Source organism: Mustela lutreola, chromosome 17 (genome assembly GCF_030435805.1).
Source record: "Mustela lutreola isolate mMusLut2 chromosome 17, mMusLut2.pri, whole genome shotgun sequence".
NCBI classification, from domain to species: Eukaryota; Metazoa; Chordata; class Mammalia; order Carnivora; family Mustelidae; genus Mustela; species Mustela lutreola.
Genome location: NC_081306.1, coordinates 38,533,422 through 39,057,204, shown reverse-complemented (window position 1 = coordinate 39,057,204; position 523,783 = coordinate 38,533,422). Strand labels below are relative to the sequence as shown.

General features: G+C 46.3%; 10 protein-coding genes, 2 long non-coding RNA genes and 2 pseudogenes across 21 annotated transcripts; 6 read left to right on the top strand and 8 right to left on the bottom strand.

Moving 5' to 3' along the window:
* Window positions 1-29,994: 29,994 nt before the first annotated feature.
* Window positions 29,995-30,076, top strand: LOC131820245 (U4 spliceosomal RNA; annotated as a pseudogene).
* Window positions 30,077-96,810: 66,734 nt separating this feature from the next.
* Window positions 96,811-101,124, top strand: OCM2 (oncomodulin 2). The gene is made up of 5 exons (XM_059154808.1): window positions 96,811-96,902; window positions 97,622-97,689; window positions 98,485-98,617; window positions 99,293-99,402; window positions 100,837-101,124. Exons 2-5 carry the CDS (start codon window positions 97,629-97,631, stop codon window positions 100,860-100,862), a joined length of 330 nt encoding a protein of 109 aa, XP_059010791.1. The 5' UTR covers window positions 96,811-96,902; window positions 97,622-97,628; the 3' UTR covers window positions 100,863-101,124.
* Window positions 101,125-110,610: 9,486 nt separating this feature from the next.
* Window positions 110,611-141,458, top strand: CCZ1 (CCZ1 homolog, vacuolar protein trafficking and biogenesis associated). The gene is made up of 15 exons (XM_059154033.1): window positions 110,611-110,807; window positions 111,800-111,897; window positions 111,997-112,090; window positions 112,351-112,428; window positions 112,803-112,850; window positions 113,744-113,827; window positions 114,931-115,106; window positions 123,143-123,224; window positions 125,054-125,115; window positions 125,410-125,521; window positions 131,553-131,586; window positions 132,216-132,333; window positions 139,312-139,470; window positions 139,743-139,870; window positions 141,108-141,458. The coding sequence occupies exons 1-15, from the start codon at window positions 110,694-110,696 to the stop codon at window positions 141,161-141,163; spliced, it is 1,443 nt and encodes a 480-aa protein (XP_059010016.1). The 5' UTR covers window positions 110,611-110,693; the 3' UTR covers window positions 141,164-141,458.
* A 2,268-nt stretch (window positions 141,459-143,726) lies between these two features.
* RSPH10B (radial spoke head 10 homolog B) lies at window positions 143,727-196,687 on the bottom strand. Its single transcript, XM_059154032.1, has 20 exons — window positions 196,585-196,687; window positions 194,696-195,009; window positions 189,725-189,800; window positions 186,573-186,641; window positions 184,905-185,078; window positions 183,376-183,461; window positions 181,524-181,644; window positions 174,340-174,516; window positions 173,124-173,283; window positions 172,447-172,568; window positions 168,646-168,835; window positions 166,916-167,030; window positions 165,690-165,769; window positions 165,436-165,584; window positions 163,034-163,141; window positions 158,924-159,064; window positions 156,880-157,002; window positions 155,851-155,944; window positions 144,888-145,086; window positions 143,727-144,059 (listed from the first exon to the last, which is right to left on the bottom strand). Exons 2-20 carry the CDS (start codon window positions 194,947-194,949, stop codon window positions 143,885-143,887), a joined length of 2,613 nt encoding a protein of 870 aa, XP_059010015.1. The 5' UTR covers window positions 194,950-195,009; window positions 196,585-196,687; the 3' UTR covers window positions 143,727-143,884.
* A 1,007-nt stretch (window positions 196,688-197,694) lies between these two features.
* Window positions 197,695-223,862, bottom strand: PMS2 (PMS1 homolog 2, mismatch repair system component). Its single transcript, XM_059153983.1, has 15 exons — window positions 223,703-223,862; window positions 221,688-221,827; window positions 220,753-220,839; window positions 220,466-220,568; window positions 219,355-219,538; window positions 216,425-216,592; window positions 215,758-215,855; window positions 214,577-214,676; window positions 213,127-213,211; window positions 211,237-211,392; window positions 208,085-208,943; window positions 203,911-204,078; window positions 201,936-202,036; window positions 201,142-201,311; window positions 197,695-198,440 (listed from the first exon to the last, which is right to left on the bottom strand). Exons 1-15 carry the CDS (start codon window positions 223,723-223,725, stop codon window positions 198,297-198,299), a joined length of 2,586 nt encoding a protein of 861 aa, XP_059009966.1. The 5' UTR covers window positions 223,726-223,862; the 3' UTR covers window positions 197,695-198,296.
* Window positions 223,863-223,932: 70 nt separating this feature from the next.
* AIMP2 (aminoacyl tRNA synthetase complex interacting multifunctional protein 2) lies at window positions 223,933-230,805 on the top strand. 3 transcript variants are annotated; one of them, XM_059153988.1, is made up of 4 exons: window positions 223,933-224,084; window positions 227,672-227,878; window positions 229,508-229,739; window positions 230,282-230,805. In XM_059153988.1, exons 1-4 carry the CDS (start codon window positions 224,070-224,072, stop codon window positions 230,668-230,670), a joined length of 843 nt encoding a protein of 280 aa, XP_059009971.1. In that variant the 5' UTR covers window positions 223,933-224,069; the 3' UTR covers window positions 230,671-230,805. The 3 variants fall into 3 exon arrangements, with proteins under 3 accessions (XP_059009971.1, XP_059009970.1, XP_059009972.1); XM_059153987.1 differs by having other exon boundaries at window positions 223,933-224,204; XM_059153989.1 differs by lacking the exon at window positions 223,933-224,084 and adding an exon at window positions 224,877-224,897.
* Window positions 230,806-231,426: 621 nt separating this feature from the next.
* EIF2AK1 (eukaryotic translation initiation factor 2 alpha kinase 1) lies at window positions 231,427-256,631 on the bottom strand. 2 transcript variants are annotated; one of them, XM_059153984.1, is made up of 15 exons: window positions 256,416-256,631; window positions 250,662-250,820; window positions 249,409-249,542; window positions 248,177-248,214; window positions 246,733-246,832; window positions 246,137-246,217; window positions 245,372-245,471; window positions 244,836-244,896; window positions 244,253-244,574; window positions 242,932-243,043; window positions 241,434-241,534; window positions 235,227-235,341; window positions 234,888-234,970; window positions 233,598-233,831; window positions 231,427-231,703 (listed from the first exon to the last, which is right to left on the bottom strand). In XM_059153984.1, exons 1-15 carry the CDS (start codon window positions 256,531-256,533, stop codon window positions 231,566-231,568), a joined length of 1,896 nt encoding a protein of 631 aa, XP_059009967.1. In that variant the 5' UTR covers window positions 256,534-256,631; the 3' UTR covers window positions 231,427-231,565. The 2 variants fall into 2 exon arrangements, with proteins under 2 accessions (XP_059009967.1, XP_059009968.1); XM_059153985.1 differs by lacking the exon at window positions 256,416-256,631 and adding an exon at window positions 256,100-256,240.
* Window positions 236,747-240,857, top strand: ANKRD61 (ankyrin repeat domain 61). The gene is made up of 3 exons (XM_059153986.1): window positions 236,747-237,023; window positions 238,175-238,272; window positions 239,622-240,857. The coding sequence occupies exons 1-3, from the start codon at window positions 236,808-236,810 to the stop codon at window positions 240,565-240,567; spliced, it is 1,260 nt and encodes a 419-aa protein (XP_059009969.1). The 5' UTR covers window positions 236,747-236,807; the 3' UTR covers window positions 240,568-240,857.
* A 17,997-nt stretch (window positions 256,632-274,628) lies between the features above and the next one.
* On the top strand, window positions 274,629-345,029 carry USP42 (ubiquitin specific peptidase 42). Of its 3 annotated transcripts, none has more exons than XM_059155277.1 (18): window positions 274,629-274,646; window positions 298,220-298,469; window positions 301,140-301,340; window positions 324,413-324,523; window positions 326,867-326,969; window positions 327,832-327,899; window positions 328,577-328,647; window positions 329,523-329,605; window positions 330,725-330,836; window positions 331,619-331,759; window positions 331,941-332,041; window positions 333,109-333,262; window positions 335,035-335,751; window positions 335,893-335,987; window positions 337,789-339,285; window positions 340,251-340,552; window positions 342,765-342,808; window positions 343,999-345,029. In XM_059155277.1, exons 2-17 carry the CDS (start codon window positions 298,229-298,231, stop codon window positions 342,770-342,772), a joined length of 4,005 nt encoding a protein of 1,334 aa, XP_059011260.1. In that variant the 5' UTR covers window positions 274,629-274,646; window positions 298,220-298,228; the 3' UTR covers window positions 342,773-342,808; window positions 343,999-345,029. The 3 variants fall into 3 exon arrangements, with proteins under 3 accessions (XP_059011260.1, XP_059011258.1, XP_059011259.1); XM_059155275.1 differs by lacking the exon at window positions 274,629-274,646 and adding an exon at window positions 293,710-293,845; XM_059155276.1 differs by lacking the exon at window positions 274,629-274,646 and adding an exon at window positions 296,638-297,086.
* Window positions 332,040-335,039, bottom strand: LOC131819877 (uncharacterized). Of its 2 annotated transcripts, none has more exons than XR_009349371.1 (3): window positions 334,849-335,039; window positions 332,975-333,437; window positions 332,040-332,530 (listed from the first exon to the last, which is right to left on the bottom strand). It is a non-coding gene; the product is annotated as an uncharacterized LOC131819877 (long non-coding RNA). The 2 variants fall into 2 exon arrangements; XR_009349372.1 differs by having other exon boundaries at window positions 332,975-333,366.
* A 195-nt stretch (window positions 345,030-345,224) lies between the features above and the next one.
* Window positions 345,225-435,711, bottom strand: CYTH3 (cytohesin 3). Of its 3 annotated transcripts, XM_059155280.1 has the most exons (15): window positions 435,631-435,707; window positions 435,516-435,591; window positions 370,951-371,033; window positions 369,292-369,356; window positions 368,705-368,771; window positions 360,175-360,293; window positions 354,653-354,733; window positions 354,157-354,269; window positions 353,931-354,079; window positions 353,699-353,810; window positions 348,749-348,825; window positions 348,557-348,628; window positions 348,323-348,477; window positions 347,993-348,085; window positions 345,225-347,060 (listed from the first exon to the last, which is right to left on the bottom strand). In XM_059155280.1, the coding sequence occupies exons 2-14, from the start codon at window positions 435,556-435,558 to the stop codon at window positions 348,013-348,015; spliced, it is 1,209 nt and encodes a 402-aa protein (XP_059011263.1). In that variant the 5' UTR covers window positions 435,559-435,591; window positions 435,631-435,707; the 3' UTR covers window positions 345,225-347,060; window positions 347,993-348,012. The 3 variants fall into 3 exon arrangements, with proteins under 3 accessions (XP_059011263.1, XP_059011261.1, XP_059011262.1); XM_059155278.1 differs by having other exon boundaries at window positions 345,225-348,085; window positions 435,631-435,706; XM_059155279.1 differs by having other exon boundaries at window positions 345,225-348,085; window positions 435,516-435,711.
* A 122-nt stretch (window positions 435,712-435,833) lies between these two features.
* LOC131819878 (uncharacterized) lies at window positions 435,834-444,820 on the bottom strand. Its single transcript, XR_009349373.1, has 3 exons — window positions 444,490-444,820; window positions 437,935-438,056; window positions 435,834-436,870 (listed from the first exon to the last, which is right to left on the bottom strand). It is a non-coding gene; the product is annotated as an uncharacterized LOC131819878 (long non-coding RNA).
* Window positions 444,821-464,593: 19,773 nt separating this feature from the next.
* Window positions 464,594-468,071, bottom strand: LOC131819397 (large ribosomal subunit protein eL15-like; annotated as a pseudogene).
* Window positions 468,072-486,320: 18,249 nt separating this feature from the next.
* LOC131819632 (small integral membrane protein 10-like protein 2A) lies at window positions 486,321-504,802 on the bottom strand. 2 transcript variants are annotated; one of them, XM_059154869.1, is made up of 2 exons: window positions 504,352-504,490; window positions 486,321-488,101 (listed from the first exon to the last, which is right to left on the bottom strand). In XM_059154869.1, exon 2 carries the CDS (start codon window positions 488,016-488,018, stop codon window positions 487,242-487,244), a length of 777 nt encoding a protein of 258 aa, XP_059010852.1. In that variant the 5' UTR covers window positions 488,019-488,101; window positions 504,352-504,490; the 3' UTR covers window positions 486,321-487,241. The 2 variants fall into 2 exon arrangements, with proteins under 2 accessions (XP_059010852.1, XP_059010853.1); XM_059154870.1 differs by having other exon boundaries at window positions 487,929-488,101; window positions 504,352-504,802.
* Window positions 504,803-523,783: the final 18,981 nt, after the last annotated feature.

Below are 523,783 nucleotides of genomic sequence, written 5' to 3'. Positions count from 1 at the left end.
CTGTAAGCTCCCTGAGGACAGGCACTGTGCCCACGTCAATGGGAGTCCCTCAGGGGCTGGCACAGAGCCTGACTCCGGTAGTTGTTTTCTAAAGGAATAGTGCCCTGTCCTGGTGCTGGGCGCTCCCAGCTGCCAACTTTTCCCTGCCAAGAGACAAGGTCCAGCCAACAGGTGAGGAAAGACCATAGTACAGAAACTTCCAGGCAGAAGTAACAAAATACTTAGAAGCCTAGAGGTTGGGAAAATGCTGGGCTTTTCTGAAGAATGTACTTGTACCAGTTTGTGCATGAGAGGAACTGATTTGGATCTTATCAGATGAAGCTCTATAAACTGCCAACAGGGGAGCCCAGTTCTTGGAACTCCTCAAATGTCCATCCTAAATGTCAGCTCTTGGCAGTGCTAAGCCAGCACTGGACACACAGATCATGCCCCAGGGAATATTTGTTGAGTGATTAAGGCAAGCCAATAAACACCTAAATAAACAAATAGTTGGAATGTGAAGAAGTACTGCTTTAAAGCATCCCTGCCTGCTGACCTCTGTTTGGGATAGGGGAGGTAGGCAAAGGTCTAGAAAAGAGATGCAATCGCTCTGTTGTGCTTCTGCTTCTATGAGGAAGCTCTAGACTTTGAGTTTGAGGAAGCCAGGGAATGCTCATGCTGGATGTTGAGAGGAGTCACAGCTGGACTTGTTGGCAGCCATGTTGGCCCAAGCAAGGCACTGCCTCATAAACCTTGTGGTTAGTAATCATAATTAAAGTGCACCCCAACAGCACCATGTTGGGCCACAATCCCAAAGCGGGTTTCATTACTATTTGAGCAAAACCCAAAGTTAAAAAAAAAAAAAAAACTTTTTTTTTTTTTTTTTCACTTCACAGACCAGGAGTTAAGGTACACATTCCTCAGAGGGCGTCTAATGGAAACATTTACCCTACCATCCACCTCACCCCGGCAACTTTTGCCAGTGCTTCTCTCAAAGATTTCCAGTTAGAGAATGTATAAAACAATTGAAAACTTGTTTGCTTTGTTCGGTTTCACCTAGGAATCAGAAAACAGCCTTCGGCACAATTTGGGATTAGATCCCTAAACTGAGAAACAGTAGCTTGCAGTGTGTTCCTATAGCTGTTCTTACCTGTGTTCAACCTTTTCCAATTTGCCAAGCCATCACTTGGGCAATGCTACTGGCATTCTTGTCCTGCCAGCAAGCTCGTACTGAGGGCTGGATGCTGAGGGATATGGAGTCAGTTTAGTACTGGGTGAGCGGGCATCTCTGGGGGTCTGGTGTCCAGCAGATACCGTAAATGCAGGGCTAAGCTGGGTGCATGCATGAGAGTTCTGTCGGTGGTATACAGAAACCAGCTGGTATCAGCTCATGAGAGCCAGTTGTTAAATCTCTGGGAATTTTGCATGCTAGTTGTTAGACACAGTCATTATTAAAAGTTAAATTATGTACTTTTACAATTAAATAAATCATTAAAAACAAAGACAATAGGGCACCTGGTTGGCTCAGTCATTTAGGCTGTGGACTCTTGGTTTCAGCTCAGGTCATGATCTTAGGGTCCCGGGATTGAGCCTCAAGTCAGAGGCCATGCTCAGCAAGGAATCTGCTTGAAGGCTCTCTCTCCTTCTCCCTCTACCCCTCCCCCTCTCTAAAATAAATAAATATTAAAACAACAACAACAGAAACAAAGGCAAAAAGGACAAGCACTTGCAGGATGAAAAGTCAAAATCAACTTCTTCAAAACTAGAAGTTAGCCAAAGGTTTGCAACAACACAAAGAGGATTTAATAAAGAAAAATGGCTGAATGTCAGTAAAAACTTTGAGTTTCATGGTGTTTTCACTTGCTGTATTCCCATTCTTCTCCCCCCACCTCCATGGTAGCCTTAAAAAAACAAAACAAAACAAAAAAACAAAAAAACAGTAGCCTCAGGGTGCCTGGGTGGCTCAGTCCATTAAGTGACTGCCTTCAGCTCAGGTCTTGATCCCAGCATCCTGGGATCAAGCCCTTCATCAGGCTCCTTGCCCAGCGGGGAGCCTGCTCCTCCCTCTGCCTGTCACCCCCCCCCCACCGCTTGTGTTCTCTCTTTCTTTCTCTTTCTGAAAAATAAATAAAATAAAATCTTTTTTAAAAAGGAAAAGAAAAAATCAGGGAATGAAGTATCAATGGGGATTTGAAAAGCAAAACCCAACATATTCCTAGAAATCTAGAAAGCTATGTGCACATGGAAGGCTGTGTATATGCCAAGGAAAGACATGAGAAGCCCTAAATCACCCATCCCTGGCTGATCTTGAGACACTGGGCAAGCAAGATGTGAAGGCTAGGGCAAAATGTTAAGCTGCAGAGCACAGAAGGCATGCCTTAACATACACAGAGAGACCCTTAGGAAAACTGAGGAGATATAGTGATCCAAAGCATTTAAGAAAATCTTCATACAATCATCAACTAAGCATTAGCTAGCTGAACAGAGACTTCAGTGGCCACACATAATAAAAAATACAGACTTTACAGAATTAGTCCAGGAGAGTCACTAAACAAAGAAATGGTGACAGCAGCAGTTGTTGCAACAACAACAAATAGCAACCACAAAACCCAACTCTGGGGCAGGGAGATACTAGAGAAAACTGGTCTCCAGAGTTGCCCTATTATGTGATTTTAAATGCCCAGTTTTAAAAAGAATTGCAAGTTGGGGTGCCTGGTGGCTCAGCGGGTTAAAGCATCTGCCTTTGGCTCAGGTCATGATCCCCAGGTTCTGGGATAGAGCCCCGCATCGGGCTCTCTGTTCAGCAGGGAGCCTGCCTCCCCACTCTCTGTACCTGTCTCTCTGCCTACTTGTGATTTCTGTCTGTCAAATAAATAAATAAAATCTTTTAAAAAATTGCAAGACACAGGGACGCCTGGGTGGCTCAGTTGGTTAAGCAGCTGCCTTCGGCTCAGGTCATGATCCCAGTGTCCTGGGATAGAGACCCACATCGGGCTCCTTGCTTGGCAGGGAGCCTGCTTCTCCCTCTGCCTCTGCCTCTGCCTGCCTCTCTGTCTGCCTATGCTCGCTCGCTCTCTCTCCCTCTATCCCTGACAAATAAATAAATAAAATCTTAAAAAAAAAATTAAAAAAAAATTGCAAGACACAAAAAGAAACAGGAAACAATGCACCATACACAGGATTTAAAAAGTAAGGAAAAACTTACCGTAAAGAAGCTGAGAAGATGGACTTAAAAAATAAAACTTTAAATAAATAAAGGGAATAGAGGGAAATAGAAGGAACCTAAATAAATAAAAAACCTAGCAAAATCCATTGAAAAATAAATAAACAGCTATTACAAATATATTCAAGGAGCTAAAGGAAACCATGTGTAAATAATTAAAGGTTCATTGAAAGACAATAAAGAAGGCCTGGCTAAATGGAAGATATCCCATGTTCATGGATCAGAAGATTTAATATTATTAAGAAGACAATACTCCCCAGTTGATCTTCAGATTCAATTCAATCCCTATCAAATGCCAGCTGGCTTCTTTGCCAAAACTGAGAAGTTGATCTTAATACTCATATTGAAATTCAAGGGATCCAGAATAGTTACAATCTTGGGGAAAAAAAAAAAAGAACAAAATTGGAGGACTTACCCTTCCTGATCACAAAGCTAGAGTAATCAAAATAATGTGATATTGGCACAAGAACAGACATACAGAGCAAATAATATAACTGAGAATAAACCTAAATATTTGTTGTCAATTTATATTCAAGAAGGGTGCCAATACAATTCCTTAGTTTCTCAACAAATGGTACTGAAGCAATCCATATGAAAAGCGTGAAAACAAACCCCTTCCTCGTGCCATACACAAAAATTAACTCAAAAAGGATCAAAGACCTACATAGAAGAACTAAAACCATAAAACTCTCAGAAGAAAACATAAATATAAATCTTCATGTTCTTGGCGATGGTTTCATACCTATGAACACCACTAGCACAAGTAACAACAACAACAACAAAATGATAAATTGAGCTTCATCAAAATTAAAAACTTTTTTAAAAAAGATTTTATTTATTTATTTGACAGACAGCTATCACAAGTAGGCAGAGAGGCAGGCAGGGGCAGGTTGTGCGGGAGGGGGTGGGGGGGCAGGGAGAACAGGCTTCCCACTGAGCAGAGAGCCAAATGTGGGGCTTGATCCCAGAACTGTGGGATCATGACCTGAGCCAAAGGCAGAGGCTTTAACCCACTGAGCCAGCCAGGTGCCCCCAAATTAAAAACTTCTGTGCTTCCAAGAACACCATCAAAAAAGTGAAAAGATAATTCTCAGAATAGGAGAAAGTATTTGTGAAGCATGTCGTTGTATTTCAAACATATAAAGAACACTTGAAATTCAATGATAAGAAGAGGAAAAATCCAATTAAAAGTGGGCAAAGGATATAGACATTGTTCCCAAGATGTACAATAAAAGAAATGAAGGGGCGCCTAGGTGGCTCAGTGGGTTAAATCTCTGTCTTCGGCTAAGGTCATGATCTCAGGGTCCTGGGATCGAGTCCCGCATCGGGCTCTCTCCTCAGCAGGGAGCCTGCTTCCTCCTCTCTCTCTGCCTGCCTCTCTGCCTACTTGTGATCTCGGTCTGTCAAATAAATAAATAAAATCTTAAAAAAAAATAAATGAAAAGATGCTCAAAATCATTTGACATCAGGGAAATGGAAATGAGCACCACTTCACACATTAGATGGCTCCCATCAGAAAGACAGATGATCTTAGGTGTTAGGGAGAATGTACAGAAATTGGAACCCCCTACATTGCTGATGGGAATATAAACTGGTGCAGCTGCTTTGGAAAATAGTCTGAGAGTTTCTCAAAATGTTAAACATCGAGTTATCATATGATCCAATAGTTATGCTTCTAGATATAGATCTAATATAGTTGAAGACATGTGTTCACAAAAAGCCTTGTTCATCAATGTTCACAGCAGCACTATTCACAATAGCCAAAAAGTGGAAACGACCCTACTGCCCATGAACTGATGAATGGACCAACAGAATATGGTATATCTTTATAATGGAATATTATTCAGCAATAAAGGACAGAAGTACTAGGGTACCTGGGTGGCTCAGTCAGTTAAGCATCCGACTCTTGATCTCTCTGCTCAAGTGCTGATCTCCAGATCATGAGTTCAAGCCCCATGTTGGGCTCCATGCTGGGTGGGGAGCCTACTTGAAATAAATAAATATTTTAGTATATGTGCTGCCGAAGCGAGCACTTGAAATAAATAAATAAATAAAGGAGGGAACTACTGAGACAGCTACTACATGGATGTAATTGAAAATACAATGCCAAGTGAAAGAAGCCAGTCATAAAAGGTCATATATTATACAACTCTATTTTTATGAAATATCCGGAAGAAGAAAATCAATGGGAATGGAAACTAGGTTAGTGGTTGCCTAGGGCCAAGGGGTGGTGGGAAGAAATGGAGAGTGACCGCTATCAGTTCTCATTATTTTACTACATTTTACTATTGTCTATGCTTTGAGCTTATTTACATATAACATAGTTGTATAGTAAAAATACTATATGGTAATATACTAGTGGACACCTCATCCCAACTCCAACTTCAGAGATACCGTGTTTGTAGCTTGAAATAAGCCATGGGGTAAGTATTTATACCATGGAAACTGGCAAATGATACTGATCAGGGCCGTTTCGCTCCCGACAGTTGCCTGTTACACACACTAGAGGTCTTGCTGTTGGGGGCCCTCTATAGGGTCTTTACCATTGTCCCTCCCAGGCTTGAATCCCCTTTGTGATTACATTACTTTAATCCAGCCTTAGGCAAATGAGGAGACCACGAAGGTTGTAGGTCGGAGTCTTCCTAGTTCTCTGCCAATCAACAAAGGCCACATGCCTCATCTCTGACTGTCCTTGTAAATGCCTTTGTGGGAAGTCCTCACCTTTCTTTGCCTTCTAGATCCTGTGCCCAAAGCTGTCTGAGTCAAGGACAGCTCACCAGCCATAACTGCCTTTCAGAGCTCTGAGCCACCTCCCATTTTAGGAGAGTGCACACTAAAATCAATCAATCAAAATAAGAAATGCTGAAGGAAAGCTCAAATATATGCTTAAGTTTACATCTAACAAATTAACCTTTCTAATATATATAATGTATAATGCAATATGACAGTGCTGTCTGCAAGGTCATTACAGGATTTATTTATTTTTTTTTAAAGATTTTTTAAAAAATTTATTTATTTGACAGAGAGAGATCACAAGTAGGCAGAGAGGCAGGCAGAGAGAGAGAGAGAGAGAGAGGAGGAAGCAGGCTCCCTGCTGAGCAGAGAGCCCGATGCGGGACTCGATCCCAGGACCCTGAGATCATGACCTAAGCCAAAGGCAGTGGCTTAACCCACTGAGCCACCCAGGTGCCCTCATTACAGGATTTATAAAAAGCACACAATAGACCATGAAATTCAGGAATGGGATAACACTTTAAGATCATATTATAAACATTTTTTTCCAAATTCATCAGTGTATATGTTTTTATTTGGAGGTGAGTTTTATTTAACCACAAGTTACAAATCACTTTTTATGTGTCAGGCACTACTCTAAGCACTTTATAAGTAATAAGGCTTTAAACGTTATCAAATTTTAGAATATTTTCACCATTTTGGAACATTTTCAGCATCCGTAAAAGAAAGCAGCACCCATTAGCAGTCACTCCCCATTCTTCCCCTCCTATAGTTCATGGCAACCACTAAACTCCTTTTTCTCTCTATGGATTTATGTAATGTGGACACTTCCATAATTTTCCTTTATTTTATTTTTCTTTGTTTTGTTTTATTTTTATCTTATCTTACTTTTTACTTTATTTTTCTTTATTTTGGGGGGGGGGCAGAGGGAGAGGGAGAGAATCCCAAGCAGACTCCAAACTGAGTGTGGAGCCCGATGTGGGGCTTAATATCACTACCCTGAGATCACAACTTGGGCCAAAATCAACTTCCCAACTGAGCCACTAACCAACTGAGCCACCCAGGCGCCCCTGGACATTTCCTTTCAAAGGAATCAAACAATCTGTGGCTTTCTGTGACTGGAGTACACTCTTGTTCCCATTTTACAGATGAGGAACCTGAAAAACAAGAGAAGTCAAGTCCTTTGGCTTAGGTCATGTGGTAGAGGCAGGATCCTAACCCAGGCAGCCTGGCCCCTGAGTCCTTGTTAATCCTCAAAATCAAAACCAAATAATGTCAAGAGCATACCTTGGGGGGGGGGGCTTTTCTGAACCAGGTCTGGGCCAAATTATCCAGGTGTGCCTCTCGGGTGAGAGACCCTGATGGGGAAAGAAATGGAGGTGTGGGAAGAGTTGGAGGTGGGGAACCACATCCTGCCCTGAAAGCAGTAGTTGCTTAAAAAAACAAATCTGTCCAATGAGAAAGACAGTCTCTCCTCCTGGGATGAACATTTGCATTTTCTCTCTTAGCCTGCCCAGCAGCTGAATCGTTTCCTATGTTGAGAAATAAGAAAGGGCCATAATCTGAATCTTGGTAGGAGGCAAGTCACCTTCCATTCTGAAGACCAGGGGGCCAGACATCCTTCTGGGTGCTGGCTGCTTCATCATCCCAGCACACAGTTTCCAAGGCAGGGCCTGGTGACTTTCTACTGCACAGCCCCCTTGGTGGCTGCCTATGTCCTGGGTCCAAGTCCGGAGCCCAGACCCAGCACCTCTGTGGCTGTTTGCTGCTCTCCTGTCACTTCCTGGTCCCGTACAAGCTCTAGGGGGATCAGAAGAGCCTTACAACCAACTTTCAGCTAGCTACTTCAAGCTTCTGCAAAAACCCTTGACCTTGCCTTAAGGGAGCAGCTAGTGCCTGGGAGCTGCTCCCAAGCCAGGCCCTCACGTACTCATGGGGCATCCCAGGTGTGTCAGTCACTGTGTCGGGCACTGGAGATGCCATGACAGGCAAGACCAATGCTGTCCTTGCACCTTGGCACCTGTGCTCTGCTGGGGACAGAAATCGCACAGCTGGTCACACAAGTAATGGTCAGTGCAGTGTGGCAATAGTGAGAGGTGGTGAAGTGTAGGTAGGCAAGGCGGCCTGATTCAGTCCTGGGACTCAAGGAAGGCTTCTCTGAGGAGGTGTTACTTGAGCGGCGATCCCCAGGATGAACAGAAGGTAGTTTATTACAGGAGGAGGGTGATAGGGCTCCAGATGGAGGAAGGAGCGTGGGTTTTAGTGTTTCATCTCTCCTGCGTCAGAGGGGAGACCGTCACTATCTGATACAAGGGCAGGTGAGTTTTCTCAAGGAAAGGGAAAAGCCCAGTGTAGACCCCGGGGATTGTGGGACTGGCTTAGGAAAAGGGCAGGGTCAGGCTGGAAAGCCCCTTCCCAACATCTCTGCTCGTTGGCTCCCAAATATCCTCAGAGGGGCCACCCTTCCCTGTCACTGTCTGACCCCTAGCTCAAGGTCATTTCTCCTCACAGCGCTGTTCATCCTCTGACTCTTTCCCATATATATGCTCATGGTGTATCACCTGTCACCCCCCATCAAGATGGGAGTCCCCGTAGGGAAACCCTGGCTGTTGAATTCCCTGCTGTGTCCCCACTGCTGGAAGATCACTGAGTGGCTGAGGGTCCGGGCGTGGCATGCTGGAACCCAAGCGTGTCCGCGATGCCCTCTCTCAGTCTGTCCGCAGAGCAAGCTAGCCAGAGGCTGGGCCCCAGTGGCCACATCCACTCCTGCTGGCAGTCTTTGCAGGGAAATCTGGCACAGGCTTCTCTTTCTTCCCCTCCGCCAGCTACACACAGAGCTTGTGGTGGACTCCCCTGTGTCCCTCCCACGTTCGCTCTACCCCCATCTGACCACCACCATTGCCAGGCTGGGTCCCCAGGCTGCTCTCCAGTTGCCCTTGGGGCCATTCCGGTCTTCCTTTCCCAACCCCTCCTCCTCTACCACGTCCACCTTGCCCAGTGCCGTCATCCTAGACGAAGGTCCAAGGATCACTCTTAAAGGTACCAAGCAGGGTCCTTGTCCACCAAGGCCTCCCACTGGCCTGGCCAGGAGCCATCCCACAACGTCCCTCCTCACACCAGACGTCTCACTTGGGAACTTTTACATCTGTTCCCTTCATCCAGAAGGCCCTTCCTTCTTGCAACTTCCTCTGTCCATTTTCAAGACCCCTCTCCCGATTCCTCCCCAGCTCTCTCCCCTCACCTCCCATAGTCCCCGGCTCTGGCGCAGCACTGTGTCCGATGTCATAATGGTTGGCTTCTCTGGGGCAGGCCACATGTTCTAGTCACATCTACTCCTCACTGGTCATTCCTCAGTGATTTTGACAAATACAGGAGGTGACTGTGATGTGTTGGGTCATGTCCCAAGCACAGGAATAAAGAAGAAAATGAGGTCCCCATTCTCGGGGAGGTGGTGTTCTAGGACAAGGAGAACCAAGACTGCTTTGGGAAGCCCTGCCTGCCTCAGCTTCGCCATCAGTCTCGGGACCCTTGCCCCAAGCCTATAAAACGGAGGCTGATGTACAAGGGTAGCTTCCTGCATCAGCTCCCGCCAGGCCAGCTGGGACAGGTCGGGAAGCAGGCATCTGGAGGCCAGCCTGGGCTCTGGGGAAGTTTCACCAGGATAGAGCTGGCACGTGGGTCCGGAGTGGCGGGGCAGGCCAGGCAGAGGCCTGTTGGCTTGCCTGGACCAATTAGCCCAGACAACACCATCCTCTGGCCCTTCTTCAGCCCTGAGCCACAAGGAAAGTTCAGGAAGCACAGCCTGGGAACTCTAAGGCAGAGGGAATCCTAGAGGAGGCTCCTCCCGCAATGCCACCCTATCCCACGTGAGGTGCCTGGAGTGTGTCCCAGCAAGGGGCACCAGAAGAAGGGTTTTCCTTTTTTTCTCTCTGCCTCCAAATGCCAGGGAAATAAATGTTGATTGGGCCCCCAAAGGTAAGGAATTGACTCCTCTGGAACCCCGCTGCCCAAAACCCAGGGTCAAAGCCACCTAGATAATAAAGCATAGACCCCCTGTGTGTGGTTGGTGCCTGATTCTTCCCATGGCTCCTTTTCAGGCTCAGTGCCCAGCAGGAAGCTGGACTCACAAGCGGGGTGGGGGGGAGCACCTCCGCCCCAGTTGCTGGGGCCCAAGTCAGGGAGGCCCAGGTGACTTCCTGCCCCTCCCTTGGCCCCACCTGTTTGTGCTTGAAGCTGTTCAGGGTGGTTCTGCCACCTGCCAACAAGCTTGGCCAGAATGTGTGGTTCCTTTTCTAAACCTCAATGGATTTATTATTTAATAGCAGAGGGAGGTGTGGCTATTTCTTTAATTGTAGGGTTTTATTAGAAATAGGTCTTCTTACTGTTCCTTGCGTACCTGGTTGCAGCCATGAACCACAGCCCTTTGAGGATAGCACATGTGTGTCCCTCTCTGGGATTTTCAGGGACAAGCCACACACAATTCCAGACTCCGCCCAGGATGCTCAGACATGTGTCGGGTCCCGAGTGACACACAAGGCATTTCCAGTGTGATTTCTCATTATGGCCCAGAGTAACCCTCTGGGGTTGGATCTGTGCCCATTTTCTAGATGTGGGAATTGGGGGCACCTTTGTTGTCCCCGAGGATGGTAAGGTGTGGGATGGTATTTGAGCATCAACGGGATGGAAGGACTCATTGGGAGGCTGGCTTGCCACCATGCATTTCACCTGTGCCCATGGCCACAGTCTCCTTCCTCATGCCTCTTTCCTGTTGGAGAAGACTACTCCTGTCCCACCTGCTCAGGAAAGGCTCAACCCAGCTTGGGGGTGGGGTGCGGAGGCAGGTAGTGGAGATCCCAAGGAAGGATGGGGCAGAGGGGGCCTAGGTGGCAGGTCTGTCATAGGTCTTGAGCAGACCCAGAGCTAAAAAACTCCAACAGAGAGGCCTGAACTGTGAGGGGTTATACCGCAGGGAGGCTGGATGATAAAAGGAAGTGCAAGGCAGGAGAGATATTCAGCCTGAAGACAGAGGCCAAAAGGCCTTAAAAGGCAGGAAAGGGTTTGATGCAAATGTGACCAGACCTGGGAGTGACCATGTTAACAAGGGAAAATGTCATGTTGCCATGTTAAGTAAAAGAAGACAACATGATCTCATATTCCTCTGCATATTCAAATTGGTATTCATGCATATTCATAAGGACTAGAAGGAAATCACCAAAACATTAGAATACTAACGTGGTTATCTCTGAATGGTAGAACTATGGATGTTTCTTCTCTTCTTTCTCTTTCTTTCTTTCTTTTTTTTTTTGGTATTTTCTCACCTTTCTGTAATGAGCCTGAATTATTTTATAGGGAAAAGGGAGGTTTTGTTTTGTTTTTTTCTTTGTGTGGTTATTTTTGTTTTTAAGCTGGTGGATTTTGCAGACTCAGTCAGAGCAATATCATGTCAAGGACAGAGACTGTGTCACCCGCCTAGCACCCACACTGTCACCACAATTAGAGCATCATGAAGAATTTTTTTTTTTTAATATGCTTTACATCGCGGAAAATATTCCAGATGGCACTAAAATGATAATACCCATTCCTAAACATTTATATTCGCCGGGCTCTGGCGCCACCGCTCCTGGCCGAGCCAGTCCGTGTTTTATTTTACACCTTGGGCTCTGGTTGCTTCATTATGCGCTGTTATCCCCACCAACTCCGAATCTGCTGCCTGCTGGGAGGTGTTAAAAAAAGCCCTTTTTTAGAGAGATAATTGAATCGGCTGAGGGAAGTGGAGTGTTTTATTTTTGGTGGGAACGGTTGGCTATGTTCCATGTATTTCTTTAAATTTTACTTGAAAGATCGTTGCCGGGTGGGGATAGTGGATAGCTTTTCGATTCGCTCTTCTGCATTGTTTCTGAGCAAGAGATAGATGCACGAAGACGATATGCTATCTGCTGTGTCTTTATTCAAATCTGGCTGTTTTGTGTCTGTGCTCCGAAGGGAGCTGGAGCCTGTAGCTGGCTTCTTAGGGGATGAGACATCCTATGCGATTTTGGATTATATCTAAGTCGAGTCTTCACCTTTCCACAAGTCACTAGGGGTCCAGGTCACCATGCCATGGCATGTGCCCGCTCCTTTGTATAAGAATGGGGAAGGGTTGGATGGCTGGTTGTTTCTCTCTGTATTGATTACAATGATCAATGAACCCAGTGACCTGATGGTCTGTTCGGACCATAGGTAACTTGGCTTTAGTCCTGCTAATAGGATCCAGCCAAGAGAGTCTTTGAAGACACTGAGCTCTGAGCAAGAAAAACATTTTCAAATGATTATTATGGTAAAATATGCGTTACATAAAAATGTGCCACTTTAACCATTTTTAAAGGTACAGCTCAGGGTCATTAAATACACCCACACTGCTGTGTAACCATCACCACCATCCCTCTCCAGAAACTTCACCTTCCCAAACTGAAACGCTCTATCCTCATTAAAGAATAACACCTCATCCCCGCCCACCCAGCCCCTGCAACCACCATTTTACTTTCTGTCTGAATTTGACTGCTCCAGGTACCTTACACGAGTGGAATCATGTAACGGTTGTCCTTTCGTGAATAGCTTCTTTCATCTAGCACAATGTGTCGGAGTTTCATTCCTTTTTTAGGGCTGAGTAATATTCCACGGTATGGATAAACCATATCTTGTTTATCCATTCATTCATTGATGAGCCCTTGGCGGGTCGGTTTCCACCCTTCGGCTATGTGAATAATGCTGCTAGGAACATGGGTGTACAGACACACACTCGTGTCCCTGCTTGCAAATCTTGTGGGTATAGATCCAGAAGTGGAATTGCTAAGCAAGCACACATTTTAATAGAAACAGAAATGAGGCCAATTGGAAAAGCCCTCTGGCTCCTGATGCTTGGTGTCAGCAGCGCCCACCTCCTAGAGGGACTCTAGGAAGTTTAGAAAAATGCAGCAGCACCAATACAGACAATAGGGGTTTGAGCTGGAAGAGTCTTGAGAAGTCCGAAGCCCAGAGCTCTCTCTTTGTGGGTAAAAAATCTGCCTGGAGTCCAAATCTTGCAGAGACATGTTTCCTCTGTCTGGCTCGTGGCACTTGGACCCTTGTCCTGTTGGGGATAAAGTAGAAGGAAGGCAGAGCTCTGGGGTACGAGTTGCAGGGGGAGCTTTCTGCTTGGGTCAGGAACCACTTGCTGCCCATGATAAGGTCACTGCATAGGCATAGACTTCTCCTCAAAACAAGCAGGAGATTTCAAAAGGCGACACCCAGACTCCTATATCCACAGGGACAGGCAATAGAAAGCATGAAAAGGTGCTGTTGATTAAGTCCTGGAGATAAGCCATTGTCCGTCAGAGATTTCCTTCTCATGGACAGACAGCAGAGGCTCTCTTCGTTAAACAACAGTCTGAGATTCTGAGAGATGCCGGAGAGGGTTGTAGTGGCCATTTCTCATTCTTCCTAGCCACCCAGCATGGCTGTGGGAGGCTGACAATCATTTTCCCAGCCTCCTTTGAGGCTGGGGCCTTGCCACGTGACCATATCCCACCAATCAGGTGCATGGGTGTCTTGCTAGAGGCTAGAAACTGCAGCAAATACCAGGTATATTTACTTTGAAGGAGAGTGGCCAAATGTAATGCCTACGCAGACAGAATCAAAGGGATTGATCTTTGTTCCTAGTAGAACAAAGATCTCCATGAAACCTGTCTTGTAGTGTGCTTGGGGCTTGGCCTCTGACGGTGCAGACTCCAGTCCTGGTTCTCCAGCCTCCCTGGAGATTCTGAGTTATCCACTATCCTTTAATACATCCCTTTTGGGCTCAAGCCAATTAAAGTTTGTTTCTGTGGTTACGACTAAGAACCCAGACTGATTCATCAGATTACTGGTTACCAGTTAGAATTAAGTTCAGCTGTGAATAATGGTGACCGTCTCCTCCCCCAGCCTCCAAGTAAGAGAACATTAAACAAGTCAAAAGTTTATTCCTTTCTCATTTAAAAGTCTGAGTGAGCAGTCCTGACAACACAAAGACCTCGGGGTCCTGGCTTCTAGCTTCCTATACTCTAGGGCGTGGCCCCATCCTCATGCCCCAAGAGGGTGGCTGGAGTTCCAGCTACCGCATTAGTACTCCAGATTGCAAAATGGAAGAAAAGATGAAGAAGCAGCAGCAAAGGGTTTATAACAGCTATCTTTTAAGGAAAGTTCCTGGAATCTTAAAACTCATTCACCCTTATAGAACTCTACATTGATGGTGATTGCACAACTTTGTGAGTTATATTGAAACTCACCAAAGTTACCTTTAAAAGGGTGAGTTGTTTTATGGTATGTGAATTATATCTCAATTAGAAGAAAAAAAAAACCTAATTGGACAGAACTTAGACACATTGCCCTACCTAGCTGCAAGGGAGGCTGGGAAATGTAGTCTTCTTTCTAGTTGGCTGTGTGGTCAGCTAAGAATTGGAGCTTTCACTTTCTGAGGAAACCAGTCCCAGCTGTAGTGAGAGAACACAGAGGAGGGTACTGACACTTAGTAGGTTTAAATCTTATCCGTCAACACTCCCGTACGACCCAGAGTCCTGGAACTGGTTCGTGCCTTTGTTTTCATAAAGGGACATCTCCTGGCTTCTTATGACCAAAGTCCAGTTAACTAAGAGTGGGGATTCTTAGCATCCAGAGCCTTGGCTGGAGAACACAGCCCCAGATGGCCTACAAAAATCAAGGAGAAGATGTATTACGGATAGAGGATTTACAGGATCTGCTCATTTCAAGAGGGTTTCTGTGAGCCACTCTTGGGATTTAGGCATCAGAAGTCAGTGTGATTCCCCAGAGAAGAAGCATCAACATCACCTGGGAATGTGTTAGAAGTGTACATTTTTAGGCCGCAGAGGCCTAAAGCTCCTGAAACAGAAACTGGGGGTGGTGTCAGCTATCTGTGTCTCATGCAGCCTTCCAGGGGCATTGGATGCTAAAGTCTGAGAACCACCACTCAAAAGCGCACCTACTGGGACACAGTAGCTCAGCCTCTCACAGAGCTGTCTTCGCTGTGTTGTGTTTTGTCCCAGTAGTGCAGTCCTCAGCACCTAGGACAGTACCAGGCACATAGTAGGAGCTTAATAATTATTTGCTGGATGAATAAATGAGATGTTCTTTGCTCTCACGAAGGAAACAATTCAATGAAACTCATTGTCACATTTGCCTTTGCTATGGGGCCGTGGCTCGTCACTCCCCAATCCCTATCCTCTGGAATGGGCTCCACGCGAGACATTTATTTCCAAACTTAGGGCAAAAAGAGCCTTGCTTCCCGTGAGAAATGGATATTGTTTCAGTCAGGGTCCCATAGGTTCCAGATGGCAGATTCAAAATAGGATGATCTTAGGAGAGTTTGTTACAATGGAGCTATTTACAAAGGTGTGGATAACAGCAGCCAAGTTGTTATCAGCCCTGGCTGGAAAGAGTTGGGGGAAGGAGGGATTACCAGAGCCCAGGAGAGGAGAGAGAGGTACAGAAAGCTGACCGTCCATTGAGGGAACAGCCAGCCCAAGGTAACTTGACCTTGAAGGGGTAAGGGCACTTGGCAGGGGAGATAAACACAGTATTTACCTTTCTTCACCCAGTATGGCATCCTCCAGGTTGATCTGTGTCAGACAGATCCCAGAACCTCCTTCCTCTTTAAGCTTGAACAATATCCCATTGTACAGGTAGACCACGTTTTGCTTATCCATTCATCGGTCAGAGGACACCTGGAGGAAAGGGAACCCACGGACACTTTTGTTGGGATATAAATTGGTGTAGCCACTGTGGAAAACAATATGGAGGCTCCTCAAAAAAAAAAAAAAAGGAATGACCAAATGACCCAGAAATCCTACTTCTGGCTATTTTTCCAGAGGAAGTGATTTCACTATCTGGAAAAGATACGTGGGCAGAGTAAAGAGCTGTAGCCCCTCAGGCAGGAAGTGATAGTCTGAGATGGTGAGGGCAGAGATGAGCAGAAATGAGAGACTGGAGAAAAGACCCTCCCCCACCCCCCCAGGGACAATTCACAGAACGTGGTTGAACATGGGATGGAGGGGAGCAAAAGGGAGAGACACGGGGTGGCCTCTGAGTTTCTGGCCTATGCAGCTGGATAGACTGAATAGCTGCATAGACGCTTTGCCATGGCGCAGCCCCTGGGCTGCACATATTAACTCATTTAAGCCGCCGCAACAACCCAGCAAGACAGGTACTGTTCCTATCTTGATTTTTCAGACCAGGAAACAGAGGCACAGAGAACTTCAGTCGTTTGCCCTGAGTCCCACAGCACGCAAGGGGTTGGGATGCACATTCCAGCAGTCTGGTTTCACAGTCTTTAAGCTAACCCACTATGCCACACTGATGGCAGTAAAAATCCGGCTAAGAGAAAGAAAAAAATCTGTACCTGTTAATGACAACTGTACACAAACCCAAGGCCCCAAGAGAGATACAAAGATCATTCAAAGAGATTGTGGGGTTTAGTGTTGCATCGGGTTTGTCCCCCTGGAATTCACCTGAGTTCATAGTTTTTTGAGAAGAATAGGCCTGGAATCGTAAAGCATCTGAGGCCGGCAGTATCCAGAGGTTTTATGTCCCACATGGACAGAGTTTGCTGTGGTGTCTGCAGGATTCTCCTTTATTGCTTCAAGATTGGCTGCCCCCTTGGGGCTTCTGATTCTCCGCCAGAGCTGCTCAGAGGGAGGGAACAGATGACCCTGATCCGAGACATTTAAAGAGACAACTTTGCCTCGATTCCCAGTGAGGCCCAACATGCCATCACTGGTTTGATGGAAGGAAAGTTTTGGACACTTGAAGCATCTACCTCTGAGCTCATTCCCTCACAGGCAGACAACGCTCATCACGTGCCTCCTTATTCCTGCCGTGTAGATTTCTGTGAGCCACTGAGGGAGCCCAGGTTACTCTGTCCCTCCAGGCTGTGACAGGGCAGACCCTGGGCTGGGTTCAGCAGACACCATCCCCACCGTGCCCCCAGTGGCTGGATTAATGCTCCTGTTAAATGGCTAACAAAAGCTGATTGGCTGATTGAGTGAACAAATGAATTAATGAAGGAGAGAGAGAAAGAAACATGTATTAGAAATACAGTACGAGGTGCTCCTGGGTGGCTCAGTGCGTTAAGCCTCTGCCTTCGGCTCAGGTCATGATCTCAGGGTCCTGGGATCGAGTCCCGCATCGGGCTCTCTGCTTAGCGGGGAGGCTGCTTCCCTCTCCCCCTCTGCCTGCTTCTCTGCCTACTTGTGATTTCTCTCTCTGTCAAATAAATAAAAATTTAAAAAGAAATACAGTACCATTCAGCTAGATGGGAGGGACTAAGCCAGCCTGGATCGGGGGTGAGGCAAAGAAATTAGTTTGATTCTGGGCTGTGTTCTGAGGACAGAGCCACGTTTCTTGAAAGGGGTAGCACAGGTGAGGGGTGTTAGAGGCTGACGTGGGGGCTCAAGGGCAGGTGGGGACCGGAGAGGGGAGCAGGGGCCTGGACATAAGGTCAGGGAAAGCCGGGTCCAGGCTTTGGACTCTGCCCTATTGCTGTCAAGAACCCCTGAAGAGTTTTGAGTTGGTTGTTGTTTTTGTTTTTCCACTGAACTTTTTGCCAGGGTGTTTCAAACACAGAAACACAGCGCAGGATCACGGCAGCCCCCATACCTGTCACCAGCTTTCGCAAACCTTCATGTCTTACCTCCACCTGCTCCTTTCCCCTCCTATATCCTTATGAAGCAAATTCCAGAATCCCACCTGTTCATTCACGATTCTTCATTCTGCCTCTCCGGAAGATAAAGGGACATGCTTTATTTTTTTTTTTTTTTAAAAACTCTGCAGGATCACCGTCACTGAAGCAGTCAACAATCCTTTAGCATCTTCAAATATCCACTTCCACCGAAGGTTGTCTTTTCGTTTTTTTTTTTTTTTTTTTTTTTTTTTTTGTCTTTTTAAGTAGCATTTTCTTTTCTTTTCTTTCTTTCTTCCTTTTTTTTTTTAAGTAGGCTCCATGCCCAGCATGACCCCAAGATTGAGAGGTGTGCATTCTACTGACCGAGCCAGCAGGGCGTCCCACCACCAAAGGTTTTGGGCACAGAAATAATGCGGTCAGACGGGATCTTACGAAGATAACGGAGGGGGGATGAACTGAGGAAGGGAAACCAGCTTGGAAGCTGTTGCGGCCATCACAGCGCCCCCCCCTCTAGGGGGCCAGGGGAACTGAAGTGACCTGGACGGACGGGGCTGAGCGGCAGTAGGGAAGGGATGAAAATATGCAGATGTGAGAGGCGTTGTGGGGTACAGTTCCCCCTCCATGATGGGGAAACTGACAGGAAGCAGAAGGGTTGGCAATGGAAAGAAAGACAAAAAGCCCGGAACCATCGGACTTTCCAGGCCTTTCTAGAGCAGCATGGCACCTGTGCCTGCCCCGTCCTGCCTCCTTGCCTCTGGTCACATGGGTTCCTCTGCTTAGAAAGGCCTTCCTGCTCCCCATCTTTTTATTTTTTATTTTTTTAAGATTTTATTTATTTATTTGACAGGCAGCGATCACCAGTAGGCAGAGAGCAGGCAGATAGAGAGGAGGAAGCAGGCTCTCCGCTGAGCAGAGAGTCCAATGCGGGGCTGGATCCCAGGACCCTGAGATCATGACCTGAGCGGAAGGCAGAGGCTTAACCCACTGAGCCACCCAGGCGCCCCTCCTGCTCCCCTTCTCAGCCTGATGAAATCCTGCTCATCTCTCATGGTCCAGAGTTTACCGTGTATGGTGCATCAGCCACGCCTTTTATTTCCTGTGTTCTGACCCTTTCACATCTGGGGACTTGCTGATGCTGGAGGGATCGCCTGTCCTAGGGCTGGCTAATCCCTAGACATAACATACCCCTCACCTCTGAACACACCTTTCAAAGGCTAACCAGCCACCCCACAGTCCATACTCCAACCCCCTCCTCTATGGGGCTCTCACACTCTGGGCCACCATTCCTGTGCCCTAATCCCTCAGGGCCAGGGAGCAGGCAGCTAGGAACAGCCTACATGCCCCAGAGCCCACTGGAATTGTGCAAACTAGCTAGTCCTAAACCTGCGGAGCCTGCCTACCCTGCTTTCCCTGCCTTGCCCATTTCTTCCCACAAAAACCACGATAAAGGGTGTCTGGGTGGCTCAGTTGGTTAAGCGTCTGCCTTTGGCTCAGGGCAGGATCCTGGGGTCCTGGGATCAAGCCCCGTGTTGGGCTCCTTGCCCAGCGAGGAGACTGCTTCTCCCTCTCCCTCTGCCTGCTGCTCCTCCTGCTTGTGCTTTCTCTCTTTTACTCAAAATAAATAAATAAATAAATAAATAAAATCTTAAAAAAACACATAATAAAGTCCCCTGCCCATGTCTCCCTTTTGCTCCCTCTGCCTTCTGACTCACCCCAGTGCCTCCTCGGGGGACCCTGTGTGGCATGCAAGTAGGTAACACACTATTTTTACATGACAATCCTCTCTTGATCTGCTGGCCTTAAGATACCTCAGATGTTCTATTCATATATAAAGCGCACGGTTTTGAGCTGGGGTGTGTAGCACGTGGCATGCTCACAGGTTTTAGGAAAATTCCTTGGCCCGCCTGCAGAGCCCTCCCGTTGGGTGCACGGTTTTCTACCTCAGCATTACAGTGACAACATCATTATGTATCTCTATCATGCATGAAATGCTGGTAATTAAAACTTGGGTTTGGGGGAATTTCAGCTGCCCCAAACTTCGTTCGGTGCAGACCAGCTTTGTGAGAATTGGATCTATCTCTTGACTTCTGAGAAACTCAGCTTCCTCATCTGTGAACAGGGACCTAAAGGTCTTTGGATTATTGTAAGGACTCAATGCAATGATGTTTGAACCGTGCTCGCATACCTGGGTGTTCGCCGAATGGTGAGAACCACAATTGCTGGCATTCTGGGTGCCTGTGTTTCAACACTCAGACATCCAGAGCCTTGGATAGGGAGTCCCAGACAGCTGACACATGTGGAGATGATGGCTACCCTCCAAGGAGGAGCCAGCAGGGCCATGGGCTTGAGTCCCCCAGGGCTGGCTGCTTAGCCCTGCCTTTTGGTGTGAACACAGCAGTTACTGACATGATTGCACTAGAATTTTCACCTAATTACAGCAAAAATGAACTTCCACCCCCTGGACACGAAACCCACAATTAACTGGGAAGGGGTGCGCACAGCCAGTCCAGCACAGGCCATTCTGTAAGAGCAGTTAGACCTGGAGACGAGTTCCCCCTTACCCCTAAATTTCTTCCTTTGGACAGTCCCCCTAATCAAGAAGCCCAGGAAGTCACCGATGACCTAGCTTCAAGGAAGGATGGTAAGAGGACCGTGAACATGACCCCCACCAGTGCCCCTGATGTTCTGGGGGATTCACTTGGAGTTTTTCAGACATGCCTTCCCTTGCCCCTTCTTGGTGCCCTGAAAGGCAGTAATGATTTCAGAGCCTCTAACCAGAGCTCTTGGCTAACTAGTCTGTGCTAGTAAAAGTCCTGACATGACCCAAAGAGAGTCTGGCCTTTGCCTTCAGCTCCTGGGAGGTTATCTCTAAGCCTTGGAATGTCCTTCTGTCTGATAAGAGTGTCTGTTTACCTGGGAGCCTTGGGTCCTGCCAGAGAGCTAACAAGATGATTTATGGTGGAGGCTTAGGACCATGCAGCTCTATGGGGAGTCAACCACGTCTTTGTGATAGAGACCCTATTAAAATTCTGAACACCAAGACTTGGGGGCTTCCCTGGTGATCCTCCACTCATGATGTTATGTGTCCTAGCTGGGACATATTAGCACCTCCTAGACTTCCCCTGGTGGGGGAATGACAGAAAGTTCTGAAGTGGAAACTTCCTGAACACTACCTTCTGAAGCTCTTCCTTTGCAATCTGTATCCTTTGCTGTCATGAGATAAACTATAAAACAATAAAATAAAATCAGAATAATTGTGAGTACACTGGCTCCCCATGAGTCTGTGAATCCTGGCAAACTGCCAAACCTGAGGGTGGTCTTGGGAACCACCTCACCTTGTGGTGAGGTCTCGGGGACTTCAGAGTGTTGGAGTTGATACCAGAAGTGAAAATGGTCTTGGGGACTGCTGGACGTCCCATCCTGCCTTGCCAGGGAGGTCAGGTAGTGAGAAATTGGGTGAGGTTCTCCCCTGTGATCCGTGACCTGAGGAAAAACCAGGCCCATGGCGGGGGATCATCCCTGTCCACAGCCGATGGGGGCCCATCCAAGCACCTTCTTTTACTGAAGGATCTGAGACAAACACTGCCCAGGTGTGACAGGAACTTCTCAACATCCTTCCCCACGCTCTTCCTCCTTCCTGGCAGACCTCACTTTTTATTCAGATGTTGATGTGACTTCCTGAGGACCGAGGGGAAGATGGGACCAGCCCAACCCCAGCCACAACTCCATGGCTGGAACTGATTGGTGTCCGCCAGTTTTACTAATTCTAGTTCCTCAGCCTTTGCGTGGCTCACGAGTGACTGTGTGTCTCGCTTCGGAGGGACACTCAGAAGAGAAAACAGACTATCCGCGGAAGTTAACGTGTCCGGATGTGTATGCCCAAAGAGTGTCAGCCATCTTGAAACCACTCAGCTAGGCTTCCTGAGGGCTCCGGAGGTCTGGCCAACCTACCCATCCCTCCAGATGCCTTTCTACGGGAGAGAACAAATATCCTTATGGTTTAACCCAATCTGGGTTCAGGTTTTCATTTCCTTCCAGAGGAAATCATCTGCTATGCCAGGTACCAAGGCCTCTGGGGACCAGTCTGTGAAGTGGGCACCATTATTCCTCCTTTGTTGTGGGGGATGCTGAGGGGAGTTTGGCGGAGTCTGGTTGACTAGAAGCGGGCGTCCTGTGGGATTGGTTAGGGGAGCTCATCTGGCTTCTCTGGTTGGTCCTGAGAAGGAAAGGGGAAGCAGGGAAGTTGGTAGTTATTGATCGAGTCCTAATGCTACAAGGCGGGGGAGATGTGGGTCAGAGTTCTGTTTTGCTGCATGATCTGGACATTGTTGGTCCATAGTTATTATATTCAGGGGTGATTCATACCAGCTTTAATATTGGTTTGGTTTGGGGACTTGGCATTTCTTTCTGTTCCCTCTCCCTTTGGAGTATGGGGTCCCCTTGATATACCCACAAGCACCCAGGCTGTGGGCTTCCTCCCCATGTCCAGGGAGGGGCTGAGGAGGTGCTTCTGGGAGTCTTTCTCCCAGAAGCCCCCACCTAGTGGGCCAGGCAGGGGGAGCAGAACTCCCCTAGTACAGGTAATAAGTACGTGCCTTTTCAGTCAAGGATTGAAAATTGTAAACTCAGCCCGACACCTGCATGCTTTTTATTACCATTCCGTGTCCATCATTCTAAACACCAGTGATAAAATACTCCTCTGGGGTGGGGGGAGATACCGTGCTTTAAGTTTTATACTTGTAGTTGCAATTAGTGCTGGCTTTTAATCATACACGTACAAGTTCAAATGCACACATTTCTATTTCTCAAGTTTTAACAGGCATTGCATTTAACACGGCAGGTAATTCAGAGAGCTCCCAGTTAGGCACCCAGGCCCCGTCATACACGGACCTACCTTGTTAATGGCTCCGTGTTGCTGGAACTGACTTTGGGCGCAGTTGCCAGCACGCTCCTGAGGCAGTGACTCTGAAAAGGAGACTCAGAACTTGAGTTTCTTGAGTCCTTTCCTACGACCGACCGCTTGAGCAGGTTTCATCGGCATTTAAGATTTAAAACAGTGGAAGGAGGGTCACCTGGTGGCTCAGTGGGTTAAAGCCTCTGCCTTCAGCTCAGGTCATGATCCCAAGGTCCTGGGATCAAGACCCGCATCAGGCTCTCTGCTCAGCAGGGAGCCTGCTTCCTCCTCTCTCTCTGCCTGCCTCTCTGCCTACCTGTGTCTGTCAAATAAATAAATAAAATCTTTAAAGAAAAAAAAAACAGTGTAAGGAAGCACAAGCAGCAAGGGGTGATGGTTTGATTAAGTATAACTTTTAATTCCCATGGGCATTAGCCTACTGAATTTAAGTAAATACCTTTAAAAACAGATATATCCTTCTTGCCTAAAGTTTCCGTTGTTTTAAAACTGAAGAGTGAATCCAGGCAATCATCATTTTTGTAGGTGTTCCCGAACACAATTGGGTCTGATAGGCGAGTGTTAAAAAAACGATCTAATCGGGGTCATATGTGCAGGGGGCCCACTGCGCCCCGAAAGCAATGACCAGAGGCTGGGTTTACTCTTTCTCAGCTTTTAGTTTTTACCTGAGCCAGCAAGAGGCAGAGGAGGAAGAAACATCCCTCAAAACACATGGGCCAACTGTTGCAAACCAGGGGATGGGGGAGAAGGCTTGGGGAGGGACTGCTTAATGGGTATGGGGTCTCCTTTGGGGTGATGGAAACGTTTTGAAAGTAGACAGAAGTGATCGTAGCATGACACCGTGAATGAACTAAAGGCTACTGAATTATCCGCAGTGACGTGATTGACTTATCACAAACATGGCCATTCCAGGCCATGGGAAACAAGCCAGTCCTCCTGCCCCGGCCCACTCCCTTCCCCAGCCCTGTCCTGACTCCCACATCTTCACCCCCAAGCCTGCCCGCGTGGCCCCCACCCACCACAAGCCCTAATTACCACCCCGAGAGGGTGGGAGCTGGACTTCCCGCGGGTGGAACCTTCCCGAGGTCCCGCTCCCAGGGTACGGGGGGAGGGGCACGCCAAGAACACGTGGGCCTCCGGGTCCGCACAACGCCTGGGGATCCAAGCGTCTGGTTATGTTTCTGTAGAGAACAAAAGTGCTCCATTGACTGAAACCTGAAAAACAAGCCCAACCCCAGGCCGAGGAGGGTGGCCCCACGGAGGAAAGCCAGGGACATTCTTCTATTTTGCCCTTGGCCAAGAGATAAAGGCTCCTAATCTCCGTTCTTGGAGAAAAATGTTCACGGGAGAGCTTCAGGAGGAAGGCAGGAGCCAGGGACTCAATTGTGCTTTCTCAGAACCTTCTGAACTCAGAGGACCCCAGCAGAATGGAGGAGTGGAGGGTCCCCAAGGGCCCCCAAGCCAGCGCCAGATGCCAGAAAGGGGAGACGGGTGGCCACGGCGCTGGGGAAGGCTAGATGCTGGCCCTGTCTGGCCTGACTCCTTCCTGCACTGGGAAGATGCTGGGGAATCAGCCCTGGGACCTACGTGCCAAATATGGGCACAGAGGGTCAGAGTGAGCCACCCAACCTACCACAGAAGCTCCATGTCCAGGGAGTCCTTGCCTGGTGATGGCCACAGCCCACTCTGCCTCTTTCTTACTTACTGTGGTGGGTTCCGTAGTGTCCCCCCAAATTCACATCCACCCAGGACCTCAGACTTTGCCCTTATTTGGAAATAGGATCCTTGCAAATCTCCTTAGTTAAGGATCTTGTGCTGAAATCATCCGGGATTGAGGGCAGGCCCTAAATCCAATGACTGGTGACCTTGTAAGAAGAGGAAAAAAAGGGCGCCTGGGTGGCTCAGTAGGTTAAGCGTCTGCCTTCAGCTCAACTCATGATCTCAGGGTCCTGGGATCGAGTCCCATACCAGGCTCCCTAATCAACAGGGAGTCTGCTTCTCCTTCTCCCTCTCACTCTCTCAAATAAATACATGAAAATCTTCAAAATAAAATTTAAAAAGAGGCACAGGGCAGAGGCCACAGGAAGACAGAGGCAGAGAATAGAAAGCCGAGGAAAGCCTCGGTCTTCCAGAAGCTGGAAGGTACAAGGCAGAGTCTCCCCACTAGCGGCTTCACGGGGGACATGGCCCTGCTGATTTTGGACTTCTGGTCCCCAGAATAAGAAAAGAGATCTCTGCTGTTTTAAGACACCAAGTTCACAGTTTGTTACAGTAGCCGCAGGAAATAACACATTTGCCATCCTGTCCTGATCTCTGGTCCCCACCCCTATCCCAGCAGTTGGAGGGAAGTTCTAGGTCAGACTCTTCCTCCCCCTTGCCCATAGCATCAGGCTCCCACTGGTCTGGCCCCTCCCTACCTCCCCACTCTCCTCTCTCCCTGGACTCCACCCAGGAACCGTCCCCTCCTTGAAAACGTTCATTTCTGGAAACTCCTGTGCCCAAGAAACCTGCCTGAGCCTGTTCCCACCTCAGCACCTTTGTGTTTATCATTCCCTCTCCCTTAAACGCCCTTCTTCTGAATCAGCGGATCTCCATGGGGTGACTCTGCCTCCCAGGGGATGGTTGGGGGTGTCTGGAGACGCTTTTGGCTTTCACAGCTTGTGGGGGGGGGGCGGTACACAAGGAGATGCTTCCGGCATCTCCCCATCCCCAGCCCCCCTGCACAAGGCAGCCCCCTACGGCAAGGAGTTGTCCCACCCCAAATGCCCACGGTGCCAACATGGAGAAACCCGGCTCTTGATCTTTCCATAGCCCCACCCGTCTTGTTTTTCAGGTGTCCGCTCAAATGCCACTTCCTCAAAGAGGCCGTCCCCAACCATCCTTTGTAAAGGGAGACCTCCCGTCACCCCCCCCCCCCTTATCACTTCACACGGTTTTGCCTTCTTCGTGGCCTCTGTCATCATTTGAAACCATCTCGCTTGTGAATTTGTACGTATCGTCTGTCTCCTCCTGCCAGGACATCCCCGAGGATTTCCACAGCCACCACAGATGGAAATTTTTACTGACTAGCCACCTCCTACCTCTTCTCACCCATTTCCCCCAGGGAGTTGTTAATAGAAGGTTTGTTCTTTTCCATTTAGCCAACAGATATTTTTTCCCCCCTCTCCTGGGTCTCTGTGTGGAGGTGAGCCCTGCCAGCCTGGGCCTGTCCGGACAATCCTCGCTCCATGCAGTTTGACTGGCACTTTCTAGTCTTGCCAAGGCTGTGAGGCCTGCTGTGGTGTCTGTCAGCCTCGCCCGCTGTGGGACAGGCTGTTCTCCCTGAACACTGATGGTGTGTCTCCTCTCGGGCCGGACATGTAGCCCTCCACCCAGGAGATGCGGGGGCCAAGGTCCCATCACAGACCTTCACCTCCGCTTATTCCAGAATAACAGGAAGGGAGCTGCCGCGGGCTGAACGGTGTCCCCTCCCTACCCCTAAATCTGTGTAGGGGAGTCCCCAAACCTACTATCTCAGGATGAGGCTGTTTGGAGAGGTAGGGTCTTTACAGTAGTGATTAAGTTAAAGAAGGTCAGACGCGGGTCCCAATCCATTATGATTCATGTCCTTATAAGAAGAGGGGATAAGAGGAGCCCCTGGGTGGCTGCATTGGTTAAGTGTCTGCCTTCAGGGGCGCCTGGGTGGCTCAGTGGGTTAAGCCACTGCCTTCGGCTCAGGTCATGATCTCAGGGTCCTGGGATCGAGTCCCGCATCGGGCTCTCTGCTCAGCAGGGAGCCTGCTTCTCTCTCTCTCTCTGCCTGCCTCTCCATCTACTTGTGATTTCTCTCTGTCAAATAAATAAATAAAATCTTTAAAAAAAAAAAAAAAAAAAAAAAAAAGTGTCTGCCTTCAGCTCAGGTCATGATCCTGGAGTCCTGGGATCAAGTCCCGCATCAGGTCCCCTGCTCAGCGGGTAACCTGTTTCTCCCTCTCTCTCTGCCTGCCCCTCCCCCTGCTTGTGCTCTCTCTCTCTCTCTTTCTCAAATACACACATAAAATTCTTAAAAAAGAAGAAGAGGAGGAGATGAGACACACCCAGAGGGAGGCCCACATGAGGACACAGGGAGAAGACAGTATCTACAAGCCGAGGACAGAGGCCCAGAAGGATCCAAATATGGGGCCACCTTGATCTCTGACCTCTGACTTCTAACCCCCTGAACGATGAGAAAATTCCTCTCTGTGCTGGTTGCCTGAGCAAGCAATGCAAGGGCCAACCCAGGCTCCTGCCTTCCTAGGCAGATGGCCTCGCTTTCCGAAGTTTCTTTCCCCCTCAGTAAAATGCAGGTAAGTCTGTACATGTGTTACCGTGCTGACGTGAGGAGGCAGATGAATCAGAGCCATCATTTCTCAAGCACTAAATGTGTGCCTAATGTTTGCTTGTGATTTATTGTGCCTTCCTCGTGTTCAATCCTCAGACATTCTCTGAAGTCAGTTCCACCGTACCCGCCTTATGGTTCAGGAAACGGAGCCCCAGTGAGATCAGGTAACTTGCCCCAGACCACACTGCTGGGTAGTATAGAGTACGATTTGAACCCACGTTTTCCTGACTCCAGAACCAAGGGACTTCACCAGAATGGATACGACGTGCCCGGTACAAGGGTCTCCAGTAAGGATGAGTCCAGTCTTTCGTTACAATAGACTGAGTCTTGTCACGTCTCCGATAGTGGTTGTAACTTTAAGCACTGTAGAAGAATCGACGATCACATTTGTAGCTTAGAGCATTCAATGCCAATCTATAAACATTTTCTGAGCATCTACTGTGCCCTGAGCAGAATTTTAGGTGCTCTGTGGAGAGACTCTGCCCTGAAAAGTTATCATTTGTTTTAAAAAAAGATTTTATTTATTTATTTAGAAAGGAAGAGAGAGAGAGAGAGAGTGAGAGTAAGCAGGGGGAGGGGAACAGGGAGAGGGAAAGAGAGAATCCCAAGCCGGCTATGCTGAGCTTGGGAGTCCGACGTGGGGTTTGATCTCATGACCCTGAGATCATGACCTGAGCCAAAAAGCAAGAGTCACCCAGGAGCCACCCAGGAGACCTTGAAAGCTTATCATTAATTTCTGAAAAGGCACATAGTTTCCCCCCAGGGATTCCTGCAAGGCTGGGGAGCATGTGTGTATTAGTTAGCTCTGGCCGCATAACAAATTACCTCAAAACATACTTTTGGGGTTGATTTCTGTGGCTCAGGAATTGCAAGAGAGAAAAGCAGAGATGGCTTGTCTTTGCCTTCTGGATTTTCTTTTCTTTAGTATTTTTTTATTGTGGTAAAATAAAGTAATGTTTATCATTTTAACCATATTAAGTATACTGTTCAGTGGCATCAAAGACCTTCACAGGGTTGTGTGGCCATCCCTGCTCTCCAGTTCCAGAACTTTCTTTTATCATCCCAAAGAGAAACTTTGGACCCATAAACAGTAATTCCCTGTCCTCCCCTTACTCTGCTATCTTATCTTTGCTTCTTTTAAAAAAAATTTTTTTAAAATTTTTATTTATTTATTTGACAGACAGAGATTGCAAGTAGGCAGAGAGAGGTGGGGGGAGGGGAAGCAGGCTCTCTGCCAAGCAGAGAGCCTAATGCAGGGCTCGATGCCAGGACCCTGAGATCACGACCCAACCTGAAGGCAGAGGGTTTAAACCACTGAGCTACCCAGGCGCTCCTTATCTTTGCTTCTTAATATCTGAGTCCTTCAGCTAGAATTCTGGAAGGCTGAACGGCTTGAGCCTGGAATTGTATCATCATTCCCATGTCAGGCTGTGGAGAGGGGCCAGAACACCTGAAATCTTAGCTAGAACAACTTCATGTGGCCTGGGATTTCTCAAAGATGGTGGCTGGATTGCAAGGCAAGGACCGAAATAGAGAGAGAGAGTGTGCACGAGCAAGCCAAGAAGAAGCTATATCCTTTCTATGACCTCATTCCAGAGATCACATAGCGAGATCCCATAGCGTCACTCTGGCTGTGCTCCATTGAATGGGGCAGCTAGAAGGTCCAGATTCACGGGAGAGCACACAGATTCCACTTCTCAAGAGGAGGCTGATCAGTCACCCTCTTTAACAAGAGTACGTAGGATGGATAACTTTATTGGTGAGGCCATCTTTGGAAAACACAATCTGCCGTGGACAAAGAGGCTGAATACAAAAGTGCTGAGAGATATCCAAGTACAAATGTGACTGTGGAGGGAAGTGGCTGAGCACAAGGGAGGTAAGCTTGGGGCTTGACAGTCACATAGGATTGATCATGGTGGGGAAGAGATGGCAGAGACAGGACAGGCTGGAGAAGACCAGGAGTCTTGGTGCCTCCTGTTTGAGACTCCTGCACACTTCCTAGCCAGAGCAAGGAAGCCGGTGTGTTATTTCATCCTGGGGGAGAGGAAGGCCTTCCGGAACATAAAAGCAAATGAATCACCCATGGGGGAAACAACTAAGAAGGCATCTTCTGTGTGACATGGTTTATAAAAAGAAAAAATCAGGAACTCCTGGAGTCCAAAGGTGGAGAATTGATTAAATAAGTTATTGGATAAGTTTGTCTGTTGAAACATGTGATCACTAAGGATCCCATTCTTAGATGATACTTAAGGCTACACACACGTGCACACATATATACTGAGAGAATGGAAAACATATACTGGTCTCCACCTCCAGTTTCTGGCATAGAGCTTCTATTTCCTGAGAAAACTGGGAGCATCTCTGGTCTAATATTGGACTTCGACCATGTCCCTGACCGGACTCCTAAAGCTCTTGTAAGTTTCTAAGTGATGAGAGCACTGGGCATTTTTTGCTCTAATGAGGTGACCCTGGGTGGGGTCCTGGATGGGGGTTGGTCATCAGAAAAAAAACCAAGCCATTATTAGAAGCTTGGAATTTTCAGCCCTTCCCCCACACCTCTCCAGAGAGAGGAGAGGGGCTAGAAATGAAGTTAAGAACTGACCATGCCTGGGGCCTCTGGGTGGTGTGGTCATTTGAGCATCCTTGTCTTGATTTCCGATCCTGAGAAGGGTGGGGTGGTCATGATATTGAGCCCGGCACGGGGCTCTGCCTCAGTGCAGAGTCTGCTTGAGATTCTCTCCCTCTCCTTCTGGCCCTCCTCCTGTGCTCTCTCTCTTTCTCCAAAATAAATAAATCCTTTTTAAAAAAAGATTTTATTTATTTGACAGAGAGAGACAGCCAGAGAGGGAACACAAGCAGGGGGAGTGGGAGAGGAAGAAACAGGCTTCCTGCTGAGCAGGAAGCCTGATGCGGGGCTCGATTCCAGGATCCTGGGATCATGACCCAAGCTGAAGGCAGACGCTTAATGACTGAGTCACCCAGGTGCTCCTAAAATAAATAAATCTTTTAAAAAATCAGCTTTGGGACATAAATAAATAAATAAAAATCTTCAAAATAAATAAATAAATAAAATCTTCAAAAAACTATTTAAAAAAATCAACTTTGCGCAGTGGCAGTATCATAGCCAATGAGGTTTATCTGAGGTGTGATTATTGCTAATTGAAAAAAATCATTGATCATGGCTGCATGAAGAAGCCTCCATAAAACCCCAACAGTATGGGCTTTGGGAGCTTCCAGGCCCCTGGGAGGGTGACACACCCCAGCTCCATGAGGACAGAAGTTTCCAGAGCTTGCTTTTAATAGCCTTCAAAAATATAATAATATCCATATCCTTTAATAAACTGGTAATCATAAGTAAGGCAGTGTTTCCCTATAAAACTCTGTGCAAATTAATCAAACCCAAGGAGCGGGTCGTTGGAGCCTCCAATCAGTAGCCAGCTGGTCAGAAACACAAGGGACAGACAATCTGGACTTGAGACCAGCATCTGAAGTTGGGGTGGGGGAGGTCTTGTGGCTTTAACTTCAGGTTGGGCCCTTAACCCTGGGGGAATCTGACACCACCTCCAGGTAGGGGAAGCCAAGGTTGAGTTAAATTGGAGGACAGCCGGCTGGTGTCACAGAGAGTTGCTCGGTGTGGGAAAAACCTCCCCACATCTGGGGACCAGAATCGTCAACAGTGTGGTGTTTTCTGTGAGCCCTTAAATAAGACTCACAGGCAAAGGACACAGTAGAGAAGACTGGGATTTTCCGCCAACGTAGAAAGAAAAAAAGAAGTTTTTCCTTTGAGTGAGGAAAAGGTGTACGCTGTGTTTCAGTGAGCAAAGTGGGTCATGGATTATTGCAATTACATCATGCTCTGTTGAAAACTCCCAATGACTCTATGAGGGGCAGTTAAAATATTTCCATTTTACAGGCCAGAAGACTGAGGCATAGAGTAATCCATTCATTTGCCTGAGGTGACAGGTAAGCCGAGGAGCTGGGCTCATAACCCGGGTCTACCTGCCCTGGCAGAAAAATCATTCTGAGCCTGGGAATTTCCAAATTTGTAAGAAACCAATCCCTCAAAAATGAATGGAGCAGAGGGATACTAAGAGGATAAAGCCCAAATGTTAGTTCTGGTTCTGTGTGGGTGGTGAGATGATTTTCCAAGCTTTCTACAAATTCATGTTACTTTTAGAGTAAAGCAAATTAAAAAAAAAAAAAAAGTATAGAAAAGAATGGGTTTATGCTATCTAGAAGTCCACACTGCCATGTTTTAAAGCCTTCTCTTCTCTTGGGGTCTCTAAGAAATTTGTAACCGCGATCTCTGGGGGTCCCCATGAAGACACATACCTGTAAATACACAGAGTTGGGCGGGGCACCGGAAGACACCCCCCAAACCCTTGGTGGTCAATGGCTTCAACCGAACTTTAATGAAAGACGTTTCTGAAATGAATCACCACGGCCCTAAGGGCAGCTACAAGGGACTCAGGGCTACAGGACAACGCCGGTCTTTATTTTTCAGGAGCGCCCCCAAAGACCGCCCCTCTTACTCACACCTGGGGACCCCGCGCGGAGCTCGCCATCAGAAAGACCACCAGGTGGCGCCCGGGACCCCCAACTTAGCAACTGGTCCAGCGAGCGTTGACCCCCGGTTCCCATGGCTACACCGGGGGGCGGGGCCAAAGTGGATCCGCGAAGGAGGTGGCGGGTCTCACCTTTGCCACCCGCCAGTTTTCATTCCCCACCCCAGGGCCCCCAATCCTGTCACACCTCACCCCAGGCTTCGGCTTCAAAGGTAAGTCCGGGGAGGAGTGAAAAACAAAAAGAGACATTTTTCAACATTGCTTTTTTTTTTTTTTAATTAATTTATTGATTTACTTTAGAGATAGAGTGGGGGTGGGGGAGGGGCAGGGGGAGAGAGGAAGAGAGAGAATCCCAAGCAGACTCCCCGCTGAGTGCGGAGCCTGTCCCCGGGCTCAGTCCCATGACCTTGAGATCATGACCTGAGCTGAAGCCAAAGTGGCATGCCTAACTGACTGCACCACTTAGGCGCTCCCTTTTTTTTAATTTTTAAAAATTATGGAATAGCTCAAACTACTACTACAGGGAGTAAAATAAAAACTCGTGCACCCCTCTTCCCAGAGTTAATATATGTTAACATTGTTGCTTTGCATGTTTCCAGTTCTTATTTTAAGAAATCCCCTTTCCATCCCTCCTGGATCTCACTCTCTCGGGATGCAACCCTTACCGTGAAGTTGACCTGTGTCCTCCCTGTCTATGCTTCCATACTTCCACTGCCTTGGTAAGCAGACATGAACAATAGAGTATGGCTTTTTGTGTTTTCAAATGTACATTTTCGCCCTGCAGAGTTTTCAAATTGCTTTTTTAACCCAACATACTGTTGAGATTTGTTCTTGATAGATGTTCATTTTAACTGCCTTAAATAAGTCCTTTATTTTAATATTCCAATTTGGCTTTTAAAAAGTGTGATCACTTATATTGTTTCTAGTTTTTGGGGGTTTTGTTTTGTTTTTTGGTTGGTTTGTTTGTTTTTTGCTATTATAGACAATATTGTAATGTACATTGCTGTGCCTTGTCCTGGTCCCCGAAGCAAGAGGTTCTCCCTGAAATGTGTCTAGAAACACAAGTTCTGAGGTGTGAGGTGTGAGCATCCCTCCACCCCGGGGGATTGCCAATTGCTCTGGGGGTGAATGATGTGATTTCTACTCCACCACCCCCCAAGCAGGGGGCGAGTCCCTGTTTCCCCACGTCTTTTCAGTACTTAGTAATGTCACCCTCTCAGTTTTTCGGCATGATGTCTTCTTGCCTGCTGCTCCAGGCAGTGAGAAGTGACAGTGGTCATGGTGGCCGATCTTTGAATTGAATCCCCAATGGACATTTTTTAATGTTTTGCAGTTTCTTCTTTCACACAAACCAGTGCACATAGGCTCCTGCCCTGGGTACCACTGGTCTTCTGTAAGTGTTCAGAGGGCTATCGGAAGAAATGCCCTTGACCAGTCTCCTTGTCACCTCCCTGCCAACACAGTCTCCTTCCTCAATGCATTCTTAAGATGCCCGTTCTAAGCAGAATCAACAGAGCAGGGTTGGCTTCATGGGTGAGTGACTTGAAGAATGTCATCCAGAAAACGTGACCGCTGATTGACCCATGAGCTGAATGGACCTTGGTACGTGGAGGAGGCTCCTCACCCCTTCCCCCACCCTTGGAATGTGGGTTCTGCTTGCCTTTCCTGTTCCCAGACGCTGCTCTGAGGTCAAAGTCTTGAGATAATGATGTGCATTGAGAACACCTGTGTGGTATAGATGACTGAACCCAGTTAAGGCCTCTATAGAAACTTCTAAGATTTGGCAGGTCGTGCAAGGGTCCGTTGTGTCTTGCTACTGCCCGAGACAACCTCATACATAAGTTCGTTTGGCTTATTAAACCTGCCACCCACCCAGCTGGAGTAGGCTGCCTCTTTCTTCAAGCTCCACACCCTACCACTGGGGCTGATTTCAGGTTATACACTAGGGAAGCTCCCAGGAGGGTTACAAACCAACCGTGACCTGTGCAGTGGTCAGGGCCCCCCACTTAGAGGAGCCCCAAGTTTGGTTGAATCCCCAGAACTCATCATTTCAAAACTCTTAACAGTTTTTTCTTTGAACTTGTGTGTGTTGGTTGAGGTTTCAGGGGGCAGTAGAGCACGCACGCGAACAGAAGAGATGCCTGAAATAAATATGTCTGTGGTTGTTTGCCGCCCGTTTGCTGAAGAACATTCTGGATGCTCTGATGGATCCACAGCATGTGGCAGTGGCAGTTCAGTGAGATTCAAAGCTAGGATCAGGTAAGCATGTTACAGCTAATGCTTGATAGGAAGGGAAGCTGACAGCCCGGAGGGGCCACACTTTGCATTCAGACCAGAACTTGCTTCCAGTGCAGAAAGCAGGCAATGGTGGTTTAAGAACCATCGACATCCAAGGATGTCCTGTCACATCTCTCTTACTCTGTGACCTCCCCATGTTAGCCACCCAACGATCTTGAACATGATGGTATGGAAGGAGAGGGAAAGATCAGGCAGCCCATAGTCCTTTTCCTTTTAGTTTTTCCTTACTCATCAGTGAAGCGAAGGTAGATTTTTTAAAAAAGATTTATTTATTTGAGAGAGAGAGAGAGAGTACACACACTAGCAGGAGGGGCAGAAAGAGAGGGAGAGAATCCCAAGCAGATTCCCTGCTGAGCCTGGAGCCTGACCCAGGGCTCAATTCTAGAATCCTGAGATCAGGACCTGAGCCGAAACCAAGAATCAGACGCTTACCAGACTAAGCCACCCAGGGGACCCCGAAGGTAGATTTTTGCGTTTTCTTTACTTAGGATGATATTAAGTAGCAAATGAAAAACCACCATCACAAGCCAAGAGAGAGCGAGACCTCAGAAGGAAGGAGAAAGGTTTGTGTTTTAGTGTCTTCTAACGGCACTTCCCAAAGCCCTCCCCTGCTCTGCTGCTTCTTTTCCCTGTAATTCTTACCATCTTTTCACATCCTAAATGTTTTATTTATGCGCTATTGCCTGTCTCCCTGCTTTAGAACATACATTCTCTGAGGGCAGGTTTTGGGTTTTGTTCACTGGTTGTGTATCCGCAGGGCTCAGAAGGACTATCCGGCCCGTAATGGTGGTCACAGATATCTTGTGTAACAAAATCAGTGTATTCAGTGAATACATCACTATGTAAATGAAAACGAAAACAAACCCTCCTTGTCTTGGTGATTCTACTTCTGGGTATTTACCCAGAGGAATTGAAAACAGGGACTCCAACAGATACTTGTACACTCATGTTCGTAACAGCCTTTTTTTTTTTTACCACAACCAAAAGATGGAAACAACCCACATGTCCATCAGAGATGAATGGATAAACAAAATCCACACCATGAAATATTATTCAGCCTTTTAAAAGGAAAAAAAATTCTGATACGTGCTGCAGCCTGAATGAGCTTTGAGGACGTGTGCCAAGTGAACTAAGCCAGCTGCAGAAGGGCCAATACAGCAGGATTCCACTTAGATGAGGTTCCCGGAGGAGTCAGATCCATAGAGAGAGAAAGTAGGATGGTGAGTGCGTGCCAGGGGCTGGGGACAGGGGCTGGGGAGTTGTCCTTTGATGGGGACAGAGTTTCAGTTTGGGGAGATGGAAAAGTTCTGTTCGATGGCAGGTGGTAATGGTTGGCCAACAATATGGACAGACTTAATGCCTCTGACTTGTACTGTTAATAAGTGGCTACAATGGAAAATATCATGTTTGGTATATTTTACCATAATAAAACGCACCACCGTCACACACACACACACACACACACACACACACACACACACATGCCTACACATACCCACACATGTCACTTGTGTTGAAATTAGGTGGGACGTGTATCACACTGAGGGAAGTGCAGGTCCAGATGTCAGCCATGAGCTTTGGGGGATGCGGGAGTCCTTGAACGTGACCACCTAGCCTGCTCACGTGCAGAGCATTGCAGGAGCCACGAGGCCGCCTCCCCGACAGCCCTTCAGTGCAGAGGCATGAGGGGCACCCCATTTCTCTCCTGGGGAGTCTCTGAACTCATTCCCTCTATTGAATCAGTTGCACCACTGCCAACAAAGGACAGAACAAAGGAAAATCATCCCCACCGTCCTCCGCTCTGGTCTGTGTTCCAACCGGTTCTGTTCACTTGCAGGCGCATTTTTACACAGTTCCAGGCGGCTCAGATAAAGCTTTGCATTCTGCTTGTTTGACTTTAAATGTTGTGGGCATTTTTTTATATATTGCTGCAGTCCTCGTGGTGGTTATTTTTAAGAGCTGCGTAACATCCCATCTGGTAGATGTACCATACTTTATTTTGCCATTCTCCTCCTTTTGGACGTGTGGCCTGTTTTCAGTCGTCCACAACTTTAAGGAGTGGCCTGGCCAGCTAAGCACCTTCATGCATCAAGATTTTAAGTCTCAAACCAGCAGAGGAGGGTGCCTCCTGGCCACACCCCAGAGGGTCTCTGGAAGCCCTATGAAACTCAAATTGAGAGATCAGAAACTCAAATTGCTACATTTGGGAAAGGACTGGCACCAGTAGCGAGTTCCCTAAAGACAAGCACAATGGAGCAGACACAGGTGCCTACATGGGCCACCAAGCTTTTACAAGGAGAAGTTCAAGTTGAGCGGTGGCTCAGTGGGTTAAGCCACTGCCTTCGGCTTAGGTCATGATCCCAGGATCCTGGGATCGAGTCCCGCATGGGGGGAGGGGAGGTCTCTGCTCAGCGGGGAGCCTGCTTTTCCCCCCTCCTCACTCTCTGCCTGCCTCTCTGCCTACTTGTGATCTCTGTCAAATAAATAAATAAAATCTTAAAAAAAAAAACAACTTCAAGTTCACTGATTTGCCAGAATGACTCTGAGAACTCAGCAAAGCCATGACACTCATGATTATGGTTTATTACAGCAAAAGGACACATATTAAGGTCTGCCGCGAGCAGAGGCTCCTGGGGCAGAGTCCAAGAGAATTCCACAAATGGAGCTTCCAGTTGTCCCCTGCTAGTGGAGTCAAGGACAGTGCCAGCATCTTCCAGCAACAACAGGTGATGACATACAGGGAAGCCCCTCTAAGGCTTGGGGTCCAGAGACTGTACTGGGGCTCTGTCACATCAACATAAGGGACTCGCCATGTGGCTGACCTTGAGTCTCCATCGCCTCCAGAGGTTGGACTGACATTGCGTGGTCAAGCCTAAATCACATCGTTATACTTTCTGGCATGGTCTAAGGCCCCCAGGTGAAGGAAAACACTCTTAAAAGGCAGAACATTCCAAGGGCTTCGAGATCACCTCCTGGAAGCAAGAGCAAAGGCGAGGCTTCTTTTTGGGCAGGGTGGGTCCTTCCTTGCACATCAAGTAATGCTTCTGGGAAAACAAAGAAGATGAGGAAAATCCAAAGTAGCAAGAGTACAGGGACCCGGTCCAGTCGTGCTCTGTTGTGGGAGCATAAGCGATTATAACGTAACCTAGGCAGCGAAATACACTCGTGCTTGCTTGGTGGAAATAAACTTCGGAAAACTTCTAATATCCATCCAAAATGTAAATGGGCATGCTCTATGAACCAGTAATTCCACTCCTAGTTAAAGCGATCACCAGACAAACGTGCCAAGCTGTAGGAGTTGTGTGTTGGAGTTTTATTTTAAATCTTGAGCCATTGGAACAACAGACAGGTTCATTAATAGGGGATTAATTAACATGATTATTTCCTGGGATTGCCCTGCATCCACAGAGTAAGCAAATGGCTTTAAACCACGATCGGCCTCATGCAGAATGAGAAGAACAGGTTCAGATTAGAAGGAAATGGTATTTTCTACCTCTCAGATCGGCAAACATAGAAGGTGGTACGTGATGGCTTAGGGTGCAGGGAAAGTCTACATGGTCGGTGATGGTGGAGGGTGACCAGGTCTGAGGACCCAGAGGGGCTCCCACAGTACCAGCCAAGTGCACAGGAGAGAAATCAAACATGAGCCGACAGCAGGTGAGAGCGGGGTTTATTGAAGATGTAGAGAGAGCACAGAGAGATCTGGAAAGGAAAGGAGAATGAGTCTCATTTTGCTTGGGTTTGGGGGCCTTTCCCAAGCATCCAGGGACTGGTTAGGTGTCCTCTGTAAGTCATTTATGCCCTGGAGCCAGGGGTCTCGGTGAGTCAGTGATCTTGGACATTGCAGAAAGTGACCTTGCCCAGTCACTCCTTGGATGTTCTCCATTGTGCTGGAAGACTCCAAAGAGATCATTAACTCCTTGACCTTTACGAGGAGGACATACATGATCTGTTCGATAAAGCGTGTGTAGGTGCAGGTCCTAGCAAGAATAGATGGGGGAAAGGGAGCAAAATAGGCTGTGCTTCATGGGGTCCCTTCAGTTTCTCTATCTCAGTGGGATACTCAACCATGGTATGGTTGTTGCCCTCTTTGGAGGGCCATCTTTCAATATCTATCAGGCCCAAACATGCACCTGCCCTGTAAGGCATCCATTCCATTTGCAAGAATTATGTCTTGAGTACATGGTACTCTACCATGTATTCGAGACATAAATACAAGGATATTCATAGCATCATTGTTAACAGTAGTACAAACTGGTTAAAGACATTAGGTAGCACCGGGAAACCGGAATGGTTGGCAGGTCTTCATTGTCCCAACAAATATTACTTAAGCGCCTACCATGACCAGGCATTATTTTAGGGGCTGGAAACTAAAACAAAGTCCCTCCTTTCTCAGTGTTAAGCTCCCAATTGGACAAGAAGGAGGATTTTAAAACAATTGTAATACTTAGATTATGAAATGTGCTAAGAAGAAAATAAAGCAAGATAAGGAACTGAAAAGGATGGGGCTGTTATTGGTTAAGGAAGATGTCTCAAATGGAATTTGGGGAGAGAGCTGAAGGAAGCAGGAGTGGACAGTGCAGATACTTGAGGGAAGAGCTCTATGTAGGGGTTATAGCACGTGCAAAGGCCCTGAGGTGGAGGTGTCCTTGGTACGTTGCAGGAATGGCTAAGTAATTTTTTTTAAAGATTTTATTTATATATTTGTCAGACAGAGATCACAAGTAGGCAGAGAGGCAGGCGGAGAGAGAGAGAGAGGAGGAAGCAGGCTCCCGGCTGAGCAGAGAGCCCAATGCAGGGCTTGATCCCAGGACCCTGGGACCACGACTCGAGCTGAAGGCAGAGGCCCCAACCCACTGAGCCACCCCGGCGCCCCTAAGTGGCCCAAGTAATTTGAGGGGTAAGTGAGATATGAGGAAAAGAAGTCAGAAGGCCATTGGGGCCAGCAGATTGGCAAGGGCCTGGGTCAGGTTAAGATTTCACCCCAAGAAGACATTGATCCCAGGTAAGTAACCCATTTATTAAAAAAAAAAAAAACAGCTTTATTGAATAATTCATGTATCATACAATTCACTTATTTAAAGTATGCACTTCAAAGAGTGTTGGTATGCTATCAGTTTGGTGCATTACTAATTCTTTTTGAAGTGTGATAAAATACATACAACATAAAATTTGTCACTTTAGTCATCTTTACCTGTACAATTCAGTGGCATTCATGATGTTCCCGATATTACACAACTATCACCACTATTCATTTCCAAAACACTTTCATCACCCTAATCAGAAACTCTGTATCCATGAAGCAACAAGTCCCCTATTCCTGTGTCTATCCTAGCCCCTGGAAACCTTTATTCTACTTCTGTCTGCAAATTCATCTGTTCTCGGTATTCCACGGAAGTGGAATCATATAGTATTTATCCTTTAGGGTCTGCCTTCTCTCACTCGGCATAATGTTTTTAAGGCTCTCCCACGGTGTAGCATGAATCAGAACTTTATTCCAAGATTTCCATTTTTAAAAGGACATCTGGCTTCCATGTGAGCTGCCGTGTGACAGAGCTTGGGGAGACAGAGGCAGGGAAGGGACGGAGGCACCGGGACCAGTGAGGAAGTGACTGCTGTCATCTAGGAGGGAGGGGACAGAGACTACCACCCACAGGGTGCACAGATGGAGAGGGTGAGAAGTGGCAGGTGCATGATGAATTTTAAAGACAGTGCCTGTGCCTGGCTGGCTCCGTTGGGAGAGCAACAGCTCTTGGTCTCAGGGTGGTGAGTTCAAGCCCCACCTTGGGCATGGAGCCTACTTATTATGATTATTATTATTATTTTAGAAAGAGAGAAAGGGCAGGGGGAAGAGCAGAGAGAGAAGGGAAGAATCCCAAGCAGCTTCCACACCCAGCATGGAGCCCAATGTAGGGCTTGATTTCACCACCCTGAGTTCAAGACCGGAGCTGAAATTAAGAGTCAGATGCTTAACTGACTGAGGTACCCAGGTACTCCTGTGGAGCCTATTTAAAAAAAAAAAAGAAAGAAAGAAAGAAAAAGAATTTTCCTTGATGGTGGAGCCAGCAGGATGAGTGGGTCATCAGATGTGAGCTGAGGGAGAAGGGGCAGAGATGAAGAAACCTCAGTCACCTTGTGAGGTGAGGACTGGGAGTGCCGACTCTGAGGGTGAATGGGCTGGGTTCAAATTCAGCTCCGTCGCTCACGAGCTGTGTGTCCGTGGGCCAGTTCCTTGACTTCTCTGTGCTTCATTATCCTCATCTGAGAAAGGTAGATAACAGCAGTTCCTACTTCCTGAGGCTGAAGGATTCCATGAGTTAACATTTTTTTCATTTGAAATTCTACTCATCTTTTATTGAGATATCATTGACATATAATGAGTTCACATTTTAAAAACACTTAGACTAGCATTTGGGTCATACAAAACACTGGGTACGTATTTGTTACGTAAAAATAAATTAGAAATAAATCCCTGTTGAAGGTGGCTTGGCACTCTGATTAGCAAAGGTTAATCGGTCCTCAGAATTGGAGACAGTGTCTTGGGGATGCCTGGAAAAAGTCAGGGGGGCCCTGGGTGGAGCGAAACGGTGGGACCTTCCAGCCAGGTGAGCCAGCTCAGAGTCCATCAGAAACGGTCAAAAGGATGGAGAAGTGGTAAGCAGGGCCTTGTTAGTCACAGATCTATCGAAGCCCTGCGTTCTGGTCTAGAACCCCTGCCAAAGCATGAACAAAGTGAGGACAAATATAATACACTGCTTTCTATAGGACAGGGCATGTGAACGCACCCCAAACAAGGATTCTCTGACCTGTGAACCTTTTCCAAGTGAGCTCGGGAGAATGTCAAAAAGGAGATGCTCATAGCTACCTGGCTCTCAACTTGAACCTCCGGGAGAAAGCGGACTGTAGGATGGTTCCAATAGTTGAGAGTGGTGTGGCAGATGGAGATGAGCTAGTAGGACTTTCGTTATGGGTGTCCTTGGGGCCATCACCTGAGGATGATGGGCTGAGAAGGAGACAGGGCTGAACCACAGGGGAAGCTGAGCAGCAATGGTGGCTCAGTGAAGGTGTTGGCCAAGCCATGGGGACAACGAGCCCTTTGTTCTTGGAGGAAGTTTTTTTTTTTTTTTTAAAGATTTTATTTATTTATTTGACAGATAGAGACCACAAGTAGGCAGAGAGGCAGGCAGAGAGAGTGGCGTGGGGGACAGACTCCCTGCTGAGAAGAGAGCCTGAGGTGGGGCTCGATCCCAGGACCGTGGGATCATGACCTGAGCCGAAGGCAGAGGCTTAACCCACTGAGCCACCCAGGAGCTCCATTCTTGGAGGAAGTTTGAAGGGCCCATCCCAGTGAGTCATGATCCTGGGACACCGTCTGATCAGCAGACTCTCTTCCTCCTGCCATCTTCCCTTCCTTGGTAGTGCAGCTGGGAGACCTGGGGTCTGGGGCTGAAGATGGACTCAGAGAACTGGGAGTAAAGAGCCGCCAGCCTTGCTCTACTTCGGACCTAGACAAGGGATCCTTTCTGCACGGCCCAGACACTCGCATGCCCACTCTCGCTCTCTCTGTTCCTCCACTGTCCCCAAACCAGACCCGTTCAGAGAGGAGTGAGCCTCTGGAGTCAGCAGCCGTGCTCCTCCGTGGCCAGGCAGCCTTGGGCAAAGCAACTGCTTTTGCCTTTGACTTGCTCAGTTTCTGCACATCTGATACGGATAAAGGTTCTTGTTTCAGCAGATCGCATGTAGCCAGGGGCTGGCATGAAGGTGGCCCTCATTATGGCACATCCCTGATCCGTGGGGTTGATGACCATGGTGGGCTCATGGGACAGCTTTGCGTTACTCCGAGAGATGGGTGTGAGCCAACGGGAAATTTCTTAAGGGACATGGATGCTCCTTATGGGGTTGTGAGTTGAACTGTATCCCCTGAAAGATATGCTAATGTCCTCACCCCACCCCACCCCACCCACCCTGTGCCTGTTCATGGGACCTTGTTTGGAAGTAGGGTCTTTGCAGCTGTGATTAAGATGTAAGTTAAGATGAGGTTGTAGTGGAACAGGGCAGGCCCTAACCTGATGCTGGCATCCTTAGAAGAGAAGAGAAAACAGAGACACACACACAGGGGAGTTGGTCCTGGGAAGACAGAGGCAAAGCCTGGATCGATGCAGCCACAAGCCAGAGAAGGCCAAGGATTGCCAGCAACCACCAGAAGTTAAGAAGGATTCTTCCCTAGAGACTGTGGAGGAAGCACGGTCCTGCCAGCACTCTAGCATCAGGCTTCCAGCCTCCAGCATCACGACAGAAACAATGTCTACTGTAAGTCATCCCATTTGTGGTTATGTGTTATGGCGGCCCAGGAAAGCTCATGGACGGTCCAACCAGTAGCACCCTTGCCAAGAAGGTGGGGCCCAGCGCATTCACCAGGCACATTGAGAAGGGATGTGTCCCCTGGTGGGGACAGTGCTCTTTCTCTCCCTCTCCCTCCCCGCCCCCAACTTACTCATGTGCTCTCTTTCTTTCTGAGATAAATAAATGACAATGCCTGAGACTGTTAACACAATCACAGAAACGACCTTCAAGATAGGTTCTAGGGGCACTTGGGTGGCTCAGTGGGTTAAGCCTTTGCCTTTGGCTCAGATCATGATCTCAAGGTCCTGGGATCAAGCCCCGCATTGGGCTCTCTGTTCAGCGGGGAGCCTGCTTCCCCCCCTCTCTCTGCCTGCCTCTCTGCCTACTTGTGATCTCTGTCAAATAAATAAAATAAAAATCTTAAAAAAAAAAGATAGGCTCCAATCTAAGTGACTCCATTGCAAAATATAAAATTAATAAGTGCCCTCAGGAAAGAAATGGTTTCAATATTACTTAAGCTGTTCCAAAGCACCAGGAAGAACTATTTGCCAAATTCTTTTTTACAATGATAGACCAGCCCTGAGACTACAATCTAATAATCTAACTAAAATCTAGCTCCCTAAATAGAAGTCTGCAGAGACATCTCACTTTTGAATATCAAGGCCAACTTTAAAAAGAAATTTTTAAGAACTTAGCACTCCATTCGAGGGCTGCATCCCCGCAACTCAGGGCTGATTCAATGTCTGGAAAACCATCAGGATAGTGCACCCTTTTGAAAGGTCAAAATGAGAATCTGTATACTCATCTGAATAAATGTTAAATTGGCTAGGTTTCGGGAAGGAAAGCAAAATTAGATTCCTACGTTGCTCCTTACAGTACAAAACTCAAATTAGGGGTGCCTGGGTGGCTCAGTCGGTTAAGCATCTGACTGTTGGTTTTGGCTCAGACCATGATCTCAGGATTGTGAGACTGAGCCCCCCTAGGGGGCGCCCCACTTGAGATTCTCTCCCTCTTCCCCTCCTCTGCCCGTCCTCCACCCCCACCCCCACTTACATGCACTCTCTCTCTCCAAAGGGGAAAAAAAAAGTATGTCTTAAAAAATAAAAGAAAAAAAATACAAATTAGGCACCTTTTACCTATGGTGGGAGCACAATTTTTTTAGGTTAGGAAAAGACTCAAACCTGATAGCTTGGGCAAGTATCCCAGAGACCTCAGAGCCCAACCGTCAAACTTTCTGTTCCTCTTCCTGCCTCTCCATCTGCAATGTCAGGATCCCATACAAGGACATAGCTATCTGTCTGTCCATTCATCTGTTCATCTAGGTGCACACTGGACACTGGGGACACAGCTTCCTGCTCAGGCTCTGGTGCTCTCTCAAACGCTTTGTGCCATGAACTATCTGGCTCGTTGGGATCTTCATGAAGTTTCCGGTCTCGTGGTCGAGACAGATGTTAAGCATATAATCCCGTAAATGCCTGGAAAACTGTGAGAAAAATGCCATAGAGTAGGGGAAGAGGTGATCTAGTCCTGACATCAAGGTAGGTTTCCCTGAGAGAGTCAGGATTGATTGTGTTGAGGTCTGTCAAAGGGGAGTTAACTGAGCGTCTGTGCCTATGTGTGTGTATACAATGTGTGTACATGTGTGCACATTTCTCTGTGTATTTGTAGATGTACCTCTGTGTGATCATGAGGAGGGTTTCAAGAGAGAGGTCAGCGTGTGTCAAGGTCCTGTGGCAGCAAGTTCTCTGACGGAGGTGAAAAGTCAAGGGGGGGAAATGAAGAGAGCAAGGGGGGGCCTGGTGCATCGTGGGATCCATGCTGAAGGGTTAGACCGGGGGGGATTAGGCAGGGCTGATCGCATGTTTGTGATCTTGGTGATGGTGGAGGAGGGGGGTGGCGGGCAAGAGGGGGGCGTGTCAGGAGCAGGAAAGGCCGCAGGAGAGATGGTGCTGGGCAGTGGTGATGGAGAGCAGGGGTAGAAAGTCACCAAGACCTGAGAAGGACCGACTAGGAGGTGCCGGGGACATGCCGGAGGGTGTCTCCGTTCCCTCAGGAGGGGACAGGACTGGAACCAGACCCCATATGGGGGAGGACAAGCTCAAAAGGACAACTTGACAGTTAAGTGTGCCATTTCACCAAGAGAGCCAATGTCAGCCAAGCAGAGAACATCCAGGTCCGAGAAGGAAAACCCTCGGCCCGAAACTCGTGGGCCCCTCAGAGCCCAGTCTACCCTCAGTCTCTACCGATCCCCTCCTTGTGAATTTGCATGCTTACTACATTTGATTTGTCACCCCCAAATCAATACTCTCAGCTTCTTACAGTCATTCACAGACGTTCCAAGAGGGGCGAAAACTTTAGGCCTCCTGTCGTCCACCTTCCAACTGTGGTGGAGACATGGTGGTGTTCTGCCTTTTTGCTTCAGGTGACACTATAAACAAAGACCTTTTGAGGTCAGGATGGTGTCAAAGTTTTTGTATTTCTGTGCTTTTTTTTTCTGGTGACCAGGCTGGATAAAATGGCCCCAAGTACAGTGTCAAAGTATTCCTAAGTGCAGGAAGTCTGTGATGTACATTACTGAGAAAACCCATGTGTTAGACAAGCTTCATTCAGGCACGAACCACAGGGCTGTCCATCATGAGTTCACTGTTAATGAACCAACAGCTTATATTAAATATGGCGTCTTTAAACAGAAACACACATGAAATGCGGTTACGTATCGATCAGCTGATGAAAATGTGATCGGAGACCAGAGGGAACCTAACCCCGTATTTTCCCTGGGAGCAATGGTTCGGTATTTGCTAGTTCAGTGTTTCCGGCCACTTTGTGGAAATAATGGGGGGTGGTTGCAACGGATGTCCTGGGTGGGGTTAGAGTATCAAAGAAGACAGCGCCCAGCCTGGTACAGAAGGACAGATGTGGATGGCAGCTCTAATGAGCCAGGGAGCCACTTCACCGGCTGAGCAAAAAGAGCCTTCTGGCATCTCTCCGGCGAGGAGGACAGCTGAGAAGGGACAGAGATGCCCCTGACTCTATTGATGCAGAGCTGGTCATTTGTGACCTCGGTGGAGTTGGGGACAGAAAGCGGGTCTCCTAAGAGAATGGGAGAAGGGAGGAACTCGGTTTGGATACGTCTTTGGGGGAGTTTGGCTGCAAAAGGAAGAGAGAAAGCTGGCATTAGCTAGAAGGGCTGAGGGGTCCTGGGAGGGCTTTGTGTGTTTTGTTTCACCAGAGAGGATCTCATGGACAGGGAGAGACGGTGGGGTCGGAGGAGGGGGAGGGTCCAAATCTGGGTGTGGGGGGGTGAAGCAGCTTCACACAGTGGGGCAGATAAAGGGGAGGGTGAGTCTGCGTGTTTGGAAGAAGGGCTTTGGGAGTTTCTGGCTGAAGGTTCTAGAACCCTTGTGAAGTGGAAGGTGAAGCCACTGGCTGAGTGGGAGGGGACAGGAATTAGAGGTTGGAGGAGAGAAGGCAGAGTCTAAAATAGTTATTACAGGGTGTGGGGGAGTGATGAGACTTCGAGGTTGCCCCAACGTGCGGAGAGCCCTTCAGGATGGCCCAGCGTGAATTTATAGCCAACCCACCCCCTCCACCCCCGCCAAAGAGTCCTGACGACTCTCCAGCTCCCCCAGCCCTGTCCTGCTCCCCAGCTGCTCAGGACCTGACCCAGGAGAGAGCACGTTGTCTTTGCTCCTGAAACCCCCACTCCCACCCTCCTCCCCAAATCAGCTGGCCACTTACCAGCATCACTAAGTGGTACCGATATAGCCGAAAGGGCACATGTACTGAAATCCTAATTTAAAGACACGCCAGTCTACAAACGACCAAAATCTCCACCCAGGGAATCAGAAAGCAACTGTGGGATGTGTTTCCAAAGGGCCAGAGCTACCGGCAAGGGGCTTTAAAAGGAACTTTGCGGTCACTCTTGGTCAGCTCTTCCTGGACTGGGAAGGCGGCCGGGAGGTTGGCTTTGGTCCCACGATGCAGGTGGGAGCGAAACGGGGCGCTCTGGCCTCTGCCGTGGGCACCATCTGGGCTGGAGAGCAGCTCTCCCCACGTGGCTGGCTTTGCTTCTGAGAATGAGCCAGGGGATGGAGCATCTTTGATGTGGAGCCACAGGAGACCCACATATATGAAGCAAACAGACGAGAAAAGGCAGTTCAAAATAGATTCTGTCTACAGTGGAAAATGATTAAATGCCAGAATGGAAAAGATGGGCCAAAATGAGCCATTTTCAAGCCCTCCCTACCTCTCTGAGGGAATATGCATGCGGAGAACCGTAAGTCCAGCAGCGAGAGCCAGCAGACTCAAGAGTTGTCTTCTAGAACGTTCTCTACCTCTGGCTGGGGGGATATTGGGGTTGTCCTGGGTTGGTCTTAGTGAGAAGCCTGTCTCCCAGGCCTTCGTGCCTGAGCGCAGTCCAAGAGCTGGTCCTAGGATCAGGCTGTCTCACTCCAACAGGCCCTACCCCAGGACAATGATGAGCTGGGAAATTTCAGGTTCCATGTGGGCCACCTTGGGGGCGGGGCTCAGGCAAACTGCCACCCTAGCAAGAAGCTTGTATTCACACCAGCCCCTTCCAGCAGGCCACCGACTCTGTCTCCTAGGATGGATAGAAAGCAGACCTGTGGGAATCACTCAGAAGAAAGGCTTTCCTAGGAGAATACAGTGACATGTGTGTCAGAACGTCCAGAAGCACCCTAGGGGGGAAACCGTAGTGGTTTCCAATTTTTAAAAAATAAGCAGAACCATAAGCAACAAAAGGAAAAATAGATAAATTGAGCCACCTCAAAATTGAAAACTTTTGTGCACTCAAAGGAGTGGAAAAGGAACCCATGGAACTGAGCGAAGTATTTGCAAATCCTATGTCTGATATGAGGTTAATGTCCAGAATATATAAAGAACTCCCACAACTCAGTAACAACAAGGACCAAATCCCAAATGATCTGATTTTAAAAAGGACAAAGGACTTGAACAGAGGCCTCTCCAAAGAAGACATACAGGGACACCTGGGTGACTCAGTCAGTTAAGCGTCTGCCCTCGGCTCTGGTTGTGATTCCAGGGTCCTGGGATCAAGTCTCCCCTTAAGCTCCCTGCTCAGTGGGGGGCCTTCTTCTCCCTCACCCTTTCCCCTTCCCCCCTGCTTGTGCTCATTCTCTCTCTCTCAAATCAATAAATAAACACACATCTTAAAAACAAAGAAGACATCCAAATGGCCAATAAAACTTGAAAAAATGCTCAACATCACTAACCACAGGAAAATGCAAATCAAAAACACAGTGAGAGGGGCGCCTGGGTGGCTCCGTTGGTTAGGCGACTGCCTTCGGCTCAGGTCATGATCCTGGAGTCCCGGGATCGAGTCCCAGTTGGGCTCCCAGCTCTGTGGGGCGTCTGCTTCTCCCTCTGAACTTCTCTCCTCTTGTGCTCTCTCTCACTGTCTTTCTTAAATAAATAAAGAAAATATTTAAACAGCAACAACAAAACCACAGTGAGATACCACTTCCTACGCACTGGGATAGCCATACACACACACACACACACACACATATGACCCAAAAAACAACAGGAAATTATAGGTGTTGGTGAGGATGTGGAGAAATGAGAGCCCTAGCACCCTGTCGATGGGAATGCAAAATGGTACAGCTGCTGTGGAAAATAGAATGACCACATGACCCAGCAATTCCTCTTCTAGGCACATACTCAAAGAAAGCAGGGGCTCAGAGGGGTACTTGGACACCCGTGTTCATAGCAGCACTAGTCACAAAAGCCACGCCATGGAAGCAACTCAAGCATCCATCAGTCCACGAATGGGTAAGCAAAGTGTGGTCCACCCAGACAATGGACTCTTTCTCAACCTGAGAAAGGAAGGACATTCTGACACTTGCTGCGACACAGATGGGCCTCAAGGACATTATGCTATGTGAAATAGGCCAGTCCCAAAAGGACACACATGGTATTACTTCACCTGTATGAGGTACTAAGAGTTGTCAGAATCATAGAGACAGAAAGGAGGCTGGCGATCGCCATGGGCTGGGGGGAGGGAAGAATGGGGAGTTATGGTTTAATAGACACAGCTTTGGATTTATTCAGTTTCATGGAGATGGACAGCCATGGTGGCTATAGGACAGTGTGAATGTAGTTAACACCATCGAACTGTGCTCTTAAAAATGCTCAGGGCCGGGGCGCCTGGGTGGCTCAGAGGGTTAAGTCTCTGCCTTTGGCTCAGGTCATGATCTCAAGTCCTGGGATCAAGCCCCACATCCAGCTCTCTGCTCAGCAGGGAGCCTGCTTCCCCCTCTCTCTGCCTGCCTCTCTGCGTACTTGTGATCTCTCTCTCTGTCAAATAAGTAAATAAACTCTTTTAAAAAAATGCTCAGGGGCTCAGTCCCCTAAGCATCACCCTTCAGCTCAGGTCATGGTCCCAGGGTCCTGGGATTGAGCCCTGCATCAGGCTCCCTGCTCAGCGGGGAACCTGCTTCTCCCTCTTCCTCCGCCCCTCCCCCCTGCTCACGCTCTCTCTCCTCTCTCCAATAAATAAAATACTTTTTAAAAATAAAAATGCTCAAGATGTTAAATTTTACGGTTTGTGTATTTTAATGCAATTCAAAAATAAGAAAAGATTTTAAATAAAAAAAGAAGCCAAGAAGCTATCAAACTTAAAAAAAAAATTAAGCACAAGAATCCCTTCATTAATTTGGAGGAAATCTGGAAATCTCCCAAGGCCAAGGAGTAGCTTTAGGAGCAGACATAGGGGAGTGGCATCGAGTGATCAGCAGACAGGAGCCCCTCTGCTGATAAGAAGGGGACAAACCAGGGAAGGCCATCCCCTTTTCCCGTGTGAAACATCTGAGTCGACAGTGTTCCCTCTCGTTGGCTCTAAAACGGAACACGAGCCACATGGCGTAGGATGAATGTCTTCCCCAGACGCCGGCCAGGTGGGCCTTGTCCCTGGTTCTGTCTGCACACAGCAGGAACAGGTTAGCACATTTCACGGACTCCCCCTCCTTTCTGCTGTCCGCTTGGCAGCTTGCCTCACCCTGCGTCCTAGGGCACAGCCCTGCGCTTGTCTTTGCCCTTGGCTCTGAGCTGGAGGAGTTTACACTTTGTGCTTAAATTGTAGGAAATTTGATCTGGCCGCGCACCTTCCCCAGACCAAGCCATTTATCTTGTTTCTTTTGCAAATACCATCTGCAGTTTTTTCTCAAGATAAAAATAGGAAGAGGAGCTTATTCGGAGGGTCTGACACTGGCCCCATTTGGGCGCCAGGCCTGGGGTCTGTCCTGGAGGGACATGGGGGACACCCCACAGGAAGGAGCACCCTGCTTCCTAGACAATCCCAGCCAGGAGGACCCAGGAGCACCTCCGAGGGGCCCTCTCCTGGTGGGCTCTGGAACCTCTTTCAGACCAAACCCTGGGGATGAGCAGATAGGAAGGGGGTCTTGTAGTAGACATGGTACGCACAGGTGCCACAGCTTTTCCCTGCCCCTTAGCACCACGTGCCTGCAGGGCACTCTAGAGGTCCACCTTGAAAGATCACTTAGCTCTCAGATCTGTCTTTAGGACCCACAAGCTGGTTCCTGTGACAGCGTGGCTGGTGGTGGAGAGCCAGATTCCGGAGTCTGGAACTGAGTTTAACTACTGGCCCTTTGACCTTGTGTCCTCATTTGTAAAATGGGGATAGAGATGCATTATTCCTTCCTGGGGTCTGCTGGAATGTTTCCCTGTTTTTTTTGTTTTTTGTTTGTTTTTTAAGATTTTATTTAGGGGTGCCTGGGTGGCTCAGGGGGTTGGGCCTCTGCCTTCAACTCAGGTCATGATCTCATGATCTCAGGGTCCTGGGATCAAGCCCCGCATCAGGCTCTCTGCTCCGCTGAGAGCCTGCTTTCCCCCGCTCTCTCTGTCTGCCTCTCTGCCTACGTGTGATCTTTATCTCACTGTATCAAACAAATAAAATAAAATCTTTTTTTAAAAGCCAAAAAAAAAAAAGCAAAAAAAAAAAAAAGATTTTATTTATTTATTTGTCAGAGAGAACACAAGCAGTGGGGAGCAGCAGGCAGAGGGAGAGGTAAGTAGAGGCAGAAGCAGGCTCCCTGCTGACCAAGGAGCCCGATGTGGGACTCGATCCCAGGACCCAGAGATCATGACCTGAGCCAAAGGCAGACACTTAACAGACTGAGCCACCCAGGCGTCCCCCTTTTTTTTTTTTTTTTTAAGGTTTTATTTAGCCCTGGTTTAATTTACATACCAAGTGCAGGGTCATTTCAATAGGATGTGATTATGGTTACATCCTAATAAATGGAGATGGACTTCCCCCACAAAGGAAACCAACACAAGATAATTTCAAGGACATAATGTCTAGGAAGAAAAGCAAACAGAGAAGGAAGACCTTAATTTGAAAACACAATAATATGCAGATCAGGACATTTCCAAACATTGCAGGAGAAAAACCATGGTGATTTTCAATGGAAGGGATTTTTAAAAATTAAAATTTAATTACCCAAGGGGAGGAGTCAAGATGGCGGAGAGGTGGCAGGCTGGGACTGCTTCGGCTGGCCGGAGATCAGCTAGATGGCTTGTCTGGAGATTGCGGGCGCCTGGGGATCCATCGGCAGATCGAGGAGAGGAAGGGCGGCAATTCTGGGGGCAGAGGGACAGCCACTTTCTGGGGGGTGGGACCGGCGGAGAGGTGAGTCCGGAGCGACGGGGGGATGGACCCCGGGGGGGGGGGCCGGCTCCCGGCGGGCGGCGGGGCGGCCGCGCACAGGGTCGGGACTTTTGAGGGTCTGTTCCGCTGAGGGACATCGCTCCAGAGGCTGGACCGGGGCGGGGCCCGCGCGGGGTCAGCGTGGCCTCGGGTCCCGCAGGGTCGCAGAGGGATCGGGGGTGTCTGAGTGTCGCGGAGCTTGCGGGTATTGGAACGGGAAGGCCGGCTGCAGAGACAGAGCCGACAGTGAGCTCGCAGCTCCGTGTTACCTTGAACCGGTCGCGGGCTCGGTGGGCTCGGAGCGCGGCCGGAGGTCGGGCGGACGGGGGTGACTGGGTGCTGTTCTCTGGGGGCGCGCTGAGGAGTGGGGCCCTGGGCTCTCGGCTCCTCCGGGCCGGAGACCGGGGGGCCGCCATTTGTGTTCCCGTCCTCTGGAACTCTACGGAAAGCGCTCGGGGAACAAAAGCTCCTGAAAGCAAACCCGAGCGGATTACTCACCCCGGCCCCGGGTAAGGGCGGTGTAATTCCGCCTGGGGCAAAGACACTTGAGAATCACTACAACAGGCCCCTCCCCCAGAAGATCAACAAGAAATCCAGCCGAGACCAAGTTCACCTACCAAGGAGTGCGGTTTCAATACCAAGGAGAGCAGCAGAATTCCAGAGGAGGAGAAAGCCAAGCACGGAACTCATGGCTTTTTTCCTGTGATTTTTTTTAGTCTTGCAGTTAATTTAATTTTTACTTTTTCATTTTTTTTTTTTCTCGCCTTCGGGTAAAATTTTTTTTTTTTTAACTGTTACCTTTTTCTTTTTTAACGATTCTTTACTAGTTTATCTAATATATATATATATATTTTTACATTTTTCTTAGGTGTTTTCTTTTTTAAAAAAAAATTCTTTTCTTTTTTTTTTTTTTTTTTTCTTTTTTCTTTCTTCCTTTTTGAACCTCTTTTTATCCCCTTTCTCCCCACTCACGATTTTGGATCTCTTCTAATTTGGCTAAAGCATATTTTCCTGGGGTTGTTGCCACCCTTTTAGTATTTTACTTGCCCCTTCATTTACTCTTATCTGGACAAAATGACAAGACGTAAAAATTCACCACAAAAAAAAGAACAAGAGGCAGTACCGAAGGCTAGGGACCTAATCAATACAGACATCGGTAATATGTCAGATCTAGAGTTCAGAATGACAATTCTCAAGGTTCTAGCCGGGCTCGAAAAAGGCATGGAAGATATTAGAGAAACCCTCTCGAGAGATATAAAAGCCCTTTCTGGAGAAATAAAAGAACTAAAATCTAACCAAGTTGAAATCAAAAAAGCTATTAATGAGGTGCAATCAAAAATGGAGGCTCTCACTGCTAGGATAAATGAGGCAGAAGAAAGAATTAGTGATATAGAAGACCAAATGACAGAGAATAAAGAAGCTGATCAAAAGAGGGACAAACAGCTACTGGACCACGAGGGGAGAATTCGAGAAATAAGTGACACCATAAGACGAAACAACATTAGAATAATTGGGATTCCAGAAGAAGAAGAAAGTGAGAGGGGAGCAGAAGGTATACTGGAGAGAATTATTGGGGAGAATTTCCCCAATATGGCAAAGGGAACAAGCATCAAAATTCAGGAGGTTCAGAGAATGCCCCTCAAAATAAATAAGAATAGGCCCACACCCCGTCACATAATAGTAAAATTTACAAGTCTCAATGACAAAGAGAAAATCCTGAAAGCAGCCCGGGAAAAGAAGTCTGTAACATACAATGGTAAAAATATTAGATTGGCAGCTGACTTATCCACAGAGACCTGGCAGGCCAGAAAGAGCTGGCATGATATTTTCAGAGCACTAAACGAGAAAAACATGCAGCCAAGAATACTATATCCAGCTAGGCTATCATTGAAAATAGAAGGAGAGATTAAAAGCTTCCAGGACAAACAACAACTGAAAGAATTTGCAAACACCAAACCAGCTCTACAGGAAATATTGAAAGGGGTCCTCTAAGCAAAGAGAGAGCCTACAAGTGGTAGATCAGAAAGGAACAGAGACCATATACAGTAACAGTCACCTTACAGGCAATACAATGGCACTAAATTCATATCTCTCAATAGTTACCCTGAATGTGAATGGGCTAAATGCCCCTGTCAAAAGACACAGGGTATCAGAATGGATAAAAAAACAAAACCCATCTATATGTTGCCTCCAAGAAACACATTTTAAGCCCGAAGACACCTCCAGATTTAAAGTGAGGGGGTGGAAAAGAATTTACCATGCTAATGGACATCAGAAGAAAGCAGGAGTGGCAATCCTTATATCAGATCAATTAGATTTTAAGCCAAAGACTGTAATAAGAGATGAGGAAGGACACTATATCATACTCAAAGGGTCTGTCCAACAAGAAGATTTAACAATTTTAAATATCTATGCCCCCAACGTGGGAGCAGCCAACTATATAAACCAATTAATAACAAAATCAAAGAAACACATAAACAACAATACAATAATAGTAGGGGACTTTAATATTCCCCTCACTGAAATGGACAGGTCATCCAAGCAAAAGATCAGCAAGGAAATAAAGGCCTTAAATGACACACTGGACCAGATGGACATCACAGATATATTCAGAATATTTCATCCCAAAGCAACAGAATACACATTCTTCTCTAGTGCACATGGAACATTCTCCAGAATAGATCACATCCTCGGTCCTAAATCAGGACTCAACCGGTATCAAAAGATTGGGATCATTCCCTGCATATTTTCAGACCACAATGCTCTAAAGCTAGAACTCAACCACAAAAGGAAGTTTGGAAAGAACCCAAATACATGGAGACTAAACAGTATCCTTCTAAAGAATGAATGGGTCAACCGGGAAATTAAAGAAGAATTGAAAAAAATCATGGAAACAAATGATAATGAAAATACAACGGTTCAAAATCTGTGGGACACAACAAAGGCAGTCCTGAGAGGAAAATATATAGCGGTACAAGCCTTTCTCAAGAAACAAGAAAGGTCTCAGGTACACAACCTAACCCTACACCTAAAGGAGCTGGAGAAAGAACAGGAAAGAAACCCTAAGCCCAGCAGGAGAAGAGAAATCATAAAGATCAGAGCAGAAATCAATGAAATAGAAACCAAAAAAACAATAGAACAAATCAACGAAACTAGGAGCTGGTTCTTTGAAAGAATTAATAAAATTGATAAACCCCTGGCCCGACTTATCAAAAAGAAAAGAGAAAGGACCCAAATAAATAAAATCATGAATGAAAGAGGAGAGATCACAACTAACACCAAGGAAATACAAACTATTATAAGAACATACTATGAGCAACTCTACGGCAATAAATTTGACAATCTGGAAGAAATGGATGCATTCCTAGAAACATATAAACTACCACAACTGAACCATGAAGAAATAGAAAGCCTGAACAGACCCATAACCAGTAAGGAGATTGAAACAGTCATTAAAAATCTCCAAACAAACAAAAACCCAGGGCCAGACGGCTTCCCGGGGGAATTCTACCAAACATTTAAAGAAGAACTAATTCCTATTCTCCTGAAACTGTTCCAAAAAATAGAAATGGAAGGAAAACTTCCAAACTCATTTTATGAGGCCAGCATCACCTTGATCCCAAAACCAGACAAGGATCCCACCAAAAAAGAGAGCTATAGACCGATATCCTTGATGAACACAGATGCGAAAATACTCAACAAAATACTAGCCAATCGGATTCAACAGTACATTAAAAAGATTATTCACCACGACCAAGTGGGATTTATTCCAGGGCTGCAAGGTTGGTTCAACATCCGCAAATCAGTCAATGTGATACAACACATCAATAAAAGTAAGAACAAGAACCATATGATACTCTCAATAGATGCTGAAAAAGCATTTGACAAAGTACAACATCCCTTCCTGATCAAAACTCTTCAAAGTGTAGGGATAGAGGGCACATACCTCAATATCATCAAAGCCATCTATGAAAAACCCACCGCAAATATCATTCTCAATGGAGAAAAACTGAAAGCTTTTCCGCTAAGGTCAGGAACACGGCAGGGATGTCCATTATCACCACTGCTATTCAACATCGTACTAGAGGTCCTAGCCTCAGCAATCAGACAACAAAAGGAAATTAAAGGCATCCAAATCGGCAAAGAAGAAGTCAAATTATCACTCTTCGCAGATGATATGATACTATATGTGGAAAACCCAAAAGACTCCACTCCAAAACTGCTAGAACTTATACAGGAATTCAGTAAAGTGTCAGGATATAAAATCAATGCACAGAAATCAGTTGCATTTCTCTACAACAACAGCAAGACAGAAGAAAGAGATATTAAGGAGTCAATCCCATTTACAATTGCATCCAAAACCATAAGATACCTAGGAATAAACCTAACCAAAGAGACACAGAATCTATACTCAGAAAACTATAAAGTACTCATGAAAGAAATTGAGGAAGACACAAAGAAATGGAAAAATGTTCCATGCTCCTGGATTGGAAGAATAAATATTGTGAAAATGTCTATGCTACCTAAAGCAATCTACACATTTAATGCAATTCCTATCAAAGTACCATCCATCTTTTTCAAAGAAATGGAACAAATAATTCTAAAATTTATATGGAACCAGAAAAGACCTCGAATAGCCAAAGGGATATTGAAAAAGAAAGCCAACGTTGGTGGCATCACAATTCCGGACTTCAAGCTCTATTACAAAGCTGTCATCATCAAGACAGCATGGTACTGGCACAAAAACAGACACATAGATCAATGGAACAGAATAGAGAGCCCAGAAATAGACCCTCAAATCTATGGTCAACTAATCTTCGACAAAGCAGGAAAGAATGTCCAATGGAAAAAAGACAGCCTTTTCAATAAATGGTGCTGGGAAAATTGGACAGCCACATGCAGAAAAATGAAATTGGACCATTTCCTTACACCACACACAAAAATAGACTCAAAATGGATGAAGGACCTCAATGTACGAAAGGAATCCATCAAAATCCTTGAGGAGAACACGGGCAGCAACCTCTTCGACCTCTGCCGCAGCAACATCTTCCTAGGAACAACGCAAAAGGCAAGGGAAGCAAGGGAAAAAATGAACTACTGGGATTTCATCAAGATCAAAAGCTTTTGCACAGCAAAGGAAACAGTTAACAAAATCAAAAGACAACTGACAGAATGGGAGAAGATATTTGCAAACGACATATCAGATAAAGGACTAGTGTCCAGAATCTATAAAGAACTTAGCAAACTCAACACCCAAAGAACAAATAATCCAATCAAGAAATGGGCAGAAGACATGAACAGACATTTCTGCAAAGAAGACATCCAGATGGCGAACAGACACATGAAAAAGTGCTCCATATCACTCGGCATCAGGGAAATACAAATCAAAACCACAATGAGATATCACCTCACACCAGTCAGAATGGCTAAAATCAACAAGTCAGGAAATGACAGATGCTGGCGAGGATGCGGAGAAAGGGGAACCCTCCTACACTGTTGGTGGGAATGCAAGCTGGTGCAGCCACTCTGGAAAACAGCATGGAGGTTCCTCAAAATGTTGAAAATAGAACTGCCCTATGACCCAGCAATTGCACTATTGGGTATTTACCCTAAAGATACAAATGTAGTGATCCAAAGGGACACATGCACCCGAATGTTTATAGCAGCAATGTCCACAATAGCCAAACTATGGAAAGAACCTAGATGTCCAGCAACAGATGAATGGATCAAGAAGATGTGGTATATATACACAATGGAATACTATGCAGCCATCAAAAGAAATGAAATCTTGCCATTTGCAACAACATGGATGGAACTAGAGCGTATCATGCTTAGCGAAATAAGTCAAGCAGAGAAAGACAACTATCATATGATCTCCCTGATATGAGGAAGTGGTGATGCAACATGGAGGCTTAAGTGGGTAGAAGAATAAATGAAACAAGATGGGATTGGGAGGGAGACAAACCATAAGTGACTCTTAATCTCACAAAACAAACTGAGGGTTGCCGGGGGGAGGGGGTTGGGGAGAAGGGGGTGGGATTATGGACATTGGGGAGGGTATGTGATTTGGTGAGTGCTGTGAAGTGTGTAAACCTGGTGATTCACAGACCTGGGGATAAAAATATATGTATATAAAAAATATATGTTTATAAAAAATAAAAAATTAAAAAAAAAAAAAAAAAAAAAAAAAAAAATTTAATTACCCAAGTAATACATAGAATACCTTCATATAAAAACTGGAAACATCGCACACTAGGCTTATCTAACGTAGTTCCAGAGAGGGGGTGGGACACACCCAAGACCTCCCACCTTCCATTCCAGGCACCTATTTTTTTTTTTTAAGATTTATTTATTTGACACAGAGAGAGAGATCACAAGCAGGCAGAGCAGCAGGCAGGGAGAGAGGGGGAAACAGGCTCCCTGCTGAGCAGAGAGCCCAATGCGGGGCTGGATCCCAGGACCCTGAGATCATGACCTGAACTGAAGGCAGCGGCTTAACCCATTGAGCCCCCCAGGCGCCCCCCAGGCACCTATTTTTAATCTGTTCCTGCCTACATTATTCTGTCTCCCTGGGAGAGGTGTTAGTTCACCATGGAAGAGAAAGCTTGTCCTGGCCGAACACAAAGGGATTTGTAAGATCTCTGACCTGTTAATTAGATAGGTTCTTTTGAGTTCCTCCAAAAGATCATATTGAGACCTTCTCCCTGGGGGGACCCCTGCCCAGACAGAACCTCCTTCCAGCATGGCTATTTCTGGCTTCCTTTGAAAAGAGTCACAATGACAAGGCAAAAAGTCTTTTCCTTACCATCCTCCCTGACTGCAAACCCAACACCTACTTCCAAAGCATTAGCTCAGCATGATGGCAGCAAGGTCCAGGGATTCACTTTCCTTGATTAAACGGACAATGCATTTGCCAACCAGAAGTTCTGGATTCCAGACTTGGGGTTGGGCTGGATTCAGAGTCTGTGGGGCCTCCCGGGGCAAGACAGCCTCCAGGATGGTGACCAAGGGTGAATTTCCTGTCCCCAGACCATGTGTGTGGATGAGCCAACACAGAGACAAACCCAGAACTAGGGACCTGCTTCCCCTCCCTCCTGGACCCATTTCTGAGGACACCTCCTCCTCACCAGACCCCAAACTCTCAGGCTTGGTTCTGGTTTCAAGTGTTAGCAGAGGGAGAGTGGGCACACCAGAACAGAGATTCTCTCTTGCGTGTTACCTCTTAGCCCAGCCATGGCGATGACAGAAACTGTTTCCCCCAAAGGACATCAGTGCTGTTCTGTCCAGCTGCACAGGTGACAGGTTCTGCTCTCTTTCCCAAATGGGAAGAGTCCTGAGGCGTCAGAGCAGAGCACTCAATCCAATCCTGTTTTCACAGGAGGAAATTGAGGCCCAGAGGGGGATGGGTTTATCCAGAGCCATGGTCAGGCTTCCAGAATCCCAGCTCCTGCTCCCAGCATGGATACTACAGCTCTTCCTATAACATCTGGGATGTAAGGGAGCAGAATACATCAGGAAACCGCCTAGGGTCATGGGTAAGGGCACAGGCCCTGGGCTCAGACTGTCCAAGTTCAGTTTCTGCTTGGCCACTTGCCAACTTCAGGACACCAAACTGTCATTTAACTGCCATTTCATAGCCATTTAGCGTTAAGGTGTTCATTTATAAAATGAAGATAAAAATAGAAGCTGTCTCATACAATGGACGCCCAGTAGCCGACATGTGGTCAAGCACTCAATGAATTCTAGATATTGTTGTTATTAATTTTGACATCTTTCATGGAGGCCTCTAGGTGAATTAGGGAACGTTTATAATCAGGGGAAGGAGATGAGGGTATTCCTTTGCTATCTGTGGCCAGGTCTGTAAATCAGAATTACTGCTTTGGGTTTCCACTAACATCCAATCATGCCTAGAGATCGTGTATAAATCGTATATAATTTTTAGAAATTTTAAAAAATTTAAAAGGGCTCTGTGCTCAGCAGGGAGCCTGCTTCCTCCTCTCTCTCTCTGCCTGCCTCTCTGCCTACTTGTGATCTCTGTCAAATAAACAAATAAAATCTTAAAAAAAAAAAAATAAAACAAGCCAAATACATTCTATAAAAACCCCAAATCCTGGGACGTCTGGCTGGCTCAGTACAGCATGTGTCTCTTGATCCCAGAGTCATGAGTTTGAGCCCCACATGTGGCATACAGTTTACTTAAAATAAAATTAAAAAAATAAAAAACTCCCCAAATCCCTTCACACCCACTAAGATGGCTCTAACTTAAAAAAATAATAATAATAACAGGTGTTGGCATGGGTGTTGACTAAGACCTCCCCCGCAACCCCCCATGCATTGCTGGTGGGATCAAAAAATAGTGCAGCCATTGTGGAAAACAGTATGGCGGCCCCTCAAAAAGTTAAACATAGAATTGCCATATGACCCAGCAACTCCACTTCTAGGTGTATGACCCAAAGAACTGAAAACGGGTCCTTGGACCGTTGTATCCAAATGCTCAGAGCAGCATTATTTACAACAACTCAAAGGTAGAACAACGCAAATGCCCACTATTGGACACATGAATTCATCAAATATGCAATATTATGCAGCCACGGTAAGGAGTGACATATAGACACATGTCACAATGGATGAATCTTGACGATCTCATGCTTGGTGAAGTAAACCAGACACAAAAGGACAAATATCATATAATCCCATTTGCATAAAATACTAAGGGTAGGGAAACCCATAGAGAGAGAAAGTAGGTTGGTGGTTGATGGAAGAGAGAGGAAGGGGGTTACGGGGAGCAATAGCTTACCCGTACAGCGTTGGGGCGAGTAATGAACATGTTTTGGAGCTAGACAGAGGCGGTGGTTGTACAATATTGTGAATGTGTTTGATGCCCCCAGAATTGTTTGCTTTAAAATGGTTCATGTGAGGGGCGCCTGGGTGGCTCAGTCACTCGGGTGCCCAGCTCTCGGTTTTGGCTCCAGGCACGGTCTCAGGGTCATGAGATTGAGCCCCAAGCTGGGCTCCACGTTCAGCGGGAAGTCTGCTTGAGGTTCTTTCTCTCTCTCTCCTTCCCCCTCTACGCCTCCCCCAGCTCCCGCTCTCTCTTTAAAATAAATAAATAAGATCTTTTTTTTTTTTTTCCCCAAGATTTTATTTACTTATTTGACAGGCAGAGATCACAAGGAAGCAGAGAGGCAGGCAGAGAGAGAGAGGAGGGAGCAGGCTCCCTGCTGAGCAGAGAGCCCGATGCGGGGCTTGATCCCAGGACCCTGGGATCATGACCTGAGCAGAAGGCAGAGGCTCCAACCCACTGAGCCACCCAGGCGCCCCTAAACAAGATCTTTAAATAAATAAATAAAATGATTCACGTTATGTTATGTAAATTTCACCTCCATGAATGAGCACACACACACAAGCACGCGTGTGCACACACCCCCATAACCCAGCTGGAAGGAACTTGCATGGGGATGGCAGATCAGGGCCCAAGGCACTGCTTTAGGCCAGGCCACACTGCAGGTTATAAATGATAGAAAAAAAAAATGACCTTTAATAGTCTCTGTGTCCCTCAGAACGTGGCAGCTTCTACCACAAAGACTTCTCTTCCTGGGTGGGCTTCTCTAGAAAGAACCCCGATATTGCCAGGGACATTCAGGAGTGGCCTCATCGCATTGAAGAGGAGCTTAGATAAGAATTCTCCGATGTGCTAGTTGGGGGACCGTGGGAATGAAAGGATGAACCCAGAGTCCAGGGTCCCCGGAGCCATGGCTGCCGCAGGATTGAGGACAGCTCCCTGGGGCAGATGACCTGTCTTTCCAAGCCCCCCCACCCCCAGCATCTCTGGACCTCTCTCCCAGCCCCCAAATGGTGCCCTGCTCCTAAAGGCTTTTCAGGCAGAATGCTTTCCACTCTTCCTGGGGCCTGACCCCCAAGAAGACAAAGAGCTTCCTCAAGGGGGTTGACTCAGATGGATACAGCAAGGTGGGAGTGGGCAGCGAGCCAGCCACGACCCCTGCCTCCCAGAGCCCACGAAATCCCTCCACACCTGCCATCAGGTGCCTCTCACACTCACCTGCTCTGCCTGCCTGGGCCCTCCTGGCTCCCCACAGTGACAGGCGGCTTCCAAACCCAGCCCCTCCTTTAGTATTATTATTTATCATCATAGACGCCTCGGTCTGGTTTATTTTAAGATCTTTAATTTCTGGGGTGCCTGGGTGCTCAGTGAATTAAGCATCTGCCTTCAGCTCAGGTCATGATCCCAGGGTCCTGGGATCGAGCCCAGCATCAGGGTCCCGGCTCAGTGGGGAGCCTGCTTCTCCTTCTGCCCCCCCCCCCGCTTGTGTTTTCTCTCTCTGTCTCTCCAATAAATAAATAAAATCTTATTTTTAAAAAGTTTAATCTCTCCAGAACTAAGTCTGCCTAAGCAAGGCTGTGATTCTCAGCCAGAGGCGATGGTGTCCCGCCTGAAAACATTTGTACTTGTCACAACTAGGGGGAGGCAGAGCTATGGGCATCTGGGGGGCAGAGGCCAGGGGCCCTGTTGGACCTCCTACCATGCACAGGACAGCTCCCCACCATAATGAAGACTGGTCCTGCCCCAGATGTCAGCAGGGCTGAGGTCACACTGAGGACCCAAGTGCGCTGGGAGAGAAGATCCAGGCCCGGGGTTCTCCAACCCTCGAAGGCAGGGTCTTGGCTAGGACCCCTGGAAATACTGACACAGTCCGAAGGCTCTGCAGATCTCTTTTGGAGAAGCAATGACTTGACGACCTAAACTTTTATTCAGTTGAAATCTATCTGTCGCAGAGTATCATTAGAATAAAGGCTGGATGTTGATACTGCTAAAATCTGTTTAAAAGACTGGAAGGTGTGTATTTGTGTGGTTCAGTGGGTTAAAGCCTCTGCCTTCCACTCAGGTCATGATCTCAGTCCTGGGATCGAGGCCCACATTGGGGTCTCTGACTGGCAGGGAGCCTGCTCCCCCACCCCACTGCCTCTCTCTGCCTGCCTCTCTGCCTACTTGTGATCTCTGTCTGTCAAATACATTAAAAATAATAATAATAAAATAAATTAAAAGACTGGAAAGGGGCCCCAGAGAAGTTTTCTGGGGGAGATGGAAGCATTCTATAGCTCGATCTGGGTAGTAGAGGCATGAAAAAAACATTCCTCAAGATTTATGCATCTCAACTAAAAACCAACAGCTGAGGAAATTATAGTAGCAGAATGGAATGTGAGCTGGGTAAGTTTCTCAAGTTAAAACCGTGGCGAATTCTTGAGATCGCCAGGACAGCCTGAGATTCCAAGGATTTCTACTGCTTGGAGAAAGCGGCCGTGGGCTCCCCGCCCTGCCCCTCCCCCCACCCCCAGCCCTCCAGGACTCCGCGTGTTCATCTGTAGATGGGGTGAGTGGTCCCCACCTTGTTGAATCACTGTGAGAACTGAATTGTGATAGGGATGCGGGAGGTAGTAGATGGCCGTTTAGGGGAGGAATGGGGACCAGGATCTGGCGGCAGGGCTGATCCCAGCTCCGTGACCTGTGTGTCGGACCCTCTGAGCTTTGATTGCCGCCCTGGTGAAACAGAGTCAGCAGTACTCCCTGCCTCGTGGGAATGACTAATTTGACAATTAATCTGATCAATTAACAATGTTGAGCGCTTTTTGCCGTGCCTCCTCAGAGAATGCTGATGGCTATGATACCATGAGCCACCGTCCACAGGCACCCATGTGGTCCTCCTTACCCCGGAGGGACCAGCATCTACCCTTCCTGCCAGCAGCTTCTACCTTCTGAGTGGAGCCCAGGGGCAGAGGCAATGATCTGGACTGACAGGCAGAGGATGGAATGAGAGAACGTGAACCTGACAAGGGCAGGGAGATGCTAACAGGGTGATTCTCTAGATGCAGAAATGTGGAGATGTAGCGACCTATCACAGAAGGTAGGAGCCGTCAAAAAAACCGAGGGTGGAACTTGAGGTCTGAAACCCTGGGTTCCTGTCCTCATTCTGCCTTTTACAGCCACACAAGCCATTCCATGCGTCTGAGCCAGACTCGATGTACCTATCTGTAAGATGGGCATCATGGTGGCGCCCTGTCTCGAAGGGTGGTTTTGAGCATTCCACCTTGCAAGCTACATCGTGTTTTGATCGAAAAGATTTTGTGTGCAGCTCAGGACGAGATCCAGAGCCGCGAGCCCAGCACTCTGAAAGAGGAAGTTGGCGAGGCTCTTCTCCCTTGGGCGACCAGAACATCCGTTTCTCACCGCAGACGGGAGCGAGCCATGCATTGGTGCAGAGACATGATTGTATCCTGACTGGGAAGAAGAGTAACTTTTTTCCTAGTCGGTGGCCCCACAACCTGGAGATGACAGTACTGGTGTTTCTGCGGTACTTTTTTCTCTCCCTCTAATTTAGAGTCCAACATTGTGTCCTCATGCGATAGAATTTGGGGGTTTGGGCACCGAGGGAGAAATGAGACACGGAGAGGGTAGGCATCGCACACAGACCCCACCGCATCCCCACTCCCTGCCTGCCCTTTGTGCCCTAAGCTTGTCTTTATGGAATTTTCAGGGAGAATGTTCAGGTGGCTTTGCTGAGCCTATAATCCAGGGACCCAAATAGGATGTCAGATTATGTAAAATAGCGGCAGCCCTGGGGCCCCCTCTGGAGGCCCCCTGCCACCTACTCCCCGCACCCCACCCCCCGAGCTCTGGCTATAGCAGGGGACACAGCACCGCAGTCACTCTGGATGGGACATATTGGCATTTGCCGCGACACAGCCAGGGGTCCTGATGGGGACTGAGCTAGAGCGAGCGTAGCAAGTCACAAAGTGGCATCTCAGCCAGGAGGTGAACAAATCAAGCAAAAAGCAGCCTACAGATGCATGTCTTTTTTTTTTCCCCCCCCTGCACTGACGTTCATGGCTGCCCTACTTCCAGTCACTGGGTGTCTTTGACCGTGGGGTCCAGTGGAGTTTTTAATCAGCCCGGCTTACAACACTGTGACAAGAAGGCAGCAGGAAGCATCGGGGAACTGCCGTTAACGGCAAAAAAACAGGAATTTCACAACACAACGAGATAGTTCAAAAGCGACGTTACTCTGAATGAACCTCGAAAACATGATGCTGAGTGAAATAAGCCAGACTCAGACGGTATAAATCCCGCGTGATCCTACTTGTATGAGATGCCTGGAGGGATCCCATCTGTAGAGATAAGTTCCCAGGACCCACGGTGAGAAAGTTCTGGAGATGGGTAGTGGGGAGTGTGATGGTCCTTCTGGAAAAGCCACAGAAGTGCACACTTACCCCTGCTTAAGATGGGAAACTTTATGTTCATATGTATTTTGCCATTATCAAAAACTGATGAGGACAAAAATGAAGTCACACATGAGGGGGTGGTATGCGGGAGAGCCACGATCCCGACACGACTTAGCAGCAAATCAAGGGGAATTTCACGTCATGAGAAGCGTGGCTGAGTCGGGGAACTGCCCGGTGCCCCCCCCCCCCCAACCCCGAGCAGGAAGGGTTGTCAGAGGGCATCTGCCGCTCTGTTCCAGCCGACAGAGCCAGGAGGGCAAACGCTGGCTCAGTGTGGTCAGATTGCTTGGCTTTCGAAAGAACTAGAAATCCTGATATTTTTCAGAATTTTTTTTTTAATTTTTAAGATTTGTATTTATTTTTTAAATATTTTAATTAATTAATTATTTGAGAGGGCCAGGGAGAAGCAGAAGGAGAGGGTCAGGCTGACTTCGAGCTGAGTATGGAGCCCGACGTGGGGCTCGATCCCAGGACCTCAAGATCACGGCTTGAACTGAAACCAAGCAAGAGTTCGGCGCTTCACTCAGTCACCCAGGCACATCCCAAATCTTGATTTTTAGGGGAAGTCAGGTGGGAGTGATTTCAAAAGGTTTAAAAAATGCTTTGTAATCTAACACCATGCAGGCCATTAAATGAAACCCATTCATCAGTTTAAAAAAAAAAAAATGTCCATTGAGACTTGACCCATGGATAAGAACTTGAACTAAAGTTAGGAAGTTACAAATTCATGTTCACTTCTGACAGTATTTTGTCGACTCTCTTCGAAAATAGAACTAAGTCGTCCGCTGTCACGGTTGCTCCTGCAGCGTGGATGGGGAGAAACGGTGCTTTCTGCCCGTGTTTTGGGATCTCTCCTGCTGCCGCTCTGTCCCTGTGAGGACTTGTCTGTCCCGTATGTGCCGATGTGAGGATGATCGGGACTTAGCTAGACCTGGCTCAGCCTGAGCTCCGGGACCATCCCCAGCACACTATGCCACGCCCTTTGCCCCACCACTGAAAGCAAGGATGCATTCTGGCGTGCATGCCTTTTCATAAAAGGATTTCCTGCCCATATGGGGGTCAGTCACCTGAGCTCCTAAGCAGCCTCATTCAACTCCTGCTCCTCTCCGCTCCCTCTGTCCATGCCCAAACCAGCTTTTCCCCCTTTCTTTGCTCCCTTGCCCTGCTCTCCTTTTCCCTCTAGCTCCCCAGCACAGAGCTCCTTCATTCTCCTTGGGCTTTACCCCAAATCATATGGCCTCAGGCACCTCGGGTCTTGCAAACTGAGGCTGGGAAACGGGAGGGTGCCCGGTGTTTTCCTGCAGAAGCGTCAGGCACACAACAGCAAACTCATCCACAGAAGAGGAAAGACTAAGCTTGAAACAAACAGAATCAGCCTAAGGAGAATGACTGACTCTCAAAATATTACGTATTTGGGATCGTTACCCCCTGTCAGATGTATGACTTGCAAATATATCCTTCCATTCCATAGGCTACCTTTTTGTTTTGGTGATGGTTTCCTTTACCGTACAGAAACTTTTTAGTCTGATGTGTTCTCGCTTGTTTATTTGTGCTTTTGTTGCCTTTGCTTTTGGTGTCAAATCCAAAAAAAATCATTGCCATGACTGATGTCCAAGAGCTCACCACCTATGTTTTGTTCTAGGGCTACTATCATTTCAGGCATTCACATTCAAGTCTTTAATCGTTCTGAGCTAATTTTTGTGTGTGGCATAAGACAGCAGTCCAGTTTCATTCTTTCGCCTGGGGCCATTCAGTTTTTTCCGTAAAATACCATTTATCGAAGAGACTGCCCTTTCTCCCACTGTATACTCTTGGGTCCTTTGTCATAAATGAATGGACCATATATGGGTGTGTTTGTTTTGGGGCCCCGCCCTCCTATTCCATTGATCTATGCCTCTGGTTTTATGCCAATACCATACAGTTTCAATATTCTAGCTTTGCAGTATAGTTGGAAATCAGGGAGCAGGATGTCCCCAGCTTTATTCTTCTTTCTCCCAGATTGCTTTAGCTTTTAGGGGTGGGGGGTCTTCGTGGGTCCCCACAAATTTTAGGATTGTTTGTTCTATTTCTGTAAAAAAAAAAAAAAGGCATTGGAATTTTGATAGGGATGGCACTGAATCTAGATTTCTTTGGGTAGTGTGGGACATTGTAAAGAGTTTATTTATTTATTTGAGAAAGAGGGGAGGGGGTCAAGCAGAGGGAGGGGCAGAAGAGAAGGGAGAGGGAGAGGGAAAGAATCCCAAGCAGACTCCACGCTGAGCACGGAGCCCAGCGCAGGGCTCGATCTCACGACCCTGAGATCATGATCTGAGCCAAAACCAGGAGTCAGAGGCTTCACTGAGTGAGCCACAAAGGCACCCTGGGTCGGTCGTGTGGGTGTTTCAACGATATAAATTCTTTCAACCCATGAGCCTCTTTCCATTCATTTGTGTCTTTTAAAATTTCTCCCATAAATGTCTTATGGTTTTCATTGCCCAAGTCTTTCATCTCTGGCTGAACTGATTCTGAGGTGTTTCATTCTTTCTGTTGCAATTGACATAGGGTGGTTTTCTCTCGTCGGAAGAATTACGATAGGTATTTTTCTTTTTGTGTTTTCCTAGAATTCCACCCACTGTGCGCCTATATTTCCACGGTAGCCAGAAAAAAAAAAGATATTTTTTTTAAGGACACCTCTGTGCGCACACCCAAACCAGGGCCATGGGGGGGGGGGGACGGGAAGAGCTGAGGATGAAGCTTCCCAAGGAATATTCCCCCTAACGCAAAGACTTGCAACCATAAGAGAGCTAGTTCTGTGACTCTGTGCACGTTATTTAATCCCTCCAAGACTTGGTTTCTTTACCCGTAAAATGGGTGAATAACACCTGCGGCGAGGACTGAAAGCTGTACCGTCCAATATGACAGTCACTAGCCCCATGTGGCTGTTCAAAGGTAAAGGTATTAAAATGAAACTCAGTCCTTCAGTTGCACTGGGCACATTTCAAGGGCTCCGTAGCCCTTGTCTTACAGTGTGGCTAGTGGCTAGCGTGGCTAGTGGCTTATATGTGGCTAGTGGCTATCGTACTGGTCAGTGCAGATATAGGATACATTCATCGTGGCGGAAGTTGTAAGGGACATGCCAGCCCGAGTTACATACAACGCCCAGCCCATGGTCAGGACCCAAGAAGGCGGCTGTGATTATGACCATGATTCGCCGTGATTTCTCACAGCGAGGCCCACGGCAGCGGGGAGGGAAATGAGAAGAGAGCCTCTTGCTGAGAACTGAGGTAGGGGGAAGCAAAGGAGAAACAAGATTGGAGTTTTTGCTGGTGAGGACAAAGATCACTAGTTCAGTTCCCCTCCCCTCTTTGCATCAGCAGAAAGGGACCTCCAGGACAAACCCGGTGAGTTTCTCCCTTCCCGGGACACCCAGCCACTTGCCAGGAGACAGCCTGGGTGGGAACTCTGTGGTTAGCTTCACCTATCAAGAGGGACAAGGGGAATAGCTTCCTCCGGATTGGATATCAAATTTCTGAATCATGGAGAAGGTTCCGGTGATGAACCTTAGCTGTTTCAAGCAATTGTGTGTGTGTGCGTGCGCGTGCGTGCGTGGATGTGTATGTGTGTGTGTGGTGCGTTCTTGAGGGAGCTACTGAAAGACAGAGGGAGAGAACCAGAATTATTTTGCCCTGGGCTGCATCATCTCTGCTAAAATTTGACTTTGTCACATTCCATGCAAGTTAAGCCTGGGGCAGGGGCTGTGGAAGAGCTGCATTCAGCATCTGGCCCTTGAACATTTCCCAAATTAGGGAAATGGGTCACCTCCTGTGGCGTTGGATCTAGCTGCCAGCTTTGGGGGTCAGAAACAGAAACAAAAAGGGACCTCCAAGGAAGTCCCGTCCCCTGGATGCACATGGCAGGGGAGAGTGGGGGGAGCGAAGTTTCTGGCTTCTCCCTGCATACAGATATCAGCCCTCCATGTGAAATTTCATTTCGGCACCTTAAGAGGCGCTCTGCCAAGCACGTCTATTTCGATCCCGCAGCCGTGATCACACTCACTGAGTGGGTGTGAAGAGCTGAGCACCAGGACTTTCCAGCTGAACCCACAGGGCCCCTCTTCCCTCCCAGTGCTGGCCTCTGGCTCCCGTGGTTGGGGCTGCAAGGAACAAGCCTTCCCTCCATTCAGAAGGACCATTCACGCCATCCATGGGCTTTGTGGGGCTGACCTTGCACGGGGTGGTCGGACCATTCCCGTGTAATTAGCATTTGATGTTTCTTGGGGCGTTTGGGAATGGCTTTCTTGTGCACACCCAGAAATGTCATCCTTATGACGGGGAGGGGACTAGGATGCTCTTTGTTTGTCAGATCCTGGTGCAGATGCTCTGATTGGGTTACCAAGTGTCTCGGAAGAAGGAAGGGAAGCTGGACAGCTCAGGGGAACGGGCTGTGAACGGGGCTTCTCACATCTCTAGGTCACTGGTTTGGCTTGGGTCCTGCAGAGGACAGCCAAATGGCACCCCCTTCCACCTCCCTGTAGGAGAAGCTGGGGGTCCTGGGTCATCCCCCTGGTCAGTATCACGTGGCATGGACCACCATAGGATTCACTGACCACTGTCTCCAAAAGGGCTCCATCAGAGGCAGCAAAATGGCTCCCACCAAGGCCAAGGCCAGCCTCTAGAGTGCTTTAATGAGTCCATACCAAGTTTGAGAAAAATTATGACTAACTGCCAATATTGAGAATTTGAGAGATTTTATGTAGAAAAAAAAAAACTGCATTTCCAGGTGCTCTTGAAAAATCCAACTATCTAGGTGCACTGAGCCCACGTGACCGGCTGCCAAGAGACCCTGGGCTGAACTTCTGGAACCGCTGCCCCTCTCACGGTGAGCCTCGGTGCCCACTGGCCTCTCACCCAGGCCACCTCTGCTCAAGCCCCATGAATCCGTAAATGCTCTGCGCCAGGGCAGAAATTGTAATTATTCCAGAAGGTTGCTCTGATCAGGAAGGACTCCTCGGGGCGCCAGGCCCGAAACTCATTTCAGCTGTCCCAAATGTTTATGAGGCATTTTCCCCACAATGACCTCACCTGACCCTCCTAAGGCAGGACACGGTAATTACCTGCAGCAGGAGATCATTGGGGCCTGATAAATGCCCACGTGATGGCCTGAAATGTATGTGGGGGTGGGGTGGGCACAGGTGACACGGCCCGGATCATTGGGGAACTTTATGTTCCTGCGCTTGGAAGACGCAAGGAACTGTCGAATAGAGGGACCTGGGCGAAGGGAGAGCCGGAGGGTCGCGGGCGGAGGGCAGCGAGACCCAGCCACGGACTCGGCACAGCGGTCAGGGGCGACCCCTGGTGGACGTGCGGAGGCGTGCGCCCCCTTTCTCTGAAATTTACCAACCGGATCGACAGCTGGGTAGGCAGCGGGCTCCAGCCAATACACAAAATGTGTGGTTTTTACTATTACTACCATTGTTACTCCTTTTCAGAGTTGAGGAAATCCTTGTCCGGAGAAGTAAAGTAGAGTGAGAGTGGAAGGTGGTTGCAGGGCTGGGGGAGGGGGAAGGGGGTGAGTGTTTAATTGGGACACAGTCTCCCTCTCGGAGGATGAGAATGTTCTGGATGGTGGGAACAGCTGCACGACAGTATGAATGTGTTTAATGTTCCTGAACGGTGTGCTTAAAAATGGTGAAGATGGGGGCGCCTGGGTGGCTCAGTGGGTTGAGCCTCTGCCTTCGGCTCAGGTCATGATCTCAGGGTCCTGGGATCCAGCCCCGCATGGGGCTCTCTGCTCAGCAGGGAGCCTGCTTACCCCCTCTCTCTCTGCCTGGCTCTGTCTACTTGTGATCTCTCTCTCTGTGTCAAATAAATAAATAAAATATTTTTTAAATGGTGAAGATGCTTATTTTCCTATTAAGTATATTTGCTACAATTTCTAAAAAGATTTTAAAAATTACAGGTCACCTTTCTGCAGGACCCCTGTCCCTGCCCTGCCGCCCCCCCCTCCACAGGGGAAGAAGGTGGTTCTCCCCAAGGAGAGAACCATCCCAAGCCCGCCCCAGGCTGCTCTCCATGTACCCACTTATCTCTCTGAAACCCCCCATACTGACCCCCTGTGCCTCAGCCTTACCTCCTCGGTCAGTGGACACAGGCTGCCCTGAACTTGGAACGCATCACCCTCCCTCTCTTGGGCCTCTGGACCGTCTGGGTCACCCCACCTCCCTCTTCTCTGAGTGACTGGTTTTTCAGGCAGTTTTTCTCTCACTTTACTGAGCAGTATCAGATGTCCAGCCTCTCCTTTCTCCTCTCAACCTCCCTTGCCCCATGACACGCACAAAGGGAAAGACTTCTACTGCTGGGCCTTAGGTTAAAATGCTGGTTTTATCATCACTCAGGTGAGCGGAGGCCAGCAGATGAGGAGATGATTGTCATTGGAAGGATAGTTTGGGGGCGCCTGGGTGGCTCAGTCGGTGAAACGTCTCCTTGGACTCGGGTCATGATCTCAGGGGTCTGGGATCGAGTCCTGCATCAGGACTCCCCTGCTTCTCCCTCTGCCCCTCCCCCCTGCTTGCGGTCACTCTCGCTCTCTCTCAAATAAGTAAATAAAATCTTAAAAAAATAAATGCCTCAGAAAAAAAAATAAATAAAACAAAAAACGTAATTAATAGAGGCTCAAGTCAAGCCCGCGAGGCTGTCGGCCTCGGGCTTCCCTTTCTCTAGAGCAGAGACCCTACTCTCCTGTCATTCCAGGATCAGGTGCAGGGAACTCAAACTTGGGGACCTCCTCCCTGGTTTGCTGGTGAGCTTGTGACCAGGGTCACAGCAATGAAAGAACTTCTCCATATTTACCACCTTTCCTTCATCCCCCTCTCCCAAGAGCGGCGGGGCCCTTCCAACCGTGAGAGGGCTCAGTGTGGACTGGGGTGTGAGGTCTCCTCTAAGCTTGGATAGAATGACTGAAGGTTTCTCTAGCGGATCGGGGTCCCTGCCAAGAGATGAGACTCTTCGCAGCTTCTCTTAAATCCAGCCACCGACCTGATAGCTCGATCCAAGAATTCCCTGCAAAGTCTATAAAAATACCTCCTCAGTCTTGCCTGCTTCGACGACAGTCTTTCATATTTTTGCCTTCCCGTGCCTCTTCTCCACCTGATTTGCAAAAATCCTGGCAACATCGGACTCGTCTGACAGCCAAAGCTCCCTTTACCCAGACAAGACTTTTCCCGTGAGATTCGCACACGCCCCCACGCCAGCTGACTGAGAACTGCATGCAAAGGGCAGCTCCACTGACTTAACAAAATAATGATTTATTGAAATACCAATTTCTGTCTTGTTCCTGCTGCTGGAGCCGAAAGAGTGAACCGGGTCCCGTTTTCTTCCCATCCCTCACACCTGCCTGGTGGCAGGCAGCCTGCAGGGGTTCTGAGCCCCTTTGGCCCCCAGAGGGTAAAGATAAGTATGCTCTAGTCAGAAGGCTGCAGATGAAGCTCTAAGTCTATTATGTAATTTCGAGTCAATCCCTCAAGCCTCAGTTTCCCCATCTGCAAAACAAGGGTGCAATGTTTTTAATGATCGTGATTCTCTCTCTCACTCTCTCCCTTTGCCTTTCTCCCTTGAATCTTTTTCTCTAAAATAAATAAATGAATCTTAAAAAAAAAAAAACAAAAAGACGGGGCGCCTGGGTGGCTCAGTGGGTTAAAGCCTCTGCCTTCGGCTCAGGTCATGATCCCAGGGTTCTGGGATTTAGCCCCACATGGACTCTCTGCTCAGCAGGGATCCTGCTTCCCTTCCTCTCTCTCTCTGCCTGCTGCTCTGCCTACTTGTGATCTGAAAAGACCCAGCAGATGGGGGGGCCACGCTATCCTTTCTCTCTGTTCTGCAGACACTCCTCTGTATTCTTGGCTGACTCTTGAAAGCCTGGAGTTTGAAACCACACTCTTTTGACCCCAATCCCGGTGCCACGACTTCCTGCTAAGTGACCTGCCTTGGTTTCCTCGTTTGAAAAACAGGGACAGTGTGCACACCAGCTTTGATGGAAGGTTCTGGATCTTAATGCAGGTAAAGTGTTCAGAGCAGTGCTGGTCAGTGTAAGGAACAGCTGATTGAAGTCAGCTGTTGTTACTGTAGTTGGAGATACTGATGGCTCCTCTGGGCCTTAGTGTGCTCATCTATGAAATGGGAATATTCCGTGGCCTAGCAAGGGACAGAGAGTCAGTGTAAGGTCTCAGTGCCAGTTCTGAGTCCCAGCAGCTATTACAGATTTGCATAACAGCTGACATATTTATGGCTCAGCTGTGTTCAGCAGTGGATTCCCAGTGTTTTGTAGCATACAGCAAGATCACATGAATTAGAAGTGAATGAAAAGGGGCGCCTGGGTGGCTCAGTTGGTTAAGTGTTTGCCTTCCACTCAGGTCATGATCCCAAGGTTCTGGGATCGAGTTCCCCATCGGGCTCCCTGCTTGGCAGGGAGCCTGCTTCTCCCCCTCCTTCGGCAGCTCCCCCTGCTTGTGCTCTCTCTCTGTGTGTCAAATAAATGCATAAAATCTTAAAAAAAAAAAAAAACGGAAGTGAACAAGGAAAATGGAAAACAGAGGCATAAAATAGACCTGGGAATGAGGATAAAAGAGAACCAGATGCAACATCATCTCTATCCTGCCCTGAGCTCAGGGGGAGCACAGGTAGAACTTCCCGCAGATGCACTCAGTCTGGATTCAGAATCCCCAAGCCCCATGGCGTGCAGCAAACCTCTTGTTTAAATCAGGCATCTGTCTTTTCAAGTGAGTGCTAGAGGGAAGACGTTCTCCTATTCCTGTTTTTCCAGCCCTGTCCTTGTCACCTTTCCTGGCATTCAAGAGTCACCCGTGTTCTAAGAAAATCAGCTCTTTCATGGAGAACCAGCCAGCCACGGGGGGCTTTCAGCAAGTCGCCCTCTGCTCTGGACCTCTGCAGAGAGGACTGACCCACACGCTCGCTCTGGGGGAACTTTCTGGTCCCTACTGGGGTCCCTACTGTTCCCAGCTCTTCGGCTGCTGTGCTCTTGACAGAGTGGCCCACCAAGGGGCCAAAGGAGAAGGTGGGGAAAAATATTCTCTCGGTTGCAGATACAGGGGTCAGAATACTACTACTTCATCGAAGGGGAATGCAGTGGTCCTTGGAAATAACATCTTATTGTTCTCTCTCTCTCTTTTAAGAGTATTTGTTTATTTGAGAGAGAGAGAGTGAGCAAGAGAGTTCTGGAAGACAGAAACCCTAGATTAAGGTGGGGCAGGGTTTTTCTTTCTTTCTTTTTTTTTTAAAGCTTTCATTTATTTATTCAGCAGACAGAGATCACAAGCAGGCAGAGAGGCTGGCAGAGAGAGAGAGAGGAGGAAGCAGGTTCCTCCCAGAGCAGAAAGCCCAAAGTGGAGCTCGATCCCAGAACCCTGAGGTCGTGACCTGAGCCGAAGGCAGAGGACTTAACCCACTGAGCCACCCAGGCGCCCCTGGGTTTCTTCTTTCTGAGGCTGAGGGAGAATCAGCTCCCAGCCTCTCCTGCTACCCCTGGCTTCTAGGGTTTTCCTGCCATCATTGGCTTAGAGATGTATCACCCTGATCTCTGCCTTCCTCTGCACGTGGCCTTCTCCCTGTGGCGTGCCTGTGTCTAAACTTCCCCTTTCTAGAAGGACGTCCGTCATATTGAGGTACGGCCCACCCTAACGACCTGATTTTCACTAGATGACCTCTGCAAAGGCCTATTTCCAAATACAGTCATATTCTACGATACTGAGGTTAGGACTTTGATATGCCTTTTTTTTTTTTTTTTTTTTTTTTGGAGAGAGAACATAATTCAGCCCACACCATGTGGTGGCAGGAATGACATGTTCGCTATGATGAGGAGGAGGGTAAATATAAATAAGTAATTCAGAGCCTCGACCTCCCTCTGCCCTCGCCAATGTCACTTGCACCTGTTCACAAGAGCCAGGAAGTGACGTTTTCTTCATAAATGGTTATTTCTTGGGGCCCCTGGGTGGCTCAGTTCGTTGGGTGTCCGACTCTTGGTTTCAGCTCAGTCCATGATCTCAGGGTCATGAGATGGAGCCCCGCATCGGGCTCTGCACTCAGCACAGAGTCTGCTTCTCCCTCTCCCTCTCCCCACCCCGGCCCCCTCTCCCTGCTCCTGAGCTCTGTCTGTCTGTCTGTCTCTCTCTCTCTGAATAGATAAAAAAAAAAAAAAATCTTTTGGAGAAATGGTTATTTCTTTTTCAGGGAAACCCTTACTGTTGTATTTTAAGCCGCTCAAGGACAGGAACCACATCTTCTAGTGCTTGGGGGCTCCCTCCGTAGAACTCACACTTAGGACCTTCTAAGAAGTAGGTTTCCAACAGCCTCGGTGCGAACCAAGTCCTCGAGGAACCCTTCATGGTCCCCTCCTTTTCCAGCCATTTCTGCTCCCAGGCTTCATTGGAAGCTTCTTTGGAGCAGGGAAGGGGGGACTTGTTGAAGCTTCAGTTTCGAGAAACACGTGTTTGCATTACTATCTGCGTGGTTAATTGCCACCACCCACCTCAAGGGATTATTAATATTTAAAACCAGACGTAGCATTTTGTAAATCTTTTACAATTCACAGATGGAGGATACATCCACGACACTGATCACTGTCGGATCTGAGAATCCTGTGACGTAGGCGGTGTCCTCACCATGCGGCCACCCCCCACCCCAAGCCAGACACGTGCTTCAGAATGATCCTTCTTTCCACAGACCCGAAGTGACTGGTTTCTGTGTGCACGTGTGCTGAATGTCCGTTGTTCACACTTACGTATTCTTGTCCTTTTCTGAAGGATTCTGAGACATTTGAACATTTGTTCGGTGGCGAGGACAATAATAAGGAAAGAAAAATGCTTTGCTCTTCCTGTGGAATTAATTTTTAAGGGAGAGAAAAAAAATAAAGAAAATGCAGAATGTTCCTAAAGTCTGGGAAGACCAATAATATTTTTCGACAGATTGATGTTCTCAGTGACATCGTGTAGACTTGCCTATGTTGTCAGATGTCATGGAATAAAAAAGGCACCGCCTGAAGGAAAGCGTATGGTCTTTTTTGTTTTAAATCATGTGAATTCAGTACTTGGAATCCTGCATCTTCTGCTTTGGAACTTCTTTTTAGTGTGGACTTGGCTCCCAAAACTATGACAGTTAGCCCCAGATTGGGGTTTTAGTCCGGCTCTACCCACCAGAAACTGGACACAATGGAAGAAGTAAATAAAAGTAGAGAATTTGGGGTGCCTGGGTGGCTCAGTCAGTTAAGCGTCTGCCTTCAGCTCAGGTCATGATCTCCGGGTCCTGGGATCGAGCCCCGCATCGGGCTTTCTGCTCAGCAGGGAGCCTGCTTCCTCCTCTCTCTCTGCCTGGCTCTCTGCCTACTTGTGTTCTTGCTCTCTCTCTCTCTCTCTCTCTCTCTCTGTCAAATAAATAAAATCTTAAAATAAAAAAAAAGTAGAGAACGGGGGTGAGGGGCGAGAGGCTACTGAACCAAAGGAACTTTCTAGAAGCTGAGCAGTCCTGTGTGAAGAGCAACGTTTCTGCCCCCTCAGAGTGGCCTAGGCTTGGAGCATCCAGGGCTTTCTGTATGGGCACCCCTGAATCTGTGTCCCTGGGAGAAGTATTGGGTGAGATGGAGAGGAGCAGAATGGATGACCCCCAAAAGTCTTCTGTAAGATTCACAGACAGCGGCAGCCAGGACCAGTCATTGCTTGTGGTCAGCAAATACGCCTCCAATTCTGGGACAGCACGCACTTCCAGAGTGGCCAGGGGATCCCCAGGCCCCAGCCTAAGGACCCTGCAGGGGTGACGATCCTCCTAGGCCCACACCCCACCACGATGCTCTGCCTTCACCCCTGCCATCCGTGCTGCAAGCCCCAGCACCACAAAGATGGGGTGCTGGCCCCCAGGACACCAGGACAGAGTCACAGGGAACAGTCCCCAGGGACCAGCATCACTTCTGACATCAATGGCAAGTTTGAGAGGCTCCCGCAAAATCACCCTCAGGTTTGCTGATTCTCTGGAAGGACTCACAGGACTCACTGAAAGCAAAGGAGGCAGACTAGAATCCCCCAAGGGCGCCTTCCACTGTCCCCCAGAGGCAGGCTCCTCTGAGCCCCCCTCGCCACCAGGCCTCAGCCTTGGCCTGTGGGAATGGCCAACTTCCCCGAACAATCAATTCTGTCTCCCTCCCGCATGAATTGCCTGGCCCAAACGCCAGTCTGATTTCTAACAGCTCCTGGTCCGTCCCTGGGATGCCAGAGCCCCCTTCCAGATCCTGCCTAGAAAACGTCCTACTGACAAGGGATTTGCTGCTTGGGACACACCCTGGATCGACACCCCCCCTCTCCCGCTCTACTGTCGTAAAGCACCCCCTACCCACGCTGGTGGTCTCGCGCTCCCCTGACTGCCTGAGACCTCATATGCTCACTCCTTCCTCCACCTCTTGTTAAAGGGGCCAGTGGCCTCTGCGCAGATCACAGCTGCCCTCACTTTCTATGGAAGCCCCTACTATAGGAGCCTTACCACCTGTGACAAATGTCCCACTCTGTTTCTCTCTGGCGTGAATAAACATCAGCCACGTGGTTAGACCTTCGGGTGGCCAAAGGCCCAGAACACAGACACTCCCATCAGCCGGTGCGTTCTAGGAACCTAGAGATCATCCCCTTGGAGCCAAGGGCAAAGGCAGGCCTCTCCCAGGTAAGGTTAGCTCTTCACTGTTCCGGAGGGTGGTGCTTGGGTGCTAGGTGGCTGGGGCAAGGGGAACCTGTAGCTTGGGGTCAGTAGGAGCCACTGAGGCTTCAGGAAGTGACCAAGATGGGGAGTGTGCTCCCGCGTCAGGGAGGTCTTCCACTGGGGACCAGGTGTGGGAGGCCATGAGTCCAACCAGACACCACCGGCTGGGTTGATGTCTGGCGATTCTGGGGTAAAAATTTCTTATTATTCTTTGTGTGTGTGGTAAGAATAAGAATGCTTAATATGAGATCTATGCGACAGTGTGCAACGCGGTATTGCTAACTGCAGGCCTCGAGCTGTATGACAGCCTTCTAGAACTTAGGGAAACACTCCTTCTTTTTTAATTTTTTTAAAAGATTTTTTTTTTTATTTATTTAAGAGAGAGAGAGAGAGAAGATAGAGACAGAGAGCTGTGGAGGGGGAGCAGAGGGAGAAGGAGAAGCAGACTCCACCCTGAGGGCAGAACCTGACATGGGGCTCGATCTCATGACCCTGAGATCATGACCTGAGCTGAAATCAAGAGTTGCACGCCCAAGCTCAACCAACTGAGCCACCCAGGTGTCCCAGGGAAACCCTTCTTACAACTCCCTTCAAAGAGGAGAAAACAGGTTTGGAGAGGGGTACTTCATTGGCTCACGACAGGAAAGCAAAAGAAAAGAATAAGCCTACAAGCCCTACAGTGTAGAGTAAATCCAACCAGATTGGTACTGTCGGATACCTAACTGGAAAGAGCAAGCACTTTCGGCATCAGGCCAACCTGAGCGGGGTCGTTCCAAGCCCTATAAACCCCCATGACCTCACAGCTCTACATCTCTCTGCTCTAATAAAATTTCAACACCCTTAAAAAAGAAAAAAGTAAACGAATGGTTACAGTGATAAACAGGTAGGTGTGGAGATCTTCACGGGGCACGAAGTTGCATCGCGAGCATTACTTTGTGTGCCCCTTGTGAATATCTTGTCCTGCTCTGAGGGCCAAGGTCTTAGCTTGACCCCCAATGTCTGTAGCTGAGGAAACCCAGGCTCAGGGAGGAAGCGGAGCTCATCCGAGATCACACAGCTTGTTGACACAGCTGAGTGGGACAGACCCCAGGTCTCCTGGGGGTGGCCTGGTGCTGCTCGTGTGAAGCAACTGTACCCCACTCCAAAATGTATCCCAGAGGATGAGGATGGTTGGCTTTTAGGTTGGAAAGAAATTCATCCTCTCTCTCTCTTTCTTAATTTATTTATTTTAAGTAATCCCTGCCCCCAATGTGGGGCTCGAATTCATGACCCCAAATTCAAGAGTCACGTGCAATACCTACTGAGCCAACTCATTTTCTTCAACAAGAAACATGTCAAACTGCTTGGTGAAAAGAGATTCAGACACTTACATTATTAAATCTCCAAACTGCTTCCCTAGTGACAAGCATGCGGTGTCATGAGAAAGTGAGCTTTTAAGGCAATAACAGTGAGCCCCTCCGTTTGCTGTCTGATTTTCATGTTGGTGTTTACTCTCGCTTATGTGTTTGTTTAGTGTCCCTCTTCGCGGCAGTGGGGATCTTGTGTCTTGATCAACACCGTATCCTGAGCATCTTGAATAATGGAGCTGTGATAAAGTAATGATACACCACTTGCCAGAACAGACACACAAAGGACCCTTTACAAAACACATGTGCTTAAGGTCCAGCTGAATACTGAGCTTTTGAAAAGAATTTGATAAAAAAATTTTTAAAAGATTTTTTTAAAAGATTTTATTTCTTTATTTGACAGAGAGAGAGAGAGATCACAAGTAGGCAGAGAGGCAGGCAGAGAGAGGGGGGGAAGCAGGCTCCCCACTGAGCAGAAAGCCCAACGCGGGGCTCAATCCCAGGACCCTGAGATCATGACCTGAGCTGAAGGCAGAGGCTTTAACCCACTGAGCCACCCAGGCGCCTCAAGAATTTGATAAAATTTAACCTTGATTAAACTGATCCAAATCGGTATGCCTAGGTGGCTCTGTTGGTTAAGTGTCTGCCTTCTGCTCAGATCATGATCCCAGGGCCCTGGAATCAAGTCCTGGATAGGGCTCCCTGCTCAGCGGGGAGACTGCTTCTCTCTCTGCCTGCCACTCCCCCACCCCTTGTGTGCTCTTTCTCTCTGACAAATAAATAAATAAAACCTTTTAAAAAATAAATAAAATAAACTAGTCCAAATCCCCAAACATAACCAAACCTTCCCTTATTTGCTCTTCGGTTGGACAATATTTTATTTGGTTACTGACAATATTATTTGTTTAAATGAGGATTTCATATCCTTATTAACAAATTTTGGTTTTGTGGACTGAATTTCCTGATTTAAAACACAACTCTCGGGGTGCCTGGGTGGCTCAGTGGGTTAAAGCCTCTGCCCTCGGCTCAGGTCATGATCCCACGGTCCTGGGATCGGGACCCGCATCGGGCATTCTGCTCAGCAGAGAGGCTGCTTCCCCTCCTCTCTCTGCCTGACTCTCTGCCTCCTTGTCATCTCTGTCTGTCAAATAAATAAAGAAAAATCTTTAAAAAAAAAAGTAAAAATAAAAAAATAAAACACAATTCTCCCCTGTTTGACATGGACACTCCTGTTCATTTTTGTCCTCTGCTGTAGCATATGGTTTTCACTCTGGGACTTTGCCCCTCTGACTTGCCTTCCTCTGGTGACATCTACAGGCAGCTGCAAAATGTATGCCCATTAACAGAGAAGGGGTCTGGAGAACTTGGAGCTCCTCTGGAAATAAATATTCTGGGGCATGCATGCACACACACACACACACACACACACACACTTTTTAAAAGATTTATTTATTCATTAAAGAGAGAAAAAGAGCAGAAGGGAGTGGCAGACAGGGAGAGAGAATCCTCAAGCAGACTAACCCCTGAGCACAGAGTCCAACTTGGGCTCAATCCCAGGACCCTGAGATCATGACCTGAGGGAAAATCAAGAGTCAGACACCCAACCAAATGAGCTTCCCAGATGCCTTCACACACAAATGTTTTAAATTTCATTTTATTATCAAAAGCCGTAATACTTTATATACTCTACCAAAAATTCCCCTTCTAAGAACTTAGAATTTTTTTAAAAATTGTGATGCCTTCCTCTATTACTGGCCAAGATAAAAACAGACAGGATTAACCTGCCTGCCTTAAGCACCTGCAACACTGTTTCATACCAAATGTATGAAATAGCAGCTTTAAGACGCCAGCCAACAGGCAGCTCAGGACCCTGAGCGAGGGCACACAAGGGAGGGCACACAAGCGAGGGCACATGAGGGAGGCTGTGGTGCAAGAAGGAGTTCCCAGGCAGAGCCTGGCAGTCTCTGGGGGTTGAGAGTCTAGGGGAGGCAAAAACAGCTAGAGTTTGCAGGGCAGAAGATACTGAGAAAGGCAGCTCTGGAGATTTGCAGGAACCCCCTGGAGTCTGCAGTAGAGGCATAGGAGGACATTACCCAGGGCCAGAGGGACAAAGCATGTGAAATTAGCAGGCAGAAGCCCTTAAGTTGCTGGGAATAGCTTAGGTTCCTCCCAGAGTTAAAAAAAAAAACCTTCATAACACACAGGCATCCGGTCTAGTGTTCAGCAGGGCATTGCCTCAGTGGTGGCAAAAGCAGCCCTAAAGATGGCTCCAGTTCCACCTAACTGATCTTTTTTTTTTTTTTTAAGATTATTTATTTATTTGAGAGAGACAGAGAGAAAGAGAAAAAGCACACCCAAGTGGGGGAGAGGCAAAGGGAGAGGAAGAGAGAGAATCTCAAGCAGAGTCCGCACTGAGCTTGGAGCGTGACATAGGGCTCGATCTCATGACTCCAAGATCACATCCTGAGCTGAAACCAGGAGTGGAACGTTCAACCAACTGCACCACCCAAGTTCCCCGAACAAATCTTAAAAGCAAGCCTCAAATGGATCAAATTATTTCCAAGTAACTTAGCTACGTCCCAGAACAAAGCTCACTCCCTCTCTCTCTCTCAAGAGTGAGCTTTGTTCTGGGACGTAGTTAAGTTACTTGGAAATAGTTTTATATATATATATATATATATAGAGAGAGAGAGAGAGAGAGAGAGAGAGAGATCTATAGATATAGATATATAGATATGTCTTTTTTTTAAAAGATTTTATTTATTTGACAGAGAGAAATCACAAGTAGACGGAGAGGCAGGCAGAGAGAGAGAGAGAGAGAAGCAGGCTCCCGCTGAGCAGAGAGCCCAATGCGGGACTCGATTCCAGGACCCTGAGATCATGACCTGAGCCGAAGGCAGCGGCTTAACCCACTGACCCACCCAGGTAGAAGAATATCTAGCACCCAACAAGGTAAATTCACAATATCTGGTACCTAATCAAAAATAACTGTACACGCATAGAGGCAAAGACTACATCCCGTCACAAGGAGACAAATCAATCCAGTGAAATGACACAGACAGAATGAAGAGATGAAGACATTAAAATAGTTACTACAACTGTATTTGATATGGTCAAAAGATAGAGAAAAATATAAGCAGGCTTAGAGCAAGCACAAAAGACATACAAAAGACCCAAACAACTTCTAGAGATGAAAAGTACATTGGACTAGATTTTATGTAAAAATGAAATAAAGAGTACTAGGTGTAAAAATGATGTTAAAGGCATAAAACATCTTTAAATCCTTCTCATGCAGATTTTATTTTTTAAAAGATTTTATTTTTTTATTTGAGAGAGAGAGAAAGAGAGACCTGAGGCAAAGGCAGACGCTTAACTGACTGAGTCCCCCAGGTGCTGGGGCAGATTTTAAGTAACTACTGATTCTTTCCACCTACTGTAGAAACAGTGGCATCTGGACCAGAACGTGATTTGCCCTGCCATTCTAACTGTCCCAGGAGTCCTGGCTGAAGCCCCAGACAAGAATGTGTTCAGCTGATACCTTGTGTAGCTCCGATGGACCATCCCAGGTGAGCCCACAGAACTGTTAGCCAATAACATGATTGTGTAAAGATACTAAGTTTTGGAGCGACTTTTCAAATAGCCTTAGAAAACTGCTAGAACCTCCCAGCACGCTTAGGATAAGGGGCACTTCAGGGCCTGCCCATGTGTTCCGTCTGTGTGGACCCATGGCCCCAAAGTCCACCACAGCCCAACACCCTGGCCTGGCTCATCCGTCTGTGTGGACCCATGGCCCCAAAGTCCACCACAGCCCAACACCCTGGCCTGGCTCATCCCCTGCACATTCTTCAGATGTCAGATTCCGTGGCACCCCCTCCATGAAGCCATTTCTGAACCCCAGCTCTTATGGCCACCTTACCAGCATCTTCTCTACCTTGGGGTCCCTTGTCATATTTATTCCTATGATTAGTGGTTAAACATCTGTCTCCCCAATCAGCCAGTAAGCTCCGGGAAGGCAGGGTCCCACCACATCCCCACATCAACAGATACTTACGAATGAAAGAACGCTAAATATCCCAAAGAGGAGTACAAGTCTTAGGTTATTAGAACATTGGCCATTCATTCTGCTAGTCAAGTGGGATATTTTGATTTTGTCTTCATCTTGGCTTCTGCTCCTTTTCTATTGTGTTAAAATACACAGTACATAACATTTACCTCTGTAACTGTTTCTAAGTGTACCTCTTACTGGTAATCAACACCTTCACACTGTCATGCAGCCACCACAACCGTCCATCCCGTAACTCTTTCTGCTTGGAAGTCTGATACTGTCCCCATTAAACACTGACTCCCCACTATGGCAACCGCCATTCTATTCCACTTTCTGTCTCTTATGATTTTCACTCTTCCAAGTGCCTCACATAGATGGAATTGCTCAGGAGTTGTCCTTCTGTGACTGGCTTATCTCCCTTAGCACGATGTCCTCAAACTTTGTCAACACAATACCATATTGCAGGATTTCCTCCCTTTTTAAGGCTGAATAATATTCCACTGTATAAATAGACCCCATTTTGCTTATTGCTTCATTGGTTGATAGGCACTTGGGTTGCTTCCGTGTTTAGCTTTTGTGGATGTGACGTACAAATATCCATGATGAACATAGGTGTATAAACACCTCTTTGAGACCTTGCTTCAATCTTGGCTCTTTGGTCCTTCGGAACTACTGAAACATGAAGTCCGAGAAACAGGAAATTCATGGAGCTTTAATTTTAGTTCAGAGAGTCTGACCTGCTTATTTCTAAGTTCAGTTGAGAAGAGGGTCTTTTGATATATTTTTAATCTTTGTTTTATAAATTTCCAAACATACACAGAACTAGAGAGAATAGGGATGCCTGGGTTGCTTAGTTGGTTAAGTGCCCTTCTTCAACTTAGGTCATGATCCTGGGGTCCAGGGATCAAGACACACCCTTCCTCCCCGGGCCAGGCTCCCTGCTCAACAGAAAGTCTTGCTTCAGTATGCATACGATGTTCTTTTAATAATACCCAATATCCTTAGAAGTTCCTGAGTACAAATCAGGAAAGCCCAGTGTTGTTTATATGGAAAATTTTAGCCCTGGAATTTTGCACAAATACATACAATATTCAGCAATAGCCCTTAAACTGACCTGTAGTTTTGGGAATGCTTTAAAATCTTTACCTACACGGAGAGCAAAAAAATAGACCATCATTAAAATTTGGCACATTTAGATGTGTGTATTGATTTTGTTTTCCAAAGATGAATAAGAGAACCCAAGATTTCAGAATTGTCATCCCCTCTTTATTTCCATTTATAGTTAGACTCACTTTCTCTCAGTGCACAGGGTATGTGCTGTCCAAGTGCCTAATTGTTCTCACGGGTTCCCAGGACACTGCCGAGTATGCTTTGTTTCCTGAATTTAATTTTCTTCTGTTAGCATCACCATCTTTCATTTGGGGAGCCACTGCGAATTGTTAGTAAAGTCTCAACTCCCTTAAGAAGCAAAACAGGCAAGAAAATTCACCGTGTCCCGGTTTTCGAGACAGCATGCTGCAAGATCACCCCCAGGGTGCTTAATAATTTAGCCTTTTGGGCGAAGTTCTCGTTAGAACAGGTCAAAAACATGAATAATTCAGGCGTTTGCCAATCATACTGCTCAGTTGTGCTGACGCTGGCCAAAATACAGCTGAAGCACTCACAAAGAGGCTCTAGGTGACACGATCAGGTGGCCGGGTCACGATGACACCAAATTTGGTTAATGGGAATCCCAGGTCAGATCCAGTTGGTATCAAACTACAGACAGAGGCTGTCACATTCTGCAGGTCCTCCTAAGTCCACCGTGCATCCTGCAAGGGACGATTCCTGCTAGGAAACCATGCTCCCTGTCTCCCTCCTCTCTCTCCAACAACACACCAAGATCACCCCAACATTCCTCAAACCTCACACCTCTTCATTCTCCGCCGTTGGCCTTGCTTCTGCCTTCACTGAGAAAATAGAAACCATCCGAAGAGAGCTTTCTGCCCTCCACCAGACCCCAGCACCTATCATCCACACAAATGCATCTGTGCCTCACCTGTAAGGACCAGCCACATCCTCTCTAGGACAGGCGCTCCAAGCACACCCCGTTCCCCATCCCCTCCTGCCCACGCAAGGTCATCTCTCCACCCCCCACTCCCTCCATCTCCTCCATCACTGGTTTTTTCACACGAACATGCGGTTCCTGATCCCATCTTTAAAACCAGTTCTCAAGATGGATAATAGATAAGCTGTCCTATTCAGGTGGCTATGGCAGATTACCACAGACCAGGGGCTTGAACAACAGTTCATAGTTCTGGAGGCTAGAAGTCCAAGATCAAGGAGCTGGCAGACCTGGTGTCTGGTGAGAGCCCTCTTCCTGGGTCACAGCCCATCCTTGGCACTGTGTCCCCGCAAGGCAGAAGGGGGTAAGGGAGCTCTCTGGGATCTCTTCTGTGATGGCACTAATCCCATTCCTGGGGTTCGACTCTCATGACCTAAGGAATCACCACCCCTCAACGGTCCTGCCTCCAAATATCATTGTATTTGGGGATTCAGTTTCAACATTTGAATTGAGGGGGAGATGCAGACATATACATTCCACAGCATAAGCACATGAAAAGATGCTCGCCATCATTGGTTACTAGGGAAGTGTGATTAAAACCCCAATAAAGATGTTACCGCATGCCGATGAGAATGCCCCAAATTAAGAAGACCGGCCATGCCAAGAGGTGGTGAGTGCATGGAGGGACTAGAACTCTCGCTGCCTGCTGAACTCTTTCTCTGACTGACCAGGAATTGGTTGTCCAAGCGATAACGGGTTCTTGTGGGCTCTTGGTTTCCTTTTACACAAGTTTTCTCTCCGGAATTTAATATTCTTTGAAAAAGAGGCTGGTGACAGCTACCCTATGACTCAGCTATGCCATTCCAGCCTCCTCCACTGAAGAACTGGGCTTCCTGAAGCACAGCCTGCCTCCAATCCTGGTAAAAACCAGCAAAATCTAGGACAAGCTCCTCTACCTTCATAGCACGTTTCCTGACAGCGGTGGGGGCCGGTCCCAGGGCTGCCATGTCTGGGCACTTGTCACCAAGAAGTGTCTGAGCGTTTTCCCCTAAAAATCTGTCCTTGAAATTTTTGCCATCTGACCAACTCTGTGCTGTATTTGATCAGTTTATTGATTTTTGACCAAGGGCAAAAAATATACATAAAAAATATATATGATATATTAGATATATCGTCTATATTAGAAGAGCCCCAAACTGCTCAGGCACGTATGAAATGTCAGAGGAGAAGAGAAACAAAATGCTTTCAAAGGCTGATTTTTTCATGAACAAGAAATGTGAGCATCTCCGTCTCCACTTACCGCTGGGCTGGAGGTAACGTTTAATGAAGACTAAGTGAGTTAATTAAGGAAAAATGGCAACTAAACCCAACATAATAAGAAAGGGGCCATGACTCTTGCTCCAGGGTGCACCTCCTACCTTCTGTGAGGCAGGTCATCTGGGGAGCCTCCTTGAATTGGTCAGACATCCCCTCGTGAGACTCAGATCCCCAGGAAAACAGTCCAGTTAGACACCCTGGAGGGAGACAGCACCGTTACCCGAAGATGCCGCAGACCTCAGCGGTCAGAGACTGGTTCCAATCTGAGAGATTGTTCTAAAGCCTCAAGAGCCTCTTCCTGTCCTTATCCAGGCATGGTCTTGAATAGAAAGGTGATCAGAAGACGTGGAAACCCATCCTGATTTTTCCAGCTGTCTGAACTTGGGGAGTTCCCCTAAGCTCTTAGAATGTCAGCTTACTTGTTTACTTGATAAATTTTTAGGGAGTGCCTTTTTGGTGCCTGGCACTAGGAATTAAAGTTGTTAGCTAATTGACTGGCTAATTAATTAAATAGCTATTCATGTAGTGTAGAAATAAAGAAATGGAAATATAAAATGTGTATAAGCATCACAGAGGCCCTAAGGTCTCACCAGGTCAATCAGAGAAAATACATACTGGTCTCTGCTACCTGTTCCGGGGACAGACCCAAAACCCTTGTAAATTCCTAAGTGTCAAGAGCCCTAGGAGCATGCTCTGTTCTAATATTTATCTTTAACCCTGGTTCCTGACACCGGGCTCCGAAATCCCTTGGAATTTCCCAGGTGTTAAGAATGCCTTTTGATCTAACAAAGGAGACTGTGGCTGGGCTTCTGGACGACTCTTGCTCAGCAGAAAGATGCAACCATTTTTAGAAGTTTGACATTTTCAGCGCCCTACCCCTCCACCCCAATTCTCCGGAGAAGGGAGAGGGGCTGGAAATGGGTTGATGATTGATTGTGCCTACACGAGGAAGATCCCAATAGTATGGGATTCAAGAGAGCTTCTGGGTCAGTGAGCACTCGGAGGTTTGGGGAGGGGGTACACCTGGAGAGGCACAAAAGCATGGTTCCCCTCCCCCAGACCTGGTCCTGTGCATCTCTTCCATCTGGCTGTTCCTGAGCAGTATCCTTTCATTAATCAACGGGTGATCTAGGAAGTAAAGGGTTACTCTGAGTTCTGCGAGCCGCTCTAGCAAATTAGTCCAACCCGAGGAGGCAGTCGTGGGAACCCCTGATTAAAGCCAGTGGGTCAGAAGCACAGGGGACCACTGGGACTTGTGACTGCTGGTGCCCGAAGCAGAGGGAAGGGGAGCCTTGGGGACCGAGCCCTTAACCCGTGGGATCTGATGTCCAGGTAGACCATGTCAGAATTGTGCTAAATGACAGGGCGCATAGGTGGTGCTGCCCAGAGTTGTTTGGGACAGGGAACATCCCTGCCCTGGTGTCAGAAGCATTGTGTGTCATCGTGGAGCAGCAAGAGCAACACGGGGAACTAAGGTTTGTCCTGTATGGTGGGGGAGCCCTTCTCTTCCCAGGGCTGCACGAAGCCTGCCAAGCCCTCGTCAGCTAAAGGTTTATGTCCTAACACACTCGAATGCATTTGTCCTCAATTCCACTGAGTAATTAAAGCGAATTTCTAAGAGGAAGAAAAAGACATAGATGCTCTCTAATCTCTCGGAAGACTTTCAGGCATTCGAAGGGACGGCAAATGCCATCCTCTGAGTGCCCGGAAGGATGGGCTTTGGGGTGGGGGGTACAGGGTGGGTTGAGGCCTGAGGCCCTTTAGGAATCCAGAGATACCCAGAAGGCCAGCTGGGCTATTCCTGGAGCCAGGTGTGACTCACCCAAGTTCCAAACAGCTGGCTGATCTTGGACCGTTAGGCTTCAAACCATCAGGTCCTTCGAGAAAGCTGGAGGAAGAACAGAGGAACTAAAAAACCTAGCACGCATTAATGTTCCTGCAAGTGGGGTGCTGGGCCCTCTCAGATCGTCTTCTGACTCTGAGCTTCCTGCAAGGTCACAGGGGTGCAGTATCCCAAAACACGACTGTCGGCTCCGACTGCAGAACCTCGAGGACAGCCTCAGGCCTCGTCTACACCCCTCGGAAGCCGCCCACCCTGCGGATCTACCCTTCCTTCTCTGAGTGCTTTTACCTTCACCCCTGGCGTTCGCTGGCCCAGGGTGAGAGCCCTCTCGACATACGTGGGAAGGGCAGGCAAGGTTAAGGAGCTGCGAAAAGGTACATCGGCATTGTTCTCTCACCTTGACAGGTGCGTGCTTATAGCACCAAAACAATCCTTACAGCGTCTTTGTTTCTTAATATTTGTGGCAGGCTGATGTTTGCAGAATTCCTTACATACTCTCCTGACAGCCTCTACCATTGGCAGAGACCAGGAAGGGCTGAGCACATGAGACTTAACAATGGTTTATATTAATATAATAATAATATTATTGTATCTAATATATAATTATATTACAATAATTAATATATTAAAATATTAATATTTTAATAAATAATATTATTGGCTATCGGGTGGCTTTTTTTTTCTTTTTAGAGACAGAGAGCAAACGTGTGTGGGAAAGTTGGGAGGGGCAGAGGGGCAGAGGGAGAGAGAAAGAGAGAATTTGTTTTTTTTCTTTTTTTACAGAGAGCACAGGTAGGCAGAGCAGCAGGCAGAGGGAGGAGAAGCAGGCTTCCCGATAAGCAGCGAGCCTAACGCAGGACTCGATCCCAGGACCCTGGGATCATGACCTGAGCCCAAATCAAAAGCGGGCCAGTTAACGTACTGAGCCATTCAGGTGCCCCTGGATGGCTTTTTTGGCATGAGTGAAATAGAATATCAAAGATAATACTCTTTATTATTTTACATGTTTGGTGTCGTGTTGCTGGATCAGCATCATTTGAATGAGTAATAAAAAAAGACAGATATAATCCCTACATTGTTACATGTCAAACCCCATATAATTTTTCTCCCTTAATTGTAGCAAAAACAAATTTATGTAATAGGATAATAAAATCTTCACAATGAATCTTCTACTGTCAAGAATGAGCTCAATGGCTAAAAAAAGAGAATACGGTTGTATTCAAAGTATAGGACGCTTGAACATATTTTCATCAAAAATGTGTATGAGATGGGGCGCCTGGGTGGCTCAGTCATTAAGCATCTGCCTTCTGCTTGGGTCATCATCACAGGGTCCTGGGATCAAGCTCCGCATCGGGCTCCCTGTTCAGTGGGAAGCCTGCTTCTCCCTCTCCTACTCCCCTTGCTTGTGTTCCCTCTCTCACTGCGTCTCTCTCTGTCAAATAAATAAATAAAATCTTTTTAAAAAGTGCATGAGAGGTAAAAAAAAATTTAAACATCAAAATTATCCTTATGCCTTCATAAGATTGCTTTTCTTCCAAAAATTCCAAATTGGCCACTGAAACTGAAAGGTAAAATATGAATTATACCTATGGAATACCAAAAATTTTGACCAAAATTATTTAAATAAAACTAAAATGTTTAATGTTTTAAAATGCCAATGGAATTTTGTTAAACTTTATGTTTTTCTGAAACTAAGATGATTCCCAGTCGTAGTATTAGATGCTCGACTAGCTGCTGATGTAAAAAATCGATACCATACTTCTCCCACGTCATGTATATGTACATGCCTATCTGTAAACAAATTTAGAATAGCATGAGTCATTTGATCTTAGAGATTTTCCTAAGCCACACATCTAACTGCTCTAAATAACAAGCTAAGTTGTGAATACCTCTGGAACCGCACATTGAAACAACAAGAGAAGGGAAAAAAAAAGAGACATTCTGCACAACAGGGAAACAATACTTTGTTATAAGAGAATCTGTCGTATTCACTGTGCTTGAGAGAAGGGATCTGATGACTTAGGATTTGATGTCTTCCCCTCCCCATACCCCCAGCTCTTACGGTTCCCGTCACTCAAATTTTCTCCTGCTTCCCTGTCTCTGAGGTCAGGAGGGCACAGCCTTCCTGTCCTCACACGCTGTCATCTTTCATTCCGAGAACATGGAGCCAGAGATGTTAAGAAGTATTTCCCCGGGGCCTGAGCAGTGTTAGCCATGACCGTGGATGCTTACTCACGGGCTGCACAGGGACTCAAGGGACAGGAGCACCCGTAAGTCCTTCAGGACATTTCAGTGTGTGCTTATGATATGTGGGTACCTGTTGTGCAAAGGGGGCTTCCTCCCCACCTACCCGGAGGGTACACACAGCTCCCTGGATGTGTCCACCTGCCCTGGGCACCATCGCCAAACACCGTAGGCTGGGCGGCTTGAACAATGGACATTTATTCTCCCACAGTCTGGAGGCTCCAGATCAAGGTCAATCAATGAGTCAGCAGGGGCGCTTTCCCCTGAGGCCTCTCTCCTTGGCTTGGGATGGCCAACTTCTCTATGTGTCTTGGCGTGGTCTTCCTTCTGTGCATACCCATTCCTGGTATCCCTTTGTGTCTCCCAATTGCCTCGTTTTTTTTTTTGTTTGTTTTTGTTTTTTAAGATTTTATTTATTTATGCAACAGAGAGCAAGTAAGCACAAGCAGGCACAGCGGGCAGAGGGAGAAGCAGGCTCCCCACTGGGCAGGGAGCCCGATGTGGGGCTCGATTCCAGGACCCTGGGATCATGACCTGAGCTGAAGGCAGATGTTTAACCAACTGAGCCACCCAGGTGGCCCCCCCATCTCTTCTTTTTATAGGGACGTTGGTCCAATTGGATTGGGCCCATCCTAATGGCTTCTTTCTAACGTAATTACCTCTTTAAAGGTCCCATCTCCAAATACACATTCTGAGGTTCTGGGGGTTAGAGTTTCAACATATGAATTGGGGGAGGGGCTTGTTCCTGGGGAACACTTGGTCTACTTAGTACAGCCCTTTGCAGCCTGGGCCGACATCCCTGCTTCCTGGACCACTCCCACGCCCTCCTCCGACCCTCCCCCCCCCCCCCCCCCCCCCCCGCCAGAGCAGATGGAGCCACACCCCTGGCTTCTCTTGTCAGCAATTCAAGAATGACTCAAAAATGTGCATGCCGTGCCTATACCTGTCCTCTGAGCTGCAGACGCACGCATCCCCGTGGCTGTTTCCCTTCAACCTGGCCAGACCCTGGGCACCCCGCCTCTGCGCAGGGCGACGCTGGTCCTCCTGGAGCCTTCCTCGACACCTCTCTCCCTCCCTGCCCTGAGCCAGGACCCAACTCAGTCCACGTGCCCTCCTAAGTCCTCTCAAACCCACCTCCTGCTCTTCAGCTCACTCTCTAGAATAAATAAGGAAATAAATCTTTAAAAAAAAAATGTAAATGCAAATCTAATTGGGTTTACTCCCTCCTCGGAAACTTTCATGGATCCCTTTTGCTCTCAGTGCCGAGCCCTTAACGTGGCCTAAACGGTCTTGCCAATAATTCCTCATTTTTATACGTATGCATTCATCAGTGATCAGTATGATTGTAGTGTTCCTCTTTTTTTTTTTTTTTTTAAGATTTTATTTATTTATTTGACAGGCAGAGATCACAAGTAGGCGGGGGGGGGGGGGCAGGATCTCTGCTGAGCAGAGAGCTCCATGGAGGACTCTATCCCAGGACCCTGGGATCATGACCTGAGCCAAAGGCAGAGTTTAATGCACTGAGCCACCCAGGCGCCCCCTCTTTTTTTTTTTTTTAAAACAGTCACATGTCTGGCATTAAGGCATATGGGCTCGTGAGTGCCGTCCCTCGAAATACTGCCAACCACACCAACCCCTGAATGGGATGTTAGATGAAACAATCCAGGCAATCGCTCAATAGCTCATTGTTTAAAACCCAGCACCTAGCACAATGCTTGGCCTGTAGAAGGCACTCAGCAAATATTGGCTAAACCAATGAGTATTAAAAGACATTTCTGGGAATCCACCCCAAAGAGAAAATAACTAAGGATGGTCTCACAGCTTTTGCTATGGGATGTTCATCCCTGCGCTTCTTGTAAGATGTGAAAAAACCTAGAGGCCCAGTAATTGGGGGGTGAAGACATTAGAGTCCCCCCTCCCCCCCAATTCTCTCTATATCGAATTATATATAGCTCTTAAAAATCATGGTATATAGATTTATACTTATTGAGGGGGGAAATGTTCACAATATATTAAGCAAAAAAGCAGCTTACTGAAGTCATGGCTCCATTTCAATGTTTAAAATATTTTTAAAAATCAATATATCTTAAAGGATCTCTGAATTATTAGCATTATTGTCTCCAGTGGTGAATTACAATCATCTCTTCTCTTTTCTCTTTCTCCTTCTCTTCTTTCTTTTTCTTTTCTTTTCTTTGCTTCTCTGTATTTTCTACAAAAAGCAGATATTATATTTTTAATAATACTTTCAAACATACTTAACCTTCACAAACACACATAAATACACACGGAAAAAGAGAGACAGAGACTGCATATAAAACAGGCTTGTTCACTCATTTGCTGAATGTGTCCCAGCCTCACCACGTACCGTGTTAGTGTTTGCAATCCTAAGTGTGTATGGCAGTCGAGATAACATGTTTTGTTTAGGTCAAGGTAACCTATTTAAGTACAGTCCCCTGTCCTGCCTTTAGAGACCCCCCCCCACCTCGCCGAGGAAACAGGTTCAGCACATGCATGACCCTGAATCGGAAGGGAATCATCAAGGGGAACAGGTGGGTATACGCCCAACTTCCCAACTTCCCAAACAACCACCAGCTCCCTAGCTCAAAGAGATGCTCAGGACCACCTTGCCCCAACTCGGCCGGAGTTAAGGGGGTGGATTGGGGTGACAACTTACCTATTTCAGAGAACCCAGTGTGCTTTGTCTGATGGCTTGAAAGCAAACTCTAACCCTCTCCTTTCCAAGGGGAAGAAGGGCTTGTGGAAACCCAGAAGTCTGGCTGGCTGTCTTGGGAATTTTTCAGTTGACACCAAGGAAAATTCTGAGATGAGTTCAGGTCCTGCCACTTAAGCAGCTAACAGACTTGTAGGATCTCTTAATCTCCCTTTTCCTCATAGGGATAATAATATTTCAGAGAATTGTTGCAATGACTAATGCTATGACATAACATTGGTAAACCAGGCAATGTTGAACAAATGTAAATCATGAGCCAGGCCAGCTTTGTGGGTGCGATCTGTACTTGGAAGGGTCCCATGCTTGATTTCATGCTCTGAAGCTGCTATATTGAAATTCTCAATTTGTGCACTAGGAAGCTCGCATTTGCACTTTCCACTGGGTCCCACAGATAATGTAGCCAGTGTTGGTTCCGAACCTTATTTCATGGCCACACCCATAGGAGGTCACAAGGGATGGATCCTATCCAAGGTTTTGTAAAAACTCTAAATCCAGTGGAGGTCAAATCCTCAGAGACACCGACTGTCCTGCCATGCCTTTGTTACTCATGTTGTTGTGAAACCTGCAAGCTGACCTTTCTGTTCAACCCTAAGACCTTGTATAGTTTTTAGTTAGCAAACAGCAATATCTCCTCACTCATGAATTTGTTCTGAGCTCCCACTGGAAACCTTATTTAACAAATTTTTGCCAAGTCTCTTTGAGTGGGAAAGGAAATCCTTCACTAGAGAAACATCTCATTTATAAATAAACACACCCCAGTAATTCTAGATGTCTCCCCATATCATCGTACAGATGCATCAGCTAGATGTTAAAATTCAGATTTTGGGGGGTTTCCTACCTTGTCAGTCAGGAGCTGCTTTCCTTCCTGCTTTTTTTTATCACTGACATTTCAGAATCTCCACTCTTAATGTTCTCAAATAATTTGCTATAGTCCTGTAAGACATTTCAGAGTCTTTTGCAATTTAAAAACATTTTTTTTTTAAGATTTTATTTTTAAAGGGCACCTGGGTGGCTCAGTTGTTAGGCATCTGCCTTCGGCTCAGGTCATGATCCAGGGTCTTGGGATGGAGCCCCGTTTCAGGCTCCCTGCTCAGCGGGGAGCCTGCTTCTCCCTCTCCCACTCCCTGTGCTTGTGTTCCCTCTCTCACTGTGTCTCTCTCTGTTAAATAAATAAATAAAATCTTTTAGAAAAATCTGTGAAACTGAAAATAAAATCTTATCTTTAAGCCATCTCCCCATCCAATGTGGGGCTTGAACTCACAACCCTAAGATCCAGAGTCACGTGCTCTTCCAAGAAAGCCAACCAGGTGCCCCTGAGACTCTTCTGGAATAGATGGGAACAACAAAGCATGGGGAATACTTTTAACCATTCTGGTCATTATTTCAGTAAGATTTCAGATTCTCACCCAGTCCACCTTATGACTAGTCATTGCCTCTCAGGTGAGGCTAAGCCCTCTTATCTCCACTGCTGGACCCTTTGGTGCTAGTAAATGACAAACCTTGGAGATTGAAGGCAAACATGACACACAAAGTCCCTACTTTCTAGGAGCTTCCATCTGGGGAGAGGAGATAAACAATAAGCAAGCAAGCAAAAAACAAACAAACAAAAAAACCCAAATCATCTCACATTGTGGTACGTGCTCTAGAAGAAAAAAAATACAGAGGGATGAGACTGATGGGGCAGACAAGAAGGTTTCTTTGTGATGGGGCCTTAGGGGAGGAGGAAGTTTTTCTCCAATCTCTTAGGTTCTGTTATTGGGACCTGTTAATTAAACCAATAAAAGAGACAGAGTAACAGGGGGAAAGGTACAATTTAATATTACCTTCATGGAATTCATAGAAAAGAAGCAAAACTCAAAAAAGCAGCTAGACCTAGGGGCTTATATACCATTTAACAAAGAGTAGCAAATTGCGGAGCAGTGGCTAGACCAAGGAAAGGGGATTTGGGCTCCTAGGGGTGATAAACCATGGGGAGGTGACTAGGAAACACATGGGGGAACTAATGGAGGATAAGGGGTATTTAAGAAAGTTCTGCTTATGCAGACTCCTCCCAGCATCAACTCTGTCCACAACAACGGGTTGCTCTCTCTTCCTGGTGCAGAGAAGGCACTTTCCTCTTGGGAAGTATATGCTCTACTTTTAGGCAGATGAGCAGAGAGCAGAGATCTCTTCTTGCATTTTTTTTTTTTTTTTTTTTTTGGTTTTTCAGTTGCCTTTGGCTCAAGATAGTCCAAATGGCAAATTTTGGGGTGGCCGTGTCTGATCCCCTTTGGGGTCAGACTGGCTTCTCTTCCTGAGCTGTGAGGTCATTTTGCTCAGTCACAGGGCACAGCCACCTCTTAGCTCCTGTTAAACATCTTTCTCAGCCCTGCTGTGAATGCAGGAAGCATTCTGGGGCTCATCTGCTGGAAGTCCTGAGAGCCCTGTGATAATTCAGCCCAGAGGACAAAAGAGGCTGAAGCTGGCCAGTGCCTATTATTGTAGTAAAATACACACTACATAAAACTTACAATTTTAACCATTTTTAAGTGTACGACTCTGTGGCTTTAAGTGCATTTGCCCTGTTGTGCAACCAACACCACCATCCACAACACTTTTCACCTTCTCAAACCGAACCTCTGCCCCCGTTGAACAGTAACAGAAAGAAAGGACTCAACAGAGTTTCTATGGCAACTTAATGTCAGCAACCTACATTCTTAGCAACCTACTTTCTTGCGACTGGTTTTCAGAAACGGCTTTTTTTTTTTTTTTTTTTAATTTGATGGAGAGCGAGAGCATTAGGAGGGGAAGCAGTAGAGGGGGAGAAAGAAACAGACTCGCCACTGAGCAGGGACCCCGATGCGGGGCTCGATCCCAGGACCCTGGGATCATGACCTGAGCCGAAGGCAGAGGCTTAACCCACTGAGCCACGCAGGCACCCCTGTTTTTCTTTATCCGTTCATCAAATAATTACTGAGCACCTAACTAGGTTGGGGAATGTACCAGGCTTTGGGGCACGTCATGTGGGCAAGACAGGAATGGTGCCAGTCTGACGCTTGGTAACCAAGCAATGCCGTGGGAGTTCGTGAAAGAAACTTCCCACTGAGGACGCCAGCGAAAGTACACTGCTGGGGGGGGGGGGGCGGGGACAGTAGGGGGATATATTTGGGGACAAACTGAAGATGATGATCCCAATGATATTACCCAGGGAAGATCTAAAGATTATGGTCTACTTTGAAGCCACCGACTATTTCTGGTTGCAAGAGGGGACTGGTTTTTGACTTTTAAAAAAAACTTGAATGTAGCCTTAAAACAAGGAAATCCTGTCACACACCACCACATGGATGATCCTTGAGATTCTTATGCTAAGTGAAATAAGCCCATCTCCAAAGACAAATACTGCAAGAGTTTACTTTTAAGAGGTGTCTAAAGGGGCGCCCAGGTGGCTCAGTTGGTTCAGCAGCTGCCTTCAGCTCAGGTCATGATTCCAGGGTCCTGGGATCGAGCCCCACATCAGGCTCCCTGCTCAGCAGAGAGCCTGCAAAAAAAATTTTTAAATAAAAAAAAATAAATAAATAAAATAAGAGGTGTCTAAAGTTGTCTAACTCCCAGAAACGGAAAGTAGAATGGTGGCTCCCAGGGGATTGGTGGGTGGGGGAGGGGGGGAGATGGTTCTTGTTCAATGGGCATAAAGTTCAGTTTTGCAAGATGAGAAAGTTCTGGAGATCTCTTGCACAACCATGTGCATCTAGATAGCACTACTATACTGTATGTATATTAAAATGGTTAAAACAGTCAATTTTATGTTGCATGCTTTTTTAACCACAATTAAAAAAAAAAAAGTTTAGCACAGTGCTGGCTACACAGGGACTCAACAAATATTTGCTGAAAGTCCAAAACAAACAAAAAGCAGAAAACCTTGAGGTCTTAAATCCTGGCCTCGTGTTTTTCTTACACATTTTAGATAATGGGGTTTGGGAATGGTTGGCTGCTTGCCTCCTTTTTGTCTTTTTAGTATGTGCGATTTAAGATACCGCTGGGAAAAATCTGACTCAAGACTTTTTTGGACAGTCATCCAACCAGTGTCACCCCTTTGATGGACAAGTCTATGGGTCTATCTGACACTGACTTTGAGTCTGTCGACTCTGGACCAAGGTCGGCCTCTCACGTCCATGGCTTCAGAGGGTAACAGCAGGCCTGCTTCAAACAGCAGCCACTAACACCTGGGGGTCCTTTTACGGAAGACCTCCATTTGTGTTCACCTCGTTTTGGCCACTGTCTCCTCCTAACCAGCTTTTTGGTTTCTTCTCCACACTGCCAGCGGGTTCCTTTGCAGAACTGAAACTTTAGTTAAGGTTTGTTGAGGTTTGTTTTTTAAAATTGGCTGTTCCCACCCACATTCCCTTGTGATATAAATAGAACAAAAAAGAGGTTTAATTAGCAAGGCAAGACATTCGAGCTACGTCTACTTGATCCTTGAAAAGGAAATCTAAGAGGTTCTTACTATCACTTTTTCAATCCTATATAAGGTAGGTCACTAAGGTAGCAAAAGCGCATCTGTTTTGTGCTCCTTCAGCTCTTTTTCCTGATTCTTCTTGGGGAAAAAATCTGAAAAGGTAAGTAGCTGGTGGACCTGCAAGACCCCAGACTCTTCTTTCCTACTTTCTTCCTACTTTCCTTCTTTCCTATGGATTCATGTTAGGTTGGTGCATGCTGTGCTCAGATTTCCCTTTCCTTATGGACTTGACACATGAAAGGAGTCTCTTTGATCTCTGGTAGATGGGCTTTCCATGTCTCTGATTCCCATCCTTCAGAAGAGCGAGAGCATCTTTTCCACAGAAGGTATCCAAGTAGTCCAAGCTATATCCCCCCCCCCATAGAATTGGAAACATTGCATTTCCAGTGTATGAACATAGTTTTGTAGATGACTATGTAAGTGATCAATTGTGCAAATATCCTTTTTATTAAAAAAAAAAATGGGATCAAGTCATCCTCTAAGTTGTAGTTTTAAAATTTGTCTTTGAAGAACATTCAGGAGAAGGCAGGGACACAAAGGGGGCTGGAATCTTTTCAGTTTATGGCTTGCATGTGGCTCTTCTGTCCCTTCATTTAATATAATATCACGTTTATCGCATTTAAAAATTCCCCACAAACACACAGTTTCCGGGGGCCCAGGAGCATATAGCGCCCCTGGGCGTGCATTTTCCTGCTTGTCATTGACCACATCTCGTTTATTCTGTGTGACTAGGTGGAAAATGAGCATCACAGATGTCCTTAGCGCCGATGACATCGCAGCAGCCTTGCAGGAGTGCCAAGGTAAAGAGCATTGGGGGCAGGGGTGACTATTTCCCAGCTGCTCGCACCTCCTGCAAAGCCTCAAGGATTAAAATACGGACTTTGCTGAAAATCCGTGGGAGCAGAGAGTAAAATTGTTGTCAATGAAATAACTAGTTACAGAGCCTGTGATTCCATTGCTGTAAAGTGAAAGAAACAAAATATGAAAAAAGAAACACGTGGATACCTTGTAGCCTGTTTGAATGGAATGACCTCACTTTACCCAGCCAATGAGACCAGCCCTGCTGGGGTCTTGGACACCCAGGCTGTAAAAAGGGAAGCGGGGGAGGCACAGAGGAGGGAGGGGTAGACAAAAGCAACTGGACAGGGAAGGAGGGAGACAGGAGATGCTATCACAAAACTACCCAGTCTTGGCTGCCTCGTAGTCTTGCCCTAGTCACAGCCCTCTTTGTCTGTCTGTCTGTCTTTATTTATTTATTTTGGAGATAGTGAGAGAGCAGGGTGGGGGGGCAGGGGCAGAGGGAGAGGGAGAGAAAGAATACTAAGCAGGTTCCACACCTAGCAAAGAGCCTGATGCAAGGATCAAGCTCATGACCTTGAGATCACAACCTGAGCTGAAATCAAGGGTCAGATGCTTAACTGACTGAGCCACCTAGACGCCCCGTCTTTTTTTTTTTTTTAAGTGAGAACTGAGCATCCCTGTAGCTCAAGGATATCATGTGGAGGGCTTTTGATAAACCTGTGTTTTCAGCACCTTGGCCCAAATATGGAATGTGACCTGATGAGCCTCAGAATAACCCTCTCTCTGTCCTTCAGACCCAGATACTTTCGAACCCCAAAAATTCTTCCAGACATCAGGCCTCTCCAAGATGTCGGCCAGCCAGGTGAAGGATGTTTTTCGGTTCATAGACAATGACCAGAGTGGATATCTGGATGAAGAAGAGCTTAAGTGAGTTTTGCCCTTGACATTGCTAGGTGGGTTGGTAGCCGTGGAGGTCAGTTTGGTCAGTATTTCTTCAATGGCCAGTGTTGATGCTGATTGTTTCACAGAGCCTCATACAAGGGAAGGCCGTGGGTCAGTGGGCCATGCTTCTATCCTTGTGAAGCACTAGACACGGGCACTGGAGACAGTAGGTGCAGAAGTTCATTCATTGTAGGTTTTTTTGTTTGACAAATGGACTTATCAACAAAACTCTGAAAAAAAATCTTTAATTTTTAAAAATTTATCTATTTTATTCATTTGAGAGACAGCACGAGCAGAGGAAGGATCAGAGGGAGAGGGAGAAGCAGACTCCCTACAGAGCCAGGACCCCGATATGGGACTCGATCCCAGGACCCCGGAATCATGACCTGAGCCAAAAGCAGTCGCTTAACCGATTGAGCTACCCACGTGTCCCCCTGGAAAACACACACACACACACACACACACACACACACACACACACACTTTTAAAAACAGAATTCCCACCAGTGGTTTCTATAAGGAAGGCAAGTTTGGCTTGTGTAGACCTTTGACGGAATATCACAATGGCCAAGAACAGGTGGTTTGCTTCAAGAGGAAATGGGGAAGCACAGAGACATGTGGTCTTTCAGAAAATTCCCATCAATCTTGATTGTCCTGCAGGTTTTTCCTCCAGAAGTTTGAGAGTGGTGCTAGAGAGCTGACAGAGTCAGAAACCAAGTCCTTGATGGCGGCTGCAGATAATGACGGAGATGGGAAAATTGGGGCCGATGGTATGTTCACACCTGTACCCAGTACAAAAGAATTTAGCTCTAGAAGCAATCTGGGGGCTTGGGTCATGAGATCAGGCAGACACGGTTAGTGAAAAATCCCTCATTCTTAACCTGGCTGAGCTTCAACCTTCTCATCTGTAAAATGGGCCTGCTGTGTGATACCAATAATGTATATAGAGACTAATGTGATGCCTGGGAAGGAACCATTGAACCTGGTCCTGTGGGTTACTGTCTATGACCTGGAAAATACCCCTCACCCGACGAGGGGAACTAGCAATGGCCTGGCTAACGATTTGCAAGACACCCTAATATGCATCATGGCAATGACGTAAGGAATTTCTCCCCCTGGGATTTGAGCCTTTCCGAATAAGGGAAGGATTGACATTCTCAAGTGTGTCTCATATCGAAATGTCTATTGACTTGAGTAGGAAAGCCTCTTAGCTTTCAAGGGTTTAAACAAACACATTTTATTGGACATTAGCCCACCAAGTAGACAATATGAGAGAGTAGATCAAACACGAGGTATGGAGTCTTTTGTGTGCAGAGTCCTATATTCAAATTTTAGTATAGCTGCATGGCTGCAGAATTATTTTCTTCCTATTCAATTATGTTGCTTACATGCTTTTTAGCTACACTGTGCATGCCAGCTCAGGAGAATTTATGTAGGCTCTTTACGGTGATACTAACTTGATATTAAAAACTCCCATTAAATTCTCCCTTTAAAAACCTATCCAAAATTATACCACTGTAACTTACTACACAGGCGTTCATGTAGCTTCTATTTATAGCTCAGAAAAATAGCTGAGATAAGATTGATTTATTTAAATCTAGCCACCAGAAAAAAAAATTCCAAATTCCAGGTAGGCAAAGTATACCAATAAATATAAAGCAAAACCCCAGTTTTCAATTTCAATCAGCCACATCCATTCATTTTTATCCTTACCCCTATCACCATCTCCTTTTAGTAACATAAACTCTTGGGCGTAAGGTGAGAGTTCAAGAAGTGAGTTCCGAAGCCCACCCTATGAATTGTTTCCTACATCTGTACAATGTAACTTCCGAAGAGGAAGAAACCCCCTTCCTCTGTCTTAAAGTAGCCAGAGAGCTGAGCGATCTCCGATTGTGATAGGGTATTCTACCAAGTCTGTGCACTGTCAGAGAGAAATGCCTGGGCTCCCAGGCTCTAATACAAGGGGCTCTATCGCAAAGCGGAAGATGTTTGTTAGATTACGCAGGAAGATGGGACATTATAGACCAGCTCTATCCACAGCCAGTGACACATTTGCCCCCTCCTTTTGTGCCCTTAGAGGGGGCCAAGCCCATCATCTGACAATCTGCTTCCTTTCCTCTTCAAAACTCCCACCAGCCGCCATGACCTGTCGGTAAAAATACCCAGTCATTTCCACTGATGCTTTCTCGCCTCTTCTGTTCTAGAATTCCAGGAAATGGTGCATTCTTAAAAGCTCCAGGCTGTGGAGATAGAGACAATCAGCCGGAAGACCTCCAAAACCCTAGGAATGGGAAACCCCACTTCCTCCCCCTAGTTTATTTATTCATTACCCCCCCCCCCACGCCCCCACAGAAGTGCTTCTGCAATTGACTTCCTGTTTTAGCAAGGTAATAAGACAGTCGTTTGTGAATTTTCGGTGGTCCGTGGTTGGTATGCCTGATGACTCCTGCAAGGCCCTCGGCAGACAATGCCTTTAAAATTCATCCAATAAAGATGCGTTTCTCATCATCTACTGATGTGTGGGTGTGTTGTCATCGTGGTGTCTTCATAGCAAGGTGCAGGGATGAAAGCAATTTGGGGGCTGAGGGCTTTGAGAAAGACTGCTGGTCCTCTCGAGCACTAAGCCAGCCATATTGGAGTGTGCCAGCAAACAGACAAAACAGGGTTGGGGGGAGAAAAAAGTCAAAAGCATCAGGCTGGGATTTTCTCAGGCAGTTCTCAGAGTCCGAAAGTAACATGAAGAGATTTATACAGAGCATAAAAGCACCTTTGCTTATGCATTAGATGGCCAGAAGAGAGATTTAAAAGCCAACAGTACAGAAAAAAATGGGAGGCACTAATGGCCCCAAAACTAAGCAGACTCACTCTACAGATGGGCACAGACCCATTTTCAAGCTTGTTTTTGGTGGTTTTGTTTTGTTTTGTTTTTGGTGCCGGGGGGGGGGGGGGGTTTGCCTTTTGTTGTTGTTGTTGTTTTTCCTTAAAAAAACAAGCTATCTGAGACTGCCTGCTCTGACCCTACCTCCTGCCACCACCCGCTTCTCTTTCTCAGTCTTCACTTTCCTGGCTCTCCTTGAAATACCACCTGAGCCAGTTACACCAGGAATTGCCTTCACTTTGGAGGTGAGCCTCCGGGTCCTGTTACAGAGTGTTCGTGAGGATGGGGCCCCATCAAGCCAGGAAACTCTCGCGATGCTGATGTCCAGGTGGCAGGTTCAAGGTGTTATTTCTGGCTGACCCCCAGAGTTGAGGACTCCGGGGAGGAATTGAGGCATTTTCCTGGGACCCCCCCTGAAAGGTGCACACTTTTCACTGCACACACAGGTTCCTGAGGCCTGGGGCTCTCCTGGATTGCCTCCTTCACACTTGAAGTAGCTCAGGGATTTTTGAACCCCGGCTATTTAGGGGGCCATGTTAAGGCAGCTTCTGGAAATGTGGGGTGCATACAACAAGGAGGCCTCCAGGGTTCAACGTTTTTATTTTAATAACCATGTATTTATCTAATATGCATTCAGAAGAAACTCAACTAACACAACCACAGAATTTTGATATCGTCGTGTTAGAATGAGGTTAAGGGGAATATGAGAGATTTCAAACCAGTTATCTCCAGCTGGAAGTCTGACGGGACAGTGAGATAAGTAAGACTGAGGCATTTGAAGAAACGCAGCACAGGAACTCGGGACATGAAAAACAGATGTAGAATTTACCCGATTTTGGTCACTAAGCCAAAGTAACCATTTTGATTTAAAAAAACTTTCATGCCAAAGATGTATCCCACACTCAAATGAATGAAAGCCCTGCATACTATTCTGTTCTGGAAATTCTTACTCATTTCTTTGGGCTCATTTATATTTTTACATGCTGAGGAAAAATTTTAAATAGAGCGTATCCAGAGTCGAATCAAAAGTGGAAAAAAATCCTGAAGTTGTAACAGTCGGGAAAAGGGATTGACAAGCATGTAAACAATTTTACTTTTGTGCTTGAGTTCTCGATTTTTAACTAATTTGCCAAAGACCATCAACCTACCTCAAGAAGGGGATGTTCTCGGCAGTGGAATGATGCATTTTTGGCTTTGACATGAGGACCTAGAGCGCATGACAAGTTACAGAAGTTTGTTTTTCCTACTTGCTTATAAAATAGGGCTGTGACAGTGGCTTTAATTTGAGCTATTTTTACTTAATTGTAATTTTGACTTACAGTTCAGTAGAGTAGTTTATAATTAAATGGAATGTGATCTGAAAGCTGGTTTCTTGAATGTGCTTCATTGTTGAGACTAATACAAAGAATGACTAAAATACTTCCAACATTATTAGGTATTTTGGTTCAGCATTTGTACATTACAAAATATAGAAGTTAGCTTTTTCAATCTATAGGTTTCCACCGAAGTTTTTCCCAGCTCAGAAATAAAACGTAGAAAAGCTCCAAAGATACGGAGCTCTGTCCGTTCATTCAGGCTGACAAACGGCATAATTAATTCTGTGGGACAATGCAGTTTAATTTTGTGTAATGAGTACTCAGGAATCCAGTTTCAAGCAAAAACCTATCTTCTATCTCTCCTGCTAATGTGAAGGGATGGTATTACTTTGCAAACACTTAAGACGACAGATGAAATTGGAATCACGAGGCTCATTTCCACCTGGCCTGTTACCTTATTCACTGGGAAGACTACTCATTTACGTGAGCTTTTAACTGGTTTCAAAAAGTCAACCGTTTCGGGTAAGGAGTAGATTTTGACATTGTTTTCCTAGGAGTTCTACAATGAAGGTAAATGGATTCACATCCTCGAGTTATTTTTGAGTGATAAAATATATTTCAAGAACGCAAAACACCTGCATCCCTACCCCGTCACTTTAACACATCTTGACCCTTCTTGTGCGGTGGCTTTGTAATATGTCAACTGGCTTGGGGTTGTGGGTCCCCAGTCTTTTTAAATTTTTTTTAAGATTTTATTTATTTGACAGAGAGAGACACAGCAAGAGAGGGAACACAAGCAGGGGGCGTGGGAGAGAGAGAAGCAGGCTTCCCGCTGAGCAGGGAGCCTGATGTGGGACTTGATCCCAGGACCCTGGGATCATGACCTGAGCTGAAGGCAGATGCTTAATAACTGAGTCACCCAGGCACCCCTAAATGCCCCCAGTCTTAGATGGGTCTGAGATTTGGGTGTGGGAGTAAGAGTAAAGTAATAGCCATTGTATTTATGCTCCGGAACTCAGCACGGGGTGGTCATGTATCTGTTGGATCCCCGCCTTGGTGTGGGGTCCTCCTGCAGCCCCCAGCTCCAGGTGTGTCTTTTCTGCTCTGACAAAGTTCACCAGCTTTTCCTGAAGGAGCCCCTGTCATCAGGGCTGGAGGCTGGGAGAGACTCACGTACGTCCCAGTCTGTCCTCAGTCTCCCCCCTTCTTCCTGTCTCTCTTCCCTTCCTGATGCAGACCAGATTCCGCATGGAGGAAGGCAGCAGCCTCACAGAGACTGCATAAGTCTCTCACTAGCACCTAATACCTGTAGAAGACACAGATACATATGGGTATCTCCTGCTTTTCAAAAGTTCAAGTTATGTCACTTCACTTTTACAAAAAAAACCCTACATTAGTGGGGCGCCTGGGTGGCTCAGTGGGCTACAGCCTCTGCCTTCTGCTCAGGTCATGATCCCAGGATCCTGGGATCGAGCCCCACATTGGGCTCTCTGCTCGGCAGGGAGCCTGCTTCCTTCTCTCTCTCTGCCTGCCTCTCTGCCTACTTGTGATCTCTGTCAAATAAATATATAAAATATTAAAACAAACAACAACAACAACAAACCCCTACATTAGTACCTATGCACCAAACGAAACGAAACAGTCGATTTCACTTTCACAGAAAGGAGGCGGGGACAGAAAGAGCATTCAGTGCTGGTTTTTTGGGAGAGCGGTGACAGAGACAGGATGGATCTTGTTTACAACTGAAAGTTTGTACCCTTTTACCAGCCTCTCCCTATTTCCCCCACCCCTTAACCCCTGGCAACCACCATTTGACTTTGTTTCTATGAGGGTTGGTTTTGTTTTCTAAGATTCCATATATAAGTGATACCACGAACTATTTGTCTGGTTTATTTCACTTAGCGTGATGCCTGGCCAGTTCCTCCAATGTTGTCCTGAATGGCAGGATTTCCTTTTTTCTCATGGTTGAATAATATTATATCCTACAGGGCACCTGGGTGGCTCAGTGGGTTAAGCCTCTGCCTTTGGTTCGGGTTGTGGTCTCAGGGTCCTGGGATCAAGCCCTGCATTGGGCTCTCTGCTCAGCATGGAGGCTACTTCCCCTCTCTCTCTCTGCCTGTGTCTCTGCCTACTTGTGATCTCTCTCTCTCTCTGTCAAATAAATTTTTTAAAAAATCTAAAAAAAAAAAAAACCTCTATCCTACACATATAAACACATTTTGTTTATTCATTCCTCCAACCATAGACACTCAGGTTGTTTCCATGCCTTGTCTATGGAGAATAATGCTACAGTGGAGATGGAGGGCAGACAGAACTTCTAGATAATGATTTCGTTTCCCTTGGACACGTTGCCAGAAGTGGGATTGCTGGGTCATATGGAAGTTCTATTTTTAATTTTTCTGAGTACCCTGCACACTGTTTTCCATAGTAGTGGCTGCACCAATTTACATTTCCACCATCAGTGCACGAGGGTTCCCTCTTCTCCATGTTCTGGCCAGCACTTTGCTTTCATCTTTCCGGAAAACTGACCTTACAGGTATAAGGTGATACCTCATTGTGGTTTTGATTTGCATTTCCCTGATGATGATTGATGTCTAGTGTCTTTTTATCTACCCATTGACCTTTTTCTTTGGACAAATGTCTGTTAAGGTCCTTTGCCCATTTTTAAATCAGGTTACTTGGGTTTCTTTCTATTGAGTTGCATGAGTTCCTTGATTTTTTTTTTTAATCACATGTGTGGTTTGCAAATATTTTCTCCCATTCCTTAGGTCGACTTTCCATTTCATTGATGGCCTTTGCAGCACAGAAGCTTTTTAGTTTGATTTAGTCCCAATCGCTTATTTTTGCTTTTGTTGCCTTTGCGTTTGGTGTCAAATCAGAAAAAAAAAATCATCGCTGAGGTCAATGTCAAGGAGCTAACCCAGGTTTTCTTCTAGGAGTTTTACTGTTACAGTCTTTATGTTTGAGTAAAATTGTAATTTTGTATTCAAGGATTTGATTTATATTGGGTTGATTTTTGTGTATGGGGTAAAATAGAGATCTCGTTTTATTATTTTGCATGGGCTATCCTGTTTCCCCAATACCATTTATTGAAGAGACCATCCTTTCCATGTCGTATATTCCTGGCTCCTTTGTCGTAAGTTAATTAGCAACATATACAGGGTTTATGTCTGGGCTCTCAATTCTGTTCCATTTGATCTATGTGTCTGTTTTTTGTCAGTACTATAGTGTTTTGATTATTACTGCCTGGTAACATCATTTGAAACAAACTTTGAAATACTTTTAAATTCTATAATAGGTCTATTCAGATTGTCTATTTCTTTATTAGTCAGTGTTGGTAAGTTCTATGTTTCTAGCAATGTCTCCATTTCTCCTATGGTATCTTATTGGTTGGTGTGTGATTATTCACAACAGTTTCTTATGACACTTACTACTTCTGTAGTATCAGTTGTCATGTCTCGCCTCTGATTTTGCATCTTCTTTTTCCTTAGTCTAGCTAAAGGTTTGTCGATCTTGTTTACCTTCTCAAAAACCCACCTTCTCGTTTCTTTGAACTTTCCTGTTGTCCTTTTAGTCTCTATTCCCTTTAATTCCCATCTGATCTTTGTTTTCCCATCCCTTTTCCTACCAAATTTGGGGCTTTGTTTGCTCTTCTTCTTCTTTTTTTTTTTTTAAAGATTTTATTTATTTATTTGACAGGCAGAGATCCCAAGTAGGCAGAAAGGCAGGCAGAGAGAGAGAGAGAAGGAAACAGCCCGACGCGGGGCTCGATCCCAGGACCCTGAGATCATGACCTAAGCTGAAGGCAGACGCCTAACCCACTGAGCCACCCAGGCGCCCCGCTCTTCTTTCGTTAATTTCTTGAGGTATAAAGTTAGGCTGTTTGAGATCTTAATCTTTTAAAAAATTATTTATTTATTTGAGAGCACATGAGTGAGTACATGAACGGGGAGAGGGATAAGGGGAGAGGGAAAACCAGACTCCTTGCTGGATGCAGGGCTTGATCCCAGGACCCTGAGATCATGACCTGAGCTGAAGGCAGATGCTTAATCAACTGAGCCAGCCAGGCACCCCCCACTTTTTTTTTTTCTTAATATAGGTATTTATCAGGGGTACCTGGGTGGCTCAGTGGGTTAAGCCTCTGCCTTCGGCTCAGGTCATGATCTCAGGGTCCTGGGATCGAGCTCCACATCGGGCTCTCTGCTCAGCAGGAAGCTTGCTTCCTCCCTCTGTCTGCCTCTCTGCCTGCTTGTGATCTCTCTGTCAAATAAATAAGATCATATATATATATATATATATATATATATATATATATATATGTATAGGCATTTATCTCTATACTTTTCTCTCTTGGAGCTACTTTGGCTGCACCCAGTAGTGTTTCCTATGTTGTTTTCATTTTCATTTGTCTCAAAATATTTTCTTATTTCCTTTTTTTAAAGACTGGTTTATTTTAGACAGAGACACAGAAAGCACAAAGGCATGCACACATATGAGTGGGAAGTGGGGGAAAGAGGCAGAGGGAGAGGGAGAGAGGATCCTCAAGCAGACTCCCTGCTGAACACAGAGCCCAACACGGGGACTGTTCTCACCTTGAGATCATGACCTGAGCTGAAATCGAGTCATACACTCTACCAACTGAACCACCCAGGTGGCCCTTGTTTCCATTTTTATTTCTCCTTTGACCTATAGATCACTTGGGAGAATTTTGTTTAATCTCCACATATTAATGAATTTTCCAGTTTTCCCCTGGTCGCGGATATGTAGTTTCCTATCATTTGTGGTCAGAAAAAATGCTTGATAGGATTTCAATCTTATTAAATTTTGGTTAAGACTTGTTTTGTGTTCTAACGTGATCATGGACAATTTTTTGTGTGGGCTTGAGAAGAAGGGGAATTCTGCTGCTATTGGATGGCATGTTCTGTGAATGTTTGTGGGGGCCATTTGGTCTAACTTGGGATTTAAGCCCAATGTTTTCCTTTTTGACATTCCGGTGGGAGGAGGGCTCTCCCTGTGCTGAGCCCAGGTGCATGGCCACCGGAGGGAGCTCCTGTCCTATTTAAAACCTGCTTTTTGCTACAGCGGGATAGGGCTCCGGAATGCCTCCTAGCTCTCAGAGCCAGGTAATTTGGGGGCGCATATCCTTGGATGGTTACTGTAAATGTTGGCACACTGCATGTGTGGACAAGCTTCTTCCAGGGAGATACTGGGGACTTGGTTTTATTCTTCAAGTGAACAGAGGGGGAAATTGTGTGTAGTGCCAACCAGCTATTTTGGGCTCCAGGAAGGACAGCAGCCAGCCCCTAAATATGCGCTAAATTAGAAGCCAGACCCTCAGGCAGCAGCTTGTAAAGTATACAAATTCCTTCCAGGGAAAGACTGACCGGCATCTTGCCTGCTCCCTCTGTACTGAGCTTTGAGGGGATCACCATCGTGAGGGTTCACATAGCCATTAAGAACTCCTTCTTTGCTATGTGGTCTTGTGGTTCTAGTAAATGCAAGTCCCACTGGCATTCAGAGTTAGGTGTTTTGAAGATAGGGCCGTGGGTTGGAGCCTTAGAAGTTGGGGTAGCTAGATGTACAATCCAAACCCACAGAGAGGCTAGGAGTCCAGGGTTCCCTCCTCATTGTGTGATGCTGTGCTCCGGTGGGGGTTGTGATGAGACCATGTAACAGCCTTTCCTGCCCATTTTGATTGGGGTATTTCCTCATTCAACTGATGTGTAGGAGTCATTCAGCTTGTCTCTGGATTTCTCTCAGAAGGAACTGCGCTATGCGTAGCTGTACGTTGTATTTGCGGGAGGAGGGAAGTTCTGGAGCCTCCTCTATCACCACCCCCAGCTTCACAAGGAAGCAACTACACATCCTCTCTGCTCTGAAGTCTCCAAAAATATCTAAGTGTCTATCATCACCACTCCTCCCACACTGCATCCGTGCACCCTCAGACTGTGAGAGATGGGGGTGCATTAATGTCTGAGCTTTCTTGCCTCCTTGGCTTTTGAAACTTAAAAAGCACTTTGATTTCTGGGGTTTTGTTTCATTTTAATTTTGTATCATCTCTTTCCTGTGGCAATTAATTAATTTGATTAATGCATGCGGAGGAGGCAAAGTATACAAGGAAGTAGAAGTGTGCAGAGGAGAAAGCTTTACTAATGCTGTGAAGGGCTCTTGCCCCACATTTGAGTAGTACTTTGTACTTTACCAAGTGTTTTCATTTGGATCATCTGGTGTAATTCTGCAATAACCCTGTGAGGCAGGTACTAACCTTATTTTGCCAAGGAGGAGATGGGAATTGAAGAAGGTAAGTGATTAGTCAAAGTTCATTCAGCTGATAAATGGCAAAACCAGAACTAAAAATTCAGGTGTTCCAACCTCAACCCTGGGTTATTCTACTTTTTGAGAAGTATTTACTCAGAGACAAAGGAGAGACTTCTTTAACCTGGAGTTTTCAAACTATATCCTTGGAGTCACTAGGTCCCAGGCAGGAGACCAGGGACAAGGGAGATGGGAATGATAGGTAGCCCCTGGAAAAAGCCAAAAGGTACTCTTAGACCCCAGTAAATCAAAGACAGTAGCTCTGCAGCTATTTTATGTATTAGAACGTCCCACAGACTTTTCGGGAATAAAAGGAAGAAGAGAGGAGAGGGGATTCTGCCATCTTAAAAAATATTTTTAAATAATTGCGTTAATACCAAAATACTTTATCTAGTGGAGAATTTCATGCACCAGAGCAAGTTATTTGGGAAAGTATTTCAAGAGCAAGTAATGATAACCATTTGTTGAATAATGATGAAGTGCTGGGCATTATATGTACAATTCATAACCCCATTTAATTCTTAAAGCCCTATTCCTACTAGGTAAGCATTTACTATTAGACATTTTACAAATCCGAATTAGAGGCGGTTGAAGGTAGGTAACTGGTCCAAGGTTTCACACTTGCTGAGTGATAGGTCTAGGATAAGTACCCAGATCCATCTCACGTCCAAATTCCAATGTATCTCCTCCCTAAACATGAAGGTCTATTCCGCCAGCTTAAATAAGAGGTCCAGTTTCTAAATTTGATCTGTGACAAATGAGTCAAACTAAACCAAGGTCGTTTGGAGTTCGGCCAAGCGGTGGGCTGCAAGGGTTTGAACTCCCAATACCAGAAGCCAGAAGTCCCGAGCTGTTCCAGCTATGTCCTAAACCACAGAGCTCAAAAGCAAGTGACTCCTCAAAACTACTAAGAAAGGGCGATATCCTGCTCGCCAAGGTCCGGGACTGGGCACCCCGCGGGGAATGCCGCACTCTGGTCCCCTTGGACCACACACGCCTCCCCCGAGCCCAGCGCTTTCACATCTGCGCTCCATCTTCCTCCCCGCCGGAGCCACTGGAGTTGGGGTAAGGTGCAAACCCCATCGGCTGCGTTTGATCCAGCTGTCAGCTGAGGTCTCTCCAACAGGGATCAAGAAAACCCACACACGCCAAGAGGGACCCTGTACATGATGGAAGGGGGCAAATCGCCCAGCTGACCTTCCTCCCTTCCAAAAAAAAAAAAAAGAGAGAGAGAGAGAGAAACCATGCCCGTTCTATTTTTCTTTAAATACGCAGCCCTCGCTGCAGCCAGGATATAATATCTGGCAGCAAACAAACGAATAAGTTTCACTTTCACCTTCACTTTCAAATAAGAAACACCTGCCAGAGAAACAAACGAGAAGGAACCCTCGTAGGTCCTCGCCAGAAGGGGGACGCCGCGTGGCGGGTTCTTATTCCGGGCCGGCGGCGAGTACTTCCGGGGCGACCGCGAGCGAGGCGGAAGTGCGGTCTCCTCAGGGCGGCTGTCTCTGGGCGGGCCGAGGGAGGCTCCCGAGGCGGGGGCCGGGCCGGGATGGCGGCAGCGGCAGCCGGCGCCGGGGCCGGGACGGCCCAGGAGAAGCAGTTCCCGCCGGCGCTGCTGAGTTTCTTCATCTACAACCCGCGCTTCGGGCCGCGCGAGGGCGAGGTACGCGGCACGGGGCCGCGCGCCGGTGGCAGCCGGCGGTCGGAGTAGGACCCGAGGGCGGGGGCGGCCGGGCCGACCCGCGGCGGGCCCGGGCAGCCTTGGGGGCGCGGCCCGGGGTGGGCTGGAGGGGACCCCGCGCAGCACCTGTCACTCCCTTCCTCGGGCGGCATGGGCGGAGGTTTTGTGTCAGGTGTGCGCCCGGGCCAGGGAATAAGTGGGGGCCAGACAGCGCCGCAGGGTCTCTCTCTCTCGAGTCCTGGATCAAAGCCTGTGTCTTGAACGAGGGCTCAGCAGGCTGATTCTCTCTCCGCACGGGTTGTCCTTTGGCGCCGATCCTGGGCGACTGAGATTGAGCTTATGTTTTTGTTCCTGGAAGTCCCCGACCAGAAACGTGCATCGAGAGTGGGGGACTGTAACCCTAAAATAACGCAAGCTTGGGGGTCCCTAGGAAAGTTGTTTTTTTTTTTTTCCCCCGAACTGATAAATAAATTCCAGGGATGGGTTTTTGTTTGTTTCATAGGTGGGGACGGTGACTTCCTCAAAGGATGTCCGGTTCTGTTGGCAGCAAATCACGGTCCTTTTAAAGGCTGTCAGTCCAAATGCGCGTGAACCTGCTGAGTTTTACTCGCCCAGAGGCGTACGTGTACGCACGTGCGCACACGCTTATTTCTTACAAACGCTCGTGTTTTTGCAAAATTAGCACGAGGAAAGAAACCGTAAAATCGAGTTTTCTCAGAACAATTGTCTCGTGTGCCTCCAGATGACATGTGACTTGCGGAATATCACAATTGCCTTCCAGGCCGATGACCCTTGTTTACATATCGAGGGGAAGATAATTCTTGATTTTCTGAGAAGGGTTTTTGTTTTGGTTTGCCGCTAGCATGTGCAACGTCAGAGGTTGACATTGAACAGCATTTTCCACAGCCGAGATGGGAAGGGGGAGGGGAAACAAAAAGCTTATATTAATGTGATTCTGTGTCTTCATATTTCAGGAGGAAAATAAAATTTTGTTCTACCATCCGAATGAAGTAGAAAAGAATGAGAAAATTAGAAATGTTGGATTATGTGAAGCAATTGTACAGTTTACAAGGTAACGTCTTTAAAGGCACTTTTGCAGAGTTCAGTGAATTCTTAAAACTCATTCGACTTGGAGAAACATCCCCAACATACTCTTTTTTAACCTTTTCAGGACATTTAGCCCATCAAAACCTGCAAAGTCTTTACATACGCAGAAGAATAGACAGTTCTTCAATGAACCAGAAGAGAATTTCTGGATGGTCATGGTATTTACATACACAGTACATCTTTTTGAACTTGTGTAGTGAAGTTATGGGTGATCTCTACTGTTAGGACTTTAGGAAAGTCCTCTAGTTGTTGCAAAGTAGAATTACAATAAAGGTGGTTGCAATTTTAAAATCTAATTCCTATTTAGTGTATTCTTGGGCTCTTGGTGTTGTGGCATGTTTAAATTTTTTCATTTAAGGGAAAAATAAAAACATATAATTGGGTCATTGTGTAATTTCATTCTATCAAAATTGTGTAGGTTGTTCGGAATCCTATAATTGAAAAGCAAACTAAAGATGGAAAACCAATTGTTGAATACCAAGAGGAGGAGTTGTTGGTAATGTGTCATTTTTAATTTCATATTTCTAGAAAAATGTATTACTGAATATGTTGAGTGACATGGCCACATTTAAGCTATGTCACGTTGCAGAAGATTCTCAGGATATGCATAGTGAAGTTTCATGTCTATTTACACTATTTACACAATTGTATAAAAATGTGTATCTTGTGTCACTAATGCCTTCTAATCATTGTTAAAAGCTCTCCCAAAACTGGTTCATAACTGCGTTTAAATACATTTAATCGTCAACACATAATTGTCATAGGTCTATGCTTACAAGCATTATATTGTATTGCCAAGAGTTACTATATATTTGCTATGCCATGGACTTTTTTCCCCTTAAATTGAGATCTTTGTTTTTGTGTTTGCAGGACAAGGTTTATAGTTCAGTGCTACAACAGTGCTACAGCATGTACAAGGTAAGCATGACGTTCTTTCTGAATTGAGTCTAGCCAGTTACCCCCTGTTTAAAATCTCAACTCTTGGGGCGCCTGGGTGTCTCAGTGGGTTAAGGCCTCTGCTTTCGGCTCGGGTCATGGTCCTGGGGTCCTGGGATCAAGCCCCGCATCGGCTCTCTGCTCGGCAGGGAGCCTGCTTCCTCTTCTCTATCTGCCTCCCTCTCTGCCTACTTGTGATCTCTGTCTGTCAAATAAATTTCTTAAAAAATCTAAAATCTTAAGTCTTTTGATGACTGTATGGTGACTATGTATCTGTTTTAGGGGAGGAAATAATGGGGACTTTGAAACAGCACTGAGGTTTATGTATATACTTTTTCACTGAGTATTGAGTTTTTCCTCTCTTACTAGCCTTGTACTAGGAATGTATCCCTATGGGTAAACAAGAGAGTCCATGTCCTTGAGGAGAAGGGCATACTGCAGATTTTGTATGGTTTAAGAAGTCTGGCGATAATTTTTTATGTAAAGTGAAACTTGGGTGTGAGTTGAGATTAAAAAAAATAATAATAATGCAGGGCACCTGGGTGGCTCAGTCCCTTAAGTGTCCGACTCTTGATCTCAGGGTCATGAGTTCAAGGCCAGTGCTGGTCTCTAGGCTGATCAGGAAGCCTACTTAAAAAAACAATGCCCCAAAGGATTAAGTGATTACACAGAAATATCAATTAACAAAGTATTGATTTTTGTGTGATTCATTTTATAATTCAGGCTTTCTCATGTAAATATTTTCTACATTTTAAAGGAATAGAGGGGATTAAATAAACTGAATTAGTTAATCTAAAAGGAAAAGAGGAATTTGTGAATGCTGGCAAATTGAAGGGTGTAAAAAATTGACTTTTAAAAATCTTTTACATCATTAGCTTTTTAATGGTACATTTCTGAGAGCCATGGAAGATGGAGGTGTCAAGCTCCTGAAAGAAAGATTAGAGAAATTCTTCCATCGGGTAAGTGTTTTGAATTTTATTTATAATCTCAGTAGTCTTCAAACAGATTTTTAAAAATATACACAGAAGTTTGTTTCTTATTTACAAAAAAAATTAGGACTTGAAAGTGACAAAGAAACTGAGATACACTGTGGCGATACCAGAACAGGGAGAAAATTCTTTCCATTCTTTTATCTTTCTGTAACATTTTGTGTTGGATCAAAACATCCTGCCATTTTTGTGCACCCCTACATCATCTTGGAAACACCTTTCAGCTTCATCCTCACTCTACCTGTGTCTGTCTGTGTGGGCTTACTCAAAAGCGAACTTAGTGCATGCTGATTGGTTAATTAGCTCAATTTAAACTCTTTACCTAAGCCCTACATTCTTAGGCATTGATGATTATTCATTAAACAGTATTGTTTAATCTGTATTGATGCAAGGTAAAATTTTTTGCCAGGGTAGATTTTGTCACCTTAGTGGTTACTAGTGAGATTTTTCCCAAATGATAAATGAATGTGCTAATATAGTTGTCACTCTGTTATACTGTAAGTTAAATTTTATATGGCTTATCTCTGGTAGAATTCAGGCTAGCTTTTAGAGAAATAATTCTATTTTTTTCCCTCAACTAGCTTTGATCTGTTTTTGAGTTATTTCATTTTTATGAATTACTTTTGTTTCCTGTTTGTTCCCGCACTTTAATGACCATAATTCTTTACTCTCATGCTGTCTCCTAATATCTGTTCTCTTCTTCATTGCTCTCCTACCTGTCAACAACAACGGTCCTTTCCGTTTTATTTTAGTAGAACATGTCACTTTCTGTCCATGATATCGCTGTATAGATCCCTGATGGGATTAATACAATTTGAGGAGCACTCATGTAAGGAATTAAATTACTCCAAGAGATAAGACAATCCTGAATAATTATTAATGACTTGTGTTTGAACCTCAGATTTTGAAATTGGTACCTTTTTCACATCAAGTTCGCTGTGGCCCACCTGCTTACTGGTTCTATCAGTGTGCTAGTATGTAATCGTACCATAAATTGACTAATGATTCTCAGCTGTCAGACTGCTATGTTCAGTGTACTTTTAGTAAGATCAATGCCTTATTTTTTCCTACAGTACTTGCAAACGTTGCATTTGCAGTCATGTGATCTCCTTGACATTTTTGGTGGAATCAGCTTCTTCCCATTGGATAAAATGACTTATTTGAAAATCCAGTCTTTTATTAATAGGATGGAGGAAAGCCTGAGTATAGTCAAATACACTGCCTTTCTCTATAACGATCAGCTAATCTGGTAAGTACACCCTAAGGCTTAGCATATTAAAGAAGAAACTCTTTTAGCCTAATAAAAACAGCAATGACCGGATTGATAGGAGGTTGTCAAACTGGAATAAATAGCAAGGGGGCAGGGTAGGGAGTATCTTTGTAGATAACTGTCAAAATAAAGCAGTGATTATTTAAACCAAAAGTAGGGTAATTTGGGTTAAAATAATAAAGCAGGGGAGTTTAAAACTGGTTCCCCGAAAGGTGGAGAAAATGTTCCTGTTAAGTTTAGGAATCCTATTTTTATTTCGGTGTTCTTCCAAAAATCTCTTTAAAGAAACAGTATAGTAAATGTAGAAAGCATACTTTTCATACTTTGTTTTAAAATTGGGTCTTTAAAAATACCCAGAGAAGTTAAATGTGCTATAAAACCAGGAACTTACCCACCGGCTACCAAAGGTACATCCCATAGTAAGAACAAAAACATAATTTCTCTGAAAGTGTTGATACTCAAGAAGAGATAGACTAAAATTCCTCTCAGGGACCTAAGGTAACTCTGGGAAAGCCGTATGAACGTGCAGTTGCCCGTGACCGTATGGAGGCTGTGGCTGTGAAGGAGGCCTGGCGCCGGCTGACGATCTGAGACGGACTGCTGGGATTCGGGAGCTCTTCCGGGGGCTCACCCGTCTTCAGTTTTCATGCTTATGTGGACTGTATCCCACTATCTGCCCTTTAGGTTGTGACCATATTTGAGCCTGAAAACTTGAGTTCAGCTAACAGAAAGGCAGTCATGGTTTCTGTCCCATTCTGACCCATTCTGTCCCTGCTGAGATCTTGGAGCATCATTTTAGGAAGAGAAGGAGGCTAATCAAAAGAAATTTGAATCTGTTCATTAAACACACTGATGAGTTTTCATCTAGAACTTGTTTTCTCCTGTGAAAACAACACGAAGTTCAGATAGAAAGGCGTCTCCTTTTTTGTTTAACACATTGTTTAGCAGGACACTTAACTGCTGTATTAGCTGGCCCTGTTCTGGTTGCTTTTTATGATATTCACACCGTGGTAGTAAAATGAAATTCTTAAGGCTGCCTTGAGAGGTTGAAGGGGAGTTACCGGGGGTTGGAGGGTGTCACATCTGAGGAGGGAGCGGCCCTCTAGAGGCAGAAATTCCAGGGAGGTGCTGAGAAGGCTGCGCCCAGCAAGGAGACCGAGGGATGGACTAGAATTCCATAGCAGCCCATGGCCTCGGCGCCCCGTCTGAGGAAAGTAGCTCAGTTTCCAGTTCGCCTGACACAGCATAACCCCTGATGTAGGCGTGAACTCTGGGGGTGAGAAGGGATACAGGCCTAGAGCAAAGGGTCCCCTTCATAGTCCACAGCTCCACTGACAGGCCATGAAGCCAGCATGACCAGCGGGGTTGAGGTCTGGAAGTCTCAGCTCACAGTGCTGCCTGTTGCTTAACTCCTGGGGATCCTCTGGGCACCTTTGTCTTTGTGAAGGACATTCCCTGGAGTTACGCAGTGCCCAGCTCTGGTGGCTGGCTGCACAGGACTGCTCAGGGGTCTCACCCCAGTATGCCTATGGGCAAGGTTGGCCCCAGGCCAAATCATCCTAAGAAGAAGCTTCAAGAAAAATAACACATTGTGGGAGGCAACTGTTAGTTACAAAGCTGATGTGTTTAAATACCAGTGGAGTATTTTATATCTCACAAACAGAGTATGTATTTGTTCTCATTGCTTACTATTACATATATGTGTATGCCAGTGTATTTAGGTTTTTTTTTTTTTAAGATTTTATTTATTTATTTGACAGAGAGAGATCACAAGTAGGCAGAGAGGCAGGCAGAGAGAGAGAGGAGGAAGCAGGCTCCCCGCTGAGCAGCGAGCCCGATGCAGGACTCGATCCCAAGACCCTAAGATCATGACCTGAGCCGAAGGCAGCGGCTTAACCCACTGGGCCACCCAGGCGCCCCCGTGTATTTAGTTTTGAATACTCTGTTTCATCAAGTGGAGCCCAATGTTGTTGTTTTTCCCCACTCATTTTCATTTTTTTCATCATAAGTGCACTCTCGAGTCCCGTCCCCTATGTCCCCCATCTCCCCACCCATCTCCCCTCTAGTAACCATCTGTTTGTTCTCTATAAAGAGTCTGTTTCTTGGTTTGTCTCTTTTTTTTTCTTTTGCTCATTTGTTGCTTAAACGCCACATATGAGTGAAGTCATACGGTATTTGTCTTTCTCTGACTGACTGATTTCATCTAGCATTGTAGTCTCTAGCTCCATCCATATTGTTGCAAATGGTAAGATTTCATTCTTTTTTATGGCTGAGTAATATTCCATTGCATGTATATACCACATCTTTATCCATTTACTGATTTATGGATACTTGGGCTGCTTCCATAGTTTGGCTGTTGTAAATATTGCTGCTATAAACATGGGGAGTCCGGGTGCATGTGTCCCTTTGAATTAGCGTTTTTGTCTGTTTTAGGTAAGTACTCAAGAGTGCAGTTGCTGGATCGTAGGGTAGTTCTATATTCAGTTTTTTGAGGAAGCGCCATACTGCTTTCCACAGTGGCTGTGTCACCACCAGCTTGTGTTCCCACCAACAGTGAAAGAGGGTTCCTTTTTCTCGACATACTTACCAACACCTGCTGTTTCTTGTGTCGCTGATTTTCACCATTCTGAGAGGTGTGAGGTGGTACCCCATTGTAATTTCGATTTGTATTTCCATGATGATAAGTGATGTTGGGCATCTTTTTGTGTGTGTGTGTTGGCCCTCTGGATGTCTTCTTTGGAGAAATGTCCATGTTTTCTGCCCATTTTTAAAAATTGGATTATTTGTTTTTTGGGTATCGAGTTGTATCAGTCCTTTATATAGTTCAGATATTAACCCTTCATTGGATTTGCGGGTACCTTCTCCCATTCTGTAGGTTGCCTTTTAGTTTTGTTGATTGTTTCCTTCACTCTGCAGAAACTTCTTATTTTGATGTGGTCCCAGTAGTTATTTTTTCTTTTATTTCCCTTGTCGCAGGAGACATTATCTTGAAAAATGTTGCTACAGTCTGTATCAGAGACATTACTGCCTATGCTCTCTTCAAGGATTTTTATGGTTTCAGGTTTCACATTTAGGTCTTTAATCCATTTGGAGCTTTTTTGTGTGTGTACGATGTAAAAAAGTGGTGCAGTTGCATTCTTTTGCATACTGCTGCGCCACACCATTTGTTAAAGAGACTCTTTTTTCCCCATTGGATATCCATTTCTCCTTTGTTGATGGTTAATTGACCATATGATTGTGGGTTTATTTCTGGATTTTATGTTCTGTTCCACTCTCCTGTTTTTATACCAGTACCATACTGTTTTAATCACTACTGCATTATAATATAACTTGAAATCTAGAGTTGTGATGCTTCCAGTTTTGTTTTTTCAAGACTTTCAAGACTGCTTTGGCTATTTGAAGTCTTCTGTGGTTCCATACAGATTCTAGGACTGTTTGCTCAATTTCTGTGAAAAATGCTGTCAGTGTTTTGATAGGAATCGTGTTAAATGTGTAGATTGCTTTGGGTCATAGAGACACATTAACAATATTTGTTCTTCCAGTCCATGAGTGTGGAATGTCTATTTGTGTTGTCTTGAATTTTATTTTCAGCGCAGTTGTAAATAGGATTCTTTTTTGTTAATTTCACTCTTTCTTTCTTTCTTTCTTTCTTTTTTTTTAAGATTTATTTATTTATTTGACAGAGATTACAAGTAGGCAGAGAGGCAGGCAGGGGCGAGGGTCAGGGAAGCAGGCTCCCTGCTGAGCAGAGAGCCCTATGCGGGCTCTATCCTAGGACCTTGAGATCATGACCTGAGCCTAAGGCAGAAGCTTTAACCCACTGAGCCAGCCAGGGGCCCCTTAATTTCACTTTCTGCTGCTTCATTATTAGTGGGAATGGAAAAGATTTCTGTACGTTGAGTTTTGAGAATTTACTGAATTCATTTATCAGTCTAACAGTTTGGTTTTTTTGTTTTGTTTTGGTTTGGTTTTGGTGGTCTTTAGGGTTTTCCATATATAGTGTCATGTCATCTGCAGATAATGAGAGTTTTACTTCTCCCTTACCAATCTGGATGCCTTTTTATTTCTTTGTTGTCTGTTTACTGTGGCCAGGACTTCCAGTGCTATGTTGAATAAAAGTGGTGAGAGTGGACATGCTTTGTCTTATTCCTGACCTTAGGGGAAAGCTCGCAGTTTTTCCTCAATGGATTTGATGTTGGCTGTGGGTTTTTCATATAGGACCTTTATTATGTTGCAACATGTTCCCTCTAGGCCTGCTTTGCAGAGGGTTTTTATCATAAATGGGTATTGTACTTTGTTGAATGATTATTCTGCACCTACTAAGATGATCATATGGTTTTTATCTTTTTCTTATTGATGTGATATATCACATTGATTGTTTTGCAAATATTGTACCACCCTCGGATTTTGAGAATAAATCCCACTTGATCATGGTGAATGATTTCTTTTAATGTATTGTTGCATTGGTTTGTTACTTATTATATTGTTTTGGAAATTATCTGAGGGTAGAAACATCTGTCTGTCCCAGGACATGTCCAGAACCTGGTATACTGTAGATGCTTGGTTGTGAGCTCAAAGTGGATGGTTAGTAGAAAATATCTTCTAGTTCTGTTTGGACTTTGTTGCATTTAATGGATGGATTTGGTTTTGCAGTGGCCATGATAGGATTAGACATTACTGCTGTTTGGTAGGAGGATGTCAGTCAGCTTTCTTGTCCAGAACTCTTGGCCTGTTTTTTGGAGAATTTTCTTTTTAGTGAATTGATTTACTTTCCAGGAGTTAATACTTTTATGAATAAATGCTTTAGATATTTCTTAAGTGAATCAAAGTTGACCATATCCTTGGATCTTGACTAGATTATTTTATATTTAATACATGACAGTAACACTTGTGTTGTAAACAAAACCGATCCTGATTTGAAAGATTTTGCATTGCATTCAAATGCATCAGTTGAGATTTAAGCTGAGGAAAATATTTTGTTTTGTTTTGTTTCCCAAGAAAAAACTGTATAAATAAGAAAAAATTATTTTAAAAAATAAGCTTAAATAAGAAAAAATTATTCATATTAAACAACCATATGTGAGAGACTTTGAGAGAACACCTATCCTTCTGAGCACGAGTAGGCTATTGTCTGTCTGATGTGAACCCTTGATGGAGTCCTGAACCATTTCCTGTCAGTGCAGGAATTTTCTGCTTGTGTATTTATTTATCTGTTTGTTTATTTGCACTAAGGAAGGAAGTGTTTAATTTTTTTAACGTTTTTCATAAGAACTTCCCCCCAATAGTAACATCTTCCATAATTATAATGCATTATTGGCTCATTTATTTTTTGTAGGGGAGCTGAAGTAGGGTTGGGGCTGGCAGCCACTGGAGAGAGGGCTGCTGTGGTCCGAGCTCATGGAGATCCTACAACTAGGGCAGGCCTCTCTGGAGGCAAAGTGGGAATTGCCTACTTGGGGTTTTGTGCTCTGAACACCTGGCTGCAACTTAGTATTTCTCTTTTTCATTTTCTATCCAGATGACCAATACAAAGTATTTAACATCTGGCGTTAAATCTGAAGCGAAATCACCAAACAAAGCGCCAGTCCCAGTACACGTGGTGAGCCATTCAGCAGTGTGGTTTGCCATCTCCTCCTACAGGGTTTTTTTCTACTTCATGTCCTATGGTCTAGAACAGCGGCCTTCAGTAAGAAAATAGTGCAGGGGCTCCTAGGTGACTCAGTCAGTTAAACATGTGGCTCTTGAACTCAGGGTTGTGGGATCAAGCCCCACATTGGGCTCCACGCACAGAGGGGCGTCTGCGTGGGATTCTCTCTCTCCCTCTGCCCATCTCTCTGTTCACTGGCTTGCTCTCTCTCAAATAAAGTCTTTTTTTAAAAAGGACTATTTATTTACCTGAGAGAGACTGTGCTTGAGAGAAAGAGCACAAGCAGAGAGAGGGGCAGAGGGAGAGGGAAAAGCAGAGTCCCTCCTGAGCAGGGAGCCCGATGTGGGGGCTCAGTCCCAGGAACCTGAGATCATGACCTGAGCCGAAGGCAGATGCTTAACCAACTGAGCCACCATGTGCCCATAAATAAATAAGGCTTAAAAAAAAAAAAGAATACAATACAAGCCACATATATAATTTTAAGTTTCCTAGCAGCTATGTTCAAATGAAAAGAAACTAGTGAAATTAACCTTTTGGCACCATATATCTAAAATTATTTATTACAACATGTAAAAGCTTAAATTATTCATGAGCTATTATAAATTTATTATTTCAACATGTAAGCAACGTAAATTTTTTTTATTAAAAGATTTTATTTATTTATTTGATAGATCACAGAAGCAGAGAGAGAGGGGGAAGCAGGCTCTCTGCTGAGCAGAGAGCTCGATCCTGGGGCTCAATCCCAGGACCCCGAGATCATGACCCGAGCCACCCAGGTGCCCCAACAACATATATTATTAATGAGTTATTCTTTTAATGCTAAATCTTTAACAGTCCAGTGTATGTTTTACATTCATTTCAACAAGCCACATCTCAGGTGTTCAGTACCCACATATGCCCAGTAGCTGCTCTCTTTTTTTTTTTTTTTTAAAGATTTTATTTGAGAGAGGGAAAGTGAGCAAGAGAGAACAAGAGAGAGAGAGCGCGCATCAACGAAGGGAGAGGAAGAAGCAGGGCTGAGCAGGGAATCTGACGCAGGGCTTGATCCCAGGACCCTGGGATCCTGACCCGAGCCAAAGGCAGACACTTAACCGACTGAGCCACCCGGGCACCCCCAAGTAGCTGCTCTTACTGGAACCGCAGCTCTAGAAGACGTTGCCCAGCCCATAGTCGTTTATGTACTGCCTTCTACTACCTATCATTGACAGCTCTCCACTGGTACTTCTTACTCAGGTCTTAAAAGGAAAATAACATCCAGAACCTGTTTTGTTTTCCTCTTCCTATCTTCTTACCTCAGTTATTTCTGTAAAAGAAAACAGAACAGGTGACTTTTCATGTGTTTGATGGGGAGATTTCATCTGCCCAGTTGGCTCGTGGTACTTTGAGAGTTAAGAGTTGCCGCAGGACGAGCTGAATGATCCTGCCAGCCCTGGTGGTTTCCGTTGAGGGCGAGACCTTATGAAAATTGACCTGGAAGGGGGAAGAGGTGCGAGAGGAAGAGGAGGAGATGAGACAGCACTGGAGGAACCTCAGGAAGGAGCAGCACATACTTGCCAGGGGAAGCCGAAATTTTCTAACAGATGGTTTCACTGGGAAAAGAAGAGACAGCCTCCGGAATATGGTGTAGAGGCTTGATTCATAATAAAGTTGGATTTCATCATAGGATTTTTTTTTTTTTTTTTTTGGTTGTACTGAATAGAAAAAGAATCAGATACAGACTCATGGTCTGTTTATATCCCTACCTAGAAAACTGATCTCAAATAGGGTCTGCTGCCTGCTAGTGTCTCAGCCCTATTTCCACGTGCTACTCACCCTTGCCTCGGTTCAGATTAGACTTGAAAGGTAGACCCGAGAGTGTGTTTCATTCTCTCCCTCCTCCCTTCCTGCACGGAAGTCATAGATTTAAAGTCCACATCCGTTTCCGAGACCGAGCAGGAGCGTAGGCCCCATCGGCAGCACGCCAGTGTTCCCCAGGAGGCTGGGTAGAAGTATGTGGCATGTCTATAGACCCAGAAAGCGAAGCAGAATCTGCTACCTGGAGTGGAGTGTGGTGGCTGTTAACACTCCCTGAAGAATTACACCTGAGGTTCAAGCAGGGAATCGAGTCAGATCAAATCAGACCAGTGACTGTTTGTTTACAATGGCGTATAGAATACAAGATGACACAGACGTAGCCTTTGCTGGCTCAGGATAAAGTGCTAGCGGCAGAGCAGTTTAATTCATTCCCTTCTGGAACTTCCCAGTCCAGGAAAGGGCTTCTGGGTACAATGTAAACAAGCAAACAAGAGGAGTGTTACTATGACCCGAGCCACAGGAAGACAGAAGACCAGTTCCAGGCTTTTAACACCATGCATTTCTGATGTTTCAGGAGTGGGTTAGAACAAGACGACATGAGAATTTTATACAAATACCTCACCACGTCTCTGTTTCCAAGGCATATCGAGCCTGAGGTACGGGCCGGGCACTGGGCTCCCTCCCTCCCCGCCAACCCCTGCCTCTGTGTGTATGTATGTTGTATGTATTACGTATGTACGCACACCCGTGCTGGAGGGCTGGGGGCTTGGGGGCAGAGGGTGGAGTAACGCGGTGGTCGGTGGGGCAGCTCTGATCTAGATGTTACATTGCTAGTGTGACATGTATGTGGTTGTGTACCCCTTAGACCAGAAAACCACGTATGTCAGCTCTTCCTCCTTTCGTTACATTCCAATACAATAGCAAGGGTCTGTTTTTAAGAGGAGCAATTCATTGAGTAGTGGAGAAACGGGTTTGAGGCAGGGTTCTGGGAACTTGAAAACACCTGGGATCTTTGTCAGAAGAAAGGTGAATCCTGTGGACTTGTCACCTACAAGCATGAGATGTGATTCCGTGGATGGTCTTTTGCCTGCCTGCCTTCTCCACCGGGCTACTTACTTTCCCAGTTTTCTGCAGAGACCTGTATGTAAAACTGCAGCCTTCTCCCCAAAGTGTCCTTCTGCCACTCTTACTAGGTTGGAGATAAAAAATATCCATAGCCCACAAATCATTTTGGCCTAGATGCGTTCATGTGCTGGCTTGTGCTCTTCCCTCCCTCTGTTGAAGGTTGTGACATGAAACAAGAGAAAAACCTCTTTGATAAGAAATTGAAAGCCAGGTTTTAAGAAGGACCTGGTCCTGCACGTACGCCCTTTGTAGGCAGTTTGAGTACAGTAGCTCATGTTTCTTAAGTACGTACTGTGACCCAGCACTGTCCTGAGTGCCCCGCAAACATGCATTATCTCCTGGCGTCCTGATAACCGTCCCGAGTAGGATAACTTCTCCCCACCTTACAGACAGGACACTCAGGCTTAAATGGCACACCCGGGGTCACCTAGCCGGGGAAGCGGCAGGCCATGACTTGATCTCCGGATCTGCCTGAGGCTAAAGCACCTCCTTACATCCACGCCCTCAGGAGGCTTTTCCGTGTGTGACAGTGCAGCTACCCCAACAGAAAACTCTGGTCCTTTATTATCTGCCCAAAGAGCCGGGCTTAGAAAGTAGGAAACCACAGGATTCAACACGGCAGTGTTGAGTGTGGACGCATGAGGCCTTCTTTTTCAGTACGGGCTGCCTCTGTGAGAGTCAGATATCCATTTTCACTATTGGATTTAGAATGTTTTTCAATCTTTTTTCTGTGGTTATATGCTAAAATTTTATATAGACTAAAAGAATGTCAGAATTTTTTTTAGAAGAATGAGAGGTTTCAGCTAACATGACTACTGGATTTGGATTTTTTTTCCTCCTTTCCTGTGCCTATTGAAATAGTACATCTTCAGCAAGTGTTAGGCATGCGCAACAAATACCAATCCAGGAGGAGGCGGGATGTCCTGGCTGAAAGCTTTGATGTCAGATAGTCATGGGGTTGACGGCTGGCTGTGCTGCTTCGGAGCCGTGTTTGCGGGGGAACTTCTACTAACTTGAGTTTCCACAACAAGAAAATAAGAGTGTGCTGCCTCTAGGGTCCTATGAGGTGGTCATTGCCTAGCATACATTAACACCATGGGAAATTTCGGCTATTGCTGAAAAAGGAACTAAATCATTAGATGGAGTTCAGGGTCCAATGAAGTTTTGATCGTTCTGGTTCCTATCAATGCATTCTTTAGGTAGCTCTTGTAATCCCCTTCGCTTTTATTGGTGGGGCGGAACGTGTGTAAATGAGACAGGAAAATGGCATGGAGCCCACTAGCAGGTATAAATGTGGTTTTCAAAGCTTCAAAAGGAGAAAATCTAATAAGTCATTTCTGGACGTTGACTTTGTTTACAGTTGGCGGGAAGAGATTCTCCAGTAAGGGCGGAGATGCCAGGAAATCTTCAACATTACGGAAGGTAGAGCTTCTGGTCTTTGATCCACAGTATTAGATTTTATTATCTTTTTTGGTAAAGGTAAAATCATCAACTCTGAAATTACCTTTGTGTTATTTACTGGCAATTGTTTACTGCAGTGGAAACGCTTTTGTTTCCAGTGAATTAAAACTTTATCATACTCTGATTTGGTGTTTTCCAAGTAGCGTCTGGCTTCCCAAAAAGAAAATGAATCTATGTTAAGTGGGACTATATCCTGTTTTATGTATTCCTGTTTATCCCTTACCTGATTGAGTCATTTCTGTGCTTCCTTTTCAGATTTCTTACTGGACCCTTGAACCTTAATGATCCAGAAGCAAAATGCAGATTCCCCAAAATTTTTGTAAACACAGATGACACTTATGAAGCACTCCATTTAATTGTCTATAAGGTAACAACTGTTTTTCCCTCCAGCATTACAGATTAACATGAAAGTAAATCTTTCTTGCGTGTGTACACGAGTGTGTGTGCCTACACGCCCCTGAAATATTTCTCAGATCAGATGTTGAAAGTTCTCATTATTGAAAAACTCGGAATGGGTGGCCCTCTGGAACAGTGGGTTTATTTTCAGCTCCTTTTCAATGCTTTTCTTATTAGTGAAGGAATCGCTGTCTGACACTGTCTGAGGCTGTGACTCAGAAGCATTCGGAAGTCCTGTGTGCTCACACACAGAGGCCAGCAAAGGTGGTGTTGCTTCGTCGTTAGATGCCTTCCGGTGTGGGACTGGCCACATTCCAGTAAATTCTGCTTTCACGGATTGGAAAGCACAGACTTGGCGGTTCTATTAAAATAGTCCAGTTATAGCTTGGTTATGTTAGCTTGGTTTTTGTAAAGGTGATTTTGGTTCAAGAAGGAAGGCTAAGCAAGGGTGTTTATCTTCTTCCCCACCTGAGAGTACAATTATGTTTGAGTCTGTAAAGACCTAGAAATGGTGGCGTGCGAGCACCGGGCGGAGGTGAACCTCAGTGTGAGGGATTCGTCTCTCCCTGGAAGGCAGGAAGGGGGTGTAGGTGGGGTGTTGATGGATGAAGTCCGGCCAAGGAGGAGTGGGGGGGTGCACTAAGGCAAGAGCCTGCCTGCCCCCACAGAAGCCCAGAGAAGCCCCCAGCTTAGAGATAGCACCTAAGGAGTCCGGAGTAGGAGGCGAGCTTGGAAGGAAAGGGAGTGAGTGTTGCATATAAACCAGCCAGACACCCCTTTTCCATCCTCACATACTCACAGGCAACCAAGCACCTATTCCTGGGTGAAAGTCAAGCCTCTTTTTTTTTTTTTCCCCCGGGATTATAACCTGAGCCAAAGGCAGACCCTTCCAGGTGTCCCTCAAGGGTCATTTTAAAGGAAAACAATCTGGGGAGCCAGAGCGTGGCCAGCTTGGGTGTGCACAGCTGAGAGTAAGTGCTGATTGCGGGAGCCCGGTGACTGCTGCCCTCGTCCTGCCCCAGAGCAGGGCCTCCCTCCCTGGTCAGCCATGCATTCCCTTGTTCTTTAGTGTGCATGGAAAAACAAAACTAGATCTTGAGAGAAACAAAAATTTGTCTGCCAACAGAGAGAATGTCTAAAAATTAGCATCTACAGAGATTAGAGAAGTGTATCTATAGAATCGGAACAGGACGACCTAAGAGTCAGGGCTAGAATAAACTTAGGGTAATTGAAAACATTAAACATTTTTTATTTATTGGGGCAAGATATACATAGCATAAAATTTGTCATTTTAACCATTTTTAAGTATATGGTTCAGTACATACACAGTGTTGGACAAACTTACCACTGTTTCCAGAACTCATCTTCACCCAAAATTCTGTACCCATTAAAAATAACGCTTCAGTCCCTGTCCCCTGAAAATATGCTTGTTGACACGAGAACTTCATTAGAAGGTTAAAGATAAGTTGCCCTGCTTTGAATGTAAGATAACATGACAAGACATAAAAAATATGGAGAAAATCATTGAACACTACATCAAAAACCAGTGATGTACTATATGTGGGCTATTTGAATTTAAATTTAAAAAATAATAATTCCTTTAAAAAGCAAAAATTTTTTAAATAAATAAAATACAAAAAAAAAAAAAAAAGAGAGAGGGATCTCCACATCTGATTCACAGAAAGTTGAAGGAGAGGAAATTAGTCGAGTGTATTATGAGGACATATCTAGCTGAAGAGGAACACATCTCCCAGATTGAAAAGGCCCACTGAATGTCTCACGCAGTGAATCAAAAAGACCCACTCCAGTCCACTCAGTGGGCAGTTTCAGAAATATATAAAGAGAAGATCCCAGAAGCTTCCAGAAGGAAAATCAGGTCATCTGTAAATAAAATCGGCATGAGCAGCCTTTTCTTTACAGGCAGCAGATACTAGGTGACAAGGGAAGGAAGACTTTCAAAGTTCGAGAGAGAGGGATTTTCAGTGTGGAATTCTTTGCCAAGCGCAACTGTCCCATCGCAGGTGAGATCAAAGAGAGGGGTGTTAATGGCGGAAAGTCTCAGGAAGGTTACCCCATGTGTCTGGTCTGAGGGGTTTGCGTGGGTTTGTACGTCAGAACCAGTGAGGAAACCAAGAACGAGAATACCTCAGAATCCACACCCGTGGCCCGGACACTTGAGAACAGGAAGAAGGCGGCTTGCGGTGATTGAGCTCTGAGTCTGTGGTGGGGGTTAGCACCTCGGGGATTTCTGCGGTGGAACAGAGAAATGGGGGTGCAGGGACCCTGGGTGCAGGGACCCCAGAACAAATAGATGTTACATTCATAAAATAGTACGACTGCGAGCTTTGATTAAATGTTGGGTGTTCTAAGGAATGGCCCAAGAGGAGAGAGTCCCAGGGAAGATGTAGAGACGGTCTGAAAATGAACCGTAACTGGGGTAGGGAAATGCCCACGTCTCTAGCAAGTGAAAATCATTCTCTGAATGACTCGGTAATGATTCCGAACTCCAGTGGAAGAAATATCCTGGTACTCTCTGTTGTTTATTGGATTTCTGATCTTAAGAGTCAATCAATAGGTAGAATTTTAAATGGGATGATGGCATCACCGTTATTTTAAAAAGTTAGCTTTTTTCCAAAACAGCTTTGTTGAGACAGAGTTCACATACTGTATAATTAGCCCAATTAAAGTATTCAGTTCAGTGGTTTCTCACTGCAAAGTGTAGGACTCCTCAAGACCACTCTTGCTTCTGACACACGCTGCTAGCTCAGGGGCCCCCAAGACAACCCAGGAGTTCACTAGAGGTGCTTGCAGGACTCAGAGAAGCTGGCCTGCTCCCACTCACGGTTTATTACAGCAGAGGAGTGCAAATGAAAGATGGCCCAGGAAGGAGATACTCGGGGCAGGACCCGGGAGTCACCAGGCCTGGGCTTGCCCCCTCCCGGTGGAGCTGTGCAGACAGCACAGGGCCTGTTTCTCCCAGCAGGGACGTGTTACATGTGCGGAGTCTTACCATCCAGGGCAGCTCTCTCGAGCCTTGACATCCAGAGTTTTGACTGGGCCTTGGCCTTGCAGACACAGCCTTAGTCGCCAGCTCTCTGGAACTCTGCTGATGCCACATGGGCTCGGGGCCAGAAGGATGTTGGCCTGTGGTTTTTCTCTCCTTCTGAAGTCATGGTCTGGTTTTGGTATCAGGCTACTACCGGCCTCAGGCTGGGTTGGGAAGTGTTTCCCCATCTCCTGTGTTTTGGAAGAGTTTGTGAAGGATTGCTGTTAATTCTTTGAATAATTGGTCACTGTGAAGCCACCTACATCTGGGCTTTTCTTTGTTGGAAACCTTCCCATGATGAAAGAGTGTCTGTCCTCGTTCTAGGTCTTACTGTCTGTCTCTTGAGTTGTTTCAGTTGTTTGTGTCTTACTGGGAATTTGTTCTGCTTGTTCTTCGGTGGTTCGTTTATAATTTTTTGTAGTAGTACAGCCTTAAAATCCTTTCCCTCTCATAAAACAGTAATGGTGGCTCCTCTTTCTTTTCTTTTTTTTTTTTTTTTTAAGATTTTATTTATTTATTTGACAGCCAGAAATCACAAGTAGGCAGAGAGGCAGGCAGAGAGAGAGAGGAAGGGAAGCAGACTCCCTGCTGAGCAGAGAGCCCGATGCGGGGCTCGATCCCAGGACCCTGGGATCATGACCTGAGCCGAAGGCAGAGGCTTTAACCCACTGAGCCACCCAGGCGCCCCAGTGACTCCTCTTTAATCCCTCATTTTAGTGATTTGTATCTCCTCTCCTTTTCACTGTGTATTTTTTGTGTTTCCTCTCCTTTCGTTTTGCTCTTTTCAGAGAACCAGCTTCTGATATTGATTTATTTCATATTTTTGCTCTGTTCTCTATTTCATTTACTTCTGCTTTGATCTTTGATATCTTCTTCCTTCTCTTGCTTTAGGTTTAGTTTGCTCTTCTCTTTTCCAAGGCCTGAGGATGGAAGTTTAAATTCTTGATTTTGAGATCTTCCTTATTTTTCATGTATGTGTTGATGGCTCTGAAGTAAAGACTGACGCTGTTGATTCTCAGATTTCGTGGATGTTCTTAAACATTCCTCCATCTGCTCTCTGCCCTTCGGACAGTTTCCCTCTGGAAATTTAAAGTATTGTGTTGGGTTTTTTGTTTGTTTGTTTGTTTTTTTTTTAAGGTTTTATTTATTTACTTGACACACAGATAGAGATCACACGTAGGCAGAAAGGCAGGCAGAGAGAGGGGGAAGCAGGCTCTCTGCTCAGCAGGGAGCCTGATGTGGGGCTCAATCCCAGGACCCTGAGATCATGACCCGAGCCGAAGGCAGAGGCTTAACCCACTGAGCCACCCAAGCGCCCCTAAAGTATTGTTTTTTATAATTTTCTTTAATTAGGGTGTTTGAGGATTCTGTGGAGCTTGTCATGCCACCATTATGAACAGGCTCCCAAGTCCTGGTCCTCCGTAGACAGCCGGTGACCTGTGTTTGGAGATGTGATGTGGCGTCTGAGAGGAGCACGTAGTTAGGGGAGCAGGGTAGAGCAGGACTGTGTGTCTGCTGATGGTCACCGGGGAAGTGATGGCCTGCAGGGTTCGTTATGCTATTTTGTGTGCTTTTCTATGTATTGGAAATTCTTCAGGTTTTTAAACAGGGACTCGAAAGGCACATTTTAAAAAAAACAACCTGTAAGGAGTTACACATGCAGCTGCTGGCAGGAAACCCTGTAGATGATAGACAGACGGGGGTGGGGCTTCCGTGTGGAGGGGCGCCGTGAAACACCGCGTCGCTCAAGTCACAAGGAGGCCAGAGGCCACTCACCTCCACAAGGTAGCACCTCGGAAAGCAGAGCCGGTGGTCTCAGATGTCCTGATATCTCAGCAGAGGCTGGAAGTTGGAATCTTCATAGGAAACTAGTGGGCATCTAAGGCAGAGTTACAGACAAAGAGACACATAGTGGATGGAACTCGCCTGTGGGCCACCAATGTTGCCACCTGTTTATAAGCGGGTGAGAGTTATGATTCACTTACAGAATAGTGCACGAGTGCTTGAGTATGCCGTGCGAAAACCGTTACGGCTGCCGAGGCTGAGAGGGGGATGTGGGGACAGGTGCAGGGATGGGGGACAGGGCTAAGTGTGCTCGTATGAAAAGCAGCCATCCAGGAGCTTGTCCCTGCGACTGTGGTGTGAGAAGTGGGCCATTTGGGGCTGTAGGGTCACCCTTGGGGAACCTGGAGAGGCTCTAAGCAGCGGGGAGGAAAAGGAAGGCCGATGAGGAACTTCATCACTGTCGGGATTCAGCGTGCCACCTGAAGGCCACAGTGGTAGAGCCACGGTCTCTAAAACGGTTCCGGTGGCTGCCCACAGGGACGGGCCTCAGGAGTTCAGTGGCTTTTTCTCCGAAGGCCATATGTTCTGTGAGACTTTTTGCCACTGTGCAGTGTATGCAGTAATACATTTAACCATGTCTGGTTATTTGATTTATGGTTGCTGTAGCCAGGGTCACGGTGCAGCATTCGCTATCATGAAAGGGGAGACAAGGGGACATTCATCTTCTGGGGCGTTTTAACTGTGTTCATGGAAACTTTCAAAGATACACAAAAATAGACTAGAAGAATGAATCCCCAGGCACCCATCACACAGCTTAATTTAACGAACAGCATGCTTATCTTTCATCTGTTTTCCCTGTGTGGTTTTTATTTTATTTTATTTTTTTGCTTGCACATGTTAGATCATGTCATTTCACTTGCAGAGGCTTCAATTTGCATCTCTAATGAGGGCATCTGTTTTCACCTAACCACCGTGTTATTAGCACACCTGGCAGCATAAACACTTTCCTTAATGTTCTTTGCTCTGTAGTCCATATCCAGATCTCTCCAGTTGACTAAAAAATATCTTGACCAAGTGATTCAAGTCAAAATTCAAGGAGAGCCTCTGCACTGGGTCATCGAATTTCTTTTTTATGCCGTTTTGTAATCCTTGGTTTGTTTTCTCTCCCCAGGCCATGAGTGCAGCTGTGTGCTTTATGATCGATGGTAGGTACACACCTGTGTCCGACTTCAGCCCGCGTAGATAAGCCTTCTCTCTTTACGCTTTGCTGTGCTCTGTCCTTAAACAGTAAACATGTTGTCATAGAGGTTCTATTAAGCACAGCTCCCCTCTGTGAGCTCTGCTAGAAAACTAGCTCTGTCTCATATTTTTGAAGTGCTGGCCTACCTGCTTCCTAGCAGCTGGCCCTGGGCACCTTTCTAAGCCTCCCTCCCTGTGAAGTGATAACAGGAGTACCTTTTTCAAAGGGGGCTTCGGGGGTTAAATCGGGTCATGTTTGTAAAGCACCAAAGGGCTGCTGGCCCCTGAGTACTATGTGGTATGTGTTAGATACTTGACCTTCTTCGGCCAACTTACCACCCCACGGGGTATGCTTAAATTGACATTCACAGTGAGATAGGTCTTTGACTCTTGTACACCTTAACTATAACTAACTTCGACTCTCCTGTTTCTCTTCTCTTTGGGAGGACAGGGAGAGCCTGTCATTTAATTGTTTTATTTTCCCAATCAGTAAAGTTTTCATTGGCATACTGTAATTAAGACCGTTAGATGAATACTGACCTTTTCAACACAAAGAATTCTAAAACTTACTGGTATTTTTTAAATTACTTGTTAGCCTCTGTACAGCCCACGTTGGATTTTTGCCGAAGACTGGACAGCATTGTTGGGCCGCAGCTCACAGTGCTGGCATCTGACATTTGTGAGCAGTTTAACATCAACAAAAGAATGTCTGGGTTTGTACTTCGCTTCGTGTTTACTTTCTAGCATTTAACTGGTTTGGGAAGAAGAAGGGTCGTTTTTACTTAAGCAAATGGATGGTCATATCATTTGTGTTTTCTCTGACTCCGGAGAACAAACGTGCAGCTCAGTCCTGTCTGAAAAGCTCCCTGGGGAACTGGGCAACAGTTCCTGAGCTTTTCTGCTCCAAGATGATGGTGGGGGCCAGGTCTTCTGTGAATATATTCCCTCAGCCCACCCCTGACTGTGGCGTCAGGAATGGGGTGGGGTGTACTAGCCGTGCCTGCGGGCTGCACCCCGTGAGAGCCACCTCACATCCCACTGGACCAGCCCAGACTGTAAATTCACATTGGCCGTGGCGATCGGCAGGGCTTTGCCTCGTGTAGACAGAAAGCACCTCGCCTGTTGTACATACGTGTGTGGTGGAGAGTTGGCCGTGCTGTAGGCCATTAGGGCGTTGGGCCAGAATCTGGTGCCTTGAAAGACGCTAGCTCCAGGCATGTATTGGGAGACTCTGGTTAAACTCATTTTGGTTCTAAGAACACTGGGAAGTCATTGAACCTCTTTCTATTCTCTTCCCAACGTAAAGTCATACGCCGTAAAGATTAAGCGAGCACATGGGAATTCGAGAAACAAAAGCCCTCTTTATATGGACTTCCTGTATGTTTGAGAAGTTACTAACTTGTATGAATTTTTGTATAACCAGTGTTCATAGTGGCCCCGTGCTGTGTGTATACGGTCTTCCAGAAGCCCCAGCCTGTAGAGAGGACACACACAGGGTCCGGGTGTTAGTCCGTATAGGTTTTGTATCTGCATGTGGATTGCTACTGTCAACAGCTTACTTCCCATCGGAAAAGATTAAGCCAAGAACTGAATGTGCCTGACCACTTTGCATCTTGAGGTTTAATTTTTTTAATTCAGTTTAATTAACATACAGTGTATTATTAGTTTCAAGGTAGAATTTAGTGACTCATCGGTTGCACGTAACACCCAGTGCTCCTTCAAGTGCCCTCCTTAATGCCCATCCCTCAGGTACCCCACCCCCGACCCCCCTTCCCTGCGGCAACCCTCAGTTTGTTTTCTAGATTTCAGCATCTCTGTGGTTTGTCTCTCGAGGTGTCATTTTTTCACCATGAAACTGTCAGATTTTCATTTCTGAAGAAAGCATGAGTGAGTCAGATCTGTTTGGTATCATGCAAGTTATAAACTGCTGAGTGGAGAGAGAGAAAGTCTAGTAAGTTCCCTGCTTTCCCAACCTGCCCCCCCCCCCGGGAGATTGCTGGACGTGTTAACCGTTCTGCCAGTGCTTTCCGGGGACGTGACGGATTTTCACGAGCTCAACGGCGAATACCTGAGGAAGTCTTGCTTGTAAGAGACCTCCTATTCTGCAAAAGTCAACTCTCCTCAGGATTGTACAGAAGTCATGTCACGTATTTCTCATTTTTTTAAACTTTGGTTTTATTGTTTTTTATAATATACAAGTTTGGGATTTATATACTTCATTTAGTAGTCACTTCTTATAGATTTCTACCTTTGGATCATACTCATGGCTTTCTACCCTGATATCATAAATCTATGCCATTTTTATCTCTGGTACTTTTAGGGTTTTGTCTTCCGTGTTTCAATCTTTAATTCACCTGGGATTTTCAAGGGCTAGAGGAAGGGCTCTGAGATTTTTTTTTTCCCCAAAAAACAATAGTTTGAAGAAAGGAGAGGGCCATGGACATTAACAATCTAATTTCACTAGGAAGAAGTTTTCTCTCTGATATTTTATTATGGAAATTTGCAAACAGGAAGGTGGAAAAAATGACACCATGAACACACACACAACCCCCGCCCCCTTAGATTCTGTACTTACTCTTGGCTCTCTATGGTCTAGCACAGCTCCATCGCGGGGGACAGTTACTGGTAACCGAACTGCTGTGTAGTATCCGTGGCCCCTGAAAGATGGACACCTGGAAAACTCGATGGTAGAACACACAACTTAGGGCAGTGCCAAGAACCGAGGCTCTAGAGGCATAGTTGGTTTTGTCTTTGAAAGTTGACCTTAAGTGCTCTCACCGCATCTGAGATTTTATATGTAACAGTGGCCTCGCTTGCCAAGCTGTTAAGTATCAGCTGACCAGAGGAAAATGCTCTTTAGTACAAAAGATAATGTGCTTTTCTTCTGGAAATCCTGACTCAGGTCAAACCATTTTATACTCCAGTCCTAGGACCTCCAAGACTCACATCCCAGCTCCTGCCCGCATTACTGAGGGGTGAAGGGTACTGTATGTGGCAGCCATCCCCGTCCTGACCCCAGAGGTGAGCGCCAGGATCCTGGTGCCCAGCTGTTCTGTTAGCTTCAGCCCTCAGTGGACACCAGCTGTAGGGCTGACTCGGGGCATAAAGTTGAGTGTTGAATCCATATGCTTAAGCTGCAGTTCTTTTAATTGTTCCTTTGAAAGTTGAGGTCACCCCTTTAAAGAATGGCGTGAAGTAGATTCATTGGTCTTTCGTTTCTATTACGTGTGTGACACTTCGATTTTTTTCTACTCAAGGACTTTGCAATTCAATTATTTTAAATCTTTTTTCTTTTTTTGAGTGTAATTTATAATTTTTATAATTATTTATATTTTTAATTTACTTATATTTTTCTATTATTTATAATTTATAATTAATTATAATTAATTTTTTAAACATTTATTTGAGAGAGAGAGAGAGAGCAGGAACAGGGGGAGAGGGAGAAGCAGACTCCCCTCTGAGCAGGGAGCCCAATGCGGGACTTGATCCCAGGACCCTGAGATCATGGCCTGAGCCAGAGGCAGATGCTTAACTGAGCCACCCAGGCACTCCTGTGTCCTTAGTTTTTGAATTCAGAAATATAAATATTGGAAATCTTCTCTCATTTAGCTTGTATCTTTTTAGACTTGTACACATAGGAAAACAGTGACATATACACAGTGTTCTTTATGGATGGGTTTCTTAAACTATTGTGCTGTAAATCTGTACCTTTTAAAAAATACATGGCAGGGGGGCTCCTGGTGGCTCAGTTGTTAAAGTGTCTGCCTTCGGCTCAGGTCATGATCCCAGGGTCCTTGGCTCAAGCCTCAAACTGGGCTCCCTGCTGAGCGGGAAGCCTGGCTTCTCCCTTTCCCGCTCCCTCTGCTTGTGTTCCTTCTCTTGCTGTCTCTGTCAAATAAGTAAAATCTATAGGAAAAAAAATATATGGCATGAATGTCATTTTAAACCAATAAATTTGGATCTGCCTCTCCTCTTTCAGGGCTTCACGTACTTAATTGGATAGATGTGCTCTGTTCGTTGAATCATTGTGGCATTCGCTGGGAAGTCTGGTTCTACCCATTAGCATTAAAATAGCTCTGTATTAAGCAATCTGGTGCGTATGTGCACTCATCCTCTTAGGAGATGTCCCTAGCATAGAGTTCTGGGGCAAAGGGAATGTGCAGTGACAATGTGGTCACCTCCCATAGGAGCCACTCAGTTCTTTGTGGTGTGTCTTGACATCTGCTAGGAGACATCGAGGTTGGCATTTCTGTCTCTTCCACGTACTGCCTGTCCTTGTCCATTGGCTCTTCCCACTCAAGTGCTTTTATCTTTGCTTTTACGTCCATGTTCTTCAGTCATGCCACGTATTTTTTTGAGTTTGGTTTTACTATTTTTGGTAACATGTCTGGGATTTATATGTAATCCATTTTATTAGGCATCTCCTTTAGATTTCTCTTTTCACTGGCCTACGTACAGTTTTCTATCCCAACATCATTTTTTAAAATGCCATTTTCATCTGTGGTACTTTTATGGTTTTATCTTCTGTGTCTCGGTCTAATTCACCTGGAATTTTTAAGGGCTAGAGGACGGGCTCTAATTTAAAACTCCCCCCCCCCCCATATCGATAGTTTTCTGAATCTGAGACATTTGTTTCTGTTTCTTTCGCATATTCCCACTCACTAGCCGCTTTGAATGCTGAATTTTGGAAAGGTGTGAGGAGGAGGAGGAAGTACGAAGTTACTGAAAAGGGAGACTCTTTCCTGGGAGCAATCTGTGTAATCCTTTTTTTTTTTTTTTTAATTTTTTTTATTTGACAGACAGAGATCACAAGTAGACAGAATCAGACAGAGAGAGAGTGGGGAAGCAGGCTCCCCGCTGAGCAGAGAGCCCGATGCAGGGCTCAATCCCAGGACCTTGAGATCATGACCTGAGCCGAAGGCATAGGCTTAACCCACTGAGCCACCCAGACACTCCTGTGTAATCCTTTTTTATCAGTCACTTTGAATATATTCATAAACCAGCCCAGTTGCTTGGGAGGTTGACGGTGCTAGGATTTCTAGCGAGGAGCACACCCACTGACGGAAGGTTGGTAACGACGAGGCTCAGGACGGGATGCCAGGCAGAAGGGAAGCGAGAAGGGATGGGTTTGCCCGGCTGGCATGCAGAGGGAGAGCAGGGGCGGGGGAGCCTTCCTTCCAGGGTGGAGTTCACGTGCATAGTCCAAGGGCTCAGCTGTGCCCTACTTCCTGATTACCCTAGACATGCGAAGGAGCAAGAGCTGTACTGTGTACAGTCTATGCGCCGGTCAAATCAGGATCTTATTTTTCAGTTCAGTTTGGTAAGTGAGGAATAGCCATCCTCACCTAGAAGCCACGTGTGTGGCAACCTAAGCCGTCTGGAGCAAGGCCCAGAACAAGTAAAGCCACCAGATGGTCTCGGTGCTCCCAGCCAGCCATTGACGTCTGCAGGGAGCCTCCACAGGCAGTCAAGTGCCTGCTGAACCGCGGATTTCCTCCATCGGTCCAAGCCTTTCCTGGCACGCTCTTGGAGTTTGGGTGGGTTTTCATATACCTGGTCCTTAAACACTGACGTCTCCGGCAGCTCAGTTAAACCGAAGCTGTTTCCTCATGGGGCCCCTCCCTGTGATTCTGCCAATCACAGGTACTTGGGTTTTCAGCCGATTGTAGAAGGAAGAGGCAAAGGTATGGGAAGCTGACAGAAAGCAGAAAGTCCTCTCCAAAACAGCCACTTAAGACAGGCCCCACCTTTCCGTGTTCTTTGAGGATATCGTTACTGTGCTAGAATATTTTAAGCCAAACTTCGTAACAGATTGTCAAGAAGGATTCTGTATTTCCCTGCGTGCAGTGTATTTTCTGTTGACGTAGTTAACTGTATTTAGCATGTTCTTTTTTTAAGGAGGCAGGAAATTTGCATTTCTGTGTTTAGAGAAAAAAAATGCTTTGGTGTTTAAGAGGAATCCGTTTCCAGTCTTTGGAAAAGATACCAGGTGAATGTGGCTGCTACTCCTTCAAAATTTGCACACTGTTTGTTATATGTTAGGTTTGATAGAATCAGTAAGCCTGTAGGATGAACATTATCCTTGCTGTTTTTACTGTGATCTGGTCTCTCCTTTTTCTTTCATTAAGAGGACAGTAGTGGAAAAGCAAGTAGCAGTTTTTCTATTCCTGTTTTTACGCCCTCCTCATGGAAGGCAGAGTGGAAAAAGGCCACAGTGGTCCTTGTCTTAACTACTGGATAGCATTTGCCAAATGTAAATTTCCATCAGGGGTACAAAAGAAATAATTTAAATCTTCTTAGAAGAGTTTCTTACATACTCTAAATGAGGGAAAGAGGAAGGCCACAGCAAGTGTTTTGGGGTGACACAGAACAGCCAGGACTGTAAGCGTGATTGCGGCTGGGTAGAAGTGTGCCCGGACAACGAAATTCCCAACTCTTTCCAGATGTCTTTTAAATGTTCCATCTTTCCAAACAGTGTTTCTTGTAGTTACACTTGCTTTTCTTAGTTTTAGGAGCTTACTAAAAACATATTCTGGTTTTGTTAAGAATTCTCTTTTCATTCTCCTGGACACTAAGCCTTCCACATTCTTTCTTTGCCTAGATGTAAAGTATTACAGTAGTAACCCACTTTTCCGGAGGTCGGATTTCCGGTACCCTCAGCCCACCAGAACATGGCTGCTAACCCTGAAGTAAGCAGAGAAGCTTCTGAGCCCCCCAGTGGCAGGGCTGCTCAGGCTGGCACCACACCCCAGAGTATAACATGCGAGGGTGCAGGGAGGGCGGGAGGCCCCGGGAGCTGTGGCCTCACTGTCGGGGCTGTGGCCTCACTGTCGGAGCGGCTTCCTCCGGAGTCCAGACTCAGACCTGGGAGGTGGTGTGGTAGCCTTGACCAATCTTTTCGAATAATAGAAGACCTATTCCAATTAAAATATTCATTATGCTTCAGCAGAAAAGCCTAAGAAGCCTTAGAACAGTCTCTCCCTCGCGAGTGGTGAAAGCTTTGTTACAGGAGTAAGCTTCCATTCTGTGGCAGTTTACATCCAGGGAGCGTGTTCATTCCGCAGCCCCGTGGGATCACGGAGCCATGACTCTTCCTGAAACGGGTCAGCAAACAACTTCTGCAAAGGGCCACATAATACGCATTTCAGATTTTGTGGGCACACGTGTTGCAAGTGCTCCACTGTCCTTGAAGTGTGGAAGTGGCCACAGGCCGTATATGAACGCATGGGTGTGGCCATGGGCCACTAAAGCTTTATTTAGAAGAATGGACACTTTTGCGCCCCAGGGCCACTAGTCGTTTGCTGACCTGTCTGCTGGAAGACAGGTGGCCTGTGTGTAGTTTGCATCTGTTTTTAAAAATTCAAAACGCAGAGCATAATCAAGTGATTGCCATTTCTAAAGCATTATTATTGAGAAAATCCTCACAAAAACGGTTATAATACTGGTTTTTCAAAAAGATAAACTTGAGCTTTCTGGAAAATTCCATCATATTGAATACTTCACGGTTATCAAATAAGTTACTAGTGAACAAGGAGCCTATTACATCTTAACTGAGATTCTTGATTTGAAGGCCCAGCCATCGAAAATACAAGGTCTTAGCCACATGGATTTAAGGTTTTAACAATGTGGTGCTATTGTTTGGATAATTATTCTCTGAGAAATGTTACCATTTTAATGACATGTTTTCATAGGTCTGAAAAAGAACCCCAGTTCAAGTTTATCTACTTCAACCATATGAATTTAGCCGAGAAGAGTACAATTCACATGAGGAAAACACCTAGTGTATCACTTACTTCCGTGCATCCGGATTTAATGAAGATTCTGGGCGACATCAACAGTGATTTTACTAGGTAATTCTGACAACTTCTCAACTTGGGCGTTCCCTTTCTAAGGAGAGAAGCAGCCCTGAAGGAATCCTCTTCAAAGTGGAGTGGCCCAGAGCCACCTCAGAGGGTCCCCCTTCCGAAGAGATCAGGAGGCCCGAGAGTCACTGGTCACTTGCACGGGACTCCCCACAGTTTCCAAGTGACTGGTTTCCAGTCTCTGGTCTCAAGAGTAGATGTGTCTTTTTGCTCCAGCTAACCCTGTAACAAACTTGCCTTTTGGAACTCGTGTCTTGCAGAGTGGATGAGGACGAAGAAGTCATCGTGAAGGCGATGAGCGATTACTGGGTTGTCGGGAAGAAGTCTGACCAGCGGGAGCTGTATGTTATTCTGAATCAAAAAAACGCAAACCTGATTGAAGTCAACGGTAAGTAGGCTTTGGTACTTGCGTGCTCTCCATTTGGGGTGCCTGGAAGCCTGCTAGGGAGCGAGTCATGATGGTGTGGATGTGAGCAGATGCCTGTCGCTTAAAGGAAACCGTGATTTGATCCATTTTGTGTTATTCTATTGCAAAGTTCCTTGAAAAGGTGTGTGAAAGACTTCCCTGTGTTACAGATTTGGCAGTGGCCAAAGGAAAATTTTCTGTAACACTAAAAATAAGAATCCCATGGGTTTATTCATTGTATGTAAAAATGTCCACTTTTGGGGGCACCTGGGTGGCTCAATGGGTAAAGGCCTCTGCCTTCGGCTCGGGTCATGATCTCAGGGTCCTGGGATCGAGTCCCGCGTCGGGCTCTCTGCTCTGCGGGGAACCTGCTTCCTCCTCTCTCTCTACCTGCCTCTCTGCCTACTTGTGATCTCTGTCAAATAAATAAATAAAATCTTTAAAAAAAATAAAAATAAATAAAAATGTCCACTTTTATTCCTGGTGATAAAGAGACAACCCTAGGCGGAGCCATCAGGTTCACTGGGCGGGTCAAGCCCCCACCCCCCCACTCCCCACGCACCCCCACCTTCCAGCCCTTGCAGTCTGGTCCCAGGCCAGCGCATTGTGTCTGATCCTGACAGCTGCTTGAGCTGGCCGAGAGGGCAGTGTCCCCTTCACTGCCTGGGGCTCCCTGGCTGCTCTGCTCCCGAGGGCGGGTTGGGGCAATGGTAGGTAGGAGAAGAGTTGGTGTGTGGTTTCATTTTCTGCACAAATCTGCTAGGACACAGGACATTTTTCTCTTCCTAGTACTTGTAGCAAGAGTCATGTGCATTAGCAACAGGCACCTGGCGCAGGGGGGACTGGGAGTCATGGTGACGCCCCCTCTGGGAAGCACCGGAGCCCCGGCCGACGTGGCGGCTCGGGTCCCTGGAGGGTTGCATCAGAGTGCTCAGCAGGTCAGGGGCCTGCACCTCCCCAGGCCCGGAGGAGGCATGCCGTGTGCCACAGCACTGAGGTCTTGGGGCACATAGGGCTTTGTTGTCCTTTCTCTTGATTGATGAACGCTTCTGGCCTAGGCCTTGGAGGGGAAAGGTCAGTAAATGGGGACATTTCTTCCCAGCTGTGTTCCAGAAGAGTTGAAAGTACTAATGTGTAGCCTGTAGCCTTTGAAGTGAAAACCTGTTTCTCACCTCCCTGTTTTCTGTTTTGTTTTTTCTTTTTTTTTCTTTTTTTGCAGAAGAGGTAAAGAAACTCTGTGCAACGCAGTTCAATAACATATTCTTCTTGGATTGACCCATAATGGCTCGCCGGAACATCTTTTCCAAAAAAACAACTCAGCAGGCGTTTTGTTTACCACTGCAGGTTCTCGGTCATATTACTGACTGAATTAATGACAATAGTAAAGCAATACTTGCTTTGAAGAATCAAATTTCTACTCAGTCTGATGATCCGCTGGGGTTTTTAGATTTTAAATATTTATGTGGAAATAATTAAGGTAGTCGGCTACATCTCTTTCATTCCATTCTTTTGACATTATGTGAATATTTTACTGGAAAATAAGACGAATAAATTGTTAAGGTTTTTAAAATTCTGGTCTGGCTGTGAGTCTCTCAGCTGTTGCTAGCTTGGGGACCACTCCATCCCACGGGCCCCGGGCTTGCCCTTGGGGCTACTCTGGCGGCTACAGTTTCCCAGAGTTCGGGTCTCTTCCCGGTCAGTGGAGCTGCAGTGGCGAACCCGGAGCATTTGGCCAAAATAATGGCTAGACTTGGTTTTTCTCTTGAGTACTAAGGTGATTTCTAGACCACGTACACTATAGAGGACTGAACGGAAGTGCTCCAGTGTGCAGTGTGGTCTAAACGTCCAGCGTTCTTGATATGTCGCGTAGAAGCCCGGAGTGGCCACAACTGCTTGCGTCCTCACAGCGGAGATGTCGCCTGGCTGGAATTTTTGTTGCCACTCTCGTGTCTTCTGTAACTTTCTCTTTCCATTATGAAATCCTGAATCCCTCTTAACCCACAAGTTACCTGAGACTGTGTTTCCGGCGATAGAAGGCGTTCTGTGTCGTGGCTTCGTTGCTGACTTACCAGTTGCAGCACAGTTAGATCATGGTCTCAGGAGTATCCTTTGAATTTGTTCTTTTCAACTGAAAATGCAGGCCGTATTTATTCAGTACTGCAGTCTTGTTTCTGTGTATTCAGACTTCTCAGTTTCCTTGCTTAAATTATCCTTACCATGTGTTTGTCTTTTTGACTGGTTTCCTCCTTGTAATTCTGCTGGCTTTTGCGAGGCCATCCTGTAAGGTGTTTATGAATAATGCATCTTTCGGGGGGTTGGTCCTTTTATTATTATTTCTGGTTTTATCCCTATTCAGTTGTTTGCTTTTAATCTTGTTCTTTTTAAATTTTTTATTTTTTTATTCTTATTTTTTTAAGTTTTTTTTTTAAAGATTTTATTTATCTGACAGAAATCACAAGTAGGCAGAGAGAAAGAGGAAGGGAAGCAGGCTCCCCACTGAGCAGAGATCCTGACACGGGGCTTGATCCGAGGACCCGGAGATCATGACCTGAGCCGAAGGCAGAGGCTTTAACCCACTGAGCCACCCAAGGCGCCCCTATTTTTTAAAGATTTTATTGATTCATTTGACAGAGGGAGACCTCAAGTAGGCAGAGAGAGAGAGAGAGGAGGAAGCAGGCTCCCTGCTGAGCAGAGAGCCTGATGCGGGGCTCCATCCCAGGACCCTGAGATCATGACCTGAGCCAAAGGCAGAGCCTTTAACCCACTGAGCCACCCAGGCACCCCTAAATTTTTTTTTTTTTTTTTTTTTTTTTAGAGAGAGAGACAGAGGAGGCAGGAGGTGGAGGGGAAGAGTGAGAGAGGGAGTGAGAATCTTAAGCAGGCTCCACACTCAGCAGTGGAGCTTGAGGCCAGGCTCAATCTCTTGACCCTTGAGATCACGACCTGAGCCAAAACCAAGAGTCCAATGCTTCACTGACTGAGCCACCCTGGCGCCTCTAAACTCTGTTTTTCTAATAGCGCTTACTAGTCCAGTCCTCTCGATTAGATTCTCCTGGTACATCTTTTTTCAGATCTTTATTTTTATCCTTTCTATCTGGTTTTAAGAAGTTTCCCTTGTAAAGAAGAACAGTGAAGTGAGTTTCGATTTTGAACCCTGTCTAATTATCTGGGGGCGTGGGCAGAGGAAGAGGGGGTGTCGAACCTGCTCACAATGGTGGGCTATACCCGTGCGCTACCCACTAGCTTTGGTGATTTCGGTTTCCAGCCTTTTTCTTTGTGTTTTCCCTTTCCCCAGCTTCATGTTGGATGATCATTTCCTTCCTTCCCCTAGTTTGGAAGCCACAGATTGTATGTTCATGCTTTTGGTGGTTATCCTTAAATTTAACACAGATTAACACAACATTTTCTAACACAGACATCACCCTTCCCTTACGGCACACCTATCTATCCCTCAGCCTTTCCGCCTTGGCCCTGCAGTGTTTGCTGCGCTGGGGAACTCCTGGGAGCTGGGGAGGAGAGGCTACGACACAGCACGGGAGGACAGGTATGATTTGGACACGGGGTGGTGACAGGCAAAGATGGTGATCCAGGCTGTGGCAGGGGGCCCTGAAGAAATGTTTAAATAAATCTGTCTTCTGGTGAGTTTTATCAGATTCTAAACTTTATCACCTGTACTATACTTTGATATATATACTTTATATATAAACAATATAGTATATACTATAGCACACATGGGTATTAAATGCATGTGCCATATATATATATATATATATTTTATTTTTATTTTTTTTTTTTAATCATTCAGCTCCGTTTTCAAAATGCAGGCGTTTCTGTGATTCCAGCACATAAGAAACATGAAATGCAGTGGCCCGGGCAGTGGTATTTCAAAGACACTATGACAAGAAGGAAGACACAATTTTATTGGTCAGGAAATGTGTTACTGTGCTTCCATTGTAAGCGCCTTTTACATCTGCATGTCCTTGGGGCTCGTAACCTCTACTTTTTCTTTTTCTTACTTGCGGCGGGCTTGCTGGATTGGGATACTGCCGTGTCCTCTTTGGGGGGGCTTGGTGTGAAACTCGAGGATGGGGCATCCACCGGTTCCTTGAGCACAGTGATGTCCACATCACATTCTGGTCTTTTGGCCTCTTCCTCTCTCAAGCTGTTCAGCCTAACACAAGAAGCAAACACAGGAAGGTACCTTTGATTTTTCCTTGCAATTTCAAAACCAGCTTTATGCTCTATTTCGTTTATGCCAAGTAGGCCATCCCTAGATTTCAACAGTTTCTGTAAGCAGAACTGTAAATTGTCCTCACTTTGCCTGATATACAAAGCGATGCCATGTCTGGACAGTCCAGAATAAAATTTTCATGTATCTAAAGTGATTTTTGAACCATTTTCCTCTGTAGCAACTTAGCAGCTAGTAAGTAGCCTTTTAAAATACTCATGGTCTTTGCCCCTACATATAGTTTAATGCTTCCTTCAACAGACCATCAGGCTCAATGTGTGTCTGCAAAGAGCAGGCTTTAGCACTCTGGCCAGATGTGACTGCACAGTTCTCGACCACGGTTCTAGAAAGGTGGGCGCTCAGCATGGGCAAGGCACTGTTTTAGACACGTCACAACATCCGCTCACTGAATCCTTGCAACAGCCTGATGTGGGGGATTATCTGCACGTACAGATGGGGAAACCAAGGCACTGAGTGGACCTTGCCCAGGGTCACCTACGTGCCAAGGGGCAGGGCTGGGATCCGAACCTAGTAGCCTAGCTCTGTGGCCCCTCGGTGCTTCTCTGTGTGTGCCCTGGGGCCCAGGTGTTCCCACCGCCCGGGAGAACCAGTGGTCCCAGGCAGGATTCTTCCCGCAGTTCCAGGTTCTCGGTGCCACCAAAGGAGCCGCCTCCCTGAGGAAGTTGTACACTTTTCATGAAAGCCTTTGGTCCCCGGCCAGAGATGGGAAGGAAAGCTGGAGGAGAGGAGCCGGAAGGTTCTGTAAGTTACCTGGCTTCCAGCTCGTCGTTTTCCAGTTTCCTCTGGTGGGCCATGGCCGCCTGGTGCCGCCTGTTCTCCCTTATTTTCTGCTTGAGGATTTCTTCGTGTTTATGTGCGGGGAACAAGATATTCACAAAAAAGATGTACAAACTTGTGATCCACACAGCAAGTTTTTCCTTTTGTTCGTCCTTGGAGTTTTCTTTTCTCTCTGGAAGAAAGTTTAAAAAGGAGCCTGAAGACAATCCCGGTTCGGCCCCTTCCTGCCTTGTCTGAGCATTTTCAGCCCCTGGAAGATGAGGGGAGGCTGAAGGTCACCACCAAGGGCTTCCCTGACCACCTGAAACAAGGCAGGTGTCCGCGGACCAGACCTGTGATTGCCAGCACGCTGAGTCTCCTGATGTGTTCTAAACGGTGTAGGTATTTTGGTTTTCTAAAATTAAAACTAGAGAAAATTTGCATCTTGCATGTTTCACTGGGAGAAAAAAAAAAGCCTCTTGGCTTTTGCATGCATTGTCTTTAAAGACCGTTTTCATTAAGAAAATAATGAAAGAGCATTTTTTTTTTTAAGATTTTATTATTTAGAGAGTGAAGGCGAGCGGAGAAGGAGAGAGTCGCAAGCCAAATCCGCACTGAGCGAGCGTAGAGCCAAGCACAGAGCTCGGTGTGGGACTCGATCCTCTTCTCTGAGGTCGTGACCTGGAGTCAGACGTTCAGCGGACTGAGCCACCCCGGCGCCCCGTGAAAGAGGATGTTTAACTCTTAATTGCAGAAGGCGGCAGGTAAAACTACTGCTTTGGTGAGTTGCTTCCCATCTACACGAGGGCCAACAGATGTCCACATGGGAATGTGTTTAAGTAGCTGATTCTGGGCAGATAATGCTTTGAATAGTTCTGTAAGGTCAGTAAGCTCAGGGATCTCTCAAGACAGCGAGCGTTTATAGTGTGGGCCGCTCTGCTGCGTGCGGATGGGGAGGGGTGAGGACACGGGACGGGGATGACGGAAAGGTCTGGTGCCGCGAACAGTCCGCCTTCCCATCTCGGGAGCCACCGGGCCGAGCACGGAGTGGAACGCTAATACGAAGAACCTTGAGGCCAATGCCAGACTTCACAAAGACTGAGGGAGACCTTCATCGGCACTTGCCACGTGAATTCGTAGGTTCTAGAATATCCTAGTCAGCCACGGCAGACTAGACTTGGGAGAATGTTGTGCGTGGAGGTAAGTGATGAATAACGACTCAGGGGGGTGACTGACCCTCTAACAGGCTCTGGGCACCATGTCACAGGCAGGCCCAGCCTCTGCTTCAGAAGTAGCAGAGTGCGGTAGTTAAAAGCAGACAGGAGCCAAACAAGGTCCAGTCCAGGCTCAGCTCTGCCACTGACTAGCTGTGTAACCTGCGACTGAATATCTGTGCCTTGGTTTCCCCATCAAAAAGGGAACCATGGAGGGTCCCCCTCACAGAGGTGGTATGAAACCTAGATGATTTAACAGTAAACAGTGATACACTAGCGGTTTTCCCACAAGCCATGCTTGCTGAAGCAAATAATTATAAAACAAAAGGTCATGCACCAAATGTATCAGATGAAGAATGACCTGTATCGAGGTTACATGAATAACTCAATGAGACAATCCATTAAAAAAATTTTTTAGGGGCGCCTGGGTGGCTCAGTGGGTTAAAGCCTCTGCCTTCGGCTCAAATCATGATCTCAGGGTCCTGGGATCAAGCCCTGCATCGGGCTCTCTACTCGTCAGGGAGCCTGCTTCCTCCTTTCTCTCTGCCTGCCTCTGCCTACTTGTGATCTCTCTGTTATATAAATAAATAAAATCTTTTAAAAAAAATTTTGTTTTTTAAACACACAATTAAGTGTTGGAGAGGACATGGAAAGACCAGACCTTCTCATATATTACTGTTGGCAGATAGAATGGTCTGGCCAATTAGGAAAACAGCCTGGCTGTTTATATCACACAATTCCACTGCTAGATATCTATCCAAGAAAAGTGAAACTATGTCCACCATGCTTTGCATACCACTTTTCACTATTCCTGATCGTCCAAAGTGGGAAGAGCCCAGCTGTGCATCCCAACTGATGAAGAGATAAAATGTGGTTTATTCATACAATGGAACACGACTCAGCTATGCAAAGGAACAGAATAGAATACTAAGAGGTGTTATAGCATGAATGAATCCCAAAGTAATTACAAGTGAGAGAAGACATAAAATAAACAGGATTCCATTTATATGAAATGTCCAAGAAGAGGAAATGCAGGAAAAGAGGTCATTGGTGCCAGCTGGCCTGCAGCCCCGATGCGCCCCACCCACACAACAGTGGTGGGAGTGAGCGCTCACCGCCTGGGGGCCAGGGAGAGACCACAAACTCGAGTTTTAGCACCCACCCTGGGAAAGCAAAAGGGAGGCTGCCAGCACGCAGCCTGGTATATCACAGGATCAAGAGAGTAGAGACTTCAGGTGGAAAGACAGCAAGATGAGACTTGAAGGAACACAAACGATCTAAGAAACATGACACATCCGTGAGAGCACAATAAGCCCCCAGTAACTAGCCCAAAGGTATCATCGAAGTCTGTGACTGACCTGAGCATTCCTAATAGCCATTTAAAGGGCACTCAGAGCTACAAGCACACACGGAAGACAATCCTGTGAAATCAGGAAAACAACTTACGAACAAAAGGAGTTTATAACAAGATGGAAATCACAAAAAAACAAATTGTGGAGCCGAGGAATATAGTGCGTGAGATGAAAATGCAGGAGAACATCAACCACAGAATAGATCAAGCAGAAGAAAGTTTGTTTTTGTGGATTAAAAGACAGGAAGTTTTGAATTAGTATTGTTTAGGTTTCATTAACTTAGCATGGTTTAGGCTCTGGGGATTCAGCAGTGATCTTCCTGCCCAGGTGGTTTTTATGCCAGCACTGCCCCACCCCCAACCCTGCCACCATGTGGACAGGGCTGAGTAATGACCTAGGGCTTGGGGAAATGGAGGCAGCAGACAGAATGCTAGAGGGATTTTACCAGGAAAGGGGATAATATTAGAAGAAATATGAGGCACTCAAAAAGGGTTTTGTTGTTTTTAACTGAGCACCTTTAAAAACCATCTTACCCCCAATGCAAAAGTAAAATGGATTAAAGACCTAACCAGAAAATTCTTAGAAGAAAACACAGGTAGTAATTTCTCTGACATCAGCCCTAACAGTATTTTTCTAGATGTGTGTCTCAAGGTGAACAAAAGCAAAAATTAACTAATGGGACTACATTAGGATAAAAAGCCTTTACACAGTGAAGGAAACCATCACAACAAAAAGGCAACGTACAGAATGGGAAAAGATATTTGGGAATGATATGTCTCATAAGGGATTAATATCCAAAATATATAAAGAACTTAACACCAAAAACAATCCTATTAATAAATGGACAAGAGGACCTGAACACACAGTTTCCCAAAGACATACAGATGGCCAACAGACACGTGAAAAGATGCTCACTTATCATCAGAAATGCAAATCAAAACCACAGTGAGATACCGCCTACACCTTCAGAATGGCTCAAATCAAAAACACAAGAAATAACAAGGGTTGGGGACGACGTGGAGGAAAAGGATCTCTTGCGCACTGTTGTGGGAATGCAAACTGGTGCGGCCACTGTAGGAAATGGTAGGGAGGTTCCTCCAAAAGTTAAAATTACCATATGATTCAGTTGTTCCACTACTGGGTTATTTATCCAAGGAAAATGAAAACACTAATTTGAAAAGATAAATGCCCCATTGCAGCATTATTTACAAGAGCCAGATCTGGAAGCGACCCAAGTATCTCCCCATAGATGAACGGATGAAGGTGTGTCACACACGCATGTATATACACCTACAGGCAGACAAAGGAACGGTACTCGGCCACCAAAAATGATGAGATCTTGCCATTCGCAGCAACATGGATGGACCTAAAGTGTATAATGTTACGTGAAGTCAGAGAGACAAATACCATATGATTTCACGCGTACGTGGAATTTAAGAAAACTAATGAATAAACCAAGAAAAAGAGAGACAGATGCTTAAATACTGAGGACTGGTGGTTGCCGGAGATGTGAATGGGGGGGATGGGTGAAATTTTAAAAGGGGTTCAACACACTTAGCACACTTATCCCTATGAGCATAGACTAATGTATAAAATTGTTGAATCCTGTTATACACCTAAAACTAATATAACTCTATGTTAATTGTACTTTGATTTTTTTTTTAAAGTGAATCAAACTCCTGAGCAATACAAGTCTGTTGTGTAAAGATACAGTCAACAATATCAGGCTCGAGAGACGGACATGCGGGGCCCACGCTGGAGGAACAGCTGTCCAAACAGACCAATTCAGCTTGGTAAGATCCTGCTTTTGAAAGTCGACTCCGGGACAAGTGGCATCACCAAGATGGTGACACAGGTTATGGCCTGATTTCACTCCCCCTTCAAAAGAAGAACCAACAACTCTTCATGGACAGGACACCACTGAGAAAATCCTAGAATACAGGGGTGAGGCTGAAGCACCCCCTTCACCGCAGAGAACGAAACAGCACTGGAAGGGTAAGAGGAACAGCTACATGCTGCCCACGTCCTTCCTGCTCCCCTCGGTGGGCACAGCTCCAAACTGAGGCCTGCCCTGAGCCAGTGGTCCCTCCAGTGGAAAAAGAGTCCAAAAGACACATCCAGCTCCCCCAATATTGTGGGTCTCTTCTTGGGGGGTCCCCACTCCAGTCTTTCCCCAGGGGAGTTGCTAGGGAATCTGGGAGCTGTAGCGCTGGGGGTTTGAGAGTGGCAGAAGGGGGACTTGCAACAATCCACACCGTGATGGTGGCAGACTGAGTTCCTACCTGTGGCACCCAAGGGGCAGCCCCCAAACAGTGTCTTTGCTCACCTACGGAACCAAGTTCGTGGTGAAATCTGACCAGGGAACGCCACAGGGTACAGAAGAGCTGTGCCATTGCAGGAGCCTGGTCAGCTCCCCTGCCCGGGAAGAGGAGCCGAGTCGTAGCCTGGCTTACAGCATCCTAGCAGAAAGGCAAGATCACCTGCAAGCTGCTTAATCCATCAACACTCAAGCAGAAAGTTTGGCAGCCAGTTCCATGTAGGGGGGTTTCCACTCCTTTGCCCAAGCAGAGGAGCTGACTCATCACCCAACCCAGCGCTAAGTAAATCTCCCAACCCTGCTCAGGCAGGAAGCCTGCCCAGAACATTTGCAAAGCTGCACAGCCCTGCGGCATTTCAGCAGAGTCTGGTAGGCAGAGCTGACAGCCTGCAGAGCAAAGCCAGTGGCCCTGTTCATCCAGGGAAAGTGGGAGCAAGGGTTGTTGGAGTCAAGACCTCAAACAAAGAGCATCAGCAGCCTTGGAGCAGTTTTCCCTCTCCACTCAGCCAAGGAAACGGATTCATAACGCTACTTCCTCCCTACCATCCCACCTCGCTGCTGGATACGGCCTTTAGCCCACCCCACAGCCCTGCACTTGAGCAGAGAGCACAGCCTAGGACTTTCCTTGTCTGCAGAGCAAAACCAGCAACCTGTCGGGCCAGGGAATTCATTTCACACACTTGCCTGATTCAGGTACCCAAACAACAAGCCATGGAAGCCATGGGCCCTGTCCTGCTGCCCTGCTAGAGTAGGAAGCTAATTCATAGCCTCATCTACAGCTGAGTGTACTACCCAACCTGACCAGAACACCTAGGCAACCATGAAGCCTATCCTGTAGCCTAGTAGCTCTACGAACAACTAACAAAAGATCAGTAGGAAGTCCTTAGCTATCATTAATTCCTTTAAGTGTAAATGAAGATTGACTTCTCCAGTCAAAGGCATAGAATAGTTGAATGGATAAAAAGGTAAGATCCAACAATAAGCTGCCTACAAGGACTCACTTAACCTTAAAGACACATGTAGACTGAGCGTGAAAGGGTGGAAAAGATATTTCAAGCAAATGGTAATAAGACAACACAGACTATTTTTCTTAAAGATTTTATTTGAGAGAACAAGTGGGAAGGGCAGAGTAAGAGGGAGAAGCAAGCAGACTTTCCACTAAGCAAGGAGCCTGATGCGGCGGGACCCAGTCCCAGGACCCTGAGATCATGACCTGAGCCGACACTTAACTGACTGACACTTAACTCACTGAACCACCCAGGCATCCCAGATAACACATACTTTAAAAATAGAAAGAGACAAGGTCATTATATAATGATAAAGCAATCCGTCCATCAAGAAGATACATTTATATTTACGCTGCTAACTTCAGGGTACCTAACTAAAGCAAAAACTAACAGCAAAAAAGAGAAATAAACAATATAATAATAGTTGGAAACTTTAATATCCCACTCCCAACAATGGATAGGTCATCCAGACAGATAAGGAAACCGATTTGATCAATGCTATATACCAAATGGACCTAACAGACATACACAGAACATTCTGACAGCAGAATATACATTCTTCTCAAGCACAAGTGGAACATTTTCTAGCATAGACCATACGTTAGACCACAAAGCAAGTCTTAGCAAATTCGAGACTGAAGTCCTCTTAAGTATCTTCTCTGACCGCCATGGTATAAAACTAGAAATCAATAACCAGAGGAAAACTGAAAAATTCACAAACATGGGGAAATGAACACTTTCCTGAACAACGAATGGATCAAAGAAGAAATTAAAGGGGAAGTGTAAAAGTATCCGGAAATAAACTGAGGGTTACAGAAGGGAGAGGGAATGAAGGGACATGGTAACTGGGTGATGGGTATTAAAGAGGACATGTATTGTGGTAAGCACTGGGGGTTATATGCAACTAATGAATCACTGAAATACATCAAAAACTAATGATGTGGGGGGCCTGGGTGGCTCAGTGGGTTAAGCCTCTGCCTTCGGCTCAGGTCATGATCTCAGGGTCCTGGGATCGAGTCCCGCATCAGGCTCTCTGCTCAGCGGGGAGCCTGCTTCCCCCTCTCTGCCTACTTGTGATCTCTCTCTGTTAAATAAATAAAATCTTTAAAGAAAAAAAACTAATGATGTATTGTATGTTGGGGAATTGAACATAATAAAAAAATCTTGAGACAAATGAAAATAGAACACAATATACCAGAATTTATAGGATGCAGCTAACATGGTTCTAAGAAAGAAGTCCATAGCAATAAACACCTACATTAAGAAACAAGAAAGAGGGGCACCTGGGTGGTTCAGTGGGTTAAAGCCTCTGCTATTGGCTCCGGTCATGATCCTAGGGTCCTGGGATCGAGCCCCACATCAGGCTGTCTGCTCAGCAGGAAGCCTGCTTCCTCCTCCTCTCTCTCTCTCTGCCTATTTGTGATCTCTATCAGTCGAATAAATAAAATCTTTTAAAAAAAAAAAAAAAAGAAACAAGAAAGAATTCAAATAAACTAACCTGACTCTGCCGTGGGGAACTAGAAAAAGAAACTAGATCCAAAAGTTGCAGAAGGATGGAAATAATAAAGATGAGAGCAGAAATTCACAAAATAGAGAACAGGAAAATAGAAAATATTAACAAAACTCAGAATCGATTCTCTGAAAAAAAAAATCGACTCCTTTATCTAGACTAACCAAGGAAAAAACAGAGAGGACCCAAATCAACAATACTACAAATCAAAACAAACATGAGTAATACCACAGAAATATAAAGATTATAAGAGGCTACTAGGAACAATTATACACCAACAAACTGAATAAACTAGAAGAAATGGAGAAATTCTTAGGAATATACAATGTACCAAGACTGAATCAAGAAGAACTAGAAAATCTGAACAGACCAATTATTAGTAAGGTTGAATTAGCAGCCAAAAATCTCCCAGCAAAGAAAAGCCCAAGACCAGAGTTTCACTGTTGAACTTTAGCAAACATTTGGAAAAAAATTAATGCAAATCCTTCTCTCTTCCCAAAAACTGAAGAGGAGATAATACTCCCAAACTCATTTTATGAGGTCAGAATTACACTTCTCCCAAAGACAGAAAAGGACACTACCAGAAAACTACAGGCCAGTATCCCTTTTGAATATAGGAGCAACAATATTTGATAAAGTACTAGCACACTAAATTCAGCATATTAAAGGGATCATTTACTTACCATGGTCGACTGGGATTTATTCATCCCTGGGAGGCAAAGATGGTTCAACATATGTAAATCAATCAATGTGATAAATCACATTAATAGAATCAAAGAAAAAATTATATGATCATCTCTGTAAACTCAGAAAAGACATTTGACAAAATTCAATATTCATTCATGATAAAAAAAATCTTAATAAATTAGGTATAGAAGGAACATACCTCAATATGGTAAAGGCTATATATAGGGTACCTGGGTGGCCAGGTTGGCTGGTGGCTGACTTAAGGTCAGGTCATGATCTCAGGGTCCTGGGATCAAGCCTCGCACCCCAAGTGGGCTCCCCACTTGGCAGGGAGTCTGCTTATCACTCTTCCTCTCCCCTCTGCCCCTCCCCCTGCTTGTGCTCTCTCAAATAAATAAATAAAATATTTTCTATTTTAAAGCTATATATTTTAAGTCCTCAGCTAACATCACACTCAATAGTTAAAGACTGAAATATGTTGCTCTAAGATCAGGAACAAGAGAAGGATCCACTCTCACTTTTATTCAGCATAGTACTGGAAGATCCTAGCCAGAGCAATTAGGCAAGAAAAAGAAATTAAAAATATCATAACTGGAAAGGAAGAGGTAGAATTGTCTCTATTTACAGATGACATGATTTTATATGTAGGAAACCCTGAATACTACACCAAAAAACTCATTGGTCTAATCAATGAATCCAGGAAAGTTGCAGGATATAAAATTAGCATACAAAAATCAGTATGTTCTCTATACACTAACAGTGAATTATCAGGAAAAGAAAGAAAATGATCCCATTTACAATACCATCAAAACAATAAAATACTTAGGAATAAATTTAGCCAAGAGGTAAAAGATCTCTACTCCAAGATGCAATGGAAGGAAATTGAAGACAACAAAAATAAATGGAAAGGTAACCCACATTCATGGATTGGAAAATTTAATATTGTTAAGATGTCAATACTACCAAGAACCATTTACAGATTTGATGCAATCCCTCTAAGATTCCAATGGCATTTTTAACAGGTAGAAAAAACAGCTCTAAATTTTATATGGAACCAGAGAAGACCGCAAATAGCCAAAGCAATCCTGAGAAAGAACTGAGCAGGAGGCATCTTACTTCCTGACTTGAAGCTATGCTACACAGTATAAAAAGTGTAACAGTATGGTACTGGCATAAAAACAGACACTGAGACAATGGAACAGAATCAAGAGCCCAGAAATACACCCATGTGTATAGTAAGTACTTGACAAGGAAGTCAGTAGCGGTGTTGGGAAAATTGCACATTCACATATAAAAAAAAATGAAACTAAAGCCCTGCCTTATACCATTCACGTTAATTATCTCAAAATTGTTTAAATTTTAAATGTAAGATTAGAAACCATTAAATTGCTAGAAGAGAACAGGAAAAAAAAAAAAAACAACTCCTTGACATGGGTCTTGGCATGGATTTTTTGGATATGATGCCTAAAGAACAAGCAACACAATCAGATATAGGTGAACAGGATGACACTAGGCTAAGCAAAAGAAATGAAAAAAATGAAAAGATAACCAGAACAGGAAGAAGTATTTTGCAAATCATATATCCGATAAGGGCTTCAAATCCAAAATATAAAGAACTCCTACAACTCAATAGAAAAAAAATAAAAGTAGGCAAACCATCTGAATAGACATTTTTTTTCCAAAGAAGATAAACAAGTGGCCAATGGGTACATGAAAAAGAAGTCCTCAGCATCACTTATCATCAGGGAAATGCAAATGAAACCACAATGAGAGATGAACTCACACCTGTCAGAACAGTGAGCACTGAAGACAAGAGGTAGCAAATGCTGGCGTGGATGTGGAGAAAGGGGAGCCCTTGTGCCCTGGTGGAGGGAATGTAAATTGGTGCATTCCCTCTGGAAAACAGTATGGAGGTTCCTCAGAAAATTCAAATAGAAGAATCCTATAACCCAGCAGTTCTACTCCTGAGAACATACCGAAGGAAAGAAAAACACTGTGGAAGAGATGTGTGCCCCCCACCCCGGCCCACATTTCATTGCAACATCATCCACAGCCAAGACATGGAAACAACATAGGTGTCCAACGGATAGATGGATAAAGAAGGTATGGGATATATATACTATGGAGCTTTACTCATCTATTAAAAAGGAGGAAACCCTGACATTTGTGACAACATGGATGGGTCTTGAGGGCATTTCGCCAAGTGAAATAAACTAGCCAGAGAAAGACAAACACTGTATGATCTTACTTATATGTAGAATTTAAAAAACCAAAATGCTCACAGAGAAGGAGACCATCTGGGGCAAATAATACATATGTTAATAAAAAATAAAAAAAAAAAGAAGAAAGAGACCAGATTGTGGTTATCCAAGGCTGGGGTAGGGTTTTTGGATAAAGGTAGTCAAAAGGTACAAATTTCCAATAAGTAAGTTCAGGGATGTAATCGTCCGTGTGACAACTACAATTGACGCTGCCGTATGATATAGACGAAAATTTTTAAGAGTAGATCTTAAGAGTTCTCATCACAAGGAAAAAAATTTTTTTGGTTATATTAGATAATGGATGTTAGCAAGGCATACTGTGGTGATCATTTCACGATATACGTATATAAGATCATTATGCTATACACCTGAGACTTGGGCTTTAAGTCACTCACATCTCAATAAAACCAGAAAAATCCAAAAACAAAGACAAGAACAACCTCAGCAAGATCATGTCTTGAAAGTGTCCTTCATCAAGCAGGTCCCAGAATTGGAAGGAGCACTGCCAGCCTAATTAGATTATTAAATATAGTTGTACAATTTTATAAACCTCTGTCATGTATAAGCAACGATATGCAAGCATTAGAGTTCAGTCATTAAAATACTCACCATTTTGAGACAAAAAATAGATTAGCCCTTTTCCTGGAGATTTAAAGTTCATTTTGGAAATTCTTTCATCACTTAGAGACTTCTTGATCTTGGGCTTTTACAGAAAAAGAAATCATAAAACAAAATGTGACTTCTGCATCATTGTGGACTAAAACCAATTTACTACCTTATAAATAATTAGAAAATTATTCATGAGACCATTCTCTTTAAGAAACTATCTTTGAGGGGCGCCTGGGTGGCTCAGTGGGTTAAAGCCTCTACTCAGGTCATGATCTCAGGGTCCTGGGATCAAGCCCCACATCGGGCTCTCTGCTCAGTAGAGAGCCTGCTTTTCCCTTTCTCTCTACCTGCCTCTCTACCTACTTGTGATCTCTGTCTGTCAAATAAATAAAATTAAAAAAAAAAAAAGAAACTATCTTTGACTATTTTTAACCTGCTTAAATTTTGCTATTTGTACAATTAAGGAAATGAGTAACAGTTATTGTACCCACTAAAATGCTCCTCCCCAGAAACCAAAGATTTGAAAGTCTTCCTGGGGTCGGTTGGGAAAAAGTCTACATATAGTTAACTGTGCATATGTTCCGATATTAATGGCATTTTTAACCAGATATATGCTGTTCACACCCACATTTTTTTTGCCTCCAGCTAGATCTCGCCCTTGAACCCTAGGCTTGTGTCTCCATCTATACCACACCTGGATGTCTGATCAGGCACTCTAAGCCTAATGTGTCCACAAGGAGCTCCCTAATTTTGCCCCCAAACTCCCATCCCCCCACCCCAGGCTTCCCTTCACAGTAAGTGACAACTGTATCTCCCAATCATTCAAGCCAAAAGACCTAGAATCATCTTGGCTGTGTGTTTCCCTCTCAAGCTCCACAGCCTTCAACAAACCCTCACATCATTCCAGGAGCTCCCTTTCTGATTTTTTTTTTTTTTAAGATTTTGTGTATTTACTTGAGAGAAAAAGAGAGGAGGGGAGGGTCAGAGAGAGAAGCAGACTCCCCGCTAAGCAGGGAGCCCGATACGAACCTCGGATCTCATTTTGCTGAGATCAACCATGAGTCCTAGCCTGCTTGAAGAGGACTTGGTGCTACCGTCCTGCAGGTCCGATTCCTGGCTTGTCCCTACACTTGAACTCCTGTTCTGGATGTTCTGAGCAACGACAAACACAGAAGAGGATTTGGGTTACTGTGGAAACACACATGATTTGTGTTTTTTTAAGAATTTATTTACTGGGGCACCTGGGTAGGTCAGTGGGTTAAGTGTCCAACTCAGTTGTTTAAGTGTCCTACACTGTCTCTCTCTCTCAAATAGATAAACCTTTAAAAATAAATAAAATTTTAGGGCGCCTGGGTGGCTCAGTGGGTTAAAGCCTCTGCCTTCGGCTGAGGTCATGATCTCAGGGTCCTGGGATCGAGCCCCACATCGGGCTCTCTGCTCCTCAGGGAGCCTGCTTCCTCCTCTCTCTCTGCCTGTCTCTCTGCCTACTTGTGATCTCTGTCTGTCAGATAAATAAACAAAATTTTAAAGATATTTATTTGAAAGTGCAAGAGCACAAGCAGGACAGGGGCAGAGAGAGAGAGAGAGAGAGGGAGAGAAGCAGACCGCCTGCTAAGCAGAGAGCCCAACATGGGGCTTGATCCCGGAACCCTGAGATCATGTCCCAAGCCCAAGTCAGACACTTAACCAACTGAGCCACTCAGGCTCCCACACACACAATTTTAATGAAATAAAATTTATAATTAAGCTACACATAAATCATACTGTGTGATGACTTTCGACATGTCTACACCTTTGAAACAATCACCTGAATCAAGACAGCAAACATGTCCGTCGCCCCCAAGCTTCCTGTGCCCTTTGGGAACCCTCCCTCATCCTTAGGCAACCACTGGTCTGCTTTCTGTCACTACCAATTATTTTGTGCTTTCTAGAATTTCCTATATTTATACCTTTTTCTTGTCAGACTTCCATCACCAGCAGAATTCTTTTGATTCATCCCTGCTGTACCCTTGTGAACTAACCCTTGTGGAGTTATTTCCCTGCTGAGTCATCCTCCATTGTATGGATAGGATGATTTGCCCTGTTGGACATTTGGAACGACATATGAAAAGCCAGAAGTGAACATGACCGGTTGGTTTCCGGGGATGACCCCTAGGCTGGGGCTCACACTCGGTTATGAAGGTCCATGTACTGCCATCCATGAAGTCATGGATGGATTCCTGGGGGGACACGGATTCCCCTCAGAGCAAAGCCCCGGACCGTGGCCCATGATAAGGCTCCCAGACGACCTGAAGAGTCATACCCTCCACCCGGACAAGGCAGATCTGGTTGGTGGGGCAGACTGTGAAGCCAAGTGGAACATGAAGCTCTGAGCCTGAGACACATCAAGGGGTTTGTGGGAAGAGTCACTCTGTACACAGCAGTGACCTTGTATGGGCAGGTCCCAGCTGCAAGGTTCCATCGGCCCCCAAGACTTTCCCTGTGGCTGCAAATGCGATGTGGCTCCAAAATAACTCCAAGCCGACTTAACCTGAAGCCCCCACCCAAAACTAGCTTGTATCAATTTGCTCCAGCAGCCGATCCTTCAGTAGGGTGGCCGGCACTGCCCCCGCTCCACCGCGGTCCTGTGGCGGAGCCTCGTGTCCAGCAGCCCCTCGTGTCCTCTGAGCTGGACCCATTCTAAGAGAACCAGCGAGCGTCTCATGTACAATCAGGAGCTGTTTCTTAGCATCTCCCTTCGGGAATGGGCTCTCTGGTCTTGTAAACACTAGATCAGGTAATGAAACATTTCCACAATAAATTATCTCATGATCTAAGCCTCCTGGTCCACCCAACACGTTGGCGGGACTCTGACCGTCATTAGGATACCTCTGCTACTGTGGCTCGGAGTCAACGCCCTTGGTCATGACCAAGGACCTAACTTAAGGAAAAGACAATACACCTTTTCACACTGTGAAAAAAAGTCTGAAATTATTTCCCAAAGGGTTCATAAAAGCCCAAGATAATTTTGATCTAGTTGAACCATTCCAGAATGAAACTTTTTCTTGCTCTGTAAATTCTAAGCTAACTTTACCTGATTTGTCGTGTGAGGACTTCCATGTTTGTTTCCAGACAGGTCATCATTTGGCAAATTTAAATAGGTTTTAGTCATCTGTTCAGTGACAGAGATGAGGGCGAAGCTTAAAAGAGCTTCAAAGAATTCCAGGAAAACCAGCTGAAACGTAAGAAAACATAAAGGGTCTTATTTATTCTGACACACCATTAGGTGGACCAGCACTTCAACTGGCTCTTGGTTTCTGTCTCCAGAGAAGACCCCCACCTCATTTAGCGCTCAAGCGTCCTGAGCACACACCAATTTGCAACAAAAACTACAACATTTAAAAGATTATGGGTGTTCTGTTATTAGGTTTATAAGTCATTTTGCTAGTTTGATGGAAACACTGTATATTAGTTAATTGAGGACATTTTTCAAAAGGGTTTTTTTTTCCTTTTTTAAGATTTTTAAAATTTTATTATTTGACAGAGATCACAGGTAGGCAGAGAGGCAGGCAGAGAGAGAGGAGAGGAAGCAGGCTCCCTGCTGAGCAGAGAGCCCAATGTGGGGCTCGATCCTAGGACCCTGAGATCATGACCTGAGCCAAAGGCAGAAGCTTAACCCACTGAGCCACCCAGGTGCCCCAGGTTTTTTTTTTTTTTTTCCTTGAACAACTTAAGAGAAGTGAACTCACCTGTGAACTCAAGTGACAAGTGCAGGAGTTACCCACGTGGCAGCCCAGCCCCTCCCTGCTGTGTGCACACCTGACACACGGACCTGCCTCCCCAGGCGGCACCTGCATGGGGGACCAGCTTGTTTGGACTTTGATCCGCCACCTGTCATGTCTTTTGGTCCCGAATCCAGAGCGCTTTGAGTCTGCGCTGGAAGAGGCTCAAGGATTTGACCAGAGATGCCAGACTAGCCTCCACCTACTGCCCAGGGATCCGCTTAGCATCCCCCACAGTCCAAGGGTCCCCTAGGCTAACGGTTTGCTGACACCTGCCCAAAGATGGGTCACGCTGGTAAATGAGACATTTGCTTAGCTCAAAGGCAGGACAATTTTAGTTTCTTGTGCCCAAATCCGACTCTTCCTGGGACCCCAGCTAACACTCACTCACTACCTGCCAAGCGCCCAGGTGTCCTACCCCTGTGGCAGGCCCCTCCTCCAAAGGCTTGTGGAACCACAGTGAGCATCAGTTTCTCCACCAGTAAGATGCGGTCAGCACCGTATATACTTGGTCATGACATGAGATCCTAATGTCAAATGCCAGTCATCCCACGTGTCAAATCATTAGTGGCTAAGATTTTTTTTTTAAGATTTTACTTATTTGATGAGAAAGAGAGAGATCACAAGTAGGCAGAGAGGCAGGCAGAGAGAGAGTGCGGGAGAAGTAGGCTCCCCGCCGAGCAGAGAGCCCGATGCGGGGCTCGATCCCAGGACCCTGAGATCATGACCTGAGCTGAAAGCAGAGGCCCAACCCACTAAGCCACCCAGGCACTGGGATTTTTAGCTGTTATCTTAAGTAAAATTCAGCATAGGTCAGTGGATCCCTGCCCCTAACCAGGTACCTACAGTCACCTGAGGGGACCCCAAACATCCGCTTGAAAGCATGACCAACAACAAGAAGCATTTTGTTTGCTTATTAGCTGTTCCGCTTAAGCCTTTCCCATTCTTCCCCTCCCCGCAGAGAGCAAACTTTGAAGACACATGACCCCACCTGCCACCGCGATGGTTCTGTCCGCATCAGGCAGTTAAAAACTGCGCCTTATGTTTGCAACACTAGCCTCCTGGGTGTGCCCTGCCTTGTGATTTTGCCTGTCAACTTGAGAATATTAGCCGAAAATTTCTGTTCAAGATGAAGTTATTCTTACAGCTGGGATAAGAGCAGAAGGGATCTCACAAGCGTCGCGAGGCGGGAGCAGCACAGAGGCAGGTGAGAAGCTCCCCGAGTGTGAACGCTGGAATGACTAAGCCCTCGGGAGATGCTGGCAAGGGCTCATGGATTTCACACATACGAAGGCCATGACTTTGAGGGGGGACCTAAGGGAAGACTGTTATGGGCTGAATTGTGTCTCCCGAAAAAGATGGGGTCCTAACCCCCCAGTACCTCAGAATGTGACCGTATTGGATGATTACGTCCTTACAGATCAGTTAAAATGAGATCATTGGGGGGGGGGCCCTAATCCAACATGGCTGCTGTCTCGATAGGAGGGAAATTGGGACACAGAGACAGACCCACAGAGGAAGACAATGTGTAGCGACACAGGGAGACGATGGCCGCCTACGAGCCAGAGGGAGAGGCCTGGAGCACAGTCTTTCCCACGGCCCCGGGAGAAACCAGCTCTACCTTATTTCTGACCACTGGCTTTCAGAACAGCAGGCACCACAGTTTGATTATTTAAGCTCCCCCCAGAAATGGCAGAGTGGGCCACAGCAAGTCCAAATGATCGGAGATAGGAGCGTGACATGTATGTTCCGGGGACAGGGCAGAGGTAGGTGTGACTCGGTGGTCAGTCAAGGACTCAGAGAGGTGGCATCATCCGTGTCATGAGGGCCTGCGCTCCCAGTGAGATGGGAAGCCTGGGGGGTGTGGGCAGGGGAGTGACGTGACCCGGCCGCTGCCCTGGGAAGGAGGAGGAGAAGGGGTGCATTAGGAACGTGAGTGGGCAGCTTTCCAAGTGACGGTCGGCCTGGGCAGAGGCAGTGCAAGTGGTGGGAGGAACCACCTTCTAGAAATGCTCTGGAGGTGGAGCCAACAGGATCTCCTGAAGATCTGAATGTGGGGTATGACAGAGAGGAGTCGCTCAGACAGGGACGGGGCCTGGCAACCAAAGGCTGGGGTGCTGTCCCCCACTCCACACACGGGGGGCTGAGGTGCGCAGGCAGGGGACGGAAGTCCCAAAGGTGGGACATTCTGGGCTGCTAGAAGCCCTAGGGGCTGGAGAGCATGATTCAGGATGGAGACACAAACGCTGGCCTCGTCCTCAGAACGGTGGCAGTTAAGATTATGAGATGAGGGGTGAGCACAGCTAGAGAAGGGGACCCTGGTGTGAGTCTAGGACACTTGGACAGGACGGGTGTGGCAAGAAGTCGGAAAGGCACCGGCGGTGAGGGAAATGGTAAGACCAGGGACACAGAGAGAAGAACGTGTCTGAGGGGACAGGGACAGCATTTCAGGCACCAAGGCAGGGCCCCCTGGGTGGGTGTCACCACGGGGGTCACTGGGGACCTGAACGCAAACAGCGTTAGCCGTTTAGCCATCTTTAGGACCTGTCCAGAAGAAGCAAGGGCATGGGGACAAAGAGTGGACTCGTGGCCGCAGGGCCCGGGGGAGGGGACATCGGGAGGAAGAGCGCATCCTGAAAACAGGGATCGACTAGTCGCCCCACTTCCACGTACAGAAGAAAAGACCGAGCCTGGAGTGGCCCACTTGCCCAGAGCCCCTCGGCAAAGAGTGCAGTAAAGCAAAGACACTTAGACTCATTCACTGGAGGGGATCAGTGAGTGTCTCTGACAGGTGCAGGACGGGTGAGCCTGGGAGACATACGCATGTATTAACTTGCTCCATGATCCAAGAACTAGCATCGTACACTTGACCCTTGAACGAGGCGGGTGTGAACTGCGGGGGGCCCATGATGTATAGGTTTTAATCCACACGTGGATTAAAGCGTGTTTTCCTTATGATGTTCTTAATGTTTTCTTTTCTTTAGGTCACTTTACTATAAGAAAACAGCATGAAATACAAAATGTGTGTTAATCGCCTATTCGTGTTATTGGCAGGGCTTTCGGTCCACACCAGGCTATGAGTAGTGAAGTACTGGGGGGTCAAAGTTATACCTGAACTTCTGACTGTGGGGGGGTGTCGGCGTCCCTAACCCTTGCGTCGTTCGAGGGTCAACTGTCATTTTATATTCTTTTGACTTCATTCATTATTTCCTGACGTCTGAAATATTCTTTTTTATATTAACTCTAGTTTTCTCATGCGATCAAGGAGATAGAGCCGTATAGACAAACACGGGTACATGCACAGGCGTACACATAGTTACGTACTCGGGTTACAAGGCTTTTTGGTCACATCTTGGTTGTCAGTATCCAAAGCAAAACAGCCTAAATTGCATCTGCATTATTTGTGACGTCGCTTTACAAACCTCGGGTTCGAAGTTGCTGTCAACGCCGTCATGTATGAAAGGATTATCCTCTGCGATGACTTCCACAAACTTGGTTGCTGTTAATTCTTTATTTATCATTTTAAAATCCTGCAAAGAAATAACCAATTAAACCAAAATGGCCTATAACTACAAATCGTTATATTTTTAAAAAGGTTATTTTAATTTATTTGAGAGAGAGAGAGCACAAGCAGGGGGAGCAGGAGAGGGAGAAGCAGGCTCCCCACTGAGCAGGGAGCCCAACTCGGGACTCGATCCCAGGACCCTGAGATCATGACCTGAGCCGAAGGCAGACGCTTAACTGACTGAGTCACCCAGGTACTGCTAAACAGCTACATAGTTTTAATGTTTAATTTATACCCATGTAACACTATACATAGATGTTCTAGAAATGGGTGTCTTTGAAACTGATCCTTTTGAAAAACATTCTAGATTAACAATACTATTTACCCCTCTAGACCTTCCCCGGTCCCTCTAAAAAGAAAAGTGCCTTTAGAGGCATAAACACAGGACAGAGGGGTTGGGAGAGTGGGTGATCCAGATGTGAGATACCTCCCAGCTGCACAGGTGGGGAAACACTGAACTGGGGGACTCAGGAAATCAGGATGCTGTCGACACTCAAGAAGGAGGCCCCCAAAAGTAACACTCCCGGGAGGGCTGAACACAGGAACACTCGCTGAGAAGACCCTGCCCGCATCAGAGCTGCAAACAGAAGCTTTGCGCTCAGAGATAATGAACCAGAGAGCATCTGGCCCAGGACACGCAGTCTCCCCTACTTTAGTGCTGCTGCAAACAAGGGCTGGCCAGGGGCCGGCTCCAAGCTGACCCGCCCTCCTAAGCACCATGCAAACCAGGCTTTATGTGTTCTAACCTAAGGATCATGCCGACTCCACGTGAACCCGCTGGCCCATCTCAACATCCCTAACCAGGAACATTCCTGAGGTGACGCAATGGAATTACACAGAACCACCTGTGTCTTTGACAGGGGAAGAAACCCAGAATCCCAACAAGCCTCTAACTGTACCGCGTTAGTGGAGACACGGGGGAGAGAAGAACATGGTAATGAACTCTGGGAAGATGCCGCCAGCTGGGACCGGAAGTCTGAGCCATCTAGGGGGACGGATGACCTCATCACTTCAATCAGAGGCCGTGAAGAAAAGGGGGAAGTGAGCAAATAAACAGCTGTACAAAACTCACACATTGCTAACAAGCTCTTTTCCTGTAGTAGACACTAGGTGACAGTCTGTTTTCTGTACACATCCGACACTGTTAAGGCTTTTTAAAAGCACTCTATTCCCTATTAGTATTCCAACTCTTCTCATTTTCTTATTTATATACCCACGGGTGTAAGTCAAAACAAAAACCACCAATAGTTAGTACAAGAATATTGGGTGAAGGGACACTTGGGTGGCTCAGTTGTTAAGCATCTGCCTTCGGCTCAGGTCATGATCCCAGGGTCTTGGGATCGAGCCCCGCATCAGGCTCCCTGCTCAGCGGGAAGCCTGCTTCTCCCTCTCCCACTCCTGCTGCTTGTGTTCCCTCTCTTGTGCTCTCTGTCAAATAAAATCTTTTTTTTTTTAAGATTTTATTTATTTATTTGACAGAGAGAGATTACAAGTAGGCAGAGAGAGAGAGAGGAGGAAGCAGGCTCCCTGCTGAGCAGGGAGCCCGATTCGGGACTCGATCCCAGGACCCTGAGATCATGACCTGAGCCGAAGGCAGCGGCCTAACCCACTAAGCCACCCAGGTGCCCAAATAAAATCTTTTTTAAAAAAGAATATTGTATGAAGTAGATGTCCTGCTTTATAAACTAATAACTTCTTTAAATTACTTTTTGATCAACGATCATTTTTTTAGATGACATTCCCTTACCTCCCCACCCTGTCTTCTCTTCCATGGCAAGGTCTGCATCCGCAAAGGCACTGGGGCTGCCCATGCCCCTCCCTCACTGGCACACGGAGCCAGTGCTCCCTCTGCCTCAGGTCTGTCGAAGATCCTTGGAATGACTCGCTTCTGCCCAAAGAGGCTCAACAAACATTCAGTGGCTATGAAAATCCATCAAGGATATTCACCTCATCATTTGGGTACCAGAGCCGGAATATCTCTTTAATGAAAACCCAAATGCCAGGGCGTCTCTGGGTGGCTCGGTCAGTTAAGCGTCTGACTCTTGATTTCAGCTCAGATCATGATCTCAGGGTCACGAGATCGAGCCTTGAGTCAGGCTCCATCCTGGGCAAGGAAATCAGCTGAGATTTGTTCTCTCCCTCTCCCTCTGCTTCTCCCCTCCCAACGCATGAGCACATGCTCTCCCTCAAAAAGGAAAAAAAAAAAAAAAAGCCAAAATTCTTATTACTATAAAACCAGTCTCGGTCATAAGTGGTTACTTTCAACATCCAGAGGAAGTGTCGCATCTTCATGGAGGGCTCGTGGGGAGGAGCTGCGTGTGGTCTGCAGTGAACTGTGTAGATTTCCCAGCACTTGTCAATGTAGGTCATGGAATAGAGCGTCTGCTGCTGCCCGCTGAATAAGCTGCCTAAAGACACGAGGGAAAGATAAACAACCAAAAACTGATTACACAGCTACATGTTGGAGGGTAAAAAATTGAAAATAAATATAACGCTGTTGGTTTTATATTTACCTTTTACACGGCAGGCATTCGGGTGAATGTTCTCAGTCATCAGTTTGGTAAAACACAGAAAGAGCGATGGGCTTCTGTTTCTGTCGAGACAGAGCTAGTCACCCCTCTGTCCGGGAGGTAGAACCTAACTGTCCTCTCCCTGAGTGTGGAGTGGACTTATCAGTTTGCTTCGAACGAGAGCACAGAAAGGGAGAAAGAGTGTGTTTACGGTCGAGAATTCTGGCTGCCACCACTTTAACCGAGCAATCAGGGTTGGGATCACCGGCAATAAGACAGTCCAATGTCACGTACCCCTGATCGGATATGATGCCAAGGGCCGTTTGCCTCCATGGTATTCTTCCCCCAAACCCAAGCCTCAGCGCAATGATGAAAACACATCAGCAAATCAAAGTCAAGGGACATTTCACAAAATAAGTGACCGACGGTCTTCCAAAGTGTCAAGGTCATGAAAGACAAAATCCAAGAAACTATCACAGGTTGTAGGGACTCAGGAGGTAGGACAACAAAATGCAAAGAACAAGGAACACGGAAGGGACATCAGTGGGAAAATTTGGGAAACCCTAGTGAAGTCTATGATTTCGCTAACAGTATTACACCAACGTTCATTTCTTCACTTTGATAAGTGCACCATGGTTGCGTAAGATTGCTAAGGAAGCTGAGGGACAGGTGTCTAGGAATCACCATACTAACATGGCAACACGTCCATAAAACTAAATTTATTTAAAAATTTAAAAGTTTTTTTTTTTCAAGATGTAGTATCCATTTTTCTGAGAAAGACAGGAAATTCTGCCCTAAGGAAAGGTTGGTATTGGGGCGCCTGGGTGGCTCAGTCGTTAAGCATCTGCCTTCCGCTCCGGTCATGATCCCGGGGTCCTGGGATGTGGCAGCAGGGCTCGGCAGGAAGCCTGCTTCTCCCTCTGTCACTTCCCCTGCTTGTGTTCCCTCTCTAGGAGATAAATAAAATCTTTAAAAAAAAAAAAAAGGAAGAGTTGGTGTTGACCATTTCTGATTAAAACTCTAGGAACAGTATTCAGGATGGAAACATGACTCCTATCTGAGGGGTCTTCCAAATTCTAATCTGGTATCTCATGGTTTTGTGGTTAATATTTATAAAACCCTTTTGTTTCTGGCCCTTCGTTTCTGAAGTATGTAAAATGATACCGCACATTGAAGAAAGCAGAAAAGTTACTGCGCCACCCTCTCAGCGCTCTGGAAGCAGTACTTACTGGTATTCTTTGTGGTGGATGTGGTAAGCCAACTGTAGGAGATAATTCAGAAATGTTCTCAAAAGTATTGTTGTAAATGGAGAATGGATTTCTTCCACTGGAATGTCATTGTTGGCTGAAATAAAGAAATATGGAAAGGATGCTTAGTATTTTTTAATTGAGGTATCATTGACATATAATGTTGTATTAGTTTCAGGTGTGCTGTATGATTCACTCTACGTTACAAAATAACCACCACAATAAGTCTTGTTGACATCATTCACCTACACAGTTATAAAAATTCCTCATTCATTCTTGAGGACTTTTAAGATTTACCCTCTTAGAAATATTCATATATAATATCATGTTTTGAACATACCATGATTTTATTCTTCTTAAAAAATATATTTTAGGGGCACCTGGGTGGCTCAGTGGATTAATCCTCTGCCTTCGGCTCAGGGAGATCATCCCCAATTGGGCTCTCTGCTCTGCAGGGAGCCTGATTTCTCTCTCTCTCTCTCTGCCTGCCTCTCTGCCTACTTGTGATCTCTGGCAAATAAATACATAAAATCTAAAAAAAAAAATTTAAATTCAATTAACATAGAATGTATTTCTAGTTTCAGATCAAGATTTTATTCTTGATGCCTGGTGTTTTTTAAAACCTATTTATTTGCTCCTGGTATACAATTCAAAGAACTGAGTATGAGTATCTTTTTTTCCTAGCGAGTACTGTGAACAGCATATACACATCCACCTAAAACATAGGTACTGCTCGAAAAATCACGATCTGGTCAGTTTTCAAGAAACTTATAAGATACCTTGTGCCAGTGTTTTTCAAGGTGATCTGAGCCTCATCTGACTAATGATTCTAATTCTAAATGGATGCTAAGTCTTTGTCAAACACTTAAATTTCAGGGAAATAGGTATTAGTTCGAATATTCTGTGGTTCGAATAGAGAATTTGAAGTTTTCAAGGCCTGCTTCCCAGAATTTAGCTGAAAGAAGGAAAACTTTCAATACTATTAAGTTTATTGCATGAACTTTCGCTTTTGAAATCAAGCCCAAGCCCAAGACGACCTCAAGTGTTTTCGCGGCTGCGCCAAGCCCTCCCCAATCCTCTCTGCTTCTGATCTCACAGTGTTGGCAGGTTTGATAGATCAGGGGCAGGCAAACTTCTCCATCGAGAGCCAGCAGCACATATTTTAGGCTTTGTAGGCCACACAGTCTCTGTCACAACCCCTCTGGTTGTTCTGGTATCAGGGCAAAAACAGCCGCAGATCATGCATGAGAAAATGGGCATGGCTGTGTTCCAATAAAACTTTATTTATAAGAACAGACAGGGGACTGGATTCAGCCCAGAGGCCCCGCTGCAGGCGGTCTTTTACTGCTGCCGTAATTTCACGAGATCGTCTCAAATACATTTTAAGTAACTTGAGAAGACCCCCGTGTGTTGATTTCTGGAAGGTCTCGCAGCATTTGCCTTCCTCCCCCGTCTCCCCGTTTCTTGACTGCTTTCGTAGTGACATGATGTCATGCTATTCTTTGAACCAAAAGATGTTGGGGCGCCTGGGTGGCTCAGTCGGTTAAGTATCTGCCTTTGGCTCAGGTCATGATCTCAGGGTCTGCTTCTCCCACTCCTTCTGCCCCTCCCCCGCCTGCTCACGCACGCTCTCTTGCTCGCTCTCTCTCTCAAATAAATAAATCTTAAAAAAAATAATAACCAAAAAGACACAAAGGACCTAGAATACTCACTACTTAATACTCTGTCCATATCAGCAAGAGTTATCTTATGGTGGTGAAATTTGCAGTCTTTGAGAAACCTCCAGAAGTGAAGCTTTGTCATCAGGAAAGTGTTATCCAGAGAGCGATCACACCCTAGGCTGCTGTAAAAGCTATAAATTCTTCTCAATTCTGTAATATTTCTTAAGACGGCATATTCTACCTACGAAGAGAAAACCACGCATGTCTTAGTCTTGCCTAATAAGAACAAAAGTAAAAGAAACAACACCTGTTTTGTAAATTTAATGAGATAACACATATGACATAGTAACATTTACCTCTTATCGATGTATGAGCTCAACAAATGTCATATTCCCCCCACTCAACCCCAGGCCAATAAAATGCATTTCTCATTAAAGTGAACACTGAAAAATTTGCTGTTACCAAAAAAAAAGCTGTTATCAGTACAATGAAATTGCTTTCATACTGCTATGTGATAGCATCCTGTTTGAATGGGCAGCAATAAAACCCTCTTGTCTACAGATCAGTATCTTTCATGAAGATAGGCATAAAAATCCTCAACAAAATAGGAGTATATGAAATCTAGCAATACCTAAAATTCTTTTTTTTTTTTAAGATTTTATTTATTTATTTGACAGAGAGAGATCACAAGTAGGCAGAGAGGCAGGCAGAGAGAGAGGAGGAAGCAGGATCCCTGTGGAGCAGAGTCTGATGTGGGGCTCCATCCCAGGACTCTAGGATCATGACCTGAGTCGAAGGCAGAGGCTTTAACCCACTGAGCCACCCAGGCGCCCCAGTACCTAAAATTCTATGCCACACCGAGCGGGGCTTATCCTGGGACTGCAAGGCTGGTTGTTTGTTTGTTTAATAGACTCTGTGCCCAGTGTGGAGCCCGAAGTGGGGCTCCAACTTACAACCATGAGATCAAGACCAGAGCTGAGATCATGAGTCAGACACTTAACTGACTGACACGCCCCGGGCTTGGTTGATTTTAAAAACATACAACTAACATCAGACTTCCTGCTGTCTGAAATAGACGATACTCACACTCGTAATTAACCTCCCTCTCCGTCCCCAGTCACCTTCTATAATTCTCCCCAACCTGATGTGACCCTGACCTTCCCATACGTGCAACCCTGCAGCCTATGCAGTGTCCTGTTCTCCAAGACCACTTACCCTGTGTCTCGCCCTCCCAAATGAATTATTCAGGAAATGTGACCTACGCTGTCTGGGGATCCCCAAGGAGATGGAGAAGTCCCCCCTTGGGCAGTTGCGTCAGGCATCTGTCCCTCCCAGCAGTAACTCCTACTTTCTAAAATTCAATCCGGTTGGATAAACATGCCAAAGCTGCCTTATCTAAAGCCTTGTTCTAGAGTAGAATGCAGGATTTTCTTCATGAAGCTTTAAACCTGGTAAAGATACCATAAGGAAATACCTCTGGTGGAACAGAGCCTCAGAGGAAGGACAGGTGGGTTCCAAGGAGGAAGTTCTCTGGAGGACACTGTACTTGAACTCCACCTCGGAGCACAGAACAAATCACTTCACAGTCAGCAGGCCTGCCAGTATAGGCTGGGACAGGGTCGGGGGAGGGCAGAGAGGTTGAGGTGTCCAGGAATGCCAGGAGGGCAGCCTGCCCTGGAGAAAGGCTGTCCCTGTGCTCCGCCCCATCTCCCTCCTGGGCAAAGTGGGACAATCACAGTTCTGCCCATAGGCTGTGGGATAATTTAGCAAAATAAAGGCGTTTGGAAACATGCCCAGAGCAAAGGGCTTTCTGCTGATGTGCTGGCCATTATCCTAGAAGAGGAAGAGGGGACTGCTAGGGGCAGGTTGGCGGGGCAGGTTGCTGTCCCTCCTCAGAGGTCCTGAATACACACAGCTACCAGCAGCATGGAACAGGATGGAGCTAGACAGCCAATAGAGCTTTCCAGAACCTTCCAAAGTCTGGAGATCATGAAGGACCATGGAAGGTGAAGGCTCCGTCACAGACAGAGGAAGTTAGAGAGATGTGACCGCCACAGGCAGCGTGGGGTCCTGGGTAGGATCTTGGGACACAAAAAGGGATATTGTGAGGAAAAGTGAAATTCAAGTGAAGTCCACGACTTCTCGTTTCAGTGTGGCAGCAAGGCCCGGGGCTTGGCTTTGGGGCCCTGTTCAGTGGCCATGGGAGATGCTCACATGTGGAGAAGCCTGTGACAGGGACAAACCCGGGCTCCAGCAGCTCTTCTGAGAGTCTGAAGTCCTCACGAAAGGTTAGAAAAAAATGGAAGTTTCTCTACCTAGATTGTAATATTGTCCATATTATGAAATACCAGGTAGTCATGGAACACGTTTAGAGGTGTTTCCAAAATGTCAAGTTACAGGACTTTTTTTTGACTTTCGAGATCCTAGTTCTACAATGTTCGAATTTTCTTTAAAGAGCATGTGCTGGGCGCCTGGGTGGCTCAGCAGGTTAGGCGACCTCCTTTGGCTCAGGTCATGATCCTGGAGTTCCAGGATCAAGTCCCACATCAGGCTCCCCAGCTCCATGGCGAGTCTGCTTCTCCCTCTGACCTTCTCCCCTCTCATGCTCTCTCTCTCTCAAATAAATAAATTAATTAAATCTTTAAAAATAAATAAATAAAGAGCATGTGCTACGTTTGTAATTATAAAACAGTCAAGATATATATTTTTAAATTCACAGGTTTTTTTTGAAGACCTACCTGTTTTGACATGGAAAGTGAATGATACATAAGTAAACAGGGAGGGAGAGGAGGAAGAGGAAACTGTAAGAATATCCCTCCTTCTTGAGTGAATCCATGCATGCTTATTTATTCACCTAAAAATTATATTATAGGAAACTACCTAATGGCACTGAAGAGCTATGATTCAATACACAAAAACAAGAGATTATATGAGCAGAATACTCCAATTCTAAATACGTTTGCCCAAAACAAAACCGGAAAGATGGTCACCAGATTTTGTCCGGGTGGAGATTCTCTTCTACTTTTTCTTATGTGCATTTTTTAAAATTTCCTACAAGTATTGTGCATTATTCTCCTAACTAGAGAAAGTCATGATAGGTTTGGTTTGTTTTGTTCTTTAACAAGAATCTGGCAGCAGATCAAGTGAGCCAACCCCAGGAGCCCGAATTACATCGTTGGCCAGAAGAAGAGAGGAGAATGGTGCGGGGGGTGAAGAGTCATGTCTTTTGAGACCCACAGGAACTGGGGCCAGAGGAGACGGGATAGCAGGAGAGCAAAGGGGTGCCTGCCTTGCACTTTTGAGGTACCGATGGTTCTCCTGTTGCAAGCCACACCATCAACAATGCTTTCACGGAAAAATCCAGCAAGCCCCAGTCAAAGCAGGGATCACGATACTAACGTGTAATTTCGTGGATGTGATTTTCCACTTGTTAATCAGATGAAGTCAGGTACACATAATTTTCTCTGTCTCTAAGCTTTTCTAGACTTATACTGATTTCTAGGAGCTTGAAGTTCTTTGGAATCCCAGCAGCCCATAATAATGCACACCAGAATTAAGGTCCTGTGGTTGGGGTGGCCACAGCCTTGGCCTTGAGACCAAGCTGGGGGTGAGGGTAACTTGAATGTAATTAATTCACCAAGTCTCGCTATCTGGGCTTCTGTTTTCTCACAAAGCATGTTCCCTAGGGTTTCCTTGCAAATTAAATGAAATGGCACACAAAGCATCGATGGGGCTCCTAGAAGACATTCAACACAGGACAGCCCCCCTCGGCTGTATTTTCCCAAGCCTGGGGAGACTCTGCTAATATTCACGCCTAAAATACAAACATATAACAATATGAAAGGTTTTTACCTGCTTCTTTTCCTCCGCTTGATCTTTCTCAGGATACATACTCAGCAGCAAACTGAGATTTAGCTCAATGCTTGACCCTAATACAGAATTGCTTTCACTGCCGTCAAGCTTCCTGATAATCTCTAGCAAATAAAGGCAAATAGAAGGGATGGTGGTGAAAAGCAATGTTAAAAGTCATCAATGTGGGGGCGCCTGGGTGGCTCAGCGGGTTAAAGCCTCTGCCTTCAGCCCAGGTCATGATCCCAGGGTCCTGGGATCGAGCCCCGCATCGGGCTCTCTGCTCAGTGCAGAGCCTGCTTCTCTCTCTCTCTCTCTTTCTCTGCCTGCCTCTCTGCCTACTTGTGTTCTCTGTCAAATAAATAAATAAAATCTTTAAAAAAAAAAAAAGTCATCAATGTGACCATTTCAACTAGTAAATTAAAGTGCTTTGGAGAAAAGAAAAGAAAATGCTTTTGGAAGATAAAAAAAAATTTTTTTTTTCCAGTGTTATGTGGAAATGATTTTCCACCCAAGTGGGAAATAAGAGTATTCAAAAGACCTCCTAAGAAAGTAGTCCTCCCCACCACCCCTCCCCAGGAAAATTCTGTTTCCTGAAGTAGTCTTTGTATTTTGATGAGCAGATTCCACTGATAACAGAAGTTAATTTGCATACACCTGCCAGGAGCCCACCCCCTTACCAGCACTGAGGGAGGATGCAGGGTGCCAGTTCTTGAACGACAGGTCTGAAGACAGGTCCAGGTGACTTAAGAACTCAACTTCGAGATTTGGAAACTCCACTATGTGGTCATTGGAAAACAAGCCATTATACACACGCCCATTCTTGAAAGTTAATCGGCCCTGCAGACAAAAAGATGCACAGTTCAGGAAATCCACTGATAATCTACATCTGTACCATTTTCGAGGGTCTGGAGGTTTTTGTTTGTTTTTAAGACATGCACTTAGCACTTAGGCTCCTTGAGTCTCCAGCCACTGTGTTAAATCCTCTCTCTTCTTCTTCCTCCTCCTCTATCTGCTCCACAGCCTCTCCCCAGCTAACCCCAGATAACAGAAGGTGCCTTGTTAAACTATACCAGTGACCGGCAGAGTGCCCATCCCCAAATAGGGGCTCTATTGGATTGTCCAACACAAGCCAAGAGTCAGTCTGATGGAGAGGTAAGGAGATGATCCAAGTCATTTGTGGGAAGCTTCTCGGAAAAGAGTTTCTTCTCTCCTCCTACTTAGTGTGGTATGTGGATGTGAAGCCTGGAACCACAGCATCCATTTTGTGGTCATGAGGGAGGAGCAGCAGAGGGGTGAAACTGACATCATGGTAAGAGACATCCTGGGTAGATGGAAGAAAACTCCTGACATCACGGAGTTGCTGAATCAAACCCACTTGTTCTTTCACAGTTTTGTCTGATTAAGCTAGATTTTTCCGTTCCTTGTGACCAAAACCACCTAACACAGACATGTATGTACATAACATAAACTAAGTAAATAACTTCTAAATATACTGGACACAGATGATATGTTGAAAATTATTTTATTTTATTTTATTTTATTTTTTTAAAGACTTTATTTATTTATTTGACAGACAGGGATCACAAGTAGGCAGAGAGGCAGGCAGAGGGAGGAGGAAGCAGGCCCTCTGCTGAGCAGAAAGCCCAACTTGGGGCTTGATCCCAGGACCCTGGGATCAGGACCCAAGCTGAAGGCAGGGGCTTTAACCCACTGAGCCACCCAGGTGCCCCGGAAATTATTTTAAAATTCATGTAATCATCTTAACAAAACAATAAGTTATTCATGCAAAAATGGATTATGCGTTTTACCAGACAGAGAATGACATGCCTTTTAATGGCATTTCATTTGCTTTATAAAATCTATAAAATGTGTTCTTCACACGTCTGCACTCACCATGCCATGTTTTTTGTTGGAGACCCATTCTCCCTCATAAACAGCTCCACTCGCATAGTAGAACTTTCCACGGCCATGACGATATCCATCTACAAACTCTCCTACATATTCATTTCTCAAAGGGTATTGGGAGTTGGGGATTCTCTTCAGAAACCAGGAGTACGTTCCAAAGCCATTCTGAAAAGGAAATTGCCATGAGAAATGCTCAAAATAGTTCCTCTTTTTACCTGAATCCATTTAAAATTTGGTCAGTACGGGCACCTGGGTGGCTCAGTGTGTCAAGCCTCTGACTCTTGATTTTGGCTCAGATCGTGATCGCGGGGTCCGGAGACGGAGCCCAGTGTCAGGCTCTGCGTTCCACGTGGAGTCTGCTTGTCCCTCTCCCTCCCCCCACTTGTGTTTTTCTCCCTCCCCCTCTCGGTCTCAAAAATAAATAAATAAATAAATAAATAAATAAATAAAATCTTCTAAAATTACAATAAAACTCAGTCAATAGATCAAATACAATGACACATTGGAAAGGACAAAGAACACAGATTTTAGAGTCGTACAGACTTAGGTTCAGCCTCTGTGCCATCTACTTACAACCTTTTGATCCAAGGTAAATTATTTAAAGCCCTCTGGGTTTCATCTACAAAATGAAAATAACATCTATCCTGCAGGTTGGATGTAAAGATTGAAGATCTTTACAATACAAGCTAGTGCCTAGCTTGATATTGATAAACTATTACCTTAAATTTAATTTATTTTTAACATACAAATTTATTTTTTTTCAAATGCCCTCTTCAATCCCATTTTGTAGAGGTAACCAGAATTTAAAAGTCTGAAAATTCATCCATATTTTCCCCAGGCATGTTCAATTATACGTACCAAATCAACATATTATATGGACATATAACACATATAAATACACAATTTTTTCAACAATGGGATGATTTTGTGTAGCTCTTCCTAGAACTTCTGGGTAGATGCTAAAAAGAACTGAAAACAGGGACTCAAACAAATATTTGGGCACTCACGTTCATAGAAACATTATTTGCAATAACCAGAAGGTGGAAGCAACCCAGGTGTCCAATGATGGATGAATGAATAAACAAATGGATAATATAAACATACAATGGAATATTATTCAGTCTTAAGAAGGAAGGAAATTACATACTATAAGATGCATGAACCTTGAAGACATTATGCTAAGTGAAATAAACCAGTTGCAAAAGGACAGATACTCTCTAATTCTACTTATACGAGATACCAAGATGAGTCAGATTCATAGGGACAGAAAGTAGATGGTGGGTGCTAGGGATGGAGGAAGGAGGAAAAGAGATGGGGAGTGACTGTTTGATGGGGACAGAGTCTCCATTTGGAAAGAAGAAAGAGTTCTGGAGACAGATGGTACGCACAACAGTATGAATGTACTTAATGCCCCTGAATTGGACACTTAACGTGATCAAGATGGTAAATTTTTTTATCTGTATTTTATCACAATTAAAAAATTTTTTTTAAAAAGATGGAATGGTGGGACGCCTGGGTAGCTCAGTGGGTTAAAGCCTATGCCTTTGGCTCAGGTCATGATCCCAGGGTCCTGGGATCAAGCCCCACATTGGACTCTCTGCTCATCAGGGAGCCTACTTCCTCTTCCCTCTCTCTCTGCCTGCCTCTCTGCCTACTTGTGATCTCTGTCTGTCAAATAAAAATAAATAAATAAATAAAGATGGAATGGTTATGGGGCACCTGGTTGGTTCAGTGGGTTGAGCCTCTGCCTTCAGCTCAGGTCATGATCTCAGTGTCCTGGGATTGAGCCCCGCGTCAGGCTCTCTATTCAGCAGGGAGCCTGCTTCCCCCCCTCTCTCTGCCTGCCTCTCTGCCTACTTGTGATCTCTCTCTCTCTGTCAAATAAATAAATAAAATCTTTAAAAAATAAAAATATGGAATGGTTATATTGATGTCAAAAAATGACTTAAGAGAAACAGAAACTATCAGAGCTAAAGAGGAGCAAGACAAGATGATAAATTATATAAATTATATATGTGACTTGTACTGTATTCCTTTTTTTTTTTTAAGATTTATTTATTTAGGGGCACGTGGGTGGCTCAGTTGGTTAAGCATTTGCCTTCAGCTCAGGTCATGATCCCACAGTCCTGGGATCGAGCCCTGCATCAGGCTCCCTGCTTGGAGGGAAGCCTGCTTCTCCCTCTCCCACTCCCCTTGCTTGTATTTCTTCTCTTGCTGTTTCCCTCTGTCAAATAAATAAATTAAATTTTTTTAAATAAAAAAAAGGGTCAATCCACCAAGAAGATGTAATAATCTTTTTTTTTTTAAGATTTTATTTTATTTATTTGACAGAGAGAGATCACAGGTAGGTAGAGAGGCTGGCAGAGAGAGAGAGAGGGGGGGGGAAGCAGGCTCCCCGCTGAGCAGAGAGCCCGATGTGGGACTCGATCCCAGGACCCTGAGATCATGACCTGAGCCGAAGGCAGCGGCTTAACCCACTGAGCCACCCAGGCACCCCAAGAAGATGTAACAATCTTAAACATGAATGCACTTAACAGAACTTAAAAATCTATAAAGCAAAAATTGATAGATTTGAAAGAAATAGATGAATCTACAATTACACTTCAACACTTCACCACTCTTATCTCAGAAACGGGTAGAAAAAAATAAACAGAAAATAAGGAATATGACCTAGAAGACCTGAGCAACACTATCAACCGACTTGATCTAATTGGCATCCACAGAACACTCCATTCAACAAAAGCAGAAAAAACACAACATTCACCAAGACAGACCATATTCTGGGCCACAAAAATAAACCACAGCATATTTAAGAGAAATGTAGTCATACAAAGTATGTTCTCTAACCACAGTGGAATTAAATAAAAAATCAGCAACAGAAAGATGGCTGGAAAAACCTCCAACTATTTGGGAACTTAGCAACGTATGTCAAAACAATTTGCAGGTTAAAGAGGAAGTCACAGGAACATTAGAAAATATTTTGAACTGAACAAAAATGAAAATATATCAGAATTAGGAGGATGCAGAGAAAGCAACGTTAAGAGGAAAAAATTTAGTATTAAATGCTTATATTAGAAAAGAAGAAATGTCTCAAATCAATAAAGCTTCCATCCCACAATGCAAGGGAAAGAAGAGTGTGTTAAACCCAAAGAATGAAGAAAGAAGGTAAGAGCAAAGAGTGGGTATCAAATTAAAAACTGAAAAATCTCAAGAGAAAATAAGTAACACCAAGACTGGCTCTTAAAGAATTCTCATGACATGGATACATCTGTAGAAAGACCGAAGACAAAAGAGAAAACATAAATCACTGGTACTGGGAGAAAGAGGGAACATCACTATAGATCCCACATAATATATATTAAAAGAATAACAAGAGACTTTTTTTTAAAAACAAGTTCTTTTTTTAAAGATTTTATTCATTTAGGGCAGAGGACATGAATGGACATTTCTGCAAAGAAGACATCCAGATGGCCAACAGACACCTGAAAAAATGCGCCACATCACTTGGCATCAGAGAAATACAAATCAAAACCACCATGAGTACCACCTGACACCAGTCAGAAGGGCTAAAATTAACAAGTCAGGAAATGACAGATGCTGGCGAGGATGGAGAGAAAGGGGAACCCTCCTACACTGTTGGTGGAAATGCAAGCTGGTGCAACCGCTCTGGAAAACAGCATGGAGGTTCCTCAAAAAGTTGAAAATAGAGCTACCCTATGACCCAGCAATTGCACTACTGGGTATTTACCCTAAAGATACAAATGTAGTGATCCGAAGGGGCACGTGCACCCGAATGTTTATAGCAGCAATGTCCACAATAGCCAAACTATGGAAAGAACCTAGATGTCCATCAACAGATGAATGAATAAAGAAGATGTGGTATATATATACAATGGAATACTATGCAGCCATCAAAAGAAATGAAAGCTTGCCATTTGCAATGATGTTGATGGAACTAGAGGGTATTATACTGAGCGAAATAAGACAATCAGAGAAAGACAATTATCATATGATCTCCCTGATATAAGGACATGGAAATGCAACGTGCGGGGTTTGGGGGGTTGGAAAAGAATAAATGCAACAAGATGATCAGGAGGGAGACAAACCATAAGAGACTCTTAATCTCACAGAACAAACTGAGGGTTGCTGGGGGGAGGGGGGTCGGGAAAGGGGGTGGGGTTATGGACACTGGGGAGGGTATGTGCTATGGTGAGTGCTGTGAGGTGTGTAAACCTGGCGATTCACAGACCTGTACCCCTGGGGCTAATAATACATTATATGTTTATTTTAAAAAAATTTTTTAAGATTTTATTCATTTATTTATTTCGTTTATGTGTCAGAGAGAGAGAAGAGAGCACAAGGGGGGAGAGTGGCAGGTAGAGGGAGAAGCAGTCTCCCCACTGAGCAGGGAGCCCCACACAGAACTCGATCCCAGGACTCTGGGATCATGACCCAAGCTGAAGACAAATGTATGACTTACCGAGCCACCAAGGCATCCCCAGGAGAGACTACTATGAACAACCTTGTGCCAATAAATTTCTATGCAATGGACAAGTTTCTTCAATAATACAAACTTCCAAAACTTATTCAAGAACATACAGATGGGGTGCCTGCGTGGCTCAGCTGGCTAAGCGTCCGACTCCTGATTTTGGCTCAGGTCATAATCTTGGGGCCATGAGATCAAGCCCCATATGGGGCTCTGCACTGAGTGTGGAGCCTGCTTAGGATTCTTTCTCTCCCTCTGCCAATGCCCCGTGCCCCACTCACACACCATGCCCTCTCTCCTGGAACAACAACACAAAAACAAACTAACGTGAAAAACTTCATTCACCACAATCCAGTGGGATTTATTTCTGGGTTGTAAGGGTGTATCAATATTTGCAAATCAATCAGTGTGATCCAGCACATCAATAGGAGAAAGGGTGAGAACCACATGATCATTTCAATAGATGTAGGAAAAGCATTTGACAAAGTACAACATCCATTCATGATAAGCACTTTGACAAAGTAGCTTTGAAGGGAACATAACTCAACATAATAAAGGCCACATATGAAAAACCCATAGCTAATATCATCCTTAATGGGGAAAAAGAGTTTTTCCTCTACGGTCAGGATGTCCACTCTCAACACTGTCATTCAACACGGTACTAGAAGTGCTAGCCACAGAGACCAGACAACAAAAAGAATTTATAAAAGGCATCCAAATCAGTAAGGGAAAAGTAAAACATTCACTATTTGCAGATGACATGACATAGAAAACCCAAAAGACTCCACCAAAAAAACTGCTAGGACTGATACATAAATTTAATAAAGCTGCAGGACACAAAATCAATCTACAGGAACATGCTGCATTTCTATGCATCTATAATGAAGCAGCAGAAATTCAGAAAACTCATTTACAATTGGAACAAAAATAATAAGATCCCTGGGAATCAACCCAACCAAAGAGGTGAAAGACCTCTGAAAACTGTAGAATTTGGTTAAAGAAACTGAAGACAACACCAGTGGAAAGACATTCCATGTTCCTGGATTGGAAGAACACTGTTAAAATGTCTATACTGTCCAAAGCAGTCTACATGTTTGATGTAACCTCTATCAAAATACCAACTGCGGGGCGCCTGGGTGGCTCAGTGGGTTAAGCCGCTGCCTTCAGCTCAGGTCATGATCTCAGGGTCCTGGGATCGAGCCCCGCATCGGGCTCTCTGCTCAGCGGGGAGCCTGCTTCCTCCTCTCTCTGTGCCTGCCTCTCTGCCTGCTTGTCATCTCTCTCTGTCAAATAAATAAATAAAATCTTTAAAAAAAAAATACCAACTGCATTTTTCACACAGCTAGAACAAACAGGCCTAAAACTTGTATGGAACCACAAGGGACCCCAAAGAGCAATCTTGAAAAGGCAAAGCAAAGCTGGAGGCATCACAATTCTGAACTTGAAGTTATAATACAAAGCTGCAGTGATCAACACAGTATGGTACCAACACAAAAAGAAACACAATGGAACAGAAGAGAAAATCCAGACACAAACCCACAACTATACAGTCAACTAATCTTCAACAAAGCTGGAAAGAACATCCAATGGGGAAAGCCTCTTCAACAAATGGTGTTGGGAAAACGGGACAGCAACAGGCAAAAGAATGAAGTGTGATCACTTTCTTATATCAACTCAAAAATAAACTCAAAATGGATTTAAGACCTCAGTATGAGATCTGAAACCTTAAAAATCCTATAAGAGAACACAGGCAGTAACCTCTTTGACATCAGCCATAATAACTTCTTAGAGGATGGGTCTCCTGAAGCGAAGGAAACAAAAGCAAAAATAAAGTATTGGACTTCATCAAAATAAAAAGCTTCTAGGGGCACGCTGGCGGCTCAATGGGTTAAGCTTCTGCTTTCAGCTCAGGTCATGATCTCAGGGTCCTGGGATCGAGCCCCGCATTGGGCTCTCTGCTCAGCAGGGAGCCTGCTTCCTCCTCTCTCTCTGCCTGCCTCTCTGCCTACTTGTGATCCCTATTTGTCAAATAAATAAATAAAATCTTAAAAAAAAAAAAGAGAGAGAATGAAATCTTACCATTTGCAAAGACACGGACAGAGCTAGAGAGCAAAATGCTCAGTGAGATAAGTCAGACGATGACAAATACCAGGATTTCACTCCTATGTGGCACTGAAGAAATAAACAAGCAAGAGGAGGAAGTGAGAGAGAAAGATAATCTCAAAGCAAGAAACAGATTCTTAACTATGGAGAACAAACGGGGGGTCACCCGAGGGAAGATGGTTGGAGGGAGGAGGCAAAGAGGTGACAGGGGTTAAGGAGATATTATTCGATTATGCAGATATTATGAGAACCACATACACTTAACCATATAAAGCCTTTTTTTTCTGTGCAGGAAATACACAGCTTCGAAGGTGTAGAGAACAGTCTCGGTCCGCACGGCGGCCGTGGGAATTACAGACTTGTCCGTGCCGGGACCTCGCCTGCGTGTAAGACCTTTAGAGAAACCTACATGATGACACGGTATGCTTAAAGGATGGTTTGGACCAGTAAATCATACTTTGGGGTTCTAGAGTTAGCAGAGCTTAGGTTTAGGTTATCAGAGGATATAGGGAGAGACCCACGTGCTAAGGAGCAGCAGGGTCCCCTCCTGGGTGTGTTGGGTTCACACGAGCAGGTGCCCTACCTGGACGCCCTTCTCCCACTGACCCGTGTACTCCTCGTTCGCCGTCAGCCACCTCATCCTGCCTTCCCCGTGGCGCATGTTGTTTTCCCACTGACCTTCATATATGTTTCCGGATTTGTAACTGGGACAAAAAAAAAATTGAAAATAATCAGTTATTTTTTAATATCATACTTCTCTTTAAGAAGTCTTTCTTTTGGGGCACCGGGTGACTCAGTGGGTCAAAGCCTCTGCTTTCGGCTCAGGTCATGATCTCAGGGTCCTGGGATCGAGTCCCGCATCGGGCTCTCTGCTCAGTGGGGAGCCTGCTTCCTCCCCTCTCTCTGCCTGCCTACTTGTGATCTCTGTCAAATAAATGAAGGAAAATCTTTAAAAAAAAAAAAAAAAAAAGACTTCCTTTTAAGCTTCTTCTCTCGACACCTTTGAAGAAATCCAACCCTTGTGCCTGTAAGATCTTCTTAAGTTCAAGGGATAGACGTGTGGTCAGTAGAATTCTTTGTCTTCAGGGTAGGATAAACCACTTTATTAAATCCTCGGTCATTTAATAACTCCCTGTGGTATTATGATTAGTTAACATTTCTCCCCCAAAATAGAGTCAAATATTTTAAGAGTTGGCCTATCAGTTCAATTTAAAATCAAGAAAATGGGGCCACTGGGGTGGCTCAGTCAGTTAAGCATCTGCCTCTGGCTCAGGTCATGATCTCAGGGTCCTGGGATTGAGTTCCACTACGGGTTCCTTGCTTAGCAGGGAGCCTGCTTCTCCCTCTCCCTCTGCCCCTCCCCCTGCTTGTGCTCTCTCACTCTGTCAAATAAATAAATAAAATCTTTATTTAAAAAAATAAAAATAAAAAAATATAATCAAGCAACTATGTCAAGAGTCTTCCTAAAGCATACAGTAATAGATATCCATGATTAATAGAGAACAAAGACAGTTTCTACCTGTGAAAAAGCAAAACTGTTATTAAACCTCACTTAATATAATGTTTCTCTAAATTTTCCATAGAATATTTTCATCACTATGGACATTACATCAGGGTGAGTTTAAATATCGCACCCTACTTGTATAGAAAATATATTCCCTGGAAGTTCTACAACTTATCTTTTTTTTTAAGATTTTATTTATTTATTTATTTATTTATTTTTTAAAGATTTTATTTGTTTGTCAGAGACAGAGGGAGAGAGAGCGAGCGAGCACAGGCAGACAGAGAGGCAGGCAGAGGCAGAGGGAGAAGCAGGCTCTCTGCCGAGCAAGGAGCCTGATGTGGGACTCGATCCCAGGACCCTGGGATCATGACCTGAGCCGAAGGCAGCTGCTTAACCAACTGAGCCACCCAGGCGTCCCTTTATTTATTTATTTGAGAGAGACAGCGAGCATGCGTGAGTGGCAGGGGAGAAGAAGCAGAGGGAGAGAGAGAATCTTAAGCAGGCCCCACACCCAGTGTGGAGCCTGACACGAGACCTGATCCCACTACCCTAAGACCATGACCCAGGCTGAAATCGAGCGTGGGACACTCAACCGACTGTGCCACCCAGGCACCCCTCTGCACCTGATCTTTAAGTTGCCGAAGTGAAAATTATTTGAGGGACACCTGGATGGCTCAGTGGGTTAAGCCTCTACCTTCAGCTCAGGTCATGATCTCAGGGTCCTGGGATCGAGTCCCGCATCGGGCTCTCTGCTCGGCAGGGAGCCTGCTTCCCCCTCTCTACCTGCCTCTCTGCCTACTTGTGATCTCTCTGTCAAATACATAAATAAAATCTAAAAAAAAAAAAAAGAAAGAAAGAAAGAAAGAAAATTATTTGGGCCCACATATGCACTTTTCACCCACACCCCGCATGTGGCAGTGGCGATACCTACCATCTGATCCCCCAGCCGTTTCTGATGTTGTATACCCAGTCCCCCTCATACCAGGAGGTACCCTCTTGATTGTAATAAATAGAGCCCTAAAATAAATAATATCGTTAAAAATCAAGCCTCATAAAACGAATGTTTATTAAAGATTTAAAGATAAATGAATTCCGGGAATCTTAACCACGCAGAAGTCAATGTCATCCTTGGGGCAAGACACCTAATCTGTCGTAGGTTTCTGTCTTGGAATCAAGAAGATGGGCAGGCAGCCCCCACGTGAGAATGAGACGTCACAGATCAATTCCTCGCTAATAACGAAGGGTCGCGTTAAGGCACGGAAGGACGATGTCCATCATGTTGAGTCTGTCCTATTCAGTAACACTGAGTCAAGTAAGTCCCTGAACTATCCTGTTCTGTTGTTATCTAAAGTGAGTAGTAGCACCTTCCGTACAAGTGAAGGTCTGTCTTCACCCCCCTCTTTTTTTTCTGAGAGAGAGAGAGAGAGAGAGAGCGCCCTTGCTTGAGCAGGGGGGGAGAGGGAGAGAAGCCCACAGGTTCCACACCCAATGCTGGGCTCAATCCCACAACCTGGAGGGGAGGAGAAGAACAGAGAACAAGAAAAGAAAAAAAGAGAGAAGAGAAGAGACAGGAAAGGAAGGGAAAAAGAGAACACAATAGGCAGAACAGTCTAGAACAGAGCAGACGGATGGTTGTAAGGGTAGACTGTTCCTTCTCTTACGTTTTCCAAAAACAAGGCTACAGTACTTTCTCATCCCACACAGAAGCAAGACAGCAACGCCAGGAACAGCAGCCTCGCTCAGAAGTGAATGTCACGTGTGTGGCTGGCAAGAGGGTTGCTTGGAACAGCTGCTCTGGGGAACAGTCTGGAGGTTCCTCAGAATGTTCAACATCCGGTTGCCATGGTCCACTCCCAGGGTCATTTGCCAGAGAACGGAGAGCAAGTGCTCATAGAGACCCTCCCACGCACGTTCCTAGCAGTGCTATTCACAGAAGCCCAAAGACGGGAGAGAGCCCAAGTGACCATCAGTGGATGAGCGGATACGCAAAATGTGGTCCATCCATTCACTGGGCTACCATTCAGCCACGGAAAGAAATTAAGTACCTACACCATGGATGAATCTCAGAAATATGGGGTGAGTGAAAGAAGCCAGATACAGAAGGTCCCATACTGTAGGGCTCCATTCCTAGGAACCATCCAGAAGAAACATCCAGAATAAGTAAAGCCGTAGAGACAGAACACAGATAGGGGGCCGCTGGGGGGTCGGGGTGGGGAGTATCTGCTGAGTGGGCACAGGGTTTTATTTTGAAGTGCCGAGGACAAAGGTGGAAGTCGCCCAACACTGGGAGTGCCCGAAATGCCACCAAACTGCTGAGGTTAAAACAGTCCGTTTCATGTGGTGTGAATTTCTTGTCAATCAACAGAAAGTGAATCTACTTCCACAACGGCCCCCCACCTTCCACCCTCCGTGTTTGTCCATCCTATCCGTGGACGGGAGTCACGGGGCTGCCTTACCCACCTTCCCGTGTCTCTTGCCGTAACACCAGTGGCCGATGTAGGACACGGGGTACGTGCCGCATGTGAACATACCAAATCCTTGCCTCACGCCGTGTGTCACTTCTCCTTCGTAGGTGCTGCCATCCGGCCACGTGTACACGCCGTGGTTCATGGGGATGTTCTTCACAAACTCCCCCTAGGGCAAACCAGCCCAGAGAGTGAGAGAGACAGAACACAGGGAGAGACCCCTACTCCTGGGGACAGCTTGAGATGCCTCCTTGATGACTGGGAGCTATTCCCGTCTCTCTTCCCTGGAAACGGTGGTGTAGCTCCTCCCACCCCAGTTTCCACCCACCTCCTTCCTTCTCGACACACGCCCTCCTCTCTCCCCTCCCCTCCCCTGGGCGGAAGCCCCAGCAGATTAAAACAGCCAGAAGCTGTGTGTAGACAAGGCTCCAAGAGGCAAACAGGGCACATGGAAAGATGCTGGTTTCTGATCCTGGCCTTGGGCGCGTGTGCATCGTAGCACCCAACTCGAAGGAGGCTTACTGCCCTGACTTCCAGTGTCCTCTCCAGGGGACTCCAGGGGACTCAGGTGACAAGCCCAGCTTGAGGATCAACTGATGGAAACCCTTCTTCCCACTTACGGTTCATCAAAATATTCTGCAGACACATCAGCCAACCACCTGCCCCGTGAGTGCTTTCTGGGGAATCTGTGCTGCTTGGAGCCAGGACATCAGCCCTGAGCCACCGGGTTCTCTCACTGGAACAAGAACTTGCTGGAGGAGGCAGGCAGCCCGCGGGGAGAAAGGGACAAGGCGGCCTGGTCTGAACACTGGCCGGGTCCCACGAGGCCAGCTGACTGCCCTATGACACCTCAAATTCTTCCCATAAACCCTTTGATCTAGGTTGGCGTGGAAGGGTCCGTGCTACAGGAGGGATTTCTGCCTGCAAGCTGCCAGAAGTAAACCAAGGTGCACAGACCGGAAGTCAGAGTGTTGAAGGGGGAGAGCTTCCCTGGGAAGGGTAGCCCCAAACTGCCATATCCTCGGGCTCCCCTGTGCCTCCGTGACTCACCTCCCACTGTGCAGCCCCGGTGAGCTGCCCAGCTGGCCCAAACCTGCCTCAGTTTCCCTCACTTGGCTGCTACTTGACTATGTGCATCATGGGCACGTGCTTTAAATATTTTCATTTTACCCCTTACAAACGCCATCATGAGCAGCCCTGCGGTCGCAACGTCTAGAAGAGCCTTCTAGCCGTCCATTGAAAAACGCACATTCCTTTAAACCAGAAAGATGGCTTGAGGGAGACCCACAACAGAGGAATGAAAGCAGCCAGTAAAAACAACTTGAGCTGGCTGGATGGGTATGGTTTGACCTCCACCAAAATAAAGGTACAGAAGAGAATGTGTAATGGACTACTGGTTTTGTAAAGAGTGGGAGAGAGGCCGAAAACAAGTACACACAGAGAATACACAGAGACTTCTAGAACGTACAGATGAAATGGGTAATGATCACCAGGAGCCCATGTGGGAATGAGTCACTTTTCACCTATAGTCTCTGGGTCTGCGGACTTTTTTTTTAACCCACATGCTGAGTTACTTTTATGAAATTAGCATGTTTCATTGTGGGAAGGTGACCGTTAAGTTCACCAATTACAGTTTAGCACCATAACGTATTACGTGCTTTACCTCATATTTTAGTCCATCGGCCCAAACGTAAGTCCCTTGTCCGTGCATGAGCCCTTCCGAAAACATACCCTTCAAAAGAGAACGACAAAGCCTTAGGACCAGGCCTTTGAGTCTACATAACGCCTGCCACTGTGGCTTCAGTTCTTAGGATGGAGGCTTATCCCCCCTTTCATCTGCATGAAATGCTGGTCCAAATGCCCCCAAACGTACACACATCAGCCCTATGCAATGGTTAAACTTGAGCTGTAAATTCAGACTGTACCTTCCTCTCCTAATTAAGCAGTGAAAAATGCTGGCATTCAAAAGAATTCATATACTTTGGGTTGTGCACATCACAGTGTAAGGATTTTTTTTTTTTAAATTATGGAAACTAGATAGACCTAGTAAAAACCATTATCGGGATATTAGCAACTACTCCATTTGTAAATTTCATGCCTGTCCATTTCCCCGAACTGGGATTTATCCGTGTGGGTGTGTCTGTGTATATCCATGAATATGGATTACTCATGTATGTGTGTGATCTACAGCTGTCAATATAGTCCGTTTACATTTAGTGTCTGCTGCTAACATACAGGAACTAGTCACTAACGACTCAGCACACCTGGATGTCTAAATGCTATCCGAGGAAAGAAGGATAAGGACACGTCCGGTTCTCCCCTGGGATCACCTGGTTAGAGGCGGGGTGCGTGGAGGGAAGACGCACCCTATGTAAACAGCACCCAGCACCCTGATTCCGTGGTTCTCAGACTCTACCATGCTTCAGAGCCACCTGGGGATTGTGAACACACCAATGCTGGGCCCACCCCTGAAATTCTGATTCATCAGCAGGTCTGGGATGGGGCCCGAGAATCTGCGTTTTGAAAAAAATCTCCAGGTTGGTCCCCCAGTGCACACTTCTCCAGAGAACTGTGGCCCCAACTCACTAGCAAGAAGACACGTCGTATCATCAGCCCCGGGTTCACGTGGGCTCACGACAGGCAGGTGAGGACTGAGGAACACGTGGGGCCGCCAGTAGTTTTCCAACTCTCAGCTGGCTCGTTTGTGATTATGGAATCGATGAGAGTCACAACAACCAGCGTTTTGACAAACTAGACTAGAAAGGGTCACGCTGCCTCTATGTGGTAAGGGCAAAGGTTTCAACGAAATGTTTGGTTTCATTGTCTGCCTTTAGGGGGTTAGGATCTACATCCGTGGCAAACCCGTGGTCTCATGACATGAGGCCTGAGGCTACAGAGTCATTCTGCCGGGTGGGGCGCTCTCACAGTTTAAAGGAGATGCTCCAGAAATGGAGGGTGTCTGTCCCTGCATGAACGGGGAGGGCGAGGCCAGCAGGCCAGGCTTGAGCTATATGGGTGACTAAACCAAGTACCTCTGGGGGAAGTGGGAGCTGATGCCGCGTCCACAGCAGCCTGGGGTGGCCTGGTGCCACGTGATCCAGACCTGGGGGTCGTGTTGAAAGGCGGCAAGGCTGCCTTTGGCACCACGGCGCTCAAAGAGGATTCTGATCAGAACGTATGCAGCCGCTTATTTCCAAACTGGCGAAGGCCAGACGGGACAGTCGTCTTAGGGAATATCATTCAGCCATAATAATGGCCTTTTTTAGGAGCTTTTATGACCCAGGAATAAGGATATGTTATATGTTTAGTGCGGGAAAAAGAAAAAATCAGGGCACAGAAACCCACGCTCTAGGACCCCAACCGCAACAATCTGTTCTTATTATAAGCACGTGTTTCTTTGATAATCCGAAATATTACTATTATTAATTATTATCATTAATATAATCACGATGAGTGATGGCAAAAAAACGAAAACACCTCAAAAGTATCTAATAATTATGGTATAGTATTGAACAGTAAATCAGAACACCATGCAATATATATATATATTTCTATACTATATAATTATATATTTATATACTCTATAATTAGATAATATATGATATAAAATATGGTATAAATAAAATACAGAATAAAATACAGTATAAATAAAATATATTTTCTATTTATAGAGGAGGAAATGGAAGTTAGTGGGAGTTAGAGAGTTTACATGAGGAAGAGTTTCAGTTTGGGAACACGAGAAGTTCTAGAGCCGGATGGTGCGGAATGCAGTTAATGTTACTGAACTGTACACTTAAAAATGGTTACAATGGTAAATTTTAGGTACGTTTTACCACAAAATATTTAAGTTATGAAAAGCATGCAGCAATACGGCAAAGTATTCATAAGTGAGAAAAGATCCACGATCTTACCTGCAAACTCTACAGGCCCATGTGAATGAGGATACTTCCATTCAAGGAATAAAAGGGACACACGGCATACTCAAAATACTTACTGGGAACAGAGGACCGTCCTGGGATTTTCCTCGTCCGTACTTACTTTAGTCACCTTAATGTTGTTTGTACAATAAATAAGTATCAGGAATAGAAAACAACCTAAAATGACAACTTCAGGGGCGTCCGGGTGGCTCAGTCATTACGCATCTGCCTTTGGCCTAGGTCATGATCCCGGGGTCCTGGGATCCAGTCCTGCGTCGGGCTCTCTGCTCAGCGGGAAGCCTACTTCTCCCTCTCCCTTTGCCTGCCACCCCCCCTGCTTTGTACTTTCTCTCTTTCAAATAAATAAAATCTTGGGATGGCTGGGTGGCTCAGTTGTTTAAGTGTCTGCCTTTAGCTCAGGTCATGATCCTGGGGTCCTGGGTCTCTCTCTCTCCCTCTTTCTGACAAATAAATAAAATCTTTAAAAATAAATACATACAATCTTTTTTTTTAAGATTGTATGTATTTATTTGACAGAGAAAGAAATCACAAGGAAGCAGAGCAGCAGGCAGAGAGAGAGAAGCAGGCTTCCTGCTGAGCAGAGAGCCCGATGTGGGGCTCAATCCCAGGACCCAGAGACCATGACCCGAGCTGAAGGCAGAGACTTAACCCACTGAGACACTCAGGCGCCCCAGTAAATATAATCTTTTAAAAAATGATGACTTCAGTTGTATGGAGCCATGTTTCTACCTTAGAATAGGTAATCGAAGTAAAATCAGCATTAAATACTTCCAGCTTCTTCTGAAGAATCAGTGGACTTTCCTGAAGATACAAATCTAAAACTCTCACCGAACATTCTAACCTTCCTCCCTGCCCACTCCCAAAATGTGTCACTCACGTGGTAGGTGCAACCTCCTTGAAAGACCGCAAAGCCTTCTCCCTCATATAGTCCACGGACTTTTTCCCCTTCATAACTACAAAGAAATACAGCAATGAGTGGCGTAAGCAAACCTAAGTGACAGCGGGTTAAAGTCATAATTAACATCGGTGAAGAAGTACAAGTGATCTCTCACGTTATTCACTTAACACATGTTCCCTGAGGTGCCACTGTACACTGTTCCAAGCACTGGGCTGGTGCCATGAACAAGCGGTCAGGGCAGAGGCCTCTCAGAGGACTTGGGAGCTGTACTGAGATCCACAGGTCATGAAACAAACAGCCTTATGAAGAATCCTGGGGAAAGGGAGCAGCAAGTACAAAGGCCCTGGGGCAGGTAAGAGTCTGACAGCTCAAGTTCAGCCCACAGAGGGGAAGGAGGCCCAGCTGGGGCACAGGACAGAGGGAGGAAAGGAGACAGAGGCTCAGGGGCTGCAGGAAAATCCAGAGCTCGAGGAAGAACCTAGAGAAGGCTGTAAGAGAGGATTTGGCCAAGGTCAGAGTTAGGTCGTAAAAAGAGCACTCTGGCTGGCTCCTGTGTGAAGAGATTGTGCAGAGAGCTAACAACGAGGAGGAAAGAATGAAAGAGGGTAGAGATGGAAGTTGATGGTTTATTCTGGACCGTGTCTGTCTGGAGTGATGAAAAAGTTCTGGAAATTGATAGTGGTGATGGTTGCACAACAGGGTGAGTGTACTTAATGCCACTGAATTGTACACTTAAAATGGTTGAAAAAGGGGCGCCTGGGTGGCTCAGTTGGTTGAGCAACTGCCTTCAACTCAGGTCATGATCCCGGACTTCCAGGATCGAGTCCCGCATCGGGCTCCCTGCTCCTTGGAGAGTCGGCTTCTCCCTCTGACCTTCTCCTCACTCATGCTCTCTCTCACTCATTAAAAAAAAAAAAAAAAAAGGATAAAAAAGGAAATTTTATGTGTATTTTTTAAAACAGTTTCCACCCCCAGGACAGAGCCCAGTGTGGGGCGTGAACTCGTGACCCTGAGATCAAGATATGAGCAGAGATCACGAGTTGGACATTTCACCACTGAGCCACCCAGGCGCTCCCTAGTTTATGTGTATTTTACTATGACAATTTTACAGTTTTTCTTTTAAAGGTCTATTCTAGACATGGGACCAAAAAGCTTTGGGGATGTGCTGGCTTTGGGGAAGTGGGGATTGAGGACAGTATGCAGATTTTGAGTTCAGAACCAGGTGGATAATGTGTGATTTGGGACCTCACTCAGCTCTACACTCTGGGGTAAGTGAGGTGAAAACCAAAAGGACAGGGGACAGCCGTGACCAAACTGGGCTTCATCCAAGAATCCAAGGAAGATTCGATGGCAGAAAGTCTACAAATACAACTCATGACATCAACAAATCAAAAGAGAAAGACCATACATTTACATCAAGATGCCAGGAAGGCATCTTATAGAATTATGCAATCATTTCTATAATGATGCAAGGAAACTACCTAAACATAAGAGACGATTTATGCAAAAGGGCCAGCATCTATGATTTTTGCGAGTGAAATACTAAAATCGACGCTCTTAAATTCAGGAACATGAACAGGATGCCTGAAATTCCCACCAATTACTCATCACTTCGTTTGTCCTGAGTATATAGCCCTTCAGTAATGAAAACGAATAAAGAAAATGTCAAAAAGTTTTTTAAAAGTCCCAGTAGCTCCATTCAGTGGTATCAACACCTCCCATCGCTCCCAAGACACATATGTGTTCCGCGGTGCTCTTGGCCTGGATCTGGACCCTCTCTGTGTCAGGATATTCAACTCCTCTCATTCCCACATTAGGGCAACCCCAGGCTCAGCTTCCCTGAACTAAGTCAGTGGCCACTGCTGAGAAACTCTGCTGAGTTGCTCTAGGAAGAGCCCAACGTAGAACATAGAAGCACTGACTACACAGACTGCATTTCTTGCTTCTTAATATCCTTCTGCAGTGCTCACCCAGAGCTGGCACAGGTAATTCATTAATAAATGGCCACTGACAGAAATCAGTGGCACTTCCATACACCAGTAATAGCAGAAAGAACAATTAAGAAAATAAATGGGGCACCTGGGTGGCTCAATGGGTTAAAGTCTCTGCCTTTAGCTCAGGTCATGATCTCAGGGTCCTGGGGTCAAGCCCTGCATCGGGCTCTCTGTTCAGCGGGCAGCCTCCTCCCCTCCCCCACCCCACCCCACTGCCTGCTTATGATCTCTGTCAAATAAATTAAAAAAAAAAAAAAGGCACCTGGGTGGCTCAGTGGGTTAAAGCCTCTGCCTTCAGCTCAGGTCATGATCTCAGGGTCCTGGAATCGAGCCCCACATCAGGCTCTCTGCTCAGCAAGGAACCTGCTTCCCCCTCTCTCTTTGCCTGCCTCTCTGCCTACTTGTGGTTTCTCTGTGTGTCAAATAAATAAATAAAAATTAAAAAAAAAAAAAGAAAAAGAAAGAAAACAATTCCATTCATAATTGCACCAAAAACAATAAAATATGTAGAAACTCAGCTGAAGTGTGAGAGACCCGTTCTCTGAAAACTACAGAACACAGGTGAAAGAAATTGAAGGGGATACAAACAAATGGGAAAACATTCCATGCTCATGGATTGGAAGAACAAACACTGTTAAAGTGGCCACACTACCCAGAGCAATCTGCGGATTCAATGCAACGCCAATCAAAATGCCAACAGCGTTTTTCACAGAACTGGAACGAAAAATACTGAGCTTTGTATGGAACCACAAAAGACCCTGGATAGCCCAAGCAATCTTGAGAAAGATGAACGGAGCTGGAGGTATCACAATCCCAGATTTCAAGATATACTATAAAGCTGTAGTAATCAAAACAGTATGGTAGAGGGGCAAAAGTAGACACATAGATCGGTGAAATAAAATGGAGAGCCCAGTAAACCCACAGTTATATGGTCCATTAATCTACAACAAAGGAGGCAAGAATATACAATATGGATAAGACCGTTTCTCGACAAATGGTATTGGGAAAACTGGACGGCAATTTGCAAAAGAATGAAATTGGGCCACTTTCTTATAATGTACATAAAAATAGACTGGAAATGGATTAAAGATCTAAGTGTGAGACCTGAACCCAACAACCTCCTAGGAGAGAGCCCAGGCAGTAAATTTCTCTGACATCAGCCACAGCAAGATTTTTCTAGATAGGATTCCTCAGGCAAGGGAATCAAAGGCAAAAATAAGTTACAGGGACTACTTCAAAATAAAAAGCTTTTGCATAGCAAAGGAAACCATCAACAAAACAAGGCAACCTACTGACTAGGAGAAGATCCTTGCAAATGATATATCCAAAAAGGGGTTAATGTGTAAGATACATAAAGAACTCATACAATTCAACACCAAAGATACAAATGATCCCATTGGGGCACCTGGGTGGCTCAGTGGGTTAAAGCCTCTGCCTTTGGCTCGGGTCATGATCCCAGGGTCCTGGAATCAAACCCCACATCAGGCTCTCTGCTCAGCGGGGAACCTGCTTCCTCCTCTCTCTCTGCCTGCCTCTCTGCCTACGTGTGATCTTTGTCTGTCAGGTAAATAAATAAAATCTTATAAAAAAATTAAAAAAAAAAAAAGACACGTGGCTTCTGCCCTTGCTCTTTCTTGGATTACTCTCTGGGGAAGCCAGCTGCCCAGGGAGCCACTCTGAAAGCAGACCGAGCAGCCAGCCAAGCCTTCGGATGATGGCATCTAGAGTCCCATCTCGGCTGGACCTCCAGACATCCTAACCCAATACCATCCAGCTAAGCTGCTCCCTGATTCTTGATCCCCATCAACTGTGTACAGTCACGTTTGTCTTAACGATCACATTCTGGGGTGACCTGTTACAAGGACAGATTACCAATCCAGGGAGTGATGGAAACAATTAGGAAGGCAGATCTCAAATCTTTTTTTTTGGAAATGAGGCCAACAGTTCAGTGAAGCGATAACGAAGAGGCAAAGCAAGCATCAGAGAAAAGGCCTAATGAGAGAAGCAGAGATAAATAAAGAAATACAACATCACAGGGAAGGGGGAGAACAGCCTGGAGAGGTAGGAAGTGGTAGCACCCATCCGGAAATCAGAGATCAACGGAGAAGCCAATGGCTTGACAAGTAGCGACATGGAAGCTTCTACGGGGTGTGATTTCCCCAGTTAAGAACCAGAGGCTCAAGGCACCTGGGTGGCTCAGTCGGTTAAGCGTCTGCCTTCAGGTCAGGATCTCAGGGTCCTGGGATTGAGCCCTGCATTGGGTTCCCCACTCAGTGGGGGTCAGGGGGAGTCTGCTAGTCTGCTTCTCCCTCTCTTTTTGCTCCTCTCCCCGCTTGTGCTCTCTTGCAGTCTCTCCCTCTCAAAAATAAATAATCTTAAAAAAAAAAAAAAAAAGCAGCAGCAGCGGAGGCTCAGAAAAGTTCAATGACGGAGCTGCTGTCACAGAGCTAAGATTCCGATCCCGATCTCATTTCAAGTCCTGCAGTCTTTGGTTTGGGACACCGCGCGGGGGTGGGGGGGCTTGAAGTCCAGTGGATGATGTCCAGTAGGGATTTAAAAATTTGAACATCAAACTCAGGAGAGGGACCTAGATTTTTATAGTCATGGCAGGGGTGCAGGGGGGCAGGGGGGAAACCTGGAAAGCTACAATAAGAAACCAAGGAGAGGGCGCCTGGGTGGCTCAGTGGGTTAAGCCGCTGCCTTCGGCTCAGGTCATGATCTCAGGATCCTGGGATCGATCGAGTCCGCATGGGGCTCTCTGCTCAGCAGGGAGCCTGCTTCTCTCTCTCTCTCTCTCTCTCTCTGCCTGCTTCTCCATCTACTTGTGATCTCTGTCAAAATAAATAAATAAAATCTAAAAAAAAAAAAAAAAGAAAGAAAAGAAAAAGTAACCGCGGAGAGAGAGAACAGAGAGCAGAGAAAGGGGAACGTGGAAGACATAACCCATTAAAATCACCTTTCAACTATGATTTTGGTGAGAATGGGTTCTTCGTAGTGAGTGGCGTCTTCATTCTGCTGGTTCTGTTTGGACTCTCTTCGGGGTCCCAATTCGATGGACTGTTTTTCCATTGCTGGGACAGCACCATGGGACATCTCTTGCCTTGCCGCACTGCCATCTTGTTTGGCTAATTCTGGGTAATCAGAGAGAGAGGAGGGGGAGCGGGCAGACTTATCTCCCTTTTTGTCTGCTCTTTTCTTTTCCTTCACCATTGTCTTTAGAAGTCCTCACGTTCACTTTACTGTTTGTTTCAAAGTGATGATCAGTTTCACCTGAAAAATAAAAATTCTCTCTCTAAACACTTGCAGGTTTCCCTTGTAGTTAACATTTCAGCTTTGCAACCTGATGTCATGGTTGTTTTCCTCCTAAAGCTTGAAAAATTACTGTCAATTAACTGTCAAGTATCACCCATTTCTAGAAAGATCTCCTCAGTTGTCCCTAACACTTATTTAAAGCTGGAACCACTGGGAAGCATTTCTCTTCAAATACTGTCCCAGCAAGAAGGTAATCTGATACATGAGAAATGGCCGCTTAGTCCCTAAGTTTCTCCATGCTGTCAATCAATATTTTTTAAATCATTAAACCTTTCATTTCTTTATTTTTAAGGTTTATTTATTTATTTGACACAGAGAGAGAGATCACAAGTAGGCAGAGAGGCAGGCAGAGAGGGAGGGGGAAGCAGGCTCCCCGCTGAGCAGAGGACCTCAATCCCAGGACCCTTAGATCATGACCTGAGCCAAAGGCAGAGGCTTAACCCACTGAGCCTCCCAGGCACCCCAATCAATACTTTAAAAGCCCATCTCTCAGGGTGCCTGATGGCTCAGGTCTGCCTTCAGCTCAGGTCATGATCCCAGGGTCCTGGGATTGAGCCCGGTGTCAGGCTTCCTGTTCAGCCAGGAGCCTGCTTCTTCCTCTCCTTCTGCAGCTCCCCCTGCTTATGCACTCCTGCTCTGTCCAGTAAATAAATAACATCTTAAAATAAAATAAAATCCCATCTCTCAGTACATTGGCAGGGCAAAGTTCTCAAGAGCTGGATTCGGGCTCCTGAGGACACCTTACAGCTGCGTGTTCTTGAGCACTCGAATCTCCTTCTGCTTCAGATATCAAACAGATATAACAGTGCCTCGTCTCACTTTAAGAATTGCACGAAACAATGCACAGAAACCCCCTACAGTTTGAAGGTTCAGTACAGTACAGCACACTACCCAGGATGGGGTGATTATCATGTCACTTTCCTGTTTTTGAACTTGAAATCATTGGCTGACTATACCCTATGCCAGACGGAGTGTCTCCCATGCCAGAAAAGGAATGGTGTGATGTGTGCCCAAGGTCACAGAGCTGGGGGATGTGTCCCCAAAGCCCTAGTTTTCATGGCCTCCCAAACTGGCCCCACTGAAAGCATCTCAGTCCAACAAGCAGGACACAGAGATGAGTCCTGGGGTGCAGAACAAAGTCTAGTCCCTCTTCACACCCCACAGCTTGGATGGCATCCTTTGGACACCTTTGGACACCAGCTCAACCCACCTCTAAGCTTTGCTCTCACCAACAGGACCCTGCTTTTCTCTTCCTTCAAAGCCCCACGACTCTTTCCAGCCCCCACCCGATCACTGTCTCTCCCGTGAACCCCAGCTGAGTCTTTGCTACATAGATAGGCGTCTTCTGGTCCCGTCAGTAAAATCTGACCTACAAACAAGGCAAATCTCGTTTCTCAGGGTGTTTCCCCCACTAACTTTGACGTTGTGTTCTCCCAGGGCGTGAGGTCTCAGGGCCGTGATTTACTCATTAGGCAACACAAAAGGAGCGCGCCCTGAGCCTGGGGTTCCCCACGAACCTCCTGTCCACCGCACCTGCTCAGGTCCTGGGGATCGCGACCGCCTGGCCGAGGAAGAGCCGGACCTGGCCGTCACGTCTGCGGTGGCGCACGCAGGACCGCCGGCGGGGCGCTCAGCTAGGCCTGGGCGGAGGGGTGGCGCGGGTAGCGGAGCGTCCGGACTCGGGCGGTTCTCCAGGCAACCGCGGGCCCCGCCCCGCCCGCCCCGCCCTTAAAGGGATCGCCGGCTGCGCAGCCGCCGAGCATCAGGGCTCAGCGCTTCAGGTCCGGGAGGCCAGGTGGCAATCTGGAGCTGGACGTACCTGGACCCGGGTTCTCCCGGCTCTGCTAACTGCCGCGTGGCCTCGCAGCCTTTACCTTCACCATATCACGAGGATCCAGGTGGCTTTCTAGTGACCTGAACAAATTACCCCAATTGCTTAAAGCAACGCAAATTTATCATTTTAGGATTCTAAGTTAGGAGTCCAACAGGGCTGGTTCTTTCTGGCAGCTCCAGAAAAGAATCCTATTTCCTTGCCTTTTCCGGCTCCTACAGACGGCTTTCCTCCATTCTGGGTATCAGCTGAGAGAGGTTCCCCAACTTTTAAGTCCAGGGGCTAGATGGGGCGGGATAACTGACTCAGCCAATCCAGGATACTTGCCTCATTTCACAACCCCTCCCCTCAACCGCCTCTTGAGAGCCCCGTCCAGCCATTTAGGTCTCATATTTTAGAGTTCTCGGATCAGGACACAGCAGTCCTGGCAGCGGGGATGGGGGTACCGCCTACCAGACCCCAATTCACAGAGTTCCTGCTGTTAGAAAACGAGAGCCTGCTGGAGTGCACGCAGCTGCATAGAGTTCAACAGACAATGATTACTCGATTGTCTCATGACATCTGAATTTTAAGTTTGCAAATGGAAGCTGGGAGGGGTGGTGCAGCCGGTCCACACTGGTCACCATACACAGACAGCCCTCCGGGTCCCCAGAGGGCACTGTGACCCCGTCTCTGGCCGGGTTCAGACAGGACGAGATTCCACAAAAAACCATTTGACAACAGAGCTTCTGCTCTCTCCAGTACCACGCAGGACCAGTAACGAGAACATCCTGCAATTCACACCACAAGGAAAGGAAATCGTGGCAGCAAGGTTACAGAAAAATCAATCTTTTATTTCCCCTTGCCTAAGACACTGCTTTGTCAACGGGGCAGCACTGGGGAACATTTAAAAAAAAAAAATAGTGACCCCAGGCTCCACCTGGGCTGTCTTCTTTCAGCTGGGCAGGGACTCCCCCTTGTGTTTTGTTTTGATTCCTTTTTTCTAAATTAAATTTAATGTGCGTTAGGATTGAGAATGACTAACGCAAAAAGACCATAATTTTATGAAATTAAGCCATTATGAAGTTAATCAGATTACAGGCTGAACGCCGCAGACAACAACAGCTCAGACCACAGCAGCAGAGGCCAGAGTGACTTGCGAGGAATTCTTCCTATTTCTGTGACCTGTCTGTCCTTGCTTGTACACGCACACACATTCAAGCGCAAACAATGTGGCAAACAAAAAACGTCGCAAGCAATGCTCCGTGTAGTTTAAAGAGTCTCGAGATGGCTTCTAAGGATCTGGTCTTCTTCTTCTTTTTTTTTTTTTAAAGAGTAGGTTTTTTTGCAAACAAAAATGGCTAGTTAAAACTCTGCATTTGGAAACATAAAAATCTGCAATAAAATGTATAGTTCCATAAAATGGGAAGCGTTGTCAGCTTTGAGAAAGGACGTCCAGGTTGGCAATGTGTCTCATGGTTGGCCTTCCGTGGGGACAGTTCCAGGGGTGGTCCATCTCGCCCATGTGGGTAATGAGTTTTTTCATCTCGCTTGTGCTAAGGGCAGTTCCAATCATCACCTGAAGAGGAGACACAATGATTTAAAGTTGTACTGGTTTTGGTTAGAATAGTGACTCTTTAGTAGCATTTTGCTCTGAAACAAAGACCGACAAGATTACAACTCAAAAACAGTGTTCCCGGAGAAATCTTTCTCCAAGGGACCCTACCTACCCTCCACCATCTCAAGCACCCCCACCTTTTTGGGAAATGCAGCCCCTCCCCAACAGCTGCACACCTCGGCCAGAGACGCTGACCACACCAGCCAGTCTCCACCACCGCCTCCGTCCCACTGCCCTGACCGGTCACCTCCCTGCGGCCCCCTGCCGGCCAGCAATTTATTTTGTGTTTTTTAAAAATGTTTTTTAAAGATTTTACTTATTTGAGAGAGTGCGAGACTAGAGTACAAACACGGGAGCAGCGGAGGAGAAGCAGGCTCCCCGCTGAGCAGGGAGCCCGACATGGGGCTCCATTCCAGGACCCTGGGAGCATGACTGGAGCCGAAGGCGGATGCTTAACGGACTGAGCCACCCAAGCGCCCCCATCTTAAGGGAAAAAAGGCAGGTCAGATCACAGCGGCGGCTCACCTTCTCAGCGCTTGCCTCTCACCTGGCTAAGAGCCCACAGGCATCAGCTGATTTGGCCCTCACTGGCCTTAGTGCCTGCACCTGCAAGCTCGCATTCCTCCCTGTCCCCACCCCAGCAGGCCATCTCCTACGGAGAGACCACACAACCACCTGCCCCAGGACCCTGACACAGGCTATGCCCTCTGCCCAGGAGACTCCATCCCCAGATACTTAACATGTCTCACTGATCCCCCCCACTTCAGCTTCTGTCCCTGACTCCTCTCAGGGGCACTCCCTGTCTGTCCCTCTGTGGCCCTCACCCTGTTTTTCTCCATAGCACATATCCCTACGGGGCATACATAGGGCAACAAGCAGGGTCCACAGCAAACACGGAGAAAGTGACCCCTGAGAAACACGCCTGAGCCTACGCGTCCCCTTCCTTCTTCCACATGCCACGTGCCGCCCCAAAGTCACGACAGACACACGGCTCTGCCACGCTGGAGAGAAACAAGGCAAGTATCACCTGGGGGGCCGGGCTTGAGTGCCTGAAGAAGCTGCTTCAGAGGGGAGCTCAGGAGGAACCCAAGGACAGGAGGTCAGCCAGGTTGATGAAGGACAGCTTGAGGCGGGAGAAGGCTAGAGCAGCCGTGGACCTGGAAGGTGGCCCGTGTGGCTGCAGCTGAGCGAGCAGACAGGGCGAAGGGCCGGCAGGGCAGAGCTTGGGCCCCTCGGGGTGCTGCAGAGCAGAGCCACGAGGCTCCTGGGTCTGCTGGGGGGCAGCGGGCCCGAGGGCAGCCTGTGGCTGCAGGGAGCTCAGAGTCACCCTGAGACTGGATTCTGAGAGGCCTGGCTGTTAGCACAGGCGCATCTTGCTGGCCCCCCCCACCGTCACCCCAGGATCAGGACACCAGCTCCAGGTCTTCATCAATCAAAGCTCTGTGGCTGGAAGTCGGACCCAGACCCCCACTCTCTGCTCTAAGTATCCCTGCCCCGGAGTAACGTCATCCAATCCCAAGGCGGTGAGGTGCCCCGAGTTTCCTCTCAGGCACTGACATTTCCTCTGAGCTCGGATTCATCAATCTGACCGTTTTCAGACACGTCCACTTACAGCCTGACCGGGCCTCAGACACGACTTTTAGGCTGGAACAGCTTTTAGGCCACCCGCCCCCCACCCCACCACCAAACATGAACAAGCCGCTGCCTTCCGCACCTGCCCTCCCTCCGCTCTGGCACCCCCACCTCAGCCTGCCCTCCGCCACCACAGCCTCGGGGCAGCATGGGCTCCTGGGGGCCCCCGGGATCGTCAGGCCCTGCGTGGGGCCCCGGACGCCATGCTGGCTCCGCTCCAGTCACTCGGGCAGCCTTGGGCTTGGGTCAACCCCCCACCCACTGGTCTTCGCACTTCACGCCCCATTCAGAGGGCTTGTCCTTGAGGGGCTCCATGTCCCCTTCCCAGCGTCAGCTCAGATGCCCCCTCCTCAGACAGCCCTTCCCCGGTCACCACGTCACCGGCTCACCCAGGTTTCCGAGGCTCTAACTTCTTTCCTGAACGTATGAGTGTTGGAAGTTGCCATGATTTTTGCTTATATCTTTTCCTCCCCACTAAGCTATAAGCTCCACAAGGGCGAGGACCTCGTCCTTCTTGTCATCTCTGTGTCCCCGGCACAAGGACGGGACGGGCCACACGGCCCAGGCTCAGGGAGTATCTGATGAAGGGAGGGCGTCCCGGCCGCTCCCAGGAGCCAATCCAGCGGTGATCCAGATGTACCTCATTTACTTTGACATCAGGCCGATCACCCCCCCACCGCCACCACCTCTGGGACAGCCCAAGTGGCAGCGGGTGAACAGGGCACCCCATGAGGTGCCCACCAATGGAAGGACTTACAAAGTCCCTTGCAGTGGCCTTTAGGGCCGGCAGCAGCAACGCTCCTCTGCCCACAGAGGACAGACAAACCACGGGCCTAGACAGCTCACCGCTCCAGGATGGGTGACAGCTCTAACAGGGCATGCTGCCCGTAATTACAGCCCAGAGGTCAGAGACCACACAGGTGCGTGCGGCTTTTGGGGCACGCACGCTCACAACCGCACGTGGCTGTTCCAGACGACGACCCAGGGCAGTTCCGGCCACTGTGCTGGCAGACGAGCACCCTTTACTTACAGACTTCCGACAGGCTCTGGAGGCAAACATCTGCCTGACTCGGGAAGGCCGGCACATCACCCCGGGGCTGTCGCTCAGCATAAAGATCAGTTCGTCGATGTCCTGGGGTCCGAAGGTCCAGTTTTTACTCGTTGGCAAGGAAATCAATTTAGCCCTTTCGGTGACTGGAGCTAAAAGAAGAAAATTTGGAGAGGACTTCGTTTTTTTTTTGTTTTTTTTTTTTTAAAGATTTTATTTATTTATTCGACAGAGAGAGACCACAAGTAGGCAGAGAGGCAGGCAGAGAGAGAGAGAGGAGGAAGCAGGCTCCCCGCTGAGCAGAGAGCCCAATGCGGGACTCGATCCCAGGACCCCGAGATCATGACCTGAGCCGAAGGCAGCGGCGTAACCCACTGAGCCACCCAGGCGCCCCTGTTTTTTTTTTTTTAAGATTTTAATTTATTTATTTGACAGACAGATCACAAGTAGACAGAGAGGCAGGCAGAGAGAGAGAGAGGAGGAAGCAGGCTCCCCGCTGAGCAGAGAGCCCGATGTGGGGCTCGATCCCAGGACCTTGAGATCATGACCTGAGCCGAAGGCAGAGGCTTTAACCCACTGAGCCACCCAGGTGCCCCGAGAGGACTCCGTGACTTGAAGAGCACAGTCCCCTCCAGAGCTACCTGTGATACGGGAAGGGAGGAAAGCAGCATTATGCATTCTGGGGGGACCGTGTCCATCTCTGATGAAATGCACGGATCTACAGAACCTCAAAGACTGTCCCCGGCGCTGACAGGACGCACGTCTTGACAACTCACCCTCTTCATCAATGACAAAATCAAAGCCGTTCTTTCGGAATATTTCCAGGTTTTCTATGAGAATAGCTTCATTGACAGCCGTTAAGTTGAGAGTCTGCGGTCTGAAAGAACAGAGAAAAGCGAGAGATTCAAACCCAGTCTCGAAGTCAGACCTTTGGCTACAAAGCAGAAGGGAAACTAAACCAGTACGTGTGTCTCCGAATTCCTTTCAAAAAGCAATGTTTTTAAGCAGCAACACTTTCTTGAGCTACGTGCCTTTCCTGTCATACGACTGCTTGAGAATTCCTGTTTAATCTTTTATTAAAGTTAAAATGACCACAAAAGCAGCTGGCTTTCCTCAGTCACCCACCCCCTCCCCACGGCCTGGGCTTCTCCGAATCCGCTCCTTAAAGATATCGGGAGAACACGAAGATGCCATCTTTCCCTCCTGTGCTATGTTACAGCATCTGAAGCAGAATAAAGAGCATTTGTTTGCCATCCTGCCCCTTCTGTCCGAGGAGCAATCCGTCCCCCGGTGCCCCTGGATTCACCGAGCGCTTAGTGAGACAGATAATGGCTCGGTCTCGGCCCTCATGGAATAAAAGACCAGTGGGGAAGAACACCATTGGTCAAGTGGTCAAACAAACTATTATTACACAAAGCAAGCTGCCGATCAGGAGAAAGAGACACTCAGGCTGTAAGAGCACAGAGCAAGGGAGACCAACCGGGAGGCTGGGGGCAGGGAAGGTGTCTCTGAGGAAGGCGCCTCTGAGCTGAGATGAGGGAAGGGGTGGCGGCAGTTACCAGGTAATGGATGGAGGGGCGAGTGCAGGGACAAGCATTCTAGGCAGGGACAAGTCTATGCAAAGGCCCGAGGACAGACTGCTGACATTCCCAGAGCCACACACAAAGACACTTTGTTCTTCTTGATGGCCATGTGAAGATTTATCAGGCCTGTCCAGGTTTTGGAAACAAAAGATGGCCATTGTGCCTTGAGTATGGAGAATGAGGAGGTGAGGGCATAGGGAGACCACACAGGGCCTGGTACAAAAGGATGGACCTATGATCTTTATCCTTGAAATATGGCCCATCTAGGAATCCGAGTGGCCTGTGATTACCTGAGCTAACCTGAAATGCCATAAATGAGAGGTTATTTATCTAAGATGGCTGAAAACTAAAAGATCTCTGTAGAAAAAGTAGGAATAATCCAGTGTGATAAAGTAGCTTTTTTTTTTTTTTTTAGGACTTTATTTATTTAGAGAGCATGGTGGGGAGGGGCAGAGGGAGAGAATCTTCAAGCAGACTCCCTGGTGAGCCCCCAGTCCAATGCTGGGCTCGATCTTATGACCCTGAGACCACAACCCAAGCCAAAACCAACAGGCAGATGCTCAACTGACTATGCCACCCGGGTGCCCTGATAAAGTAGCTTATTGAATGTCTTTAGTGTTACTATTTAAACCTGCTGAAAATAAACAGAATTCACCCATTCCATAGGAAAGAGAGTACTCTGTAAACTCAGCGTATTTTTCCTGCCAAGTGACTATTGTAGCTGAAGTTTTCTTCACACCAGCATCTCCTCCTGTTAGGATCTGAGTGTGTTTCTCTAGGTCGTTGAATTCCCCAAATACAAATCTAGGACCTCAGGGCACCTGGGTGGCTCAGTGGGTTAAGCCTCTGCCTTCAGCTCAGGTCATGATCTCAGGGTCCTGGGATCGAGCCCCGCATCGGGTTCTCTGCTCAGCAGGGAACCTCTTTCCTGCTCTCTCTCTGCCTACTTGTTATCTCTCTGTCAAATAAATAAAATCTTAAAAAAAAAAAAAAAAAAAAAAGGACATTACGTATTAGTTGTAAGAACTTGGGCAAGTCACCTAACTACTGTGTTTGTGCCATAGGGATGCTTGTGGCTAAAGGACTGAGACACACGCCTAAGCCCTGAGGTCTTAAACTTTAGGGCTGAAGAAGACACTGAGAATTCTGAACAGGAAAACGAACTCACGCTATGAGCCTCTGACCCTGGAGGGCAGTGTGTTGCTGCAGCATCTCAAAGTTGTATTTCTCGTCTGTGGCGTGCTGGTCCACTATGAAGATGTCGGCGTTCAGTTTCGTGATTATAAATCCCAGGTTAAACTGACCAATGATCTCCATCTCGGCGAACATCACTTTACTGTGTGTAGACAATGTTCATTATGAGACATTATCATTTTAAAAGATTACTTTTCATAGACTGTAATATAAAACCAACAGTACAAAAACATCAAAGAGAGAAAGGCCCTAATAATTTCACTTTCTTGGGGGTGCCTGGGTGGCTCCGTTGCTTAAACAGCTGCCTTTGGCTCAGGTCATGATCCCAGGGTCCTGGGATCAAGCCCCGCATCAGGCTCTCTGCTCAGTGGAGAGCCTGCTTTTCCCCCTCCCTCTGCCTGACACTCTGCCTACTTGTGCATTCTCTCTCTGTCAAATAAATAAATAAAATCTTAAAAAATAAAACAAAATTTAAAAATTTCATTTTCTTTTTTAAGATTTTATTTCTTTGAAAGAGAGAGAGAGAGCAAGCACACAAGCAGGGCGAGGGGCAGGTGGAGAGAAAAAGCAGACTCCCCGCTGAGCAGAGAGCCTGATGCGCGACTGGATCCCAGGACCCTGAGATCATGACCTGAGCTGAAGGCAGAGGCTTCACCCACTGAGCCCCCCAGGTGCCCCTAGTAATTCCACTTTCTAAAGAAAACATCAGCTGTTGGTTCATTCCTCCAGCTCCCCAGAGATGCATTAGTTAGAACTGTTCCTCTGGCGTACCTCCTCGCAGACCTTTGTCTACACGTTGTTTTAAACAAACAAAAATGGGATCCTAATTCTTCCTGCTGTTCTACTGCCATCACTTCACAATGTGTCTCAGGTGCGTCCCCAGACCCTCCCGTATCGAGCTCCTTCATTCTCTCCGAGGGCGCACAGGAGCTCACTGCGTGGGTGTTACCACAATGTGTCTGGCAAAGTCTCCACCAAAGGGCACTTCAGCTGCTTCCATTTCAAGTAATAGGAAAAACGCTAGAACAAACGTTCATGGATGTCAATCCGCACTATCCTGGGGGTATCTCGGTGTGATGAATCCCTAGGTGTGGACTAACATTCTTCTGTATTTTGACAGACCTACAGAAGCGTGCACACCCACCAGCGGTGTGCAAGATACCTTTTCCCACCCCCGGGGGTCAGTCCTTCTGACACCTGCCAAGCCCACCAGCGGGTTGTTGGGTGGGTGGCTTCAAAGTCTGACTCCGTGAGTGACCACGGGCGTCAGGGCAGACAGGAGACACATAGCACCGCTGATCTTCACCGGGGACGCGGACATCACCATTCTCAAGCCCACACGACTCATGAGCACCGGCCCCATGGCCGCAGGATGCGGGACTGTCAGAGCTGGGGCGGGAGCACGTGGGTTCGCAGACCGTGCCTGGAGCAGAGACCGGAACCAGCCCCTTCTTTCTGTAAGCACTCCCGTGCCCCGAGGAAGTCTTCCCACAGCACAGCGGCCGCCTGGGCGCCTGTGGAGCCTGCTTGGGTGGGTGCATCCCCAGTCAACCAGGGGCGAGAGTCTAGCAGTGACGCCTCCGTGCGCCATGGGTTACCAACCTCCCATTTCCTGTCGACAGGGAGAGCCGAGCACGGAGCTCAAGTCCAAGGTCAGGACCAAACCAATCCCCAAGCCCTATCTTTGAGGGTGTGTCTCCTGGGACCATTCCTGGTAATGATTCCATGTCAGAGTCCAATCAAGATACAAAAACCACACCCGTGATTTGAACAGGGAAAATTCATAAGAAGGTACTGGAAGCTAGTGTAAGGTTAACTACTTAGTTGAGTAACACAGGATTAACACAGGAGTAGCAAACGCAGGAAGCAGCTCCCACTTCCAGGGATACACCTGAAGAAGGAACTGCAAGAGCACCCCTACCCTCCCCCCCCGCCCCGGGGCTGAGTTTCCGACCTGCCCCCCACTGGGTAAAAGTACGTCTTCTAAGTCTCCTGCAGCAACCCAGTGAGCAGCGCTGGGCCTGCAGCTGGCGGCTGCCTTGTAGGAGGAAAAGACAAAGGCAGCCAAGAAGCAAGGAGAGAAGCCAGGCTCCGGCAGTGTCTTGCAGTGTCCCTCCAGCGCCCCCTACTGACAAAGCCTGACAATGCCCCCAGGAGAAAGGCTTCAGGCCGTCCAGCTGCCAGGGTTGCAAAGTAGGCAAAGTACAGTGGATCTGAGCTGAGAGGCAACACACGAAGGCAACTCCCTGGCTCCCCAGGTAAATTACGCACAGGAAGAACGTGAAACAGCCCGAAAACTCAGGCAATTTGTCTTTGCCTGTGTATTTCCCACCATGAACTAAAACACTGTAAAATTTTACAATTTTACCTTCAATGGCTGCCTAATCTTTCACTCAGAATGTGTCTCAGGAAAAAGCCATCAGCAGAAGCATAGCTCAGAACCAAGAGCCGATCCAGCAGCCGTGCACTGAAGGCGGGAAGCCAATGCTGAGCCCACCACAGACCAGGGTTCTCCAAGCAACCAACTGCACTATGTGTCATAATGCAGATTCCTGGGCCCCATGAGATCTACTAAGCAGAACCTCCCAAGGCTGGCCACAGTTCTGCGTTTCATGGAAGCTTCCTCGGTGATTGTTATGTACCCAAATTCCAGAACCATGACCACAGGTGATCAGTGAGTATTTGCTGATTTAAAATCACTATTTTTAGGGGCACCTGGGTGGCTCAGTTGGTTAAGCATCTGCCTTTGGCTCAGTCATGATTGGCTCAGGTCATGATCTCAGGTCCTGGGATCGAGCCCCGCATTGGGCTCTCTGCATAGCGGGGAGCCTGCTTCTTCCTCTCTGCCTGCCTCTCTGCCTACTTGTGATCTCTCTCTCTATGTCAAATAAATAAATAAAATCTTAAAAAAAAAAAATGAAATGACTGTCAAAATTAGGCAAGCCTAGTTGTCTGGACAAAAAGTGTCACAAAATTTCAATGCGCTATGTACAAGACACAGCACGTTTCAGTACCCGCTCAGACAAAACATATACAACATTCAAAAAGATGAAAGTTACATATTTCAAGAAAATTCCTCATTTTTAGAAATCACTTTGTTGATTATTCTCAACAAAGTGGTGGTGACCAGCATTTTCTATTAACAGCATTAACAGTTTTCTTTAAATTGAATCCCTTATTACTTAGCCTTACCCGAGGCAATCTTCTGGAAACCACAGGTTTGATAATGCATTGTAATTTCTGGTAATAAATCAATAATAGGGGACACCTGCATGGCTCAGTCAGTTAAGCATCCGCCTTCGGCTCAGGTCATGATCCCAGGATCCTGGGATCAAGTCCCACATTGGGGGTCCCTGCTCAACGGAAAGCCTGCTTCTCCCTCTGTCTGCCTCTCCCTGTTTGCGTGCACGCATGTGCGTGCCCGCTCTTTCTGACAAATAAAGAAAATCTTTTCTAAAAATAATAATAAATAAATAAGATAAAAAAATTTTAAAAATAAATCAGTAACAAGAAATAGCAATGTCTCCAAAAAGCACCAGGAATTCGGTTGCTGTGAGCTGGAAATCTTCAACAAGAGGAAGGAAGTTGGGGTTGGGGTCAAGGAGGCACTGATTAATATGGGCTGATGGAAAGGATGTGCTAAGAGATTCTAAGGAAACAATTCTTGAAAGGTTTCATGGAGAAAGAGCTCTTCAGAGAAAATTAATTTGCTGCACATGAGAGGCAATGAAAAGAAGGTGGTGAATGGAAAAAACATCACCAAGGACCCATCTGTGAGGCTAACTAATGGCCAATCTGTGCAGTGGAGATGGACTCTGAAATCAGAATCTTCGAGAAGGAAGATTCTCCGGGAGAAGGAAGAATCTCCGGGACAGGAAGAGGGAGGAGCTTGGGCAGGTGTGATATGGGGATGTGCCAGGTCTGTGGTGCGGGGGAGGCCCCCAGGTACGTCTGTCTGTCCAGCAGCCAGAGGACCAGACCCCCTGCACTGAGGCGGGGCCACACCTGCGCCCTAAGCCAGGAGAGGAGAGGCGGGCAGAGCAGAAGACAGCCAGGGGCGCAAGAGCAGAGCCTGGAAGAATCAGCCTTGTCCCCTCACTGCAGCTCACAGACACACGCACACAAATGCTCCTGAGGAAGAACCTTACCTTATCTCCTTTCTCAGCTCCTCCTCTGCGGCCTGGTTTTCTCCGGGGCAAATCTTGGCCCTGAACTTTCTACACTTCTGGGCTGCTTCTCTCTGCTCTTCTTGCTGCTGTAACTGCTTTATCCGATGAGCTAAAGAGCGCATAGAAAAGGCCAGGGGCACGATTTTCTTGTGGATTTTAACCGCCACATCAACCTGCGACGCTGACGAGGTCTGAGTCTTCACCGGCCCTTGGCGGGCGTCAGAACCAGAAGGGATTCTGTCTTTCTTAAAACGCTTTGTGTGTGAGGAGGACAGGTCGGCAGGCCCGGGCAAGACTCTCTGTGTCCGACCCCCATCCTCTTGGTCGAAATGGTCTTTGGGGTCTGCAGAGTGATGGTCAGTCTCAGGGGACTCCTCCAGAGATGCCACGGTTCCTTGGGAAAACCCTCTGTTGGTGTGATGGCCCGTTTCTGGGGCGCCAAGCCCTTCCTCCTGGTCGGCTGGCAGGCAGCTGTGCCCAAGGTCCTGCTCTGTGTCCCCTCTGTCCCTGCGGTCACAGGGGCCCTTTTCTGAACACATCAGCTCCTCCTGGGGTTCGCACGAGTCTGTGCCAGGGATGGGCTTCTGGGTGCAGGGGGGGTCCGAAGCTCCAGGAAGCCGTTCTTGTCTCTTCTGTCTTGGGGACACCTGCCGCAGTTCAGGGCTCTTCGGACCCTGAGGCCTGCTCTCTGCTGTGTGCCGAAGAGAAAAGGTCTCTCTCAGTCTGGAAATGGTCACTGCCCTTTTCTCTTCTCCTCCGGTCCTTAGCGAAGTGGCACCATCCTGCTTTTCTGGCTGACGCTTATCCGTTTCTGCCGAGTGCGTTTTTATTAAGTGACCTGAGTAGATACGAACAGAGCAGAGTATCAGCGGCGGCGCGGAGATGGGATCAGACAGGGTTTCCGCTTGAACAAGCCCTTCACTAAAGCAGGGATCCAAATGGCCGATCAAACACACTCCCAAATCGGGCGCCTGGGTGGCTCAGTGGGTTAAAGCCTCTGCCTTCGGTTCAGGTCATGATCTGGGGGTCCTGGGATCGAGCCCCACATTGGGCTCTCTGCTTTGGTGGGGAGCCTGCTTCCTCCTCTCTCTGCCTGCCTCTCTGCCTACTTGTGATCTCTGTCTGTCAAATAAATAAATAAAATCTTTTAAAAAGAACAAACAAAACAAACACTCCTGAACCTAAGGGAGCCAGCCCTGCTGTCCCCGTCAGAAATGGCGCCCACGCCGGCCGAAGCCACAGACAGGGATGTTCTTGGCCCTTCGAGTCATGCCAGCCCAATCCTGGAAACGACCCAGCTAGCCACAAACGACCCGTGGTGGGTAAATACAAGGGAATGCTGCACAGCAAGGAGAGGGAACGCATTGGGTGCCCCACGTGACATGGTGAGTCTCGCGAGATATCGAGAGAAAGCAACAAATCCCAAGAAAGTCGGGTACTAGGTGGCTTCAAATTAAAAGCAGGTAAAACGAATCTGTGGTGTCTGAAGTCAGGAAAATGGTCACCACCGGGTGGTTGAGGGGTGCCATTTCTTGACCTCAGGGCTCACACACTTGTGTCTGTCTCTGTATCCAGTCAAACGGCTGAAAAAGGACACTGGTCAATCGTGCCTCAGGATGTTCTGATATTCTAGCAGGTTCTTTTTACGGGGGAGCCTCTGGCAAAGTACCTGTGAGCGGGCTCAGAGATGCCACCCTGGCCCGTTCCACAAAGATGCGTACGCAACTGACCATCGTCCGCTCCCCACTCCACACACACCCGGATCTGCAGCACCCCACACTGAGAGCAAGCAGGGCGGACGGGGGTTCCCTGCATCCAAATCAAAGTTCTGCCACTCGACTGTCCAAGTTTCTGTGCTCCTGCCCCACCCCAGCCCTCGGGAGCTTTACCTCCACGAGATTCCAGGTTATCAAAATGGGAGCCCGCCTGGTGTCTTCCAAATCGCCCTCTCCCACGCCTGGGGTGCTGGGAATGGAGGACAGAGCTGCTCTGTATCCCTGCCCCTCCCCTAAGCCCCTGACTTATAGCAATTCCTTTATCTTCCATGTTCAAAGCCTCATCCTCAAACCATTTCCTCTCACTGGGAGCCATACTCATCTTGTCACCTTAGCTTTCCACCAAACCCTAGTTTCAGCACCCTCCGCGGCTCTGGTCTTCCCCCAATTTGGAGGATACAACGAGGGGCACCCACGACCTCCAGCTCTGCGCACGCGGACACGGAGACTGGGGCAGGCTGGTCTGCAGAAGACAGGATGCCCCCCATGGAGCAGATGTGGCCCTCAGGGGTGGTCATGGCCCACCCTTCCCTCCGCCAAGGAGGGCAGCTGGGGCTCAACTCTGGTCCCCCTCCCAGATGTCCTGGCTGCATGTGGTTTGGATAAAAAAGAATCAAACTTTAAACAGATGGCTGATCGCGTATGACCAGGCAGTAAGCTAACAGTCATGCCTGTTACTCTTACAGACGTTGGGTGAGCTTTGTGGCAACACTCATTCCAACGTGGCACTCCGTGAAGAAGTCACGGGGTGACACGAGGGAAAATGGCAGAGTGAGGGCCTCAGACACTCCCCGCTCCAACAAAGAAATGAGAAAATGGGCAAAAGTGGTCAGTATCGGCTTTTTTGGAACCCTGGAAATGAACAAAAGGCTTGCCCTGCACACGAGTGTTTATTAAAGAGAAACTGTATAGTCCTGGCGAACCCGCATCTTCCCTGGGTCGGCCTCACATGACACCATTTCTCTTATCCATCAGATTTCCTCACGTCTGCGGCTCACACTGTCAAGTGTGACGCCTCCTCTGAAAGAGGAGATTGTTGGGGCGCCTGGGTGGCTCAGTGGGTTGGGCTTCTGCTTCGGCCCAGGCCATGATCTCAGGGTCCTGGGACTGAGCCCCGCATCGGGCTGTCTGCTCCGCAGGGAGCCTGCTTCCTCCTCTCTCTCTGCCTGCCTCTCTGCCTACTTGTCATCTCTGTCAAATAAATAAATAAAATCTTAAAAAAATAATAAATTAAAAAAAAATAAAAGAGATTGTGTTCCATGTCAAAAAAAACCTATCCCTCCGGAAACAAATAATGCGAAGTACCTCAACAGCTGTGAGTTTTAGAAGCTGTCTGTACACCCACATTCCTCTCACCTTCCACATCCAACAACGGCTGCTGAGAGACACTGAGTTTGTTGACGTCGCTGTCAAACATTCCTACCAAAGACGTCTTTAAAATCGCCAACAGAAGCTTCTCTTCTTGCAGTAAAATTTGCCTTTTATCTGGAGTGACGTTGATATCAACACATTCTAAGGCAAAAAAAAAAAAAAAAGAAAAAAGATGTTTCTTTTGTTTAAAATCACCTTTAACAACAGAAATTTTCCCATCTACAGTTTTTTTCACTGGCACTTAACAAAATTACTTTTTTTTTTATTTTTAAAGATTTTATTTATTTGAGAGCAAGAGAGAGAGAGAATGAGTGGAGGAAGGGGCAGAGGGAGAGGGAGAAGCAGATGCCCCACTGAGCAGGGAGCCTGACACAAGACTCGATCCCAGGACCCCAGGATCACGACCTGAGCTGAAGGCAGACGCTTACCCAACTAAGGCACCCAGGCGTCTCATTAAAATCATTGCAATGTCCAGATTAATATTCATAAACTATAAAATTAATTCTTTCAAATAAACAAGAAAAGGATGAACCATTTATTAAATGGATGGAATATGCAAGTATTCAATTGGGTAATTTGCAAAAAAAAAAAAAAGGCAAATAAACACATGAAAACATACTACAGAAACTATAAGCTAAATGAGGTCCTTCCATCTCCCACTGAGATTGGTTTAAAAATGATACTACCCAGTACACCTCTGGTAGATGTGTGCATTAATACAGCACAGTCATGGACACAGTAATTCTAGCTCTAGAAATGTATCTTTTTTTTTAAAGATTGTATTTATTTATTTATTTGACAGAGAAAGAGATCACAAGCAGGCAGAGAGGCAGGCAGTGGGTGGGCAGGGGACAGACTCCCTGCTGAGCAGAGAGCCCAATACAGGGCTCCATCCCAGGGCCCTGAGATCATGACCTGAGCCAAAGGCAGAGGCTTAACCAACTGAGCCACCGAGAAGCCCCTCTAGAAATGTATCTTAAGGAAATTACCTAACTCACAGATAACAATTACAAGGATAGTATTTAAAGTTCTAAAAACTTAAGACAACTTAAATAAGGCTAAAAATTTTAAAGTTTGAGATACTAGGCACTTTGGTGTCTCAGTCAGTTAAGAGTCCTGACTTCTGGATTCTGCCTAGGTCACAGTCTCAGGGTCATGGGATCGAGCCCCGTGTCAGGCTCTGCGCTCAGCAGGGAGTCTGCTTAGAATTCTCTCCTTCTGCCCCTATTCCCTGCTTGTGCACACACATGTGCGCTCTCCCTCTTTCAAATAAATGTATCTTTAACAAAAAGTTTAAGATACAATGGAATAGAATGAACGCAGCTACTAATATCATGTTTCTGATAATTTTTAATGTCATGGAAAAAGGAAAACATTCATGTCTAAAAATAAAGAGCTTGATACAAACCTACTCAAAATTATTTTCTCCCTGCAAAGGATAGGAGCAGGTATATACGCCGTTACCTATTTTTTTAAGTTGTGCACCATATCTCTAAGTGCTTAGAAAATAATACTAAAAAAAAAAAAAAAATTAGGTAACAATAAACCAGAATTTTCCCAATCGGAAGAAAAATATGCATCATTTTTAAAATCAGGGAGAACGCTTAGCTTGCCTTCTCCCTTGGGTGCCAGGAAAAAGTCACATTTGTCTGATAATACAAGTAATCCTGTCTCAAGCAGAATCAGGAAAATCTATAAAAAAAATAAGTCTATAACATTAAAGGTCTGTACGTAAGAAAAGAAAGGAAAGAAAGAAAAATACATTGTAACTATCGCTACAAAAGTCTCTTTCCGGTCGTTATCAGGGCTTTATGATTTCATTTCATTCCTTTCGGGGTAAGGCACCAATGTGACAGAGAGCTCGGTGGAACTTACCTGAATCAACAGAAATATTAAGAACGACAAATGGATACTGATGTCGATTATACATGTGATAGACCTCGTTCACGAGCCTGGAGACCTACACACAAAACAAAGATTAAAAACGAACATCTGCTCCCCCAACATGCAGTCCTAACTAAAGGGATGTATTTTAACAGCTTTATTGAAGCACAGGAGGCCTCCAATAAACTACACGTATTCAAAGTACACAGTTTGAGAAGTTTACAGTCAAGGTCAGTAAGATTATCATCAAGACCATCAGTACAGCCATTGCCCAGAAAAGTCTCCTCGTGTCCCTCAAAGGGATATTTTTAATTATCAACCCCTAAACCTGAATCTTTATTCCAATCCAAAGATGCTTTTGAAGAAATATCAGAAGATAGAGATGCAGCCTATTTATTTATCTATTTTAACTCTGGTGTCGTTAACATGATGCAGGTGCAATTTAAATGCTCATAGGGGTACCTGGATGGCTCAGTCATTAAGCGCCTGCCTTTGGCTCAGTTCATGATCCCAGGGTCCTAGGACTGAGCCCTGCATCGGGCTCCCTACTTACTGAGGAGCCTGCTTCTCCCTCTCCCACTCTCCCTGTTTGTGTTCCCTTTCTCATTGTCTCTCTCTCTTTCAAATAAATAAAATCTTAAAAAATAAATAAATGCTCATTAGACACAGGTTAATGTACACAGAAATGTGTTTATATGACTTTATAATGTGATTATTAAATAGGGTCAAACTATAAAATCGCACCATCTACAATCCAGTGGAAAATGCATAGGTTGAACCACTAAAGATGCACAACCAAAACTGAACCACTAAAACCCATGTAACCCTATCAGAATGACCAGCTTCAGTGTGAGGCAGAAGGTATCAGGGCCCTTAATTTCCTGGAAAAGGGACAGAAGAGAAAAAAACATGAAGCATATGCTCATGTGTCAGTCTTGACTAAAAAGTCCACACCTGACGTGCCTGGGTGGCTCAGTGGGTTAAGCCTCTGCCTTCGGCTCGGGTCATGATCCCAGGGTCCCAGGATCGAGTCCCGCATTGGGCTCTCTGCTCAGCGGGGAACCTGCTTCCTCCTCTCTCTGCCTGCCTCTGCCTACTTGTGATCTCTGTCTGTCAAATAAATAAAATCTTTAAAAAAAAAAGTCCACATGATGGTCAATGTTCTTAGATGTTTACTTTCTACAAATATAGTAACTTCTATAGTAATAAATATGTGGGTTATCGATTGGTAAGTGTACACACATATAAAAATGCATAAATGAAATAGCCATATAGTACATTTCTTTAAATGGCTGAATAAGATAATTTAAAGCCATGTTTCTGAGTCAAAGTCCTAAGTTTCATGTAAATTTCCTGTGTCAGGAGACCTTTCTTAGATGATAAATAAAACTGAACATTAAAGACAAAAGAAAGAGCAAACACAAAAAAAATCTTTAAATACCTTTGCTGGGTCACAAGGCCGCCCATTGATGAAGAAAAACTGTCTGTCTGTTGAACTTCTTCCAACACCATGAGCACAATAAGAGATGAAGCCTGAGATGCTGTTCAATGTTCATACGGTAAGGGCAGGATTCCAGAATGAAAGGGTTAATAACACATCAGAGGGCATGTTCTTACAGTAAAAACAAAATAAAAATAGAATACCTGGTGACTTGCTAAGTATTAACATTTCAGTTAATGTGTATCTGTGTTCCATTCTGATAAATCATTAGAAGAACACAAACCTTCTGGAATGTTCTATAGCTCCTGTAGTCAACTAATTCACCACAGGCAACGCAGTGGTTTCAAAATGTAATTGCTTCAGCTCTCCTCTCATACTTGACCTATTAAATTCTTGGCCTCATGCAAGGAGTGAGTTTGACCTCAGACTCTCATTCTGGAACCTTCCAGATGACCCCAGGGGCTATCCAGGGAGTCCAACTACTTGTATTCATTATTTCTGCCCATATTCCCTGCCCTTTAAAACTATGCTCTCCATCAGCAAACCCCTGTCTACTAATATATTGTGAAAGTGCTTACTCTCCTTGTGAACTACCTCAAGGATATGCGCACTTCCATAAGAACAATGTCTGCAAAAAGAAATGAGTCCTGGGAAGCCTGGGTGGCTCAGTGAGTTAAAGCCTCTGCCTTCTGCTCGGGTCATGATCTCAGGGTCCTGGGATCGAGCCCCACATCGGACTCTCTGCTCAGAGGGAAGCCTGCTTCCTCTTCTCTCTCTCTGCCTGCCTCTCTGCCTACTTGTAATCTCTGTCCGTCAAATAAATAAATAATCTAAAAAAAAAAAGTAAGCAAAATAAATTTTAACATTAAAAAAAAGAAACAGGGGTGCAGGTTAAGCCTCTGCCTTCAGCTAGTGTCATGATCCTGGGGTCGTGGGATGGAGCCCTGCATCCGGCTCTTTGCTCGGCGGGGAGCCTGCTTCCTCCTCTCTTTCTACCTGCCTCTCTGCCTGCTTGTGACCTCTGTCAAATAAATAAATAAATAAATAATCTTTTAAAAAAAAATCATAAAAATTTTTAAAAAGCAACAGTGATTTTAAGATTAAAATCACCATCTTTAAAAACGAAAAGCTCCAGAGAAAACATTTGATCGCACTTTTCCCCCCTACAGCCACCTACTCACTGAAAGAGGGTGCGGAGAGCGTCAGCTTGGCTCAGCCCGAACTCTTCACAAACGGAGTCACTAGGGGGCAGCTGAACAAAGGGAATGAGGCTTTGCAGCTAAAAGAAAGCAAGTCACAGTTAATTCCTAACAAAAATAGGAGGAACCCAACTTCAGAAAGGAAGATACAGAATGAGGGCTTTGGGTGTTTCCTTTCCTTGGACAGGCCATTCACATGAAGAGCACAAAGAGTCTCGACTGCTGCTTCTGGCAGTAAGAATAAGTGATTTTTTTAATTAGAAAGATGAACTGCTTGGGCTCATCCTTGTCCGTAATGAATACATTGCCCACGACCTATTTTTTTCAGATGGAGAGTAATAGGAGGGCTTTCTTCTCTGGAAGAATAAAGTAAAACAATCTATCAGGCCTCAACATTCATTTCTGTGATAAGTATCTAATACAAAAATCAATCATTGGGGGCGCCTGGCGGGGTCCGTCAGTGGAGCGTGCGCGACTTTTGATCTCGGGGTTGTTAAGTTCGAGCCCCACGCTGGGCGGAGAGCTTCCTTAGAAATAAAAAGGAAACGTGATCACTGGATTTTGTTTTTTATTCTTTGGAAAGGACAATGGAAAGCTGCCCTAACTACGGGAGCAACAGAATGTTTGTTAAATAACCGGCCACCACTACCTGTTTGTGCCCGAACACCGAGGCAATGTTCTCCTTTACGCTGCGGCTCCCGCTGGTGCAGACCACCGGCTGGCGTCTCCCTGGTCCCATCTGATTGCTGCAACTGACACGGATGCCCGCCGAAATGATACAGTACGCGTGCAAGACCTGGACCATTTTGGCGTACTCCTGAGTGAAAAAACACAAATGCCAGACTCCGCGTTACCCTAATCCTGCAAGAATTACATGATTCAAGTTAAAACACGCATCTACCTCTGTACGTGCTGTACAAGAGAATTCACCGGCTTCGGTTCCTAGCCACACTTCTCTCGTGCCCACAGTGTCCATGCCCACTGCTGTAACTTTATTTTTATTTTTATTTATTTTGTTCTTATTCTTAGAGAGAAAGAAAGCGTGAGTGGGGAGGGATGAGGGGGAGGAGCACAGGGGGAGAGGGAGGATCTCAGGCAGACGCCCTGCTGAGCATGGAGCCTGACCCCGGGCTCCATCCCACAACTCTGAGGTCATGACCTGAGCCGAAATCAAGTGTCAGATGCTCAACTGATGAGCCACCCAAGGGCTCCCATGCTTGCTGCTATAAAAATCCAAAAGTGCATTCCCTTCGACCTGTAATCTTTTCTCTAGCAATTTATTCTTATAGAAAGACTGGCACAATCGATCAAAGATATATGACAAAATGTTCACTGGAACAATCCTGTGAAAAATTAACCTAAACAACCATCAACAAGGAGCTAATTATGAGACACCCATATCATGGCAGAATAATAAAGAATAAACTAATGAGTCAGCCAAAAAGGTACCTACAATATATAGTATGATCCTAATTTTTAAGAAAAAAAAATCAAAACATATGCATAAAGGTTCTATACATCCGTACACATGTTTGGACATACACCAAACTCCAGGAGGTCAGCTGAGACAACATCAACTTTCTATTACCTACAACTCTGTATTACTTACATGTTTCATATTCTGTATTGCTTGATTTCCTTATACTAATTAATTTATCTCAATTTTTTTTCCAAGATTTATAAAGAAAACTAAAAGGAGTCTGGAGAGACATACAACAATCTGTCAACAGGGGTCATGTCTGGCAAGGATGAGTTCTTTATTCCTATAATTTCTGAAGCACCGATTTTCTTATGATGAGATACAAAAAAAGTTTTTTTCTATATGAAAATTTTTTTTAATAAAGATTTTATTTAGTTAATTCACAGAGATCACAAGTAGGCAGAGAGGCAGGCAGAGAGAGGAGTAAGCAGACTCCCCGCTGAGCAAGGAGCCAGATGCAGGGCTTGATCCCAGGACCCTGGGATCATGACCTAAGCTGAAGGCAGAGACTTTAACCTACTGAGCCACCCAGACACCCCCAAAATGTTTTATTTTTAAATAAAGAAAGGGATGCCTGGGTGGCTCAGTAGGTTAAGCACCTGCCTTCAGCTCAGGTCATGATCTCAGGTTCCTGGGATTGAGTCCTGCACTGGGCTCCTTGCTCAGCAAGGAGCCTACTTCTCCCTCTGCCTGCTGCTCTCTCTCTGACAAATACATTAAAAAATGTTCAATAAATAAATAACAAAAATGTTTAAATTTTGCCTGTAGTAAACATATATTTTTGTGAAATGTCATCGTTCAACCAGTAAAAATTGCTTTATAAGAAAGTTTTTAGCTGCCTATATTATATAACTTTTTGATTATGAAAAACTATATATAAAAAACAGAAAAGCACAAGGAAGATAGCAAAAAGCACACATGATCGCACCTCCCAGGATAACCACAGGTGACAATCATTCATCTTCACTTCCAGCCTTCTTTCTACACATTTGAGGCCAGCTGCTTTGTTTTTATAAAACTGTAGTCATCTGAAGTATAATTACATATACATACATTTATACACAGTTTTTAGCTGCTTTTTTATTTTTACTTATTTTTTTTTAAGATTTTATTTATTTATTTGACAGACAAGACAGACAAGGATCACAAGTAGGCAGAGAGGCAGGCAGAGAGATAGGAGCAAGCAGGTTCCCCGCTGAGCAGAGAGCCCGATGCGGGGCTCGATCCCAGGACTCTGGGATCATGACCTGAGCTGAAGGCAGAGGCTTTAACCCACTGAGCCACCCAGGCACCCTTTAGCTGCTTTTTTAAAAAATGCTTTATTTTATTTTATTTTATTTTATTTGTCAGAGAGAGAGAAAAAGAACACAAGCAGGGGGAGCAGCAGGCAGAGGGAGAAGCAGACTCCCCACTGAGCAGGGAACTTGATGTGGGACAGCTGAAGGCAGACGCTTCACCGAATGAGCCACCCAGAAGCCCCTATAACTGCTTTCTTAAACACGATTATATAACATTCGGTTACTTCATTTTCATTCAAATACATAAAAGTTGTAATAATTCATTTCTTAGGAAACCAAGAAAAATAATCTTATTAAGACCACAGATGGGGGCACCTGGGTGGCTCAGTGAGTTGGGCATCCAACTCTTGATTTCGGCTCACACTGTGATCTCAGGGTTGAGAGATCGAGCCCCGCAACGGGCTCTGCACTCAGCATCGAGCCTGCTTGAGATTCTCTCTCTCCCTCTCCTTCTGTCCCGTCCCCCCCGCTCCTGTGCAATGCTCTTTCTCTCTAAATAAAATCCTTAATAAAAACAAACAAAACTATAGTTAAAATTTAAAAATTTTACTTCTTAAAGAACTCATTGCCATGTTACAACACTTAATAAATATGCCTTGGTGATTTTTTTTTTTTCTTTTTAAAGAAAAAAAAAGTGGGGTAGGGGTAAATCAACCTAAAGTACAGGCTTTGGTGGGAAAAGGCAAACCAAGCACTTTACAGAAAAATTCAGGGAAGAGAATTCACAAAAGGGTTAACTTTAGTTTCGTGCAGGTTATGTCACCGAGGCTCTGGGAAGCTAGGGTTCTGGACTGATTGTACCTTTTTAATATTCCTTTGAAACTCCTTATGACGTACAGGAAGTGTGTGAAACAGCTGCTGCACACTGACAGTCGTCCCTCTGGGGCGTGGGTGGTGGGTTTTCTGGACGATCTTCCCATTGTGATCAAACACCAGTCGAGTCCCAACCTTCGCGGATGTGTGGCAGGTAGAAATAGTCACATCGCTGTGAGAGAGAGCAGGTGCCACGGGGTCAGAAACTCACAGGGCTGCGAATCACATGCTCATTTTTCTGACTTTCGTCCTCTAAAACCCCTCCTGAAAAAATGCTGATCCCTCTGAGTCCATCCAAGAAGTTTCCATGAGTGAGGAGTCACCGTAGCATCTAAGGCTTTGCACCTAGCGGACAGTGAGACACAGAGCTCTGTAAATGCTCTGTTTTGATCAAAGCTTTGATATTTGTTTTTTGATTAAGCTGCAAAATAAAAGATCTCCGAGCTTACATATTAATGAATAAAGATGTATTTCTCAGTTTTAGTCCTACTGTTCTAACAATTGTTAACAAGGATCGAAAAAATATTATAGTTCCAATGTATAAATAACAATTCATATAAATTTAGAATCTGTTATACATAATTAAGAACTTTGGTTAAATTTTTTTCCTAGGGGCGCTTGGGTGGCTTAGTGGTGAAGGGTCTGCCTTTGGCTCAGGTCATGATCCCAGGGTCCTAGGATTGAGCCCGCATCGGCAGGCTCCCTGCTCAGCAAGAAGCCTGCTTCTCCCTCTCCCACTCCCCCTGCTTGTGTTCCGTCTCTCCCTCTCTCTAGCAAATAAATAAAATCTTAAAATTTTTTTTCCCCTGAATGTTTAAATAAATCAAAACCAACACGTCTATAACATACAGTCTCTCTGCTATTTTGACACTGAGAAGGGCAACAATTTTCTTTACAAGAGTATTTACTTCATTTCATTGCTTACATTTTGGAAGTATTACCACTTAGATTGGCAGTAAGATAAAACAGAATGTGGACATTAAAGAAGTTGAGGCATTCAGGATAGAAAAGAATAAGCAATGATTCTAATCCATACATTTTCATTTTCAGAGAGATCTTTTATAAGGGGTCAAGTTAGTAGACAAAAATATTCCATCACCTCAGTGCACAGAGTGAGCTCAGGGCTTCTCCCCGAAAGCCGAAAGTTTCAACCTGAGTTAGGTCAGCAAAGTCTTGAATCTTAGAAGTGTGATGTTTCAGAGCTGAAAGAAAGGTACACAGTAAGACCCAAGATGTCTCAAGTGATATACTACTGACTATTCACAATACCTGCTAAAGTAACTGGTTTCTAAAAAGGCATTTTTGTTTCCGAAGACAGTGTGACTCAAAGTTGTTGAACCATTTTGCCCAAATATTTTAAAACAGGATGAGAAAAATTCAACTTACTTAAGCCTTCAAAGTTGTCTTCTTCTACCCCACATCCATTGTCTGAAACTTCAATGAGCGCCACCCCATAGTCTTTAAGCCTAAGATCTGAAAAGTTGAACATACTCATTTCTCAAAGAACTCATCCATCAAAAGCCTTTATAGTGACATGATTTATAACTTACCTAACGCAAAGGTGAGTCATAACTATACTTATTTAAATGTACTACTGTCATTTGGTGTATTTCATTTTTTTTTAAAGGCCCTCTTGTCAAATTATTAACCCAGATAAAAGAGTTTCATTTTCTTCCTTTCCTTCCTAACTTTCTTTCAAAAGGATAATTTTAACATAGTCATTAAAGAGAAAAGGCACTGGAATCTGACTTCCCAGAATCATATGATCCCAGCTGTGGAACCTCAAAAGCAGTAAATTCCTGTGCCTTCATTTTCTTATTTGTAAAACAGGTAAAATTACAACAATAGTAACTCTTATCTCATAAGGTTGTTCTGCATCTTAAAAAAAGCCGTGTGGCGCATTAGTAAGAACACAATAAAAGTAACTGCTTTTATAATTACTAATATCTACCTAAGTATGAGGCACCTAAGAGATGCTCAATTAAAGTTTAAGAAATAAAATTTCTGGGGCACCTGAGTGGCTCAGTGGGTTAAAGCCTCTGCCTTCGGCTCAGGTCATGATCCCAGGCTCCTGGGACTGAGTCCCGCATCGGGCTCTCTGCTCCTCGGGGAGCCTGCTTCCTCCTCTCTCTCTGCCTGCCTCTCTACCTACTTGAGATCTCTGTCTGTCAAATACATAAATAAAATCTTTTAAAAAATAAAATAAAATAAAATTTCTCAGTCTACCAACATTTGATGGTCTCATTACAATCACAAGTGTTTCTTGAATAAAAGAGTAAAAACTGATGGTTCCCTGTGGCTTAACACTCTCCCGAACTTACCAATAGTAGTGGCTCCAGCATCCACGCTATTTTCAACCAACTCCTTCACAGCAGTACTTAAACTGAGTACTACTTGTCCAGAACAAATCTGATGGACTGACTTCCGATCGATAGGTTTGATGGCCTTAGCAAGTTCTGTGCTAAAAACACGCATTATGAGAACCAAAGTGAGGAAGCATTTATGTATTTTCATCTTGGTTTTAAACCCAGGAAATGATTCACCTCTACTAATAGCCAATGCATCTAACACGTGCATTTATTATATTAACAGATCCACTGATTACATTCACAAATATACATGTTGTCTTATAATTCTTACACTTTCATCAAAAAAAACCTTCTGAATAGATACTTCCAATGCAATGGATATTTAGAAATTTAGTTATGCTGGGATCTACGTGGAGGAAACACATGTACCCCTCCACCAATGGGTCAATAATCTTCGGCGACAATGGGCTCTTCTTCTGAAAAGTGAATGCAACACTTCTCCCACCAGTGGAAAACCCAACAGCATATTGGGAAATACACAGTGTTTATGTGAAAACCAAAACCATCTTAGAAACTGGGTACCTGTTGTATATCTATTTCCATAGGAGCCTTTGACTCTCCCCTCCAAGTCCAGCCTGACAGCTGCTGCTTTAGCAAAAACCCCCAAAGTTCTTGGCCTACCTACCTTAAGAGTTTCACAACCAATCTGTTTCTACTCTCTCCCTATTTCAACCCACCCTCCATGCTACCAGTTACTTAAGAAATCACAGATCTGGACAAGTAACTTCTCTGCCTAAAATATCTACAAGTATAGGGGTGCCCGGCTGGATCATTTGGAGAAACATGTGACTCTTGATCTTGGGGTCCTGGGTTTGAGCCCCATACTGGGTGCAGAGATTACTTGAAAAATAAATTAGTTAATTAAGTGAACTTTGGGCGGGGGAATCTATGAGCATCCCATTATCTGTTATATGAAAATCTAGTCCTATGCAAAACTGGACCCAAATCTACTTTTCTCTCGTTCCCTCCAATCCTCCGTTCACCAACTCCCCTATATTCTAGTTATAACAAACTGTTCATATCCCAAGCTCTTTTAGACACTGCACCTTGCCCATGCAGGTCTGTCTAGACGGTTCCCCTCGTCCTCCTCTGCCTCGCAAACTCCTGCTCATCCCAAGAACACATTCCTCATGTTCATTAGTTTAGCCACTTTTTTGTAAGAGGCTTAATTGATCATGTGGCTGTAAGAGAACCCAGGAGCCTCCCTGCGAGAGAAATCTTTGGGTAGTCGCCCACAACTGCTAACACACAGCAGACCCTCAATAAACCCTTGTAAAACAAGCAACAAACATCTTTGCTCTTCGTTCGACCTTGCAAAAAAACTGCTCTCAGATTTCTCTTAAATGTGGAAACTGCCGATGGCAACACAAAATGGAAAGAAGTGTCTCTGACACTTACTTAGTCGGCAACACACCATAGGTCACAAGTCCACTTCCGATATTTATGTGGAGGACGGGGGATGAAATAGTTAAACACGGCCAGCGAATTTGCAAGACTAGCCGGGACACTCGCCCCTCCGAACTGGGTTAGTCAACAGCAATGATATGCTCAAGGAGATGCCAAACTTCTGCATTTTTGAAACCTGTGCGGCTATGCAAATTAGCATGTTTTGAAGCCTCCCCAAATAATCTCAATTTAAAAAAAAAAAAAAGAGAGAGAGAGAGAAAGAAACCAGGTAGAAAAGGAGTGAGTTCAGTTTCCTGGGATGCCGTGCTCCCGCTGCCAGTCGCCGGACACGTCCAGGCGTCTAGGCAGAGCCTGCCTGGGAGCCGGCCGGATCCCCCCACCGACCCCGACCGCAAAGCGCCCTCCAAAGGGCAGCGGGTCCGGGGAGCGCCGAGGGGCCCGCTCCGGGGCCTCCGCGGGCTCCCCCAGCGCCGCGGTCTCCTTCCCTCCCTTCCAGGGCTCTGGAACGACGTGGGCTTCGGGGATGGCGACCGCGAGGGGACACCGTACGCATCGCTCACCTCGGCCCCTCCGCTAGCTCCATGGATCCAGAACCCGACCCGCCTCCCCGACTCGAGACAGTTCCCGCGGCAGCTCCCACGGAGGCCCCGCCTCCCTGCCGCCCATTGGCTGCTTCCGACACCGTGCCCCGCCCCTTCCGGATGGGGGTCTCCGTCGCTTCCCACCCCCCCTTCTTGCCGATTGGTTGTGTAAAAAGTCGAGGCTGTGACGTCCAGAGGGCGCGGGCCAATTAGACCGCACGGACTGCGCTTTCCCGAAAGGCCGCAGCGGGATCGGAAAGGCGGTGGCTGCGGGCTCTCGTGGTGTCCGACGGTTTCTGAGCGTTCGTGTCCCTCACCCGCTCCCTTCCGTTCTTCGGCTCCCAGGATGCCGATGTACCAGGTAAAGCCTTATCACGGTGGCAGCGCGTCCCTCCGTGTAGAGCTTCCCACCTGCATGTACCGGCTCCCCAACGTGCACGGCAGGACAGGCAGCCCGGCGCCGGACGCAGGCCACGTGCAGGTAGGACAGCGCGGCCCCGCCCCGCCCCCACCCGCTCTGAACGTACTTCCCCCCACCACCTGGTCCAGTGCGCAGGCGCCTAGTCTTATCCGCCCATCTCCCACCCAGTGCGCAGGCGTCGTGGCCGGGCAAGTGGGGTTGAGGACGTGGGGCACCTGGGATCCGAGCAGGCGGCAATACCCCGGCCCGACGCTTGCGTCAGCTCCGCGTGCGCGTTCTGTTTATTGAAGAGTTCTCTTGTATCTGTTTCTGTTTCCGCTTATGGCTACTAAAGCTTTTCTGTTGCCAAATTGTAGCCACAGAAAAGTGAGAAGCACGTTATTTTGAGGAATTCTAAAGCGAAGCCCATAGTCACCCAAGTTAACAGGACGTTGTCAGCGCCCCGAGTGCCCGGCCTCGGTGGTCCGTGTGTCCTGAGTCTGCGCCCCGCCGTGTTGGGCTGCATTCCGCCGAGCTGGCTCCCGGGGCCGCTGGGGACGGGTCAGCCTCCGTGAGCGGCGAGCTGTGCTGTAGACCCGGGGCGTGCACGGGAGCGGGGACTAGGGGTAGGATCGCCGGCTGCCCGGGTGGGGGGTGCGGGGCTGTGTTCACCTGGACCGGGTAAAACGCCTCCCCGAGCGGCGTGTGTGCAGGTCTGTGTGCTCCTCGGCCGTGGGCGCGGAATTCCTGGTGCTTGCACCCTCCCCAACGCTGGTAGGTGCACCGTGGGAGCCCCATGTAGTTTTTAGATCAGGTTTTCCAGACTTCTCAATCACTGGAGCGCCTTGTCGCGTTGGCTGGTCATTTTGGTGGTCTCTTTTGTAAAGTGTCTGCCCAAGCCTTTCTGGTTTTCATTGGCTGCCAATTGCACGTCTTGGGTTTACAAGCTTAGATCCGTTCCGGCTGAAGAGGCGGGAACAGGTGATTTTTGTAGTCCGTTCTCTCTTGGGGTGTTATCCGTCGATTAAGTTGGCTGCAGACCCAGGGCTACAACTCACAACTCTAGATCCCCACCTGAGCTGAGGTATTGACTGAACCACCTAGGGGCCCCCTCCTTCACTTTGTCTTGCATCTTCTGCATAGATTGGAAGGCTGGTGGTTGGGTTATTTGGCAAACAGTGACACAGTTGTTGTCTCCTGAGGGAGCTAAGACAGAAATAGCACCACCATCCACAGCCATTCAAGTGCACCGCCTCAGGGAACTGAAAACAAAATCCAGACCCAGAGTGGGAAGTGTCACATCTCATTTGATAATTTGATACCGAGTCCTTTTTTTTTTTTTTTTTTTTTTTTTGGAGTGTGCTGCTTAATTTCCTTGGCCTTTTTTTTTTTTTTTAAATAACTGTTTGTTTTTTGTTTTTTTAAGATTTTTATTTATTTATTTGACAGAGGTCACAAGTAGGCAGAGAGAGAGGGGGAAGCAGGCTCCCCGCTGAGCAGAGAGCCTGATGCGGGACTCTATCCCAGGAGCCTGGGATTATGACCTGAGCTGAAGGCAGAGGCTTTAACCAACTGAGCCACGCAGGTGCTCCTCCTTGGCCTTTCAACTGTGAGCCTCTAACTTAGACACCCAGGCCCACTTGTTTTGCAGATGATAACAATATAGACAAATAGAAATCAAGCATATCACAGGCAGATAGGAGCCACAAAGGATAAACTGTTTCTGAAATGCATATAAGAGAAATGGATAAGCACTGTATGCCCAGTCATGATCTAATCTGAGCAGGGACACAAGGGAAGGGGTACAGGTAAAGCAGATGTCGAGCATTTCCTCAGTCCTTACATCAGGACGGGTAAAACCGAGCTGTCCGGGGCTCCCAGTCCCAGGCCACGTTACAAACGCAGGATTTGTTTCATGCATCATTTACTGTGCTGACTGGGGTGGGGAATCCAGTAGGCACTTCCTTGCCCAGGTTCATCAGGGATCCTACTCCCGTTTGTAGAATTGAGCAAGCTTGTGTACACACAGTGCACAATCAGACCAGCTAAAAGGTACTGGAATGCTCGTCGAGGACTGTCACCAAGGAACAGACTACACTCTAGCAGCCCTGCCTGTCACACCCTGCACCCAGACTTATTGCCAGTCAGCACCTAATTAATTCCTTGGCATGCTGAAGTAACTCTTGATGCTTCTTTGCTCTCCCTACAGGTCAGCATCTTACATTTCTTTGCTGTTCTTAAACAAGAGCGGCAGGCTAGGGGAGGTGAGAAAGTGCAGATTAGGAGAAGAGGGAGGAGTGTCCCAGGTAAAGAGAACAGAACAAAAGCCCTGTGGCAGATGGGGGCATGGTGCGTTTTAGGGACCCAAAGGACAGCACAGCGAGTGAGAGCACAGGGGGAGCGTTTTGGAGAGGAGATGGCCAGAGGACAGGTCACACAGGCTATTTCTCAACCCTCCTTTCAGGCAAGGAGCCTATGAGGTTAATGAGGAAGAGCAGTGATGTGATCCACATTTGTTTTCATCTCTCTGGCTGCCATCTTGGGAACCGATTGGAGAGGTGACCAGTGGAAGCAGGCCAAGTGAAAGTGGTGTCTTGAACTTGGGCAGTGACAGCTGAGGCAGGCTTAGAAGCCATTGGATTCCAGGGGCTCCTGGTGGCTCAGTGGCTTAAGCTTCTGCCTTCAGCTCAGGTCATGATCTCAGGGCCCTGGGATCGAGCCCCACATCGGGCTCTCTGCTCAGCAGAGAGCCTGCTTCCCCCTCTCTCTGCCTGCCTCTCTGCCTACTTGTGATCTCTCCCTCTGTCAAATAAATAAAATCTTTAAAAAATAATAATAAAGTAAGTCTGTAGAGATCTGAGATTTTTTTTTCCTCAGCAAATGTTACTGGTTACTTTGTAGCAGTCACTATAGCAGGCCAGAAAGATGCAAAGATTCACTGAACGAAGGACATAAGCATTCCATACTTCAGAAGTTCTACATTTCAGCAGTGAAAAAGTTCTGGATGATTCTAAGGTAGAAGAGTGCCAGTACTGTGTGGAAAATGATGTGGAGAAATTGATCATCTGACCCCATGGACTTACATTCCCAAGTCAAATGACACATTTTGTTCAGTCTCCTCGTGGTCCCTTTTCCCTTCAATTGGTATAAATTGCTAAGTTACATTCTCATTGCCCCCTCAATGTTTTTCTATTTGTTAAATAAGGAAAGTATTTTGAACTGATTTGACAGTAAGAATAAAGAACAATGATTTGGGTTCATTTTCCATGCTCTGTTCTTAAATTACCTGAAATACGAGTCCTACAACTTCAAAATGGCTTTCAGTCACGTGTTTTAATGTTTTAAAGCATTTGGGATCCTTTTGGGATCCCTTGGCAGGACCTCTTGGACTATGGGAAAAACGAGATGATTCTGCTGCCTTGTTTTACTCTCTTTTCAGAGATGGGGGGGGTTGATGAATTCATGGAATTCAGTAGAAGACAACTGATCAAATTTGAACACTGCCCTGATATTAGAGGAAATGAACGTTCTGATGTTGGTTTGTTTAGGGAGGATCTGACCCTTCTCTTCAAGCTCTTGAATCCCGCCAAGATGACATTTTAAAACGTCTCTATGAACTGAAAGCTGCCGTTGATGGCCTCTCCAAGATGATTCAGACACCAGATGCAGATGTGGATGTAACCAACATAATCCAAGCTGATGAGCCCACTGCTTTCTCAACCAGCACATTGGACTTAAATTCAGTGCTCGGAAAGGTGAGTCTATCTGGAGATCTGTAGAGAACACCAGCAGCTAGGTTGTTGTTAGTGCTGGAAAACTGTGCTCATGTGATTCAAGCTTTGGTTTTCTAGTTCTCAAAGGTGGTACAAAGAGCGTGTTCTTTTTTCCTCCCCTAAATGATTGTGCCTTTGCACAGAAGAGGTTTGTGAGCTATGAGCGAAGCCAAAGCAAGTTCCAAAGCTGCTTGACTTCTCAGACCCAGTGGAGAAGAACTGGGAAGATCCCTAGGCAGGGATAGGAGTTGAGTTTCAGCTCCCCACCATTCCAGACAGTGTGTGACGTGGGCCAGAGATGGGCGTCACTCCGGTAGCCTCCAAGCCTGGACAAACAGATTTGTGTCTTCTCTGTGCTTCTCAGGTTCAGTGAATCCATCATGACTCTCAGAGCAGCCTGAATCCGAGGGTTGACCGCCCAGGCCGTCTCATGGGTCAGGTGTCTTTTGCTACATTCAGTTTGCAATCTTAGAATTAAGTTGCATCCACCACCTCTAAAGGTCAGTCTGTGGGCTTTGGCTAATTTAGGTGACAGTCTGATAGGCAAGAAAGAGTATCTTATTTCTAAGTGGTATTACTGAGAGTACGGAAGAATCCCAAGAATCCTCTGGAGTTGATGGTAGAAGTACTACTGCGTGAAGACCTAACAGGTGGAGGCGGGGTTGCAGGGTCTCCCGGGTGACCTTGACCCTCTGCACTCAGGTTCTTTGATCACCTGGTAGGTTTGCCTCCACTGAGGACCCAGAGACCCAGCCAGGCCCCCAGGGAGCCAGTCTAGTTGACAAATTAGTGATCACGCAGAGCTGTGCCAGTGTCTCAGGTGCTGGGAAGGCTTCCCCAGGCACATAGTGCTTAAGGTGAATTTTGATACCTCCAAAGGCATAGCATCGAGTTCAGAGAACTACAGAGCATTCATAAATAGGTTGACGTGATGGGCTTATTAGGTCTGTAGTGATAAGACTTAGATCCTGGCGGGCTGTGTACAGAAAGCCAAGGAATTTGAATTTGGCCTCCATGGTATTAAGGAGCTTATTATAGAGTAAATGCATAAAATAAAGTCCGCATCTAAAAAAGCAGTATGTTTTAGTCCTTTAGTTAATGCCAAGTTTTTTAGGCTTTGCTTGCTTGCTGTCACCAGTGACATTTGGAACCAGGTCCTTATTCAGGGATTCAGGGAACTCTTCATGGACTCACAGGCAAACCCATGTAGAAACCATGCTTGTTGGGTGGTCAGGTGTCAGAAAGATTTGGTAAATCCGGTGGCTGTATGTATGTTGCTGTTGTTGTTTTTTTTAATAACTTAGGAACAGTGTCATTCTTCCTGTGTTGTTTTACTAACTTCACAGCGAAGTCAGCCTTTTGTCGGGGAACCACAGCGCCGGGGCTCAGGGCTGGAGTCGGCTCACATCCCTGCTACACTTCATACTGAGCCCCGGGAGCTGGCAGATTGCCTCCCTCGGACGAGCCTCCCCAGCTGGGGGGTGAGGGTGATAGTGGGCGCTAGGACTCCGTTCAGTGACCCAGGGGAGGCCCCGAGAACGGCCCCGGGGACAACTCCAGGCGCTCCGGTGGCTGCTAACGGACTGCGCTGTGTTTGGGCTTCCCCTGCAGGATTACGGGGCACTGAAAGACATCGTGATCAACGCGAACCCGGCCTCCCCTCCCCTGTCCCTGCTGGTGCTGCACAGGCTGCTGTGCGACCACTACAGGGTCCTGTCCACCGTGCACACGCACTCCGCAGTCCAGAGCGTGCCAGAAAACCTCCTCAGGTGCTTTGGCGAGGAGGCCAAAAACCAGCCCCGGCACGAGTATCAGCTGGGTTTTACTCTGATCTGGAAGAACGGTAAGCAGAGGGGGCGGGGCGGGGCTCGTAGGCTCTGAAATGAGAGGGGCTCCCTGATTTCAGTAAGGGGCAGCGAGGGGCCAGGACCAGGACGTTCTTCAGCTACTTGCTGTCGGGTCACAGTCCTTGCAAGTCTAGGAGGTGTGTGGGCTGGTTCTGGAAAAGGAGCCTTATGAGGGCAGACAGGGACTCCTGGTTTCCAGTCCTCATCCTGCAACTAAAGTCTGAGGCACAGAGGTTGGAAAATAGATAGGTCTGCAGTCCCTTCTTGCTTGAAAATGGTCATAATCAAATACCACAAACGGTGACTTTTTTTTAACATAGAGCTTGTGTTCCATAAATACCCAGTTCAGACTTTCTTGATCAAACATGTTTTGTCTGTTCTCCAAAACGTGATCTCCAAACACGTTTTGGAGACCAGACAAAATGTGATCTTCATGAAAATTCGTTCCTTTGCCACCAGTTCCCAATCATCAGCACCTGCCCTCTCCCCATTTGTCACTGAAGCCATCACCAGACACCGTGTGCTTCTTGCCTTTCAGTGCCGAAGACTCAGATGAAGTTCAGCGTCCAAACGATGTGTCCCATCGAAGGAGAAGGGAACATTGCGCGGTTCCTGTTCTCTCTGTTTGGCCAGAAGCAGGACGCCGTAAATTTAACCCTCATAGACAGCTGGGTGGATATCGCGATCTTTCAGCTGAAAGAGGGCAGCAGTAAAGAGAAAGCCGCCGTGTTCCGCTCCATGAACTCCGCTCTCGGGAAGAGCCCCTGGCTGGTGGGGAATGAACTCACCGTGGCCGACGTGGTGCTGTGGTCGGTGCTGCAGCAGACGGGCGGCTGCGGAGGGACGGTGCCGGCCAACGTGCAGAAGTGGATGAGGGCGTGCGAAAACCTGGCGCCCTTCCACACCGCCCTCAAGCTCCTCCAGTGAGTTTCCGGAACTGTAAAAGGTTGACTGCGAGAACGGTGCTGCTGCTGCCTCAGGCCTGTCGTGGGTGAAGGAACCTGTACTAAAATCAATGTGTTCCGGCCAGTTGCCTAGAATCAATAAAGGCGTATCCTATGATTTGGTGGTTTCGCTTTATTTAAAATTCAGCCACGTCGTGGGCACATGCCAGCGTGCAGACATTTTTTTGAGATGCAAAAGTGAACGAATCCCGTTGGGGCCTCTGAGGGATGGGGGTCGGTGGGGAGTGCTGAGTAAAGGGGACGCCATGGGAGCGGTGCCGGGGCGAAAGCAGGAACACTCCTGCCAGAGCTACTTGGGGGTGATTTAGAGATTCGGGGGCAAGGGACACAAAGTTTAGCGTGATGCCGGGCGGAAGAGAGCAGGAAGGTTGGAGGAGGTACACTGCGCTGCTGAGAGCCGGGCAGTGAGCTCCTCGGGCGTCTTCCTGGTAACTGACATGCGTCAGTCACAGCCGGTGCAGGCCGGGGCGTGCGCGGTGACGGGGTAGAGACGCATACCCAGATCTGCGCGGAAGGACGTTTCTAGAGGACGACCTGGTGGTGAGCAGCGTTCAAAGGGGAAAGAGTTGAGGACGGTACCTAAATCTCGGAGACCGGACGGTGATACTAAAAACCAGGAGTTTGTGGGATACGAGCAGGAAAAGAGCAAAACAGGTTTTGTTTCGAGTAGGTTTCAGTTCAAAGTGCTGGATCATAAAAGAATTCCTTAAGGACACAGTTTGGGAGAACTTCTACAACTTTAATAAGTCTTATCCAGGCTCACTAAATAGAATTGTACGACCTATCGAACAGTGACGAAGCTTACATTCCAGTGGTCCAGAGACCGAGAAGTCCACATTCTCATTCACGGAGCCGGACTACGGCAGGTCAGGCTCACCCCCGTCTTTCATGCCGTCCTTGGCCTCTCTCTCCTGGGAAAGGAGACTCAGCTGCTTCCTTAGTTCTTCGATTTCTTTTTCTTGCTCCAGTATTTTCATCTGTAGAGTGAGATTAACCTGTCAAGAGAAAATTTTAAGTTCCATTAAAATGGCCTCTTCCATTTAAATACACAGGCCTACCTCCCTTTGCCCGGTACGCCTCAATTCCAGGCCCCGCAGTTCGCGAAGCCGCACCAGCATTGGGTCTCCAACTCGGCGCCTCAGCCCACGGCGCATGTCGCCACCAGGGGCCAGCCATCACTTTCTCACGGCACTCACCCAGGCCATGTGTGTAGCTGTGTTGCCTCTGTGTATCCTGACAACGTGGGACTGGCCAACAAAGATGGAAGAGCAGCAAGCTAAGGGAAAGCAAGGAGGCTGGTGGCGGCATCAAATTGCTCTGTGTGGTGTTAGAGAAGGAACGGCCGGCCGAGGGGGTGCTGCTCCTGCCGCCGGACACACGGGGTGTGCAGCCCCAGGACTGGGCGAAGACGACTCAGCAGAAATGAGGAAAAGGACGACGATGTCCCAGAGAAACTGACACCAGTAAAATTCACACTGAAAGACCTCACAGAGGGCTCTCACAACTTTGAAAGTGCCAAGGATAAAACCTGGGCCGCTGCTCTAAGCTTAGAAAGGAGTGGACAGTTCACCAAGGCCTAGAAAAGACCCTCACTCTGTATCCTAGGTTCTATGGCAAGCTACGGGCAGGCGGTGTTCAAACTACTCTTGAGCACGTCAATTCTTAATTGCAGGGCACTAAATAAATAGTAGTTTTACCACTTGCTTCACTTCCACATACCTCTGCAACTGAATTTTTAATATTCTGAGAAACACTTTGGAAGGTCACAGGGCAGCCGTAACTTCCCATGGATTACTAAAATCCCCTTGCGGGGTCTGAGCTCAGCGTGGTCATTTTCACAGTCCTGTAATCAACGATCACGCAAACCAAATACCGCCTGTCCACACAGGTTTTCTCTCTATAGGCATGTGGAGGCTGTTTGATAAAAAATTCTACGAGACAAACACCATAAATGCCAAATAACTATGGTCTCTAATAGCTAACTTAACTGGGAGTTAGAAAATCCCTCCCATAGCAGGAGATAGATTTAATCACTACATCTGCTGTTTCCAAAGACACTACACCTTCCTCTTTACCACTGTGCTAGTAAAATTCACGATTTTACCCGAAACTTAGCCTTAAACAGAAAATAAATCAGCGGGACAGTTACTACAAACAGCACCCAGACCAGTGTGCATCAGAATGACTTCAGGTGTCTGTTACACAAGGGCCGTGGCCCCTTCTGCCCCCAGACTTCTCCCTTAATAGGCCAGGGCAGCTGAGAGGGCCTGAGAAGTCCATCTGGTCCCCAAGGATTTTATGCTGGTGGCCTGGCGACTACACTCGGAGGACCAGTGCATGTAACGCACTGTGGCTCACACACTGTGGAGGCACATCACTTGGGGATCTCATGAAACGCAGATTCTGATGTGGTAAGTTGGCCGTGCTCACCCGCTTACTTGGACTATGAAGACTGTGCTTCTGGGAACTATGAGAATGAATTTAATTCCATAAACCTTACTCTAAGCTCAACTGTTCTTCATGAAACTGGATTCACAATTTAAATTCTAATTCAAGCTTCACGTTTTCCTCAGTATTTTCCTCAGGGCACCCAACTGGCTAGGTCGGCGAAGCATGTGACTCCTGATCTCAGGACTATGGATTTAGGTATAAAAATTACTTTAAAAAAAAAAAAAAGGAGGGGCACCTGGGTGGCTCAGTGGGTAAAAGCCCCTCCTTTCGGCTCAGGTCATGATCTCAGGGTCCTGGGATCGAGCCCCACATCGGGCTCTCTGCTCGGCAGGAAGCCTGTTTCCCCCTCTATCTCTGCCTGCTTGTGATCTCTCTCTCTGTCAAATAAATAAAATCTTTAAAAAAAAAAAAATAGAAAGAAAAAATGTATGTACGTACATTTCCAGAATTTTGGAAAAGTTCGCTCTGCAGCAGCTGAACAGCAGACGGTCTCTGAGATGCGTTCCTTCTTGTTAAGTGCTGGATATACTTGGCTTGCATGGGACACCTCTTACTGAGGGATTCGGGTATCTGACCACTTCTTAAACCTGTTAGAACGTGTACTCGCTCCATTTCTGTTCCAAACGGCTGAAAGAGCTCTAGCAGGATCACACCCAAGCTATACATATCTGACTGGAAAAAGCAGGGGAGAGAGAATTTAGTGGTGAAACACAAAAAGAGACTAACATCTCCATTTCAGTGTACCACCCTCTCAAACACAAGAGGATTTCTAAGGACGATCAATTTACAGACCCTACAGTGCAGGGAACACAGTGGGTGAGCTTAACCCTCGAAGAGCCAAGTGTCTGCTGCCTAGAATCATGGCCCTGAGGGACAGCTGACTGGTACCGTCACAATCCCCATCTCTTCAATATCAAGAAGGGGCATCCACAGGCACAAAGGCCAGTGGGGTTAGGGGCAGGGAGAACCCCAGCGCCTAGTCACTGCCGTACCAGTGACCCCCCAACACTCCCTGACCATCCTGGTGTGGAGCGGTCTGCCCGAGATGGGCGCTTACACATGCTGGGCCGAGCTGCAGGGGCTGGTGTCCCCGAGGCCTGCTCCCCTCCCCTCTGCCTCCACACACAGCGAATCATTCTGGTAAAGCTGAAGACACTGCATCAAATCTGTGCTACTTTTCCTGAAATCGTTTTTCGAGGAAGGTCTTTACCAGGTAGGATTTGAGGAAGAACCATGGTCTTTTTCTGGCAGTTCACGCCCTGCCACTAAAAAAACTAAATGATTCATCAAAAGGAAGAAAACTTATTAGGCTGTTCTTTTGAGAAAAGGATTTCCTTTACCATTCCCTCAAGGAACAAAATGGATTAAAACTCTTCAGTATCTTCATTCCGCTTCAAAAGGAGGCAAGCGCCACACTTCCTATTACATCAGTGAGCGTGTGTTTGTGGGAACAGAAGAAAGACAGGCAGAAACAGGCTTCTGGGAATTCTGGCTTCCTGACGTAAACTGTGACAAATAATTTAGGACACCCACAGATTTGGAGATGCAGTCAGATTCAGGTAAAAAGTGAGGTTTCCTGTTAGCGGCAGTGTGATGTAACAGACAACCTACCCTACTCTGTTTCCTCCAAACACACCTCAACACGAGACCTTCCACTGCACTTACAGTGCTTTTGTCACTAGGCCAGCAGAGCAAGCCCAGCCATGGGGGAAAGCAGCACATAACTACCTTGGCATCATACTCGGATCCTTCCAGCTGCTCAGGCGAAGCATACAGGCAAGTACCCACTCTGGACGTGTGCGTGGGTGTCCCTGTAATTTGAAAAGCCAAATATTAACACTGCAGAGTTCCCACTGTCAATACTAAGGAACATGGACTCGAGCAGAGCACTATAGGGAACGATGGCTGTTTTTTGTCTTTACCTTACTTTTGAGATTACACTAAGTCTAAGAGTCTCTTTAAATACTGACGAGTTCAGTCCTGTTTCTTTTTTTCTCAAAGCAAGCAAGAAAGAAACGAGCAGAGAAGAAAAAAGAAAAGAAAAGAAAGCAACCCGAATAAACTTACTGTTCCCATCCCTAGCGATCCAGTCTGCGTTCTTCTGTATGATGTCTGCGCAGGCCAGACCGAAGTCTCCTATTTTTACTTGCTGATCAGAGCCATGAAGAAAAATATTTCGGGGCTGTAAACAAACAGAACAACTCCTTGGTATTCTTAAAACAGTAAAAATGTGTAGATGTTAAAAGTTTTCAACTCAGGAGCAAGGAGCCCCTCAAAAATTAAAAATCAGAGCAGTGGTTCTAAAACTTGGCTGCACATTAGAATTACCAGGAGAGCTTTAAAAAAAAAGTCCCAACGTCCAAGCCATTCTGCAGACCAATATAATCAGAATCTTGTGGGTGGACACAGGCAGCAATATTATGTAAAAGTCCTCATGGTACTCCGAGTTTGAGAACCACTAACGCAGAGCACACCTTGTACACAAGCACCCCCAGAGAAGCTTCTAGAAACAACTGTCCTCTCTAACAAGTCAAAGACTGATTTTCTTCAAATTTTTAATGAGAAAACTTTGGTATTTTTTAAAAGCTCCTTGATGATTCTTTTATGTTTATATTTGATTTACTTCAAATTTTTAATAAGGAAACATCGGTATTTTTTAAAAGCTCCTCGATGATTCTTTTTTTTTTTTTTTTTTTAAGATTTTATTTATTTATTTATTTGACAGACAGAGAGAGATCACAAGTAGGCAGAGAGGCAGGCAGAGAGAGAGAAGGAAGCAGGCTCCCTATTGAGCAGAGAGCTTGATGTGGGGCTCGATCCCAGGACCCTGGGATCATGACCTGAGCTGAAGGCAGAGGCTTTAACCCACTGAGCCACTCAGGCGCCCCTCGATGATTCTTTTATGTTTGCCAGGGTTGGGGGCAACTAGGTCACACTAGGAAAGGTATGCGTTTAGCACCATTTAAGCAACTGGGACAGACCCCGAACTTCTCCCAGTGGAAATAATCCTGTACCCATATTGGGGGAGGGGGAGTCTACACTCAAAACGAAAATATATTTACGTTAGTTAGGTTTTCTTACTTTAAATGTAGTTCATTTTAATTTTTTATTTTCATGTAAATTCCTCTTTTAGCTTTTTTTTTTTAAAACAACTAAATGGAAGAGAACACAGAAATAACCCTATGTCTAAGATAATAATTTGGGCACGTTTTTGTGATTGAGTCAAGTCCCAAAGACTGCTTCAGGGAGTGCCAGGGTGGCTCCTTCTTTGAAGCGTCTGCCTTCAGCTCAGGTCATGATCCCAGAGTGCCGGGATCAAGCACGACACAAGCTCCCCGCTCAGCTGAGAGCCCACTTCTCCCTCTGCCTGCCCCTCACCCCGCCAGTGCTCTAGCTCTCTCTCTAAAAAATAAATAAAATCTTAAACAAACAAAAAAACCCTCCTTCTGTTTGGCACTGTATGACCTGGGAACAAAGTTTGAAGAAGTTGGGTCTGAGATAAAAATGAATTGTGTTCACAGATCTGACTTTGGACAGTTCTAGAACAGTTCTAGAATGGAACTGAAGGGATCACAATGAGACTGAAATGGAACGATTCTGTCCTGTGTGTCCCCTGAACTTCCAGGTCCCCACTCTTAAGTTCTGCTCATGGGCAACATAACCAAGAGAGGCAGCAGGGAGCTGGTCGCCAGCGGTGCAGAGGCCCTGGAAGAAGGGCCGGCTGCCGCCCTCCACACCAGACTCCATGAGGCCATCCTGAGGGAGGACTGCACGACAATCCACGTGCTTCTGAGAAGCCACCCCGTCAACCAGCCCATGACCATTCTGGCCAACCCCACCAGCCACCGACTGCTTCTGAACCAGGTACCCGCCGCTCTGCTCTGTCACTTGCAGGGGAAAGACACCACGCTTCAGAAGGCCCACAACCTAGCTGCCGTGAGCTCATTAAACCTCCCAGGCACCCCCACATGCCGGTCGGTGGTGGGACAGTTTGCCTCCAGCACCCTCCACGCCCAGGGAGGGCTCTTCCAAGTCTGCGCACCCCTCTTCCCATTGCCACACATACGCTGATGTGAGAAAAGATGAGAATCCTTTTGGCTGGTGGACCATTAATGTCGTTCTCTCAAATATACCAGTGGTGATTACATCTGTATGAAGGAATTATTTTTCTTCTTTTTTTACATACGCTTTTTCATTTTTCTAAGTTTTTATAATGATTATTACCTTTAGATTTAATTTTTTTCCCCCCAAAAGTCCCTGTCTCCTTTACCCTGCCTTCCCATATCTTGCAGTCATGCCATAAAAGTCACTGCTTATTATAGATGCATTTTAAGAACCGGAATAAATAACCCCGCTAGTCACAGAAGACACACTGTGCTATCTTTGAAACCCTGGAAATGCAGGTTTTACTGCTGATACTATGACTCTAGCAAAGTCTTTTTTTTTTTTTTTTTTTAAGATTTTATTTATTTGACAGACAGATATCACAAGTAGGCAGAGAGGCAGGTAGAGAGAGACGGGGAAGCAGGCTCCCCGCTGAGCAGAGAGCCCAATGAGGGGTTCAATCCCAGGACCCTGAGATCATGACCTGAGCTGAAGGCAGAGGCTTAACCCACTGAGCCACCCAGGCGCCCCAACTTTGACAAAGTGTTAAAAAACACAAAACCTACTTTGTCAATCACCCTGTGGGTTAATTTAAGGACTAAGTGACTCAGTAGCAATCACCATTAATTTTACACTATGAGCTCTCCATGAGAATCAACTTCCAAAGCTTTATGTGATTTAGTTCTGTTGCATGGGTAAACATGCATTTCTGTAAAACACAGATTTTTTATCAGTCTCACTGGTTTGGGCTCTTTTCAAACACTCAAAAAGAAAATTTCAATGCATACACCAGAAAAATATTGACCTGAGATGCTAAATACACTTACTTCCTCTGACACAGCAGGTGTACAGGACGACTGCTTCTCCCTGCACAGGCCTACGTGTAAAGTGCTCTGCTTTCTCCCCCAAAGCAGACGCAGTCCGTCCTCCCCATTCACCTGGCCGCCGAACACCGCAAGGCACAAAGTTTGCTCTGTTTGTTGGAACACGGCGCTGACCCCGAAGTCAGGTAAGTGAACTCAACAGCGATCAGTTCTAAACGAGGAGACACATGATTTACATGTTCCTCTCCCTGGTCATGTCTGGATGCACCCATTCTTCGGGGTTATGGACTCCAAAATACCATGACCATGTCTTGAATGAACCAATCTCCTTACTGACTAGACGAGGTACTGGGAAAAACCGGTAGTGATGCAGGAACACAAGCCAGTCAGCCCACTTCAAGCGTTTAGCAGGGATGCTGCGGAAAATGCATGCAGTGCTGGCCACAGCCCTCAGGGAGCTAAAACCCTCAGTCAGGTATGGAAAATAAGTTAACAGAAACAGACAATGCATTTTCTTGTTAATTCCCACCACCAGAAAGAACACTTCATCAAAGATGAGTTTATCTTGTGCACCAATAGTCTTCACCACCTAAACCAATGCCTGACACCAAGTACCAACAAAGAATCACATGGTGTGAACACTATACGACTTCTTGCCCCCAGAACATTAACAGAAAGGAAAGCCCCAAATCCTCAGCATGCTCCAGAAGAGCCCGCTGGCCTGGCTGGCTGGAACCCTCACCCTGGCATGGCCCTGCCCAGCTCTGCAGACCCTCTCCCAGTCCGCCAGGGCTGGACGTCACCAACGCACCCCCTCCCCTACAGGGGCTCCTCTAGGCATCCTCTAGGGCGTTCCTACCTCTTAGAACTTTGCCCATTTGCAATACTGACCTAATTACTTCAATAACAGACGTTTCATGTCTGTCATGCTGGGCGGTCGAGCCCTACAAAGGGACTCGGTGATGGTTACCATTTCCCTAGCGTGGGGACTTCTGTTAAATAAATATACATAAACTAAAAATCAGTTTCAAACTTCAGCGAAGCAATCAGGTGTTTGTAACAAACTTTACCTTTTCTCTGACAAAATAAAGGAATTCTGGAGGCAACCCTGAGATTTCAGTAGAGCACATGATGGCCATTGTAAAACCCTCATGGCACCTGAGCTCCCCTGAAATGCTGTTATATTCCAAGAAACCAATGCAGACTTACAAACACTTCTTTAAAGCAGGCGTGGGGAATCACTTTATTTATTTTTTTTTTTAAAGATTTTATTTATTTATTTGACAGAGAGAGATCACAAGTAGGCAGAGAGAGAGGAGGAAGCAGGCTCCCTGCTGAGCAGAGAGCCCCATGCAGGACTCGATCCCAGGACCCTGAGATCATGACCTGAGCTGAAGGCAGTGGCTTAACCCACTGAGCCACCCAAGCTCCCCTGGGGAATCACTTTAAACAAACATTGCCTTAGGTACTAATTCTTTGTGTAGAACCGTTTCCATATGAATACAGTGTAATCTGCCGTCAATCACTATTCTAGGGACACGAGAGGCCTCACTGCACTTCACTTGATGCTGCTGCACTGGCCAATCACTTCTACCACGTGGACAAAACCAGGGAACAGAATCCAAAGGATCCTGACAGACATTCAGAGCAATGCTGTGCTGTGTCTCCGCATTCTGTGCGAACACGGAGCTCAGGTGAACGCTCGAGTGGACAACAGCAACAAACCTTCCCCCCTACACCTGGCCATAACCTACGGGACCTACCCGGTCCTCTCCATCTTGGCCCAAAATGGCGCCCATGTCAACGCTGCTAACGAATCCAGCCTGACACCCCTGCACATGGCTGCCGACATACTGAATAAGGAAATGATGGAGACGCTGATCGCCTGTGGTGCCCACGTGAACTGCGCCGTGTCCTCCACGGGGAGCACGGCCCTCAAGCTGGCGGTGTGCACCGCATCGAGCAAAGCAGGCAGGCTGCTGGCCGCGGGGGTGGGCTGCATCCGTCTGCTGCTAATTCACGGAGCCAAAGTAAATGCCCAGGACCACGAAGGTCAAACAGCTATCCATGAGGCATGCTTTGGAGGCAGAGAGGCCATCATCAACCTCCTGCTCGAATTTGAAGCAAACGTTAACATATTAACGAGAAACGGGGAGTCTCCAATATACATGTACCTCCAGCGCAGCTCCAACATAAGGGACACGGGGCTCCTCGCCAGGCTTCTCTATCGCTCCTACCCTCTGAGACTGACCAATAACCAAGGAATTCTACCTGCAGGAATCATGCTACCAGAATTCCGCCTCTTAAGGGAAACCCTAATAAAGTTAGCTCAAAAACCCTTATCCCTAGAGGACATCTGTAAAAGACACATCAGAAATATTTATGGTGACAAATACAAACAACACTTAAAGCAACTTCTCCCAGTGAAGATCTGGAACTCTCTATATGGTTATTATGACTTAGCTTACCTCTTGAAATAGGACCTCAAAGTTTCACCAGCCACAGAATTTCAGGAACTCACACCCCATTCTCTGGCTAGACTCATACCCAGAAAACACTCGACTCATCATCATGTACCTCCCAGAGGTACAAACTGGTTCTTAAACTTTTTTCAAAAAATAAAATGATTTGCACATTAACTTTTTGTTCCCAAATATTCCTTTAAAGGCATTTTCCACAATCTACTTCCTTTGTTCAAAAAGTAAACATATTAAAACTCTTCTGCCAAAGAAGTAAATATATTTTCTGTCCCTTGACAGTCTTTGGTGAATAAAAACTGGAATAATCATAGATTATTTTAAACAGCAGGAAAAAATTGCCCAGGTCAAATTTCCTTTATGTTACATAACTGTAGAAGCACATTTTACCTCTGAGGCTACAATAACATGAGGATTTTCATCAGCATTAAATACATTTAACATCATCTATTACATGAGCACCCAAAACACACTCACTACCCGAAAAACACTACTATTCTCTACAGAAAACATCTGAATGCCCAAAGATCGCTGCCTTTAAATTAAATCTAGGGATGCCTGGGTGGCTCAGTTGGGTAAGCATCTGCCTTCAGCTGAAGTCATGATCCCAGGGTCCCAGGATGGAGCCCCGCATAGGGATCCCTGCTCAGCAGGGAGTCTGCTTCTCCCCCTGCCTGCAGCTCACTCACTGCTCTCTCTCTAACAAATAATAAAATCTTAAAAAAATAAAATAAATTGAACCTAGAGTTCTGGACTCACGGGATGATGATTTATATAAAAACAATGATACCCCCTAAGTAAATGAAAAGAGGGTAATTTCATTTAATTCATGAACCAACACCACATCCTCCCTGATACGAAGCACTTACCTTCAGATCTCTGTGTACAATTCCCATGTTATGTATGTAACATACACCTTCCACCAATTCTTGAAAAATTTTTGTTGCAACACTGGCCATGACGTAAGGACCTTGAAGGAAAAAAGGAACTTTTATTTTTCTTTTTACCCATTGCATTAACATCTAAATGTCAGATGGTTCTAAATCCGTTACCATAATTCAGATTTTCAACAAGGTCAACACTCCAAAATGGTTAAAAATCAGCAGGAAGGACCCCTCAGCTTGCAAAGAAACCATCACGAACTAGTGCCCTCATGAAGGGACTTGGTGTCACTAATGTCACCCGGAGCCCCTGTATTAATTACCTTGTAAACAACTCTCAGGCATAAGATGACTGGATAAAACTAGGGTCTAAATCTCCTTCAACCCGACACTCTGGGGTTGAGCACTAATAAATCTGGTGTCCTAAGCCTACTGCGGATTAAAGACATCGTCACAAACTATGGAATCAGAAAAAAGAAATCATGTTAACTCAAGGAGTGAGCTCCCATTATGCGGAAGATCTGAAATGTTCCATTTTCCAAAATGACTGACAAATGAAAACCAAAGTATGGGGGGAAGGGGGGATGGTTTAATTCATCTATTTTTTTTTTTAAGATTTTATTTATTTGACAGAGATCACAAGTAGGCAGAGAGGCAGGCAGAGAGAGAGGGGGAAGCAGGCCCACTTACTATCACGCCCCTCACGCTGGAGCGGCAGCCTCCTGTCTACAGATGAAGCAGGGCTTTGGGATTCTCACAGCCATTCAGAACAACTACCTTCCTTTGGTCAGGTTCTCATTTTAACCCACCTAATACAGCCAAACAGCGGGCCCTTGTATAGGGCCTTTTACAGGTAAGAAGAGCTTCCATTCCCTCGGCAACGCATCCTCTGCCTTGAGCCCGTCAATCCCCACACCCCATCAAATGCGACGATCCACATTTCACGGCGGAGGAAACAGGCTGAGAGCACTTACCCGACCTGCCCCAAACCTCAGCGCCAGCGAGTGTGAGAGCCAGGATTCAAGCCTGGTTCTATCACGTATGGGTGGCTCAGTGGGTTAAGCCTCTGCCTTCAGCTCAGGTCATGATCTCAGGGTCCTGGGATCGAGCCCCGCATCAGGCTCTCTGCTCAGCAGGCAGCCTGCTTCCCCCTCTCTCTCTGCCTGGCTCTCTGCCTACTTGTGATCTCTCTCAAATAAATAAATAAATAAATTCTAAAAGACCTTTTCTACCCAAATCATTAACCTAAATTCTAGCACATAACTCCTTGGATATCCACAAACTATGTCTTCATCTCAGAGACAATTAACTTCCAAATACCTGGATGTTCTTGAAAACGGTGAAATAAGCACAATGGTTTGTTTCAAAAAGGTGATTCTGCCCCCCCCTCCCCCCAGTGTTAAGCCCCTGCAGGTAGTTCCTACATCGGAAGGCCTGCCCAGGGCCCCATCCCCCAGCCCACTGTCCCAGACCCACCAGTACTCACATGCAGACTCGTCCACACACTCCCGGCTCCTCTGGTTTCTCTCGACTATCCAGTCCCACAGCGAGAGCTCGCACAGCTGCATCTGGATGTGCAGCATCAGGTGGTACTGCACCTGGGGGACGACATGGCCGGCTCCCACCTGGGTACGACTTGCTCGCATTACGCATGCAGTCAACAGGTACTTGCCTCTGCCAGACCAAGCAGGGGGCCGTGTGGCTCAGGAAAGAGACGACAGACACACGTCTGCCCAAGAAGCCCAAAGTCAAGTGAAGGAGAGAGAGGAAGAAAGGAATACCTCAAACACTGCGTTAGGACGTGGGCAGGCAGGAGGAGACTTGGCTGCGGAGCGGGATGAGCTCCCAAGGAGGACACTGAGGCCCTCATGCAGAAAGCATCGGGCCTGCTCACCATACACACGGTTTCTAAAGCTCAGACACAGCACCAGAGAATGGCTGGGTGCCACCTGACTGCTCTCTGGGCACCTCAGAGTAGACGTGCGTTCTGGAGGCTTGCTATGTCCTTAAATAACTTGTCCAAAGAAAAGGCAAGCACCCACTTAAGCTCATGATAGACAGCGCATGCGTTTAGCAACCAAGGAAAGTTTCCCACAGGTACTGCGGAGAAATGGAACGGTTCTGGTCAACGGTCCCTCAAACTCAAGTCCTGTGTATTCAGGTGACTCTGTTCCAAGCTCTGTGTCTCATAAAAAGCACATGCATAGAGCCACATAACCCTGGGCAACAAGAATTAATTCTGCACGTGCGTACACAGACGGCATACACGGTTCTGGGATCCCAGCATGCCAGAGTATACGGAGGTTTGTTAGCGTTCAAGGTCCTTTTTAACACGAAGACTCCACACCGGTGAGAGTATGTGGCAGTCTCACCAGCCTACGGGAGTGATCCTCAATGAGAGTGGTCTGAAAAACAGACCTGATCTCCCCTCTCCTCTCTTAAAGTCACATTCCAAAATAGAGAAGGCCTTTGTGGCATAACTATATCTGCATAGCATGATATGAACACAGGACAGAAACAGTGTGAACAATGTTTCCAACTCCAGGGGGCAAAAACTGGGAGGAATAGAAGTGCCCAGGAAAGGATCAGCAGGCATTAACTACGCAAAGGAGCGAAGACCCAACACAAGGGCCACAGGCTAGGGGAACTTGGGGAGGTGAAAGGGTGACAAAGGGAAGCCGGTGGGGGCGGGGGGGAGGCACGCAGTCAGCTGGGGTGAAAGGGAGGCCACATCTAGTCACGGGTCCTCCACACTACGACCATGGGTGAGTATCAAATCATCAGAAGATTCTGGGAAAGTGATCTACCTCTGTCTGCCCCAACAAACTTAAGTTTTCAGAAGATTCCCCAGTGGATGTGAAATTCTCTTCCAAGTCGGAATGATGCCTAAGTGGCAGCGGGTGTTCAACAATCGATCTGGAAGGCAAGTCCACCAAACCATTTCCTGGGAGCAAACTGGATGACTCGAGTTCACTGGTGTCCCTTGTGATTAAGTTGGTGCTGTAGTTCACCAATCTGTTATTCTGATTGTCAAGGCCAGATTCTCCTAAGGGCTTTTCTTTTTCTGATGTGAACTCGGCGAAAATAATGGATGAGCTGTTACTTTCATCATTTTGAACATACTGACTTCTGGAGGGGAAAAAAAAATGGCAAAGATAAAAATCAATGTAAAAAAAGATGAAGAGTAACTCAGCTGTCCCTTCATGCCCACATATATCTCACTGGTAAACTGTGGAAGCCCCTGGCATCAGATCTCTCTAGCAACAATATTTATAGCTGAGAAGCAGCAGCCATTTAACATTTTGTAACAAAAACAAGCAAAAAGACAAAGAAAACTCAGGGCAGGTGAACGGTTATATCTAATGTGTCAAACTACACCGGTGCACATACCTGTCGTCCTCTTCGTTGGAGATCACCTCCAGAGATGGCAACGGAACAGAAACTCTATCTGCTAAAAAACAAATAAAAACCCACCTTCAAGCATCCTAGCTTGCTTATTCAAAGGCCTGGCACATTTTAGGAATGATAAAAACAGCCTTTCCACAACCACTACGACAACTACGCTGGGCCCTGAGCCGGTTGGGGTGGGGGTGGAAACTTTCTGTAGAGGGCCGAGAGTAAGTGTTGTAGGATTTACAGGCCTTCCAGGACTGTGCAACTACTCGGTTCAGCTATGGCGGTACAATATCAGCCACAGACAACACAAGAATGAATGAGCCTGGGGCCCTAACACACTTTATTCATTGACATGAAATGTGAATTTCATATAACTTTCACACAAAGTATTCTTTCGATTCCTTTTAAACGATTTAAACATGGAAGAAAACACTCTCAGCTCGAAGGAGGCCCTGAACAGGAGAAGGCCGGGTTTGGCTCAGGGGCCACAGCCTACCAACCCCGCAGCTACACTATCTGCAATGGCTTACCTCGTGTTTGGGCCACATGAACATGCTCTATCCAAGCGGTATGATAGCCTACGATATTGGGATGCTGAAGGCCTGCCAGCACCTTCACCTCCCGAAGTACCTGAAGAGGAAACGCACTTAGATCGGGCTTTTACTGACAACTTATTCAATGTACATGGCATCAAATACTACTTGTTCCAGAGCAAAACAATAAAAACACATCCAAACGAGAAATCTAAACTACGGTAAAATAATCGGAATATTTCTGAGAGAAGAAGGGAATTGTTACAGCAGCAAGTTAACGGACACATATCTAGTGCTTTCTACTTTTCATAGCCCAATATGTTCATTCTCTCATTTCATTCCTCCTAATGAGTCCAGTCCTGCTGTCACCACTGTGTCCAGGATAGGAGACCCAGGTGGCTTAGAGAGGGGCACCTGGGTGGCTCAGTCAGTTAAGCGTCCAATTCTTAGTATCAGCTCAAGTCATGATCTCAGGGTTGTGAGCTCGAGCCCCGCGCTGGGCTCCATGCTCAGCACAGAGCCTGCTTGGGATTCTCTCTCTCTCCCTATTCGCCTCCCCACCATGTACACACTTGCTCTCTAAAAAAAAAATTTTTTTTAATTAAAAATTAAGTCAAATAAAAATTTGGTTTTCATGTTAATTTTACTGTGACCCATTTTAGTGAACTTAGCAATCCACAACACCTAGTATTTGCCATAACTCTTTCAAAAGGATCTAAATACCCCATTATTCAAAAATAAATACACTTAAAAAGAGCATACCTTCATGCAATCTGTTTTAGTTGCACCATTAATCAGGATTTTTTTAATTGCATAATACTGACCATCTAATTTATTCCTGACCTAAAAAGTAGAGGAAAAGAGAAAATATATTTGTGCCATTAAATTCAACTGAATAAAGCAAGTTATTCTAACCTGAGCTTAGGATCCAAACTAGCTCAAGAGATAAATTTAAGCAAAAGACAAGTGTCTTTACTATGTTTAGGAAAGTCGGCCACAGTCAGCTAGATTAGAAGCTTCCAAACTGCACTGAGACTTTGACTCCTAGAGACTCGAGGTCTGAAAAATGGAAATGCTAGCAAAAGAACCACAGGAGGCCCAAAATACAAAAGCACAGCTTTCTTCCGTGATACCTTTTTAAGTAAATTAATGCAGTTTCCAGAATCTGCCTAAACCACCAATGTGGTTAGAAAAAGTTAAAGCCTGCCCACTTCCCTAGAGATGACAAATCTTAGTGAAAAGTACACACACATGATTTCTAGGGACTTCCCTTAGAGCACTTTAAATAATAATCATGAGAACAACTCAAAATACATTTGCTCAGAGTAGGAGGTCAAAACGGATTTGTGGAAAACAACCTTGTACACTCTTCCATATCCGCCTTTTCCTAAGATGGCAAGCTCTTCAAATTCATTTAGGTAACGTGAAGTCTGGGCTTCAAAGGCTATTTCCCTGGACCTAGAAGTGAAATACAAACAACCAATCTATATTAAAACATGAAAGAACCAGGTGCCCAGGATAGTTCACACTCGCTGTATCACTAACCTGCCCAACCTTACTGATCACTGAATTACGATGATTTGAAAAAATGAGCGAAAACAAAATTTCTCATGCTCTAGGAAGAAAATTCTTTGCTAAGTAAATCAACATGTAACAAAGACAACAAGGGGGAGAATCAAGAGATGGCAAAGGGATCGCTAATCAAGTATGTTACCAGTAACTAGTATTCCAATTAGAAACTATAGTGTTTTAAAGCAGGAATACTGACGACTAACGGGCAACAGTTGATTAGCTAAGCTCAACAATAAATTTACTTAATTTTCTTAATGAAAAATGTCTTAATGAGTTATAGATTTTAAACTAGCATTTCCTACAAAGAGCCAAAACTCAATGTTGTTCCCCCGACAAAGACTATGTATCAGAGCTCTGAATTAACGGTGGGGCTTACTTTGGAAAATAGTGTGGCGATTCCTTAAGAAATTAAAAATAGAGCTACCCTATGACCCTGCAATTGCACTACTGGGTATCTACCCCAAAGATACAGAAGTAGTGAAAAGAAGGGCCCTCTGTACCCCAATGTTCATAGCAGCAATGACCACAGTCACCAAACTGTGGGAAGAGCCAAAACGCCTTTCAACAGACAAATGGATAAAGAAGATATGGCCCATATATACAATGGAATATTATGCCTCCACCAGAAATAATGAATACCCAACTTTTTCAACATGGATGGGACTGGGGATTATGCTGAGTGAAATAAGTCAAGCAGAGACAGTCAATTATCTTATGGTTTTACTTACTTGTGGAGCATAAGGAATAACACGGAGGACAATGGGTCAAAGAGAGGAGAAGAGAGTTGGGGGAAATTGGAGTTGGAGACAAACCATGAAAGACTGTGGATTCCAGAAACAAACTGAGGGTTTTGTAGGGGAGGGGGGTGAGCGGTTAGGTGAGCGTGGCGGTGGGAATTAAGGAGGGCACGTATTGCATGGAGCACTGGGTATGGTGCATAAAGAATGAATACTGAAACATTGAAAAAATTAAATTAAAAAACAAAAAACGGTGGTGCTTATGGAATCCACACAGAATGGGGGAGGGAGGGCATAAGGGAAAGAGAAGTAAAGCAAATCTTGGAGCAGTCATTAATTTCTGAAAATAAAGCTTTTAACTTTGATAAACTACCCTAACTACATTATTTTTAACTTCAAAATTAGTTTCTAATGAATTCAGGATCAGTTCCTAATCTTAATTTCTTTCAGACATTTTACTCTTCACACAATCACATAAGTATTTGACACATACCTGATCTTCTGGATATGAGAATTATCCTCACAAGGATCCTAAAATCAGAAAATTACTTTAAAAAGCATTTTAAGCAAATTTCATGGAATGAGGAGTCTAACAAAATTCAAGGTCACACTAATAGTCCCAAATGTTCACACAGTATTTAAAAAAAAGAAAAACACTCTGGCTTTTTCAATATCACCTAGGCATTTACAATTGAAAACATTTCTGTCTTAACCAAAGATCACTACTAAAAAAAAGCTATAGTCTTGCCATCCACTGCTAAGGCTGAGAACTCACCAAGGAGCTCTATCAGCAAATAATTCTGACTTCACCTTCAAAACAGAAGCAGGAATGGCCCACTTCTCACATCTCCACTGCTACTACCCCTCCAAGCTACTACTACCTCCTGGCTGTTTGACCACCTGTCCCCCCTGCTTCTGCCTCTGCCTCCCTCCATCCATTCCTAACATCGAAACTGCGGTGGCCCATTAAAATGTAAGTCAGATCACGTCACTCCTCAGCTCAGAATCCTATAAACCTTCCTACTTTGCTCTGAGTAAAAAAAACCAAAGACGTTAAAATGCTTTCAGGATCCCTGCCTATCTGTCTGTCTGACTGTCCTCCCCGACCCTCCTTGCCCGACCTCTCCCATACTCTCCCCTTGCTTATGCTACTCCGGCCATATGGCTGCCACTCAGCTTCCCAAAAACACCGAGCACGGCCACCTCGGGGATGGCTGATCCTCTGCCCAGAACATTCTTCCTCCAGGCAGGGGCACGGCTCATGCTCTTACCTGCAGCTAGCTCCCGACCTCAGTCACTGGCCACCCAGTATACAACCCATACATTTTCTAAGCCCTTTCACTGCTTTTGATTTTCCCATTAATGCTTACCACCATGCTACAACCCCTTTCTTTTTATGTATTTTTATTATGTTTCTATTGCTGACTGCCCCCTCAGCAGAACATAAGCTTAGACAAAAAAAAAAAAAAAAAAGAAAAGAAAAGAAAGAAAAGAACATAAGCCCCCATGAGGGCAGGTGTTTTGTCTTTTGTCTGTTTTCCTCGCTGCTGGAATCCCAACGCCTATAAGCCTAACACATGGGTAGTCATTTGTACATATTTACTGAATAAACAAATTAATATTTTTATAAACCTGTATTGTAACTAGGATTCCACAATGCTTTAAAATACAGTTCTGAAATTAAAATGCTTCTGTCATACACAAAGCTTGTATTTTAATGCTTACCTGACGAACTCTCTCTTTGGCAGACCTCATTAAATGGGTAATGGCTCTGTTGTGGTGTAGTCTCAGTGAGCTAAACTCATCGCTACAGGTGAAAGAAGACAGCAGCCCCATTTTGATAAAGGTCTGGCAAAGCACTAGAAGAAGAATATGGAAAACTATTATCAGAAAGGCCATCAATAAAATGGCAATTTTAAAGAGACTACAGAATAATAATAGCCTCTATTTAAAAAAAAAAAAGACAAACGTTAGGGCACGTGGGGGGCTCAGTCTGTTAAGCGTCTGCCTTCTGCTCAAATCATGATCCCAGGGTCCTGGGATCGAGTCCCACATAGGGCTCCTTGCTCAGCAGGGAGCCTGCTTCTCCCTCTCCCTCTGGCCCCCACCATGCTCTCTCTCTCAAATAAATAAAATCTTAAAAAAAGAAACCTCTGTAAGAAAAAAGTTATGTTTATACACATTATAATTTGGAGATGAACCCTCTAATAGAGAAAGAACAACTGGCACTGTCCCTGATAGGAACATATCTAGAATTAGCTACTGGATACTGAGCAGTCATCTGTTCACCACGCCTGGTCAGCTGGTAAAGCATGGAGCTCTGTTTTTAAAAAAGCAAGAAAAAATGTAAACTTACTAGTCTCCTGACATTCACATACATCACCTTCTGCTGCCAGGCAACAAAGAACAAAGGCAAGAGGCAAAACGTGGTTAGAATGGACAACAACAGTGAGTTATTGTTTTCGATGATGGACTGATTATCTCTAACCAACAAACAGCACATACAAGATGTGCACAAACAAAACACTAGGGCAAAGTTAAGTCTGAAGTCACAACACCAGGCTCCTCAGAAAAAGAAGTTTCTCTTCTTCTGCAGAAGTTTCTGCAGAAGTGCTTGGCTTTTACTTATTCAAGGAATACAGTAAATATAAAAATGCGTTCAAGAAATTCAAATATTAATACGTATTTCAAATGCTTCTATACCAGCTGCTTTCTCAGACCCACAACGTAGCATTTTTACAAGGTATACTCAGTTTTTTTTTTTTTTAAGTTTTTTTTTTTTAATTTGACAGAGAGAGAGAGATCATAAGTAGGCAGAGAGGCAGGCAGAGAGAAAGGGGGAAGCAGGCTCCCCGCCAAGCAGAGAGCCCGATGCGGGACTCAATCCCAGAACCCCAAGATCATGAGCTGAGCCGAAGGCAGAGGCCCAACCCACTAAGCCACCCAGGCACCCCACAGAAGATTTTTTTCTTACTAACATTTAAACACCTGTCGTGATCGGAGCGGGTCTGGCTCGTGCACATGGCTCAAGTGGTCCAGCAAAGAGACAAGCAAGAGTTGGTTTGCAACCGCAAAAGGGAAAGTCGGCTGCTGCAGGGGTCCTTTTAACACCTGCAGTTCCGCAGGGACGTCGGATTCTAAAAGTTAAAAGAGGGGAAAAATGTTAATAAACGGGAAACATATCTCATAATGACAAAACAGCATCTTCTAATTAACGAAACACAAACTGTTTCCATTGAAGGAAATAAAACACAGAACAGGAGTTAACCCGAGTGGGGTTAATCGGGACAGACTTGAAGCTGAGTGTCAAGTTGGGACTCTGGAAGTTGGAAGATTAGCTAAGGGATGCCGTCGCGGGGCGGGTGAAAGCTGACGGAGGAATGGTGTGGGCCAAGGTAGAAATAAATAAATGAGTAAGTAAACATCCAAGTGAACAAGAGGGAACAGGATGGCTTCCTTTCTTCGAGAGGACAGCCCAGGTGCCGGCATAGCGAAGGAAGTATGGAAGCACCAAGGGGGTGAGGAAGGCAGCATGGGAACCATGAAGGGCCCCGTGTGCTGCCAACCGGTCCACATGCACAGCCTCAAATCCTCACAGACCCGTGGAAGGAAGTGTCACCGCTCTCGCTTTACAGATGAGGACCCTGACCTCACAGAGCGGTTAAGGAACCTGCAAGCAGACAGACTGACAGGACATCCAAGCCCATCTTCCTTCCACCAGACAAGACCAAGCAGATGGACAAGCTGGCGCTTCCGGCTGAAGGTTATAAGCTCTAGTTTACTGTTTATTTCATGTGTTACTGAATCAACCACAAACAGCACAAAGGAACAATGTTTGAGAAAACTGTGCTGGAAACATGGAACGGGTAGACAGGAAGAGGCAGGGGCGAGGCAACGAGAGCCTTGTAAAGCTCGTGTCATAAATTCAGATCCAGTACACAGATCTGCACTACACATGACAAGAGAAAGAAATGGCCGTAAAAACTTATACAGAGCTCTGACAATAAAATGAAGCATAATTAAAACTCAACTAGGTTTAACAGTAACTTGTAACTAATGACATACATACTAAAATAACTGTGGTTCCAGAACTTGCCATCAGGTTGGTAACCACTCCAAGCCTGGAATTATTATGGTATTATTATGGGCACAGAAAAGGAGACATTTTTAATCACAGCATGTTAAAAGTGTTTGTAACCTTCAGCAATACATGTATCATAGAATTCAAAATGGGCAAAGCCTTGACTGAGCACTTCCAAGCACTTCCAATACTTTTATGAAAGTATTTACAGAGCACAACAAGTATGTTTTATAAGATGTTCGGTGTAACACTGTTTTTGGAATACTGGAAGGCTGCTAAGCTATATACATATAGGAGATTAGACAGCTATTGGAAATGATGGTGTATAAAAAGATAATCATGGGGACGCCTGGGTGGCTCAGAGGGTTAAGTGTCTGTCTTCAGCCCAGGTCATGATCGGGGGTTTTGGGATCGAGTCCCGCACCATCAGGCTCCCTGCTCAGCGGGAAGCCTGCTTCTCCCTCTGCCACTCACTCCCCCTGCTTGTGTTCCCTCTCTTGTTGTCTCACCCCCTGTCAAATAAATGAATAAAAAAATAAAAAATAAATTTTAAAAATTAAAAAATGATAGTAATAATGAAGGTGTGGCTAGATAGTTTCATACAAACCAACACCACCTCTCCAGTCATCATTTTACCAAAATGTATCAAAACTTCTGGGGGAAAAAAAAAAAAAAAACAAAAACTTCTGGGGCAGGGGGGAAAAGCCCAGGTGACTCCTTTGGCTAAGTATCCGCTTTCAGCTCGGGTCGCGATCCCAGGGTCCTGAGATGGAAGCCCTGCATGGGGCTCCTTGCTCAGCAGGGAAGCAGGCTCCTGCTTCTCTCTCAGCCTGCCACTCCCCGCTGGCTCGCGCTCTCTCTCTCTCTCTCTTTCTCTAAGTAAATAAATAAAATCTTAAAAAAAAAAACAAAAAAACTTTTTTTTAAATGTATTTCTTTAAGCCAACAAATCCTACTTCCGTAGATGTAGTCTGAGGAAATAATCAGATATCAACAAAGACTTGTGTACAGGTGTCAAACCCACTATTAATTCTAATGATAAAAGAGAAACTTATTTTCCAACAACAGGGCAAAGATTGAAATGATAACACAAAATGTGTGGTCTTCGTGTTTTTGAAGGCTAATTTCTCACAAGAAAATGCTAATATAACATCATATTTAAGAAGCAGAACATAAAAGATTTATCATACGCCTATCCTCACAATTTAAAAGTATATTTCAGGGGTGCCTGGGTGGCTCAGTGGGTTGGGCCGCTGCCTTTGGCTTGGGTCGTGATCTCGGGGTCCTGGGATCGAGTCCCACATGGGGCTCTCTGCTCAGCGGGGAGCCTGCTTCCCTCTCTCTCTCTCTCTGCCTGCCTCTCCATCTACTTGTGATCTCTCTTTGTCAAGTAAATAAATAAAATTTTTAAAAAAAAGTATATTTCATAACTATATAAACATATAGAATAAAACAAAACAGAAAATCTCTGCCCCCTCGGTTTCCAATTATAGATCCACAGAATTTGTAAAAGAAATGACACTAGTGAACATGCTATTTTTCAATCTGCCTGTTTGATCCTTGGTATCTAGGAATCTACCTGGCTTACAGCAGTTCAAATTAATATTTGCAAATGAACACACCAAATTGTTAACAGCCAGCTCTCTGGAATGTGAGCACAGGTAACTTTTCCCTTTTTTATTTCCTTAAGTTTTTCCAAATGATTCCTCTAAATTTTTATCTTATTTGGACAAACTCAGAAATCTTTAATCCAGGGGCGCTTGGGAGGCTCAGTCATTAAGCATCTGCCTTCGGCCCGGGTCATGATCTTAAGGTAGTGGGATTGAGCCCCACATCGGGCTCCCTGCTCAGCGGGGAGCCTGCCTCTCCCTCTCCAGCTTCCCCTGCTTGTATTCCCTCTCTCAGTGTCTCTGTCAAATAAATAAAATCTTAAAAAAAAAAAAGAAAGAAAGAAATCTTTAATCCATTTGTGGTATCTTTGACAAAGATTATTAAATGCAAAACTCAGTGAATAAATTTTCACTGGCTATGCTAAAACATAAACAGTAATCTCTGGGTGATGAGATTATGGCTTTTAAATTTCCTTCTTTGGGCTTTTCTATAATTTCAACATACTCGGTAATGTGAAAAAAAAATTTTTTTTAATATACTGAATTGTCAACAGTGATGAGATTAGGGATTGGAGGGTTTTCTGCTTCTATGCTCTCACTTTCCTGTGTTCTACAATGAGGAAATCCTTTTTTTTTTTTTTAAGATTTTATTTGTCAGAGAGAGAGCAAGAGAGCGAGCACAGCAGGGCGAACAGCAGGCAGAGGCAGAAGCACGCTCCCTGCAGAGCAAGGAACCTGATGAGGGGCTGGATCCCAGGATCCTGAGATCATGACCTGAGCCGAAGGCAAACACTCAACCGACTGAGCCACCCAGGCGCCCCTGAAAATCCTACTTTTTAATAAGGAAAAAAAAAACGATCAGAGTCAAATGAACCAAGTACACCAAGAAAATGGCAACTTGAAAAAAGAGCAGCACACAAATACTCAAACACAGGAAGGAGTAAAACCGTAAGGAAATGAAGGCGAAAGCTGAGCGCTTCCCGTTTCGCTCCTGATCAAGTAGTAGAGGAAGAGTCAAGAGGCTAATAGGAAAGACGAGGTCAAGCCTTGTTACAAAAGAAAGAGAAATGAGATGAGATCCTAGGTGAATTAAGAGTTCTAGACTTCGGCCAACTATGAGGGGAGTAGACAAAACAGGAAAGGGACCACCTACTTCAGGCTCCTCAGGAAAATAATGATCTGAAATAAATGGTCCATTATTAAGTAAGAGAGGAATGTGGAGGGTTAATCCGAGTAAAAATCTGAAACACTTCTGTCAGATGAAAGAAATAAAAACCAGAGAGTCTGGCAATGGGTTTACTGTTGCTCTCCTGCTGCATGCTATTCCAGGGGTGGGTGGGGGCAGAGGGGGTACATAGTAACTTTGATCAAAGTTGCTCCCTACATAATAGACTAAAGAACACAGGTTTTAGAGTGACATCTAGGTTTTGAATTTTCTGACTCTACCCTAACCTGGCAGAGTGACTCTCTCACATGATACTGGTGACTTCAAGAAATCACGTAACTGCTCTGATTCTACGTCTTCTAAAAACGAAACTACGTTTTTTTCATAGACCTTACTTCTCACATAAAAAGATTAATTACGTTGGATATTCTGAGCCTCTTTGGAAGAAAAGCCAATATGTAAACACAAGAGTATTATTAATAACCTAGCAGAAGGAAATTTTTCAAAGCTTATCTATGATCACTCCCTTCCAGAATAATCTTTCCTTTGCAGACAACCTTATCACAATGTGACAGCAAAGACAGACTTTTGCATGTTTACAGCTGAGGCTTTTCCTTTGACATAACACTTCCTGTATTGCTGAGCTGCCATAGTACATTGGGTTACGTGTGAAAAAAATCAGTTCATTAAAAAACAGTTCTCTTAAAAAAAAAAACAGTTCTCTTAGGGGCGCCTGGGTGGTTCAGTGGGTTATGCCTCTGCCTTCCGCTCATGTCATGATGTCGGGGTCCTGGGATGGAGCCCCCCATCAGGGTCTCTGCTCAGCGTAGAGCCTGCTTCCCCCTCTCTCTCTGCCTGCCTCTCTGCCTACTTGTGATCTCTGTCGAATAAATAAATAAATCTTGAAAAAAATTTTAAAAAACAGTTCTCTTAAAACCGTCCTGTCAATGTACTTAAATTACCATCACAGTCTGTTTTTGACCCCCTTTAGAGTAAAAAATTATAGACAGTATTATGGGTGAAGATCGGAGGACTTAAGGAATAAGTTAACATTTTCAAATCCGTTTCCAACTGCAAATCCACTGTATGTGAATACTTGTTTCATGTTTCAACTGAGCGTGTATTCCTTGTAGTCATCCTCTTCAAAGCACCATAAAGTAAAAACCTCCCTGAATCAGTATTATTCAATCTTGAGAGCACCATTTAGCTTTAAAAACTGCCAAAACAACCGGCAGTAATGCAAGACCCTATAAAATCTGAATAAAATACTGGATACTTTAAACTGGCTGGAGTTCATGATCTAAGTACCCTTCACTTTATGCAGAATAACTTGCCTGACTTAACGTCGTCATCTCCTAGTAACCAAAAGCCTCAAAAAAAAAAAAAAAAAGGATTAAAAAACTTGGGCATTTCTTTTCTTTAAACCGACCCACCATGAGAAGTCTTTAGCTCCCCCCATCAGTGAAGCAAAAAGCAAGAGAAGCTACAAACTTTAAAACACGGAACCCGAACGGTTAGGCGTGTAAGGTCTGCAAAGCCCCCTTCTAGAAATATACAAACCGCAGGGCTCGGAGCTGGAAAACGGCCTCTGGGAAATCTGAGCCCGTCCGGAGCCGAATCCGCAAAGAGGAAACCGCGGAACAGAAACGTCAACAAACTAGCAGGTCGCCGACACTCCTTGCAATAAATGTTTACCTTACGCAGACCGCCCTCCCGCCGCCCCCCCGCCTTACTGCACCGCTGGGCCGCCGGTTCGAGCCCGGATCCCGCCGAATTCGCCCCGGAGCCGGGCCGATGCTCGTTGCACCCTGCTCCCCCGGGAATTAAGGTGGACGGGTGCAAGGGGACGGCCGCCGCGGCATTTCAGGTCCCTCACCATCATACTTGGGGTCCGAGCCGTCGGCCGGGAACTCGATGGCGGGCGGCGCAGGCACAGCCCCCGCCCCGTCGCCCTCCGCCTCGCGCTCCCGGGTCCCGGAGCTGCCTCCCAGCATCGCCCGCCGCGCGCGGGCCGCAGCCCAGCCCGCCCGTCCGCCGGCCAGCGAGCTCAGCCACCACCTCCCTCCCAGTCAGTGGAACCTGCCACCGGATCCGGAAGTAGCTCCTCACGAGGCAAAAGACCCGCGCCGCTGGCGGGGGCGGGTCCTGCAGCAAGCTCCGCCCCTCTCCGGCTCCGCAGGGGAGAAGATGGGCGGTTCCGGCGCAGGCGCCTTAGTGGGCTGGTCTTCGGGCTGTAGCCCCTAGCCGGTAGCCGGTGTGTGCTCCCGCTTCCTGCCACGCCTGCAGGGACCCCAGCCTGCGCTCCGGGCCACCCCTGAGACCTTAGTACCCGCACACGAGTCAGAGCGCTCGCATCTCACGCCAAGACTCGGATGCTAATATAAGAATCTTGTGTCTGCAGAGCTTCTAATCCGAATACATACTTTTTGCAGATACAACAGTGACTATTCGGTCATTTGTTTTACTGTTTTGGTTTTTTTTTTTACTTTTTTTTTCTTTTATTTTTCAGAGAGAGAGATCACAAGTAGGCAGAGAGGCTGGCGGGGGCAGGGGGATGGCGGTAAGCAGTCTCCCCGCTGAGCAGCGAGCCCCATGATCCCAGGACCCTGAGATCATGACCTGGGCAGAAGGCAGAGGCTTAACCCAGTGAGCCACCCAGGCGCCACTCATTTGTTTTTCAAAGAAAAAAAAAAAAAAAAAGACAAGACTTACCTCAACAACAACTGAACCTATTTTGGTCAACCGTTGAAACACAACAAAATGTGAAATACAACCTCGATTCCAAAGTGAATCCAACCTAACAAAAATTCGCCGTGTTTTTTTTTTTTTTTAAGATTTTATTTGTTTATTTGACAGAGAGAGAGCACAAGTAAGCAGAGCAACAGGCAGAGGGAGAGAGAGAGAAGCAGGCTCTCTGCTGAGCAGAGAGCCGGATGGGGGGCTCAATCCCAGGACCCTAGAATCATGACCTGAGCCGAAGGCAGCCGCTTAACCAACTAAGCCACCCAGGCGCCCCAAATTCGCCGCTTTTAAGACTGAACTTCCCGTGGAAGTGATTTCAAACCTGAGACCACCTTTTCCAAGTGACCCCCTGGCCGTGTACACCACATTGTCTGTGATTTGAAGCCCTTCGCTTCAGAAATCCTCTGCCCTCTGGGAATGTCTCTGAGGACTTGGTGACCGACACAATGCTGATGGAGATAATTCTTAGATTACCGATCAGATAATGCAGCTGGAATAAAAAGCTGTTCAGATTTTGAGGCTCATCCCCAGCGCGATGTGCAGAAGCGGTATTGCTTAAGAATTTTATTTGAGGGGCGCCTGAGTGGCTCAGCTGGTTAAGCCTCTGCCTTCGGCACACGTAGGTAGTGATCTCCTGGTCCTGGTATGGAGCCCCACACTGGGCTCTCTGCTCAGCAGGGAGCCTGCTTCTGCCTCTCTCTCTATCTGCCTCTCTGCCTACGTGTGATTTCTGTCAAATAAATAAATAAAGTCTTTTTAGAAAAGAATTCCATTTGAGCACAGTCTCCTTATAAAACCATAGGGAATGCATTCAGCCTGATGGGAAGCAGTTTGGATGTGGTTCATCCAATGGTTAGGGATGCCTTTTTCTCTACTCAGCTGATGGGAAGAACACAGCCTTTATGGAGGGTGATTTATCTATATGCATTCACAACTTTAAAAATGCAAATACTTTCGACTCATCAATTCCACTTTCAGCAATTTATTCTAAGGAGCGGGTTAAGAATGAGCAGAAAGATTCAGCTAAAACTATTAATTGCAACACTAGTAATAATTCCAAAAACAAAAAGACAATATAATTAAGTAAATTATAAGCATCCATACAATGGCACACTTTGCAACCAATAAAAATGTTGGTATGCAATACCAGTTCTTGCCCCTTTCCATCACTACCAGAATGGAGAAAACAGGAAACCCATTCAGGTGGGAATATAAACGAAGGCAACATTTCTAGAAAACAATATTCATCTTATAGTGGAAAAATATTTAGGGGTGCCTGGGTGGCTCAGTGGGTTAAACCTCGGCCTTTGGCTCAGGTCATGATCTCAGAGTCCTGGGATTGAGCCCCACATCGGGCTCTCTGCTCAGCGGGGAGCCTGCTTTCCACCCCCCTCCTCTGCCTGCTTCTCTGCCTCTGATCTCTCTCTCTCTGTCAAATAAATAAATAAAATCTCTTTTTAAAACTATTTAAATAGGCTTACTCTTTAATCTACATACAGGAGGATATACAAAGGAAATAATCAGGGTGGTGAAAAAAGATAAATCTATATGAGTGTTCATCAAAGTGTAGTTTATAATAGAAAAGTCCTAGGATAGATCCAAATTTCGAAATAGAAGAACAGTTGGGGATACACCATGGAGTGAAACCTTATGCAGCCATTACAGAAAATGGGGGTGGGGGTTGGGGCCGGGCAAGTGCACATTCCTCTCTTGGTTTCCATGATTATCACACAATTCTAGTGTTTCTCTATCTTACTGACCCTTCATCTCAGGATCCCTTTCTGGATTCTCCTTCTCCGCATACATAATTCTGTAGGCTCTTGTCACGCCACTCCAAATTCTCTCAGGAGATAACCACATGTATTGCTATCACTTCGCATAACCTATATACACTGACAACTCCCAAATGTATCTCTGCAGCACAGACTTACTCTCTTGGATGACTCAAAAGCACTTCCAATTTCTGAAAGCAAACTCGGGATATTCCTTCTAAAATTAGTTTTCCGCTGCTTCTCCTCATTCGAGTACAACTCAATCCAACCACCAGCCGATGCCTAAAACATGAGTCAACCTTTATTCTGTACCCAGACTTTATCCAGGTTGCCCACAAATTAATTAGAAAATAGAATGACATAGCATATAAGCATGTAATTAACTGGAAAGGAACACAAATGGCCAATAAACGTAGGAGAAGATACACAAATTTCGCTAGGTACAGGTAAGTGCAAATTAAACGGTGAACTCTCATCTCAAACTATTATATTTGCGAAGTTAGTCTTTCATACCAAGCGTAGGTGAGGATGTGGCGGAAAAGAAGCTATCATATGTTACTAAATAATGACTTAGTGATATTGAGTAAAATTAAACGGTGCATACCCAAGATCCACTAACTTAATTCCCATTGAGGTTCTCTTTGGACACCTTCTAAAAAAATTTTTTGTGGTTTTTGTTTGTTTGTTTGTTTTAAAATTTTTATTTATTCATTTAAGAGAGACAGAGAGACAGCATGAGCAGGGGAGCAAGAGGCAGAGGGAAAAGCAAACTCCCTGCTGAGCTGGGATCCCAATCCTGGGGCTCAATCCCAGGACCCTGGGATCACAATCTGAGCTGAAGTCAGACACTTAACCATCTGAGCCACCCAGGTGTCCCCCTTTTTTTTTAAGATTTTATTTATTTATTTATTTGAGAGAGAAAGCACAGGGAGAGGGGCAGAGGTAGAGGGAGAGGGCTTGATCTCAAAACCCTGAAGGCAGACGCCCAACCAACTGAGCCACCCAGGCACCCCAATCCTGCGGATGTTCGATTCGCTTGCCCCCATAACTGTGCAAGCCAATTCCTTAAAACAAATCTATCTGACGCCTGGGTGGTGCCTGGGTGGCTCAGCTGGTTAAGCAACTGCCTTCAGCTCAGATCATGGTCCTAGAGTCCTGGGATGGAGTCCCACATCCAGCTCCCTGCTCAGCAGGGAGTCTGCTTCTCCCTCTGACCTCTCCCTTCTCATGCTCTCTCTCTCAAATAAATAAGTTAAAAAAAAAATCTAAAAAAAGAACTATTTCTCTCAGGCACTTGGGTGGCTCATTTGGTTAAGCAACTGCCTTTGGCTGGGGTCTTGATCCTGGGGTCCTGGGATTGAGTCCTGCATGCTTCTTCCTCTCTTTCTGCCCCTCCCCCTGCTTGTACTCTCCCTCTCTCGCATTCTTTGTGTGTCAAATAAATAAAATCTAAAAAAAAAAAAAAAAAGGATTGCTTCTCCTAAAAAAAATTTACAGATGTAGTTAAATTCCTATTTTGAACCCTTTCTGGACCCACTCTCCTCTCTTTGTCTTAAGAGGTAATTTCCTTTTAAAAGTCACTGGGCGCCTGGGTGGCTCAGCAGTTAAGTGTCTGCCTTGGGCTCAGGTGGTGATCCCAGGGTCCTGGGTCCAGGGTCCTGAGCCCCAAAGCATCCCATCGGGCTTCCCACTCAGCGGGAAGCCTGCTTCTCCCTCTTCCACTCCCCCTGCTTGTGTTCGCTCTTCCGCTGTCTCTCTCTCGGTCAAATAAATAAATAAATAAATAAAATCTTTTAAAAAGATTTCCCATCCATACTTTTTTTTTTTTTTTAAGATTTTATTTATTTATTTATTTATTTGAGAGAAAGAGAGCACAAGCTCAGGGCAGCGTCAAGAGACAAGAATCAAGAGACAAGCAGAGTCCCTGCTGAGCAGGGAGCCTGACATGGGGCTCAATTGCAGGACCCTGAGGTCATGATCTGAGTTGAAGTCAGACGCTTAACGGACTGAGCCACCCAGGCATCCCCCCCAATCCATATTTTAATATTTCGACAATAAATATATGTCCTAGAATAATATTTTTGGGGTGTATTTTAAAAATTTTACATGCAAGGCATCATACTATATAGGACCAAATTGCCTGTGAATGTGTTTGCATGTGTATCTTTTTTTTTTCTCCACCTACTGCATGAAGTACACTAACTTAACACCTTGAATCTAACTGAATCATTGTAACAGTTCTATAGTATTCATTTGCATATATAATATGTTCGCTTATTTCCTATTGATGGAACATATAAGGGAGTCCAATAGGAATCCAGCCCCAAAGGAATCTCTTTTGGGGGTGGCGAAAAGTGTTTAAAATTAGTTAGTGGTGGGGTGCCTGGGTGGCTCAATGGGTTAAGCTGTTGCCTTTGGCTCAGGTCATGATCCTAGGGTCCTGGGATCGAGCCCTGCATCGGACTCTCTATTTGGCAGGGAGCCTGCTTCCTCCTCTCTCTGCCTGCCTCTCTGCCTACTTGTGATCTCTGTCTGTCAAATAAATAATTAAAATCTTAAAAAAAAAAAAGAATGAAATCTACCATTTGCAATGATGTGGTTGGAACTAGAGGGTATTATGCTGAGTGAAATAAATCAGAGCAAGAAAAATACCATATGATTTCATGGATATGTGGAATTTAAGAAACAAAACAGATGAACATAGGGGAAGGGAAGGAAAAATAAGATGAAATTGAGAGGGAGACAGACCATAAGAGACACTGAACTCTAGGAAACAAACAGGATTGCTGGAGGGGAGGTGGGGGGAAAGGATAATTGGGTGATGGGCATCAGGGAGATGTAATGAGTACAGGGTGTTATATGCAACTGATAAATTACCAAATCGTACCTTCGAATCTAATTTTAAAAAATCAAAATGGGGCACCTGAGTGGCTCAGCGGGTTAAGCCTCTGCCTTCGGCTCAGGTCATGATCTCAGGGTCCTGGGATTGAGCCCTGCATCCGGCTCTCTGCTCAGGAGGGAGCGTGCTTCCACCACCACCACCACCCCACCCCACCCCCCGCCCTCTCTGCCTGCCTCTCTGCCTACTTGTGATCTCTCTCTGTCAAATAAATAAATAAAATATTTTTAAAAATCAGTTAGTTGTGATGGTGGCCCAACTCTGAGTATTGTAAAAACCAGTCATTTATACTTTCAAACAGAATTTTAGAATGAGTTTTGTAGTATATAAATTATCTCAATAAAGCTGTTATTTAAAAAGAGTAGAAATCAATGAAAGATGACATGTGAAAAAAAAATCTTGGTTGTACCCAAATACAGCAGGTTGTGTGACCTGAGGCAGGCAAGCTGTTTATTTGGAAATCTCGCTTTGCTTCTATGTTCTTAACTATAAAATGGGATAATTACTATACCTTGCCTGTAAATTTGTAATGAGGATTGAATGAGTTGGTATTTGCGAAAGCACTTAGAACAGGGTGAGTGAGTAGAGCTGACACGGTGCTCAATGAATGTTAGCAATTACTATTTTATTATTATTACTATCATAAAACCTTCAACGTAAGCTGTGTTGTGTTCAATGTTTGTGATAAGACATGTGGACATATACATGTATATGCATTCTTGGGCACATATAAAAGTGTCCAAAGGGAGGGTGCTTGGGTGGCTCAGTCAGTTAAGCCCCTGCCTTTGGCTCAGGTCAAGATCCTGGGGTCCTGGGATCAAGTCTGTCATTGGGCTTCCAGATTAAATAAAATCTTAAAAAAAAAGGGGGGGGGGAGTTATAAAAATAAATCAGTTTTAAAAATCTGCAGGATGGGCCAGGGAAGGGCTGATGTTGCCGGTCAAGTCCAAAGACTATCTACACTCAGAATTCCTTCTTGCTTGGAGGAAGTCAGACTTTTGGTTCTAGGAAGGCCTTTGACTGATTGGATGAGGTATACTCAGGTTATGAAGGGCCATCCACTTTAACACAAAATCCACTGATTTAAATGTCAGTCTCACCAAAAATCCCCTCACAGGGGTGCCTGGGTGGCTCAGTGGGTTGAGCTTCTGCCTTCGACTCAGGTCATGATCTCAGGGTCCTGGGAGTGAGCCCCACGTCGGGCTCTCTGCTCAGTGGAGAGCCTGCTTCCTCCTCTCCCTGTGCCTACTGCTCTGCCTCCTTGTGCTTTCTCTCTCTCTCTGTCAAATAAATAAATAAAATCATTTTTTTTAAAAATCCCCTCACTGAGACATCTGGAATAATGTTTAATCAAAAAACCTGGTCATGGCCCAACCAAGTTGACACATTAAATTAAACATCACAAGTCCATCCCTTGTCAACCTGGCACCTATATGCATCCTGTTATCCCATATTCAGTCTCCAAACAAAGACAGTGAGAAGGTCATACTTCTGCCTGACATGATACAACTGTCTGGACTAAAACCAAAAGTGCACTACGCCTTTCCTCAGAAGAGGATGAAACGTCCTTGGGTGGTGTTCACTCTTCTCAGATACCTTATAACTTAAAAACTATGACGTAAACTTAACAGTACTTAAATATTATGATATAAAGCCAATGCATCTTACATCACATGATAAGGGGATAAGAGAATGAGAAAAATAAAGATATTAGGTAGATGGATAATATGCATGCACACGCTTACACAAACACAATCATCACAAAATAAGGAACAACTACTCAACAGTTACAGTTCTTGTTACTGTAATTGGTCATAAGGTTGTAGCTGGTATTTGTAATGAATTATCTTCTTCTACTACCCATTCCATATTCCCTTGTCCTCAGCAAGCACCTCAGCTGGCCATAGTTCTTTACTATGATGGGGTAATCCAAACCTCCTTTCTTGAAGAGTCTGGGCGATTAGTAGTTCTGTAGTTGTTGTAGTTTTCTATTGACTTCTATTGACTTTATTGACTTCTATTGACTTTAATCATAAGTCATGATAATACTACGAGTCACCATGAGCAGCCTCCTGTATTCCAGATTCTTTCTTACTTCCATTGTGGAAGTAAGTCCAATTTTACCTTGGTAGATAGGATCAATCACCCTAGCCAAAAGAGTAACTCCTTTGTTTGCCTGTTGGTTTATCATCATGAGGAGCCTGAGGTCCTGAGGTAACTAGGTGACAGTCTTAACTTGCAGGTTAGTTGAATCATTGCTGTGTCTGCTGGTAGAAGAAATAGGACCTTTTGGAACTCCTTTTGGAATGAAGACCTCTAAGCCAGTAGAGCATAGGGTCACAGAGGCAGGAACAAAACTGCTAGAGACTCACTTGAGGGTAATACCCAGTAGTGCCGCTCCCATTTCGAGTCCTTCATTCACAGACCTATAGGTCCTGGATGAGAGAGAAACAGCACCATATATTTATCGGACATCGACTCAGAACAGAAACAGCTCTCTGGAGAACCTTACCCCCATCCTGCAAGGAGTGGCCACCTAACTGGAACTGTAACAGAGTCTTCAAACAGCCATTCCATCAAGTCAGTAGCTTCAGGAAGTGGGAAACAAATCAAAGAGATTTCCATGAGCACGGGTCAATGGCCGTACTTCATTAACTGGACAATGGGTTCCTTTATCAGAAGAAATGCTGTGTGGAATACCATGACAGTGGATAAGATATTCCATAAGTCCACAAAGGTAGTTTTGGCAGAATAATTACACACAGAAAAAGCAAATCTATACCCACAGTATCTATTTTAATAAAAACAAAACACGTCTCCTTCCATGAGAGAAGTGGTCTAATGCAATTGACCTGCTTCCAGGGAATGATAACATATTGGGGATTCAGCGTGGGTCTCTGGAGCAGGCAGACTGGGCACTCAGCAGTGGCTCTAGCCAGGATTGTCTTGGTGAGTGGAAGTCCATGTTGGTGAGCTCATTTATGATCTCCATTCCAGACACCATGGCTGCTTTGTTCATGAGCCCATTGGGTGATGATAGGAGTGGCTGAGGAAAGAGGCTGCCTAGTTAGTATCCGTATATGGGTGATCTTATTACTTGATTAGGAAAATCCTCTGCTGAGGTCACTCTTTGAGGAGCATTCACAATGAGCTACAAATACCTTCACATTTTTCACCCATCTAAGACATATCTATCCATATCCCTTCCTGAAACTTCCTTGTCACCAATTTTCCAATCATATCCCTTCCAAGTTCTTGATAATCCAGCCAAATCATTGGCAACATCCCATGAATCAGTATATAATCACGTATCTGGCCACTTCTCCTTCAAAGCAAAATGAACAATCAGATCCATTGCCTGGAAGTTCTGTTCTCTGGGAGGATTTCCCTTCACCATTGTCCTTCAAGGATGTCCCAGAAAAGGTCTATCATGTCCACTTTCTAGTGGTGCCCGTCTTTGGTGCGGAACCATCAGAACACAAGACCTGAGTCTTCCCTGCCTCTGTACAAGCTCTGATCATAGAGAACTCCCCACGAAGCCATAGAGGCAGACTTGCAGAGAGAAGGTATTGTAGCAGGAGTGGGAGCCACAGACACATGAGCCATTTCTCCATGGAATCTGTGCATCAGGGCCTGCCTGGGCATGATCTCACATATACCATGTCCATGATGGATGTGCTTCTGCACACACCCAACTTTATGGCTTGGTGGAGCAGATAATGCCCAGTTCATGATAAGCAGCTCAAGTTGTATAGTAAATTGGTGGCCCATAGTTAAGCATTCGGTATCTACTAAGGCCCAGTACCCGGCCAAAAACTATTTCTCAAAAAGGAAAGTAGTTATCTGAAGATGAAAGGGGGGGGCAGTTGGGTCTTGGGATGGGTCAGCCCTTCTACTGCATTTAGAACAAATTTGAGACTCCCTGCATGGTCTCCATGGCCTTTCAAGACCTATTTCAGCCTTCCTTGCCAGTCTCTGCTCAGGCCACTCTCATGGTAGTCTGAGATCACACTAATGAATGAACAGAAAAGTAAGACCCATGAATTATAAGCATTCATGAGAGAGGGTCAGAGCACAGACAGAAATTGTTCTTGAGGTTTTAGCCTCTAGAGCAGGGACAGAGTCACACAAGAAGTGGGACAGAAATCTCAATGATTTAACAATTGTTGACCTTTGGCTGCACAGACGGCACCCTTCCCCAGCTTCTCCACCTATACTGCATGTACAGTATCGCTTTTCCCTTACAGTAAAGCAAATTCAAACTCTCTAAAGAGATGGAAACTTCTTCATGGCAAGGATAGGTGTTCTCAAAGTTGATTAGAAGAATGTAATGGTCATATTTTGTAGGTCTCTATTGTCACATCATGCCACAGACTCAGTGTTTTCTTTGCTACAAGAGTTACAAACATCTTTCAGTCTAGCCCAAATTAAAAGGCCAACTCCAGAAACTCTGGAACAAAGCATTGGCATTCCAGAGAAGGACTTCCTTGTTTGGGCAGTGTGTGTGTGTGTGTGTGTGTGTGTGTGTGTGTGTGTGTGTCTGCATTTGTATACCTGTGTATGTGTGAGCACAAATTGCCAATCCTGTCTCTCCTCTACCAAGCCCAGTACCAAACCGGCTAAAGTGAAGACTTCCCATCAATATCCACATGGAATTCAAAGTTAATTCTCTCAACTGGGGGGATATCAGTCAGAGGAAGCCACCACTAGCTACCCTTATTAATCATGATGTCATGTACTATGGTTACCCAACAGAAGGTAAGTTCTATAAACCTTAACAGTGTAATGTTATAATGTATATACATTATAATGTATATAATGTATAATGTTATTTTCATACATGTTTGGAAGTAATAAGATGGTAAGAGGTAGGGGTGCCTGGGTGGCTCAGTGTTGGACCTCTGCCTTCGGCTCAGGTCATGAGCCCGGCGTCCTGGGATCGAGCTCCATGTTGGGCTCTCAGCTCGACAGAGAGCCTGCTTCCCCCTCTCTCTGCCTGCCTCTCTGCTTACTTGTGATCTCTCTGTCAAATACATAAATTAAATCTTTTTTTTTTTTTAAAGATTTTATTTATTTATTTGTCATAGAGAGAGAAGCGAGAGAAAGCACAGGCAGACAGAGTGGCAGGCAGAGGCAGAGGGAGAAGCAGGCTCCCCACCAAGCAAGGAGCCCGATGTGGGACTCGATCCCAGGACGCTGGGATCATGACCTGAGCCAAAGGCAGCCGCTCAACCAACTGAGCCACTCAGGCGTCCCCATAAATTAAATCTTTAAAAAAAAAAAAAAAGATGGTAAAAGGTAGAAATTTGATTTTTTTTAAGATTTTATTTACTTGACAGAGAGGGAGAGTGGAGAGAACAGAAACAGAGAGAGCAGTAGGCAGAGTGAAAAGCAGACTCCCAGTTGAGCGGGGAGCCTGATGTAGGGGTCAATCCCAGGATCCTGGGATCATGACCTGAGTTGAAGTCAGATACTTAACCGACTGAGCCACCCAGGTGCCCCCAAGAAATTTGATTTTTTATCTAGTGGATAATTAAGAGATACTGTCTCAGTTGGATGGATAAACAGTTATTTAAGAACATTACACAAGGTAACTAATAATGAGTTTAGTATGGGGTGTAAAACTGTGGTGGTATATATTTTATCCTCTTCCTGTCATCCATCTGATGTTAAGGAATTTGTATTAGTGCTGACCGTCTCCAGTTTGTACAGTGTTCCTAATTCCTCTATTTCTACTTCGGCTTTAGGCATCCTGTAGGTACCTGGTAATTATCAATGAGAGTGAGAGTTTGAGGAAATGGTCTCACACTGTGGAAGCTGGCTTTCAAGATTGCCCCCAATGATCTCTGCTTTCTCATCTTTACATGCTTTTTATGTTCCCTCTCACATCGTACTAAGGTTGGTCTGTATGATCACTAGCATACAGAGAATAGATGGTATGAACCTGCTAAGATTAGTTTAAAAGGCACTGTGGCTTCCATCTTGCTCCCTCTCCCTCAACTCTGGCTCTGGGGAGAAACAAGCTGCCATGTTTGTGAACAGCCGTAATAGTAAGGCCCATGTGATGAGGACCCCAGTAGATGGGAAGCTGCCATCTTGAGAGGTCAGATGACTGCAACCCAATGGACTGAGTCAGAACCACCAGGCTACACTGCTGATTTCTGACCCTCAGAAACTGTGAGGAAAAACATATGCTTTTGTATGTGTACGGGAGTGGTAATTTGTTATGCAGCGATCATTAACACATATCCTAAATTAGACTTCCAGCATCTTACCAGGGTAAGGAAAGCCCTAAACCAACACCTCATAAAAATTCTGTTGACCTGGCTGGCTACCAAGCAACAGTTGTGATGTCATCAGGATTAGAACCCTAACTAATGGGGATCTTGCCAACCACTTGCCAGGACGTCCCAGAGCAAAGGGGTGAGCACATCTATGTCTGCTTTCCTTTCTCAAACAAAATGAGTAACCCAGGGATATTCAACCCAAAATTGGCTCTTACATTCCTTACATCCACTGATATATTTTAAACGGCAACTTCAAGTGGTTACTGCCGATTTGGGTGGGTTACTTCCATGTCAGTCCTGGGACTGACTTCTTTCGGTTTGGGGGCCTCAATCGCAGAGCAATGGGCAAGAGATGCTTTTCGTTTTTAACAGTTTTTAATATAGGGTTACAAAATTAACAGGTATAAGATATTAGTGAATCATGAATAGTATCATTGAAATGAATAGCTTGATAAGTAAAAATCCCTATTTTATAAAGTTAGGCTATAAAATATTTCAACTGAAACTATCAGGATGCAAATTTGAAAAAATGGATTATTACTTAATGCCTTTCAGTTTCCATCCAATGAACCATCTAATGTAGACCTAGAACAGGTTTAGGAAAGCAGTTTTTTAAGCTCTTTGAGACTAAACAAATAGAGCTCGTTCAAAATCTCTTTTAATATTCTTTTGGGAATTCCTCAAGAATACCTTTATGTTCATATTCCCATAACCCCCAATTCTTCACCCCTTAATGGCGAATTGTATCTCCCCAACTATTCAAATGCCGTTTATAACAGAGTGGACGCTCAAAGGGATAAAAATCTAATTTTTTCAAGTTTTTTTTTTTTTTCTAAGATTTTATTTATTCGAGAGAGAGAGAAAGAGATCACACGTAGGCAGAGAGGCAGGTAGAGAGAGGGGGGAAGCAGGCTCCCCGCTGAGCAGAGAGCCTGTTGCGGGGGTCAATCCCAGGACCCGGAGATCACCACCTGAGCCCAGGGCAGAAGCTTAACCCACTGAGCCACCCAGGCGTCCCCAAAAATGTAATTTCTAGTCATTCTGAAGTTATTATATATGGAACACAACTCCCATAAATCCCTGTCCCTCTTCCCTCCCTAGTCACTCTAGGGAATTTTTTCTTCTATTCATTTACAGAGATAAATATGTACCACAACAAAACAGCATTGTTCGGAGGGGCTGTTTTTTGCCTGAAAGAATGACTGACTATGTATTGTTCCGCGATCTGCATTTTATTCTCCACTCCAAAATACGTCCCGGGGAGCTTCCCATGTTAGTACAACAGTATTCCGTACTTAACTCAGCCATTCCCCAAACGGAAGGGGAACTGAGCGTCTCCCAACAGGTCGAGATCACAGACAACTTGAAAAAAAACCACCTCTGGATCCAGTTTAACGTGTACAGGGACTTCTGCCACCACTAGCTGTGATTTTCAACAGTCCTTAACCTATGGCGCAGCTCCCTTAAGATTCTACTACCACCGAACCTTACGGGATCCCGGGGTGGGGGTGGGGGGGTTAAACCCGCTATTTATGGCCAGTGTTATTGTCTTTGGTTAGGTCCGATCCTTTGGTCTTGGTTTCTGGGAAACTGGATTCCAGCTGCCGTGCGCTGAGCGTGATCTTCCGAATCAGAGTAACTCTGAGCCTCTCTGACTTCCGTTATACTCTCCGGCTGTGAGTGAGCTTTTCCGACGGTGGTGGGTGGTCTTGACGACGGTTAACCGAGGTGACCCCCGTACACCTCCTCCGACCCCCTACTCTTGGTCCACAAGCCCTTCTCTTTACTGGGATATCCAACCTGGCCCCTCGCATTAAAGCTGGGGTCCGAGTTCCCCGCCCCGTCGACCCCTGCCCCGTGCTCCCGGGCCACTCAACCGTCTCCCAGCAACTCCGACCGCGCGCTAGGCCACACCCCACACAGCCTCACGAACCCAGCTCTGTTGAACTCCGAACGCGCGCCTTTCGCCACCGGATCCGGAAGTAACGCCCGGCGAGGCGGAACACCCGCCCCGTCCTCCTGCGCGCCGCTGGAGGGGGCGGGTCCTACCGCAGGCTCCGCCCCCTCCCTCTCCCAGGAGGAGAGGATGAGCGGGTCCGGCGCGGGCGGGTCCGGCGCGGGCGCGCCCCCTCTCCCCCCCCCCCCCGGCGCAGGCGCCCTGGTGGGCTGGTCCTCGGGCGGTGGCCCGCGGGGCGTGGGCCCTGGCTCTCGCCACGCCACAGGGGACCCCAATCTGCGCCCCGGCCCTACCCTCTCGGCGGTCTTCGAGAAGGGGTAAAACTCCGACTGACCGTTCCACCTAATCTTGGTCTTTCTCCCCTCCCCAGAAGTAAGCACTTTATCTGTGGAGTGTCCTGATTTTTATTTTTATATTTTGTATTGATTAGCACATACACACGCACGCGCACATAGGTTACGGATCAATACACAAAATACCATATCGTAAGACGATAAAACACAGGAAGTAATAACGTGAGGACATATGTGTGGGTACATGTAACTATATATGTACACATATGTATAAATACATAAAATATAGTTTTATTATACATATAAATACATATGCTTATATGTGCATTTTTGCATATGACTGTATTTATATATACACCAACCCCCAATAAATAGATTTATGTATATACTGTATATGCAACTCCAGCCTATATACATACATAAAATTATTTAAAGATTTTTTTTAAGATTTTTATTTTTATTTTTTTAATCTTTAAGTAATCTCTACACCCACGGTGGGACTCCAACTCAGGATCCCATTATCCAGAGTCACATGCTTCACCAACTGAGCCAGCCAGTTGTCTCCTATATATATATAAATATACTTATATGTATATATACATATATATGTTTTATGTTTATATATACATACACATATCCCCACAGGAAACACACATTATTTAGGATTTGCGTTTTTATTGCCTTACAGGATGCAGCTTTATATATTGTTCTGCAACTTGCTTTTTTCTCTGGCTCTTTAAGAACCCTCCTCCTTAAAGTAGGTCTGTTCTTCATTTTTTTTTTCCAATTTGTTTCATGGTGTGTCTCAATCCACTTATTCAGAGTTGCTGGGGGAGTGGCTAGAAAATATTTGGGATCTCTGGCAAAGGTGGATTTGTACTGATGGGTTAACATGGTTATTTTTAACCTCCTGCCTCAGTTTTCCAACTGAGGAAATGGAAATTATTAATGTGTAAAATGGAATTTTACTGAGTAAAATGGAATTATTAATGGTACCAAACTCCCAAGCTGGTTGTAGGTCCTCGTGAGTTAAGGGATATAAATCACACGGAAGAGGTACTTGGTCCTTTGTATCTTTCAGTAACTTTTTGTCCTTGTTAGCATGTTGCCTTGTTAGAACTGATGTTTTCAACTTTGTCCATAGGAGGTTTGATTCTATCTGCTAGACATTAAAGGACATCATTGAGACCAGGGAATCTCTGAGCCCGAGGAACGTTCTCTCCCTTGGTCTTCCTTTTTTATCCAGCCTTACTCTGGGATATTTTTTGAGCTGAGGTAGCCGCGACGCTCTCCAAAGCCTGGCTCCCACATCTGTTTTTCCACCTGTGCTCCGAACTGCCTGATTTAGCGCCTGTTTCACCTGGTTCTTTGCTACTCGCCTTTCTCAGTTCTCCGTAATACCCCTCTCCCCTTCTCACCTGATAGTGCAAGAAATCTTGATGTCTAGTTGACTCATCTCTTTTTTCTCTCACTTGTGTGCAAACTCATAAGGAAGACCCTACAGTTAAATGTGTAAATGAATGCGTTTATTGCTCAGGTGAACACTTAAAACATTTTTAATGTTTGGAATGACTCCTCTTAATAAGTTCTTCAAATGAGGGGCGCCTGGGTGGCTCAGTGGGTTAAGCCGCTGCCTTCGGCTCAGGTCATGATCTCAGCATCCTGGGATCGAGTCCCGCATCGGGCTCTCTGCTTGGCAGGGAGCCTGCTTCCCTCTCTCTCTCTCTGCCTGCCTCTCAGTCTACTTGTGATTTCTCTCTGTCAAATAAATAAATAAAATTTTTTTAAAAAGTTCTTCAAATGAAAGTATAAGGACACATTTTGAAAAGGGACTTCATATTATTTAGTACCTACCTATTCCCGGTAGCTGTAGCTCCTCCTGGAGCAAACACATCAAATTTGCTGGCCGGGAATCCTAGAACGAACCTCTAAAATTTTACACAGCTGAAATATTTTTTTTAAATATTATTTTTATAATCATCTCAAAACATTTTCTTTGTTATGCTCACCAGTGCCTTAAGGGTGCATTTCTGGAATCAAGACATTTGCCTTCTCAAGGTTAGTTTGGATGAATAGGGTAAAAGCCAAAACCAAATCAGATCTTTGGCACAAAATTTTTATTAACAGCATTAAACAAGGAATAGGTAAACTCTTCTGGCAAACTTAAAACATTTCATTTGCGTCAAGATCCATTTGACCATACTCTCTCCCATCTTCTTTTCCCTTTTGAGAATTAAGTGCTTTTAATTTTCTATTTGCCCAAATCTTGTTCTATTCATTTGCATGCATAGAAATGTTCCCATAGAAAGCATGTAATATTTTGGATTTTAGGTTTTGGGATTCTTATTACAAATTGTATGTGTTGTCCTAAAACTTGCTTTTTCAGTCAATGTTTGATCTCAACTTTTTTTATTCCTGCATTTTAAATACTAACATACAGAGCTTCCATAACAGAGTTGGATACAGTGAAGAATGTTTTCAGATCTCCCAGTAAGGATGAATTTCTATCACCTACTATGTCCCCTTTCTGACTACCATTGCCAATGTCTCCGCCCATTAGCTCCATTTGCTTGGTGGAGCTTTCATGGTTTTGTTTTTAAGCCATTGCCTTTTCGTTTTGGGGTACCTATAAAATGGACATCTAATTCTCCCTTCCTCATAATGTTTTTGAGGATAATGAGTTAGCATGTGTGGTTCGTATAGATTATATAGAAGACATAGCTGGTATACAATAGTATCACACTAGCAGATAACTATTAATATATTATTTTGTGAGTGCTAATGTATTTAATACCTTATTACCCTGTAAGCAACTCTCTCTAGGAGACTTCATCCCACCACAGACGCTGACTGACAACACTGAGACCAGAAAAACCACTCCGGTAATAGCAAAACTTCTTTAATCCTCCTTTATGGTATAAGCTGAGATATTTTTCAGAGAGAGAGCTGTGGATTTTCTCCAACAGCTCTTTAAGATAATCTATACACTGAGCTCTCTTCCCTCATTGTCTTTTTTTTTTTTTTTAAGATTCTATTTATTTATTTATTTATTTATTTATTTTTTTTTTAAAGATTTTATTTATTTATTTGACAGAGAGAAATTACAAGTACATTGAGAGGCAGGCAGAGAGAGAGAGAAGGAAGCAGGCTCCCTGCTGAGCAGAGAGCCCGATGCGGGACTCGATCCCAGGACCCTGAGATCATGACCCGAGCCGAAGGCAGCGGCTTAACCCACTGAGCCACCCAGGCGCCCCTCTATTTATTTATTTGACAGAGAGAGAATACACGTAGGCAGAGAGGCAGACCAGAGAGAGAAGGGAAGCAGGCTCCCCGCTGAGCAGAGAACCCGATGTGAAGCTTGATCCCAGGACCCTGAGATCATGACCTGAGCTGAAGGCAGAGGCTTAACCCACTGAGCCACCCAGGCACCCCTTCCCTTGTTGTCATTTATTTCAGCCTTTGCTTATGCTGTTCTGTCTACCTAGAAAGTCCCCCTGTCGCAAGCCCCCATTTCCAGTCTGTGCACATACAGTTTGATGCTGAGGAATATATGTTCTGGCACTAATTGTGAGATTATGAGCCAAGTAATTAACCTCTAATCTGTAAAATGGAAATACTAATTATACCTACTTCGTAGTCTTGTTGTACAAAGTAAATGAGTTAACATATTTAAATCATATAGAAGAGGCGCCCGGGGCAGAGGAACCTCTTCATGGTTCAGGAGTATTAATAACTGTTCCTAATGATGATTCTTCATCTTTGCTCCTAGGAGGCCGATCTTTCCTGCCACCACTGGCTGACGTCAGCCAGGTCAGATCTCTGACCCTGGTGGTCCCCTCTCCTCGTTGGTCTTTTGCCGTTAGAATCTAGGCAGACAGAGTTCTTCTGTAAGTGTATAAGTTTGTATCTTCAATACTCATCAAGGTGAGTTAGACATTATGCATCCCTTCCCTCCTGTTTTCCCACCACCCCTGCACCTCTCCTAGAAACCCAAGTACATAAATTTTTGAGATGGTATGCTAAAGTTAGTGCAGCCACAGGAGGAAATGAAAAGGAGGCTTGGAAGGAAGAAATGTATTGTACTCACAGGTCCTGGAGGGAGTGGAGTCCACCACATGCCATGCAGGGCCACAGAGGAAGCACCAGAGCTTGATCAGGTGGGAGAAACAGGAGTGATGGGGAAAGCATAAACCTGAGTCTGTCCTGGGGTTTCCTCTCTGCTGAGAGTAAGCGATTTAGGACTGGCTCATTGGAGTAATTCCAGCAGGCTTTGGGCTATAGGGGTGGTCTCTAGTTGCCTGGTACCTGGTCTTGGGATGATTTAGGGCAGAGGCAATATTGGCTTGTGTGTGATCATTAGATCAGGAGGTGGCTGGGTCTCTATACTTGGGATTGGTTGGTTTGTACGGGTTGGCCAAGCCCTTTGCTAGCTCTAAGAATTGGCTAGCCCAGCCCTGGGAGGCACAGTCTCAGCAGGCCAGCAAGCTTTTTAAGATGTCAAAACATCACAAGATATAGAACATTTAAAAAAAAACATGATTAATAAATGCAAAATCCTTCCTTCCTTCTGCCCAGAACATTCCCCTGCCCTAGCCCAGTTGACTTGACTTTCTATTACTTATCTCTCAGATCTGTAATGGAATGTGACGTATTGCATTTATACATAACATATTACCTCCCTCTCTTTGTTGGTCTGCTGGGGCTGCTGTAACAAATTACCGCAGACTAGAAGCCTTAAACAGGAGAAATGAATCTTCTTACAGTTCTGGATGCTGAAAGTCCAAGATTAGAGTGTGAATAGGGTTGGTCCTTCTGAGGCTATGAGGGAAGGTCTGCTCCATGCCTCTCTCCTAGTTTCTAGTGATTTGCTGGCCATCACCGGTGTGTCCGTGGCCTACAGAAGCATCACCCCGATCTCTACCTTCATTTTCACATGATGTTCTCCCTGTGTCCAAATCCCTTCTCATAAGGACACAGTCGTTTGATTAAGGCCCTCCTCAATTACCTCATTTTTTAAAAAACTTGATTACTTCTATAAAGACCTTGTCTCCAAATAAGACCCCATTCTCAGGTAGTGTGAGTTAAGACACCAACGTATTTTGAGAGGACACAATTCAACCCAGAATGCTTCCCTCAGAGCTCTCCCTTCGCTCCCCCATGTCAGTGCCCCCCACTCTACACCTCCATAGTGTTTATATCCACCCGCCCAGAGCCCTAAGTGCACTTTATTGTAGATGTTACTTTCTTTTAAGGTTTTTTAAATTTATTTCACAGAGAGAGAGAAATCACAAGTAGGCAGAGAGTCAGGTGGAGAGAGGGGGAAGTCAGAAAGCACCCTGCTGAGCAGAGATCCCAATGCAGGGCTTGATCCCAGGACCCTGAGATCATGACCTGAGCCAAAGGCAGCAGCTTAATCCACTGAGCCACCCAGACACCCCTAGATGTTACTTTCTGAAGCCAATTTCACTTCTTTCTTCCCCAAATATGTCTCTGACGCCTCATTTTTTTCTGGATCATGTACACACTTGTATGTTCAAGGGACACGCTTGATGGAAAATTGATGAGTGCATGAAAGTTTGAACTGTTGGGGGGTTGGGAAGAGAGGATGGCCAGTATGTATAACTGTACTCATAACTTAATGTTTATTGCCCAGAGAGCATTTACAGCATTTCCACTAACTTCCAGGAGGAGTCCTCTTGGGATTCATTACATTATACTCTTAACTTCATTAAAAGGTATTATGTATTTAGTTTATAAGCAATTTATTATGTTCCAGGAAGAATCCCTTTGCAATCAGTTTTATCACAGTCACAGTGTAATTTGGGGACACATGATAACGGTTCAGTACGGAGTTCTACCCCTGGCATTTGGCATGTCTCCCTTGGTTATGTTTGACCACATTCTTCATTGAAGTACTGTTAAGTTATTTCAGTTTGTTATTTAGTACTTGCTATTTTGTTCTTGCTACTGCCATGAGAGTCTCTGCTCATAACATGTTCTAAGTTGTTCTCGTTAATTCATGGAGATCATTTGACTTATATATGTGTCCTTTTAAAAAAAAAATTATTTATTTATTTATTTATTTGTCAAGGGGGGGAGCGGAGAACACACACAAGCAGAGTGAGAAGCAGGCAGGGGGAAAAGCAGGCTCTCTGCCAAGCAGGGCGCTCCATGTGGAATTCGATCCCAGGACCCTGGGATCATGACTTGAGCCAAAGGCAGAAGCTTAATAGGCTGAACCACCCAGGTGTCCCTATATGTGTCTTTTTTTTTTTTTTTAAGATTTTATTTATTTATTTATTTGACAGAGATCACAAGTAAGCAAAGAGGCAGGCAGAGAGAGAGGAAGGGAAGAAGGTTCCCTGCTGAGCAGAGAGCCCGATGCGGGACTCGATCCCAGGACCCTGAGATCATGACCTGAGCCGAAAGCAGAGGCTTTAACCCAGTGCGCCATGCAGGTGCCCCTATATGTGTCTTTTTAAATCAGCCAACCTTTTATACTCTCGTTGGGTTCCTAGTGATTATATTAATTCTCTCTCTTATCTTATTTTTATTCCTTTGTCTCTACATTGGTGCAAAAAACAAGAACCATAAGTAATCATTATGGCAATAACATACATTATGGCTTTGTTCCTGAATACATAGAAGTTATTTATTACTTCGCAGGGTTTGGGTTGTTTGCCAGCAGACATGGGTAGAGAGGCTTCCTAGGCAGGGCTGATACCCTGTCTTCTACTCCTCCATGTGAAGAGACCCACGCTGGTGCTGGTGGTCCAGGGGAACCAGCCCGCTGAGACCAGCCGGCTCGCACTGGTTCCCAGGTTCTGTATTCATATCACCCTTTGTCCCTTCTCTGTCAGCTTCCTGATATCCTTCCCCCAGAAGCTGAGGCCAGTGTCTCTCTTGATTCCGCCCAGAACCTGTTTTTTAGGGAGTGGCCTGTCCACTCTCGTTGTCTGCTGTGACCTGTGGCTTTTTGTTGATTTCCGTCGCCAAGTCCTTCTAAGTCAGCCCCTTGCTCTGGATCACCTTGCCCACCTCTGGGGTTCCCCAGTGGTGGTGCAGCATCTCAGTCTCCTGCTCCAGCCTGGCTGCGGTCTTGCTGATCAAAGGCTGTTTGTTCTATTCAGCGGCCTGTTTCCTGGAAGCCTCCTCGTCATCTCCTCATCCCCAAGCTGCTAAGCTTGGGTTGGGGCTTTTCTTGCATAGCATTGTCTCTATGTCCCTGTTGCTCTTGGCCCTGGCAGTTAGGCAGGTCCAGCTCTCCATCCAGCAGCTCTGGGGCAGCTCCTGGAGACCAGGCCTCGTGACATCCCCTCATCACTGGACTGCTTCCTGATAGAAGTTATTTTACATCTAAGATGTTCTATGGTCTTTTGTATGTTTCCTCTCCTTCGTTTGAAAGCTCATACCATTATACATCATTGTTCTTTTCTCTGCCTTTGCCTTCTTTTTTTTTTTTTCTAAGATTTTATTTATTTGACAGACAGAGATCACAAGTAGACAGATAGTCTGACAGATAGTGGGAAGCAGGCTCCCCACTGAGCAGAGAGCCTGATGCAGGGATTGATCCCAGAACCCTGGGATCAAGACCTGAGCTGAAGACAGAGGCTTTAACCCACTGAGCCACCCAGGCACCCACTTTGTCTTTTGACTTCCTGTCATCTCCTTAGGTTCCCAGGAAAGCTACAGTCCTCAACTCTGTTTTATCCATCCTCCTCTTCAACTGGCACGACCACTCTCAATTTCAACATACAATACAATCCAAAGTCAGCTCGGTATATAGTTTTCACCATTTTCCCAATAAAGTGGGGGGAATGGAGTATCAGAATAACCAAGAGACTGGTGATTAGTGCTCCTCAAGCTCTGTGAAGATCCCCAGAGACTACATTTCTCATATTATTCATGTGTAACACTTACATATTATGCCCAAACAAACAAACAAAAAAGACATTAAAAAATACTTAAGAGTAATGTCAGCAAAAATGGTAGAGTAGGGATCTCCAGAGGCTGTCTCTCCCCATAACACTGGAAATCCTGGCAAAACTGTCAGAATCAACTTTATCAAAACTCTGAAAGATAGTCAAAGGTTTGCAGCCACTAAGCAGAGGCTTAACCAAGAAAAAAGGTCACCAAAACAGGCTGGGATGAGGTTCTGGCCCTTTAACTTAGACTTATCCCATCCTTTCCCAGTGCAGGAGCAGTCTTGAAGGCAGCCACCATTCCCAGGGTGGACAGCTAGTCCAGAACTTCAGGAGACCTTGATCTGAAGGAATTCTGTCAATCTGTTTTAACTTGCTTATGGGTTCCTTGAAGAACTGACACAAGGGACCTGCCTTTGTTCTTCCTAATTCAGAACTCTCTCAGGGTGGAAAAATGGCCATGGTTACAGGGAGGATGTTCCTGGCAAAGAATGAAAGACAAATGGATCGGGCACCTGGGTGGCTCAGGGGGTTAAGCCTCTGCCTTTGGCTCGGATCATGATCTCAGGGTTCTGGGATGGAGCCCCGCATGGGGCCTCCCTGAGCCTGCTTCCTCCTCTCTCTCTTGCCTGCCTCTCTACCTACTTGTGATCTCTCTCTGTGTCAAATAAATAAATAAAATATTAAAAAAAAAAAAAAGAAAGACAAATGGACAAGCCACTGCTGTCTGGGGCAAGAAATAACAGTTGAGATAAATAATAGACATACTGAAAGGTAGGGAGGAAAAGCTAGAGAGAGAGAAATTTGGGGGAAAATGGCTTTTTCTAGAAGTCCTAAAAATCCATATGCATGGCCAGGGCAGGATGCAAGTTCAGGAAAGACTTGGGAAAGATTATAGGTTTTCAGTGCTGTCTGGTCTTAAGACTCCGCATAAACAGGAAGTGAAGACTAAGGCAGAGATGCAAATAGCCTGGCTAATTGTTGAAGGAATGCACCAACACAGAGCCCATCTGCAAAGAACTAGGGAGCCTTTTTTTCTTTCTTTCTCCTTTCTTTCTTTCTTTCTTTCTTTCTTTCTTTCTTTCTTTCTTTCTTTTTTCTTAACAATACTCAAAATATCCATCCAGTTATTAGTGAAAAAGTATGAAGTGTGCAGAGACAAGACAGTATGGACCAAAAAATGGACCAAAAAATGAACAGTGAATAGGGCAAAATCTACACTACTACTTTACTATGTTTCTCCTTTATTCTCACACAATGACCACACTTACAACACTTCTGACCCTATATGTGTGGAATTTATTCCCATGCCTAGCAATTCTGCAACACTACCTCAGCATCCCACAGTTTAACTCAATTCTGACACTATCAGTAGTGTTAGATCTCACAAGTAAGGGCTCACTCTCATGAGACTGCCCTTCCCCACTTCATTTTTTTTTTTAAGATTTCATTCATCCATTTGAGATAAGAGAGCACACAAGCCAGGGGTGGGAACAAAGGGAGAGAGAGAAGAAAGCTCCCCACTGAGCAGGGAGCCTAACATGGGGTCAGATCCAAGGACCCTGGGTTCATGACCCAAGCAAAGATGGTGAGATGCTTAACTGACTGAGCCACCCAGGTGCTACCCCCCACTTGAGATACCAATGGCAATTAGTAGGTCTCCAGGTTACCCAAGACTTCTGCCCACCTTGACTATGAATCAGAGGTTTTTTGACTTCGCCCCACCTTGGATTCACTTATTTGTTAAAACAGCTCACAGAACTCAGGGAAACACTCACTTACACTTATCAGTTTATTAAAGGATATGATAAGGGATACAGATGAGCAGCCAGATGAAGAAATGCATATAGCAAAGTCTGAGAAGGTGCAGAGCACAAGAACATCTGTACACATGGTGTTGGGGTGCATCACTCTCCTGGTACTTAAATGTACTTAAATGTGTTCACCAACCTGGAAGCTCTCTGAGCTGCTGGGATTTTATGGAAGGTTCCTCATATAAGCCTTCCTCATATAGTCATGATCCATTATTAACTCCACTTCCAGCCTCTTCCCAAGGTTACTTTTTCAGATGGTCACCTCCCATCCAGGAGCTCTCCAGAACTCCACCCAGAGTCAACTCCTCTGCTCAGCAGGGTGCCTACTTCCCCCCTCTCTCTTCCTGACTCTCTGCCTACTTGTGATCTCTGTCAAATAAGTAAAATCTTAAAAAAAAAAAAAAAGATGCTCCTACTGCTCTTATCACTTAGGAATTTACAAGTATTTTAGGAGCCCTCTGCCAGGAATGGGGATGGAAACTAAATATTTTTAAAATAATAAATCAAAATATCACAAACAGAAACTATCCCTGAGAAAATGCAGACATTAAAGCAATTGTCTTAACTACACTCCAAGAACTAAAGGAAACCATCAAAAAAAGCTGGGGGCCTGGGTGACTCAGTCAGTTAAGCATCTTCCTTCGGCTCAGGTCATGACCCCAGAGTCCTGGGACTGAGTCCCACACCAGGCTCCCAGCTAAGCTGGGAGTCATCTTCTCTGCCCCTCCCTTGGCTGCTGCTTTCCCTCCCTCCCTCTCTCTCTTGCTCACACTCTCTCAAATAAATAAATAAAATCTTTTTTTTTAAAAAAAAAAGCTGAATAAAACCAGAAGGATGATGTCTTAACAAATAGGAAATCTCAATAAGGAGACAGACATTAAAAAAAAAAAGGAAGCAAATCAAAATTTTAAAGCTTAAATGTACAACAGCTGAAATGAAAACATTTGCAGAGGTGTTCAACAGCAGATTTGAACAGACAAAAGAATCAGCAAATGATGAAAACTGCTCTGATGAAATATTCCAATCTGAGAAGCAGAAAGAGAAAACAATGAAGAAAAATGAACAGAGACAAAGTAACCTGTGGAGCACCATCAAGTGGACTAACATATACAAAATGAGAGTCCCAGTAGAAGAAAGGAGAGTGGAAAGGGGCAGAAAGTATACTTAAAAAAAAAATTATTGAAAAATGCCCAAATCTGATAAAAGACATGAATATACATATTCAAGAAACTCTATGAACTCAAGTAGAATGACTTTGTATTGATACACAGCAAGACACAGGACAAGAAGGACAAAAAGAATCTTAAGAACAAGGAAAGAAGCAACTTGTAACATACAAAGGATCTTCAGTAAGAGTAACAAAAAATTTCTCATCAGAAGCCAGGGAGGCAGCGGACAGTAGGGTGACATATTTAAAGTGCTGAAAAATGACACTTGTCAATCAAAAATTCTATACCTGGCAAAACTATCTTTCAAGAATGAAGGAGAAATTGGGGTGTCTGGGTGGCTCGGCCAGTTAAGCATCTGCCTTTGGTTCAGGTCATGATCCTGGGATCCTGGAATCCTGGGATGCAGCCCCACATCAGGTTCTCTGCTCAAGGTGGAATCTATTTCTCCCTTTCACTGCCCTTCCCCTCACTTGTGCTCTCTCGCTTGCTCTCTCTCTCTCTCTCTCAAATGAAAAAAAAAAAAAAAAGCATGCTCTCTCTCAAATGAATAAAATCTTTTTTAAAAAATGAAGGAGAAATTAAGACATTCCCAAAGAAACAAAAGCTGACAGAGTTTGTTATTAGTCATCCTTCTCTACAAGAAAGGCTAAAGGAATTGCTACAGACTGAAATGAAAGGATACTAGATAGTAACTTGAGGGTATACAAGGAAATAGAGAACACTGATAAATAAAGAACAGTGGTAACTATATATGTAGGCAAATATATAAAAGCCATGATTATTGTTATTATATGTAACTCATCCATTTTCCTGTGTGATTTAAGAGATAAATGCATAGAACAAGATAAATCTATGTTAATGTGAAAAGTATGTACACAGATATAATCTGTGACAGTAGCACTGTAAAGGGTAAGGAATGGCAATATATAGGAACCTATTTGTTGAATACTATTAAAACTAAGCTAGTGTTAATTCAAACCAAGGTGTTACAAGTTTAAGATGTTCATTGTAGTCTTCAAAGTAACTAAGCACAGCTATAGATAGATAAAGAAATGAGAAAGGAATCAGAACAGGACGCTGTAATTAATTAACTACAAAAGAAGGCAGGAATGAAGGAATTGAGCAACAACAAAGATATAACATCCAGAAGAGAGAAAGAAAACTTGCAGAGATTACTTCTTACTTACTTTAAATTTAATGGGTTAAACTCTCCAATTAAAAGAGATTGGCAGAATGAATTAAAATACAAAACCCTAGGGGTGCCTGCGTGGCTCCTCTGTCAGTTGGGCATCCAGCTCTTTGTTTGCGCTCAGGTTGTGATCTCATGGGTGATGAGATCAAGCCCTGTGTCTGGGGACACCTGGGTGGCTCAGAGGGTTAAGGCACTGCCTTTGGCGCGGGTCACGATCCTAGGGTCTTGGGATTGACTCCTGCTTCCAGGTCCTTGCTCGGCTGGTAGCCTGCTTCTCTCTCTGCCTCTGCCTGCCACTCTGCCTGCTTGTGCTTTCTCTCTCTCTTTCTCTCTCTCTCTGATAAATAAGTAAGTAAGTAAGTAAGTAAGTAAATAAATAAATAAAACAGGTTGGAACATTAAAAAAAAAAAGCCCCATGTTAGGCTCCATACTCAGCAGGGAGTCTGCTTGAAGATTCTCTCTCTCCTCTCCTTCTCCCATTTGCACCCATATATGGGCATGCTCTGTCCCTTTCTCTCAAAAATAAATAAATCTTTAAAAATTATGATTTAAATGTAAAAAATACTAAAAAAAAAAGACAAAAGACAAAACCCCAACCTCTATCACACACACAGTTTGAAATTTAAAAAAAAAAATGGAAAATGATATTTCATACTAATAGTAGCTAAAAGAGTTGGAGTGTTATAGTAATATCATATAAAGTAGACTTTATTCTTTTTTTAAGGTTTATTTATTTATTTGAGAGAGAGTTGAGAGAGAGCATGAGAATAGGGTGAAAGGGAGAAGCCGACGCCCTGCTGAGCAGGGAGCCTGAATGTGGGGCCTGATCCTGGGATTCCGGGATCCTGACCTGAGCTGAAGGCAGACACTTAATTGACTGAGCCTCTTGGGCTCACATTTTTCACTCAGGCAAACTTCTTTTTTTTTTTTTTTAGTGTGTATATGTTTTTTATTTGTAAACAACACATTCTCTCTTTTTTAAAGATTTTGTTTAATTATTTGAGAGAGGTCGAGAAGAAAGAGCATGAGTGGAGGGAAGGGTAGAGGGAGAAGCAGATTCTCCAGTGAGTGGGGAGCCCTACACGGGATTCAGTCGCAGGACTTTGAGATCATGACCTGAGCCACAGGCAGATGTTTAACCCACTGAACACTCCAGGCACCCCTAAATAATACATTTTTTAAAAAGATTTTATTTATTTATTTATTTGACAGAGAGGCAGGCAGAGAGAGAGGGGGAAGCAGGCTCCCCGCTGAGCAGAGAGCCCCATGTGGGACTCGATCCCAGGACCCTGAGATCATGACCTGAGCCAAAGGCTCAGGCTTTACCCACTGAGCCACCCAGGTGCCCGAACAATACATTTTTTTAAAGACTGTATTTATTTATGACAGAGGAGAGGTAGCAAAAAAGGGAACACAAGCACAGGGGAGCTGTAGAGGGAGATGCAGGCTCCTGGCTGAGCTGATATGCATCTTGATCCCAGGATGCTGGGACCACAACCACCGAAGACAGACGCCTAATGACTGAGCCACCCAGGAGCCCCTGAACAATGCATTCTTCTTTCTTTCTTTTTTTTTTTTTTAAGATTTTATTTATTCATTTGATAGAGAGAGATCACAAGTAGGCAGAGAGGCAGGCAGAGAGAGAGGAAGGGAAGCAGGCCCCCTGCTGAGCAGAGAGCCGGATGTGGGACTCGATCCCAGGACCCTGAGATCATGACCTGAGCCGAAGGCAGTGGCTTAACCCACTGAGCCACCCAGGCGCCCCTGAACAATGCATTCTTAAACAACAAACTGGTCATAGAAGAAGTCACAAAATAAATTAGAAATTATTTTGAATAAATAAAAAATATTAAAACTTACGACATGTAATGAAAACAAATTTATAGCTATTATGTCTATATTTAAAAAGGAAGGTCTCAAGTTAATTAGCTTACACTTTAAGGATCTAGAAAAAGAAAAGCAAACTAAGTCCGAAGTTAGCAAAGGGAGGAAAAGACAAAGGTTATAGTGAAAATAAATGAAATCGTGAATAGGACAATAGAGAAAACCAATAAAACCAAATTTGGTTACGTAAAAAGATTAATAAAATTGACAAAACTTTCACTGGAGTGACTAAGAAAAAAGGAGAGAAAACTCATAAATAGAATAGAAATGAAGATGGGGACTTTACCACTGATGTTACAAAAAAACAAAAACAAAAATGGGGGGGGTTATATGGGAATATTTTGTACAATTATACACCAATAAATTATATTATGTAGATGAAATGAGCAGAATACCAGAAACAAACAAACTCACAAAACTGACTCCAAAAGAAATTAAAAATCTGAATTTTGTTTTTTATCACGTAAGTGTGTTGGATTTTTTGTCAAAGGCTTTTCCTACATTAACTGAGAAGATCATGTTCCATTAATGTGTATAACAAATTAGAAGATTGAATCAGTAACACAAAACCTCCCAACAAAGAAAATCCAGGACAAGATGCCTTCACTGTGAATTCTACAAAATATTTATGGAAGAATTATCACCAATACTTCTCAAACTCTTCCAAAAAAAAAAAAAATAGAAAAGGAGGAAACATTTTTTATTTCACTCTGTGATGCCAATATTATCTCGATACTAAGGCCAGACAAAAACATCACAAGAAAACTGCAGACTATTCTATTATGAATATAAATGTAAAAATCCTCCAAATGAGATTTATCTCAGGAGTGCAAGGGTAGGTCAACAAGCAGGAAATCTGGGGCTCCAGGGTGGCTCAGTGAGTTTAAGCTGCTGCCTTCAGCTTAGGTCATGATCTCAGGGTCCTGGGATTGAGCCCCGCATCAGGCTCTCTGCTCAGCGGGGAGCCTGCTTCCTCTCTCTCTGCCTGCTGCTTTGCCTTCCTCTCTGCCTCTGTGATCTGTCTGTCAAATAAATAAATAAAATCTTAAAAAAAAAAAAACAAGCAGGAAATCCGTTGGTGCAATGCACCACATTAATAGAAGGGGAAAACCCCCAACCTCCTGGTCATCTTAATTCATATAGAAAAAACATCTGACAAAACTAACACTCTGTCATGGTAAAAACATGCAACAGATTGGTGATAGAAGGGAACTTCCCTAATATTATAAAGAGAATTTATTAAAAACCCACACCAGAAACACAACAAGAGAAAAATAAATTGGGCCTCATTAAAATTAAAAACTTTGGTGCATTAAAGGACACTATCAAGAAAGTAAAACAACAACCCCCATGAGAGAGAATATTTCTCCATCAAATACCTGGTAAGAGTCTAGTAACCAGTATAAAGAACTCTTACAGGGCACCTGGGTGGCTCTGTGGGTTAAGCCTCTGCCTTCAGCTCAGGTCATGGTCTCAGGGTCCTGGGATCAAGCCCCAAATTGGGTTCTCTGCTCAGTGGGGAACCTGCTTCCCCCTCTCTCTCTGCCTGCCTCTTTGTCTACTTGTGATCGCTCTCTCTCTGCCGAATGAATAAATAAAATCATTTAAAAAAATAAAAAAACTCTTACAACTCAACAATAAAAAGGCAAAAAACCCCATTTAAAAACTGGCAAACTAGTTGAATAGACATTTCTCCAAAGATGAATGGCTGACGAGCGTGTGAAAAGATGCCCGAAACCATTAGTCATCAGGGAAACGTAAAACCACAATGAGATATCACTTCACACTCACCAGGAAAAGGAAACAGGAAATCGTAGATGTTGGCAAGGATGTGAAGAAATTGGGATCCTCAACACTGCAGGTGGGAAGGCAAAATGGTGCAGTCACTGTGGAAAATAGCACAGTGGTTTCTCAACTAAGTCAAACATACATTGACCATATGACCTAGCGATTCCACTCCTATGTACCTACCTCCAAGAACTGAAAACAGGTATTCAAACTAAAACTTGTACATATATGTTCATAGCTGCTCTGTTCTGCTCTGTTCAGCAAATGAATGGATAAATAGTACCATAATATTACCCATAAAAGGGAACAAAATACCGATCTAGCCTACAATGTGGATAGATCTTGAAAGCATGCTACGTGACAAAAGCCAAAGATAAGACCATAAGACACCTCATGGCATGCAATTCTTTTATTTATTTAAAAAAAATTTTTTTTTTTTTTTTTACTTGATAGAGATCACAAGTAGGCAGAGAGACAGTTACAGAGAGAGGAAGCAGGCTCCCTGCTGAGCAGAGAGCCTGATGCGGGGCTTGATCTCGGGATCCTGAGATCATGACCTGAGCCGAAGGCAGAGGCTTTAACCCACTGAGCCACCCAGGCGCCCCTAAATTATATTTTTATTAGATGATATTACTAGAGACTGCTTATTCAGGACCTACAAGAGTTGGGTGAAGACCAGAAAAAATATCAGGGATCCCAGACATTGTGGGTCTGTATCATATGAAAAACATATTGTCCCAACCCTCATCCCTGAAGTTCAGATTTTGTAATTCTTACCGGATTTCTCCACATCCCTCATTCGAGTTGTGTATATTTCATAGTTTGTCTTAGGCTTTCTCCCATTTGTTTCTTTCAATATTATAAGCAATCCTACAGTGAACATTCTCTAATCAGGATAACTTAGAGCTTTGTGTCCAGTACAGTAGCCCCATGTGGACGTTTGAATGCAAATTAGTTAAATTAGATTTGAAACCTAGTTCTTCAGGCATACCATGCCACATTTCAAGGCTGAGACAGCTGCTTGTGACTTGTGCCTACTGTGTTAGCACAGTAGGACTTTATCATCATTGCAGACAGTTCTCCAGGACAGTGTTGACTTAGAGCTTTAAGAATATGGGTTCTGGTATGACCTTGCCCAGGTTAGTTAACGTCTTCTTGCCTCTGTTAACTCATCTATAAAATGGAAATGCCCTATAGTGCCTACCTCCTGAGACTGTTGCAAGAACGTGTATAAATCTTTACAAGTAATGTCTGGCCCATAATAACCTCTAACCGTTAACAATCACTAATATAGGGATGCCTGGGTGGCTCAGTTGGTTAAGCGGCTGCCTTCGGCTCAGGTCATGATCCCAGCGTCCTGGGATTGAGTCCCACATCGGGCTCCTTGCTTGGCGGGGAGCCTGTTTCTCCCTCTACCTCTGCCTACCAGTCTGCCTGCCTGTGCTCATACTCTCTCTCTCTAATAAATAAATAAAATCTTTTTTTAAAAGTCACTAATACATTCTTAAAAACTGTCAAGACTTGAGTCTAATATCAGACATCGATTGTTGCTCTTCAGAACAGAGAAACTCTGAGCACTGAGGTAGCCTCTTCCTTGGGCATCCTTTGGTGTGTTCTGCCCTGTGCTGAGAAATTTTTCTGATACAGTTCTGATCAAGTTTCCTTCAGATACTCACCAAGGTGAATTACACATCGAGTTCTCCTTTCCTCTCTTGACTTGCTCTCCCCATCTCTGTTTCTGTGCGTCTCCAGCTCCAAGGGGACCCTCCCAATTTCAACTTGCGATCCGCTTTGCTTATCAGTCTGCAGGGTTCAGTTTCAGTGAGCCCACTGTGAACTTCCCCTCCCTTGGATCTGCCCCCTCCCATTATATTGTTTTCTCCCACACTTCCTTCCTGCAAAATTGGCTCTCAGGGCTCAACCGCTTCATGTAAACATCCTAAAAGCTCACTGAAGGCAGGCACTAACACATCACTTCTCTCCCTGACTTTCAGAGTAGACAGTAGGTGGGTATTTGCTCAATGAAAAGGTGAACTGTTTCAAGAGAAAGGAGCTATGTGTGGTTAAGCGTGGAGAGTATTAACGAATGGCTTTATTGCCCCAGGAATATTCAAACATCTTAAGTGCCACAGGAGTCGTTTCAGGACTAACTGCATTGCATTTGTAAACTTATTTTAATCTCCATACTATAGGCATTTTATTGAGTTCTGGAAAGAATTTCTTTGGGATCAGTTATAGTGTACTTAAAATCTTTACAAAGCAAAGTATAGGGGTGCTTGGGTGGCCCAGTGGGTTAAGCCTCTGGCTTCAGCCTAGCTCATGATCTCAGGGTCCTGGGATCGAGCCCCATGTCAGGCTCTCTGCTTGATGGGGAGCCTACTCCCCCCCCCCCACCACTTGTGATCTATCTCTGTCAAACAAACAAACAAAAAATCTTAAAAAAAAAAAGGGAAGTATGATCCTTCATTCAGAAAAATCTTAAAAAAAAAAAAAAGAAAGAAAGTCCTTTTTAGGCCCTTAGTTATGAGTTTTGGGCCGTGCACATTTTTCAAATTTGTTATTTATTCCTTAGTGTTTTGTTTTAATTCTTGTTATTGTTATTTTTCTAGTTAGATATTGTTAGCATATAGATCTCAATTGGCTTTATTGGTGTGTGATAAAATATATATAAGACGAATTATTTTAACCATTTTCCAGTGTATAGTTCTATGGCATTAAATAAATTCACATTCAGTTGACTTTTTTATATTCATGTTTTAATCAGCCACTTACCTGAAAGCTCTTAACGGGTCTCACATATTTTCGCTTTTTTTCAAATTGAGGTATACAGACGAAGATAAATTTTCTCCATTTTGGTAGAAATATTTTGTGTGGTTTTTGCGGGGGATGGGGGGGGCAGAGAGAGAAACTTCCAGAGCCATGTTTAATCATTGTGTGGGTAGCATACATTCATGTTCATGAATTGGACAGGTATTGATTTCCATTATAAATCTAGGAAGTGATATTTTTCCTTATAGTCTCAACCAGCCAGTTAGATCTCTCAGAGCTTCTCCTTTGAAACCCCAAGCCTGCTGAATCATGTTACATGCTGAACTTTTTCCTTGTTATCAACAGTATCATCAGTGTTCATTTTTACATATTTCCAAGGACAATAGAGTTCTAAGGGTGACAAGTTTACTTGCTTCCAAATAGCGTTTGCTCCTGAAATCCTGGTTTCCTTTTCTTATCTTTTATTTGCCTAGAAAAAAAAATTCTACTTCCTCCTCAAAGACCCATTTCAAGTGTCACCACCTTCATAAAACTTTTCCTTAATATCATCCACTGGAAAGGTTATTTCCAGTGCCTCCCAAGCTTTACCTTCTTGATTTGGAGCATTGTCACGATGTAACTAATTGTGTATAACTCTTTATTCTAAACAAAATGGTCTCTGGAAAATAGATACAGTATCTCCAATGCATGGTTTATTCTGGGTTTAATTTTAATTTTATTTTATTTAAAGGTTTTATTTATTTATTTGACATAGACAGCGAGAGAGGGAACACAAGCAGGGGGAGTGGGAGAGGGAGAAGCAGGTAGCCTGATTCGGGGTTCAATCCCAAGACCCTGGGATCAGGACCTAAGCCGAAAGCAGAACCTAATGACTAAGGCACCCCTATTCTAGGTTTTAAATTAGTATTTTGGCAATACATAAAAGAGTGACTTGGGAGCTATCACCTAAAAATAAACCAGGTCTTAAGACTTGGTAAGTCATAGTCTCAGATTTCCTTCATTGGAGACAGTGATCCTCAGAAAAATCAAATGTATCTTTCCTTGAAAACATTGGGGCTTTAATGTCTTATGTTGGATTGGGAAGAAGGGGGGTGTTAATTATCCGTTAGGATAAAGTTGGCTTTGATAAATTAAACCTTTCATTTCACGAGAGTCCAAAACAAGACCAAAGAACGCAATTAATAAATAAAAGCCAGATTTATATCTAGTGTGTCTGTCCCCAAACAGCATTCTGTGATGACTGTGTCTCAGCCCAAGCTGCCAGGACAAGTCTAGTGACGGTGTCATCTGAGCACTCTTAATAGTGAAAGATAGGTACTCCATTTCTTTTCCCCCTTTTTCCCCTTTGGTACTCTTTCTTTCTTCTTGTTTTGTGGCAAAATATGGTAGGCATTTCTTTCCAATATACCTTATGACTAATCTACTTTTGGGTCTTTCTGTGATTTCTTCTTTGTTCACAGCGATTCTGAGTAAAAGCTGTAAGTGGTAAAGGGTCTGGTTTTGTTTGTTCTGAGGGGCATACTTAGAGCAAGGATTGACTGAGGGATTCTAAATGCTACTCTGTTGTGGCTGTGGAACTCTCAGGGACAGGGCAGACAGTGGTGGAATTAAGGTGGTGCTAGAGAAGTCCTTGACGGTTGTGTCCTTGATCGTCACCCTCCCTGACCCACCCAGTGTTTTCAGGGGCCAGAACTGGTGAATTAAATCGGCATGTGATGGAGACCAATAGCCTTGCACCTTTTATAAGCGTAAGGTACGATACTAATATCCTCAGCCATTCTAAAAGTGACTCTTTTGGCTCTTTTCCCCAACGTTCACAAACACCAGAGAGGTTGAATAAGCCAATGGATGCCCTTCTTCTCATTTCCTATCCCACTTTCCCCTGGGTGGGAGTCTTTAAAAATGGCATGGGGACCAGTGCCTCCTACATCACCTGGGGTCTTGGCGTTAGAGACGCCTTCCTACGACCTTTTCTGATACCCATTGTCTTAAACCAGGCTACCTAGAAGCAGGGCTTGAAAACAGAATTCAGAGGCCTGTGCTGTAGATGCACTGTGCTCTGGGAGAAAGGGCAGGGAGAAAGAGGGCAGGGAGAAAGAGGGCAGGGAAAGGCATCAAGCCAGGATATCATGGAAGACGAACTTGTCTCTGATCCCACTGGGACTTTGGAGCCCTCGCTGCAGCACAAGTCTGGTCACAAGTTGAGGCAAAGACCCCCTTTGTCAGTGGGTCACTGGTGTAGGTTGTAAGGAGGTGGTAGGCATGGTTAACCTCCCTGTGAAGCAGATTGAGCCTTCCGTCAGCCAAGAACAGCTGTCACTAACACTAACAGCTGCAGCTAACACTCAGAGCAGCTGGGAAGGGAATGGGGGTACAAGCCAGTAAAGGGGATCTGGTAGGGCATTTACAGCATCCGTTAGGGGCTCCATAAGTGTCTGGAGGTTCTCAGAAAATCTAACATCACTGTTAACACTTTTTGTGTTTTATCTGTATTGGGAGGTAGGGCCCCTGGGGTGAGTTTGCCTTCAGCATAAAGGCAATGGGCTAAGTAATCCGTGGAGGTCACAAAGTGTGTAAGAACAGAGGCAAACTAAAATCTCCAAACAGCATTGCTTTTGGATTAAGCACCGGTCTGGAGGAAAAGAAGTTTCTGGGGCAAGTTGGCTTACCCCTTCAGCTAAAGCCCCAGCTGTTTGAAGTCGGGGACTTCCTAACATCCTTTGTAATTTCTCCACATATGTTGTCAGTTTGTTATTATAAGCAACACTGAGATTCTTTAGAGGAAAAGCCCCTCTGTTTGCTTTCAAGGCACAGTGTGAGGTGGAGGGGGTGAGTAATCCTGCCCCCAAGAGCCTGTTCTAGTGGAGAATGCTAAGCCTGTTCTAGTGGAGTGGTTTTTTTTTTTTTTTTTTGGTTAAAAAAACTAAACAAAGCAGAACAACTCCCAAACCCTCTTCCTACGTAAGTTGCTCAGGTGCTGTATTAAGAGGCGGACTGCGGGGGTACTTTGTTAATAGAATACTGGATGGAAAATGAAATTAGAAGGCAAACATCTAGTGTGACTTCCAAGGGAAGCATTTTGAAAAACCACAAGACTCGGGTGAATATTAAGAATCTGGCTCTTCAGTTCCTTCTCATTTTCTAATCATCTCAAAGTCATTTGGGGGAAAGGCTAGTAAATTACTGAGTCCATCCCTCTGGCCCTTTTGATCTTGCAGATCTCTTACTAGTGTCCTAAGGACCACAAAGGTGAAATTCCATAACCATTCTTCATCCGGAAGTGAGTTGTGTTAATCCCAAAAGTGAGTACTGAGTTTTAGAGGTTTGGAATTCATCTTTTCCCTCTTTGTTTTCTCAGAATACTTCAACCTTGTGCTCCAAACCCACAACTGATCATTGTAATCACACAGGTGATTTTTCCCCCCATAACAATAGTGAAATGAGTGCCACCATAAAGATATGCGGTCTTGTAGGGGGAGTAGTTAAGATTCTGATGGGGGATTCAAGAAGGGATCCATGAATAAGAGGCACGGGCAGGGCTTCTATAAGCAGATGTTTTGGGGTGTTTGTACGAAAAAAAGCCCGTTATGGCTGGGGTTACAAAGAAGAAAGGGAACTGAGGCTTCAATGTCAGGTGAAGGAGTTTAGACTATTCTGTGGACCACTAAGAGGCTGAAGGCACAGAGGGGAGCAACGCTTGACCTGTGTTACTGAAAGATCAAGAAAACCAGGGAGATCACAGAAAAGTAAGGGTGGAACGGAAGTTGAGATTAGCAGAGCCTCAGAAAGGAGACGGAGAGAATGGATGTGGCGAGAAGATTGCCTCTGGGGAGGGTCGGGTGTGACTTGGTGTTAGGGATTAGACGGGCCGGAAGGGCTCAGGTTAGTGCCGCACTAGTGCCTTGTCCTTAAAGCAGAGAACCCAGCAGAGAGGAGCAGGGTCGCGGAGGAGGGGAAATGCAGCGATGAATTAATTAGCTTTCGGCTCAGTCTCGCTGCGGAGACGTCCAGTAAGTGGCTGGGCGTGTGCATCTGGCACTGGGGAGCCAGAGCTGTCTAGTTGCCCCCAAAGACCGTGGAAGGCTTGGATCTCAGGTGCAATCGTGACGAGCTGGGCCGGGCCCTGCCCTCCTCGGGAGTCAGGTTTCAGATTCTCCCCTTCCCGTCGCGCAGTCTGTTAAGGCTGAGCGCGAGTTGGCGCCCCATGGCTTCGGCGTCCTTAAAGGCTGGGTGGCTAGGCCAAGACACGAACGCCGCAGTCACAGCACCGCAGCGCGCGAGGGAGGCTCTCCCCGGAGTCGCGTCCGTTTCGGGGACCCCGTTCCGCCGCGTCCCGGTGCAGGCCGGTCGGGCGCGGCAAGGGCGGCGAGGGCTTGGTTCCGGGCCCGGCGTCCGCCGCGCGCCTTACGGTCCGCTCCCGCCGACGGCCTGGGGAAAAGACCGCCCCGGCCCGCGCCGCGCGGCTCGGCTCCGCCAATCAGCGCGGCCTTTGCGCCGCGCCCCGGCACTCCAGTGACGCGCGCGCCAGTTTGCGCCGGCGGCGCTTTGACGACGACCCCTCCCGCGCTCGCCTGGCCCGTTAGCTGCGTGCCGCGCCTCTTGTGCGACGGCCCCTGGGCGGCGGCGCGTGCGGGCGCTGCCCTGGCGCGCCCCCTGGCGGCCCGGCGGGGCGCTGCGGGCGCGGCGCTGACCCGGAGGCGGCGGCGGCGGTGCCCGGATGGAGGCACGTCATTGTCCCCCGCCGGGCGGCTGGGCTGTGTGCGGCGGCGGCGGCGGCGGCGGCCGAGGGGGATGGAGCGAGCGCCGAGCCGGGTCAGGTAAGCTCCCGCCTCCTTCCCGCCCGCCGCTGGCCGGCGTGGGGCCCGCGGAGCGCCCCGCTCTCCTCGACCGCAGCTGGCCGGGCCGCCCCTGAGCCGGCGCGGCCCGCGGGGGACTGGCGCGGCCCCTCGCCCGCCGCCCCCTCCGCAGCCGCGGGCCGCCCGAGACCCCGCGGCGCCGGTGGCAGTGCCGCTACCGCCGGCCGGGCCAGGCCGCTGGGGAGGGGGCGGCGGCCGGGGCGGTCGGGCGCCCCGAGAGCCGGGCTGCGCGGGGAGGCCAGACCCCCCTGGTTGCCATGGACACTGCCCTCCCACCCCCACCCGGCCCCAGCCCGCCCCCTCGGCCCGTGGGCCGGGCCGGGCGGGCGGCTCCGGGGCGGCCTGGCCCGCACGGGTCGGCCCGCGGTGGGCGTGTGCCGGCCGCCGGCCGCGGAGTCCGGCGTCCCTGGCCCGCCCGCCGCCCCCCGCGTGGCTGCCACCTCCCGCCCCCGAGCGGCCCTCGGAGCCCGGGGCTCGCCTCCCCACCCCCACCGCACCCCCCAGAGAGACAAACTTTCCCACCCCGCCGCCCCTCCGCGGCACGCCGGTCCCCCTCGCGGGGCCGTCCACCTGGCTCCTCCGCCGAGTGTCCGGGTTCCCCACGCCGGCCGCTGGGGCGGAGCGGGCACCCTCGAGGGGGGAGAGGAGGGGCCAGCCGGCCCCGGCGGCGCGTCCCCAAAAGCGTGTGCGCCTCGGTCCAGTTCTTTATCTTCGGGGCAGGAAGAGCCAACTTACCTGGAGGGGGTCGGGGGAGAGGGTGATCAGTTTCAGATGTTTGAAATGAAAATTTGACGGGACAGAAGTTTTACAATCTAGGACTTTAACCTTGTTATGATGAATGCAGTTGAGATTACTTTTGTTGAATAGCGCTTTTATATTCAGGGAGGCCTTAGCGTTTACTTGTTTATGGGAAAACAAGTTAGTTATTTAAAGTAAATATACTCAGATAACAGTAAAACGTGTTGAGAAACTGTTCAGTTAACACCTCTTCCTCAAGGTAGCAACAGTATTACAGGTTCTCATATGTTTTTGTGGCCTCTCACAATTTTTTAGGACTGCTAAATTTTAAAGATAATTTCACTCTTGGCTCATTCAAAGTGCATTGGGGATATGAATAATCAGTTTTACTTATTTGTTTTTATCTAAGTTTCACTTTCTTTTCCTATCATTGAATCAAGTCCGCACTGTTTGGTTTGTAAAGGTTTAAGGCTAGTCGTTTTATTTACTTAAAAATAATTGAAATCAAGGCTGTATCTTTTTAATGCTTGTGTGTTTTCCACTTAAACAAATGTTGCAAGAACGTGGATTACATTGTTTATGAAGAAGCAGAGTGTATCAGTTTATTTTCCGCAGGCACTGATACTGTTACCTTTATGTGCAGTGCCACAATGTTTAAAACAGCTGTATGCTGATTTTTCAAATGAGAATGAATAATGCATTCTGGTATTTGATAGAACTATAAGGGACTAAAAATCGTAAGACTTCTGAATAAACGATTGCAGTTAAAGCAAACATTTGCGAAGTCCATTAGTCTCATTCCTCCACACACTTCCAGCCTTGATACATGTACTCATTTTTTTCCAAACATGTTTTTGTAACTTTTTGTGTATCATTAGAAGATGCTGAGAGAAATTTTAACTTTTCATTGAAGTAATTTATTAAAAGCCAAATATAATCATAACTGTGATGTTTAGAAGCTTTACTAACAGTAAAGAACATGTAACTTAAGAATCTTAGGTCCTATATAATGTTTGGCTTGCAGAAAGTGTATCTCTGTAGCCAATGTAATTTAGTTTGATCCTCAGTGGTTTTAGGATAAGTAGTCATTGGCCAAATATACAAACGAAGACGAGTGGATGGTTTTGGTTTGTTTTCCCAGAATTATGTTATATGGCTATTGATGATTGAGTTGTATGTTTTCCTTAAATTTTTTTTTTCATTTAAAAGCCCCCCCTTACCCCCGCCACTCCCCAAAGGCAAATGGAACATGTAAAATGGTTTTATTTGGTTGGTTGTTAATGATTGCCCTGAAGAGATGTTTATCCTAGGAAAATTGAGGTTTTTGCTGTTAAATGTTATTGTAGATGAGGCCAAATTAACTTTTTCTGGGGTCTCTGTTTTGGCTTGCTTCTTCCTTTTGCTCCTTCTTCTCTCCCTCCTTCTCTTTTGTTTCCTTATTCTTGCTTACCTCCCCTGTGTTTCATGGTGCAGACTTTATTTGGATAATACAGCTCAAGCTTTCTTCTTGAATGAAGATCCTGTGTCTTAGGTTGACATAAAATAGTTTAATTTTTCCTATTTTATTAAGATGAAATGTCAACTTTTTTTTATTTCTGCATAAGATCCCCCAAAATTCTTAAGGTTGTCCTCTCAGGGCAGGGGGCTATAATCATGCTGTAATTTAAAATTACAACAAAATTGGGGCTTTTGAAAGAACCTTACTGTGAGCAGACTGTATCACAACATTTGTTGAGGTGACACGAATGTTGATATTTATTCTCTGACCTGTCTGTATTGAATATTTTTTCTTTTTATTTTTCTAAGATTTTATTTATTTATTTGACAGAGAGACAGACAGCAAGAGAGGAAATACAAGCAGGGGCAGAGGGAGAGAGAGAAGCAGGCCTCCTGCTGAGCAGGGAGCCCGATGTGGGGCTCCATCCCAGGACCCTGCGATCATGACCTGAGCCAAAGGCTGTCGCTTAACACTGAGCCACTCAGGCGCCCCTGTATCGAATATTTTTTTTAAAGCAAGTTTTAAAGGCTGTTCCTACTTCAAAGTAGGAATGAGATACTGTATACAAATAAGATACTGTATATAAATCACTCAGCACAAGCCAGTGCTAAAAGCAAACCCTGGTTACTTCCTGTCTTCGGGATTCATTCATTTGTTCAGCACATGTGTGGCCGGCTTTCTGTGTGCCAGGTCCGGGCGTAGAAATACAAGTGTGCTGGAGAGCAACAAGTGAAACCGGCCGCGGAGTCGGTGCCCGAGCGCTACCATAGAAATCGGTGGCAGGGCGCTGTGGGAGCCTGCGGATGGGTTCCGACCGGGTCTTGGGGGAGGGATGTTTGTCAAGGAAAGCGTCCCAGAGGGAATGAATTCTAAACTGAGAAGTGATCATTGTGACTGGCTGGAGGTGGAAGGCTGGAAGAGTGTGAGGTGAAAAAGAACAGCATGTGAAGAGCCCAGAGAGTGCAGGTAGGAACGGAAGCTGGGGAGTGTGTGAAGTGGTTCCGGGGCCAGGCCCTGCCAAGTCTGGGTGTTGAGACGTTGTCCTGGGGGGCAGTCGGGGCATGCCTGAGAGAAAGGTTATCTATAGAGTAGTGGCACATTCGCTTTGGTTTTCACTGGGCAGTTTACATTCCTAAAGGAACCCTAGTGACTAGGTCAGCAGCCAGAAGGAACCCTTGCTGGGAATGTTGGGCCTGGTGACTGGTTCCAGTTGCTGACTAGTTTGGGTTATAATGGCTCCATTTTATAGATCCTGTGGATTCAGTGCAATTTCTCATAGGTCTATTATGAAAATTAAGTAAATTAATCTATGTTCAGTGATTAACACAGTGCCCAGCATATAGAAAATGCTTAATTTTCATAATTAAGCATTTGAGAGAGAGTGGTAGCCCCAAGATTTAAAAATAGGATTCTGAGAGAAAATTATAATTACTTTTTTAACACGTATTTATGTTCAAGTTTGATATCAGTAATGTCTTACGGGCTTCATTTAAAAAAAAATCATATATACCAAATAAATGAGCCTCTTCAGAAAAACTTTTCAAATGTGAGACTTCCTATTTAAAACAAAACAAAACAAAACAAAACACAACAATCTATTTCAAACAAGTCATTTTGGACTTTAAGCTCAAAATTAAAACTAGATTTTTCTCTTCATGTAGTTGAGACTTTTCCCTGATGAATTCTGTGTGAATTGAAAATTGAGTCAGATGTATTCGTGCATTTCACATTCTAAGTGGTAGGGAGAAGAAAATATATGGGTTCTTCGTAAATGTTCTAGAATTGGAAACTGAGGTCCCTGATTATAAACTGAAATATGAGACTTTTAGGGGGCTTGGAATAGAATGACAACATCCAGTCAAAACCTTTTATAATTGAAAGTTTTATAATTAAATACTGTTGGAATGTCAGGTGAGCACAGTGCTAAATGTTCCAAAGAAATGATTTCAAACTTAAAAAACACGGCTGTTTTTATTTTACGCAACTTCTTTGACAGTAATTAAATATGGGTAGGATAATTTTCCAAGATCTAATGGTAGATTAAATAGATTACTTTTCTGAATTTCTAAAAACAACTGCATGTGTTTTGTCTTTTGCAGAGTTGAACAATGACCATAGTTGACAAAGCTTCTGAATCTTCAGACCCATCAGCCTATCAGAATCAGCCTGGCAGCTCCGAGGCGGTCTCACCTGGAGACATGGATGCGGGTTCTGCCAGCTGGGGAGCTGTGTCTTCGCTAAATGATGTTTCAAATCACACGCTTTCTTTAGGACCAGTACCTGGTGCTGTAGTTTATTCAAATTCATCTGTACCTGATAAATCAAAACCATCACCACAAAAGGACCAAGGTACTACTTTTTAAAGACAGAATCACTCCAAGAAACTCTTGTGTAAATGCTGTCAGTGGTTGGCATTTTGGGAGGGCGTCATCTTTTGTGAGATCTGTTGACACCCAAGTGACCAGCAGTGACGTTGCCCTACAGGCTTCATTTTCCTGTGCTGCTTGGTCATGATTAGCATGTGTTATAACAGGGTGGATTACTTTTGGTTATTAAAATATTTGTAGTTTCTTTTATTCTAAATTTTTTGAGGGATGAACTTCATTTTGGTGAGATTGAGATGGGCATTTTGTTAACTTGTCAGTTAACTGTAGTTCCCTAAGTAGATGTCTATCTCTGAAAATTTTGAAGATTTTTTTAAAAGTATCTTATGTATTTATTTGACAGAGAGAGAGATCACAAGTAGGCAGAGAGGGAGGCAGGAAGCAGGCTCCCTGCCGAGCAGAGAGCCTGACTCGGGGCTTGATCCCAGGACCTGATCATGACCTGAGCTGAAGGCAGATGCTTTAACCCACTGAGCCACCCAGGCACCACTTGAAGATGTTTTTAAAAATGATTGCCTACCGGGCACCTGGGTGGCTCAGTTGGTTCAGCAACTGTCTTCAGCTCAAGTCATAATCCTGGAGACCAGGGATCGAGTCCCACATCAGGCTCCCTGCTTGGCAGAGAGTCTGCTTCTCCCTCTGGCCCCCCCGCCCCCCATCTCATGTTCTCTCTCTCTCATTTTCTCTCTCAAATAAATAAATATATATATTCAAAAACAAAAACGATGGCCTTTTGACAAATGGCTCTACCCAGCTGTGGGTTTTTTTTTTAGGTTTTGGGTTTTTGGCCAGTTAAAATCATCTGTGGTAATAAAGGTCTTTGAAAGACAGCAGATAATGTAAATGTTACATTTGTTAAAGCTGTGTAAATGTGGTTACATTTTGTTAACTCATCCGGTTAAATGAAACATTGACACTTTAGTTGGTACTTCTGAGATTTTGGGGCTTGAAAGCTTTGAAATGCAAAGAAGATAGATTAGTTCCTACTCAGAACGTCATTTGGCTTAGAATAGTTTGGCCCTCATATTGTTTTGCATCCTCACAGTAAATGTGGTATTGTGATGTGGTGGCAGGTGGTGTGATCCGCTGAAGGTGTTTTGGGTAGGAGGAGAGTTATAGCACAAATTAAACAATTCAGTTGAATGTTACACATGGAGTTTAAAGACCTTCACCACCAAGACTTTCCCACAGGACTTCTTTTCACTGACTCCAACTTCCCATTACTTGCTGGGGTTCCTTTCTCTCTCTCAGGCCTTAACTCACATCACCCTGCCGCGCCCTTTTTGGAGCCCTTGTCCCATTCTCTGCGCACTCATTTCTTTTTTCCTAATTTTTCTTTCTGCTCCCACTGAGCCGAAGCCTACCTTTGCATACTTAAACCCATTAATTTCTTTGTTAAAATAGAGAACCATCCATTAAGGCGTTTCCATCTCCAGCAGCACCAAGGAACTGGCAAACTTTTGGAAAGGTAGTCTTCACACGGATGATTGAACTTTCCTACCTAAGTTGTTTTTGAGCTTTACCTGAGTTCTGTTAGCATAGTTATCATTAGTAATCTGTTTATAAGTCTTGAAAATAGACATCTTTTTAGGCAACATAGAAATATGCTTATGAACACGGACAGTGGTGCCCAACAGCCTGAGTTCAGAGCCGGTTTCCTTTCCGGTACAGTGGGGATGATGTCTCTGCCACCTCTTACACTGAGACTGTGTGGTCGCTGGTAAGGACTCTAGACGTGCAGTGCCAGTGAAGGGGACGGTGAGTGTGGTGGTACTGAGTAGAAGCATCCACAGCAAATGTTCTAGAGAGTGGGCTCAGCCTGCATTTTCTGTAGATTGTGTTGAAAAAGTTTTAAGTAGGTATGAAAGAGTAGTTAGAAGGAACTCACATGTAGTCATCAGTCAGCTTTATCGACTCAGAGCAGATTATGCCTTCACCGGGGACTCCCCTGTCCATCGTTGTAAAGTAAATCCAAGATTTTTTATTTCTTCTATACATATTTTTGTTTGTATACCTAAAAAACTCTTTTCTGAAAACTTAAGCATCTTTATATTAACATTCTAGTCAATGTTAAAATTTGTCCACTTGTCAAAAAAATTTTTTTAACAGTTGGTTTGTTGAAGTCAACATCCAGACAAGGTCTATACTTTGCATTTGGTGGGCATCTCTAAGTTTCTTTGAACACCCCCTTTGGTCATTGCAGTTTATTTACTGAAGAAACCAGATCTTTTCGATTTCCCACATTCTAGGATCTATTCTTTAAATTTTCCCTTTTTTCCCTGTAGTTCGTTCGTTCTTTCTTTCTTTCTTTCTCTTTTTTTTTTTTTTTTTTTAAGATTTTATTTATTTGACAGAGATCACAAGCAGGCAGAGAGGCAGGCAGGGGCGGGGGAAGCAGGCTCCCTTCTGAGCAGAGAGCCCGATGCGGGGCTCGATCCCAGGACCCTGAGATCATGACCTGAGCTGAAGGCAGAGGCTTAACCCACTGAGCCACCCAGGCACCCCTCTTCCCTGTATTTCTGGTTAGCTGCTAAAAACCTAATTTTGACCAGATTCAGTTTGATGTGTTGCTGTTTATTGAGCTTGAGAAGCGTGCAAAGCTTTGTTTTTAAATATTTCTTGTTTATTTTTCTAGCCTTAGGTGATGGCATTGCTCCTCCACAAAAAGTTCTTTTCCCATCTGAGAAGATTTGTCTTAAGTGGCAGCAGACTCATAGAGTTGGAGCTGGGCTCCAGAATTTGGGCAATACATGTTTTGCCAACGCAGCACTGCAGTGTTTGACTTACACGCCGCCTCTTGCCAATTACATGCTATCTCATGAACACTCCAAGACATGTAAGTGTTTTGCGTTATGTTAACTTCTGTAGTGTGCTCTGTGCTAACCTACTCTCATTTTCTTTCTCTGCAATGAAGGTGAAGAATGAAGCCAAGAATTCTCTGACCACTAGGAAATTGCTTTATTCTTTTAGAAACGATGGAGGAAGGCTCTTAAGATTTGTATTCAGGCTGCATAAAAATCATTTTGCACCTCATTTGACCTGTGAAGTTATTGAAAAAGAAACATATTTTATCAGCATTTGGCATTTCTGAACCCCCTGCTGGCTTTCTATACACTTGCTAAAAAAAAGTGACATAAATGTCTGCCGCCAACAGCTTGGGACAAGCAGAGTTAAGAAATCCTGTCTCTCCTGCTTCCATCTCTTGATTCATTTGTAGGCTTATAAGTCTTAGTGGAGAGGAACCTCTTGTTATGGCCTCCAACCTCCTGAAAATTCATATAGGACTTTCTTTTGAGTGTGTGTGAGCTCCCTTTTCAACCTAAACGCCAGGAAATTAGTTAAAATATGTCTTTAATAGGTGACAGCCAGCTCAGTGGTTGACTTGTGAGATTCAGAATGCATCTAATTTTTGAGGTTTGAGCTTCTAAATATATTGTAAGTATCCTTCGTCCTTATAAATGAAATTTCTCTCTTTTTTGATCTACAGTAACACTGAGTGGTGTGTGTGTGTGTGTGTGTGTGTGTGTGTGTTGTGTGTGTGTGGGTGCTTTTCATAAATTATCAGGATGAAAACTCCTTAGGCTTCTTCTTGAATAGTTCTTTACTTAATGGAGAAATTAAACTGGATCTTTTAACTGTCCTGTACCCCCTTGCCCACCAGAGAGCAAAATAATGCTTGTCAAGAATTTGGAAAGTACAGAAAAATTTAAAGAAACCAAAGGAAAATCACCTAGAATCTCACTGTCCAGAGGTGTTTGGTATGCCAAGGGCTTTTACATTACAGAATGACTGTTTGTTCCCTTCCTTTCCCCCAAGTGCATCATTCATTCCCCACAGAAAGCCTTCCTGTCACTTCTGTGCTTAATGTAAGTAGGGTGTGGGTGAAAACCCAATACTGGCACCTGGGCCGTGAGAGAAGGGACCAACACAAAAATTCAGAAGCTCCAGGTGCCCAGAATTAGGTATCTATCTTCTATGCTGTTTGTAGCTTTTGTACTTTCTATTTTTCCTTCATTTAGCTATATCAAGGCATAATTATTTATATATATTATAAGTTAGGTACATCTCTTTGTTATATGTGCAATTTTATATATGTACATAACTTAGGTATATTTCTCTTAGCTTTATTGAGGTATAATTGACACATTCTAAATTGCACATACTCAAAATATATGTTTGGTGCATTTTGACATTTGTGTACTCCCATGAAACCACGACCGCAGGTAAGGTCCCGAATATATTCATCTCCCCCAAAGTTTTCCAGTGGTCCTTTGAAACCACTTCCTTCTACCCCTCCTGCCCTTCATCTCCTCCACCCCAGACAACAACTGGTGTGCTTTCTGTCTACTGTAGATCAGTTTGTATTTTTTAAAATGTTATATAGTCAGATTATACAGGCATATATTCTTATATTGCCTGGCTTCTTTGACTTAGTGCATTTATTTTAACATTATTCCGTGCTGCATGGATCAGTAGTTAGTTTTTTGTTTTTGTTTTTTAAGATTTTATTTATTTATTTGTCAGAGAGAGAGAGAGCGTGTGCTCTCTGCACAAACAGGCAGAGGCGGAGAGAGAAGCAGGCTCCCTGCCAAGTAAGCTGGGATCATGACCTGAGCTGAAGGCAGCAGCTTAACCAACTGAGCCACCCAGGTGTCCCTCAATAGTTAGTTTTTACTGTTAAGTAGTATTCCATTGTATGACTATACCACATTTTGTTTCTCCATTCACCCATCTATTGATGGACATTTGGGTTTTTCTCATTTGGGGCCATCATAGATTAAGCTACTATGAACATTTTTATATACATGTTTATAAACAGGTCTTTGTAAGGACATGTATTCTTTTGGGTAAATATTTAAGAGTGGAATGGCTTGGTCCTGTAATACATGTGTGTAAAGTTTAAGGTAAACTTCCAATCTGTTTCCCAGAGGGATTCCGGTATTTTACATTCCCAGCAGAAGTGACTGAAAGTTCCATTTGTTCCGTATCTCACCATAATGTTTGGTGTGGTCAGTCTCTCCAACTTAGCCATTCTAGTAGGTGTGTGGTATAGCAAGTACTACCCTACTGTGGTTTTAATTTGCAGTTCCCTAATGAGTAATGATGTTGAACATTTTTCCGTGTGGTTAATTGCCATCTGTGTACTCTCTTGGCTAAAGTGCCTGTTCAAAGCTTTTGCTTGATTTAAAATTGGGCAGTGTTCTTGTTGTTTAGTTTTGAGAGTTTTTATATATTCTGGGTACAAGACCTTTATTGGATATGTAATTTGCAAATATTATCTTCTAGTCTGGAGAAGAATATTCTTTTCACACTATTTTTTGAAGAGCATGTTTTTAGTTTTGAAGAATTCAGTGTTATTACTTTTTTTTAAAAGCTTTTAATTATTTATTTGACAGAAAGAGGGGAGAGAGAGCACAAGCAGGGAGAGCAGTAGGCAGAGTAAAGAGGAAGAATCAGGCTCTCCCCTGAGCAGAGAGCCTGAAAGCGCGGCTCTAACCTAGGACTCTGGAATCATGACCTGAGCCAAAGGCAGACCCTTAACCCACTGAGCCATCTGGGAGCTCCATTGCCCTTTCTTTTTATCAGTTATGTTTTAAGTGTATTAAGAAACCTTTGCCTCAGGGCTCCTGGGTGGCTCATTCAGTTGAGTATCTGCCTTGGGCTCAGATCGTGGTCTTGGGGTCCTGGGATCGAGTCCCATATTGGGCTCCCTGCTCAGTGGGGAGTCTGTTTCCTCCTTCTCCCTCTGCCTCTCCGCCACCTCCCCACTTGAACTCTCTGATCTCTCTCTCAAATGAATGGGTAAAATCTCTAAAGATTTTATTTATTGATTTGACAGACAGAGATCACAAGTAGCCAAAGAGGCAGGCAGGGAGAAAGAGGGGGAAGCAGGCTCCCTGCTGAGCAGAGAGCCTGATGTGGGGCTCGATCCCAGGACCCTGAGATCATGACCTGAGCTGAAGGCAGAGGCTTAATCCACTGAGCCACCCAGGCACCCCAAGAATGGGTAAAATCTTTCCAAAAAAAAAAAGAAAAAGAAATCTTTGCTTCATCAGACGTCATGAAGACTTTCTCTATATTCTTTTAGAAGATTTATAGTTGTAGCTTTTATATTGGTCCATGATCCATTTTGAGTTAATTTTTATGTGTGGTGTGAAGAGTGAATTGAAGGTCAGGTTTTTTAGTATGGATATCCAGTTGTTTCTGCTCCGTCTGTTCAAAGATAGTCCTTTCTCCACTGAACTGACTTTGTTTCTTTGTCAAAAATCAATTGACCCTATCATATGGATCTGTTTCCGGACTCTGTTCCGTTGCACTGATCCACGGTCTATCTTGACACCATAACACAGCGTCTTGATTACTATATATTAAAACGTTTTTTAAAATCAGGAAAGTCCTCCAGTTTTTCTGTCCTTTTTCAAAGTTGTTTTGGCCATTCTTGGTCCTTCGCATTTCCAAGTGAATGTTGGAGTCAGCTTGTCAACGTCTACAAAAAACTTGGTAGAGTTTTGATTGGTATAGTGTTGAATCTATGACTTAATTTGGGATGATTGACATCTAAAGGGCTGTTCTGTCCCCCAAACAAGGTACACGTCTCCATTTATTTAGGTTCTCTTTAGTTTTTCTTGGTGTAGTATTGCTTAATTCTCAAAGTACAAATTCATTGTGCACATTTTTTATCAGATTTATCCCTGAGTATTTCCTATCTTTGGAAGCCAAATTACCAATCATAATTGGTAATATTTTTGAATTTGAATTTCTAATTGTTTATTGCTGGACTATAAAAATGCAAGTGATTTTTGAATATTGATCTTGTATCCTGCAATCTTAGTAAATTTATTAATTCTGGTAGGTTTGTTTTTTTTTTTTAAGATTTCTTAAGATATTAAATGGAGTCAGTCATGTGATCTGTGCATAAGGACAGTTTAACTTCATTTCCAGTCTGCATGCTCTTTCTTGCTGTGACGCACTGGCCAGGACCTCCATTCTAGGGTCGGATGGATGTGATAGTAGATATGACATCTCCTTCTTCACCTGAGGGGGAAGGCATTTTAGTCTTTTACTTTTACGTACATTGTTAGCTGGAGAGTTTTCCTAGGTGCCTTTCACCCTGCCGAGTGTTTACTTGAACGCTAGGCCAAATTTGCATTCCAGAGATGAGCCCAGCCTGGTCATGATGTGTTATGATTTCCATGTATCATTGGATTTGCTAAGAATTTTAAAAATTTGACAAACCATAAGTGACTCTTAATCTCACAAAATAAACTGAGGGTTGCTAGGGGGAGGGGAGTTAAAAGAGGGGGGTGGTGTTATGGACATTGGGGAGGGTACGTGCTATGGTGAGTGCTGTGAAGTGTGTAAACCTGGCGATTCACAGACCTGTACCCCTGGGGATAAAAATACATTATATGTTTATTAAAAAAAATTTATAGAAAAAAAGAATTTTAAAAATTTTGCATTGATGATGAATATTAGTTTATAGTTCCTTATGCCTTTTTCTGATTTTGGTGTCAGGGTTCATGGTGTCATCATGAACTATGGTGGGAACTATGTTGGGATTATTTTCTTCTATTTCCTGGAAGACTTTTTGTAGAATTAGTGTTATATCCTACTTAAGTGTTTGGTAGATTTCAGGGAAGCCATCTGGCCCTTGAAGTTTTCTCATGGGTAGGTTTTTCACTACATATTTAATTTCTTTAATAGATCTAGGGCTCTTCAGGTCATCCATTTTTTCATCAGAGCGCTTTGGTAGTTTGTGTCTCTCAAGGAATTCGTCTTCCATGTCGAATGTACCAGCATAAAGTTGTTCATAATGTTCTGTTATCCTTTTTTATTCATCTTATCATTGATATTCTCAGAAAATCAGCTCTTGGTGTCATTGTTATTTTGTTTTCTGTTTTACTGATGTTTCTTCTTCTTTTTACCACTCTTTTTCTCCTGCCTACTTTGGATTTAACGTGCCCTATTCTAGTTTCTTAAATGGGAAGTGTAGGTCATTTAATTTGAGATCTTCTTTTCCATTTTGTTTAATGCCATAAATTTCCCTTGGAAAGCTGTTTTACTTGTGTTCCAGACATTTCAATATTTCACATGCTCATTTTTATTCAGGTCCAAGTACTTTCTAATTGCCCTTGTGATTATTTAGAGGTGTGTTGTTTAGTTGCCAAATGTTTTGAGGGTTTTCCAGAAATTGTCCTGTTACTGATTTCTAATTTAATTCTCGTGTGGTCAGAGTCTATTTTTTATTGTTTGAATCCTTTTAAACTAGAGACTTGTGTTATGCACCAGAACATGGACTGGTTTGGTAAACATCCCATGTGTACTTCATAAGGATGTGTGGTCTGCTCTGCTGTTTGGAGTTTCTGTAAATGCCGATGATAGTCAGGTTCTTCATAGTTAATTCTGTAACTAACTACCCAGGTAGTTGTCGTTTTGTTGAGGCTGTCTTCTGTGTCCTTACTGCTTTTCAGTCCACTTGTCCTATCAAATTTTGAGAGTGATCTGTTGAGATATATTTGTAATTTGTTTTTTCTTTATCAGTTTTGCCTTGTGTTTTGAAGCTCTGTCACGTAAGACTATTGTGATGCCCTTATGAAATGACCTATTCATAATTGATGAGATTACCCTCTTTATCCCAAATATGCTTTGTTCTGAAATCTACTTTAATATAAATGGAGTCCCTCCAATTTTCTTATTTTTTTCCAGTTTTCTTATGATTAATGTTAGCATGGTATATCTTTTTCCATCTTTTTACTTTTAACCTATTTGTGTCTATACTTAAAGTGGATTTCTTGTATAGATGCCCATAATGTAATTTTCTTTCTTAATTTTTTTTTTTTTTTTTTTTTTACGGTCTCTGTGTTTTATTTGTTTTCTCTTTGTCCCATTTATTCCTTACTTCCTTTTTCATCTTTTTCTGCCTTTTTTTTTTTTTTAAGATTTTATTTATTTATTTGTTAGAGATTACAGGTGAGCAGAGAGGCAGGCAGGGAGAAGAGGAAGTAGGCTCCCTGCCCAGCAGAGAGCCCAATGCAGGACTTGATCCCAGGACCCTGAGATCTTGACCTGAGCCGAAGGCAGAGGTTTAACCTACTGAGCCATCCAGTGCCCTTCTGCCTTCTTTTGAAGTGAATAATTTTATGATAGTTAATCCTTTTGGCATATTTTCTGTAACTTTGTTTTCTTTTTTCTAATGGTGGCGTTAGGGTTTGGCATACTTTTTTTTTTTTTTTTAAGATTTTGTTTATTCGGCAGAGAGAGATACAGTGAAAGAGGGAACACAAGCAGGGGGAGTGGGAGAGGGAGAAGCAGGCTTCCCACGTAGCAGAGAGCTCAATGTGGAGCTCGATCACAGGACCGTGGGATCATGACCTGAACCGAAGGCAGATGCTTAACAACTAAGCCACCCAGGCGCCCCTGGCATACATCTTTAAATGATCAGTTTGCCTTCAAGTAATATTCCATTTGTGTATTGTATTGTAAGGACTTGGTGACAGTGTACTTTCATCTCCTCTCTCCTGGCATTTATTTGTGCCATTGTCATCATCTACCTGTGTTATAATCACACAATATATTGTATTGTTTTTGCCTTAAATTAAAAAGGTTTTGCTTTAAATAGTTAAGATGTGGGGCGCCTGGGTGGCTCAGTGGGTTAAAACCTCTGCCTTCAGGGGCACCTGGGTGGCTCAGTGGTTAAGCCGATGCCTTCGGCTCAGGTCATGATCTCAGGGTCCTGGGATAGAGTCCCACATTGGGCTCTCTGCTTGGCCTGCTTCCCTCTCTCTCTCTGCCTGCCTCTCTGCCTACTTGTGATCTCCCTCGTCAAATAAATAAATAAAATCTTTAAAACAAAACAAAACAAAACAAAAAAACCCTCTGCCTTCAGCTCAGGTCATGGTTCCAGGGTCCTGGGATCGAGCCCTGCATCGGGCTCTCTGCTCAGGGGGAGCCTGCTTCCTCCTCCCTCTCTCTCTGCCTGCCTCTTTGCCTACTTGTGATCTCTATCTGTCAAATTAAATAAATAAAATCTTAAAAAAAAATAATTAAGGTGTGTTTAAAAATCTTGGTTATTTACCTGTTGAGTTATCATTTCCACTGCTTTCAATTCCTTTAGTGGATTTAGATTTCCATGTGCTCTTTTTCATGATGGCTAAAGGACTTCCCTTAACTTTGCTTGCTAGGGATGAACTCTGCTTTTTGTTTTGTTTTATTCTCAGTCTGAGATGTCCTTGTTTTGCCTTTTTAAAAAGTTAACATTTTGGGGGTGCCTGGGTGGCTAGTGGATTAAAGCCTCTGTCTTCGGCTCTGGCCATGATCCCAGGGTTCTGGGATCAAGCCCCACATCTGGCTCTCTGCTCTGCGGGGAGCCTGCTTCCCCTCTCTTTCTCTGCCTGCCTCTCTGCCTACTTGTGATCTCTGTCAAATAAATAAAATCTTTTAAAAAAATACATAAAAAATAAAAGTTAACATTTTTGTTTTGAGGTAATCGTAGATTCATATGCATTTGTAAAAGTGACACATCCGTGTTCCTTACCCAGTTTCCCCAGTGGTAAAACTGGTTGTTGGCATGAATACAGTCCGATTCAGAACTTTTCCATCATTACGGAATCCCTCATGTTCCCCTTTTATAGTCCTGCCTACTTTCTTTGTGCCCTGGTGTCCTCCTTTAACCCCTGGCAACCACTAATCTGTTTTTCATTTCTATAATTTTGTCATTTCAGGAATGCTATTTATATATATTAAGTTGTGCAATGTGTAATGTTTTGGGATTAGCTTTTTCATTCAGCATAGTTCTCTAAGCATTAATTCCCTGAAGATTCATTTAGGTTGTGTGTACTAATAGTTTGTGGGCTTTTTTTTTTTTTTTAAATTGTTGTGTAGTATTCCATGGTATGGATGGGATGTGCCATGACATTTTTTAACCAGTCATCCACAGAAGGACATCTGGGTTGTATCCACTTTGGGGATATTCTGATTAGAGCTACTGTAAGCATTAGCGTGTACAACATATGTGTGAACATATCTTTATTGCTCTGAAGTAAATGCCCAGGATTGCCATCACTGGGTCATATGGTAGTTGCAAGGGTGATTTTATAAGAAACTGTCAGTTTTCCAGTGTGCTGACATTTTACAATCTTACCAGCAAGGTATGGGAGTTCTGGTTTTTCTGCATGTTTGCCAGCATTTGGTGGTGTCACTATTTTTCATTTTAACCATACTGATAGGTATATAATGATACCTTGTTGTGGTTTTAATTTGCATTTCCCTAATGCCTAAAGGTCTAGAACATCTTTCCATGTGCTTATTTGCCATCTGTATATCCCGTTTGGTGAAATACCTCCTTGCTATCTTTTGCTCATTCTCTGTTGCATTTTTTGTTTTTATGCCATTGAGTTTTGAGAGTTGTTTATATAGTTAGTTTATATAGTTGTTTATATAGTTGTTGGATATGTAGGCTCCGAAGAATTTCTCCCACCCTGAGGCTTGTCTTACTATTATTATTGTTGTTGTTTTGTTAAGATTTTGTTAGAGTGCGTGAGAGAGAACACAAGCAGGGGGAACGGTAAAGCAGACTCCCTGCTGAGCAGGGAGCCTTATGTGGGACTGATCCCAGGACCCTGGGATGATGACCTGAGCTGAAGGCAGAGGCTTAACCCACGGAGCCACCCAGGTGCCCCGGGGTTTGTCTTTACATTCCCTTAACAAGGTCTTTCACAGAACAAAGTTTTTAATTTTGGTGAAGTCTGACTTTTCCTTTTATGGATTGTGCTTTTGGTGTCGAGTTTAAGATCTTTGCCTAGCTCTTGATCTTGGAGATTCTCTCATATTGTTTTCTGAAAGTTTTATAGTTTACACTTAGGTCCGTGATCCATTTTAATTTTTGTATAGTTTGAGATTTGGGTGAAGTCAGTTTTTTGTCTATAAATGCCTTTTCTCCAGCACCATTTGTTGAAAAGGCTATCTTTCCTGGGGCGCCTGGGTGGGTCAGTGGGTTAAGCCTCTGCCTTCTGCTCAGGTCATGATCCCAGGGTCCTGGGATTGAGCCCCCCATGGGGCTCTCTGCTCAGTGGGAGGCCTGCTTCCCCCTCCCCCTCTGCCTGCCTCTCTGCCTATTTGTGATCTCTCTCTCTCTCTCTGTGTCAAATAAATAAATAAAATCTTTAAACAACAACAACAACAACAACAACAAAAAACAAAAAAAAAAAAAGAAAAAAGGGAAGGCTATCTTTCCTGTATTGAATTGCTTTTACACTTTTATAAAAAAAAAATCACTTTGGGGGCACCCAAAATCACTTGGGGGGCACCTGGGTGTCATGATCTCAGGGTCCTGGGATCGAGCCTCGCATCGGACTCTCTGCTCAGCGGGAGGCCTGCTTCCTCCTCTCTCTCTCTGCCTGCTTCTCTGCCTACTTGTGATCCCTGTCTGTGTGTCAAGTAAATAAATAAAATCTTTTAAAAAAAAAATCACTTGGGCATTCTTGTGTGCGTCTCTTTCTGGGTTTCCTGTTCTATTCCGTTGCGGTATGCGTTCGTCCCTCCACACAGTCTTGCTGTTAGTTTTGTAGTAAGTCCTGATATCAGATAGAATGATTCCAGCCACTTACTGTCTTTCAAAATTATTTGAGCTATTCTTGTTTGTCTGTCTTTCCCTATAAACTATAGAATAGTAGTATAATACCTACAAAAAGTCTTTCTGGGATTTTGTGATGTGTGAAACCTGAATTTCAGTTTGGAGAGGGAGAATCAATGCCTTTACTAAAGTTGACATTTTCAGTCTGTGAAATGGTATATCCATTTATTTAAATCTTCATTATTTTTATCCCTGTTGTGTAATATCATGACGTTTTGTCTTGTTAGGTTTACACATAGTTTTGTTTTTTTGAGGTATTGTTAGTGGCATTATATTTTTGATTTTGCTGTCCATATGTTTGCTGCTGGTTGTAAAGATACATTTTATTTTCATATGTTGATCTCATATCCTGTAACCTTGCCAAACTCAGTTATTAGTTGAAGACTTTTTTTTTTTGGTAGACTCCTTAGATTTTTCTAGTAGACAGTCATGTTATATGCAAGTGTGGACAGTTTTACTTATTCCTTCCTGATTGGTATGCTTATTTCCTATTCTTATTTCACTGGCTAGAACTTAAGGAGAGTGGACATTTTTGCCTCATTTCTGGTATTAGGAAGAGGAGCATTCGTTTGATGTTAGTGGTAGGTTTTTCGGTATATGCTCTTATTAAGTTAAGTTAAAAGAGTTAAAAGAGTTTTCTCTGTTTCTTAAGTTAAAAGAGTTTCCTCTTTTTTTTTCCTGATTTTTGCTTTCTTTCATGAATGAGTGTTGATTTTTGTTAAATGCCTTTTCGATATCAAATTGATATGATCATGTGATATTTCTTCTTTAGCCTGTTACTATGGCAGATTATACCAATAGTTTCCAGTATCAAGTCATCTTTGTATCCCTGGAATAAATTCCATTCAGTCATAATGTGTAATTGTTATTTTAAGTTTTTATTTTAATCTCCTGGTGCTCGTCAAAACAGGTGCATTCCTTAATCCCCATCACCTGTTTCCCCATTGCCCCACTCAGCTCCCCTCAGGTAACCATCGGTTTGTTGTTTGTAGCTGAACAGTATTTCTTGGTTTGTGTCTCTCTTTTCCCTTTGGTTGCTCAAATTACACATATGAGTGAAATCATATGGTGTTTGTCTTTATCTGACTGATTTTTTACACTTAGCATTATGCTCTCTAGGTCCATCCATGTTATTGCAAATGGCAAGATTTCATCCTTTTTTATGGCCGAATAATATTTCCAGTATATATACCACATCTTGTTTATCCATTCATCAACCAGTGGACACTTAGATTGCTTCCATATCCTGGGTATAGTAAATAATGCTGCTACAAATATAAGGGTGCATGTATTCCTTTCTTTAAATTAGTGTTTTTGTATTCTTTGGGTATATACTCAGTAGTGCAGTTGTGGGACTGTAGGGTAGTTCTATTTTTATCTTTTTGAAGAACCTTCATACTGTCTTACAGAGTGACTGTGCTAGTTTGCATTCCTATGAATAGTGCAAGAGGGTTCTTTTTCTCCACATCCTTGCCAACCCTTGTTGTTCCTTGTGTTGATTTTAGCCATTCTGTGTGAGGTGATACCTCATTGTAGTTTTGATTTGCATTTCCCTGATGATGAGCATCTTTTCATGTGTCTGTTGGCCATCTGTATGTCTTCTTTGGAGAAGTGTCTGTTCATGTCTTCCGCCAATCTTTTAATTGGATTATTTGTTTCTTGGGTATTGAGTTTTATAAGTTTTCTTTCTTTTTTTTTTTTTTTAAGATTTTATTTGTCAAGAGAGAGAGTAAAGAACAAGCAGGGGGAGAGGCAGGCAGAGAGAGAAGCAGGCTCCCCTCTGAGCAAGGAGCCCGATGTGAGACCCAATCCCAGGACCCTGGCATCATGACCCGAGCCAAAGGTAGATGCTTAACCGACTGAGCCAGCCAAGCATCCCAAATTTTATAAGTTCTTTATAGATTTTGGATTCTAGTCCCTTATTGGATACATCATTTGCAAATATCTCCTCTCCTTCTGTAGCTTGGCTTTTAGTTTTGTTGATTGTTTCCTTCATTGTACAGAAGATTTTTATTTTGATGTAATCCCAGTGGCTTATTTTTTGCTTTTGTTTCTCTTGCCTCAGGGTACCTGTCTAGAAAAAAAGTTGCTATAGCCAGTGTCAGAGAAATTACTACCTGTGTCCTCTTCTAGGATTTTTATGGTTTCAGGACTCATATTTAGGTCCTTTATACATTCTGAATTTATTATCACATATGGTATAAGGAAGTGATCTAGTTTCATTCTTTTGCTTGTTGTAGTCATGTTTTCCCAACACCCATTTGTTGAAGAGACTATCTTTTTCCGTTCTCTCCTGCTTTGTCAAAGATTAATTGACCATATAGTTGAGGGTCCATTTCCGGGTTCTCCTATTCCATTGATCTATATGTCTATTTTTGTGCTGGGACCATACTGTTCTAATTATTACAGTTTTGTAATGTAACTTGAAGCCTGGAATTGTGATGCCTCCAGCTTTGCTTTTCTTTTTCAAGACTGCTTTGGCTATTCAGTGTCTTCTGTGGTTGCATACAAATTTTAGGATTGTGGATTCTAAATTTGTGAAAAATGCTGTAGGTTTCTTTTTTTTTTTTTTTTTTTTTTTAGATTTTATTTATTTATTTGACAGGATGAGAGAGATGAGATCACAAGTAATTGGGGGGGGTGCGGGGAAGCAGAGCTGAGCAGAGGACACCCCCCCGCCCCCATGCAGGGCTCATCCCAGGACCCTGAGATCATGACCTGAGCTGAAGACAGATGCTTGACCGACTGAGCCACAGAGGCGCCCCAGAGTCCAGATCTTTCACCTTTTTGGTTAGGTCTTTTTCCTAGGCATCTTGTGATTTTTGGTGCAGTTGTAAATGGGTTTGTTTTCTTAATTTCTCTTTCTGCTTCTTCATTATTGGTGTGTAGAAATGTAGTATGTTCCTGTAGATTGATTTTACGTCCTGCGGCTTTACTGAATTCATGTATCAGTCCTAGCAGTTTTTTGGTGGATGGAGTATTTGGGTTTCCTATATATATAGTATCATGTCATCTGCAAATAGTGAATGTTTTACTTTTTTCCTTACTGATTTGGATGCCTTTTATAAATTCTTTTTGTTGTGTGGTTGCTGTGGCTAGCACTTCTAGTACCGTGTTGAGAGTGGACATCCCTGGCTTATTCCTGACTGTAGAGGAAAAACTCTGTTTTTCCCCACTTATTATGTTGAGTTATGTTCCCTTTAAAGCTACTTTGTCAAAGTGCTTATCATGAATGGATGTTGTACTTTGTCAAATGCTTTTTCTGCCTCTATTGGAATGATTATGTGGTTCTCACCCTTTCTCCTATTGATGTGCTGGATCACACTGATTTGCAAATATTGAGCCACTCTTAAAACCCAGGAATACATCCCACCTGACTGTGGTGAATGAGTCTTTTGATGTGTTGTTGGATTTGGTTTGCTAGTATTTTTCTGAGGATTTTTGCATCTGTGTTCGTTAGAGATACTGGCCTGCCATTCTCTCTTTGAGTGGTGTCTTTATCTGGTTTTGGTATCAGGGCAATGCTGGCTTCATGGAAGGAAAACTTCCAACTTCGTTCTTTTCCTGTGTTTTTGGAATAATTTGAAAAGAATAGGTACTAACTCTTTAAATGTTTGGTAGAATTTGTCTGTGAAGCCATCTGGTCCTGGACTTCTGTTTGGGAGTTTTTCGATTGCGGATTCAATTTCTGTGCTAGTAATAAGTCTGTTCAGCCTTTCTGTTTCTTCTTGATTCCGTTTTGGGAGGTTATTATTTCTAGGAACACATCCAGTTCTTCTAGGTTGTCCAATTTATTGGCAAATAGTTTTTCATAATGTTCTCTTATAATTGTTTATATTTCTGTGTTGTTTATTGTTTTTCCTCTGTCTTTTGTGATTTTATTGATTTGGGTCCTTCTTTTCTTCTCAATAAGTCTAGCTTAGAGGTTTATTAGTTTTACTGATTTTTTTTTTTTTTTCAAAGAAACAGCTTCTGGTTTCATTGATCTGTTTTATTTTTAGTTTTAGTTTTTATATAATATATTTCTGCTCTAATCTTTATTTTCCTTCCTTCTTCTGGCTTTAGGTTTTGGTGGTGGTTCTTTTTCTAATTCCTGTAGGTGCAGGGATAGGTTATTTATATGAGATTTTTCTTGCTTGAATTAGGTCTTTATTGCTAGAATTTTCCCTCTTAGAACTGCTTTTGCTGTATCCCAGAGGTCTTGAACCATCTTTTTTCATTTTCATTCATTTCTGTTATTTTTAAACTTTTTCTTTTATTTCCTTGATGACCCATTCATTTTTAATAGCATATCATTTACCCACCATGTATTTGTGGTCTTTTCAGATTTTATCTTGTGGTTGACTTTAGTTTCACAGTGTTGTGGTCAGAAAAGATGCATGGTGTAACTTTGGTCAGTTTAAGTTTGCTGAGGCTTATTTTGTGGGCTAATATGTGATTTGTTCCATGTGTTCTATGTGTATTTTGTGTTCCATGTGTATTTTGTTTTAGGATGGAATGTTCTGAATATATCTATTAAATCCATTTGTTCCAGTGTGTCATTCAAAGACATTGTTTCCTTGTTAAAGATCTGTTTAAATGATCTGTTCTTTGATGTAAGTGGGGTGTTAAAGTCTCCTACAATTACTGCTTTATGTTTATTATTTTCTGTTTTATATATTTGGGTGCGCCCATGTTGGGTGTGTAAATATTTACAATTACTATGTCTTCTTGTTGGATTGTCTGCTTTATTATTACATAGTTTATATATATCTTCTTTGTCTCTTTTTACAGTCCTTGTTTTAACATCCATTTTGTCCGATATAAATATTGCTACTCTGGCTTTCTTTTGACATCCATTTGCGTGATAAATATTTCTCCATCCCCCCATTTTCAATCTTTAGGTGTCTTTAGGTCTAAAATGAGTATTTTATAGGCAGCATAAGATGAGTCTTGTTTTTTTATCCATTTTGTCACCCTCTGTTTTTTGATTCAAGTGTTTAGTCCCTTTACATTCAAAGTAATTACTGATAGGTGTGTGTCAATTTTATTGCTTGTTGTTTCTGAAGACTTCCTGATTCTTTCTTGTCTTTCTCTCTTTCATAGTTTTCTGGTTTTTTTTAGTGATATATTTGGATTTTTTTTTCTTTATTCTTTGCATAATTATTAGTGGTTTCTGATTTATGATTACATTTAGGTTTGTATATAATGTCTTCTACATATAGCATTCTATATTAAGTGGGTGATTGTTTAAGTTTGAACCCATTCTTACCCCTCCCCATGTTTTAGGTGTATGGTGTCCTCTTTTACATCCTTTTGTTTTGTTAGATCTTTGATTTTTTTATAGAAATATTCATTTTTACTGCTTTTATGTTTCCTAACTTCATATTGTCATTTTTGGTCTTTCTTTTCCACTCAAAGAGTCCCCTTTCAATATTTCTTGCAGGACTGGTTTAGTGGCCACAAACTCCTTTAGTTTTTGTTGGGGAACTCTTTGTTTCTCCTATTCTGAATGATATCCTTGCTGGATAGAGTATTCTCGGCCGCAGGTTTTTCCCATTCAATGCTTTGAATATATTATGCCACCCTTTTCCAGCTTGAAAAATTTCTGCTGAAAAATCTGCTGATAACCTTAAGGGGTTTCCTTTGTATGTAACTGTCTTCTTTTGTCTTGCTGCTTGTAATGTTTTTTCTTTATGACTATATTTTGCCATTTTAATTATAATATGTTTTGGTGTGTATCTGCTTTTGTGGATTTTGTTGGGGGCTCTATGTGCCTCCTAGATCTATCTGTTTACTTCCCCAGATTAGGGAAGTGTTCAGCTATTATTTCTTCATATAAATTCTCTGCCCCCTTTTCTCTCTCTCCTTTTTCTGGGATCCCTATAAATATGAATGTTACTATGTTTGATGGAGTCACTGAGTTCTCCAAGTTCTCAGTTCTCCAAGTCTATTCTTGTTTTCTCTCTTTTGTTCAGCTTGATTACTTTCTATTACTTCGTTTTCTAGGCCATTAATTTGTTCCACTGCCTCTTCTAGCCTGCTGTTCATTCCATTGAGTGTGTTTCTCATTTCATTTATTGAGTCCTTTATCTCTGCTTTTATTCCTTATCTCTATGTTAATGGTCTCACTGATGTCCTCCACTCTTTTCTCAAATCCAGTGAGTATCCTTTGATCATTGCTTTAAATTCTCCATCAGCCATGTTACTTAGAACTGTTTTGCCTAGATCTCTGGCCTATGGCCTTCCTCTTCTTTCATATGATATAAATTCCCCTGTCTTCTCATTTGATCTAAGTCTCTGTGCCTGTTTCTGTGTGTTAGGAAAGTCACTTATGGCTCCTGGTTCTAGAGGGTAAGCTTTATGAAGAAGAGGTCTTGTAATGCCTGTGCCCTGCAGTGTAGTGTCTTCTGGTCCCCAAGGCCCCGTGCTTCTGGGATGTATCCAGTGTGTGCTATGTGCACTCTGCTGTTGTATTTTAGTCCCTTTATTTTTCATCCAGTTGTCTGCAGAGGCTCTCTTTGCCTGTGTTGGGCAGTGTTTGGTCCTGGCTTGACTGTGGCAACTTTTAACTAGCTGTGCTCTGGTCTGCTAGTAAAATGAGACCTGTTACTGCTGCTGCGTGGAACCAAGGCTTCGCAGAACGTCGTGTGCGGAGACAGGTGTTGGCTGGGATTTGGGGCCAGTCTTCTTGGGGAAGGACCTGCTGTAGCGGGACTGAGGCAAGTGTGACTGGGAATGGTGGTTCCAGAGCACAGGGGAGCTTGGCGTTGTTGGTGCTGCGCTGGTTCCCGCAGGTAGCTCTGTGTTTATGCTGAGGTTGGGAGAGGGAAATGGCACCAGCCAGTTCCTTTGTTTCTCATGCGGGGGCCTCCCCTGGAATGCTGTTTTTCTGGAACACTGTTCTTCGAGATGAGCAGCTAACCTCCCCATTGTGTGCCCTAGCTCCTCTTCAGATGGCTGTTTCCATGCTGTGTGTCTGGAGGCTGTTTGCCCTGCCGTTTTTCCAAGAGCAACACCAGTGTCTTCTGAGCTCTACCAGAGCCAAACACTCTGACCTTTAACACTTCAGGCTTTAAGTACTCCTGATTGTAAGAACTCATGAAACTTGGATCCTTTCACTTTCCAAGCCAGTTGCTATGGGGATTCATCTTCCCTGTGCACCGGCCTGTGTGCTGGTTTGTCTTGCACCCTTTTCTGTGACTGCAGCTCCCTCCCCACTGCATTTGCCACATTTTCTCTTCCAGTCTGTATCTGTGCACTTCCTGTCGCCTTCATCTGGCCCCTTCTGTACCTTCCGTTGTGGAGTTTGTTCTGCCAATCCTCAGATCGATTCTAGGATATTTAGGATGATTTGATAGTTATCTTCTTGTGTTCAAGGAACCTAGGCCCCTCCTGCTTGGCCACCATCTTTTCTTCTCTCCTCTAATGTGTAATTATTTTTGTATTTTGTTGAGTTTTATTTGAATATTTATTGAAGGTTTTTGCATATTCATGAGAGATGTTTGTCTATAATTTTCTGGTTTTATACCATTTTTGTTTGGTATCAGGGTAATACTAGTTTTACAAAATGAATTTGGGATATATTAATTCCTGTGTTTTTGAAGAGATTGTATAGTATTGATGAAAATCCTTATTTAAACATTTGGTAGAATTTATCAGTGAAACTGTATTGGCCTGGAGATTTCTTTTTTGTGAGTTTTTAAATTACAGATTCAATTTTTGGTATCTGCAAGGTCTGTATTGTTATCCTTGGTTTTGTTTCTGATATTGGTAATTGCTGTAAATTTCTCTTTCAGCACTTCTTTAGCTGTGTCTTCACATTTTTAATATGTTGTCTTTTCATTTTCATTCACTTCAGTGCATTTTTTAATTTCCCTTGAGACTTATTCTTTGATCCGTGGATTATATAGAAGCAGGTTACTTAGTTTCCAGGTGTTTATTGTTTTTCTTGTTATGTCTCTCTCATCTCTAGTATGATTCCAGTGTGGCAGAAAACACACCTTTTATTATTTCAATTCTCTTAAATTTTTTGACGTTTGTTTTGTGGGCCAGGATATGGTCTATCTTAGTGTATGTTCCACAAATGTTTGAAATGAATTTGTATTCCACTGTTGTGTGAAGTGTTCTGTAAACTGCCCATATCCCATGGGCTGATGATATTGCTCAGTTCTGTACCCTTGTTGATTTTCTAGTTCTTCATTTATTGACAGAAGGGTGTTGAGGTTCCCAGCTGTAATTGTGGATTTCTCTATGTCTGTTTTTAGTTCTGTTAGAATTTGGTTTATGTATATTGCTGCTTTGTTGTTTGGTACAAACACATTTAGTATTGCTACACACACACACACACACACACACACACACGTACATCATGGATATGTAAAAGTCCTTAATAAATATTACAAATAAAACTCAACAAAATACAAAAATAATTACACATCAGAGGAGAGAAGAAAAGATGGGGGCCGAGTAGGAGGGGCCTAGGCTTGCCTCATTCCTTGAATACAGCAAGATAACTATCAATATCTATATATGGATTTTTGATAATGTCCCTATGTCTTGTAGCTTTCTTTCTTCTGAAGTGTGCTTTATCTGCTATTAGTGGAGCTGTTTTTACTTTCTTTGAATTAATGTTTGCATGATGTATCTTTTCTCATCCTTCTTTCAGCCTGCCTATACTGGTAACATTTGCAATGAGTCTCTTGTAGATATCATATGGTTGAGTCATGTTTTCAATCTACATTGTTAATATGGGTTTTTAATTGGTGTATTAGAAAATTCAGCAGATCAGGACTTAAGCCTGGTTTCTTTTCTTTCTTTCTTTTCTTTTTTTTTTTTTTTTAAGATTTTATTTACTTACTTTAATAGAGTACAAGTGAGGAGAGGGAGAGGGGTGAGCAGACGCCAGACTAGTGTGGATCCTGATGTGGGGCTCAATCCCACGACCCCAAAATCACAACCTGAGCTAAAACTAAGAGTGATGCTCAACTGATTGAGCCACTCGGGTGCCCCTTCCTTTTCAGTGTTCTAGGGTTTCTTTCTTTCTTTTAAGATTTTATTTATTTATTTGAAAGAGTCAGAGAGACAAGAGAGGGAACACAAGCAAGGGGAGTGTGAGAGGGAGAAGCAGGCTTCCTGGCGAGCAGGGAGCCTGATGCAGGGTTCAATCCCAGGACCCCGGGATCATGCCCTGGGCTGAAGACAGATGCCTGACTGACTGAGCCACCCAGGTGTCCCTAGGGTTTCTTTTTAAAACAAATCATTTCCTTCTTGTTGAGAGAGAGAGCTTCCCTTAGTCATTCTTTTAGGGTATGTCTACTGGTGACAAATTTTCCTAGTTTTGCTTCATCTGAGGAGGTCTTGATTTTGCCTTCATTCCTGAAGAGTATTTCCACTGTGCATAGGATTCTGGCTTGACAGTCATTTTCTTTCAGACCTTGAAAATTGTTTTGCCACTTCCTCTGGCCTCCATGGTTTTTGATCTGAAATCTTCTCTCGTTTTTTCTTTTCTTTATTTCATACACTTTCTTCATTTCTTCTAATACTTTTTCAGCCCATCTTAGTTTCTCCTTTCCTTCTGGGACTCTGCTGACAGGTGTGATAGATGTTTTGTTAGAGTCCCATAGGTCCCTGGTGCCCTGTTCATTTTCCCTCTGTTTTCTCTCTGTTGTTCAGAGTACGCAATTTCTGTTGTTCTGTCTTCATGTTTACTGTGCCTTTCTTCTGTAATCTCTATTCTTCTGTCTAGCTTATGCACTGAGCTTATTTTGATTATTGTATTTTTTTTTTAAAGATTTATTTATTTATCTATTTGACAGAGAGAAATCACAAGTAGATGGAGAGGCAGGCAGAGAGAGAGAGAGAGGGAAGCAGGCTCCCTGCTGAGCAGAGAGCCCGATGCGGGACTCGATCCCAGGGCCCCGAGATCATGACCCGAGCCGAAGGCAGCGGCCCAACCCACTGAGCCACCCAGGCGCCCCGATTATTGTATTTTTTATTTCTAGTGTTCCCATTTGGGTTTTTTTTTTTTTTTTTTTTTTTTTTTTATCTCCTGTTTCTTTGCCGAGTCTCTCTATGTTTTTCATTCGTTTCTAGTGTGTTCATAACTATCTGTTGAGCCGTTTTTATCATGGCTTTTAAAAATTCTTTGTTAGATAATTCTAACATTTCTGTCTGTCATCTTAGTGTTGGCCTATCTCTAATTTTTTAAAGATTGTATTTATTTATTTGACAGACAGAGATCACAAATAGAGAGGCAGGCAGAGGGGGGGGGGAAGCAGGCTCCCTGCTGAGCAGAGAGCCCGATGTGGGACTCGATCCCAGGACCTTGAGATCATGCCCTGAGCCGACGGCAGAGGCTTAACCCACTGAGCCACCCAGGCGCCCCTTTTGTTGCCCTTTATTTGTTGTCTTTTTTCACCCCAGTTGAGAAATTCTTGGTGTGATGAGTGATTTTCAGTTGAAATCTGGATATTTTAGTGTTAGAAGTTTTATGTGAGTATTATCTGATGATTGTTTTAGCTGGCTTTCTGTGATACTGCTCTGGCAGAGGAGATTGTATTAGATTGAGGTAGAAGTCCAGCTTCCCTCCTCAGTCTCCATTGACACTCACGGATGAGGCAGGGGGTTGGGGCTCCTCATTCCTGCTCTCCATGGTCTCCACTGACACCGCAGTGGCTTTGTACTACAGGGTGATGGTGAGAGTCCTGATTCTGAAATTACCCCAGCAGAGAATTGGGGGGAGTCGTCCTTACTACCAGGCGGTAGGGTAGAAGTCCAGGCTCCTGACTTGATCTTGACTGTGGGATGGGGTGGGTGGTGTGTTGCCACCCAGCGTGGATGAAAGTCCCATCTCCTAATCCATCTTCTCTAACACGGCTCTAGTGGGTGGCTTGGTCTGCCTCATTACAGCCTGGCAAGTGGAAGTTTAGGCTGCCCAGTTGGCCTTTGCTGACCTAGGGGTCAGTGGGGGTGGGTCATAGTTTTTCTGAAGCTTATAGCCAGTGGTATAGAGAATTACTATCTAAAAGTTTTCTGTCTTGCCATGTTCCCTTATCTTGGTCTTTTGGCTAGCAAGAGCAGGCTTTCACTGGGGCTTTGTCCCGTTTGGTGTTTCCAGGTTCTTGGCTCTTTGGCTCTGGACTATATGAGGTGCAAAGAAAACCCAGGGAACTCACCACAGTGTCATCCCTTGGGTTCCAGAGTTGTTGGGTTGTCTTTTACTCTTACCTTGCACAGCGTTCTTATGTGTGCTTTACATATGGGGTCCAAGGCTTTTTTACTTAGTGGAAGGAATAAGGAAAGGAACTTCTACATCATCTTCCTAGAAGTGAAAGTCTTGTCTTTGTTTTCGAAAGATGTTTTTATCGGGTATGGAACTCTGTGTTGACATTTTTATTCTAAAACCCCAAAGATGTGACTGCATTGTCTCGTGTTGTTTCTGACAAGAAGTCTGTTGTCAGTTTTACCTTTGTTTCTATGTATATGTTTTTATTACTAACTGCTTTTTTAAAAAAGATTTTATTTATTTATTTGACAGAGATCACAAGTAGGCAGAGAGGCAGGCAGAGAGAGATGGGGGAAGCAGGCTCCCTGCTGAGCAGAGAGCCCGATTCGGGGCTGGATCCCAGGACCCTGGGATCATGACAGGAGCCGAAGGCAGAGGCTTAATCCACTGAACCACCCAGGCGCCCTTACTTACTGGTTTTATGATGCTCTCTTTATCTCTGTTCTCAGCAGTCTGACTGAGTGATTCTTGTCTTCTGTTTGGGATTTGTTGAGGTTCTTAAATCTGTCAGTATACTGTTTCAAATTTGTGTGGCTTTTAGTCATTAAAAAAACTTTTATGCTTGTAACTGGAGCACCATTATTAACCTTTTCCGGTGTATAGTTCTATGAATTTTAACACAGGTCTAGATTCATGCACACCCCCACCTCCTCAGGACACAAAACTGTAGAATCACTCTAAAAGTCTCCCTTGCGCACTCTGTACAGTCATTATTTCCTGAGATATTTGTTCTGTCTCTTCAGACTCCAATTACATGTGTGTTAAGGGACTAACTTGGAGTCCCGCTGCTCACTGATAAGCATATCTGTTGTTGTTGTTGTTGTTTTGTGTTTGTGTGTGTATGATTCATTATGGAAGATTTCTTTTGCTAAGTCTTCAAGTTCACTGATCTTTTCTCCCCTCCTGTCTAATCTATTGTTAATCTTGCCTGGTGTGTTTTTCATCTCAGAGATTCTACTTTTCACCTGTAAAATACGTTTGACTCTGTTTCCATGACTCTCCCTAACATGCTCTTATTCTCTTCTACCTCCTTAAACATGTGATTGATTATATGTACAATGTCTTTTTAAAATGTCATTGTCTTTTGATTCTATTATTTGTACCATTTCTGGGTCTGTTTCTATTTATTTTCTCCTTGTTGTTGGTCATTCCTGCATCTTTGTATGCCTTGTGGTCTTTGATTAGAACTTTATGTTTTGGGGTGCTGGAGGGTTTTTTTAAATCCCTATAAATATTTTTGAGCTTTATTCTGGGACACAGTTATATCATTTGGAAATGGTTTGTGCCTTTCAGTGCTTTTAAAGCTTTGTTAGGCAGGTTCTGAGCGGTCTTTAGTTTAAGGCAGAGTTTCTCAATCTCAGCACTATTGATGTTCAGAACCAGATAATGCTTTGTTGTGGGGGCTGGCCTGGGCTTCTTGTAGGATGTTTAGCGGCATTTGTGGCCTCTGCTCACAGGATACCAGTAGAACCAGTTAGTCGTGAGCTAAAATTGTTTTTCACATTTTTCTAAAGTTGTAAAAAGGAAGAAGAAGACGACTTTGCAGCAGAGACCCCATATGTGGCCAACAAGACCAGAATATATATGGAGAGGCTTTCAGACTCTTGTAGAGTGCCATTTTTTTTTTTTAACTCTTTGAGACAAATGCTAGTATAAGAGAAAACTTCTTTTTCCAGTAGAAAGAGTAGTTAAGAGCACAGGTTTTGAATATGAAGGAAATATTTGAGTCCAGGATGTGTCTTCCACTTAGTACTATTTGACATTGGGCAAAATTTTAACTCTCTGAGCCTCAGTTTATTCTCTTATAAAACCAGTATGAACCAGTACATACTTATCACTTGGGTTTGTTGGAGAATTAAATGAGAATGAATGAAAGTACATAGCTCAAGGCGTGACCTGCAGTAGCTGTAATTACTTCACTTCAGGCGTGGGGCCCGTATTTAAAATATTCTGTGATGTCTGTATGGAGTCCTATTTTGCTAATTTCGTGGATTGTGGTCTTATCTTTCAGGTCATGCAGAAGGATTTTGTATGATGTGTACAATGCAAGCACATATCACCCAGGCGCTCAGTAATCCTGGGGATGTTATTAAGCCGATGTTCGTCATTAATGAGATGCGGCGTAAGTATCACCTGTAGTAGTTTATGTTAGTATTTATTAGGTAATTGGTCTTAATGGCCTAACTGGTAAAAGATGAGCTCCTGGTATATTATGGAAAACCAACGTGTTTTATCATACGTGGGTATGGGTTTAATTAGTAACAAGTCTTTAGTAAAACATGTAGTATAGAAACACACTTTGAAACCACAAAAGATAACAGTGTAATAAGGTATTCGGTTTAATATAAGCAAATTAATTAATTTTTTTTTTAAGTAGGCACTCAACTGACAGAGCACCCAGGCGCCCTGCAAATTTAAAAATTTTAAAAACTCACTTTGTTAATAAAATCATTGATAAATTTTACAGTGATTTCCATGCTCCAGATATTTGGATTACTATGCTGAGTTATATTATAATATTGTTATATATTATTATAGTATAATATATATAAATAATATTATAATACTGTCCCACAGGTATCGTTTCTTTTTTTTTTTTTTTAAAGATTTTATTTATTTGACAGAGACAGAGATCACAAGTAGGCAGAGAGGCAGGCAGCGAGAGACAAAGGGGAAGCAGGCTCCCCGCTGAGCAGAGAGCCCAAAGTGGGGCTTGATCCCAGGACCCCGATATCATGACATGGGCCACCATGTACCCCTTGTCCCACAGGTTTCTTTAAATAGTTTTGAATTGGTTTTAATTCATTGAATGAGTCTTATGCTATGTATAACATCAGATATTATCAAACTGAAATTAATTATACTCTTAAAGCAACATTTAAACTCGTAACAGCAAATTTGTGGATAAATTTCACTTTTTCTATTCCATTTTTAAATGACTTGAAAATTTTCTTTTGCATTATAACGACCCCGATAGGGTATGTGAACTGCTTTAATGTACTCTTTTGTGTGTTTTTGTAATAAACTTTTACATCATCTTAATTGAGTTAGAAGGAAAAAATGTGTGCAAATAAAAAAGAAACCCTAACTGTTAATCTGGAATCTAGCGGGGTAATTACAGGGCTGGATAATTATACAGCAACAATCTATAATCCTTTTGCCTAAAAAGCTGCTGAAGTTTAAGAGGTGTTCTATTGGCCCTCGGTAGTATTAACAGGTCGGAGGAGACAACACACACATTTTATTTTTTTAAGATTTTATTTATTTGTCAGAAAGAGAGAACAAGCACAAGCAGGGGGAGCAGCAGGCAGAGAGAGAAGCAGCCTCCCCGCTGAGCAGGGAGCCTGATGCAGAACTCTATCCCAGGGCCCTGGGATCATGATCTGAGCCGAAGGCAGACTCTTCACCGACTGAGCCACCCAGGCTTCCCAGCACAAACATTTTTTTAAACAGTTTTGGATCCTGGCAGAATTTCAGCCAGGGGAAATTTTGTTTGTTTAATTTTGTATATATAAAGAATGATTAATTATTTTTAAACCTAGACTTTAAGAAAAGGTCATTGCTGTTTGTGTGCATGTGTATTCATGAGCTCACATAACCCCCGCAATCTCACAATGAGATTGTCATTTTTGTAGGCAGAACTGGCAGTTTCATATGGCTCAAGCTAATATATGTTTCTGTATATTCATGTATAGAAATTGGTCTGTTCATGTTTTAGTGTGACATGGTCTAGGCACTTGTTTTTTATTCTCATTTTGTCTTGTAGCCATTTAGTCCATTAGAAACAAGGCTGCTGGGCACCTGGGTGGCTCAGCTGGTTAAGCAACTGCCTTGGGCTCAGGTCATGATCCTGGAGTCCCGGGATCAAGTCCTGCATCGGGCTCCCAGCTTCATGGGGAGTCTGCTTGTCCCTCTGACTTTCTCCCCTCTCATGCTTTCTCTCTGTCTCTGTCTCAAATAAATAAATAAAATCTCTTAAAAAAAAGAAAAAGAAGGAAAGAAAGAAACAAGGCTGCAAAGATTCTGAGGACACAGTGTGTTCTGTGGGTTGTTGAGACAGAACCAAGATGCACTCAGACAGTTATGTTTGCTGTGGAGTCTCTTAGGGAGACCTGGCACTGAATTTAAGATTGTGTGCACTAACATCTCATCTCAAACAAACGTTAACGTTTTGCACAAAGTTTTGAGACAATGCAGCTGAAGTTGAATTTATTCAAGTATAGTTTTGTTAGCTGCAGACCTGGAGCCTCTGGGCTCTCTGCAGCTCTAGGCCACGTGTAGTAATAATGGTCTACGGGGCATGGGGCTTGCTGTTCTCAGGGTAGTGTGTGTGAGTGCTGCATCCTCATAAAATAGTCACCTGCTTCCTAGCTGACAGATGGCCATTAGGGGGAATGTCTGGGGGGGTACAGCTGGGGCGTATCCTGTGTGAAGATAAAACTTTGTCTTTACTGAAACTTCACAGGTATAGCTAGGCACTTCCGCTTTGGAAACCAAGAAGATGCCCACGAATTCCTTCAGTACACTGTTGATGCTATGCAAAAAGCATGCTTGAATGGCAGCAATAAGTGAGTACAGCGAAGCATCGGTCACGTCTTCCCTTGGCATCGCTGGCTCACTGGAGTTCAGTTGTGCCTTTTACATGAATGTCCCGAGCTCTGTGTTTGCTTCCCTTTGACTTTGCACTGCCTCTTCCTCAAGCGATTGCCATCATTTTAAAATGATGGAAAAATTTTAAGGGTATGCTTACTGTAACAGTGTGGATTTAATTACGGAAGTCAGGAATTGGGGGTCGATTTTGCCCTTACTCCGTTTCTCAGCATCAGCATCCCTTTGCAGATCTAAAACTATCCACTTTTCTTTTCTGGCATGCTTTCTGCTCCTCTCCAGCCTCTGAAATCTTTGTGTGTTCCCTGCATTTTTCTTACGCTGGTCAGTTACCAATTCTTACATTTTCTTCCTTAAAATCTAAATGTAGACTCAAGAGGAAGATTGCAAGTACAACTAGATACCAAATCCTAACCCACCTGCATTTCCCGAACACACCTGGTAAATCTCCTGTTCCGCTCCCACCGCTGCTGTCCCTTGGCTGGGCTCTGCTCACTTGGATGACAGACCCCAGGGCAGAGGAGAACGCCCTGCGCTCCCTGCCTTCAGCAGCTGGTCCACACGTCCAGTGTCACAGCCTTGCTGCTCGCTTCCCGGCCAAATTCCTGCCTCAGTGTCAGCTCCCTTCTCAGTACTGTCCTGTCTCTTTCTGCCTCTCCCCAAACCCTCACTGTGAGGGTCCAGGTGAGATGACTCTCTGGCTGCCAAGCATACTGCTGTCTTTTTATTTCGTGCCTTCCTATTTGAATTCTTGTTCTTTAGAGATGTCACAGCATCTGTAATTATTGTAGAACTCGTCTCATGTCACCGTTTATTTTTCAGATTAGACAGACACACCCAGGCTACCACCCTCGTTTGTCAGATATTTGGAGGATACCTAAGATCGAGAGGTAAAGTTTTATTTAAGGTTGATAAAGAGGTACATGCACGTGGTTAAGGAAGTGCAGTAGGAAAGGGTTAGCAATGGACAGTGTGTCTCCTTCCCCCCAGTTTAGAATATAGCCTTCCAGTACTTTCCTATGCACGAGCAGACTGAGAGTGTCTTAGATGGATCTCTTCCCTTTTTCTCTTACCATGAGAAATCTTTTTACATCTCGGTACATGCAGGTAACACGGTCTCTCACTGCTGAAGTAGAATTCCATTCACTTAAGTCCCCTAACAATGGATTTTGAAGCTGTTTGTAATTCTTCGGTGTTATACCATTAGTCATTCATGGAACATCCTTCTACAATGCCTTTCTGTTCACGGAGAAGTGTCTAAGTAGGATGAGTTCTTAGTTAGTAGAATTTCTGCATTGAAGGGTGGTGTGTGTATTTTAAATTCTGATACTCCAGATCGTTCTTCCAAGAGGTTCTACCCGTTCGCATTCCAGCCGGCAGCACCCGGGGGCTGCACCCACGACACCTTGGCTCACACTGTGGTTCATATTAACACTCTTGTGCAGTCTGAAAAATGTACTTTAAGTTTTTTATTTGAAAATCATATTTTTGTGTTCTTTTGTGTCAGTAGTTGGTATCGCCATAAGGGTTACACTTTGCTAATTCTTTGCATCTTATTTTATTTCAGTCAAGTGTTTAAATTGCAAAGGTGTCTCGGATACGTTCGACCCATATCTCGATATAACGTTGGAGATAAAGGTACGTTTGCTAGCTGTGGTGGTGAGGTTAGAAAAAAACAGACTTCGTGTGACTTTATCTGTGGTTCATTTATAACTTCACTACACTTGCTAGAGAGTACGGATTGAAACTGTTCATATGCCGAGACTGGATTTAGAGGAAATAATGTAAGGTTTGTAGCAGGGAGCGTAGGGACTTTTCTTGCCCTTTGACTTTTCACTTAATTGTGATAAAATCAGAATTTGTTGCCTGCATTAGCTTAATTTAGATGATTGTCACTGTTGAGAAACTCCTTTGTTTCTTGCGTTCTCTAAGCTCCTATTTTCTGTTAATCTCTTGCTTTTCCAATTACAAATGTAATATGTGCTTAGGATGGAAATGAGGAACCTTGCAGATGTGTAGAGGGTCCCGTCCCTCCGGATGAACCCTTAACAATCTGATATAAACTGTTCTAGAACCTATTATTTACCGACTCTAACAACACAATTACACCTTAGGCCTGTTCGGCCACTGGCCACCTTCATGTACTTCCGTTTAGCGGCCTCTCCAAGGGCATGTGCCTTGGGGGTGCCGCGGCCCCCTGAGCATGGGCACCACCAGGCGCAGGCCCTCTTCCTTGCTGGTGTGTGTGGGTTTTTTTTTTTTTTCCTGTTTTATGCTCTTTGGAATAACACTGCAGCAAGCAGCTTCTTCACACGTCGTTCACTTTGATGTGCGCGGCGTTTAACAAAGGGAGAGTCATGGGATGGGCACACGTATAAGTCCATGTCTAATAAAAGAGAAATTTCTACATATAAATTCACATTGGCTTTTAGACCTTTGAGTCGTGTTTTTTCTTCCTTCTGTCGAGTGGCAGTGAGCGGTCCCGTGTGCTGATGCTGTTCTTCTCTTCCCAGGCCGCTCAGAGCGTAAACAAGGCGTTGGAGCAGTTTGTGAAGCCGGAGCAGCTCGACGGGGAAAACTCTTACAAGTGCAGCAAGTACGCGGGTGTGGCGGCGGGGCGGCTCGCGGTGCGGATGGGGGAGCCCTCTTAGCTGCCGTGCTGTCTAGGAGGACGTCGGGTCTCCGCGCTCCCGGGGCCGGAGTGCTCAGTGTCTGCCTGCACCTCTGCCCCCGGGAGGGCCCGTGCCCCACGACCGGGCGGGTTTGCGGGGGGCCGTCCACGGTAGCTGCTCGGCCTGGTGCGGCCCGGCTGACGCGTCTGTGGTGCTCGGCGTTTTCGTGGACTCCTTGTTAGAGGCGCCGGTGGAGTGGGGCTCGGCTTCTCTGAGAGAGCAGTTAAGGCTCTTGCTCTCTCCTCTGCTTCTCACCCAGGATTCAGGGTGGTAACTGCTGGAAACGTCCAGTGTTGAGGATTCATTGCTGTGTTGCCCTGTGAAGTCAGGAGAGCCTCTATTTGAAGAAAGTCCTGTTTCACATGTTTCAGTAGATTTTCATTTTTTTAGAAGCTGGTACTATGGGTGATCGTTACCAAACACTCATGTCTTGGGGGGAAAGTTCCCACAGCCACAGGCACTTCTCCTATTCTGAGTTCCACGGATGTTCAGTTTGAGTTGAGAGAATTCTGTATTTAACCCAATTTTAAAATTATCAGTGTCTCTGGGGCTTCTCAGAATCTGTCCTAGGCTTCCTTTTTTCTTTCATGCTAATTGAACAGTCGCCCCCTGTCGTAAATTAGTGTTTTTTTTTTTTTTTAAAGATTTAAAAAAAAAAATTTATTTGACAGAAATCACAAGTAGGCAGCGAGGCAGGCAGAGAGAGGGGAGGAAGCAGGCTCCCTGCTGAGCAGAGAGCCCAATGCGGGACTTGATCCCAAGACCCTGGGATCATGTCCCTGGGATCAAGACCCTGGGATCATGTCCCTGGGATCAAGACCCTGGGACCTGAGCTGAAGACAGAGGCTTAACCCACTGAGCCACCCAGGTGCCCCAAATTATAGTGTTTTCACTGTTGGCTGAGAGGAGGGCTGGTAGTTTTTACTAGTAGCTTTCTTTTGGTTTGTTGGGAAATGTTTCAGAAAAACAACAAGGGAAAGACTTAAAAAATACATCTGTACTTACACACATCTTCTTAATCCTTTGTTTCTGTTTATTTCAAGGTGTAAAAAGATGGTTCCCGCTTCAAAGAGGTTCACTATACACAGATCCTCTAATGTTCTTACACTTTCTCTGAAACGTTTTGCAAATTTTACTGGTGGAAAAATTGCTAAGGTAGGTAGATAATATTAATAACCTTTTATGTGGTCTTTGTCAAGGCTTATATGTCAGTAGCTATCAAGGGTTATATGCGACCTAACTGAACAGTTTGTTACCTTGATTTCCTGGGTTCTAGTACTTACTGGGGAGAAACGTGTCCGAGCATTGAGCTGGTGTAGTGTGCCGTGTGCGTTCTTGAGTGCAGTTTCTCTGTCCTGGTTGGACTCTACTGATGACAGAATTGGTAACTGCGGTCTGCACTTGGGCATCGTGGTCAGGGAAAGCGGGAGACACAGGGAGAGCCGGTGTCATTCGCAGTCCAAAGAGGGCGGCCCTGCGGGATCTCACACTCTTGTCAGAGTTGGCTTTCTTTGTCGAGGTTTTCTCAGGGTAGTACACTGAATTTTCATATTTTCTTTCCACTTCCTGAAGACTGGATGTATCAGAAATCAGAAGTATGCAAGAGATCTAAAAAGTCCCTTCCCAAAGTAGTAAAGCCATGTGCGACCGACGTCCAGAATTAGCGTTCCATCCCGTGGCCAATTCAGAGGGTTTGCTTAATGCAGAGCCGTGTCTGCTTCAGGGAAATCAGGAAGGCGGGGAGCACATGAAGGACGTGCGGGCTCAGGGTGGCTCCAGGCTGACTGTGCCTTTTGAAGTGTGGTTCAGCGTGTTAGGTTTCTGCTGGAACATTCGAGGGCACAGAGCCCGGTGGCGTGTGGACCTCCGTGGGGATATGCAGAATGATCTGGGCCTTCAGAAGCGGCATTCCTGAGCCTCTCCCCGTTTCTGTGCAGGATGTGAAATACCCTGAATATCTTGATATCCGACCGTACATGTCTCAGCCGAATGGAGAACCGATCATCTATGTTCTGTACGCAGTGCTGGTGCACACGGGCTTTAACTGCCATGCCGGCCACTACTTCTGCTACATCAAAGTAAGCCATGCAGGTTTTGCTGTCTTAAAATAGACTCTAAGGTAGCACTGGCTCTTGGGGGGCAAGGTGGGGCTTTGCCAATGAAAATACGAAGACCCATTTTTCTTACTTTCCTGTTTGGTTGGTGTTCCGTCTTCGTGCGATCGTATCTAATTCCTCCTTTGTTGCCTTTCTCTTGCAGGCGAGCAATGGCCTCTGGTACCAAATGAATGACTCCATCGTATCTACCAGTGATATTAGATCGGTACTCAGTCAGCAAGCTTACGTTCTCTTTTATATCAGGTACCGGCAGGAAAACGGATTTTCACATTTTCTGTTGTGTCCTTTCTCTTTATCTCAACAGCATATTTAAATTCCGTATTTGGTTATTGAAATATCAGCTGACTGGGGCCAGCAGAGTAAGGGAGGTAGTTTTTGGATGTGGATTAGGATTTAGCTTCCAACCCCGTGGCCAGCTGATAGGGAAGCACGCAGAGAAGGTGCCCAGTGATGGTGGAGGAGGGCGGGCTGCCGCGGGCAGCACCTGGTAGGAGCCTGGGGCCAGGGAGGCAGGGTGTGGAGGCCTCAGGAAGGGGCCTCTGAGGACCTGCGTGGGGTTACCTCTCAACCACTGGGCGTAGGCAGCTAGCCACGTTCCTGGCCGGGCCTGGCCGGGCACCGGCTCACTGCTCCCCGTTGCTGCTGCACGCTCTGTCTCACTAATTCCATTTCTGGAAGTGCGTGGTCTTAGGAAAACTCTGATGTGTGCTCTGAGGTGTTCATTTATAGTAGCTGAAAATTAAGAACAAATTAAGGAGAATGAGTGTGTACATTGTAGTATATCCATGTGTTGGACTATTATGCAGCTGTTAAAAATCATTTTTATGATGACCCTTTTTTTCTCAAAGTGATACAAGAGAGTGTTCTATATATATGGAGAAAAAGCAGTTTGAAATCTTTCACAGTGGAATTGAAAAAAAAAGTACAGGCTAAAGCCTGGAGGATATTCCAGTAAATCGGAACAGTAGAAGCCTCTCCTGGGTGTGATGAGGCATAGTATTTGTGTGTTTCACTCCTGGATACAGACTTTCTGTAAGAGCATGTACTTACATTTAGAAAAATAAAAGTAAACAGAAAAGAATTGCTTTCAGGTAGTGGCATCTCTGGAACACACAATCAAAAATACCACTTGCACGGTTACCTTTGTGCCTCCCCGTGGGGGCACCTGCCACTAACCTTGACCCAGAGGGGATCCTGTGCGAAACTCCATGCGCTGCAGCTTCTTGTTCTGGTCTCTGGGGGGCTCCAGGTGAATCTCTCCTAAGAACGTGCCCTGTGAAGCCTTAACTGCTGTCCCTCTCTGTCCCCAGGTCCCACGATGTGAAAAATGGAGGTGAACTCACTCATTCCACTCACAGCCCCGGCCAGTCCTCACCCCGACCTGTGATCAGCCAACGTGTTGTCAACAACAAGCAGGCTGCGTCAGGGTTTATCGGACCACAGCTCCCCTCTCACATGATAAAGGTAACATTCCAGAGGTGGGATGTAATCTCTGTGGCAACTTGGGTGTTGTTCAGAGCCTCCGGTCAGCGCTGCAGGAGCCACCGTGTCCTCGTAGCACCGAATGCCTTGTCAAAAAAGTTCATACAAGCCATCGATTATAAAATATTTCAAATATGCAGAATATCTCCGGGTATGACTGTAACAAACAAGAAAAAGGTCTGGGTGTGGGTGTAGATTTAAGCGCAAGAGCGTAAGCGAGAGAGCACAAGAGCACAGGAAGAGGGAGAAGCCGATTCGCTGCTGAGCAGGGAGCCCGACGTGGGCCTTGATCTGAGGACCCCAGGATCATGATGTGAGATGAAGGCAGCTGCTTACCTGACTGAGACACCCGGGCGCCCCAACACTAGGGATTTTAGCTCTCACTTTGGACTTTTTCATTCAGAGTGGACTTAATATTTGGGGATTCTTTTGTTGTTGTTGTTGTTTTTTCTTAAGATTTTATTTATTAACAGAGAGAGAGAGAGCGAGAGAGGGAATACAAGCAGCAGGAGTGGGAGAGGGAGAAGCAGGCTTCCCGCTGAGCAGGGAGCCTGATGTGGGGCTCAATCCCAGGACCCTGGGATCAGGACCTGAGCTGAAGGTAGAGGCTTAATGACTGAGCCATCCAGGTGCCCCAATATTTGGGGATTCTTGATGAATGCTAGAAACAGGAAAGCGACTCACAAAAAAGTTTATTTTCAGTGTATCCATGTAGCCCTTTCAGGAGTGTGGTGTGTCCTGTCGGCCGTCCAGCGGCTCAGACGCACCCCCTGGTGGTCAGTGCCTGTATCAGTGACACACAGACCTTCAGGAGGGAAGGCCTGGCGTTTGCTGGCCTGATGCAGTGATTATGGTCACCGTCTGTGTGTGGAAGCAACCCCCACCAATACCATAGTGCTGTGACAGCCTTTCCACTCGAGTGTGATTTGTTTGAGTCAGCAGATGGTCTAGTTGTGTACTGTATTTTATGGACATGGGATAGTGTTTGGATTGTAGCCAGAGTCACAAATCCAATGCCTCTTGGAGCTGGGCGGGAGCTGGGCTCTGCCTCGGCTCAGCTTAATAGTGACGCCAGCACCCCGGTCAGCTAGAAGCACGAGCGCTGGGTGGAGGGGTGGCGAATACTGATTCTTTTCCAAGTTTCTTGTTTTCCTTCACGGGAAACCTTCAGATGTTAAGATAGCAACTAATTCAGGTATCTGACAAAACTCTGTGAAGGCCACGCAGAACACCTCTGTGAATTGCGGTCTCACCCACGGCCACCAGTTTGCCCCCTAGGATAGAGCAGCATAGTTGGGGTATGGAGCAGAACAGCTCAAGAGTAGGATGCAGAGGGGACGGGAAGGGGGGACGGCGCCCCAGGCCGCGCGCTCTGTCTGCCCACGCCGCCCCTCTCCCCACGAGCGGGCACTTCCTTCTGCTGTACGGCAGCGGGCTTCCAGGAAGCCCGGCCAAGGGAAGCATGCGTGACTCTGTGCCCGAGGGGGCTTCTTCATTTCTGTCAGATTGGAGCAGAAAGAATTGGGGCTGGGGTTTGTTCTGGAAAGAAATAGTTGTTGATTACTTACCAAAAATCAGGGACCCGTGGAAGGTTTATGGTCAAAGCGGACAGGAGGAGGAGGTGATTCTAGGTGTGGGAAATGTGATATTCTAATAAAGATGATGATGAGCAGAAAGGGCAGGGCCCCTAGCCAGACTGGATTCTTTGTGACCCTTCCTGGGGCTCTCACCACCTGGGGTCTTCTTTCTTCCAGAATCCACCTCACTTAAATGGGACCGGGCCACTGAAGGAAGCACCGAGCAGTTCCATGTCGAGTCCCAGTGGAAATTCTAGTGTCAGCCGGGCTGGTTCTGTTAATGCTTCGACTTCTGTTCAAAACTGGTCTGTTAACAGGCCATCAGTGATTCCGGAACACCCCAAGAAACAAAAAATCACGATCAGTATTCACAACAAGTTACCTGTTCGCCAAGGCCAGTCTCAGCCCAACCTTCACAGTGGTTCTTTGGAGAACCCAACCAAGCCTGTTCCCTCTTCTACCATTACCAACTCTTCTGCAATACAGCCTACCTCGAGCGCGCCTACGACGGCGGTTTCTAGTAAAGTCACAAAGCAGATGCCCCCGAGCGAGTCCTGTTCTCAGCCCGTGATGAACGGCAAGTCCAAGCTGAGCTCCAGCGTCCTGGTGCCCTATGGCGCCGAGTCGTCCGAAGAGTCCGACGAGGAGGCCAAGGGCCTAGGCAAGGAGAACGGTCTCGGTGCGACCGAGAGCTCGGACTCTCCTGTGCAGGGTGCGGAAGACGACGAGGCCTGTCCGCTCGAGCTTCGAGAGCCCCTTGCTCTGAACGGTGCTGACAGTACAGACAGCGACCTGAAGGAAAACGGTCTGCCTTGTGATGGTGCCAGTTGCCAAGTCCCGCCTACTCTACACTCAGAAAATCCCTTTTCTAAGGCGAATGGTCTGCCGGGAAAGGTGAGCATCGTGGGGTGGCCCGGGGGGAGTGAGGGGGGCTTGGCTTGGATTCCCACGGCCAGCCGCTCCCCGGCTGCAGATCAGAGATAGGGAGGCGCCCGGCGGCAGTAAGGGTTGAAAGAGCTTTGTGTTTTATCGTAGTTGATGCCTGCTCCTCTGCCGCCTCTCCCAGAAGACAAAATCTTAGAGACCTTCAAACTCAGCAACAAGGTGAAAGGTTCGACAGAAGAAACCAGGTAAGATGATGACGGGCAAGGAGACCATGATGGTGCCCGTGTGCCGTGCGCCGCTGTCCACTGCGCACGTCTCATCGTGGACCTCTTGAAGCCCGTGAATCTATTCATGAGCTAGAGAAGTTGTTAAGTGCCTCTTAGAAAAGGAAAGAAAAAAGTTACCAGATGAATTGCCATTTTTCTGTGAAAACGATGTCCTTGAGCTAATGCTTTGTTCAGCCTAGCCCCGTCTCTCTGGCTTAGGGACGCTACGGCCTGCTTCCAGGTCTGACACGTAGCCTTCCAGCGACAAATGTGAAGACTCGATAAGGTTGTAGGACAGGGCTTCTCAACTCCCATCAAGTTACAGATATTCTGCTCCTTCCAGAATCCTGAAATTTCATTTGTAGATAAGACAGTCTATCTCCACATTGAATGCTTTGTTTGCTTTTTTAAACGATCCAATTCCTGAGTGTAATGTAACGGGAGTGAAAGGAGGAATATACCAGCTGGTGGCGTTTTGGTTTGCCCACGAGTGCGTGACGACGCCCCAAGCGGGTTCGCTGTGAGCCTTGCCATGTGGGACGTGGCCTGGTGTCCTGAGCACAGTCCCACGCGCACATTTCACCATCAGGGGTGTGATGTCCTCATAAGGGACAACTTTTGGTGACATTCTGGTTGTCTCTGGATTTACACAGTAGTTGTGTCCCTGGAAAATGTCACGTCCATGAAGACTGCCAATAGTCTCATAGCCGGGGTGTTCGCCCACATGGACGTCGGCTTGTGGGACGTGGGGCCCTTCCTTACTCCCTGCATGCCACTGCCTGCTTGTCCCTGGGCTCCCCCATCTCTGTGATAACCAGAATGCACCCCACATCTCAGAGTGGCCCTCGACAGGGGGTCTGCCCTTACTGAACAGTGGTCTGGAAGGTTTAATTATTAAAATGGGAGTGGAGCCAATCTGTAAGCGAAGAACTCTCCCTTCAGATTACCTTCAAGAGGGGACGGCGTGACTCCCCAGTCACTTGGTAATGGCTTTCTTTTCATCCCTTCCTCAGTCTAGCTTAGTTTCTCCTCAGATGTCACATGTGTGAGGATGACCGTGGACGGTTATGTAGACAGAACCACGCATGGGTTGTGACCCAGCGGGTGTTGCTCTCACATGCTGGCACGAGACTCAGGCCGGATCGAGGTGACTTGTCTGCACTGACCTCATCTGTGCTCTCTCCCCCAGGGATTTTCCCACTAAAAAGTGGGGCCTCTGGAGGGTTGTTGATGTTGGCTGGCAGTTTTCATTAACCTCAAGCAGACCTCAGGGACCCTGTAGCAGACAAGGGCAGACAGAGTTCATGTCCTCCAGGAAGGCTTTCTAAAGCCTCACTGTTCCTACCAGAGCCTCCCGGTTCCTACATTCCGAGGGGCCGTTGGCTGGGTTTGGAGGCAGTGATTCTGTTGGAGGCTCAGGAGAAATGCAGAGGAAAAGTTAGAGCCTCTGGTCGCCAATCTGACTTTTCTGATCATTCACAGTTATTAAGAATTAGAAGTATATCTGAAAACAGAAAGAGCCTACGACTGCAGGATTATTGTAGCTGAAAAATGGGATAGTAGATACTAAGCCTGAGAATTTCATGTTTTTGTTTAATGAGGGAAAGAGAATGTTAGAGTTTCCAAAAATGATAAATCCAGTATTCAGCTCCAGCCAGCTATGTTAAAGGCACAGATTATTTAAAGTAAAGGAATGTTTTGAAGTTTTTGTCCTTGTGAGCCATAATGCGATCAAGCCACTGACTGATCTATTGATTTCTTTGTTTTGATGGGGCTGCAGTGCTCCTGGAACAGAGGAAGGTCCTGCAGACGATCCTGGCATGGAGCTGGAGCCTGGCAGTCCCTCTCCCGAGTCCCATGAGAAACCGGAGACCCTCACGAGCCTTAGCAGCAAGTTAAAGAAGGCTTTGCCACCCTTAGACCCCAGTGTCAAATCTACCAAAGAAGAAGTCTCTGAAAACATTTTAGCAAAACCCGAGGAGTCTTTGCCCAGTGCCAACACCCTTTGCAGCAGCACTAAGAATACCGTGGGCGACGATCCACTCCCTAAACTGTGCAGCCCTGGGGACTTAACAGATGACCAGAGCAGACCACCCCAGGCCGGATCGGGGGTGTTACTAGAGAGCCCCCGGGCCCCGGCCGCAGTGGAGGCTGCGGGGAGTTCCAGCCCGAGTGCCCCGGTACACTCCGAGGATGCCTGTGAGCACGAACTCTTAGTCTACATCAGTCGAGACACGTGCTCGGACTTGGAGGACCCTCCTCGGAGCGGAGGCGCGGCGGCCGAGGGCTTGCCCTCTCCTCAAGCAGACAAGATCACAGAAAATCATTCAGAAGGGGGCCCCGAACAAAGTAACGGGGAGAAATGTGAAGAAAACATGGTCGGACAAAAAGTTCCAGATCATTCTCCAGTTAAGGAAAAAATCAGTATCCTCAGAAAAGTTGATCGAGGACATTATCGCAACCGAAGAGATCGTTCCTCCAGCGGAGAGCGTGCGCGGGAGAGCAGGAGCAAGACGGAGGAGCGCTACCACAAAAAGCGGCGCTCGTCTGTGCGGGAGCGGGGCCCCAAGCAGGACCGCTACAGGACGGAGCACGGCAGCGGGGGCCAGCACCACCCCTGTCACGGCGAGAGGCTCAGCCCCGGCGAGCACCGCTCCCTGGGCAGATACGGCCACCACCACTCCCGCGGCAGAGGCGGCTCGGACCAGGAGTGGAGCAGGTACCACCACCCCGAAGGCGAGCACTCCTGGGCCCGGGAGAAGTACTACCCCGACAGACTGCGGTGGGACAAGTGTAGGCATTACCACGACAGGTACGCCCTGTACGCGGCCCGGGAGGTGCGCGAGTGGAGGCCCTTCCCCGGCGCCCGTGAGTACGCCAAGGCGGGCCCGTCCGGCGGCCGGCCCTACAAGGACTACTACAGGGGGCGGAAGGGCCACGAGCTGCTCGCCAAGGGGAAGGACCGGCACCGCTTCGGCAGCCCCCGGGCAGGCCCGCCGCACGCCCTCCTCCCGTACCCCGACAAGTACCCCCACGAGAAAATTGCACTTGTAGCCGAAGACACCAATTGTAACCTCGCCGATCGCTTCCACGAACACGAGAACACCAAGTCCCGGAAACGGAGATACGACAGCCTGGAGAACAGTGACGGTCACCTCGAGAGAAAGGCCTGGAGGGGCTTCCAGAAGGATCCCTTGGAAGAGCCTAAAGTGAAGAAGCACAAAAAATCAAAGAAGAAAAAGAAATCCAAAGACAAACACCGAGGCCGAGATTCCAGGTGAGGGTGAGGCCCAGTTCCGGTTCCGTGCCCGGGAGCCGGGCCTGGCCCCCCACCCCCGCGCGGGGCCGGCCATGGCGCTGACCGCTGGATTCCTGCGGCCCGCTCTGCGGGGCGTGAGCTGCCGCCGCGGTCGATTGCCGGACCGCAGCTCCGAGCCGCCGCTCCGGCGTGCTTCACGGTGCCGCCGGACCCCGCGCTGCAGGACGGTGATGCCGCCGCTGCCCGTGCTGCGGCATCTCTGGGAGCGTGTGTGCCCCGGCCCGTACTGACACCTCGCGTTCCGGACTGTGTAACTGGTGTTGTTCCTCTCCCTCGTCAGATGCGGTTATGTTTTCGTGCCTGTTCGTGTTTTCTCGCACCTCGGGGCCCGCTGTCCCTGTGCTGCTGGCCGGCCCGCCGGTGGCGCGGGTCCGAGACGACCACGGGTTGCCTCAGCCTTGTCTGTTCCTCTGGCTCCGTTTCCCAGTTTGAGATCTCGTGGGGAAGTTTGTTTTTGTATTTCTAAAAAACGAAATTGGGCAGAAATCGATTGTCTTAAAAATGACTTCTCCACGATGAGGTGCCTGACATCTGACATGTTTTGAGATGGAAACCCTGGGGAACGGTTCCAAAAGCCGAAGGGACACAGACACGGTTACCCGAGGGGGAACCTCCTTCCCCCCCGTGTGCCCGAGTCTCCTGGCGAAAGCATTCTGTCCCTCAGCCTCCCATTTTCCTTCTTCCGGACGTGGGGCCGGCAGTCTTCGCTCCCGAGCTCTGGAGGGGCGGGGGTCCAAGTGGGTGACCTCACACCCTGGACCCAGGCACCTCCTCCGGCGAGCACGCGCACTGGCGCCCAGCCGGGGCCTTCCCCGGCGCGTGCGAGCTGAGTGTCTGCCGGGGGGTGGTGGAAGCCGAGGACCAGGCCGCTCGGAGATGAGTTTGGTTTGTTGGTGGTTTGAGTTCTGGCTTCTTCTCCGCAGGCATCAGCAGGACTCCGATCTTTCAGTAGCATGCTCTGATGCTGATCTCCATAGACACAAAAAAAAGAAGAAGAAAAAGAAGAGGCACTCCAGGAAGTCCGAGGACTTTGTTAAAGACTCAGAGCCGCACCTGCCCAAGGCCGTCAGCCATGAGACTGTTGACCGTTTCCGGAGAACGGACGGCGCTTTCCCCCTCACCGACGGCCTGCCTCTGGAAGGTGCTGGGCCTTTCCGTGAGAAGAGAAAACACTTAAGGATGGGAAGCAGGGATGACAGGGGTCCTCTGTCTGAGTGTGGCCAGGGTAAGAGGAGACACTTGGAATTAAGACTATAGAAATGATTGTTAACACCGGGGAAGAAACCCTCACTTGGCGTCGAAGGGGGTGCGTGTCCGCGGGAGCCCGTGCACCCCGTCAGCTCCAGCCTCAGCTCCCTGGTGTGGCGCGGGCTTCAGCTGCCCAGTGGGGCGCTGCAGGCCGACCCCGTAGCACGTGTGTGAAGCCGCAGGGACTTGGACCTGGGCTCGGCGGAGCCTCTGTGGCGAGACCTCTGGTCTGGGGCCCTGGCTGTGGGAGTTTCCTGAAGGACGGGGGCTTTTATTCTTAAGCCATTTCTGATCAAAGTAGTTACACAGCGTGTGCTTTCCCTCCGGAGTCGTTAAACCTCTGGCATTCTGAGTGGAAGCTGAAGCTCCGTGGGAGGGATGTCCCCTGTCGGCCCCTGGCCGGGCCGAGGCCTTGCGGGCATCTGTGTTGTGGGGCCTTGGCTCCCGCTGAGCAAACCCCTCCAGGTTGGGAGCGTGGGGGGCTTGGGTTCTTACCCAGTTGGCACCGCTGTCTTCCGATGTCACCTTTTAGCCCTTTCTGTTCTGACCGCACTTGAAGCAGCCCCTTCGCGCCATCTGCTCTTCGCCCGGGCCGCAGAGTGCGGGCCTGGAGCGGGGTGGCGGGCTTGGTGGCCTCTGTGCCCCATGGGGTCAGCCTGCTGCAGCCTGCGGGTGCCGCCCGTCTCCACGGGGCCTGCTGGTGAAGAAGGCCAAGGCCTTCGCAGGTTTGAAATGGCTGGCGGAGCCCAAATGAGATGTCGCAGCCCGTGAGACACGTCCGTGTCCGGAGCCGTGCGAGGGCGAGCCCAGCCTTCCTGCCTGCACCACGCCGCGCTGCCCTGGCAGGTCGCTGCCGAGAGCCTGTGTGGCCCCAGAGAGGGACGGGGTGGTCCTCTGGCCTTTTGTACGAGGAGCTCGCTGAGCCCTGCCCTAGACGCCCGAGGGGCGCTTTCGTGACTTTGATACGGCGTCTTGGTTGCCCACAGTCCCTTTGTGTTGTGAACTTGGGGGAGACGCGCGTGTTTTGGGGGCAGGCCCGTCTGCCCCGCAGCCCGCTGTCAGTGCGGCTGTGGACAGAGGAGGGCCAGACGGGCCGGAGCGCTGGCTTTAGAGGAGCAGACGCCGTGAGGGGGGCGCTGTCCCAGCCGGTGGGGCTGTGCAGCGGGACGTGCTGTGGGGAGCCCGGGTGGCACAGGGTAGAGGACGAGGGTGGCCGTGGCCGGCTGGAAAGTGACATTGGCTGTTGTCTGCTCTGGGTTTTTTAGATTAATCATGTGACTCTTTGGTCTGTTTCCCACGAGCATTTTGGTGATTTAGGGAAGGGCTTGGCTTGGTGCGGATTGAGTCCCTTCTACCTCTCCTTGGTGCTTGGGAGGAAGCAGTGGGCGGCGTCTGAGGGAATTCTCTGTTGCTAGAATGTTCCCCGCCTGGCTGCAGTCCCGTAAGGGGCACACTCAGAGGCTGCCAGAGCACAGTGGAGGGCAGCTCCCCCACAAACACGGCTCTGGAGGGAATGCAGGCTGCTGTGAACCTCGGTGGTTGGCCTGTGGGGCTCCAGACATGTGTCTCTAAGGGCCGCAGTCAGGCTTTGGGTCAAGCAGCGGCCGTGTCTGTCTTGTCCGATTGCGCTCGATGGGCGTTGTGCAGCCGGCGTGGCCAAGGGGAGCAGGTTGAGGAACCCATGTCTGTATCCTCCTGTCCTCAAGGATAAGGGGCCACCTGCTTGGGCTTCCATGCTAAGCACCCCTATCTTCTGGCCAAGGATGCCAGACCCCTTTGCCTGCCTGCCACGTGTCCCCTATTTCTGATACCTTGACCACTCACCTCTGAGACTCCTGTTCTCCGGCTGCATGAAACCCTCACGTCAGTGTCTTTGGCTTGAGTTCTGTTCTGTCCTGCTGTTAAAATGCTGATCAGTTTGATGGGCTGGGAGCGAACTGTTCCCGCAGGATGTGGCTTTTCGCTGGGTCGCAGGCATCGTGTACAGTCTTGTTTTCAGTCAGACGCTGGGAGCGATCGCCGTGCGACACGGTACACATGCCCAGTCTGTGCGGGACGGGTTTCAGGCCGTGAGCATTCGGCCAAGAACGGGTCCTGAGTGTCCTCACGCAATGCCCATGCACAGCACAGGCATGAAAAATGCTGCAGAACTATCATTAAAATTTCTTTCCTGATTCTTTGCTTTCTAGGTGATTGAAAACTTGGCCTCAAAACAAAAAATTCACTAGTTATGGTAAGCAGTTTTCCTATCTGTATGTTTTATACTTGTCCATAGAGGCACCGAGGGGACCCAGATGGAGGAGTTTGGGGCCTCGGGGAGACACGCGGTGCTGTGGGGAGCAGGTGCGGGAGGCTCCCCGGCAAGGGTAGCAGACTCCTCCGACCCCCAGGCCCGCCGCTGGAGCTGTGCTTGGATCCCTCCTCCTCCGTTCTGGCTCGGGCACAGGGTGGCCCTTACTTCAGGCACACCCCACCCTGCTCCCTCCTCCCCTTCTTCTAGCTGCAGGCCCCAGACGGCCAGGACTAACACAGAAGGGAAAGCCCCTTTCCTCCACCCAGACCTACCCAACTGGCCTAGGAGAGGAGCCCCCGGCAGCCCCGTTCCCACACACGGCCACAGGTCCCCACGCTGGGAGAACGAGGGGTTCGCGTGCCCCAGGCCTGACCGGTTCACCTTCAGGCCCGGCGGCCAGGCCGGGAGCCCCGGGTCCCTGTGCTGCCCTAGAGAACACATCGACTTCTACTTCTGACAGAAAGGACTTGGCCTTCCTGGAATGAAGTATGGGTGCCTTAGGACAGATCCTGACTTTGATGGAGTCTGGTGACTTACTGCTGGCCTTTGCTCCTGTGGCCCTGGAGCTAGCGCCTCACGTTTGGGGCCCGCGTTTGTCGAGGTAGACAGGAGAGTGTGCCGTCGTGGTCTTGAAGGGACTTGTGTCCAGTGTGTGACTTGTAGGCAGCCGGGGGGATTTGAAATGGATTTCCCCGAATTGTCTACGGAAGATTAACGTGCAGCTAACTAACCTCTCTCGGTGTGTCTTAAGGAAAACTCCTAAGCCTAAGTAAGGACTTAGATGCTCTAGCGAAAGGGAATTAAAGGATTGAGCCGATTAGCAGCGGCCGGCTGAGCTGTCGGCCCGCACCCAGCAGGTGGCTCCCTCCGCACTCGCGGCCTGCCTGGCGGAGCAAGCAGCCCCTTCCTCTCCTGCTCTTCCGGAAGGCAGAGTGATCGCAAAGGGACCTTTGTAAGGAAGAAGAGCTGCCCCCAGAGATCGGGTGGAACCGTGCCGAAAGGAAGTCCACGACTAAGTTGACGGTGTTAGGGACGGCCAGGCCCCGCCTGGGGCCCCCCAGCCCAGCAGCGCCCACTTGCCTGCCTCGGGAGGTACTAATGCCTGCTGCTTGCTGCCTCTTGTCTTTCAGATTCAACGTGTTCAACAGAAGCCATCCCCAACCCAGCTTAAATTATAAATATAGAAAATAACTTTGTTCAAATCTGCGTGGTGCTTCTTTAGTAAATACTGTACAGATTTTACCATGGAGAACTTTTTTTTAGTTTTTACCTTTTCTTAATTACCCTTATTCCAAATGGACGAACACTTTCTACAACTGCTGACCATTGTAAAACACCGTGTATATAAATCCCACGGACAGTGACGCCCTGGACTGGAACATCTCAAATGCTGCTTAATCAGACTCAGGTGGACCGATCGCATTCCATGGAAAGCTCCTCCACGGCAGACATCCGGTGCAAGACCCGCCGGGAAACCATGGAATTATTAAAAGTACAAACAAACTGACAGTATGTATATTTAATTTAAAGACTTATTTAAAGATTCACGAGCTCTCAACTCGACTGAGAGCAGTCTGTTTTCTGTAATGTCTGATACTAGAAACTAATTTGCTTCATATTTTAGTTGTATTCAAGATTTGAAAATGTATTTTATAGACAAGTTCTGTTTTTGAACTTTGTGGAACTATTCCAATCAATTTACCAGTTATGATGAGTATTTACATTATGAATGTATAATCCAAACATTATTTGTAAAGCCTACAGTATGTTTTTATTACTTAACACTTTTTTATACAGTGTCTCTTGTCTTGACTATGATATTGGAGTCTGAGTTGTCAGCTTGGTCCCTTAAAGTTTCTAGTTACAGACAAAATCATACTGTGATTTTATTTTTAATATGGATATGCTATCAAACTGTGATACACTTATAATTCACTGGTCCTGCATCAGGAGATGGAGTGGGGAAAACTGTATTTAATACAGTTTGTATCTGAATAATCTGTATGGTTTATACAGTTTGTGTTGTTCAGAGATGTCTAAAGTTTGATCTTTGTTTTTTTAAAGATTAAAAAAGCACTTGCCCCACTGTAAATATACAGCATGTAAAATTTATATAGTATATAAATGGCAGCAAATTAAATGTTTTGTGTCTTATTCTTTACTGCTGGTTTTCCCCCTTTGCTTACCAGACCTTTCTTACCAACCTCGTCGTGCTGCCTTCACCATCTTAGAATCTGTGGAAGCCCAAGCCACAGGCTCCCCTTCAGCCCGGAGGTTGAGCCTGGGCCCGGGGAGGGACAGGGAGCAAGTTCCTGGACTCGACAAACTATTTTAAAGAACCAAGTCCTAGACAATCTTCTTTGAACAATGCATTTTTTTATTTTGTGAACACAGTTATTTGCAATTTGATGGCCATACACCTTCCAATTTTGCTATTCATTTTAACAACAAAATATCAATAGATAATAGGGGATTTCTTCATGCAGCTCGTGGGAGTATATACAATGAATAACAAACACTCCAGAAATCTCTTTGTACATTATTTACATATTAACTATATTTGCTGTAAATAGAAATGTCTAAGAAAAAATAAGAAAATGTGAAATCACAACATGTGGTTTCGGGTCTACAACAGACCTAACTTCTCAGCAAAGCACATCTATGTAGATAATATGCATTTTAACTTTTAAAAATATGCATTGCTTTATATGAAGCATTAAATGCTGCTTCATCTATAAATAGCTCCTATCTTGATTCAGTTTGGTACCACATTAAACTGTCGAAAGTTGCTCCGTGATCCTGAAGACACTGTTGCCTGCCTGGGTCCAGGGTCGTCCAATTAAACCTCAAGTGTTAAGTGAGGCTGGCAGAGCCCGGGCCACCCGCCCAACACAGCCCTCCCGTTGCCTCCTGCCCTTGGCCTCCGGAGGAAAGCTTGTCTTTGGCCAGAGTTGGGACTAAATTCAAGCACTGAGCGCAGATGGGGCGGCGGGGGGTCGGGGGAGGAGGAACACGGCTGTGTGGAGGTCCAGGCGGGGGGGCCGGGCCTCACAGCCCCCGGCTGGGGGTGGGCCTCCTGGACAGGCCCGCCTGAGGTGGAGCGGGGGGTGCCGGCGCGTGTGCCCGTCGTGTTAATACTGTCACGAAAAAACCTGGAATTAGAGGATCTCACGGAACACGGACAGCAGGTTACAGAGTCTAAGCACCGCGGCCTCTGCCTCGCTCCAGGGAAACAGCTAGCATGGGAGGTGCCTTCGCCCACAGAAACCACTCCTGCGGGGCCTGCCCTAAGCTCGCTTCTCCCGACCCCACTGAGGCCAAACCCCAAACACCAAAAGCCCCATCTCCCCAGGGGCAGACAAAGGAGAGAGGGAAGGTCCCCCCGTGTGCAACACGGACGTGGCGGGCGCCGCAGGGGTGCTTGGGCGCAGTGCTGGGCTGCGGGCTCCAGGCGCCCTCTGCTCGTGGAAGACTCGAGGCCAGAGTTGCATATATACCAGCCGGGCATTTTGCGAATGCCGACTTGCCTTTCTCAAAAACTAAAAGTTTCGATTTTGAGGTATCAGTACGGTAACAAAGCCTAAAAGCTTGGGAATGAAACAAAAACTCCGTTGGATGCAAGGTGGAGAGCCCTGGGCTCAGACCCCTTTGCATCTAGCATGACTTAAAGCTACGTCAAGGTCAGCGGTGCTGAGGCCAGGGGCCCGCAGCGGTCAGTTCCAGCACCAAGGCAACTCACAGGAACAGTCACTTGTACTTAACATCTTCACGCAGGTGCCGAAGCTCTGAAGCCTGCTTTCTGGGACTTTCCTCTTGCAGGGGGCAGTCTGTGACCTCCCAAGGCCGCAGAGGCAGGGCGTGCCCACGCAGTGTGGGCGAGGGGGTCCGTCCCGGCGGCCTCTGTTCCCGGGGCCCATCCTGAAGAACCAGCAGCAACGACCCAGCACAGAGCACCCCAGCCTCGGCCCGCCGCAGCCCTGTGCTGCCCTGAGAGCCATCCTCCCTCCGGCAGTCGTCCTGAGCACCTACTATTAGATCAACAGCAACCTGACAGCCGCCTGGTGGGGGATCTCTCAAGGTCCGCCACCTGCACGTTATCCGGGGCTTTACACTATTTACAGGAAACCCTAAGTGCCCGGCGCCTCCATCCCACAGCGCGCGCGCTCCCTGCTCACGGCGAGAGAGTAAGTCTCTGAAAACACGGAATGAGATTTGTTCTAGTTACTGGTCTATGCATTACATCAAGAGATCGGGTCCAACTACCATCAGGTCAGTAAAAGAAACACTGGTTTCCCAACAAGTTTGAAAGAGCGAGGACTGGTCGGAAGGCTGGTTCCGCTGAACCACATGGAACTGCTGCTTGGGGTCCGCACAGGCCAACAGCAGCCGTTTCATGGGGCTCCACACCCAGACGGTGCCGGGACCACAGGTACAAGAGAAACACCCAGAAACTGTCGCTTGTATTTTAACGATCTGCCTTTTTAGAAAGTTATCTGAGCAGAAGAGGAGCCCTAGGGGACCTGGCCGCCTGGAGCCCGGCCCTGCCCAGGGAAGCGGGGGACTCAGCCGCACACCCGCACCCCCTGCCACCAGCGCCGCCCACCGCCCCCATTTGGTGCTGCGTGTGTCTTGTAGACAGAATTTTTCTTCAGTGCACAGTAGAGACTTGTGTCCGGGAGTTATTTATAGCTGCCATTCTAAAAATACTACTGTTAGAAAGTATCTTTCATTATAATTTCAGAATATAAAAAGACATATAAAAGCTAAATTCCTATATATCTGAGAAAAAACTCTGAATAAAAAAGTGGTAGCTTTTCCTTCCTCGTTCTGATAGAAAACAGCGGCTTCTAGGACGGTGAACGCAGCCCCGGGTGAGCACGTGCGGCACGACGGGCCCGAGGTCCCCTTGGCCACGGCAGCAGGCGCGGCCGGGCCGGAGCCGGGAAGAGGGCATCGGGACACCAGCGGCGGGGCCTCGGCGACCACCCCCCAAAGGCGCCAAGCGGCCAGGGCGGGGCAGGCACTGCCTCCTCCGGGGAGGCTGCGGGAGAGCGAGGCGGGGCCCAGGGTGTCGGGGAGGCTCCCAGTCACTTTCTGCTGTGGGGTTTTGGTTTCTACTTTCACCTGTTGAGGCCGGGAGAGATCTATTTCTTATTGGCAATCCTCCTCTTCCTCGTGGCCAGCATGTCATAGAAAGGATCCCTGCTGATGCTCGCTCTGCGGAGAGAGGAGAAGGCTGAGGTCCGGCGGCACCTGCAATGCCCCCAAGCAGAGAGCTTAGGGCTGGCCCGTCTCCGCAGCCAGGGGCGGGTCCCGCACGCAGAAGTGCGCCTGCGCTCTGGTGCAGTCCGGGCACGCAACCCCCACGCGCAGGCGCGCACGCGCTCATGCATGTGCCCTCCCCCAGGGGCCCGCACTCCCGCGGGGGGGCTCCGAGCCGGGGCCGGGGCGCACCTGATGGACTTCATCCACTCCTCCTTCTCCTCGGGGCTCGGGGCAGAGATGCGGTACACCACGTGGTTCCCCTCCACCACCCGGCCGTCCGCCTCCGTTTTGCAGGCCTTGATGACCTGGCCCTTGTGGCTGGGGTTATAAAGCTCGAAACAGTTCTGGCGGAGACAGACAGACGGCCGTCACCGGGCGTGCAGACCGCCGGAGGGCAGGAGCGGCGAGAAGGGCCCAGCTTACCGGTTTGCGCGGGTCCTCCACCTCCCTGATGCTCAGGTTCTCCAAGGGGATGATCCCCCTGGGCTCCTTGTCCTGCGAGAGAGGAGCGCACGGCCAGCCTGGCTGGGGCCCGCAGTCCCGGGCCCAGGCACCCCCCCAACCCCCAGGGACCCTGCGCCCCCCCCCCCCCCCCCGCAGCCCTGCTGCCCTTACTGTCGTGTACTCAAAGTAGTAGAGGCAGTTGTCGGTGAGGATGAACCAGCGGCGCTTCCAGGTCTTCACCCGCCCTCCTGGAAGCAGAAAAGCTCATGAGTCCGCGCCCGCACGCGCTGGGAACCCGCGGCCCGGAAGGGGGGGCCCGGGACTGACAGAAATGACTATTTTCAGAAATGCCACTGGGAGCCCAGCTCGGTCTTAAGCTCCCTTCCTCGTGGAAACGTGGGACATTCTGCCCACACTGAGCCAAGTCCTGGCCGAGCCCTGGGGCCTGGCCCCGAGCGGGCGCAGGGTGCTGCCGGGGCCCCCCATGCACCCCCACCCGGGCCGGCACCGGCGCCCCCGCCACGGCCACCTACTGAATTCCACCTTTCTAGAAATGTTAGTCGTGATGAATGGGCTTAATCCCCCCCCCCCCATGGAAATGACCACAGGATGAAGTCAGTGCCGATCCCCGGCTGTCCGCCACCTAGTCCTATCACCGCAGGGCTCCGGCTGGCCCTGCAATGGTCACCATCAATCACTCCTGAGGTCCAGGAATGACTCGATTGAATTAATCTCTTAATAAGATCAGAGACACACAGGTAAACACACACAGGCACACACACTGCTCCTCTGCGCCGCCTCTCACTACAGAAAAGGAAACCTTTTACCCTCAGCGATTCACAAATGGGCTTCAACTTCCGGCCTTTGCTTCTGACATGAAGTTTAAACAAAACAGAATCAAGCAATCTGTGGCTACAAGCAGCAGCTGGCCCTGCTCTGTCACTCCCCGACGTGACATTCCGGGCGGACAGAGCTCACCCGCCTGGCTCTAGGACACGGAGGGACCAGGGTGTGGGAGGAAAGGTCGTGAGGGTCACGTGGGGGCAGGGGTCACGGAGAGAGAGAAAGGCACACTCGCAGGCGTCCCGTGTCCCCCCGGGACTGAGGCAAGAGGGCTACCCGGCAGGGAGTCTGCAGAAATCCAGGCAAGGAAGACCTCCCACTTCAGGGGGAGAGTCACGACCACTGGGATTTGGGGCCACTGGCCAGGTCCTCAGGAGACCCCGCTGGGACCCCTCACCCCCGCCTCACTGATCAGACATCGGACCTCCTTTGGGTGGCCTTGGGCCGGCCCAAACGCGACTGGAAAGGCTGGTGTGTGGGCACGCCGGGCGCTAAGAAGGGGGCCTCAGCTGTGCGGAGAAGGAAGGTCCAGCTACGTCTCCCTCCTCCCTGACAGACACCGCCGGCTCCACACACCTCACTTCTGGTCCCTGTCCAAGGGGTCTGGCCCTGTGCCTCCCTGATTCCTGCCGCCCTCTCCGCGGCCCGCAGGGGTCTTTGGGCCTAGAGCTGCATCCCCCCTTCCCCCATCTCTCCCGACCCCCATGCAGCCTCCCCCCGGGGAACTGTCCGCTCCCTCTGGACCGGGCCTCACTGGTTCCTTCGAAGACCCGGCCCAGGGCGGAGCACCAGGAGCCCTGCTCATGCCCCGACCTCCGCTGCGGTGTCCTGGGGAAGCCCACGTTCACGGGGAGGGGACCCAGGAGACCCTTGTCCCCAAGTCCTCCAGTGATGGGACAGCACAGATTCTCTCCAGGTACACCCCCACGGCCAGGTCACTCTACCGCTCTCCCACCAGGGCTGTCTCAGGCCGCACCAGTGCTGGGCTTGGCCGCCAGCCGCCCCCACCCATGCCAGCCTCCCTGTCCCCGACTCTCCTCCAAACAGCAGCCACAGGCAAGCCTCGAAGAGGTAAGTTCATCCCGGCTCTCCACGCCCGAAGCTCGCAAAGGCTCACACCGTCAGCCGAGGACCCCAACCCCTCAGTGGCCTCCGGGGCCTCCCCAGGGCTCCCCTCACAGCCCCAGCCCTTCCTTCTTGCCACCACCCTGCCTGAGTGTTGACCCCCCTGCCAGCAGCTTCCCTCTCCTCCGCCCCGCAGGCAGGTTCTCAGAGAATCGCCCCGGGAGCCCACACGCGCTCCGGCTGCAGCCAGCACGGGGTTGCGAGGCGGCGGTCCAGGCTCTGCTCACCCGCAGCCCCATCGCCGACCCTACCCCGCCCCACACCAGAAGCGGGTTAGCCAGGAAGGCTTCTCAGCGTTTAGCCCCTGGGGGCTCCTGAGTTCAGTGGCGCATCCTGAGGAGCCTAATCCCCGGGCTGGTGGTCATGGCCAAAGGCCTCCCAGCCCAGCCCGAGGTAGCCTTCCAGATTGGGGGCCAGGCCCAGCAGGGGAGAAGGGGGGAGCAGGGGTCCCACCTTTGGTGTCGGAGCCACCACAGGTCTCGCTGCAGGGGAACAGATGGGCTCTGCCTACACACGCTCCTGGCTGAGCTTCATGAGCCAGGGACAGACAGACGGACAGATATGGACAGACACACACACACACACACACACACAGCACTCACACCTGTGGAAAGCAGCCTGGCTTCTCCACTCTGAACTTGCTGCTAGTTCCACGGCTCACTTCAGGGGGAGAGTCACAACCACTGGGATTTGGGGCCACCGGCCAGGTCCTCAGGAGACCCTGCTGGGACCCCTCACCCCCGCCTCACTGATCAGACATCAGACCTCCTTCGGGTGGAGGTCGCACACCCGCACACCCTGTGACACCTCCTCTTCCTGCAGGACAGCTAGACTCTGACCCACGTGCCTGCCTGTTCTTAGCACAACTGACCCACTCTCAAAGCTCGGCGGCTGTAAGGCACTTCTCCTTGATGATCCCGAAGCAACACAACACTCCTGTGCTCTTGCAGGAGAGGTGGAAGCACCACCTGGCCCGAGACTAAGTTTACGATGAAACACAAGGAAGCAAGGTCACATGGTGACCTCCGTTGTTTAACTGCGTGCGCAAAACACACGTCGTCTCCTATGCTTGTGTTGTAGGCCCCTGGTCAAGCACCTCCGTGTGCAGGCCTGTGTCTGCCCTGTGCTAGAGAAGGGCCCGGAGCTAACCCAGGCCAAGCTAACACATCTCTGGCATCGGCTTCCAGTAGATTTACTGCCGCCTTGGCCATTGGAGCCCGACGCCAACAAGCTGTCCCTAGGGCCCAGGCCAGCGTCAAGACTCCTGGGAGCTGCCTGTGGGCAGGACTGTGTCCAGGCCCAGCAGCTGTGGAGAGCGGACCTGCCTGCTGGATGGCCTGCTGGAAACCCATCTCTGGATGGCTACAGCTGTGTGCAGAGAAGGTACGGAGGCGGCCTGGGCCATCACCGGGCTGGCTGGTGGGCCCGAGGTCTGAGTGGCACCATTACCACCAGCTTTGTGACAGCTACCGGGAACGCCAGCGTGGCAACTTGCCCTCTCACACCTGTACATGGGGCGGCGGAGCACAGAAGGAGCGGACCCCGGGCCGCCCACTGTGCTGAGGGGCCATGACTGACTGCTGGGGGCCCTCCGGCACCCACTACGTACCCCACCAGCTCTGTAGCTCCTCGGGGTGCTCTGCGCACTGCGTACATGTGGGGACACAAGCTCCACTCAGCATTTGTCTGCCTCATCTCATTCCCGCGTTAGAAGCAGGTGTGTCTCCCGCCAGCGCCAAGGCCACACTAGCTGCCAGGCAGGCCTACACGGTCATTGTCATGTGAGGGGCCCTCCTTGGCAATGCAAGGACAGGAGGGGCCCAGGTGCTGCTGCTGGAGTGTCAGACACGTCCACCCTCTGCCCTGACCCCGGGGCCACAGGTCTGAGGGGACCTGAGAGATGCGTCTCCAAGTCCACGGCTATGGCTCTGGGTTTCTAGACAAAGATCTAGAACATTCCCAAACCTCAGCTAAGCCAGAAAACAAAACAGAGGAAGACCCCAAATCAGAACGGCCGAGTCCTGGCACATGGCTTCACACCTGCCTCTTACCCTCCCCCTGATTAAGAACACAGAGCCGCAGGGACTCACTCAGGCCCGGCGTCTTACAGTGTGTTCTACAGAGACCACACCTGGTTGGAACACATGGTCCCATCTCACAGGCTCTCATGTCCCAGGAATGCAGAAATCCCCCCACCCCAAATCAAAACAAGACAAAAAAATAAAATAAAATAAAAGAAGAAAGAAAACAAAAAACCACCCTATCACTTCTTGTAATTGCCCCCAAAATACCAACGCTACTCCACTAGTCAGTGGTTAGGAAGCCCGCTGAACATTCCCGCGCTCCGTCCGGGGGAGCAGACATGCGCTGTTGGGTTAGTATGAGAGGCAACCGGTGATGTACGGGGATGGAGCAGGCGACCAGCAGTCCCGAGGCTGCTCGGGCCCCGAGGACACAGAGGGCAGGCTCGTTCCCACACGGCATTCCCATGCGCTCTGGGCGCAGAGAGGCTGGCGTCCCGGCCCCGCGGGAGCGGGTGTCCCGTTCGCTGCGCCCTACGTGAAGCTAACCCAGCAAGTCCAAAGCCACATGGGTCGGATGAATGGCAGCCACAAATCAGAGCTTCACACAGACCAACAGGGGAGAGAAACCCAGAGAGGAACGAGCAGCTGGGGGAGAGGCAGGAAGCCACTGGGTACGTACCTCCTAACGCAGAACAAGCAGGGACAGCTCGTCACAGAACAGAAAGGTGGGAGCCACAGGCAGAAGGAAAACAAGAAGGCACATTTAAACCACGCATCAAAAATCAGCCACACCGAACCAAGAGAAAGGCACGCAGGTTCTCGCAGTAAATGCACCTGCCTCTGGTACAGAAAACTGCCTTGGGTCTATCAGGACGCTAACTGAGCAGTTTTCTGGGACGCTCGTGCAGCCCGGGCGTCATTCTCTGCCGTGGACACGGACGGGACGGCCTCGCTCGCACAGGGCAGGGCTCAAAGCAGCAGCCATCGAGTCGGGGGCGTGCGGCCGGCTACCGCGGGCAGACGCGGCCCAACGGCCTTCGCTTCTAGCGGTTCTGCCTCTGGTCGGGGGCCTTGGCTGCCGAGGGCTGGGGGCTCCGAGCGCGGGGCCCGCCCGCCGGCCGCCACTCACCCAGCTTCAGGAGCCAGCCCTCGCGGTCGGGGTTGAAGAACGTGTGCGTCAGGTCGTTGCCGTCGTCCTCGGGGATCTTGAACGGCTCGTTCTTGATGCTCTCGTACAGGTTCTGCGAGCAGCACAGGCGACGGCGCGCTCAGGGACCCGGCGGGGGGCCACGGAGCCCGTCCGCTCCACGTCCCCGAGGGCCCCCGCAGGTGCCTGGCGGGCCCGAGGCCGGGAGGCTCACCCGCAGCAGCTCTTCCGGGAGGTCCCCCCCCTCGTTGATGCCGCGGTTCATGGTGACGAAGCGCTCGGCCGTGGGCTTGTCCCGCACGTTGTGGTTGTGGAGGCTGGTGTTGAGCATGATGATGGCGAAGGACAGCACGTAGCAGGTGTCTGCGGGAGGCCAGGGGTGCGGGCCGTCAGCCGCCCGCCCGCCCGCGAGAGGCGCTCAGCGCCCCGCCCTCACCCACCTGTGGACTGGAAGACGCCGGGGTTGCACAGGCAGTAGCGGGACGCGAACGCCTCCATCATGCGGTCGATCTTCTGCGCCTCCCCCGGGAGCCGGAAGCTCCACAAGAACTGCCTGTGGAGAAACGAGCACCGGGGGACGAGGGCGGCCCTGGCGTCCGGGGCGGGGACGCCGGGCTTTCCCCCGACAAGGCAAGGACTCGGGGACAGACTCTGCCCATGGGCCGTGCCCGTGTCTCCTGGCCCACGCCGGGGCATCGGCGAGGCTGGCGTCTGCGGCCAGAGGCGGGGAGAGGGGCTCAGCCTCGGAAGCGGGAGAACAGCCCAGACCCAAGGGCCACGTGCTGGGTGGGAAACAACACGTGCCCCACGGTCCACGAACGCCTCTCCGGGCCTGTCTGCAGCTCTGGGGGACCGCAGCCCGGGGGCCCCAGGTCGGGGAAGGGCCTGTCTCCTGCTCCCACACTTCCCGCGGCCAGCCCGGGCTCCGACACTTACCTTAAGGCTTGCACGAGGTTCAGATCAGCAAACTCATGGAGTTCGACAAATGCTTGAAGAACTTTAATATTAAAGTCATCCCTGGGAAAGAAAGCAAGTGCGGTCCAAGGCCGCTGCGCAGAACGCCCGTCATTTCAAAAGAAAGACCTTTACTACGTAGACCAAGGGTCTGGTTTCCCGTCTTGCACAACTAGAAATTAAGATCCACTGTGCTGCGCGCTCGTTTTCAGGCTTAGGACAAAGGAGACTCGGTAGGATGTTAGGAATTTACTTCACAGTTGGTGCGGATCAGGGTACAGGGGTCATCGGAAGCTTTCAGATGCCGCCACGGCTGGGCACGAGCCACACAGTCCCACAGGGTCCTGAGCGCCAGGCGCACGCTCTCCCTCTGCTCTCCCAACCAGTGCCGCCAACAGCGCTCCCCGTTCGCAGCCGGGACTTGGGAGCCCGGTGCCGGGGCAGAAACCCAGCAGTGCGCAAGAGTTTTCAAACCAAACTACACACAAGAAGACCATCAAAGGCCTCAACTTCTACATCACGTGAAAGAGGACAATATGCTTCACTGGGGTTTCACTCCATGCTCTTTCCCCGGGTCCTGGCCACAAGGGACAGTAAGGACAGCCCGAGACAGCGAAATGCTGCTGTCACCACAGGTGCAGGCCAGGATGCAGGAGTTTCCCTTCCCCGAGGCGATGGCGGTCCCTGGGTCTTCCCCGGACCACGGAGCAGACCGGACCTTGCTGAAGACAAGGGTGCTGCTGCCCCACAGGCACACGCCTGCCACTGTCAACCGTGAGGAAAGGCCATGGCCCAGGGGCACCTGCAAAAGGACGCCCACCAGCTGCCCGTGGGGCTGAAAGATGACTACGGCCTCAGGAAGGGGCCCGGGCACAGCACATGCTGCAACGTTCCCCTCCTTTCTCCGGGGCAAGCGGCTGTCTGAGGCCTTAGGGTTGCTGGGGGGACCGGCCCTGGAGGTGGCGAGCACCCACCCATCGTAGGCAGGCAGCAGCGAAGACCGGGGAGCAGACCCCCCCCCGGGCTGAGCCCCCACGCAGGGCAGCGCCCACCAAGTCAGAGCCATGGGGGTCCGCGTCAAAGGCGAGTGCCCACCGTCCCAGCTCCAGCGCTGCCGAGTGCGGGGTGCAGAGCTGGGGGACCGCATGTCCCTTGAGTAGGAGCTGGCCCCCTCTTGGGCTCAGGTGCACAGGCTACAGCTGGTGGTGAAGACCCCAGGGCAGGACCAGAGAGGCCAAGTGATCCGAGGGGTGGCTGCACCCCCACTCCCGCTGTAGCCGGTCCTCCCTCGAGGGTGGCCCCCGAGGCTCAGTCCTCAGTCCACAGGTCCTTTATCGCCACACTCCCGCGATGAGAACGGTACCTGCGAACCTCCTGCTCTGGGGTTCCTGCCTGCCGGGCCTCTCTCTGAACCTACACACCGGGATGCACCCCCCCCAACTCCCCACGGCTTTGAGCTGTGAATCAGACCACGTCCTTCCTGGACTGGAAACCTCCCCCAACCCCCAAGCAAGGGGCAGAGGGGGCCGTCATCACCCTGAGAACCTCTGCCACCCTTCCTCTCCCTCTGCTCTAGCCACAAGGCCCCGGACGCTGACCCTCTGCCTGTCCTGCTGTCCCCCAACACCTGCCTGCAGTATACCCCCGTCCCCTTCACGGCCTGGCACAAACGTCACCTTCTCAACAGGACAAGCCTGACCAGCCGGCCTAACTGCCAACCGCAGCCCACCCGATGCCCTTCCATGCTTCTGCTCCTCCTCGGCCCCACCACCTTCTAGCAGACAGGAGAAGTGGTTCCCACTGTATTGTCCCAGCAGAAGATCGCTCACGAGTGGATGAGTCCGTCTTTTTTTTTTTTTTTTTTTAAATAACACAACCCATGTGCCTAAAATAGAGCCTGGCACAAACTCAGAACTTGGCATTTTCTGGAACTCAAAACCTGCAGGCACACACTACCTGCCAACAGCAGGAGCCGCCAGCCAGCCAGCGTATCCCACAACCGTCCTTGTCCATCTCAGGCACCTGCCACAGTGATGACGACCTCAGACGCTGGCTGTCGTGGCACAGACGAGTGGGTGCTGCAGCCCTGGGCTGCTGCTCAGGGTTTCTTGTGGATTTTCTTTCTTTCTTTCTTTCTTTCTTTCTTTTTTTTTTAGCTTTGTTCAAACATAATCCACATTCCGTACAACTGTCCTATTTCAAGCGTACCATTCAACGGCTTTTAATATATTTACAGATCTGTGCAACTGTCACCACGATCGATTTCTGAGCATTTTCACTGCCCCCAAAAGAAAGCCCATCACCCCATCTGCCAGGCCCAGGCGACCACGAGTCTGCTGTCTCCCTCCCTAAGTTCGCCTGCCCGAGAGCTCTGCATGAAGAGGATCGCACAGCCCGCACTCTGCTGCCCTCCCTGCTGCCCAGCAGCAGCCCACCGCCCGGATGAACCGCATCTTGTCCACCAACCAGCTGAGGGACACCCGAGCTCATGGACATCGGAACCAGTTCCCGCTTCTGCCAACCGAGAGCCACGCGGCCACAAGCCCTCGTGTGTGTTTGTGCAAATGGACGTTTCTGCTTCTCTTGGGTGAACACTGGGGAAGAGAACGAGCAGGTCGCATGGTGATGGAGTATTCTGAAGACCTGCCAACTGCTTCCCATGGCCCTGGCACTTCCTAGCCGACCAGCAGCATGTGAGGGCTTGGGTTTTCCCACATCCTGGGTGGTACGTGTCTTATTATTACAGACATCCTCGCGGGTGGGAAGTGGTAGCTCCCTGATGGGGGCTGAGGATGCCGAACATCCAGCCGTGGGCTGACTGGCCTTATCACGTAGTCACGTATCTTCTTTGGAGACACGTCCATTCAGATGCTTTGCTCATTTTATAATTAAGCTGCCGTATTATTGAGTTGTAGGAGTTCTTCATGTATTCTAGATAGAAGTCCTTATCAGGGGGTGCCTGGGTGGCTCAGTTGGTTAAGCAACTGCCTTTGGCCCAGGTCATGATCCTGAAGTCTTGGGATTGAGTCCCGCCTCAGGGTCCCTGCTCAGTGGGGAGTCTGCTTTCCCCTCTGACCTCACCCCTCTCATGCTCTCTCTCAAATAAATAAATAAATAAAATCTTTTTTAAAAAAGAAGTCCTTATCAGATTTATACCTGGCTGATAAAAATTTCTCCTATTCTGTGGATTGCCTCTCCACCTTCTCGATGATGTCCTTTTCAACACAAAAATTTTCAGTTTTGATGATGTCCCGTTTACCCCCATTTTTCTTTTGCTATTTATGTTTTTGGTGTCACATCTAAGAAACTCATGCCTAATCCAAGGTCACAAAGACCTACCCCTATGTTTTCTTCTAAGTGTTTTATAGTTTTCCTTCTCATATGTAGTTCTTTGATTCAGTTTAATTTTTGCGTAACCTGAGTGGTCCAATGGTCCTCTTTGGCATGTGGATATCCGGGTGTCCCAGACCATTCGCTGAAAGACTATTCTTTCCACCACGGAACTGTCCTGACACCCTTGTCAAAAATCACGTGACAAAAATATTTAAGGGTTTATTTCTAAATTCTCGATTCTATTCCACGACCTAGAAGTCTATCCTAATACCAGTACCACACCATCTTCATTACTGTAGCTTTAGTCTGTCTTATAATCAGAAGATGTAAGTTCTGCAACTTTGTTCTTCTTTTCCCAAGGGTGTGGCAATTTTGGGTCCCATGATATTCTACATTACTTTTAGACGTGAAAGTCAACTTCTATAAAGAAGTTAGCTGGGATTTTAATAGGGAATGAGTAAAATCTCTAGCTCAAATTTCCAATCCACGAACATGGGATATCTTTCCCTTTAGGAAAGATAGGTCTTTTCATTTTTTTTTTTTTCAAAGTTTTCTAGTTAAGACTAAATATTTTGTACCTCTTTTGTTAAATTTATTCCCAAGTATTTTATTTCTTTTAATGCTATTATAAAATGGAGTTGTTTTTCTTAATATCTTTTCCAGGCTTGCTCATTGCTACCATTTAGAACTCTAACTGGATTTTACATATTGATCTTGTATCCTGCAGCCTTACCAAACCTGTTTCTTATTTCTAATGCTTTTAATGATTCCTCAGGATTTTCTACAGACACAGTACTGTCTTCTGTAAACAAACTTTTATTTCTTCCTTTCCAAACCAGATGCTTTTAATTTCATTTTCTTGCTTAACTAGAACTGCCAGTACCACATTGAAGAGAAGTGGCAAAAGCAGTCAACCGTATCTTGTTCTCACTCTTAGGAGAAAGCATGAAGTCAGCCTGTGGATTTCACAGGTGCCTGCGTCATACTGAGGAAGTTCCCTTCTTTTCCTGGTTTGTTGAACGTCTTTGTTTTAAAGCAGTGAATGTTGCCAAAAGCCTCTCCAGCATCTATTGCAATGGTCATGTGGGTTTGCTCTTTAGTCTACTGATCCTGTATATTACCTTGACTTGCATATATTGAACCAACCTTGCATTCCGGGTAACAAAGGCATGCATGCAGTAAACGTACTGGTGTATAACCACTTGTCTGTACCACCAGATTTACTGAGAGTTAGTGGGCGGTTTTTGCTTCAGTAGTCATAAGAGATACTGCTCTGTAGGGCTTTTGTTTTGTTTTGTTTGTGCTATTTCTGGTTTTGGTCCCCAGTACTACTGGCCACACAGAATGAGATAGGAAGTGTTCTGCTTTCCACCTTTGATCAACTATTTTTAATAAAAAGCTAGAAAAAGAAACCACTCCAGGTAAGCAACTCTTGGGCTCCTGTTTAAAAGCACTTTTGTTTGGTCTTTGACTCAGGGATGCACTGTCTTAGATGCCCACCCCAACCTCTGCTACACACAGCCAATGGACCCTTAATTAAAGAAGGCCGGGGCTATAAACCCAACCAGCTGCTCTCCGTTTAAAAAATTAATAGCTTCCCACCTTCACTCCTACCCCAAGCAACAGGGGAAAGAAAACCACTGAGAGATCTGGTCTATTTCTGAGCACATCATTAAAGAAGACTAAGATGCTTTCTGAGGGGGCGTCTGGGGGGCTCAGTTAGTTGAGCATCCTACTCGATTTCAGCTCAGGTCATGATCACTGAGTCATGGGATCGAGCCCTGCATCAGGCTCTGTGCTTGGTGGAGTCTGCTTGGGAGTCTCACTCCCTCTGCCGCCCCCCCCCCCCCGCACATGCCCACACACACGCGCATGCGCTCTCTCAAATAATCTTTAAAAAAAAAAAAGATGCTTTCTGAGGTAGGGAGAAGGGGCAGCCCAGCTTCAGTCCTGCCATGGTTCCCTGACTAAGAGCTTCCAGAGATCACAGCCCCCGCCTGGCCCCAGAGTGCCCGCAGCTCTCTCCCCACAAGGGCAGGGAGAGGCTGTGACGGCACTGGGCCAGCGCGGTAGGGGGGAGCAGCACGTGCGCCCCTATGCCCACAGGTAACTGACAGACCCTGACGTGGAGGGTGGGCACTGGTTGTGCTGCTGGTTCTCCTTCAACTTACCTTTCTCCCAGATAGTCTCCAATGACGGTCTTATTTAGGCCTTCTCCTTTATACAGGAACTGGGCTACGTCTTCTGGGGAGTTCTGCAGCAGGTCATTTTCTATTAGAAACTGAATTCCCTGAGGAGGGACATAAGAAAGGAAGCTCTGGTTAGGAGGGTCACCCAGACTCATCCTTCAAAGACACAAGTACATCTAGAGTAAAGATCTCCCTGGCTGGGACACGGCAAAAATACCAGGACAATCTCATTCCCACACCCCGGATTACATTTTGTCCATCAGAGAAAAGCACATTCATTCCTTCCTGGCAACTAAATGTGCTAAAAGACAAATAAAGGGGTTACGGAACAAAGCATCAAAAGGGGGCGCTTTGGTGGCTCAGTTGTTAAGCGTCTGCCTTCAGTTCAGGGAATGATCCCAGGGTCCTGGGATCGAGCCCCATATTGGGCTCCCTACTTGGCGGGAAGCCTGCTTCTCCCTCTGCCCCTCCCCCAGCTAGCGTTCCCTCTCTCGCTGCATCTGTCAAATAAATAAAATCTTTAAAAAAAAAATCACAAAGAAGATATTAGAGATTATAAAGGCAGAGGTACTCATGATACTGGATTTCCCAAGTTCAGGAGAATGATGTGCTTTGTGTGTGAGAGGAGCATGTTGTATATGGTTGGCCAACCACGCCCTTCCCAAACTCCCCTTTTTCCTTGCCATTCCTTGCTAAATAATCATGTTCCTGGTCGGAAAGATGTCCAGACAGAGGACGCGGGGAAGCTATTGCTTCCTTGATCAAAAGGGACTTGTGAGCAGCTCCCTCTCCCTCTTTCCTGCCTGGAATGCAGATGTGATGGCCGGAACCCTCACAGCCAATGGATGAGGGAAAGGCCCAGATGAATACAGGGCTGGGGGGGGCGCAGGGGAGGAGGGTCCTGTCACATGGGAGCCACTGGACACCCTGTGGCCACATCTGCTGTGTGAGAAGATAGTCCGTTGTACAGCAGCACTGACGAGATCTGTGGGCTGTGGCTGAGCACGGAAACGGGTCTGTGTCACGGAGCTGAAGCCGCGCAAATCCACACCCACAAAGGCCCTCAAGGGCTCAGGTGACAGCTTCGAAATGAAAGGCTGCAGAGGCACCTCCCTGGCCCAAATCAGCTGTGCCCCTCTCCTGAGAAGCCCTAAGACGGGCGACCGTGGACCTCTGACCCAGCCTGTGAGCTGGTTTCCGAACACAGGCTGCAAAGCTAGAAGGGGATTCCGCCCTCCATCTGCCTCTGTTTCTGCGAATTCCGGAGAAGACTGTCCAGCCACCACCCTCTGTGCCCAGGACCTGGGCTCCCTCACACCACAGGGTCCCTCCGAGAGTCCTTGTTATTTTTTTTCAAACACGTCAATGTCCACGGCAGCCTTATTTAGAATTTCCCCAAACGGGAAAACAACCCAACAACATCTGACCAACAAAAGAGAGAAATCTATTCCAGCAGATTCCACACGAGGGAACACGACGCAGCCACGAGAGAGGATAAATGCACCAGAACATCGACGCGTCCGACGATGACGTGAAGGACCGCACGGAATGCGCCTCAATTCCACATGCGCCTCAATTCCACACTGCTCTACGCGGACAGCGTGGAACCTGTTCGCCAGGCGGAGACACCAGAAAGACACTCCTGACGCCGACACCGCATCTTGCTCTGGGTTACGCAAGGATTTTAATGTGTAAAAATTCATCAGGCTGTGCATTCAAAGTTTGCGCACCATATGCTGTTCTTCAAGAAGTTTACCCAAAAAATCAGTATGTCTGATGATCCTAAATTAACTCTCTATTTCTGGTGGGAGCGCATATGAGTCCGGGCCTCCCGGGGATCGTCTTGTTCGTGAGAGGACGTGCACACGCCGTAAGGAAGTGCTCCGACCCCAAGGACACGCCTGTCCAGCAAGGCCCCAGAAACAAGGCGCTGTGGGCACCCAGCTGCCAGGGTGAGCGAGGCAGGGCTCTGTGCGGGAGGGGAGCTCTGGGCAGGGGGCAGACGGTTACAGTCTCACCTAACATCCCTGGCCAAGAGGTCAGAGGCCAAAGCAGCCCCGATCTGCCTTTCTCGACTCTGAGTCCCAAGGACTCACAGACCAGCTGCAGGTGGAATCGGCAGACCCTGCTGTCCGCCCCTCCCCACCAAACTGCAAGGGACAGGAGAGAGAACATCCAAAGCAGCCCAAGGTCCTGCAGCCAAGGGCTGAGTGGAAGCAGGTGCTCCCCGGAGGATGGGTGCCTGGCTGACAATTGGGGTGATCTCCCCGGCCTGGTCCTCGGCTCATACTGGCCGGCCGGGGGCGGGGGGACGCCGAGCAGTGGAGAACCCCAGCAGCAGGCTGTCCCGTGGTGAGGTCCCCGTGCCTCCTCCCGCCTGCTGAGGGGACTCTGCTGTACACCATCGGAGGTGGGGTGGGGTGGGGGCTTTGACAGAGGCTTGCATCCATCCTGCCCTGTGCTCTTTCCAGCCTCCCAGCGGTCCCCAGAGTCCGGAGGCCCGGCAATTTCCACAGTCACAAGGTCCCAGGCACTCCAACAGCCTAGGCCCAGCCCGGAACTGAACGAGCCTGGGGATGAGGCTCCTCTGAGCTCTGGATGCTCACGGCCTACTCTAAAATTCAAACACTCGGGAGCTCCCTGGGGAGGCTATGCAAGAGCCTGAGAAACCAGGATTTGAGAAGACCAAGTAGGCCCAGCCCAAGGTCAACTCTTCCATGCTTCAAGGTTACAGAAAGCAGCCAGAGGAGCCCCAAGTCGAGCTCCAGCTCCCTTTCCGACAGGTACCAGAAAACACGGCGGGGGGAGCCCAGGCCAGGGACCGGAAGAGAACACGGAGCCAGAAGCCAGAGCCAAAGAGAGCAGTTACGAAGGAGAACGGGACTGTGTGGGAAGGAGAGGCAGAAGCAGAGGAGCACGCGGGAGCCGCTGATGTGCGTCCCCGTCCACGGGACGCGCAGGCTGCGAGCAGAACGGTGGGTCCACAGGCCGGGGAACCCAGGGATGGCCAGCGGCTGTGGCCTGCTGGGAGGGAGGCCCGGAGCACACTCTGCCAGAGCTTCTGGCCTCTGCTGTTTCAGGCCAATGAGTGTGGTCATCTACTACAGCAGCCCAGGGACCCGACCGAGTGCGCTAGCTGAATGCTAATAAAACAAAGGAAATGTTCCAGGATCATTAGACAATGTTCATGTTTTTAAAATATCGCTTGGAGGGGGCGCCTGAGTGGCTCAGTCGGTTAAGCATCTGCCTTAGCTCAGGTCATGATCTCGGGCTCCTGGATCTGATCCTGCATCGGGCTCCCTGCTCGGCCGAGTCTGCTTCTCCCGCTCCCTCTGCCGCTCCCCCTGCATGTGCTCTCTCTCTCAAATAGACAAAGTCTTTAAAAATATATCATTTATAAAAGCAAACACAGAATCTACTGGAGGGGGCACCATTCAACCCATTACTCCTCATATATCTTTTCCTACTTCCTTGTTTTCAAGCTCCGTGTCTGTTCCGTGAGTGTGTCTCAGTCAGAACACAAATGCATTTCACCGCTGCTTCCTCAACCTAACGTGAAGGTGCTTTTAAAAAATAATAATAATAATAAATAAATAAATAACAAAAAATAAAATAAAAAAATAAAAGGTAACTGAGCCCAGTCAAGTTGACGGCGACTACTGGTTTGTCGCCACTCCTTTTCCGAGCCTTCACATATACTAGGTATTTCTTATGTCTTTTTAGCCTTCTGTTGAATTAAGTTTTCTTTATGCAATTTTTCCTAGTAATTTAAAATCCTATCTTATCCCTATTTTTAGTGGTTGGTCTTGAAATTTTAATACTTAAGGGCGCCGGGGCGGCTCGGTCAGTTAAGCATCTGCCTTTGGCTCAGGTCATGATCCCGGAGTCCTGGGACGGAGCCCTACTGGGCTCCATGTTCAGCTGGCAGCCTGCTTCTCTCTCTGCTTATTGATCCCCCTGCTTGTGCTCACTTTCTCTCTGGCAAATAAATAAGTCTTTAAAAAAATAAATAAAATTTTAATGTTTAAAGTTACACTCATCCAAGAACATCTACAAAACCTTACCCAACCTTTACCTGCTGCTCTCCTCCCTTGCTACTTACAAACAGCTGACCCTTGAACAACGCAGGGGGTATGGGGGTAGGGGTCCTCATATCCGCCCCTCATCGAAAGTCTGCATTTAACTTTTGACTCCCCGAAACCTAACTAATAGCCCACTACTGACCGGAAGCCTGACACATTACGTGAGCAGTCAATTAACACATTTCATATTTCATATACTCTATTTTTATAATAGTATCACAATATTACAGTAACATTCTTACAACAGTCAGATGGAGAAAAGAAAATGTTAGTAAGAAAATTTAAGGAAGAGAAAATACATTTCCAGTAGTGTACTGTATGTACTGAAAAAAAAAAAATCCCACGGTTAAGTGGACTCTTCCAGCTCAAAGCCAGCGCTGCTCCAGGGTCAACTGTACTGAGGTAATCTGGGACTTTAATTTTTTTTAAAGATCTTATTTATTTATTTGAGAGAGAGAATGACAACACGAGAAGGGGCAGGGCCAGAGGGAGACGTTCCGCAGGAAGCCTGATGCAGGACTTGATCTTGGCACTTCAGGATCATGATGGGAGCCGAAGGCAGATGCTTAACTGACTGAGCCACCCAGGTGCCTCTGGGACTTTAATTTTTAAAACATTCTTTCAACAATCAAGCTCTCCTTTAGACTTGACTGACGTTCCAGTGGTTTAATCCCGCATCCTGGATTCCTGTCCTGTTTACAGACGCCCTGCTCCAAACACGATTTCTAGAGCTCAGGGAACCTGTCAGCAGCTCCCTCTGTGAGTCCTTGCACATCTGTAATGTCTTCACCTGCTTCCTCACACGGGTGACAGCTGGCTTTTATTATTTTATTTGGTTTTTTCCACATCTACACCAGCCTCTTCAGAACTCTAGGTTTTAAATCACGTTTCCTTAGACCTTGGAAAAAGTTTCCCTTTGTCTTTGATCCAGTGTTCCTGTTGTGATCCTGGTTTCTTCTTAGGTAATCTGGTCTTTCTTCCCTGGAAAGTCAGTGAATTTCTCTTTATCCATAAGTTTTCTGGTAATTTCTTGGATATTTCTATGGATCAGTGTCTGAAAATTTGATCCCAGTTGGCATTTGGTGAGCCCTTTGATTTTGAGGATTTTGTCTTCACCTAGCTCTGAAATACTCCAGGATTTCACCCTCCAATCTGTCTTCTATTTTCTCTTCCTGGGACTTTTGTTCGATGAACTCAGTGGCCAGACCTGCCTCCCACCATTTCACGGCTCTCCGCAGAGCAACGGAGAACAGGAGAGCCTCGATCTGCCCTGCCCGTGTGCCCATGCCAGACCGGCGCAGTGGGTTTTCACAGGGAGCTGGCTCTTCGCTTCCGCGCGTCTTTTCCACAACTCCCCTTCCCTGCACCAAGGATAAGCCTCCACCCCATCATCTCTGATGAGCTTTATAATATACAAAACACCCTACTTTCAATGATTCCTCCTGTGTTAGCTCTGTGGCATTTCATGTCTCTTTCACAGGGTCAAGCAGCTCATCCATTTGGTGATTCCTGGGTGGGTGATTACCTTTGTATTTCCGATTCTCTGGTAGCCCAACTGAACCTCGTCTGCTTCTGGAGCAGGTGATGCGGCCAGCTGGGGTGCTCAGAAGCTGGTTTCTGGGAGCGGGTGTTTCTCTTCCTCCTCCTCCTCCTCGGTGAGGCCAGCAGAGAAGAGACATCTGCGTCTCCCACCTGGGGGCACACACAGCTGCTCGGCACAAGCTCAGCCAAGGGTAAACAGTCTGGATGTCCCTTCTGCGGTCCCACGCCCCACACGTGCTGCCCGAGGGAGCGGAGCCCCTGACGTGGCTGTCCCTTCCAGAGTAAATCTTTCCTGAGTGTCCTATGGGCCACCATTCATCTTTTATCTTCCAGGGTTCCCTCAATTTCTAGTCGACTGGGTGAACTCCTGCTTGTTACAGATTCGTATGTTATATTTTTGAAGGCATTTCTAGGAAACTGGAAATGAAAGAGAGAGGCTGTAGGATGTTTCCAGCTTCCCTGAATCAACCTTTCCTCTTCCTCATTTATAACCCCAAATGCTGCCTGTGTATCTCATGTACCTGCAGAAACAGAAGCTCCCATCCAGAATGTCACCACTCTGTGACTTCAAATATTTCCTGCTGGCCTGAAAGTCTCTGATGCGAGCCCGTTTCGCACCGCACGTGAGAACGCCCCGTGCTGTTTTGGACTGAATGTGTCTCCCAAAGACCTCTATCTTGAAGCTCTAACCCCCAGGGTGACGGTGTTAGAAGTTGGGCCCTGGGAGGCAGTTAGGGTCAGATGGGGCCATCTGGGCGGGGCCGCGATCTCATGGAACCAGGGCCCTTTTAAAAAGAGACACCAGGGGGCGCTCTCCTGCCTCTTCTCTGCGAGTTGGGGACTCTGTGAGGAGAGCGCGCTCCCCAGAACCCAGTCATGCTGGCAGCCTGAGCTCGGACTTCCAGCCTCCAGAACAATCGAAAAGGCAATGTCTAGTGCTTAAGCCACCAGTCTATGGTATTTTGTTACAGCGGCCAAAGTGTCATCATCATCTAGAAGACAAGGGAATTCTCATTATTTTCCCCCAGCAAAGGGCCATGTGCAAGCTAAATTTGTAAGTAATCACCAACAAATTGTGGGGTAGAACCAATAATCAATATCTTAAAAACGTCTCAGGTGGAGGGGTATACAGGCAAAACGAAGCCCGCGGAGCAGCCGGCCACAGCCAGGCAAGGCAGGTAACTCGGCTGCTGCGTGGAGAGATCCCGCAGGGCTGGACTCCTGGGGGTGCTGCCTAACCAGCCCCAGGGTCCCACAGGAGCCCAGTGAAGTGCGGTGGTCACAGGCCCGAGTCTGCGGCGGATTCCCCGCTCAGGACACTGGGCACATCTGAGAAGCTCTGTGCCTCATTTCCGCCACCTGCGCCCCAGGCATGAACACGGAGCCCACCCAGTGAGGTCCGGTGTGCCGACTCCAGGCCTTCGTCAGCGGTTGCTGACACGTGGCAAGTTCTCAGGAAGCGTGACCCGGCCCTCCCGACCGCACTGCTTGGTGGACACCTGGTGAGCGCAGAACTAGAGGACAGGCTGGCGCCGGGCAGAGGGGGGGCATCCCCGAAACACCAGTGTGTCTGCACGCTGCGTGGGGAGGCCGTGGACGTTCCCAAGGTGCTATCCCGCACTGCACCATATAACTGAAGGTCCGGCTTTCAAAACGTTATCCCCCCCACTCCCACCCCCCACCCCGCGAAGCGCCTCTTGAGACGCTGCCAGTGCCTATCCTATCTGCTGATTAAGCCAACTCTGTCGACTCAGCTCCTCCAGAAAGGAAAAACAACAACAACAAAACGCTTCTCACTCCAAATCTCGTCATTACCAAATTCACAGAATCCTTCTGGAGCGTGCTGCATTCCAATCTGGGGCCGCGGATGCCCCTACACAGAGAGTCAGGAAGCGACAGGAAGCGCGCAGAGCCCGCAGAGCCCGGAGGACACCAGCTGAACAAAGCCCAGCCTCCGGCGCCATGAGGCCTAGGAGCAGCCACGCTGGCGAGCCATTTCTTTACATACCATTTGCAACCGCGCTCACGCCTGGAAAGGCAAGTGTGCAGACCTCACACCTTGCACAGTGCAGTCCTTGCAATCGACATTTGCTGAACGAACAAACCTTAATTAGCACAGAGGCTCAATGCCAAAAATAAATAAGTAAAATGCCAAGGAAGGTGTGTGATGTGACTGCCACCTCAAGAGCATGGCGGAATGGAGTCAGCTGTGCAGGGACATGGTGCTCCTCTCCGGGACCACGAGCCCAGGTGGCTGGCCCAGCTCCACTCTTCTGTCTCAGAACCAAATGGTCCCGCGGCCAAGCCCAGCATTCCAGAAAGCATTTACAGGCTCTGCTGCGTCGTCTGCTTCAACCTCAAAGACACGCCCCTACGTGTTGCAGGTTTCATTATTTTCAGGCATTTTGCTAGCAAATCCAACTCAAGGGAAGACCTGGTGCCGGCTTCAATGGGAGAGCGCCCCGGCCCTTCACGCGCACATCTGCTCTCGAAAGTGAACAGAAGGAGCAAAGTCCCCAGACTTGGACCACTTAACCCCTGAGCAGACACGCAGGGTGCAGCCCTGTCCAACGGTCCCCGGGGCCGCACTGCAGCGGGAGGACACGCGGCTCAGCCTGGCCCCACCAAGGGCCTCCCCACGCCCGCTGCTGCCGGGGCCTGGCCTCACCTGGAGCCTCACACCCAAAGAATGGTCTTCGGGTCCAGGGACGAGGGCGACGGATGCCTGTGCTGCACCCCACTCGCCGACAGCCCCTACACAACACCAGTTTAACTCCCACTCTCAGTATCTACGAGGGGGCATGACCACCTCCGTCCAGAGTGAGAGCCGATCAAACTGGTAACGCACGCAACCTCTCGCAGGCCGGAACATTGGCAGGTCTACTTACCTTTTTGGGATCCATGTTGAATTTCTTCCTCCCCATAGCTATCTGCTTGTTCCTCTGGGTAGTTTTGCTACGCATTTCAAACAGTTAAGAAGTCGTTAGCGAATGAACATTTGCACTGAGCGCAGGAGGGCACGCAGCCTCCCCAGCCAGCCCCTCAATGCAGAAGACTACCCGGGCTGCCCTGCCCCCACTGCCCCCCATCCCCGCCCCTCTAGCCCCCACTGCAGAGGTGGCACGCGTGGCTGCCAGGTTCTTCCCTACGCTTGATTCCTGCTTCAGAAAAAGCTGACAATGACAAAGAGCGATTTAAGGAGAGCACCGTCCCCTGCTGTACAGAGAGGCGCTTCTTGCCAGGCTAACCCTGTGCTTCCAGGGAAGGGAGAAGAGACCCGCGGACCCCGGGGCAGCACCCGACTCCTCTGCAGAGAGCAGGAAGGGGTGAGGGGTGGAGAGCCGAGGCACCAGAAGCCCCCCAATGGCCGCCCCACTTCGCGATCCCGACCGTCCTGCCCCCGCTGAGGTCACCCGGCAGCGGAGGTGGGGAGAGAAGAGGTTAGTAGCTCAACGGTGTGGCGCCGACTGTTTACCTCTCCTCCACTGAAGTCAGATTGTCAATCTCAGTCATCACTTCAGCGATTTCATATTTCAGCCTCTGCCAAAAAAGCAGACCGACTTTTGGGGGGGGGGGGGCTCCCTACTGACCGCCTCCGAGACTCAGACAAAGTCCAGTCTCCCAGACAGGAGCTTTCCCTGACGCCTCAGGTGGGTGTCCCGGGGACAGAAACACCAGTACTTTCCATCCAGTCGGAGCGACCCCAACTCAGGAGAAAGCACAATTCTCATCCGTCCGCCTGTCACCAGAACAAGCTCGGACGGGTCACCGGGGCAGGTTCTAGACTGCGTGTAAAACACAACCGCAAAGGGAAGCAGGGAGCCCTCAGCTAGCTCACTGCGGCTGTTCAGTCCCTGCCCCCACCCCCACTTTCACAGCCATGGTCTCCCCCTCCTCTGGGGAAAGACCAGGGCCAAGAAGCTGAGACCAGTGTCAGGTCCCAAGCCACCAGTCTGTGCCCGAGACTGAGCACCATGGACAGAGCCCAGGAGGCCCTCAGCAGAATGCCCCGAACTCACTGGGGGCGCTTGGACCTACCAAGGACACCAGAAGGGACAGGCTCCCATGTCCCCCCGTGTGGCTCCACCACTCACTACCTCAGAGACCTTCGGCAACCCTCTTAACCCCTCTGGGCCTCAGTGTTCTCAACTCGAAGATGCGGTCACTAGGGCGACTTGGGCCTCCACAGGGGCTCTTCTTGCTAATGTTCAACTAGGACCATGAGCCTTAAAATACATCCTTACTCTTCGAGCAAAACGCCCATTCTGGGGAACAGTGATTTTTACATGAATGAAGGGTAACCTTACAAGAAAAAGTCCCACAAATTACCTTTCAAACACAAGGAAATGTGTACTTGGGACACTTATTTGGTTCGCCAAGGAAGCGGAGACCTCAGATGCGGGCTGAGGAGGGACGAGGCATGCTCCAGCAGCACGTGGCTGCGAGGCCGCACTCGCTCCGGCCTGATGACGCTGAGGGCCCTTCCCGAGGCGGAGCCACACACCCGACTCACGTGCCCACAGAAGCCCCACGTGCAAGCAGGCCTAGTCTCTTGAGTCCCTCCCGTCACGGTCGCAGACACTGCGACCCTCGGGGGTGGTGTGGTGCCGCTGCTTCTCTGGGGAGGCCCTGCCACCACGGGCTCTGAGGACACAGACACTGGCAAGCCTGGTGTTGGCCCACGTCCCATCATCCTGCTCCCACCAGCCCGTGGGGGCGCGGGGGCCCGGCCAGACCCCGAGACAAGTCTGTAAGTTCATTCAGAGCCTATCCGTGCGCCAGAAGTGCGACGGCGGGCTCTAGTGCCTGGGATTTTGGCACACGAATGGGGACTTATTCAACCTAAGATAACACACGTCTGGGGACTGCAGACGTTGTCTATACGTGCCCTTTGTGACCCTGGAGTCACGAGTCGCTTACCACAGACTCCAGCTCCGTGGCCTCTCGACGTGCACCCGAGGCCACCCTGCCCGGCGAGGCCCATCTGCTTTACCAACGTGGGGAACCCTCTTGGCTCCCTTCATGCGTTAGCGCACAGACATAGGAGATGCCTAGTCTTCTCCTTTTCATGAAGCTACCTGATTATTTTACCTAAAACCTAAAACTAGGGGGAGTTTTCGGTTTGTTTGTTTACCTCAATGTCATCAATAAGTTCCTTTTTTCTTCGACGAATGTCTAAGAGTTCCTCTCTCTCTTCTAAGGAGAGGTCTTCGGGCACTGGAAAAAAAAAAAAAGAAAATCAAAATCAAACAGTTAGACTAGTACCGGTCTGGAGCTCAGGTTGGCAACAGCGAGTGAGGATGGGCACGGGCGTACCCCAGGCCAGCAGGTCCGGAGCCATCGAGCCCCACAGGAGCCCCAGCACGTAGACCCCGTGTAACAGGCTCATAGCAGCCTTGTTTGTACCCAAGTATGAACCAACCACCCAAATATCCACAAATGATAAATAAATTGCGGGATACTTCTAAAACAGAATCCCATGCAGTAACAAAAAATGGATGAACTCCGTCTACCCGCACAGGCGAGCCTCCCCGAACAGGGACGGGTAACGCAGAGCTGACAGCACGGCTCACACAGACAGGCTGACACGTGCTGCGCGACATGCGTCCGTTATCCTTGGGCACAAACTGAAGCCAAATCCCCGTTTATCATCACACATGCTTCCGACCAGCTTCAAGTGGAACAAAGGCTTATAACCAAAGGCAACACCACAATTTTTTAGACTAGGGGAGAACATGTATCCAGCTTCGGAGTAGGAAAGGATTTCTTAAATAATATAGAAAAAATGTAAATCCCAAATGAAGATATCAATAAATTCACCATTAAAACTAAAACCCTTTCCTTTGGTCACCAAAATTCCACACCATGAAGTAGAGAGCTAAGCCAAACACCATCAAAGGGTTGGTATCCAGAATATAGAACTCTGACAAAAAAGGGGCAGAGAATTTAAAACCAAGAGTAGTAAATGGGCAAAAGCCTTGAACAGCCACAAAATTGAAAAGGGATCTACGGACATGTGAAAAGAGATCAGCTCTCTTAACCCTCGGGGAAATGCAAATTCAAATCTCAGGGAGAGACCTCTATTAAGAGCTCTCCTGTGGCGGCAGAGCTCCCTGGAACCACAGGAAGGAAATTTCTTAAAACTCAAAAACCCTAAAGACAAAGATAATGGGGAAAACGAAACAACATGTTTTGAGGCTAGTGACCAGCAGTGACTTGCTTAACCCAAGTGAGCAAGAAGAATCTGAAGCCAGAGGTGGAGTCGGAGGCCACCAAGGCATCACGTGACTCCTCAAGTGTCCAAGAGCTTGGGGACTGGAGCCAGCAGGTCAGGCTGGGGGCGGACTGAGAAGACGAGTGAGCTGTGGAGAGGACTGGACGGGGCCGTGTGAGAACTGCGGGACCCCTTCATCTCCTGCAGCTCCACAGGAGACTGCTCATCTCTGAGTCAGTCAGGAGGCCCAGGGCTCACCCCACACACGAGAGCGCAGGGATGACCCCCGTCCCCACCACCACCTGTCCCCTCCCCACGGGATCCCCGGATACTGGCAACCGCCCTCACCAACCTGCACCATCCTGGGCTGGAGGCAGGAGGCTGTTCTCTGCAGAATCAGACCAGCTTTAGATGCAAAGAGACTTGGTTTGGGGGGATGGTCCATCAGCACCCAGCACCCCTAGATCACCCCACATAGAAACCGGCCAACAAGGACTCCTGACGCACTCAGAGCTCTCAGTAACCTCCAGCTCCGCACTCTCCTGGGCTCAGCCTCCAACATGCAGGACAAATACCAGAACAGACACAAAGAGGTCACGGTGGTTACACCTTGGGGAGCAAGACACGTGGGAAGCCAGGGTGACACTCATCTCCCCTGATGGTGGCCCTGCGGAGCCACGGACTGATGCGTACATGACTGAGAAATGTAAAAACCTGAGAAAACACACGCCATGTCCCAATCACCCACGAGCGGGGGTGGGGAGAGATGGGGGTTGGGAGAGGGAGACAGGAGAAGTCTGCTCAGAGTGGAAACTGGCATCACCACTTTGGAAAACCATTTGGTGCTGTCTGTCCCTACCGAAGACGGCCCATGCGGTGGGCCAGTGCTCGTCTTACCCTTGGGGGTGTATATACTACATGCTCGGTGGCTGCAACAGGAGATGCTTACGGTAATGTCGAAGAAGCACTCTCTGTAGAAGAAGAGAGAAGATGGAAATATACGCTGCACGTTCAGGCGAGAGACCCCTGAACCTTGGAAAAAACACATCACACACAAGCACAAAGAGATCATCTCAAGAAAATAATATGGAGAGGAACGCTATCAATTTCAGAAACAAAAAAAAAAAATTAAACTATGTTGTTTGGGAATACAAATATATACACAGTGACGCACTAAAGACAATCGCTGGAAAAATAAATGCGGAATTCAAAGCGGTCTGACTTCTTAGGAGGCAAGAAAGGGACACACAGGACACTTCGAAAGGAGCAGTATATGCTCCAAAGGAACGCTCTTTTGAGAACAAATACTCATCTTGCTCTCAAATAAAAATTTAATTTCTAAATCTTTAATGAAAACATTTTGTAAAAAGCAGCCAGGCAAAGCTCCGGGCCCTTGAGTGACCGTCCAGACTCCATTCTTCCACGGAGTAGTTACGACAACCCTGAGAATTAAAGCAGAGAAAGATCTTTATTTTTTTTTTTTTTAAGATTTTATTTATTTATTTGACAGAGAGGGACACAGGAGAGAGGGAATATAAGCAGGGGAAGTGGGAGAGGGAGAAGCAGGCTTCCCACCAGGCAGGGAGCGGGATACCTCCATCTAGGACCCTGGGATCAGGACCTGAGCCTAAGGCAGAGGCTTAACCCACTGAGCCACCCAGGCCCCAGGGAAAGATCTTGTCTTATGCAGGATGAGACCAAGTGCATTAGTCATTAAAACCAACGGTCAAGGGCAAAGAAGCAAAACCGCTGGCCAGATCCCCTTCCCTCAAGAAGCCACAAAGAGTTCTTATTTTCGGTTTTCTTCTGCTCAGCCCTCCATGCAGGGAGAGGAACAGAAGACTGCAAGGCGAGGGCGGTCACACCATCCTCAACAGACATTTTCCTTTCTTTTCAGAGTCCACCGCCGGCCCCGAGGTTGAGGAGGGCTGGCTGAGAGCACACCGGGGTGATTTGACACTAGACCCTCAAGCTTGTACCCACACCCTTCAACTCTCCACTGACGCGCACCTTCTCCTGTCCCGGGAAGGCCCCAAGGGGTTAAACAGATCAAGTACTGCCCATCTACTCTACCAGCACTTCCGACCAGATTTTTTTTTTTTTAATATTTTATTTATTTATTTGATAGAGAGAGATCACAAGTAGGCAGACAGGCAGGCAGAGAGAAAGGGAAGAAGCAGGCTCCCTGCCGAGCAGAGAGCCCGATGCGGGGCTCGATCCCAGGACCCTGAGATCATGACCTGAGCCGAAGGCAGAGGCTTTAACCCACTGAGCCACCCAGGCACCCCTTCCGACCAGATTTTGCTGGTCTACAAGAAAGAAACGATTTGTAAGGTGGGATGAGATGTAGAATAAGGTTCTTATTCTCAAGCTTCACGCTGTTCCGCTTAAGGGTTGTAAGGATACTATGTACTTTAAATACTTCCGCAAAAAAAAAAAAAAAAAAAAAAAAAAAAAAAATTTGAGCAAATGACAACAATCGTTAAGCCTGTATGACAGACTGATGGTATCCATCGTCCGTTTCATCTTCTAAGGGTTTGAGGTCCTTCACAGCAGAGAGTAAAAAAGAAAGTTCTGGTATTCACTAGCAAGGAGCATCTCTTACGGTCCCTGGCTACTGGGGCATTCGGCTGAAGTATGAACAGGAAAGCGTGGGACGCTCCCTCGTGCATTACCAAGAATCAAGAAGTAAGAGGAACAGAAATACGTGATAAAATACTAGACCGATCTCTGCCCAGATCCTGTCACTTAACTACCTCACTATCCTACACGCCTTCTCCTGACACCCAAGATGTGCAGTGAAAACCGGCATTCAGCTCTGGCTCCGGCTGTTGGGGGGGGGGGGGGAGTTCCAGCAGCATCTCTCTGCATCCAAAATAACTCCGCAGCCGCAGCCGCAGAATCTGCTGACACGCAGGTGCTCGCCAGCCCCGGGGCGGTGCGCAGAGCAGGCGTCCTTGGTTATCGCAGCACCCAGGGCGGCAGAAGAGTTTGCATCCGCTGCCTGACGTCACCATCATTTTGTCCTGCTGACACCGTTAGATAGGATCAAACAGAAAAGTCTCACGGTTGATTTTTTTTTCCCCTTCCTCAAAAAGCTGGTCCTATTGAATTGAAAACCTAATCCGTGGATAGACACACACACACACACACACACACACACACACACACGGACATAAGATAAAAATTTCCCTTCCAGCCTCAATAAAACCCGTGTCTTAAAAAAAATAAAAATTGGGACGCCTGGGTGGCTCAGTTGGTTAAGCAGCTGCCTTCGGCTCAGGTCATGATCCCAGCGTCCTGGGATCGAGTCCCACATCGGGCTACTTGCTCTGCAGGGAGCCTGCTTCTCCCTCTGACTCTGCCTTCCACTCTGTCTGCCTGTGCTCGCTCTCACTCTCTCACAAATAAATAAATAAAATCTTTAAAAAAATAAAAAAAAATAAAAATAAAAATAAAAAATAAGCAAATTAGGCGTTAGGCGGAGGGTTCTGGGATTGAGTCCTGCACTGGGTTCCCTGGTCAGGGGGGAGACTGCTTCTCCCTCTCCCTCTGCCTGCTGCTCCCCCCGTTGGTTCTCTCTCTCTGACAAATAAATAGTCTTTAAAAAAAAAAAAAAAGGCAAATTGGAGGACCTGGGTGGCTCAGTCGTTAGGTATCTATCTTCAGCTCAGGTTATGATCCCACTACCCTGGGATCGAGCCCCACATTGGGCTCTCTGCTACTGGGAAAGCCTGCTTCTCCCTCTCCTACTCCCCCTGCTTGTGTTCCCTCTCTTGCTGTGTCTCTGTCAAATAAATAAAATTTTTTCAAAAAGGCAAATTAACTGGAAATTACTGGCAAATTTCAGTCAAGTCACTTTACCGTTGAACGCTCCTATCGTGTGCTTCCAAATAGAATCCCGACTTCCCAGAGACAGAGCTAGGCCCTTCACCACCCGGGCCTCAGTTCCCCACCCGCAGAATGTCGGGGAGGCTGGAAGGACTCCAGGACTGGATCATCACTGCAAGCTCCAAAGCAGAATGAGTCGTTTAGCCACGGAGGAGCAGGTGTGGTTTCAGCAAATGTAAGTATTTTCACAAAGGAAAGGCTATGGGAAAAGAAGGCAAAAATTCCCCATCTTAGTACAAAAATGCTCCAGTGACGTTTCCTTGGGAGCATCAGGGGCAGATTCAGGGAATTCGGGCTAGGTTCTGGCCTTTCTCCTGCTCTAGTCTACACAGATGGAGATCAGCAAAACCACAGGTGGTGAGATGTTATGTTCTGGCTTCAGGACTGTCTGAACTTAACTGAAGTAGGAAAGTGAGATCTGCTTCCAGCCAAGATGGGGTTAACAGGGACTAGATTTACCTCCTGCCTAGAATGGCTCTGCAAAGAACCCAGACCCAATTCTACACCCTGCAAAATATCTTTCAGAAATGACGGGGAGGAGTCCCTGGGTGGCTCCGTCAGTTAAGTATCCGGCTCTTGATTTCAGCTCCGGTGATGATCTCATGGCTGTGAGATCAAGCTCCGATTGGACTCTGCTCTGGGAATGGAGCCTGCTTAAGAGTCTCTCTCTGGGACATCTGGGTGGGCCAGTTAGACAGCGGGCTCCGCTCTCGACTTCAGCTTGGGTCATGATCTCAGGATTCTGGGATTGAGCCCGATGTCAGGCTCCACACTCAATGGGGAGTCTGCTTAAGATTCTCTCTCTCCCTCTGACCCCTTCCCCCACTCATGCTCTCTCTCTAAAAATAAGAAATTTTTTTCCAAAGATTTTATTTATTTATTTGACAGACAGAGATCACAATAGGCAGAGGCAGGCAGAGAGGGAGGAAGGGAAGCAGGCTCCCCGCCGAGCAGAGAGCCAGATGCGGGGCTCGATCCCAGGACCCTGAGATCATGACCTGGGCTGAAGGCAGAGGCTTAACCCACTGAGCCACCCAGGTGCCTTAAAATAAGTAAATTTTTTAAAAAAGATTCTCTAGGGGCGCCTGGGTGGCTCAGTGGGTTAAGCCGCTGCCTTCGGCTCAGGACATGATCCCAGGGTCCTGGGATCAAGCCCCGCATCGGGCTCTCCGCTCAGCGGGGAGCCTGCTTCCTCCTCTCTCTCTGCCTGCCTCTCTGCCTGCTTGTGATCTCTCTCTGTCAAATAAAATCTTAAAAAAAAAAAAAAAAAAAAAAAAGATTCTCTATCTCCCTCTCCCTCTGCCCTTCCTGCTTCTCTCACTATTAAAAAAAAGGTTGGGGGGAGAACAAACACATTTTCAGACATAAAAAACTTGAAAGAATTCAAGAAATGTGAAAGTCCTTCAGGCAGGAGAAGAAAAAAACTATAGCAGATGAAAATCTGTATCTCCATAAAAGAACAGAGTACTATTAATGGTAACTATGTGAGTAAACACTGTTCCCTCATGATGTGAGTGAGTCTCTTTAAAAGATTTATTGTTACTGTTAAAAGCAAAAATAATGACAAATGTGTTAGGTTAATTTCTCCCTGGGAAGGGAAAAATCAAAGTACAGTGATTTAAGGTCCTCATCATAGATGTAAAGTGGCATAATATCATTTCAGGGTAGACTGATAAATTAAAGCTATATGATATCTTACAACCATCACTATTTAAAAACTATGAAAATAATCCACTGAAATAGAGTAAGCAGTATTACATCAAGAAATTCAGAATCATTACTTTACCAAATTCAATAACATCAAAGACCTCATCGAGTGGAAGATGAATCCTCCATTTCAGAGATGTTAAAATGTGGAAAATTAACAAATCAGAATCAATGAAAAATGGAAGATTCTCACACTAATATGGAAGATTATCACATTAAAATATAAGCAGATGGTATTCTAAAATTAAGTATTTTCTAATTTTCAAATTAGAAATAATAATCCACTTATCTAACATTCCAATCTACTAAGAAGATTGGTTTACTACTGTAACTATTTAGGGACTCTTTTTTAAAAAAATTTTATGGGCGCCTGGATGGCTCAGTTGGTTGGACGACTGCCTTCAGCTCAGGTCATGATCCTGGAGTCCCGGGATCGAGTCCCACATTGGGCTCCCAGCTCCGTGGGGAGTCTGCTTCTCCCTCTGACCTTCTCCTCGCTCATGTTCTCTCTCACTGTCTCTCTCTCAAATAAATAAATAAAATCTTTTTTAAAAATTATTTATTTATTTATTTGACAGACAGAGATCACAAGTAGGCAGAGAGGCAGGCAGAGAGAGAGGAAGGGAAGCAGGCTCTCTGCTGAGCAGAGAGCCCGATGCAGGGCTCAATACCAGGACCCTAAGACCATGACCTGAGCTGAAAGCAGAGGCTTAACCTACTGAGCCACCCTGGTGCCCCATATCTAAGGACTCTTGCAAACCTGATACACATACACACACACTCTCTCTCTCTCTCTCTCCCTTCCTTAAAGTGCATCAGTGGCTCTCCAACTTCTTCCAGGCAACAAAAACGGTCCCCAAGTATGAACCACAGGCAGAAACCCTCATTATGTTTTAGTCACAATATGTCCAATGTGGTATCTAATAAATTACCCATTGCACCAAAGTTTGATAAAAAGTTGATAAAATAGAATTCAAATAATCACAGGCAGCTAACTCACAACCCCCCATTTTTGGCTACCCAGGCCTCACTGAAAGTGATGTCACTTACCCTTAAATTTTACTGTGATTACTAATCAATACTATTTTTTTTTCCTCATTTGGGTTTTTCGTTGTTTTGGTTTTGCTTTTGTGTTTTAGAGTTTCGGTCCGCTCAGAGATGGACCAGCTCCACGGAGCACACAGGACACGGGCAGAGCCTGGGCTTGGCAACTGGTCCTGCTGACTCATTCCACAGGAATTCTGTACAAGCTGTGGTTTAACCCACATAGAAATAATACCTACCTTGTAACACTAAAAGAACAGGTTAAATTAGCTTGAGTTCCTAGCTACTACTGAAGTATTGAGATCATACAAAGAAAAGAAACGAAGACTGTGGGCTCTCATCTGATACGCCACCACAGGCAGGGACCCAGACTAGAGATGCCCGTCAACCACCGGCCAACTCACAGAATAGGGGCACAAAACAGACCAGTGTTCGTTTTAAGCCATTTACTTTGGAATACTTTGTTATATAATGCAGTAATAAATAACTGATATATTTACAACATACATAAATGGAAAAAAGGACCAAGTTTCAAAACACAGACTCAGAAAAACCCAACTATATGTTCTCTACAAGAGGCACACGCAGAACAGAATCTGTAATGACTGAAGGTGTGAGGGCAGCCAGACGAACCACTACAGTAACATACGAAATCGAAGACAGTCACTAGATACTGTGGTTCATTTAATTACATGACTAACAAGACTGAATTTGTTTGCCACTAACAAAATAGGCTCAAAATACATAAAGCAGATACTGACATATATGTAAAAATTGCATTTTTCCCAAAAAATAAAAAAAGGAAATATACAGATTTGACTAACACAATTCACAGGCTTGAACTAATGGACATAATGTATTTCAACAATTTTAAGGTGCACTTTTTTTTCATATTTTAACATCTTTGAAATCAGCTATGACATATATAGGTCACCGCCTTATCTGTGAATATGCTTCTTATTGCTATAAGCATAATTGAACTTGACGTTTCTGTCACACATACAATTTAAGAGCCATCTGATAAAAGGTTATTGCTTGGTTATTGCTTCAAACCTTTCATTGATACCTTCTGGTAAAATCACCAAAGTCACAGCATAAAAACTTCCAGAATTTGAAAAATCCTAAAGACGACAAAGAAGCCCTCTTCTCAGAATGCTGCGTCACCCATGCCTTCAGTTGGGACAGAGCACAAGGCTTTGCAGAAAATCACAAACACTCTCCATAGAGTAAGTCTGAAGAATGGGACTCTGTGAAGAAGTTTTGGAAATACCCTGACCAACTTTTTGGTCATATCTTAATTTTTATATGAATGCACAATGGAAAAGTTTATTTTTAAAAAGTTGAAATAAGTTTAAAGCACTCCATCAGTATAAATGAAAAATTCTAAGTGATAAGAAATCATGAAGTCTGGTTCAATTGGCAGCATTTTTATTCTTAGTGGTACAGAAAATAATGAGGCCCCTTACAAGTGATGGAGACGGAGATCCAATCAGATCCCCGTACCTGACGGCGGGGACACACACACACATTTTTCGAGGGCACGTGGCACATTCAAGCCCAGTGACTGCGCACTGCGTCAGAACAAGTCAGTACACCTCCCAGCGCTGGTAGGGTGGATCCAACCTCTGCAGGTGCCTTTCTCTGAAAACTGGACATTACATTCCCAGACTCCTTTACATTTAGGCTGCTAAGGATGAAGGGGGCTGAACCCAGATTCTCGGGAGCTCCTCCTCCCACCTTATTCCTGGCTGGTCAGCAAGGATGTGAACACGGAGGGTTTTCTGGAACAGCATTCTCATGCTCGGGCTCCAGCACCCTAGGAACTGCGAAGGCTACACTGCAGGAGCAGCGGCTTCCTGATTCAGCCTCTGGGGGACCATCGCAGCTGGGGACATACCCAGAACCAGTGGTTCCAGGGGTCGCCAGGGAGGCATTCCTTTGGTGACTGCATTCTGGAGACCAAGGCCAGACCCAGGCCAGAGCCCAGGGCTACTGGCTACCCAGTTCTCTGGATTACGCTCTCCCCTCCTGCTCCAAATACTTGGCGTGCTTTAGGCTCCCTGCACGGAACTCTTACTGGAAAAAACTGGTATCGTGAAGAGTACATTCTCTGACCACAGAATAATTCCGATAGAAAGAGTAATCAGTGACCAGGAAAAAAATTTTTTTTTTTGTTTGGAGAACAAACATTCTAAAGAATGCACCATTCTTAGAAGCACCATTCTAAAGAATGCATTGATCCAAGAAGATATAAAGTGACAAAATTCTGAGGTGAGAATAATGAAGAAAATACCAGTGCTTGTGTGTTAGGAAATCCCGGAGTCACAACTGAAAATGCTTATTTTAGAAAAAAAGCTGAAAATAAGCTAAGCATTCACCCCCAGAGATTGGAAAAAATAACAAGTGTTTAAACCCAAAGGAGAAAATAATACAGAGAAGAAACTCATTCAAAATATGCCTTGAAGCCACTTCAGCAACTCTTCAAAAATAACAACAACAACAAAACAAAAAACCATGAAGTCCGCACACAACCCTCTAGCCCCTTTCCTGGGTTTTTACCAAGAGCATCGGGGCGCAGGTGCACACAGAGTGGAATGTGGATGTCACAGCAGCACTGGGCACAACAGCCACAGAGCAGCAACAACCCAGATGTCCATCTCGAGATGAATGGACCAACCCAGTGTGGACCACCGACACACGGAGTAGTATTCAGCCACAAAAAGGAACGAAGCATGGGTCCATGCCTGAAAACATTACGCCGAGTAAAAGCAGCCAGCCACAAGCGACTCTACTTCGTAGGACTCCACTGATGTGTCCAGAACAGGCCAAGGACAGACAAATCCAACTGCAGTCCCAGAAATCAGGAGAACGGATACTCTGGAAAGCGGAGGAAGGTACTGAATGGGGAAGGGCACAGAAGAGCCTTGTGTGTCACTGCAAACGTTCTAGATTTTGATCCGGGTGGCAGTTACACAAGTGTCTACACACATGTACGTGTAAAACACCTGGACTTCTATGCACACTTAACATGGGAGCACTGTATTTACTGCCCCTGGAAATCTACTTATGGATAAGTAATCCCTTTATTTAAAAAAATTTTTTTAATTTTATTTATTTCAGAGAGAGTGTGTGTGGACGAGAGCAGGGGGAGACGCAGAGGGAGAGGAAAGAGCGCGTCTCAAGCAGACTCCCCACGGAGCATGGAGCTCAACGTGTTTATGTGGGGCTCCATCCCTGGACCCTGAGATCACGACCTGATGAAATCAACAGTCAGACACTTAACCAACTGAGCCACTCAGGAGCCCCAAGTAGTCCCTTTTACTCCTCAATAAAGAGAAGGAAGAATACATTTCCTGCAAAGGACACAAAAGCGACATTCTAGGAAGCTGCCACCGGCTCCCCGAACTGATGCGCATGCACCTAGGATGACCTGAGGACAATGCGACCTGAGGGACACACAGGTCCCAGATGGGCTCACTGCCATGCCTGCCTCGTGTCCTGCGGCTGTTCTTCCCAGGTCCCCGGCCACCTCGGATCTGCACATCCATCACTGGACAAGGCAGGGCACGATGTCTACACAATACAAAAGTAACAGATAAAATCAGCCACACGCTGAGACCAGGGCGCTCCAGGCAAGTTCCTAAGGCGAACTGCTTTGTCTTGCATCACACGGGTCAGCCCCCGCCCCCACCGATGCCTCTGTCCTCATAGAGAAACCCCCTCTGACGACCACTACGCCAACCACAGCTGTCACTGTTTGCTGACCCCCAAGGACGGACGGCTGTGGTTAGGGACAGTTCATTCCCTGACCCAACCCAGTAAGACCACACAGAAGAGTGGGTGACTTGGCCAGCTCTCAGGGTTCCTTATCTGAAACCAGGGACTCTGGCTCGTTCTCCAGCGCAGTTCCCCACACATGGTCTGCTGGCCTCGCCCATCAGCAGCTCCTGGAGGGGTCTAAGTTAGGGTTCCGATCACATGCCTATCGGATCAGAACCTCTGGGTATGAGGCCTAGGGCTCCCCATTTTTAACAAGCTTCCTGAACGATTCTGTTGGACGCTGGAATTTGAGAAGCCCTGCTACAAAGATGGCTACAGACATGTCAGGCCACGAACACAATACAGTATACAGAGGCAACCTCACAGAGTCCTCAGGAGCCTGACTACCCGTCTCAAAGCTGGTCCCTGTCTCCACCAGCTGTAACCATGACAGACAACTCACCTAGTCTCTCTGTGCTTCAGTTTCCTGTCTATAAATAGGATAATATTTATCACTATGTAAAAAAGCTAATCAAAATCAAATTCTCTTCTTGAATGTCATATGAAATTTGTAAATAAATACTGACTCTTAAACAAGTATTTAGAGATCTTAAAACATATACATTTTTACCTCGATCATGAAATATTAATAATGAACAATGAGATTTTCTCTCCTGCCTAACTGAATGATAGTGCAAAATACACATTGGGACATCAAGCCTGTTTAATTGTTGTTGTTTTTTCCCCACAGCCAGAAGGTGCAGTGCAGGGTAGAAGGTCGGGGTGGGGTGGGGGGGCAGCTTCACAAAGAGGCACAAATAAAAATCGCATAAGGACAGCTTGGTAGTTCTGCAGAGCTAAACACAGTCTCATAACACAACCCTGCCGTCACAATCCCAGGGATTCCCCCAGACCCCACACACCGCGTTCACAGCGGTTTTATTCACAGCTGCCAAAACCGAGATGCAAACACGAGGTCCTTCAGCAGGTGACGAGGTAAGCTGTGGTACAACAGACAGGAGAATACTACTCGGCACTAAAGAGAGTATCGAGCCAAGAAAAGACGTGGAGGAGTCTGAATGCATGTTAGTACGTGAAAGAAGCCAGTCTGGAAAGGCTGCATCACCTACAATTCCAACTACATGATGTTCTAGGAAAGGCAATGGAGCCCAGAAAAGGAGCAATGGTGGCTAGGGCTAGGGAGACAAGGGAAGGGACGAACAGGCGAGCACAGGGATTTCAGGGTGGTGACTGTATCATGTATAACACCGTCACGGTGCATACATGTCATTATGCAAAACCCACAGAACTACACAGGACGAAGAGTAGAGCCCTACTGTAAACTATGGGCTTTAGGTAATAAGCATGTTCAATACCGGCTCATGGCTCATCAGTCATTACAAATGTTACAAATGTAACTAACATGTGATATTAACAGTAGGGAAACCTGATATGGAGGGGAGCTTAGATGTACTGCTTTCTTCTTATCTAACCTGAAGTAAGCGAAAGGTTGCTAAGACTTCCCACAGTCATATCCAATTACCACTAATAAAACTGATTCGATCCCCATGTAGGCTACTGCTAACCTTTGCTTTGGGAAACTCTGTGCTTTCTTGCCACTACAGGCAAGAGCTGCCCATTCATACCATTAGTACAGAGAAAACAGTATTTTATCTTGATTTTTAAATTTTTTTATTTTTTAAAGATTTTATTTATTTATTGACAGGCAGAGATCACAAGTAGGCAGAGAGGCAGGCGGGGGAGGGGGGGCGGGCGGGGAGCAGGCTCCCTACTGAGCAGAGAGCCCGATGGGGTTCGATCCCAGGACCCTGAGATCATGACCTGAGCTGAAGGCAGAGGCTTAACGCACTGAGCCACCCAGGTGCCCCTATCTTGATTTTTTAAAAAAAGATTTTATTTATTTGTCAGAGAGCGAGCGAGTGGGCACAGGCAGGCAGAGAAAGAAAGAAAGGCAGGCAGAGCAAGGAGCCCGATGTGGGACTCCATCCCAAGACGCTGAGATCATGACCCGAGCTGAAGGCAGCCGCTTAATCGACTGAGCCACCCAGGTGTCCCTTATCTTGATTTAAAAAAAAATTTTTTTTAGTAATCTCTACACCAAACGTGGGGCTCGAACTCACAACCTCAAGATCAAGAGTCACATGCTCCACGGACTGAGCCAGCCAGGTGCCCCCTTTGTCTTTATTTTGATCAGGTTTGGACCAAAGAGTGAATTTCTTTCAGGAAAGTAATTTTGAAAAACTAGAAGAAAATATTTAAACAAAACCCATCCTATACAAAACCAGAGTCATTTTGCCTGTGAAGAAAGTGGAACAGGATGCCCCCTCTTCCTTTGAGGGGGATTATATCTGTTACTTCCCAAGTGTTTTGGAAAGAGTAATGATAGGGTTTTAGAGACACCACTTCCAATGCGGGGCACCTGAGTCATCAAAGAAAATCCCAGGGGCACCTGGGTGGCTCAGTGGGTTAAGCCGCTGCCTTCGGCTCAGGTCATGATCTCAGGGTCCTGGGGTCGAGTCCCGCATCGGGCTCTCTGCTCAGCAGGGAGCCTGCTTCCCCTCTCTCTCTCTCTGTCTGCCTCTCCGTCTACTTGTGATTTCTCTCTATCAAATAAATAAAATCTTAAAAAAAAAAAAAAAGAAAAGAAAATCCCAGAGGGATGAACATGACCAGAAAGTTCTCCGTGATCTCTCATGAGCCAAGAGCAGAAGATGCTCCACACTCGAAGGGGCATTCCACAGTCAAGATGGCAACAAAGAATTTCCCTGAAACAAATGAGGACAAAGAGGACATGCTGGAAAAAGTCTTTTTTTAAGTGACTGACAACATCCCCAATTGGCCAAAAAACAAAAAGAAAAACAAAACCACAAACAAAAATCCCCAAATTCAAGAAGGTGAGCAAACTCCAAATAACATAAACCCAGAGACCTATGCCAAGTCATGATCATCCACATGCTTTTTAAAAAAAAAATATTTAATTTATTTATTTGACAGAGAGAGACAGAGCAAGACAGGGAACATGAGCAGGGGGAGTCGGGAGAGGGAGAAGCAGGCTTCCCACCGTGCAGGAGCCCTATGTGGGGCTCGAACCCAGGACCCTGGGATCATGACCTGAGCTGAAGGCAGATGCTTAACAACTGAGCCACCCTAGTGCCCCTTTCCACATGCTTTTGAAAGAGAAAAAAGTGTGAAATCCGCCAGAGAAAATGACACCTTTCCTATAGGACAAGGACAGTTGGAATGAACTGGATTTCTCATCAGAAGCCATGATGGTGAGGGGAGATACTGCAACAATTTTAAAGTGAAGAAAGAAAAGAACAGTCAACTCTCAATTCCGTACCTGGTGAAGGTACATTCTGAGGGAACATTCTAAGGGAAGGAAAACTGAATCTGTCACCAGCAAACCTGTCCTACAAGAATGGCTCTACACAGAAAGGAGGTGACGAAGGAAGGAATCCTGGAATACAGAAAAGAAGGGAGACCAGCAGGGAGAGCAAAGATGTGAGCAAGTGCGATCAACTTTCCTTCTTGGGTTTCCTAAACTACGGGTGAGACCAAAATTAGAACTCTGATGGAGTGCGTAGAAAAAATAGTTAAGCGATATAAAAGGAGGTAAGGTCTCTTTAGTTCATTTGAACTGGAAAAAATGATACCAGTACACTATAATTATATAAATATGTAATTACAGGGGTGCCTGGGTGGCTTCGTCAGTTAAGTGTCTGTCTTTGGGTCGGGTCATGATCCCAGAGTCCTTGGACCGAGTCCTGCATCAGGGCTCCCTGCTCAGTGGGGAGCCTGCTTCTCCCTCTCTTTCGGTCTCTCCCCTGGATCCCATGTGCTCACTGTCTCAAATAAATAAATAAACAAAATGTTTTTTAAAAAACTATATAATTAGGTATTTCATATATCTAGCTTATACACATACACGCATACACACACACCTTGAGCATCCACAATAAACACTCTATGAAGAGATACACAAAAAGACAGTATGTCTATGCTGAACTGGAATTCTAAAGAAAAGGTCCAAGTAACTCACAGGAAAAAATTCAGAGGAATGAAAAAAGGAGAACATGAAAAAGACATGACAACATAAGCCGTGATACATCAGTAATCACCTTAAATATAAAAGGCGTAAATATATCAGTTAAAAGACACGGATGGGCAGATTTTTTAAAAAATGGCCAAACTATATGCTGGCTACAAGAAACCCACTTCAAATATGACAATATATGTCGGTTGAAAGTAAAAGGATGAAAAAGGATTGTGTAAACCTTACTCAAAAGAAAACAGAAGTGGCTATATACATCTACATTAACTTACAATGTGTTTCTATCCCAGTACACCGACAGTAAGCTGCAAATATCCTAAGTCGAAAACACTTTTGATACACCTAACCTACCTTCAACGTGCTCAGAACACTTACATTAGCCTACAGTTCGGCAAAATCATCTAACACGAAGCCTATCTTATAATGAAGTGTTCACTACCTCAGGTAATGTAGAGAATTCTGCACCGAGACTGGAAAAACAGGATGGTTACGAGCGTCCAGAAGGATTCTCACTATTCTGGTGGTTTACTCTTGGGATCGCATGGCCGGCACTGCCCAGCACCGTAACAGAATATCATACCACCTCTTACTAGCCTGGGAAAAGGTCAAGTTTCAAAATTTTGAAGTTTGCTCTCTCCTGAACGTGTATCACTTTCACATTATCACAAACTAAGAAAGCACGTCTGACCACTGTCTGCCTCAGAATCAGATATCGTGGACTTGAGACCAAAAACAATGTCCAGAGACAGAGACGTCATATAATGATAAAAGGGTCAATCCAAGGTTAGTTTGGTTTGTGGGGAAGGGGCACTAAACGCCACCACGAGGGTCCTTCCCTGAGGGAACCAGGGGAGATCTGACCCAGAGAAGGCGATGGGATGACAGAAGCAAGACGCCAGCCAGGCTGCTGGCTCCACAGATGGAGAACCCGAGTTGGAAGAAAGTTAGGAAGGAAGGAAGGAAGAAAACGGATGTTTCCAAAGGGGGCCCAGCCCTGCTGACACCTTTATTCAGCTCAGTGAAACGGATTTCAGACTAGGGACCGCCAGAAGCACACAAGAACAAAGGTCTGTTGCTTTAGGCCGCCAGGTCTGTCAGATCAGCTGTAGGAAAGAAATACAGATTTCAACGCCGGCAGTAGGGCTCTGTTGCGCCCGAAGCCTCACAGTGTAGGAGGAACTTCTGACCTGAATCATGGAAAAGGCCTGGACCGCCTGAAACAGGCTGGTAGAAATGCGGGCGTCACAGGCTCGGCCATGGAGGACTGAGGAGGAAATGAGAAGCAGAGCAGAAAGTCTGAATCGCCGGAGGATGCCTCGATCGGCGAGGAAGGAGGTACCAGTGTCTGGAATCTGTTACAGACAAGGGCAAAGCCCAGCGGAACGGCACCTGCGACTGCGTGGGAAGCAGAGCCTGTGGGCAATGAACTTGGAGGTGGAACTGAGGTGATTTCCAAGCAAACTGTCAGAGGCAGGGGCCGGTGTCTTCCTGTTGCTTACAGTAAAACACAAGGGAGGAGAGACAAACTGAGGAAAACACTAGGAGGCAAAAAGGAACCAGGACGCGATGGTTTGGGGATTGTGCTCTGAAAGGAAAGGCAAGGAGGTAGCCAGCTCACATCTCGCTAGGGCTCTCGGAAGAAATCAAAGGACAGAAGGAGGCTCTTTGGCGAGAGTAAGCCTGTCACTCATAGATCCTTTTGCCCAACTCAGCAGAGGCCAGGAACAGAGACGGGATCATACAGGAACGATCCACGGAGGACCCTGGTGTCTACTGGAGTCAGGCCCTGGGACACGCGACAGGAGACCCACAGGTTTCTGAGAATGTTTTTTTTAAAGATTTATTTATTTATTTGACAGAGAGCACAAGTAGGCGGAGAGAGGGGAAAGGAACCGGGCTCCCTGCTGAGCAGAGAGCCCGATGTGGGACCCTGGGATCGTGACCTGAGCTGAAGGAAGAGGCTTTAACCCACTGAGCCAGCCAGGCGCCCCAGTTTCTGAGAATGTTATTATACCAGCAGAAAAACTGCCAACTTGGAAGGGAAAAGGAGCGAGAGAATGCGAGGAGGCTGCCAGGCTCCCCCATTTCTGCAGACAGAAGCCAGGCTGCTCCGACCACTCCCCTCCAGGCTAATACACGCTGCCTTCAAGGCAAAGACGACCCGGAGCAGAGAGCCTTGAGGGTTGCAGGGCCGGACCTCAAGCCACGAGAGGAGGACTCCTGGGCCGGGAAACCTCACGGAGCTTGCCCAGGTGGATTGTGAAACTGCTGGAAACCAGTGGCTGTCCCTCCTCCTCTCCCTCTCCATCGTTGTTCTTCTTGGAACGGGTTTATGTGTAAGTGCTACCCTATGCCTGCCCAGCTCTCTATTTGGGGAACAGATAAGTTGGTTTTTAACTTTACAGACCCACAGATAGAGAGGAAATTTGCCTCAGGATAGACCATACCAGAGTCTTACCCGGACCTGGTTGAGATGATGAGATGTAGGACTTTTCTTTTCTTTTTTGTTTTGAGCAGAGTTCAGGACTCTGCTCTTTTGTTTAACAGATTTTATTTATGGGGGCACCTGGGTGGCTCAGTGGGTTAAAGCCTCTGCCTTCGGCTCAGGTCATGATCCCGGGGTCCTGGGATCGAGCCCCGCATCGGGCTCTCTGCTCAGTGGGGAGTCTGCTTCCTCCTCTCTCTCTGCCTGCCTCTCTGCCTACTTGTGATCTGTCAAATAAATAAATAAAATCTTTTAAAGAAATAAAAATAAAATAAAGATTTTATTTATTTATTTGACAGAGAGAGATCACAAGTAGGCAGAGAGGCAGGCAGAGTTTTGGGGGGAAGCAGGCTCCCTGCTGAGCAGAAAGGTGGATGTGGGGCTCGAACCCAGGACCCCAAGATCATGACCTGAGCTGAAGGCAGAGGCTTTAACCCACTGAGCCACCCAGGTGCCCCAAGATTTAGGACTTTTGAGCTGATGATATTTAGAAGAGACTTTGATTTGATGCTGTAATGGGCTGAGACTTCAGGCGATGCTGGGTGAGGGATGAATGTATTTTGTGTGTGGGACAGATCTTTGGTAGGATGGATAACATCCCCTCCCCTACATCCAGAACCTAATCTACTATAAATTAAACAAACATACATAGTAAGATAGACCATATGTCGGTGAATAAAACAAACCTTAAACTTAACAGAACTGAAATCACAGTACTCTCTAATGACAATGGAATCAAATCAGGAATCAGTAGCAGAAAGATAACAGGAAGGTCTCCCAATACCAGGAAACTAAATACACTTCTAATTAATCCATGGGATAAACAGGAAATCCCAAGGGAAATTAAAAAAAAAAATACACTGAACTGAGTGAGGATGAAAATCTAACACATGAGCAGTTGGGGGCATCACTAAAGCAGCGCTAAGAGGGAAATTTATAGCAATAAAATTTTTACACTAGAAAAAGGAAAAGGGACCAAATGGATAATCTAAGTTCCCATCTCAAACACCAAAAAAGGGAAAGCAAAACACACCAAAATCAAGCAGAAAGAGAAAAATAATAAACGGAAGTCAATGAACATGAAAACAGAAAATAACAGGTTTGATGTAATTCCTGTCAAAATTCCAGCTAGATGGGGCGCCTGGGTGGCTCAGTCGTTAAGCGTCTCCCTTTGGCTCAGGTCATGATCCGGGTGTCCTGGGATCGAGCCCCGTGTCGGGCTCCAGGCTTGGTGAGGAGCGTGCTTCTCCCTCTCCCTCTGCTGCTACCCTTACTCGTGCTCTCTAATGATAAGTAATCTTAAAAAAAAAAAAAAAAAAAAATCCCAGCAAGATTTTCCATAGGCACATATAGTGAAAATTATTCTAAAATTTATATGCCAAGTTGAAGAAATCAGAATACACAGAACAATTTTGAAAAAGATTAAACTGGAGTAACACTCAGTGAACCCTCCAAGGAGCCAAGCATGCAGCCCACTGATTTTTGACAAAAGTACCACAGAGGTTCCACAGAGGATGATGGGCTTTGTGACACATGGGGCTGAAGTAACTGCATCTTCACCGGCAAAACAAGGAACCGCGACCTAACCTTCACACTTTATATAAAAATTAACTCAAAATGGATTACAGATTTTTTAAAATTTTTTTTAATTTTTTTTTTATTTTAAAGCTTTTTTTTTTCTTTTAAAGATTTTATTTATTTATTTGACAGAGAGAGATCACAAGCAGGCAGAAGGGCAGGCAGAGGCAGAAGGGCAGGCAGAGAGAGAGAGAAGGAAGCAGGCTCCCTGCTGAGCAGAGAGCCCGATGCGGGGCTCGATCCCAGGACCCTGAGATCATGACCTGAGCCGAAGGCAGCAGCTTAACCCACTGAACCACCCAGGTGCCCCGGATCACAGATTTTTTTTAAAGATTTTATTTATTTGACAGACAGAGATCACAAGTAGGCAGAGAGACAGGCAGAGAGAGAGAGAGGAGGAAGCAGGCTCCCCGCTGAGCAGAGAGCCTGATGCGGGGCTCGATCCCAAGACCCTGAGATCATGATCTGAGCCAAAGGCAGAGGCTTTAACCCACTGACCCACCCAAGCAACCCGGATCCCAGACTTAACTGGCAAATGTAAAAGTATAAACCTTTCTGAAGGAGATCTAAGAAAATCTTTGAGGTGCTAGAGCTCAGTGAAGAGTTCTTAGACGCGACCAGGAGCTCTAATCATACAAGAGAGTCAGTAAACCAAACCTCAACTAAACTAAAAAAAGAAAAAAAAAAAAAAAAAAAACCCTTCGCTCTGCAGAAGGCGCTGTTAAGAGGCTGACGAGGCGGGAGACAAAGTGGGAGAGGTGTCCGTAAGCCACACACCCCTTGAAGGACTCACATCTAGAATGGATTATTACACAGCTGCTACATCGGCTGACCTGAAGAGCAGCAAGGGAGAATCCCAAGAACTCGGATCTCACACAAATTGCTAATGGGGCTGCAGAATGGTGAAAACTCTCTGGAAAACTGCAGTTTCTTACAAATGTAAGCACACACCTACCAATGACCCAGCAATACCACTCCCGGACATTAACCCCAGGGAAACTTAAAAAAAAAAAGGTTGTCCACACGAAAACCTATATGCAAATGTTCTTCACAGTTTTGCTTATAATATCCCCAAAGTGGAAACAGCCCAGGTGTTGGGCAGCAGGTGAGGGAATGAACACACTGCGGCCCGACCACACCTTGGGATAGGACTTGGCAGTAAAAGTGACACAGGCAACAAGTGGATGGGTCTTAAGGGCATTATGTTGAGTGAAGTGGGGGGGGGGAGCCCAACCTCAAAAGATTGTATGATTCCACTGACATGGCACTCTTGAAATGACAGACGACAGAGATGGCAGACAGATTAGTCGCTGCCTGGCTTTCAGGACGGTCTGGGAGGAAGGACACCAGGACACCAGGGGCGGCGGTAAGTGGGTTAGCAGGACAGAGATGGAGATCTTCGTGGTGACGGAACACTGCCGGGTCTTGACTGCGGTCCACACACACACACACACACACACACACACGCACACACAATGTCCTAATTTTGATACTATATTACAATGACACAAGACACAACCAACCAGAGGAGAGGGGTGACGGACAAGTAAGACCTCTCTGCACAACTTTCTTTGCAACAACCTTCTGTGAATCTGTCATTCAAAATTTACCACTTCTGAAAAGCAGTCATATCACCTAAGGAAAAAAGACACCTAAGTGTCTTCTACGCTGTGATGACCAGAAAGAATGAACTGGGACGCTCAGACCTCTAGTCACACAGGCCCTGGGAGCCACCCCGAGGAGAGGGAGCACGGGGGGGGGGGGGGGGAGGGAGACGTTGCGGTCAGGGGCAGAGAGATGCGGTCCCTCCTGCCAGGGGGGACATCACAGCCTGGGGGCGGGAGGCGGGGGTTGGGACCAGACAGGCTGCGAATGAAACACCACCTAGACTTTCAGCGTCAAGAAATGTCAAGGTCCATCTACACCAGGTAAATAACAGGGCTGACTCATTTCAGAAACGGAGCACCAAATGGGAACAGGGAGACCACACCCAACCGCTGTCTGTGCTGAACACGGCAAGCGCCTCGCTTTCCTCAGCAACATCCCTGTCATCCACAGACCTGGAGGATTCACGTGACATTGTAACATCTAGGGAGACAGCAGGCCCGGCAACAGTACTATGAAGTGCCTACTTTTTTTTTTTTTTTTTTTTTTAAGATTTTATTTGACAAAGAGAGACACCGAAAGAGGGAACACAAGCAGGGGGAGTGGGAGAGGGAAAAGCAGACCCCACCCCCCCCGCCCCCCGGGGCAGGAAGCCAGCCAGATGCAGGGCTCAAACCCAGAACCCTGGGATCAAGACCTGAGCCAAAAGCAGACGCTTAACGACCAAGCCACCCAGGTGCCCCCCCCTTTTTTTAAAGGAAAAGCCTACCTGAGCCAATTCATTATAGGCTACACTGCTCATTATAATAACGGAATATTCCACATTTCCAGTAATGGTTCTTTTTTACTGGACAACACAGCTAATACGACAAAAGAACATTTTTTAAAAGTTCCCCAGGGTACACCTGGGTGGCTCAGTCAGTGAAGCGTCACATATGCAAAATCAGACAAGAAAGAGAAAGAGCGCAAAACACTTGTCCATGGGGTGGGATGACTGACAGTCTCTGATGCCTCAGGCAAGAGGGGGCCGGGTTGTACCAGTGTGCCTTGTAGAGATATTGTATGAATAAAAACAAAATATAATTCTCAAATATCACAGGACCGAGACATGGCTTTTATTTCAAAACTCAGTTCGGTAGGTCAAAATTTAATCTCAATCCTTCTTATTTTATTTTATTATTTTTTTTAAGATTTTATTTATTTTATTTGACAGAGAGAAATCACAAGTAGATGGAGAGGCAGGCACAGAGAGAGAGAGAGGGAAGTAGGCTCCCTGCTGAGCAGAGAGCCCGATGCAGCACTTGATCCCAGGACCCTGAGATCATGACCTGAGCCGAAGGCAGCGGCTTAACCCACTGAGCCAACCAGGTGCCCCTTTCTTAGTTTATTTTAAATCAAAACTCACTACCAGAGGGAAAAGAAGGCACTCATTAATGTAAAAATTAATCTCAACAGCAAGATCGAACAGAGAAAGAATGACAAGCTTTCGCGCATCTACTTATTTTAAATGCCAGTATCCAAGCCATACTTGGTTTACAAAAACCAAAGTGTGTTCATGTTATTCTGCAGAACTGAAGTTTTAGCCTTAACTGGGAGTGACAGTCTGTACAGCGTCAGGTAAAAGTGGGCAACTTTTACCACATACAAGCCTATGTCCTTACCTTTCATTCCTCTTCCAAAACCTTGCCCCTAAGCCACAGCCTTTCTTTGAACTTCAACTTTTCTCTTTCCCACCAGCTTCTTTCCAGCAATCTGTAAACATGTTCAAATCTGTCCCTTCCCATCTACTCTGTGTGACCATTCTGAAGGAATATGGGTGCAGTCTCTTTTTTTTCCCACATAAATTACTAGAAAGAGTAGTCTGTACTTACACTCTGTTTCTTAAATATAGAGATGTTCTGGACACATTAATAAGCTTAAGTCTACACTTACTGAAGTATAGACTAAAATTTATTAAAGCGCTAAAAACAATAGTGTGGTATGTACTGGTACAAAAATAGGTTAAAAGATCAGTGGAACAGAATATAGAGCCTACTCTGCTCAGCAGAGAGCCTGCTTCCCCCTCTCTCTGCCTGCCTCTCTGCCTACTTGTGATCTGTCTGTCAAATAAATAAATAAAATCTTTTAAAAAAAAGAATTTAAAAAAAAGGAATATAGAGCCTAAAAACAGAGTCACATACAAAGAAATATTTAAAAGAACCACCTCTTCAACAAAGGGTGCTAGAACAACTGGATATCCTCACACAGAAGAATGAAGTTCAACTCCTACCTCACACCATATAGAAAAATTAACCCTGGGGTGCCTTGGTGGCACAGTCACTTGGGCATCCAACTCTTGGTTCCAGCTTAGGTCGTGGTCTCAAGGTCATGAGATTGAGCCCTGCATTGGGCTCTGATCTCTGCATGGAGCCTGCTTAGGATTCTCTCTTCCTCTCCCTCTGCCTCCCTGCTCATGCATGAGTTCTTGCACATGCTCTAATAAGTAAATAAACCTTTTTTTAAAAATTAACTCCAAATGGATCAATGAGCTAAATGTAAGAGCTAAAGCCATAAATGTCTAGAAGAAAACACAGGGGTTCATCTCTCTGACCTTGGATTTGGCAATGCACTCTGAAACAAGACACCCAAAGCACAAACAACAAAAGAAAAAAGTAAGTAAACTGGACTTCATCAGAATTAAGAACTTTCACAAAAAAGAACATTATCAAGAAAGTTAAAGGATGACAGAAGGAGAGAAAATGCTTGCAAATCATACATCTGATAAGGGTCTAGTATCCAGAATACAGAAAGAACTCCTACAACTCAACAGGAGACAACCCGATTACAAAATTTAAAGCACCTCAACATTTTCCCAAAGATCCGCAAACACTCAACAACACATGAAAAGATTCTCAACATCATTAGATCATTAGTCATTAGGAAATTCCGATCAAAACCACAACGAGATTGTACTTCACACCAACCAGGCCGGCTACGATAATTTTTTAAATGAAAGGTATTGATTGACAAGCCTTGGCGAGGGTGTGGAGAAACTAGAACCTTCATTCACTGCGGGTAGGAAAGTGAAATGGTTCTGCTGGCCTGGAAAATGGTTTAGCGATCTAAAAAGTTAAACACAGAATTACCAAAGGACCCAGGAAGTCTGATAGGTATGTAGCCCAAAGAACTGAAAACAGGTATTCAAATAATTATTTGTCCACAAATGTTCACAGGAGCACTGATTTACAATAGATAAGAGGCGGACAAAGATGTCCATCAATGGATGAGCAGGGTGTGGTGTATGCACAAAATGTAATATTATTTAGGAAAAACAAAAGAACTACTAATACCAACTACCACATATCCAAACCTTGAAAATATGATGCTAAGTCAAAGAAGCCAGATAGAAAAGACCACGTATTCTCTGTTCCCATGGATGCTAAATGTCAGGAAAAGGTGAATGTCTAGGCAGAAAGCAGAGCAGTATTGGTTGGGGCTGGTGCAAGGCCGGACTGTCACCAGTAAGAGGGGATCTCCCTGATGTGATGGAAAGATCCTAAAATTGGGTGATGATTGCACAACTCTGTAAATTTAACCAAAGTCACTGAACTATACACTTTATTCTTTTTTTGAATTATACTTTCTTTTTAAAGATTTTATTTATTTATTTGACAGAAAGAGATCACAAATAGGCGGAGAGGCAGGCAGAGAGAGAGGAGGAAGCAGGCTCCCCATGGAGCAGAGAGCCCGATGCAGGGCTCAATCCCAGGACCCTGAGATCATGACCTGAGTCAAAGGCAGAGGCTTAACCCACTGAGCCGCCCAGGCGCCCCTGAGCTATACATTTTAAATGGGTGAGCTTTGGGGTGCCTGGCTGGCTCAGTTGGAGGAACATGTGATTCTTGATCTCCGGGTTGTGAATTGGAGCCCCATATGGAGGGTAGAGATTACTTAAAATTTAAAAACTTACAAATCCATGAATTTTATGGGGATATAAACTATGTCTCAATAAAGCTATTAGGGAAAACATAAGGTTTTTGGTGAGTCTCCCTGTGGTAGGATCCTGTCGAGATCTGGGCTCCTTGGCTCCCTACTCTGCCTGTTCGTCATCTGCACTTTTGATGCAACCCAACGGGAGGAGAAAGTCTGGAACACGCAACCCACAATGGTGGGCCTCAAAACAAATTCTAAACCAATGGTTAACCTGTTGTATGTTGAATTAAATGCCTAGTGTTAGTAAAGCCTGAATTATAAGCTAAATCCAGACAATACGGTATTACTTAGGTCATATCGTCCAACGAGATGCGTATATATTCTCTGGCACATAACCAATGAGATTGTTCTGGGTACAAAGGTCAAGCTACGGGATAAACATTGTCCAAACATGGCCTGTATTACTACGAAGCTTGCAAAAATTAAAGGTGAAGAAAGTTTATGCTGAAAAAAATTTTTTTCTTTTTTTTAAAGAAGTTGGGTGGGCACTTGGATGGCTCAGTTGGTGAAGCATCTGACTCTTGGTTTCAGCTCGGGTTGTGATCTCAGGGTTGAGCTCAAGCCCCGATTAGGCTTCACACACCACGCAGAGTCTGCTTCTGATTCTCCCTCCCGCTCCCTCTGCCCTTCCCACTCACGCACATGCTCGCTCACTCGCTCTCTTTCTCAAATAAATCTCTGTAAAATAAATAAGGGAGAGAAGGAAGGTCATTTTGACTCTAAACAAAGAACACCCAATTTGAGATGTTCATTACGAGTGGCCCAGAAAAACATCAATCTGCGTCACTAGCCTGGAAAACCCCATCCCAGGTAAAGAGGGCATACTTTCAACAGGCGATGTATTGGGGTGCCTGGGGGCTCAGTCAGTTAAGCATCTGCCTTCAGCTCAGGTCATGTCCCCAGGGTCCAGGGACTGAGCCCCGCGTTGGGCTCCCAGCTCAGCGGGAAGCCTGCTTCTCCCTCTCCCACGCCTCCTGCTTGTGTTCCCTTTCTTGCTGTGTCTTTCTGTCAAATAAATGAAAATCTTTAAAAAAAAAAAAAGAAAGAAAGAAAGAAAGAAAGAAAAAAGGCGATGCATCTGTGCTTGGCTTCTGCTTCAAGCTGGAAGAATGGGAGAGGTCTCCATCTGAAGACCCAGAACTCCCCCCACACCTACCATACACCCACACCCACAGACAACATGCCCCAGTGACCTCGCTTGGAAAGCAATGCAGAAACGTCCTGACTCCTTGCCGGGAAGTGTGAACCACAGCTCGGTCTAAAGCAGACTGGATACAGCGGTACAACAGCTGGCATTCGGCTTCCCATTCTCAAACATCTGGAAGGTGGAATGCTTGAGGAATTTCACGGTGACTGGGGGTGGGGAAGTGGGGAATGCTATTTTAGGGCATAGCAGGGTGGAATCCATGTGGTTTCTATCTCACAGTCCAGGAAGGACGGTGCGGTCAGCGGTCAGGGCTGGACACCCCACCGGGGAGGCCTGCAGTTACTCCATGGCTGAGGTCCTAGGAAACTTCCAGTTTTCTCCTGAAACTTCAGGCGGAGTGGTTAGGCTCTATAATGCAACTCCAAGCTCGGAATCGCAGTCAGGATCTCCAGGTAAAGCAACAGGACACCTAGAAGGTCACAAGACCACATCAGTTCCTGGGCAGAAGCTGCACAAGGAAGGCTGGGGGCTGGAGCGTCCCTGAGCCTGGCCGACCCGGCAGGTGGGTGTGCCCTCACTCACCCCAAAACCCTGGGACTGGCAGGAGAGGCTTTCACATCAGTCGATCAATAAATCATTAACTGCCTAGAAAAGCGGAAATCGTTACCAAAAAGAGAGCAGATAGGAACAGAGAGAAGGAGAAATCAAGTCCAGGGAAAAACACACGCAGTTTTCCTACTGCGAAGTTGGTGACTCGAAAGGGTCCTAAAGCCTGGAGTAGGTGGGCATGCTGTGCGCAAACGGTTTAAAAATAAAAAGTCAAATGGGACAGAAAAGCTCATAACGAAAACCACATGACCATCTCAAGAGATGGGAAGAGAGCATTTGATAAAATTCAACAGCCTTTCCTGATTAAAAAAAAAAACCCAGTAAACTAAGAATGGAAGCTTTCTTAACCTAAGTGAAGGATCTCTTGCAGAAACCGCCAGCAAGCATCAGACTTGGAAGCATTCCCACTCAAGACGGGACCGAAAGGCAGATGCCCCTATCCCGGGCGCTGTTCTGTGCAGGCGGCTTGGCACGTGCTCCAAATCTGGGTCGGGGCTCTGGTTAGGAAACCAAAAGGAAGCATTTACATCAGCTAGGCTGGTAATAATTTGCATATCTGCATTTCTCAGCCCAAATGGGCTGTCAAATTCTTTGTCTATCTTCCAAATCAGTAAGACCTCAGGAAACTTCATTGAAAACACCCAGAAAATGTCCTGAAGACTACTCTCTCAAGTAGAATATTCTTACTGTGAATGAAAACAAACAACCGTACCGGACCTCAGACAAAGCACAAGCCCCAACTTTCTGGAGAATGCATTAACGGCCCCTGATCTTCGGTCTGGGTCTGTTTCTTTCATCACGAGCGTGTGGTAGGTAGACGAGATTTCCACCACCAGCAGGACAACCGCTCAGGTGCGTTCTGAGTCAGGTTCTCCTACAGGAAAACTTTGTCAATAAGGAACGTGAGAGTGTGAAGCTTTCCCTCATTTGATATCCCAGTGTAACTGCTTCACTCTGCTAACCCGAGGCTCACGAGAAGAACGGTCTAAGAAACCGGATTTTCTCCATACTCTAGTCCTTCTCAGGACCGCAGCCACGGCTGATCACCTTCTCTCCAGCGGCAGACAGGCTTGTCCAAGAGGACAGACCCCACGGTGCAGCGCGTTCATAAGGGGAAAAAGCGTGTCCCCAGCGTAGAAGGACATTTCCTGTTTTATATACATTTGCTTTACGTCATACTTTGCCATATCCATGGGGCAGAAGAACGTTCTTAACAAGCCCTGAAGCCTGCTCAAAATACTTAGCTCCAAATATGGAGTATTTTGGAGGGAGGGCAGGGGTTGGAAAGAAGTCTTTGTAAGAAAAGAATCAAGATCTCCAGTTCGTGTGGGAGGGTAAGATTCAGGGGTCAGGCCACACTCAAAGAGCAAAGCTGGTAGCAAAGAGGCTCCCCCCAGATGACCTTAAAAAAAAAAAAAAAAAAAAAAGAGTTTTAAAGCCAGTAGAGGAGGCGGGAGAACTTCTTATCTGCATCCAAACCATGCTGAACTTTAACATTTAGCTTCTGGAAATCCGGGCTGCTCCCCTCTGACAAGTGCCCTCCCGCCATCCAGATCACAACAGGGTTCCCTCACACTTGAGAACACGCTTTCTGAGAACGTCAAACCCGCCCGTTTCTCTATAGATGTCCTCCTTGTGCTCTGTCTTCTCTTCTTTTCCTTCGTTCCTGTGGGGGGCAAAGTACCTGATCCTGTTAGACGTCTTCGCTGGTAGCGGGTGACTTGCTGGGGACACGGCGTCGGGAGAACACAGAGCAGTGCTGAGGGAGCCCCTCGGTTCTGAAGGTTCCTGGGCACACACAAGCAGGATACGGAGGGCCGCTGTCCGCGCCCACAGCAACCGCACGTCCTCAGAGCGGACAGGAACAGATGCTGCCCGGCAACAGGGCAGGACAGAGGAACAGAAGGTGAAGCCGGGACCCACCAGGGCACGGGCAGGGAAACCCAGGGAGAGAACACGCAGTCACACCAGTGAGCCCAGGCCCCAGCCTACCCTGCCGGGCTTGCTTCTTCCAGGCACTGCCACCGACAGCCAAATAAATAAAATCACTTACATCTTCATTTTAAACACATTCTAAAAAAGGATAAAACATTTCTGCTTCTCCTTTTAAAATATAATGTTGCCAAGGGAACTCCATCCTTGCAAACCTCGAGCAAGCTATTTTATCTCATTAAGCCTCAGTTTCTCATCTGTGCGGTGGGGTTGGGGACAGCCACCTCAAGGTTTCCTGCAAGAATGACGAGTGAGGGGCGCCTGGGTGGCTCAGTGGGTTAAGCCGCTGCCTTCGGCTCAGGTCCTGATCCCAGGGTTCTGGGATCGAGCCCCGCATCGGGCTCTCTACTCAGCAGGGAGCCTGCTTCCCTCCTCTCTCTCTGCCTGCCTCTCTGCCTACTTGTGATCTCTGTCTGTCAAATAAATAAATTAAAAAATCTTTAAAAAAAAAAGAATGATGAGTGAGCTGACGAGTGAACTAACGCTCCAGACGCGAAGTGCCCAGCGCGGCCCTGGCACCTGGCAGAGGCGGAGTCAGTGTAACCACGGGTCCTGGACTGCGTTGCCGTCAGGGTAAGTAATCACTCTTAACATCCTCACCCAGAAGCTTAAAAGCAGTTTCTCCTTCTTGAAGTGGAGCTTCAGGCCCTGAAAGCTAAAAATACCCATTCTCCTCATTGAGGGGCGGGAGGTGCGGGGCAGAAGGAGGAACTTTTTTGGGGTCTTTTTGGCTCCGTGGAGAACATCCAACAACTAACGCAAACCCCCAGAGAGACAGAACTGGTCACAAAAGCTTGGAACCACAATTCCCAGCCTCCTCTAGGAGGCTCCAGACTGAAGGAAAGCCCCGTGTCTTGGAAGACAGACGTCAGGACAGAAGTTGGCTCCTCACCCCACCATCCGCTCCGCACAAAGCGGGTCCGAGCCCAAGTGTTCCCGGGACACAGGGCGCGAGCTCGGGCCATGCAGCACCGCACGGCCACTCAGCGCCCACGGACACGAGCGAAGAGGGCCGGGGACCAGGTCATAAGCACACAGGATACTGTCTGTGTTTCGAAAAATATACTCATTCACTCACAGGAAAGAGGAGTTTCACGACCCAAAATGTGAAAACAGTAGAATTACAGGTGATCTTTACCTATTTGCCATTTTCTGAAAAATTTTGGAAGCTTGAAGTCTTAACAATCAGAAAAAAGAAATCAATAATGCTATTTCCATCCTGAACTAAGCACTGTGTGGCCAGGGAAGTGAGCACACGGCCAACAGCTTCTCCTGCAAGCTTCCTGCAAGGGTTTCCACGCTTCCCTTCAGGTGCCCAGGGTCGCCCTGGGGTCCTCTCGGCCTTTCCCACACCCAACTGGGCCAACCACACCCTGGACTTTCTTTCATTTACCAAACACTGCTGAACCCCTGCTTAGTGACAGGCTCTGTGCCCTGCGATACAGGGGGAGAAAAACCAGGCTTTTTGTCCAGTAAAATGGAAAGGCTACATTCCCACATACATGCATGCATACATTTTTACAAAATGCCCAGACGTTCTAGGAGTGGAAAGAGAGGATAACAGAAAACTCTGACTGGGGGTCTGGGAAGGCTAAGGAGACCGCATTCACACAGAGACCCGAGGCTGAGAGGGAGTCCGCAGACAAGAGCAGGATCAGGGCGAACGAAGGGGATCCCGGGCAAGGGGAACCGCTTGAGTGCACAGACACGGGGGTCTGCAGGAGGTCAGAAACCCGCTGGCACCCCGTGTGCCATTGTGACCACAGTTCTTGGGGAGAACAGTCTCCCGAGGAGCCTCGCTGCCTGCGGGCCTCTGCAAGCCCAGAAGCTGACTTAGATGCTCACGTGCCCGGAGCAGATCCATCTCTCAGGCCCTCACACACATTAATCACGCGCGAGAACTTTCTGTTGCAGATCAGCATGCTCGTTTATCAATTTACAGTAAGAAACACAACCGCCAAGCAAACAGGAGCCCCGGAGCATCCGCTCACCGCATTCTCTCAGTGCTAACGGACCAGTTCACAGAGATAAATATAAACCTGTCACGGGTAACAGAAGACTAGAAATTCACATGACCCTCTCACTAGCTCCCAAGCGGGAAGCCCATTTATAACTGGAAAATTGCCGTGGAATTAAACACAGAGGGAAGAGCTCAAACAACAGTTTAAGGGCATCAGGATCCTGGCCTGATCCCCCATCTGCACAGACGGCAGCTAAGCAGCAGCCGTGGGCAACCCAGACCACACCGTTCACGTGGCCCAGCTGTGCCTGTGGTTCCCACTGCCCAGCTTCCTTTGGCTGCGGTCAGTTTCCTGGCTCCCCAGACTTCCCGTAGGTTCTGTAACTTCCCCTGTATACTTCCCATGATTTCCTTATATACTGAAATAAGCAAGTCACTTTCTGTGATTTGCAATCAAAACCCACAGGTGCTACGTCCACTTTCGGGCGGCACGCGTCTACGGTCGTGTCCAGCATCCCCTACGCTCTGCGCACCTCCCTGTGGCACTCCACATCTCTGGTTCCGTGAAACCGCTGCCCCGTGTCTCTCACTTCCCTAACCCATTCTGTCTCAGTCTCCTGGTACCCAGGAGTTCACCTGCTTCCCAATTCCTGTAAATACTGCTGCTCCCTGAAACCCACCACTCGGCTGTCGCCCCTCCACCCCCCACACTGCGCAGGGTTACCTCCATGCTGTGACCACCAAGCCACCGAGCCACTGATCCCTCCAGTGTATTCTGCCTGCCGGAAACCTACCCCAGGAGACCCCACGCATGCATCAACGTTGCCCCAAACTAACCCATCAGCTTATCCCCCACACATTCTGTTTGTTCTACTGCACGCCTTGACCCAAGCCTTTACTAGAAACCACACTGGACAAGCTTCAGGTCTGCTCGGTCCTACATCCAAGAGGTCACCAAATCCCCCCAATTCTGCCTCAATAAGAAGTCTGTTTTGTCTGACACCATGTATCTGTGTCTTCATCTGTAGTCCCCGCCTCTATCCTCAGTCAAGACCTTACCCCTAATCCAGCCATTAATATACAGCTACCTTCCTCCGCACAGGGCTGAGAGAGCCACCTCCCGGCGCACAGAGCCCCAGGCAGCAACCTCTGCCAGCCGGAGCAGGAGCCTGGTGAGACAGGGCTGCCCCGTTCTAGAAGTCGCCAGAGATCCCTGTTAACAAGGAGGTCCTGCAAGCCGGCCTTCTACTACCCAGCAATTATGGGGCCAGTAGGAACCCACAGCTCTGGAAGAAGAGCTCAAGGACATGCCAGGTTCTGGCCAAGCGCTGCCCTCCCAATAACTCAAAACCTACCTGCCAAATGTGCCTCTGGGCCGAGGAATCTCTAGAACAAAAAGGAGAGAGACCCTCATTCTTTTCTCGTACAAGTTCAAAGAAAGCCTGACTGTGTGTCCCCAACTGAGGTCTGCTGGCAAGCAAGGACACCAGAACCCTCAAGAGGATGTCACCACAGGGAACGTGTGCTCAGTGTCGAGGCCTCGATGCTCACACCAAGGGCCGGGTTTCAGTATAATCCGTGCCCACCACCAGAAGCCCCTGGGGAACCCAAGGAGCCTGCCAGGCAGCTGTGCTTAGGGAAGAGAGTGGAGAACGTGAGCCCCGACTACGGAGCTGTAACTCGAGGGTCCTCAGTTCTCACTGCAAGTGGCTGAACTGACCCTTGTGATTTAAGGGATCCGTGGAGCTCTACAGGACAATTCCTAGGTCGAGAAGAGTCATCCCGAAACAAGCAGTGGACTTTCTAATTATCAGCAATGAGAGGGCTTATGTGATTTGTTGAAAATAAATAAATAAATAAATAAACAAGGAATGTGGCCCAAGCTGATGAGGAAGGTCACCCCGTCGTCAGTGGCTCCTCCCCACTGACTCAGCGAAAGACCGAGAGCCTCGGGTGCATCATTCCAGCATCTCTCATCCCGGCCTAGAGGTTTCCAGTCTCTGCTCCCACCGAACGACAGCCACACAGAGTGCTCGCTCCCTGAGTATGTCTTGCTTCTCTGCCATGCGTGTCCCTGCCCTGTGGACAACCTCTCACCCTTTGGGGCTCCACGTCCAGTGTCACCTGCACATCTGCTTACCGTCCGCTTGGCACCTGCTGCCCTGTGCTCCCGTCTCGCGCTAGTCGTCTCCGCGCACCGCCCCCCGCCCCGCCCTGCACTGGGCCACCAGAGAGCCCCACATCAGTGTCATCCGTGGTTCTCAGACACCTACCACAGGAGCTTTCTCATCCGTGGTAGCCGCTGCAGAGGCACTCCCAGACGCAAAACAAAATGCCACGCATCAGTCAAGTAACCCCACGGCTGAGAGCTAACTTACGTAGCTGCTGCTTCTCTGGAAATCCGGCAGAGCAGTCTGGGAAAACAGCCCCACTCAGGCACAAAGTTTCCTGTGTGTTCTCTCTACCGCTCTATACCACCAAATAATAAAGCCTTGCATTACGGAAAGCCAGTCGAGGTCGGGATTTACAAATACACCACTGTTTAAAGGAATTCTCAAGCATGTATATAGATGGGATTATCTTTTGCTTAAAAATCAAACCTGCCCAGCCAGCTGAGGACCTCACAAGCGAATAACCCTCCAGCGACTAAGAGCTTCAGCAAACCTGACTTCCTGGTACTTTGTGGGGCGGCAGGGGGGGTGGGGAGGTATAGACCAGCAGGCCACTTTAACGGTCTTTTTTCAACTTACTACTCTAGGATTACATCCCAAGCATGAATCCTAAGCTTTGAAATCTTAACCAACCATGCCATGCAGACACAGACAGGGATTTAGAAATTCTGGAGATTATATGAATCGCAAATAACCATTTCGTATGATTAACTTGGCAGCCCCCATTCTTCTGAGAGCTTACTTACATCCACCTGCCGCTGGGCACGATTTCAAAGAGATTATTGAAACTTCTGAATTTCCCAACTACTATCCTAAAAAAGAAGTCTTTCTTCTCTTTAACACAAACAAATAAAGCTTCCTATGAAAGCCAACTTCGTCAGAACAATCGCCTCAAGGTCAGCCGTCAATAAGCCTGGCTGGACCAGCTTCTATCTGGGTGGGGGCGGGGGGAATGGCATGTTTCTTCACTCAACAGCTCCGAGAAGGCTTGTGTCCAAGCAGAGGAAGGCCGGGTGAGAAGTGGCTCAGCTACGTCCTGATCCCAGGAGCCACGTGTGGTGCAGGAGCTGAACGGCCAGCACGCTTGGGCGCCTCTATGGCCCACGGGAGAGGAGGCTGGAGCCGTGCGGCCCACCAGGGACTGGAGACACAGGCGCAGCCAGATTCTGCAGGGCACGGCTGCCTGGTGCCGTCTGAGCTCTAGCCCGCGCTCAGACAGCTCATGAAGGCTCTGCAAACCAATGGCCTCGTCAATGCAGTTCCTTACTGAGAAGCAGCACCCACTGCTCGTCCATCTTGCTCTCTGGTTTCCACCGAAAACACAGATTTTATTCTCACAAGAGCTCCTGCTGATTAGAAAGGTCCACTTACATGCTGATGCAGTAATTGGACTAGTTACTTTCTTCCTATAGTCTCCTAACTCTGCCAGCTGCCAGGATGGCAAGAACGGTGAACCCGAGAGAGAAGCAGAGATGGACCTCCACTCTGGAGCGCGTGTGTTGTGTTGCTAGAACACGAGCCTGCAAATCAGTTTGCCTGCACTGCTAGGCCACGAGGACAGGGTCCTGTGGGAGGCAAAGACACCAGTGTTCAGTCATTCCAACACTCTAATGGAGTAAGAATGAGCTATTCCTATTTTAAGACTTGGTTGTATCCTTTTTAAATGAATTGCTTTTAAGTCCATGAAGATCCGGAAAAACACTGTGAATCTTCCTATCTGTTTCACTGGCTTCATTTGTAACCCGGAGAACCACCCTCAGGCTCCCGTTCAAACGTTTGTCTCCTCCCGGCAGGTCATGGATCCAACAATTTCCACTGAAGAAATCCTTCTTTCAAAAAGAATCAAGGACTGAGGAGGGGAACATGGAAAGATTAAAGAAATGACTGCTGACCAACAAGATGAGGTTCAGTAAAGACTAAGCGAAGTGGCGCGCTCAGCAAGGAAACAGGAGCGAGGAGACAGAAACCCTGACCGCGGTAAGCAGGCTGAGCAGGCAGGAGGGCTTCAGGAAGAAAGGCTCCCGGAGAAACTATCCTGTCGGACACTCTAAGGATGGACACGCGTCACCTTACATCTGTCTAAGGCCACTGAATGTACAACACCAAGAGCGAAGCCTAAACGTAACCTGTGGACTTTGGGTCATCGGGACGCATCACTGGAAGCTCACGGACGGAACATTTACAAGGGTACCACTCCCATGAGGGAGGTCCGCAGCGCGGGGACAAGAGGCAGCAGTGGGCGACGGGAAGATCTGTGCCCTTTCTGCGCAATCTTGCTGTGAAGCTAAAATAGAAGGTCTGTTTTAAAGGCGGGGAGGGGCAGCCCTTCTTCCGTTCTCCTCCGGGGCTTCTGCCTGTCGTCACGCGCACATCACCGCGGGGCCCTCTTCAGCTCCGTCCTCTTTCCCTGCTGCCCCTTCTCCTTTAATAAACATATATGCTCCCAGTTGAAGCACCATCTTTCTAGTCAGTGGCTTCCAAACCTGATTCTGCCCTATTATCTCTCTCCCAAGAGCCAAGCCTACATCTCCATATGAAGGGCTCACTAAAATCGCAAAATGAACGTTTTTCCAAACAGAACTCACCAGCCAGCGCAATTGAGACAAGAGACTAAAATCGTGAAAACAAAACCTGGAAAGGAGGAGATAAAGTTATCACTTGCCAAGGAAAGGACCATATCGGTGGAAAATCCAAGAGAACCAACTGAAAAATCTACGTTCCTACAAACAACAAAACAATTCGATAAGCTAGTGAGATATAAAATTAATGTACAAAACCCAAAACCTTTTATAAATTCAAATAACCAGTTAGATAATCAACAGGAAAGAGACCCTTTATGACAACAGCAATAAGACATCAGATATCCAGAAAGATTTTTTTTTTTAAAGCTTTTATTTATTTATTTGACAGAGAGACAGGGAGAGAGCACGTGCACAAGCAGAAGGAACAGCAAGGGGAGAAGTAGGCCCCCTGATGCAGAGCTCGATCCCAGGACATGACCTGAGCTGAAGGAAGACGCTTAACTGACTGAGCCCCCAGGTAACCCCAGAAACAGATTTAAAGTAAGTGCACAAAACATATGGAAGTGGAAAGAAAATGCAAACATGCTCTTGAAGGACGTAACAGGTTTGAACAAATGAAAAGGCATACCATGTTCTTGGATAAAAAGACGCACTATCAGAAAGAGGTCCTTCTCCCCAAGGTCATCTGTAAATTTAATGAGACTCTGTGCAGCACCTGTTTTAAATTCTGCTGGTAGACTAGCAGACTCTAAGGGTCATAAATTAAAACAAGCACACAAGAATAGCCAGGAAAATCCTGAAAAGGAAGAAAAATGAGGGGTAAAAGACTAATCCTAAGGGTTATCAAAATACCATCTGCCGGGGCACCTGGGTGGCTCAGTCAGTTAAGTGTCCAACTCTGGGTTTCAGCTCAGGTCATGATCTCAGGGTCCTGAGATCGAGCCCCATGTCAGGCCCCCTGCTGGGCATGGGGCCTGCTTAGGATTCTCTCTCCCCTGCTCCCTCTGCCCCTTCCCCTGCCCACCAAGAAGTTTTTAAATATTTTTTAAAAATAAAAATATCATCTCCCGCATAAGGAAAAGAGACAGTCACTGGTCTAACAAAAGACAGATGAAGGGAGCGGAAGAAGAATAAGCCCAGAAAGGCTCAAAGCGGCTGGAAATTCAGTATATGATAAAGGCAGTGATGTAAAGATGGACTTTTTAATAGATGGTGTCGAGAAAAAAAGATGAAGTTGTACCTATACTTTACACCACATGCCAGTATAAACTCCAAATCTCCAGAGATTAACTATAAAATAAAACAGACAACATGGGCAAACTCCTTTATCATCTTGGAATGGGGCAGACCTTCCTAAGTATGACTCCAGATGTAGACACCACCAAAGAAAAAAATGAGTATATTTGACTAAATAGAAAAGCAAGGTGGTCTTTATGGCAAAACAAAATAAAAACAATGAAGCCAACGAAAAGGCATTAAGCAAAGTCACAAGAGAAATGGCACATCAGGAAATAACATTTGCAAACCATGAGAACTAATTACTCTAACACAGACCTTCTAGAAGCTGGAAAGACCAGTAGCCTGCTAGATAAATGGCCAGATGATGAGAAAAGCCAACGAGAGCCTGAGAGGCTAGTTCTGACCCATCGAGTTGTAAATCCAGAAGCTGGACCGCATCCCCTGGCCACGAGGCTGTGGGCGACCAGCAGTCTCCTGGATTGGTGGTGGGAAGTAAAAATAATAATAAAGGGGTGTGGAGCCAAGGCTGGTAGTGTCCACTAACACTGCAAATGCATTTTCCTTTTGGCTTAGGAATACCACCGCTGGAAACTCCTCTCTCAGATATATTTACAAAAAAAGTGGCATATCCACAAGGCTATTCACTAAAATTTAATATCAAAAGATCAGAACAAACCAAATGTCCATCCCTTAATAAGGTGCTGGTTAAACAAACTGGCCCATCTGCACAATAGAATATTCTGTAGCTGTTTTTCTCAAAAATGAGAGGAAAAAGGAAAAAAAGTTGGGATTAAGGCCATGATTATAAGGGACAGGGAAAAAGGAAAAAAAAAAATTTAAGAAGGGAGAGAGATCTCCAGGTACCAAGTACCAATAATGAAGGACTTCCAGGAAATTAAATGAAAAAGGCAAGGTGAAGAGAAAGCATCAGTAAGAATTTACATATATTTTAGGCAACGCGGGCTTGAACTCATGACCCTGAGGCCCAGACTCACATGCTCTAGGAACAGAGCCAGCCAGGCGCCCCTGTGATTTTTATTAAATTGTATAAATAAAGGTTGTATGGACAAATGAACAAACCTCTAAGAAGCAGGATGGGGAGAAAACAGGTTCGTGTTTGTTCACTCAAGTGCAATAAACGAGCTTTCTTCAAAGGAAGGAAGGGAAAGCAACACGACCATTTTCCTACACACGAATAAAGCACCCAGAGCCCAGGCCTGTTTGCGTCCAATAAACGTAGCCCAACGGGGGTGAGCTCAAGAACAGGGCAAGGAGCTCTGATTAACAGAAACTCTCGGTCATGCTACAGCGCCCCCGTGCCCACTGCCTCCCAGCTCCTTTACGACCCTACTGCTCCAAGAGGCTCTGACTCTGGCTACCACGCTGTGATTCCGGACGGGACCCCGGCCACCAATCCAGCCTCCACTCTGCGAAGACAACTGGGTTCTGGTAGGGAGACCTGCGCTCACGCAGGCTCCACTCCTCCCATCCCGGAGCCCTCCCAAGGCAGATGGGCTGCAGAGATGCAAGCCTCGCCCACCGCTAACTCTAGGGGCTCCAAAACAGCTTCTCCACTCCCCTCCAAAGCGCCACGCCAGCTGCTCTCTGCCACGGATCTGGACGGAGAAGTTAATGGAACTAGAGCAGAGAGTAGGGTTAACACCTACGGACGGGAGAAAGCAAGCTGGTCTTGAGGTGGGACTGCAATGAGCCAGCTCTGAAAGGGCAGCACCTGGCCAAGCCTGGGCTGGCTCTGCGGTCGGGCCACCCGCAGCCATCAGTGACCACGGAGCTGAGGCAGGAACAGGCTCCAGCATCCCGCCCACTGGCCAGGCCCCAGAGGCGTGTCCCCTCCTCACCAGTCTGCGCACTTGAACCTCCAGCAAGCGGGACTGGGTTAGGACCACTCTTCCCACGCTGCCTTGTCCTCTCCCCCTGGCAGGGGAGGGCATTCTCAAGATCCACGGGGAGGCCGATCTGGGAATAGTTTGGGATTTAGTTTGGCTTCTTGGGATATATTTATGTGTTTTCCAGCCACTTTAGTTTGGGATCCTTGGGATATATTTAGGTGTTTTCCAGACACTTCTGAGTACAATTACAGGCAGCCAACCCACAGAGACGGATGACCTCCGGGAAATCTCCCTCTGCCCTCAGCACCTACTAAACTGACGACGTGAGGCAGCAGGAGGCGGTCAGGGGCCGTGGTCCCATATGACCAGGTCTTCCAGTGCCCGTCACCAGAAAGGAAGGTGGTGGAGGACAAGTCAGGTTTGAACCAGACAGAGTCACAAGGTCATGGCAAATTTTTCCCATCATTGCGTAAATTTTCAAACAGAACATGGGATTCTTACCCAAGTCTTCTCAAAATGCAAATTCTGTCAGGAACCTACTACCTGATGATGTAACATGTAACGGAACACACCGCATTTTTTTCTCCTTCAGCGTTAACTGTGACAGATTTAGGAGAATTTCCACGCTTGTAGGTTTTAAAGCCGCAGTCCCAAGCCAGCAAGCCTGTCTGCAGCTGCACACTCGATCAGCCCAATAAATCTGAGCATCTCATCCTGACGACATCTGGGGGTCCCAGACTTTACAGATGAATAGTCACACAAAACTGCTATGAGAGCAACAGGACAGCCTGGAAAAAACCCATTTCAGGTGGCAGAATTCCCAAACTGACTCATCTACAAGTCATGATTGAAAGCGTGTAACCCGGGGGTATCTGGGGTGGCTCGGTCACTTGAGCATCTGCCTCTGGCCCGGGTCATGATCCCGGGGTCCTGGGGTCAAGCCCCGAGTCAGGCTCCCTGCTTGGTGGGGAGTCTGCTTCTGCCTCTCCCTCAGGTCGTGCTTTCTCAAATAAATAAAATCTTTAAAGGTTTTAAGATGTGTAAGCCAAGTGCAACATAGAGGCAATTTTAAAATACATTCCAATGACATTTTTTTAATCTGTATAATTTCCAGATAATTCTTTTTCAGAATGTTTTATCGTTCAAAAATTCAAACATGGGGGCACCTGGGTGGCTCAGTGGGTTAAGCCACTGCCTTTGGTTTGGATCATGATCTCAGGGTCCTGCGATCGAGCCTCGCATTGGGCTCTCTGTTCAGCAGGGAGCCTGCTTCCACCCTCCCCTGCCCCCTCTCTGCCTGCCTCTGTGCTTACCTGTGATCTATCAAATAAATAAAATCTTTTTAAAAAAATTTTTAAAAATTTCAAACACAATGGGAAGGAAGAATCCAAGCTCACTTATAAGATTTGTATTATTTTATACAAATCTTGATTTGTATATTTTATAAGAAATTTGTGATTTATAAGAAATGTATGATTTGGTCACTTAGTTGACTAAAATCTTGCTCTCTGGTAGTCCTAGTCTTCATCCATGGTCCCTAAAAATGCATCAGAGCCGTAAGGTGAAATGAGTGTCTTGTTATTAATGAAGGTGACTTGTAGACCTCACCAAGGCCACAGGCTGGTTGCCAGGAGACCGTGTGATCAGAGGGTTGGAAGTTTCCAGTCCCCACTACTTATTACCTCCAGGGAGAGGGGTGAAGGTTGACACAGCCAATGGCCAATGACTTAGTCAATGATGATCATGTAATGGAGCCTCCATAAAAACCAAGAGCTCCATAAAAACCAACAGCTTCTTGGTCCTCTTCGGAGAGCTTCCATGCTTGGGGACTCAGAATGCTTCCATGCGTGACCAAGCCACACCCAACCTCCACAAGCACAGAAGCTCCTTGGCTGGGGACACCACCCTTTATCTGGCTGTTGAGTCCTTTACATGTCCTTTAACAAGCTGGTGAACCTAAAGGGAGTGTCTCCTGAGTTCTGTGAGCCTCTAGCAAATCAGTGGGACCTAAGGAGGGGGTGATGGGAAACTCCAAGCAGGAGCAGGTGAGTGAGAAGCCCAGGTGACAGCCTGGCGCCTTCCAATGGCCTCTGAAGGGGAGGGGTGAGGAGCAGTCCTGTAGGACCAAACCCTTAACCTGGGGGATGCCATGCTGTCTCCTGGTGGACAGTGTCAGAACTGAGCTGAATTCCCAAACACCCCACTGGTGTCTGAAAATTACCTGGAGTGTGAGGGATGCCCATCCCACGTTATAATTGGGTCCAGGAACTCAAAAAACTGGTAAAATCCAAAACGAGAAAAAGAAAACAGGGAAAATCTTCAAAATGTTAAAAAAAAAAAAAAAGGAAAGTTTTTATTCCAATGGAAACTTAAAACTGATGACAAATTTTTTGTAAAGATTTTTTCATTTGAGAGAGAGAGCACCTGTGTGAGGGAGCCGGGGAGGAGAGGGCAGGGGGAGACAGAATCCTGAACCAGGCTCCTCAGCTGAGCACAGATCCCAACTCGGGCTCAATGCCAGGACCCTGAGGTCAAGACCTGAGCCAAAACCAAGAGCCGGCATTAAACCACTGAGCCACCCAGGTGCCCTTGATGATTGAAATCTTAAAGAAACTTTCCTAAATTACCAATAATTTAAAAAAAAATTTCATTCAACCATCCTAGAGGAAAGACTGGATGATCTTTCTATCCCCTTTAAAACAAAGTATGTTCTAAGAATACTGCTATGGGAAGAGACATCAATTAGCCAGAGTGGGCAACCCTAAACATAGGGGAAAGGACTATAAAGTTGTGCCAAGAATAGAAAGGGATTGTAGGGGCGCCTGGGTGGCTCAGTGGGTTAAAGCCTCTGTCTTTGGCTCAGGTCATGATCCCTGGGTCCTGGGATCGAGCCCCACATTGGGCTCTCTGTTCCGCAGGGAACCTGCTTCCTTCTCTCTGCCTGCCTCTCTGCCTACTAGTAATCTGTCAAATAAATAAAATCTTTAAAAAAAAAAAAAGAAAGAAAGAAAGAAAGAAAGGGATTATAGGATTTTTCTGGGTTTTGACTTCTTTGTGGTTTTATGAGGTTTTTAAAACTTATAAGCTATTGTGACTTTTCCTTCCTAAGTAAATTTTCACTTCAATAGCCAATTTTGTATTATTTTTCTTAAAGAGGACATTCCAATTTGTAAGAATTTCAGGGCCCAGGAAGCCGGCTTTTCCCAGTTGACCAGTGCTCCACTGGGCAATCCAGGGCTTTCTCCACCTCCTTCTCTTCAGCCTGCCTTGCCCTTGGAAGGTTCTCCTTTGAGGAAAGGGACAGGGCAAGTGGCCACCATGCCACATTCCCCCTTACCTTATATCCTGACACACTGCCACCCATCCCAAGGCTTTCCATCTCAAAGACCTTCCTGAAGGTCTCCCCCAAAATACTTCAAAACAGTATGGGGATGAGTCACAGAGAACCCAAATTTTTGAACAAATACACTTTGCAAAATGGACCATTTCCCACCAGCCCAACCCTCCAAAAGGCATTTGTTTCTTAAAGATTTTCCAATTGTGGATCCAAGATTTTAAGTAGGTGACTGTACTCTGAACAAAGTTTAAAACCCAATGAAGAGGGGAGCCTGGGTGGCTCAGTCGGTTAAGCAACTGCCTTTTGGCTCAGGTCATGATCCCAGGGTCCTGCCCACAGGAGGCTCCCTGTTCAGCAGGAAGCCTGCTTCTCCTTCTCTGCCTTCCTCTCTGCCTACTTGCACTCCCCCCGCCTCTCTCTCTCTCAAATAAATAAATAAAGATTTTTTTTAAATGAAGAACACATAAACAGGCTGAGGTATTTTTATCTGACATGACCTTATCCCATGATCAAATTTATAGGTTTTTCTCCTTCTCATGATGTGGAATGTGAACATTCTACTTCTAAGTTTTTTAGCGGTTACCTTTATTTTTATTTATTTTAAAATTTGATTGAGAGAGACAGAGAGAGTGAGTGTGCACAAAGAGGGGGAGGGAGAAGCAGACTCCTGCCAAGCGGGGAGCCTGACACGGGGCTCGACCCCAGGACCCCCAGGATCATGACCTGAGCTGAAGGTAGACGCATAACTGACTGAGCCACCCAGGCACCCACTCCCCCCCTTTCCCCCCCCAAAACACACTGCTACCTGCATTATTCTTATTGTCAATGTCAACAATAAAACAGGATATGATTGCCCTGCTTTGTAAGAAGGAAAGGTCCGGCTTTTACTCCCCCCCCCCCCCGCCACTCCCATCACCCACTTCTCAGCTTCATCTGCAGAACCTGAGCCCAGACTGATTATTCGTGGCAGTGTTTACTGAATAACTGGGTGGTTTTTTTTTTTTACATTTTCACTACATATGTTCCCTTTTGAGAATTACTGGAGTTTTTATCTGCAACCAAATTTATAACTATTTAGACTTATTTACATTTGAATGGTTTCAGGGCAGCAGCAGTTATTTTGTATCACAGCCTTTCCCCTCCTGAGTTATTCCCAGTAATCTTTTAGCAGATCAGAATACACCTTTGAAGGTTTTATTCAAGAAAAACTCACTGATGTTCTATCAGGAAAATTTCAACTTACAGGTTGCGGGATGGGGGGTGCAGGGGGGGTTCGAATGGCCTTCAGCAGTAAAGAAATGTCAGGGCCCAATGAAGTCCAAAGGCAGAGCGCGCTCGCATCGAAGGCAACATGCGGATCCGACTCTGAACCGTCAGAGAACCGCTTTCTGCTACCTTCACACAGTAACACCACGAAGCATGATGATTTCATTTCTGGTTACAACCATTTACCCCTGAACTCTATATCTTCACTCCACTGTCTTCCAGCAATGTTACAGGAGAGCCTGAAACCATCCAGAAGTTTCCTTCTTTGCAGTATGCTTCCCCCCATCCCCCTTCTGTTTGTAGGTCACTATATTCTCGACGTTAAAAATGGCTCCAGCACACCCTTGCGCTTTTCCCCTTTTCACCCAATACAAAGTGATGAGCCTTTCTGCCCCGTGGTTGCGGCTGGTGTCCTTCCCCAGCTCAGAGAGACGCTTTCCCGAGAGAGGTTTTCTGTGGCTTCTTCAAGAGAATGCTTCCTGAGATCACAGCACTCCTTGAACCTTCTATGTTGTAAACGTTGCTCTTTGTGGACCCTAACGGGAGTCTTACAGTTTCTCCAGATGGGGGAGCCTGCGTGGCTCAGTCGGTTAAGCATCTGACTCCTGATCTCAGCTCGCGTCCTGATCTCAGGATCATGAGATCGAGCCCCGCATCAGGTTCCACACAGAGTGTGGAGTCTGGTTGAGATTCTGTCTCTCCCTTGCCCGACAGTCTATCCCTATATAAAGTTAGTTTGAAAAATTAAAATAAAGCCCTTTCCCTACATTTAAAATACAGTAAAATAAAAGAAAGGGAACCTCCTGTGGGTGCAGCATTTAGTACCATCACAGTTTCTTTCTCTCCGCTCAGGTGTCTTGCTTCATCTGCCTTCCAACCAGCTCGTTTTCCATTTGGTGGCCGACCTCGTGTCCTGTGAGGTAGGTCCTCCTCACTTCCTCATATCAGAGTCTGTCTTGAGTTTTATCAAAAACAGCACAAAGCAGATTCGACCTGAAATTTACTTCTAGTTTCTGTAATTAACCTTTCTCAAAATGATGTTTTCCTCTCCCTCAAAAAGTATGTTCCTGCCCCTCCCCTCCCCCCAATACCACACCACTCATTTTATTTTGGTGACAGGTTGTTTGGGTTGTTTTGGTTTTTTTTTTTTTTTTAAATTTAAACAATGATACCCAGGCCCAACTGCCCTCCAGAACAGGACAGCTGGTTCTCTGTAGGACGCCGTCGAGTCTGGTGGTTTGTCCCACTCTAAGCTTGCAAGGAGAGGGCTGAGACACTACAAAGGCATCCCCCTTTGCCGGGGGGAACCGCATCCCTGCAAGTCTGCTTCTCCGCGAGGCGACTGGGTCGGTTCTGGGATCTCATGTCTGTATGAGATTCTCCGTCTGGCGAGACTGCTGCTCCAGACAGATGGGGTGCTGTCCACCGTGCCAGGGAGGATGCTGCAGAGCCAGGGAGAAGCCCTGCCGAGCCCGAGCACGTGGAGGCCACACGTGTCCTCCGGCTGCCAGTCCGGCGGCGCCCAGACGCTGTTGCTGCAGCGGTGGCCTGTGGCCCCAGCAGGCCGCACCCACCCTCTGCTCCCCCAGATCTGTAGAACCCACAGCGGGTCCCCCTCCTTCACATGGCTCGCAACCCTGCCCTCAGGAGATGGTGAGGACTCAGCCCCACTCAGTGCTCCTGGATTTCTTCTGCTCCGTCACCTGCGTAGGGACCGCCAGCTGGAAGGAGGAGCCGAGGGAGGGGCCCCCAGGCTCCACCGCACCCTCCCCGCAGGTCCCGACCGGCACACTTTACTGTTCTATTTCAGAATTCCCATTCCTCGGGGATCAGCCGTTCCTTCTATAAAAAGTGTTGCATTCAGTTTTCTCCCTCATGCTGCTGAGTTTCTTCCCTTCTGTCTGGAGCTTCTTGTGGTCTGTGCATGTTTAAAAATGAGATGCAGCCGGTCACGTGGCTTCCTCCAGTGCCACAGAAGGTTCCTTTTCTCATGCGATTCCTTCCTGAACGGGAAGGGACATGAAGTTCTCTGCCCCCAAGAGCAAAGCCTGGCCACTGGCATGCTTCACTCCAGAATGAAAAGTCAGCAAAACTGCCTGCAGGCTGAAAAGCCTCCAGGAGACAGAAAGGGAAAAAGCTTTACTTGGGGCGAAGGCACATACCCGGGGAGCCCCAGTTTTCCCCAGGCAGAAAACATGATCTCTGGAAAGAAATATTGCCCTGAGGGTAGAATCTTATCAACTGCCTGCATCCAAAGAAGGGAGAGGAGGCCAGACCGAGAGAACCCTGGGGCACAACGGGGCCCCACGAGTGTGAATTCTCCACGTCGGTAGCACCGTCCACACTCGCCCACCCTCGGAGCCACTGCCCTGAGCACAGCCCACCCCGCTGACTCCACACCACATTCTGCTCTCTGCCGACAGGCTTCCAATTCCCCGTTTCTTCTCCACGTCTACAAAACTCTGCTCTACCGACAGTCACCTCCCAGGGTGCTCTGGCATGTCCCAGGACTTCCTGTCCTATCATCTGCTGGACTTTTGGGAGGCCGAGGGGAGCGTGCTCTCCTACATCCACTCCTGGGGCCACTCCTGGCAAAGCCTCACCAAACCCGAGAAGTAGATCCTTCAGGCTTCGTTAACAGATTTCGGTACAGCTCCCTGTGAAACTCGGTTTCTTGAACCTACAGTAAGATGGGTCTTCAGAGGGTAGGAACTGTCTGCAGACAACACGGTTCTGCTTTGGAAGTAACCACGCACGGCGATAAACTCAGTGCTCAGGACGCAGCTCGGCTCTTCTGCAAGTAATAAGGCTGAAAATCCAAGTGGACTTTCTCAGCGGGAAGAGAACACGTGCACACCTGAAAACCCTCACGGTGGCATTCAAGCCACAGATGTGACCACATGACAGGGAAGCACCATCTCTCCGACCACCGCCAACAGGAAAATGGACCCACGTCTCAGGGCCACTCCCAAGACAGTTACGGGCACTTTATCCTGCAACATGTTAAAACACGGACAAACCTAGAAAACGGAATCTGGCTACAACAGGGGTGAGCTTACTAAGTGAAAGAACCCAGACTCGAAAGGCCACGTACCGTACAATTCCATTGACATGGGACTGTCAGAGCAGGCACAGCCACACACATGGACACACACGTGCGTGCACACACACACACAATAGATTCGTGGTGGCCAGGGTCAGGGAGAATGACTGCAATTGGGGGACAGGGTTTCCTTCCGAGGTAATAATAATGTTCCTGGGGTGCCTGGCTGGCTCAGTCAATAGAGCATGTGACTCTTGATCTCGGGGTTGTGAGTTCGAGCCCCATGTTGGATTGGAGATTACTTAAAAGTAAAATCTTAAGGGGTGCCTGGGTGGCTCAGTGGGTTAAGCCTCTGCCTTCGGCTGGGGTCATGATCTCAGGGTCCTGGGATCGAGCCCCGCATCAGGCTCTCTGCTCAGCGGGGAGCCTGCTTCCTCCTCTCTCTCTGCCTGCCTCTCTGCCTACTTGTGATCTCTTTGTCAAATAAATAAATTAAATCTTTAAAAAAAAAAAAAAGATTGACTTATTTTTTAAAAAATTGACTTTAAAAAAAACGTTTTTAAAAAAAAAGATTGAGGGTTTTTTTTTCTTTTAAAAAAAAAAAAGGTAAAATCTTTAAAAAATTTAGGGGCACCTGGGCGGCTCAGATGGTTAAGCATCTGACTCTTGGTTTCAGCTCAGGTCACGATCTCAGGGTCCTGGGATCAAGTCCCACATTGGCACAGAATCAGTTTGTCCCTCTCCCTTCCCCTCTGTGCCTCCCCCCTCCTTGGGTGGGTGGGGGTGTGCGGGGAGGGGGGGTGCGTGCATGCTCTCTCCAGTCAATAAAATCTTTTCTAAAAAGTTCTAAAATTAGGTAGTGGTGGTGGCTGCACACGTGAATATACTAAACCCCACCACTTTAAAAGGGTGACTGCTAGATTATGTGAATTACAGTTCAATTTTTAACTAAAGATTAAGTACTCTATCACCAAATCAGTCCCAAGGGTCATGATCCCTGAGTCCTATAACACCTTTGTTGGATCAAACATTACTTCGAGAACATAAGGGCCTCTGATACTATATAGAGCAGCAAGCAAAAAACATTTCTAAATCTAAGAAACCAGGCTATTCTCAAATTAAACAAAAAAAAAAAAAAAAAAGGCTTTGAGTAAAAATGAGGCAGGAGAGAGAGAGCAGTACAGAAAGCTTCTTGAATGGTTACAAAAATGTGTCTTTCAGTGGGAGGCAGAAAAGAGTAATTTGTGAGAACCCAGGAGACTGAGCCCACCTAGTGTAAAACAGGCAAGGATTCCTCAAAATGTGGTTCATGCTGGTACTGACACAGTAACGACCTGAGAAAGAAAACAGTAGTCCTCGCTGATTCCCTCCACTCGAGTGGCGCTGGCTTGTGTTTTTTCCTACGAAGTTTCAGTAGCCTTAGGACCCCGAACAATATTTTTGTGCTGAATAATAAATCAGTTTTATTGTGGATGCCCAGAACCACAGAAATGCAAAGAGACCGTCTAAAAATAGAGCGTGGCATTTCAAGGAAACCTGTTCACAAAACCGAATCTCCAAAGACCAAGTCGGAAGACTGCCACAGGGCTGCCCGATTTCTTCACAGGCAGCCCTGGTCTCAAATAGCCCCCAAACAGGATGTCTGGCTACAATTAGAAGCAATCTGAGAAATCTGACCTCCTTCGCATAAAAAAAAACCTGAAAACAAAATGTTGGGAGACGCACAAGTATGTGAAAATCACTGCTCTTATGATAACTATATTGATCACAAAAGCTGTTCTGGAGCATACCATCCACCTTCAGCAACAGCGTGACGATCCGTACCTGGCCCTCCCAGGACAGCGCTGATCAAAGCTGCAGAGCTTTCAGAGTAAAGGCATCCAAGCGGACCTGCAAGTTTGAAACTGAATTTGACCAAACTGCTGATTCGCACCTCTCTGCTCTCTGGCGAATGCCCACATAGGCGACTACGGAACGGACGTGAGGAGGGAAAGCTGGGCTCCCTTCTCGGGACGACTGCCACCTCTCCACCAGTCAGAACGGTGTTGTGACGAGTCCCTGCCCCATGTGACACGAGGGGGTTTCAGTCTGAGGGTTCTCACAGCTCCTGCTTTCTGCCTCCCACTGAAAACAGGACTCGGCCTCGCGTATATGTGCTCTGGTTACACGGCTGTATACGTAATACGATGCAGAGGGAAGAATTAAAATGCCTACTGGGCAAGTCACAAACAAATGAGTACTTCGGGTGGAATCCAAACCAGCCGTCTGAAAAGGAGACTCCCAGATCCTGTCGCTGGTGCTTGAATACTTCTATAGAGCGTCACTTTCTTTCCCACCCTGCCCTTTTCCTTTCCTGAATTTTCATACAATGAGTTTGCTGTAGCCATCACCGGATATACTAACAACAACAAAAAAAGTTACAGCTGGTTCCTGTATTGGTCTCGGCTGCAGCTACAGTTAAAAATGTTTAAGGCCTATAGGAAAGGGGGGAGGGAGGGGGGAGAAGGGGGGAAAAGAGGGGTGAAGGAGGAGGGAAGAAAAGTAGGGGCGAGGAGGGAGGGGAGGAAGGAGAAGACTCATTCCTAAGAGATTTCAGGTCTGTTCTTTATCCAAGGACCTGGCAGCAAAAGCTGCTCTTTTGTATTATGTAAAGAAAGTCTGTCTTACTAAATTTTCCCATTCTGAAGCTCGTTTCTTTATAAAGCCGTGGCCACATATTAAAATAAAATTCTTAATCGCCTCCATATGAGGGTAGGTCTAACAAACCACTGTGTATGTTTATTCCAAGTTCACCCACGCATATATTCCATTGATATCTGAACCACTGAGTAACTCCTTTTTGTGACAGGTCTAATCTGCACTTAACCGAGGAACAAGAAAAATGAATGTGACTTTGACCTTGAATCGAGGAGACGACTTTCACATATCCATAATTTCAAGAAATGACATTAAAGAAACCAAAGCACTCCTCGCTTCTGTTTACACATGTGACCTAGATTACAGGGTGCAAATAAATGATAGGAGGCAACCGGCCTGGACACTTGGAAAAAGTCACCATCAGCCCCCAGCAGACAATTGTTTTAAAGGAGAGACATAACTGAATACAAGGTGTAAACCTGATTAGAGCCTAGGTAACAAAAACAGAAAAGACATTTGGGGGAAAGCAGAAGTGGGACTGCACGGGGAAGGAGAGTACAGAATTATGCCACTGTCTTCAGTCTGGCAGAGCCGGGGTCAGGAGCAGATGGTCTTTAGCCGACGAACGCTCAAGGGTTTAGGGAGTTATGACGTCTGTAACTTACTTTCAAATGATCCGCGGCCCACCCGCCGAAACAAACTAGTTTATACACACGTGGAGATAAAGCAAATACCGCAACATTTTAGCACTCGGTGGGAGAATTAAGATGAATTAAGATGACAAACAGACGGGGATATTCTTTCAACTTTACTGCAGATTTGAAAATTTTCAAAAGACAAAGCTGAGGGAGGCAAGATGGCATCACCGTACCGGCAATGATCAGTTATTCCTAAATCTGAACGCAGCAGCCCCTCCAGTTCCGTCGGCTCGGCACGTAAAGGTGGGCGTTGTAAATGCCTGCACACGGTCTGGGATTTCTGACAGATTCTTTGCTCGGTGATTTCACTTGGGCTTCTTCTTCCCTGTCTGTGTCACATACCGGAAGACTGAAGCCTAAGGAGATTATCCACAGGGGCTCAAGCTGGATGTACTAGACCCGCGTATATTTACTTAAGAAATATGTCAACAACAGTCAGTTCTACCACTTAAACAAACTTCTGCAAGCAGAGACACAGATTCTCAGAATCAAGCATTAACATTACAGCTGCCTGTTTTCTGCCCTGAAATATCCTCCAGCGGCGAAGCTGACATAGCAAACGGACAGAAATTCTGCAAGCTTAATTCCCTTAATTAATGAGACCACAGGGGGAAGGGGGCCCTCCAGTCCCACAGGACTGAGATTATCCGAGAAGGGATGGCTCCACGATTCATCCCAACAGAGTCAGCCACAGAGAAATACAGCCGAGAACAGGGGGGCTGCCCAGCACAGCCAAGATCCTACGGTTACAGATTCTGATAAACGGAAAGTAACAATGTCTGGATGGAGGGAGGGATATTAGCAAAAAAAGAAAAGAAAAAGAAAAGCTTCGGTAAGACATGCAGAAACAGTCTTATAAAATTAAGAGTTTATGCTAAAAGCCAGGCCCCCCTCTCAAACATTTGGGGAAGAGGTTCAGGTTGGTATTACCACCCAGGCTGGGCCATTAATCTTTTTTTTTTTTTTTTTTTTTTAAGATTTTATTTATTTATTTGACAGACAGAAATCACAAGTAGGCAAAGAGGCAGGCAGAGAGAGAGGAGGAAGCAGGCTCCCCGCAGAGCAGAAAGCCTGATGTGGGTCTCGATCCCAGGACCCTGGGATCATGACCTAACCTGAAGGCAGAGGCTTAACCCACTGAGTCACCCAGGTGCCCCCGGGCCATTAATCTTTTTAACCAGTGAAAGTCATTAACTTAACAACTCTTTAAGGAAAATGGCTCTCCTGTCACATCTGTCCCTCAAATTCCTAGTCAACAATCGGTGTTCCTTGATTGCTGGGACTGTGAAGATAAAACCACGGAAGCCAAGCTACTGTGATTAGAAAACTCCTAAGATGGTCTCCCCAGGGACGCCTGGGTGGCTCAGTTGGTTAAGCGGCTGCCTTCGGCTCAGGTCATGATCCCAGCATCCTGGGATCGAGTCCCACATCGGGCTCCTTGCTTGGCGGGGAGCCTGCTTCTCCCTCTGCCTCTGCCTGCCACTCTGTCTGCCTGTGCTTTCTCTCGCTTCTCTCTCTATGACAAATAAATAAATAAAATCTTTAAAAAAAAAAAAAAAAAAAAAAGATGGTCTCCCCAAGGGGACACCCTGGTCAAGGGTTTGGCCACGGCCACAGCTCCAGGACTCAGAACTCCCGGGCAGGCTGGAAGGACTAGCATAGCAGGCTTCCATGTCGAGAGTGAAACTGGTTTTCACCCTACCCCAAACCTTCACAGATAAAATGGAAGAGGGACATCGTTTCTAACATAGAAGCGGCCTGGATGCTTCCGAAATAGACGGTCTTCATTATCTTGACATGCAGGATAGTCCGTTCTTCGCCAGGATCTTAATACTTGATGGGAAAGACAAAAAGAGAAGGCCCCGGGCTCCTCTTCCATGGCACAAAAAGGATGGAGGCAGGGTGGGAGGCAGGAAACACTTGAATCCTGAAGCCTCATGTCTAAGCACGACGAGCAGCAGAACCCAGGGGAGTATCTCAGCTTATGTTCTTTCCAGATTTAAAAAAAAAAAAAAAATTAGTCATGTTCTGTATGTCCAGCCAAATTACTGGGCATCTGGGAGGCAGAACTGCCATGGGGGTGCAGAGCGAGCGTGGGAGACACCCGTCCCCGCTGCCTCTGTCCGCACGCCCCCCGGGGGTTGGCACTTGGAGACCAAGGCGACCACAGGAAGGACAGCAGGAGACATCAGACTTTCTTTCGGAAAAATAAAAATGCCACGGTAACCATTCAACTAGTATACAGCTTGGCCACTATTTTAAATGAGAAAGTGAATTTAGAAACATGTTACTTTGGGGATCCACAACAGAAGCTCTGCGAGTCCCGAGAACATGTCACATTTTGGAAGAACACTTATCCAATATGAAGATTCCTTCTGCGTGGGCAATGAAAGACACCATTTTATTCTCAGGACACTCTGCGCTCTCAGAAGTGCGGTCATAGACTGAGAAAGTCTGCAACCACTTGTCCCTCCCACACTTGGGAAATACAGCCTCACCGTGTGAACAGGCCAAATGCTTCAAAGTCCCTGAAATCCTCCAATTTTCCCATACTCTAACACAAACAAAAATGAATTCACTTGTCTGTCTCAATTGAAAAAAATTTTAATTTAATTACTGAAACTTGGAAAAAGACATTCTCGATCATTTGATTTCCTCTCTGCTAAGAACTAAAAGGAAGTCCTGTCTTCTGATGGAACAGTCAACGGCCAACGCCCGCCACTTTTGACTGCTGCGTGTTTTCAAAATGTTCATGTTACAATAAATGGAATCGTAAGGAATTGCCAAATGAAACTATGAACCGGTGGGCAAGCGTATGAAAGTATACGTTGTTTTATGAAAAGCATTCATCTCAAAGAGAAAATATAACCTCGCTCGGTCCTTAAAGGGGTAAATACATCTGCTTGATGAGTACGCATGTTAGAGCAGAGGGGATGAGGTCCCGGCTGAGCGGAGGACACGCCGGGCCTGCCTCCGCGACAGCCAGGGTCTGGCGAGATGCCTGCGTTCCCTACAGAACGCCACTCGACCACGTAAACAAGAAGGGCATTTATCGTCCCGCGTGACAGGAAGTGTGGACACAGCGAGGCTCCGGGTGGGTGACATTCAGCAACTCAACCATGTCCTGGGGGATCCAGCTGGTTGTCCTGCGGGTCCGGACGGCTATGAGGGACGTCCCGAATGGAAGTAAGCCGGCCGCCCGAGCAGGCCAACCAAGTCCATCCAAAGACAGGGGACTCGTTCTTATTTTTCTAAGAACCAAGAAACCTTCCCAAGAAGATACCCCTGCGAACGGCCCTTCACAGCTCCTTGGCCCGACTCGGGTGATGCTCCCCTCTCCAATCAATCCCTGATAAAGGAAAAGGGATTTCCTTCCCTGGTTTATACCTTTTAAGATTCCTTTTCTAGTGGTGATAAGATCTACTCCCTTCCCTAGGAGTAGATGGCTGAACAAATCAGGGTCCTTTACAAGAAAGAAAAGGAGAATGGATCTGAGGAAGGGGACCAGCAGTGCCCCAGGGCCAAGTACACCCCTGCCCACCAACACCAGCTGAACAGCAACGGGCAACAGAGAAATGAGCCCCCTGATTGTTCCTTCCCCTGCTCTTCAAAAATATCTAGATCCTATTCTATGGTTTAAAATCAAGGGCTGTTACTTAAAAGTTACATTTTATAAAAAGGAAAGAAACACTTATTAATTTTTTTTAAATCTATCAACCACCCTAACACTTAAATCAATTATAAAAATAGCTAAATAGTTACTGTTTTAATGAACCCTCCTATTATCAAATTGCGGTTTCAAGGAACCTCGAGAATGTAAAATAATAAATGCAACCCAGATGTTCACTGAAAAATGAAAACAAGATTGTTTTTACTTCATAGCAACCAGTAGGTCAACCCATTTCCTCCTTCAGAGAATTCTCAGAGGACCACAAACTCCACTCGAAGACCATGTGTTTCACTATGTATCTGTCCACAGAAAAAGGAAACTCTGCTGTCCAAAATAAACGGAGAATATTATATGTTCCCATGAAAGTGAATTAGAAAACTGCAGTAAGGCTGGGTTTACATGCTGCCAAACATCTGGATGAAAACTGAAAAAAAAATCACTAATTACCTAGATATTGGGAAATGCTTCTCAATCATCATCCAAACGGTCCAATTTTATAGCCAATTGCTCCTTTTATATATTAATTACAGAAATAAGTTTTTCAAAAAGGAGAGTACAGTGATTAAAAATAACCCTGTTGAGAGTTTGAGACGCAACTGATTTTCTACTATTTGAAGGGTGCTCCTGCTGACTTAGTGAAAACTAAGTCAGCTCAAAGAGTAAATTTGCTCTGTGAAAGCAAATTACCAAATCTTCTTCGACAACTAAACTGACTTAGGTGAGTCTAATATTTACTTAATAGTCTATTTATCCATAAATAAATGCTTGCAGAATTGTCTCCAGCCACATTATAGAACCCTGCAAAATCTGGTGTCTGATCTATCATGTCAATGGGGGAGCTGACTACAAGACGTTGGTAAGTTCGATTAACTTCAAAAGTAAGGATGGGGACCCATGTACCTTCTACTCTCATTTAAATGATTTACTCTTCTCTCACAGCTCCAAAAGCGATTCTATTTTAAGCTGCTTTTTGGCTACTTTGGCAAAACCGATCTTTCCACGTGACACGTTTCAATGGTCCCACCTCACCGCAAACTGATATACCTGCTTCCTAGAGGATCTATCTGCCAGTCACTTTGTAAACCTAATCAGCCTCTCCCAATGTTGTTCACTCTAAGAGCATGACCGTGCCAACAGCATCGTTGTGCTAACTCACCTGGTACGAATTACTTTTGGACCTCTATCAAAATGATCTACTGAGGAAACATTTCAAGGCAAACATACAAGACTTTGCCTCTCGGAGTCCCACCCCTGTGGCCTTCCTGCCATTCTCATCGTGGAGGCAAACGTCCACTTGCAGGCGTGGGCCAAGCTCTTCCTAAAGCAAGCAAACATCTTTCCAGGTTCCTCCTCAGCCTGCTCCCTATCTTTCCCCTGATCCAGAAGAGCCTTCTCTAGCCTCGTGTCAGCACACCTCTCCGGAGAAGCCAGGATGGCTGACCACCCTCCCTTCTGAAAACACAGCTCCTCCCTTAACTTCTGCACCAACCACAACCTCCGAGGGGCCCCAGACATCACTGACTACCCTTTCCGGGTCTCCTTTACTGGGCTGTCCCTAGCCCTGGGGCTTTCCCCTTTCTCTGGACTCTCTCCCCTAACTGATCTCATTCACCCAGTCCCATGAACTTCCCAGTGCTCATCTCCTACCCAGTCAGGCCTTCTAAGCCGCCGAATCCCACAGCCGCCTGCCTTCCTACCATCCCCACCCGGATGTCTCACAAACCAGTCCAAAGTTAAATACCAAAACTGAACTCCTTAGACACTGCTTCCAGGAAAAGCTGACTAGTTTGTGACAGACTAACCCATCTGCCAAGAACAATGACAAGAGCTGAATAAATTACAAGAAACAACTGTGAGAAGGTATTGGGGAGCTACCAATGCAGGCCAGACTTGGGAGGCTGGGATCCCAGACGCAAGTGCAGAGAGGTGAGCCCACAAGCGAAGCCACTTTTCTCCTCGAGACATTTGCCAATTCACTGCAGAGGCCGAGAGGCCAAAAAGTGAAGCAGACACAAGTGGTGTTGAATCCGAGTAGGCCGGCAGAGCCTCCAGCAGTCTTCAGGGACTGGGGGAAGCTTGTGGGCTACCAGATAGAAGGAGCCTAGCAGACACGCCAGGCTTTCAGCTGGGACCCCCATAGAGCTACCCCAGGAGGGGTCAGACCAAAAGCAGACGGCTGCTCACAACTCTGAAGCGGGGTCTCCCCCAGCTTTGCTGCCTGCCATAAGCCTCCCCTGGGGAGAATCGCCCGAACCTCAACTTATCTCTACAACTTTCCATACTCATTGTCTACAGGCTAATTAACAGGTCCATCCAGAGTCAAGAACCCATGACTGAAAACCAAGGGTAGGACAGATGGCAGAATCCACTCACAAGCTATCCGAATATCGACATGATCAGACATGGACTTTAGAACAACCATGATTAATACAACATGGAAATTAGTTTACAAGATGAAAATGAAAAGTTTCATCAGAAAGTTGGAATCTAAAAAAAATCAAAGCTGCAGGCGGCAGTAACTGAAATTCAGAACTCAGAACGTGGGTCTCATCGCAGGCGAGAGACCAAGAAAGGAGGAGTTGGCTGCAACACGGGTCGGAAGGAAATATTCAGAGGGAAGCGTGGACAGATAACGAGGAGGGAGAATGCAGGGAAGAGTCTGAGAGACACACAGGACACGATGACAAGGTGGAGTCCCAGAAGGACAGCCAGGGAGTGCAGCCAAAGGAGCCGATCAAGAGATAATGAGTGACAATTCTCCAAACCCAATGTAAGATTAAGTCTTGCTGCAGCACCGCCAAAAAGGCAGAACCACCGCCACCAATCCAGAAAACCACATGTGGACACACCACAGGAACAGCTGAAAATGAAAGGCAAATATAAGAATCTTAAAAGCAGCCAAAAGTGGGGAACGTGGGGGAGGCAACATCACCTTCCAAAGCAGAAGACAAACAGCAGACTTCTCAACGGAATAATGGAAGCCAGAGGCAATGAAAGGACAATGAAATGACTCAATAACCTACAACTGTAGACCTGGTGAAACTATCCTTCAAAAGTGACAGCAAAATAATGACATTTTTGACCAAAAAAAAAAAAAAAATCCTCCAAATGGCTTTCTGCCAGCCCCACCTCCCCAGACCTCCCCAGACTTCCCGTTCTCAGGCAGCTGCACCAGCATCAGTGCCTTGTCACCCTAGCCGAACCTGGAAGTCCTCTCTGATCCCCGCACTTCCTGCACCTCCATCTGACTCTCCAGAATACACTTCATCACCGGCGAGGCAATGCGTCGTCTCTTACTCGGGAGACAGGCCAACGTTTGGGAGTCTGCTGACCGCCCAGAGATGAGGACCACGTCCCCAGTGAGAAAGCCACCTGGCAGCAGGTAAGGAAACCGAAAGCCTGCCCACACCCGCACGTGCAATTCCAAGGTTACCCTCCAGAAACACTCCCCCACGTCTGCAAAAGCTGACAAGCCCAGGGAGTCACCTGGGTATGGAACAACAGGAAGTCCACTTCGAAGTCCAACCCAGGACAAGAGAAATCATAAAATGTGACCGTTCTGTGAAATAAATAGGGTCTACAGGGTAACACAAATAATCTCCCGGCAGCTTGCAGAACATGCCGGACAGTGTGGCGCCATTTTTGTAATTTTAAACAGACCAAGAAGAGATCTCCACCCTGTCTATAGGTGCACACATCAATATTGAAGTATAGAAACCATACAACGGACCCAAACAAATTCATGTGTGCCCTTAGGAAATACACAAGGGAGAGGGAGGAGGACCAGGAATCACTCAACAAGGCACCTCAACTTTGACGTCTGTTCACAAATATTCCCTGGAGGCCCGCCAGGAGCCGTGTTCCAGGTCTTGGAGCATGGTCATGGGTAAAGGCAGACAACATTCCTGCTTTCATGGAACCTACCGCCTCAGAGAGAAGAGACAATGTACAGATACGCAACACGTACGGGGCGGTGTTAGGAAGCAGGAACAGGGGGACACTGGGGAGCCGTTTAGCTGGGCTGGTGAAGGAAGCAGATACATGACAGAAAGCTAGATGAAGCCAGCAAGTGCACAGCAAATACTCAGGGGACGCTGGGAAACAGCGCCCCAAAGGCACCAAGGCTGCTGGGGTGGGGGGGAGCCGGGCACATTCACGGAAGAGCAAGGAGACCAGCGTGGCAGCGGAAGTGGAAGAAACGTCACAGCAGGGGATGAGAACAGGGGCCAAGGGCAGTCCCAAGGGGAGAATGATTTTTATGTTTTTTAAAGGGTTAGTAAAAAAAAAATTGTAATGGGATGTGGCATACTAAACCGAAACTACTTCCTACCCTGCCCTCTTACGGAGAATGCTCGCAGCCCCCAGCCTAGAGCGCACGGAACCTGCGCTGACGGCTCCTGGGGCCACGGTACAGTCTGCCGAGAGGGTTCCAGGCGGAGAACAGGGCAGACTCAGACAGGCGGAAACAATGATCTGGTCTAAAGGGATCACTCTGGCTGCTCTGCAGACAAGGATGACAGCGGGGAAAACACCAGAAGGCTAAGGCAAAGGAAGCGAAAGAAGGCACCAAAATTTTCTCCAGAGCAGCAACACTGCCGTACGCAGAGACGGAGATCCACCTGTAATGCTTGAATGGTTTGTTGTTGTTTTTTTTTAAGAAAGACCTAAAACAATGTCACAAAACATGAGCAGCTATTCTATTAAATCTGAGTAATGGGAAAATGAGTGTTTTCTGTACTTTTCTGTGCGCTGATACAGATCTGTCATCTATGTCTCTTTGCCCAATCCCCCATGCCCATGTACTCTCACCTGAAACCTGCCGTGTCCCCCAGGTCCACCCTCCCCTCCCGTGGTCCACCCTCCCCTCAGTGGCCAGGAACACTCTTCTTAGAAGAGCAGAGGGGCAATGCTGGAGAAGGTGGCCCCTGGAGCCAGAACACCGGGACTGGATCCCTGCCCCGCCACTCACCAGCTGTGACATGTGGCACAAGTCACTTAGCTTCCCTGTGCCTCCGATTTCCAGGTTCATCTGCAAATGGTGACAACATTACACGTCTGACCAGATAACTGCCAACAGTAAGACACATAAAGTACATAGGCCAGGACCCCAAGCACAGACAGCACTATGTAACGACCTAAAATTATTGAAACAGAAGTCAAATGTCATAGCCCTGTTTAAAATCCTTCAGTGGGGCACCTGGGTGGCTCAGATGGGTAAGTGTCTGCCTTCAGCTCAGGTCGTGATCCCAGAGCCCTGGGATCCAGCCCTGCCCTGGGCTCCCTGCTCTGCAGGAGGCCTGCTTCTGTGGCTCCCACTCCCCTGCCCGTGTATCCTCTCTCGCTATGTCTCTTTCAAATAAATAAAATCTTTAAAAAATAAACAAATCAAATCAAATCCTTCACTGGCTGCTCGTGCTTGGAACAAAATGTGAACTCCCTACCTACTGAAGCGGCTCCTTCCCGGCCGCTGCCTGTCCTGCTCTCCCTCTAGGCTGCACCTGACAGAGAACTTCCTCCCCAAAGGCTTCCTCGGGCTGAAGGCCTTCCCTGCCTCTCTCCCACTCCCCCTCAACCCCTGATGATTTCCTTTAACACAGCATAATCTGCAATTATGTTATGTGTCTGTTTACCTTTCCTGTCTGTCTCGCATTCAAACAAAAGTTCTGGGAATTCAGGCAATTCACCGGCTTTACTCACTCCGACTCACCCTTGCACTAAGCACAGGACCTGGCATGGGTTGGGGCGTTACCGATACCTGCGGCATCGATGTTCCAGAAGAGAATGCTCTACGCATCCTCTGAAAACACCTACCGTGTCACTTTTTTAAAAATATTTATTTATTTATGAGAATGGGGCTGGAGGGGGAGGCAGAGGGAAAGAGAATCCTGAAGCAGACTCCCTCCAGAGCCCCAGGCAGGGCTGGATCCCAGGACCCTAAGATCATGACCACAGCAGAAATCCAGAGTCGGCCAACCAAGTGACCAAGACACGCAGATGCCCCTAAACAGTCAAAGGAACAGTAATTTCCTGTACGTGGACTGAAAATATAGGTAACCTATTTTACAGGTGTCTACACTGAAAATGTTATTTTTTAATATTTAAAAACATTCTCAGGACACCTGGGTGGCTCAGCTGGTTAAGCATCTGACTCTTGGGGCGTCTGGGTGGCTCAGTGGGTTAAGCCTCTGTCTTTGGCTCAGGTCATGATCTCAGGGTCCTGGGATCGAGCCCCACATCGGGCTCTCTGCTCAGCAAGGAGCCTGCTTCCTCTCTCTCTCTGCCTGCCTCTCTGCCTGCTTGTGTGCGTGCTCTCTCTCTCTCTCTCTGTGTCAAATAAATAAATAAAATCTTTAAAAAAAAAAAAAAAAAAGCATCTGATTCTTGATTTCGGCTCAAGTCATTATCTCAGGTTTGTGATATCAACCCCCAGTCTGGCTCTGTGCTAGGCATGGAGCTTGCTTAAGATTCTTCCCCCAACCCTCCCCCCCCAAAAAAAACTACCACCAACAACAACAAAAGCAACTCTCAAAAAAGGTGTTTTCTTACCAGCATACTATTCTCCTGTCAAACTATCAAACTATTTTCCAGTTTGGGAAGAAGTGGAAATAAACCTTTTCGAAATGCAAAAATAAAAAGGTACAGAGCCACAGCTCCTTTGCACTTATATCCCCCACCTGCTCAGCTCCCACTGCCCTCTGCAAAAGGGCGAACATAATTCTTGGTTCCTTATTTAGCCTTCCCGAGAACTTTCACACATAGAGCACTTGAAAGAAAGAAAAGAAAAGGAGAGAAAAGAGAAGAAAAATGGTAGCACACAATGCACATTTTCCTACGCTTTGCCTCTGTAACTTAGTAAGATATTTTGGAGCTCTTTCCACATCAATTCATAAAGTGCAGGGGTGTCTCGGTGGCTCAGTCAGGTAAGCGCCTGACTCTTGAGGGCCCTGAGATCAAGCTCTGCGCTGGGCATGGAGCCTGCTGAAGATTCTCTCACTCCCTCTGCCGCCCCACCCACCCCCCACACACACTCTCTCTAGTGCCCATGTGCAGGCACACGCACACGCACACACACACACGCATACACACACACACACACACACTCTCCCCATCCCCAGCTCTCTCATTTTTTTTTTTTTTAAATCATAAAGTGCAGGGCGCCTGGGTGGCTCAGTGGGTTAAGCCTCTGCCTTCGGCTCAGGTCATGATCCCAGGGTCCTGGAATCGAGCCCCACATCGGGCTCTCTGCTCAGCGGGGGAGCCTGCTTCCCCTCCCCACCCCCTGCCTCTCTGCCTACTTGTGATCTCTGTCAAATAAATAAATAAAATCTTTTTTAAAAAATCAAAGTGTTTGCTCCTTCCTTTCTACAAGTTCCTTCACCATCTGGGTCTAAAATTCATCTGATGAGGCTCCTGCGGGTGGACATCTGGGTTATTTCTCATTCTTTACTGTCACAAGCAATGCAGTGAATGATCGCGGACCTATAGTACCTCCGACACACACAAGTACACCTGCAGATCAGGCCCCTAGAGCTGCGATCGCTCAAACCACTTACACGCTCCCAACTGTTTACGAAGCACCGGCTGCCCAGCACCGCTGTATCTGTCGGGACCCACCCAGAGAAACGGAAAGCCCCCTAAGAAGCTGAAAGGGAGAAAATTTCATACAAGGAGTTGGTTGCACGCCTGATGGAAAAGCTGAGAAGTCACACAGGAAATGGTAAGACAACCCGGAGCCCTGCAAGAGCAAGACGCTGCTACCAAGCTGGAGGCCCAAACGGAGGCCGTATTCCCAAGGCCCCGGGGGCTCAGTCAGGGGGGCAGGAGCTGGGGCTGCAAGGAGACATGGCGGTTGTGGCCCGAGATGGTCTGAGGCAGAACAAGAGGAGAGAGAACCCCACTGCCCGCTTCCTGTAGTCACCAATCTCCCCCACCCCCACCAGTGGCTGCCATCGGTCAAACCTAGCCCCAGGCCAGCTGACCCAAAAGTCTGGAAAATGTTGCCTGCAGGGGTGAGTCCCTTGGCCAGCAGGCCAGGGAAGGGCAAGCCATGGCGCTGAGCCAACAGGATACAGGCTGGCGCTGTAAGTAATGTACCCTCCTACTGCCAACAGATGGTTTCCAACGGGGGAGGGGGTGGTCCCTGCTTGCCTGGCAGGTGAGAGGTGGGCTCTCATTTGTATCATTTCATTCGGAGCGAAGCGGAGCACCTTTTCCCATGAAGCACACGCTTGATCCTCGTCTACACTGATTGGGGAGGGGGAAACCAGTAAAGTTATTCACTTCATCGGCCACAGATGGTCCATTCGGGAACATCGGGCAGATTCCCAAACTGAGCATTAAGATGGTGGCAATGAGCCAAACTAGCCAGTCACCTGCCAAGTAGAGACAAATCTCAAGAACTGTTCTAGAAAAACGGAGCGGCAACAAAGCCCTGAAGGAATTAAAAATACCTTAACTACACTCTGCACACATTATAAGTAACAATGTGTTCTTGTAATCTTGTACCCCCCCCCCAACCTTGTTCCTCCTTAGAACTGCCTTCCTACCATTCACATCACCATCCTATCCCCTTATCTGGCATTGAAACAACAAATAATACCCTGGACAAAAATTCAAATTATAAAAATAGCAAGTCAGAATCATTTTTGAAGTCTTTTAACCCCACTCACACATTAGCAAAATAGAGCTCTTAAGCTAAGCGATCTCCCGTGCTGTCTCCCCTCTGACTTGATTATTTACCCTATCTTGTAAACAAGCTGTGGCTGACTTCCCAATGTATAGTTCAAAGTTCTATCCTATACTCTAAAAATCTACACAAAGAAGTTTTTTACTGTTGGCCGACAAATAACTGGCAACTGAAATTATTCTGTTTCAAAGGACTGAACTTTTTTAAAGTTTGAACTTTAAAGCAAAGTTTTTAAAATCTAAATGGCAGTAATAACTATAAAGAACTTTAAAGGGGTATGTTAACTTCAAAACCTCCCCAAAACAGTTAACTATAAGCACATCAAATGTATACAATAAACACTATATAATGACTAATTCCAAAACTCTAAGGCTCTCACTTATCCAAAAATAAAACTTATTCTAAGATTGCCGAATTTATTTTGAAGTGTTCTTCTACAATACAAGGAAGATAATAAACCTTATCGATAGACGTTAAAAGTTGTTTTCCAGCACCTACCATGCTGCCGGGCATTTTAGTAGACAAATAACTGCTCATTGTTGATTGTTCTAGTCAGGGAGATTAAAAACAATCACACCCCTTTCCCAATGCAGGGTACCTTTTTTTATGTAAGTTTGTTTTTTTTTTTTAATTCAAATTTGAAAGTAACACACACCATTCCAGAAACTTGGAAAATATACAAAGAAAACAAAATATCCATGATATCACCAGTTCTTACATTGTTTCGACCATGATATATAAAGCAACTGCTTGCTTTTAATGGTTGTAACTTTTTATCAATAAACTTCCCATTAGCTAGGTCACCTTTCTCCTATTAGGCATTGCTATTTCCAATTTTCTACTATTACAAAGAGTGTAATCGACATCTCTGGGCATGAGATTTTTTTTTTCCCCCTAAATATCTCTCATGGGAATACAATCTTGAAATTAAGAGCCCAAAGAACATTTGAAGACTTTTGATACCTTATAAACATCCTTTGTTACAGTACTCCAGATCTATAAACTGCTGGGCCACACTGACTTCCTTTTCTAATCTTTACATCTGCTTTTACCTTCACGCCCGCCACATTTCAGAGTTGGACACACCTTCCACACAAAATCACCAGCCCAAGCCATGTCAAATGTTTAAATATTATGGTTGTTTATTTTCTAAGAAGGAAAAACTGCTACGTGCTTGTTGTTACTGCAGTCGTGACAGGCAGGGAGCAGGGTATCTACGGAGAACCCACTGCTCAAGAATCTTCAGACAGCCAGCCTGGCTGTAGGAGGGCTTGCAACTGGGCTCCTTCTTTCCACAGCACTTTCTTTCATAAACAACACACCCACTCGGTGCCACAGTGCTACCCCTAGCTTTAACTGTGAGAACTGAATTTGCCAAATGCCACGGTGAGTGCCAACTTCCCACCATCGCAGCCGATGCATCGCTTCTTGGGGCACAAACATTTCCCCCTGGGCAGCACTTAACAGTCTAGATAGAAGGCACCTTGATTAACCACTTCAACCTGAAAGCACTGGATACTGCTGATTCTTACAGGCAGCTGCTCCAGCAGCCTGTAATTAAGATTTTTTTTTTCCCCAAAAACACTCCCTCATTATACCAGGGGTTCTGAAGATTCGGTCTGTCAGCATAAAGGAGATCCGCAGCAAAAGTAGAGAAAACCTCAACTTCGGGTGTCCTTGTAAGATACGGGTATTACCCCTCCGCTTTCCAAAGCCGCGACCCCCTGCATCCGCACGCGTCATGCTGCCACACGGACACAATTCGCAGCATGACACAACAGTAATTTGCATGCCACTAAGTAATCCACAATAAATGCAAATCTTCCTGCCAGGGGTAACTAAACGTCAGGCAGGCAGCCGGGTTTTCTGGTCTCACCTTCGTGCCGGCTGCCCCTCCCGACTCCGACCCTCGGCTGCTCTGACTTATTTTTTTTTTTTTTTTTTGCTTACCCTGTAACGTTCCCTATTTCATAAAATGCGTGTTCTCTGGCTGCCCCCTCCGCGTTGAAGCCGCCCCACGGACTGACCACTTCTGACCTAAAGACCGAAACACTGGTACGGTTTTCCACCCTGTCGCCCCCACCGTCCCCTGTTGGACCCGGAGAATCCCCAATTGAAACTTTCCTCACCCCATTTCCCGGGAATACCCCCTTCCAACCACCTAAGACGCCAAGGGGGTCAGCCTCCTGCGGTCGGGCTCCGGAGGGCGTGGACGCCCTTGGCGAGGAGACACGGGGAAGGTCGCCCCCAAGGTCCCCCGCCCCGCCAGGACGACCCCCGAGTCCTGCTCCGAGTCCCCAGGCCGCCCCGGCCGCAGGCGACCCCGGCCTCGCCCCCCGACCCCCGCTCGGGTTCGGCGGCAACCCCGTCGGCCCCCTCCCCCGGGCCCCGGACCGGCGCGCCGCCGGCCTCGGCGGCCAGCAGGCATCGGCGCCGCCCGGACCTCCGAGCCCGGGCCCCGGTCCGGCCGCCCCGCTCCAGTCCGGCGCGCCCGCGACCCCCGCCCCAGGCCGCCAGCCGGGCCGGCCACACCTCCGACACTCACCGCCGCCGCCCTCGCTGCCACCGCCACCGCCGTCCTCGTCCATGTTGAGGCCGCTCCCGCTGCCGGCGAGCCCGGGGCCGCGGGCGGTGGGCGCCGCGGGTGCGGAGCGCGCGGGCGGCCGGGCGGCTCCAGCAGCGCGCGCGCCGGGTCGCGGCCCGGGCCTCCTCCGGCCGGGCGGGGCGCTCGCCGCTCGGCGCGCCGTCACGTGACGCACAGGCCCCGCCCCCGGGTGCGGTGGGCGGGGCCTGGGATCGCGCGGCCCCGCCCGCGGGAACGCGCCCGGCCCCGCCCGGACCGCGCTGCGCGGGCCCGGCGGGACTGAGATGCTACCCTTGGGGGCCCGCGGCGCGACGACCCCTGCTCGGCCCCCTGCCTTCGCGGGGCCTGGAGACGCTGGCGGGGTCCCGGGCGGCGGATGCCACTTCTACAGACCCCCGGCGCCGAGGGTCCTCCTCGCACGTGCTCAGGAGACGCACGCCTTCAAAAGTCGGCCCGTCCCCCGTCGGCCCCAAGGCGTTTCCGAGCAATTCCAGCCTTTCAGCTTTCTGGTGGATAATGGAGGCGCCCCTTTGCTGGCGATGAGCGCACTTTACAATTAACAAAGTGACAGGCTGGACCCGAACCCCAAACCTGCACACCTGGGGCCCACCCTCAGCGGGCTCCGCAGGGGCTGGCTGGGCCGGCTGGCCTCAGATGCTCTCGCAGTGTCTCTCCAGCCTCCTTTGGAGAGCTGCCAGCTGCCCTGGATTTATGATGCAGAAGGAGCTCAAAATTCAATTTCCCGTGGGCACAGCCAGGGTCCTAAGCGCAGGCCTCGTGGGCACAAGGCCTCGGCTCAACCTGCCCCAGATCTCTGAATCTCCTTCCTCGCCAGCCGTCTTCGCTTCCAGTAACTCTCCCGAAGCCCTGAAATGCGGCTCCCCAGACTTTCTGTTCCTCTAGCTTGAACTAAATTGCATTAAAGAAAAGGAAACACTGTAATGGAGGAGATAATTCATCTCTAATATAATTTTCCAGCAACTGTTTTATATTTACAGAGGGCCTGTTTAGTGGAAGGATCCTTCCGCTGTCATTTATCCAAGAGGACAGTTTTCACCTTATCGTCCAAGGTTGTGGGATGACTTCAGGCTTCAGTCTCCTGATAACCTCAAGAATTAAACACACAGAATTCCCGTGCTTCTCAATTAACAAAGCACACTTCTGGAAGCAGAGAAGATATTTGGCAGCTTATGTAACAAATAGGCAACAGAAAAGGGGTCTGGGTGTCAGGCGATAGAGGTTTGAGTCCCTCCCCACAGATGTGGCTTCCTCATCTTGTTCCCGTCGGCTTGGTTATCTTGACGATAACTGCATGGCTATTGAGAAAAAATGACAGCACATGTTGAACTTGATAATTTGATATGTGGAGCTTTGAATTCAGAGATACTATGAATTATAAAAGGCCTTTAAATGTCAAATTCCTAATTCTTTAGGTTTCTCAACATGGGATCCAAGGGGCTTCTCTCAAAGTTTGAATCTGAAAATTGCTCTCTGATGCCCATCAGAATAAAGCATGACCCAGTTATCTGTAAGCAGAATGTTATATTATCCCCACACCTGAGCCTGGACCTCCACTTTGACAAAGCCTGCGAAAACGTTGGGGGAATACAGGCTTAGGATGTCATTTTGTTCTTGAAGGGAGAACTTAGAAGACTTCAAAACCTTCACTACTCTAAATAAATAAAATCTTTTTTAAAAAGCGGGGCGGGGGGTGTCTGGGTGGCTCAGTGAGTTAAAGCCTCTGCCTTTAGCTCAGGTCATGATCTCAGGGTCCTGCGATCGAACCCTGCATCGGGCTATCTGGTCAGCAGGGAGCCTGCTTCCCTTCCTCTATTGCTGCCTGCCTCTCTGCCTACTTTTGATCTCTGTCAAATTAAACAAACAAACAAACTTCACTACTCAAAGAAATTACTATCTAATGGGAAAATTTAATGGGTGGGCAGAGCTGTTCTCCAGCATGTTTTAATTCCACCAAGATAGCATTTATCGAATCTGCTCACATGCAGGTTGCCCCTACATAGAGGAACATTCAGTATCCTAGTTACGCATTACGATAGGCATTCACTTTAGGTCCAGCATGTGTGTGGTTTACTCAGAAGCTGAAAGCTTTATAAATGAATTTGTAACAAAGACCATTCATGCAGCAGACATCGCTCCAAGATAACAAGTGTTAAACCCAAAACCTCACTGCAATCACTCAGTTAGACAATAAATATTTAGGTACCCGCTGTATTCCAGGCACTGTCCCAGGTGCTGGGAATATGATGATGAAAAAGATCAAGTCAGTCCCTATCCTCAGGGGACTTAAAGCCTAAAAGGATTACAGCCATTAAGCAAAAAATTGCACAAGTAATTTTGTAATTGGATTTTGATGTCCTACCCTATTTCCAGACTTTCTCACAGAGTTTGCTGTTTCCTGTGGATGGGCTTTGGAGCCTTGAAACTCCCTCAGACTGAGACTGTAGTCTGTATTTATTCTGTCTCCACGATCCATCGTAGGGCCTGGCCATGTCAGAGAAAGGGAGAAAGCAACGGAGTTTGTTACTGCTGCTGAATGAACAGGACCGTCAAAAGCAGGAGACATCTTGAAAACATGTTGAAACCCATTTATCAGCCTCTGACCATTGCAGAAATACTTTAAGAAATCAAGAATGTACACATTCCGGAAAGGTCAGAGGACTTCTCCTTTGTACATTCATCTCCACCCTCCAAGTGGAAGTCTGTGAAACTGGACAGAAATGTCCTCTCCTGGGGGCACCTCCGTGGCTCAGTGGGTTAAGCCTCTGCCTTCAGCTCAGATCATGATCTCAGGGACCTGGGATCAAGCCCCGAATAGAGCTCTCTGCTCTGCGGGGAGCCTACTTCCTCTCTCTGCCTGTCTCTCTGCCTACTTGTGATCTCTGTCTGTCAAATAAATAAATAAAATCTTAAAAAAAAAAAAAAAAAAAGCAGAGACAGCAGTGACCCTCAGCAGATGGGAACCTCGCTCATCTGTGACATCTGCTCTGGAGTCTGGTCCAGTCCAGGGAAGGCACAGTGTACACAGAGGCCAGCTCACTGTCAGCTCGTGGTCACAAAAGGAAAATAATGTCTTCTGAAATCTAATTTCATCTCGGAAAGAAAATATCTCGTTGGAATAGAGATGATCTTGTGCAGATTAGCATCCTGCATTCTGCCCGGGCAAACAACAGGGGTCTGAGTGTCAAGTCATATCCTCATTAAATTTTCAAAAGCCCAGACATCACGGCCTCCACAGCCTCCGCCTCTCTTCCCAGGTGTTAAAGCGGTCGACCCTGGTCCTGTCCTCTCCCCTGGAATCCACACAATGGACAGAGCTTTTTGGCCTCACCTTACCGAGGGCAACTTCATTCCTTTCAGACTGATTAGCAACTTGCGCTTCTGCAGCCGGGTTTTGTGTTCGCGGCAAACTGGGAAAAAAATGATTTGGCCACTGCTTCAAGCTATTTGTCTTTGGGAAGAAAGGCATTCTACCCACTCAAGGTGACATAGATATGGAGAGTTATTACACACAAGGTGTCTTCAGTAGTAATAAAAAAAAAATTGGATTATTTTTATCTAGCTCATCATTTTTATAGTACGTCCCTGACCTACAGAAAACAAAAACAAAAACAAAAACTTTTTTTTTTGTTGTTATTGAAAAAGGCCCCCTTCAGAAGTTTGTCTGTAGTGTGCAGCTTAAACTCATTGGGGAAATCCATCCTGGGGTGCAGAGTGTACTAACGGACAAGCAATTAAAAGGAAAAGGGTAAAAATGACAAACATAAGGACAGAGAACAGCTGTCCTTGAACATGGTCCTCTGAATAGAAAGTGAGCTCTTATCCTGAAGCCAAGTGACATCACTGAGTGCTGTGTGACCCAGAGAGCATAACTGTGACCAAGCAAATGAGATTCTGCACCTTGACTTACAGGGCCGTGAAAACTGGTCATCTGTGGTCTTTGTGAAGAAGCCACATAGGGTGCCTGGGTGGCTCTGTGGGTTAAAGCCTCTGCCTTCGGCTCAGGTCATGATCCTAGGGTCCTGGGATTGAGCCCTGCATCGGGCTCTCTGCTCAGCAGGGAGCCTGCTTCCTTTCTCTCTCTTTCTCTCTCTCTCTGCCTACTTGTAATCTCTGTTTGTCAAATAAATAAATAAAATCTTTAAAAATAAAAAAGAAGGGGCTCCTGGGTGGCTCAGTGGGTTAAAGCCTCTGCCTTTGGCTCAGGTCGTGATCCCAGGGTTCTGGGATCGAGCCCCACATCGGGCTCCCTGCTCAGCGGTGAGTCTGCTTCCCCCTCTCTCTCTCTGCCTGCGTCTCTGCCTACTTGTGATCTCTGTCAAATGAATAAATAAAATATTTTTTTAAAAAAGAAAATTAAAAAAAATAATAAAAAATAAAAATTAAAAAGAAGCCACATAAACCCAATAAGGTCATTAGGTCCCAGCCATGATGCATCCCAGCACACCACCTCTGGTAACTGGATAATGCCATCTCTACAGTCAGACAGCCCAGGCACCTCCATCTTTTGTCTGTGTGACCTTGAGCAAGTTGCTTCACCTCTCTGTGCCCTAGTTTCTGCATCTGAAATGGCAAATCGATTGTTTTCCCCACTCACTCCTGCACAAGCCAGGCAGAATCCATGTGACAAGAGGGGAGGCAAATCTGAATCTCAGAAAGGACTGCCACCTTCTAGCCTCTGCCCTTTCCTCCACATCTGCCCTCGGAATGTTCCTTGCCGCACTCCATGCCCTCGGCTTGTGAATTGTCCCATGCTTCATACCTCATCAGTCTTCTAAAGGACTCGGTTCTTATGGCCAGAGTCCCATATGTGCAGTTGTATAGAGGAATCTGGGGACTCTGTGGCCCTCTTCTGATGTCACTTTATTCATTGAACAACCTGTTTCTTGGCACCCCCACCAAGCAGGCCCTGGGAATGAGACAGGAGCCAGCAGTCAACAACTTTTGATGATGGTCACGTCAGACTCCAACAGCCAGGGTGACTATAACAGCCTCTGAAACCTTCACTATACCCCCCTGGCAGCTGGCAAGACTCCATCTCTCAGGAAAAAAGGCACCTGGGTGGCTCAATGGATTAAAGCCTCTGCCTTCGGCTCGGGTCGTGATGCCGGGGTCCTGGGATTGAGCCCCACATCAGGCTCTCTGCTCACCTTCCTCTCTCTCTCTGCCTGCCTCTCTGCCTACTTGTGATCTCTGTCTGTCAAATACATAAATAAAGTCTTTTTTAAAAATTATATAAATTTAATTTTTAGAGACCTGTTCCTTGATCAATACAGCTTTAGCATTTATTAAGTGTTATTAAGGTTTCATATATGCAAACACACTCTTGAGAGCCCCTAATTCATTGGAATAAAACCATGAAATGGTTGTACGTCTTCCCTTCATGTCACCCAACGGTACAATGTTCCATCTCTCTCTCCTCCTTTAACAACATACGGGGCAGATTCTCATTGTTAAAAATAATGTAGTTTAGACAGACTTCTGATTTCAGAAAAGTGGAATACAAGTCCTTTTCCCTGTTCCTCCTGCTAAATACAAGTCCATGGCCACTGTATATGAACTAAACACAAAGAAGACAGAGAAAGGAGAAGTGGACAGAGGAGCTATCCAGCACCTTGGGACCTAAGGAACGACATGCCGGTGAGTTCCTTGGGTTTTCTTTTTGCCTCAGAGATCCCAGACTTGATGCTGGAGAAGCCAGAAACCCTAACTGGTGCAAGATAGAAAGACAGACAGACAGAAGGTAAGAGAGAGAGAGAAAGAGAAAGGAAGGAAGGAACAGAGGAAGATCACAATAAAAGCCTGCTCTCTCTAGCCAAAGGATCAGGAAAAGTGCAGCCTGGCAGGGCAGAAAACTTAGACAATAAGGCTGCACTCCAGCCAGCCCCACCCCCACCAGTGTCAGCAAAAGGCTGAGCATGGAGCCTAGACCTCCACCCTCCTCCAGCTAAAAGGAGGTGTCCCGAGCCAATGCCCCCTCCCAGAATGGCATCAGAGAAGGCCAAGTAGGAAACCTGTACTTTCATCCCAGCTGGGCAGTAATGAAGCCCTTGCCTCTCCCCACTAGGACGATGTTTGAGAAAGTCAAGGGAAGAGTCAGAACTTTGACCACCAGCAGTGACAAGGCCACCCGGTCCTTGAGTATCAGCGGAGGCCATGTGGGGAGCGGTAATGAAGCACCCAGCCCCTCCCCCCCAGCCAAGGTGGTATCAGTGGAGGCCTGGGGGAGCCTGAAATTCCATCTCCCCACAGCAGGAATAAGGTGTTTCCCCCAACCCAGAATATCCACAGACACCAAGTGGAGAACCCGGATTTTCACCCCCACCTGGTAGTAAAGAGGAGGCATTCCCTACTCCCCTTGCTGGAGGTATCAGAAGAAGCAGGCACAAATAGAATATTTATCTAAGACAGTAGAGGAATACCAAAAAGTCCAGGATATAATTGGAAATCACTCAACGCATCAAGAACCGGAACACCCCAGATGGCATGAAATAAGACATCTAATAGATGACCATACCAAGACAGCAGCGATGTTAGAGTTACCCGAGTAAGATTCTAAAGCAGCCAGTGAAAGATGTTCAATGAGCAATTATGAACACATTTGAAACAAATGCAAAAACAGAAGAGAATATACAAAGGACTAGAAGGTACAAAGAAGAACCAAACAGAAATTTTAGGATAGAAAAGAAATAACCAATAAAAGTGTTTTTTTAAGATTTTATTTATTTATTTGACAGGCAGAGATCACAAGTAGGTGGAGAGGCAGGCAGAGAGAGAGAGGAGGAAGCAGTCTCCCCACTGAGCAGAGAGCCCGATGTGGGGCTGGATTCCAGCACCCTGGGATCATGACCTGAGCTGAAGGCAGAGGCTTTAACCCACTGAGCCACCCAGACACCCCATCTAATAAAAGTTTTTAAATCAGTGGGTGGGCTCGCAGTAGAATGGAAGAATTTTATGTGAGGATTGAGTGGGATCTAATCTGCGGATGCAAGACAGGCTCAACAGTCCCAAATCATTCAGTGTAATCTACAGGCTAAGAAGAAAAATCACATGATCACATCAATGGATGCAGAAAAGGTATTTGACGAAATTAAACACCCATTCATGATCAAAAATGTTCCAGACACTAAGCATATAAAGGGACTTCTTGGACTTGAGATAGATAGATAGATAGATAGATATTTTTTTTAAGTGTACTGGGGCACCTGGGTGGCTCAGTCAGTTGAGCACCTGCCTTTAGCTCAGGTCATGATCCCAGGGTGCTGGGATCCAGCCCCGCATCGGACTCCCTGCTTGGTGGGGAGTCTGCTTCTCCCTTCTGTGCTCTGCTCCTTGCATGCTCTCGCTCTCTCTCTCTCCTTCTCAAATAAATAAAAATCTTAAAAAAAAAAAAAAAAAAAAAAAACCTACAGAAACCTACAGCTGACAGCACACTGAGATTTGAAAGACTGGTGCTTTTCCCCGAAGATTGGGTGCCAAGCCAGGATCCCACTCTCACCACTGCCACTCAACATAGCACTGGAAGTTCTAGCCCACACAATAAAGCAAGAAAAGAAATAAAAGACTTTGAGATGACAAAGGGAAAAAAATTAAAGTGTTTCTGTGTAAAGATGACAGATTGTCCAAATAGAAAATTCCAAGAAATCTATATAAAAAAAAAAATCTCCTAGAATTTGTGAGTGAATTCAGCAAGATCCCAGAATCTATGTAAAAACCAACTCTATTTCTATAGACTGGCAATGAACGCATTGAAGAGCCCTCACTACAGTGCCCACAATGACCCCTGCACCTGTCACTGCTGCCCGGAGGACCCCAAATGAACAGTGGTTACGAGGGGGCAGGTGGTGTTGCCTGGGAAGGGGCACAGGGGAGCCGTGGAAGTTTTAACCTTAAAAATTCCTACAAGAAGTAGCTGGGAAGAGAAGCAAGAGGGGAGCGGACAGAGGTGGTCTGGCTTTGAATCTGTGTTTCTCCGTATCGGGTTTGTGTGTTTGGAATTTTGGATCACCGCGGCCATTTGGAGTTTCTGTTTGTGTACTGAGGTAAACCGCCCCCCCCCACCGCCACCCCCCAAAAGTCATGTCCATGTAGAATCTCAGAATGTGAACGAATCTGAAAGTAGGGCCTTTGCAGATGTAATTTGTTCAGATGGGGTCATACTGGAGTGGGCAGGCCCTCAGTCCAGGGACTGGTGTCCTTGTAAGAAAGTGAGGGCATGCACAAGGGGAAGATGACCCATGGGGGCCACGGAGGCAGAGACGGGGTAGGGGGCAGCAAGCAGCTGAGGAAATCCAAAGGCTGCTGGAAGCCACCAAAAGCTAAGACAGAGGAACCGTGTGGCTCTGCCAACCCCTTGATCTCAGACTTCTGGCCCCAGAAGCCACCCAGTTTGCAATAATTTGGGATTGCAACCCCAGGAAACTCATACCATCTGGATCTGCCTTTTCGGGGTCTTAAGAATGTAGAGTCTTCCCCGGGCACCCAGAGAAGGGCAGGGTCCCCTGATCTCAGGCAGTCTGCATGCCTCCCTCCCAAGGAGAATGAATTCCAGAATCCATTTAGGAACTGAAGAACCTCGTCTTCTACCCAAGGAAAGAGGGACACACCCTCAGACGTGTGTGTGTGTGCGCGCGTGTGTGTGTGTGTTTGTGAGTGTGTGTGTGTGTGTGTGTGTGTGTGGAAGAGGGGCTAGAAAGCCAGCACATAAGAATCACATTCTTGTCCCGCTGCAGAATGCACTGCCCCAGGCGCCTTTCCTCTGGCGCCAGCTTGCTCAGCAGAAAGCTGCGGGACAGCTGGCTGAGAGCTGAGTCACAGCCTTCCCAACCCTCCGCCACTGCCTCCAAGTTCAAAGGAGAGAAGAATTACGAGGAACGAGCCGCCCCCACCCCACCCCATCGCCTCCGTCATGCTTTACTTCTCTGCATCTTTTTCTCTCCGGAGCCTCCACCGACAGCACCAGCCTCCTCCCGACCACCATCATCGTCCCCATCTTCATCCCTGAATAAGGACAAGAGGGTCAGGGGGACTACTAGTAGACACCTGCTGGGGGCGACCTCAGCACCAAGGGCCCTCCGAGCCGCCCTGCAGCCCTCCCAGGGGCCTGACCAAGTGGATACGGCCGGCTCTCCTCGGAGACAAGGGAGCTGAGTCTCAGAAGCGCAGAGCGACGTGTCCGAGACCACACAAGGAGAGCGTGGAGGAGCCGGATGTGGTCCTGCTTCTGCTTCCCCTGTTCCCTCCAGACACCGTTGGGCCTCTGGGATGCAAAAGAAAAGAGAACATTCCAGTTACTCCTAGACTCGCACACACAGGGAGTCCGCAGCCTGTTGCCCACACACGACCTGATGTCCCTACCTACGCAACCACCCCCTCCCCCTACGACTCCTTCTTCCCCTGTCTTCTGCCACGTCTTTGTTCAGCCCCTACCACGTGGCACAGGTGTCCCCTGAGACACCTGACTTCACACTAAGGATGGCATTTTCCAAAGACTTCGCTGCAAGGATCTGGGTGGGGGGTGGTCGTTGAATGGGTCCAGGCTTCCCTCTGAGGTGGGGGGAACGCCCATTCCCACGCTGGGAATGGGCCGAATGCCATCAAACTGTTCACTTTGGAATGAGTCGTTTTACAGGATGGGAATTCTACCTTCATAAATTGAAAAGGTTTCCGGGGTGCCTGGGTGGCTCAGTTGGTTAAACGTGTAACTCTTGATTTGGGCTCAGGGCATGATCTCAGGGTCGTGAGATCGAGCCCCAGGTCAGGCTCCATGTTCAGCAAGGAATCTGCTGGAGAGTCTCTCTCCCTCCATCTGCCCCTCTCCACTGTGATCTCTCTCTCCCTCTCAAATAAATCTTTTAAAAAATTAAAAAGGTCTGGGAAGCGCCCAACAAAGAAACTCTATAGCTGATTATGCTTAATACTGGTGCAGCCTAAAAGTGTAACATGTCTCCTTCCTTGCTGGAAGCAGCCCTTCATCAGATGTTTTCGGCAGCAGGAAACAAGTCCCTGAGACCCCTATGGGTGTCAGCTGGTCATTCAGTGAACCACGCTGGGACAGAGTTTCGCTCGCACTGGCCTCCCTCCCACCTCAGCGTCCCCGGGCTTGCACATCCTGTTCGTACTAAAGGTGAGGCAAGACGGGATACCCAGAGACTTGTAGGTAAGGCTCACAGAAAGGTGACTCAGTGAAATGGATTCTCAGTGCACCTGCCCCTCCGAGGCTATGCCTTCTTGTGGCACTTGTAGAAAACCAATGACAGAACAGCCCGCCCACATCCTGGAGGAGAACCCTCCCCAGCGAGCACGATGAGGCAGCCTCCTAATTGCTGGGTGGCCTCTGAAATCTGTGACCCTCTGAGACATGTCACCTGGCAGGTTCTCCGGGAGGCTCTGTGTGTCCCACAAGCTGCAAGAGGCCACGGCAAGACCAGCCCAGCCACAGATGAGAAGAAGCAACCGCGAACCTTCTTTTCTTTTTTTTCCTTCCACAAACCAGCTTCTGGTTTCGTTGATCTGTTTGACTGGGTTTTTTTTTTTTTTTTTTTTAGTCTCTATTTCATTTATTTCTGCTCTAATCCTTATTAGTTCCTTTCTTCTACTGGATTTGGGCTATGTTCTTCTCTTTCTAAGTCCTTCAGGTGTTAAGTCAAGTGGTTTATTTAAGATTTTTCTCATTCTTGCAGGAAGCCTGTATTTCTACAGTCTTCTCTCTTAGAACAGTTCATACTGCATCCCAAAGACTTTGGACCGTGGTGTTTTTTTGTTTGTTTGTTTGTTTGTTTTAAAGATTTTATTTATTTATTTGACAGAGAGAGATCACAGGTAGGTAGGAGAGGCTGGCAGAGAGAGAGAGAGAGGGAAGCAGGCTTCCCGCCGAGCAGAGAGCCCGATGCGGGACTCGATCCCAGGACCCTGAGATCACGACCTGAGCCGAAGGCAGCGGCTTAACCCACTGAGCCACCCAGGCGCCCCTGGACCGTGGTGTTTTGATCAACATTTGTCTCTATGTATTTTCTTATTTCCTCTTTCATTTCTTGACTCAGCTGAGAACCTTCTTAAAAAGGAGAGAAAGAAACCAGGAGCAAAATGCTGCTGAACGTTTCGAGCAGAGGTGCCCAGACAAATCCTTGAACACACACATTCATAGCAGCACACGATAACAGAAGTAGACACGTCCCCAGTGGCCATCCACAGACAGATGATGAGTGGATAAACAAACAGTGACAGTCCATAACGTGGAATATTACTCAGCCATGAAAATTAATGAACCATTGATCACTGCTATGACAAGGGTGACCCCCCCAAAATTACACTCTGTGAAAGAAGCCTGACACAAAAGACCCCATACCACATGATTCCTACTAGAGAACTATCTAGAATAGGTAAATTCATAGAGACAGAAAGCACGTTGGTGGTTGCCAGGGAGGGGGGAGAGGGGTGTAGGGGAACAAGGCATGACTGCTTAATGGGTATAGGGTTCCCCTGAGGGTGATGGAAATGTTCTGGAACTAGTTAGAGGGGGTGGGTTTACAACATTGCAAATGTGCTAAATGCTTCAAAATGGTTAATTGAAAAATTATATATATTTTTTAAAGATTTATTTTTTTAAGATTTTCTTTATTTATTTGAGAGAGAGAGAGAAAGAGAGCACGACCAGGGGGAGTGGGAGAGGGAGTGAGAACGGGAAAAGCAGACTCTCCGCGGAGCAGGGAGCTCGACATGGGGCTTGATCCCAGGACCCCAGGGTCATGACCTGAGCCGAAGGCAGACAGATGCTTAACCCACTGAGCCACCTAGCACTCCTATTTATTTATTTTAGAGAGAGAAAGAGAGAGCATGTGAGCAGAGGGAGCAGCAGAGGGAGGGAGAAAATCCTCAAGCAGACTCCCCAGGGTGGGGAGCCCAACATGGGGCTCCCTCCCAGGACCCTGAGATCATGACCTGAGCCAAAACCCGAGAGTCGGCCGCTTAACCAACAGAGCCACCCAGCCGCCCCATATATATATTTGTGTGTGTGTGTGTGCTAAAATATGCATATTATAATAATGACTATCTTAACCATTCACATTGCTGTGCAAACATCATCACCATCCTTCTCCAGAACCCCCATCATTTGGCGGGAGGCGGGGGGCAGGGGGTGCAAGTGGAGGGCACAGCTGCAGCCTTCAGGGACCCTGAGGTGCTGGTGGGAGGAAATGCTGTCCTGGGTCTCAGACGCCGGCCTCGCAAACAAATCTCAACTTCAAGTGCCTGAGAAAAGTGGCTCGCTGTGGTTTCCTCCCTAAGCGCTGGAAAGCGGACAGCTCATTCCTGCTAATGGAAAGGCCAGTATCCGCTTCCTGGATTTTGTGAATGGGGGTAAAACCCCGGGAGAGAAAGCTCCCACACAGCCTTGCTAATTGCACCCCATCCATTCGTTTTCTGAGTGTAACTTCAGGTTAATTATTTATGACGGGGCTCCAAATGAAGTGTTAGCAAGAGACTGACTTCCTCTCCTAATTGCCAGGTTTCTGAGAAGGAGCTCCAGCCTGGAGGGATTTTTGTAATGAAGATGAGAGGAAATCTAAGAAAGTGAGGCGTGCGTTGGCCGGGCCCACCAGAACAGCCAGTGCAGCGCGGAGAATGAAAAGGGAAAAATAAATTCTTAATAACCAGAATATGGAAAGGGAGAGAAGACAGGAAAGATGGTCTCCCTTGAGAGTCCTGCCAATGCCCGACCCTCCCCTGAATCTTCCACAACCAGAAGTCAAGGGGAGCTGCCCACTGAGTTCACTAGACGCCGATGGTGGCTTCTTGGGTCTGAAGATGAAACAGCATGAGCTGCCTTCTGGGAGGGAAGCCTAGAACCAGAGAAGGGTTCTAGGGTAGCAGGGGCTTGGCCATGAGATCCAGTAGAACTTTGGCTCCCTGGAAGATGGCACGTACGCCATGTTCTATTTCTCAATCCCTTTTTCTCCTAGAAGCACATCTTTCCCGATGTTCTGGCAGTTGATTCTTCCTTGGGCAACAAATACCCAGCCCTCGGATCCTTCGCACCCCGCAAGGTTAAGACGTTAGAAAAAATACACAGAAAGGAAAAAGGAACCAGCTTTCCAATAATCCTGTTCTGCTATTTACAGGGGATTTCGTAGGGAAAGGAGTTACAGTCATATTCGCTACAATACAAATTTAAATTTTACCTGTTTATTTATGTATTACCCTTTGTCCCTGGCCATTGATGGTAGCTATGAGCTGACTTCTTTTATCAGCTTAACTCCCAGGGACTCTTCCTTGGAGACAAGAAGCAGCTTATTAGAACACAGTGAAGAGGGGCGCCTGGATGGCTCAGTGGGTTAAGCCTCTGCCTCGGCTCAGGTCATGATCCCAGGGTCCTCGGATCGAGGAGCCTGCTTCCCTTTCTCTCTCTCTGCCTGCCTCTCTGCCTACTTGTGATCTCTCTGTCAAATAAGTAAATAAAATCTTAAAAAAACAACAACACACAATGAAGAGTTCGTTGATGAGGACAGTCTGTAGCTCAGTTATGGGAGGGTTTGCTCATTTCCAACCCCCCCCACCCGCCTGGTGGCTCTGAGCTCTTGTGAATTCTGGGGCATTTTACTTCCTCACTCACACTCCATGCACCTCAGCCAGAGTTATTCATTAAGGTGTAGAGTTTAATAACAGACACTTTTAATTATAGATGTTGCATTCGCCTGTCCAGGAGAAACAAAATTTCTCCTCGGAAACCCAAGACAAGGAGTAATGACGGGGCCCAGGCAGCCAAGCCCCCGGATGTTGGAGAGATGGACAGATGATGAATCAGGGAGGGGCTGTGTGGGGTGACTGAAACTCTCTCAGGGTTATTCACCGAAGAACCTGCCCGGCAAGGCGCCTGGTGTGGTGACCGCTGTGGTACACAGCTTTTCCTCTGCTGGGAACATACCGCCCCATTTCCTTTCCTGGTCAACTCAACACCCTCAAAGGGCAGTTCTGACCTCCCCTCCCCCAGGGAGCCTTCTCTGAACTCCCACCTCTAAAGAAATGGATTTCTGCCCCCAGAGAAAGGAGGTCGTTGTCCAACAATGGGATTTTCCAGCCCGTGGTGCCATGAACACCCATCCAGGAACCATTCAAGCAGAGACAAGAGAAGATACACGTCTGAACTATGTTTCTCCCAAAGCCCCTTCCAGCTTTTGTGTGAACTTTCAAGCTAACAGAATTGAAGGTCATTACCAGATCACAATGGCTGCTCTTCGGCCAACATTCCATTCTGGGAATTGTGTGCAGGGAAATGGTGCTGAAGGTTATCAAAACTAATCATGGATGAACGGCTGTGACCAAGGATCAGAGAGAGCCCCCCACCCAACCTCAAGATACGGTCTCCACGTGCAGATGGGGGAAACTGGTACCCTCATGCCTTGCTGCTGGAAATGTAAAAGGTGCAGCCATCATGGAAAAGAGTCTGATAGTTCCTCAAAATTACCCTATGATCCAGCAATTCCATGCCTAGGTAGATGGTCTGCCCAAAAGAACTGAAAACAGGGGGAGCGCCTGGGTGGCTCAGTCGGTTAAGCAACTGCCTTCGGCTCGGGTCATGATCCTGGAGTCCCGGAATCGAATCCCTCGTTGGGCTCCCTGCTCAGCAGGATGTCTGCTTCTCCCTCTGACCCTCTCCCCTCTCATGCTCTCTCAAATAGATAAATAAAATCTTTAAAAAAAAAAAAAAGAATTGAAAACAGGTACTGAAACAAATACTGGGATATACATATCATAATGGCATTATTCATAACTGCAAAATGCTGGAAACTGCCCAAATGCCTATCAATGGATAAACAAATTATGATATCTGTAAAATATATGTATATTAACTTGTTATACATTATCATATACATGATTATATGTAACATATATGTTATTATATATTATATGTGTTGATATGTCATAATATTTGCAACATATTGTATATTTCTATTATATGTGTTACTATATAGTAACATATAAGGAAACATTTCTTTTTTTTTAAGATTTTATTTATTTATTTGACAGACAGAGATCACACGTAGGCAGAGAGGCAGGCAGTGACAGAGGAGGAGGCAGGCTCTCCGCGGAGCAGAGTTTCATGCGGGGCTCGATCCCAGGACCCTGGGACCATGACCTGAGCGGAAAGCAGAGGCTTTAACCCACTGAGCCACCCAGGCGCCCCTAATGGAACATTTCTCAGCCATAAAAAGGAATGATGCACTGATATGTGTTACGTGGATAAGCCTTGAAAATATGACGCTGAGTGAAAGAAGCCAGACACAAAAGATCACATGCTGTACGATTATCCATTTATATGAAACAGCTAGAACAGGCAAGTCCCCAGAGACAGGCATGGCTTCCTGGTTGGCAGATTCTGGAGGGATGGGGAGTGGCCACTAGAGTGGACAGGGTTTCGTTTTGCGGGAATGAAATTGTTTGGGAACCTGAACTTTGAATCTCAAAACTTTAAGTTTTGAGGCATCAAAAAAAAAAAAAAAACACCAACAACAAGCAATAACATGTGTTGATGAGGATAAAGGGAAAAGGGAGCCCTCGTGCTCTGTTGCTGGGATCACACAAACTGCTGCAAACTGCTATGGAGTTTCCGCAAAATATTAAAACTATGATCCAGCAATCCCACTTCTGTTGGGATTGTCTTTATTCAAAGACAACAAAGGCACTAATTTTTTTAATAGATTTTGTATTTATTTATTTGAGAGAGAGGAAAGAGGGGGAGGTACAGAGGCAACAGGACAGGCCGATTCCGTGCGGAGTGTGACTTGGGGCTCCATCTCACGACCCTGAGATCACAACCTACGTCAAAATCAAGAATCAGACACCGAGGGGCCCCTGGGTGGCTCAGTGGGTTGAGCCTCTGCCTTCAGCTCAGGTCATGATCCCAGGGTCCTGGGATCGAGCCCCACATCGGGCTCTCTGCTCGGCGGGGAGCCTGCTTCCCCCTCTATCTCTGCCTGCCTCTCTGCCTGCTTGTGATCTCTGTCTCTCAAATAAATAAATAAAATCTTAAAAAAAAAAAAAAGAATCAGACACCGAGCTGACTGAGCCACCCAAAAACATTAATTTGAAAAGATATCAGCAACCCTTGTTCATTGAATGAATGGATAAACAAAATTATACATGTAGATATAAATAATGCACACACAATGGAGTGTTAATTATTCAGCCATAAAAAAAGAATGAAATCTTGCCGTTTGCCACAAAATGTGTGCACGTTGAGGGCATTGTGCTAAGTGAAGTATAAGTCGACAAAGACAAAAACGGTTATGATCTCACTTACAAGGGGAAGCCAGAAACAAATAAACAAAGCAAAACCAATGAACTCATAGATTCAGGGAAAAGACTGGTCATTGCCAGAGGTGGAGTCGGGGTGGGGGGCAAACAGATGAAGGGGGTTAAAAGCTACGGATGTTCAGCTCTAAAATAAATAAGTCATAGAGCATGGTAACTATAGTTAACAGCATTGCATGTTTAAAAATTAACAAGAGGGGCGCCTGCGTGGCTCAGTGGGTTAAGCCTCTGCCTTCGGCTCAGGTCATGATCTCAGGGTCCTGGGATCAAGCCCCGCATCGGGAATCTCTGCTCAGCGGGGAGCCTGCTTTCTCCTCTCTCTCTGCCTGCCTCTCTGACTGCTTGTGATCACTCTCTCTGTCAAATAAATAAATAAAATCTTTTAAATAAATAAATAAATAAATAAAAATTAACAAGAGAGTACATCTTAAAAGTTCTCATCACAAGAAAAAGATTTTGTAACTCCTTATGGTGACAGATATTAAGTACACTTGAGACAATCACTTCACAGTGAATATAGACATTGAATTGTTTTGTTGTATCCTTGAAACTGATACAATTGTAGTGGGGCTGGGTTGCTTTGTTTGAAAGAGAGAGCACACATGCGTGAGTGGGGGGTTGGGTGGGGTGGGGCAGAGAGAGAGAGAGAATTTTAAGCAGGTTCCACACTTAGCTCAGGACCTGACGGGGGAGGGGCTCAATCTCACGACCCTGAGATCATGATTTGAGCCAAAATCAAGAGTTGGACACTTAACCAATGAAGCCAGCCAGGCTCCCCAAAACTGATATAAGGTTACAGGTCAATTATACCTCAAAAAAATAATAATCAAAGCAGGATAACAAATTCATACAGACAGAAAGTCGGATGGGGGTTGCCAGGGACTGGGGAGTCATTGTTTAATGGGGACAGAGATTCAGTTTGGGAAGATGAAAAAGTTCTGGCGCCTCTGCTTTCGGCTCAGGTCATGATCCCAGGGTTCTGGGATCGAGCCGCGCATCTGACTCTCTGCTCAGCAGGGAGCCTGCTTCCTCCTCTCTCTCTCTCTCTGCCTGCCTCTCGGCCTACTTGTGATCTCTGTCTGTCAAATTAAAAAAAAAAAATTTTTTTTTTTTAAAGAAAAAGTTCTGGCAATGGATGGTGGGGAACATATTCAACCCCACCTAACTATACACTTAAAAAATGGCTAAAATGATAAATTTTATGTTATGTGGATTTTAACACAGTAAAAGGGCAGGGTTGAAAAATATATATACATATTTTTATGTATATGTACATATGTATATATTTTTATGTATATGTACATATACATGTACATAATACAATACGATTCTAACCACATCAGAAGAAAAAAGTCATATATAAAGTATTACTGACAAAACACCAAAATACTCACATTAGTTGTCCTTTGCTAAGAGGTCCGTGGATGACTTTAATTTTCCTGGGCCTGTTTTTCTCTATTTTCCATATATCCTATTATATGGACATGTATTATAATATCCAGGAAAAAAAAATCATTCAATTTTAGTTTAATTGAATTAAGGAAAAATTGAAGTTTCCACTCTAGTTTTTCTCCGTAGTTATTTTATTTTTTTTTTAAGATTTTTAAAAAAATTATTTATTTGACTGAGAGAAAGAGCACAAGCAGAGGGAACAGCAGAGGGAGAGGGAGAGGGAGAAGCAGGCCCCCTGATGAGCAGGGAGCCCGATGCAGGGCTCGATCCCAGGTCCCCAGGATCATGATTCAAGCGAAAGGCAGCTGTCTAACCGACTGAGCCACCCAGGCGCCCGCTTTTCTCCGTAGTTTGAGAAGAAACACAGTAACAAATAAAACACACCCAGCACTCAAATATCGCCGCCTACCAATGCATTCTTTTCAGAGACGAAAAATTATTGTACAAAACGATTTTAAAATCCAACATTTAAGAAACAAATTATTGAAAATCAAGTCCATGTGTGTTCGTAGTGTCTTGATCTGTCATGATTATGTTTTGGCTTTAGCTCGTTCCTATTCTCTTTTATTCTCATGAAATGAGAAGATACAGACACGGTGCAGCTAAAATTTTGCCTTTGCTAATAACTTAGTTTATGAATGTTATAAATATAACCGGTTTTTAAGGGAGAAAGCACATTCTTGGCAAAAACCAAATGCCTCTTAAGACGGGCTTAATTAAAACAAAATACTCTCTAAATAGAATACCTCACCAGAACTCATGAAAATTTTAGAAGTCAAACTTGACAAAGTGGGTTTAAAAACATGAGAATATTTAGAGCCAAACATTCTTCTTTGTACGTGTCCCAAAATATGTCTAAGAGTGCATGAAAAGTCAAGACGGCAGAACAAAGACTCTGTGTTTGAAATTTTAATATGCACATTAAAAAGACCAAGAAATACGACTGTAATCTGAGCGAGATTAGACAAAACCAGGAAGGTGATAAAATAACAGAAGGAAGTGCCTTTCAACATAAGAATTTTGGGCTTTATACAAGAGACCTTAGCTTTAAAAAATGACAGTGGCAAGGAGCCCCATTCAAAGCACAACTTCATGGTTCAAAGACAAAAGACATTTTAAAAAGTTATTTCCATTTTCCCCACTTTGAAAAGGCCTTTTCATTGCAGTTTACTTCAAAATTTTACTACATGTTCCAAAGTAATCTTGGCTACATACTGAGTAAGTAACGAAGAACAAAGTCTTCCTGATTTAAAGTCCCTAAAACAGCTACTACTAGAGGTGGCCCCGAATGGAGTCTCATTTTCCAGGATCAGTTAAAATGACCACTGATGAGTAACACCCTCTAAAATGTATTTGCCAGGGCACCTGGGTGGCTCAGTGGGTTAAAGCCTCTGCCTTCGGCTCAGGTTATGATACCAGGGTCCTGGGATCGAGCCCCGCTTCAGGCTCTCTGCTCAGCAGGGAGCCTGCTTCCCTTCCTCTCTCTCTGTCTGCCTCTCTGCCTACTTGTGATCTCCGTCTGTCAAATAAATAAATAAAATCTTAAAAAAAAAAAAAAAAGAAAGAAAGAAAGAAAGAAAAAGAAATTTTGAAAATAAGATGGGGAGGGCACCTGGGTGGCTCAATTGGTTGGGCAACTGCCTTCGGCTGGGGTCATGGCCCCGGGGTCCTGGGATAGAGCCACATGTCCGGCTCCTTTCTCAGCGGGAGACCTGCTTCTCTCTCTCCCTCTGCCTGCTATTCTGCCTGCTTGTGCTCTCTCTCTGCATCAAATAAATAACTAAAATTTAAAAAATAATAAGAAGATGGTGGTTTCTGGTGGGTTCAGTCAGAAGAGCATGCAACTCTTGATCTCAGAGTCATAAGTTCGAGCCCTACACTGGGGGTAGAGAGCCTAAAGAGAAAGAAAGGTAGGCAGGAAGGAAATGAATCTGCCAAAAGGCAAGCACCCCATTGCTGATATTTAAAGGGGGAATGGTGAATTTTGAGGAAATGTTGGGTTGCCAACGTTTATCCATAAGGACCCTGAATTCCTCGGTCTGTTTACCCAGGCCTCACTCACCCAGCATCCCAGGCCAAGGCCTTGTTCTGGGTTGTGGAACAGCTAAGAACAGCCATGTGCTTGAAAAGCACACAGGACTAAATGACATTTAATTCTCCTGTAGGTGATTAAGTTCCTAACTCAAGAATCTATCACTTTTTACCTTTATATCTAGAATCCTCAGGGCCTGAAAGGGTTTTAAGGTAAACTTTTCGTGGCTGGCTAGACTCAGTACTTGCATGTTTCCCAAGTCGAGAACCTACTTTCTGTTTCCAAAAATATCAAACTCTTGTAAGCATTATCACATTCTTTATCTTTTTTTTTTTTTTTCCCCTCCAGGCAGCGTTGGAGCAGACTGGAATAAAGTGAGGTAAAATACCTCCTTCTTAGTGAGTCGTGTTTCCCTTAATTATGGGTCTTTCAGTGTTGTGATTAATCTCCATAGACTTTCATTATAGATGACGAGGAGTCATTACTTGGGTAAGGACTGGGTGAGGCGATTGGGTTGCGGTTATGTTTAGAAAGATCGCTGTGGGGGAAGGAAGGCTTGGAGGGTCGAGATGAGAGGCAGAAAGACATGCTTGGAATCTGATGCAGGTAAAACACAAGGGCCCCAGCTAAGGCGGTAGAAGTGGAGACAGACAGGGAGAAGCAGCCAGATTCAGATAGACTAAGCAAGTCAAACTGGCAAGGCAGCGTCGTTAGCATTGTTCTAGTTACTACCGCTGCATAACAAACAGCCCAAGCCTACAGGTATAAAACCACCATTTTATTAATTAATTAATTTTTAAAATTTTTTTAAAGATGTTATTTATTTATTTATTTGACAGAGAGAGACACAGTGAGAGAGGGAACACAAGCAGGGGGAGTGGGAGAGGGAGAAGCAGGCTTCCTGCCGAGCAGGGAGCTGGATATAGGGCTCGATCCCACAACTCTGGGACCATGACCTGAGCTGAAGGCAGGTGCCTAACGACTGAACCACCCAAGTGCCCTTAAAACCACCATTTTATTACATTGATGGATTCTGTGGGTGAAGCATGACCATTGAGCATTTGCAGGATGACTTGACCCTAGACTTGACCCAGATCCATGAGGTCTGACACTTGAGCTGGGAAGACCCAAAGGCTGGGAGGAGGGCGGGAACTGAATGCCGGGGGCTAGAATCATGGGGAGGCAACTTCACTCACACGTTTGGCACCTGATACCGCTTTCCAGGTGGGACCTCCGCTGGGGTGGTCCGCTGGAACACCCATGTATGGCCTCCCCACGTGGTCTGGGCTTCCCTACAGCGGAATGTCAGCCTCCTGTATGGTTTCTGGGATGACCACGCAAGGCTCCAAGTCCCAGTGTTTGGCCGACAAGGCAGGAGGTGCATAGCCTTTTATGACCCAGACTTTCAAGTCATGGAGTATCATTTATGTCACATTAGTTATAAATGGTCAAGTTTGCTCACATCCAAGTCCAAGGGGATGGGTTTACAGTTCATCTCCTGATGGGGTGACAAGGTTCTAGAAAAGCATGTAGGATAGGAGATACCATTGTGACCATCTTTGCCAAATACAATCTGCCACAAACATCAGCCACTTTTCCTCTGTGCCAAGTGCCTCATCGGGCTAAGCGCCCCAGCCTTCCTCATTTCCTCCTCTCAGTGACCATGGGACAGGTGTCATCTTCTCACTTGACAGAGGAGGAGACTAGGGCTTAGTGAGATTGAGTTTCTTGCCCAGGTGCACCAGGTGGTCTGACTCGGAAGCCCATTTTCTCTGTCTGGGGATTTCTGGGGGGGAGGGGGCTTTGGGCAAGGACAAGTGGAGGGTCTCACATTGGAGGGTTGGGGGGGAATGGGGAAGGAGCCGACTTTGGTGGTGGCGGCAGGCGTGAAGTGACGGCTAGAGCTGGAACCCTGGGAAGCTGCCAGGACAGAGTCAGGCGTCTGGAGCGGCGGGGCCCCAAGAGCCGGAGTGGGAGCTGGAGGCAGGATGTGCAGGACGAGGGGGAGGAGAGGCTGAGCTGGGAGGTGCAGACCTTCCGTGCAGAGCCACGAGTCTGACCAAAACATGTCATCTGACATGTCTTAGCCTCATGCTAAGCGAAAGAAGCCAGACACAAAAGGCCACATAGTGTAGGATTCCGCTTATCTTTGAAATGTGCAGAGTTGGCAAACCCATAGAGATAAAAAGCAGGGTCTGTGGGGAGAAGGGAGGGAGGGAATGGATCCAGGGGTTCCTTTCCGGGTGATAAAAATGTTCTGGAACTAGACACACTGATGGTTGCCGAGCACTGCGAAGGTGCCAGATGCCACGGATGGTAAATTTTATATCGTGTGCATTTTACTACCGAGAAAACCCCCTATCGTCTTATATCCATAAAAGGGGAAATTGACAAATTGGACCTAATTAAAATGTAAAACATCTGCTCTGCAGAAGACCCTGATAACAGAATGAAAAGACAAATCGCCGACAGAGAAGTCATTTGCCAGTCCCAGAGCCAACAGAGGACTCCTATCGAGAACATGAAGAGCTGGGAAAAGGCAACAGTGAAACCCAAGCCGGCCACCTCCTTCCAGTGGGGGAGAGTGAGGAGACATGCCTGTCCGTGGCTCTTTTGCAAGAAGTCTGCGTGATTACCCAATGTTTTTGTGTGTCCCAGGGTAGAGCCTAGAAAAGCAGGCAACCATCCCTGTCTTCAAGGAACAGGATTCCATGATGTGAAGGCAGTCGGCATTATTCACGGGAACCCAAATACTGGAAGAAACCCACATGTCCATCATGAAGGAACGGATAGACCAAAAGGTAGTCCATCCCCATAGTAGAATATTATTCATCCTTAAAAGCTAAAGGCAATTCTGGCCTCCGCTACAACATGGATGAACCTTGAGGACATGATGCTGAGTGAAATAAGCCAGTCACAAAAAGACAAATACATTGGCTGTTCCACCTCTAGGAGGTCCCTGGAGTGGCAGAGACGGGAAGAGACAGGAAAGAGGGGGTGGGTGCATGGGGCTGGGGCAGGGGGAGGGGAAGTGCCTGTCTGATGGGGACAGAGACTCCGTTTCGTTTACAGGTTGGAAAGTTCTGGAGCTAGATAGTGGTGATGGTTGTGTAGCGTAGTTGTGTGCCCATGACCTCTGAATGCTACATTTTAAAACGGCTGAAATGGTAACTTTTATGTTAGGGATATTTCACCACGGTTTAAAACAAAACCAATAGGGGTGCCTGGGTGGCTCAATGGGTTAAGCCCCTGCCTTCAGCTCAGGTCATGATCTCAGGGTCCTGGGATCGAGCCCCACATCAGGCTCCCTACTCAGTGAGGAGCCTGCTTCCCTTCCTCTCTCTCTGCCTGACTCTCTGCCTACTTGTGATCTCTCTGTCAGATGAATAAATAAGATATTTTTTTAAGATTATTTATTTATTTATTTATCTGACAGAGAGAGAGATCACAAGTAGGCAGAGAGGCAAGGAGAGAGAGAGAGAGGAGGAAGCAGGCTTCCCGCTGAGCAGAGAGCCCGATGCGGGACTCAATCCCAGGACCCTGAGATCATGACCTGAGCTGAAGGCAGAGGCTTTAACCCACTGAGCCACCCAGGCACCCCAATAAATAAAATCTTTTAAAAAATTAAAATAAGATAAAACAAAACCAACAAAGGCTGTGGGAAAAGGAATCTTGGGAGCAAGATGACCATATAATGGGAACAGCCAGGGCTCCCTGTTCGTACTTCTCTTGTTCTCCATTGATAAGAGGATTTTTAACTCCTCTTTGGACAAGAAATGGTGTTACTGCCGGGGGAAGGGAGCTGTCCAGAGAAAATATTTTTAAGTCACGTTTTTATCAAGATATTTTAAGTTTTTAAGTTTATATCCTTCTGTTACCCACAATAAAGGAAGATGAGTATTCTAGGTGTTCAAGAGTGAGGCCTTACTTTGCTGAAACATTTTCCCCAATTTTTCTATTAGAAATGTGTGTAGGGGCGCCTGGGTGGCTCAGTCAGTGAAGCGTCTGCCTTTGGCTCAGATCATGATCCCAGGATCCCAGGATTGAGCCCCTTGTTGAGCTCCCTGCTCAGAGGGAAGCCTGCTGCTCCCCCTACTTGTACTCACTCTCTCTCTGATAGATAGATAGATAGATAGATAGATATAGATAGATAGATAAATGAAATGTGTAATAACTGGGGCACCTGGGTGACTCAGTTGGTTAAACCTCGGCCTCTTGATTTCAGCTCAGGTCTGATCTCAGGGTCATGAGATCAAACCCAAAGTCGGACTCCAAACTCAGCACAGAGCCTGCTTAAGACCCTTTCTCCCTCTCCCTCTGCCCACCCCCCTGCCCGCTTTCTTTCTCTCAAATAAATAAATAAATCTTCAAAAAAAAAGTATATAAACTGAGAAATAATACCATTGACCTACCTTGACAAATATGCTATATTTAAAGTGCCTAATCTGGGGCGCCTGGGTGGCTCAGTGGGTTGAAGCCTCTGCCTTCGGCTCAGGTCATGATCCCAGGGTCCTGGGATCGAGCCCCACATCGGGATCCCTGCTCAGCAGGGAGCCTGTTTCCCCCTCTCTCTCTACCTGCCTCTCTGCCTACTTGTGATCTCTGTCTGTCAAATGAATAAATAAATAAAATCTTTAAAAATAAATAAATAAAGTACCTAATCTTTTTTTTTAACATTTTCTTTTTCTAATTTGTTTTTTTTTAAGATTTTATTTATTTATTTGACAGACAGAGATCACAAATACGCAGAGAGGAGGAAGCAGGCTCCCCGTTGAGCAGAGAGCCCAATGCGGGGCTCCATCCCAGGACCCTGGGATCATGACCTGGGCCGAAGGCAGAGGCTTTAACCCACTGAGCCACCCAGGCACTCCTCTAATTTGTTTTTAATTAAAGAAGGTAACTAGGAGCAAAGAGGGAGGGAAGGCGTGAGCAGTGTGGGCTGGGCTGGGGTGTGGGAGAGGCGCTCTCAAAGAAGGAGCCCAGGGCAAAGGCTCCTGGGCCGCTGTGTGCCCACTTCTAGAAGGACGTGGAAGCCAGTGGAATGGCAGTCATCGAGCCAGGGAGAGGAGAGGAGGTCAGCAAAGAACACAGTACAGTTGACATAGCACCTGGGAGGCACTGTTGGGACTTGGACTTTTAATCCAGTCCCAAGGAGAGGCGGGAACTTTTGTGCAAATCGTCAGATCCATTTCCACAAAGCCCCAAAGCAGCAGAGCAAAGGTCTCAAAGCTCTCTTCCCAGGGCTGGTTGTAGTTTGATACCTGGAGTTGTTTTTTTTATCCAAAGCTTAATTTACACCAGGGTAGGAGGCTCTGGAGGCAAAATCTGGGGGAGAGGCTAAGGAAACTTCGTACCTAAAAACCTAAGAGGCCAATGGTCCACATCACTGATGTGTCACTCAAAAGCAGGAGCTCAGTAAAAATTGACAGCTGCCTTGGCTTCAAGATTCTGAAAAACCACATGCTTCAGGATGATAAATGCCAAACATAAATGAAATGAAGAATACAATGGGAACTTTCCTGCCCTTCGAGTGAATGCTTTCTTTGTGGTTCTATTTTTTATTTTTTTATTTTTAGATTTTATTTATTTATTTGACAGAGATTACAAGTAGGCAGAGAAGCAGGCAGAGAGAGAAGAAGGGAAGCAGGCTCACTGGCTGAGCAGAGAGCCCGATGCAGGGCTTGATCCCAGGACCCTGAGATCATGACCTGAGCCAAAGGCAGAGGCTTAACCCACTGAGCCACCCAGGCGTCCCTTTCTTTGTGGTTCTAAAGTCCTGTGTGTATAACTGGACAATTGTGCAGATGTTTGAAAGCCCAAAGCAGGTCTCTACCAGGTGATGGGTAAAGATGTCCACCATTTATCATGAAATGAAGCCAAAGCAAGTTTTAGGGGCACTTTGGGAGCTCAGTTGGTTAAGCATCTGCCTTTGGCTCAGGTCATGATTCCAGGGTCATGGAATTGAGCCCCCCCCCCCCCCCCCGTCCGGGCTCCCTGCTCAGCGGGGAGCCTGCTTCTCCCTCCCCCACTGCCTGCTGCTCCCTCTGCTTGTGCTCTCTTGCTGTCTCTTTCTCTCTTAAATAAATAAACAAAATATTTAAAAAAAATAAACAAAAGCAAGTTTTAAACAGTTCACATGCCATCCCCCTTTGGCTAAAATAAAAAGTATCAACACAAGTATGTCTATAGTATATGCATAAGAAAAAAACCCTCTGATGATCAGTTGATACAATCAGATCTGTACTAGGATGAGAGAGAACTTTCACGGTCTGTATTATATATTTCCGAGATGCCGGGATTTTAAAATAATGAGCATGTATTACCTCTGTCATCAGAAAAAGCATTAAAGATAATTTTAGTGGAATATCTAGAACACATAACTATCTGTCCAAATTCAACAGTAAAAGAGCAATCTAGGGGCCCCTGGATGGCTCAGTCAGCTAAGCCTCTGTGTTCTGCTCAGGTCATGATCTCAGGGTCCCGGGACTGAGTCCCACATGGGGTGGGGGGGTGGGGGGGAGTCCCTGCTCAGCGGGAAGACTGCTTCTCCCTTTGTTCTTCACTCCACTTGCACTTTCTCTTTCTCTCACTCTCTCTTGCTCTCTCTCTCTCAACTAATAAATAAAAATCTTAAAAAATAAAAAAGGAAAGAAAAGAAAAAGACAACACAAGGGACCCTTGCAGTGAGAGAACAATTCTATATCTTAATTGTAATGGTGTGTATATGAATCTACATGTGTGATAAAGCTACACTGACCTACACACATAGGTGCACGCACGCACACACACACACACACGAATGAGTAAAACTGGTGAAATCTAGATCAGTTCTAGATTATGTCAACGTTGATTCCAATTATTTCAAGAATAATTCCAATTATTCTACTAATAATATACATACATGTAATATACATGTTATATATTATAGGTACACATGTAATTATATTATATCTAATAATATATAAGGTACCAACAGTAATGCAAGATGCTTCCCTTGGTCCCAGCTGGATGAAGGGCATAGGGGACCTCCCTATACATTTTGTTATAACTTCCTGTTATAATCTATAATTATTTTTTTCAGTTCAAAAAAATCACATGGGAGCAGCTATAAAGTCTGTCTTGGTTAACAAAACTTAATTTCAACAAAAAATTTTTTTTAAGATTTTATTTATTTGACACAGAGAGAGAAAGATCAAAAATAGGCAGAGAGGCAGGCAAAGGGAGAAGCAGGCTCCCTGCTGAGCAGAGAGCCCGACGTGGAGCTCGATCCCAGGACCCTGGGATCATGACCCGACCCAAAGGTAGATGCTTCACTGATGGAGCCGCCCAGGCACCCCTAGTGGATTATTTTAAACATATCTTTCAACTTGGTATATCAAAAAAAGTTCCATCATCCAATCTGATAGATTTTTACTGGCTAACTCAGGATATCTGTAAATACCACTGTTTCACAAAGTTTTATCTACAAATCACCTTAAGGCACGCAAAGATGCAGATCCAGCCTTTCTAAATTGGGCTATCTTGGCCATCTGCGTGGCTATTACGTATTTCCAGGGACTCTTATGACCAGTCTAGCTCGAGAACCACTGGTACACACAGTTTATGCAACAGAAATCAGAGAAAGTTCCAAAAAAAACAAATATTCTGCATGGCTGAGAATAAAATACTAAGGAGTTGACTGAGTAACAATGGTCTTATTTTCTGATGTTAAAAAAGAGCACAACGTTTTCCAAATGTCAGATTTAAAAATGAATCCTAGGAGAATAAAAATCCCTGAAGGATATTAATTGATTAACTCCAGATCTAGGAACTTCAGTGAAATTCATGTGCATTCATTGAATGTCATGTCTGACAACCGCTCTGCCCCATAAATAAGAAAACGTTGTAAGATTGTGGATTCTGGCTAGTGTCTACCATCACAGCATGGTCCCAAGAGCCAGTTGGGCCCATCAAGAAAGAGCCCACATGTCCATCAACTAAATGGGTAAACAAATTGCTGTATGTCTACTAATATGTCCAAGGAATATTACTCAGTAATAAAAAAGAATGGAGTATCAATACGTATTACAATGTAGATGGACCTTGAAAACATGACAAATGAAAGATGCCTATCATAGAAGGTCACATGGCCTATGATTCTGTGTATACAAAATATCCAGAATAAGCAACCCCATGGGGAGTAAGGAATAAAAGGCAACTGCTTAATGGGTCCAAGTTTCCTTTAGGGTGATGAAAATGTTTTGGAAATCGAGGTCGGGTTTGCACAACACTGTGGATGTTTTAAATTACACCTGAATTGTTCACTTTAAAATAGTCAATTTGGGGCACCTGGGTGGCTCAGTGGGTTAAGCCTCTGCCTTCGGCTCAGGTCATGATCTCAGGGTCCTGGGATCGAGTCCCGCATCAGGCTCTCTGCTCAGCAGGGAGACTGCTTCCCCCCCCCCACTTCTGCCTGCCTCTCTGCCTACTTGTGATCTCTCTCTCCGTCAAATAAATAAATAAATAAAATAGGTAATTTGTGTTGTGTAAGTTTCATCTCAATAAGAAATTTTTACTAACAACATATGGAAATACAATTTGGTAAGCAAATTAACCTGAGTATTGTGATCAGTTGAAAAGATGCTTTGTGAGCAGGAGGAAAAAAATTTTTGTTTAAGGAAGACATATGCTTGTGTCTTGATCCTCTTCAACTGACATTAAACAAACAACTTTAGCCCTAAACAATTCCATCAGACACCAAGGCTCAGTTTAAACTAATGTCTTCCAGCTTCTAGTTTTATTTGACACGCAAAACGGAAACAGTAACAAATTGATCGAACTGATAGGTTATTAAAAGTTGAGTCCTGTTTGATAAGGTAGCTGGTCAAATCAGGAAAGCAGAGGGACCCCAAACTCTCGCAAGCGGGAAGCTTGGATATATAATAACTTGGCCAAAGGGGACGCCTGGGTGGCTCGGTGGGTCAAGCGTCTGACTTCGGCTCAGGTCATGATCTTGGGGTCCTGAAATGAAGCCCCAGGCTGGGCTCCCAGCTCAGCAGGGAGTCTGCTCCCCCTTTCCATCTCCCCCCTCCCCTCCCCCCACTTGTGTGCTCTCACGTTCTCTCTCAAATGAATAAATAAAAGATCTAAAAAAAAAAAAAAAAGGGAACACAAGTGCCATGTGAAGTAGTTTTCAGGTTTCCCAACACACCTCCCAAGTTACTGTTCCAATAAATTCAGTAGACCTTCCTTAAACCCATTTGGAGTTGTCCCTGATCTTCAACACCACTGCTGGCCATGGTTCAGAAGGGATGGGGCTGGGCCACTCGCCCAGGCTGCCTAATGGGAGAACCCACACACTCAGGCCAGTAGGCACTCAGATGTTCTTAGTCGACCAGCTACGTAAGCTTTTTATTTTCACCTTTTAAATCTTTCTAGACAGAACGTACATATTGCACATAGTTCCTTCTGTGGAACTTTCTCTTTAACCACCAACACTGGTGACCATACCAATAACCTGATCTTTAAAAGAGATCTTAAGATCTTAAAGATCTGAACTTTAGCCATAACAACCCTTCCTGGTTCCCCCATGGTACATATACAATATTTAGGACACATCTGCACTTAAAATCAGCAACTACAAAGCCAAGAATTAGTTGTTGTTGTTGTTTTTATAATAAGCTCCACACCCAACCTGGGGCTTGAACCCAAGACCCGGAGACTAAGAGTCACATACATGCTCCACCGACTGAACCAGCCAGGTGCCCCAGTTTTTAATTTTAATTTTAACCATATTCCTAGCTAGAAAGTTAAAAAAAAAAGTAATCTTAACATGATTAGACCTAGCTATTCTTTTAAACTATTATTAAGTAGTATTTAAATGAACTTAAGCCCTCAAGGAGACAACGACTCTACTCCCAATTCCATCCGCCATTTGTTGGGCGTCTACCTTGTGCAAACACAGGACAAAGCACTTGGCATGCTTTATGCACAAGATTCTCCCTAACACCCCTCACAGTGTAGACATTAAGACCTTTTATAAAGAAGGTGGGGCTCCTGGGGGCTTAGTTGCTGGAGCATCCAACTCTTGGTTTGTTGGCTCATGTCACGATCTCAGGGTCATGAGATCTGAGCTCCACGTTGGGCTCCACACTCAGCCCAGTCTGCTTGGGATTCTCTCCCTCTCCCTCTGCCCTTCTCCCCACTTGAGCACGCTGTCTCCCTCTTTCTGTCCCTAAAATAAATAAATAAACTCTTAAAAAAAAAGAGAGAGAGAAGAAGAAGAGGAAGAAGAAGAAGGTAACTGAGGGTCAGAGGTTACATGCCTCGCCAAGGTCACATGGCAAAGTGGTGGAAGTGGGATTCAAACCCGGTCTGAATGTCTGACCCCAAATTCTTACTACTGAGCTAGGGAGCTCACTGGCAGCTAATGGTGATGGTTATGGGGTGGGGGGGGCGGTATAAAAAACACAAAACATACAATTTATCATTCTGACGAGTTCTAAGTTTCCAGTTCAGGGACTTTAAGCACATTCATTCAGGTGGGCAACCATCACCATCCCCCATCTCCAGAACTTTCTCATCTTCTTCTTTTTTTTTTTTTTTTTAATTTATTTATTGGACAGACAGAGATCACAAGTAGGCAGACAGGCAAGCAGAGAGAGAGAGAGAGAGGAGGAGGAAGCAGGCTCCCTCCCCAGCAGAGAGACCAATGCGGGACTCGATCCCAGGACCCTGAGATCATGACCTGAGCCGAAGGCAGAGGCTTAACCCACTGAGCCACCCAGGTGCCCTAGAACTTTCTCATCTTCTGGAACTGCAACTCTGTCCCCATTAAACACTCACCCCTACCTTTCCCCCAGCACCTGGCGCCCACCTTCTACTTAGTCTCTAGGACTTTGACTACTCTAGGTCTCTCACCAAAATAGAATCATACAATATCGGTCCTTTTGTGTCTGGCTTATTTCACTTAGCATTTTTTTTTCCCAAAGCTGTTTTAAGTTAAAAAGCAACCTCCACCACTTCCCAAATGGAAATATTCTGTGTACCTACAGTTTTGGAAGGCAAAGCCTGCTTCTGGGCCTGTGGCTGCCAGGGTTGAGGGGGGCTGAGACTTGTACGCCCCCCACCACACACACACAGCTGTAGAGAAAGCTTCAGGACCTACTGATTTCCACACATGCAGAAACCAATTAAATGCACTGAGATAAACCAGGGATGCCCAGGCTGACCCGAAGGAAGTTAACACGCTTGCTTTCTTTCTTTCTTTCTTTCTTTCTTTCTTTCTTTCTTTTCTTTCTTTCTTTTTCTTGCTTTCTTCCTTCCTTCTCTTCTGCTTAGGCTAAACAGGATTTATTTCATTCGTATGAGAACCCTCTCACACCAGGTTTATTCAATTCTCCCAAAAATGGTAGCATTCTTTTAAATTATTCTCTTTTTTAAAAAAATATTTTTATTCATTTATTTGACAGAGAGATCACAAGTAGGCAGAGAGGCAGGCAGAAAGAGGGGGAAGCAGACTCCCTGCTGAGCAGAGAGCCTGATGCGGGGCTCGATCCCAGGACCCCCAGATCACGACCTGAGCTGAAGGCAGAGGCTTAACCCACTGAGCCACCCAGACGTCCCAATAAATAAAATATTTTTTTAAAAACCCCAAAACCAAAATGCTGTTTGGTTCAATAGGTGTGAAATAAATTCTATAAAAGTGGAATGCAGAAGTTGGCCATGTAGAATTGTTGGTGCGTGTGTTGAAACTTACAGCTTCACTGGGGTGGGGTCACGCTCTGCTGGTTTACTCTCCGATGGCTGCTTTTAGGGGTTTGGTAAGAACAAGCTTATTGCACTGGCTTTTGCTTGGAAATGTGAAGAATATGCTAATCTTTTCTCATGGTCGTATGTGGAATAATAAAGTTAACGAGGTAGGGCCCACATTTTTAGGTTGAATCCAATATTCCATTTATGAAACTGCTATTTCTAAAAGAATAGTTTGGGGCGCCTGGGATGGAGCCCGCATTGCGCTCTCTGCTCAGCAAAGACTTTTTTAAAAAAAGATTTTTATTCATTTATTTGACAGAGAGATCACAAGTAGGCAGAGAGGCAGGCAGAGAGGTCGGGGACAGAAGGACTGTCTCTTCTGTATGCTTCCCCTGCCCCCCCCCCCCCGGCCGGAGAACCACCAGTGGTCTGCTTGAACTTGGGACACTTCCCAAGGTCACGTTCTCTGGGCCTGTAGATGTCAGCCCCCGCATCTCACTGTGCTCATGGACTGGTTTGGTGATCCCCTGGGTGTCAGGATTCCTCCCAATAGCTTTATGGAATGGATCGTGAGGAAAACCTCAAAGAATTTGTACGTGAACTCTTCGCCAACCCAGTAAGAGCTCAAGACTGTCTGAGTCCCATTGTGACATCCAGCTCGCTCCTCGGCAACAGACTGAAGGCTTCAGGCATTTGAGCTGGTGAACACCAGGATGGACAGGCTGGCCGCAGCTCTCGCCCTTAGGCACTGGGTGGCCACCACATCTCACCAGGATCTTATACAGGATATAACCTGGCTTGCCCTTGTGCCCCGGTCTGCATGCTTTATCAGGCCAGGTTGTATGCGGGGTGTGGGGGGGTGCTGTGAAGGGCAGAGAGCTGGTGGTCCTCCCAGCCTTGTACCCCAAGAAGAAGGCACATTACACCAACTGCGTCTTCCTCCGTAGCTCCTGGACCAACTTGGAACCACCCATCTGGGCTTAACTTTGCGCCGCTGGCTGCCCCCTGATTCAAAGCAAAGACCTTTTCTTCCCAGTAGAATGACTGCTTTGACTTAAATTTTTGGAGATGGGTTTTTGGGCCAGGTGTATAGTGTTTATCACGGACGAAGGTAAGCTTCCTGGTTTTAAACAAAAGAAATTTTGGTTCCGGTAAGGACTTCACTATCCGCAGACTTCTACAGCAACCCTCGGCTTTTCTACTTTCTTCCTTTCACCCCGGAGAGGTTCTTTGAACAGAAGAAATGCCTGCATTTCGCCAGATTCAAGCTATTTAACGAGAGGCTATTTTTGCTAATCTTTTGGATTAGTTTTTCTAACTGCCGGAGGAACGGCGCCTTAAAAAGGAAATGTTTCTGCCCTAGAACTTATACTCACTCCATTTAAAATAGTCATGATCAGTTAAAAAAAATAATGTCATGCAAGTACCCAAAAGATTTACCACAAAACTGGTCCAGCCGGCTAAAAATAACCTCTAAACAAATAAAACCTGGGTGAGACCCCACGGAAGAAACCAGAGCCAACAGATCCCACAGAAGTAAGGACCTCTGGGCTGAAGGACAGACCAGCTCTTGGCTGAGTTTGATCTGGTTCAAGAATCAAAAGCAGAGGCAGGATACCAAAAGCTAAGGCAACGAAAGCAAAAATAGACTACATCACGCTAAAAATGTTCTGGACAGCAAAGAAAACGACCAGCAAAATGAAAAGGCCACCTATGGAATATGGGGGAAAAACTATTTGCATCTCTCTGATAAGAAGCGGTTCAAGTCCAAAAGCTACAAAGAACTCACACAACTCCATGAGCAAACAAACAAATCCAGGTTAGACCTGGGCAGAAGAAATCGCAGAGACATTTTTCCAAGGAAGACAGACCAGCAGGTGGTCAACAGGTACATGAAAAGGTGCTCAACATCACTCATCGCTCATCGTCAGGGAAATGCAAATCATCCGACTCTTGATCTCAAGGTCATGAGTTCAAGCCCCATGTGGGGTGTAGCGATGACTTAAATAAAATAAAGTTAAAAAAAAAAAAAAAAGGAAATGCAAAGCAAAACCACAATGAGATCTCACCTCACATTTATTAGAATGGCTGTCATCCAAAAGGCAAGAGATAACAACAAGAAACCTTAGCAAGGAAGCTTCCTGCTCCATTTGTGGGAATGTAAATTGCTGCAGCCACTAAGAAAAACAGTATGGAAATTCCTCAAAAGACTAAAATAGAACCACCATATGATCCAGCACTCCCACTGCTGGGTCTACATCCAAAGGAAATGAAAACAGGATATTGAAGATACATCTACTCTCCTGAGCTCATTGCAGTATTATCCACAACTGCCGAGATGTGAAAGCAACCTCAATGTCCATCAGCGGTCACGTGAATAAAGAAGATGAGAAATACATACACATACATGCAATGGAAGGTTATTCAGCCAGGAGAAAGAAGGAAATCCTGCCATTTGTGACAATACGGATGGCGCTTGAAGGCGTTATGCGGAGTGAAATAAGTCAGAAAGACAAAAGGCAAATACTACGTGACATCACTTATATGTGGAATCTTAAAAAAAAAGAAAGTCGAACCCCTAGAAACAGAAAAGCAGAAAAGTGGTCGGGGCTGGGGATTGAGATGTTAGTAAAAGGGTACAAACTTTCAGCTCTAAGATAGATAAGGTCTGGGATTCTAATGCATACATAGTGACTATAGTTGAGAGCACTGTATTGTATAATTGAAATCTGCTAAGAAAGTAGAACTTAAATATTCTCACCAAATACACACACACACACACACACACACACACACACACACACACACACATATGGGGATGGATGTCCTAATGAACTAGTTGGGAGGAAATCCTTTATCATGATGTATACATTATTTTTTTTAAGATTTTATTCATTTGAGAGAGAGATAGAGAGACAGAAAGCACGAGCAGTGGGGAGAGGGAGAAGCAGACATCCTACTGAGCAGGGAGCCTGACTTGGGGCTTGATCCCAAAACCCTGGGATCATGACCTGAGCCCTGGGATCATGACCTGAGCCAAAGGCAGATGCCTAACCAACTGGGCCAGCCAGGTGCCCCTATACCTTAAATATCTTACAACTTTGTCAGTTATACCTCACAAAGCTGCAGGCATGGAAACTGTTGTGAAATTTATTCCTATGGTTGCAAAAATGCAACAAAGCTTTTCAAAGCCTTGTGCATAAACGTACTGAAATACGTAAATGTTAACATCAAGAAATCTCCCTTGAGCAGAGTTTTTTGGCTGGAGGGAGGGGTTAGGAAATGGGGTGCTAGTAGGTGGGACAATTCTTAGTGTGCAGGACTGATGTAGGCATTGTAGGGTGTTTAGCTTCTCTGGCTCTCCCCTCTCAATGTCAATGGCACTTCCCAAGTCACAGAATCAACCAACCAACACCTACATTTCCAAATGCCCCCTAAGAGTCAGTCCAGCTACCTCCTACCCTGTGCTAAGAACCACTGAGTGTGGCCTGTCTGTCCATAACTTAGGCTTCCCTAGCTCCCATCCCGTTACTCCATTTCTCCCCTTTAGCTGGCTTTAGCATAGAATTAAACCACTTAATTAAGCACCTTATTGAGGTACAACTTATATGCCATAATATCCATCCATTTAAAGTATACAATTCGGGGGGCGCCTGGGTGGCTCAGTGGGTTAAGCCACTGCCTTCGGCTCAGGTCATGATCTCAGGGTCCTGGGATCGAGTCCCGCATCGGGCTCTCTGCTCAGCAGGGAGCCTGCTTCCCTCTCTCTCTCTCTCTCTGCCTGCCTCTCCATCTACTTGTGATTTCTCTCTGTCAAATGAATAAAAATAAAATCTTTAAAAAAAATAAAGTATACAATTCAGGACTCCTGGCTGGCTCAGTTGGAAGGGCACATCACTCCTGATCTCAAGGTTATGAATTCAAGCCCCACACTGGGTATAGCAATTGTTTTTTTTTAAAAATTAATAAAATTTAAAATAAAGTGTACAATTCAATGGCTTTGGTATATTCAGAGTTGTGCAACCATCACCATAATCAAATTTAGAACATTTTCATTACTCCAAAAAGAGTGCGACATCCACATATGGACACCAGACAAGTTAGTCTGCTTCCCTTCTCTAAGCTTGAAGGCCAACACAACATGGTAAAGTTCATAGGAGAGAAAAGGTAGTCATGTCTGTGTGTGTGTGGTTATGTTTGCTCTCTGATCCCCACAATGGGTCTCTGTAGCAGCAAGGTAGGAGGTGATTATCTTGGCACTTTGGGGGCATACTCTCTAAGAAGTACCAACCTGTGCTTTAGGCACCCTTCCCTCCGAGAAGCAGAGGGTCAGAAATGGGGACCCAGGTCTGCAGACATCCCTACCAGCGAAACACCCATTTGCACTCTGAGGGTGTCTGTGTCATCCTGGGCTGTCATAATGAAACACCACAGACCAGGCAGCTTGAACAACATTTCTTTTTCACTATTCTAGAGGCTCCAAATCCAAGATCAAGGTGCTGGGAGGTTCCATTCTTGGTGAGGGCCATCTTGCCGGCTTGTAGATGGCCACGTACATGCTGTGTCCTCACATGGCAGAGAAACAGAGTGCCCTTTGGTGTCTTCCTCTTCTTATAAAGACTAATCCCTTTTTCTTGTCTGATTGCTGAGGCTAGGACTTCTAGGACTATGGTGCATAACAGTGGTAAGAGTGGACATCCCTGGTGTGTTTCTGACCTTGGGGGAAAAGCACTCAGTTTTCCCCATTGAGAATGATAGTCGCTGTGGGCTTTTCGTAGATGGCTTTTATGATATTGAGATATGTTCTCTCTATCCCTACACTGTGAAGAACTTTAATCAAGAAAGGATGCCATACTTTCTCAAAGGCTTTTCCCACATCTATTGAGAGGATCATATGGTTCTTGTTCTTTCTTTTATTAATGTGGTATATCACATTGATTGATTTGTGGATGTTGAACCACCCTTGAAGCCAAGAATAAATCCCACTTGGTCGTCGTAAAGAATAGTATTAATGTACTGTTGGATCCCACTGGCTAGTGTCTTGGTGAGAATTTTGGCAACCATGTTTATCGGGGATATTGGTCTGTAATTCTTCTTTTTGGTGGGGTCTTTGTCTGGTTTGGGGTTCAAGGTTATGTTGGCTTCATAGAACAAGTTTGGAAATTTTCCTTCCATTTCTATTTTTTGAAACAGCTTTAGAAGAATAGGTATTAATTTTTCTTTAAATGTGTGGTAGAATTCCCCTGTGAAGCCATCCAGGCCGGGACTCCTGTGTCTGGGGAAATTTTTTTAACACTGCTTCAATTTCCTTGCTGGTTATGGATCTGTTCAGGTTTCCTATTTCTTCCTGTTTCAGTTTTCGCGGTTTATACTTCTCTAGGAATGCATCCATTTCTTACAGATTGCCTAATTTGTTGGCATATAGTTCCTTATAACTTATGAGTGTTTGTGCTTATCTTCAGTGTTGGTTGTGATCTCTCTTCTTTCATTCATGTTTTTATTTAGTTCTTTCTCTTTTCTTTTGGATGAGTCTGGCCAGGGGTCTATCTTATCAATTCTTTCAAAGAATCAGCTCCTAGTTTAGTTGATCTGTTCTATTGTTCTTTTGGCTTCTATTTCATTGATTTCTACTCTAATCTTTACTCATTCTCTTCTGCTAGTGGGTTTAGGCCTTGTTTGCTATTTTTCTGCAGCTCCTTTAGGTGTAAGGTTAAGTTGTATATTTGAGATCTTTCTTGTTGACAACAAAAAGAAATAAAGGGCATCCAAATTGGCAAAAAAGAAGTCAAATTCTTACTCTTCACAGATGACATGATACTCTATGTGGCAAACCCAAAAGACTCTACCCCCAAATTTCTAGAACTCATACAGGAATTCAGCAAAGTGCCAGGATATAAAATTAATGCACAGAAATCAGTTGCATTTCTATTCACAAACAATGAGACAGAGAAAGAGAAATTAAGGAGTTGGTTCCATTTACAATTGTACCAAAACCCATAAAATGCCTAGGAATAAACATAACCAAAGAGACAAAGGATCTATACTCAGAAAACTACAGAATGCTCATGCAAGAAACTAAGGAAGACACAAAGAAATGGAAAAATGTTCCATGCTCATGGATTGTAAGAACAAATATTGTTAAAATGTCTATGCTACCTAGAGCAATCCATATAATCAATGCAATCCCTATCAAAATACCATCTACTTTTTTCACAGAGCTGGAACAAATAGTTCTAAAATTTGTATGGAACCAGAGAAGACCCCAAACAGCCAAAGGAATGTTGAAAAAGAAAACCAAGGCTGGTGGCATCACAATTTCAGACTTCATGCTCTATTACAAAGCTGTAATCAACAAGGCAGTATGGTGCTGGCACAAAAACAAACCCATAGATCAATGGAATGGAATAGAGAGCCCAGAAACAGGGCCTCAACTCTATGGTCAACTGATCTTTGACACAGCAGGAAAGAATATCCAATGAGAAAAAGGACAGTCTCTTCAACAAAGTGTATTGGGAAAATTGCACAACCACATGCAGAAGAATGAAACTGGACTGTTTCCTTACACTATACACAAAAAATAGACTCAAAATGGATGAAAGACCTAAATGTGAGATAAGAATCCATCAAAATCCTTGAAGAGAACACAGGCAGCAAGCCCTTTGACCTCAGTTGCATAACTTCTTGCTAGACACATCTCCAAAGGCAAGAGAAACAAAGGCCAAAATTGGGACTTCACCAAGACACAAAACCTCTGTACAGCAAAGGAAACAGTCTACAAGACCCAAAGACAACTGACAGAATGGGAGAAGATATTTACAAATGTCTTATCAGATAAAGAGCTAGCACCCAAAAATCTATAAAGAACTTCTCCAACTCAATACCCAAAAAACAAATAATCCAATCAAGAAATGGGCAGAAGACATGAACAGACATTTCTCCAAAGAAGACTTACAAATGGCCAACAGACACATGAAAAAATGCTCAATATCACTTAGCATCAAGGAAATACAAAACAAAACCACAAGGAGATACCACCTCACACCAATCAGAATGGTTAAAAGTAACAAGTCAGGAAACGAGAGATGTTGGTGAGGATGCAGAGAAAAAGGAACCCTCTTATACTGTTGGTGGGAATGCAAGCTGGTGCAGTCACTCTGGAAAACAGGTTCCTAAAAAAGTTGAAAATAGATTTACCCTACACCCTGCAATTGCACTTCTAGGTATTTACCCCAAAGATACAAATGTACCGATCCAAAGGCGCACCTGCACCCCCAGATGTCCCTCAACAGATGAATGGATAAAGAAGATGTGGCATGTATACGCAATGGAATATTACTCAGCTAACAAAAAAGAATTAAATCTTGCCATTTGCAATGATGTGGATAGAATTAAAGGGTATTATTAAAGAAGTCAGTCAAAGAAAGACAATTATCATATAATCTCACTCATATGTGGAATTTTAGAAACAAAACAGAGAATCACAGGGGAAGGGAGGGAAAAATAAAACAAGACAAAATCAGAGGGGGAGACAAACCCTAAGAGACCCTTAATCATAGGAGACAAACTGAGGGCTGCCGGAGGGGAAGTGTGTAGAGGACGGGGTAACTGGGGGTGATAGGCATTAAGGAAGACACTTGATGACATGAGCACTGGGTGTTATATAAGACTGATGAATCACTGAGCTCTACCTCTGAGACCAATAATGCCCTATATGTTCGTTGAATTTAAATAAATAAAAGACACTAATCCCATCGTGGCGGCCCCACCCCTCATGACCTCGCCTAAAAAGAACCACCTCCTAAAGGCCCTATCTCCAAACAGCTTCACCTTGGAAGTTCAGGGCTTCAACCTATGAATGGGAGGAGGGCAGCAGGGCACGCAAGTCAGTCCGTACAGAGGGTTAAGGTCTGTCACTGGGAGACAGGGTAGGCACTCCACCCTCAGGAATAAGAGAGCCAGAGATAGAGGGGGCGGGGAGGTCTTCCTGTAACCAAGGAAGACAGACAGCCTGGGGCCATGGGGCACTTCATCTAGCTGGGTCTTCCGACTCCACAGCCGTGGTCATTTCTCTTTAAAAGTTGTTCTTTTTTTTTTTTTTTTTAAGTTAAATTTGTTGTGCATTAAAATACACCTCACATCAGGAACGTTAAGTCCATGACATTGAAAGAGACCTCAACACCAAAGGCAGTTAAGGGTGGGCTTGGATGTCAATTTCCCCCCAGAGCCGTGGATGCCTCAGACGATCTCGGGCCCCTCTCGCCATGTATCCCTAGATGGTCACAATGAAGTGATGAAATGAGGTCTCTGATTCTTACTGCAAATCCCGGAAACCTCAGATTACTACTGCCAAACATTTTGAGCCGTGGCCCGTCGGCTTTTAGTCTGTCGTACGTTGGGTCAATGAGCCAAATTCTGTCATCTGCTCTAATTGTTTCAAGGATGTGAGTGTTTCCCTAATGAGCCGACCTCACCGCTTTTATGAGCCCCACAGAGCCCAGAACAGGGGTCAAAGGGAGGGAGGGCATGATTATGATTACTAATACCCGACCATGCTTTCTGAGACATAAACATCCAGGATCATCCAAATCTAGCCAACCTAACCTTTGTTACTGCCGTTTTGAAGAGCGTGCTGTGTTTTCACCCTTAAGCAAGTTGTCTTATCCTAAGCATGCTGATAATCTGTCATGAGGTTGGATAGAGAAGGCATTCCTTCCCAGACCATCTCCCGGGGACGGCTCAGGCCGGGCAGGAAAGCATTCACTTCCTGCCCATGAGTGTGACACGCATTAGGTCACATGAAGAATAAGTTCCAAATCCTATTTTTGGAGGCGACAAGGGGGAGGCCAAGCTGGAAGCCGGAAGGAGCTCAAGGATTGCTTGGTAAAACCCACAGGTCTAGGGGGACAACAGCTCCCAAGACCTGCCTGGATTCTTCAGGCTGTCCTCTCTCACGGTTTGAGTCCCCAAGTGGCTCTAGAGGGGGGCATTACAGGATGTTCTCATGAACCTTCAAGTCCCGTCGCCAGAGCCAAGGTTAGACTTTCAACCTGCGCGTGTTTTTCCTTTGGAATGTGCTAAACCAGGGTGCGCCCTCCTCCCCCGACACCACCGGCTGGGATGACAAGTCTCAGGGAAGCTGACAGTTTTCAAAAGGGGCAGGGTTGAAAGAGACTTTAAAACCAATTGCCAATGGACAAGAAAATGCTTAGAGCTGAGGCGGCCCAACAGTTCTACATTAAAATAATAATAATAATAATAATAAATATATATATGTATACACACACATGTATATATATATTTAAGATTTTATTTATTCATTTGACAGACAGAGATCACAAGCAGGCAGAGAGGCAGGCAGAGAGAGAGAGATGGGGAAGCAGGCTCCCCACTGAGCAGAGAGCCGATGTGGGGCTTGATCCCAGGACCCTGAGATCATGACGCGAGCGAAAGGCAGAGGCTTAACCCACTGAGCCACCCAGGTGCCCCTAAAATATATTTTTTAATCCTATAAAGACAAAGAGAGGACGCCACTCTGGCTGGCAGACCTTCCAAGTCCCTGGCCCTGTGCTCAACTTCCACATCTTCCTTCCAGAGAGAGAAGGACACCTGGCTGGCTCAGTCAGTAGAGCATGTGACTCTTGATCTCGCGGTCATGAAGGGTTTTCCCGGGATGGTTAATTTTACGGATGGTTCATCGACTATTCTGGGATAAGGATGCCCAGAGACCTGGTAGGACGTTGTATCTGGTGTGTCCAGCGAGGCTGTTTCCTGACAGATTAGTGTTTGAATTGGTGGACCCACAGAGATCTGCCCATACACACGTGGGCAGGCAGCTTGGGCCTAAAAGAACAAAAAGGCAGAAGAAGGGCAGATTCTCTCTTCTTGAGCTGGGACGGGCATCTTCTCTTGTCTTCACACCCCGGAGCTCCTGTTCTGACACCCCAAGTGTTCACCCCAAGGGTGTTCTCTACCTTGCAGAGAGCCTATCATGGCCCACCTCAGCCTCCAAAATGGCGGAAGCCAAGGCCCGTCGCCAATCTCTTTTTTGCCTTCTGCGCACTATTGATTCCGTTTCTCTCCAGAACCCTAATACACTCATGAATACAATACAGAGCGAGAGACCAAGACAATCCGTGCTCGACGAGCAAAAGCTTACAGAAAATCATGGGCTAACTTGTGATACCCTTTCCTCCCACTTCAAGAGAATAGTGTTTTTGTCTTAGTTTGATGTGGAGGGGGGGTGGGCAGGGGAGGTTAAAATTAAAGTCACACACTCTAATATACTAAAGATCTTCATATCCCAAAGCAGCAAAATTGTCACATGTATCTCTGTGGCATGCCTTCTGGCCCAATCGAACTTTCCATGATAGAAATGCTCTTTCTTTGCATTTTCACTGCTGTGGCCGATAGCTGCATGTAGAGATACGAAGTATTTGGAAGGTGGCTGGTATGATTGAGGAACTGGATATTTTTAAAGTTTATTTTAATTTAAATATGCAGTAGGCGCTACTGTATCGGGTAGTATCAGTATAATTTTCATGACTTTAAATTCATTCAAGTTGTTGTTTGTTGTTCTTGTTTGTAAATCTTGGACAGCCAGGAGAAAGTCTGAGGCTGACATGGCTAATAGAGCCTGAGGTTAGAAAAGATTCAAGACAAAGTGGGGGGATCTGGCTTTCATCCTTGGAGACCTCGCCAATACGAAACAGTGTTGCCCTCTCTAGACAGAATCTGGGTTCACTGATGTGGCCTTTCTCATGTTCACAATCAGATAATCAAATAGCAGGGGAGGCTGGGTGGCTCAGTCATTAAGCATCTGCCTTCGGCTCAGATCATGATCCCAGGGTCCTGGGATTGAGCTCCCTGCTCAGCGGGGAGCCTGCTTCTTCCTCTCCCTCTGCCCACCTCTCCCCCTCTACCTCTGCTCATGCTCTGTCTGTGTGTCAAATAAATAAATAAAGTCTTAAAAAAAAAAAAGAAAATCAAATAGCAAATGTCAGTAGTTTTATAACAGCAAAGACCTTCTTACTTCTCCATTCACACCTGCTTATACCTTGTTTCTTTTGCTCATTATTTAATGAGGAAAAAATATGAGCTGCTTGGCTCTGAGAGGACAGCAGGCTTGGTTTTATTTGATTTTGTTTTTTTAAGATTTTATTTATTTATTTGACAGACAGAGATCACAAGTAGGCAGAGAGGCAGGCAGAGAGAGAGGCAGAAGCAGGCTCCCTGCCAAGCAGAGAGCCCAATGGGGGATTCAATCCCAGGACCCTGGGATGATGACCCGAGCTGAAGGCAGAGGCTTTAACCCACTGAGCCACCCAGATGCATCCCGTGCTCAGGCGCCCCCCAGGGCTTGGTTTTACTTTCTGCTCTGTCTCCAACACCTAAAAGGATGACTTACACAGTAGGCACCCAATGAACATTTCCTGGATGTTGAATGACTATCTTGAAAGGAAGTGACCAGGAAAAAAAAAAAAAAAAAAAAAAAAAAAAAAAAAAAGCGCCCAGCAAACAGTTTAAATCGTAATTCTTCCAGTTACAATCTATGTGAACTCAGCTTCGTGTCTTCAGCCATAAATGAGAACCACTGTATTTCAGGATCGTTCTGAGGATTGAAGAGAGCGGTCCCCTGGCAGTCACTGCCTCACCCCTGGGCAGGGGTAGGAGCTCAATGAAATGGCTATTAGCTATCGAAATAGTCGACTGCCAGATGGCAGCTGAAAAGGTCTTTGGAGTTAGAGGACAGGACTGTTAGTTTCTTTTAATAAAACATCCTCATTCTGAAGCATCTTAAAAGAACAGCCAATCTGGCGAACTACGTACATAAAAATAGGAGCCTGGTAACATGAAGGTGAGTTTTTTTTTTTTATTTTTTTTTTAAAGATTTTTTATTTATTTATCAGAGAGAGAGCGAGCGAGAGCACAAGCAGGCAGAGTGACAGCCAGAGGCAGAGAGAGAAGCAGGCTCCCCACCAAGCAAGGAGCCTGATGCAGGGCTCGATCCCAGGACCCTGGGATCATGACCTGAGCCGAAGGCGTAGGCTTAACCCACTGGGCCACCCAGGCATCCCTGAAGATGAGTTTTATTATAAGAAAGTCATGCCAGGTTTTGTGACCTTGCAAAATCTGTGTGAGCAGCTCTGAGTAACCGTATTTCAAATCAAGCCAGAGAAAGGGAGCAACATCCTAGCAATTCTTCCCCAAGAGAATAAAACGGAAACATCTAACAAAGGAAGCCTGGAGTTTATTCAAACAAGCTGCTTTATTTTAATAAGTCCTAAGTGGTACTCAGAACATTTCCAAGAAATTAAATAGCTTATCTGCTATTTATATGTGCTCTATTATCACAATTTATCATTTAAGAAAATTCCCTGACAGATCTTTTACAAAAAGGCACTGGAAGGAGCAATAATTCACTGAGGATACAGCACAACGGTATGTCCCAATATTTTAACAGATGCCGACATTTTAAAAGCATTTCACTACGAGCTACAGAAAGAAATCTAAAGTTCTGAGTTCTATAGTGAAAACTTGGCTCATTCCTTTGGCAAATTTCCCCGTCAGGGTCTCTAAGAAGCTCTCACACGTGGGTCAGGCTCAGGACGAACCCACTGAGGTCCAAGCAGAGTCACCACAGTCCCTTGACCTGACCCATCCAAAGGGACCCATTGGGGCTGAGTAGCCCCAGGAAGCTGTTTGCATTCCTGGGCATAATTTAATTCTCCGACAAGCCCTCTCAGAACAAAACCACTGCTCTTCTCGATACTGTGCGAAAATGTGGTGACAGGAACACATGGGTGGCTTGATGGGTTAAGTGTCTGACTCTTGGCCTTAGCTCAGGTCTTGACCTCAGGGTCAATAGCTCAAGCCTGGCATTTGGCTCCATTAAGAAAAAAAAGAAAGAAAGAAAATAAAATGTGGTTTCATACCGAAAGTCACTTTCCAAAAAATTTTTTTTAAAAAGCCCACCAAATTAATTTTTCCAACACATTTATCTTGTTTTAAAGCATCATCTACAAGTGCTGAGTTCAAGAATTAAATCTTGTTGTAAAGGTTGATAAATCCTGCTCGCTGAGCTTAACAAACCACACCGAACTGGATTAAGTCCAGCATTTTTATGTTAGTTTTTGAGTTTGAATTTGAAAAAACAAAACAAAACAAAACAAACCAAACCAGAAAGAAAACCAAGGTCTTCTCCGAAGGGACACTCCCTAAGTGGACATGTGGCTCCCTCTTGTGGCAAAAGTGAGCCTCACATGACAGACCACTAGGGGGACTTTGCTTCACACCCCCTTAATTCCCCTCAGATTAGGCAACTCCATTAAAATGACCCTGAGGGTCACTAAGTACACCCTGTTAGGGCAGGAACATCCCATCCACTGGGGCTCACTCCACTCATTCACCTTCAGAGGGAGGTGAGAATGTGCCACTGAAATGTGCCCAGATTCACAAAGGCCACTTAGTAAAGGAACAACCTGGGATACCTGGGTGGCTCAGTCAGTTAAGCGTCTGCCTTTGGCTCAGGTCATGATCCTGGTGTCCTGGGATTGAGTCCCGCATCGGACTCCCTGCTCAGTGGGGAGTCTGCTTCTCCCTCTCTCTTTCAAATAAACAAATAGTTTTTTAAAAAATGATAATAATAATAAAATATTTTAAAATAAATAAAGGAACAGCTTGATCTCTTCCCACATTTGACCTCATCGGCCAACTCCAAGTGCAACACACACTCCTCCCCCACAGCTTCAGAAATAAGGAATACCTTTCAAAAAATCCCTGTCCCAGTGAATGGGTTTTAAAAGAAATTCCAGGACTCTTTGGTCATGCTAATAGCCATAACAAAAATACTTAAACTGTGGGAAAAAATGACCCATTTTTCCCACTGAGAAAGGAGGCCTCCACAGTATTTAAGCCCTGGCGTGTCTTACTTCCCGGGGGAAGTTTCCTCGGCCTGAACGAGTCTCATCTGGAATGAACTGGGCATTTTCCTTTTTCTTTTTTAAAAACATTTATTTGACACACAGAGAGAGATCACAAGTAGGCAAAGTCAGGCAGAGAGAGAGGGTGAAGCAGGCTTCCCACCAAGCAGAAGCCCGATGCGGGGCTCGATCCCAGGACCCCGAGATCATAACCTGAGCCGAAGGCAGAGGCTTTAACCCACTGAGCCACCCAGGCACCCCCTGGGCATTTTCATCGCTTCTTCTGGATCACCCTTCCTCCACCCAACACACTGAAACCCAAGGCGCCATCTGTTACAAATCGGAGTAGTGAAACGGTCAAGGTCAAGTCCGAGAGTGAAGGGCTAGTATTTTGCCACTTCCCGTTTTGAAAGCACGAACTCACAGCGAACCTACAGGAAGCCAATGGAAAAACAAAGTCACTTTTTCTGCCATAATATTTACCATATTAAACGACGTGTTAAAATAAAAATGTTGGTTCCAGTCTCCCAGGACTTTTTTTTAGAAAAAGACTGTGTGACAAATTCAGGGCATGGATTCCCAGAGTACACAGCATGTTCAAGTCCAGTACACCACAGTCACCTGGAACCCACAGGCGGCATTTGGTCCACGATGCTCCCGTTGGAGAATCCCTCACACAGGAGAAACAGACCACCTGGATTTTAACAGAAATTCCAGATGTAAATCACGTATCTGCCAAACCTTGGTTTTACACAGCAGAGTGGGAAATGTGAACACAGCGCTACCAGTGAGCCCCAGCAGACCCCCAGCTGGGTGCAGGGACACGGAGCCGACCCGCTCAGGCACCCCCGGCACCAGGGAACAAGGCTGGGGAAGGAAGGTGCGCCCCTCGCGGCTGCGTTCTCAGTTTCTGGATGAATCCAGATGCTTGTCTGGGGGCATGTGCCCCATACAGAACAAGCTACCTGTAGTGGAGATAAGACAGCGCCCCTCCGTTCCCAGATTCCTCTCCCACAAAAAGCAGCCTTTTCAGGGCATCTGAGGACTCAGCAGACAAGAGGCAGTGGCATGACTGTGATGGTTCACTTTACATCGACTTGACGGGGCTGAGGGACGCCCGGCTGCCAGGGAAGAGGTTCCCTCTGGGTGTCTCTCTAGGAACGTTTCCAGAAGCGAATGCATGGAGTGAAGAGTCCCCTTGCAAACCTGGGTGGGCTTTACCAACTGGTGTGGGGCCCGAACGGAAGGAGGCAGAGAAGGGGCAATTTGAGCGCAGACCTCCACCTTCCGCACTCAGAATCTGGGCTCCTGGTTCTTGGGCCTTTAGAGTCGAACCAGGAGCCCTGTCAGATTCCGCAGTTGTCAGGCCCTCCCCGCTGCCTTTGCGGGTTCTCCAGGGCGCAGCCGGCGATGGGGGGACTTCTCGGCCTCCGCTATCGCGGGAGGCGACTCCTCTAAGGACCATCCTTGTCTGCCTGTATCTCCACACGCTATTGATTCGGTTTCTCTAACAGCAGCTCATGTTAAAGGAGCAGAGACGTGGGGCACCTGGGTGGCTCAGTGGGTTAAAGCCTCTGCCTTCGGCTATGGTCATGATCCCAGGGTCTTGGGATCAAGCCCCACATCAGACTCTCTGCTCAGCAGGGAGCCTACTTCCCTCTCTGTCTCTCTGCCTACTTGTGATCTTTCTCTGTCAAATAAATAATCTTTAAAAAAAAAAAAAAAAAAGCAGAGCAGAAATGTGCTTCCGCCAAGTCTTATTACTAATCAGCAGCTGCAGAGGGCTGGCAGACTTCAATAAAACAGGAGATAAGCCTCAGGAGTTAGAAAACAGAGCCTCATAAAATCTTAAAAAAAAAAAAAAAAAAAAGAGCGGGGGTTCGGGGGGAGGTGGCGGGACGCCTGGGCAGCTCAGACAGTTAAGCCTCTGCCTTAGGCTCAGGGCTCCTTGCTGGGGTGGGGGGGAGCCTCCTCCCTCTGCCTGCTGCTCCCCCTGCTTGTGATCTCTCTCTCACCCTCTCTCTAACAAAATCTTAAAGAAAAAGAAAACAGAGCCTAAGGGCGCCTGGTTGGCACAGTTGGTTAAGCATCCACTTGATTTCTGCTCAGGCCATGATCTCCGGTTCCCGAGATCAGGGCTCCGCATCCAGCTCTGTGCCCAGCGGGGAGTCTGCTTCTCCCTCTTCTCCTCCCTCTCTCTCTCTCTAAAATAAATCAGTGAATCTTTAAACAAAAAAAGGAATGGAAAGGAAAAACAGAACCTATTCCCCAATCTTCAAACAAATCACTCACTTTCTGAGAGCAGAAATAATAGGAGGTGGGAAAACAGGATAAATCCACTGCTTTTAAAACAAACAAACAAAAACACCTGTAAGCGTGAATCAGTTAACTGGAGAATTCCCACCAATACCGTGGACAGGGGCAGCTGCCCTAGAAAAAACTCCTTATGTTGTTATGGAAAGAAACGCTTTGAAAAACTGACTGTAGAGAGCTACTCAAGACACCGGCAGAGGGAAACTGCAGCCCAGCCCGCTGCTGCTTCCGTAAATATCACATCTGCTTACCAGCAGAACACCCAGTGCTCAGGGACTCCTCGGACCCAACAGGCGCCTGCTGTAAAGATGACAACATGGGGGTGGGAAGCAGCGGGGCCCCGCACAGTGTGTCTTCCCAACGCAACTCAGACACTCCCCTTAAGACATACGCCACCATAAAGCAAGATCGTTTGTTCCAAGAAGAGGGAACGTGTATCCTGTGAAGATGACCTATTCCCAGGCAGCAAGCCCCTTTGCAAACGGTCTTTTCTAGGCAGATTTTGGTCAGTCTGATGTAGAGCTCAAGGAAGTCTGCAGAGTTGGAAGAACGAATGTCTTTTTCATTGACCTGGTTGTTTTGATAAAAATAAGAAAAAAGAGCTAACATTTTAGAAGCAAAGAGGAGACAAATAGAAGCAAGCATCCTACTAAATCCTCTCACAGAGAGAGAGACCACACACAAGCAGAGGAAGCAGCAGAGGGAGAGGGAGAGGGAGAAGCAGGCTCCCCGATGAGCAAGGAGCCCGATGTGGGGATCCATCCCAGAACCCTGGGATCAGATGCTTAACCGACTGAGCCCACCAGCCCCCCCCCCTTTGGAAGGCTTAAAAGGGAGAATTTTTTTTTAAAATTTTTATTTATTTATTTGACAGATAGAGATCACAAGTAGGCAGAGAGAGAGAGGAGGAAGCAGGCTCCCCGCTGAGCAGAGAGCCCGATGTGGGGCCCAATCCCAGGACCCCAGGACTATGACCTGAGCTGAAGGCAGAGGCCTTAACCCACTGAGCCACCGAAGCGCCCCAAAAGGGAGAATTTTTAAATTATCTATGGGAGAATAAAGGGAAAATTCTATAATACATTTTTTTCTGTGGAAAACTACAGTAAATAGTCTTATGTTTGAATCCACAGTGATTTACAGCAAGTTCCAAATAAACATGCCTTCTTACTTACAAAACCCGTAGTCTTACAGTTAGGATCCATTTAAACGCAAGCTTCTTAATTTCTTATTCATTACTGGTTTGCAATTTCATAATCACTTCAACACCTCACTGTTCATTCCAATGTTAAAAATTATGATTTCCAAATGTGAATAACCAAGTCCAAGATTTTGTTCTTTAAGTGCTTCTAAATTTATAATGATTGTGTTCAATCCTTAAAAGCAGAATTCATCCATAAAGACAAAAAAACAAAATCATCTAAACTTAACTTCTAAAGCAAACTTCCCTGTTTTCATTGACAAAATGATACAACCTAAACAATCTCAAATGACTTCTTTTTAGGATACAGGCATCCCCTACGTCTATAGCAGCATTATTTATAATAGCCAAGAGAGGGAAGCAGTCCAAGTGTCCATCGATTGACGGATGGATAAAGATGTGGTATGTGTACGTTTAATGGAATACTAGGCATAAAAAAGAATGAAATCTTGCCATTTGCAATGACATGGACGTAGCTAGAGACTATTATGCTAAGCGAAATTTAAGTCAGTCAGAGAAGATGACATGATTTCACTAGTTTGTGGAATTTAAGAAACAAGCAAAGGGGGTTAAAAGACATACTAAGAAATGGTTCTAAATTATAGAGAACTGACGGTTACCAGTGGTGAGGTGGTTGGGGGTTAAACAGGGGATGGGGATGAAGGCCTGCACCAGGTGACCCACAGAGTGCTGAATCACTAGATTGTACACCTGAAATCATTATTACTCTGTATGTTAACCGGAATTAAAAAGAAAACTTTAGGGGCGCCTGGGTGGCTTAGTGAGTTAAAGCCTCTGCCTTCAGCTCGGGTCATGATCCCAGGGTCCTGGGGTCAAACCCCACATTGGGCTCTCTGCTGAGCAGGCAGCCTGCTTCCCCCTCTCTCTGCCTGCCTCTCTGCCAATATATTTGTCATCTCTGTCAAATAAATAAATAAAATCTTAAAAAACTTTAAAGACATCCCATTTATAACTCAATCATGGAAACAATTTATCTGAAAGAGTATCTTTTTAAGATTTCATTTATTTGACAGAGAGAGCACAAGCAGAGGGAGGAGGGGAAGCAGACTGCCCCCTGAGCAAGGAGCCTGATGCAGGACTCAATCCCAGCACCCTGGGGTCATGACCTGAGCAGAAGGCAGCAGCTTAAGTGACTGAGCCACCCAGGCGCCCCATGTATTAAAAAATTAAAGAAAAAAGTTGTTACTGTGAACATTTCCCCAAAGTGGCTTTCAGAAAAAAACACAACTTATTCTAATATAACCACATGAAGACATTCTAAATTTATTTAGCAACGGATATTCAATAGAGAATTCCATTATTTGTTCTTTGCAACTGGCTGAAAATTTCTATTCTTGCAATTTACAAGACAAAGGAAATAAAATATTCGATGGGTCATGGAAAGCTCTACCCCAAAGGAACAGACTTGATTTAAAGCAAGACAAAAGGCAGGGGGGTAAGGGTTTGACAAGAACAGAGCTCCCCTTTTAAAACAATTCTGTGTTCTCACTTGACCGTCCCTTGGTGACTCACCATCCCTTGGTGACCCCAGAGGGTCCTAAGCAGGGCTCTCACTGCCCAACCAGGACAGCGTCCTTCACACTGGCTGCGATCACAACATGTTCTATGTTCTGGAAGGAAAGTGAGAGCAGAGTGCAGACCTAGCTTCCTAGGTTGTCTTTCAAGCTCTGCTTCTGGTCTTCTAAGTCGGCAGCCTACTTGGACCGATGCTGAAAGACTTCTCAGTATGAGGAAGACGGCACTGAAAAAAGACAAGGTGACCCGAGACCACACACATAAAAGAAGACATTTATTATGCTAAATAATACATTTTCTTCTCCATTTTCCTCAAACAGTAAAATAGCACATGGCATAGTAAGTTAGCACACAGACAGAGAGAAGCAACCAGCAACCCCGAAAATGGGTAAGTCTTACTTTGGGACGCCTGAGAAACCCATGCTCTGAAGGGACCTTTCCCGGAGTTCCCAACCAGCAGAGGGATTACATTACGTCAGAGAAAATGTTGGGATCAGAGATCCTCCCGGCTCCTGGCAACTTTAGGGGCAATATGAGGTCTGTCTCCCCTTAACTGAGCCGCCGCAGATGGTCTCGAGGTCACTTTTATTTCAGGCGACACAGCTAAGGCTCCTAGTTTGAGAAAGGATTATACTAGAAGGACTTCGGATGTTGCACTTTTCACTGTAGGGCCTCCATTTAAACTGCATTTCGAAGGGAAGGAAAGAGAGATGAGAAAAGAAGTCAAATTTTGCTGCAGACCGAAATTATCCTATAGAAGGCCGAGAGAGAGTAGGAAGGGGCTGACTTGAACAAATGGCCGCTTCCACCCAAGGATCAGAGAGAGGCGAGACTATCGGGATGGTAGCCCTTTGGAATGAGCGTTGAAGATAACATAAAAAATGCTGTTACACCTTTCCGTTCTAACCTGACATTTATATAGGATCTATGAACATTCTCCTTGAAATGGCATCCCAATACTGAATGTCTTTCAAGCACAAGCTAAAACACGTTCAAAAGTCTCCCCTCACATCAACCAACTTCCCGTGAGTTGAAATTCCACTCAAAGTTTGTCTGATCATACAAACTGAAGCAGGAACTTCACGGCTGCCCCGTGTGCATCCAGATTCATGTGAAAGAAACCATTCTAAGACAAGTTTTAAAATTAATCTCACTATTTTTATTGTTCGGCTTGCACCTTAACTATGGCGTATTGAATTTGCTATTTCGAAAGCTGGTAGAGCCAGTAGCCCCAGTATTATCTGCAGATCGTCCGAGGTACTTCTTACACTTGAAAGCATCTTCTTGGATTCTACCGTTGGCTCCGAAAACAGGGGCTCTGAGTGGCCAAGGAAAACACTTTGTGTCTCATTCAGGAAAACTTCAGGGTGTGCGTGCAGCAGTGGAGAGAGGACGAAATGCAGGCCAGACAGTTCCAACTCAAAGCCTAGCCCCTCCAGAAGAGCACTTGGCGGTTCCTCCTCAGAAATCCCTGATTCTGACCGCTTCTGAGGGCGCAGTAGTCCTGACGCCTGAGACTCCGCTGTGCGGCCCCGTCCTCCATGGCGGTTGGTGGCCCCGGGCCCTCCTTCCAGCCCGCGCCCCAGCAGAGCCTCCCTCGCTCCGCAGCACATCCCAGCAGAACGCTCTCCGGCGGGGGCGCAGAACACATGCACAGTCTTGCTCTGACCCGCTACAGAAGCTGAATTTCTTCGTAATGATTCTTTCAAACATGGAAGTGTTTTGTTGCCATTGTGAAGGAAGAGGCTGGCCTCACTCGAAGCATTTTTCATTTCCACTGATAACTCCTCACTTTGTGAATTTCCATCCCCATCGACGGCAGGCCTAGGCATCCCGGAAGGGGAAGGCGTATCTGTCGGGCAAGGGCTCTCCCTCTGTGCTCCTTCAAGTCCATACAGCAGCCGATCTGAGTCCTCTCCCGCTGCCTGCACCTTCCCGAGGCAGGTGTCCCTCATGCTGTGTGTTCTCTGATGTGGTGAGCCTGACGACGCGCCCTCTGTCAGTCAGCGGAAGGCCTTCAGTGGATCTCAATATGAACCTGGAAGAGATAATCGGGAGTATAATTATGAAGACAGAGCCTTGAAAGAGCCTACACATACCAGGTACTTCTAACAAACAGGAAGATCTTTTTTTTTTTTTTTTTTAAAGATTTTATTTATTTATTTGACAGAGAGATCACAAGCAGGAAGAGAGGCAGGCAGAGAGAGAGAGGGAAGAAGGCTCTCCGCGGAGCAGAGAGGCCGATGCGGGACTCGATCCCAGGACCCTGAGATCATGACCTGAGGTAAAGGCAGAGGCCTAACACACTGAGCCACCCAGGCGCCCCAGGAAGATCTCTTTAACAGTCTCTAGTACCAAGGACTCCTACATTTTGACAGAAAACAGGATGACAACCTACCAATTAGAGATCACAACAAAAAGAACATACTTTAAGAGAAAAAAAAAGAAAGAAATCTAAACAGTACTTTATTACTGCAGGGTTTCCTAAAAATACTTAAAATTAAAAAAAAAAAAAAAACATTCTTAGGCTTTGTAGTTTTCACAGCTATTTAGTTATTTCTGTGGGTTCTATAAAAATCTGTCCTCTATTTAATCAGGACGTAACTGGATGACTTGATTATGCAAACCAAGGCCCTACCTGACGTGTCCTATTTGAGACTGAGTCTCAGTGACTCAAGCATGACAAGCCACTTTTAAGGAATCAAGGTCAACATTATTTACAGATCTGCTGTCCACAAAGCCCTCCCAGGAAAAACCTGCGTGGAGGTCACGGCCTCAATGTGGTAAGGAAGATCACGGCTGTCAGGGCAGGACCTCAGCAAATTTTGGAGTCTTGTTAAGAGAAGAATTCACCGAATTTATAGGTACTACAAGTAAAAAAAGGATGGAGAAAGTTTCTTGGGCTTACATCCCCACTCTCAAACTCACCTAGTCCGAGATTCTGCGTGAAAACTTTGGGACAGAAGTTGATTTGTAACCTCAGCAGTGGTTCAAGAGCAAACTCAAGGTGGCCCGTATGGTTAACATTCTTGCTGTACCTGCAACGCTAACAGGACCAGGCTTTTTCTGTGACCAAGAATCATCTTTCTTTGACATCATTATGCCCCCAATGGGGAAGATGTGTCAAGAAAGGCTGTGAAAGAGCCTTGAGACCAGGAAACAAGCTGAATGGGCTCACTGTCCACTGCGTCCCTGGGCTACCTGAGTTTAGGGGGCCCTGCACCTGACTCTGAGTTGTAAAAACTGTGAGAAGAAGGCAAAAGATTTCTTATCCAAATAATTAAAAACTCTGTTCAGAGGAATACAATTGATTATTACCCTGTGGATACTGACCATGTGTACTGATCATCTGCACTGCACTTTGGCATTCCTGATTATGTGTGTGCGTGTTCTGTCTAAATTCTCCTTTAAACCAATTAGAACATCTAATTAATCTAATTAATGAGTTAGCATCTAATTAATGAGTTCCCTCATTAATTGATGAGTTAAAAAAAAATGTTGACCCATGTTCCTTTAAAAAACCGTAACCCCAGAGCATTAATACATGGAAAATAAAGAAATACATCGACTGTATTTACTATTTTTCTAGAAGGCCAGCCTACGGAAGAACAATGTAAGGAAGACACACAGCTCTGCTGGGTGAAAGGAGGGGTGGAAACGTGGGACGTGAGGCAGAGGCCTAAGAGCGCGCAGCTCGCTTCCCACAGAAAGACAAAGCCTGAGCACTAAGAGTCAGGAAGCAACAAGCGTGCAATTCAGAGTGAGAGAAATCCGGACAAGGAGAGCCCGCTGGAGCTGAGAGGCTTGGCTGTGAGGACAGAGAAATGGGGGACAGGAAGCTGCAGTTTCTCTAACCAGGGGAACAAGCTAGGTGAGTGTGCAAGTGTGTTACATTTTTTAAAAATGTAAAGAGAGGGGCACCTGGGTGGCTCAGTGGGTTAAGCCTCTGCCTTTGGCTCAGGTGATGATCCCAGGGTCCTGGGATTGAGCCCCACATCGGGCTCTCTGCTCGGCATCGAGCCTGCTTCCTCCCCACCCCCCCACCCCCGCCACCTGCCTCTCTGCCTACTTGTGATCTCTGTCAAATAAATAAATAAAATCTTTAAAAAAAAAAAAAAAAAGTAAAGAGAGTACACTAGGAAGAAAATAAACAATTGTTGGAGGCTGAAGCAGAAGCAAAAAGGGCACAGGGAGAGGCGTGAAGCCAACCAGGGCTAACGAGGCACACGGATCGTGGTGCAGGGAGCGTGGCCTCCATCAGCAGAGCGACTGAGCGACATTCGGCCAGGAGATGGTGGCCGGATCTGCATTTCTGACTAACTCCTTGGCTGCAGGGTGGTGGCTGTGGCAAGTGGAAAGGAATTACACAGACCAATGAGGAGGCTATTCCAATTCCACAGGGGAAGAGTTGAGGCTGTGGATGAAAAGGAAAGAGAAAATATTTTTCCACTTGGTAGCTGACGGATGTAGAAAGGGAGACCACCACCGGTTTCTCTCGTTTCACTTCTAGGTAATGAAGGCATCACGAATGGAGAATGGAGAGGAGCAGCAGGTCTGGAGGGACGTCTAACAGCTCAGATGGGGACACACAGAGTCTGATTGTGGGAACTGGACAAGCATTTGGATTATTAATCAAGTGGTTAGCTCAAGAGTGACGTCAGAGCTCAGACCCAGATTCTGAAGTCCCCAGTTTTGGGGAGATGGGTAAAAAAGAGAAGACGGTAAGATACAGAAGGCCAGGCTCTCCAAGATCTAGTGAGGGCACCCCAAAGCCACCAAGGGGGAAGATTTGAAGCAACTCGAGAAACTCCATGTCATAGACACCAAGAGCATCAAGCACTTCAAAAAAGAGGGCAGTTAGATGTGTTTCTTGCACAACTTCATTGGCTCCAAATAAACTCTAAACTTCATACGATCTTCTAGTGTAGCGGGTGCTAAATGGGGTGACCCCAACTCAAGGAGTAGAGGAGAAAATATCAGATCTCTGCCTAGCTCATTTTATCTCATTCCCCCTTTAACTTTTTGTAAGTTTTACAATATATGCCATATTTTGGTGGAGAACCATATAGTTTACATCTCTATCTGGAGGACATGTTCAAAATTTTTACCAATAGAAATGAGATCAAGCCTCTAAAGAACTGAAAAAATGTATTTGAACAGGATAAAGCAATACACAAATGCAAGATGCCATTTTTTAAAAACTGTGATATAACGTTACATTGGTTTCAGGTGTACAACATGAGGGTTCAATGTTTGTATATATTACAAAATGATCTCCAGGAGTTGACATCTGTCACCAACCATTACCATTTTTTTCTTGTGATGAGAACTTTTAAGAGGTACAATCTTCTAAGTGTGGATTCTGGCTACAATTCAATACAGCTGACCCTCAAAAACATGGGTTTCGATTGCACAGGTCCACTTTTATGCAGGTCTTTTTCCACAAATACAGTACAGTCTGTAAAATATTTTCTCTTATGTTAACATTTTCTTTTCTCTAGACGGCTTTTTCTAAGAATACAGCATATGCCACAAAATATATGTTAACTGTTATTGCTAAGTTAGATTTTTGGGAGTCAAAAATCTGTGGATTTTCAATTGCACAGGGGTCCTAATTCCCACCATTGTTCAGAGTCATAATTTCAAAGTTTACCCCATCAAAAACTAGTCAACTTCTCTGGACAGTTCTTGCAAGTTAAGTTTCCAAAGCATATTTGTTCAAACTCTCCATTTATATTACTGATTTCAAATGTACTAAGAACATTTTCCTGAAATGAAAGCATTCTCAAATATACATATCCATGGGGCGCCTGGGTGGCTCAGTGGGTTATGCCTCTGCCGGTTGGCTCAGGTCATGATCTCAGGGTCCTGGGATCGAGCCCCACATTGGGCTCCCTGCTTGGCGGGGAGCCTGCTTCCCCCGTCTCTCTGCCTGCCTCTCTCTCGGGTATCAAATAAATAAATAAAATCTTAAGAAAAAAAAATATTCATATATATTTATGTGTATATATATTAGCTTTTACTTAAAAGCTAAAGAGAGAGACCGAGCAGGCACAAACATGAGCAGGGGGAGGAGCAGAGGGAGAGGGAGACCAAAGTCCAGCTCGATCTCGGGACCCTGAGATCGTGACCTGAGCTGAAGGCAGACGTTTAACCAACTGAGCTATCCAGGCACTCCTTAAGAATGTTTATAAATACCTTATTTTAATATGTATTAAAAATATATTTGAGAAGCACCAGGCTGGCTCAGTTCATTAAGCATCTGTCTTTGGCTCAGGTCACGGTCTCAGTGTCCTGGGATGGAGCCCTGCAGGCAAGCACCCGACTCAGCAGGCAGTCTGCTTTCCCTCTCCCTCTGTTCCTCCCCCTGCTCACGCCCTCTCACACCCAAATTTTTAAAAATATTTTTTAAAATAATAAAATAAAATAAAAAATTCTTAAGAAAAACATGTCACTTAATAGGGGCCACCTCTCAGGAAAATTATCTAACTACTTTTAGCATGTCCTTGTACAAGGACTTAGTGCTGTTCCGAAAGATGAAATATTTCCAGAATTGTGTTAAAATACTCCAGCTAAGGTACCACTAATATAATCACATATTTAGTAATGTTAGAATATGTTGTTTACTGAAGATCTACTTCTTTAATAAATTCAGTAATAAACTATATATTTAATCTTGACAAAAATACTTCAGGTCAGGGGTGCCTGGGCAGCTCAGTGGGTTCAAGCCTCTGCCTTCGGCTCAGGTCATGATCTCAGGGTCGGGCTCTCTGCTCAGCAGGGAGCCTGCTCCCCACTCCCCTCTGCCTGTCTCTCTGCCTACTTGTGATCTCTGTCAAATAAATAAATAAAATCTTAAAAAAAAAAAAAAAAAAAACTTCAGGTCAGTGAAAACATTTTGGCTCTGATCCCTCAATTAATCAACAAAAACTACCTTTATTTATTTATTTTTTTTTTGGTCAGCAAAAACTTCACACTAGACACACACGTTATTTTGAAAGCCAGAAATAATTTTCAAATAATTTCTAAACAAGTGAAGTATTTTTTATGGAAGTACAGTTGACACACTCTAGATTAGTTTCACGTGCACAAAGTGATTCAACAAGCTTCAACATCGTGCTCTGCTCCCCACGAGCACAACCACCATCTGTCCCCACACAATGCCACTACAATCCCACGGACTGTATTCTCTACACTGTACCTTCCATGCCTGGGACTTATTCATTCCACATCTGAGAGCCTGTACCTTCCACTGCCCTTCACCCATTTTCCCATCCCCCCACCAGCCCATCTGGCGCCCATCATCAGTCTGTTCTCTGTATTTATGGGCCTGTTTCTTTTTTTGGTTTGTTCATTTGTTTTGTTTTTTAGATTCCACATGTAAGTGAAATCATATGGTATTTGTGTTTGTGAAATATTTTTATAACTTATTCTCACCCTACTACATATATAGATATATCACATTGTACCTAACATACATAATTATATAATTAACTGTCCTTAGCCCTAGAAATCTCATCGCCACATCCTCCCCCCACCCTGTGTTAAGGCTACAAAATAATAAGCAGCATAAACTCTGGCAAACAAACTTATCCATCAACACGGAGACCATCAGGGTAAAGGAAAGAGTCTATTTGGAAGTTCAAAACAGTATGATTCAGAAAAAAAGAAGTGTGGTACTGGCAGTAAGTTCCTGAACGTATTTCCTCACCCGACACATCCCCCAAAAAGGTAAAAAAGGTTGAAAATGGAGCCACAAAACCAGAGGGGTGATGTGCACAGGGAAACAAGATTATCTGGGTGCGTCCACAATTCCAGTGCAGACAGGAGAAATCATCCTCTACCAAAATCCCTGTTGGCTGGAGGCAGCTGACCTGCTGCACAACAATAGGCCTGACCCACTTAGGCAGCTGCTGCCCTCTTGGACTGCTGTCACCTTACCTTCTCTAACCTGAGCTATTAATGGCCTCCGGGACCTGACAGTCTGGATACCACTGCTCTGTGAACTAAAAATAACCTGGCCGCTATGCTTCTGAAAGCCAGCTGGCAAGGCTATCTCCAAAGGGGGCTGGAAGAAGACACAGCTCCACGAGCCAGGTTGGGACAACAATGGGCTTAGAGTGGGGTCCTGCTTCACAATGGCTCACAAACACACTCCAGGCTCATCCTGGCCTCGCCTGGCTTCCAGAGCTTCCAGAAGTGAACATCAGTATACCTTAACATCACTGTGCTCACGACTGAATTAATCACACTGAGGAGGTGGCCAAAACACATTCTTGAAATTGCTACCCAGCATGGGGGGCACCTGGCTGGCACAGTCCGTACAGCATGCAACTCTTGATCTTGGGGTCTTGAGTTCAAGCCCCAAGTTGGGTGTAGAGATTACTTAAGGCAATACAAAATAAAATTTAAAAAACAGTAAGACTTAAAGAAGAAAAATAGTAAAAAGGTGTTACCCAGCTCAGAGGATGAGAAGCAGGAACAACTCAGTCGCCTCCCCATTAAGCTGAATCATAACCACAGGAAACTTACTAAGAGTGCTGAGTTCCTGTTACCAATCATTCAGCACATCTAAATCAAACCTGCCCTTAAAAAGCCCGCTGTGCAGCTCTCGCTAAGCCACCACCCTGTTTCCTCCCCCTTTCACCTGCCTGCCAAAGGTATGCTCAGACATGGGCTGTGTCCCGACTCCAGGACCTCGGGCAATCCTCTGACCTCAGCGTGCTGTGAGGACTCACTATGTGAGAGCGCCTAGCAACTTCTCTGACTGGCATGCTATAAACAGCAGCTGTCATCATCATCAAGAGTGTTTTAGGGAATGAACAACAAAATGGGGTGTGGAGGGGGGAGGGTTCTGTGAAGCAGAAGACGCAGGAGTGACCACCGGAAGGCAACAAGGAAGTGGCCTCAACACAGACTGCATGTTTCCGGGGAGGGGTGGAAGCCGAGGCCCCGGCTGCAGTGGCCAACCAGTCAACAGGGAGCATTTTAACTTTTAGAATTATTTACAAATGCAAATAACCTTTCCTTCAGGATTCTACTCTGACAATTTCCTGCTACAAATTCAATCCGGAAGTGTTCACTGAACTCCTACCCTGAGCCAGGCACTGTTCTAGGCACTAGTGTTAGGACAAACAGGACTCTTCTTCTTGAAGCTCACTTTCTAGTAACATATACTCAAGGACAAAAATGTTACTCACACAGTCTTCACGGCAGTGCAATCTGTATACTTATCACAGGAGATTTTATGTATGTATATGTATTTTCTAACCAGAATAAAATAGGGTTGAATTCCTCATAGCCTAAAAGTTGGGAAGGTCTTTTTTTTTTTTTTTTTTTTTAAGATTTTATTTTATTTGAGAGAGGGAGCCCACAAGCAGGGGGAACTGCAGAGGGAGAGGGAGAAGCAGATTCCCCGTTGAGCAGGAAGCCCAATGCGAGACTGATCCAGGACCCTGGGATCATGACTGGAGCCAAAGGCAGACACTTCACCAACTGAGCCACTCAGGTGCCCCTGGGAAGGCCTTCTAACTAGGGCGAACCCAAAGTCAAAAAAGATTGTTGGGACGCCTGGGTGGCTCAGTTGGTTAAGCAGCTGCCTTCGGCTCAGGTCATGATCCCAGTGTCCTGGGATCGAGTCCCACATCGGGCTCCTTGATTGGCAGGGAGCCTGCTTCTCCCTCTGCCTCTGCCTGCCATTCTGTCTGCCTGTGCTTGCTCTCTCCCCTTCTCTCTCTCTGATGATAAAAAAAAAAAAAATCTTAAAAAAAAAAAAAAAAAGATTGTTAAATCTGACTACATAAAAATAAACCTCAGGGGTGCCTGGCTGGCTCAGTCAGTAGAACATGCCACTCTTAATTTCAGGATTGAGTGTTCAAGACCCACACTGAGTGCAGAGATTACTTAAAAGAGAGAAACAAAGAAGCTTTTTCAAAAACAAGTAAAGTTCGGTATGTCAAATACACATCATAAGCAAAATCAAAATGTAACTAAAACAAAACAAACAAACAAAAAAACCCACTTTTCAACGCTTAACAGATACAAGGCTCTGAGAAATTACAATCACCAACAACCAACAGGAAAATGGGCAAAAAACATGGGTAGTTCACCACCCCCCCAAAAAAGTGAATGAGTCTTTCACTGACATACCACGTAAGGAAGTACTTATGTAAGAGAGGCATGTTGCCTCAAACAACAAACACAACACAGCCACTCCCAGTAGCTCCCCCCCATCAGGAGCCGCCATGGTGTCCCTCCCATCCCTCCCCCCCAGAGTCTCCCCGCTTCCACCCTCAACTCTGAAGTGCAGTAACAGTGAGCCTCCTGAAATGCTTAAACACAGGATTACCATATGACCCAGCGACTCTCCACTCCTATATCCAAGAGAAATGAAATCACATCCACGCAAACCCTATTCGTGAATGTTCCCGGCAGCCTTACTCACTCATAATAGCCAAAAACCAACAACAGCCTGAATGCCCAAGGGATGGATATAAAAGACAAGAGGCGTCTACGGAAGTGTCACAGATTGGAGACACGGCAACTAAATGCAGTGTCGGGTCCTGGAACAGGAAAAGGACACAGTGGGAAAAACTGGTGAAACCCCAATGCATCAGACTGATGTTCATCTCTGAGTTTTTTTTTTCCCCCCAAACATTTTATTTATTTATTTAACAGAGATCACAAGTAGGAAGAGAGGCAGGCAGAGAGAGAGAGAGAGAGAGAGAGGGAAGCAGGCTCCCTGCTGAGCAGAAAGCCCGATGCGGGACTCGATCCCAGGACCCTGAGATCATGACCTGAGCCAAAGGCAGCTTAACCCACTGAGCCACCCAGGTGCCCCTCATCTCTGAATTTTTAACTGTGCTATGGTATAGTTAGCCTCCAACAGCAGAAAATGGGTAAAGCATCTATGGGAGCTCTCTGCACTATTTTTGCAACTTTTCTTTAAGTCAAGTCATTTCAAAGTTAAAAAGTGAAACAAACAAACAAAAGAACCAAAAGCCTCATTCTGGTTTGGATTTTTTTTTTTTTTTAAATACCCCAGTGTAGGGTGAGGAGATGGAAGATGGTGTAGGCTTGACGAAATAGATAAAACAAGATTAGCAAAGAGTTTATTTATCCTTACTGAAAAGGAATGACAGAGATATAAATAAATAGGTAAGTGTGTGCCACTGCCACACACACTTCGCCACTGCCTTCGGCTTGGGTCATGATCCCAGAGTCCTGGAATTGAGTCTCATATCGGGCTTCCTCTGCTCTGCAGGAAGCCTGCTTCTCCCTCTCCCTCTGCCTCTCCCCGTGCTTGTGCGTGCGCGCTTTCTCTCTCTGTCAAATAAATAATAAAATCTTTAAAAAAAAAAATCTTTTAGGGGCGCCTGGGTGGCTCGGTCGTTAGGCGTCTGCCTTTGGCTCCGGTCATGACTTCAGGGTCCTGGGATCGAGCTCCTGCTCGGCAGGAGGCCTGCTTCTCCCTCTCCCACCCCCCTGTTTGTGTTCCCTCCCTCGCTGTGTCTCTCTCTGTCAAATAAATAAATAAAATCTTTAAAAAAAAAAAAATCCTTTAAAAAAGTAAATCACATGAAGTCCCATCTCACTGAAACATCTCCCACTTCGCTCAGAGTACAAGCCAAAGTCCTTACGAAGGTAAAAGGCACCACCATCCCATGTCCCTCCCCACCCCCATCCCCCAGCTGGTTATACTGATCATGTAAGAACAGAATTAAGAACACTCAGAGGTGGCTGAGTGGGAAGTGTAACTTTTTTTTTAATGAAGGATTTATTTAGTAGGGAGAGGGGAGGAGGGGGAGGGGGAGAGAGAGAGAGAGAGAGAGAGAGAGAAAATGCGTATGTGCCCATGAATGGGGGGGGTGGACCTCAAGCAGACGCTGCCCTTTTCCATGTAAAAGCAATTCATTTTTATTGGCCCTTACAAAACTATCAGAAGGTGCTATGGTCTCAATGTCTGTCCCCCCGAATTCATATGCTGAAACTCCAACCTGAAGATGGCCGTCATTAAGGCAGGGAAGCCTCTGGGAAGTGTGCAGCTCATGAGTAGAGCCCTCATGAACGGGACTGGCATTCTTACAAAACCACCCCACAGAGACCCCCAGCCCCCCTGACTCTGAGATGACAAGAAGGCACCTGCTAGGAAAAAAACTCTCGCAAGGGCCTGGCCATGAGGGTGCCTCGATCTTGGACTTTCCAGCTTCCAGGCTGTGAGAAATATGTTTGTGGTTTATAAGCCACCCCTGTCTGTGCAGGTAAAGAACCACTGGTTCTTCTCCACAGATCGTTTGAGAAGCAATGCCTAGGCTCTCCCGAGTTAGGGCTGCTCCCCCCAGGTATAGGCAAACACATTTTTTCTTTAAAAGATTCTATTTATTGGGCGCCTGGGTGGCTCAGTGGGTTGAGCCACTGCCTTCGGTTCGGGTCATGATCCCAGGGTCCTGGGATCGAGTCCCGCATCAGGCTCTCTGCTCAGCAGGGAGCCTGCTTCCCCCTCTCTCTCTGCCTGCCTCTTCATCTACTTGTGGTTTCTCTCTGTCAAATAAATAAATAAAATCTTTAAAAAAAAAAAAGATTCTATTTATTTATTTATTTGAGAGAGCACAAGAATGAGATAGCATAAGCAGGGGAGGAGCAGCAGGGGGTGAGGGAGAAGCAGACCCCCCCCACCCCTACCCCCACCGAGCAGGGAGCCTGATATGGGGCTGGATCCCAAGACACAGGATCATGACCTGAGCTGAAAGCACATGTCTAATGGCCTGAGCCACCCAGGCACCCCCCACTTTTCTTCACTTTATATATGGTTGGTATCTTTTTTTTTTTTTTTAAGATTTTATTTATTTTAGAGAAAGAGGTAGGCAGAGGGAGGGGGAGAAGCAGACTCCCCACTGAGCAAGGAGCCTGACATGGGGTTCGGTCCCAGATCCCCAGGATCATGACCTGAGTCAAAGGCAGAGGCTTAACTGACTGAGCCACCCAGATGTCCCTGGTTGGTATCTCCTAACATCAGTACATATAGATCTAACACACTTTAGTATCTGCTTGACCCATTACAGGACTTTGTGTAAGACTTAAAAACAAAACAAAACAAAAAAACCTGACTCAAGAATACAGATATTCACTGCACCATTCTTTCAAATTTTATATAGGTTGAAAATTTTTCTAAAGTTTATGAAAAACAAACCATGATGAAGGCATTCACTCGAATGGAAAGATTCCCTAGTGTGTTTTCTGCATGTTCGGTACTTATCTCAAAGTATGCAGTCGTTCCTCAGCTCAGAAGAGAGAACAAATTTCTAACTGAGCTGATGCTTCTGACTTGACTCATTAAGATTTCGCAAAGCTTATATACTTTTAAACATTTTCTTAATAATCTCTAATTTTCCCCAATCGAGCAAAAGAATAAAACTCATTTCAAGCTGCACTAGGAGATCCTGCAACTAGGATTCTCGGGATAGTTACTACTTCCTGAAACTGTTCAGACATCAGACCATGCAACCTGAGTCAATGCCAAAGTCCTTTCAATGCTCCTACACCTCTCAGTCTGAAGCTCCTTCTTCACGGACCAGCCTCCTCCTGTTCTAGAACGAACAAGCCAGGCTTGCATCTGCTGCAGGGCCTACTCTCCACAACACCAGATACACTTCTAACCCAGACATCTCCCCTTCCCCAAGGCTTAAAGCCCTCACCGCTGATTTCAAAAACTTTTGTTCAGGGGCACCTGGGTGGCTCAGTCGTTAAGCCTCTGCCTTCAGCTCAGGTCATGATCCCAGGGTCCTGGGATCGAGCCCCGCATCAGGCTCCCTGCTCAATGGGGAGCCAGCTTCTCCCTCTCCCACTCCCCCTGCTTCTGTCCCCTCTCTTGCAGTCTCAGTCAAATAAATGAATAAAATCTTAAAAAAAAAAAAAAAAAAAAGCTTTTGTTCAAATGCCACCTAATCAACGAAGCCCACCTGCTTTATTTAGCAAGGCAACCAGTTCTTCCGGCCCACCTACACTCCTGAACTCTTTTATTTGACTGGAATGAACGAATACAGATTTTTTAAGTGACAGGTGAACACAAAGACAGGGAGTTGTGGATTGACAAAGTCTATGAGAAAGGAGACTATGACAGAGCGGTCAGAACCAGAGGAGAGAGCCCACACACACGGAGGAACCAAAGGAAGCTTCCCCGGCCTGGTTAGCGCATATGACTCCAGGGCAGTGTGGCCCATATCATGGAAGACAAGGACATTGCTCAGTGTGACAACAATCATCCACCTTCACCATGTCCTTTCTCTAACCTTTTTGAGGCCTTCTTTTTTTCCCCCCTTGAGGACAGGAGCAGAGGGACCCAGAAAGGATCTTAAGTAGGCTCCATACCCAGCTCAGGGCTCTGACAATCCTAAGGTCATGGTCTGAGCTAAAATCAACAGTCAGAGACACTTAACCGACTAAGCCACCCAGGCGCCCCTGAGACTTTCCCTTTTTTTTTTTTTTTTTTTTTTGAGACGTTCCCTTTTAATCGTTTATAAATCTAGGTGACCTGAGCCCAAGATACTTGATTCTTCCCTCAGGCAGCATAACTGAAAAGTTGGAGGCATAACCAGTTACATAGGATCTCCGCACAGTCTATCATCTTGTTTTTACTAATTTTAATTTTTTTTTTTAATTTTATTTGTTAACTTGCCAGAGAGAGAGCATGGGAGAGAGAGCATAAGACCACAAGAGGGGGAGCTACAGGCAGAGGGAGAAGCAGGCTTCCCACTGAGCAAGGAGCCCAATTTGGGACTCATCCCAGGACCCTGGGATCATGACCTGAGCCAAAAGCAGATGCTTAACCGACTGAGCCACCCAGATGTCCCACTATTTTTAACTTAGTATTTCATACAGATTTTCATTTTTCTACTTGTATTTTGGATTCTGCATAAGTAGGATGCTAATGACTCTAGCAGATTAAGGCTGCTTACAAATATTTTTTCAGAATTTTTAAAATTTATTTTTTCTTAGGCTTCCAAACAGTATTTTATATTTTTATTTTTTGCAAACAGTATTTTAAGATCATAAAGCTCCTAGGTTTACAAAGCTCTTTTGCATCTGTTTTCTCATTTAATCACCTTGCATGTTAAAGAGGTATCAATCTCCTGAAAAGGTCTGCAAACGATGCAGACGTCCTAAGTAAACACACGGGACACAGCATCCTTTAGTCCAGCACCTACCATGCAGAGGCTGGGGACACAGTGTGGTGAGTAAAAAGGCAGCCACCTCAGCTGTCCTCTTACTTGGATGCTATTTCCCATGGCACTTCCCTTTACAAGAGGCCAAAGTAATTAAACCCTTAAATCAGGTTAATTTAATTAGTGATTTTCCACAAATGAACAGCAACTCTAAACCTGCAAGGGCATTTTAAGTAGCAGATTAACTATCAGAGTAAAGAAGAGATACACCCCGCTCCCACCCTCTCCCTGCCTCAGCCTGTGAAGTGACTGCCGTGGCACCTGAGTTCTTAGACAGCCGCCAACCACCCTGGTGACCACTCTGTGCTCCCCCGCCCCCACCCCACCCCTCACCTGACTAACAGCCCACATGCTACCCCTATATAGCTCAACTCCTGGGCTGTGCTGCACCTGGACAGCTAATCCAGGTCACGTACTGTCAAGTACACCAAGTCACCCATTACGGACTTTTGGGATTGGTGAGCACTGAGTCCTTCTGACAGCTCAAACCAATCCAAGTAAAGTTAATTTCCCTCCTCCTAAATACATCTACTCTCAATCATTACGGTGCAAATTCCTTATTATGAAATTTGTACTTGAATAACTGTTCCTCAGGTTCTCAACTACAAACAACTGTGAGATTTGGAAACCCTAAGCATCACATTAGAAATGGAGTCCTTGGGACGCCTGGGTGGCTCAGTTGGTTGAGCGGCTGCCTTCCGCTCAGGTCATGATCCCAGCGTCCTGGGATCGAGTCCCACATCGGGCTCCTTGCTCAGCAGGGAGCCTGCTTCTCCCTCTGACTCTGCCTTCCACTCTGTCTTCCTGTGCTCGCTCTCACTCTCTCTCTCTCTTACAAATGAATGAATAAAATCTTTAAAAAAAAAAAAAAGAAATGGAGTCCTTGATTCCTTATTGCTTATGGAACAAGCAAGCCTTCAGTACTCTTGCAATGAAGAGAGCCAAAGTGCAAGATCACATGGATATGGTGATCATGCACTTCCTGAAATCAGAAATGAAGTGTGAGACTGTACCAAATGACTGAACCAAAGGAAGAACAGCTTGTCCAAATGCCCAGGGGCAGATAGGCAGAGAGTAGTAAGGAAACTGTGAGAAAGAACAGTAAACAAGAAGCAACCCAAGTAAGAAGTTAGAGAGGTGGGCAAAAGCCAGACCTGCAGGATAAAAATATGTGTGAAGTGCCTCCTGTGGGCAACAAGAAGCAGTTTTGTTCTGCTGTTTTGTGGGAAAGGACACCTATGTTAAAAAAAAAAAAAAAAAATACTTCTCTACTGCCCGGTGGAAAACAGATGGTCCAGGTGAGTGATTATGGTAGTCTGGATTAGAGGGTAGTCATATACAAGTAAGGGAATGTATGACAAAGGTGATTTTTTTTTTTAATGTACAAAACATGGTAATTTTTTTTTCAAAACATGGTAATTTTACCATTATGTACTAGCTTTTCTCTTATAGTAGTTCTTGTAATTCTGCATGTGACTGCAAAGCATTAATGCAATTCTAGACAAAAGGTTCCAAACTAGGAGCTTGGGGGGGGGGGTGTCAAATGCATACGTGTTTTGGCCACAAAGTTTACTTTCTTAAAACTTGAGTTAATATGGTATCTAAAAATCAGTATTTCCAATTCCTCTTGAAAAACACTAGATCTAGCGAACAACTGTTGGCTAGTGGCAACTGGCTAGAGCACAGGCTTTCTGGTTTCCCCCAATTGCCACACACAGCACCTTTGACTCGTTCCTAACTACCTGCTTGAAAAAGATTTCACTTTTCCACTCTTCCATTCTGGTACTTTCACTTAGGGGTGCCAGAACCCCTTGCTCAAATAAAAGTATCCCAATTTGGATCTTAGAACAGAAAGGCAAGTTCATCTCATCTCACCTTAACACAATTTTGATCAAGAACTGATTTTAAGGGGCGTCTGGGTGGCTCAGGTCATGGTCTCAGGGTCCTGGAATCGAGCCCCACATCGGGTCTCTGCTCAGCGGGGAGCCTGCTTCCTCCTCTCCCTCTGCCTGCCTCTCTGCCTACTTGTCATCTCTGTCAAATAAATAAATAAAATCTTTAAAACAAAACTGGTTTTAAGTAGCCCTCACGAGTGATTAGCACCAAAACCCAAGGGTCCAGGTACCCAGACAATTCCATGCTGATGCAATCAAACCAGAGGGGACAAAAAGGACAACACCTGCATGGTCTCAACAGCCCTGTCCCAGCACTCGGGCTTCCTCATTCTGCACATGAGGGAGCCACACAAGTACTGTCAGACAGGAAGCTCCGGGAGGGCAAGAACCTGTCCCTCCTCCATCCAAGCCTGCGCCAGGCACTCCAACAGGAGCTCGGCATCTGGCCAGCTATGATCCACTTATAAAGGAAAATTCTCAATCCGACGACTTTTCATCCCACTAGAAAAAGACATCTGTAATTACCACGGGATGAAGGAACGTCATTTACCACAAAGGCGATCTCCAAGGTGCTGAGTGTGTGTCCACTTTCTTACATCTGAATAGTTTCCGAACTCTGAACCCTTTTGCGTCTCTGCCCCTTCCACCTCATTTTGCCTCCTCTTCAGCCTCACCCCACTTCCATCCCGACCAGGATTAATCAGCTACAGCTATCAAAAACACTAACTCCTTTTAGGGATCAAAAATAATGTGTTGAAGAGCTTCGTAAAGTTTGGCAACTAGCAAAGTCAACCACAAACCCATCTCGCAAACCCAACCATATAGAATTTTCTGGGCAAAATTTCCTCTTCAGGGCCTTTCCACCGGTGCCAGTTTCCACCATCCCCGCGGACCCCACGCCCCAGCTGTAGGGCCTCAGCCTCGGGAAGCCGCTCCACCCCGCCCCCAGCCTCATTTGCAGAACGGGGAACAACAATAACCTCAGCGGGTTTTCCTCCCGTGGGGTTGCAGGAGAAAGGCACGGTGCCTGGCATACACTCAGCATCCAGCTTGGCAGCTCCTGTCAGCATCCTCGCCGTCCCGGGCGGGCTGGGCCGGGCCGCGGGGGGCGGACCGGCACTCGGGGAGGGTCGGGGGGGAAAGGGCCAGCCAGGCAGGCGCGGCTCACTCACCTGCAGGCGGACGTTGAGCATCATGGAAGCCACGATGTAGAGGTAGGGGAAGTTGATGCGCAGCCGCCAGGCCAGGTCGAAAAAGATGAGCAGGGTGCGGGTCAGCCCCTTGCAGAAGACCCCATAGGAGCGGGCGGCGGCCGAGCGCGAAAGGCGGACAGCCAGGCCCGACAGAGCCGCCGCCATATAGACCGGCGCCCGCCGCCCGCCCGCCGCGCACCGACCGGCCACGGACCCGGACCGCCCGGAGCTCCGAAGCCCGCCCGCCCTCTCGGCGCCGCGTCGCCCCCGGGCCTCCACCCCGGCCACTGGGCCGCGCTCGGCGCGCTGAGGGAGCGAGGGAGGCGGTGGCGAGGTCGGGGGCGGGCGGGCGGCGGGAGGGTAGTCCGCGCGTCACACTCCGGGAAGCGCCTCCGCGAGACGCCGCCTGGTCCGAGCCTGGCCGCGGGGCCTGACGTCACAATGCCCGCGCCGCGCCTGCGCACCTCTGTCCCGCCCCCTACCCCGCCCCCTGTCACCTTCCGCAGGTGAGACGCGCATGCGTGGGCGAGGCGGGGGCGGGATGCTCCGGCAGAGCCGCCGATGCGTTGTCTCGGTCTGCCCCCTAATGGTCAAACGAGAAGGTGAACAGTGAATTTGAATTTGAATTACAGTGTACAATGTCAATATCCTTGTACACACTTGTACACACTTGTACCTTGTACACTGTACACTTAAAAACTGTTAAAATAGGCAGCTCTTTTTGCCCACGGGTCCTTTCCCGTGCTTTAATCAAGCTACCTTTTTGCACCTAAAAAAATCAATCAAAATAAAAACAGTTAAAATAGCAAGCTTGATGTTATATATATCTAACCAGAATTATAAAAAGCAAACAAAGGGAGGCTTCCTGGGGCGGAGGGGCAAAACATGCTCCCCATGTAGATGGTTTCAGGACCCCTGCCATTGTTGTTCAGTGTTGACTTAGGTAAAATTTAATCTTTAATAATTTTGCCCGTCACTGAAAGTCTGGGAATTTGGTACAGGTGAGGAAAAAAGTTTCACTGATGAAATTAAAAGCAAATCTTAAGTCTTTTAAGCAACAGTGTGAAAAATTGATTTAAGTGTAAAAATTCTTTGCTCTAAAATGGGTTTGCAATGACAATCATTATTAAATTAAACAACTTTTAGAAGTCATTTAAGGGGAGCTTCCAGGTGCATCTGACTCTTGGTTCCCCTCAGTCCTGGTATCCAGTTGTGGTCTCTGGGTTGTGAGATCCAGTCCTGCGCACTGCCCGGAGTGCTGAGTCTGCTGGGGTTTCATTACCGCTCCCTCTTCCCCTCCCTCTCATGATTTCTCTCTTTCTAAAATAAATAAATAGAACTTTAACTTTAAAAAAAAAAAATCTGGGGCAGGGATGCCTGGGTGGCTCAGTTGGTTGGACGACTGCCTTCGGCTCAGGTCATGATCCCGGAGTCCTAAGATGGAGTCCCCCATCGGGCTCCCAGCTCCACGGGGAGTCTGCTTCTCTCTCTGCCCTTCTCACTCATGCTCTCTCTCCCTGTCTCTCTCTCAAATAAATAATAAAATCTTTAAAAAAAAAAATCTGGGGCACCTGGGTGGCTCAGTGGGTTAAGCCTCCACCTTCAGCTCAGGTCATGATCTCAGGGTCCCCGGATCAAGTCCCCCATCGGGTTCTCTGCTCAGCAGGGAGCCTGCTTACACTCCCCCCCCGCCCCACGCGCCTGCCTCTCTGCCTATTTGTGATCTCTCTCATCCTGTCAAATAATAAGTAAAATCTTTGGGGGGGGGGACACCTAGGTGGCTCAGACAGCTAAGCATCTGCCTTCTGCTGCTCAGGTCATGGTCCTGGGGTGCTGTTATGGAGTCCCACCTTGTGCTCCTTGCTTAGGGGGGAGCCTGCTACTCCCTTTGACTGCTACGGCCCCTCCTTGTGCTCTCACTCTCTGACAAATAGAGAATATATTTATTAAAAAATAAAATCTTTATTAAAAAAATTAAAAATAAATAAATAAATAAATAAAATAAATTTCTCTACCAGGAAAGAAATTCACATTCAAAATCATTAAAAATATTTTTTCACTTTACTCACCTATAATCCGAAGACTATAAATCACAGCGGACACTATCAGTATTGTCATTATGACTATTATTTAGCATTATCATTTTTCTTTGAATATCTACTGCATAAGAATTGTACTTTTTGGCAGGAGGCGATTGGTTGGCTCAGTTGGTAGAATATGGGACTCTTGATCTCAGGGTTGTGAGCTCAAGCCCACCTTGGATATGGAGATGACTTTAAAAATTTTTTAGGGGTGGCTGGGTGGCTCAGTGGGTTAAGCCTCTGCCTTCGGCTCAGGTCATGATCTCAGGGTCCTGGGATCGAGCCCTGCATCAGGCTCTCTGCTCAGCAGGGAGCCTGCTTTCCCCTCTCTCTCTGCCTGCCTCTCTGCCTACTTGTGATCTCTCTGTCAAACAAATAAAATCTTTAAAAAAAATTTTTTTAAGGGGCGCCTGGGTGGCTCAGTTGGTTAACCGGATGCCTTTGACTCAGGTGGTAATCCCAGGGTCCTAGAATCGAGCCCCACATTGGGTTCCCTGCTCAGTGGAGAGCCTGCTTCTCCCTCTCCCTCTCCCTGCCACTCTGCCTACTTGTGCTTTCTCTCCCTCTCTCAAATAAATAAAGTCTTAAAATTTTTTTTTCTTAAGTCCTAAAAAAAAAAAAAAGGAAGAATTGTACCTTTTAATGCTCATAATACTGTATTTACTATCCGTTGTCTTTCCGGCCAAGACCATTTTAAATATTTCAGGGTTTTTACCTTTTGGCTTATTTTGTTGTTATTAAAATATATTTTTCAAAGTATGTGCGCTAATCTTTAGTTCCCCTTATTTTTGCAGCATTAGACATAGCCACATTTATTGCCTCTTTAAAAAGCTCACTTCCCTTTTTTTCTAAGTTATTTTTTTTCTCTCGATGCTCAGTGGATGCTATCTTTGAGGATACAGAACACATGTTCCTGAATTAGCAACGTCATTCAGGCTATCTTCCCAAAAAGCAAAATGAACGCTTCTTCATACAGTATTTAGAAAAATAATCTAAAGATTTTTAAAGGCTGGAGTCTTCAGTGGAAAATTTGCCAAAGACACAATGTGTGAACAGGTTTCAAGATCAGTCGAGTTTATTCTTAGGCTGTAAAGATTTTCACTGGTGGAGATTTGGCAATGCTGTTTATTAGAAGCGTGTTGAAAGACCAGATGGCCCACAAGGATGTGAGATGTGTGTGTGTGTGTGTGTGTGTGTGTGTGCACGCGTGCGTGTGTATCCTTCCTGATTTCTCATTTCTTTTTCTCTAAATGCCATTGAGGCAATGGGGCATTTTTTTTTTTAAGATTTTATTTATTGGGGCACCTGGGTGGCTCAGTCGTTAGGCGCCTGCCTTCAGCTTGGGTCATGGTCCCAGAGTCGTGGGATCGAGCCCTGCATCAGGCTCCCAGCTCGGCGGGAAGCCTGCTTCTCCCTTTCCCGTTCCCCCTGCTTGGGTTCCCTCTCTTGCTGTCTCTCTCTGTCAAATAAATAAATAGAGTATTTTTTAAAATCTTTTTTATTAAAAGATTGTATTTATTTATTTGAGAGAGAGAAAACGAGCAAAAGCAGAGAGGGAGAAGCAGACTCCCCACTGAGGAGGCAGTCTGACACGGATCTTGATCCCAAGACCCTGAGATCATAACCTGCTGAAGTCACTAACGACTGAGCCACACCAACGCCCCACAAAGAGGCATTTCCTTTTTTTTTTTTAAGATCTTATTCATTTATTTGACAGAGATCACAAGTAGGCAGAAAGGCAGGCAGAGAGAGAGGAAGGGAAGCAGGCTCCCTGCTGAGCAGAGAGCCTGATGCAGGACTTGATCCCAGGACCCTGAGATCATGACCTGAACCAAAGGCAGAGGCTTAACCCACTGAGCCACCCAGGCGCCCCAAAGACGCATTTTTTTTAAAGATTTTATTTATTTGACAGAGAGAGAGAGAGATCACAAGTAGGCAGAGAGGCAGGCAGAGAGAGAAGGGGAAGCAGGCTCCCTGCTGAGCAGAGAGCCTGATGTGGGGTTCAGTCCCAGGACCCTGAGATCATGACCCGAGCCGAAGGCAGAGGCTTAACCCACTGAGCCACCCAGGCACCCCCAAAGATGCATTTCTAATAAGCTATACAGTTGCCATAAATAATGGCAAACATCACCACAAAACTACACTGAGCAGGTAAAAAGCCTTCTGTTATTAGCCATCACGGAAGGTCAAAGAGAACACGGAGGAATGCTAACAAGATTTGAGTTTTACTATATATTGTGGCTAACTGGTTCTGAGCCTTAGAGCAGGCTGCTAAATTAACATTTAACTCAACCCCAATTTTCTGGTATCTCTGGGAAGACATCCTGTTAATTATAATTTGAGAACCAGGCAGAATTAAAACTATAAGTCAGTGTGGAACGTATTTTCGTGGAGGTCCATTAGGGTTATAGGAGAAGGCAGGAGAAAAGATGCCACGGCAAATAGGAAAATGATTTTTTGAAGGCTTGATCAAGGGGACCCAGGTCATTTCCCTACAATCTTCCTTCCTGCGGTTAGAACGATGACTCAGGTGAAAGAAATGTTGTCTTTTTTCTTTCCAGCTTCGCCTGGTGAGAAAAGCACAGGGATACAAGGTTCCACATTTGACATCTACTTTTAGCTCCATGATCTGGTTCTGTAAAATGAGGATAAGGACATCCATCCTACAGGGTATTTGTGAAAAATAAATGAGAGCAAGTCTGGCCAGCCTCAGGCGCTGTCCTAGGCAGATGGAGGGCACCCAGAAAATCAGTTATTTCCATGCTCAGGGCCCCGGAGTCCTTAGAATGCAAGTTTGGTGGCTCCATTAACAATAATTTTAGGGATTCCTGGGTGGCTCAGTGGGTTAAAGCCTTTGCCTTTGGCTCAGATCGTGATCCTTGGGTCCTGGGATCAAGTCCCACATCGGGCTCTCTGCTCCACGGGGAGCCTGCTTCCTCCTCTGTCTCTGCCTATGTGTGATCGCTGTCTGTCAAATAAATAAATAAAATCTTTTTTTTTAAAGATTTTATTTATTTATTTGACAGAGAGATTACACGTAGGCAGAGAGGCAGGCAGAGAGAGAGAGGAGGAAGCAGGCTCCCTGCTGAGCAGAGAGCCCGATGCGGGACTCGATCCCAGGACCCTGAGATCATGACCTGAGCCAAGGCAGCAGCTTAACCCACTGAGCCACCCAGGCACCCAATAAAATATTTTTTTAAAATAATTTTAATTAGAGGCACCTGGCTGTTTCAATCGGTAGAACATGTGACTCTTGACCTTGGGTTCCTGCATTCAAGCCCATCTTTGGGGTAGAGCTTCCTTAAAAAGAAAAAAAGAGATTTCAATTTTGAGGCTCTCGTCATAATAAAAAGTAAAGAAATGAAAAAATAGGAGGTTGCCAAAAACATATACCTATAGTAACCAAGAAAAAATCATTATAATTAATAATATTTCACTCTGGATCACAAGCGACCTGAAGAGTGAGGCACCTTGATTACGCTGCTGGAAGAGAGGACAGACACAAATGATCCAAAGTGTTGGTCAGAAATCCTTGATATTCCTTTGCTCCTTCCCATGGAAACTTGGAAGGGTGGGGAGGATTTAACCAGGAGAGCTTAGTTGCCATTGTAAGAAAATTCAAGTTTCCCGTCTCACACTGAAGGGTCCTTTTCAGGCACTCACATTATTTCAACAGGTTAAGGCGAATGTGAATCAATGACACAGTGCTGGCTAGTACGGAGTCATGTGAAAAAAGATAAGGACAAAAGTATGCACGGAGAGGGCGCCTGGGTGGCTCAATGGGTTAAGCCTCTGCCTTTGGCTCGGGTCATGGTCTCAGGGTCCTGGGACTGAACCCCACATCGGGCTCTCTGCTCAGCAGAGAGCCTGCTTCCCTGTCTCTCTCTGTCTGCCTCTCTGCCTACTTGTGATCTCTCTCTCTGTCAAATAAATAAATAAAGTCTTAAAAAAAAAAGGTATGCACGGATATGTGTGTGTGCTTGAATATATATATATAAATAAACACACACATGCATATTTGCATGCATATACACATATATAAATGGGTTGTATACATGTTTATACATATATATACATGTATGTGGAGGGGTTGGGGGTCTTTTGTTTATTCCCTAAATAAATGGATAAACCATATATTTGGGTTTTTTTTTTTTTAAGATTTTATTTATTTATTTGACAGACAGAGATCACAAGAAGGCAGAAGGGCAGGCAAAGAGAGAAGGGGAAGCAGGCTCCTTGCTGAGCAGAGAGCCCGATGTGGGGTTTGATCCCAGGACCCTGGGATTACGACCTGAGCCAAAGGCAGAGGCTTTAACCCACTGAGCCACCCAGGCACCCCTGTTTTATTTTTTTTTTAAGATTTTGTTTAGGGACGCCTGGGTGGCTCAGTTGGTTGGGTAGCTGCCTTCGGCTCAGGTCATGATCCCAGCGTCCTGGGATCGAGTCCCGCATCGGGCTCCTTGCTCGGCAGGGAGCCTGCTTCTCCCTCTGCCTCTGCCTGCCATTCTGTCCGCCTGTACTCGCTCTCTCTCCCTCTCTCTCTGACAAATAAATAAATAAAATCTTTAAAAAAATAAAATAAAATAAAAAATAAAAAAAATAAAGATTCTGTTTATTTGACAGAGAGACATACAATGAGAGCAGGAGCACAAGCAGGGGGAGGGGCGGAGGGAGAAGCAGCCTTCCCACAGAGCAAGGAGCCCAACATGGGGCTGGATCCCAGGACCCCGGGATCATGACCTGAGCTGAAGGCATACACCTAATCACTGAGCCACCCAGGGGACCCATCTATTTGTTTTAAAGTGCTTTTAAAAAATCTGGGTTCCTGGGTGGTTCAGTCGGTTGAGGGTTCGACTATTGATTTTGGCTCAGGTCATGCTCTCAGGGTTGTGGGATCAAGCCCCACATTGAGCTCAACACGGAGTCTGCTTGAGATTCTCTCTCTCTCTCTCTCTACCCTACTCCCTGCTCATACTGTCTCTCTCTCTCAATAAATAAAATCTTTAAAAAAAAATTTTTAATCCCTAGAATTCGAAAGCAAAATGAAATGGATGAAACCATATATCCAGTTGGTGGCATAACACAGAGAGGAATCAGTCCAAGAAACATTACAGCTACAATTAAGCTGTACAAAAAAAAAAAATTAAAAACTGCTATAAACTCTTAGATCATTTTCAATTATCATATTGTTGACGGTGCCATTGATATTGTTATTAGGAAACTGCTTTGTGAGGGTACTTGAGTGGCTCAGTAGATTAATCAGCTGCCTTCAGCTCTGATCATGATCCCCGGGTCCTGGGTTCGAGTCCCTCATAGGGTTCCCTGCTCAGTGGAGAGCCTGCTTCTGCCTCTCCTTCTGCCCGCTGCTCCCCACCGCTTGAGCTCTCTCCCTGTGTCAAATACATAAATAAACAAAATCTTTATAAAAAAATGAAACTGCTTTGTGTTACCAGAGTGGCTAAAATTAACAACTCAGAAAACAACAGACGTTGGCGAGGATTCAGAGAAAGAAAAACCACTCCTCTTCTGCTGTTGGTGGGAATGCAAACTGGTGCAGCCGCTTTGGAAAATAGTATGGAGGTTCCTCAAAAAGTTAAAAATAGGGGTGCCTAAAAAATTTTTTAAACTTTTTTAAAAGTTAAAAATAGAGCTACCCTAGGACCCAGCAATTGCACTACTCAGTATTTATCCAAAGGATACAAACAGTGATTCAAAGGAGGCATCTGCACCTCAGTGACTTTTTTAAAAATTTTTAAAAATTTGTTTAATTTTTATTTATTTGACAGAGAGAAATCACAAGCAGGCAGAGAGAGAGAGGGGGAAGCAGGCTCCCTGCTGAGCAGAGAGCCCGATGCGGGACTCGATCTCAGGACCCTGAGATCGTGACCTGAGCCTAAGGCAGCGGCTTACCCCTCTAAGCCACCCAGGCCCCCCTGCACCTCAATGTCTTTAGCAGCAATGTCCACCATAGCCAAAATATGGACAGAGCCCAGATGCCCATCAACAGATGAATAGGTAAAGAAGACATGGCATGTATATACAATGGACTATTACTCGGCTATCAAAAAGAATGAAATCTTGGGGCGCCTGAGTGGCTCAGTGGGTTAAAGCCTCTGCCTTCGGCTCAGGTCACGATCTCAGGGTCCTGGGATCGAGCCCTACATCAGGCTCTCTGCTCAGCGGGGAGTCTGCTTCCTGAACACCCACCCCACCCCCGGCTGCCTCTCTGCCTGCTTGTGATCTCTGTCAAATAAATAAATAAAATCTTTTAAAAAATCAATATGAAACCGCTGCGTGTTTATATTGTAATGAGTAATTATGTTGGTGTTAATTGAGAATGAGGAGTTTTTGCATTGGAGAAAGGAGATGCCTCTATAAGTTTGATGAGTTTAAATAAAAACACTATAGCCCCAAAATTGAATTGGAGGCATGGCATGAACTCAGATGTCTTTATCTTAAAAATATGAGTGTGGGGTGCCTCAGTGGCACAGTCGTTTGAGTGTCCTGCTCTTGGTTTCAGCTCAGGTTGTGATCTCAGGTCTTGAGATGGAGCCCCACAATGGGCTCTCTGTCCCTCTGCCCCTCCCCCACCTCTCTTTCTCTAAAATGAAAAAAATAAATCTTTTTAAAAATAGGAATGTGTGCGTGTGTGTTTCCTAGCTCTGCTTGCTGAAAAAGCCAAGGAATGGTGAGTGACCAACCTTGCAGCAATGAGCACCTCTGGTCCCCAGGTAGGAAACTCCAAATGTGTTTTCCCATTGAAAGGCAGATACCCAATCTGGGGTGGACCACTAGGGTTCTGTCAGAAAAAGTGAGGAGCCAACTTAAAGAGGTTCTCCCTGGCCAAAAATGAAATAATCGGAGTACCAACAAGGGTAGTAACCACAATGCTATGAAATGTACTAAGTAGGACAGTCCCTGAGTTCGTCACAGTACTCGCATTCGTTCCTCGAGCTACCCTCAGAAATCAACACAAACCAGTTTCAAACAACAGACGTCTTCTCTCACAGTTCTGGAGGCTACAAGTCCAAAGTCAAGGTGGCAGAGCATCTGACTGGCTCAGTGGGTAGAGCTTGTGACTCTCGATCCTGGGGTAGTGAGTTCGAGCCCTGTGTGTGGCAAAGAGTTCACTTAAAACATGAAATAATAATAATAATAATAATAATAATAATAATAAAAAGACAAAATCAAGATGCTGTCATGGCCATGTCCCTTCTGAAGGTGCTAGGGAAGAATTTTTCCTTGCCTTCTCCAGCTTCCAATGATTGCCAGGCAGGCTTGGCATTCCATGATTTATAGCTGTATCGCTCCAATCTGCCCCTTTGTGCACATGGCTGCCTTCTGTGTGTGTAATCTGTGAGCCCTCTGCATGTAGGGACACCAGTCACTGGATCAGGGGACACTCTACCCCAACCTACTTCATCTTAACTAACTACAGAGACAAAGACCCTATTTCCAAACAAGGTCACATTCTGAGGTTCCCGGTGGGTAGGAATTCTTTTGGGATGCTAGTCAACCCAACTCAGTCCTTCATAACAAAACGAGACAAAGCAGAAAACCCATCTGGCTGGTTACCTTTGGAAAATGCTTGGAGACAAACTCATTTTGGTGAACTAATAAATAAAGGGAAAGAATGGAGCATTTATCCATTTATCTGACTTCACCTGTATAAACTGTACTTCAGGGTCTGTAGTTAAAGGTATGTTTCTTTTTATAGATGGGTCCAGCTAATATCTGACTCCCAAGGAAATATATTGGAAAAGAAAATTGAATCTGAGTCTATCAATCCTGAAGATCTAATTACCCGAGGAATGTATTAAACGTCTACAGTGAGGCAGGCAACAAAATCAGGATTGTGACATTTAAAAAATGGTATTTTAAAAAGAATTAAAGGGAACCTTTCAAATCTCAGAAGACTTGAGAGATTTATCTCCCAAGTCTAATGTAAAGTCTTTATTTCCAAAAAGCAACTGTAAATAAAAGGGTAGGTGAGGAGGATGTTGGGAAAATCTGATAATCTCAAGGAATCATCGTGGTTTTTTTAAAGATTTTTATTTTTATCTATTTATTTGACAGAGACAGAGAGATTACAAGTAGGCAAAGAGGCAGGCGGGCGGGGGTGCGCGGGGGGGGGGGGGGAGGAGGCTCCCCGCTGAGCAGAGAAGCCGATGCGGGGCTCGATCCCAGGACCCCGAGAGCATGACCTGAGCCGAAGGCAGAGGCTTCACCCACTGAGCCACCCAGGAGCCCTGAAATCGTCGTTTTTTAAGGTTGATAATGGAATTATGGTTAGACTTATAAGAAGTTTACTTTTCATAAATACATACTGAAATATTTACAGATGTCTCTTGTAATGTACAGAATTTGCTTCCGAATAATGAGGATGGGGGAGGGTGGATGTAGACGACCCAAAATGAACCAAAAGTTGATCGTTGCCAAATCAGATGTTGTACATACGGAGATGTGCTCTACTATTCTATCTGCTTTTGCATACATTTGAAATTTTCCGTTGAAAGAAGCTTAAAATCATTTTTTAAACACTCAGAGAAATTTGGTTGTGAGTTAGGTATTTCCAATATTAAAAGATTATTACTTATCCTAAATGCCTTCCTAGGTATTTTATTAAGTCTTTCTCTCAGAGATGCAACCTGAAGTAATTATGAACAAAATCTTACGATGAGGGGAATTCTCTTTAAAATACTCCAGTGTGGGGGTACCTGGGTGGCTCAGTTGGTTAAGTGTCTGCTTTTGGCTCAGGTCGTGATCTCAGGGTCCTGGGAATGAGTCCGAATCAGGATCCTTGCTCAGCAGGGAGCCTGCTTCTTCCTTTGCCTGCTGCTACCCTCACTTGTGCACTCTCTCTCTCTCTCTCTGACAAATAAATAAATAATATATTTTTTAAAGATTTTCTTTATGTATTTGACAGAGAGAGAGACACAGTGAGAAAGCCGAAGGCAGATGCTTAACGACTGAGCCACCCAGGTGCCCCAAATAAAATCTTTAAAAATAAATAAAGTACTCCAGGGTGGGGGCCGTCTGGGTGGCTCACTTGGTTGAGTGTCCAACTCTTGGTTTCAGCTCAGGTCATGATCTCAGGGTCATAAATCCAGCCCTCTCTCTGATTCTGTACTTGCTGGAAAGTCTGCTTGAAATTCTCTCTCTCCTCCCCCTGCCCCTCCCCACTACTTGCCTTCTCACACTCAGGAAGAAAGAATGAAAGTAAGAAGAAAAGAAGGGAAGGAAGGAAGAAGAAAGAAGGCCAAGGTGGGGAGTAGGAGGATGGATGACATATTGATGGTTGACGTTGGGTGATAGGTACCTAAGTGTTTGTTATGCTCTTCTATTTTTTTTTTTTTAGATTTTTATTTTCAAGTAATCTCTATTCCCAATGTGAGGCTCAGACTTACAACCTCAAGATCAAGAGTCCCATGTACCACCAACTGAGCCAGCCAAATATTCCATCTATTTTTCTGTATATTTGAAGTTATCTTTACACTAAAGAGTTAAAGTAGGGATGTCTAGTGGCTCAGTCAGTTGAATGTCTGCCTTCAACTTAAGTCATGATCCCAGGATCCTGGGATCCAGTGGCACTGGGCTCCCTGCTCAGCGGAAAGCCAGCTTCTCTTTCTCCCTCTCCCACTCTCCCTGCTTGTGCTCTCTGGTGCTCTCTCTCTCTCTGTTAAAGAAGTAAATAAAATCGGGGCCCCTGGGTGGCTCAGTGGGTTAAACCTCTGCCTTTGGCTCAGGTCCTGATCTCAGGGTCCTGAGATCAAGCCCTGAATCAGGCTCTCTGCTCAGCAGGGAGTCTGCTTCCGCCTCTCTCTCTGCCTGCTTGTAATCTATGTCTGTCAAATAGATAAATAAAATATTTTTTAAAAAAAAGTAAATAAGGGACGCCTGGGTGGCTCAGTTGGTTGGACAACTGCCTTCGGCTTAGGTCATGATCTCGGAGTCCCGGGATCGAGTCCCGCATCGGGCTCCCAGCTCCACGGGGAGTCTGCTTCTCTCTCTGCCCTTCTCCTCACTCATGCTCTCTCTCCCTGTCTCTCTCTCAAATAAATAAATAAAATCTTAAAAAAAAAAAAAAAAAGTAAATAAAATCGTAAAAAAAAAAAAAAAAAAAAGATTTGGGACGCCTGGGTCTCTCAGTGGGTTAAGCCACTGCCTTCAGCTCAGGTCATGATCCCAGGGTCGTGGGATCAAGCCCCGCATCGGGCTCTCTGCTCAGCAGGGAGCCTGCTTCCCTTCCTCTCTCTCGGCCTACTTGTGATCTCTCTCTGTCAAATAAATAAATAAAATCTTTAAAAATAAAAAATATAAAATCTAAGGACAATAAATATAATCTTTCTGTTAAGTTGCAATACGTCAAAAGTTTTCAATAGCTTTCATTGTTGTCAATATCTGTTAAGGTTACTAATGTTCACAACACATAGCCGATGGACAAGAAACATTTTTTGAGTGAATAACCGCTCCAAGGATACCTCAGGACCAAATGTGCAACATTCAAAAAGTCATGGATTGTCTAGGTAAACAGATTATTCTTCTTGATGTTAACTGTCGTGAAATCCCAAATGTATTTAGTGTCTGTGAAATGCTTCAAGCTGTATACAGTGTAACAAAAAGCTAAGCATAATGCATATTGCAAATTACTTTTAAAAGATTTTTTAAAAAGATTTTATTTATTTATTCGACAGAGAGAGATCACAAGTAGGCACAGAGGCAGGCGGAGAGAGAGGAGGAAGCAGGCTCCCTGCTGAGCAGAGAGCCCGATGCAGGACTCGATCCCAGGACCCTGGGATCATGACCTGAGCTGAAGGCAGAGGCCTTAACCCACTGGGCCACCCAGGAGCCCCACAAGTTACTTTTTAATCGATAAGTTAGTTCTCTATATTCTCATTTAAAATTTTTATTTTTTACTAAAACAAGTGTCCCCGTCATGCCTTTTTTATGAGTGTTGCTTGAAGACAAAAGAAGTGAACAATGACTAGCCTATTAGTGTTTCTCTCTGCGTGCTTAGTACTGTCCCACCGTAGCCCTGGGAGTATATGTCTGCGGGGCTCCCCCAGCTCCACAGGGTAATGTGGAAGTGGCTGTCGTCATACCCTGTAACCCTGCTCACTGTCTCTTGTTTGAAGCCTTGAAGCTTGGGAGTGATTTAATACCTAGCAATAGATAACAGATCCATTAAGGACCAGGGTTTTAAAAGATGCCAGTGGGCGCCTGGGTGGCTCAGTGGGTTAAGCCTCTGCCTTTAGCTCAGGTCATGATCTCAGGCTCCTGGGATTGAGCCCCACATCAGGCTCTCTGCTCAGTGGGGGACCTTCCTGCCTCTCTGCCTACTTGGGACCTCTCTCTCTCTTACTCTGTCAAATACATAAATAAATAAAATTAAAAAAAAAAAAAAAGATACCAGAATCCCTTCATGCGCTGGATTAAAAGGGTTCAGATTTTTCAGGAACAAAGCTTTGTGCAAAGACTCTAATTTTGATGTTGGCCAAAGGCAAGGGGGATGTTAGAAAGGGTAGTGAAAGGGGAAGTGATATATGTCAGCTACAGGCTTGTGGTTGTGGAAACAGGGGGCTGAGGATGAGGTCTACCTGCCTGTTCTTGCTTGCTGTACGGAGTTATTGTTATTCTAAATCTTTGCCATCTTTCTTCCTCCCGTTCCTCATGACTCCACAGAAGATGAATTGGTGCTGGTTCTAATTCTGTTTGAACCGCGGACTGCAGAGATCCTAGACTCAGAGGCTTTGCAGTACCGGGACCTGATTCTCTGGTTTTCTCCCCGAGACAGGTGAGTGTAAGATTGTGATGGTTACATGACGGTGGGTGGGAGCATCTGAAAATATTTTGCATGTGGAAAGCTGTCTGCGTGTGTCAGGCAGTCAGAAGGCATGTGGTGCGTGTGGCAGGACCTGATCATTGTCCTCTAAGATCCACTCCTAGAGGACTTTTTAGCAGGACCTGTATCTGCCAGCCTGCAAGGCAGCTTGGTGTGGTCACATGATTAAATTCTGGGATGGGGGGGCGCCTGGGTGGCTCAGTGGGTTGAGCCGCTGCCTTCGGCTCAGGTCATGATCTCAGGGTCCTGGGATCGGGTCCCGCATCGGGCTCTCTGCTCAGCAGGGAGCCTGCTTCCCCTCTCTCTCTCTCTGCCTGCCTCTCCATCTATTTGTGATTTCTCTCTGTCAAATAAATAAATAAAATCTTTAAAAAAAAAATTCTGGGATGGGGCGTACCAAGTAAGGCAGAGCCCCAGGATCATCCTGGAGAGACCCTGTGTGTGCTCTCCACTCCCTTTCCTCCTTGTTTCTCTATCCTGTGCTTGGAGCGTAATATACTGGCTAGGGCTCCATCGGGGTATAAGAAGAAGGAGCTGGACCCTTGGGCTTCACAGATGGGGAACTTACCAGCCTGAATTACTTACCTCGGGAGTTTTGCAATCAGTGAAATAAACTTTGATCTCTTTTAAGCTGCTGTCACGTTAGGTCTCTGTCATTTGCCCTGAAACAAATCCTAATGAACACAGCGCATATCTTTTTGTTTTCCCTGACCAGCCACAACTTCCCGTTCTTTTAGGGGCACTTCCTCTACCCCATTCCTTGTGGTCGTGGTGGGCTGTGAGTCACTGGGTGGACTCCCTTTTCCCCAACAGTCCACACTCCCTCCCCCCACCCCCACCAGGAATGGAAGCCTCAGTGAGTGGCACCTGCAGACAGGTGAGTCTGTTATTATGATGTCAGCATCCCAGAAAGAACATCCTTGGGGGCCCTGGAGTGGCCCTGGATCCTGTCCATTCTGAGCCCCAGTAAATCAACTTTTCCTTAGATTCTGTGACCTTGTCAGTGTTCTCCCTGAACATCTTTGGGTTGTTTTGTTTTGTTTTGTTTTTCTCAATTCAGAGTAGCTTTCCCTCGCCTTCAACCCAAGAACCATAGCTCCCCACATTTTTTTTGTCTTCCCATTTTTCCAGCTCTGGTCATGCCAGTATCTCCACTCTGATACCCCGTAGTCACCATTGTCCCTAACAAGTCATCCCAACACTTAGTTGCTTAAAACAACAACAATCATTATGTGATCATCTCTCGTCGTCAAGGGGATTGAGTGGGCACCACTAAGAGGTTCTTATCTGGGGTTTCTCATGTGCTTGCCGGCTGTCACCTTAAAGGTTTCTTGCTTTTTCCAACATAGCCATTCCTTGATGCTAATTGGATGTAAAACAACTCCACTCATTTCTGACACAAACTACCTGGAGTTAGCTTCGGACTCCACAGGTTTAAGGTCTCGGTCCTACAACACGGCCCCTTCTTTGGACGCCAGCCCCAAGCCCTAGGGACCGTTCGTAATTCTGACAGCCTCTACATTTGGGGGTTCCCAGATCCCTGTTTAGGTTGGATCATTCACTAAAATGACTCCCAGAACTCAGGAAGCCAGTATACTAATGGTTACAAATCTACTATAAAGGATACAAATGAACATTCAGATGTTGAGTCTAATAGGATACAATAGGATACTATTCGTTCTTAAAAAAAGAGAGGGAAGGGCACCTGGGGGACTCAGTCAGTTAATTGTCTGCCTTGGGCTCCTGTCCTGATCTCAGGATCCCAGGAACAAGCCCCACAGCCTGGCTCTCTGCTCAGTGGGGAGTTTGGTTCTCCTTCTCCCTCTCCCCCTATGCTCTCTCAAATAAGTAAATAATATGTACACACATATAGGTAATAAGATAAATTAATTAAAAATAAAAATAGGGGGTGCCTGGGTGGCTCAGTGGGTTAAGCCGCTGCCTTCGGCTCAGGTCATGATCTCAGGGTCCTGGGATCGAGTCCCGCATCGGGCTCTCTGCTCAGCAGGGAGCCTGCTTCCTCCTCTCTCTCTCTCTCTCTCTGCCTGCCTCTCTGCCTACTTGTGATCTCTCTGTCAAATAAATAAATAAAATCTAAAATAAATAAATAAATAAATGAATAAAATCTTTTAAAAATAAATAAATAAATAAATAATAAAAATAGGGACACCTGGGTGGCTCAGTGGGTTAAAGCTTCTGCCTTCGGCTCAGGTCATGATCCCAGGGTCCTGGGATCAAGCCCCGCATCGGGCGCTCTGCTCAGCGGGGAGCCTGCTTCCTCCTCTTTCTCTGCCTGCCTCTCTGCCTGCCTGTGATCTCTGTCAAATAAATAAATAACGTCTTTATTTTTTTTAAAGATTTTGTATATTTATTTGACAGACAGAGATTACAAGTAGGCAGAGAGGCAGACAGAGAGAGGAGGAAGCAGGCTCCCCGCTGAGCAGACAGCCCACTGTGGGGCTCGATCCCAGGACTCTGGGATCATGACCTGAGCCGAAGGCAGAGGCTTTAACCCACTGAGCCACCCAGGCACCCCTAAATAAAGTCTTTTAAAAAAATTAAAATAAAATAAAAACTGATTCAGCTATTGGAAAACTTTTTTTTTTTTTAAAGATTTTATTTATTTATTTGACAGAGAGAGATCACAAGTAAGCAGAGAGGCAGGCAGAGAGAGAGGAGGAAACAGGCTCCCTGCCGAGCAGAGAGCCCGACGCGGGACTCGATCCCAGGACCCTGAGATCATGACCTGAGCCGAAGGCAGAGGCTTAACCCACTGAGCCACCCAGGCGCCCCTGGAAAACTTTTAAGTATCTTTTCAACAACCTGAGTGTGGGAATCTACCTTTTGAACAGTAAATTTTACAGATTCTAAACACAGATCAAATTTTTAAAAAATATTTTATTTATTCATTTGCCACATAGAGAGAAAGAGAGAGTGAGAGAGAGAGAGAGAGCACAAGCAGGGGGAGTAGCAGACAGGGGGCCAGGGAGCCGGATGTAGGCCTCGATCCCAGGACCCCAGGATCATGATCTGAGCTGAAGACAAATGCTTAACCAACTGAGCCACCCAGGCACCCCCAAATATTTCTGATGAACTCTAAGTGTCCAAATCTTAAGTGACATAAATGTAAAATGCACCAGGTTTCAAGGATGAGTACAAAAATGAATGGAAAATACCTCTTTATATTATAAAAATATAATAATCTTTATTAATGCACCAGATTTCAAAGATGAATACAAAAAAAGAATGGAAAGTACCTCTTTATATTATAAAAATATAATAATCTTTATTAATTACATGCTGAAATAATTTTTAGTACTACTGAGTCAAATAAAGCATGCAATTAAAATTAATTGCCTTATTCCAAACTCCTCAAGTTATACACATTACATATGTAGCTTTTCATATGTCAATCATACCTCCAGAAAATGGTTTTAAAAAATAGTTGCATTTGTTTCCTTTTGCTTTTTTTTTTTTTTAACAAGGGAACAAATCTATACCTTTATTTATTTACTTTTCAGCAAGGTGTGTGTGTGTGTATGTTTTTAAAGATTTTATTTATTTATTTGACAGAAAGAGCAAGAGATCACAAGCTGGGGAGACAGTGGGGAGAGAGAGGGAAAAGTAGATTTCCCACTGAGCAGAGAGCCCGATGTGGGGCTCTATCCCAGGACCCTGGGATCATGACCTGAGCCGAAGGCAGACGCCCAACCATCTGAGCCACCCAGGCGCCCCCACTTGTCAGTAAGTTTAAATCCTTGAGGGGCACAGCATTGCACCAATTCTGTGGCCAATGGCTTTAGCAGGAAGGTTGCTTTGGAATTTGGCACAAACCACACCATGGTTTTGTTCGGCTGGCCACCAGGAGTCACTGTGCTGTTCTTTGCTTTGTGCAAACAAGTGCCCGTCTTGCCTGGATAGACTTCATAAACACCTTCATGACCTGAGCTGAAGACAGACGCCCAACCGACAGAACCACCTGGGTGCCTCCCCTCCCCTCCCCACCCCCCAAAACATTCTTCTGTGGTTTGCGTTAGGTTTTTCTTGGTCATTTCTAGGCAAATCAACTGGTATGACACATCACTCCCAGGAAACTTAGACAAAGGAACAAGTCCCAGCTGGCTTGGACTCTAAAGGGATGTGAGATAATGTTCACATCTTTCCCATCCAAAGTCTGGACAGGATGGTCACTTTCAGGACTTCACCTGTCCTGACTTCAGGGACAGTACGAGCCCCTGGCCAACATCTGCCCCTGGGTCAGAGGCGCAGGCAAGCCATGGGAAGCCCCCATAACTCTCCGACTGCCCAGGCCCAGACCCTACCGGCCCCACTGAACCTCTGGAGTTATCTTCATCTTACCTAGAAGGATCCAGAGGTAGTAGGTAGACCAGAGAAGAGAGGGGCAGTATTTGATTTAAAGTTTCAGTGGTGGGGCCCCTGGGTGGCTCATTCGTGAAGCTTCTGCCTTCAGCTTGGGTTGTAGTCCCAGGGTCCTGGGATCGAGCCCTGTGTCAGGCTCCCGGCTCAGTGGGAAGCTGCTGTTTCCTCACTTGCTGTCTCTCTCTGTCAAATAAATAATTAGAATCTTTACCAAAAAAAATAAGGAAAGAAAGAAAAAAAAAAAAAAAAAAAAGAAACAGCTGGGGATGCCCAGGTGGCTCAGTTTGTTAGGCATCTGCCTTCGGCTCAGATCGTGATCCCAGCGTTCTGGGACTGGGTCCCATATCGGGCTCCTTGCTCAATGCAGAGCCTGCTTCTCCCTCTCCCTATGTCCCTCCCCACTGCTCGTGCTCTCTCTCTCTCAAATAAATAAAATATTAAAAAAAAAAAACCAGCTGATACAAAGACACTCAGATCTTTCTCTGTCACCCTGATACCATGAAACAAATCTCCCGTATGAAAAATCCCTTCCCTATAATAAGAAGTAAGAAGACATCCTCTATTACCAGAGAGAGGAACATCAAAGCAGAGGGAGCTCTAGAAACAAACCTTGTTACTTTTCTTCTAATCTACTACCTCAGCTTAGAATTCTGCTTAGAATTTCCTATTAATGGGCACCTGGGTAGCTCAGTCAGTTGGGCGACTGACTTTTGGTTTCCACTTGAGTTGTGATCTTGGGGTCCTGATCTTGGTGGAGCCCCCAGGCCAGCTCGGTCTCTCTCTCTCTCTCTCAAATAAATAAATAAAATCTTTTCAAAAAACTCCCTACCAATTAAAGCCTCCAAACACCCACTTTCATCATGCTGTCACTCCCTCGACAATTTATTGTCTGTCTAAAATGTACAAAAACTGCCTTCCCTGGTCATTTATGTAGGTCTCCATTTCAATACTGGGCCTCCATGCACGCATAACAAAATGTGGGTTTTTTTTTCCCCCTCCTGTTTACCCATCTCCTGTAAATTTAATTCTTAGTCCAGCTGGAAGACCCCAAGGGGTAGAGGGAGAATTTTTTCTTTCCTACAGAGCAGGGAAAAGTCTCTCTCAAATC

Coding starts and splice junctions, on each gene's coding strand:
- LOC131819632 (XM_059154869.1), bottom strand. CDS start 488,018: ATGAGGGACACCTGCCTCGGGAAGGTGCAGGCAGCGGGAGAGGACTCA.
- CCZ1 (XM_059154033.1), top strand. CDS start 110,694: ATGGCGGCAGCGGCAGCCGGCGCCGGGGCCGGGACGGCCCAGGAGAAG. Junction 112,429..112,802: donor ACCAAGAGGAGGAGTTGTTG/GTAATGTGTCAT, acceptor TTGTGTTTGCAG/GACAAGGTTTATAGTTCAGT. Junction 115,107..123,142: donor TATAACGATCAGCTAATCTG/GTAAGTACACCC, acceptor CTGATGTTTCAG/GAGTGGGTTAGAACAAGACG.
- RSPH10B (XM_059154032.1), bottom strand. CDS start 194,949: ATGGTGAAGGAAAAGAAAAGAGCAGACAAAAAGGGAGATAAGTCTGCC. Junction 183,462..184,904: donor ACGGCAAGAGACACGGGAAG/GTGGGTAAGGCA, acceptor TATTTATTTTAG/GGCTCTATTTATTACAATCA. Junction 163,142..165,435: donor ACTTCCTCTGGATGTTGAAA/GTAACCACTTAT, acceptor ATTTCTTTGCAG/GATTTTAAAATGATAAATAA.
- AIMP2 (XM_059153987.1), top strand. CDS start 224,070: ATGCCGATGTACCAGGTAAAGCCTTATCACGGTGGCAGCGCGTCCCTC. Junction 224,205..227,671: donor CGGACGCAGGCCACGTGCAG/GTAGGACAGCGC, acceptor TGGTTTGTTTAG/GGAGGATCTGACCCTTCTCT. Junction 227,879..229,507: donor TAAATTCAGTGCTCGGAAAG/GTGAGTCTATCT, acceptor CTTCCCCTGCAG/GATTACGGGGCACTGAAAGA.
- OCM2 (XM_059154808.1), top strand. CDS start 97,629: ATGAGCATCACAGATGTCCTTAGCGCCGATGACATCGCAGCAGCCTTG. Junction 97,690..98,484: donor AGCCTTGCAGGAGTGCCAAG/GTAAAGAGCATT, acceptor TCTGTCCTTCAG/ACCCAGATACTTTCGAACCC. Junction 98,618..99,292: donor CTGGATGAAGAAGAGCTTAA/GTGAGTTTTGCC, acceptor ATTGTCCTGCAG/GTTTTTCCTCCAGAAGTTTG.
- ANKRD61 (XM_059153986.1), top strand. CDS start 236,808: ATGGGCAACATAACCAAGAGAGGCAGCAGGGAGCTGGTCGCCAGCGGT. Junction 237,024..238,174: donor ACCGACTGCTTCTGAACCAG/GTACCCGCCGCT, acceptor TCTCCCCCAAAG/CAGACGCAGTCCGTCCTCCC. Junction 238,273..239,621: donor GGCGCTGACCCCGAAGTCAG/GTAAGTGAACTC, acceptor TCACTATTCTAG/GGACACGAGAGGCCTCACTG.
- CYTH3 (XM_059155279.1), bottom strand. CDS start 435,558: ATGGACGAGGACGGCGGTGGCGGTGGCAGCGAGGGCGGCGGCG. Junction 371,034..435,515: donor TGGCAGCGAGGGCGGCGGCG/GTGAGTGTCGGA, acceptor TTTTTTTTCCAG/TGCCCGAAGACCTCTCCTTA. Junction 348,826..353,698: donor GGGCTGGCTCCTGAAGCTGG/GTGAGTGGCGGC, acceptor TTCTGCTTCCAG/GAGGGCGGGTGAAGACCTGG.
- USP42 (XM_059155277.1), top strand. CDS start 298,229: ATGACCATAGTTGACAAAGCTTCTGAATCTTCAGACCCATCAGCCTAT. Junction 329,606..330,724: donor AACTCTTACAAGTGCAGCAA/GTACGCGGGTGT, acceptor GTTTATTTCAAG/GTGTAAAAAGATGGTTCCCG. Junction 335,988..337,788: donor GGTTCGACAGAAGAAACCAG/GTAAGATGATGA, acceptor ATGGGGCTGCAG/TGCTCCTGGAACAGAGGAAG.
- PMS2 (XM_059153983.1), bottom strand. CDS start 223,725: ATGGAGCTAGCGGAGGGGCCGAG. Junction 219,539..220,465: donor AGCTCACTCTGTGCACTGAG/GTGATGGAATAT, acceptor TCTCTCTCACAG/CGATGTGACTATTTCTACCT. Junction 216,593..219,354: donor TTCAAAGGAATATTAAAAAG/GTACAATCAGTC, acceptor TTTTTCACTCAG/GAGTACGCCAAAATGGTCCA.
- EIF2AK1 (XM_059153984.1), bottom strand. CDS start 256,533: ATGCTGGGAGGCAGCTCCGGGACCCGGGAGCGCGAGGCGGAGGGCGAC. Junction 248,215..249,408: donor CCAAAGAGAGAGTTCGTCAG/GTAAGCATTAAA, acceptor TTCTGATTTTAG/GATCCTTGTGAGGATAATTC. Junction 243,044..244,252: donor GTTTGTTGGGGCAGACAGAG/GTAGATCACTTT, acceptor GTCGTCCCCCAG/GTGCAGTACCACCTGATGCT.